Here is a 576,716-nt window from a genome sequence, read left to right on the forward strand (position 1 = left end):
AAACCCATATTACATCCTTGAAGTTCAGTGGTTCCATGGACTATTGGGTGGCCCCATAGCCATCTGTCCTTCCTTTAGGTTCCTCTATGAGGGGTGGGACTTGAGAGAGCAAAGCCACATGGACCTGACAATAGCCTAAGTATTAGCAGGTTGAACTGGCCTAGGTATGGGAAATAGAACTCTGTTGATCTCCCTTATCTAAACTTGTATTGGAATGGTTTTTCCACTAAACTGTGTTCCACAATATAAACTTGAACATAAGAAAAGAAAATTAGAATTTAGAGATTGAGGGGCCTGCAAAGTCTCTGAATTCTAAGGCTCACCCAGTTGCACCCAAGCCCATGAACCCAAGTTTCCCCAAGAGGAAACCCCAGCCCTCATAGTTCCCTACACATAGGGACCTCTGGGTATAAGGCATCCAAATTGGCCAAAACAATAAAAATAATATGACTCCCCTCAGGTGTAATTCAAAATAAAAATAGTACTAAAATTAAGGGTAAGAAATTTCAACCGAGTTCAAATTTTTTTCCCATGTTAACTACTTCATACTAGCCAAAAAGTAAATCTTTTGTAGGAATTTCTGTGAATGAGTGTATGTGTGTGTATATATCTACGTGTGCAAGCACCTGCTACACAGCGCTGATGGCTGTTCTCCCAATGGGCAAGGCAGAGTTGTGCTCTCTATTCCCAGAGCTCCCAGAGGCACCAAGTTTTCATGGCAGATTGCTATGCTAGGACTCTTTGGGGAATAGTCCACTTAGTCAAGAGAGAAAAACTCCCTGTATGCAGCTGTTCCCACAGACTAATGTCAGAGAAATCCTTTATTAATAACCTCAGCTAGGATCCAAAGAGATAAGTGAATATGCAGACAAAGCATTCTTCAGGGACTAGACAGTCAAAGCTGATCCAGCCTTGGTGTCCCATCCACAACTCCACCACTCTATCACATTCCAACCTCTGTCAATGCACAGGACAATAACCCCACATATCCAACTTGACTCAAGGCCATTAACCACTAATAATTTGCCTTAGAAGATAGTTTGCCCATGATCTTTGGAACTATCTTAATTCTTGACTGAGGGAAATTATCCTCCAAGATTGCTATAAAGTATGACATGTAGCTTTCAGAGAGTCTGAGAACCCTGCACTAAGCCACTCTTCAACCCCTTTCTCCTGCCACAGAATACACCAGATATCTGAAATTCCACGTTATAGTTTCTCCCTCCCTCACCTCCTCCCTTAAGAAAGATAGACTAAGTCTGATAAGAGCCCTTTAGTCCCGCTCCTTAACACCTGGAGGACTTGGTCTACTATATCCTTTCCAAGCTTTTTCCCACCAGAATCTAATTTCAACTATGAAACTCTTGAGAGGGACAGGGAGAGCCACTTGATTTTGCATGCCAGTGCCGGAGCTCAGTAAACTAATATTAATGGAACTCTCCATCCTCCTCTATCAGAAATATTTTTATGCATCCACACACATACACACACACATTTCTAGCCTCCATTCCAAAGGGAACATTCATTTTCTCTATAATGTTCTCCCATCGTGAGTGGTGATGGGCAATAGAAATGATGTAATAATAATTTCATTGGATCAATATATCATTTAGAAAATAAAAGCTCTCCCCTCCATCGGGTGATGACCAAGAGGGGAAATGCTTGAGACTGATCAGTAATTTATGTCTGTCAAGCAGAATTGATGGTCTCTCAATGCATTGTCTTTGTTTTTTACTATATGCCCTATATTTTCAGCACTGCTCATAAAACATCCCTCTGAAGGGCTCTTCTTTGAGCCATAAGCAGCTCCCCTCCCCCAGGGACTTGCAGATCAGTCGAGAGGGGAGCCAAGCCCTACTTTGGCTTTTAGTTTCTTTGTGCAGTAGATGATATGGTCAATTTAGTTAGGCAAGTGTTTGTAGGGAACAGTTTTTTGCCTTCTTCGCAAGCCAATATTAGGAGCCCCATTTTACAGCTGGAGGAAGCAGAACACCAAAAGGGTAAATCTTTTTCTCTAGTACATAAGGGCAAAACAAAATGTCCTTAATTTCAACTGCTACCCAAACCCTGGCCCATGTCTCTCTCCAACTCTGTGGATGGAATCAGAGCAGGAGAAAGGAGACAGGCACTGTGTCATTCATGGCTGAGAGCTGCTCTGATCTCTCTTCTTCCAAAGCTCTTCCTGATTCCCAATTCTCTTGTCTCTTCCCGACCCATGGCCAGACCTCCTCTAACCTTCTCTTTGACAGCTCAGGGTCAGATCTCATCAATGGTAGACTCTTTGGAGCTGGCTGCAGGTTACCTTTAAACTTTTGTCCTCTATGCCTGAGTGCTGGATGAATGTGTCTCTTTGCTTTCGTTTAAATCGGTTGCCTAAACAATGAAATCAGAACACTGTGTAAGTGTGAGTGTGTGTACTCGGGGTTGGGGGGGGAGTGTGATATGGATTGAAACATCTGATCAGTCAGTGGCTTACTGAAAAAGAGAATGAAAAAAACAGAAACTATCATTTAATGTGTGATGGGCATTATATTAAATCACTAAAATACAGGAACAGAAATCCCAAGGGAATCATATTTGTTAAAGCGGCATCAACGATAAAATAGATGCTGTCTTTCTCTCATATATAAAGAATTGCTGGTCTTCCATTCACTGAATGTCCCTTTGAGTAGGTTTCCCCTCATTGGAATTTCAATTCTGGACGAGGGCATCCAGTCTTCTAGCCATCCATTCACTCAGCTTTTGGGGTTGGAGAGGGGATTGGCCATTTGTTTTGCGTGTTTGGGACCAAATCTTCTAACTGAAAGATCAATTTAATGAAGAATTATTTGTCAGCATGAGTGATTTTAATATGTGGGACAAATTGTTTTTCAATTCAACAATATTTTGAGCACTTGCTGTGTGCTAGGCGCTCTCCAAAGCACAAGGGGCTCAAGGTTAATTAGGTAAAGTCCTTGCCCTCCAGGGACAAGATTAATAGCCATGACACTGCACACAGGGATTGGATTCATCAGGTTGGCCATGTTGACCCCCACTGAGTCCACCATTCCAGAGTGAAAACTGTTGGTTTTCTTTTGAAAGAGGTGTTCACGTTTAGAAGGACAGAATGTCACTCAAAAAAGGGAAATCCTGATCCTTCCTTTATGTAAACTTGTATATTCTTCCTTCTAATTAATTCTAAATGCAGGGCTATATCATCAGCCTTAACCTCTGGCTACTGCAGATCTCTGGCAATTTTCAGGACTTTCTCAAGTCTGGTCAAAAGCATAAACAAATAGAAAGTTTGGTCACTTTAGATGCCCCTCATCCTGAGACTCATAGCAAAGAACTCTTTCTATAGGAAGGCACGGGCACTGGATGGGGAGACTGGGTAGATGTTGGGTTGAATTCACTGATTTCCTTTTGTTAGTCCTAAATTCTATGAATCACACATCCTAGACCCTCACTCATTCAAAAACATATTTTATTTCCTACTATTTGTTTAGCTTCGTAGTACTCAGTACAATGCCTGTCACATAGTAGAAACTCAATAGATTTTTACAGTTCTAACTCTTTCTCAAAATAATACATGTACACAGTGACAAATCAAATCTTACAGAAGTGTTCTTTTGTGCAAAGGGGTATGGGGGACATAAGGGGCTAGCGCCGGGTAGTGTAAATATAAAATAGAGATCACTGATGGAGTATATAAGTCAGAGATGTAACAAAGTACACATGGTCTCCTGGACTCTGACTACTTCCAAAGAGGTGGGCTTAGGTGCTTTGCTGGCAGAAATGTAAAATAGTGCAGCAACCATAGAAAATAGTTTGCAGTTCCTCAAAAAGTTAAACATAGAATTACCATATGACCCAGAAGTCCCATTTCTAAGTACGTACCCAAAAGATACTTATTGAGCAGATATTTGTACACCAATGTTTACAGAAGCTTTATTCAATAGTCCAAAGGTAGAAACAACCTATTGTTTGCCCATCAACAGGTTGACAGATGAATAGATAAAATGTGGCATATGCATACAATGGCATACTATTCAGCCATAAAAGGGATGAAATTCTGATACATGCTACAACATGGATGACCCTTGTCATCTTTGAAAACACATGCTAAGGGAAAAAAGCCACACACAAAAGGACAAATATTGTATGATTCCCCTTAAATAAAATGTCTAGAATGAGTAAATTTAAACAGACAGGAAGTAGATTAGTGCTTACCAGGGACTGGGGAGAAGAGGAATGGGGAGTTTTTGCTTAATGGGTAAAGAGTTTCCATTTAGGATGATGAAAAAACTTCAGTAATGGAAGGTCATAATGTAGCACAATACTGTAAAAGTAATCAGTGCCCCTGAATTATATGCTTAAAAATTGTTAAAATGCAAACATTGTTATATATACAATACCACAATAAAAGGAAAAGAGGTGGGCGTAGGCCAGCCCTCAGGCCCATCGTGTTCTACATGAATTTAGGGGACAGGGACAGGGACCCACATATCATGGGAGCTCCCTGGTGGAGGAGGAAGAGGAGCTTAGCGGGTAAATTGTGTGCATTTTATTCCTTTGCACTAACTCAGGACATCTGATCTCAGCTCTTCACTAAACTATGAACAGAGGAAGAAATAAGCCCCAGAGTCATTTGGACTTGTTACTCCTCTAGCTTACAAAGAATAGCAATAATCTTCCCCCTCCATCTTCCCCATCTCACTACTCAAAGGCAATTTTTAAAGCCAGCACATTTTTTTGCTCTTTTGGTGATTATCTTAATCTAAATAGTATTTATAACTCCACTGGTTTTATTGACTTTAATTAATACCCATTGTCTCCCTTAAGCTAAGATTTTTAAAAAATAGTTTATTCTAGAAACATATATGCAACCTAAATTTCCACATTTAAACACATTCAAATATGTAATTCAGTGCTTCTAATTACATACACATGTTGTACTACCACTACCAGCATCCATTAGCAAAAGTTGTCCATCACCCAAATAGAAACTCTACACAATTTAAGTATTATCTCCCCATTTTCTACCCCACGCCAGTTGCTGGTATGTTATGTTCTAGTTTCTGACTCTATGAATTTGCTTCTTCTAATTATTTCATATCAGTGAGATCATACATTTGTTCTTTCATGCCTGGCTTATTTCACTCCACATGCCTTCAGAATTCATGCATGTTTTTGCATGTATCAGAACTTCATTCCTTTTTATGGCTGAATAATATTCCATTGTAGGTATATACCACATTTTGTTTATCCATTCATTGGTTGATGGATACTTCAGTTGCTTCCATTTTTTGGCGATTGAAAATAATGCTGCTATGAATAGCAGTGTGAAAATATCTTTCAAATTCTTGCTTTTAATTCTTTTAGGTATATGATTGGAGGTAGATTGCTTGGTCATATGTTAATTCTATACATACCTTTCTGAGGAACCACAAAACTGTCTTCCACCATGGCTGTAGCCTTTTACATTCCTACCAACAATGAATGAATGTTCCAGTTTCTCCATATTCTCTCCATCACTTGTTATTTTTCATTTTTGTAAATAGTAGACATTCTAATGGGTATGATATTTCATTGTGGTTTTGATTTGCATTTCTCTATTGGCTGATGATGTTGAGCATCTTTTCATGTACTTCTTGGCCACTAGTATGTCTTCTTTGGAGAGATGTCTATTCAAATCTTTTGCCCATTTTTTTTTAATTGTTCATATTTTTGCTATTAAGTGATAGGATTTCTTTATATAGTCTGGATATTAAACACATATTGGCCATGTGGTTTCCAAATATTTTCTCCCATTGTGTTGATTATTTCTATTATTTTTATTATTTTATTTATTATATTTATTATTAATTTTAGTTTCATGATAAAGTGCTTTGATGCATGCAAGTTTTTAATTTTGATGAGGTCCAATTTTTTTTTCTGTTTATGGTCATGCTTTGGATGTAAAGTCAAGAAACCAGTGTTTAAAATAAGGTCCTGAAGATGCTTTCCTATATTTTGTTCTTGGAGTTTGATATTTCTGGCTCTTACATTTAGGTCTTTTAACCATTTTGAATTGATTTTTATGTTGTATAAGGTGTGAGGTAGGGATCTGCTTTCAATCTTTTGAGTATGGACTTCCAATTTTCCTAGCACCATTTGTTGAAGAGACCATTCTTTTCCTATTGAGTGGAGGTGGCACCGTTGTAAAAAATCAATTGGTCATAAATGTGAAGGTTTATCTCTGGACTCTCAATTCAGTTGCATTGGTCTATATGTCCTTGTGCCACTATCATTCTTTTTTTAATAACATCGCTTTGAAATAAGTTTCAAGACTGGGAAGTGTAAGTTCTCCAACTCCATTCTTCTTTTTAAAGATAGTGTTAGTCCTTTACCCTTCCAAATAAAATTGATTTTGGGATTTTCCATTTCTGCAAAGGGTACCGTTGGAATTTTGATTGGGACTGTGTTGAATCAGTAAATTGCTTTGGATAAATTAACAATATTTAGTCTACCAATCCACGAACATAGAATATCCTTCTATTTGTAGGTCTTCTTTGATTTCTTTAAGCAATATTTTATGGTTTTCTTCATATAAGGTCTCTACATCCTTGGTTAAATCTATTCCTAGATATTTGATTCTTTTAGTTGCTATCATAAATGGTATTATTTCTTGATTTACTCTTCAGATTGCTCATAATTAGTGTACAAAAACACTACTGATTTTTGCATATTAATCTTGTGCCCTGCCACTGTACTAAATTCATTTATTAGTTTTCATAGCTTTTTGTACAGTTTTCAGGCTTTTCGTATATAGGATCATGTCTTCTGCAAATTTGGAAAGTTTAACTTCTTTTCCATCTGGATACTTTTTATGTTTTCCTTGCCTAATTGCTCTGGCTAGAACTTCTAGTACAATGCTGAATAACAGGGGTGATGGGGTGATTCTTGTCCTGTTCCTGATCTTAGAGGGAAAGATTTCAGTAAAAGCTAAGGATTTAAACTCAAACTATCCTTCTTCAACACCTATCTCAATGTCTTTTGTTTCATATTGTATCATATCATATATATATATATATATGGTTACTTCCAAAATAGTAAATAGAGCTACATTTTATTGTCCCATCAACTTTAATCAGTATTTCAATTCTCCTTCATGTAAGAAGGGGATATGTACACCTCTTCTATCTTCAACTCACTCTTGCATTTAATTTTCAATAATAACAATTACATTCTGAACCACAACCTAGTCTTGTAAGCCATCCGCAGCTTTATTCTAAACTTTTAAAGTGTTTGCATTACTATCACTCGATACATATTGCTCACTGCCCAAACAAGTAGGACTACAGTATCACTTTCTTTTCTATAAATCTGATGTTATAACCCCTAAATTATTCAAAGAAGAATAGTACTAGCATAAATTTCAATGAGGTCCTTTTCATATATTCCAGTAACTGCTTAAAATCAGGACACATTTTCCTTGCTATGTGGATAATGACTTTGTGTATAGTTGCTTGTTTGTCCTGGAGTTTCCAAATATATGATTTTTTTTCCTTGAATAATGGGCATTTTCTATATCCTCAGGATTTTCCATCTGGTCGAGAGTATTACCTATCACATGGGGTTTCCTTTTTTCTAACTTTTCCTTAGAGAGTACTCTGTCCTTCTGCTCCAGTCTGGATTGGTTGTCCTAGTCTTGCTGCTTGGTTGTTGTTCTAGGAGTCCCCTTAACTGCTGTCCTGGGCTGCACTTACTTTCCTGACTTCTGAAACCTGCTTCTTCCTTTGTTTACTTCCCCACGCTGTTGGGATATAATTTTCAAATAAACTCCAAAGCAGGTTGTATGGATGCTAAATGTCCTTATTTTGCTCTGATATTTGATTTTGGACTGGGTAAAAAAAAGTCAGATATTTTTGTGTCAGAACTTTGTAGGCATTATTATATTGTCTTTAAAGCTTCAAGATAACAGATGAAAAGCTAAATTCTAGTTTGAGTTTAGTTCCTAAACTTTTGAACTAAATTTTAGGATCAATTTTTTTTTTATGCTCTACAATTTCACAGAAAAGTATCTAAGTGTTGGGTTGCATTTTTCCTACCCATTTACTGTGCTGGACCCTGTTAAGTCTTTCAGACTGAGGTCTTTGCTCAGCCCTGAGGAGTCAACTTCTTCTATTTCTTTACTAATTTCCATTTTCTCTTTCTGGAATTTTTTTGAACTTTATGTTTAACCTCATGGATGAGTTCTTATGTCTCTTATCTTTTCTCTAGTATTTTTATTTTCTTTACATTTCCATCCTACATTCTGAGATATTCCCTTGACTTTATATTTCAAAAATTTTAAGGATAATTTAAAATTTTATTTTTATAATGTTTTAAATTTTTTATTTTGGTAATCAACATTTTCTGATCTCTAAGAACTATCTCTTGTTCTCTTTCTGTTCCTTTTCATTGCCTCTTATTCTTGCTTTATGGATGTAGTATACTCTTGAATCTGAGTGTATAAGTCATAGTTTTTTTAAATTATATTAGTTTCCAGTGAGGTCAGTCTATTTGTATTGGTCTTTCTCTTTTGTGCCTCAGATTCTTCTCAAATTCTTGTCTTTGATTGTCTTTCCTTGGTTAAAATGGATGAGGCAGCTGATTTGGGTTTATTCTGCATTGTGTCTGAACCCAAGACATCCACTTTCTCACCAGTTCTGTCCCCTAGAACTCTGATTAGAAACTTCCTGTGGGTTGCTGTGTGCTGACTGGCAGGCTTCACCATTCTAGGGTGAATGAATAGGAAGATGACCATCAAACTAAGGGCTGCTCAAATGCAGTATGTGGGAAGCCCTATTCTGCAGTGCCCAAATTTGCACTGGATGCAGCAGCTTTCTTTTTAGAAACACATCCCTTACGTTTTGCCTTGCAGCAAACACTGGATTACATGTATCAAAGTATGGCAGATGAATCATAACGATTCTTAACCCATTCTTCTTCTTATAAGCCCCATTTCCAACTCTTACCTTCCATTGATCCTGCCAACTCTGAGCAAAGAATCCTTTTTGAGTTTCTAACAGGTATAGTGTTTCCCATGTTTATGTGGTTCCCTTATATTCCAGGTTATGGCTTTTCAGAATTTGCATGCATCAAAAATCCCATTCACTTCAACTTCCAGAAGTATGCTGAACTTTCTTGACTTGTTATAATCCTCCCTTTCAATGCTTCCATGATGGAATTTTGTTATCTTTATTTTAGTGAAATCTCAGACATGGTGAAGGTAAAAGCATGTGCTCAATCCACCATCTTCATACAGAAGTTTTCATTTAAAATGTGTTTAAATTCTACTAGGAATCCAAACATGAATTCTATGCTACTATTTGCCAACCATAGTGTTGACTTTAATAGGCTACCAATACAAGAAGTGTTAGACTAAAGATTAGATTTGAGTCTGTTCTTATTAAAAAGTTACAAAAATGACATTTAAAGGGGACTTAAGAGAAACATTTCAAAGAGTTCAAGGGCAGAAAGGCCAGGGCTGGCAGCTTCTGGCATTTCCCCTGACTGCAGCTGCTAGAGCACTCAAGGCCTGGAGGCCACTCCAGCTTTTACCAGGAAGACACAGTGGCTGTCAATCAAGAGCAAAAGACCTTGCATAGGGGTTCTGATCCTGGGCGTCTCACCCACACTTTCTCTGCATCAGCTCAGCTGCCAACTTTTATGCATACCTATTTTCCCTGGCAGGACCAGGAGAGACTCACAGCTCAGAAGAGGAAGAAGGGATGGCTGGGTCTCTGGAGTAGTCTTTGACGTGCTGGTCTATCAGATCTGCTGAGTAATGTGAGGCAAAAAGCTTCGACAGAGTTTTAACTGGGACATGAGTTGCCAATAATAGAAACCAATTTTTGCTGGCTCAAGCAAAAAAAAAAAAAGGTGATTTTAGCTTAAAGGCCTGGGAACAACTAATGAAACCTGATGGTCTTGGAAAGGGTATTGAACTGAGATCTTGGGAGCTATCAGGATGCACCGTCCATCTCTCATCCCTTCATCACTATTCCCCTCTGCTTCATGCTCTCTCTTTCTGCAGACTGGCTTTGACTTTTCCCTAGTTGATGAGGCAGAATGTGGCTACCCCCCCAGATTGTGGATTTGCATACATAGAGACTGGCTGACTTTCCCTTCAATAAAAGATTGGAAAAGTTTCTCTGTAAAGGGTCAGATAGAAAATCTTTTCAGTTTTGTGAGCCGTATAGTCTCTGCCAAAACATAATCAATTCTGTGGTTGTAGCTAGAAAGCAGCCGCTGCCTATCTGTAAATTAATGAGTATGACTGTGTTCCAATAAAACTTTACTTATATAATCAGGCAGGTGGTAGGCAGAATTTGGCTAGTTTGCTGACCCCTGCCTTAGACACCACCCCAAATTTTCAGAAGACCCTGATCATTCAGCATAGATCAACACTCGATCAGTGTTTTAATTTCCTGGGCTGCTCAAACAAAGACCAATGTAAACAATGGGAATTTATTTGCTAGTGGTTTTGAAGCTAAAAGAAAGTGCAAATCAAGGCATCATCAAGGCAATGCTTTCTCTCCAAAGACTGTGGCATTCTGGGACTGGCTTCTGGTGAACCTGGGGTCCTTAGCTTGTCATATGGCAAGGCATATGGTGGCATTTCCTGGTCTCTCCCTTCTCTTCTGGATTCAGTTTCTTGCCTCCTGTGACTTTCTCTCTGTCTGAATTTCAATCACTTTATAAAGGACCCCAGTAATAGGATTAATATATATGCTGATTGGGATGGACACACCTTAACTAAAGGAACCTCACCAAAAGTCCTACTTACAATGGGTTCACACCCATAAGAATGGATTAGTTTTAAGAACATGTTTTTCTGCGGTACATGCAGCTTCAAATCTCATAATCCCTTCACCAGTAGGCAGAAAGAAGATACATAATAGAAGCATATTTTTTGGAAGCCAATGCATAGGGGTGGGGCAAGCAGTTCTCAGAGATGAAAGTCCAGGAGAATATCCCAAAATAAGAGTCCCCTATATCAACAACTCACGATAACAGCCATAAATCAAGAATATTAATTCCTGCATCCCCTAACTCCAAGGTAATCTCATGGAACTGGTGGCAAAATCGCTGTATCATCTTGAGATCCTCAGAAATTAAGCCCTATTTAGAATGGGTGATTTTGAAATTTCCCTTAATAAAAGAGAAAGAATGTGAGGCAATCTGCACTATAAACAGCTTATAGCCCTCTAATGCAGAAAACTTATTCAAAATTTTTATTGTTTCTTAAGTAGAAATTTAGGGGAAATTTTTTTTCATTCAAACCCAAGGCTCTGAAATTGAGCAAAAGTAACTCTGAGCTCAGTCGGCTGAAAGATTCCTCCCCTTGCCTTCCCCAGGGCTCCCAGTTGTGCAGTGGAGTGGTGGAGGGTTGAATTATGTACCCAACATGACTATAACTCAGTCTGCACCCTCACCTCCCATAGTGGCCTTGCAGCTTACGAGCACATTATAAAATGTCTGTGGTGGGACATCCTTGGCCTCCAGGGGTACCACCAGGTAGCAGTGGTACACAGCTGTGGACTCCTGGGGACCAAAGCAATCCATGAAATCTCAAACCTGAGCCATGGCCCTCAAAGGCTTTCCTGGGATGCACTTCTTCGTTCTTATTCATTGCGACACCAAGGGTTATTTTTCTCTTTCTTTCCACAGAAACCAGACAGCTATGTTATTAGAAGCATCTGACTGCCTGCTAGTTTGTGAACCACTTAGGGGCTCCTGTCCTGAAAGGAACCTGGAAGTCTCTGCCATAGACTTTCCCAGAAGTCCCTGGGGCCCAGATACTTGGATTGACCATGGAGCCCAGAGATCACCAAAAGGGAAGATTTGGGCTTTTATTTGGTTGCTGCCATTTGGACAGCAGTTCAACTGTTGACCAGACCCCATGCAGTTCTGGGGTCTGCCAGGCGACCTTCCCACCATGACCCACACCCAGCACCTCCACTGAGATCAGGGTCGTGGAGGGAGACAAGTAGCCCATACAACCTCCAGAGCCTTTCTCTAGCCCCTCAAAAGAGCCTTGAGTTTTGTTTTTAGGTACAGGTAGACACTGTCCCAGCCTCCAGAGGCTCTCCTTGCCTCTAGTCTTGTCCCCATCCAAGCCTTCTTACACATAGCCTCCCACTGGCCTTCTGAACAAAGATCTAAGTAGGTCACTTATGTGCTTTGACCTTCATCAGCTCCTTACTGCCCAATCCCTGCCTATTTCTCCTACGACATTCCCATGGCTCTCTTTGTGCTCCCTATCCCTGTGCAATCGCTGTGTTCTCCTAAGCATATGCCTTTGAAGTCCCAATCAATAAGTCAAGTCCCTTTTCCATAGAATTCAGTCTATTGGTTTATTCTCAATCTGATATGGTGGCCCATCCCTTCCATGACCTGCCTGCTTTCAACTGGAGCCTTCAGATTGCCCATATCCTTCTTATAGCAGGACTTCCAGGACTGGCCATAAGTACCATTACCTTCCAGGGGTAATTCAAACAGCACAGAGAAGAATAGCTCACAGGCTCAGGGGATGACTTCATAGGTTTGACAGTTCATAACAGGACACCGAACAGCTTAAGACCATGCATCAAAAGGAGGGATTTTGGGAAACTGCCAAGCAGGGGCTTTGGGAAATACTATGATAAGCTCCTGAAGAAAGCTATCTCCTTTCCATCCCTGAAAATACTCATGAATAAGTTAGAAGCATACCTGGCAGGGATGGTGTGGCTACAGCCTGGAGGTACAAGGATGTGTGAGGTATCCTCTGTCCATTGGGTGCTTCTCTGACCCTTTAAGTCATATGGACCCTATCCCTGGGATCTCCCATCCTTCCTGTTTGTTCTAATGTTCTTTCTACTCCGACCAAATTTTTAATCTTCTAATGTACAAGGTTGACATCCAATGCCTACCCACCATACCACCACATTGCTAGCACCCACCAAGATGAGGTTAGAAATTACAGCAACAGAAGGGAAGGATGGCATTGCTAACCTTCCCCCTGAGCTTCCTTGGAATCTGGGGTAAGTGGAGTCCTTGCCTGAGGCCAGCTTATATGACCAAGATTTGGAAAACATAACATGACTACAATTCTACATTCTTATAGCTTTTCCTTCTGGCAACCTGGTCACAGCATTTAATGTCTCTGAATTTCAGGCTCCTCTATTGTTAAAGGGGATGATGCTACCAACCACGTACATGAAAAGGCTTTGCAAACTGCAAGGAATAGTATAAATATGCTATTTTTATTTGCTTCTCCTACAAATTAAGAAATTTGTAAAAGTAAATAAAGTCACTATAAAGTTAAGAACTTGACTTCAATGAAAGAAACAACCCAATGCAGAGAGTATAACTATTTAGGGAATGAATGAGAAGTAAGACACCCCAGGTGGGCAGCAGGCAGGAAGAATGAGGCTGGAGGGATAGAGGGGCAGCTATGTTGGAGGAAAAACACTGAAAAAAAACTGCTGGCCCTAGAGAAAAGTGAGCAAGTCATTGAGAACTCAACATTAACCTCTCACAGATCCCCCAGGCTGCTGGACTCTTTGTTTCCCTGAGCTGAGACCAACTCCTTTGTATAGTCACTTGCATAAAATCCAAAGCTGTCACACCCATGTCAGTGACCCTGTTACAACGGCCACCCCCAAAGGTCAAGCTCCTTCATGAGCTTCCACAGGAGAGAAGAGATGAAGAGGGCTGCAGCTTTCCTATCTAGCACTGGTGTGTGACTCAGGGCAGAAATTCTTTTCCATTTGCCTGCTTCAAGGAACACAGGGGCCCATGTTCATGAGGCATATAGGTTTCTAGTTCCTAGAGACTGAGCTTTCCCTCCCCAGGGCTTTGGGGAGGCAAGCAATCACCAAAGTCCATGGTCCCTACTTCCCCCTAAGTATGATAGATGGACTGAGTTTTCCTGGCGGTTTATACACTTTGCATTGATTTGTGTATTAGTTTGTATATTGTTTTGAGAGACCAATTTCAAGAGAAGCTTTGCCCATCGTCCATCAAAGCTTACTGGTACTTTATCTTCATTCTGAGTTGGCTGCTCATCAGATTCCAGACAGGCTGCTGCCGAAAGAGGGCCAAGCATCTCCATCCATCACTGCAAGGGGAACACACTGTCTCAGGTTTGTTAAAACCCAGGTAAAGATGCTCAGCAACTGGGGAGCAATGCTCCACACTCAGACAGTTTGCTCCTTGGAGAAGATCTAAGCACTTTTCTTTAGGACACTTTCACATTCTCCAGAGATGAGGTTCTAGGAATTCTTACAGCCATTTCACAGATGTGGAAACTGAGTCAAGTACCATGGAATAGAAACAGATGTACAATAGCATCTTAACAGTTTTGTGAAATAGACAATGTGCAAACAATCATCGGGAAAAGATCACTTTTCCTCTTATTTGACAAGCATTTATGTTTAAGGATGAAATTGGGTACAACCTTGATGGACTGATGCAGGGGTTAAGTGTGAGTCTCTCCCCAACCCCATTCCCTCCCACCCTTACCCAGTACTTCCCCAGTAAATCAGGAGAAGGTGATGCTACCACATGCAGAGACAAGATAGCATTGCAAAAGGCTCACAGGGGCTTCATTCTCAAGAAGCATCCCGTTAAAGAGTTAAACTTCCCCGGTCATAGCTTTATCCCTTCATCCCAGTCTGCACTGAAAACCATCCCCTCCAGGTCACCCAGTGTCTGTACCACTTGTGTTCATGATAAAGTGTTCCCACCTTCTTCTAAGAGGCATTTGGTGAAGGGGATGATGGAAGAAAGGCCAAGGTCACAGGTTACAGAGAGGCCACTGAGATGGTGGAGTCCATTGAGAGAAGAGAAACAGGAGGCCTTGTAAATGGAGGGACAGGAGAGATGAGGTCGTGGATGTATGGGGAGGAATGGAGATGATTTAAATTGTTTTCTCAGGATATAAAAAATTGTCACATTTCTGCCTCTATTTCCTTATAAGCAATACCACTCCCTGGACACCCTTTTCAGATACCTCAAATACCAACACTCCCCAGCATACCCCAAACATTTATACAGGACTTTAGGATTTACAAAGTATTTTCAGTAGATCATTTCATTATACTCTCACAAGAGGTATATTAGTTAGGGAAACACTAGCTACCTTAACAGAGAAATACTAAAATTTTGTCACTTAACAACAGATTGTATTTCTTACTCATGTAATAGTTCAGAGCAAGTATATTTAGATAATGGGTGGCCTTCATCCCAGGGACACAAGTGCCATACAAAGGAGCCCAGATATATACACCTCTGGCACCACATGCTGCAAGTATAAAGTAAGGTATCTTGGGAAAATTGTAGGTAAAACAGTCGGTGGCTCCCCTCCACATGGTGATTCAGGGACTCAGGGTCCTTCTGTCTTTTGTCTTTACCATCCATTCAGGCCATCTTATCCAATATGGTAGCCACTAGCCACAGGTGGCTATTTTAAATTTAAATGCAGATTAGTTCAAGTAGATAAAATTTAAAAGTCACATTTCAAGTGCTCAATGTGGCTCATGGCTACCATTTTGACAGCACATATATAGAATATTTCCATAACCACAGAAAGTACTATTGCACAGATTGTCCAAGGGCCTTCAACCAGCAAAAGGGAAAAGAGAGAGTGGCAAAAGGATCTACGCCTTGGGCTGGAAGGGGCACGATGGCTTCTGCTCACCTTCCATTGGCACACACTGTTCATAGGGTCCCCCAAGGATGCCAGAGGGTCTGTGGAAGGTAGTCCCTTGCCAGGCAGCTGCTTCCCAACAACTCTCTACCAGGAATAGGGGAGCATGAATTGTAATGATCAGTCAGCCTTCTCTGCTGCAAGTCTGTGTCCCCTCTACGCAGATGAGGGAACTGAAGATCAGAGGGGTACAGTGGCTTACCCAGAGCACAAGGGAAGTGGAGGAGCTGGGACTGGAATCCAGACCACTGATGGTCTTTCCAGGATACACTGCCTCCAGACAGTGGTCCAGCTTTGTGGAGTGACAGAGGTTCCTCAGCCACACCTCATGGACAAGTAATGGAGAAACAACGTGGGTGAAATGACCAAGTCATGCTACAGCCAAAATGGAGATTGTTTTAAAGAAATAATTTCTCTTTTTAAACAAAATTTAGTTTCATCCCCTGAACTTTTCCTGTCAATTCCTCCAGGGAGGGTATCAGCAACCAGAGCCTCAAACAAACAGACAAGCAAAAAAGACAGTGTTACACCCTGTATTCTGGAATCCTGAATTAACATGAAATAAGACCTGTTTTAAAAGCTTGATTTTCCTGACTAACCCTCTTTTTTAACATATATATATATATATATATCTCCCAATTTTCCCTCAGTGAGTCAGGCTTCTTCTGGAGAATCTGAAACTGACTGTGGAGGAAAAAGATGAGACAGAAAACCAGGAGGCCCTACCATGGTGGGAAGCAGGCACAAGATGGTGCAGCAAAGGGAGCCCCCTTTGTCTCTGTGGTGCTGATGCTGCCCAACTGGATGACAACCTGCCTTATGAACAGCCCCTGCTGTGCCAGGACAACCCAGAGTTTTGAGGAGACAGAGTTGGCTGGGAACAAAACTTGCTAGTTATTTCAGGTGAGGGGGTGGAAAGAACCCCAGTGTGAGCTCTAATCCCAACTCTGATGCTATCTTGGACTGACACTTCACCTTTCTGGGCCTTGGTTTTCTCTACTACACAGTGAATAAAGCCCTCGTAGCTCTTGGGCTGGAAGAGCTCACAGCTTTCACTTCCTTAAGAATAGGTTCTTCATCCCTGTTTCTTTTGTATTGACAACTCCCTGTCCCTCTGAACCCCAGGACAGAGGGCAAGTGGGCACTCTGTAAATGCTGGTGGCAGAGCACCAAGGTCTGCCTGTTCTTAACCATTAACATCTTGATGACAGCTCTCCTGGCAGCATCTTGTCCTTCCCCACAAGGGCCCCAACCCTTCATTCATGCCCCAATAGGGGTCCATTTCCAGCACCCCAGAACCAGAGGTATATCAACTCGGGTGGGTGAGTGGGGTTCCCTCCCAGAGACAGCTCAAAAAATCCACAGCTGTCAAGATTGCTTCCTACTCTCCGAAAGAAGGAGATGAAACCTCCAAGACCATTCCCCAACCTTCTTCTCCTGGCATCTAAGGCAGCCACGCATCTGGGGCTGGCTAAGGGACCCCTGTATATAAGTTAATCTATTCTGACTTGGGTTGACAGCAACTCTCACTCCTCAGGGAGGCATCATTACCTTCTTTCCCTCTCTCTCCTCTTCGCACTGTTTCAAGGAGAGGAGAGTCTTACTGATTCTTCTTTCTTGGGTAATACTAGGTCCTCTACACAAGGTGAAGAGTGGAGCTAGATGAGGCCCAGGGCACTCCTCCCCGTGGAATTTCAACTTTCTAAATGGTATCAGTGCTTGATCTATGAGCCAATTAGCCAGGCTTTCACAGCTGGCCCCTTGGCAGATGGCTTTCAGCTCATCCAGGAAACCTCTTCCTGGAGGATCTTCTGGGGAGCCTGACATACTCTAACAACTTGGATATGACCAAGTCATCCAGAGGAAGTCACTGTGGGGTGTGTAGAGAAAATAGCACTGACTCTGACAAAAATTTGTAAGAAAAAAAAATCAGTGACCTTCAATTCACGTTTGGTTCTTGCACATCCCCATTTACCAGACCCCATTGCCTTTCCTCTCATCTTTTCTAAGGCACACCAGGGTCTAGACCTTTCCATTCTCCTTCCCTCAAAACCTGCCTCCTCAAAATACAAATGGCTCTCCGATATATGAAAAGCCTTATTCAAAATAAGAGAAATACAGATATTGTAAATCTCCAGTTTTCACCATCAAATTAGAAATAAGGCAAAAATTTGAGAACATACTGAGTTGACAGTGCTGTGGAGAAACAGGCATTCTCATTCACGAATAGTGCAAGTGTAAATTGATATATTAGGATATTTTGCCCATACCTTGCAAAATTTCCAATGTGTGTATCTTTGACCCAGAATCTCCATTTTAGGAATTATCTTACTGATATATTCACTAGCATGTAAAATCATGCAAATAAAATCTTATACATTTCAGCATTGTTTGTAATAGAAAAGGATGGAAACCACCAAATTGTCATCTATTTGGAACTGTTAAACTATTGAACATGCATATAAAGGAATTCTATGTAGCTATGAAAAAGACTGAAGGAGCTCTTTATGTTTTGACTCAGAAAGATCAACAAGATACATTGTTAACTGAAAAAATCAAGATGCAGAACAGTGTGCATAACTTGTGTTACAGCGTATACGAGATAAACAATATAGATTTTCTTTGGGTTGTACAAACATTTTTAAAAATCTCTGCTTGAGGAGGAAGATGAGAACTGAGCAGATGAGACATAAAAACGGGAGGGACATTTTCTATTGTGGATGCTTGAACTGTGTGAATGTAATACCTATTCAAGAAAAATAAAAGCTTGTCTACAGAGAGCATGTCAGATTTGAAAGAAAATTTAGAGATTCTATCTCATCATCTCCCCCACTCGGAAGTTAAAAATGGGGAATTGTGGTCCAAAGAAACTCGTTGGCTCATCTTAGCTCTCAGGTCTGGTACAGGATCAGCACTAGAATGTGAGGCACTTGGCCCCTTTGCATGCTTTTCCAGAGGCACCCTGGACTAAGCATTCCTGTAGGTCAGAACGCAGCAAGGCATGATATCCTCGAATCACTGATCCTTAACACAGCACTTGGCACATGCACACTATTTGATAACAGTTTCCAGAATGAATGAATGCTGTTTTGCACTTCTTGTGAGCCTCAGATCTCTGGCTGAGCTTGTCATCTAATTAGTCATAGCCTGAGAGTGACCTGACAATTAGGGGCCCCCATACCCACTATGATAGAGACCCATTCACCATTAACGGTTGAATCGCAGGCATTTTGACAGAGGAAACATATTTAGTCGGCAGGGGCGAGGTGGGCTTTTGCATCCCTCAAATGAAATGCTATAAAATTCTATGGTACCTTCTTACAGAAACAGTCTTATATACAGAAAGATTCAGGAAAGGAAGGGAACAATTAGGTAAATATGGCAAATACTTACTATACCCAATATCGCACTATACCAGGGTTGGCTAGGAGTAACAACTCAGAACCCTCCAGAACATAACTATTCATCATCCATAATGTGTGACAAACTCAAGTTGCGTCTTAGCATGGTGGGAGAGTTAGGGCAAGCTAAGGTAAGTAAGCTGATAAACACCTTGGAAAAGCAATTGAGTAAGGCCATTTATGGCAGAATGTTTGGTAAATCTAAATAACTCAGGCTTATGAGGAGAGCTTTACTGATGAGCTTTTGGTCACAAATTAAAGGCATGTTTGGCCCCTTAGACACAGCTGGACTGTCTGTTGCAAGGGGAGTTAAGGCTCTCAAAGCCGCCAGAGGGAGAATGGGTAAGTGAGATGAATGGAGATCAAATCCCATTATAACCAATTCCATTACAAAGAAAATTTCACCTTAACAAAAATATATCCAAGCCCCAGGCACTGGCCCATAAAAGTCATATATTGTTCAAATAACCCAGTGCAAAGTATGCTGTTCTTCAGTCCCTCAAGATAATAGTCTCTACTTATAACACCAACACCCTAGGCATTACATTTACCAGATGATGGATTATTTTGGGTACATGACAAAACCTGCATCCCTTTCCAAACCTCCAACTGTGGGAGGTAACTTTTGAGATGTCCTTTTGGAGAATGACGTGTTGAGAGTTTTTCTAAGTTCTTGATCTTAATAAGAATCTTTTACCTCATCTCAATTTCCCATCAAACCAGCTGGCTAGCTGTAATATCATTAGCAAGATTGTTTAAAATGTTAGATGATCATCTCAAATATGCAAAACACAAATATGCATTTACGGTTTTAAAAAATCATGGCAAAATAAGACTAGTAATTTTCTTAATCTGATAAATAGCATCTGTCAAAAACCTATAGTAAACATCCTACTTAACACTGAAACAGTTGAATCATTCCTCTAAAAATCAAGAATCAGACTAAATGCACACCATTTCACAGATTGTCAAAAGCTAAAAGGTCTGGAAAAAACTGTGTGTTGGCAAGGATTTAGAATAATAGGAACTTTCCTACAGTTCTGGTAGGAGTATAAATATATATAACCCTTTTCAGAACACTTTGGTAATAACTAGTAAAGTTGAAGAATGTTCTGTCAAGAATCTTTGACAAAACAATTCCATGCACACATGGAGACATGCACAGGAACGTTGATCATGGCTTTGTTTTTAAGAGAAAGGATTGAAAACAACATAGATGTGCATCCGTAGAAGAATACATAAATAGTGATATATTTTTATAATGGAAAATTACCTAGCAGTTAAAATGAATGAACTAGACCTACAGGTATTAACATGGGGGAAGAAAATCAAATTTCAGAAAGATAGACATAGTATGTTACCTTTATAAAAAGTTTTAAAAGCATGGACTAAAAGGGACAAAAAAAGGGACAGACTGGAGGAAAAATGACTTCAAAGGCAGAACCATGGAAGCCAATGTCTAGACTCAAGAAACCTCAGACCAGGGAGTGGACCCACCCAGGCACGTGGAAAGGGTGAGTTTGCCCCAGAGTTAGCAGAAGGCGGGCCTTCTACCCTGTTGTTCAGAAAGAGGGCTGCCATCCCAGGCCTCAGAGAGGCTGAAGCACATTCCCCAGACACTGGAGTGAGCCTGGCCATCCCTTCACTGTTCTGAGGGGGCTAAGCCCATGCTCTGGAGATGTCAGAGAGTCCCTCTGCCCACTGATGCTTGAAGATGGTGGAACAGGGAACATGGCCATCTCTCCAATGCCTGGAGATGTTGGCACCCTCACCCAGTGCTTGGAGAGAACAGGGCTGCATTTCAGCAGCTTTAGCAAACCTTAATGGCATTTAATGAGGAAAGCTGAATATATTTTCATACTTCTTTGGCCATTATTATTTCTTTTTATGTCACTTATCCATGTATATTGATCAATTTTGTATCTTTCAGAAATGCTTTCTTTTCACCTCTTGGTGGCACCATTCAAGGCTTTTTTTTTTTTTTTTTTTTTTTTTTTTTTGCATGGATAGGCACCAGGAATAGAACCCAGGTCTCCGGCATGGCAGGTGAGAACTCTACCACTGAGCCACCATTGTCCACCCCCATTCAAGGCATTTTAACCCTTATAAATTTTTGCTTTATTTTTTTCACTTCTTTTTGTCATTTACTTGAATGGGGTGGGGGGAGGAAAGGAAAGATAAATCTGTATATCTAGTCTGTCATCAATTTCCACAGACTTCTGGAATTCATAGACCTATAAAACAAATAACTTGGGGTTACCAATTTCTTATTTTGCCAATTTAAGGCATTACGGGAGGCGGGGAGTATGCTAGTGTAGTTTAGTGGTTAGAATTCTCACCTGCCATGTGGGAGACCCAGCTTTGATCCCCGGCCCATGCACTTCCCAAAACAAGCAAATACAAACCAAAGAAGCAAACAAAAAAATTTCAGTAAATGGTGCTACAATAATGGGATACTCACATGGAAAAATAATGAAATGTAACCTCCGCCATACAGCATACAAAAAAAAAAAAAGACATTAGAGAGGACATTCCAACACATCTACAAGAAAAGTGTGGTAGTTAGATTCAGTTGTCAACTTGGCCAGGGGAAGGCACCTAGTTCTGTTGCTGTGGACATGAGCCAATGGTACATGAACCTCATCTGTTGCTCATTACATCTGCAGTCAGCTAGGAGGCGTGCCTGCTGCAGTCAATGATGTTTGATTTAATTGGCTGGTGCTTAAATGAGAGACTGCAATGTAGCACAGCCAAAGCAGCTCAGCATACCTCATCTCAGCACTCCCAGCTCAGCCTAGGCCTTAGGAGATACAGAAAGGAATCACCCGGGGAACCCAGAGGCCTGGAGAGAAGACCAACAGAGATCACCCTGAGCCTTCCCACTTAAGAAAGAGCCTCAGGTGAAAGCTGCCTTTCCTCTGAAGAACTAATGAAATAAATCCCCTTTTATTAAAAGCCAATCCGTCTTTGGGGTGTTGCATTCTGGCAGCTAGCGAACTAGAACAAAAAGTAAGAAGAAATAATTTTAGCATTAAAGATGGCCCTTCCAAAGAAAGGAGAGTTGTTAACCTTACATCAATGATTTTGCTGTGCCACACTTGGCACTTTCTGTGGAACTGGCATTTGGGAACCTCTGCCCCATGAACCACACAGTATATGTACATCTCTCTACCTAGAACTGTTCCTCTTCACCACCACCACCACACACCTTCTAAGAATCCTCATGCACCTACACTGCCAGGGATAATTTGAGGCTGGATGCAGAAATGAGACCAGACAGTTCTGAGGTTGTATATGAATGTTCATAGCAGCATTATTGACAATAGCCATTATTACCAATAGCCAAAACAACCTAGATGTCCATCAATGGAGGGATGGATAAACAAAGTGTGGTATATACATACGAAGGAATATCATGCAGCCAAGAAAGAAATGAAGTTCTGATGCGTGCTACAACACGGATGAACTTTGAAAAACATGATGCTAACTGAAAGAAACCAGTCACAAAGGGCCACATACAGTATGATTACTTTTATATGAAATTTCTAGAATAGAAAAATCCATAGAAGCAGAAAGCACATTGGTGGTTGTCAGGTAATGGGAGGAAGGAAGAATGAGGTGTTCTTCTGGAGGGATGGGAAAGTTTTGAAATTAGAGGGAGATGGTGGCTGCAGCGTTGTGAATGTACTAAATGCCATTGAATTGGACACTTCCAAATGGTTAACTGTATGTTAAATGAATTTGACCTCAATAAAAAAGAATACAGTCAAGCTACCAGGAAGTGGGAGAAAGGCTGTCTAGTGAAGGGATTCATATAGTACCACGTACTGAGTTAGAATAAGTGACTCTCCATGTCCACTCAAACCATCCTTATTGCCACCTATCATCTTACTATTGGCCCTTACCTCCCTGATGGCTGCAACAGTCTTGGACGGATCCCCACCATCAGTTCCTCTCAAGTGCTGCTTTGATCCTTATATCTGTTGCTTGAAGCCTTTATTGCCTTCCCCTTGCCCTCACATTTCTCTCCTCCAAGTGTGGCCCAATCTACTCTTCCAGACTGACCTTCCATAAGATCCTTTCTGGAGGAGCATTGCTTTTCCTGTCCAGCATGATTTATATACTTTATATTTTATTATTTGACACACATTTATATAGCACTTATTATGTGCCAGATATTGTTCTAAGCAGTCTTTAAATGTTAAGTCAGTTCATTTTCATTTAACCTATGAGATGGGTACTTTGATTATCACAGTCTCCTTCTTTTATGTAACAGACCCCAAGGGTGGAGCCATTACCCCAGCTCAGTGGATCTTACTCTCTCTCTACTAGGAATCTGAATTCTGTTCAGAGATAAATAGGCACAGAGGGGCCCATGGAGAGGTTTGAGAGAAGACGTTAATGAGTAGCTGCTGGGAGTCCCCAGCACTGCCCCTGTCCTGTCAAAGACCCTCTATCCTTCCAATAAATCCTCCTTCTGACTTAAATTACTCATCGCCTATTGTTAGTCACCCAAACCTTCAACTGATATGTGTACCCTTTTGGGAACCTGCCTACCTTTGCCTCCTTCCACCTTTAATGCCCTTCCCTGACCTCTTCTTTGATCTCTTAACTATCCCAAAGCACACTTCAGAGGCCGCACCCTCTTTGAAACTGCTCTAATGACTTCAGCAGAACTTGTTCTCGCCTTTTCTGATCTTCCGTAGTTCTTCCTCCACTCTGGCCATCGCCAGTCTTGCATTCATTTCTTTGTTTCATGAGAGCGGGAAACTCTTCTATATCTGTGATTGTTCCTTATTTGCTACTCACTGAAAATGCTCAATAAATATGAGTTGAGAACTGGATAAGAAAGGAGTCTCTCCTAAGGAAGCTAAATTCTTACTGAGGAGTCATCCATAGCAAGGCGCTCATTAAACAGCTGTACAAAAATATAATGGGCTAGAGGAAGCTCCCTGTTGCTAGAGGCATTTAGACCCAGGAGGGCCGGAGATGGCATGGAGATGACTGATATCTCAGATGGGGCCTGGAAAGGACAAGGCAGGGCGTTATATCAGAGAAAAGGGAATGAGGTGGCTTCTCACTCACATCACAGCTTGCTGGGGAAGGCCTCTGGGGTTTTGAAAGCTGTTTGCATGTGCAATCCCTAATGGAACCCCTAACCTTTGCCTAAGATGCTGTCCAATCTCTTTTCTTGGTTTTCAGATTTTAATTAAAGAGGAACAGTGCCAGAAATGGCACTGTCAGCCCTGATTTATTCATCCTCTCAACCTCAATCAAGACTGACCTCCCAAAGAGGTGAAGTTTGAGGTGAAATTTTCCAGAAAAAAATTAGTTTAGAGCAGTATTTCCCTAATGGCTATTTCCTAGAGGTTTATTAAAAGTCTTGTAAATGGATGGATGGATGAATGAACGAACACACAAATTAATAGAGGTGGAGAGGGTCTTCCTAGTCAAATAAGTTTGGGAAGTGTTGCATGCTACAATTCTCTTAGATGTCAGTAGTGCACATTTAATAACAAAAGGTTCTAACAACTCTTACGATAATAAATCTGTTTGGTCTTATTTAACCAAGCACATTTCCCAGGCTGATTTTCTTCCGGGAGTGTTACGCAGAACAAGAAACACAAAACACTGGTTAAAGAAACACAAACCTGGACAACTAATAACAAGAAAGTTACAACCCAGGACTAGCCCCAGCATCTGGGCATTCAAAGACAAGAGGTGCAGCCCCTCCAACCCGACAAGATCCCTGTAAACGTTTGCCCCTGAAAACTAAACATTTGGGTGAGCACTCCAGCGCCTTGCTGGAACTGAAGCAGGGTCACACCCTATGTGACTCTTGGGAATGACCTGAAATTAGACCAGCAAAATAACAGTATGGAGGGACATACAAAACATCTGCTTTTTCTACTTTTCTTTCCCCTTTCCCCACATCTACCTTCTGGTTTCTGATACCCTTTCACCACCTATTTCATATTTATCTGCTAGACATCAGTAAGTTACCTCAAAATACTCTGCCTCTCAGCATCACCTCTCTAGACAAACAGAAACACTAAGAGATCACGAATAAAACATAAAGTCCTTGTTGAACAAGTGAGCATTATTTCATAGCATTCTGTACAACCAGCTTTAAGGAAATTTTGAAATCATCCAGTTTAATCTGCCTCCTCTCTGAGGTCTAGATGAGTAACATGGCTTGCCCAAGTTTCCCCGACAGTTAGTAAAAGATCTAGACCCTCAGTTTACTTAACACCATAATTACATGGAATCTTGACTAGGGCATAAAATCTTGTTGGTTTGTACTGGTTAGTGTGATGCCCTGATATATCCCACAGTAATTTGGGCAAAGAGTAAAAAAATATTTGCAAAATCCCCTTGGGGGACTAGGGAGTAGAAAGGAGAAAATATCTGGGGAACTTCCAGATATTCTCACTAGCAGTGGGGACAATTAATTCAATAGGCTGAGCTCTCAATGGTGGGGCTGGCCCCTATGAAGCATATTCCTGCAGAGGAGAGGCTAAGCCTACTGACAATTATGTCTAAGAATTCCCCCCCCCCGCCCCCCCAGATCCTGTTTTGTTGCTCAGATGTGGCCTTTCCCTCTAAGCCAACTTGGCAGGTGAACTCACTGCCCTCTCCATTATGTGGGACATCACTTCTAGGAATATAATCTCCCTGACAACTTGGGACCAGACTCCCAGTAATGATCCAAGACCAGGCATTATGGGATGAGAAGGCCTTCTTGACCAAAAAGGGGAAGAGAGAAATGAGACAAAATAAAGTCTCAGTGGTTGAGAGATTTCAAACAGAGCGAGGAGGTTATCCTGGAGATTATTCTTATACATTATATAGATATCCCTTTTTAGTTTATGGTGTATTAGAGTAGCTAGAGGGAAGCACCTGAAACTGCTGAATTGTATCAGTAGCCTTGATTCTTGAAGAAGACTGTATAACAATACAGCTTTTACAATGTAACCGTGTGATTGTGAAAACTTTGTGTCTGATGCTCCCTTTATCCAGGGTATGGACAGATGAGTATAAATAAATAAATATTTAAATAATAGGGGGAGATAAAGGATAAAAATTGGGTAGATTGAAATACTGTGAGTCAATGAGAGGGAGGGGTGATGGGTATGGAATGTATGAGCTCTTTTTTTTTTTTTTCTTTTTCTGGAGTGATACAAACGTTTTAAAAAATGATCACAGTGAAGAACACACAACTATGTGATGATATTGTGTGCCACTGATTGTATAATATGGTGTGACTGTATATGTGTGGATATTTCTTAATAAAAATATTTTTTTAAAGAAGAGCAAGATCCTAACTCAGGTCTCCTCCTCCAAGAATGGGTTATTTCTACTGCACTTCAGAAGACTACAATGCACATTCATTATGTAAAATCTCCAAAGCATTAGCCCTTCTGGGGGCTCTAAAAATATCAGATCATAACATATTTTTCTTCAAGGCTCACAGAGAATCATTTTCAGGATCCCCCGAGATCACAGCCACGCGTAACATCATGGACTGGAATGATACCCACAGTTGTGCATGCAGAATGACAGCTCCACATTTAGGCAATGACTCATCCCTTCAAATGTCATTGGGCTTGGAAACAACTTGAGACAGAAGGAAGGATAGGGATGTAGAATTCTCAGTGAAGCGTGCTGATGGAAAAAGGTAGAAATGGATGTTTCTGTTCCCTCCCTCACTGACTGATATCAATGGGGGGGTGGGTGCGGTACATGGGCTGGGAAGCGAACCCAGGTCTCCAGCATGGCAGGTGAGCATTCTACCACTGAACCACCCATGCACCCTTGATACAATTTTTTAATAAGACTCTGAAGGACAGGAACTGTTTTAACAAGGGAGGGACAGAGCTGTAAATACAGGGAAATGACTGCAAACATCCCAAGCTTGATTGTTGTCTGGATAATGTTACTTTTGATGATCAATGAGATGCAAATCAAATGTATAAAAGCAGCGTTCTACATTGATGGATAGAACTTTCATGTTGATCAAAGTTGCAAAGCTGGAAAACAATCTCCAGTCCTTACCCTCCAAAAGCTTATAATCTAATGCAAATACAGTATGAACACTTGGGACATATTTAAGAGTTATGGAGAAACTGACAAGTAAATGGTATTTAAAGAGAACACTATATTCTTATGAAAGTGGAGAAAAACAAAAAGGATGATCTGAGTGAGATGGGCTTAATCAAGGAGGACTTCCTGAAGAATTTTGAGATGTTAGTCAGATTTGGAAGAAAGGAAATGTCTGATGGTGAGAAGGCAAAGAACAGATTTCCAAGGCAATTGAATGGCTTGCATATACATCCAGAAGAGGGGATAGTTCATGGCCACAAATCCAAACATCATCAATGAGATAAGGCTGTTTTCATTCACATATTTCCATATGCTCCTCAAATTAAATTATTGCATCCAAAGTTGACAACGGCCCCAGGAAGGAGGTCAGACAGGGATTGTCTCCATTTTACAGAGCAGGGAAATGGGCTCAGGAAGACTAAGTAGCTTGCCATAGGGCTCTTAGCCAATAAATGGTAGAGCTAAATCATGAACCCAGGTTTTTGAACTCCAACTGCAAGTTTTTTGAGCTCTTTTTGGGTTTCTTTAATGATTTTAAACGTCAGAAATAAAAACAAAGTCTTAGCTTGTAAAAGAATATGGTCAGGGCAGGTATAGGATAAGGAACTATGCTATTTACTTCCCAAAGACTTGATAGTTGTGAATTTGACCTATTTTGTTAGTCTGGAGTCATGAAGAATGGATTAATGGGATCAAGGTCACTAGTTTCATCATCTCAGAACGCTGGGTTGAGAACACAGCTGCAGGGCATTGACTGATCTCTTAGCTCATTCATACACAGGTTTGCAAAAATTTGGGTTGAGTGGGTAGCGAAAGGAGTTTTGATATCAGAGAATAGATCTTTCACTAAAAAAGTCCTCAAAGACAGAAAAACACCTCCAAACACCTACTTAATAATGGATTCTCCCAAGATGTTTTTGCATGCAGAGATCAGCCTGTTGTTATTGCTCATTTGAAGTTTGGTGTGGGCTGGAAACTTACTCTATTCCCTCTGCAGCCTGACTTCAGGAGCTTCCAGCTGGAACCCAGCCAATTTTCTGCACAGAATCAGCCACCCTTAAAGAGTGTCAGATTCAAATTTGCTTAACTTTCATCCCTAATTAGAAAGACCAGAGGAACACTTGGTATACTTTTGTTCTAATTAAGTCTGATTGCATTACCAAGTGGAATCAGTGTATTCAAATCTTTACATTTTGAAATTTCAAAGTAATCCTATGCCCTCCCATCAGCCACAGACAATTGGCCTTTGCATGCAGAATGCAAAAACTGTTCTTACCACTGGTCAACAGCTAAATTGCACACTGAGCACAAAATCGACCAATTCTCAGATACTGCAGGGGAAAAAAGCTACACTTTATGCCATAACTTTCTCTCTGGAATACCATGCTATCCTCTACCTTTACACATATGAAACAATCTCAGGCTCTCTTTTCTTCTCCATTAGCATTTTCTTCCTTGTCAACGGTTCTCAATCTCAACTGCACATTGGAATTACTGGGGAGCTCTAAAAATCCCAATGGCTTGGTGCCATCTCCAGAGATAATGATTTAATTGATTTGGAGAATGGCCTGGCTGTCAGAATTTTTTAAAGCTTTCCAGGTGATTCTAATGGGCAGCTGAGATTGAAAATGACTGTGACTAAGTGCTCTTATCCAGTCCCTAGGTTTTAAACACCATTCATAGTATATGATTCCCAAATTTAATGTCTTGTCCTGAGCTCTTCTTAGAGCTCCAGAATCATTTACTTAAACTACATATTTGACATATCCACTTGGCTATCTAAACGTCTTCCCCACTGTAACAAGTTGAAAATAGAACTCTTAACTCCTCTCCCTCCTCTAATGTGCTTCTATTCCTGTCATTTCCATTGGAGTAAGTGGCTCAAACCAAAAACCTAGAAGTCATCCTAGATTTGTCGCTTTTCCTCCTACATCTCAAATTCATCAGTTTTATTCATTCTACAACCAAAATAGATGTCATATCCTCATACCTATTATGGTAGATAGCCTCCAACTGGCCCCAGTGATGCCCTTCTCCTCATGTTCATACTCATGCGTAGAATCCTCCCATATTGTACCAGTGCTGATCTGTATGACTAGTAGCATGTGGCAGATTGATGGCATGTCACTTGAGAAATTAGGTTGTAAGAAGACTTCCATATAAGGTGCTCCCTTCCCCCCTCCTTTCCCTCCCTCCCAGAAATAAGCTGAAAGCTGCCATGTAGTGAATGGCCCACAGAGTGTTCCATGGGTTGGAGAACTGAAGCCCCTGGCCAATAGCCAGAAAGTAACTGGAGCCTGCCAGCAACCATACAAGTGCCTTGGAAGTAGATTCTCCAGCCCAGTTGAGCTTTGAGATGACTACTGCCCCAGCTAACAGATTCACTGCAACCTTGGGAGACCCTGAGCCAGAACTATCCAGTTAAGGTGCTCCTAGATTTCTGATCTTCAGAAACTGTTTCATAATAAGTGTTTACTGTTTTAAGCTGCTAAATTTGGGTATAATTTGTTATTAATCACACAGCAATAGACTACTAATACATCCATTCACATTTTTGCATCCCATCGCTACCAAGCCAATCTAAACTACCACCATTCCTTGCCTGGACTACTGCAGTGGCCTCCTAACAAACCTCCCTGCTTCTGTTCCTGCTCTGCCACAATCTGTCATACCTATTTATATATTTTAAATAAAATGACTCTCCTGTTTAATATCCTCCAATGGCTTCCCATCTGTCTTAAAATAAAACCCAATTCTCCACAATAGTCCTTCACAATCTGATTCCAATCTATAGCACCAACTTATTCTTATACCTCTCTTCCACTTTCTTATTGTGTCCCAGGCACAACGGTTCTTTCTTTTATACTAAGACCACTTTTATAGTTAGAGGAGCTTGGGAAAAGAGGAGCATTTATAATATTAAGGGAGCAGGATCCTGGTAACATTGACCAAAACATAAATGACTTTTTACTACATTTCTGACAAGTGTTAATCAATCTGTGAAGCAAACAGTGTAATGTGGGGAAGAAAAAGATAGGTGCTTTCACTCTGAAAATACGTTGGACTAGATGAAAAGAGAATACCCTTCTAGTAAAGAGCATCTGAAACTGCTGGATGAAACACAAAATGTTTTAAAACATGGCTGAGCCAGCAGGAGAGTAAAGAAAACAACCGGAAGAAAGAAAGATAATAGTGCAATTCCACTGGGATAAACAAGTTATAAAGACATTTTCCCTGAAAAAATCTGGATTTCTTGGTGGTCTTAAACCACACACATAAGAGACTGGAGAGAAATCCTGAAGCCTAAACAGAACAGGACTCATATTGGCTGCTATGCCAGTAGGGAGACACCTCACGGTCTCACAGAAGGAAATTTATCTGGCTTCCTGACCCTTAGAATGAAAAGGTGGTAGAGAGAAAGAAATCTTCCCTAATATTTCCCAAAACAAGCCAATATTTGTAAGGATTCACACTGAAAAGCATGCCACCTGTGGAGACAGAGTAGGAAAAAAAGGGAAAAACTCCAAACCTAGTTTAAAGTGGTCCCAGATTGATAGTCCCAAGCACCTGGCAGGAATAATACAAATTATCTCTGAAAGAAGGAATCCATAATTCAGAAGTCTTGTGATACTCATGGATGAAGAGTAAAATCACTGAACACATGTTATGTAGGTAGCGGAGAAGCTTAGTCTACCTATAGGTATTTCTAAGAGTTACTTCTGGAGGACCTCTTTTGTTGCTCAGACATGGCCTCACTCTCTCTATGCCCAAATTTGCAAGTGAAATCTTTGCCCTTCTCGCTATGTGAGACATGACATCTAGGGGCAAAAGTCTCCCTGATGGTGTGGGAGATGACTCCCAGGGATGAGTCTGGCCCTGGCAGCATGGGATCAACAATTCCATCCTGACCAAAAGAGGGAAAAAGGCTTAACTAATAAAATATCAGTGGCTGAGAGAGTTCAAATAGAGTAGAGAGGCTACTCTGGAGGTCACTCTCAATGCAAGCTTCAGTTAAACATTGCTACCTATAATAACTTGCCAAACCCCAACCAAAACCATTCCAGCCCATTCTAAAGAATACATAGGGCATTATATAAGATTCTACAAAGGTTCCATGCACTAGTATAACTTTCCAGAAACCTACAACCTCCAGATGGGTCCCTGGTCCAGATAAGTCCTGAAACCTAGCCTAGCTTCTCCAGATCATCAGATAATTCCATCTCCCTACACCATATTAGTGACAGACCCTTCCAATATCAAAAATTTAGAATGGCCATAGCCCAAACACCCCTAAAAGGAGGTATGGGAAGATCAAGGGGGATGGTGGAGTTATACAGAGAAGATAGGATTTTAAAAATGAATATGAATGCTGAATCATTAAATTGATATCTCTTTTGGTCTCCAGTATTTTAGAGCAGCTAGAAATAAAACCTAAAATTGTGAAATTATAACCCATGTTAAACTCTGAAATATGTTCTACAACTAATTGTGGCACTGTGCTTTGAAATTTTCAGCTTTTTTGTATATATGCTATTTTTTACCAACAAAAAATTCTAAAAGTCGATTGTGTTGATAAAAAACTATTTAATCCTTCTGGCCTCCTATATTCTGGAGCAGATAGAAGGAAAAATCTGAGATGAACTCTGGGATCTGTCCTGTAACTACTTGTTGAAGAGCACTTTGAAAACTATTGCTTTTTTCTTTCTTTGCTTTGTATATATGTTACATTTTACAATTAAAAGAAGTAAAAAAAAAAATGAAAGCAATGAGACAATGCTTAAAAAAAAGAAAAAGAAAAAAAGTTCATTAAGTACATGGGAATACAAGCCAGCATGACTAAAAGTTAACAGAAATAATAAATTGTCAAATCACACCTATAGAGTTTGCAGGTATTGAATTATCCAATATTGATTTTTAAAAAGTAGGTTTAAAAGGGAACTTACTGTATTAAAAAGTTGAACAAGGATATTTTAAGAACCAAATATAACTTTTTGAAATGCAATGCAAAGTCACAGGATAAGTTAAATAGAAAATTAAACACAGCTAAGGTATACCTAGCAAACTGGAGGATATAGCTGAAAAATTACCCAGAATGCACAGGGAGAGGAAAGGTAGAAAGAATAAATAAAAGGTTAAGAGAAGGGGTGCAAGGGTATTTCAGTGATAGAATTCTGGCCAGCCATACAGGAGACCCAGGTTTGATTCCCAGCCCATGCACTTCCCCCAAAACAAAACGAACAAGCAAAACAAACAAAACACAAACAAACAAAAATTCAACAAACGGTGCTGCAACAATGGGATACTCACATAGAAAAAGAATGAAATGTGACCCTGCCATACAGCATACAAAAAAAAAGTTAAGAGACATGAAGGATAGAATGAGAAGATACAACATAATCATAATTGGAGTTCCAGAACACCTTAATATACAGAAAGGGGAAGAAGAAAATAGTTGAAAAGATAATGGCTTGGAACTTTTCCAGAGTTGACACAAGTCCTCAGAGTCAGGGAATCCAACAAAATTCAAGCAAGACACAACATAATGAGCATATAGGAAACAAAAGGAAAAAAAATCTTAGAAGTAACCAAAGAATAATTTTTTTACAAATCACTATCCAAGAAACAATGATTAGACTGACAGCTGATCTCAACAACAACAATGAAAGCCAGAATGATATCTTCAGAATGCAGAGAGAAAATCACTTTCAACTCAGAGTTGTATTAAATATATACATTGAATCCATCTATCAAGAACAGGAGAAAATAAAATTATTTTCAGACATACAAAAACCAAGGAAAATCATAGCAGAAAAAAGGGTGCAATGCAAAAAAGGACTATTAAGAACAAAAATAGCAAATGTGCATAAATTAAAAAAAAGATGACTATATAAAGTATAGTATGATGTAAATATCTGGTTTGTAGGATTATAATAAAATCAAGCTGAGAGCTGGCAAGAGAATTAAAGAAAAAAAAGGTCTTGTACTCAAGAGTCAAAATATCTGAACTCAGAGCTCAGCTCTGTGATCAACTGATTCATCATTTACTGAGTGCTCACCATGAGTCTGGCATCTGTCAGGCAGAGGTATCATGGAGAACAAAACAGACAAGGTCCCTGCACTTATGTAGTTTACTTTTCAGTGTGTGAGGGGAGCGGGGGGTGGGGGGAATTGAAGATCAGTAAATAAGGAAACAGTGACAGTCAAGCTGAGAGCTGAATGTCATGAAGGAGCCAGCTTCGTAAAGTCAGGGGAAACAGCATTCCAGGCAGAGAGAAGCCCCAGACCTGTGTGACTCTGTGTCTCTAAGCCTTATTATAAAATGGGGACATTTTCTTCATATTTGTCGTATGGTTTGAACAAATTCTTGTATGTCAAGTACCTTAAAATCATTGATTTTTTTTTTATACAAATGGTGTTATTATGGAAGCAGCCAGGCTTCCTATGAAGAATTCAGATTTTGGACTAGCCATACCTAGATTAAAATTCTAGGTCCAGCAATCCCTGTGTGAACACTCAGAGATTTAGTGTCCTCATTTGTTAAATGGGAATGGTGCAATCTCCATAAAGCAACATGAGACAAGTAGAGGCTTGACAAGTCCTGGTGCCTTGGAGCTGACCCTTTTGTACCACTACCAATACCACATGAGGAACTCCGATCTCACTTCCCTAAGACCGAGAGATCCACATGGTCTGATGGACCCAGCTGAGCTAAGGGCCTTGCCAATCTATTATCTGAATGTGTCATATTGACCCAAGCAAAACCAGCCAAACCACCATCAACCCACATAATTGTGAGAAATAGTGAACCAGTGTTTCAAACCATTACATTTGGGGGTGGGTTTACATGTAAACACATAACTGAAACACTTCCCCTTTAATGCCCATTCGTTCTTGGTCCAAGTTCCGCCTTCAAGTCTCTAAAGGCAGTCCAATCCCTCTTCCACATAACAGTCCTTCAAATGTTTGAAGATAGAGCTTTCTCTCTCTCCTAGGTCTTGTCTTCTCCAGACTGAACATTTTCAGTTCATCAACGAGTTTCACTACTGTGAAAATTTCTCCAAATGCCCCCTGGTTTGGCACTCATTTACCAGACTGGGGTTTAGAAAAGAAACACTCAAACCATGTTCTGTCCCATGTACTTCTCAGGGGAGACCACAACCCATGGCCCTAGATGCTTTGTCCATGAGGCAGTTAATGTTAGTACTGCTTTTTTGGAAGTCCCATTACAAGACTCCTGTGGAACTCAGGGTCATAAATCCCAGGTCCTTCCTCATGAACTATGGTGAAAACTCATTTGAATTTAAGCATAGGTTCCTACAAAATCAATTACAGTAGTTTTGGCCTCTTGAGAACTTTCTAAGTCTAAGCTCTCTATATAGTAATGCATTCTCCTAATTTCCTTGCTTGTTTTTCTAGCAAAAGTTGTACATTCTGACTATTGCCACCTATTCTAGCTTGCTAGCTGCCGGAATGCAGTATACCAGAAACAGAATGGCTTTTAAAAGGGGGGATTTATTAAGTTGTAAGTCCACAGTTCTAAGGCTGTGAAAAGTCCCAACCAAAGCAAGGCTATAGAAATGTCCAATCTAAGGCATCCAAGGAAAGATACCTTGGTTCAAGAAGGTCGATGATGTTCAGAGTTTCTGTCTCAACTGGAAAGGTCCATGGTGAACATGGTGACATCTGTTAGCTTTCTTTCCAGGCTTCTTGTTTCATGAAGCTCCCTGTGGGGCATTCTCCAAAGGTCTCTGGCTGCTCAGACTCTGTAGCTCTTTCCATAATAGTTCCCTCTTAAAGGGTTCCAGTAAGCAACCCCACCTTGAATGGGTAGAGACACAACTCCATGGAAACCATCTAATTAAAAGTTACCACCCATAGTTGGGTGGGTCACATTTCCATGGGAACAATCAAGAAGTTCCCAGCCAGCAATACTGAATGGAGGATTAAAGGACGCAGCTTTTCTGGAGTCTACCACAGATTCAAACTGGCACACCATCTCTCCTCCTGTTTTCTCTTAACCCACTATCACCAGGCTTTAACTGCACCACTTAACTAAAGCTGCTTTTATCAATGTCACCTATAGTCTCTGTACTAGCAAATTCAATGATTAACTCTTAGTCATCTTATCATTATCCTTTCCAGCTTTGAACCATCTGCAAATTTGATGTGCACATTGATTATATATTTGTCCAAGAAATTGATTTTTAAAAATATGGTCAATAAGATACAACCACGAGGGCGGGCAATGGTGGTGCAGTGGCAGAGTTGTCGCCTGCCCCGCCAGAGACCCAGGTTTGATTCCTGGTGCCTGCCCATGCAAAAAAATTAAAAAAAAGATACAACCAAGTATAAGTTCTGTGACATAAGCAAGGGAAGATACCATCTTAAAGATGAGTAATGCTAGGTCCAGACTGTGGATGGTCTTGAATGACAAGCCAAAGAGTCTGGATTTTTACTGCAGGCAATGGGATGCCATCGAAGATTTATGCCTACAAATATAAAATGATAGAAACTATCTCATAAATAACTTTAAATGAGTCCATTTTTTTAATAGTACTTAAATCAATTTGGGAAAAACTCAACATTTTCTTTTTTATTAACTCATTTTTAGAACATGTTGACAAGTACAGTTCATTTTTGAATGGTCTAAGTAATTTTCTACTCTGGGGCAGAGACTCCTGGGTCATTTGCAAACAGACACAGGTGGCTGTGAATAAATAGATGTATGCATCTGGGTGTTACAATCGATCACATTTTACACTCATAATACATGTACATCTTATATACCACCTGGGTACAACTATATATAGAGTACACAGAATCTTGTTTCCATACCATACATATAGGTTCTTGCCAGAGCTTTCATCCAAGCCAAAGAGTCTGAGAAAAAAGCTGAGGGAACGAGATGGAAGAGGATGAAGCTCAGTCTGGCAGCAGCCCTGCCACGCAAACCAAGCTCCAATTAACTCATGTGTACAAATACCTAGTCCCGACAGCTGCTTGCTTTGACAGTTCAGTGGAAGAGGAGGGACCAAGAGAATAAAAGTCTTTTCAGCATGAACAGGCTTGTTGTTGAGAAGTAAGAGGGCAGTTGAGGCCATTCCAAGGATTTGCTCATTAACTCTTTGAAAGTCAAGGAGAAAACAGCCATGGCTGGAGCAGAGGCCCCAAACTCCACCATCAGTTTGTCCAGCCATCAGGAGCAGTGCCCAACAAGGCTGGGGGGCTGCTCAATGGCTTGGAAGAGGCCTCAGAAGGGGATAAGAACTAACTCAGCTCCTGGGTTGCTGCACTTGCACATATCAGGTCCCCTGCAGCCTCCCACCCCAGATGCCTTGGTGCTGGGAAGTAAAACTGAAGTCATTTCCTTTCCGGTAACTAGGCAATATTATTTACACTCACTTTTTCTCTACCGGAATTGTACCTGTTTTTTGCCTCTAATTTTCTTACCTCCCTCCCACAACAGCAGCTAATCCCCCATGTCTGAATCACTCACATACACACAGTTTCCGTCTCTCCTCCTCCTCTTCTCTTTCTCTCCTTCTCTCTCTCTCTTCTGGCCTCTCTGACTGATTCCTTCATTGACCTCCTCTTCCCTCCTTGCATATCCAAAGCTTAAACCTGAATGCAGATCTCTCCCCACACCAGCAGTTTCTTCCTATGTTACCAGTGCACAGTTACACACGTGATTTATCATTCAAGTGATTTATAATAAGGCTATGTTATTGATGTGCGTGCATTAACATCTGAGAAACCTTAACAATACTTAAGCATAGACGACACACTTCAGTACCAATATACATGCTCAGGGAATTCAGAGAAAGGGCCGGAGCAGTGAGGGGTTCATGGCCAAGAGTCCGCGCAGAGCAGGTGGGATTTGAATTGGGTCTTGAAGACAGACTCGGGTATAACAAAGCTGTTCCTTGAATCTAGCGTGTGTAGACGTGCTGTACAGTGTCTGGGGCCCACAGTGAGTGGGTCTTCCTCTGCGAACCATGGACAGGCTACAGGCCACAGTATGATTTGTGGGGACCTACTCAGCTCCCAATATCTGTTCCCCCTCCCATTGGAAAAGACTTCTGCAAGCAAGACCAGGCCAGGGAGGGGCCGGCAACAGGTCTGCCCACCTTGGAGTTCACGGGTTGCCATGGCAACCTCCTCTCGACACAGCCCCCTACCCCCACACCAAATGCTTGTCTTCAAGACACTTCGGAGCAATGAATGTATTCCCTTAGACCTCACCCACCCCGAGAATACAGCCTTCCTTTCCTTTTCAGACGTGTCCAAGCACAAATCCTAGGCTCACAGCAAAGCTGGAGTTGATCTTTCAACTTCTGATTTCCCCAGTTTCTCTTGCCTGAACAGTCTAAGTGCTATTGGAGACGGTTCACTGTGTGAGTGATGTGTAATTTGGGGAAGTTAAAAGGAACAGGAACCAATAAAATCTAAACATTTAAAACCCATACAATTTAGAGAGAAGAAAACTGTCTCTCCATGGCTCAGAGAAAGGAGGAAGGTAAATAGGAACTAAAACCTGGTTATCCATAGATCACTTTGGTTTTTAACTATTAAGTTTTTTTTTAAAGCTCAGTTTAAAATGTGCTTTAACTGAATGACAGCAGACTTAGCTAGCTTTTGGGATGGGATGAGAGGTGTAAACCCTAAAATAGCTCCTGAAAAAGAAAAACACAAAACAAAACACCTCAGCAGAGATTGCCCTTACTCCGGATACAACAAAACTTGGATTGATGGGGACATTTAGTTTTTATTCTATTCCAGGTCGCTTTTATTTCAGAGCCTGCATGGCTTTATAAAACTATGTGATTATTCTCTTAAACATGATGCCTTTAAAATCAGTGGTCAAGGAAAAGTGCTACTTTACTTTGGTAAAATATATATTTTATTTATTCATACATTTCAAGGTAAAATGTTCATTCTCCTAGTTGAACCCTTGAGTTCAAAGGCAGCTCTCCTGAGAATAATGAGGAGTACATGATATTATAGATGATTGAAAGACAAAAGAGGAAAGTTTGCTGCCCTGTGCCTCTCTGATGGTAGGACAACTTAACCCGTGAGACCACTTGGAAATAAGCATTTTCCCAAACATAATGCAAGTCATGCAGTCATAAGAACAGTCTTTACATTCACTGAAGTAGCATTTCCTGTGTGTGTTCCTCCCCACTAGCAAAACTTTGATTATCAGCATAGAACTTAAAAAATCAGTCCTACAATAATGATATAGCTTTTGCAATGTGACTGTGTGATTGTGAAAACCTTGTGTCTGATGCTCCTTTTATCCACCTTGTCAACGGACGCGTAGATAAAAATACAACGGAATAAAAATAAATAATAGGGGGAACAAATGCTAAAATAAATTTAGTTTGAAATGCTAGTGATCAATGAAAGCGAGGGGTAAGGGATATGGTATGTATAATCTTAATTTTTTCTGTTTTTGTTTTATTTCTTTTTCTGTTGTCTTTATATTTCTTTTTTCTGAATTGATGCACATGTTCTAAGAAATGATGAATATGCAACTAAGTGATGATATTGTGAATTATTGATTATATATGTTAATGTTTTAGTTCATTTGTTAAATTTTTTTTTAATAAATAAATTTTTTCTTTTTAAATCTCAAAAAGAAATCAGTCCTACAAAATGACACTCCTTACTTCTAATCATTCTTTCCTTTCTTTGGCAAAGTTCACTACTGAGTCTCAGTTCAGATCTTTCACCAGCATTTTCCTCTGGGGTTCCTTAAGTTTTACAGGTAATTAAGCAATTTATATACTTCTTAAACCTTTAAGTAAATAAATGCTTAGAACACGTGAAATGCTTAATCACTACCACACTGACAGATCAACTATACCATTTTCATGGGATCATGGAAAGGTTGTACATTCATTGACTGCACTGAGCATGTAAAAACTTAGAACTAGCATTTTGCAATATAAAAAGTGCTTTCCAAGCATTTGCTCATTTTAGCGTAATCTTCTCAAGATCTGTTAGACAGAGCAACCCAAACAGGTCTGTATTAGCCATATTACATCCTTAGTTCTTATCATACTGCCTAGTAGAGCATAAATATTTGATAGACCATATTAAGTGAATGGATGCTATTCAGAGGAGATTCAAACTTAGAGGTTAAGTAGTGGCTGCTAAGTGTCAGGGTCAAGACTCAAGGTCAAGGCTTTGGCTACTAATAATCTTTACTGGCCTCTTGTAGATCAGTAGATAATTATCTTGTTTTTTTAAAAAAGTATATATAAAATACCAGGAACTTTTTTGGAGTGAGGACTACAGAGAAAGTAGAGTCTGTGGTTGTTTCATTCATGAAGATTTTAAACGTCCAAGTTGGGAGATCTTAGGGATCATCTATGAGCTACAGCTAGGATTCATGAGATGATGGTACCAGAAGCACCCTGGACCCTGCCTGGACACTGTCCTCTACTGTTGCTGCCTGCTGCATATAGTGACTGTGGGCCTTAAATGAGAAAGTGAGTGTAGCCCCCAGCACAGCCTCTGATAGAGCAATTTCCCGAACGTTCATTCTCTTCCTTCATCCGCCCTGCATCCAGCTCCATCACCCTATCTCACAAATGCCTGCTACAAGGCACCAAATGGGGAGAAGACCTGGAAACATCAAGTAACCTGCACAAAGATCCAAATTATTAGGCTCCAAATCCCATTCCTCTGACTCGTCATCTGTCTCCTCCTCTCCATCCTGTTACCAGTCCACCTTTCCATCCCTAATCCACCCAGGCACAATGCCTATTTTAATGTTAGAAGTCAGAGTCCCCTGTGGGCAACATATTAACAGTCCTTTGGGCCATAATTAAACCATAAACATGCACATCTCACTTGGGATCTCTCCCTAGCCTGGCAACAGAAAGTGTTTCAGTGGGAGCCTAGCCTGCTTTGGGTGTCTACACCCAAAGCTTGCATGTTCCATGATGCAGTAAACTGCTATGATGTCTGCCTCTAAAAGCCTGCATCCCTAGTATGTTTTTTTCATGTTCAATCTAGTTTGTCTGTCTGTGGTCACATAAGCTTAGTCACATAAGCCAGCATTGAAATAACATTCAGATGGTAAAGGATCCTTACCTCTAAGATAGAGAAGGAAGGGCAATCCACCTCTGCAGTACTCTACAGCCACTTGCCACATCCCTAAACTCTGACTAGTCTGTTGGAAACCGAAAGTTTCTTGTCCCAGAGGGGACCAGGAGAGAGTCAAAGGGATGACTGCATAACAGGCTATCCCCACAGCTGACATGCAATGAGACTGCAGATCAGCATGAGCTCCACCAGGGGGTGCTGCAATTTATCCCTTTGCCTTATTTGCTGGTGCTCTCAGGCAGGATTTGGGGTGGGCCCTTCCTGCCCCAGTGCTCAAGTCAACTCATTCCTTCCTGCCTATCTCAATCTCAGCTTAACAGGCAGTGGTGACCTCACTTATTTTTAAACAGCTCTTCTTCCTACTGCCTAGCTGACTACATTTATTATGTCTGAAGAGGTAATAACCAAATTTGCAAAACCCACTGATTACAGACATTAAAATTCCTCTTTGGCCCACATGTTACACCAAGACCCAAGGACACACCATTGGGGAAAAATCCTGTGGTGGTCAGGGGTGCCAGTCCCAAAGGTAGCCAGCTCGTCTGCCCTCTATGGGATGTCATACGGTGTGAAGGAAATTAGTCCAACCCTCAAATCTGTTTAGGGGAGAAGTGGATAGGAATCTGCAAACCTTTGCAATCACCGTCCCAAAGTAAGGATGAAACATGAAACAGCCTAATGTTGACGAATGAAGACTGTCAAGTCTTAGGAGCTCCAGTCATATGGCCCCTTTCCCACGTGGTGAGGTGGAGAATCCAGAGTGAGAAGAACACCCAAACAGAAACATACTTCAGTCAGGGGAGAAAAGCCAGAACTGATAAGCGAGGCAGATGCTGCAAGGAGGGAAGTGAGGGAGGGAGGCAGGCAGGTGACAAGTGTGTGGGGGTCAGGCCAGCAGGCCACGGGTACAGGGGTGGATAGCAACTGGCCCACCAAGAGGGCAGATGCTGGGCACTGCTGACAAGGTGGTGGACATCTGGGATCTTCATCCAGCCCCAGTGAAGCATCTGCCCAGTACCATTGAGCACATTTCCTTTCTACCTTAGGAGGAGGGCATTTAGGTCAGGTCACCGTCCTGACCCCCATCTCTCTGTCTCACACCTAATTAAAAAAATCAAAAGGACCTGACCCAAGTCCCATCCTCTCAGGGCCCTTGGAGGAAAGTAGCTAATCTGCTTTTCTAAATGGAGCTTAGGTGTCACAATGATTACCATCACCACAGAACATGTTCGTTTCAGCAAGGGCTGTGATGACCTAATTCAAAAGAAGTATCTAGTGACAGAAGACTTATGTTCTCTTTCAGCCCTAATCACAGAAGCAGAGGCTAAAAGAAATTGACAAGATCAGTATATTTATCCCATCTAATGACCTTCCGATATACAGATTTAAGATAAGTTAAAAAGATTCCATAAAAACTGCTGACTTTGGACATTACCCATGATGTCCGATGAATGGAGGTGGCTAACACACGGACTGAGAAGTAGAATAGCAAACTGTGGTGTCTGCATGGGATCGAATATTGTGCTGCTGCAGAAAGGAACAAAGTCATGAGGCATGCGACATTGTGAATGAACCTGTGGGGCTTTATGGGTTACAAAATAACCCAGAAACAAAAGAACAAATATTGTATATGGTCTTATCTAGAAAATACTTTTAAGAAAATTGGGGCCTAGATTGTAAGCTCTTATAGCAGTCGCATTTAGTCAGAAGCTATAATTGTTATTTCTAGATTTTGAGAGGCTATGCAATATATGTATAACCTGGTATTTCCCTGGAACTTTGGGTAAGCTTGTGACACCTAAGACTTAGAGCAGGAGTTCTATAGCTCTTGAAGATCAGCATTGTCACATGCAACAACTGTTTAAGAAATTGAAAAAAAGAACAGGCTACAATTAGATATAAGAACAAAGCCGGTCGGGTCAGGACTAAAGTAAATCAGAATAAGGAAGTAAGGAAGACATTGCCTGTATTTTAGAACTTCACCTCCTCTTTGAGATCAAAGGAAGAAAGGCTCATTTTGTCCAGAACCTAAATTTTCTGTAGCATGCAATCTAACTCAACCTATCTGAATAGCTCATTTAAACAATCCAAATACAGGGAGCCCAGAATGGAAATAAGGGCTTGAAATTCTGTACAGATCAATGTAATGCCCAGATACATACCAGAGTATATTGAACAGATAATTTAAAAGTATTGGCTAAAAAAAAAATAAAAAAAAAAAGCTTTGGGAAAGTCCCATGATGAATGAGAGAAAAAATATGAAACTATTAAACTTTACCACCAGGGAACCCCTGATACTGTCTCAAACTTTAGGGATTCCCAAGTCAGTGGGTCAAGCCCTTAATCTTGAGACTTGCTCTTTGTGAAGTTTATGTATGTGTGGAGAAGCTTAGGCTACCAGTAGTTATGCCTAAGAGTTACCTCCAGAGGACCTCTTTTGTGGCTCAGGTGTGGCCTCTCTCTCCCTCTCTCTCTAAGCCCAACTCTGCAAGTGAAATCATTACCCTCCCAGCTACATGAGACATGACATTCAGGAGTGAAAATCTTCCTGGTGGTATGGGAGATGACTCCCAGGTATGAGCCTGGCCCTAGCACTGTGGGATCAACAATGCCTTCTTGACCCCAAGTGGGGAAAGAACTATAAGAAATAACTATCAGTGGCTGAGAAAGTTCAAATAGAATCAAGAAGCTACTTTGGAGGCTACTCTTATGCAAGCTTCAGCTAGATATCACTCTTTATCATGGTTTGCCAAACCCCAGCCAAAACCATTCCTGCAAGCCTAAAGAATAAAGAGCACCTAGGACTTTATCTGAGATTCTACAAAGGTTGTGTGCACAATGATTACTTTCCAGAAGTCTACCACTTCCAGATGGTTCCTAGGGCAGATAAGTCTTGAAACTCAGAGGGGCCAGCCTCTCCAGAACATCAGCTAGTTCCATCCCCCTATCCCATATTATCGTCAGCCCTTTCCCACATGGGAAAGTTGGAATGGGCATAGCCAAAATATCCCTAAAATCTGGGAGAAAGATCAAACGAGAAGGAGGAGTTATAACAGAGAAGATAGAAGATAGGATTTAACTAATGAGTGTGACTGCTGAATCATTATACTGATATTTCTTTTAGTCTCCAGAGTCTTGGAGCAGATAGAAGGAAAAACTTAAAATTGTGAAACTGTAACCCACATAAAACTCAGAAAACTGTTCTACAACTAATTGTGGTGAGCTTTGAAATTTGTTGTCTTGTATATATGTTATTTTTCACAATAAAAGGAAAAGATTCAATAACCACTTAGGATTCGACCTATTTCAGGTATTCAGACATAGCAGAGTTTGATTCTAGCAGCTGGGAGAAGGACTCACCCAAGCTGTGTCCCTCTATGGCAAATCATATTTCCTCCCCCGCATTCCCGTGGACATCCTTTGAGCAGGCTCCAGCCCCATGTCACTTGCCTGGCACTATCCTTGTGCAGTTTAGGGGGCTGGGGAGGTGCAGCCCTCATGTTTTCATCTCCAAGTCCCACACTGCTTAGTAGGTTAAAAAAAATTACTGGCATTCCTCTATATCAGTACTGGCTCTGATTTCTGACCGGAGGAACAAGGAGCCATGCAGTCTTGCTCTCATCCATTTCTTGGGTAGTTTAGGTCCACTCTGCACACTTCCAGTGTGGGGAGAGCATGTAGATGACCTAGGAAAATGCCAGAGGCAGAAACCCTGACCGTCTGCAAAGACCAGAGTTTCAGGATTGAAATCACATCTTCCCTAATGCTGACAGGGTCCAGCTGATTGGGGGCACCTGTTCCCCAGGCTCAGCTCAGTGTCTCCCACCTGCTGGTCACAAAGACAGAGCCACCTACTAGCAGGGGACCAGGAGGACATAGCAGAGAATTGGAATGCACTTCACGCCAACAATGACCTTTCAAACGCACCTTATTAATCATCATAATAAAGACATGCCCAGTTGCCTGGAGTTCCATTCCTGGTTCCTTAATTCTGGAACCATCTACTCAGTCCTCATCAGCACAGCTTCCAGCAGCCAGGAACAAGCCTAGATCTGGTTGTGGCTAAGACACACCATCCGGATTTCCATCTCAACACCATCACCACTATTTTGTGACCTTGAGTAAGCTGTCTAACCTCTTCACCTCCACTTATTCCTTTCTAAAAGGGAAGTGAACTAACTTCGCAAGGGTGTGCCATGGAGGAGTGAGGAGATACATGCAAAGAAGAGCCAGGAACACCTGGAGACGCAGCAAGTACTATTTTTATTTCATACCTGAAAGCAACAGTCTCTGCCGCTTCTGCCGAGTTGGCTTTTCCGCCCATAATGTTTGTGGTAGGATCATGTCTGTATTTAAACCAAACACAATATTTAAGCCACCAGACTCAGAAAACAAAGAGGAGAAAAATCCATCACATACCTTCATACCTTTTAAAAGTTCTTCGTGCAGATGGCGATAATTAGTGGGATCGCCTGTCTGCACCTGTTATTGTTTATGCACATGTTCCACCTATAGCAATGTGTTGGGAACTTTCTGGATGCATCTAACAAGTGATGCTAGAAGGGGGATCAGATCCAACCTATAGCTCTAGGAACCAGCCTTTGGTTTCTGGGGGGGACCAAGGCTAATGCTCTTGGTACCAGAGGAACATGCAAAGCCAGGGGAAACTTGAATTGAGGTCATCAGGGACTCACATCCTTACTTTTTATGGTTTTGCACCCAATAAAGCAGCTGCACATCCTGAACATAAATGCTTGGGTATAGCAAAAGCTGACACATCAGGTCATTTGGTGTTTGTGAAAAATACCCATACAAGGGTCCCACTCTATACCTCCTGAGTTGAATCTTTTGGGATAGTACCTGAAAAAAACAAATCTATTTTGCACACCCAAGTGATTCGGATGCTCATCTGAGTTGGAGCTCACCTGCACTGAAAAGAACTCAAGGCTTGGAGTTGACACCTTGGTTCTGGTCCAGGCTTTGTCAATAGCTTCCTCTGCCTCCTCTGTGACTTTGGGCAATTCGATTTCCTCTGGCCCTGTGTGTCTCTCAAATCAGGATGTTGGACTAGAATAACTGAATTCCACTTATGTTCCAGGAGCCCCAGGGTTTCCTTGAAGGCGCTGGAAGCTTCTAAGGGGAGAGCTAGTAGTCTGAAGAGAGCAGGTTGGGCTCAGAGTTCCCTGCCTCAAGAGTTAATCACAGGGGCTGCTTAAAATCTATTTACGGCTCCCTCACATGAAGCCAGATCAATTGGGAACATCTGTCTAGGATGCGGAAATAGCTTCCAAAGCTAGTTGAAGGTAGTTTAAATGGGTATGATTATTCTAGAAGTGACATTTTAAAAAATGTTACTCCCCAAGGGAGCCAAAGATTTGGACTTGAGACTTGTGTGCATCACTGCATCTCACTGAACCATGATTTTCTCATTTTTAAATGTAAGGGGAAGACTAAACTCTGTTTAGGGGTCTAGCATTTTGCCATTCTAGGGGTTTGGATGGTCTGCATCAAAACCACATCTCCCTACCCTGTGAGCAGACCTTGGTAAGGGACGTTGTATGTGTCTGGAACCAATGTGAGATGGACCCTGGGAACGGGTGCCCAGGCCTGGCCCAGTTAACACTTCTCCGTGACCAGCTCGGGTCACAGCCACGGTCAGGGGGAATGCCACTTTCTGCCTCATGGTAGCTATATCAGCATATGAAAGGCATCTGCTCTTGTTTAGAGAGTCTTCCAAACAAAAATCCAAGTTCCTTGAGGGTCAGGAGTTTGGCATCCATTTCCTGTCTCATCTAAAACTGTCATGAGGTCAACATTGTGAGCCCTTTTATCAGAAGAAATGGAGACTTGGAATTTGGCGGTGTGTGCCACGTCCCAACTCCCGGAGAGGAGGCTCCTTCGCGGGAAGCAGCACCTCTCATTTTTTAGCTCTGGGCATTTGCCACCGTGCTGTTTTCCTTCGGGGCTGGCTTCTGTCAGCACTCAGTGAAGACCTACCTGCCCTTGGGGATGGGGGAAGATGGAGCCCCCAGTGGTGCCCCTGGCTGCTTTTTACTTTCCAGGACCAGTGGGGGTGGAGTGGCTGTCATGATCTGCAGGACTTTATGCAGAAGGGTTTCCAACATGAACAGGACGGGGTCCCCACTTGGGATGGGGAGGGGCTGTGCGCAGGAGAACAGGTGCTTCTTTTTCTCTCCAGGAGGCACTATGGAGTGACAGCCTTGTCTGCCAGCTTTGAGAGCTGTATGGAGTCCGGAGCACCGGGCCTGAGCCGGTTGATAAAACACAATATTAACAAGGTTACAATTTTTGGGTTTGTTCCTATTCCAATAAACACCTTAAAATTACTTGTCTAGAGTGTTTATACTTAACTAAGTGCTTTCATATTCGATGTCATTTATTCTTTACAACAACCCTGGGAGGGAGGGTTTGTAGGCAAGGAAACAGCCTTAGCTGTGATTTTCCAAATTCACATAGTTTCAAATCGCACTGCCAAGACATGAAGCCCCGTGCTCTAATCCACACCCAGTCCTGTTTCATCCTAGGTTTCTTCACACACCGCTCACTGATAGCCACAAGCTGCACTCCTCAACTCAGCCCCATGTCTCATAGTCCTGTGCCATGAGCATGAGGTAAGCCAGGCGAAAATATGGATGGCTCAATGTAAAGCAGTGTTTCCCACCCTAGGTTCCAGGGAACCCTATCTCAAAGCAAGATGTTTAAAGGTGTGAAAGAAAGAAGGAAAGAAGAAAGAGAAGTATGGGGTTCTTCTGTAGTCATGTTTGGGTAATGCTACATACTGTCTCCCCTTTTAAGAGAATTATGTTAGCAATTAAAGGTTCTGATAAGTCCTGCAATAAAGAAGCTAATGTAAATTTGTTTAATTTAGCATTTGGCAAAAAAAAAAAAAAAAAAAAACTATCCTTCCAAGCAACATCTTGGTCGAGAGAAAAAGTGAAGCCAGATGTAGAAATGTCAGTCTAAGAGGACAGTGGACACTTGTTGACTATGCCAGAAATAAAGGATTACTAAATTAAAGTGAAATCACTGCCAAATCATCATGTTTAGCTTTCCCCTTAAAACCTATCACTAGGGCCACGGTGGCTCAGCAGGTAAGAATGCTTGCCAGCCATGCCAGAGGACCCAGGTTCGATTCCCAGTGCCTGCCCATGTTAAAAAAAAAAAAGTCACTAAAAAGACTCTATTACCTAAGTGTCTTTGAAAGTATTAAATCACATTATTGTTTATGTGTAAGTGTATTTTAACTTGTAGGATTGGTAAATGAACAAAATATTCATTGCTTTTATTTTTATCTCACATATTCTATATTTTCCAAATTTACCAATAGGTATCACTTATAAACTGTACAAACTAAATAAAACCAGTCATTTAAAGGAATCTACCATCTAACAGATAATGATGTTTTTAAAAAAGTAGACAGCAGGAATTGAGAGAACAGATGGGGCAAGATGGGCTGGGAGGAAGTCGCAATGTGTGGTCTATCATGTATAGATATAATGCATAATACAAGATCTTGTTTTGTTTTTTTTTAAACTATGAACTAAAGAGTGATTTTATGGGTGTGTGGTTGCTGGTTTCAGATATACTGATTTCTAGACCAGAAAAGCATGGAGGCAGAAGAGCCAGTCCTGATCTCTACATGTCCCCAGGTGGACCAGAGATCTGGGGAAGGGGGAAAGAGACCAGGGAACTCTGAGGGGAGACTCAATGAAGAGCAGGACAAGGCCTGAGGAAGTGGGGCTCAGAAAGTGGGGACTGGGAAGCAGGAGAGCAGTGGCATTTGACAGTATCTGCAATGCTTCCAGAGTAGACAGGCAGAGGGTATGCACATAAGCAGTTAGAAACACACAGAAATGATAGTGACATGGACGGGAGCTCGCCTTTACACCCTTACCTTGTGTCTGGGACTGTTCTTCCACCGTTGTCTCTGCAGCATCCCGACCAGCCTCTACAGTGCTCCAAGATCTTCATTCTTCTAGACCAAGTGCCGTCTCCATCTCAGCAAAGAGCTTTGGCTCCTGGCCATGGGTGCAGCTCCCCTTAGAGTTCATGGCAGCTCCAGCTCTGTCTCCCTCCTGCCATCATGGAGAGCGTCTTACGCTTTCATCTTGGTTAATGAGCTGAGAGAAGTTGTGATGAAACTCACAGATGATACTAATTTGGAAGGTGCTGGAAACACCAGCTTGAAGAAAGAAAGCAAACAATCTGTGGGGGGAGAGGTTAGAAACCAAGGCCAGTGATGGCCCAGTGTGACTTGTTGGGAAACAGCCTGTTAATGAACACCGCTGGCAGAGGGGAGCAGAAACCAGTTCCCAGAGGCCTAGGAGGCAAAAGGGTTGACTTCGACTCAGGATGATAATCGACAGCAAATGAGAAAGGAAGGTGCCAGTGGAAAAGGCTGAGCAATCTGGAGCCCATAGCTCAACCAGCCATGGCGGAGCACACCACTTGTTCTAGCAGAGATCCTGATCCTACCATGACGGGAGCAAAACCCTTTATTTTGAAGATACTTGTGTGTCTACCAGTGTTCTCCTGGGTGGCATTTATGGGATGTTTTGAGAACATAAAGGAGCACTGGGATCCACACAAGGCTCTACAAACGTTGTCTTCTGCAGGTCCACATATAGCGATCCTGGGTCAGCTGAGCAGAGCCGAGCACAGATGAGGACCGTTCAGCAGGTCCCGTGGTATAAAGAGATGCTGGCAAGAGGGTGGGTGGGTGTGGCATCAAGAATGCTGGCCAGGAGGGGAAGGATGATTTCTGGCAGGTGCAGCTGGGGAGTGGGGAGCAGCACAGATACTTGCTGGTAAGCCGGAGCTGGAGGAGGAATGCCAGGTGTCCACCATCAGCAACAGATGGAGTCACTGTACTACGGCGAGGGGCTTGGGGAGCTTTAACTCACAACAATCGCTGAGAAGCCCTGTTTCCCTCATGCACTCAACAAATAGTTAAGCTTCTACCCTCCAGACACCCAAAGCACAGCATGGAGCTGGAAAACAGAGCTCATCTCTCATGGTGCTTGTATTCTATTGATTTTACCATTTGGCTGGTCTTTCAATAAAGGCATTTCTGTGTGCTTTTGATCTAATGGTCTTCAAATACAGTATTTTACTAAGACCTAAGTTGATAAAAGGATAGACTTTAGAATATATTGACTACTTTTGTGCCACTCAAATGCTTTCTATGTTTCAGACACTGTACTAAGCATTTAATGTTTTTAACCCTTGTAGTTACATCAGTCTCATGAGATGATATTCTCATCCTCATTTTACAGATTATGAAACAGATTTGAAGAGGGTTAGGAAACTTTCCAGAGATCATAAAGCTTCCTGGTTGACTCAGAACTCAAAGTAAGATCTGACTCCAAAATAAGTTCTTTCCATATCCCATGTATTCATGACAGAGTATCGTGTTATGATTATGTACATAACATGTGGCATCCTTGCTGCAAATAAATGCCTACCACTGCTTGGAAGTCATGATACTGAAAGCAAAACATTTCCTTTGTTCTCTTGGTTGACAAATTTTAGTTTGAAGATCATCTCTGGGGAGCTGCACATTCCCTGACCTAATTTCCAGAGATTCCGATTTAGTAGGTTTCAGGTAATGCCAGGGAATCTGTAATTTAAACTCCCCAGGTGTTTCTGGGGGTTTTCTTTTAGATGTTCAAAAGTCACATTTACTATTACTCTATATGTAATTGCTTTTGTCTATACTGTTACCTTTTTAAAAAAGAATGGTAGCGATTCCAGTTCTTGCGAATTGAGAAAGTAAAAATGATTTAATTGTGTCTCTTCTTAAAACATCTTTATTGAGATATAATTCACACACCATAAAATCCACCCATTTAAAGTGTATAATTCAATGGTTTTTAGTATATTCGGTGTTGTGCAACCATCACCACAAATTATTTTGGAACATTTTCATCACACTAAAAAGAAATCCCCTATCCATTAATAGTCACTCCCCATGTCTTCCTAACCTTAGACAACCACTAATCTGTTTTCTGTGTGTATGGGTTTGCCTGTTCTGGACATTTCATATATATGGAACAAATCATACCGTTCATGCTCTTTTTGTGATGGGCTTTTTACTTAGCATGTTTTCATGAGTCATCTATATTGTAGCATGTATCAGTATTTCATCTATATTGTAGCATGTATCAGTATTTCACTCCTTTTTATTACAAAATAATATTCCACTGTATGGATATACAAGATTCTGTTTATTCATCAGTTGATGGACACTTGGGGTGTTTTCACTTAGGAACATTTTGAATAATGCTGCTATGAACATCTGTGTAAGAGTTTTTGTGTGGACATGCTTTCATTTCTCTTGGGTGTAGTCCTAGAGATTACAGCATTGCCGGGCTATATGGGAACTCTAACATTTGTGGGAATTGTTTTTCTAAGTGGCTGCACCATTTTTTAAACTTTTATTTTTTTAAAAAATGTTTTTATTGAGAAATATCCACACACATACAGTCCAAACATATTATACCATCAGTGGCTCACAGTATCATCACATAGTTGTGTATTCTTCACTAAGATCAATTTTAGAATATTTGCATCACTTCAGAAAAAGATCTTATCCCATACCCCTTACCCTCCCTCTTACTGACCCACAGTATTTCAATGTACCCAATTTTAACCCTTTAAATCCCCCTATATTTATTTTTTATCCTTTTTTCTAAAGTCATCTATCCATATACTGGATAAAAGGAGCATCAGGCACAAAGATTTCATAATCATACAGTCATAGTCTAAAAGCTATATAGCTATATGGTCTTCTTCAAGAATCAAGGCTACTGGAACACAGTTCAGAAGTTTCAGTTACTTCCCTCCTCCAGTCACTCCAATGAACCATAAACTAAAAAGAGATATTTATATAATTCATGAAAATAATCTCCAGGATAATCTCTTAACTCTGTTTGAAGTCTCACAACCACTGAGATCTCATTTTGTCTCATTTCTATCTTTCCCTTTTTGTTCCCGTGATGCCAAGTCCCAGCTCATCCCTGGGAGTCAAGTCCCATGTTGGCAGGGAGATTTACACCCCCGGGAGTCATGTCCCATGTAGGTGGGGAGGGCACGGAGTCCACCTGTCAGGTTGGCTTAGAGAAAGAGGCCACATCTGAGCAACAAAAGAGGTTCTCTGGGGATGACTCTTAGGCATAATGATCAGTAGGCTTAGCTTCTCTTTTTGGCTGTACCATTTTATATTACCACCAGCAGTGTATGAGTTTCTAATTCCTCCATATTTCTACACAACACTTGCTATTGTCTGCCTTTTTGATCATAGCCCTCCTTCTGGGTGTGAAATGATATCTCATCATGGTTTTGATTTCCATTTCTCTAATCACTAATGATGTCGAACAACTTTTTATGTGCTTACTGGTCATTTGTATATCTTCTTTGGAGAACCGTCTATTCAGATTCTTTCTCCATTTTCCCTGTTATTCTGATGTACCTACTTGGAGAACTTCATTTCGCATTCTTCTATTCCATTTAGGCAAGAGATTATAAGCCTAAACTTGAGTAAGCTTTTGCTGAGAAAGAAACTCAGGTAACAGGTTATGAAGATTTCAAAACACACCAGTGTTGCCTGAATAAAACCCCAAAACCCTGGTGAGAAAAAAGCTAACCTGAAAAACATGTTCTATTGACAGAAGAAGAATGAAGAGTGGAGAGGAAGAGACCAAGTCTCTGTTGGGATGTATCAGTTAGGAGATGCTCAGCTTTAAGTACAGCAACCCCAATTCATTCATACAAGTAAGGGAAATGGTAAGAAGCCCTGAAGTAGAACAACTTTAATTTAGTCACCAGCTCAACAGTGTTATAAAATACACAGGACCTTCCCATCTTTACCTGCTATCACCCATGTCTTGGTTTTTATCTTCAGACCTGTCACTTCATGATGACAAAATGACCACAAAAGCGTCAACTCTTATACAAAGCAACATTAAAGGACATTGGGGAAACAGGACATAGCCTTGCTAGTGTCCCTTTTTAACTTTCCCAGAGGTACCCGGCAGACCTACCTCACACCTCATTGGCCAGAATTGTATCACCTGTCCATTCCTAAGCCATTCACTGGCAAGGGAAATAGAATTTCTACTATCGACTTCGATTATTCAAGATTCATCCCTGGGGCTGGGGAGGGGCATTACTTTCAATCTTCCAGGCAGAAAGACTTGTCCACCTGATACTTAAACAAAATTAAAGTTCTGTCAGTAAGAAAGGGTATGAACTCTTGGGTAGGACAAATTGAACATTACTTAACACACTGAGATGAGAGATATGGAAAATGAACTGAGAGAGACCTTGACCATTTTACACCAGCCTCTAAAGATTTTAAAGTATTTTCCTGAAAGAGATTCTAGCCCACCTGCATTTTTTAGTGTCTCATAATCCTTTCTCTAAGGAAATTATTTATGGAGTGTCAGCATCTTTGCCTATCAAACAAAAGATGGACCCTTTGTTCTTTATGGCTGTAAAAGACTTGCAAGTCCGAATGGATGGTTCTGGAAGTTTGGCAGGACTAAGGGGGTAAAAAAAAGTTTGGTAGGATAAGGAGTCATGGCTTCTAGACTTCTGGCCCAGGAGACAGGAATGAGGAAGGGTGGAGGATGGTAGGTCATTACAGAATTAAAGAGTCAGGAGAGTCAGTCTGGGAGAGTTGAGGGGTAGATGGAGGAATTGTAAATAATTAGCTCTGTTTTGGAGAAGTTCTGATTGTGATTCAAAATGACCCAGGAAGGAATGTGTAAAGTCCTCATATTTTGAGTTACTCTATTTTGTTGTTGTTGTTTATTTTTAATCTTCCAGCCCAGTGAAGGCAGGTGGCAAAGGCTGAGCTGGTGATATTTCAAGGAGCCCCACTCAGCCGCTTCATACCTGCAATATTGCCACCTGCAGCTTCCAAACCAATACATCAGGAACAAATTGCTACCAAATGAGGCCTGAAAGTTCCAGACCAACAGTTATTTTCCTTCTGAAGTCATCTTGCCTCAGAAGACCTTGGGAACCCAGGGGCAGAGAGGAAACAGGAGTTTTATAGAGAAGGGCTGAGCTCGGTGCCCAGCACCCTCACAGCCCACCTGGGGTGTGCTGAGTGATTGCACCCGGACATCCTCGGGAGGCAGACGCAGTGGGCTGCGCACACAGCCTGCCTGAGCCACCCCCTCCACTGCTTCCTGGGGTGACAGCCTGAGGGAGCGAGCAAGATATGGTTAGGCAGATGTCTTGGAGCTCAGAGAAAGTAAAATAGGAAGTGAGGAATTTGTCTGACAGACCCCAGTGAGCAAAATTAGCATCAGCCACATGCAGGAAGGATTTCTATTTTTCCTCTGCTTGAAACCTCAGTATCTTTGCACGGGCAAGAAATCTTGTGCTTCTGCACCCAGTAAATGAAAGCAAAAGGCTTTTATTTGTCGTTTCTTCAACCCAACGCTTATGGAAGGCTTTGACTGTAAAAATGCATCATGCTAGCTATCATGGGATAGGGGACTTCACAGTAAACTGGGGTTAAGAGCAGCTAAGAGCCAGACTTCAGGGGAAGACAGAAGTAGGTTACTATGTACTAGCCGTGCAACCATTGGCGCGTTACTTAACTGCTCTCAGCCTCAGTTTAACTGTAAAATAGAGATAATAAAGGCACGTAATTTATAGGATTATTGTGATGAGATAATGCATGTAAAATGCTCAGTTACTAGTAGGAATTATCAAGGGGTTGGAAATGATTTTGTCAGAGGGATTACCTTAACCTGTTCATATTGATATTATTTTTAAGCATTTTTATCAAGCTATAAGACGCAAAGTGCACACAACATAAATGTACAGCTCAATGAATGATCATACATTAAATACACCCATTACAGGCATTTGATTGTGCTTCGCTTCACTGCACTTTTTTACAAATTGTAGGTTTGTGGCAACCCTGCATCGAGCAAGCCTATCAGCACCATCTTTTCAATAGCACGTGCTCACTTTGTTTCTGTGTCACATTTTAATTGAAATACACATTTCAGACCAACTGCTATGGCACGCTTAAAGACAATAGTATGATGATAAATTTTATATGTACTGGAAAAAAAATTCATGTTTCACTTTATCGCGATATTTGCTTTATTGTGGTGGTCTGGAATCGAACTCAGAATACTTCCGAGGTATGCCTGTAACCACATCTCAGGCTGAGCAACATAAAGTGGCAGGTCCCTGAAAAGATCCATCTGGGTCCATTCCCCATCAGTTCTCCCTCCCATCCCCAGAAAGGTAGCTACTGTCCATTCATAATTACACTCCCTTGCTTTTCTTTATAATTTCACCACATAAGCCTGTATCTCTAAATGCTATAATTTATTTTCCCTTAAACATTCATATGGATGAAATTACACAATATGTGTTCTTCAGTATTTGGCTTCTTTTGCTCAAGATTATGTTTGTGGGATTCATCCATGTTGATGTGTGTAGGGATAATATGTTTATTTTTATCATTGTAGAATATTTCAATGGATGATCATATCTCAATTTATTTAGCTTTTTACTATGATGGACATTTGGGTTGTTAGAATGTTGTGGCTGTTAAGAATAATACTCAATATTGAATATTTAATAACATTGACCATTCTCTAGGTACATGCCTAGGAATTGCATGATTGGTCACACGTATATATTTAGCTTTAATAGATAATACCCAATCATTTCCAAATTGGTTATCCTAATTTATACTCCAACCAGAAATGTATGAAAGTCTACTGCTCTACATCCTTGTCAACATTCAGTATTTTCCATCCTTTTAATGATATATGCTGGCATTGAGTTGCTTTGCATTTCCCTAATCAGAATGCTGATGAGTACTATTTCATATGCTTATGGGCGATTTGTATATTTATTTCCAAGAAGTGCGTATTTAGCTCTCTTGTCCAATTTTCTGTTGGGTCATCTTTATCTAGCTGACTTATAGTTCTTTACAAATTCTGGATATGAGCCCTTTGTTGGTTATGTTTAACAAGTATCTTTTGCTCTTAAGTATGGCCTTTTCACTCTCTTCATGGTATCTCAGGGAACAGAAATTCTTACTTTAAAGTAGCTCAATTTATCAACTTTTATTCTTGCTGGTTATAGTGTTTTTGTATTCTGTTTAATAAATATTTCCTTATGCTGTGGTCATGAGAATATTCCCCTACACTATATTCTAGAAGATTTACAGTTTTACCTTCTTATTTAAATCACAACCCCTTTAGATTTGATTTTTGAGTGTGGAGTGATGTAGGGTACATTTTCCTTTATATCCATGTGGATATTCAACTGACCCAACATTATTTTATTTTTAAGGAACACCCTTTCCCCTGTGCAGTGTCACCTCAGTCATAAATCAACCATGGATGGTTCTGTTTCCGACTCTCCATTCTGTTCCACTGTCCCATACTGTATCATGCTCTTTTTATTATTGTAACCTTATAATGAGTCTTGTAGTGCAAATCCTCTCATCTAGTTCTTTGAGAGTGTCTTAGCTATACCTTAATTTATTTTTAAAGTAAATTTCTTTTACATGCAGCTCTTTTTCTTTCTCTATTAAACATAACAACATACAAACACCAACATTCTTACCATATGATCATTCCATTTTTGATATATAATCAATAACACAATATCATCATATAGTTGTACATTCATCATCACGATCATTTCTTAGAGCATTTGCATCAATTCAGAAAAAGAAATAAAAAGACAACAGGAAAGAGTTCATACATACCATACCCCTAGCCCCTCCCTTTCATTGATCACTAGCATTTCAATTTACTAAATTGAAATGAATAAAAATATTCATTTCAAAAATATTCAATTCACACACACAAAAATATTTATTTTTAATACATATGTTTTACTCAATGTCGATAAGGTAGATAAAAGGAGCATCAGATACAAGGTTTTCACAATCACACAGTCACATTGTGTATAATGAAAGCTATATCATTATACAATCATATTCAAGAAACACGGTTACTAGAACACAGCTCTACATTTTCAGGCAGTTCCCTCCAGCCTCTCCATTACACCTTAACTAAAAAGGTGATATCTATTTAATGTGTAAGAATAACCTCCAGGATAAACTCTCGACTCTGTTTGGAATCTCTCAACCATTGACACTTTATTTTGTCTAATTTTGCTCTTCCCCCTTTTGGTCGAGAAGATTTTCTCAATCCCTTGATGCTGAGTCCCAGCTCATTCTAGGATTTCTGTCCCACGTCTCCAGGAAGGTTCACACCCCTGGGAGTTATGTCCCACGTAGAGAGGGGGAGGGCAGGGAGTTTGCCTGCTGTGTTGGCTGAGAGAGAGAGGCCACATCTGAGCAACAAAAGAGGTTCTCTTAGGGGTGACACTTGGGCCTAATTTTAAGTAGGCTTAGCCTATCCTTTGCAGGGTTAAGTTTCATATGCACAAACCCCAAGATTGGGGGCTCAGCCTATTGCTTTGGTTGTCCCCACTGCTTGTGAGAATATGAAGAATTCTCCACTTGGGGAAGTTGAATTTTTCCCCATTCTCACCATTCCCTCAAAGGGACTTTGCAAACACTTTTTTATTCACTGTTCAAATCACTCTGGGATTTATCAGGGCATCACTCTGGCCAAACCTACAAAATCTCATGCTCTACTCAAGGTTCCATGTACTATGGTGTTCAGTTAAGCTGTCCACATAAGTTATATTAGGAAATGTACTAGTCAAAATATAAATTTTGCACCAAATATACATTTTTGCTTTAGTCTCACATGTAAGTTAAAGTTTTTAAAATATGAATTGCCGTCTATTTTTAAGACTTTACAGTATTGGCATTCCTTTGTTCTTCCTCATACATGCAGTGCCTTTTTAAAAACATAAGTTGTTGTTATGATGACGATTATCCCAAATACTTAAGTATGTCCTCCAAAGAAGAAATCTCCTACATGGCTATAACATAGCCATTAAAATAAAAACAGTAACATTTATATGTTACTATTATCTAATCCACAACCCCTGTGCAAGTTCTGCCAATAGTCCCAATGAGATATTTATAGCAAAAGGCCCCAGCTCAGGATTTAGTTATATCACACAATGATGTGTTACAAGTAAATTGTAGTAATCCATATAATGGAATATTATGCACTGATAAAAAGAAATGAGTTATCAAGTTACAAAGATAATGGAGGAAACTTAAATGCATACTGTTTAATAAAAGAAGCTAGTTTGAAAAGGCTACACATGGTATGATTCAACTATATGACATTCTGGAAAGGTGAAACTATAGAGAGTAAAAAGATTAGGGGTTTGGGAGGAGTGTGGGGGATGAATAGGTGGAGCACAGCGGATTATTAGGGCAGTGAAACTATTCTGTATGGTACACTGCAAAGAAGGATGTATGACATGCGTTTGTCAAAACCCATAATACTGTAAACAGAGTGAAGTCCAATGTAAACTATGGATTTGAGTTAGTAATAATTCATTAATTATAACAAATGTATCCTACTAATGCAAAAATGTTAATAATAGGGGAAAATATGAGCCCAAATGAGAGAAGGAATATAACTGTTCTTTCAGTTTGGAACAATTCCCCAGTTATTTCTTGACTTTCATGACTGACACTTGGAAGACTACAGGCCAGATATTTTATAAAATGTCCCTCATTTTGGGTTTGTGTGATGCTTCCGCATGATTAGATTGAGGTTATATATATATATATTTGGCAGGAATATCACAGAAGTGATGTTGTATTCTCACTGTATTCTATCAGATTTTGATTTGGCCCTATTACTGGTCATTACTGGTCATTTTAATGTTGATTATTTGATCAACTCCTTTTACATTTGTAATGCTTAGATAGGGAAGCAATTTGAAACTATGTAAACATCCAGTTCTCAAAAAACACTCACCATCCCCAATCCATTGCTGTTTCTTGACTGAATCAATTACTACCATAGTTGCCAAATAATGATTTTATAATTCTATGATTCACTTTACATTGACTAATTTGCAATGTACCCTAGGGAAAAGCTTTCTCTTTTCTTTCTGTATCTGTTGATTTACTTATTTATATCATTATAAACCCATGGGTTCCCTACATTAATTTTGTGGATCATAAGATATCACAATCATTGTTTATTTATTTATTTATTTATTTATTTATTTTACATGGGCAGGCACCGGGAATCGAACCCGGGTCCTTGGGCATGGCAGGCAAGCAGTCTTACCTGCTGAGCCACCGTGGCCCGCCCTCATTGTTTATTTTTATGCTTCTATTGTCTCGGTTTTGCTAGTAACAGCCCCTTTAAGTTGGCTCTTTTCTTGTGGTGTTTGCAAATTGCATTCTCCCTTGCCCAGCCCTAGGAATCAGCCATTTCTCCAAAGAGTCATGGGGGTATTTAGAAACCAAGATCTGGGCCCCTGAAGTGCTAATTGCTATTAGAATGTTGATGCTCCCAGGTCCTCTCCATGATAGTGCTAAGGAATATAAGTATGAATATATATATATATGTCCACACATAAATACATATGCACATGATATATATATGGGTTTGTGTATGTGGTATATAATTTATATAATTTCTTTTTATAATTTCAATATCATTTTGATTTTTAATCATTTGCCACTATTACATAAAGAGCCCAACACAAGAAATTCATTTTCATATACAATGATACTGTGTAACATGACTGACAACTGGAAGCTTATACTGTATATTAGTAAAAAAGATGTGAGAAAACTTAGTGAAAAAGCTGTGGGTAATCAAGGCGGAATGGTACTGGCAAAAGCTTAGGCATCAAGATTGATGGTACTGAACTGATGTCCAGAATAAATATTCAAATTTATAGTCAACTGATTTTTAAAAAAATTTTAAAATATTTTTATTGAAAAATATCCACATATGTACAGTCCAACCATACTAAACAATCAATGGATCACAATATCATCACATACTTCTGCATTCATCACCATGATCATTTTTAGAACATTTGCATCTCTCCAAAAAAGAAATGAAAAGAAGAAAAAAAGAACTCATACATCCCATACCCCTTATCCCTCCCTCTCATTAACCCATGGTATTTCAATTTACCCAATTTTTATCCTTTATCTCCCCCTAATATTTATTTATTTATTTATTTATTTTTTACTCATCTGTCCTTATCCTGGATAAAGGGAGCATCAGACACAAGGTTTTCATAATCACACAGTCACATTGTAAATGCTATATTGTTATACAGTCTTGTTCAACAATCAATTGTGCTTTGGGAACACTGCCATCATAAACACCAGTGTGGAGATGTCCATTTGTTTTCCCACATTCAGTTCCTCTAGGCATATACTAAGCAGCAGGGTTTGAGGATCACATGGCAACCCCACCCCTAGCCTCCTATGGAACCACCACACTGCCCTCCAAGGGGCTGCACCTCTCAATTTCCCTACCAACAGTGAATAAGTACATCTTTTTCTCCTTATTTTCACTAGCACTTGTTTCTTTCTGTTCATTTTTAACAGTTTTATTCACATATCATACAATCCAACCTAAGTGTATAGACATGCCTTCACCACCATAATCTATATGAAGACATTTCCTTTTCTTCCACAAAGGAATCCATACTCCTCCCTCATGCCCCTGCCTGCTGGCATTTAGTTTAGGCATAATGCCTTTGCTACATTCAGAGAAAGCATAGTACAATGTTACTATTGAACTATTGCCCTTAGCTTGCATTGATTGTATTTTTCCTGTATACCATCCATTTTCAATACATTGCGATGTTGACATTCATTTGCTCTCCCTCATGCAAAAACGTTTTTATATTTGTACATTTAATCACAATCATTGTCCACTCTAGGCATTCCTAAATTATACCATCTCAGTCTTTATCTTCTATCCTTCCCCTGGCTTCATATGTGCCCCCAGCCCTTCTCCCTCAACTATACTCACATTCAGCTTCATTACATTATTGTGCTACTATTAGGTAGTACTGTGCTATACATTTCTGATTTTTACAATCAGTCCTGTTGCACAATATGTATTCCTTCAGCACCAAATGCCTAATCTTGACCCTCTTTCTAACTCCTGAGAGCCTGTGTTCTTAACTACGACTCTCAAAATTCACTTATTAGCAATAGTTTATATTAGTGAGACCACAGAGTATTTGTCCTTTTCTTTCTGGCTAATTTCACTCAGCATAATGCCTCAAGGTTCATCCACATTGTTACATGTTTCATGATTTCCTACCATCTTACAGCTGCATAGTATTTCATTGTATGTATATATCACAGCTTGTTTAGCCACTCCTTTGTTAATGGACATGTGGGCTGTTTCCATCTTTTCACAGTGGTAAATAATGCTGCTATAAACATTGGTGTGCAAACGTCCTTTTGTGTATTCACCTTCACTTTCTCTGAATGTATACTTAGTAATGTGATTGCTGTATCATATGGCAATTCTATACTTAGCTTCCTGAGGAACCATCAACTCCCTTCCAGAGTGTTTGTACCATTTTACATTCTTACCAACAGGGGTTAAGTGTGTATCTTTCTCCACCTCCTCTCCAGCACTTGTTGTTTTCTGTTTTATTGATAATGGCCATTCTGGTGGGTGTGAGATGTATCTCATGGTTTTGAATTGCATTTCCTTAATGGCCAGTGAGGTTGAGCATCTTTTCATGTACCTTTTAGCCATTTGTATTTCGTCTTCTGAAAAGTGTTTGTTTATGTCTTTTGCCCACTTTCTAATTGGGTTGTTTGTCTTTTTGTTGTTGAGTTGAGAATCTCTTTATATATTCTGAATACTAAACCCTAATCTGATTTGTGGTTTCCAACTATTACCTCCCATTGCATAGGCTACCTTTTTACTTTCCTGAAAAGTCCTTTGATGAACAAGTCTTTAATTTTGAGTAGTTCCTATTTATCTATTTCTTTTTTCAATGCTCGTGCTCTGGGTGTATGGTCTAGGAAACAATCTCTTATTACAAGATTTATAAGATATTTCCCTACATTTTCTTCCAATAGTTTATGGTCTTAGCTCAAATGTTTAGGTTTTTGATCCACTTTGAGTTAATTTTTGAATAGGGTGTGAGATATGGATCCTTTTTCATTCTTTTGCTTATGGATAGCTTGTTCTCCAAACACCATTTATTGAAGAGGTTTCTCTGTCACAGGTGAGTTAGCTTGATTGCCTTATCAAAGATCAATTGTCTATAGATGAGACCAGTTTAATTCCATTGGTCAGTATATCTATCTTCATGCCAGTACCAGGCTGTTTTGACACTGTAGCTTCAAAATAAGCTTTAAAGTCAGGTAGCATGAGACCTCCCACTATAAATTTGGTTATTGGTTTTTCTATTTCTGCAAAGTAAGTTATTAGGATTTTAATAGATATTGCATTGAATCCATAAATCAATTTGGGTAGAATTGACATCTTAACTATATTAGTCTTCCAATCCATGAACATGGTATGCTCTTCCATTTATTTAGGTCTTCTATGATTTCTTTTAGAAATTTCTCATAGTTTTCTATGTATAGGTCTTCTGTATCCTTAGTTAAACTTATTCCTAAATATCTCGGATTCTTTAGGTTGTTATTGTGAATGGAATTTTTTGTTCTTGATTGCCTCCTCAGATTGCTCATCATTAGTGTATAGAACACTAATTATTTGGGGTGTTGATATTGTACCCTGCCACTTTGCTGTACTCAATTATTAGCTCTAGTAGCTTTGCTGTAGATTTTTTTGGATTTTCGACATCTAATATCATGTCATCTGCAAACAGATTTTACTTCATCCTTCAATTTGGAAACCTTTTATTTCTTTTTCTTGTCTAATTTCTCTGGCTAGAGCTTCCAGTATAATGTTGAAGAATAGTGACAGTGGGAATCCTCATCTCATTCCTGATCATAGAAGGAAAGCTTTCAGTCTCCCCATTGAGGAAGATGTTAACTATAGATTTTTCATAAAATCTTTTTATCATATGGGGAAGTTCCCTTCTATTCCTACCCTTTGAAGTGTTTTTATCAAGAAAGGATATTGAATTTCATCAAATGCCTTTTCTGCATCAATTGAGATGATCTTGTTGTTTTTCCACTTTGACTTATTGTTATGATATATTGCATTAATTGATTTTCTTCTGCTGAACCAGCCTTGCATACCTGGAATAAATCCCACTTGGTCATGGTATATAATTCTTTTAATGTGCTGTTGGGTTCAATTTGAAAGTATTTTGTTGATTTTTGCGTCTATATTCATTAAAGAGATTTACCTGTAATTTTTTTTTTCTTGTAGTATCTTTTTCTGGCTTTGGTATGAGGGTGATGTTGGCTTCATAGAATGAGTTAGGTAACTTTTCCTCCTGTTCGATTTTTTTGAAGCATTCAAGAAGGATTGGTACTAATTCCAGATAGAATTTACCTGTGATGCTATCTGGTCCTGGACTTTTCTTTTTGGGGAGCTTCTTGATGACTGATTCAATCTCTGCTTGTGATTGTTTTCTTGAGGTCATCTTTTTCTTCTAGAGTCAATGTTGGTTGTTCATGTCTTTTGAAGAAGTTGTTCATTGCATCTACATTGTCTAATTTACAACCTCATTTATTTCTGCAGGGTCAATGGTTATGCCCCCTCTTCCACTTCTGATTTTATTAGCATCCTCTCTCTCTTTTTGTCAGCCTAGCTAAAGGTCCACTGATTTCATGGATTTTTCTCGATAGTTTTCATATTCTCAATTTCATTTATTTCTGCTCTGATCTTTGTAATTTCTTTCCTTTTGCTTGTTTTGGGGTTAGTTTGCTGTTCTTTCTCTGGTTCTTCCAAATGAACAATCATTTCCTTGGTTTTTCCTTTCTTCTTCTTCTTCTTCTTCTTTTTTTTTTTTTTTTTTGCATGGGCAGGCACTTGGAATTGAAACCGGGTCTCTGACATGGCAGGTGAGAACTCTGCCATGGCGCCACCATTGCCCACCCTCTTCTTTTTTTAATATAGGCATTTAAGGAAACAAATTTCCCTCTCAGCACTGCCTTTGTTGCACCCCATCAATTTTTATATGCTGTGCTTCTATTTTCATTTCCCCCAAGATACTTATTGATTTCTCTTGTAATTTCTTCCTTGACCCACTGGTTGTTAAGAGTGTGTTGTTTAGCCTGCATATATTTGCAAATTTTCTGGTCCTCTGATTGTTATTGATTCCAACTTCATTCCATTATGGTGTGAGAAAATGTTTTGTATAATTTCAATCTTTCAAAATCTATTGAGACTTGCTTTGTGACACAGCTTATGGCCTATCTTTGAGAACGATCCATAAGCACTTGAGAAAAATGTGTATCCTGCTGTTGTGGAATGTAACTATCTATAAATGTCTTTTAAGTCTAGTTCATTAATCATATTATTCAAAATCTTTGTTTCTTTATTGATGCTCTTGTCTAGATGTTCTATCCATTGATGAGAGTGGGGAATTGAAGTATCCAACTATTATGGTAGAGGTGTCTACTTCTGCCTTCAGTGTTGTCAGGATTTGCCTCATGTATTTTTGGAGCACTCTGGCTTGGTGCATAAATATCTATGATTATTGTCTTTTTATTGAATTGTACCTTTATTAATAGTGTCCTTCTTTGTCTCTTTTAATTGTTTTACATCCAAAGTCTAATTTGTTGGATATTAGTATAGCTACCACTGCTCTCTTCTGGTTGTTGTTTGAATGAACTATCTTTTCCCAACCTTTCACTTTCAATCTGTTTTTGTCCTTGGGTCTAAAGTGAGTCTCTTGTAGACAGCATATAGATGGATCCTTTTTTTAAAATCCATTCTGCCAGTCTATGTCTTTTGACTGGGGCGTTTAATGCATTAACATTTAATGTAAAGGCAGTAGTTTTCTTCTACTATTTTGCTTTTTGGATTTCACATGTCATATCTATTTTTTTTTCTCTTTTTACTTTTACGGATAGTCTTCATATCTACACCTTTCTTTGACCTCCCTCTTCTTTATTTTCCTATCTGCCTGTAGTTTTCTCTTTAGTATTTCTTCTAGAGCTGGTCTCTTGTCATAAATTCTCTCAGTGATTGTTTGTCTGAAAATATTTTAATATCTCCCTCATTTTTGGAGGACAGTTTTGCTGGGTATAGAATTCTTGGTTGGCAATTTTCTCTTTCAGAATCTTAAATATATCATGTCACTGCCTTCTCACCTCCATGGCTTCTGCTGAGAAAACCACACATTGTCTTATTGAGCTTCCCTTGTAAGTGATGGATTGCTTTTCTCTTCCTGCTTTCACGATTCTCTCTGTCTTTGATGTCTGACAATCTGATTAGTGTCTTGGAGTATATTTATTTGGATCTATTCTGTCTGGGGTATGCTGCACTTCTTGGATCTGTAATTCTATGTCTTTCATAAGAGATGGGAAATTTTCAGTGACTATTTCCTCCATTGGTCTTTCTCTTTCTTTTCTGTTATTTTTTCCTTCTGGGACACCCACAACACATATATACATGTGCTTCATGTTGTCATTCAGTTCTCTGAAACCTGGCTCATATTTTTCCATTCTTTTCCCTATATATTCTTCTGTGTGTCAGATTTCAGACATCCAGTCCTCTAGTTTAATAATCCTTTCCTCTGCCTCTTCAAATTTATTGTTGTAGGTTTCCATTGTTTTTTTCATCTCTTCAGCTGTGCCTCTCATTCCCATAAATTTTGTGATTTGTTTTTTCAAACTTTCGAGTTCTTCCTTGTGTTCACTCAATGTTTTCTTTATATCCTCCCTCACCTTGTTGATTTGATTTTTGATGAGAGTTTGCATGTTTGTCTGAACATCCTGAATTAGTTGCTTCAATTCCTGCATCTCACTTGAAGTGTTGGTTTGATCCTTTGATTGGGCCATACTTTTTATTTTCCTAGTATGACTTGTTACTGTTTGCTGGCATCTAGGTATTTGATTTCCTTAATTAGTTCATTCTGGAGTTTTGGTTTTTTTTTTTCTTTCATTTTTTTACATGGGTTTTCTTGGTGGATGGCTTTGTTCTCTATCTGTTCTTTGACATTCATGTCAATATATTCTGGACCTCTAGCATAGGCTTTGTTTAACTGATCAGAATTTTTCAGTTCCTGTTTTTTTGTTTCTTGCCCTGCCTATATGGAGTCTTTTTTTTTTTTTTTTTGAAGAGGGCCTCTTCAGATATTATAGACCCCAGTCAGATTTTCCCACAACAGGCAGGCCCACATCTCAGGAGGAGAGAGTAGCCAGCATAAGTTTTCCCCTAAAGGTGAAACCCAGCAGGTTGTCAGACTTTCCTATGAAGCCTCTAGACTCTGTGCTTTTCCTATCCTGCTCAACTTGTGGTGCTAGTCTGCCCATGGATTCCTATCAGCTTAAAGTGATGTAGTACCTTTAATTTCAGCCAACCTTCCCTGCCTGGGGGTGGTTGAGACAGAGGCAAGTGGGTAAAGGGACCTTGATTGTTTCTGTTTTCTAGCCCCTGGAAGCTGAATTCCTTGAAGGAAGGATTCCACCTGAGCTAGGCCCCACCCTCCTTTGCTTGGGGAAGATAGGCCCTTTAGGGAATTAACCCCTTTCACCTGACTAGATACTTTGTCTCTCAGACATGTCTTAGTTCCAGCCTTGCCTGGGGCAGTGCTGGAGCCTGAGAGTGCTTGCAATTCTATTTAATGAGCTGTTTAAGAAGTAAAAAAGAGTAAAAAAGCCTTTTCAGAGCCACATCCAAGCTCCTCAAGTTTGTAAATCAAGAGCTTGAGTTGGTAAGTAGCTCTATGTATTTCAAGGCTCTATGTGCCCCATTTTCTTGGGTCCAGCCCTTTTCCAGTATTTTGTGCTGTCCAACTCAAAAAACTTCTGTCCCCCTCCCCCCCATCAGCTCCACTCCCTCTCTGTTAGAGCAAAACCCCTAGTTCCTTTAGTACTTATTCCAGGTTTATCTGTGCTGAGGTCCTGTTTGCAGTAATTGAAATTTGTTAATTAATTTTACCATTGGAGCTTGGTTGGGCTAAGCTCTTGCTACAAGTAAAGTCTGTTTTTTTCCCCCTGGGGAACTAGCCTCTGAAACCTGGGGGACTTACAGTTCTGTGTGGGATCTCAGCCATTCCATCTGGTCCAGACTGGTGTATACTTTGTGTCTGTTCATTCATGTTCCCCCAGCAGATGTTCTGAAACATTCCTGGCTATTTATCTGCTGCTCTGGAGGATGTACTAAATTCCTCACGTCACTATGCTGCCATCTTGCCCTGCCTCTCCTCAGTCAACTGATTTTCTAGAAGGGTGCCAAGATAATTCAATGGGGTAAAAGAATAATTTTTTCAACAGATGATGCTGGGACAATTGGATAGCCACATGCACAAGGATGAAGTTGGACTCCTACCTTACACCATATACAAAAATGATATGATATAACTGTATAGCATATATATGTGCATATATGTGAGTACATATGCAATATGCATATACATTTACATCTTTATTTTTGCATCTATCTCTATATTTAAAACCATGGTTTCACATCAATGTTTCCAATTCCCAACCAACACCACTGAGTTCATTTTAATTTCCTTCCTTTTCATATTTGTAACTCCTTTATCTGATGGTAAGAAACCTGACTCTCATTATCCTCAATATATTTATATTTACAATATAGTGATACATTATTGGATCAGAGCCCTGTATATGTAACTCCTTTTCCATTGCTGCTGCCACTGTTCTTCCACTCATCACTCAGGCTCTAACACCACACTTTGGGGTACCCCAACCATGAACACATGCCTTCTCACCCTGTTCAGGCTCAGGCAACACAGTCTGAGGTGCCATCACCCTCACCTCTACCTGGGATACCTACATTGCTTGGCCCCACCTAATGAATTTTAGACTGAATTATTCATTTAGGAAGAAAGAGAAAGGAAAGCACTTATCTTCTTTTAGGTATTACTAGTGAACATTTACATAGCTGCTTAGAAAAAAAAAGCTGTAAGAAGAGACTGACCTCATCCTCTCAGGATAAAATCCACTAGCCTACCTGCATCAACACTCATAAACTCTACATTTCCTCCTATTAAAATGGATGAGTTGTCTGTGGTTTATCTAAGGCTGGAGCTCAGCCTCTTGGACTGCACAAGCATTTACCACTGAAATTATCCTCTTTCTGGTTATTTCCATTGGCATACAAAATGGGCTATATATCCAAGTCTTAAAACAAAACAGAATCTCTTCTTCCCACTTCCCTCTCTGCATCCTTGTGCTGTTTAGAACTATCATGTACCCAGGAAAGACATGATTTAATCCTGACCCAATCTTGTGGGGGCAGCTGTTTCTTTTAATCCTGATTCAATATTGTAGGGTGGAAATCTTGATTAAATTATCTCCAAGGTGTTGTGGCATGCCCAATTATGGGTGTGACCTTTTGATTAGGAGGATGTGTGACTCCACCCATTCAAGGTGGGTCTCAATTAGTCAACTGGAGTCCTTTAAAAGTGGAAATATTTTGAAGAAACCTCAGATGCAGAGGCTTGGAGAAAAGTTGCTTCAGAGCTGATAGAGACTCAGATGTTTGGAGATGCTTGGAGTGCTGATAGAGTAGATGCATAGACATGGGCAGAGTCCAGCAGAAGTCACCATGTGCCTTCCCACAAGATGCTCAGCAAGCCAGAACCCAGAGTTGCGCCCTGGAGGAGCTAAATGAAAGCCCACAGATGCAGAGAGGAAACCACTGGCATCAGAAGCTAGAAGCAATGGAACTGGGAACAAAAACCAGCAGATGCCAGCCATACACCTTCCCAGCTCACAGAGATGTTCTGGATGGCATCAGCCTTTCTTGAGTGAAGGTAACCTCTTGTTGGTGCTTTAATTTGGACATTTTCACAGCCTTAGAATCCTAAACTTGTAATAAATTCCCTTTATAAATCATTCCATTTCTGGTATAGTGTATTCCAAAACATGAGCAAACTAATACAACCCCCTTTTAAGCAACACTTTCAAAAGTGTTGTCTATGCAGTTTCCACTTTGCAAATTTATTTTCCTCAGCCCATTTTGATATGTCTTTCATCCTGACCATGCATCAGACCTGCTCTTGTCAAATAGCCTTCATGTTGGCAAATTCATTGGCTAACTTGACATTCATTTTATCTATTTAACATAGCTGGTAGTTCCCCCTTTCTTGAAACATTTTCTTCCACTTGTCCCCAAGTCTCCTTTGTTTTGTCTCCTACCTCAGTGGCCATTCCCTCTTATTTCTCTTTTCTAGCTTCTCACCATCTACCCCAGCCTCTTAATGTTGGAGAGCTGTAGGGCTAAGCTCTCAACCCTCTTCACTCCCCACATTCACTAGCTTGGTGACTGTGTCCAGTGCCATGGCTCTATAACATTTTGACAGTGAAGGCTCAAAATCTTATCTCCAGCCCCACTACTTGAAATTGTAATTTACATAGCAAACTTATCATTACCCAAACTGAATCCCTGATTCCTGCCCATATCAATCCCCAATCTCGCTAGTTTAAGTGCCCCATCACAGTAAATGGTGCCATTCAGCTAGCTGCTCAGAAAAATCTTGAGGTTCTTACACTTACTTGATTCCTCTCTTTCCCTCACATCCCATATCTAATGCAGATTTAGGTGTCCTAAATCTGATGACTTCTCACCTTCACTTCCTCTATTGCTGTCACCCTAGTCCGGGTCACTACCTTTTGTTTATATCATTAATGCAATAGCCTATTAATTCTCTCCCTGCTTTCATTTTACCTGTTCTCCACAGCAGGTGGAGTGACCATTCAAAAGTGTAAATCAGATCAGATGATTCCCCTGCCAAAACCCTCCCATGTTTTTTTTTTTTTTTTGCAGATTTTACTGAGATATATTCACTTAACATATATTCCATCCAAAGTATACAAATCGTTATATCACAATGTCATCACTTAGTTGTACAATCATCACTCAATTGCTCTAAAATGAAAATTATCAGACACACAAAAAAGAAAACCCCAACACCGCTTATCCCTTATCTTCCCGTATTACTGACTCCTAGTATTGGTGTGGTACACCAGTTACTGTTGATGAAATAATTTTAAGGTACTACTGTTAACTATAGTCCATAGCTTGCAGTAGGTATTTTCCCTTACATACTACTCCATTATTAACTCTTTGTACCATTGTTGTACATTTGTACTAAGTCATGCAAGAACTTATTTTAAATTTGAAGTGTTAATCGGTGACATACATGACTCTAAACTACCCCTTTCAATCAAATTCACCTACAATACAGCACTATTCCTTATATTCCCAATGAGTTCCTCTCACACATCTATTTTAAAGCATTTTAAGTTCAACTTCATTATACATTGTGAACATAGATTACCACACCCCGTTTCTAGCTTCAGTCTATTTCTAGTTATCCTATATTCTACATCTTAAGAATCTGAGTTTACATATTCCAATTAGCTCATATGAAATCATACCATATATGTCCTTTTGCGTCTGACTTACTTCACTAAGCATTGTGCTCTCAAGATTCACCCATGTTGTTGTATGCTTCAGAACCTCATTTTTTTCTTACTGCTGCATAACATTCTCATCATATGAATACACCACATTTTGTTTATCCATCTGCTGATGGGCATTTGGATTGTTTTCATCTTCTGGCAATTGTGAACAATGCTGCTGCTATCAACATTGGTGTGCAGATGTCTGTTTCTGTCCCTGCTTTCAGCTCTTCTGGGTATATACTGAATAGTGGTATTGCTGGGTCATAGGGTGGTTCTAATATTTGGTTTTCAGAGGAACCACCAAACTGTCTCCCATCATGGCTGTACCAATTTACATTCCCACCAGCAATAAATAAGTGTTTCTATTTCTCCACATCCTCTCCAATACTTGATGATTCCTGTTCATTTAATAGTGGTCATCTTATAGGTGTGAGATATTTCTTTGTGGTTTTGATTTGCATTTCCCCTCATAGCCAATGAAGAAACATCTTTTCATGTGCTTTTTAACCATCTGTATTTCCTCTTTGGAGAAATGTCTATTCATATCTTTTACACATTTTATAATAGGGTTTTTTTTTTTTTATTGTTGAGTTGTAGGAGTTCATTATATATACTGGATGTTCTAGTTTGCTAGCTGCTGGAATGCAATATACCAGAAATGGAATGGCTTTTAAAAAGGGGAATTTAATAAGTTGCTAAGTTTACAGTTCTAAGGCTGAGATAATGTCCCAATTTTAAAAAGTCTATAGAAATGTCCAGTCAAAGGCAAAGGCATCCAGGGAAAGATACCTTGGTTCAAGAAGGCCGGTGAAGTTCAGGGTTTCTCTCTCAAGTGAGAAGGCACGTGGTGAACACAGTCAGGGCTTCTCTCTCAGCTGGAAGGGCACATGGCGAACACGGCATCATCTGCTAGCTTTCTCTCCTGGCTTCCGGTTTCACGAAGCTCCCCGGGAGGCGTTTTCTTTCTTCATCTCCAAAGGTCGCTGGCTGGTGGACTCTGGTTCTCATGGCTATGTCATTCTGCTTTGCTCTCTCTGAATCTCCTTCATTCTCCAAAATATTTCCTCTTTTATAGGACTCCAGAAACTTATCAAGACCTACCCAAATGGGTGGAGACACGTCATCACCTAATCCAGCTTAACAACCACTCTTGATTAAATCACATCTCCAGGGAGATGATATGATTAGTTTCAAAAATACAGTATTGAGTAGCGATTATTCTGCCTTTACAAATGACCATCTTGCTATTCCCCTAATAAACCAAGCTTATTCATGCCTCAGGACCTTTGCACTTACTGTTCCCTCAACTAGGCACTTCCCCCAGATATTTATATGGATGGTTGTCACAACAGTCAAAGATCTGCTCAAATGTTACCTCCTTATAGCTTTCTTCACTACCCATCTAAAATAGCACACACATTCTGGAACTCCTGTTCTCTCTCCCTAAACACTCTATTTCTTTGCCCTGCTTCAGTATTTTCCATAGGACTTGTCACTGCCTGACAGTGTATGTTTATTGTTCACTCCTCCTTCCCCCAGAATTTAAATTTCATGGGGTCAGGAGCTTCTTCATCAGTATATCCCTAATGTGTGGAATGGGACAGTGCCTGGTGCACAGAGGCATATTTTGCTGATTTGGTGAACTAATGTATGAATGTATCAGGCAATGCCTGTGTGACATGGTACTGTGGATGAAAGCCACTTCTCCCAGGAACAAGAGAATGCAGGCTAAGTTTAACAAGCTGATCCATAAAGTGATGAGCAGGCCACTCCCACGCTGAGGAGGAAGTTGAAAGTGGTTATAAAAATCAGGACAATAACTTCTGATGTTCCTGAAACATCATCACCTTAATGGTGATTCATAACCTCTCTTCTGTTTCTATACAATAAGATCCAACTTCTCTGATAAGTGCAGTTCCAGTAAAAGAAAAACACCTGCTACAGTCAATGATACTGCCAACTTATGTGTTAAGCATCTGAAGGCCAACAGAAGAGTAGGCTCTTTTATTTTGGGTTCACATTTAATATGTGGCTGCTGCAAAGGGATTTTATGAACACTAAGGTAACTCAAAATACTGACAGCAGGTTAGCCGACATCCTATTCACTCTCTGCTGAAGTGGAGTTCCCAGTGCTTGCTGTGCAGTCCACCTTCAATGCTTGAAATAAAATGACCATGGCACTTCAACTCTACGTTGAATACTATTTTCAATGACTTTATGAGGTCGTTCCTCTAAGATTGGAGTGCATTTTAGGAAGATGCAAACAGAGCTAAAATCTGCAGACTGGCATCACTTTTCTGGTCTGGGGAATGGGGCTTGGGGCAATGAAACAAACAAAATGTTTTTACCTTATCTTTTGGACTGTAAAGACTGAGTCCACGGGAGAAAGCAGTAGTAGCTAGGGCAGAGTGGTACCCTGCAACTTTGCCACTGACCTCTGGCTTCCACACCTGCATTTTAAAGCCACCATAGAAATGTAATTTATATGGAAGGGTGGGTTAAATTCAAAGCATGCCACCCTCTCAGCAAAATGACAGTGACCACAGCCCAATAAGGATCCTGCAAAGACAGCCAGACAGGAGACTATCTTGGTAGGGCCAGAGAGGTGACAGAAATTAAGCTTTCCTGCATGGGAAAATTTTTGAAGTATATACAGACCTCACCTAATCAAACTTACTTCGAGAGCTCTGAAACCCTTCATTAAATTGAGGCATAGCAGTTTTTCATTTAGAGTTGACTTGCTTTGAGGGAGTTTCAGGGACTGAATTGTTTCAACCTTCAGTTTCCAATATCCTAATTTAAAGGCATAAATATGGTGACCATATTTTCTGAATCCAAATTAGATTTAATACTGAACTCTTCTCTAAAGCACAAAGAATACTATCACAGTCTAGAGTTTGAGGATGGGCCTTTGGAACGTTCAAGACAACTGATAGAAAAGTGGAAGGAAGATGTCTTTGATTTGGATGCCAACTTTTGCCTTCTCTCCTAAACTAAAGCAATTCAATTCTTCTTTAACGGCTACGCCAACAATACTGAGCTCAGCTGGAGGCATCAGGGGAGAGAGAGCACAATGTAAAATATAAAATTTCACCTTTATTCAAACATCAGCCTGGAGGCAAGATAATAAATTAGGTTGTTGGTCATTTTTCCCCCCAAACCTAGAATCCAATGACTCTGGGCTTTGGAAGGTAAAGGAATTGGAAGTTTCTGAAGCTGTCTGGGTGCTTTAGTCAAAATGCTTAGGATAAGAGACCTTGTCAGATGAGTGAGATGACTCTCATTCCAGATTATCGGAGAACACAATCCTTCTTGTCTTCAGTGCTTATCAAATTCAATCACCATCATAAAGTGGTGCTAGGGAGCATTATGAGCTGGGTCTCCAAAGTGGGTCTGAGCAGGAATCAATCTCCTCAGCTTACAAGGGTCCTGGAATTTTCCCATTTCATTGAACCTGACCTATAATCACTGTCTACTCTCATCTCCTTAGATCATGAGCAGACTGGGAATGATTTGAAAATGATGTAGCTCTGGCTCATCTAAATTGGAATAATTAAAAATGACTTCTCTTTATATTTATTATAGTGTTTTCAGAATAATGGGCTAGAGATTGAAAAGGAGTTTACTGGAATAACAGCCAATCCTTCTCTCCAATAGCCTTGATCTCCAAGGGCCAGTTGTTTCATTTTACTGATAGTGTGTCTGTATCCTCCTTCTTTTACTTCTCTTTTCACTGTTTAGTCATCGTTGGCACTCAAAACAAATAGGTCAAGGGAAGGAGAGGAGTAAAAGCTGAAACTTGCCAAGTTTTGTATTCTTTAAAAACGTGGAGAGAGAAAATACAAAAAGAGATGTACAATAAAGTCTTAAAATCACGCAAGGACTTGAGCAAAGCAGGATGTATACTACTCACTGACTGAGCAGTGATTGCATCAGAGCTATAATCTCCAATGCTGCACTGCCCTGGATTGTTGGTCTCAGGGCTACATTTTTGACTGGATACAGCCTGCCATCCCTGAGACCAGTGATGGGACACTTTCTTTGTTCCTAACAGGGACCATAAACTGCAAGAAAAAATGCAAGCAAAGATCACAGAAAACTGAGAACAATTTGGATTTTCTTTTAAAAAGTTTTACTGACTTGGTATATAAATTAAGAACTGAAAACCTAAGAATTTATGAAATAGGAAGTAGTAAATATATGACCAGGTAAAGATTCAGGAGACTGGAGAAGAAAAGGAGAGAAGCATAAAAAATACTTGCTATAATGGAAAGGAGACAGAGCTGTCCACTCCACGGTGAGAAACCTGAGATGACTTGTCCTAAGCAACAGCAGTAGCTCTGTGCCCAGAGCCTTGCCCTTTGCACTCCTGTGTTCTCTTAGAAAGAACACTTGATAGGCTACAAAGTGTTGCAAAAGTTTAAACAGAGGAGGATGCAGGAGAAGAAGTTGAGACAGAGGAAAGGAGAGAAAGAGAAGAAAACTTGGTGAAGTGGGAGTACCCCGAGAGAAAGTAGAATACGTTTCAAGAATATTAAATCAAAATAAACTTTTTGTTCCACTCCATTTGGTCTGAATCACAATAAATTACCATGGCCCTTTCAATTGTTCTTCAACTGCTCTAATTCTTAAATCTTAAAGATTTAAGCTCCTCTGGCTCACAGAAGTGGGGGAAAGAGACCTATTCCGTGGGTTTCTGGAAAAAGCAGATATACCCGTGGGCTGAATGATATTCTACTGCTTAGAATGGGGTAGAGAGGAGTCTTGTTGGTTGACCAGCAGGCCACAGTGTCTGGTTTTTAGTAGTTCAGGTTTTCTATAAATAATGTCAATAATTTTTTAAAGACACTGTCATATACTGCCAAGTTTTCTTTGCTTTTCAAAGAGAAGACTTCGTGCTGGTTTAACCTAGTCTGTAGCTTCCATAAGTTGATCAGACATTTTGTTTACTGTGAGCACATCTGGCCACTTATTAAGATATTTTTTCCTTCTTGGCTTCATGAGCTAAATTATTATGGTTCAAGGTTTGTGGTACTCAATGGAAAAACTGGGTAACATATGTCATTCTCATAAGTCTCATATAAATCACACTATTTCTTCCAAGCAGTTATCCTGAGAGTCAGTGGTGACCTGGACAGATTAAGCTGCAATGGACAGGGAAGTTTCAAAGCCATAGAAAAAAGGCATCATTTCATTCTTTTGTTTCCCCTGAAGTGTTGTTTTTTCTCTTGCACCCACCATGTTTATCAGAATCATATATTAATAACCAGGTGCTGGTAGACAGATGTCCCTGACAAATCACTCTCCCATTCTTATGGCTTTAATCAGCTTTAAATGCCTAATTCTTCAGGGCTGCCAGCAACAAGACTGGCAGTCGGGGATGTGCCAAGTTCTTGGCTCTAAATTGCAAAACAAAACAGTATAGGAGGGAATTTGTGATTTAGCTGATTTGCAAACACTATAGCATGTCACTCAGTAAACATTTGTTTTGCATCCCTATTATTTCTTCTAGGCAGTTTCCTGAATACCATCCTCACAATGCCAAAATGTGCTGCTCCAAGTTACAAATGCTTCCTTCACTCAAACTTGGCTCGTTTTGTACCATTTAAAAACAACAACAACAATAAAAAACCTTCCATTAATCATTGAAGGTAGTAACATTAGTTCTTCATGATAACCAAGGCCAGTTTATTCCCTCATCCTATCCCACATGCCAATACTACTTAGTCTACTGGGTCACTTGCAAGAGGAGTGCCAGAAGACCAGGCAGCAGTAGTATCTATAAGTTCAATCAAACCCATACTGTGTCTTCTGGTGGCAGTGCTCTCCTTCTCCATGAGAACAGTCACCAGTAACCCAGCAGAGGACAGAAAGCACAAATTCCCCAAAAAGATCAATCACAGTAGTGATTGATCAACAAACAAAAAAACCTCCCTTAAGCAGTAATCAGAAGAGATCTTAATAACTATGGTAGGAGACTCACCAATGTCACTCAGATTAAAAGGCAGTTGTACAGATGTGTTCGCAAGTATACTGGAAGATGTCATTCAAATGGAACCAAGTGGGAATTTAAATAAAGAAGCCACACATTCTGTTTATGTGGGTCGTCTGAAATATTTACATCACAAGCTAAGTTCACCTCTACTTTCTCTAAATAAAAGGTATTTAGACATGTGAATATTTTTTCATAACCCTCCTCCCAACTCCAAATACTAGTTTATTGAATAATCATACAAAACACTAACATTTACTGGGCATTTTACTAGGCCTGGCTGAATGCATGTTCTAAGCATGTTGACTCTTCATAATGAGCTCCAGAAGTAGGTTCTTTCATTCCCACTCTTTTTACAGTTTAAGAAATGAAAGCTTAGTATGGTTAGGAGACTTATCCACAGCCAGGAAGCAATAGATTCTGTCTCTGAACACAGATTCACCTTATTACAGGGCCTGTATCTGTAATAATTTTGCTAAATTACCTCTCTCACTTGCAAAAATAAAAATGGAATAAAACTCTACATGATCAAAGATATTTAGACAACATGAATGAGCAATGGCATCATCTCCATCTATTTCCTTTAGGCCTTTCCATTTAGCTACAGTGTGAAGACTTGCTCTCAACTTACCCAAATCCAGATATGGAAGCATCAATCCTCTGGTAGAAAAGTGCGAGTTATAATCAGGAAGTTTTAATGAAATTAGAAAGGGGAAAAACTCTAAGAGACTTTTTAAAAAACATCTTTACACCATTGAGAAGTTCCTAACCAAGGTTATCTAATCTACTCCTCGCCCCTGGCAGGATTACTTAAATCATCAGAAAGACAGGAAGGTTCATGCAATTTGTCAAGATCATTCTGAATTCTACTTACCTGAGGCAAAATTTAAGTATCACTTGTCTGTACGAGGTTCTGTAAAGTGCTTTAGAGTCTTTTTAGAGGAAAGGAAAGGCACAAATGCAAATTAATAACAATATAAATAAATTCCCATAAACACAGCCCATCTAACCCAGAGAAATGAATACACGAGGCCTCAGGCTGTAATGCCAGTCTTCGTCAGAAAATATATTTATTATTGATATTGAGTGAAGTGTAGATGTCAATATACACAACAGAGAAGAGGTTGTATAAGCCAAGGTTGCCTTTATGTTGATTTAAAAAAAAAGCCTTATTTTACTTGCAATTATAAACATTATTCTAGTAAAAGAGGTACATTTTCTCTCCTTTTTGTCTTCTTGCATGATCACCATAAGTTAAAACAAAGCAACTCTACTATTTATATAATCAAAGGAGAACAGAGAGAAAACCTACATGCCACAGCCCACATGATTCCATCCAGCATGGGTGACCAAGATCAACATTTCATGTGCTCTCCTCTCTAACTTAGGCCTCTCCCATCTTTGTTAGAGTGGAGGTTCAATAGAAGATGGAGCTTGGTTATGGGGAAACATTTATGGTCGGCAGAAGTTGAATGGAAAGTACAAAAAGGTGGAGAGGTCTGAGCTTTTCTTTTCATTATCATAAATGGTTTTTACTAATACTGAAGAGAATTATTTGATGATCCCTGCTCTAGGCCTTGGCTTTTCATTGTTGCTAATCAAACTGTGATATCCTTCTGTTGAAAACTGTTCTTTGGTGCTTCTCTTGAATGTTCTTCTCTTTAAATTTGTTATTTTTTTACTAGGGAAAAAGAAAAAAAAGGTCCACCTCTGGAATTAATGTTGATGAGAGTTTTGCTTGCTTTAAAAGCTGATTTTATCCTCCCTTCTCAAGCATGCTCTGTAAGAGAAATAGAAAGCATTAAGTTTTACCATCAAAAGAAGGGGGGCCAAAAAAAATGATTTAGCGTGACTAGTATTACTTTTCAAAAACCCATTTCAAAAACACATAAAGTATGGCATGTACTTCCTTCAAAATGCTACTACCTTTAACGAATACTGTTGTTTTATCATGAAGAGTTCCCAGACAACATCTCACCACCACCACGCGTAAGTGAGGATGAGCATGGCTTTGACCATGGGGTAGGGGTGGGACTGTGTGGGTCATCTCACTACCAGTAGCATTTGGAAAGGTGTGGGAACACTGGTGGTGGCCGCACTGACTGTGGGAAAGCTACTGCCAATGGTGGAAGGGTCCTGTGGGCAGGGGAGGAAAAGTTAAACTCCAAAAGCTCTGAGAGGGAACTTCTCAGTTAAAGAACACAACATTTTCTTCCCAGAAACCTCTGCTACACTTTAGGAGGAATGCAGATGTTCTTCTGCTCATAATGATGGGTAAGCTATACAGATCAGTACCTAATTCCAAACTGCAGAAACGACCCCGACATTCTGTTTATTTTTGTGAGCAGAGGTGGATAGGAAAAATTCTTAACTATCAAAACTCAGTAAGAGCTGGGGCAGGAGGATGGTGTGTCTATTCTTAAGTAAAAATAATACTTTCTGTTCAGTTCTGAAATTACTCAGTCCCAAGGTCACCTCTAGTTCATCTATTCATTCCTCCTTCCTATTGCTTACCCACTCAACTATCCTTCCAGCTCATTAATGAGCTCCTTCTAGGTAATTGCTATGCTGAATTAGGTGCTATGGGGAAGCTCATACATACACTCATGAAAAATTAAGGAATAACTTTAGGGTAAGGCAATGTTAAATATTTATTTTTTCAAATAAGTAACATATATACACAGTATAAAAAATTTTAAAAAGAATCCAAAATTTTGAAAGGGCTGTACAGGAAAGAGTAAATTTTTTTTTTTCCTTTCTCCATTTTCCAGTTTCTTGTGTACCCCTTCTAGAAAAGGTAATAATTCAAAAGAGGAGGGGTTCCACCTAGGCTCTGAAGAGGACAACTCTGTAGCTGGAGTGAACAGGAAAGGCCTCTCAGGGGTTCTATGGCTATAGATGGAAAACAGAGTGAAGGAGTGGGGGTGAGCGGGTGATGATGGAAAGTAGGCATAGGTTGAGTGGCTGCAACAAGCCCACTGCATATGGGGGACAGAGAAGAGAGAAGGCCTAGATAGAAGAATGGGTGAACACTCAAGATTTACCAAGAAAAAGAGTGTAAAAAGAGCCCAGAATGAATGCCAGGCAGAGAGACACTTTCTGTTGGCCACTGAAAACCCAAGGACTCCAGGAATGATGTTAACCAGGCAGCCTCTGCATAATGGATCCTGCAGAGGAGAGAGTGGATGTCGGAAGACCAGGTAAGATATAGACTAGAGATCAAGGAAGAGAGCACAGCTGGGCTTAGCTAATTCATGTCTGACTCCTTGAAGACACAAGGCTAGAGAAAGCTCCAGGTGGTCTATAAACATGCTGTTAGATTGCACTCATTGCCACCAAAGGATAGCAGAGGTGGTACAAAACTGCCCTGCTTCTGTCAGAGACATTAACAGATACACAATGTAAAGCTGAATTTTTTAAAAAAGAGGAATTAATTGGTAAAATAGTAATACAGTGTTATTACTGTATCACAACCATGCAATAAAACCTGCTGAAACCCAGACCCAGGAGCATGGGTAGGGTCTGTGTTATTTAGTGCCTATCTTATAGGTTTTCCTACAGTCTCAGTATTGGTTCTGTAAGTAGCTGCTGTTGGGCTGAATTTCAACACTGCATAAATTTAACACTGCATAAATTAACATAGGAAATTCCCTGAAGAATGAGGGAGAAGCTTTGCAAGTTATATAAAAATTGCTTCCTTCATTTAGGGAACTGCTAACACTTAATCTTAATGTGGAAAAAGAAATTCCTTGCATTTGCCATCATTCACATATTTGGGCCTGCTGAAACTCCTTTTATAAACAGCTGGGTAAATTACCAAACGAGAGAAAGGTTTAGGAATTAGCACCGTGCTTTTCCTTTTCCCAAGTATTTTTCTGATTTCAGCCACTGAAAAATAACTGGCAGCTCATACTGTGAAATAAGAACAGTGCCCCTGGAGAACAGAGACTGTGTGTCATTTTCATTTATTCAAACGATCTTAACCATTTTTTCTCAAATATTTTTGTTACACAGTAATCTTATCAACTGATTTTCGAATTATAGTTTTTTTGGAAGGGCTGAGAGTGTGTCGGCTACCAGCTGTCTGTCTGAATATATTTAAAAGACATTAAGGCAACCCTGGATTGCTAAAAATCATGGTGGAGAATAAAAAATTTAGTTTTGTTTTTTAAGATAACACTCAGCATGCTTTTCTCTGGATAAACCTACCCTGTACCTCACCCCACATTTCAAAAGCTCTCATAAAGTTAGGCAGAGAAGCAGGAAGACAGACTTGTGTAGGAAACTAAAAAGGGGTGAGGGAGCTGGAGGGAGCCAGCCACAGCACAGCTTCAGTACCCAATTACAAAAGAGGGACAGAAAAAGAGATGGGTAGAAAAGAAGGCAGATGTGATGAGGAATGGGGCGTGTTAAAGACAGAATGAGAAGATTGTAAGTGAGAGAGGAAGGAAAAATAATCAATATATTCAATTTATGAGAAGCACAAAGCGAGCTTTGCCTCTGCACCAAGGATTGCTGCTCACTGCCTGAAAATCTGATTAGCTAACTTATTTTGTTTTCAATATCTGTCTCTTCCCCCCAGCAAGTGTTGTTCTTTGTTCTTCTTGCTTTGGAGGAAACATGAGTTAACTTTTTTATGCCTAAATCTTGTTTTATATCTTCTATGATAAATGTTCTGTGTAATATTCAAATTAAGTTACAAGTAATTAACTGTTTATACAACTCGCTGTAATAACAGACAAAACACTAACATATTGCAATTCTAACTCATGAAGAATGAGCACTGGAAAAGAAATACCTATTAAGAAAAATGAAAATCTATCACCATGGTAATATTTCTTCTATTAAACCCAGATTTAAAAAAAAGAAAATGTCATAAAGCCACTATTACTCTCAGAAAGTGGTTTAGAAAAGGATTCCTATGATGGAAGAGGCTGGAGTAATAAATTTAAAGTTTGGAATCTGGTTTGCTTTGATGTAATTCTAAATTTGAAGGGCTGCCCCACCAAAGGATGTGAAATCTATTATGAAACACCCGTGTGTCATCCTGAGTATGAGCAGCCCTGCTGGGTGATTAATAAATGTCATTAGGTGATGATGATAAAGAAGCCTTCAAACACAATAAAACATGCTCCAGGGGTCTTCCCAGAAAGTGAACCTTCTTGCTTTATCTCTGTGCTTTCTGAAGGTGGGCACCCATGTACAAGAGAGGCAACTATGGAAGCAGAGGGAATCCTGGTGTGGGGCAGGGGGCAGGCAGAGTGACTGGTCTAGACACAACTGTGAGCTAGCCAGGGTACTGCCTTGGCTCAGTCTCTTTCCTCCCTCCTAGTGCTTCTCCTTCCTACCCCCAGAACTAAGTGTAGTGTCTCACCCAGGAGCCCACAGTTCCAAAGGGAGCATGAGGGGAGAAGAACATTTTCCCCAGGGGCTTTGCCCTCTTTCCATGCTATTTTCCTATTTGTTCTTGAGGCTGATGACAGCTCCTTGGCAGGACCTCTGAAAGGTTGAAGATCTTTAGGGCAGTTTAAGCAATGGGCTCCAGAGCTATGGTTCTCAAACTCTTGTGTGCCGAGTCACTTGGGGAATTTATTACAAGTTCAGATGCCCAGGTGTGACTCAGACCTTCAAAACCAGCATCTCCAGGTGTACATTTTAAACAAACTCCCCAGGTGATTTTGATGTTCAGCTAGGTTTAACATCCGATTTTACTGGGAAATGTACACTGGGTTTGGAATCAGAAGCAGCCTCTTCTGGCCTGGTCTCTCTCCCATCTAAAGATCAATTAAACTCTCTGGGTGCTAATTTTTCCAAGGGAAAAGATGGGTTTAGCTTACATGATCTCTAAGGTTCTAGCTTCAACAGCCTATGAGTCTATTAAACCTGAAAACAATGATAAAATACAGCTTGCTCTTGCATATGTTTTTCTTCTGAGAAACCTGATTTAAATCCATAGCTACTTCTGTGTTTTCAGAACATGTTCACGCTTAAAGTAAGAGGAAAGTATTCAAGTCCTGCTCTGCCACAAATCAAAATTACAAGAGAGATAGAATACACAGTCCTTAAAAAGCTGACAAGAATTGTTCCATCTGCAGTGATCCTGAGGTCTATTATTTAAGAGACTAAACATATACAGTGGAGGTGCCACATATAATTAGGTGCATTAGACATGATGGAGTGACTTCACATTTTGGGGGACTTGACTCCACACTTCTCATTATAGACAGGTTACTTTGATCTCGCCAAAGAGATCAGCAGGAAGCACATAGGGTCTAATGCAAGGCTGCATCTTTTACAAGGTTTCCTTATCTTGGTCCTTCCTTCAGCTGAGCTGACTGCTTGCTTGGCTACTGGTCCACTTGTATTTACTGTTTTAAACCTCTACTACTGACTCCTGATGACACTCATCATTTCTGACTTCAGGGTTCTTGCTGGTCTCTGTCCATTAGGCATTTCCCAGGTCTGACCCTTGCTTTTGGTCCTAGCCTTTCCTGGGCTCTTTAGCTAACTGCTCCATTTCCACAATCCCTCATCACCTATGGCCCAAACCTCACAGGATAAAAGCCATGGAGGCATAGGAGGGGTCTAAAGCTGGCTAAAGGAAACATTTCTACTCTGCATTTTCTAGCAGGGTTTATTAGCTAACAGGTAACATTCTGCCAGACAGCACTGACAGAGTTTTCACTTCACAGAGTTTGGAGAAGCTGTGAAACTGTTTCTCCTCCTTCCAGTTCATTTTGCTGCCCTGGCTTCCTCAAGGCTATCAGGAAGGTGAGAGGGCAAGGGCAGGATACATTGCTATGGGAGGCCAGGCAGCAGGAAGGCCAATGAGAAGTGGAGTTGTTCTTCCTGAATAAAAGATTAAAGGGGACAGCAAAATCTAAAAAACAGAGGTCCAAATGCTACAAGTCCCAAAAGAATGGTGCTTCTTGACCCAATTAATTCATGTCTCTTCATTTGAGGGTACCCGGTGAATGTGTACCTGTGCTTATTCACACTGCTTCCTACTCTTCTACACAGAAGCAGAATCAGTATTAGACTAACAGAACTGGATGACCTTTGTGGATCATCTTGTTCAACCCTCAATTTAACAGAGAGGAAACCCAAACCCAAGTCACCATAACTACAGATTAGAGTATCAGCTGTGGCATTCCCATAAATCCTACCTTCCAGTGGACACAGAATATTCCTGTTCCATATGAGTCCAGGAAAAGAGCTGGAATCTTAAGATCTTATCCCAAAGCAGCCCAATTCTGCAAGTAAATCGCAGGACAGTGGGGTGTCTCAGAGACATCTAATTTTTTTTCAAAATAGAATTTGGGCAGATTTTGGTCCACTGGGCAAATACTATTAGCTTCAAGTCATTTTCCCACCCTTTCATGGTCCTATGAGGTAGAAGTGACAAGGCTGAATGGGAACAAAGTTTTAATGGCAAGGTAATCCAATCTTGGAGAGCCTAGAATAAGCCATGGGGCTAGGTAGAAATGAGAAACAAGACACAGAAGTCTGAACCAATCAGTACTCTCCTACATATTAAAATGCTGAATCTTACATATCTAGCTGGTAGCTTTTAAGTCCTACAAATAATAACTATTGCATTTTAATATCTCTTTACCCTTATGAAAAATATGCAACTTAATATCCTAAAACTAACAGTCTAAATGTCCCATGTCAACCATGGGGAATTGTTTAGGAACTACTGAAGAAAGACTGATGTGAATAAGTAGATGAACAAGAAGAAAGGAATAGGCTAAGGAATATCCGGAAATTTTCCTATCAGTAAAACCTATTAGACTACAGAACAATGCCTCAAGGGAACCAGTGAAAGCCCAATCTTATGAGTCATTTACAAGTGGAGTGGATTTGGCTATTGGAATTATTCCACGGGGAAACTCTTGCAGCATATAGGAAACGGGCAATACAAACTAATGGATTGTTATGTTCAGCATTTTACATGTTTAGCATGTCCTTCTTGTTCTTTACATTTAACTAGAAACCTAAGAGGAAAAGTTGGCCCATCAGTTGTCCCACAACGGAAAGGTAAATCTGATATCCTCTTCTAATGACATGATCACAGTTGGGTCATGAGGTTAGAACTTAACTTCACAAGAAGCAAAAGGAAAATCTGGTATTATAAGAAAAGGAGCTACTCATGCAGTACTAATATAAGCCCCACCTAGCCATTTTATTTGATCTTAAAATGGGCCGTGCAGAGCTGCATCTTTGTTGCCTTTAGCATCCCGTTTCCATTCAGACTCTTTCTATACTACTTAACTCCATTTTCAGTTTTCCTTTTCCCAAGCTTTATGACTTTCTCATTTTCCCTCACTGCCTTATTTCTGAAGCAATGACGGATGTCCCTTCACACACTTAAACACTCATAAACCAAATGCTATTTTTAAATTTGTTGTTTTTATGCCAAGGTATAACTTTGTCTAGTTGTTAAATTTACCATCATGAATTCCCTGGGTTTCAGTTCTCTCAATTGTAAAATGGTAAAAATAAAACCATCTTTATTTACATCTCAAGCTGGCCTAAAAAGTATGAAAATGGATGTGAAATCACCTTGAAAATATCAAGGATCATAGAAATACAAGTTATTGTTGCTTCTTGACCATTTCAATATTGTTCATCTTAGGATATAAAGGTTTTGTGGACATGTATCTTTTTATTAATATACATCCCCTATTAACTGAATACAAGAGCCAAAGAAACAGTAGGTACCCTAAGCACACGAGCTGAACATAATATTAGATTATATTGCGATGAGGAGGAGGGAGAGGAGTCTCTTTTGGTATCACTAGTAATCTATAATGCTTTAAGCTGAGGCAACACAAAATAATATGTCTAAGGAAAGGGGAAGAAAAAAATAAGATTTATTGAATATTTTATATAACAACCCTGGAGGTACCATGACCCTAATTTATGGATGAGGAAAATCAAGGCCCAAGGTCACATAGTAAAAGACAGGGCTTGGATACCAACATCTGTCCGGTTCTAACTCTCTATTATACTACATGACATATTTGAGTTTGTCACAAATTAATTTCGTTTTATCCCACAAATGCATGCCATTGTATTTTTATTGATTTTATTGATAGTCTTAAGGGGCTGTATGTAGATAATCCAATATAACCAAAATGGGCAGGATGGAGTCAATACTCCAAATGTCCTTGCAGTTGCCACTTCAGTGATGATACAAAACATACTGTGCAAATAGGCATGTGGGTTAGACAGCAGCATTGAAACATATACTGTATCACCATAACTCTTTTCACTGAATTTACCACCCCCCTCCCAATATGGCACTGATATTAAGTTAGAAAAATCCATGACCTAACCTACAGATCCCAAATGCATCACTTAGTTTTAATATTGAAGGCTAGTGCTTAATAAGAGCTTATCAACAAATAAAATGTACCAACTTAACATACCAGCATTTACGCCAATCAGAGCCCTTTAAGGAAAGCCATACTACTAAGAGTTATGCAAGTGCCACTATAAGCAAGAAAGAGAAAAAAAACCTTTAAGCTACTAACCTTTGAAAGACAACAACACCAGCTTTTAGTAAATTTTGATTACATTTTTTCCACTAGTATTGCTGTTAATTTCTAGCTATCTGGACAATACCAACCCTTCTATGAGATACTTATAGAGAATTAGAAATTTACATTAAGTGGTATTATTATAATTATAGTAAATGAGACTGCAGAAAGATATGCTGTGTGACTCAAACACTAGATTTAGTTGGGGTTAGAAGGTCAACTCTAGGGAGTTTGTCAGCAGAACCAATCAAGGTTTCCAACAAATGTCTGACTCTCAGAACAACCTGCATCCAACCGTGAAATCAGTTAAATAACAGGCAATTATATGACTTGCCAGAATTGATAATTTTCTTCAGGGTTTATCATTAGCTTTTCTAAAGTACACAAATTAGAGAAAATAAACATCTCCTATGAATATGTTATTATTGTGATATTAAGGGTCAACAGAAGAATATGGTTATTGTGTATAAAAGCTATGGAAACTCTTCAAATCCCATCTCTGGTCCCCTACCCCCACCCAATTGAGTAGAGTCTATCAACTGGTGGAAGGAACAAACAGTGTGTTTTTCACTAGGCTCTCTGACTACCTACTACTTTTAGACCCTATGCTGTTAGCCCCTTAATTTTTACTTTTCCTCCTTGTTGTCCAGAAGTAAGGGACACAATTACAGAATAATTCAACAGTGGAGGACAACAGTTCAGGGCAACTGGAAAAAGTGTGATTTTGGTAAGAATTATTTCTTACTAAACTGAATTGAATACAGGGAGAATAATGGCTCTTCCAACAACTACCTGGATATAATCTGATTGTGATCTAACCAACTTTTCAGTAATTCCTGATGATGGTGACTACAATTAGTTTATACAGCTTTTTCACACATTAACCAATTTGATTCTCACCACTGCCCCATGAATAATGCTTTAAATTCTTCTGGTGACCCCACTGGCTTGGTTCACAGGCTCACCTGTTTAGCATGATTGACACAGTGCATGTACTGGCTGGCCAGAGCAGAGCAGCAGAGGGTCTGGTTGGTGTTCTGGCGGTAACACTGGAGGATTTTGGCCTGCAGATCAGCACAGACTGGATGAACCTCATACCGCCTAAAAACAAAAACAGAGACCACTAAAATAAATGGCCTTCAGCTAGGATAAAGATCAAAGTTTCTGAATATACAAAACATTAAATAAGATAAAAATACTGCAAAAATGTAGGAAAAAAGCATAAGAAATAATTTTCTGCAACCTTTAAAGAAAGCTGGATATCTAAATTGTTTCCACGATAAGAATATACACAAGGCAAATGATTTCTATAAAACTAGTTCCATTAATTGACACCACTGTGAGGTTCTTTGGATGCTCCCAAATACAATCCTAAACCATATGAATGATGCCCCCCGCTTCAGTCGGGCTGGCCAAACCTGGGAGGCTTAACTTTTCATTGGTCACACACAAAAAGTCTGCTATCCCTGCAGTCTTGTCTTCTTTTTCCACACTCACCGACAGGACATTAAATCCTAATCATTTATATCCTTGATTCCAGTAATGGCCTCCAAACTGGTCTCTGTCTCTCAGCAGACAACCTTTAATCCTGCTTCCACATATCTTCTGGAAGGTTCTCCGTTATACATAAATCCAATGACAGTATCTCTCCCTACTGCTGACTAAATTAAATACAAGGTCAATATGTAAAGTCATTCTTGAACTGGTTCCTATCTAGTCTTTAGCCTTAATTTTTCACCCTGCACGCTGCTGCAGCCTGGCCAAATTATTTTCAGGGCTTGGTTCTTGCATTCCCCTTCATGTCTTAGCTCATACGCTCTTTTTTTTTTTTTTTCTTTGTGCACGGGCAGGCACCAGGAATTGAACCCAGGTCTCCCGCATGGCAGATGAGAATTCTGCCATTGAGCCCACCATTGCACCACCCAGCTCATGCACTCTTGATTTTGGAAATGCCAAAATCCCTCTCACTCCTATGTACCTGGAAAATACCTATTCATCTTTTAAATAAAGTGTAACCTTCTCTATACAGTTTTCACTAACTCTCTACCTTCCCTGCCATATCTATGAATCGGTATTTTGGTGACCTGATTTTGTATTAACGTCTCTGATCATGAATATAACAATGACTACACTATATACTCTAGTGCAATTTACTAGCCTACACTGACTAGAATGAAAATTCAAAGCAGTAAGGAGCATGTCGTATTTTTGTGTGAACTCAGCTATTACAAACAGATAACTCTTCTACAAGGCCACTTAATAAATTTCTGTTGAATGAATATAAAAAGAAATAAAAAAAATTTAGAACTCCCCTGTGCTAAAACTTAAATTTGATACTTATATAAACTCCAGATTTTAGTTAGACTACTCTGAGTGGATATGCTGTACCAAACATAAATGTTTTTGAAATACTTTATATTTTACACTTGAAAGATAAAGTAACAAAATAAATCAAACAAATGACTTTATACACATATTTTGTGAAGCTGGCAGGGAACTTGGATTATAAGGACTAAGCACACACACAGTAAATGTGTCATATTTCCACTTTTAATCTAAGACTTCATTATTTCAAATTAGTTTTGTTTAATATAAAAAGCTTCCAGCCTTTGTATCAAATTTTTGTTAAATTTCAATTTGTTATTTCCATAGGAATCTTGAAATAGCATTATTTTAAATTTAACGGTTTCTTAAAAAACAAAACAAAAAAACCCTAGTGAATATGCTGGTTGTGTGGGGGTGGGGATAGTTTTCACCAGTAAGGAAATCCCTGGGTGATGATCTGTCTCATTACTTTTATACAACACATAAAGCTAATATATATTTTGCTAGAATAGAAAACTGAAATGCAAACCATGTTACTGGTTCCTGAGAGAATTTACTTCCTACTACTCTCTAAAGAGATTAGAAACAGAGGGGAAAAAAAACTCCACAAATTTTATACAGCATTGCTTTAACTTTTTCATTTGTTACCTTCTGCTTTGTCAATTACCCAAGAAGAGAATTTAAATCCAGTTCCAGTCATTTCAATTCTTTTTAAAATTTCAAAGTCCTGATGGCTTGTGAATTTTTTGGACACAGATTTCCCTAATTTCCTACCATGACCATCAACACTTAAAAGTATTCAGCTGTGTTTCACAGAGACTAAGAACAGACACCACTAACTGCCTGATAACTGTAAGATCCACATCTGGCTAAATAATGAATAAAATATGACTAAGCATCAGGTCAACTGAGTTTTGCAAATATGTGACTAATTAACAGTTTTCTAGGAAAGGAGGGTTACATCCTATCCTGGTGTTGATCACCATCCTGATATATATTTAGATTTAAGAGTAGGGGGAGGAAAGATGGAAAGGGAAGCCTAGTTCGAGAACTCTGAACAAATATGTTGCCCTTCCACATTTATGTACAGAAAAGGACTGCAAAAAATGAATGTCCACACACTAGATATCATAAAGAAGATGGCAATTTTTTTTCTCTTAAAAAAGTATATTCACAACAGGATAATTTGTCTAATACTATGAACTCCTCAGAAAGAGGTAATTTAAGTTGTAGAAGTGTTTACCTGAGTTATTAGTCATGCAAAGTGAAGTCCATGAGTTATTTATGATTTGAAATGTGTCAAAATACACTTTTATCACCACAAATCAATATTACTCACTTCCAGGGCCCTTGATTTCCTGTCTGTTGGTCTGTTCTCTCTCTCTCTCTGTGTGTGTGTGTGTGTGTGTGTGTGTGTGTGCGTGTGTGTGTGTGTGTGAAATCATCTTCTGAAATTCTTTTTGCACGCACTTCAACCTGAATTGATGATTAGATGTTAGAAATGGGGAAAGAAATATAATTGTCTCCCAGTTCCTGGAGTAGACTCCACTCCATTTTCTTGGATTAATCTATAAGAATAAAGCTCTGTCTTTATATTGATCTGCAGTGCTGGTTATGCTGCCCTAATGCACTGTTTTCACTTTGGGAAAATGCTAAATGAGATTACATTCTAACCTTAGAAGGCCATAAAACACAAACCATGGCACCTTCCATTCAGGAAAACAGTTTCAAAGACATTTCCAATATGCATTATGGTAAACTCTCCATATAGTCATAGAGTCAGCAATTGATTTTTATTAACTGATTTCATTCCTGCTGATGGAAAAAGTCACTGTTAGGCAAAAATAACAAAAGGCAGAATTTCAAGATACCCAAGAAGGAAAATTAAATCTTAGCAGCCAAGAACATTTAAATAATTTAATTTCTTAGTATGTAAGGGAGATTGAACAAAGATTAAGAAATGGCAAAAAGAAATGTTAAGAGAAACAGAAATATAAATTTGGAGATCTCAGAATAATAATAAATAAGAAGATATAAAATTAGGTATCCAAAAACATGTTCCACTAAAAGGAATTGGTAGTATACAGATGACATTTGAAAAAATATATTTTCTATACATTTTGAACCAATTTATTAAGGGAAAACATTAGGTTAGTGGTCACTTGAAATTACTGGTGACTTTTAATGGATCCCAGAATTTGCGCATACCTCACTTCATTTTCCTTTTCCTACCTTCCCTCATTTCCACAAATACTAGCAGCCTGTCCCTCTCCCCTCATGGCACCCCACGGTACTTTAGCCTAAGAAGGTTGGTGACAACATCCAGAGGCTGACCAGGAGTCCCAAAGACTTGACTGAAGGGTAAAATCAAAAAAAGCATTCTGGTGAATATTCTGTAGCCAGTAAAATTATTTTTACTAATGTTTAATGCTAATATTCACTTCAAAGACATCTAAAGATGAACATATATCCAAATATTTTTCTCACTACACTGACAGGTCCATTGTAGAACCAGAAAAGAATAAAAATATACATTGACATTGATTCTGATTTTTCACTGCTTTAAAAAACACAGCAATGAACATACACTTTAGTACCATCTATGGTACCATACAGGATAGCTTCCTATCAGTTGAATAAACTGGTCACAGAGAAATGGAAATATTTTTGGCACAAAATACAGATAAGCAGTATCTGAATTCTCATAACACTATAATATATTTATACACAGTTATCTGTTTTAGAGCTACCTGTTGGTTTCCTTGCTGCCTCTCCTACTTTCATGTCTTAGGAACTTCTTTGATGAACTTCTTTGAGCTTTGTATTTCTAGGAAATGACTTAACCATTATTTTAGTTCTACTAATATAAATGGCAAGTATAATAAGGTAACCTCAGAGAAGGAAAAAATATGGAAATAGCTCTCTCCCGACCACACTCCACTCAGAGAGCTCTAGCCCCATAATGACAATCAGTTAGCAGCCTCAATTCCCACAATTTCTGAAAACATGTAAGTCATCCATTATAAGCACAGCTGCACAAAGAAAGGCTCCTTTCCCTATTTCTGGACCATTAGGTACTCTGAGAGAGTTCTGCAGATACTGTGATGAAACACCCATCTCTCCCCACTCACCCCCCAACCAAAAAGTCCTGGTGGGAGGGGGCAAAGAAGGGGGAATGGCTGGCACTAAAAGGAGAATCCTAATACTTGAACAGATTTTGATAATACATAATGTTAAATGGGGTCAGATGGTCTCATAAAACCATATCCAATGTGTTCAAGGCAAGCATGCAACACGGCCATGGAATCAATCTTAATAAGTTAATACCTATGGCACATTACTAAAGCTCTACTTTTATTTTTGTACTAAAACTTCTCATTAGATGTTAAGCTCAATGAGGAGGATTTCTTTGAAACATGAAATGAAAAGCTACTAAACACACTGCCAGTATTTGAAAATATGTAATAATTCACTCTTGTTCCTTATTATTTATAATAAAGCTATCATAAAATGCAATATGAAGGAAGTATCTAAAATGTGTTCATCCTCTACCAAAAACATTTTGTTTTAGTATTACCTGAAAATATAATATCCTAATATTGGCTTTTAGAATCGAATATAAACAGCATCTAACAATGTAAGATCTGAAAAACAACTCAATTCCAAGCTTTGCTGACATTCTTAATAGCTGCTAACCATCTTTATTAATGATGTTTCCTTTTGAGCTGTAATTCTATTTCCACAACTACACTTTAGAGGCCAAACATCTCCAAAAGGGAGATAAGGTTGCTGCCTGCTTTATTTGTTTCAATTTGTTTTCACATATACTTTGCTACATAATTTCTTTAACAGTCATAGAAGAAGATATCTCCTATTTCATAATTTCTTTAAAATGAAATAAAAACCTAAGACATTTTTTCCAAGTCATCTATTACTAAAATGATGAAGTTAACTATAATGTAGTCTATCATCACGATAAAAAAAAAATCATCACTGTTCTCAGAGGTGGGAACATGGCTTTGATTCCACCTCATTCAGCACCAAATCTGACACCAAGCAAGCAGACAGCAGACTGTTACCCATAGTGACTGCTATACCATGCAAACAACAGATATCAACTTGGATGTTATAAAAGAAAAACTCAGCTTTGGCTAGATATGCAACAGAGTATATGGCATTTTATCCTACAAACCCAAGACTTAAAAGAACAGTATCTATCTGAAATATTTTAATCTAATGTTAACTTTGGAAAAGATGTCACCCAGCAAGATGTGAATCCAGAGGAGGAGGGAGATGTGCAAGGAACCACAAGAAAGTACTGTCTTCCCCAAGATTTCAGGATCTTGAGTACTAATCCAAAGACCAGGAAAATCCCATAAAGATAGGACCTCCGGTTACCTAATCCAGATAAAATGAAAATATAGTGCTCTACACACAGGTATACTGTTCCTATACCAGGAGGCCTCTTCCCCCAAATATATTAGTATGAACACACCAAAATGTAAGGTGGATAAAAAATTTATCCAATTTTTCAATATATTTTTCTTCCTTATTTAATAACAATGGGTACTGAGATGATGGGGGCGACTGGGAAAACCTAAGAGAGTGGAAATTTAACAACTTTTGACCATTTACAAGCTGGTAGGGGTTGGTAGCCTCTGCCTTGTTCTTACTCTATGAGACTCCTTTGATACCTTATTGGTTTCTTTTGCTAAGAAGAGAACTATTTTAGGCTTCACAGAGAACCCTCTTGACATCTTGCCAACCAACAAAACAACTGAAGGTTTGGACTTGGAAAAATGGATCTATCTTTTGCTGTATCTCCAAAGGACCCCAACTTTTTTTGTTTTGTAAATAAGCTCTTAAAAACTGGTGACCTAGAGAAGTAAAAGGCAATTTAATGTTAGCAAAAAAAATTTTTTTCCCTAGGAAACTGCTCCAAGTAAGAATTCCTTTGACAAGAAATAGTTATTTACTCAGTTGAAAAGATTTGTGAAGACAGGCATCTTGCATAAAGCAGGAAAAAAAAAAACGGTTAATTTTCATTTTCTATGACATCATGGTTTCCTTGACTTATATTTGATCTGCATACTTTCAGTTTTTTTATCTCGAAAGAGAGAGAGAAAATAATATTTATATAAAAGATACCCAGAATAAGAGGCAATAAATACGGAGTTTAGGGGCACAGAGCATATAAACAATGTCAACATTGTTATCTCAACCTGGAAGGATCCCAAGTCAACTTCCAGCTCACACTTAACTCTAGAATACGATGTTATTTTCTCAAGCTCACTGTGTTTGTTTGAAACTGTTGTGTAGCCCAGAAAAGTCATGCTCTTTTAATCCAATCTTGTGGGTGCCAACTTATTATTGGTGGGATTTTTTGATTAGGTTGTTTCCATGGAGATATGCTCCTGCCCATTCAAGGTGTGTCATTATCTGCTTACTGGTGTCCTTTAAGAGAAACTAAGAAAGGACCTACAGATGCTTAGAGAGAGAGGGTCACTGAAATCAGAACTTGGAAGCAATGAACTGGGAGCAAAGAATCTTTTTTTTTTCACTAGCAGATGCCAGCCATGTGTCTTCCCAGCTAACAGCGATGTTCCAGATGCCTGCTGCCTTTCCTCCAAGAAGGTATCCTCTGACTGGTGCCTTAATTTGGACATTTTCACAGCCTTAGAATGGCAATTTTCTCTACTTTCCTGGGGAGAAAAGTTTATGCTTGTGTTTCAGGCATGTGTTAGCACAAGCTAGGTTTGAAGAGGAGAGAAGAATTGTGTTGTGGTAAGAGCTTATAATTCTCTGAGTCAACTGGAGAATCTACAAGGAAAACACTCAGAGGCCAGAAGAAAAGTAGCAGACCTTCCAGCAGTGAACAAATGTTGAGGGAAGTTCCCAGGTACCAAGTGTTGGTAGTAAACTTCTGGTAGCAACTTTCAACTGGTGCCAAAATGACTCTTCGCATTTAATTGTTTTCCCTACTAGAAGAACCTTCTGTACTACCCTATTGTTTTATGACTTGATATGGCCAAGAAGTTCTCATGAGAACAGGATCACCTGGCCCTGGATCAACGCTGAGATTTGGGGGCAGAAGGCAGACAGGATGAAGTGGAACAAGGTAGAGAAAGTAGAAAGACATTGGGAAGCAGAAGAATCTACCAGAATTAGAAGGAAATCCTGAAAGGAAAGAGAAAGCATCATGGGTAGTTTAGTTCAGATAGAGAGACATGCTGAGAACCCCAACCTACCCATTGGGATGTGAAAGGTAAAGAGGAGCCTGCAAGCTGTCGGCTGGGGAGCTAAAGCAAACTGTGGCATTTATTCTTCAATGACAACTTTAATTTCAAGTTTTTCAGGAGTGTTTCCTTCCTCACCCTCTTTTTTGTAGAAAGTCCTCAAGTTTAGAAGAGACACAGCTAGATATAGCCAAGTCAGGTGTCCCTAGTACAGTCAAGGATCAGGGCACCATTCCTGGTAATGTAGCAGGTTTTTCTGTATGAAGACACTTGGCAGCAAACCCACGACCTTTTGGACAAATTCGGAAGAACACACAACCTCCCAGATAGAATTCTTCCACATTGGAGAAATACTTATTTTGTAGGCCTGATTATATCATCTTCATCAATGAGGCACAGAGAGATCTAACTATTGTAACAGGACAGAATCACATAATCTTCTAGTTGAGTGGTGGTATAGTACCAGTGGCCTGTGCTGAAATACGGTTAAGTATACACATTCATGTTAAGCTCCTATTTTTAGGTATCTATAATTTTTCAAAAATAATTACCCTTTGGGATGAATTTTTTTAGGTTGCTTCTCAGCTGACGGTTGATGGGGGGGCAGCAGTGAGAAGTTTGGTGAAATTCCATTTGAGTCACCCAAGCATAAAAATACATTCTAGTACCCCTACTTCTTGGCTGTAATCAAATTTAAGAGAGTGCTTTTAGTACTAACATAAGTCAAGAACAGCTTAATTTGAGACATTTCAAAACTGTCACATACTTCAATGAGGACTGTGACACATTCTAAAAAACTAGGTTAGGATCAAATTTTAAGTCTGTGGTGTGAGAATGTGTTACGTTACTTTATATGATACTCTTTTTCCCACTACATTTTAAAAGATCCAAATACCAGATACACACAGGAAGGAATGTTTCTGGCTCTCTTAACTGAAAGAATTACAAATGTATTTATTTCAGTGACAAGTGAAGCAAAAATTATTCATACTGATTTGCCCTTTAAGTGTCAGGATGCTAAAAATGAGGTGGGGGGCAGCAGTTGGAATGAGGCAGAGTTACGCCTTTTGTCTATTTCTCAACCCTTTTGATGACTGACAAGGGAGAATGCTTAGGTGCTGCTTCTGGAAGGGGGTGTTCCAAAATGGGGACAATTACAGCTATGCCAGCAAACTTCCATGACTGCAGGGCTGCTAGGCAGAAAGAAGGCCACATGGACATCATAGTTATGGTCTCTGTGCTTAGACCGTGAATGTGACAGTAAAGGGTGTATAGAAACAAAAGTAGGGAGAACATTAAATTCACCCCCCTTGAGAAGCTTAGTATTCTGTGACTATGGGAGAAAAACACTCATAAAGGTCACAGGAAATACAAGACAATATAAGAGTCAATGAAAAGGAGGCCCTGGAAAGCAGGAATGTCAGGATATGGTGACTGATAGGACATGGAGACTGAGGAATAGGAAGGACTGAGGGAATATATACAACGGTTTAGCCGTTGGGGATTTAAATAATGAAAGTGTTCAAGTAACGTTAGGAACTCCACATGGAGAGGCAGTAAGTACTACAACTGTTCTGAGGAAGGAATGGTCACTTCTTGTTGGAGGATAGTTTGGGGAGTTCCATGGAGGACAGGAGACAGGATTTAAAAAGACCCTTGAATGAATGGTATGATTGTAAGAGGTAGAGGGAATGGAAAGCATGGACATTTGAGAGGGTCTCTGTGGGCAAAGGGCCAGCCTCAGTTAAGTCTGGCATGTCCAGGGGACTCAGGCTGTAGCAGAGAAGCAGCACTAAAAAGGGCTGGGCCGGGCTATAAAGAGTCTTTCAATAAGAGCATGCTTCCATTGTGATGGCAAGCCATAGCTTTCTGAATGAAAGAGTGAAATTATAAATGGGTTGTCTTAGAAAGATTGGTCTGATGGATAAAAGTGGGAAGTGTCTAGGCTGGGAGTCCAGTGGAGCAGTACTCAAACTCAGCTATAATGATAACATAGGCTGATGAAAGGAATGATCAGGCAAGAATGGAGGCCCTGTAAAGCAAGAATGATAGGATGTATTGACTGATAGGACATGGAGACTGAAGAACAGGAAGGACTGAGAAAATATAAATGCTGGGGATTTAAAAAATGAGTGTCTAACCAATGTCAGGACCCCCAAGTGGAAATGACCCACCACAATCTAAAATATGTAGGTGGGACTCGGAACTGAGGGTAGGACTTCAATCATCGTTTGTGAATCCCCTGTAAGACATGGAAGGACATGAAGAGAGAGAAGGCAGGAAGGACAGCTGAGCCTTGGGGAATAGCTACATGAAGGGGAGGAAGATGGAGCAGTTAGGGACTGAGAGTAGAGAGAAGAACCTTGTTCAAGTGTTAATGCAGCATCCTAATGCTGGGGAAACAAGTTTCATTAATGTCAAAAAAGAATAAAGACTGAAAAAAGGCCATGGAATTTGGTCCCTAGCAAGTCTGAGAAACAATTTCCATACAATGAACAGGGCAGAAGTGAGATGGCAAGAAATTAGTAAATGAAAAAATCAGCAGTAAGGAAATGGAAGCAGTGGGATTATGTCAGTTCAATATCCTTTACCAAGTGTCTATTGCATATCAGATATTGTGGGAGATAAAAGTAGACAGGGAGAGAAGGCTGGGGTGTGGGAAGACAGACAGACTGACTCAGCCACCCTTAAGAGCTGCTTTAATGGGATACATCTGGCAATAGGTAAAGAAGGAATTAATTTTGGCTGGGGAATATCTGCAAAGGTCTTAGATGAGAGAAAATGAATTTCAGTAGGGTCTTAAGGGATGGGAAGGGCTTAGGCTGTCAGAGATGGGGTGGAAAGGTATTCCAGAGAAACGAAAGAAATAAAGGCAGTGAAATAAGACAGAAGAAAAGGCTGGTACTAGAAGAAGTAAAATCACTAATGGACTTTTGTTCAAAGTACTAAAAAAATTTACATACAGATCAGAAATCCAAAAACACTTTCAGCAAGGAAATGTTCGCACGCAGACAAAGGTGTCACCATACAGTATTGAGTAAAGATGTGCTCAGACCTCAGATGAACAGTCAGGGAATGTTATCTGAAAAAAGGTGAGCTTTCAAAAGTCCCTTAAAGAAAGAAAAGGACATGAAGAGCAGAAAGGTGTGCATATTGTATGCAGACAAGGTATGATTAAGATGTAACATGCAACATATCTCAAGGTGGAAGCCCATGATGAAACAATATAAGAAATCAGGAAAGTGAGAAGGAGGAGTGGTGGAAGGAAATGTTTGGTAAGAAACCTCAAAGACTAGATGAGCCATCTGACAGCATTAGGGATTCTTGTGAGTAGATCCCTTTATAAGAAAAGGAAGAGCACTTGAAAAGGGATTCTCCTAAAGGTAACCACATATGCTGTCCAACAGCAGCAAAGATGAGATAGCAAATCTGCAGCCAGGCTGGGCTGCCAGGCACTGTAGTGCTAGCTTAATTGGCTTAGGGATTCCAACATAGATGTTCAAAATTGGCAAGGGATGTGCCAGAGACGCTCCTAAACTCCCTAAGTTGAATAGTCCATTATAGCACACAGTTTTTATATAAAAGTTAATATATCTAAAGCTGGGATATAATTATGTCGCAGGTCCTATCCTTGTCTTTGCACTAAGTATCCAGTATTTTAAGTTGAGTCCCTTTCTTCTTGCTCTCTAAAATAGATGTGCCTTAAAATTAATGGTTGATTAATTGCTAGAGGAAAACAGAGAAAGGCTGGTATTAAGCATATGTGAAAAATAGGAGTTTATGGATATACACTAGTTCAATTTAAAATTATATAACACACCTTTGCTTATATATAAAAAAATCTATCCTAAAAGACACACAAACAACTAGAAATGACAGTTGCTTCAAGGAAAGAGGGAGAAATGGTTTGGTGGGCAAAGGACTAAAAGGTAGAATTCAACTGTATATCATGTTTAAATTTTCTATTATATGCATATATTATTTATTTGATAAATAGCTTATTCAAAAAATGGAAATGGCATATTATTTAAATATATTTTGTTTCCCCTAAGAAATTGCTATAAGAAGCAGTTCATGTCCCCCCCACCTCAGCTGCCTAGACATAAAAATTTCTAATGTTAATGCCATTTCTAAGGATTCTGTGGTTCCAAAAGACAACAGTGATGTACCTATCACATATGAAATACAAACTCTACACAAAGACAAACATGCATATTGAGGCATAATTCAAAATGCCTTCATACATGTCAGTCTTCAGCACAAGTTCAGTGCAAGTCCTTTTGATTTAATATTGCAGCAATCTTGTGAGAAAAAAGACACAAAAACCATCATAATCATTTAAGTCACAAAACAAGCCACCAGTAGTAAAGCATAACATGAGTACTGAAAAGACTGGAAGTTTTATCCTTGAAATTCCTCTAAGTTGGTTCCTTCTCTGTCTTCTTAACTGTTCACTCCTTTCCTCTCCACTCTCTTAATTGTGAGCAATTCCCAAAACTAAGATCCTAGCCCTTGCTGTTTCTTCTACAGTTCCTGGTGAAGTTATTCTTCCTTCTTTGGGGGTTTTCTAGTCACGCTCCATTGGTCAGTAGCTGTATGATCTTAGGTTTCAGTTCTTTCTATAAAATATACAGGGAAGGAGGTGCCAGGGTAGTTCAGTGGTAGAATTCTCACCTGCCACGTGGGAGACCAGGGTTCGATACCAGTCCATGCACTTCCTCCCCCAAAAAACAAACAAGCAAAACAATCAAAACTAAACAAAAAAAAATCAACAAATCGTGCTGCAATAACCATAACTCACATGGAAAAATAATGAAATGTGACCCACCATACAGCATATACACACACACACAAGGAAGTAATCTTACCCATTTTTAGCAGGGACTAGATCAGATGATCGTCTTAGGATTCCTAAGACCCTTAACTCTAAGCATCAACTAGATATTTTCAATTTATTTGCTTTCTCTTTTCCTGCCCAAGTCAAGACTTTTCTCCCACTTTTCACCAACAGCAATATCAACTTATCATCTTGCACTAAATTGAGGCTCTCGGCTCTTATTTAATACTTCACAGTAAACAATTCATTGAGACTGTTGGTTCTTCCATTGAAATGTCTGTCAGCTTCAACCTTTCCTTAGTTTCTCCTATCACCACTCGAAGATATCACTTTATGCATTGACTATCATCATAGCCTCCAACCGGTGTCTCTAACCTCAGCTGTTTCCTTTTCAAGCTTATTGATGTGATTCTACTAATTACCTGCACAATGCCAACCTTTCCCAGGAGTTAATTAAGAGCCTCCCTTTTCCCTCTCCACCTCCCATAGCCAATTTTACTTCCAAAATATTTCTCAGATCCCTTTCTTCTTACAAGCAACTATCTGGGTGTTGGGAGAAAAAGTACACACAAACTTCTACTAAACCATTATATACCTATTCTGGCCTCAAACTGAAGGACTGATGATGACATTTGCAAAGATGTTTTCAAACACAATCTAATATGAACCAGTAAAACATCCACAGAGTATAACTATACATAGTCCTAATGTACATTTCCTAGCCATGTTATAAAATTATAAAATCATTCTCTGAATTGATTTTATTTTTCACTTGTGGATAAGGGCACTGTCTACAGCAGTGATAAGTTCCCATAGGAACTAAATTCATTTCAAAAGATTTTTTAGACTAAAAAAGAAACCATAATTTTGTACATAGTGCCTTATATCCCTGAAACTCAGAAAGCATCATAAATATTAACGTTTTATTTCCCTGAAAGTACCTGGAAGTGAGAAGACAGTCTCTCTGCATTTAGTAAATGGATGTGTTTTAGGTAACTCAAAGGGAAAAGGAGAATTTAGATGATATATCATCATGTTTCATCTCTAGCATTTAGCATAATTGCACATGTTAACACTATTTACTAATTTGGGGAGGACAAGTACACTATGCATTTACCCTGTAAATTAAATGTGAGAATCTAGAAGAAGATAAATCTTTAAAGCATTTTATAGCTAACATAAGTGAAAAGTTTATATGGGATGTATAAGCACACTGAACCACATATGCATCTATAAGACATCTACACAATTACTCTGGAATTAAAATTTTTTAGCACGTTTCTTGTTTTGTTCCGATTATCCTGTTGTGATGCCCTTATAAGGCATTATATTACAACACATAATCTCATCCTCTTGGTTAAAGAAATTGGATATAAGCATTTTTCAGAGGACAGGCAAGATTTAGCAAATTGGTTTAACATTCTAGGCTGCTGCAGAGACTAAAATGAATAAGAACCATGAAGTATACAAAACAACCTACTACACAAATTCTCCAGATGATTATGATGAGCTCACGCATGAGTATTTCAGAGGCAGAATCTCAATGATTCCTATATAAAGGGATAATGATGTATTACTACAGGTCCAAACAATGTATTTCTCAGTTCATGTCCTAGATTGGATTCACCATGCTCAGCTCAACTAGTTTTACATCTTCCTAAGGGTTCTAACTCCATGATATTGAATCTAAGCCATTACACACATCCTAATTTACGAATATCTGCCTTATGAATGTCCTCCTCATGAACGCCCGTTAATAGTGCTCTCCAAATTGTCTGTTTTGGGAGGAAAATCACCTAACTAGGGAAACTGGACTCACTATAAATTCATAAGTAGACATTAAATCCTGCCCAAATTTTATTACATTTTTATGTTAAGCTCACTTTTGTTCCTCTTTACAAGGACTATTCATCCCACCTCCAACATCCTTAAAAATCTTACCCCTTTACCTCCCCTTTCATTCTTGGCTAATGACCTGGCTTCTCACTTCATGGAGAAAATAGAAACCATTAGATAATTCCTTTGTTTTCCCATCATAAAAGGTGGGTCTGCATCCAACTTCTCCTTTTCTATTGTGCTTTGGAAGATAAGTACCTCTGTTATAAAAAGAAGGCAATCCCTACACGTTTCCAATTTTACCTTTTCCTCACTCTGCTTCCCATCTTGCTTCTCTAAAGGGATTTTCTCTCCTTTTTCTTCTTCAACCCCTCTCTCAACCAGATCATTTTCATCAGCATTCCAACCTTCCCTAGAACAGCATTGTCCAACATATCTTCTCCAACAACGGAAATGTTCTCTATCTGTGCTGTTCAATGCAGTGGCCATAGCCACATGTGGCTACTGAGCACCTAAAATATGACTAGGGTGGCTAAAGAAATGCATTTTAAATTTTAATTAATTTTAATAAATTTAAACAGTCTCTGTGGCCAGTGACATATTAGTGAAAGCACAGCTCTAGCATCTACCATCCTTACAACAGCACATCCACATCCTTATCTTCCATCCATTCTCTTCTATCCATATTAAAATGGCTTCCACTCAACTATTCCATGAAATTGCTCTTGCTAAAGACAGACACCTCCAGCTGCCGAATCCAATGACTTTTAATAGACATTTATGGAACCAACCATCACACTGCGATTTTTTTCTCCTACCTCTCTGGCTCCTCATTTCCCAACTGATCTCTACATGTTGAAGCTTCTCAAGGACACTGTCATGGGGGTCTATTTGCTCTTTTATGTATATTCTCTCTGCAGGTCATCTATATCATTCTCATGGCCTTAAATTCCATCTGTGTGCTGATTAGCTACCCTATTCATATCTCTAGTGCAGCCTTCTTATAGGCAACACCTGCTGTTATTTATACTGACGGTCTTACAGGGTGCCTCATATTCAAAACTGAACTCTTAACTTCCTTCTCCACCCCCAGTTCGTTCTTTCTTCCCCATATCAATAAATGGACCCTTATCCATCTGAACATTCAAGCCAAATATGAGGGAGCAAGCTTTAATACCTCCCTCTCTCGCTCATTTCCAATATCCGATCTGTGACCAAGTGTGGTAATTACATGGCTAAAATCCCTCTTTGAATCCACCCATTCTCTCCATTTTCATGGCAAACACCTTAACTCTAAATCATCTATTCTTAATATACAACCCTCATATCCACATCAATTAATGATCAACACAACAAAGTGCCACTTCTAAACTGCAAATCTAATCTTATAACTTCCAAGTTATTCCTTTGAAAACTTTCCACCACTCTTGAGATAAAATTCAAAATACTAATTATGGGCTTCTAGGTTCTACAATATGTAGTCCCTGCCACCCTCTCCAGCCACATCTCTTTCTCCACTATGCTTTCCTGTCCCAGGCTTTCTTTCAGAGCCACAAAGAAGCTAAGCTCTTTCTTCAGGGTCATAACACATCCTCAACCCCCTTCTTTAATTCTTCCCTTAACACCCACTGTTTTAGTCTTCAGCGTTCAGTCTGGAAAGAGACTGTCACTGTCAATTTCAACATTAACATGCTCTTATAGTGCTTGATGGCACTTTTCACAACTATAACGTCAAGCTGTTTGGATGGTTAGTCATTTCTCCCACTAAAATATAAGCTCCACGAGGGGAGGGGTCATGTGTTAGTTTACCACAGATTCCCAGTGTCTGGCAAAATATCTGTCAAAAAATGCAGACTGTTCAGACTTCTCCTCCTTTGGAAACCTTGGGGCACCTCTCTGCTCCCCACCGACAGCATGTATGTATGGGGATAAGGTGGGCAGTGAGGAAGGGTGGCAAGCTATGCTGGGGAGACAAATATTCCTAACATACAAACTGGAAGTAAAACTGAGTTTCCCAATAAAACAGGATGACTAGGGTTAGTAAGGTTCTACAGTACAGTCAGTACTATACTGTAGCAGTGTGGTGTAATGGTTAAAACCACAGTTTTGGCTTCTAAACTATGCATGTCTGAACCCTGGCTGCACTACTTTCTTACTACATAAACTTGGGCAAGTTGCCTAGCTGGCTAAAGTGCAACTTCTTCACCAACTCCCACTTTAAGAATGTTGCAAAGATTAGTGAGATAATTTTTAAGCTTTTAACAATGTCCACTACATAAGTTTGTAATAAATAATAGGTTCTACTAATTTTTTTTACATTTATTATTATGTCAACTAATAAACTTCTATAGGTCATTCTGGGAACCTAACTATAGTTATCACTTTGTTTCCAAAGGAAAATATGGTCCACTTTTGAACAGCCTACTTATACACCAAGTTTGAGAATATAATCCGTCTGAGTATTGGCACCTGTTCACGTAATTAAACGAGCTCACAAAGTATTCAGGTGGTGACAAAAGATTGCTACATGTGTTTTTGATAAAGGGATTAAAAAAACTGTACTCATGTTAAAAATCAAACCTCTAGCATGAAGTATATAATTAATATAAACTTATATAACTTTTCTTTCCTCAACTATGTTCTCATGGGGAGCAAGTCTTCCCTCTGAATAAATGGAATTGCATTGAAAGTAATTACACTTGGCACAGATTTACCCACTGCTGGAGGCACGGCTCCTACCTGTGACTAGGACATTAAGGGGGAACTCAACAGAATTGATGGCAAACTGCTTTAATTTACTTTAATAATAGCAAAATCATGTTTAATACAAGTTGGGCATTTTAAGAATAATAAACACTTCACAGTTAAAATTCTATTACCATTAAATGAGCATTCAAACAGGTAAGAAACTGGTTTTCAGCCTCTTTCAGGAAATTTCAATATCCTTAGTGTCATAAATGTCATTTTGTAAAGTCAAGCTAAGCTAGCTATCCCCAGCAGGAGGTCTGGAAGTGTCAATGCTAAAGATGTCAGATAACATTTCAATTTATTAAAGCTGTGAGATCTGTTCCCTACCTTACTCCACCCTCAAAAGCTTTAAATGACATTCAGGAGTAGCAGGGAGGAATATAAGAGTACTGGCTATTTCATTTTTAAATGGCAACACTGATGAATGACCCAGTAGCCCAGACCACAAGAAGGGCAACAATACGGAACAGAAAGATTTTCTTCTCTATAAAACATGCACCATGATGGATACAAAAATTTCAGATATGAAATTAAAGCTTTCCTAACATGCTCAATGTAAACTCTTAAACTGGCTGATTATGGCCCGCAACTCCAGTATGAGATTAGACTGAAGAGCCTTGAAAGAGGGAGCTCTAAGTACTGCTCAAGATATTAACTTCAGTTTAAAGGTCTGAATGACTTATTTTGTTATCTAAATCAGATAAATTAATGGGTATTTTGTAATATCACCACCACACATAATGAAATCAAGAAATGAGGGCTTTTATTAAAACTTTTCAACATGATGGTAAATCAATTATAATATTAATTTTCTAGGTACCATCAAATTCTACCAATTTCAGATTTCCAATATTAGTTATGAACATCAATATTTAGACTGAAGGAAGGGTATTTAGTAGATGGAGCTTTCCAACGTCCAGTATTTAGGAGAGAGGTCATGCAACTAGAGTCTTATCTGCCTACCTAAGAAGACTAAGGCTTTTGCCCATGAGCCTCTGTTCTAGTTTGCTAGCTGCCGGAATGCAACATACCAGAGATGGACTGGCTTTCAATAAAAGGGGATTTATTTAGTTGTTGTATAATTCTTCAGAGGAAAGGCAGCTAACTTTCAACTGAGGTTCATTCTTACGTGGGAAGGCCAAGGCAATCTTTGCTGGTCTTCTCTCCAGAACTCTGGGTTCCAACAACTTTACCTGGGGTGATTCCTTTCTGCATCTCCAAAGGCCTGGGCCGAATTGCAAGTGTCGAGATAAGGTATGCTGAGCTGCCTGGGCTGTGCTATGTTGAGCTCTGTCATTTAAGCACCAGCCAATTAAATAAAACATCATTCATTACAGCAGACATGCCTCCTAGCCAACTGCAGATGTAATGAGCAACAGATGAGGTTCATATGCCATTGGCTCATGTCCACAGCAATAGAACTAGGCACCTTCACCTAGCCAAGCTGACACCTGAATCTAACTACCACAGCCTCTATTTCAGAAATGCACTAGAGGTTAAATCTTTGCATGTACTATACATGCTAAGCAAAGTGGACCGCCAATATATTCTCCTATCCACTAAAGAGAAAATGACAATTATGACCACATTAAGAATGCTTTACCAACTGTTGTTTATATTCTGATTATTCTGAAGGTCTCTGAAAATGTCAAGTCACAGTCTCACTGGTGTTCAGGTGACCTGAAGTGAAGGAGAAATAATGGCCTTTCTTACCAGGATCCATAGCAGAACAAGAGGTAACAAAATCAGAATAGGCCCTTTTTGTGATATTTCCTGCCCTTAAAGCCTCTGTTAGGAGAAAAGGCAAATAGAGAATGGAAAGAAAAGATATTAAAATTGTACTATATGGCTATAGAGTCGAGAGGTCATTCTGGAGGTTACTCTTATGCAAGCTTCAACCAGATATTACAAATTGTCACGGTATGTCAAGCCCCAACCAACAGTATTTCTGAAAGCCCTAATAAAACTTAGGGCTTTTAATAAATTATTAGGTTCATTTTTCAGAAACTGAAACACTCCACATAGTTCCTATACCAGATAAGCCCTGAAACTTAAGAGGTTCCAGTCTCCTCCAGAATATCAACCAGTTGTATTCCCCTACCCCAGAATGTCGAGACCCCTTTTTGCAATGTGGAGAAGTTAGAATGGTCATTGCCCAAATATCCCTGAAGAGACAGAATGATCAAATGATAAGAGGAATTGTAACAGAGAAGTCAGGATTTAACAAAAGATAATGACTGCTGAATCACATAGATTTTTTTAGTTCCTAGTGTATTAGAATAGCCAGAAGGAAATACCTTAAATTGTGGTAATGTAACCCATACTATACTTTGAAATTTGCTCTATAACCACTTGTTAAACTGTACTTTGAATATCACTTTTCTGTATACCTGTTATATTTAACAATAAAAAATGTTAAAAACAATTGTACTATACAGCCCTTTCTTCCTTCCCTCTTTTCCTCCTTATCTCTCTCCTCTTCCTCCCCCTGCTACATCTGTCTTATTTGGGGCATCTTTAAGGGATAAAGAACATTTATATATGCTTCTAAAGCAGGGGTAGCAAAAATACTGGAAATATGCCAGCTCTCTCAATCCTACACTGACGGCAGACATCATCAATCAATCATGGCACCCCTTCAGGCTGAGCTTGTCACAGCTTCAGAATCCTTCTTAACAAAATGCTGCTGGAAGTCACCACAATAAATTGCAGTTGTGCCTGAAACAAAATGCCCCTTGCACTAAACTTTCCCCTAGCGTTCTTGGTTTTGTACTTTCCTATACTCCTGCAGTTTAGGCTGAGTATTTTGTGTTGTTGCAATTCACAAGAGGCTGGCTCTCTTCCAGCAAGCACTATGCTGTACCAAATCTAACTTTTCTGAAAGTTAAGAAAGACACCAGATAATGTTCCCTTTTAGACTAAATTTGCATCCCTCAAAAAGCCGGGAAAAATTCATAGAGAAAAAGAGTGGGCTCCTATCAATGTTTAAACTTTGATATTAGCTATGCCTTCAAAGCTGATATGAGGTTCAGATTCAGTATTTATTCTTTTTTAAAAGTATAAGTTTAAAATAAAGTTTCATGACAGTCACTAGATTGCCTTCATAAGCATTTTAAGAGAATCTTTCCCATATATACACTCATTCATTTGGCTTCAAATTTAATTACACTTTTTCTCTAAAAAGCCTCATAATGACAATATCTTACATCGAAGCTTCATAATTTGGCTTCCTCACCTCAGAGAGCTGGACTTCCTGGGCACTATCTTCCTGCTGTCTAGGCCAAATGTGATTTTCCCCAGCTGCTGCTTGCACTTCCTGCTTTATAGAAGGGGCTGGTCTGATTGCTCTGAACCATTCCAGGAACAGAAATATTCTGGGCAACAAAAAGCTATTAGGTGCAACCTGCTTGGGCTAGGGCCACATTTTGTTCCCAATCGTAATTCATATATACTTCCATCTGTATTATTTCATTTAACTGCTAAAGGGAAGACTGTCTCCCACACTTGCAGAAAGGTTCTCCCAGATAAAGAAGTTAACAGAGGAACAGAAAACAACAAACCTTGTCAGAACTTGTTTAGTTAAAAGGCACATAAAAGCCGCAAAAATAATTTAGAACCTCAAAATGGAGATAGATTGAAATATGACTAGAAATGCGGCTGCCTGAAAAGCAGACACAAGCCAGAAGAGATACAAATGGTGTCTCTGTCTACACCTGGAACTGAAAGAAAGGTGGCTATTTCTCCTGTGCATGTGCTGTTCCCTAACCATCACAGCTGCTAGCTCTAAAGAAAATGTTGGTTGAAGGAGGCACCCTTATAAAGGGCAACAATCATCTTTTTTATAGAGAGTTGAAAAGATTTGTGTAATTTTCCTGGGGTCTCAAGTTTCCCTCCCCCCTCCTTTTTTTGCCATTACCCATAATGTATTTGTCCATGGGATAAACAGAGACGCTCTCCTCCATAATTACATTTGCTTAAAGGAAAACACAGCTGCCTTTCTTGCATATTAAGACACAACTGGAACTAGTGAGACAAAACAGAAAGATTTCAAAAGGAAGGAAAGTTTTTACAGCATAAAAGACACTCTGCCACACCAAAGTGCATTAAAACCAAAAAATGTGAGGCAAAGTGATGACTATTCTCCTTGGGGATAAAAGTTCTATTGAGTAGGAAGCTATAGGTACCCTTTTCAAGAAGGGACACCTGCTACTACTTGGAGCTACTGCAGATATTCAGAAGCCAAAATTTTAGACTCTTTCCACCTCTGGGGTTTGTGTGGGAAAGTGTGCACACACATATGCCCTGAGGCAAAACTGATAAATATGTAATTACTAGATGCTGCCAATGCAGGATAAATGACCCATCTAGTTGACTACTTAATGATTCCCTCTTAGATGACCAGCAACACACTGCTAGCTATTGTTAATAAGGAACTTTTGGAAAAACATGGTATTCCAAGCCAAAGTGAGCCATCCAATTTCTTTGAGAAGATACCGTATTACTACTAAGAGGGCCCACCAAAAGTACAGAAGGCAGCCAGAGAGGATAATGAACCTAATTAGAATTAGTTGTTATTTGCTATACTTAAAGTTCCATCTAATAACAGTGCTACCCAGCAATGCTGTTTTATGTGATATCTTCTTCACGTGACAAGCTTTCTGTAAATCAAAGCAAAAGCCAATACCAGATACCTTTTTGTGCAGACTGCTTGAAAATAAAAGTTAACACTGAACCTTAGCTGTTATCGATCTTCATAAATGTGTCCATGATGTGGCAAGACTTCTCTACCTTATAATGGGGCTGCCACTAATGAATGCAAAGTGTGACCCACTGGGTTAATGGGATGCGACAATCAGTACAGTTTTAATTGAGCCACAAAGAGGAATGACTCTGTCATCTTTTTCTTAAACCAGGATAGGAATTCTCGCCTCTATGCCTTGGCTCCATCAGTGACTTGCTCAGAAGATGTCTATAATCAGACAATAGAGACCTTAAGGAGCAAGCAGGTAAGTAGGCTTTCATAAGAAGATAACTTATCAAGTATTTAATTGGCTTTCTTGGTAGAGGGGTACCTGACTCGAAGATGTCATGTTTCCAGGTCAAACTAGCAAATGTTACTCAAACATACTTTGTGAAGGATAAAGTAGAAAAGATGGAAAAAACAATGGATACCTACAATGATAGATTTAAAGAGACAGAAGAAAGAGTTAGTGATTTGGAGGATGGAACATCCAAATTCCAAAAACAAACAGAAACTATCCGGAAAAGAATGGAAAAATTCGAACACGGTATCAGGGAACTCAATGACAATATGAACCGCACAAATATACGTGTTGTGGGTGTCCCAGAAGGAGAAGAGAAGGGAAAAGGAGGAGAAAAACTATTGGAAGAAATTATCACTGAAAATTTCCCAACTCTCATGAAAGAACTAAAATTACAGATCCAAGAAGTGCAGCACACCCCAAAGAGATTAGACCCAAATAGGCGTTCCCCAAGACACTTATTAGTTAGAATGTCAGAGGTCAAAGAGAAAGAGAGGATCTTGAAAGCAGCAAGAGAAAAACAATCCATCACATACAAGGGAAACCCAATTAGACTATGTGTAGATTTCTCAGCAGAAACTATGGAAGCTAGAGACAGTGGGATGATATATTTAAGTTACTAAAAGAGAAAAACTGCCAACCAAGACTCCTATATCCAGCAAAATTATCCTTCAAAAATGAGGGAGAAATTAAAACATTCTCAGACAAAAAGTCACTGAGAGAATTTGTGACCAAGAGACCAGCTCTGCAAGAAATACTAAAGGGAGCACTAGAGTCAGATACAAAAAGACAGAAGAGAGAGGCATGGAGAAGAGTGTAGAAAGAAGGAAAGTCAGATATGATATATATAATATAAAAGGCAAAATGGTAGAGGAAAATATTATCCAAACAGTAATAACTCTAAATGTTAATGGACTGAATTCCCCAATCAACAGACATAGACTGGCAGAATGGATTAAAAAACAGGATCCTTCTATATGCTGTCTACAGGAAACACATCTTAGACCCAAAGATAAACATAGGTTGAAAGTGAAAGGTTGGGAAAAGATATTTCATGCAAATAACAACCAGAAAAGAGCAGGAGTGGCTATACTAATATCCAACAAATTAGACTTCAAATGTAAAATAGTTAAAAGAGACAAAGAAGGACACTATATACTAATAAAAGGAACAATTAAACAAGAAGACATAACAATCATAAATATTTATGCACCGAACCAGAATGCCCCAAAATACGTGAGGAATACACTGCAAACACTGAAAAGGGAAATAGACACATATACCATAATAGTTGGAGACTTCAATTCACCACTCTCATCAATGGACAGAACATCTAGACAGAGGATCAATAAAGAAATAGAGAATCTGAATATTACTATAAATGAGCTAGACTTAACAGACATTTATAGAACATTACATCCCACAACAGCAGGATACACGTTTTTTTCAAGTGCTCATGGATCATTCTCGAAGATAGACCATATGCTGGGTCACAAAGCAAGTCTTAACAAATTTAAAAAGATTGAAATCATACACAACACTTTCTCAGATCATAAAGGAATGAAGTTGGAAATCAATAATAGGCGGAGTGCCAGAAAATTCACAAATTCATGGAGGATCAACAACACTCTCTTAAACAACAAGTGGGTCAAAGAAGAAATTGCAAGAGAAATTAGTAAATACCTAGAGGCGAATGAAAATGAAAACACAACATATCAAAACTTATGGGACGCAGCAAAGGCAGTGCTAAGAGGGAAATTTATTGCCCTAAATGCCTATATCAGAAAAGAAGAAAAGGCAAAAATGCACGAATTAACTGTCCACTTGGAAGAACTGGAGAAAGAACAGCAAACGAATCCCAAAGCAAGCAAAAGGAAAGAAATAACAAAGATTAGAGCAGAAATAAATGAAATTGAAAACATGAAAACAATAGAGAAAATCAATAAGACCAGAAGTTGGTTCTATGAGAAAATCAATAAGAATGATGGGCCCTTAGCAAGATTGACAAAAAGAAGAAGAGAGAGGATGCAAATAAATAAGATCAGAAATGGAAGAGGAAACATAACTACTGACCTCACAGAAATAAAGGAGGTAATAACAGGATACTATGAACAACTTTACGCTAATAAATACAACAATTTAGATGAAATGGACGGGTTCCTGGAAAGACATGAACAACCAGCTTTGACTCAAGAAGAAATAGATGACCTCAACAAACCAATCACAAGTAAAGAGATTGAATTAGTCATTCAAAAGCTCCCTAAAAAGAAAAGTCCAGGACCAGACGGCTTCACATGTGAATTCTATCAAACATTCCAGAAAGAATTAGTACCAACTCTCCTCAAACTCTTCAAAATAATCGAAGTGGAGGGAAAACTACCTAATTCATTCTATGAAGCCAACATCACCCTCATACCAAAACCAGGCAAAGATATTACAAAAAAAGAAAACTACAGACCAATCTCTCTAATGAATATAGATGCAAAAATCCTCAATAAAATTCTAGTAAATCATATCCAACAACACATTAAAAGAATTATACATCATGACCAAGTAGGATTCATCCCAGGTATGCAAGGATGGTTCAACATAAGAAAATCAATTAATGTAATACACCACATCAACAAATCAAAGCAGAAAAATCACATGATCATCTCAATTGATGCAGAGAAGGCATTTGACAAGATTCAACATCCTTTCCTGTTGAAAACACTTCAAAAGATAGGAATACAAGGGAACTTCCTTAAAATGATAGAGGGAATATATGAAAAACCCACAGCTAATATCATCCTGAATGGGGAAAAATTGAAAACTTTCCCCCTAAGAACAGGAACAAGACAAGGATGCCCACTATCACCACTATTATTCAACATTGTGTTGGAGGTTCTAGCCAGAGCAATTAGACAAGAAAAAGAAATACAAGGCATCAAAATTGGAAAGGAAGAAGTAAAACTATCACTGTTTGCAGACGATATGATACTATACGTCGAAAACCCGGAAAAATCCACAACAAAACTACTAGAGCTAATAAATGAGTACAGCAAACTAGCAGGCTACAAGATCAACATTCAAAAATATGTAGCTTTTCTATACACTAGTAATGAACAAGCTGAGGGGGAAATCAAGAAACGAATTCCATTTACAATCGCAACTAAAAGAATAAAATACCTAAAATAAATTTAACCAAAGAGACAAAAAACCTATATAAAGAAAACTACAAAAAACTGCTAAAAGAAATCACAGAAGACCTAAATAGATGGAAGGGCATACCATGTTCATGGATTGGAAGACTAAATACAATTAAGATGTCAATCCTACCTAAACTGATCTACAGATTCAATGCAATACCAATCAAAATCCCAACAACTTATTTTTCAGAATTAGAAAAACCAATAAGCAAATTTATCTGGAAGGGCAGGTTGCCCCGAATTGCTAAAAACATCTTGAGGAAAAAAAACGAAGCTGGAGGTCTCGCGATGCCGGACTTTAAGGCATATTATGAAGCCACAGTGGTCAAAACAGCATGGTATTGGCATAAAGATAGATATATCGACCAATGGAATCGAATAGAGTGTTCAGATATAGACCCTCTCATCTATGGACATTTGATCTTTGATAAGGCAGTCAAGCCAATTCACCTGGGACTGAACAGTCTCTTCAATAAATGGTGCCTAGAGAACTGGATATCCATATGTAAAAGAATGAAAGAAGACCCGCATCTCACACCTTATACAAAAGTTAACTCAAAATGGATCAAAGATCTAAACATTAGGTCTAAGACCATAAAACAGTTAGAGGAAAATGTAGGGAGATATCTTATGAAACTTACAACTGGAGGTGGTTTTATGGACCTTAAACCTAAAGCAAGAGCACTGAAGAAGGAAATAAATAAATGGGAACTCCTCAAAATTAAACGCTTTTGTGCATCAAAGAACTTCATCAAGAAAGTAGAAAGACAACCTACACAATGGGAGATAATATTTGGAAATGACATATCAGATAAAGGTCTAGTATCCAGAATATATAAAGAGATTGTTCAACTCAACAACATAAAGACAGCCAACCCAATTACAAAATGGGAAAAAGACTTGAACAGACACCTACCAGAAGAGGAAATACGGATGGCCAAGAGGCACATGAAGAGATGCTCAATGTCCCTGGCCATTAGAGAAATGCAAATCAAAACCACAATGAGATATCATCTCACACCCACCAGAATGGCCATTATCAACAAAACAGAAAATGACAAGTGCTGGAGAGGATGCGGAGAAAGAGGCACACTTATCCACTGTTGGTGGGAATGTCAAAGGGTGCAACCACTGTGGAAGGCATTTGGCGATTCCTCAAAAAGCTGAATATAGAATCCCATACGACCCAGCAATACCATTGCTAGGTATCTACTCAAAGGACTTAAGGGCAAAGACACAAACGGACATTTGCACACCAATGTTTATAGCAGCGTTATTTACAATTGCAAAGAGATGGAAACAGCAAAAATGTCCATCAACAGAAGAATGGCTAAACAAACTGTGGTATACACATACGATGGAATATTATGCAGCTTTAAGACAAGATAAACTTATGAAGCATGTAATAACATGGATGGACCTAGAGAATATTATGCTGAGTGAGTCCAGCCAAAAACTAAAGGACAAATACTGTATGGTCCCACTGATGTGAACGGACATTCGAGAATAAACTTGAAATATGTCATTGGTAACAGAGTCCAGCAGGAGTTAGAAACAGGGTAAGATAATAGATAATTGGAGCTGAAGGGATACAGACTGTGCAACAGGACTAGATACAAAAACTCAAAAATGGACAGCACAATAACACCTAATTGTAAAGTAATGATGTTAAAACACTGAATGAAGCTGCATCTGAGCTATAGGGTTTTTTTTTTTTACTATTATTACTACTTTTATTTCTTTTCTCTATATTAACATTTTATATCTTTTTCTGTTGTGTTGCTAGTTCCTCTAAACCGATGCAAATGTACTAAGAAATGATGATCATGCATCTATGTGATGATGTTAAGAATTACTGAGTGCATATGTAGAACGGTATGATTTCTAAATGTTGTGTTAATTTCTTTCTTCTTTTTTTCTTTCTTTCCGTTAATAAAAAAATAAAAATAAAAAAATAAAAAAACAAACAAACATACTTTGTGCTTTTGGCAGATAAAGAAATCTGTCTATATTATCAGAAGTGGAAAATGGTACTCAAAAAGAGTGGCAGGTCAAGAAATTTTCAAGTATCAACAATCCTTCCTTAACAAAAACTCACACCATTCAGAAGTCTGAACTGAAGGAATTCCTTCTTAATGACAAAGCTTAATCTAAAAAAGCAATACTCGATCACATTTTTAATTTTGCTGTAGTCTTAAATACCCTATTAATACTATCAGGAGGAAATCTTAGCTTCTATCTGGCATGTATTACAGATGAACTATGGCAATTAGCTAATGTCCAACAAAAATTGGCCCTGTGTTAACAACCTGTAAAGAAGACTATCAACATCTAGATAAATCAAACCATAGGCTATACCAGAGATGTCAGTATAGCCATGGTCCCCTAATCTGCTGAATGAATTTATTTCAGCATGTATTTACTAAGCACAATATATATGCTAGGTACTGAGGGAAATGTATCAACAGAATAAAATAATTCCTGCCCTCAAGAAGACTCAATTCAACTGGAAATGAGATTCACACACTATAATTTGACATATTCCCTTAGAGCCCTTCAAACTCCTAGGAGTCTACAATTCTTATTTGCTATTTTACACGAAAGTTTCTTCTACTGTAAATTCAGAGCTATTTTAGATTCCTTCCAAAGTGAAAATTTTGACAGTTGAGAAGCATGGAAAAGTTTTAGAACAATCAATTAAATTCAGCAAATAGTAATACTGATTTCATTTGAGCAACTGATAAGAATACTGCAGCTACAAACATGGCTAAGATACAACCCATGCCTTAGAAGCGCAGACACCAGAAGAGAGCTATGAGGGCAATCATAAAAAAAGATGCAGTTGTAATAAGGGTTTGAGTTACAAGAACACAAAGGGAGCAATTAATAGTGACTTTTTTTTTTTTTTTGGTGGGAAGGGAAGTTCAGGGAAACAAGAGAAACAGATCTTGGTAGATGGATGAGTTTACTCGGAGTAAAATGGGGAAGGTGTGCCATGCCATAGACGCAGCATAAGCAAAGCTGCAGAAGTATGAAAGTGCAAGACATGTTCTCTCTTTAAGGAGTGGCCTACTATAGATGAATTCCAAGATGTATGAAAGAATATGGCATAAGATGACACTGGGGAGGTTTCAAAGGTCATTTCCATACTGTGGTTTAATATTATTAAGTTTTGAGCATTTGTCTAACTTCTGTATTATGATTTATTAGATACTGTCAATTATTCAGCTTTAAAGCAGAAACTTATTTTGCTTTTAATCATATGGATCAGATTGATGGATGAGTATCCTGTGATTGCCAGCCAAGTTGTTAAAAAACAGAAAAAAAACTATTATTGCCACTAATCACACTACAAATCAGGATTATCATGCCACAATTCAACAAGCAAATAAATCTGAGTGCTGAGACTGATATAAAATTGTAGCCATTGCCTTTCGTCCCTAATTTTTAAATGGAATATCTGGAAAATAAGCAACATTGTTCCTATTGCTTCACATTATAATAAACAAAAGTTATAAATTAATTTATAAGCTATAGTTAGATTAATAGTATATTATCAATTGGAGTTATTAGGACTCCATGTGAGATTTCACCTAAAAAGAGTATTCTACTGCTTAAAAATGAAAGTTATTGGGTGGGGAGAGGGTTGTTCTTTTCAAGCCTTCTGTATTACCTTTTCATTCTCTACAGGGATCTTTTTTTTTTTTTCATAGAAACAAAGTTATACTTGTGGTTAGTAAACAAAACTCTTTTAACCCAGAATGTAACACACACATGCATATGTGAGCAAATGCACTTTTTTTTTCTTTTTGTTTCTTTAGCCCCTCCAGTCTTTTATTCTTAATTGAAAGTGTACAGAATAGGTTAAATAGGCCATTTCACAAGCGTCATTTTTATTTCTGGGAAAAATTATCTTCCAAATGCCAAGCAACTGACTTCAGAACAGATTTTAGAAAGATATCTTGCTTGTTCAGTATAGATTACCAACCTACTCTTGCCTACAGTCTCAATATAACTATATAAAGAAATGAGTTATTAGATAAGAACTATAGCATGAACTAATAGCTGTATTTATCTGACCATAGCCTTCCATGTGCATTTCCAACTAAATTATGTATTTCTCATTTAGCATGTTAAAATAGAATCATTATTTTGAATAGTATTGCTATTTTTGGTCAATGATTTGACAGAAACAATTTTCTTTACACACATGTTTTTAGAGGCACGGTATATTCTCAATTTGCAATTTGATTATGTTCAGAGATTTTCCCCCAGGGGAACATATAACAGGCATCAATTGAAAAAAAACACACAATTCACTCAACAGAAACTTAAACTATTGATGACTATGATAATTAACTAAGTATCGACTGCCTAGGATGTGCCAAGAACATAAAGGCATCTCATTTAATTTCTATATCTCATTGCCATCATCTCAAAACTTTACAGACACAGAAAACTAAGATTTAGGGGATTAAGTAACTTGCTAGCACAACTCAATTCCATTATATGAAGGATATCTATAAACACTGTATCCAACAGATACTTTGCTCACATGGATATTTACTGTTTCGTTATAGACATATTGTTATTATGGAATGGAAAAATTGAGAAGCCCTAATAAATTAAGAAACAAACAAACAAAAAAAACAGGAAAAGAACCATGATAAAGTGACCATATTTTTTAGTAGACGCTATGGCAAAATCTATAGCATAATAAATCTCTCCCTTTTCTTAAATCTACTTCCTAGATACTGTATCATACCAAAAGGGAAGTTTATGGCATGAAGTACAAATAGATGTATCATTAATAAGCATGGATCAGCCTTTCTGAAGAATGTAGCCAAAAGCTTAGCATTCAGAAATCTTTTAAACATCCCAGCCTTAATGTACTCTCTGGAACAACAACCCTGTTTTCTTTGCATCATCAAGTTCTGAGAGTATATTTTTTATTTGTCTTGTCATCAGTCAGAAAAGGTGAAAACATGCATATATTTTTGGTTTTCAATTCTTCTATTAAATCAGCTTCCTGGTGCTTCAGTTTCTAAATGCTCCAAAGAGGTATGGATTGACATTTCTGCCAAAGGACAATTTTTTGCTCTGCAGTTTTTCCCAGAGTTAATGGAAAAAGTTCTAACACTAATCTTTTCAATTCACCTCTAGGGAATTACAAACTAGCAGCAATAACTGCAGAGGGTTGTGCCAAAATACAATATTTTAAAATTACACAGGAAAAAAAAAAGGTGAAAAATTTCACAAAACGGGTTTTAAGAAAGAAAAGGCTTAGAAGGCCAGATTTGGATTCATAATGTAATAATATCTCTATGGTTAGTAACCTGGACCCTCCCTACTCTAACCCTACTAGATCCCTGCAGAAATTGACCCTATATGGAGTTGTGTGCCTACTATATGCCTCAAATTTTACCTACATTATTTCATTAACACTATAATAACGCTATGAGGTCCAATGCCACACAGGATGGGTCAAAATTTAAATTCCATTCATTTTCTGGAAATAAAAGTACCAGTTCCTAATTATGCATAAAGTTGTTTCTCTGTAGCTGCTCCATGTACTGACAAAAAAAAAAACCAAAACAAAAAACATTTGTGACAACCTGGAGTGCCTGTCAATAGGTAAGAACTCAATAAATCACGGTAGGTCAATGCCACGAATATACATAGCTATTTAAAAGAATGAGTTGGATTTATATGTGCTGACCAGGAGGGCTATCCATAATAAATATAACTTTGAAAATGTATGATGTAATCTCACTTTTTTTTGCAAAAATAAAACAAACCTTATATGATTATTAATATGCCTATGGAGAAAGAAATGTGGGAGGATCAACATCAAACTACAACTTCACAGGTTTTACTTTCAAGGAGTGGACTTGGAAGAAAAGAGGGGAAGAAAATTCTACTTGCCTGCGTACAAAATATAGTACTATACTTTGATAATTAAAAATATATATACACTTGTATACTTTGAGAGAATATGTCTAGAAAGAAACAATGATGAATTCAAAAGGCATACTTCTAAAGGTGAGAATTATGAGTACCAGGGTGAGTGATAGAATAAGTAGGAACTCTGGTTGATTCCTCACACACCGCCTTTAAAAACATATCTAATGTCTCCCCAAATATAATCCCAATCATCCTTTTTGGCCTCATACTCCATGAAACCTGTCTTCACCAGACATTGATTCCAACCAGTCCCAGCATTCCATTCCCTTCTCATGGAAAACCATTCTCCATCTTCTTACCAAAAGAAAACTTCAAGATTAGAAGACCCAAATTTCAAGATCCAGTCTACACAGTCACCTTTTCATGCAATCCATATGCCCCTGGGATTTCCCCTCCTTATTCCTACAGCACTTTGTCTGTACATCTGTATTACAATTTATCACATTTTAGTCACTTACACTAACATGTCTCCACAAATATACTGAGTATTTTGAGAGCAGGGAGCATGTCTTCTTCACCTCTGTTTTCTCAATTCATAAAAATTACCTGGAATGCTTGAGATACGCAACAATTTTTCTTGAACAAATGTTAAAGTTACAATTCCTGAATCAAGTTTTGACACTGCTTCTGTAGAGCTAATGATTTCAGAGGGTTAAGAACTCTGAGTACAAGGATTTGAACTTACATTTCTGTATTTCCCAGTGCCCACACCGACGGAAGCATCAAGAAGATCCTCGATGAATGGCTGTGTTAACACTGATGATGATTATGTTCTCAAAAGCAAAGTTGTCACGTTAATACCTTTTCAAAATATATATGTATTATGGAGCTCTTCATTGGGGAAGGAAACCAAACAAATGTAGACAGGGTGTCAGAATTCACTGATTCAAAAGGGAGAGGCCAGGTGATGGGAATCAATGAAATGGGTCTGCTTGCAAAATCTATTACCTCACATTCAAAGACATCAACAAATACCCCCAAACCGAAACCACACTAACCAAACCAAACCTACAAATGATCTAAGAAGTGACAAAGTATTTGGTTTCTGCTTCTTGCACCTAACCAGGATGTCTGAAAAATGTATTCTACATTCAGTAATGTTATTTTCTTTTTTACATTAGCTTTCTTTTGTATTGGAGAAACACTATCATGAAAAGAAAAGAACTGGTTAACTATGAGTACTATCAAATGAGCTATAATGGAGGTGTTACGAATGTAAATCATTGAAGCCTGATGCAGAAAACAGCAGCATCTGGGCGTGCAGCTTGCAGAGTGATGAGACTGTAATGATGCACTGGCACCCAGCTTTGATCACTTCATCTTACTCAAAAGCTCTGCTAGGGAAACACAGGTGAGAGGCACTGGCCTCCTTCCCACAGCATGCACAAGTACAAAAAATAGTAATGGATCAAGGATTCATCCCCTTCTCTCTTCTCCCTCTTGCCAAGACACCCCTTTTCCAGAACTGATGGTTTCATAGTTGGGGGCCCAGTGTAAAGCAGGTTGAGTAAGCTTCTACCATATGAAGTGTCATGTTAGAACAGGTCTTCAATAACTGGCAATTCATTTTTCATCCTGAAAGCAGAAACAGGTGCATGCTACCTTCAAAATCCCAATCATAAACCACTCTGAATGCATCCCCCACACAGGCAGCTTTGTCAAGATCTATGCTACTGTCAGGCTGGTGGACTTCAGAGTCTCCCTTGATGGATCTGTCTCACAAATAGGCATCTGTGTAACCTCAGACGTGTAAGAGAACAAGATGAAGTACAATGGCAGTTTATTTAAAAAAAAAAAAGAAAATCATAGTCTTTCTTATGGTAATTGGCAAATAGCTGACTTCTTTGTGCTTGTAAGATCCCTAAAATGCATGTTTAACAAACCAAAAAGGAAGGATTTGGTCCTTGAAAAGGAGTATAAAGCCAGATATAACATTGCACAGTATTCCTGGCCAGCTCCATCCAGAAACAGTAGTTGAGGTGATGGTGAAACTGAGCCAAGAGCAAGAACTGCTCTTAATGAACGTGCGTCTACCAATTTTCAAGGGACCCAGCTAATTATCAGCAGTTAGAAGTACACACTCACAAAAGGGGCACAGCAATTTAACTACTGGCCATTGAACAAGAAAGCATATAAAATAACTTAAGGCAGCCATGTGAGCAAGATGAGGATGCTTGGCGACACTTTAACATGTGAGCATGTGTGCTTTCATTTCAACATGTAGGAAAGGGCCAAGATGCAAGCTTTTACAAGTTTTCAAGTATTCTGCCAGGACTCAATACTATGATGCCTAAGATTGTTATATTAAAACGTATGAGTGTTGATGTATAAGTGGTTCATTTACAAATTCTGCCTTCAAAATCCTTTTACCAAAAATAACTTTTGAAAGTTAATCAGGCCTACAAAAATCTAAGCTAACAAGGAAGAGGGTATAATAGGCAAATGCAATTTTAAAAAGAGAAAAAGACAATTTTAAATAAAATACAAGCAAGATTTACTCCTCTCTACTTCTGTAATAATGAAACATACTGAACAAACAGCTTGACTTTGAGATAAGTAGTTCACATTCTAGCGAAAAAATATGATTGTGGATAAGATCAGAAATGGTAAATTTCTTAAAACTGAATAAAGTGAAGAAATTTATATTACAGTTAATAAGTGGGAATTCCCAGTATTGTGGAGGATTAATGATGCTCTAATTAATGATGGTTTGCTTTTCTGGTTATCACATGATCCAAAAGATCAAGTGATAATTTTCTAATTAAAATTAATTAACAATGAATTTAGTTTTTTTCTTAATTGAGATATAATTAACATATAATAAAATGCACTGATGTTAATTTTGTTTGCATTGCATTAAAATTATATATGCCCGTGTAACTTTCACTTAGAATAAAAAGGAATATTTTAATGAATCAGAAGTTTCACTTGCGCCCCTCCCAATCAAGTCTCTCTTAATCCCTACCGATCACTTTCTGATTTCTATCAGTACAGATTAATTGTACCTGTTCTTGAACTTCATATAAATGGAATCTCACAGTAGGTACTAGGTTTGTGCCTGTCACTTTTTGTTTAACAATGTTTCTGAGATTCAGTGATACTATTGATACAGCTATGGATACATAATAACGTCTCATAGTTTGTTTTTACTACTGAATAGTTTGTTCACTATATGAGTACATCACAAGTTATTTGTTTTCCTAATGATGACCATACCCACTTGTGTTGTTTCCATTTTTTGGCTACTATGAATAAAAATGCTATGAATATAGCATACAAGTCTTTTGTAGATGTATGCTTTCATTCCTCTTGGGTAAATAAATACTTAGGAGAGCAAATATATGATTATATTTATAAGAGACTGTCACCTGTTTCCAAAGTGATTTTGCCATTTTATACTTCCACCAGCAAAATATAAGAGTTGTGGTTCCTCGGAACACTTGCCAACGATTAGTACTGCCAATCTCTTTGATTTTTACCACTCCAATGGTTTTAATTTACATTTCTCTGGTAACAAAGGATGGAAAGCCCCTTTTCACGTGCTAATTGGTCATTCTTATATCTTTTTTTGAAGAGTTCAAGCCTTTTGCTCATTTAAAAAAAAATGTTAATGATGCCTTAAAAAGAACAGAACTTTTCAAATTCTGGGAAGGCCTCATTTTTCAATTTTTGTATTTTGTTTGCTCACTTCTTAAGAAAAACCAGAAGATCAGTAATAGAAAACTTGATAGACAAACTATGAAGGATGATTTGATAACTATATATTCAAATGAGCAATGAGGATATATTTTTTAAGTACAACTATCCTGAAAGTTCTGGTTTCAATTTTAGACCATGGTTTTATCCCAGGCATAGATAGTGAATGGGCAATTACATACATCCATATGTTAACTCTCTGATGAAAGCACAGAAGGATGGATAGCATTGTGATGGGCTGACCAAACCATGGAGTGATAAAACACACAATATTGTCACAATATTGTTGACCTTATGCAACTATTCAGAGTCTATCTTGACTCGGAGAGCAATACCATTTTTATGTGCAGATAACTTCTTTGATGCCATTTTTTAAATTCAAGACTTTAAAATGGTTAAGACAAACATAGAATTAAAACTCTACATCTTAGTAGTCCTCCTGGACATTTCAAAACAGTGTAGCTCCGTCAGATGATAATTAACCCTAATTGGCCCTCCTACGAGCTTCACTGCTTTCTACCTGTAGCAGAGTAGCACTCAAAGAGCAAAAATAATTTTTTTCTTATCTTTGAAAACATCAAAGTAAAATCAAAGAAATTATTTCCAACTGGATCCTTTAAAAAGTAAATGAACTCCAGTCAGAATTAGCAGGAGGAGAAGCAGTAGTTCTGGTTACAGATATCTTTTGGGAACTAGGGGCTGCATAACTGGTTAATTACTCAAAGTATCAATAAACAAATTCCAAAATACCATGCACTCTAGAACTCAAAATGTCCTCATTTAAAATATTGCAATACAAGGAAAGAAACAAGCTATCATTTTGGCAGAATCTTCATTTATCTAACTAATGGTATGCAATTAATATTTTATATAAGCATGGAGGGTATACTAGATTCTTAATGGATCTTATTGATTAAGGAAGAAAATTCAATGCTAATGTTCCTGTAGGGGAAAACAGAATGATTTATTCCACACAGAACAAATCATGAATTCATGAGCGTATGGCCACAAACCTAACAGCTGCAACAAGACTGGTTTTGATCATTTACATCTAACCTATAAAAAGGCTTTTATGAAAGGGAAAGAAATGCTTAGAGCAACCCAGTAAGCAAGCCTTAGCTGTCACAGCTGGGACAGAGAAGAAAAGTGCGTCATGGATCTGGTCTGGCCGTAACTTCAGTGGCTTGCTTCACAATCTGATATTTCTTTTTATACTAGGTTGAAGTAATGAGAAAATATCCACAATGAAACTCTTGGTCTTGTGACCAGAGGATCAAGAAATGGGCTATAATTTGTTCTTTTTTAAATGAAATAAATAAAACTGTCTATGCTTTTAACCAAACCCTCTCCTTTTCTGCCCTATAGTCCAATCAACATTGCCATGCTTCCCAGAACCTCTCTGTAAAGGAATCACTGTGTTGAGGGTAATACTGTGGGAGAACAGTTAGGAAGTAGAGAAAATAATGTACATGGAAACCTAACTCCCAACTATTGTTAATGTTTCTTGGCATTTTCCACTACTGCCTCAGAAAATAGTAGTACGTAGACTAAGTATGGCGCTGTAACCCAAGGAATAAAATAAATGGAATAGCTAGCTCAGTAGAGCTGATTAGAGGAGCTCTAATCTCAAATTAGATTGGGGGGGGGGAATCACTAGCTATCTAAAGTTCCTTTTCAAACCTAACCAATTCTAAGTGTACAAAATAGGAAATACTGTCAAATATTAGTATGCTCCAAAGCAGGTCTCACTTTTCTTTGACCTAATTCTTTTGCTCAAAAAAAAAAAAACAAAACAAAAAACCACATTTGTAGTTTGAGAATTAAAGCTACTCTACACATTCTGTGATTACAGAAGAGACTACAACACCATCTATCATACAGCTAGAATGAAAGCCAGTATCCTAGAGCTGAGTAAGACAATTTAAGGCCATTTTTTTAGATGAGGATTAATGAAAACTCCAAAAAACACTTTCTTTAAAACACAAAGGCACACAACTTTCAAACCTCCCAGCTTGAACACCTTAAAGAGGGGTAGTTACATTTACATTATATAGATGGAACAAACAAGCCAAAGATATAACAAATAACCTGCCTAAGGAATTGTGTGTTCTAAATAACTAAATGTGTTTTTGCCATCAGCTTCATATACAAAGTATATTCTTAAGCACATAAACAGCTTTCTTCAATTTCATATTGAAAACTTCCTACAGCAACACAAACTCTAGAGGATACATGAAATAGTCTAAGGTAAGATGATGTTTAAACAACAAAAGCTAACAAGTAAACTTACTTCTAAAAATGCAATTGTAACCAAGAAACTTATGCACAAAGAGTACAGGTATATTTACTTTATCTAAATTTTGCCTCTTCAATTACCACATCTCTTCTCTTACTAAACTATCAAGATGTTGCTTTGGCTTCAAGGACTGTCAGGAATAAAATGTCACCACTGCAGCTGCTATATTTCCTGCTCACAGCCCTTCAAATTAAAAAAGGGAGAAGAAAGGCCCAATACAAATGCAGAATTTAATTAGGTTAGTAAAAGCCCAAATCCTCGCCTGAAACCCTGTTCTTCCTCTAATATCACATACTTTTCTTCTTGTGTAAACTTTTTATTATGAAGGAGACATCTTTATAATACAATAATTCTAGTTATAATGTAACTGCTAGTAACATAACTCCTGCATTAGAAAAGGCAGCATGTTCAAGTAATGTTGTTTTAATACAATTTGTGTTCAGCAGAAACCAAGTCAACTTGGTCATTTAGAATTTGATCAATGTGAATTAGTGTCTTACTGAGATAAACCATTTGATCATTCAGAAATTGATCAATGAGAAACAGAGATAAAACATTTATCATGTACATTTGGCATATCAGATCCATTCACGCAGCACTAAAGTGGATTTTAAGTAGACGCCAATAAGCATTAGAAATGATGTGCAGGGTTCCTCCAGGCTGCAGATACCAATACATGCACAACAGTATATAATTTTAATTCTTTGGATAAGGCAAATTATTCAATAAGGCAGCTGGAATCAATGAAAAACTGTAAAAGCTCACCTTCAGAGAGACATTGGAAAGAGAAGCGTAGAAAAACTGAATAGCTTAAACTTTTTAAATGCGTTCTAATTAAAAGATTAAACAGAAAGGTATGTAACATGAATGAATTTACCTGACTAAACTCCTAGAAGAGTGCTGAGATCACAGCAACTTTATACCTGCAGTACAATTTGTTCTATTAATCTAATATAGCCAAACTAAAGTCACATTGACATTCAGGCACACCAGTGGCTGCATCTAAAGAATTATAAATTTACCAGTCAAAATCTTATTTAATCATTTTATAGCCAATTAAGTAGGATATTTAAACACTGTTGCTTAAAACGGTCCATGATCCATATGTATAATTAAACAGAACATGAGAAAACACTAATTCATACATAGCACTACAGCCATTAAAACACACATACCAAAAAGAGAAACTAAATAATATTGCAAGTCAAACTGAAACCCTAAAAGAACAAGATCATTTAAAGTGTTTCATACTGAAGAAAACCTTCCAATAATATAGTAATACTTTCAAAAATCCACTTTATCTGTACAAGTTTTGCACAGCATTCCTCAGACATTCTAAAATCACCTCAACAACTACTACAGGGTAACAAATCTTATAATACTTTATAGGATAACCCAGGCTTCCTCCAGGAGCCTAAATTTATAAATCAGGTTTCAACCACTTCATTCAAGGATAAAAGTTAAAGCTCCTTCTAAAATCTGGCACATAAAGGAGGATTACCATTATTCATTTAAGATTTCATAGAATCATAATCATTTACAAGTGTTTCATGTTTCAAAGAAACTGAAGCTAAGTTGAAAAGTTGTATCTCTAATGAAACCATTCCCAAAAAATCCCAATCGATCTGCCATTTTCAATATGTGTTTCTTCTTCTTTTTTCTTAACAGAGGGCAGAAATTGTGCCCTTAAGGACAGCATGTGAATCACGTATCAACTGCTTGATAGTACAGTGTCTTTACATTATATTTACATTGCTTTTACATTTTTTATTTTATTATTTTAAAGGTAATCCATGTGTGTATAAATGCTTTGGTAACCTTTTCTTTCTATAGGTGCAGTATACAGCTCCAATCTACCCAAAGAGGAATTGCTTTGATGCTGTTCAAGAAATAGGGTTCTGCATTATAAAGAGACCATCTGGGGAAGATGGGTGCAGCAGGAAAATACAGGACACCACTCCTAAAAAATCAGTGGACAGACAGAAACTGTTTGAAACAATGGTTCTGGGAGTCTGGAGACCAGAGGAGCAATGTACAAGATCTAGGGAAGAGCAGGATAGGGAGTCTGAGAAGCTACAGGATAAACTGTGAACAGATGGCATTAGGGGCAGGAGCCGATGCCCATTCATGACCTTCGGGGCTTGCTTCAGATACAGCCTGTAGCTGGTTGCCACAGATAGAGAAGAGTGTGAGGTCTTCCTACTTAGGAACAGAGGAGAGACACAGCCAAGTACTGAGCATGGCTTCTGATTGATGAGTTTGGTCTACAGGGCTCCAGCTTTGAATTGTGGCTCTAGCCTGCCTGGAACAGGGAGCCCCACAGCCATTATTTTTCAATAACACCTGGTAGAGGTTAAAAAATATATACCCCCTGTTTAGGAATGCGAGAAAAGGTTTGCCCAAAGTGTGCCATCTGCTGGGAAGAACAGAGAAGTGCCGAAAAGAAAAACAGGGTTTTTGGTGTCTATCCAGACCCTCTCCTTTGAAACTATCCTGTGCTGCCTTCATGGGTCCCTAGTCCTGTTTTGTTTAGTAAAACACAGACAGTTATACAAATCTAGAATAAGTTGAACCAAGTATCAAACAAAAGCCTTAACACAAAGTCAATGAACAATAAAACCTTAGACAAGAGAGAGAAACAGACCATCAAAGTAAACGCATCAAGATAATCAGCTGCCTAGACATAAGCAAAAAATTACAAGCCATACCCAGAAAAAGGAAGATACAGCCCAAACAAAGGGACAAATTAAAATGTCAGAGTAGGCACAGTTTTGGAACTGATCCAAGATGTTCAAACAAATCTCCTCAATCAACTCAAGGAGATGAAAGAAATATGGCTTAAGGGAAAAAGGATATTAAAAAGAAACAGTGTGAGCACAAAGCAGAAACTGAAAGCATGAAAAGAAAAACCAACAGAACTTATGGGAAAGAAAAGCACAAAAGATGAAATATAAAATATACTAGAGGCATACAACAGTAGTTTTGAACAAGCAGTAAAAAGGATCAGCAAACTAGAAGATAGGACATCTGAGACCTTACAGACTGAAGAACAGATAGAGAAAAAGGAAAAAACTAGGAACTTAAATGACAGCAAGAAGCGCACAATCATAGGAGTTATGTATGTTCAAGAAGGAGAAGAGAAGGGAAAAGGGCCAGAAAAATTATATAAAGAAACAATGGCCAAAATTTTCCAACTCTTATGAAAATCTTGAATATATATATCCAAGAAGTACAACATACTCCAAAAAGAAAAAAAATCCTAATAGACCAACTACAAGACACATACTAAGGAGAATGTTAAATGCCAAAAATAAAGAGAAGATTCTGAAGCAGCAAGAGAAAATCAATCCATCACACATAAGGAATGCTGAATAAGAAGTGCTGATTTCTCATTAGAAACCATGCAGGCGATGGCAGTGGTATAATATACATAAGATACTGAAATAAAAAAAAACTGGTGGCCAAGAATTCTTTATATGGCAAAACTGCTTGAAAAAAAAGGAGGGAGAGTTTAAAATATTCTCCAATAAACAGAAACTGAGGAAGTTCCCTGAAAAGAGACCTGCCCTACAAGTAATACTGAAGGGAGTTCTGAAGGTCAAAAGGAAATAATAAGAGAGAGAGGCTTGGAGGAGAGTATAGAAATAAAGATTATAAGTAAGGGTAACTAAAAGGGTAAAAAGAGACAAAAATAAGATATGTCATGGAAAAACTAAAGGATAAAATGGTTGAGGTAAGTACTATCTTTACAGTAATAACATTAAATGCAAACGATTAAACCTCTAAATCAAGAGACACAGGTAGAATAGATTAAAAAAAAAAAAGATCCATCTGTATGCTGTCCACAAAATACTCACCCTAGTCCCAAGGACACAAATAGCTTGAAAGTGAAAGGCTGAAAAAAGACATTCTACACAAACAGTAACCAAAAAAAGGGCTGGGGTAGTTATACTAATATCAGACAAAACAGACTTTAAATGAAAAATTGTTATAAGAGATAAAGAAGGATATTATATATTGATAAAAGGGCAATACATCAAGAAGAAAAAACAATCATAAATATTTAAGCACCTAGCCATGGTCCCCAAAACACATGATATAAACATTGGCAAAACTGAAGGGAGAAATAGACATCTCTACAATAATAGTTGGAGAGTTCAACATATCACTGTTCTAGTTTGCTAACTGCTGGAATGCAATATACCAGAAACAGAATGGCTTTTAAAAAGGGAAATTTAGTAAGTTGCTAGTTTACAGTTCTAGGGCTGAGAAAATATCCCAATTAAAACAAGTCTATAGAAATGTCCAATCAAAGGCATCCATCCCGGGAAAGATATCTCGTTTCAAGAAGGCTGATGAAGTTCAGGGTTTCTCTCTCAAGTGAGAAGGGACATGGTGAACACAGTCAGGGCTTCTCTCTCAGCTGGAAGGGCACATGGTGAACATAGCATCATCTGCTAGCTTTCTCTCCTGGCTTCTGGTTTCATGAAGCTCCCTGGGAAGCGTTTTCCTTCATCTCCAAAGGTCTCTGGGCTAGTAGACTCTCTGCTTTGTGGTACTTCAGCATTCTCTGCTCTCTGTGAATCTCCTTCATTCTCCATAATGTTTCCTCTTTTATAGGACTCCAGAAATCAAGACCCACTCAAATGGGTGGAGACATGTTGTCATCTAATCCAGCTCAACAACCACTCTTCATTAAATCACATCTCTAGGGAGATGATCTGATTACAGTTTCAAACATACAGTATTGAATAGGGATTATTCTGCCTTTATGAAATGGAATTTAGATTAAAACATGGCTTTTCTAGGGGATATACATCTTTCAAACCAGCACAATAACTCTCATCCATAGATAGAAAATCTAGAAATAGGATCAATTAGAAAAGGAGAACTTGAATAATATGATAAATGAACTACAGCTAACAGACATATACAGAATGCCACATCCCCAAACAGCAGGATATACATTCTTCTCAAGTGCTCACCGATTATTCTCAAGCATGGACCGAATGCTGGGTCAAAAAACAGGTTTCAATACACTTAAATAGACTGAAATTATATAAAACTTTTTTTTTTTAACATAGGCAGGCACTGGGAATCAAACCTGGGTCCTCTGGTATGGCAGGCAAGCATTCTTGCCTGCTGAGCCATCGTGGCCCACCCTAAAACATTTTTTATCATAATAAAATGCAGCTGGAAATGAGTAACGAACCGAAAATGGAAAAATTCACAAATAAATGGAGTTAAAGAACATGCTCTTAAGCAATCAGTGGGTCAAAGAAGCAACTGCAAAATAAATCAGTATATATCTTGAGACAAAAGAAAACAAGGATACAAACTATCAAAATTTATAGAATGCAGCAGGGGCACTGCTGAGGAGGAAATTTATAGCCTGAAATGTAAAATTAAAAAAGAAAGAATACTAGGAGAGGAACTCCTGGGTCAAACGATGACTCTATGTTTAACTTTTTGAGGAGTTGCCAAACTTTTCCAAACTTATTCATTTTATTTAAATGTTTCTATTTTGAAATATTTCAGATATAAAAAAAGGTATAAAGAATAACAAACACATACTATCCTACAACCTATCTTAAGAAATAAAATACTACAGATATAGTTTAGTAGCCCTGTGTGCCCTTTTCTGGTCACCTCTGCCTCTCTTTCCTATAAGTAATTCATGTGAACTTTGTGATATCATTTCCATATATTTATATCATCACATGTGTATGTATCTTCAATCAAGCTGTCCATTTTTGAGTTTTTGTATCTAGTCCTGTTGCACAGTCTGTATCCCTTCAGCTTCAATTACCATTGTCTTACCCTGTTTCTAACTCCTGCTGAACTCTGTTACCAATGACATATTTCAAGTTTATTCTCGAATGTCCGTTCACATCAGTGGGACCATACAGTATTTGTCCTTTAGTTTTTGGCTGGATTCACTCAGCATAATATTCTCTAGGTCCATCCATGTTATTACATGGTTCATAAGTTTATCTTGTCTTAAAGCTGCATAATATTCCATCGTATGTATATACCACAGTTTGTTTAGCCACTCTTCTGTTGATGGAGATTTTGGCGGTTTCCATCTCTTTGCAATTGTAAATAACGCTGCTATAAACATTGGTGTGCAAATGTTCGTTTGTGTCTTGCCCTTAAGTCCTTTGAGTAGATACCTAGCAATGGTATTGCTGGGTCGTATGGCAATTTTATTCAGCTTTTTGAGGAACCGCCAAACTGCCTCCCACAGTGGTTGCATCCTTTGACATTCCCACCAACAGTGGATAAGTGTGCCTCTTTCTCCGCATCCTCTCCAGCACTTGTCATTTTCTGTTTTGTTGATAATGGCCATTCTGGTGGGTGTGAGATGATATCTCATTGTGGTTTTGATTTGCATTTCTCTAATGGCCAGGGACATTGAGCATCTCTTCATGTGCCTCTTGGCCATCCGTATTTCTTCTTCTGGTAGGTGTCTGTTTAAGTCTTTTTCCATTTTGTAATTGGGTTGGCTGTCTTTTTGTTGTTGAGTTGAATAATCTTTATAAATTCTGGATACTAGACCTTTATCTGATATGTCGTTTCCAAATATTGTCTCCCATTGTGTAGGCTGTCTTTCTACTTTCTGATGAAGTTCTCTGATGCACAAAAGTGTTTAATTTTGAGGAGCTCCCATTTATTTATTTCCTTCTTCAGTGTTCTTGCTTTAGGTTTAAGGTCCATAAACCACCTCCAGTTGTAAGATCCATAAGATATCTCCCAACATTTTCCTCTATCTGTTTTATGGTCTTAGACCTAATGTTTAGATCTTTGATCCATTTTGAGTTAACTTTTGTAGGGTGTGAGAGATGGGTCTTTTTTCATTCTTTTGATATGGATATCAGTTTTTCTAGGCACCATTTATTGAAGAGACTGCTCTGTCCCAGGTGAGTTGGCTTGACTGCCTTATCAAAGATCAATGTCCATAGATGAGAGGGTCTATATCTGAGCACTCTATTCAATTCCATTGGTCGATATATCTATCTTTATGCCAATACCATGCTGTTTTGACCACTGTGGCTTCATAATATGCCTTAAAGTCAGGCAGCGCGAGACCTCCAGCTTCGTTTTTTTTCCTCAAGATGTTTTTAGCAATTCGGGGCACCCTGCCCTTCCAGATAAATTTGCTTATTGGTTTTTCTATTTCTGAAAAATAGTTGTTGGGATTTTGATTGGTATTGCATTGAATCTGTAAATCAATTTAGGTAGGATTGACATCTTAACTATATTTAGTCTTCCAATCCATGAACACGGTATGCCCTTCCATCTATTTAGGTCTTCTGTGATTTCTTTTAACAGTTTTTTGTAGTTTTCTTTATATAGGTTTTTTGTCTCTTTGGTTAAATTTATTCCTAGGTATTTTATTCTTTTAGTTGCGATTGTAAATGGGATTCGTTTCTTGATTTCCGCCTCAGCTTGTTCATTACTAGTGTATAGAAAAGCTACAGATTTTTGAATGTTGATCTTGTAGCCTGCTACTTTGCTGTACTCATTTATTAGCTCTAGTAATTTTGTTGTGGATTTTTCTGGGTTTTCTACATATAGTATCATATCGTCTGCAAACAGTGATAGTTTTACTTCTTCCTTTCCAATTTTGATGCCTTGTATTTCTTTTTCTTGCCTAATTGCTCTGGCTAGAACTTCCAACACAATGTTGAATAATAGTGGTGATAGTGGACATCCTTGTCTTGTTCCTGATCTTAGGGGGAAAGTTTTCAATTTTTCCCCATTGAGGATGATATTAGCTGTGGGTTTTTCATATATTCCCTCTATCATTTTAAGGAAGTTCCCTTGTATTCCTATCTTTTGAAGTGTTTTCAGCAGGAAAGGATGTTGAATCTTGTCAAATGCCTTCTCTGCATCAATTGAGATGATCATGTGATTTTTCTGCTTTGATTTGTTGATATGGTGTATTACATTAATTGATTTTCTTATGTTGAACCATCCTTGCATACCTGGGATGAATCCTACTTGGTCATGATGTATAATTCTTTTAATGTGTTGTTGGATACGATTTGCTAGAATTTTATTGAGGATTTTTGCATCTGTATTCATTAGAGAGATTGGTCTGTAGTTTTCTTTTTTTGTAATATCTTTGCCTGGTTTTGGTATGAGGGTGATGTTGGCTTCATAGAATGAATTAGGTAGTTTTCCCTCCACTTCGATTATGTTGAAGAGTTTGAGGAGAGTAGGTACTAATTCTTTCTGGAATGTTTGATAGAATTCACATGTGAAGCCGTCTGGTCCTGGACTTTTCTTTTTAGGGAGCTTTTGAATAACTAATTCAATCTCTTTACTTGTGATTGGTTTGTTGAGGTCGTCTATTTCTTCTTGAGTCAAAGTTGGTTGTTCATGTCTTTCCAGGAACCTGTCCATTTCTTCTAAATTGTTGTATTTATTAGCGTAAAGTTGTTCATAGTATCCTGTTATTACCTCCTTTATTTCTGTGAGGTCAGTAGTTATGTCTCCTCTTTCATTTCTAATCTTATTTATTTGCATCCTCTCTCTTCTTCTTTTTGTCAATCTTGCTAAGGGCCCATCAATCTTGTTGATTTTCTCATAGAACCAACTTCTGGTCTTATTGATTTTCTCTATTGTTTTCATGTTTTCAATTTCATTTATTTCTGCTCTAATCTTTGTTATTTCTTTCCTTTTGCTTGCTTTGGGATTAGTTTGCTGTTCTTTCTCCAGTTCTTCCAAGTGGACAGTTAATTCCTGCATTTTTGCCTTTTCTTCTTTTCTGATAAAGGCATTTAGGGCAATAAATTTCCCTCTTAGCACTGCCTTTGCTGCGTCCCATAAGTTTTGATATGTTGTATCTTCATTTTCATTTGCCTCTAGGTATTTACTAATTTCTCTTGCAATTTCTTCTTTGACCCACTTGTTGTTTAAGAGTGTGTTGTTGAGCCTCCATGTATTTATGAATTTTCTGGCCTCCGCCTATTATTGATTTCCAACTTCATTCCTTTATGATCCGAGAAAGTGTTGTGTATGATTTCAAAATTTTTAAATTTGTTAAGACTTGCTTTGTGACCCAGCATATGGTCTATCTTTGAGAATGATCCATGAGCACTTGAAAAAAAGGTGTATCCTGCTGTTGTGGGATGTAATGTCCTATAAATGTCTGTTAAGTCAAGTTCATTTATAGTAATATTCAGGTTCTCTATTTCTTTATTGATCCTCTGTGTAGATGTTCTGTCCATTGATGAGAGTGGTGAATTGAAGTCTCCAACTATTATGGTATATGTGTCTATTTCCCTCTTCAGTGTTTGCAGTGTATTCCTCACGTATTTTGGGGCATTCTGGTTCGGTGCGTAAATATTTATGATTGTTATGTCTTCTTGCTTAATTGTTCCTTTTAATAGTATATAGTGTCCTTCTTTGTCTCTTTTAACTGTTTTACATTTGAAGTCTAATTTGTTGGATATTAGTATAGCCACTCCTGCTCTTTTCTGGTTGTTGTTTGCATGAAATATCTTTTCCCAACCTTTCACTTTCAACCTATATTTATCTTTGGGTCTAAGATGTGTTTCCTGTAGACAGCATATAGAAGGATCCTGTTTTTTAATCCATTCTGCCAGTCTATGTCTTTTAATTGGGGAATTCAGTCCATTGACATTTAGAGTTATTACTGTTTGGATAATATTTTCCCTACCATTTTGCCTTTTGTATTATATATATCATATCTGACTTTCCTTCTTTCTACACTTTTCTCCATGTCTCTTCTTCTGTCTTTTTGTATCTGACTCTAGTGCTTCCTTTAGTATTTCTTGCAGAGCTGGTCTCTTGGTCACAAATTCTCTTAGTGACTTTTTGTCTGAGAATGTTTTAATTTCTCCCTCATTTTTGAAGGACAATTTTGCTGGATATAGGAGTCTTGGCTGGCAGTTTTTCTCTTTTAGTAACTTAAATATATCATCCCACTGTCTTCTAGCTTCCATGGTTTCTGCTGAGAAATCTACACATAGTCTTATTGGGTTTCCCTTGTATGTGACGGATTGTTTTTCTCTCGCTGCCTTCAAGATCCTCTCTTTCTCTTTGACCTCTGACATTCTAACTAGTAAGTGTCTTGGGGAACGCCTATTTGTGTCTAATCTCTTTGGGGTGCGCTGCACTTCTTGGATCTGTAATTTTAGGTCTTTCATAAGAGTTGGGAAATTTTCAGTGATAATTTCTTCCATTAGTTTTTCTCCTCCTTTTCCCTTCTCTTCTCCTTCTGGGATACCCACTACACGTATATTTGTACGGTTCACATTGTCCTTGAGTTCCCTGATACCTTGTTCAAATTTTTCCATTCTTTCCGGATAGTTTCTGTTTCTTTTTGGAATTCAGATGTTTCATCCTCCAAATCACTAATTCTATCTTCTGTTTCTTTAAATCTGTCATTGTAGGTATCCATTGTTTTTTCCATCTTTTCTACTTTATCTTTCACTTCCATAAGTTCTGTGATTTGTTTTTTCAGTTTTCTATTTCTTCTTTATGTTCAGCCCATGTCTTCTTCATGTCCTCCCTCAATTTATCGATTTCGTTTTTGAAGAGGTTTTCCATTTCTGTTCGTATATTCAGCATTAGGTTGTGTATCTGTTTTTTGTTTTTTTGTTTCAGCTCCTGTATCTCATTTGAACTATTGGTTTCTTCGTTTGACTGGGCCATATGTTCAATTTTCTGAGCATGATCCGTTATCTTCTGCTGGCGTCTGGGCATTTAGTCAGATTTCCCTGGGTGTTCGACCCCACAGCTTGAAAGATGTTTCTGCGCAATCTCTGGGTTCTGTTCTTCCTATCCTGCCCAGTAGGTGGCGCTCGTGGCACACGCCTGTCTGTGGGTTCCACCAGCGAAAGTTGCTGTGGGTCCCTCAACTCTGGAAAACTCTCGCCGTAGGGGAGGTTCGGCAACCGAAGCGTCTTGGAAGAATGCCAGCCGGCCCGGGGTTCCAAACGCGGGGAGGGTCGCCGGCCGTCGCAGCACAGGAGAGCGTCCGGCAAATTAGCCAGTCGGCCCGGGGCACCAAGTGTGGCGGGAGGGCGCCAGCTGTCGCAGCCCGGGAGAGTATACTGTTCCCAGCCGACAGGGAATCACGTGTTTGGAAGGGATCCCCCGGTCACTGTTCTCCGCAGTCTGGGGATTTCCGACCCAACTATCTCAGTTATTCCGGGGGGCCTCGTGTGGTGGGGGCACCAGCCGCCGCGGCCTAAGGGGACCGCCTGTCCAATTCTACCAGCTGGCCCAGGAAGGTGGAAGGGAGGGACTCCGGTCGCTTGCCGTCCCACCCAGGAAAGCACGTGCCCCTTGGTGATCTCACCGGAGCTGGTTCTCCCAGATAGTCAGCCGTTCCAGGATGGGGTACGCTGTCCCTTTGATCTCCCTCTTGGTTCCGGGAGCTGCTCTGTATTATCTCCACTCCCCCAGTAGCTGTTCTGGAGGAGGAAAGGTGAGGGCGGCAAGGCTGTCGAGGCTGGTGGCGGAGGAGCACGGTGAAGGGGGGGAAGAGGGCACCGTGGTGGTTGGAGAGCAGCCGGAGCAGGAGGGGGAAGAGAGGGGAGAAGGAGGGGGCGGCTCGGCTGCTGCGGGGCTTGGGCGCCACGCGGCGGGCCGGCGGAGAAAGAGGGGGAGAAGGAGGGCGGACGGCTCGGCTGCTGCGGGGCTTGGGCGCCGCGCGGCGGGCCGGCGGAGAAAGAGAGGGGAGAAGGAGGGCGGGCGGCTCGGCTGCTAATGCTATTTTTTAAAGTATCTTGTAAACCTTTTAAAATAAATGGCTCAGTGTAACAACAACAACAAAAAGACCAAAAATTAAAGACCTAGAGGAACTAGAAAAACAGCAAACTAATCTCAACAAAGATTAAGGCAGAAATAAATGAAAGTGAGGGGGAAAAAAAGAGAGAAAATCAACAAAACCAAAAGTTGTTTCAGTTCAATAAAACCAACAAACCCTTAGCTAGACTGACAGAGGAAAAAAGAGAGTGTAAATAAATAAAATCACAAATGAGAGGGGGGACATTATTAGTGACCCAAAAGAAATTAAAAATGTCATAACAGGATTTTATGAACAACTGCATGCCAACAAACTAGACGACTTAGGTGAACCAGGCAATTTTCTAGAAACAAACATTCTTTCTAAAAGAAATCAAAGATCTCAACAAACCAATCACAAGTTAAAAGACAGAAACAATCTTCAAAAATCTCCCAAAAAGGGTGGACAACGGCGGCCCAGTAGCAGAGTTTTCACCTGCCCTGCCAGACCCGGGTTGATTCCCGGTGCCTGTCCATGTTAAAAAAAAAAAAAAAAAAAAAAAAAACTTCCCAAAAAAGAAATGCCAGGACCAAATGGCATTAGAGGTGAATTCTCTCCAATCATTCCAAGAAGAATTAATACTAATCCAGCTCAAATTCTTCCAAAACATTGAAGAGGAGGGAACAATACCTAACTCATTGTATAAAGCCAGTATCTCCCTAATACAAAAGCCAGATAGATACTACAAGAAAAGAAAATTATATACCAATTTAATGCATATAAATGCAAAAATCCTCAACAAACCACCTGCAGATTGAATCTAATTGTACATGAAAAGAATCACACACCACAATCAAGTCAGTTTTATCCCAGGTATGCAATAAAATCAATTCATGTAATAAACCACTTTAACAAATCAAAGAAGAACCATGTGATATCTTGATAGACAAAGAAAATGTATTTAACAAAATCTAGCATCCTTTCTTGATAAAAACACTTAGAAAGCAATAGACGGGAACTTCCTCAACAAGCTAAAGGGAATATATGAAAAACCCACAACTAACATCACAGTCTATGGTGAAAGTCTTCCCCCTCCGAGACTGGGAACAAAACAAGATGCCAACTGTCACCACTGTTATTCAACAATGTGCTAGATGTTCTTTCTAGCTAGAGCAACGAGGCAAGAAAAAGAAATAAAAGGCATCCAAATTGGAAAGGAAGAAGTAAAACTTTCACTGAAAAAGCTACATAAAACCTATTAGAATTTATAAATAAGTGCAGCAAAGTGGCAAGATACAAGATTAAATAAGATTTTTAAGATTTTTAAGATTTATAAAAATCAGCAGTAGGGCAGGCGATGGTGGTGCAGTGGCAGAGTTCTCACCTGCCATTCCATGCTGGAGACACAGGTTTAATTCCTGGTGCCTGCCCATGCAAAAAACAAAACAAAACAAACAAACAAACAAATCAGTAGTGTTTCTACATACTAGTAAAAAGCAATGTGAGGAGGAAATCAAGAAAAAATTCCATTTACAATAGCAACTAAAAACCAAATACCTAGGAATAAGCTTAAAAATTAACATAAAGGACAGATACATAGAAAACTACAAACAATACTAAAATAAATCAAAGAGGGCCAAAATAAATGGAAGGACGTTCTGTGTTCACGGATTTGAAGACAAAATATAGTTAAGACACCAAATCTATCAACATTGGTTTACAGATTCAATACCAATCAAAACTCCAACAGCTTACTTTACAGAAATAGAAAAGCTAGTCATCAAATTTATTTGGAAGGGTAACGGGTCCCAAACAGCCAGAAACATCTTGAGAAAGAAGAATGAAGTTCCTGACATTAAAGTACACTATAATGCTACAGTGGTCAAAACAACATGACATGGCATAAAGATAAGATATACTGATTAATGGAACTGAATTGAGAGCTCAGAAATAGATCCACACATTTAAAGTCAATTAATTTTTGACAGGGTCACCAAGTCAACTCAACTGGGAAAGGACAGTATATTCAACAAATGGTGGTGGGAGAACTGGATATCGATATCCATATCCAAATGAATTAAAGAGGAATGCTATCTCACATCTTGTACAAAAAATTGATTCAAAATGGATTAGGGCGGTGCGAAGGTGGCTCAGCAGGTAGAATTCTCGCCTGCCATGCTGGAGACCCAGGTTCAATTCCCAGTGCCTGCCCATACCAAAAAAAAAAAAAAAAGATAAAAGGCCTAAATATAAGAGCTGTTACCATAAAACTTCTAGAAGAAAATACAGGAAAATATCTTCTAGATCTAGTAACAGATTCTTAAACTTAACATCTAAAGCACAAGCAGTGAAAGAAAAAATAAATAGATGGGAACACCTTAAAATCAAAAGCTTCTGTGCCTCAAAGGTTTTTGTCAAAAAGATAACAAGGCAGCCAACTCCATGATAGAAAATATTTGAAAAGCACATATCAGATAAAGGCTTGGTATCTTGTATACATAAAGAAATTATACAGCTCAACAACCAAAGAACAAACAATCCAATTATAAATTAGGCAAAGCACAGGAATAGACATTTTTCCCAAAGAGCAAATATAGATGGCTAAAAAGTACATGAAGAGATGCTCATTTTTATTAACTATAAGGGGAATGCATATTAAGACGACAATGAACTATCACCTCATACCTATAAGAATGGCTGCTATTAAACAGATGACTACAAATGATGGAGAGGATGTGGAGTAATTGGAATACTTATTCATTGTTGGTGGGAATGTATAATGGTGCAGCTGCTGTGAAAGTTTTGTGATTCCTCAGAAAACTAAATACTGAGTTGCCCTCTGACCTGGCAATACCAATACTGAGTATATTCCAAGAAGAGCTAAAAGCAGTGACACGAACAGACATCTGCACATTGATGTTCATAACGGCACTATTCACAATTGCCAAAAGATGGAAACAATCCAAGTGCCCATCAACAAGTGGATAAACAAAATTCCATACATATGATGGAACATTATGCAGCAGGATGATGAAACGAGATCCCAAAGCTGAGTGAAGTAAGTCAAACACAAATGGACAGATACTGTATGATTTTGCCATTATGACTCTAGTAAAGGTAATCTCAGAAGTTACACTGTAGAATATAACAGACCTAGAAGTACACAGAAGCTAGAGATGAGGGAAAGGCTAACCAATAATGTTGAACTTAAATACAAAGGGATATACAGAAGTTCATGGTAACTAATTAATAGGGTTATAAGGAACATTGCCATATTGAAGATGAATATGATTGAAAGAGGATGCATAATGCCATGTATCCAATTGATTAAATCTACAATTATAAATAAGTATGCACATGAATTATGTCAAAGGTTTGATATTGGAAAAAGAGTCAATAATAGAGGGATATAAGGGGAAATTAGAATTGTATGCTATGGCCAGTAGTTAACAGAAAGACATTAACAGTACCACAACATTACCAGGGGTAATTACCAGGAAAACTACCAGGTGTGGGGGGGTGGGGAGGATGGACAAGTGATAAGGGGTAGTTTTGACTTGCTATGTGGCGATGCTGTGTTTGTTGGTTCTTTGTCTCTATGCACCAACAGAAATTATTTAAAATTGAGAGTGTGGCTGATTGTACAACCAAGTGAGGATACCAAGTAAGGCATGGTTTGTTTACTTTGGACATTATCCATGATGCCCAACAGATGAGGGAGACGAAGGGTACAATGACTGAGAAGTACAGTGGCAAACTATGATAAATTTATATGATGGAATATGGTACAGCTACAAAAAAGGAAGGACATTGAGAGGCAAACAATGAACTGAATAATCTTACAATGTGTTGTGCAAAATAAGCCAGAAACAAAAGAACAAATAGACTAAGGTCTCTTTCAGAAAAAACTTATAAGAAAATTAGAGCCTAGATTACAAACCATTATGGCAGCCGATTTAGTCTGAAGTTGTACATGTATTTCTAGATTCTGAGACACTGAGCTTTCTGCATATCAGCTGGTATTTCCCTGGAACTCTGAGTAACTCTGTGACAGCTAGTACCCAGAAATGGAGTGCTGCAGCCCCCAAAGTTAGCATAGCTACATGAAGTAACAGTTAAAGTAACCGAAAAAGAGATCAGGCCTGAATTAGAGACAAAAACAAAGCCAATCTGGCTGGGACAAAGTAAATCAGAATACAGGGTAGAAGAACATGGTGTATACACTCTAGAGCCTCACCTACTGTATGAGACCAAAGGCAGAGAAGTTGTCTAGAACTGAAATTTTCTGTAACACATAATAATCAATCTATCTAGATAGCTCATTTAAACAACCCAGACTCCTGGATCCAAAACAGGAATGAGGCCTTGTAATTCTGTATGGCTTAATGTAATACCCAGATACATCTCAGACTATGGTGGGCCGATAATTAAAAAGTACTGGTAGAGGGTGGGCTAAGGTGGTTCAGCAGGCAGAGTTCTCGCCTGCCATGCTGGGGACCCAGGTTTGATTCCCAGTGCCTGCCTATGCAAAAAAAAATAAAAGGTATTGGTAAAGTCCCATGAGGGTCCAAAGGAAAACAAAACAAAAACAAAAAGAACTATTAAACTTTCCCATCTGGGAAACCCCAGGTACCCTCTAAACCATTGGAGACTCCCAAGTAAACAGGCCAAGACCTAGATTTTGAGGCTCACCTGTATGAAACTTATTTCTGTAATGGAGAAGCTAAGACTACCTATAATAAGGTCTAAGTGTTACTGCTAGAAAACCTCTTTTGTTGCTCAGATGGGGCCTCTCTCTCTCTCTCTTAAGTCCAAATCTGCAAGGAAAATCATTAACCACCCCATTATGTGGGATATGACATTCAGGGGTGAAAGTCTCCCTGACAACACGGGGCATGACTCCCAGGGATGATTCTAGCACTATGGGATTGATAAAGCATTCCTGACCAAAATGGGGATAAGAAGTGTGATAAAATAAGGCATCCATGGCTGGGAGAGATCAAATGAGTCAAAAGGCTATTTTGGAAGCTACTCTTATGTAACTTTCAGTAAGATAGTGCTAAATGCCATGGTTTGCTAAAACCCAACCAACATCACTCCTATTAAGTCTTAAGAACACCTAGGACTAAAACTGAGACTATAAAATTTCATGCACTAAGTTTGAAATCCTGAAAACCAGAGGGACCAGTCTCTCCAAGATTATCAACTAAATACATCCCCCTATCCTTTATTGTCAACACCCCTTTTCAACATGAAAAAACCAGAACAGGCATTGGCTAAAAAAACCTATAGATTGGGAGAAGGATCAGTGGAGAAGGAGGAGTTGTAACAGAGAAAATAGAATTTAACAAAGGAGTATAACTGCTAAATCACTATATTGATATTCTTTTACACTCTAGGGTTTTGGAATAGCTAGAAGGAAAAATCTGACACAGTGAAACAGTAACACATAAACTTGTAAATCTGTTCTGTAACTACTTGTTGAAGTATACTTTGAAAAGTATTATCTTTTTTTCTTTTCTTTATATATATGTTATATTTCACACACACACAAAAACATTTAAAAAATTAATTCAATATGGATCAAAGACCTAAACCTAAAAGCCAGGACCATAAAACACCCAGAAGAAAACATAGAGAAGTATCTTCAAGATCTTCTGGTAAAGGAGGCAAGAGCCCCTCCCCAACTGGCATGGCAGGTTGTTTTTGACTTACTTCACCATGGGAAAAAGAAGTAGTCTCTACTAGGACCAAGGGAAGGTAGCTCAACCAAGCTCCAATTGTGGAATTAATTAACAGATCTGGACTGCTAACTATAAGCTCCAAGCACAGATAAATCTGGAGCAAACAGGAAAGATACCGGGAGGCTTCAGCCCAGCAGAAAGGAGGAAGAGCTGATGAGGAAAAAAAAATGGAGGCTTTTGGAGTTGGCCAAGCTCAGAATACTGGAAAGGGTTGTGTCTCAAATAAAGGTGCACAGAGAACTAGGTACCAACTCCAGCTCTTGACTGCCCATTAAATAAAGGTGCATGAAGGCATTCTCAGGCTTCAGTACTGCCCCAGGCAAGGGCACAGTTAAAGTATGTCTGAGAGACAAGACAACAAATCAGGTAAAGAAGATAATTCCTTAAAAGGTGTATCTTTCCCAAGAAAACAGAGTGGGTGGAGGGGGCAGGACTCAGTATAAGTGGTGGCTCTGATTCAGATGATTCAGAGCCCAGCAGCTGGAAAACAGAAAATCATTTAGAATCACCTTCTGCATCAGCCTGTTTCAACCATGTCCCTAGCATGGGCACTGTCTGCTGAGAATTAAAGGCACCACACTACTTTATACAGGTAGGAAGCTAAAGACTGACACCGTAGCTAGGCAGGGAAGGAAAAACACAGATTCAAGTGGTCTTATAAGAAAGACTGGCAGCCTACTGGGTTTCATCCTCAGAGAAACTTGATACTGATAACAGCGTCATCCTGAGGCCTGGGTTTTTCTAGTCTGGGAAAATCTGATTGGAGTCAATCCTATCTAGCAGGGCAAGAACCAGAAAAAGAAGAACTGAAAAATTCTGTTCAGTTAAACACAAGTTATACTAGAGGTCTAGAATAAGTTCAACTGAATGCCAAAGAACAGACAGAGAATGCCAACCAACAGGAAAACCCTAGGTTAAAAGAGCAAAAATGACCTCCAGAATAAACTATCAAGGAAATCAGATGCCTAAGGCAGCACAAAAAAATCACGAGTCATCCTAGGAAGAATGAAGATATGGCCCAGTCAAAGGAACAAGCTAACACATCAAATGTTTCATAGAGGATATGAAACAACTAATTAAAGATGTTCAAAAAATGTTCTAAATCTAATAAAAAAAATCAAATTGAGTTGAAGGAAGATATGGCAAAAGATATGAAGGATATAAAGAAGACACTGGGCAGTCACAAAGAACTCATAAGCTTGAAAAAACAAATGGCAGAACTTATGAGAATGAAAGGCACAATAAAAGAGATGAAAAACACAATGGAGACATACAACAACAGATCTGAAGAGGCTCAACTTAGCAAAACTAAGAATGGACAATGATAGTGATAAATGTACTAATATAAGAAGGTTTTACATGAGGGAGAAGAAATGAATGTCTACTCTATGAGAAATACTAAAAGGAACACTACAGGGCAGACAGGAAAGACAGGGGAGAGAGGATAGTAGAAGAGTAAAGAAATGCAGACTATCAATAAGGGTAAAAAGAGAGCATAATATTTTAAGCAGAATGAACAAAGCTGAGTGTGAATATGGTTGAAAGAGGAAGGCTAGGAGCATGTATGACACCAGATGATAAAAACTGGGACTGTATAACTTAGCAAAACCTAGAATAAACAATGATAGTGATAAATGTACTAATATAAGGAAGTTTTACATGAGGGAGAAGATATGAATGTCAACATTGCAAGGTGTTGAAAATGGGATGGTATATGGGAAAAATAAAATCAATGTAAACTAGTTAACAGTAATATCGTACTACATTTCCATTAATTGTAACAAAGGCAATATACAAAAGCTAAACGTCAATAGAAGGGGGATATAAAAGGGGTGTGTGGGATTCTTGGTATTGTTGTTGTACCTCCTTTTTATTTTTTTATGCTTCATTTTTTCCCCTTTTTCTTTCTTTGCAGAAGAAATGGAAATGTCCTCAGATTATGGTGGTGAATGCATACTATCTGATTATACAAGGAACCATTTATTATTTATTTAGCATGGATTGCATAGTATATGAATAAAATTGTTTAAAAAATAAACGGAAAGATACAAATGATGGAGAAAATCAGGAGAGAGAGAGACATATATATTCACGGTTGGTAGGGAAGTAGAATGGTGCAGCCTCTCTGAAGGATAGTGTGGTAGTTTCCTACATAGAAGGTTAAGTACAGAGTTGCCGTATAACCCTGCAAACCCATTTTTAAGTACGTACTTGGAGGAACTGAAAGCAGGGACATAAATGGACATTTGCACACTGATATTTATGGTGACATTATTCATGACTTGCAGTGGATGGAGGTGATCTAAGGGTATACTGACTGATGAATGGAAGGGCTAACTGTGGAATATACATACAACGGAATATTGAGCAGCTGCAAGAATAAATGAAGTTATGAGGCATGCAACTAGGTGAATGAACCTTGAGGACATGATGTTGAGAGAAATAAGCCCTAAATGAAAAGACATATATTATAAGGCCTCACTAATATGAACTAACTATAATGTGCAAACTCTGAGAACTGAATTCAAGAGCACAGGTTATCTGGTGATAGAATGTATGCAGAGATTGGGCAATCAATGATTAACAAATACAGAATGTCCAATAAGGCTTATAGTAAAGGTTCCTAGATGGTAAGCTCTTCCATGGGAATTTTGGCATCTGTGTGACACCTGAGACCCAGAGTTAGCATTCTGCAGCTCTGAACATAAACAAATGTTCTAAAATTGATTGTGGTAATGAATGCACAACTTTCTGATGATACTAGGAGCCACTGATTGTATACTTTGGATGATTACATGGTATGTGAATGTATCTCGATAAAATGGCATTAAAAAAAAAATCTCATGGTAGGATTAGATTTTATACCCAATGTATGAGCAATGAAAGAAAAATAGATAAATGGGACCTGCCCAAGTTAAAAGATTTTGTGCTTTGAAGGACTTTATCAAGGAAGTGAAAAGGTAACCTACTCAATGGAAGAGACTACTTGGAAATCACGAATACAATAAGGCTTTAATATCCAGAATATATAAAGAAATCCTTCAACGTAACCATAAAATAACAGATACCTCCATTAAAAAATGGGAATCAAACTTGAACACATATTTTTCCAAAGAGGAAATACAAATGGCTAAAAAGTACATGAAAAAATGCTGATCATCACTAGCTATTAGGGAAATGCAAATCAAAACCACCAGAGATATCATTTGACACCTACTATAAGTGTCGAAGAAGATGTGGAGAAAAAGGAACACTTATTCACTGCTGATGGGAATATAGAATGGTATAGCTATTGTGGAAGACTGTGTTTGGCAGTTCCCTAGGAAGCTTAGAACTGCCAGATGATCTGGCAATCCCATTTGGCATTTACTTAGAAGAACTGAAAAGAGAGATAAAAACAGAGATTTGCACACTGATAGTGACATTATTCACAACTGTTAAAAGATGGAAGCATCAACTGATGAATGGATAAACAAAATGTGGAATATATATATGATGAAATTTTATTCAGCTGTAAGAAGGAATGAAATCCTGAAGCATGCAACAGCAACAACATGGATGAATCTTAAGGATATTATGTTTAGTGAAATAAGCTAGACACAAAAGGACAAATACTGTATGATCTCACTAATATGAACTAATTATAATAAGCAAACTCATGGAGTTAGTATCTAGAATATAGGTTACCAGGAGATAGAATGAGGTAGAGAATGGTGAGCTGATGCTTAATTTGTGCAGAATTTTTTAATATGGTTGATTCTAAGTGTTTGGAAAAGGATAAATGTGATGGTAGCACTAATTATTTTGAGTGTAAGTAGCAGTATTGAATTATGGGTGTTACTGTGGTTGAAAGGGGAAGTTTATAGTCATGCATGTCACTAGAACAAAAGCTAGAGGATGAATCATGGGGGTTGTATGATATAGTGAACCCTGATGAGGATGATGAATGTGGCTATTAATAAAAATACAAGAACGCTCTTCCAGGAACTAACAAATGCATGTCACTATTACAAGGTGTTAATAATAGGGTGGAACATGGGAAAAAATACACCAAATGCAAACTATGGACTATAGCTAACAATAAAATTTTAATATTCTTTCATCAACTATTAAAGAAGGTACCACACCAATACTAAGTGTCAATGATAGGAGGTTATAAAGGGTATGGGTTTTTCTTTTTGGAGCAGTGAAAGTGTTCTAAAATTGACTGTGGTGATGAAAACACAGCTCTGTGATTATACTGACAGCCAGTGATTGTACACTTTAGATGAATGTATGGTGTATGCATAAAACTTCTTAAAAAAAAAAAAAAAGGAAGAAATAGGGCTCCCACCACATTTTTTCCACATTACTCTGATGCACCCCTACTGTTTTAGACTATACTGGGTGCTTTATATGTCTATCTTACCTAGAGTGTGGGCTCTCTAAGGGTAAGAAGAACTCTTTCTAATGTTTTTTATCTTGAAGTTTAACACCATCTAGACCTTGTTTGGAAAGAAATAAATTTTTCTTATGGCACATATTTTCATAACTTGAATTAGACACAATAAAATCTAATTATTTATTGACAATTTCACTCTGTGCGGTGCACTATATAAGTAACACTTAATATAATATTGTTTCAGTTTGTCAATGATGCTGAAATGCAATATACCAGAAATGGAATGGCTTTTTAAATTTATTTTTATTTTTTATTTGTTTTTATTTGTACATGGGCAGGCACCGGGAATCGAACCTGGGTCCTCTGGCATGGCAGGCAAGCATGCTTGCCTGCTGAGCCACCGTGGCTCGCCCTGGAATGGCTTTTAAAAAGGGTATTTATTAAGCTGCAAGTTTACAGTTCTAAGGCTATAAAAATGCCCAAACTAAGGTATGCAGGGAAAGATACCTTGACTCAAGAACGGCTGATGGGTCCAGAACACCTTTTTCACAGAGAAGGCACATGGTGATACCTGCTGGCTTTCTCTCCTGGCTTCTCATTCCAAAAGACTTCCCTGGGGATGTTTTCCTTCTACATCTCAAAAAGTCATTGCCTGTGTCAGCTCTGAAGCTTCTCTTAAAGGACTCCAGTAAAGAGAACCCACCTTGAATGGGTGGAGGCACATCTCCATGGAAACAACTTAATATAAAAAATCCCACCCAACAATATTGAATCAAGATTAAAGAACATGGATTTTCTGGACTATACAATAGTTTCAAACTGGTACAAATATCTTGTTTAATTTATTACCTATAAGGAAGAATAAAAGGGATTGATTAATTAGGAACATGGATTTGATTAGGCTGAGTTAAGACATATAATGAGTTAAGATATACAAAGCTTGGTTAAGATATATAATGAGGAATTAGCAACAAGACTGCTGTATACCTAACAGATAACAACAATGGGTGATAAAGATACTATGAAGTGCTCATGATAATGACTGTTTTAGTTGGATTGGGAAAACAGATTTCTCTTGAATAAAAGCTAAATGGGGGGAAAACTGCTGGATTTACCCAGTGATTTAGGTTTTAAAGCTAAAATTTTATAGCTATTGCAGGAAAAAAGATCTTGCAGAAAAATAAACACGATTGCAAATTCTTTATCTCCAAATCCTTTAATTCCCACTGAAATAAAGGTATATAATATCATTTTTATAACATTTTTATTAAGGATGCAACTGCCTCATTTAAAAACTGGATTTAAAAATTGCTCATTTTACAATTCTCTCTTCTTACTGCTTTTTGCTAGACTCTAATTTCCATTCTAGTAAGACCCTGCCTGTTTTCTTCAGAGTTCTATATTCAGAACTTAACAATGTATGTCACATAGGAACTCTATGAATGAATTAAATGAATGAAAATGGAGGGGGAACTGTATCTCTTTAATTGTAAAGTATTTTAATAGTTTCTGTCAAAACTATACACTGAGGAATTGAAGTATGAGTTAATATTTAAGCATTCCTAAAATAGTTCCATCAGCTATCCTGATAGGATACATCAATGTGACTGGTGTTGATCATGTATAGCCTTATACGCTCTCAACTTTTTTTCTATTTACAGTGATTTTGTGTGACACCCCCTGTGCCAGTGTGAGACTGTTATGTACTCCAGAAAAGCCATGTTTTAATCCTGATCCAATCTTGTGGGGCCAAATCTATTGTTTAGGGTGGGAAAGTCTGGATTGTTTCCACAGAGATGTGACACACCCAGCTGTGGGTGTGACCTTTTGGTTAGATTACTTCCATGGAGATGTGGCAAGCCCAACTGTGGGTGTGACCTTTTGATTAGATGTAGATGTGACCCTATCCAATTAAGGTGGGTCTTGATCAGTTTCTTCTTTTTTTTCTTTCTTTTTTTACATGGGCAGGCACAAGGAATCAAACCCAGGTCCTCTGGCATGGCAGGCGAGCATTCTTGCCTGCTGAGCCACCACGGCCTGCCCATGATTAGTTTTTTCTTGATTAGTTTATTAGAGTCCTTTAAAAGGGGAAACATTTTGGAGAAACCTTAGATGCAGATGCCTGTAGAACAGTTGTTTCAGAGCTGATAGAGACACGGATGTTTGGAGATACTTAGAGTACCAATAGAGCAGATGCCTAGACAAGGGCAGAGTCCAGCAGACGTTGCCATGTCCTTCCCATGAGATGCTAAGGAAGTCAGAATCCAGAGTTTTGGCCCAGAGGAGATAAGTAAAGGAACACAGATGCTTAGAGAATATCACTGGCATCAGAAGCTGGAAGCAATGGAACCAGGAACAAGGACCAGCAGATGCCAGTCATGTGTCTTCCCATGTGACAGATATCAGCCTTTCTTGAGTCAAGGTATCTTTTACTGGATGCCTCAGTTTGGACATTTTTCTGACCTTAGAACTATAAACTTATAATAAATTCCTTTTATGAAAACTATTTCATTTCTGGTATATTGTATTCCGGCAGCTTTAGCAAACCAAAATACCCCCCTTTGAGGTGTAATATTGCCCTAGAATTGCAATTTTAAAAGTTTCCATCACGTAACCCAGATGTAACAAAATGGTGTATTTATTCCATCAAATAAAATTAACTAAATATTCTTTGAAGTACTTCAGAGCTTGTTGTCGAAGAGAGATTTCTGAATTCAGGTTCAAGCTGGTCAGAGATCTTCAAGGTAAAGCTTTCAGATGCTAAGCTGGTCATTCAGACAGAAGCTAGTGAAAAGAATTTGGCTAGGCAAGAAAGTTCTGTTGGGCAATCGAAGGAATTTAGTATATTGCTTTGTAAAAGGCTGAAGATCTGAGATGGCCAAATGTCCACGGAGAAACAGGGTTATCACTAAATAATCTCTATACCTTCAAAGGTGGCAGGCATTTCTTATAGCCAATGCACTATCACTTCTAATAAACTAATCATAAGCTAATGAACTAATCACAAATCAAAATATAACACTGTAGGAAGGTTCAGTATTTCAGGTAGTAGTTAGAAAAAAAACAATGTAATGAAATCCACTCTCAAAAACTAGCTCTTGAAAATCTTTCACCGTGAGTAAAGCTTGGATTTTTACCTGTCCAGGTGAGTTGGAATTATAAAGTACTATCTTAAGTATAGGCTAGACCTGACTGACATGGCATCTGGGCAGGGCTTAAGAGAGTAGTTCTTCCCACCTAAAACCAGACTTACCCCTCTCTATGAAATCCAGAGTCCTCCAATTTTCCAATCTGCTAAACTTGTATTTCTGCTTCTTCCTTGCCACTTCTTACCAAGCAATCACTAATTTAAGTCAAATCTTCCTTCAATGCCATTTTTTCATCCATTTCTTTCTTTTCTCTTTCACTTTCTTTTTCTCTTTTACTTTCTCCCATCTAGTACATCTGGTTCTTTTGTTGTTCATACATTCAACCAAACTTCACACTCACTGTCCAATTTTCACTGTTATAGGAACATGGAAATCAGGACACACACCTGGTCAAACACCTTCCAATGAATTCTTGTGAAATAAAGACCAAACTTCTTAGCCCAGTAGCTAAGGGTAACTTCTGTTTTATCTTACGATTCTGAGTCAAACCATTGGTCTTATTAAACTTGCCCCTCACCAACTATATAGCAAAATTTCCTTCTGTATAGCTATTTCTTCCACCTACTGAATACTCTTCTCTTCAAGCCTCAACTAAAACATCATCTTCTTTATGAAGACTTCATTGATCAGTTCTATACAGAATTATTATTATAGTCAGAATGATTATTTCCCTTAAATATTCATTATCTGTATAGCTACCTTATAATGAATCAATGCTCAGGGTGCCAAGACATAAATTCTCATAGTACAAAGAAAAAACTCAAAAAATGTTGCTTTCAAGTAGGGGGAAATATAAGTACATAAATTAAAAATGCATATAATGTAGAGTACTTTTTAAAATGAAAACTACATCCACCACTGTATTTAAATTCTTAAAAATCTCACATTTACTTTTTTTTTTTTTTGCATGGGCAGGCACCAGGAATCGAACCCAGGTTTCCAGTACAGCAGGCAAAAACTCTACCTTCTGAGCCACTGTGGTCTGCCCTCACATCTACTTTTAAGAGTGAGCTGTGTGGCCCATTTTTATTAGATCTCTCTTCCAGGTCCCTCAAGAGATAATTCATTTACCAAGACTGGAGATTTGGTTTGTTTGTTTACTTGTTTAAATATACCTCAAACTCTCTTTACAAAAAGAGTTTTTTAATCTCAGATCCATTTCCATACAAACTGCACTACAGCAGAAAATAATGACTACGCTTTAGGGATTAATCATTTTATGAAATGCTTATAAACATGAACAAAGAAGGGGGTCAGAACCCAATGGAATCTTTCATCTAAACCTGTCACAACAGCTTTTTGTGCTTCTGTAATCTGCATGTGTGCTACTACATAATAGAACTATTTATAAACTAAGGAAACTTCTGCATGATGTCCTCTTACCTAATGGGACAACTAGAAGTAAAGGGAAAGTAAAGGACTATTTGTTGCAGATACTTTGATTCGTCAATTACAGAACATTCATTTAAACATTCCAAAGATTTATAAAGGTAGCAATTTATTATGACTTTCATAATCAAGGGCAAGGTAAACTCTGTGATTTAAATGCTTTCAAGATACACATTAAGAAATAAAAACCGCTTAATCATGAGAAAGGTGGATACCCAAATTTGGACAGGTCTATCATTTCATTATGTAAAAGTGAATGGTTTCTAGGTTTCATGAATAGAGGTAGCAATTTAACACCACCATCACAATCAAGGGCATCCTACCTTATATAATATTCCAAATGAAAATTCTATTACTACTGCCTTCAATTTCACCTTACTTCATAAAAAAGAACAACTTAAAACAAGTTTTCATCAAATGCCCCTTCCTTACATTTGAATTCCAGCATAGCAGTTAACATGGCTTCATTTCAACCACCCAAACACACTTCCAACTACTCCAGAGTGCTATCTAACAAGTTAACTTCTCTTTAAAAATCAAGAAAATTGTATTTTCAGCTCATCAAAAGTAGTAAGTAATTATAATACTATTAAAAACTTACTTGAACTTTGCTTCTACTTCTTCAGCAGCTTTCTGATATTGCTCAGTGGTGACTTTGTAGAATTCTGAGCTCTGTGGACAAAGTTTGATAGGAGAGGTTTACTATCCAAGAGGATTAAATTGTGTGCAAAACATAAAATGTCAAAAAACACACAAAATCTTCTTTCAGCCACTCAAGCAGTGGGAGGAAAATTTCTTGTTTAAGTGTCAATGGGATACTTATAAAAATACATGTAAAAGTACTAATTTAATAACAGTACAGTTGCTGTCAAACAAATTACAATTACAAAATAAACTTTCATGTTATAATTCATCATTATTTGATTCTTCTTAGAAAATTCCTTGTCTATGTATTTGAAAAATTTTTTAGATCTTCCTTATTTGGAATCTACCACTGAAAAATCAATGGATGCTTGAGATAGAATAATGAAATTCACCCACAGTCACATTTCCTTCTATATACAACGTTCTCAAGATGGATTCCTTATGGAGTAGAATTTGTTCTATCACCTTCACATGATCATAAAACAACAATATTTATAATAAATTAATCAGTAATAATAAGGGACCAGATTTGGGTGATTTTTATACAAAGAATATTTCCACTATCATGTGAAGAAAAACTAGCAACACAAACCAAGTTGCGATATTAAGGTTATACATTTCCTGGGGCAACAAAATAAAAAATTACTCATTCTTGCTGGCTACTTTGAAACCTGTCTTTTACTGCAGGGGGGTGGCCTAAATGATCCCATGAGCCCTCACACTCTAATGAAACATCCTACAACTACAGTACACTACAAAAGGAACACACGAACATATCACACAATGCACTGGTCTATCATACACCCTTGTCCCCTAATCACTCAGGTTTCATACATGTGGCTTGGGGTAGTTTATTTTTTAATAAATCACTGTTGGTTGGTAAGAAAATGAAAATGAAATCCTCTTCACACCAGTGACCCCTTTGCACTTAACAATCTGGGTTGCCCAATGACAGTCACATCCAGGTTTCTTGGATGTAGATAAAATCAATAGGTATGTGATTAGACAGCACACTCAGGGTGGCTGGAGCCACGGACAGGTCACCATTTGAGATGATGAATGGCTCTCTATCAACCTACAGTCCCCTATGATGCTAACACTTACTATAATCTTATTTGGGCTGCGATTTATCTTTCTTGCACCTGATCAATAAAGATGAACAGAACAGTTGTAAGGATCGATGTAATTTTTTATCATTTTCAAGGATGAGCTGCATTTCTGACATGAAGACAATATTCTAAGTGTACTGCTTCTACCTCTTTTAAAATTGCAATTTGAGCAATCAACTGTACACGTCTATATGCTGAGAGGTTTTAAGTAATCTGTAGGGCTCCAAACTATCAAAATACCATTTGTCTTCTCAGATATTTTAAACTTAAGGCTGCTACATCCTCCTATCAGTTTCACATATGTGATTTTCTTTAAAAAACATAGAAGTAATACCATGTGGGTTTTTTTGTTGTTGTTTTCTTGCATGGGCAGGAACCAGGAATCGAACCCAGGTCCCTGGCATGGCAGGTGAAAATTCTGCCACTGAGCCACTGTCACACTGCCCACACCATGTGTTTTTGCAATGTTTGGTTTAAGGGTTTCTTAGAACTCTTCTGAGAGCAGCAAAAAGGCAGTTACCAATTTATCATGAACATTGATAAGAAACTCTCCAAACTACTGTGATGAACTGTCAAGTGGGCAATACGGTACTGAATTATCTATTAACATGCTCAGCAAAGCAACACATTCTTGATTAGTACTTTTACTTATTTTTAGTATTGGAATTGTAATATCTGGATAGGACAGGACTAGGCTGAAACATCTGGTTTCTGGTTCTCCTCTGTGACACTGAACAAGTCTTCCAACTGCCCCCCAGCTATTTTTTTACAAAGTTCCAACTTTTAAAATATGGATGATAATATAAATCCTACTTCTCTTTGACAAATCTGTTGTAGAAATAAAATTATATATGTGAGAAAACTGTAAAACCTGTTAAATCATTTTGTAGAATAAGACGAACTAAATGAGAAAACTAACTTGGGTAATTCCACTCTGGGTATAAGCCACAGATGACCAACAGTAAATATTAAGGGCAGTGCAATGGTGGCTCAGTGGCAGAATTCTCTTCTGCCATGCCAGAAACCCAGGTTCGATTCCTGGACCCTGCTCATGCCAAATAATAATAATAATAATAATAATAATAAAAGTAAATATTAAGCTTTCTAATAAGAATTATGCACAAAAGCAAGATTTCTGTCAGTAAGTTAGGGAGCTCCCCTATGCTTGTAATGCCAAACACGGGCAAAATTATTACTGATATTATCAAACTTCCCCCTAGGATATTAAACACAGAAGAACCTATATATGAGTTGCCTGTAAACTTAACACATTAATTTCTCAAAATGAAGCTTTAGGCTTTATTTATATTCCATTCTTTCATCTTGATGACCAGATTCCCACAATACATAAACCTTTCTAACAAAGCTGATGGCAACAGGACATAATAACTAAGGAAATACATACAAATACGACCAAAATCTCTATGTAAACAGTGTTTGAGTCTCATAAGTATTTATGTATTCATTCAAAAAGATTAATATTATCTTAATAAACATTCACCTTGGGGAATTAGACCCTATGCTGGTTTGAAAGGATTTATGTACCCTAGGAAAGCCACGGCTTAATCCTAATCCAATCTTGTAGAGGCAGCCATTTCTTTTAATCCCCATTCAGTAGTGTGGGTTGGAAACTTGATTAGGTTATCGCCACAGAGATGTGGCTCGCTCAATTGTGGGTGCTAATTTTGGATTAGAGGGAGATGTGACTCCACCCAGGTGGGTCTTGATTAGTTTACTGAAATCCTTTAAAAGAGGAAGCATTTTGGAGAGAGAGGGAACAGCATAGACTGGAGAACTGTAGAACCCATGTAGTCAGAGATCTTTTGAAAATGTCCCTGGGAAAGCTTCATGAAAAAAAAGCCTGGATAGAAAGCTAGCAGACTTCACCACGTTCGCCATGTGCCTTTCTAGTTGAGAGAGAAATCCTGAATTTCATTGGCCTTTCTTGAGTGAAGGTAACACTTGTTGGTGCCTTAACTTGGACATTATTATAGACTTGCTTTAACTGGGAGATTTTCATAGCCTTAGAACTGTAAACTGGCAACTTATTAAATTCCCCTTTTTAAAAGCTGTTCTGTTTCTGGTATATTGCATTTCTGGCAGCTAGCAAACTAGAATAGACCCTCAAGAAGCCTTTCATGTAATATGAGCAATAAGAAAAATAATTATGATAGGTCAGAAATGCTAAGTTAAAAATTATACAGTGTTACTGGAGTTCCAAGAGAGTAGAGATCTCTTTCGACTGCAGAAAATATTTTTTTAAATGAATAATCACTACTCAAAGAAATCTCAACATGCTTGCCAGTGGGAGAATGGATAAATATTATCCATACAATGGAAGTCCATACAGCACAGACAAGGAATGAATTAGACATACATGTGGAATAAACAAAAGCAAGTGATATATAAGATAGGGTAGAACGTAATTTATATCAAATTTGGAAAAGGGCAAAATAATGCACAGGAAGAATAAATACAAAATTCCAACACTAGTTATCTCTAAGTGGCAGCAATGTTGTGGGGGCAGTGGAAGGGGATGAAAGGGACAGGATGCCATAAAGAAAGGGCACACAGGTGGTTAGTGATGATTTATTTATTAAAACGAGATGTGGTTACACAAGTAGTTTTTATATGAATTTTAAATATTTTGTAATACATATAACTATCTCCCCACTCCAAAGGTGGCTGCTTAAGAACAACACATAATTTAGTTTGGCTAGAACATGAAAGTACCTTTGGGATGGCGGGGTGGGAGGAGGCACATTGCTGAAAACATTACCTTGAATGCTAGACTACTGTGGCATTTCCACACATTACTAAATAAAAAGTATTCTTTTAACTTTTAATTTTGAAATAACTTTATACTTACAGAAAAAGGGCAAAAAATTCCAAAGACACTTCACCCAGCTGCCCCTCCTGTTAACATGTAGATAATCACAGTACAATTTATTGAAATTATGAAATGGGTAATGTTACAATACTATTAACTAACGACACCAAATTGATTGTTTTCTTTAATGTCTGTTTATACAATACTTACATAATGACACTAGATTTACTGTTCCCGTAGCATATTTTCTCAAATTTCCAATAGCTCGAAGTATGTCTCAGATGAGTTTCTAAAAAAACCACGTTTTTCTTTTTAAATCCACCAAATATTTTTATTGAGAAATGGCCACAGACATACAGTCCAATCATATTATACAATCAATGGCTCACAATGTCATCACATAGTTGTGTATTCTTCACCATGATCATTTTTAGAACATTTGCATCACTCCAGAAAAAGAAATAAAAAGAAAAAAAATAGAACTCATAATCCCATATCCCTTACCCCTCCCTCTCATTGACTCACAGTATTTTAGTCTACCCAATTTTTACCCTTTCTCTCTTCCAATTATTTATTTATTTTTTCTATTTATTTTTTTTGTACTCATTTGTCCATACCCTGGACAAAAGGAGCATCAGACACAAGGTTTTCACAATCACAAGTCACACTGTAAAAGCTATATCATTATACAGTTTTATTGAACAATCAAGGCTATGGGACACAGTTCAACATTTCAGATACTTCCCTCTAGCCACTCTAATACACCGCAAATTAAAAAAGGATATTCATATAATGCATAAGAATAGCCTTTGGATAACCTCTTGTCTGTTTGAAATCTCATAGACACTGAAAGTTTATTTTGTCTCATTTCTCTACCCTTTTGGTCAAGAAGGCTTTCTCACTCCCATGATGTGGTGTCCTGGCTCATCCATGGGAGTCAGGTCCCATGTTACCAGGGAGATTTACACCTGGAAATCATGTCTCACATAGTGGGGAGGGCAGTGAGTTCACCTGCCAAGTTGGCTTAGAGGAGAAGCCACACCTGAGCAACAAAAGAGGTTCTCTGGGGGTGACTCTTAGGCATAATTATTAGTAGGCTTAGCTTCTCCTTTGCAAGAATAAACTTCATAGGTGTGAACCCCAAGATTGCGTGTTCAGCCTACTGATCTCGTTGTCCCCACTGCTTGTGAGAATATCAGGAACTCCCTAGATGAAGAATTTGAAAGATTCCTCCTTTCTCCCTAGTCCCCCAAAGGGACTTTGCAAATACTTTTCTATTCTCTACCCAGATTACTCTGGGATATATCAGGGCACCACACTTACCTGCACAATTAACAAGACCTCACATCCTATTCTTTGATTTTTATTTCACCAGTTTTCCCACTAATGTTCTATTTCTGTTCCAGTATCCAATCCTGGATCCCATGCTGCATTTAGTTGTCCTGTCTCTAATTTGTGACAGCATCTCAGACTTGTCTCGTGTGACCTTGATACTTTAAGAGTACTGGTCAGATATTTTGCAGAATGACTCTCTCAGTGTGGCTTTGGCTACAATTTTCTCATGATTAGATAGAGGTTATGCATTACTGGGAACAATATCACAAAGGTGATGTGCCCTTCTCAGTGTATTCTATCAGGGAATAAAGGGTTGAGTCAGACTGGCTATTCCAAGTACTGAAAAAAAGGGCAAGGGGGTGAATTGTTTAAGATGTCCTCTCACAGGTTGCCTGAGCTATAGATTCAGGCTTTTAGAAAGGAACCCAACTTTTGCCCTACTGTTTCATGAGCCCTGGGATAAAGATCTGTGGATCACATGCTGCAGAGTCAATCGTGTAACTTGTTAAACTTCAGATCCCTGGGCTATACCCTGGATCTCTGAGGGTATTTTTAACAAGCATTTCAGCTGATTCTGCATATACATTAAGTTTGGAAACCACTGGATATCTAGAATAATAAAATAAATATAATAATCTACCTAACTTGCCATTCAGAGTGAATAATAATCAGTATTTTTGAAGAATGATGGCAAATACTACTTTCCATAATTAATTAGGGCTATAATTTAAAAAAAGAGAACCAAAAACAGCAAGTGGTAAGGGTGGTCTTACAAGCTGGTCTTTCAATGAATGATCATTGCTTCATGAACATGTTACTTCTAAGCAATGCTCCTACTCCAAATGGGTAACTCATATTCGTAGGAGTTATAATTTTTACCCATGTTATCTTGAGATGTAAATAGTTTTTACATGGTGTTATTCTTGTTATTAATTATAAATTACTGCTAGTTTAGTGTCATCATTATAACCACGTTTATGTTATTTGGTTAACCCCACAGTTTGTAGTAATGCAAATTGTATGTGTCTGCTCGTTTTCTAATAGATAAATTTTAAGATCGCTGTGATTCAAACAAGTACATCCACATTCCTATTTCCAAAGTAGGTGCACATATTCCTTCCAAACTTTAGTGATACACTAAATCCTCATACTGTCGAGGATGGTGGAGAAACTGAGTACGGTGACTTTATAAAGAGAAGCACAAAGAGCCAGTGATAAAGGTGCCATGATCTTACAAGCTGGTCTTTCAATGAATGATCACTGCTTTGTGAAGAAGGGGCATACTACTACTATGTCTGTAACGTCCTTTCCTAGCTAAAAAACAACTCCATTCATGTTCAGTCTGCACATAGTCTCCTGCAGAAAAGTTACTTGACATGATTTGTTCAGTGGTGGTAGATTTGTGGCAGGTAAATGTGATTTAAATAAAATCTTATAGGTCTGATTTTTTAATTTCCTCCTTAAAAACACGAATATTTATTGTTTTAAATAAATATAAAACATGTTTTTCACCAAGAGTTTCTTCAAGAAGGTAGATCTCATTCATTTTAAGTAAATGGTGGTATCTTTTAGATGTTTTGGCTCTATCAAAAATCTGATAAAGGCTTTTCTGTCTCTGTCAAAGATAAGGGACTCCATAAGAGGTGAGCTATCTCCAAAGTAAGAATACAACTTTCTGCAAAAGAAATGGGTTTAAAAAGCTAAAATATATTGGGTAGATGGAAATACGAGCAGCCAATGAGAGGGAGGGGTAAGGGGCATAGTATGTATGAGTTTTTTTCTTTTTATTTCTTTTTCTGAATTGATGCAAATGTTCTAAAAAATAATCATGGTGATGAATATACAACTATGTGATGCTATTGTGAGTTACTGATTATATACCAAGAAACGGAATGATCATGTAGTAAGAATGTTCGTGTTTGTTTGTTGTTATGTTTTTAAAAATTAAAAAAAAAATGGGTTTAGCTTAAGATTATATTCAACTGCAACAAAAGTACAGCAACAGTTTAGGTTACAAATACTGTAGAAGCCTAAATCAGTAGGGGGTTATTTTTCTCACGTAACAAGAAGTCGGATGCCAGAAACTCAGGGCTGATTTAGCTACTCAAGGATACCATCAAATAACTAGTTCCTTTCTATATTCCTTTTCAATTCTCAGCCTTCATCCTCATGGCCACAGGAGAGCTGCTGCATCTCCAATTATTATGTCCATGTTCTAGGAAGGAAGTAGTCAAAAAAAAAAGAGGGGAAGAAAAGCCCTCTCCACCTAACATTTCTTTGGTTGGAATTATATATCACGCACAAACCTGGCTGTAAAAGAGGCTAGGAAATTGAGTGTTATTTTTTCTGGCTTCTAGAGTAAAGGAAGACAAAGATGGAGGAGTTTGGTATGCGTGTTTATAGAACCAATTTTTCATACCTGCCACAGATGAGGTGACAGCACAAGATAATGCACATAACAGCGTGGTTGATTTTAAATACAAGTATTCCATATTTTCCTCCATTCTCGCTTCAACTTCTAATTTGAGGTGTGGGAGATTTATCCATCTGGCATTCTTATTCCCAAGAACAAGTTTTTAGATAGTATAGGCAAGAAATGCGAATCAACAAGAGAGAGCCTCATCCCAAATGCTGGCTATGGCCTAAGGGTTTGAATGTGTGATGCACTGTCATTTTCACTTTCAGAAAGTCTCCCTTTAAAAATCTATATTAGGTATAACTAATATGATCATACCTGTAGCATATAAAAAAGAACAAAGCAAAAAAAGTTGTATGAAAAATTTGTTAACTAGCTCTTATCAATTCTTTTACAAAAGGCTTCACATGGAAATTTGAGCATGATTATGTAACACATAAAAACTTATTTAATGTTCTGAAAGCCCGAAACTTTATTTTGCAGAGGAGAATAAATAACACTCCTCTTCACTGTCCGTTCAAGGCTTGTGGTAACTCAGCTGATGTAAAGAACAGAACTAAGGGTGGAAAGATTTGAATATCAGATAAGGTAGCAGGCTGCCTGAAGGGTGGCTCTCCTCTTTTTAAGCTCATCTATTATTTCCACTAACGATTGTTGGTCTCTCTACCTTCTGCAACCCACCCAAACCTAAGTCACTCTATCTGGCTACCAGATAGGTCCAGAGTATATGAACACCAGGAAAAACCTTCCTACTGATGAAGCCAATTCCTATTGTTAAGGGGATAGGTATAAAATGGTTTTATTTAGAATTTTGTTATAACACTCACCCAGGAACTGTTATAATATGTAATCGGCTGGATGCAGGTAACAACGTTTCTCCCAAGATAAGAGCTTGGTTAACTGCAGCATGAATGCAGTTACTGAATGACATCAGGTGGCCAAAAAAAGTTCATGCCTCTTCAACCATTATGTCTCTTTAACGAATAACAAGAAACCAAGGAATAGGGTTTACAAGGTAACTAATTTTTTGATCACAATAATTTTAAGAACTATACAATTAAAAAAATTACTTATGATCCAAACTTGGTTTATCCAGTTGTTCCAGTATTTTTCCAGAGAACCTTTCTATTAGGAAAGCCCAATGGATGATATGCATTTTACCTTCCCTGTCATTCATTCCTATAAGCTCTAAAGTCTGTTATGGGTGGGTAGAAGATCAGCAGACGTAATCTGATAATTCTTAGTGAGAAAAGTGGCCTTTCACTAAACAAGAGTAGTTGGCATCTTAAAGAACCTTTCATTATTGGAGTTTTTTAGACCCATGGCCTTGATTCCGTCTTGCCTTTTATTCCCTTCCCCATGCCTCCAGCTCCTGCCCCCTTATTCAGGAAAACGCTATCCATAAGACAGGGAAATCAAAGGTAATATTTAAATAAGTTTGCAAATTGCGAGGACTGGTACAGATCCATGGTATATCAGATCCAGTATTCGACTTCTAAAAGGTGTACCAAGAAATGGTTTGGGTTATTCAAACTGAGTCTTGCTTTTTGACATATAAAAGAGGACCTTATCTTCCAGAGTGATCATGAGTAGCAAAGGCTAGGCATTTATCCCAAGTATTCCCTCAATTTCTACTAATAACCATTTGTATAAACCCACACGTTATCTTACTTTTTTCCTCAGTCCTGTTTTTTCCAAATCTAATGATCAATAACTGATTTAGCAGTTTCTTAATAATGAATTACTAATTTAGAGTTTCCAACAAATCAAAACCCCTGATTATTTAGAAGTTCTGTAGTAAAGACAACGAAGATTCCCTGTGGAAAAGACTACCAATAGCTTATCCCAATACCCATTCTCTCCTTCCTCCTTAGATGGATATATTGTATCCATCCAGTTTTAAGACGGATATATTGTCAACCAAAATAAAAGATGATGTCACCAGTTTGCTCCCAGCTAGGCTGAGATGAAAGCAGAATTGTTGTTTGGAACTTCAACGTAGCCTGCTTAAAGGAGCTGACCTATATACTAGCATGGAATAGTTTCAGTCCTTTTGCCTATTATTCTAGTCTGCACCATAGGTGTAATGGCCAGAATTCCAGCAGCCATATGGAACATGAGCTGACCTCAGAAGGGGAAGTCCTGTGCTAGGATGACAGAGTGGAACAATAGATGCCTGGGTCCCTGATGACACTAAAGCCACCAGAACAGCCCTGGCTTGCCCATGTCCAGATTTCTAGTAATTGAGAAAAACAAACAAAATATCTTTTTTATAATTTCAACCTTCATATAAATGTTTATGATATACATACAAACTAATCAGAATAGACCTTCTCTAAGCCGTGATATGTTTACTTTTGCTATACCTATTAAATAGTACCAATAAAGTGAAATTCAATGTCACACTAGGGGTACTTTCTCCTTTGCAGTCATGTTTTGTTCTATTTTTCAAAATTATTTTCTTCTAACCGCCCTTCTTTTCCAACAAGGAGCAGGAAGCATTAATAATTTTAAAGCCATATCTAACTTTACCATCAGTTTTCACCATCTCCAAGAAGCCACATTTCATGAAAATCCCATTATCTCCTAGATATATTTGTAAAATTGATAAACTACTTTGGTAATTACCTTTTCATTCTGTATTTTCCATCATATAAAGAATTAGAGCTATTCAGAGCTTCTGGTATTTCTAGAAACTGCACTAATTACAGTGAAGTGCTTTCGTTTTCTAATAGGAATAGGAATCCTAGGTTCACTGATAGCCTTGCCATTACCCAGAGATAACCTTAGTTATATTATCTCATGCCTCAGTTTCTTCATGTGGGGATTTAAGTAAACCGCAGCAAATGAGCATTGGGTATTTTAAGTTTCGCTTTATTTGTTCATTTCTTTCTTCTAGAAATACTGAAGGTTTTGTCAGACACTGGCTAGGACAGGAAAAACAATGGCAAACAAATAGATGCATGGTCCTGCTTTTATGGAGTTTATGGCTTAGTAGGTGAGAAACATAAATTTAAAAATCACATAAATAAATGCCTGATTAGTAAGGAATTGCAGTGCTATAAGATCACTTTGTGGAATTTTTTGATTTCTAAGAAATGGTTTTTCTGAATCTCTAAGGCCCCACACTTCACACTTCTCTGAAGTTCCTAACTACCATTTCTATTTAGTTCTTAAACTTGGGTTTTCTTTTTTAATTTCCTTCTAATTTTTCTAGGTATTCCCATCAAATAATTTAAGCTTCGTATCAGAGTTTTTCCACTTGTAAAACTTTATTCTGTCCCCTTTAAGAATAAGGGAGAACTTCCGGAGAAGCTGGTGGCTTCGTAAGACGTGCGGATCTTAGTTCCTCCTCCAGAACAGCTACTGGGGGAGTGGAAATGATACAGAACAGCTCCCGGAGCCACAACAGAGATCAAAAAGACAGCGTACCCCATCCTGGAACGGCTGACTGGCTGAGAGAACCCACTCCGGTGAGATCGCCGAGGGGCGCGAGCTTTCCCGGGCGGGGCGGCAAGCGGCTGGAGTCCCTCTCTTCCTCCTTCCCGGGCCAGCTGGGACAATTGGGCAGGCGGTCCCCTCAAGCCACGGCAGCTGGCGCCCCCACCACGCGCGGCCCCCCGGATCAACTGAGAGAATTGGATCAGAAATCCCCAGGCCGCGGAGAATGGTGACTGGGGGGGTCCTTTCCAAACACGTGACTCCCCGGTCCAGCTGGGAATGGTGCACTCTCCCGGGCTGCGGCGGCTGGCGCCCTCCCGCCATGCTTGGCGCTGCGGGCCGACTAGGAAATTCGGACGGGCGCTCTCACGGGATGCGGCAGCCAGCAACCCTCCCTGCGTTCGGACCCCCGGGCCGGCTGGCACTATTCCAAGCCGCTTCGGCTGGCGAATCTCCCCCACGGCAAGAGTTTTCCAAAGTTAAAGGACCCACAGCACCTTTTACTGGTGGGACCCGCAGACAAACGTGTGCCACGAGTGCCACCTACTGGGCAGGATAAGAAAAACAGAACCCAGAGATTTCACAGAAAAATCTTTCAACCTATTGGGTCCAACACCCAGGGAAATCTGACTAAATGCCCAGACGCCAGCAGAAGATAACTGTCCACGCTCAAAAGATTGAGAATATGGCTCAGTCAAAGGAACAAACCAATAGCTCAAATGAGACACAAGAGCTGAGACAACTAATGCTGAATATACGAACAGAAATGGAAAACCTCTTCAAAAACGAATCGATAAATTGAGGGAGGACATGAAGAAGACATGGGCTGAACAAAAAGAAGAAAGAGAAAAACTGAAAAAACAAATCACAGAACTTATGGGAGTGAAGGATAAAGTAGAAAAGATGGAAAAAACAATGGATACCTACAATGATAGATTTAAAGAGACAGAAGATAGAATTAGTGATTTGGAGGATGGAACATCCGAATTCCAAAAAGAAACAGAAACTATCAGGAAAAGAATGGAAAAATTTGAACAGGGTATCAGGGAACTCAAGGACAATATGAACCGCACAAATATACGTGTTGTGGGTGTCCCAGAAGGAGAAGAGAAGGGAAAAGGAGGAGAAAAACTAATGGAAGAAATTATCACTGAAAATTTCCCAACTCTTATGAAAGACCTAAAATTACAGATCCAAGAAGTGCAGCGCACCCCAAAGAGATTAGACCCAAATAGGCGTTCTCCAAGACACTTACTAGTTAGAATGTCAAAGAGAAAGAGAGGATCTCAAAAGCAGCAAGAGAAAAACAATCTATCACATACAAGGGAAACCCAATAAGACTATGTGTAGATTTCTCAGCAGAAACCATGGAAGCTAGAAGACAGTGGGATGATATATTTAAATTACTAAAAGAGAAAAACTGCCAACCAAGACTCCTATATTCAGCAAAATTGTCCTTCAAAAATGAGGGAGAAATTAAAACATTTTCAGACAAAAAGTCACTGAGAGAATTTGTGACCAAGAGACCAGCTCTGCAAGAAATACTAAAGGGAGCACTAGAGTCAGATATGAAAAGACAGAAGAGAGAGGTATGGAGAAGAGCGTAGAAAGAAGGAAAGTCAGATATGATATATATAATACAAAAGGCAAAATGGTAGAGGAAAATATTATCCAAACAGTAATAACTCTAAATGTTAATGGACTGAATTCCCCAATCAAAAACATAGACGGGCAGAATGGATTAAAACACAGGATCCTTCCATATGCTGTCTACAGGAAACACATCTTAGACCCAAAGATAAACATAGGTTGAAAGTGAAAGGTTGGGAAAAGATATTTCATGCAAATAACAACCAGAAAAGAGCAGGAGTGGCTATACTAATATCCAACAAATTAGACTTCAAATGTAAAACAGTTAAAAGAGACAAAGAAGGACACTATATACTAATAAAAGGAACAATTAAACAAGAAGACATAACAATCATAAATATTTATGAACCGAACCAGAATGCCCCAAAATATGTGGGGAATATACTGCAAACACTGAAAAGGGAAATAGACACATATACCATAAAAGTTGGAGACTTCAATTCACCACTCTCATCAATGGACAGAACATCTAGACAGAGGATCAATAAAGAAATAGAGAATCTGAATATTACTATAAATGAGCTAGACTTAACAGACATTTATAGGACATTACATCCCACAACAGCAGGATACAACTTTTTCTCAAGTGCTCATGGATCATTCTCAAAGATAAACCATATGCTGGGTCACAAAGCAAGTCTTAACAAATTTAAAAAGATTGAAATCATACACAACACTTTCTCGGATCATAAAGGAATGAAGTTGGAAATCAATAATAGGCGGAGTGCCAGAAAATTCACAAATACACGGAGGCTCAACAACACTCTCTTAAACAACAAGTGGGTCAAAGAAGAAATTGCAAGAGAAATTAGTAAATACCTAGAGGTGAATGAAAATGAAAACACAACATATCAAAACTTATGGGACGCAGCAAAGGCAGTGCTAAGAGGGAAATTTATTGCCCTAAATGCCTATATCAGAAAAGAAGAAAAGGCAAAAATACAGGAATTAACTGTCCACTTGGAAGAACTGGAGAAAGAACAGCAAACTAATCCCAAAGCAAGCAAAAGGAAAGAAATAACAAAGATTAGAGCAGAAATATGAAATTGAAAACATGAAAACAATAGAGAAAATCAATAAGACCAGAAGTTGGTTCTATGAGAAAATCAAAAAGATTGATGGGTCCTTAGCAAGACTGACAAAAAGAAGAAGAGAAAGGATGCAAATACATAAGATCAGAAGTGGAAGAGGAGACATAACCACTGACCTCACAGAAATAAAGGAGGTAATAACAGGATACTATGAACAACTTTACGCCAATAAATACAACAATTTAGATGAAATGGACGGGTTCCTGGAAAGACATGAACAACCAACTTTGACTCAAGAAGAAATAGATGACCTCAACAAACCAATCACAAGTAAAGAAATTGAATCAGTCATTCAAAAGCTTTCTAAAAAGAAAAGTCCAGGACCAGACGGCTTCACATCTGAATTCTATCAAACATTCCAGAAAGAATTAGTACCAACTCTCCTCAAACTCTTCAAAAAAACTGAAGTGGAGGGAAAGCTACCTAATTCATTCTATGAAGCCAACATCACCCTCATACCAAAACCAGGCAAAGATATTACAAAAAAAGAAAACTACAGACCAATCTCTCTAATTAACATAGATGCAAAAATCCTCAATAAAATTCTAGCAAATCGTATCCAACAACACATTAAAAGAATTATACATCATGACCAAGTAGGATTCATCCCAGGTATGCAAGGATGGTTCAACATAAGAAAATCAATTAATGTAATACACCATATCAACAAATCAAAGCAGAAAAATCACATGATCATCTCAATTGATGCAGAGAAGGCATTTGACAAGATTCAACCTCCTTTCCTGCTGAAAACACTTCAAAAGATAGGAATACAAGGGAACTTCCTTAAAATGATAGAGGGAATATATGAAAAACCCACAGCTAATATCATCCTCAATGGGGAAAAATTGAAAACTTTCCCCCTAAGATCAGGAACAGGACAAGGATGTCCACTATCACCACTATTATTCAACATTGTGTTGGAGGTTCTAGCCAGAGCAATTAGACAAGAAAAAGAAATACAAGACATCAAAATTGGAAAGGAAGAAGTAAAACAATCACTGTTTGCAGACGATATGATACTATACGTCGAAAACCCAGAAAAATCCACAGCAAAACTACTAGAGCTAATAAATGAGTACAGCAAAGTAGCAGGTTACAAGATCAACATTCAAAAATCTGTAGCATTTCTATACACTAGTAATGAACAAGCTGAGGGGGAAATCAAGAAACGAATCCCATTTACAATTGCAACTAAAAGAATAAAATACCTAGGAATAAATTTAACTAAAGAGACAAAAAAACCTATATAAAGAAAACTACAAAAAACTGTTAAAATAAATCACAGAAGACCTAAATAGATGGAAGGGCATATCGTGTTCATGGATTGGAAGACTAAATATAGTTAAGATGTCAATCCTACCTAAATTGATTTACAGATTCAACGCAATACCAATCAAAATCCCAACAACTTATTTTTCAGAAACAGAAAAACCAATAAGCAAATTTATCTGGAAGGGCAGGGTGCCCCGAATTGCTAAAAACATGTTGACGAAAAAAAAACGAAGCTGGAGGTCTCGCGATGCCGTACTTTAAGGCATATTATGAAGCCACAGTGGTCAAAACAGCATGGTATTGGCATAAAGACAGATATATCGACCAATAGAATCGAATAGAGTGCTCAGATATAGACCCTCTCATCTATGGACATTTGATCTTTGATAAGGCAGTCAAGCCAACTCACCTGGGACAGAACAGTCTCTTCAATAAATGGTGCCTAGAGAACTGGATATCCATATGCAAAAGAATGAAAGAAGACCCATCTCTCACACCCTATACAAAAGTTAACTCAAAATGGATCAAAGATCTAAACATTAGGTCTAAGACCATAAAACAGTTAGAGGAAAATGTTGGGAGATATCTTATGAATCTTACAATTGGAGGCGGTTTTATGGACCTTAAACCTAAAGCAAGAGCACTGAAGAAGGAAATAAATAAATGGGAGCTCCTCAAAATTAAACACTTTTGTGCATCAAAGAACTTCATCAAGAAAGTAGAAAGACAGCCTACACAATGAGAGACAATATTTGGAAATGACATATCAGATAAAGGTCTAGTATCCAGAATATATAAAGAGATTGTTCAACTCAACAACAACAAAAAGACAGCCAACCCAATTACAAAATGGGAAAAAGACTTGAAGAGACACCTATCAGAAGAGGAAATACAAATGGCCAAAAGGCACATGAAGAGATGCTCAATGTCCCTGGCCATTAGAGAAATGCAAATCAAAACCACAATGAGATAGCATCTCACACCCACCAGAATGGCCATTATCAACAAAACAGAAAATGACAAGTGCTGGAGAGGATGCGGAGAAAGAGGCACACTTACCCACTGTTGGTGGGAATGTCAAATGGTGCAACCACTGTGGAAGGCAGTTTGGCGGTTCCTCAAAAAGCTGAATATAGAATTGCCATACGACCCAGCAATACCATTGCTGGGTCTCTACTCAAAGGACTTAAGGGCAAAGACACAAACGGACATTGCCACACCAATGTTTATAGAAGCGTTATTTACAATTGCAAAGAGATGAAAACAGCCAAAATGTCCATCCACAGACGAGTGGCTAAACAAACTGTGGTATATACATACGATGGAATATTATGCAGCTTAAGACAGGATAAACTTATGAAGCATGTAATAACATGGATGGACCTAGAGAACATTATGCTGAGTGAGTCTAGCCAAAAACTAAAAGACAAATACTGTATGGTCCCACTGATGTGAACCGACATTCGAGAATAAACTTGGAATATGTCATTGGTAACAGAGTCCAGCAGGAGTTAGAAACAGGGTAAGATAATGGGTAATTGGAGCTGAAGGGATACTGACTGTGCAATAGGACTAGATACATAAACTCAAAAATGGACAGCACAATAATGCCTAATTGTAAAGTAATCATGTTAAAACACTGAATGAAGCTGCATCTGAGCTATAGGTTTTTTTTTTTACTATTATTATTACTTTTATTTTTTTTCTGTATATTAACATTCTATATCTTTAATAAAAAAAAAAAAGAATAAGGGATATTTACTTGCATTGAGGTGAAAGATGCCCAAGATGTATGAAAGAGAAAGTTGTAAAATAATTTGAAGAGCATATATTTATAAATTAATAAACATACATGCACTCACACATTCACCCAGAAATATTCTGCAAGAGACAGATGTTATTCCTGGAGAAGGGAAATCAGGAGGATCTATTTTTCCCTTTTATTTAATAGCCTTCACGAACTGTTATTTCATGGGCTTGAATAATTTTTTATAAGAAAACTGATAATGACTAAATGTCCAATAGGCATTACACCAAAATCCTTATCATGCAATAAATGTAGCATCTAAATAATAGCAGGAAGGTGACTCTGTGACCCTTTCCTGTTCCACAGGTTCCATTTATCGTGCTTATATTGAGACTTCCCATTTACCTAAATATATTAAGTTTTCTCACTATTATTCTTGTCCAAAATACCAATGAAAAGTCTCAATCTTTCCATTGTTTGTAGCTCTTGCACCTATGATAAAACAGTATCACCCATTCTATATTCACCTGTCTTGTATATTACACACCTGAGACCTTTCTGCTCTTGACATGGCTGTGTCTCTTACTGTTTCTTCTACAATGGTAAGACAAAGCAATTTCACAGTTATCAGAAGGGTTATCAGGAGAATTTACCGTGTTGTCTTACAAGGCCCATATGGAAACCCTTAAATTATGGTACGTTACCAGTGCATGAACCTCTCATTTTCTCGAGGGCTATGTAAATGTGGCACAGTCACTCTCAAGATTGTAAGTCTTACTCATGAAGTGCTCAATGAAGTGATGCTACATGCACATTTAACAGCACACCCAGTGTATGACTCTATACAGAAAGTGTCACATTTGTATTGCCAACATATCTCAGGCTTGCATTCCATTTTACCCTAGGTTGTCTCATATCTCCCGTGGAAAGGAACTCCATAAATCTAATGAATAAACTCTTTCGCATCTATTCAGCACATACACAAAGAATCTTCTTGAAAACTGGGCTAAGAAGTAAGCCATACACAATGATCCTTACTGTAGAGGAAGCAGATAGACATTAGCTTCTTTATCAACAACTCTGTTTAGTTTTTCAGTCATTCACAATTACATGCTAATAATCGGAAGGATTTACAACAGATGCTCACTTTGGTGTAACTGGCTTACTCATTTGACCATTTTCATTTCTCTGATGGGCCAACCTAAAGTTCATCCATTCAAAAAGCATTTATTGTTGAAGAGTTAGTATGGCTGGTCAGGCCCAATGTTAGACTCTGGAGACAAGGTTGAAAATATCTTTTAAGGCCAGTGGGGATAGAGATGGAAACTAAACAATTATAAAACACAAATATAATTGTCTTTGGTCCCACAGTCCTTTTAGTCTTCAAAAGCCCCATACTACAGTGCAAATATCATGGGAGGCAATAAGCTTTGCCATCCAACCTAGTGTTCTTCAAACTTGAAAGCTCCATTTAACTTATTTTTAGATTGTAATAGGAAAATAAATTTTAAAGATTTTCAGAGAGAATCAGAAGACCTCTAAGAATGTATCCTTGGAATCCATGTTATTACTCTTTAACTTATTCCCACTAACTCCCTAAACAAGTGGAAATAAGACTGAGGCTTCCCAGGGCAAAAGATACATGGCTGGAGGGGTGGTTCAAAAAGGCATCCCCTGAAAGGAAAGGGAAGTGATAGGGAAGAAAGGGAGGACGTAGAGGGGCCAAAGTTTGCCTTCCCATTTTTACCTAGAACCTGACTGTTAAAATAGGACTTCATCAAGTAACTACAAGACAAGATGAGATAGAGACAGTCTGATAGAAGCCAATACCAGTAATTCATTCTTGGCAAGAAAAACTACTTATGAAAAACTTTCCTGAAAACTGAGCAAACCTTTGAACTCTTTCACAGACGTGATATACTTAGTTGCTTTGCTCCTCACCACAAGCTGAGTAGTAACCCTAAACTGAATCAACTACTTGTTCAGCTAGTAGTACTTCTCCAAAATAAGCAGCTCATATAGAGGGCAAGTGCTACAGAGAATCTTGGAGTACCAGACAGTGCACATCTCTCTAAGGTATAAGGTAATGAAAACAACTCTGACTGACCTCAGCAGAGTTCTGAGCCTTAATGAGGTGAGCCCAGGTGATTTGGATGTGATAAACCATTCTTAAACTTCAAAAAGTAATTTCATAACTATGCTTAGAAAGTTCTCCTATCACCTTTTGAGATTTACTCATTAAAGCAATATGGTGCTCACAATTTGAATCCATACATTTAATACCTCCTTTTAATTCTCAGGATCTTGAGAAGTGTGTGTGAGTGGTGCAGGCAAGGCACACGAAATTATCATCCACCATAGCTTCTCATTTGTAGACCTGTTTTTGTCACTGGTATTGTGTACTATCTGAGATCTAAGTAGAAGAAAAACTATGTAAAACCCAACCAAATCCAAAATTAAAATTTTTTAAAATAATTTTCTCAGTAAGACTCTCATCTATCAGAAAACACCATTCTCTTGACTATCCTGATTGGAAAAAAAGTTCTGGAGTACAGGTAATGAGCCTATACATTTCCCTGAAAGTAACATTTGATAGGTTATGGAAAATTTGTGAGACTAAGATTGGTAATACGATTCCATTTGATCCCTATCAATTTGGCTGCTTTCTTTGATTTTTTTTCTCTTCTTGTAAATATTATTAAGGGTAAATGAGTTTATGAAAAAAAGGGCTCTCTCCTAATTTACTAGTGAGAACATAAACTGGTACAATTTATGGCAATATGTTTCAAATGCCTTTCAATGATGTATAATCTTTGACTCAATAGTTTCACTTTTAGGAATATCTGAAATAAATAATCATGGATATGTATAAAAATTGAGCTGAAAAATTATTCACCACAGAGTTTAATACCGAAAAATGAAAACTACTTAAATATTCAACCACAGAGGAATCCTAAAACAGATAATGTATCACCTATACAATGGAGCAATATGCCGATATTTTAAATAATTCAGATAAAACATTCCAAATTCTCATAAATTCCTGTTAGGGTAAAAAAAAATCAAAATTAGAAAACTCTACCTATAGTATGATTTTATTGTTTTTATATGTAAATATAGCTATACAAAGAAATATGTAAAACTCACACATATATTTTAAAACATAGAAGGACTTCAACCAAATGCACCAAAATGTTATTACCGGTTATCTCTGGATAAAGTCTGTAAAATGAGGATCAATTACCTTGCCTGACTAGAATGAGTAAAAGCACATGACCCATGAAAGATGTCCAAGAAATGTTATCTCTTATCTTCTCTAATTTAAAAACAAAACAAAACTGTAGTCATGTGGAAAATTGTGCTCCCTCCTTTCACTTATTAAAGTGTAATTTGGGAAATTCTAGGTACTCAAAAAACCACAACCAGGCATCCTCTTGCTGAAACTTTATTCTAAATGCCAGGCTAAAAACTAGGAAAAGTAAACAGATATAAAACAAACAACTTTATAAACCAAACATACAAACTGACAGAGGTCAAATTAAAAAAAAGAAGATGTATTGCTTAAATTTATTCAAGTTCTATTCCACTGTTTTACTTTTAAGGCAGTTCTGATACTCTATTTACATTAAATTTATTAAATGTATAATAGCATTTCCTTTTAATTTAAGAAATATGTATACTCTGCTTCCTACCTCATGCCAAGCCTCTCTTACTACTCTATAAGCACATTGTACAGTTTCCTTTGGTAGGACTTTACTACATTTACAATTAATTTTGATACTTTATAGTTGTCTTCTCTTCTAAGCTGTACATTGTATGATAGAACTCTATCTGCCTTATTCAGTAAATACCCACAGGGCCCAGCTCAGTATTTGGCATGCTCAATAACTATTTGTGGAGTGAATGCAGGATCACTAAGTGAACATGTTTCATATGGCCTTCTGATTTATTTGTCCCATGAAGAGGGAAAGAAGAACTGCATAAATTCCTTTTTGAAAACCTTAGTGAATAGCTTTGAGGACAAGGACAGTTACACAGTAATTTCTTAATGATGTTCCAAACTGTACCAGTAATCCTCCAAAATAACAGTTAAAACCTGGCATTTCTACATGTTATACATGTATCCATCCACAAGATCTATAAAGATGAAAGTATATGGATTAATTAAAAAAAGAAAAAAGAAAAACCTAGAGTATAAGTATGAATGATAAAATCCTCTTATTTCTAATGAATAAAGATAGGGGCCTCTGAAATGATTCTGCCATTTGTTAAGTGGGTAACCTGCTCATTATTCATTACTCAAATATTTACTGATGTTCAACTCCAACTTTACAGGGTAAAGTACTATTAATTGAGGGGGATTTTTATAAAGTAGTTATACAATTTTAGTGCTTATAATCTACTGGGATTTGATAGTCATAAGAAAAAATCCCTGGAAAGAAGAGAGACTCAGGAAGTTACTCCTTTGTAAATGAATACCATTCTACAGGAAGGAGAGTTGAAATTATCGGGAAGTTGGTGGGATTAAGACCAGTAACCAAAGCGCAAACATAGTTAGGAAACAATAGGTTCCTATTTTTATCTCATTAGGGGCTACTGTCTTCATTTTACTTACCAGGAATGGTATGCTAAGGTTACACATCTGCCAGGTATCCCATTAAGTACTAAGTGCTAGAACCAAATTGGCCCAGGCCTTATGCTGTAAGTCCAGGGCTATCAGGCTTAAGGTCTTGAGAATTAAAAATACTGTGGTTCCTCAATCAAAGCAATAGAATAGTAACTTATAAAGTACTTGACAAATTCATGCATTTGTTTGACCATGGAGGCCTTATATTTATTCCTTAATAGCCACATAACAAATGAACTGCAATATTCAAACAAAATAAGATCCAGTGCAGCAGATGAAACATCCATTTCAAGTTTTAATTTCCTTCCATCAATTTGAGTCCCAACTTAGATGTTAATAACTGTGACATGGGTTTCTCTTGTGCTGGCAATATGTGCAATGCTACTCATGTGAATAGAAAAGTTAGTCTTAATTTAAGGGTTAAAAATCTCAGATATGAAATGGAGAAGATTTCAAAAGTGGCAAGGGGATCAACTATCCATTTCAAAGCCATGTTTACCTTTTTGTATTTCAAAGGAAAGGCCTTTGAAAGACTTGGCATAGAAATATGCATGTGAATAAATAACTGAAAAGTCTTACCTTTCAGGTATAAATGGCTCTCGCTCAGAAAGCACTGTGCAGGATTCCTGAATCTCTAAGGCACATTTTGTATGATGCCAAGTACAGAAGGGCTCTGCAGCATCACTTCAGTCCAGTTTCTATCTGATGGCTCACTAGCATTTTCCTGCTTTATGGTCCTAAACCCTACTATGACTAAAGAGTTTCACTACTCAACTGCAGAAATGCATTCATTTGTACAGTATTAAAACATGCCAGAATTTGAATTATTTGAAAAAAAAGTGGGAGGGGGAGGAGGAAAAGATAATTATAGAAGACACAGTAAGCAAGTTCAGTAGTCTTCTAGAAATATTCATGAAAATCTGTCCCTGAAGATTGCTGATATTTGGTAGCCAATCTTTTTTCCATGTGACTTTTCTGAAGATGTTCTTAGAAAAATTCCACAAAGGGGTGAGAATAAAACGCATCTCATTTAAATGATTGTTCAATCTGGTATGGTCTCTTTCATTTCTTCAATATGGACTGCAACTCTCTCTTCCAAGACCTGTTTCATTTATTCCAACTAATTCAATTACACGGTGCAATCCTATCTAGTACAAGTCTTCCAAACAAGACTCATAAACAAGAACGTATCCAACCATGAGGGACAAAGCACATCATTACAGTCTCCACAAAGGCAGACACTGGGGATTTAGGGAGTTGAGTCTACAAAAGTGCTTTAAATACTATATTCATCCCACAGGAAAGAGGTTCTGTGATCTAAATACATTCTCAAGGGAAAGAGATTGGATCTTTACTTTTGATAAAGGTCTTTATTAAAAAAGACAAACGTGAAATAAAATGCAATCTGGGTAAGTAATATGAATTAGGCTCTGAAATGATTCCTTTTCTGAGCATGCATTCACAGAAATTATAGAGCAAAGAAAGTCTGCAATAACCAGGCTGTGTTTGAATCTTGGCTTATTGCTCAGAATGACCCAAATGTAACCAAACCAAATCCATCAGCAGCTAGATGTAGATGGCCTTGTGCTACACTTAGTTTCAACAGGCATTCTCTTTGCCTGGTGAAAGCCCTCTTTCCAACTGGAGGCCAAGTTATTAAGAAATTGTTTGTCATCTTAGATTGGATTGATCATTTGTTTCCTGGAATTCTCTTTCTCATCATTTACCCATTACACGCCTCCTCCTGATGGAAGTAGACATTTATTAGCTTCTGCATTTATTGCACTGGCAAACAGAAACATTCTGCTGCATTTCCTGGGGGTTCACTCATTTATCTACTGGATAAAAGAGTGAAGTTTTCTACAGGGCAGAAAAATTAAAATATCAGTCAGGTTGACAGCCAGGAAAATAAGGGTCTCTCAGCGACAAGAAGCTTGCTTGCGCTTTTAGTTTAGCAAGGAGCTGCAATGTCATTTCACCAAACTACCACTTCCTATATAACTACAATTACATGAACTAATACTCCAAATGAATGACACGTGGTATACTGCAAGGTATCTGAGATGAAAACCTAATAATTGTATGTTAAATAGGCAATATAATAAAATGCTTCCAAAGATCCGCTTCTCTATGGAGTTAGGGGGAGAACACTGTCTTAGTAAATCCATGAAACAGGAACTAGAATCATGGAATTTTAAGTTGGAAGGGATCTTAAAGGTCACTGGATCCTTTCACAAGAATTCTCTTTACAGCATCCCTTACAAGTGATCACTCTCATGGTGTCTCCAACACTTTGGGTGATGGGGAAGCTTGTATATCTCATAAGGTATGCTATTACTGAGCTTAAGACCTTTGATTGATAGGGAGTCACATCACAAAGGCAGGAAGGGAGGGTCATCGAGAGGCTCAACTACCTCACCCCAGCTAAAGAACTCTTTGGGCCAGCAGGTCATGGGATAACTCAGTTTCTGAGACAGTCTCTCCAGAAGCAGAGCCAGCATACTTCTTCATAACTCTCTATACTGAGACATATTATAATCAGGATATCTGAGCTCATTTAGAACAGAGAAGAACTTTCTTTAATTCTTTCCTCTTCTTTTCTCTTTGGTTTCGCTTCCCTTGAACCAATCTCTGTTACACACCTTTCATTCTTGACAAAAAGCAGAAGCAAAAATGGAATGGAGAATTCTGTTGAGGCTATCAGCCACTAACAGATCCCCTCAAGAAAATGGCCTGTCCCAGGCCTGCCATGATCTTTCTAATGTTCTCATATCAACTTTGTGGCTTTTAGCCCTCAGCTCAATAGAATATGAATAGTCAAGTACAGGCATTGGGTATAGACAGAAAAATAAAATTTTAGTCTTTTGTCCCAAGAGTTAGCACACTAGTACACTCGGAAAACTCCAGCCTTCTTGATAAATTACAAAATTGTTTTTAAATATTGCTTTCATCCTATTGAATCATTTTGGGGATAAGAAAGAGTATAAATGCTATTAAGAATACTTTGTTTAAGAGTTAGTAATATCTTTTAGCTAAGTTTTCATATATACAGTTTTTTCTAAACAGTTCTTAAATCATATCTGCAAAAGAATCCTGGGTAGCCAAACTGCTCTGTGCACTGAATGCAGACTGCAACACTGATCAATTCAATTGATAACTCTGGAACCTCGGTTTACTACCTGTAAGAGATCCTCATAGTCAGTAAACCTGATTAATGGGAGTGGTATATTAATATATGGGATATTTTCATTAAAAACCCCAAATGCTCAACAATAGCTGAAAAGGCTGTGAAACATAGCAATATAACTTTTCAAAGACTAATTCATGTCTCCCCACCAATGTATATAACGTCAACATAAAATTAGAGGATACATAATTTAAAAAATCAAACTTGAGCAATAATTATAGAGTTTCACTTATTTAGGTTACCTTTTGTAACCTAAAAAGCTTGGAAAAAAAGCAATATACATTCCTTAGGAGTGGTTCACAGGTTAACAACTCCTACAGATTCCATTACATGGTACAGTCTGATACATAAGATTTTTAAATTTAGTTTCATCACTTACTTCACTCAGTAAAGTCTTTTTGAAATGCAAGCAGAACTCTTTCAAATGCTTCCATATGTGCAAGGTACTTATAGGAGAGGGACACAAAGATCTATAAAATACAACCTCTCTCCTCGACTAGTACAGATGCTAAGGGTCTGTGATGCCTTTGTGGATCTCCAGACACCTGCATTTAAACTGTAGCCAAAAAATGAGAAGAATAAATCGTAAAGGGAAAGCTGGTTAACAAGACAATGAACATGGGAGTTTTTAGGCACGGGAATTATAATGGTTAAGTTATTTTCACCTTTTACAAATCAGCCAAAGACTTTGCTTGTGGCAAGTTCTCTTAATAATCTTTTGCTTTTTTCTAATCCAAATTCCCATTTCGTCCATGATGACCGGTTCCCTATATAAATTAGCACAGGTCCTGTATTATTTACCCTCCAATCCCTGTGGAAGATTCCCTCCACCTGGTTTTTGTTCTCCCCAAAGAAGTAACCAGCAGGGCTTGGATCAAGGTCTTCCTTTCTTCTGGACTTATATCAGTCTCTAACGGAGTTTGTACCTATAGTCACATGGCTTTAAATGCCCCCCTCCCCCAACCAGGCTGACAACTCTCAAATTTATATATCTGACCTAGAGCTTACCTCCAATGCCACTCTCACCGGCTCAAATATTTTTCTGGTATCACCACTTTGCCATCACTAGAGATACCTCAAATTTAAATGGACAAAAACAAAAGTTGTGATTTGTGGCCCCCTTGCCATTTTCTTGCTTTTAATGAGCAAGCTTATTCTTTGATTTTTCTAGCTTCACTAAATGATTCTTTCTACCTTTCACCCAGATGCTAAGGCCAGAAACTAGAGGAATGATCACACTTTCTTCCTTTACTCTTTTTGAATCTTATATCCAAGCCCATCACATCAAATGTTCCTCACTCCCTACTCTCAGGCCATATTTATTCCCTTTCTTCTTCCTTAATAGGCAGGTAAGGAGTCTGGATTTTATTTTAAAGGCAGTGAAAAGCCAGTAAAAATTTTAAAGCAAAGAAACTACACAATCTGACTCAAGTTCTTAAGAGGTTCTAGTTCTTGGTTGGAGAACAGATAGTGGTGGGAAGAGACAATGGAGTAGGAGGTTCATGAAGGAAGTGATTACAAAAGTTTAAATAAGAGATGGTGACTTGGTCTGTGTTGTAAAGTAGATAACCATGTGCTATGTTTTGGAAGGAAAGTCAACAGGACTCCGATGAATTGGAAGGAAAAGGGAGGAAACACAAGGGCAAGTGATAAAAATACACCATAGATTTTTAGCTTGAGCCAGGAAGTATATAATGCTAGAACATCCTGAGTAGCAAGAAATTGAAGGAAGACTAGACTTCCTCAGGACCTCCACATCTTAGAGAGAGAGAGACAGACAGACAGACAGAGAGACAGAAAGAGAGTGAGAAAATGACAAACAGACAGATTGATTCTATCTGCCTGGCTCTAGCCTCCACACTCATACATTTGCATAGACCATTCCTGTCCTTCTGAAGTGTTTCATCTTTAGACTTCTCCCATTCTACTTACTCTCATAGTATTCGTGTTTCATTGACAGCACTTCTTCATAATCTAATTATTTTGCCTTATTTTATTTTGTTTTCCTTATTGTCTCCCACTCACTAGACTCCATGAGGACAACTCTTGTTTCTTGTATGCCTAGCACAGATCCTGATGGAAAGTTGGAATGCAATAAACATTTCTTAATCAGCTGACCTCAGCAATATCTGAAAATGATGCCTAGGCAGGGCTTGGCAACTTTTTCCATTTAGGCCCAGAGAGTAAAGATTTTAAGTTCTAAAGGATATATGGTCTCTGTTCAAACTACTCAATATCTGCCATAGGTAATATGCAAATGAAGGAGCCTGGCTGTGTTCCAATAAAAACTATTTATGGACACCGAAATGTGAATTTCACATAATTCTCAAGTGTCACAAAAATATTCTCCTTTTTCCCCAACATTTAAATATGTAAAATACATTCTTAGAGCTTAGGCCATAGTTTGCTGATCCCCTAGTCTTTTGGAAATTTAAGAAATCAGGTGGCAAGGAATGGGAAAGTGAAGAAATGCCAGATTAGATGACTGGTATACCTTTTATTTTTAAATTTCTCATTCTGTAAAATAATCCACATATTTCCATATTACCCTTCCACTAGCCTGTTGACTCAAGAAAAATGAACCATGTCCATAAATCTTGGCATTTAATATTTAATATGGGTTTGCTGAGTAAATGAAAGAAAGAGAAAAATAAGAGGAGGGAAGGAAGGGAGTGACAGAAAGAGAAATAAGAAAGAAGGAAGGAAGGAAATCTTGACGTCTCCTAAAATGCTCTGATTTTATGGCCACCATGCTACTAGAATATGCCTTGTAGATCGACTAACAAGAATAGAAAACTGAATTCTGTGATTTGCCCATCTGGCACCTCTTGGGCAAATAGCAGAAAGGTATCTCAAGTCTGAAATGACAACAAAAGTCTATTTTCTCTTGATTCTGGTACCATCTGGTCAAATTGAGAAAAACACTAATTTCAAAAAATGAGCAGTAAAGTGACAAACCTAAATTCAAGCTACAATGATTCAACAAATTGCAAAGAACTAAAAGAAAATGTAAAAGTTCTGAAAACTCTTTTTTATAATCTTATATATCAGAATTTTTAGAATAAACACTATTTTCAAATACATCAATACCACCTCTATTAATTACAGGATGTATTCCAATCATATACTTCTTTCATTAAAGCTTCATTTTATATAGTTCAAAACAGTAAGAACAGCCATTAGAATGAATTTTAATTTATCAAATAAAGAGGGTATGGTACAAAGATGTCTCTAAATACCTACCAAAATTAAGCCAAATGCAATGGAGAGCAGTATCACGCAACTGGGTCTCTTAATTTGAGAAAAAATTATAGAGAGGAGAGGAGAGTGGTGGCGTGTGCAAAAATAGGATAAGGACTGAAAATAGGCCCCAAAGCTTCATATCTGTCACTTTAACATATACTGTGGACCTCACTGCCACAGCCTCAACTAACTGTCCACAATAGAGAAATCTTTGGGGAGTTCAATTTTTTCCTGTTTTAATAATAGGAAGTTTAGAGGACAAAGGAGACATAAAGAACTGACCACTGGAGGAGAGAAAAACAAAACTGGACACTAGGCACAAAGAAAACAAGTAAAAACAATAGTTACTAAGCCTTTTCTGATTTAATAGTGGAACAGACTATCAATGGTAGCAGGAAAGGGAACATGGAGGAGGTAAAAACAGATCTGCCAACCTCACAACATTGTGTGGATGGGCTCACAATTTACAATCTACTGGCATTGTTAGGGGCAGAATTTTTGTTCAAGTAACATTAAAGTGCATATGTGCAATAATCCATATATTGTGAAGCTTTGGTAGGGACACTATGAGTCAGAGAGGCCTACTTACCTCCTTTGTGTCTAATTCAATCCCATCTCAACTCTAACCTCCCACTGGGGCTGTGTCAGGTAGAGGTTGAGAATATGGGCTTAGACTGCCAGGGTTTGACCTGGCTCTACCCAGTTTCCATTTCTGTGATCTTGTATAAAACATGCTCCCTTTGTGTGCCTTGCTTTCCTCATCAGTAAAATGTCCAGAGTCCTGCACATCTGGAAAGGTTAAATGAAATAACACCCAAGTACTTCGCACAGTGCTGGCAAATGGTAAATACACATCTTATTATTCTTTGTTTTTGTGAAATAGGCTTACTAATATTAACTTGGATTTGGGGCTAGCTTGAGGATAGGAATGCAATGTCAGAGGGAGACCCACGGATGCATTCTCTCTTTATAAAGAACTAAAAGAAAAAAATACTTCAATATGCCCTTACCAGATCCATAGTGCCTATTTACTACTGCTCTAGGAGAAGCAGCATTAGAATCACTCTTGAAATCAGAGTGCCATTTGAACTCAACATAGAACTGATCTGCTAACAAAGTACAGAACAAAATAAGCACTGTCTGCCAGGCTCGGCAAGATAGATATTGTACTTCAAAAGCAAACATGACACTCTGAAAAGATAGTGAAGAATACACTAGCGTGATAAATGGCACGGAGTCAAGGAAACAGATTTGGGCAACTAGTGTTACACAGGACTTGCTGGGAGGCTCTTCCCCCAGGTGTATGCATGCCTCACTCCTATCTTCAGGTCCCTGCTCAAGTGGCACCTAATCAGAGGCCTCCTTATATAAAACACCACCTCTCACCTTCCCCACTTGGCACACACCATCATTTTCTCTCCCTTTATAGTGAGTTATTTTTCTTCATAGAATTCATCATCACATGACATAAAGTACATTTGTTATTGACTATCTTGTATTAACAGATCAGTAGCACTCTGAAAATTGGAATTTTGTCTGTTTTGTTGTCTGCTATATCCCCAAAACTTAACATGGAACCTATCACATAGTAGGGACTAAATAAATAAGTAATAAAAGAATGAATGAGCCTGGTGAACAGCAAATGGTGACAAATAAAGCAAGGAAAATTAAAAGACACAGTAAAACTTCCAAATTTTTAGTAATAAGGCTATGAAATTATAAAAATGTTAACAAAAATACTGCTGGTGAGACTAATAATTTCTTTTAAAAATTTTACAAATATCCAAGAAAATTAATTAAAAGTATTGTAAATCACAGATGAGACCAAAAAATTGGAGAACAGTTCTTGAAATCAACAAAATTAACTAAGGAACATACAAGGGTGGCTTAGGAAATTATATAAATAGAATTTGTATTTCATTAACTGAACTCAGCCAATCCTGCTTTCCTTCTTAAAATGTCCACAAGTGAGTAAAATTATGGCTGGAAATATGATGAAAACAGTCAATATTTCAGATTTCAGATCGTAAAATACCATGAACATATAGTATTTTACTATTGCCATTACATTAATTTAGGATAAATGAATGATGAGAACTATGATGAAAAAGAATATCTAACAGTACTCTGTTTTGCTATGTGGATAAACTTTAAGAGCAGTAATTTTCTCAAAAGAAAAATGATTTTCTTTGGATAATGGGAGTATTTGGAAAGTGCATTATATACAATAGGCTATGGGAAATTTTTTAAACTGCAGTGTAGGTGTTCAAAGGTGGTGAGTTGGCAGGTATTTTACTGCATTTTATACCACAGAGAAAGCGAGAAAGAAAAACAATTTAAAACAGTCATTTATGCCTTTATCTTTAAACTGTAGCATATTCAAATGAAAAGGACATTTACCTACAATTGACAAACTGGGTTTAATCCTTACAATGCCTATAATTTATACTGTAACAGCTGCATATTTTAGTCATTAAAAGAACACTTTAATTCAAGGGATTAAAAATACAAGACCTGCCTATATAAAAGATATTTAAGGGGCCTAGAAAGATTAGTTTGGGGTTGTTTGTTTGTTTTTGCTTTTATTCAGATAGAAGCAGTAAAGACAACAGGAAATTGTGGAAAAGATATAAAAATGAATTCAAATTGCACAAGAAAGATATTAGAAATACATACAGAAAGACGTTATCTTTTTGAAAGGCTACTTTGGTGACATTTTTAGACTAAACTATCTAGTCATTTAATTTTAATGGAAATTCTCTAATCTCAGAATGCCTTTTGAGGAATCTACTTTTAAAAAGTACATACTTAGGAAAGGTAACATAACTTACCATGATTTTTTTTCTGAGCTGCCCAGTAATATCCTGAGATCCTTAGATTTATAATTAAAAGGACTGTAGTGATTTTGCTCTTTGGTGAGTACAGAATTAAGTCTGACCTAGGACCCTTTTCTGTAGACATGAAATTTACAATATTGATACCAACATCCCACTGTTACTTCCCTGAAGTTAGGACCCCATCTGCCTGGGGTTTTCTGCCTCTCAGGAATATACTCAAAATAAAGGCTTCAATTTTTCAAGAAAAGACTCTTCCACCAGTAATATTCTTAACCATAACAACATTATTAGAAGAGCAATGTCTATCAAAGAATACAACCTTCTGCAATTTTTTAGTGCACGACCCCTCGCCCTCACCCCCAGTACAGCCCTGGTGGGTTCTCCTCACCAAGCCTTCATACTTTCTCCTCCTTTTCTTCCATTCCATTTTACTGGATAATTACTAAGTCTAAACTTCTTACATGATGTTAAATCACATACTCTGCAGGACTGATTCAAAAATCGAAATGAAAAAGTGAATCCTCTTTCTCCATTGATACCCTAAATTAGTGTCTTCCAATAAAAGACAAAACAAAACAGACACAAAAGACAGCATGTCTACTGTTATAACAACATGCTATAAGCGGCATCTGGACAGCATTTCCTACAGTTTCTAAGGTCTACTCTTCCTTACGCTCCCCATACCACAGCAATTTTTCTGAAGACTAGTAACCCCAAACTTTACAACCACAAACTCTACAGCCTTCTTCCTGGAAATGGACTCCAATAATATAATATACCAGGGTTTCTTAAACCATTTTTAACTTAGAAAAGTAAAAAGCTTAAGCAGTACTGCTGTTTTTTTTTTTTTTTTTTATTTCCTACTCATAAGCTGGGACTATGTTCATTCAACCAAATGAACAATGATTCTAACCAGCAAAGAAAGAGGATGATAGAAATATTACCTAGCTTAACTTCACCAAATTGTCCAGGTTACCACCTCTGATATACATAGCCCTCCAAATCCGAAGAGAAATATATAAAAGAAAAATTTCGTTTCATCAAATAAAATGATTTATATTAAAGAACTCTGAAAGAATATGTACATTCCTAAGAATGTACCTTTTTAACTGGATTCCTCAGTTTTCTACATTATAAAATAGTTCTAACAAGCCAACGATTCTATTCCTTCTGGCAAAATTCAACATTTCAACATAACAAAGTAACTGGGATAAATATTTTAAATAAAATTCATATATGTCTTTACTTTCTCCTCTCCCCCATTCTCCCAGGGCGATTTTCTCTAAGTTACCTCAAACAGCTTTATAATTATCAAACCCCTAGATGCTGGAGGCTGATGATGATAATAGCTAATGTTTATCCTAATTTATTATACACGTATTTTCACATGTATTATTTTATCTCAACACCCCCAAGGAAATATGTTATGAATACCACTTCACAGATGAGAAATCTGAGTGTCAAACAAGTTATGTGACCTTTACAAGGACACAGCTAATAAGTAGGAGGTTTAATATCTGAATCCATATTCATTTGTCTTTGATGCCATTATTTTGTATTTATCTTGAGAGCCTTTGTGGGAGGGGCTCCAATATATTTTTGGTGTACTCCAGAATCATCTAAACCTTATTCTCCCTAAGATTCGGGGGTTATTGTTAATAAGCATGCAATTATGAAATGACCAAGAGACAAACATTTGGGAATTACTGATTTACAGTACTGTGGGAGTCTGAAAACTAGCAACTATAATAAATAAGCAAGGTAGCTCTTCTTTCCTCTGATGGAACAAATCACGTGAGTGACAAGAAAATCTCATTACTTGTTTATAATAATTAATTGAAAAACGTATCTGTTTTTCAGATACGTTTGTATCTGAACATAGTCTGTTTTATCCCATGACATCAACAAAGCAGGTATAATTTAATTCCTTGCTTGCTTGATTTTCATAAAACTTAAGGAATGGTATCCAAAATATTAATTTTACTTAGTTACCCTCTGCAATATTTGGGAGCGCCATCCTAACACAAATCAATGCTAGGAACCTAAAAAGACAAATACTCATAGACTTGCTTAGAATTTATCTGATGAGACAATAATGACTAATAAATAAAGCCCTTCCACAACAAGTTAACTTGTTCGGATTAACTCAGGGTCAATCCCATTCTCAAACTACTACGTTTCAGTTCTGTTGAAAAATTATAGTTCTGTACGAGATAAATGTTAAAGCTCCAAGTGGCAATAACATCTGTGTATAAAATATTGCATTCTATTAATGTATTATATGGTTGTTTTATAAATGTTTGATTTTAATAGTCAGTTGGCATAGGCTGAAAACATCAGCAATCTTGTTTTGTTGTATGGTAAACCTTGAAAAACAGAATTTCAGCAAAATCACTGTTTCCATTTGGCTACTTCTAAAGTAATATTCTTTCAAAACCTATCTTTTTACATGCTTACTCTTCATATAGCTAGAGTATAACTGATATTTCTCCAAATTCAGTTCGTATAACTTGCATCCCTATTTAGACTAGAATACCTACTTTTTGTCTTTCTGGCATTATTACTTTGGGAAATGAGTTCAGGGTCAAATCCAAATGATAAATAATCTTTTAACACACCCAACAGAGAAATGGTTGTCTGACTTTAATTACATGCTATTGAATTTTAACAAATAGTCCTAGTATGACTGCCAAATTTCTACAATTTAGAGCAACTATACCATGAGAGAACAGACAGTTCACAATTATGATGCCATATTTTCCTTGAACTACAGAAATACTCATTGTAGTTTTCGTTACATTTTAATTTTAATGATAGTTAAGTACGCAGACAGACTTATCTTATCAACACATGGATTGCCTACTGTGATAGCCTGACTTATGTACCCCAACATGTTCTTACTCTTAATTCAAGTCCCTGTAAGTGTACACCCATTTTAAACAGAACCTTGTGAAGATGTTATTTTTAGTTAAAGTGTTGTCAACTAAACCAGCTGAGTCCTAATGTGGATTACTGGAGGCCTTAAAAAGAAAAGCCAGATGGACATTATACATGATGCCCAACGAAGGGAGTGGACTGAAGGGTGCCCTGACTGAGAAGAAGACTGGTGAACAATGGTATATACATGATTGAATATTGTGCTGCTAGAAAAGGAACAACGTCATGAGGCACGCAACATTGTGAATGAAACTGTAGGACATTTGGTGAGGAAAAATAAGCCAGAAACACAGGAACAAATATTGTATGTTCTCATTTAGAAAGCACTTGTAAGAAAACTGGGGCCTAGATTGTAAGCTCTTATAGCAGTCACATTTAGTCCAGAGTGGTAATTGTTATTTCTGGATTTTGAGGGGTTGTTTTATATGTGTAGCCTGGTATTTAGAGATAAGAACGAAGCCGACCAGGTCAGGATTAAGGTAATCTAGAATACAGGGGTAAAGAAGATATTGTCTGTATTTTAGAACTTCTCACCGACTCTTTGCGACCAAAGGAAGAAAGGTTTATTTTGTCCAGAACCCGAATTTTCTGTAGTACATAATCTAACTCAACCTGTCTGGACAGATCATTTAAACAATACAAAGGGAGCACAGAATCAGAATGAGGGCTTTAATCCTGTATAGCTTAATGTAATGCCTGGATATATCCGAGAGTTTATTAAACAAATAATCAAAAAGTATTGCCCAAGTCCCTTGAGGATGGGAGAAAAAATACGGAACTATTGAACTTTACCATGGAGGAAACCCTGGATACTGTGTCAAACATTAGGGATCCCCAAATTAACAGGCCAAGTCCTTGATCTTGAGGCTTGCTCTTTGAAGTTTATGTATGTAACAGAGACGTTTAGCCTACCTACACATATGCCTAAAAGACACCTCTAGAGGACCTCGTTTGTTGCTCTGATGTGGCCTCTCTATCTCTAAGCAAACCCTGTGAGTCAAATCATTGCTCTCCCCCTTACATGGGACATGACATACAGGGATGAAAGTCTCCCAGGTGGCTTGGGAAATGACTCCCAGGGATGAGCTCAGCCCTGGCACCATGGGATCTACAATGCCATCCTGATGAAAAGGGGGAAAATAAGTATAACTAATGAGGTATCAGTGGCTGAGAGAGTTCAAATAGAGTCAAGAGGCTACTCTGGAGGTCACTCTTACTCAAGCTTCAGTTAGACATCGTTACCTATCATAGCTTGCCAAACCCCAACTAAAACCATTCCTGCCAATTCTAAAGAACAGCTACAGATTTATATATGATTCTACAAAGGTTCCATGCATTAGGGTAACTTTCCAGAAACCTATAAACTCTAGATGGGGCCCTTAACCAGATAAGTCCTGAACTGCAGAGGGGCCAGTCTTTCCAGAACATCAATTAGTTTCATCTCCCTATGCCATATTATAGATAGCCCCTTCCAACATGAAAAAGTTAGAATGGGCATAGCCCAAATACCCTTTAAGACTGGGAGAAAGGTCAAAGGTGATGGTGGAGTTATATAGAAAAGGTAGGGTTTAACAAATGAGTAAGATTGCTGATTTATTATACTGATATTTCTTTTAGTCTCCAATATCTTAGAGCAGCTAGAAGTAGAAACTTAAAATGGTGGAACTGTAACCCACACCAAACTCTGAAATCTGTTCTACAACTAATTGTTGCAATGACATTAGAAACCACTGAGTGTACATTTTAGATGATTACACGTAATGTAAATAGGTAATATATATCAATAAAAAAAAAGAGAGATACCAGAAGGCAGCAGAAACCACAAAAGCAGGTAGAAAGGAGAGGATATCATCATGTGAAGTAGGGTGGAGATGCAATCAAGGAAAGCCACAGATTATAGTAAACCAGCAACATAATACTACCGATGCCAGAAAGAAGCAAACCTTCTAGTTTTCAAAAGCATGAGACAGAAAATTCCCATTGTTTAAACCAAAACTAGTACGTGGTATTTCTGATAGTGGCTCGGCAAACCAAGACACCTAGTCAAGGAGATAATTTAAGGATATTTTCTCTCAGCCATGACCTACTCTTCCCACATTTCTGTTTTCACTCTCTACCCCAAATCATGAAAGTCCATCTAGGCAAGGGAGAAACTGAGTTCTGACTGTGTTCTAGAAATACTAATTTTAACAGGAGGTAATAGACCCCTTCATTAAGGAGTGATAAGATATCGGAGGTAAACTATGTCTGATTTAGTAGTTTCCTGTGTCACAGGCACCATGCATGGTGCCTGCACATATAGGTATTCAACATTCTCTACCATGGGGATGTCCATCAGAGAGAGAGAAATGGGCAAAGAGGAAGAAAGTATAGGCTTTCCTAGTGAGGAACTCTGAAGCAGTAGAGAGAAAAGAGCACGGCCATAATGAAAGTTAAAAAGCAGAAGTGGCTTAAGGATGGTCAAATGAGTGCTTCATTGACTAAGTCTTTTTAACTACTCCGATTAATTATGGGACAGACCCTAGCGAAGCTACTGAGTTTAAGTTAAATAGTTCTAGGATATAAGAAATATCTTTGGCCTTAAACTAGAGAGTTGATATAATGTATGCATAAGTTAGGTCTTACAACAGAAAGTGACAGTAAACTCATGTTTGTGTGACTATAACTAATCTAAATTAGGCCTCATGGGAGTTTAACAGTCTATCATGGGTCACACAAGAGAAGGTGTTACTGAGGAGAAAGGGGCAAATCTGGCTGCACCACCTGGGAAACCAGGACAAGTTACTGAATATCTATGAAACTCAACAACAAAAACAATGATGTTGGATAGGGAAGAGAAGAAATATCTCTTCTTTTGTTCTGGGAATAAAATACAATATTGTGTTAATTCATTTAATGCAGTATCCGATTTATAATAATACCTCAATAAATTATAGCTATCTTGAAGAAGATGCTGTTGATACATTTTTCAGTCAACAGCCTTGGAACAGCAAGGATGTCCACAGTGCACAGTGACTAAGAGTATTTCCACCCAAAGACAGGTTTTGGGATGACAAATGAAGTTGGGAATTCTATTTAGGACTGGAATTATGAATAAAATTGGTAACCCTCCAGAAAAAAAAAAAAGCCATGTAAAAGTAATAGATAAGAATATCACTTATGCTATGATTAAATTCACATCAAGCATTTTCTTAAGTATTTTCTTCTCTGATGTTTATTTAATTTGGTATAAATAAGGTACACAATTGCATTGGTGTGCAATGGCATGACTGGAGCAGAAGGACTTACCTGACTCTCTGGGAAAACCTGCATGTTGAGTTACCAAAGGTAAGGTGCACATGAAATGACCTAGAAAGAACCATTTTTTAAGATAAAGCCTTTAACTTGCTGAAAATGCTTTCATTCACTTATTCAACAAATATTTATCAAGTATCTATTATGAAGCTACAGGCACTGTTGTATTCTGGAAATACTGCAGCAAACATACACAGTTCCTGTTCTCAGAGAACTTTCATGAAAACAGTGTCACGAAGCGACAGTGCTGTGACCATGCTATTCTCTCTAGCTCTTAACTCTCTCTGAAGATGAATTAAATTACAGAGCATGTGGTTACTGTCTTCTGTCCAACTTGAAGACGACACATTCTAACTTAAGCTAGCAAACCTGACTATATCCTTGTAAAATAATAAACTCTTTCTGAAGGGTCACAAAAAAATTGAGGCTTGGAAGGAATGGAAGATGGTGATACATCTTTTTCTTGTTCCCTCAGTCCCAGATCTATTCTTAAAGATCTACAATGGTAATTAAATATTTCTCTAATTTGATCATGCTTTTACTGTATTTCATGAATGAGAAGAAAATTCCTATTCAGATCCTAGATCTTTATTGTGGCATTCTGCTGAGATCCTGTGCTGGTTTGAAAGGAAGTATGCCCCCTAAGAAAAGCCATGTTTTAATATAAATCCCTTTTCATAAAGGTAGAATAATCTCTATTCAATACTGTATGTTTGAAACTGTAATGAGAATTTCCCTGGATGGATGCTTTTGACTGGATTAGGGGATGACATGTCTCCACCCATTTGGGTGGGTCTTGATTGGTTTATTGGAGTCCTATAAAAGAGGAAATATTTTGGAGAATGAGAAATTCAGAGAGAGCAACACTACGAAGCAGAGAATCCACCAGCCAGCAACCTTTGGAGATGAAGAAAGAAAATGCCTCCCGGGGAGCTTCATGAAACCAGAAGCCAGGAGAAGAAGCTAGCAGATGATACCTTGCTTGCCATGTGCCCTTCCAGCTGAGAGAGAAACTGTGACTATGTTTGCCATGTGCCCTTCCAGCTGAGAGAGAAACGTTGAACGTCGTCGGCCTTCTTGCACCAAGGTATCTTTCCCTAGATGCCTTTGATTGGACATTTCTATAGACCTGTTTTAATTGGGATATTTTCTCAGCCTTAGAACTGTAAACTGGTACTGATTAAATTCCCCTTTTAAAAAGCCATTCTGATTTTGGTATATTGCATTCTGGCAGTTAGCAAACTAGAACAGATCCCATGCCTAATTCTTCAGCTAGGATATATAACTCTTGAGCTAATGGGAATGATTCTGAGAATTGAGGTGGGAGGTCTCCAGTAAAATTCTACCACCCATCACTCCTAATTCTGGGGAGATTGGTATGATGCAGATTTGAATCAGGAATGTGTAAGTTAATACAAAAATGTAATACCCATTATGGGCTATAGTTTTCTCAAAAATGTTTAGAGAGACTAAGGATTATGAAGAAAATTAGGGATAAAAATCACAACCCATTCCAGAGGAACTTTAGAATCATTAGATAGGCCCCTTTCTCATCTTCCTTTTCTTTTGAAATAAAAAGTACAAAAGAAGAGAATTCTAGGACTGCTGCAGGTCCTCAGAAATCCTCAAATTAGGAACTACCAATGAGATTCTCTGGTTTCCCAAACTCTACATCCTAGGATGCAAATCAGGAAGGACTCAAAAAATGTAGGACTGGCACTATATGGGGCACTGCATTTCTCAGAGAGTTTCTCTTCAGGAACGAGTTACTGAATGTTTCTTGAAAGAGATATGATGGTATAAGTATAATGCCGAAATATGGCCAGCAGTAGCCTTTTCTTGGAAGCTCTAAGTAAGTAAGTTCTAAGAAGGACTGAAGTAAAGAACTCTGTTCAACTTAGTTAAGTCGAACATTATTTGGCTATGGAACCCACCCCACTCCCTGATAAACATGTTAATTTAAAATATTTATCCAGTGCCTATCATATGCGAGGCAGTATCCTAGATAATGGAAATAAAGTGATGACCAAAGAGGAAACAGTTCTGGTCTTCGTGGAACTTGGATATTTAATTATTTTATTTTCAGAAAGAGCTGCTTGAGACAATCAAAAATTCTCTTTATCTGAGAATTTAACCTGACAGATCTCTCCAACCCACTAAATGCCCCTCCAAATGCCATGATCTTTAGACTTTTAAAGGGAAATAGGTAATAGCTGCTCCTAACAAAACACATCTGCTTTGAAATAGTTGGGCATGACCTCTATGGCTCTACCAGGACAAATGAAAACCTCTGTATTAGATGCTAGTGGGTATCTGAGCTGTTTATATTTGTCACTATATCTACATAAAGTGCCCGGCTCACCATAAGAGTTTATGATATGTGGTTTTGAATGAATGGTGAGTGCCAAGGACTCTCTCTAACCCCCAGAAATTCTGATTAAAAACAACCAAGGTTAAACATCCTTTCTTAGTCTCAATGGCCAAATTGGATTTGAGTTCCCTTCATTAAAGGATGATCTCACTGTGCAAAACTGCTTTAGATAGATGCAAAGTTCACGATAGGCACTTATTTGATGATGCTGTGGCCTCTTACTTTGCAAATGTTTTAATGACCAAATATTTCTAACTGAAGCTAATATGTTAAAACATAATCTCTTATAGAGGCATAGTTGTCTTATGGTCAGAATATAAAACTGGGATTGAAGAGCATTTTCAAACCCAGCCCTGAAAATTCCTCTAAAAAATTTCAATATTCATGTAGTTTAGTTTTTCAGGCAGTAAAATAGGGAAATAAGCATTGCCTGATCTGCCTCAATGGAATACATTAAGAATTTATAAACAAGATATCAAGGAGCAAAACAATCACTAATTTCAAAAATTCAAGAGTTTCAGCCTGTTTTCAATCACAAGCACAGGAAACAGAATAACTTCCTAGCTGCAATACTCTATTCAACAATAAGAAAAGATCTCAAAGAAAGGAAAAGGGGTAATAATTGTTTTCCACAAAAGCCTGCTGAGCATCATCAGTTAAAATATACAGAAATCTCTAAAAGTAGAATAAATTTTCCCTGGATTTCATAATGCTTTATTTTGTACCTTGTCTTTGCATATTCAAGTGGCATGCAGTTTTTAAAAGCTGTCATGGTAAACAGAATCTATTTTATTGTTAAGTCTTACAAAAGATAAAGGAAATGCGAAGAGTTGAAAAAGTATGCACCCATACTGGCGGCATCTGAGCACTTACAATCATTACAAGTACTCACAAAAAGGTAATACTGGGCTTTAGTGCTGAACTGTATATTATCTCTTTCTCAGAGCCCTGGGGCTATCACTGCAAAGCACAGTGGTCCATTCTAAGCTCTGAATAGAGAAAAGGAAGAGATCATTAAATTATAATTTCCATGCACAATTGGTACAAGCATTTCCTACCAACAGGATTAATATAAAAGCAAGATTCCAGAATAAAGCTGCTCATCAGAGAGGATGGCAGTTTAGTGTCTTGTAAATTTGATTTCACTGAAAGCCCTGACACATCATAATGGTGAAATCCTATTTACTGCAGCAAGCAGGATGGATAATGCTATTTAATACCTGATGTCAGCTTTGTATTCCAAGTTCTCATCTTACCTTAAGGTTAATACTTTCTGACAGTCTACATGGTAAATAGAGCCCCAAATTAAGTGCTGATCCCATGATTTGCAAATCTTTCTTCCAGAGTTACACAGAATAACTGGCTTTAGTTAACAGGATCATTTTAACAGGAAGCTCTTTTAACAGCTACCCCAGAAAAAATAAGCCTCATATTCTTAAAGCCAGATTTAAAAAGCATTTCAAGGTGTCTAAACCACATCTCCCATTAGAAAATTCAGAGAGGTTAACTGGAAAGTCAATGCATTTAGAAGACTTGTTGAATAATGAATTACGGATAAGACCCATAACCACTACACTGTGTTGATTTTTTTTCTCCAAAGAATGAAATAGGGGTGGGATTTAGGGAGAGCTCATCTTGCTTGCTACTTCTGGAATATCTACAAAAAGAAACTTCTTTTAGGAACACAGGTAAAAATGAAAAATGTGTCAATTATATTAACAAAAGATATGGTGGTACTGGGCCTTTGTAATTTTTCTACCTAACAATTAACATGTAACCTCAATTGTTTCCACTACCATGATTTGACGATGATAAAAACTGCAAGCAACTCAACGTACAAGCTCCAAGTTGCTTTACTGAAACCTCTGTCATTTGTAATGACATTAGAATTAAAAAGTGACATTAGCTTCTAATGCCTTTAACATCTAAGTTTGCTGACCAGAGAACCTCGTCTGTTTCTACAACTCTTGGTAACTGCAGAAATGACAGGTAATCTGCCCTAATTTCAACATGAACGAGAAAACCAATACAAAAATTCCAAGTATCAAAAGAACAATATATCTTTCTAGGTGGACAAGTGCAAACTAGCATAACCGACCCAAGCATATCCACGAGAAGGTTATGCTTTTATCTACTGTGTTAAATCTGCTATAGCACATAGCATTAACAAAGCTAATGCAGTATACTGAGCTATCCAGATGACCTAAAATCATTGATAACAGTTTAGAAAGCACTTGGGGTGGGGGTAGGCAGAGAATATGAAAGGGATTTTTAATCCCATAAGCAAGTTATCTTCCCTCCACCCAAACTGTTTATGTTTAGTATCTCAGATGTCAGTGCTCTGTGATTCTTCCCTGAATTAATCCCCTGAAAAGGCTTGACACAGCTTCACTCACTGAAATATTTTTACAATGACAGATTTCATCTGGTAGTAGAAATGCATAATAATTTCTTCCCATAAGTAGCACACTGGACTGACAATAATCTGTTCTGTTGCCATTTCTCTTTATTATCAAAATTGGCACTACTTTTTCCCCAAGCTTTGCACAGGAGAACACAGAAACAAAGTTACTAATTGACAAAGAAGGAATCAAGAAATCAAAAGGCCAATTAATCAATCACACAGATGAGCCTAATATGCTTTAAGATGCAACAGAAAAATATGCCATCAACTATTAGTGAGAGGCTTTTAAAATCTGCTCAGTTGATGTAAGCATGACCTTAGAATTTAAGGTCCATGAAGCGACAAATTAGAAATAGGATTTTTTTAAATGACAATTTATTTTTCACCATTCTTTTTGCACTGCTCTCTTTGGCTAACTTGTACAATTCCCTTACCCTCTTAATTTTATGGTATTTACTTAGTATGAATGCTAATATCCAATGAAATCAAGAGGAGACTGAAAACTGAAAGCAATCCATCTCACATTACCCTGTTGATCTGAACACTACAACTGTACCTAACTAAGCTCTTGATCTCCCTCAGCTCCTCAAGCCACCAGGGCTTTCATAAACTCTCTTCATGCTGTGCCAAATCCCACCATTCTTAGGAAAGTCAAGAGCAAAATGGATTCAGTAAAGCAAATCAATTCAAGTTCATAACTGAGAAGTTATATATGCAACAAAACACACTCATCATCAAAGACCTCAAGTCCTCAAGATGTCCTGGGAAGTGAGGAGGGGGGTTCTTTATCCTGGAAGATCACTGGGATAACATGGATTCTGCCCTCTAAGATCATAGCTGTGGTCCCGTCTCTCACTTACCTCCCATGATGGTAACAGAAAACGGGGAAACAGACATTTCCGCGAAGACCAAACAAGAGAATATGGAAGCTAAATGAAAGATTGATTCAAACAGTCTATCAAAAGTAATAGAAAGCTTGCTTTCCTTCTAGAAAATGGAATGAAATAACTATTCTTTAACAATACTATGAGCATGTGAGGGCATAAATGAGCACCCCCCAAAAATCTGAGAACTGCCTAAGTGCCTATAAATTTCTTACTTCAAGAGGAAAGAAACACAACTAGATATTAAATTAACCCTTGGGGTATCATGCTGCAGTTGCTAGATAATAAGACCTTGTTTATTTCCTTTTGGTTCCATTTTCCCAGGAAGTGCCAAATCCTGGGGAGGAAATTATGAATTTTGAATACGTAACATTTTTAGGTTATGAGGTAGCATTAATCAAATTATAAGATCAGTACCTAAAAGGCTGTATTATAAGCCAGAGAGAACTAACAAAGCAATGAACCGGATTTAAATTAAGTATAGAACTGACAAATAACAAGATAGCATTGGATAGTAGTTAACAGCTCACGTTATAAACTTTGCTCAAATCCAAATGCATCACTTTTTCGCTGTATATTCTTGGGCAAGTTACTTTAAGTCTTTGATCTTCCTCTAAACAATGGGTGGTTATAGCCTCATAGAGTTGTTTGTGGGGATAAAATGAGATAATCCATGCAAAATGCCTAGCACCACATTAAGGGTCCAATAAATATTACTAACAACTATAATGCTGTTGATGCTATAAACAGTACCAAATATTCTAAATTAAACTTGACTTTCTCAAAGAATAAATTTAAATTTATTAATTAAATTTATTAAATTTAAGAACTATACACTAATTGCCTAGACATAACTTTAATGGTATAACCTTAGTAAACCTAAGATTCATTCAGTTTACAACTACTGTGTTTGTGTCACAGAGATGCAGGAATAAGAGAAATATCTCCTGCCTGTCCTTAAGGAGTTTATAAGATATATGCAAATAATACATTATAATTATATTTAAAAAAATGTGGCATCATAAAGAGAGGTAAAAAGGATTGTAGAAACAGGAAGAACCAAAGAATTAAAATGCAAACTATGTAAAATCCCAAATAAACCCAAAAGTGTCTAAAGTATTCATTAGACACTTCATTAGCTATCTAAAGCTCAAGAAAGACAAGACACCCAATAAAATACTTCAAAACAATTGGTGATTTTCAGTTTATAAAAAGTGTTGATTTTGCATTTAACCCATAGTATTATTTTAATAAATGTTATAATACCAACCTACTAACTCTGGACTATGTTTATTAATCTTTTCATGTTTAATTTAAATAAATAAAGACAAAAGGGCAGGGAGAGGATGGAACGACTGTTAAGAATTCCTTGACGGGTGTGGGGAAGGTACCTTAAAAACACTTGAGGAACCCTTAGAAACTCTGGGCTTCCTCTAATCACGACAACAATCAGGAATTAGTACTTTCCAGGTCTCTTTTTAATTAGACCACACACCTAACTGTGACACTTGTAATGTTCTTAAAAGATAAACGTATACTCTACATCTATGTCAGTGGTATTTGATAAGCTGGCAAGATCTGACTGACTCGGAAACAAGAACTTGAGAAACTTTTCAAATGGTTTTGACCTTTCTTGGTAATTTCTGTTTTGTGAATACTGGTTCTAAAAGGTGAGATCAGTCCAGTTAACTTATTATTCTTTACGCTGATTAGTCCCCACCAGTTTGTGTAAAAGAAAAAATTTTCTCAGAGTCCTAGTGAACTAGCCTATATAAATACCTGGGAGGAAAAACGCTTGAATTATAAGTAATACTTATCTAATTGATGGACTTTATTGAATTGGAGCCAAAATGCAAATCAAGCTGTATCCTAGAACTAAAAATGCTTCACATGTTTCGTGGACTTTGGTTCATGTTCTCAAAAGAAACTTAGATTGAGCCAATGAAAATGAGAAATTAAAGTAATAACATTATGAGTCATCAAAAAGTGATAATATATACAATTATTGTATTTGATAATTTGGTTGATGGACAGATGGTAATATTATCTCACAGATCATCTTTGGAATGATTCTCTGAAAGTCTCATTGATGCCCCTTCTTCATTAATGATATATCACCTGGTATGTAGTTTACAGGTTCATCATTTCATTTGGTTAAAATAGAAAATGTGTGTTTCCATCTACTTTAAAACCACAGACAACCTGATTTCATAGCAACCTGATTCTGCAAGTTATCACAATATTATCTTATAATCGTTATTTTTCCACACATTACGCACTACTGAATTCAGCACTTTTGTATCCTCTAACACACAGCATGTGTAGAATTCCTAATAGAAATTAGTAGACATTGTACTTTTCACTGTCATCACAATACAAAAGAAAACTGTTTCACAATCTTTTACATTAAGCCTAGAAATTGCTTCATCATTAGACATCTGAATATCTCTTAAATATTAGTCCCTGGATAAAATCCAATTGTACAAAATTCAATTTAGTTACTTGAGGAATGGCAGTAAACAGGAATCTATAGAATCGGTAGAAGACACCAGGAAGTTGACTAATACTAAAGTCATTTTATAATTATTAGCATCTTACACACAATGGAAGATATGTAAACATTCTTTAATGGCAACAGCTTGTATTGGTTGAGCTCTTTCCAGTTTTCAATTGGCTTTTACATCCTCCAGCCTATCTGTTCCCCATCCCGCCCCCAACAATCTAGGACAGTGAGCACAGAACATAGTATTATCCCCATTTTACAGATGAAGAACTAGTGACCCCAAGAGATTAGATGGATTGCTAAATCACTTGACGGCAAAGCTAAGTCTCCCAACTCTCAGATCAGATCATCATTCTTTCTACGACATGTTATAAATCTGGAGTTAAGTATTAACTAATAATAGTGTAACTCTCCCAACTTGATGATACTTCTGAGTTCACTGATACTACTCATTTTTCAGTTAAAATTCCTAAGTAACTACTTTCCAGCCTAATCTTCAAAAAGAAAGAAATTATATATCACTGATATAAGACATTAATCACCATGAGATCTGCAACATAGCTTATTTGATCTTCTACCTCATGTTCTACCTGAGGTCATAACACCGTTTACTTGCTGAGTAGATTAGCTTTCTCACCAAAGAACAAAACATCTCCAATCCCTGAATTGTCTCAACCAATTCAGTTAGGTCTATGAGACATAGCGATCAAAGGCAGACTCAAAAGGTACCTAACACAGTACTACCTAAAGTGATGGCAAAGAAAACTATCAATGAGTGGGGAAAAGGCAGATGCGAGTAAATCACTCAAAGAAGTTCACTCTCATTCATGTATTCAACTAATGCTTACTAACTCTATGCAAGGGATGCTGCTCTGGAGGAAGAGAAATAAAATAATAACTATCATTGATTGAGTAGTTACTCTGTGCTAGACACTATTTGGGTGTTTTGTGGAGACTAACTCATTTAACAAATAAATGAGATAAATACTATCGTAGTCTCATTTTATAGCTGAGGAATTCAAAAGTTAAATAAGATTCTCCAAGATGGCTCATGGCAAGTGGGTGGCAGTGTAGGGCTTTGAATCCAAGCAGTCTGATGTCAGAGCCTGTGTTCTACAGACATCTGTAGGCTACAGCCCACTGGCCAAATCCTATTTTTGGCCAGACTCTGATCTAATTCCACAGATACATTAGTGAAGAAAAATTCTACTCTCCAAGAGTTCAAAATTTTCTGTGGCAGGTCATGATAATTTGCTGAACAATAAAAGCAAGAGTAAGGGAGTCCCAGAGTCCCAGAGCTTGCAACCTGCAAGCTAAGAATGCATTTCACATTTTTAAATGGTTGAAAAAAAAAATCAAAAGAACATTTCAGGACTCACCAAATATGAAATTCAAATTTCAGTGACCATAAACTGGAACACAGCCATACTTGGTCATTTACACATTGTCTATGCCTTCTTTCACATTACAATAGTAGAGCTGAACAGTTGCAATAGAGACCATATATGGCCTGCAAGGCCTAAAATATTTATTCTCTGGTACTTTATAGAAAAAGTTTTGCTGACTTCTGCTCTAAACTATTACACCATATGCTTATTTAATATCTCTATTTGGGTGTCTTGAGAGGCATTCCAAATTTAGCATATCCAACATCAAACTCCTGATTTCCTCTAACACCCATATGGCTAGTCTGCCCTTAAACAGTCTTATCTTCCCATTAAGAATCTTCCCTTATGGAAAATCCATCATCTGGTCCTAAAAGCAAAGACCTAGAGTATTTTTGCATTCTTTCCTTCTTTCACTCCTCATTTTCAAAACCATCGGCAAATCCTATCAACGCCACCTTTGAAATATCCAACTACAGTTTATTACTTCCACTGCTACCAGCCTAGTCCAAGTCAGCATACTGCCTCTCTTCTGCATTACTGCCATCACCTCTTTTTAGTTCATTTCTCTTGCTCTTGTCCAAAACCGCAGCTAGAATGTTCTTCTGTTCATGATCTCTCTGATCATCCCAACATGCCTCAAGGCTCAGGCACTGGCTTATTTCCTCAGTACTACAGAGGCCTCCTCTCATCATCGTATTAGACAGGGCCTTTCCTTTTCCACCCAACACCACACCAGCTCTGGGACTCCCTTACTCTTGCTTTTATTGTTCAACAAATTATCATGACCTGTCACAGAAAATTTTGAACTCTTGGAGAGTGGAATTTTTCTTCACTAATATATCTATGGGATTAGATCGGGGTCTGGCCTATATTAGGTGCTCAAGTAAGTTATCTGTTAAATGAATGAAAAAATAGTCCCTACATTCAAGAAGTACTCAGTCTAGTGAGACACAGACATAGGTAAAGTTATGTTTAACATTACAAATAATTGTGCTAAGTGATTTAATAGGCTATTTCATAGCTTTTCCTACATTCTTATCAAATATTCCACTCCAGACAAATCAATTTTGGGGGGGTCTCAATCAAAAGAGAATGCTGGCTTTGTAACTTATGCATAAAATTATTCTAGACAACCAATCTACTTTACTGAATAGGGACATTGAGTAGATATTCAATTTCTCATTCTTAAATTCAGTTTCTTTTTGTTTCAATCTTTTTTTTTTCCATTTTTTTTTAAACATAACATACAAACACAAACATTCTTACCATATGAACATTCCATTCTTGGTATATAATCAATAACTCACAATATCATCACACAGTTGTATATCATCACCATGATCATTTCTTAGAACATTTGCATCAATTCAGAAAAAGAAAACAGAAAAACATTCATACATACTATACCCATACCCCTCCCTCTCACTGACTACTAGTATTTCCATCTACCCAATATATTTTACTTTTGCTTCTACCTTAATTCCCCCCTTCACATTTCTATCAAATTCTAGGACATGTGGTTAACTCAACTAGAGGTACCACCTGTACTGGCTTCCATTCCTTTATTATATACTTTTTTTCTTAAGTCCTGCTCTTCAGCTCCTGTCTACCACTCTTGAAATAGTCATTTCTTAGCTACAAATGCACTAAAACTGAGTTTCCACCAAAACAACATATCCTTTGAAACACTACTATTTCTAAGAACACACTCAAGTTTACTCAACGCCTATGGGATAAAGAATAACTCTCTACTATTTAACAGAGAGGCAATGTAGTTTATAAACACAGACAAATATTTCAGAGCATTGTCAAGTGGTAAAATGCATCTATAAGCCAAGTAACACAACCAAACCAAACACTACCAAAGCAGAAATGGCATTCTCTGAGACAATCACTTACCTGCTTAGTTTCTTCACTTCCCGTACACTTTTTAATTAAGAAAAGCAGTGAAAGTTCTAATTTATTGAATTTTAAATGAATACATGGGTAAGTTGCAGATGTGGTAACAGAATCAATGACAAGAAATAGTCATACCCTTTCCTCCAGTCTAGCCAGCTGCTCTTTGTAGAATGCATCCTGCTTCTTTATTACTCGGTCTTTCTCTTCCAGCTGCTTAGCCTAAAAAAAGAAATGAGGAATATACTATATCAAGAAAAAGCAGCAACAGCAAAGTAAAAGTCAAAATATAAATTGCATTAGAAATAAATATCCTAAGCGCAAGATTTTTGCAATCTATTCGGTCTCTGCTGCAGAAGAGCATTAATAGGATGATGATTACTGTATTTAAACATAAAGAATGAGTCTGCATTGTACTTTTTTTTTTTTTACTGTTAACAGCTGTGTCCCACTTTGTCCAAATATATTTGGAAATGTCAGAATATAGCACATGACAGACTGTTTTACTCAACTACTCTTTCGAAGAGTAATTTCAAGGATTAAAATTTTGTACCATAAAACTCTGATCTTAATCCTGGCATAAGACACGCGGTTATTAGCCTTCTTTCCTGAATAAGAAATGACTATATAACATTTTACACATAAACCTAAGTTTGTGAACCTTTAAATTACCCACTGAAACCAGAATACAAACACATGTATTATTCCATTTCCTCTTTTAAAAAAATAAGTAGTTTTCTTAGGGGGTGGGGAGACTAACTACTATAATTTTTTATGAATAATTTATCTCACTTCTAATAAGAATTTTCTACATTAAAAAACAATAACAAAATAACGATTTCTGAAAAAATAAAAGGGATGACAATTACTTTTTCAAGATAAGTAAAAATTCATTTCTCAAACCACTGTCTGTCTCTCGAATGCTGTGTGAAAGTGACCCTTATTTCTGAGGACAGGGATCTTATATCATTCCAAGTTACCAACATGTGTAACATTAAATTTGGTTCAGTGAATGCTGAATACATGCCTGACTAGGAATTTTAAGAAACGAAACAATTATTTTTGCATTTCCATTTTTGTGCCATATACCATATCCTCTGCAACATGATCAAGTGTTGCCTGGCTGAGGCCATGCCAGGGTGTCTGTCTGCTCGATTATCTGCTAAGCTTAGGTGAACCCACTTGAACATCTGTAAATCACTGTTTTGCTACTTACTTTGGCTTCAATGTCCTGCAGCATGTTGAAAACAAACAATTATTAAACTGTTCAAGAAATGTTTTCCCTAATGTCACAGAGAAATTTCATGAATAGCTACCTAAAACACAAAGAAGGAAATAGGGAAAAAGTGAGAGGATTTGCTTGGGACACACTTAAATGTCACTGTGCTGTTATCATTTGAAAAAACTATCAAAAAGTTCATACTGTTTGAAATCATATAAACATGGAAAAATTAATTTTAAGGTTAGATAAAAATATATTCTTATTCAAGTACATAATCTGTGGTTCCCTGGTACAACACTGTAAAAACCTTATCATTCCACAGGGAATAAAAAAGTAAAAGTAAATGGAACAATAATTTTTAACAGACAAAACTAAGTGTGAAGGAAATATGTATGACTGTTTATACGACCTAAAGAAAAAAGGACCTTTCTAAATTCAACAGACATAAAAAAACTTTAAAGGGAAATATGGAAAAGAATGGACTTATGAGAACTTCCATAAGACAGAAAAAAAAAAAAAAGAAAAACCAAACAAATGACATTAGAAGAAGAAATTCTAATGCATAACTATGAGAATTAATGTTATCAACAAATAGAGCATTTAAAAAAGAAGCCTCCCAAAGTCCCAAAGAAAAACACACAATCAATAAACAGATGGAAAAAATTCAACCTCATAAGAAATCAAGGAATACAAATTAATGAGATCCCATTATTCACCTATCAAAGTAACAAAAATATAAAATAACTCTGTATAAACAATTGCTTATAAATTTTAAAAAGTGAATACAAAGTAAACATATTAAAATTTATAAAAATAATTGCATACAAATATTTAATTGTATATGTGAATATATACTTATTATTGCATTCATACCATGGCTAATTTACTTAGGCATTTAATCCTAGGAATTATTAAGAAGGATACACAAGGATTTCCAGCTTAGGAAATGCAGTCAGCATTATTTAAAGGAACAAAAAGAACTGGGAAAAATAGATGATTGGATAAATAAGAGATAGCCCTACAATACGAAACTGATTATCAAGATTTGGGTGCAGCCATAAATTCAAATATTAAGCATCTGTTAAAAATGGTTTAATAGAACATTTAAATATTTTTAAAACCCAAAATATTAAATGGAGGAAAAACAGGTCATAAAATAGCATGCACAATAAGTTTCTAATTTTGTTTCAGAAATTTGGGGTGCATGTGTGTGGAATTTGGGGTACAAGTGTGTGGTTGAGTGCCTGATTGTGCAGGCATGGAAAACAGAATAACATATGCTGGGATGTTAACAATGGTTATAATATTGCACAATAGGATGTTTTTCTTATTTGAAATGTTCTCTGTTTTCCAAATTTTCTATAATGGAATAGTTATCACTGTTGTGATTATATTTTTACAACTCTAATATCAAATGTTTATCCTTGACTATGAGATGTACAAGTAACAGGGTACTCTAATAGTGGACAATTAAGTAACTATATTAACAACCCCCCAAAATTTGTTTTAGCAACTTGAACAGTTATTTGTGGCATTGAAATTATCTTACCTACCAAACCCTAATTTATTGTTACCTATTTCCCTTTGCCAATCAATATTTATGACATTATTTACCATATCCTTGAAAACACTTATACTCAATAGTATTTTTATTCCATACAGTTTTATAGTGAAATGAAAAAAAAAATGCAAACGCAAAATATAATGGATATTCCGTCATGACTATTTAGAAAACACTAGGTGATAGAATTCAATACTGCAAATATATTGCTTGGGCCTACTGAGGACACTACCCCAGTCAATAAATTGAATTCTGAATAGCTTATTACAGCCTAACTAATTTACAGAAATATCCTCAGTCATTTTCCTAAGATATAATTTGAAAAATTTTAAAGCAGCATACCAAAAGGTCAGATACGCATACTAAAGATCAAAGAGGGAGTTACCTTCAAAAACCTGAAAACATCATACTGTAGGCTAACATCACGAATCTTTTCCTAGGTAGCAACCAGAATCAATAGTTTGAGAACTACTAGGGAGAATAACAAAGCAAGAAACATGGCTGCAATACTTTAATGGCACATTGCTTTGAAACAGTTAATGTGCTGCTGGGAGAGAAAGTCACATAATATAAATCCTTAAACTTAAATAAGCCTAGCATACATTGACTAAGCTAATAGCTGCGGAGGATGGAGAGTCACACACGACTTAAAAAGCAGTAAAAAAAACTGCAAGGAAATAAAACTTCTCCGTATAAAACTCCCTAACAGGCACAGAATGAACAAATAAATGAACAAATAAAAACAAAGATTACACATAGGAAAGGCATATATATACTCAAATAAGTAGCAAACACACTATTTACTGTGATAGAATAATTTCTCAGAAAAAAAAATTAATGTAAAAGTTTCTTCCCATCTCCTGTTTGCTATTTCTACTACTAGGAGAAATGTGCACTAATTGGTTTTCAGAATCTCTTAGATTTGGGATTGCATGACTGGGCTTGAAAACATGGCAGACTGTGCTTAACTGTATCATTTATGGAAAACTAAAGAGTCTCACAAGCAAGAGAAAAAAGGAGAATAAAAGAATCAAGTTTTTGTTAAATATTTTGATGTGTTAACTTAACTCAATATTGGTAGCTAAATTTAAAATAAAGTATACATGCATTTACTTCCTTAGTGCCTTACCTTTGTTCAGAAAGGACTTGAAGGTGCTTACAGCAAAGGATTTAATAAGGTCAACAAAAGAGATAACTGTGATTATGGATATGAGATATTATGCCAGTAGGTATTTACCTTTACATGTATACTCCTAGGTAAGTTTTCATAGAGCAAACTCATCGGCATCATAGCTTAGGCTTCTTAGCTTATTTAGCCCTGGTTGCTCCTGGGACTGAGGTATGGTACAGGGTATGTGGCATTGGAACACAGTGACACCACAATCACTTAGCTCACAAGCAGCACTCTTACATCATACGTCAAATACAAGGTGTGTTAAGGAAAGATTCTGGGCTATAAGAAAGCTTGTACTATTTAAAATGACAAAGTGCCTTGAAATGTCCGTGTTCAATTTTAAGTAGTTCAAGGTAGAAAACAAGTACGTACCTGGCTCAGTTTTCCATGGGGTGATACTCTGAAGCCAGAGATTACTAGCACTGAGAAAAAGCAACAACTCTAAATTAATCTAAAGGGCAAATCTCTTTAGCTACATTTCCTTTTATTCTAAATATTTTAACCAATCTGAAATGTACATATCAAGAAATGGGGCAGATTTGATCTTTCACACTGATACGGATAATCTCTATTTATATTACAAATATCTCTATTTATATTACAGCTCACATAGGCAGATCAGGTAGATGAGACCAGAGCAAAGACCTTGCTTTATTCCTTTTCAGAACAACATATGAGGCACAGTATATAGGAACCACCTAATAAAATTATATGCTGACATAAAGCAAAGAGAAAGAACTGAAATATTAAAGGGGGCTGAATCATAAACTTAGAAGATGTTAATATATTTAGAAGCTAAAGAACATGATCACTGTGAATATCAATTAGCTGTAACAAAATAATTAAAGTAGCCATGTATTCAATTAGCTGAATACTAGACTTTAGTTACAAATGAGAAATTACATAGGGTTCATTGAGCCTTTACCAAGCGGCATGACTAAACAAAGAATTATACTTGAAGCATTTGTTTTACAAACCATACCAGAAGGTGACCTTCTAAAGGTGACTCACCTAGGTGAATTTAAATCATGTCCAATCTATTATCAAATTTATCATACTTTACAATGGTCAGAGCCATAAGCATGAGCCATTAGCAGATCCCATCTTGAAATGTTAAACTAAACTATACTTATGTCCACTAACACAGTAAAGACCAGACTTAGGCTGAATACAGATCAGAGAGATGAAGAACAAAGATAAGACTTAATCAAAAGTTTGGAAATCAAACCCAAGTCCCAGTATTTGAACAAGTCAGTTTGTTTTTATTTTTTGCTTCTTCCTCAGAGGGATTTCAAGAACCCTGATCTACATTTCAACTTTTTCACAGGAATAACATACTGGATACATTCTGAATATGTCCTCTGCCACTTCTGGCATATCTGCCTATTCTCTTGAAATAAGAAAGCATGGGCAAAGATGAATGGTTTTTGAAATTAAAAAGTAAGGCCAACAATAAATGAAGAGAGGAGGTCATCAGGCCACATAAATTTAGAACAGAAAGCAATCTAGTGGTGCTTTGCTTTAAAACTTTTCCAGAAGTTGTCTCATAACATTTGCGCAGATTAAGGTACTCAATAAAAGAAGTAAAATTAAGTGCCAGATGAAATCAGAAACAATTTTATGAGCTTTCTTCCATAGTTTTAGAGAGGAAAAAATAATTTTAAAACCATACATTTATTTCTCTTATATTCTGGTCTAATTTTGTGATTCACAACTTATTAGCACTATGCCCTACTAGGAAATCCACCTGATGATGAGATGGGGGGGAGATGGGAGGGAGATGGGAGACCTGGATTCCCATCCAAGCTTTGCTAAATCATCCTATTATATGCACTGCTCCACCCCAGCACCTTACCCATGTTCCAAAACCCTTCTTGATTGTTACTTCTTACATTTAGTTGTTGCCAAATAACCCTTCTACCTCTCATTTTTGTACCCTAACATAACCTTCAACATATTTCGTAGGGCACCTGCATTTTACTTTGCTTGTATTTGGCATGTTTATTTATCCATTATTCCTCTTTTCCTCAACTGTAAATCTGTGAAGACAGGCAGAGTTTCAATCATCTTTGTGTGTGTGTGTATGTGTGTGTATTACAAAGTATAATTTTGGCTCTGCCTATGTCTGTATCTTCCACAGAGGAGATACTGGTACATGATAGCTGAACTAAAATGAACAGCACACAAGGGAAGCATCTTTAAATCTACAAGAAGTAAGTAGAAACAGTTTGGGGGAAGCAAATCTGTCCTAATGATTATAATTTAGTTTAAAATATGATGGCATATACAGTGTGACAGAAACTGTATGTGTTTCTTAGATTAAGCTCTGAACTAGGTGCTGCCAACATTTTATCCAAGAACAAAAAGTCCAGCAAGTAATCTTTCCAGAAGCATAAAATCCAGCGATGGCTTCCACAAGAGTACACTCATTCACGTCTTGATCAACAATGATACTCTGCCAATTAGTACAATGATTGCTGGAAATGGGATTTTATTATTGAAAATGGTCTGTAACGGGCACGATAAATGTTAGCTATGAGTCCTTATTAGTAAAATCAAAGCTATCAAAAAGATATAAGGGCTCACTAAGATAGACGTATTCCTAAATGTTGCATGAATCAGTTACTGAGAAGACAGTGAGGCCCGAAGTTTTAACTTTAGGGATGGTTCCTGAGGTGTGAGCTCTAAACAGTCCTGAATACAGTCACTGACTTAAGACAGGGTTTCTCATCCTTCGCACAACTGATATTTTGGGTCAGATCATTCTTCATAGCAGGAACTGCCTTTGCATTGTAGAGTGTTTATCAGCATCCCTGGCCTCTATCCATCAAAGGCCAGTAGCATCCCCTACTCCAACACTCCAGACATTATCAAATGCTTCTTGGGAGGAAAAATCATCCCTGGCTGAGGACGACTTGGTTTAAGAGGTTACTGGTAGTCTTAGCCAACTATAAACCGTCCCATTTCCTCAAATGAATCTTCATACAAAGAAGCAATTAAACTAAGAAAGCACAGGGAATTAGCTAATTTTTAAAGAGTAGGATGTATGAACCATTTTGTACCTGTTTGCCAATAAATTTTTGCACTGCAGAACTGGGCCTGAGACTCGCTCGCATTATAACATGGTAGTAGGGTTAGGTTGTCAAAGAATAAAGTACAAAAGCAACAAGAGTGGCTTAGTACAATTATAAAAACGTGCTTTCAGGGGGAAAATTCAACTTCCCCAAGTGGAGAATTCTTGATACTCTCACAAGCAGTGGGGACAATCAAAGTAATAGGCTGAGTCCCCAATCTTGGGGTTTGTTCATATGAAACTTAACCCCACAAAGGATAGATCAAGCCTACTTAAAATTAGGCCTAAGCGTCACCCCCAAGAGAACCCCTTTTGTTGTTCAGATATGGACTCTCTCTCCAGCCAACGCAACAAGCAAACTCACCACCCTCCTCCCATGCCTACGAGGGACATGACTCCCAGGGGTGTTGACTTTCCTGGCAACGTGGGTCAGAAATCCTAGAATGAGCTGGGATTGAGCATCAAGGGATTAAGAAAACCTTCTCGGCCAAAAGGGGGAACACTGAAATGTGACAAAATAAAGTTTCAATGGTTGAGAGATTCCAAACAGAGTCAAGAGGTTATCCTCCAGGTAATTCTTACGCATTAAACAAATATCACTTTGTTAGTCAAGATGTAATGGAGAGGCTAGAGGGAACTACCTGAAAATGTAGAGCTGTGTTTCAGTAGCCATGTTTCTTGAAGATGATTGTATAATGATATAGCTTTCACAATGTGACTGTGTGATTGTGAAAACCTTGTGCCTGATGTTCCTTTTATCTACCTTATCAACAGATGAGTAAAATATACGGCATAAAAATAAATAATAGGGGGAACAAATGTTAAAATAAATTTAGCAGAGAGAAATGCTAGTGATCAATGAGAGAGAGGGGTAAGGGATATGGTATGTATGACGTTTTTCTTGTTGTCTTTTTCTGAATTGATTCAAATGTTCTACAAAATGATCATGATGATGAATATGCAACTATGTGATGATAGTGTGAATTACTGATTATATATGTAGAATGGAATGATCATATGCTAAGAATGTCTGTCTGATGTTATATATTTTTTTAATTTAAAAATTAATAAAAGAATGTACTTTCATCAATTGTAGTGTAACAAATTAACATAAGGTGTTACTAATATGGTGGTATAGGGGAATCCTGTATTTACTGCCTGATTATTCTGTAAATCTACAACTTCTCTAAATAAAAAACAGTAGCTCACATATTCATAAAATAATGAATCATTTACCAGTGTGAGAGAAAACTGGAAATTTTAACTCATTACTTTTTTTTTATTATTAATAAAAAAAAATAAACTAACACAACATTTAGAAATCATTCCATTCTACATATATAATCAGTAATTCTTAATATCACATAGATATATGATCATCATTTCTTACTACATTTGCATCGATTTAGAAAAAGAAATAGCAAGACAACAGAAAAAGAAATAAAATGATAATAGAGAAAAAATAAAAATAAAAAAAATATATATATATATAAAAAAACAAAAAAAAAAACTATAGCACAGATGCAGCTTCATTCAGTGTTTTAACATAATTACATTATAATTAGATAGTATTGTGCTGTCCATTTTTGAGTTTTTGTATCCAGTCCTGTTGCACAGTCTGTATCCCTTCAGCTCCAATTACCCATTATCTTACCCTACTTCTAACTACTGATGGTCTTCGTTACCAATGACATATTCCAAGTTTATTCTCTAGTGTCGGTTCACATCACTGGGACCATACAGTATTTGTCCTTTACTTTTTGGCTAGTCTCAGTCAGCATAATGTTCTCTAGGTCCATCCATGCTATTACATGCTTCATAAATTTATTCTGTCTTAAAGCTGCATAATATTCCATCGTATGTACATACCGCAGTTTGTTTAGCCACTCGTCTATTGATGGACATTTTGGCTGTTTCCATCTCTTTGCAATTGTAAATAACGCTGCTATAAACACTGGTGTGCAAATGTCCGTTTCTGTCTTTGCCCTTAAGTCCTTTGAGTAGATACCTAGCAATAGTATTGCTGGGTCGTATACCAATTCTATATTCAGCTTTTTGAGGAACCGCCAAACTGCCTTCCACAGTGGTTGCACCCTTTGACATTCCCACCAACAGTGGATAAGTGTGCCTCTTTCTCCGCATCCTCTCCAGCACTTGTCATTTTTTGTTTTGTTGATAATGGCCATTCTGGTGGGTGTGAGATGATATCTCATTGTGGTTTTGATTTGCATTTCTCTAATGGCCAGGGACATTGAGCATCTCTTCATGTGCCTTTTGGCCATTTGTATTTCCTCTTCTGATAGGTGTCTGTTCAAGTCTTTTTCCCATTTTGTAATTGGGTTGGCTGTCTTTTTGCTGTTGAGTTGAACAATCTCTTCATAAATTCTGGATACTAGACCTTTATCTGATATGTCATTTCCAAATATTGTCGCCCATTGTGTAGGCTGTCTTTCTACTTTCTTGATGAAGTTCTTCAATGCACAAAAGTATTTAATTTTGAGGAAATCCCATTTATTTCTTTCTTTCTTCAGTGCTCTTGCTTTAGGTTTAAGGTCCATAAAACCGCCTCCAATTGTAAGATTAATAAGATATCTCCCTACATTTTCCTCTAACTGTTTCATGGTCTTAGACGTAATGTTTAGATCTTTGATCCATTTTGAGTTAACTTTTGTATAGGGTGTGAGATACGGGTCCTCTTTCATTCTTTTGCATATGGATATCCAGTTCTCTAGGCACCATTTATTGAAGAGACTGTTCTGTCCCAGGTGAGTTGGCTTGACTGCCTTATCAAAGATCAAATGTCCACAGATGAGAGGGTCTATATCTGAGCACTCTATTCGATTCCATTGGTCGATATATCTACCTTTATGCCAGTACCATGCTGTTTTGACCACTGTGGCTTCATAATATGCCTTAAAGTCAGGCAGCATGAGACCTCCAACTTCGTTTTTTTTCCTCAAGATACTTTTAGCAATTCGGGGCACCCTGCCCTTCCAGATAAATTTGCTTATTGGTTTTTTGATTTCTGAAAAATAAGTTGTTGGGATTTTGATTGGTATTGCATTGAATCTGTAAATCAATTTAGGTAGGACTGACATCTTAACTATATTTAGTCTTTCAATCCATGAACACGGTATGCCCTTCCATCTATTTAGGTCTTCTGTGATTTCTTTTAATAGTTTTTTGTAGTTTTCTTCGTATAGGTCTTTTGTCTCTTTAGTTAAATTTATTCCTAAGTATTTTATTCTTTTAGTTGCAATTGTAAATGGAATTCGTTTCTTGATTTCCCCCTCAGTTTGTTCATTGCTAGTGTATAGAAACACTACAGATTTTTGAATGTTGATCTTGTAACCTGCTACTTTGCTGTACTCATTTATTAGCTCTAGTAGTTTTACTGTGGATTTTTCTGGGTTTTTGACGTATAGTAGCATATCATCTGCAAACAGTGATAGTTTTACATCTTGCTTTCCACTTTTGATGCCCTGTATTTCTTTTTCTTGTCTAATTGCTCTGGCTAGAACCTCCAACATGATGTTGAATAACAGTGGTGATAATGGACATCCTTGTCTTGTTCCTGATCTTAGGGGGAAAGTTTTCAATTTTTTCCCCATTGAGGATGATATTAGCTGTGGGTTTTTCATATATTCCCTCTATCATTTTAAGGAAGTTCCCTTGTATTCCTATCTTTTGAAGTGTTTTCAACAGGAAAGGATGTTGAATCTTGTAAAATGCCTTCTCTGCATCATTTAATATGATCATGTGATTTTTCTGCTTTGATTTGTTGATATGGTGTATTACATTAATTGATTTTCTTATATTGAACCATCCTTGCATACCTGGGATGAATCCTACTTGGTCATGATGTACAATTCTTTTAATGTGTTGCTGGATTTGATTTGCTAGAATTTTGTTGAGGATTTTTGCATCTATATTCATTAGAGAGATTGGTCTGTAGTTTTCTTTTTTTGTATCTTTGCCTTGTTTTGGTATGAGGGTGATGTTGGCTTCATAGAATGAATTAGATAGCGTTCCCTCCACTTCAATTTTTTTGAAGAGTTTGAGCAGCGTTGGTACTAATTCTTTCTGGAATGTTTGGTAGAATTTACTTGTGAAGCCGTCTGGTCCTGGACTTTTCTTTTTGGGAAGCTTTTGAATGACTGATTCAATTTCTTTACTTGTGATTGGTTTGTTGAGGTCATCTATTTCTTCTTGAGTCAAAGTTGGTTGTTCATGTCTTTCCAGGAACCCGTTCATTTCATCTAAATTGTTGTATTTATTAGTGTAAAGTTGTTCATAGTATCCTCTTATTACCTCCTTTATTTCTGTGAGGTCAGTGGTTATGTCTCCTCTTCCATTTCTGATTTTATTTATTTGCGTCCTCTCTCTTCTTCTTTTGTCAGTCTTGCTAAGGGCCCATCAATCTTGTTGATTTTCTCATAGAACCAACTTCTGGTCTTATTGATTTTCTCTATTGTTTTCATGTTCTCAGTTTCATTTATTTCTGCTCTAATCTTTGTTATTTCTTTCCTTTTGCTTGCTTTGGGGTTAATTTGCTGTTCTTTCTCCAGTTCTTCCAAGTGGACAGTTAATTTCCGAATTTCTGCCCTTTCTTCTTTTCTGATATAGGCATTTAGGGCAGTAAATGTCCCTCTTAGCACTGCCTTTGCTGCATCCCATAAGTTTTGATATGTTGTGTTTTCATTTTCATTCGCCTCGAGATATTTACTAATTTCTCTTGTAATTTCTTCCTTGACCCACTGGTTGTTTAAGAGTGTGTTGTTGAGCCTCCACGTATTTGTGAATTTTCTCGCACTCTGCCTATTATTGATTTCCAACTTCATTCCTTTATGATCCGAGGAAGTGTTGTGTATGATTTCAATCTTTTTAAATTTGTTGAGACTTGCTTTGTGACCCAGCATATGGTCTATCTTTGAGAATGATCCATGAGCACTTGAGAAAAAGGTGTATCCTGCTGTTGTGGGGTGTAATGTCCTATAAATGTCTGTTAAGTCTAGCTCATTTATTGTAATATTCAAATTCTCTGTTTCTTTATTGATCCTCTGTCTACATGTTCTGTCCATTGATGAGAGTGGGGAATTGAAGTCTCCAACTATTATGGTAGATGTGTCTATTTCCCTTTACAGTAACTGCAGTGCATTCCTCACGTATTTTGGGGCATTCCGATTCGGTGCGTAAATATTTATGATTGTTATGTCTTCTTGTTTAATTGTTCCTTTTATTAGTATATAGTGTCCTTCTTTGTCTCTTTTAACTGTTTTACATTTGAAGGCTAATTTGTTGGATATTAGTATAGCCACTCTTGCTCTTTTCTGGTTGTTACTTGCATGAAATGTCTTTTCCCAACCTTTCACTTTCAACCTATGTTTATCTTTGGGTTAAGATGTGTTTCCTGTAGACAGCGTATAGAAGGATCCTGTTTTTTAATCCATTCTTCCAGTCTATGTCTTTTGATTGGGGAATTCAGTCCATTAACATGTAGTGTTATTACTGTTTGGGTAATACTTTCCTCTACCATTTTGCCTTTTGTATTATATATATCATATCTGATTTTCCTTCTTTCTACACTCTTCTCCATACCTCTCTCTTCTGTCTTTTCATATCTGACTCTAGTGTTCCCTTTAGTATTTCTTGCAGAGCTGGTCTCTTGGTCACAAATTCTCTCAGTGACTTTTTGTCTGAAAATGCTTTGATTTCTCCCTCATTTTTGAAGGACAATTTTGCTGGATATAGGAGTCTTGGTTGGCAGTTTTTCTCTTTTAGTAATTTAAATATATCATCCCACTGTCTTCTAGCTTCCATGGTTTCTGCTGAGAAATCTACACATAGTCTTATTGGGTTTCCCTTGTATGTGATGGATTGTTTTTCTCTTGCTGCTTTTGAGATCCTCTCTTTCTCTTTGACATTCTAACTAGTAAGTGTCTTGGAGAATGCCTATTTGGATCTATTCTCTTTGGGGTGCGCTGCACTTCTTGGATCTGTAATTTTAAGTCTTTCATAAGAGTTGGGAAATTTTCAGTGATAATTTCTTCCATTAGTTTTTCTCCTCCTTTTCCCTTCTCTTCTCCTTCTGGGACACCCACAACACATATATTTGTGCGCTTCATATTATCATTCAATTCCCTGAGCCCCTGCTCAAATTTTTCCATTCTTTTCCCTATAGTTTCTGTTTCTTTTGGGATTTCAGATGTTCCGTCCTCCAGTTTAATAATTCTAAACTCTGTCTCTTGAAATCTACCATTGTAGGTTTCCATTGTTTTTTTCATCTCTTCTACTGTATCTTTCATTCCCATAAGTTCTGTGATTTGTTTTTTCAGACTTTCCATTCCTTCTTTTTGTTCATCCCTTGCCTTCTTCATGTCCTCCCTCAATTTATTGATTTGGTTTTTGAAGAGGTTTTCCAATTCTGCTCGTATATTCAGAATTAGTTGTCTCAGCTCCTGTATCTCATTTGAGCTATTGGTTTGTTCCTTTGACTGGGCCATATCTTCAATTTTCCTGGTGTGATTTGTTATTTTTTGCTGGCCTCTGGGCATTTAATCAGATTTCCCTGAGTGTGGGATCCAGCAGGTTGAAAGACTTTCCTGTGAAGTCTCTGGGCTCTGTTTTTCTTATCCTGCCTAGTATGTGGTGCTTGTCTGACTGCGGGTCCCACCAGCAAAAGATGTTGTGGCTCCTTTAACTCTGGAAGACTCTCGCTGCTGGGTGTGTGGTGGAGACAGAGTAAAGGTTGTAGGCTGGTTTTAATGGCTTCAAATTGTGAAGTCTTGGGATCTGAATTCCTTGAGAGAGGGATTCCACCTGAGTTGCATTTCACCTGTCCCGCGGGAAGGTTCAGGTGGTAGAGAGCCCTGAAAGCAGCCTGTTTCTGCGTTCGGATCAGTTGCAACCTGTGTAATCCCAGTGCTGAGCCCAGCCCAACCAAGCCTTCATAGAAACAGCCACAGAAGGCTCTGTTTCGCCCCCTTTTCTCTTTTTCAGTTAGCCCAATAGACGACTTCCGCCTTGATCAGTTTCGCCTGAGCTGAGGGCCTATTTTTAGTAGTCAGAAGTTGTTCATTAATGCCACTATTGGTGTTAGGTTGGATCCAGTCTCTACTACTGTTGGAGACTCTTTCCTTTCCCTTCGGGAAGTCGCCTGTGGGGGAGGGGCACCGGCTGCCGCGGCTTGGGGAACTGCTGATCCGAGGCTCCTAGCGGGCCCGGGAAGCTGCGTGTGGGGGAGGGGCACCGGCCGCCGGCCACCACGGCTTGGGAAACCGCTGATCCGAAGCTCCCAGTCGGCCCAGGAAGCCACCCGTGAGGGAGGGGTGCCGGCCGCTAGCCGCCACGGCTTGGGGAACTCGCCTCTCCGAGTCTCTCAGACAGACCGGGAAGGGGGGGAGTGCCGGCCGCCAGCCGCCGTGGCCAGGGGAAGTGCGTGCCGCTCGGGGACCTCACTGCAGCGGAGTCTCGCAGCCGGTCCAGCCGGTCCAGACTGGGGTACACTGTGTGTTCGGTCTCTGTCGTGGCTCCAGGAGCTGTTCTGTACTGTTTCTAATTATTTAGTAGTTGTTCTGGAGGAGGAACTAAGACGTGCGCACCTTACTAAGCCGCCATCTTCTCCGGAAGTCTTAACTCATTACTTTTATAACTAAGTAGGAAAAGTATAAAACAGATTTATTCTGTTTTATATTCAATATAAAAACAGAATAAATCTATTCTTCTTTTAGGGCTCCCTCTAAAAACAGACTGGATCTCATATAACATAAAACTGCTATTCAGTTGGGCTAGAATGATATTCAGTTGACGTGAACTGGTATACTCATATTGTTTAACATTTGTTCTGCTTTGCCAGTGACTATCCCATCCATACCTGTAGTTAAATATTTTATTTATCATTCCTGGGAACAAAACAGTTGTGATGCCACTATAGCTTACAAGTTTCATGTTACAAAGTAACATGATTATTTCAACATGATTTTTCCGTGCCAACAGTGCTGAAACATATAACTTCATCATTTGTGTCATATATTGTTTTCTTCTCCCAATATACATTCTTTAAAAGGAACACCCATCACAATACCCAGCACATAAGAAATACTAAATAAATGTTCTCAAAACAGTAGCTTAATTTTCTATGATGACAGTAGCTTTAGCTGCTACAATTTACGCAAAAAATGAGTGAATATAAACATGGGTCACATCTAAAAGAAAAGACCATGTTGAACCAAATTCAGCAATTTAATATAAAACAAATGCTAGAAGACTCAGTTGCATGTAATAAATAAAGGCTCTATGTCAGAATTATTAATTAACTGAGAAATGCTAAAGATTTAGAATTGAAAGAGGGAAAAGTAGGAAAAAATAAAAGAGGGGGCCAAATTCAATAAACCTGCTGTGTGATTATATGGGCTTAAAGCAGAAGGCTCTTTATGATTAAATTCAGCTGCAGAATAGCATGGTGTTACGAAGCGTTGAGTGCTACCATTACATGTAAAGCAGGATGGTATCAACTTCAAACCTCAGTTGTTGTGGTACAGAGTATGAAGGAGCACTAAGCATTCTGAGTTATATAACTTAAGGTACAATTATACTAAATTGTCTCTAGCTTCTTATACCATATTGTAAGAAATAAAACTTCCATTTCCAAGCACTTATATATAATCTTGTTTTACCATGGAGATTAAAAATCTTAGAAGCACCCCCACTTAGAAATGCTAGTTAAACTGCACTATCTGTATTTGGTGTCACTGATGTGACAAATAAAGTGGACAACATGGAGGAAATTGCTGAACAACTTCTAAATTCCTTTCTCTGTGTTACCTTCTATTTGTTCAATTTAAATTCAGATTTAATGTTCATAATATTGGGACCAATTGGCCGGAGCCTATCTCTTTTGTTGCAATCTGTTTCACATTGAGAGCTGGAAAAAACATCCAAAGATCATCCAGTTCATTTTACAGGAGTAAGTAAGGCTCCTAGTTCCATGTTGGCTAAAGGAATTCCTTAAAGGTCAGGGAGAGTGTTTTGTCCATCCTTCCCTGACTTTTTTTTCATGCTGATTTGATTTTAAAGGAAAGAAAAATGTAAAAATGATTCAATAAACATAAAGAGATTTTTACTCAAAACTACTATATACACTGTCATTTTGGGTCTGCTGGGATGCAGTCACCAAAAAAGAATGAGAAATGCAAGAGATTTACCAGGAGAACTGTTAGGGAAGGATAAAAGAGAGAAGGAGCAGAAAAGGGCAGGGAGAGCTTCCGAGTATATGCAGGCTGACATCTGTGATGGGAATGAGGGAAGGAAGGAGACTATAGTTTAACCCTGAGAACTTAACCAGGACAATGGGGTGCCTCACAGGAAAGACAGTCCATTAGAGCAGACCTGTGTCAGGCATGCAGAATGGCCCAATTCTAGTACCCCCATCATGCACAGTCAGCCTGGGGAAGGCATGGCCTGGGAATGAACACATTGCAGTGGATTCCAAAGGTGCTACAGCTTCAGGCTGTCAGCTAACTGCACCCCTCCTAGCAGACTTTCTCTTGAAGAGAGATCTGAAGGGTGCACTCCCACGGCTGCCATATAATCTGATTTGCTAATTAACACAAACCAAACAAACAATGACAGAAACAAACTTTGAGCACGGCTTCAACTTCAACTTCAACTTCCAGTTCAAGCAGAAAGCAAATCAGTAAATGAGATTACATCTGTTTGCATACATCAATTTCCTTTAGAATTGCTTCACTTATTTAAGCCAGATGGAGTAAATCCAGTTAGATCTATGAATTGCAATCTGATTCAGAAGCTCTGTAGTAGAAAAAGCAACAAAACAGGAATCAAACAACTAAAGCTTTAATTTCAGTTTTGCTATTACCTTATGGTCTTAGGCAAGTCATTCAATCTTTTTGGGTCCATTTTCTTATTTGTAAATGTAAGAGGATGGGTTAAATAATATCTAAAATCCTCTAACATCCACATTGTGTGTATTACATTTCTTCTATTATTCATTTTGAATCTGCTAAATAGCTAGGCCAGAGGAAATTTTAAAAATGAGCATGTTCTGCTGCCAAATTGCTAGGATGCTACAAGCACACATTAAACAACATTTAGAAATAACCATGTGTATGTGACACCTGGTTGCCAGGGGCACATGCTGCATGGCAGCAGCGATGCTCCCTCTCTGCCTAACTTGGCACTTGTGGTGGGTTTGCAACTTTACTAGAGAAACGACTGGGCCTCAGCTCATTTCTCTGTCACTTAGCAATACTTACTGGGCTGCTTCCTGAATCTAACACCATCTGGCAAATTCCAATACGTAAGATCAGGGCTGGAAGGGGGCACTTTTCTAAAAGAAGTTCACATCACTGTTACTAACCAAATCACACTAGTTCTCATTTTCTACATAAAAATTAAGGTGAGAAGATAATCAACTCATTTATGAGAAGAATTTTCAACTCATTTATGTTCTTTACAGAGGCTGGTACAGTGGAATTGTATCATATGCACATTTAACTTATGCAAATTCAGAAGGAGAAAGAATAATAAACTTTAAGTAATGCTCAGGATTCTACTTACTTGGCCAGGAAGCCTGGGACAGGAGACACAAATCAGCTATACTCTCCGACTGTCTCATTTCCTGCATGCCTCATAAAGTGAACATCTCTTCCCAGCAAATAGAAATCTACTGGTTAAAGATATATAGGCTTTCATTCACAAGACCTTTAAATGAAAGCCAACATTTTATCTACTGCTTAACTAATGAAACTTAATGACACAATAATGGAAGAGAAACTATCAATGTTGGACTTTCAAGAATAAGTTTGAACACAAAAATGTCTTCCCTAAATCCTTACGTAAGATACAACTTCATTGTATTACAATAAAAACTGATTTTGGAAATGTCTTTGAAGGATATATATATTTTTTTTACTCCTCAACAGTGGCTACTAGTAATGAAAGAATGAAGGAGTCCCCAGCCTTTTAAGGTATCCCATTTCCCCCCAAATCCTACAGTGAGGGGATTCTTGAAAATCTATAGCCTCTTTAAAAAGCCTCCAGCTTACCTGACAAAGGAAAAAAGGTAAGCGATGAGTTCATGGGAATAATAACCAGCGACAACCTCAGTCATGAACAAAGCAAGAACAGAGAAAGTCTTTGAAAGGAGGGATGGAAAGAAGAGAATGCACCCAAAACATGAATCATAGTAAGAAAAGCAACAGCGTGCACAAGATAGGATGTAAACAACTAGATCAAGTTGATTGAAGAGGAAGGAGAAGACAGCTTCATCTGCCTATCAGAGGTGGAGATCATGGGAGAGGAGCAATTAGACTTCTTGTCTGATTCATTCCTTGGGCTGGCTAGCTTAGACTTAGCTTTGTTCTAATCCATATGTGTACACTGGTGGGGAGGACTATAATGAATCAGAGAACTCCAGAATCCAAAACTTTAGAATGCCTTGGCACACAGGGGGTAACTTTAACTGGACGTTTGTAGCCAAGAAACTCAGGAATGGGTACAACAAAAATGTCAATTTTTAACATCCTTTTTTGTCTTTAAAGACATAAAGCCACATGATCATGTTAGAAATCCTCACTATAGCAATATGAAGTAGTACGATTTTTACACCTTTTTAAATGTTTATTTTTTTATACTCAGGAAACAGCTGCAGACCAGTGAAGAGACGTGCCTGAAATCCACAGCTGGAAGAACTGTCAGGTGAGGCAGAACCTTGGACTTCTCTCACTAGAGCGCACCAAACAGACAACTTCCCTGGGTTTGGCCCAATAATAAAAAGCAAATTCAAGATTTTGATTTCACTTAGCTTGTTGGGAAGTCAGATAATTATTAACTATCTAACATGAGCATCCTTGTCTGCTTTATGATTACAGCAACCATTTTAATAATAAATTTTCATTTTGGATTAAAAATCAGTCTCCTATGAATACGCTTTTCATTAATCCATCATTTGACCAGATGTTAGAAAACTACTAAGAACTTTCAAGATAAGGAGCTATGTCAACAGATCCCGGGCCAAAGGAAAGTAACTCCCACCTTCCAGCCTCTTAAAACAAGTGCAAGTATATTGCATGGAAGATGATGATGTTAATGACAAACTGTGAATGACATTTAACGCTATTAAAAATACTCAGACGAAAGAAAAAAATTTTTAAGCAGGAATATATCTTATAAACTAATGGCTTTAGATGTTAAAGGATCCATTTAAGATCATAAACCCAGTTAGTTATGAGTTAAGAATAGAAAACAGGCTCTCTTGACTCATATTTTAAAGCATGAGTTCTAAACAATATTTCAGCAATTCTTAAAAACCTGATGTCAATAAGAAAAAGAATCCAAAAATAGAAATTCTGAATACATTATTCAAAATATGAAATCATTGCCACCCTCCCATTAAAAAGCATGTATTAATCACTTATTTAATAAATACACACACACACACACACTCAATGCATAACCAGCCAGATTTGTAACTCAACTAGTTTGTAGTAAGAGAAATATTTTGCTGAAAACTCTGGGTTGGTCCTTTAAAAATTTTTCCGTATTAGCCAGCTATTCTATTATTATTTTTTTAATGTTGACTGTTTTCTGATCCTCATCATTTGTCACCTGGCACAGAATATTCCAGTCCACAGCAAAGAATTAGGGCCTTTTCTAACTAAACTAAAAAGATACGCTGTTCGCTTTGAAAACTGGCTACCACCTGCTATTAATCTGAAACTGAAAACAAGCTTGTGTAACGACATTTAACAAATTAACACCCCCTCCACCATTTTCCTGAAAGAAGAGCATAAGTGATGTTTCATAATCTTCACAAAAGTTCTAAGAAATAGGTTTATATTTTTCTAATAGTAAATTGCAAATGACATAAGAGATTATTAAAACCAGACACTATGCCCCTACAGTGTGACAAGCCTGGTTTACGCACTGAAGGAATTCTTTCCTAAGCCCCACTATCTTTTCCCTTTATTCTTTTTGTCTGGTGTCAGAAGAATACAGCAGTAATGATGACATGATCAAGGAAGAGCTGACTACTGGCTTGAATATTTGTAAAAAGGCTACCTAGCTGGTCTTCACAATAATCCATCTTTTGTCCTACTGGAGTGTTCTGTCACTTGAGGCAGTCTGTATCCTCAGGAGATGAAATGCAACATAAAACTATTAATTATTATATTCTCCAAATAGTTCTTGAAGCATTTTACTTTCCCGTTTTGGTTGAGAGTGACCTGAATAGCAACTTACTCGGCAAACAGTCACAATCTAACCAGACTACACAATTCATTATGGTCCATCAGCAATTTGGGGGCAATTTAAATGTGTCTTTTCCTGCACCAAAGAAAGAAGCCAAACTGTAAACACACATGAAATTAAACGCTAAAATAATATACACATATGAAGAATAAATGAAATTAAATATCTATTCATTTATTCAATAAGCACTTAATGAGTACCTAGTTTGTGCAAATCCCTCAGACCCCACACTAAGCACTATAGACTACAATAAATAACTAGCCTACTGCATCTCAGTCAATGACCATAAACTACAACCCTAAAGCTCACATCTACACAGAGAACTATAAATAAACTACTGAGAATCCGTTCTTGTCTATAAATGCTGTTTTTCAGCAACTTACAAATTGGAGTGGAGGTCAGTGCACAGGTTGTACACATAAGCAACCATAATAAAAGATAATATGATAAGAACAGAGAATGTTGCAGGGAAAAAGGGATTTGACCAGCTGGACTGGAACTTGAAAGATGGATGAGAGGGATTTAGATGGGCAGAGAAAGAACTAAAGGATATTGCAAGCAAGAGGACAATAAACAGAGGTACTGTGGAGGAAAGACACAAGGTCAGGGGGAGAGCATCAGCTGAAGAGAGAATTACAGTAAGAGGGTCAGAAAGTAAGAGGGAACTAGGCTATAGGCAGACTTAACTGTCTGGCTAAGAGGTCTGGACTTTATCCTTTAGGCCATAGGGGGGCCTCTAAAGGTTTTGAGCATGATGAAAACAGTATTTCAGGAAGATTAATCTTAGTGTATAGGACGGATTAGAAAGAGGAGAGAATGCCAGTAGGGAAAGCATTAAAGAGGAAAGCATGAAAGGATCCAGGTGTGAGATAATAGGGGCCTACAAGTGCTGAATGCCAGTTATGTTTCCACCAGCACTTTCCAAATATCGCAAATGTATACCTTCTAGTGAGGCGTTAGTGAACAGCAAAACTAAAAAAACAAACTGTGCTCCGGAACACAGGGGAAATGTACTAGAACGACAATAATGCATATCATGCCATTGGTATGCCATGGAATATCACTAAATAGAGTAAAACACTGAAACAATGGGTTACCAATATATTAAGGTATCAAACACTATATTCAAAATTAAAATTAATAAAACAGGAAGACAATTAATGAAAAAAGGAGGAAAATTAGGTTATATCATCATGAGGTATAAGGAATTATTTTCTTTAACCACCATCTCTGTATATGTACGGAAATCTGGTGCCTTAAAGAGAATTATGCTGCTCTCAGGTGGGAAAACATAATGGGAGTTTTCCCACATTTAAGCTCAAAACAGGTATCAGTGTCCTTTCAACAAAAACTTCAAGTTTGCTACAGTCTAACAAAAAATTTTAAGTGTTTATTCTAAACAAAAGATTATTATATAAAATCCCCAACCTTAGAAAAATCATGGAGGTTTTATGTAAAAACTGTCTTAATTTTAGTATTTGTTCAGATAGGTGGTTTAATTTGTCAAGTTTAAAATATGAGCAAAGGTAACTTGGATCTATTCTCCCCTTGGGACAAATTCGTTTCATGTTCTTAAAAGCATCCTTTAACCTCTAAGGACCCTGGTTTCTGATGTATGGTCTAAAACTTAAAATTTTAGGCATTCTTCCAAGGAAGAGATTAACCTTTTTCAATAAATGCCTAAGATGACCCAAGAAATCGGTCAGAAACATATGCCCTTGCCCTGAATACTAAGTTCCAGTCCAGCCAGGCTCCTTCAGGCTTCTGAGCGCACTTCAACAAAATGGATGACAGGCTAATAAGACAGATCCCTGAACTCAGGAGTCTGGGGAAACCTGCTTCTAGTAACAAATATCAATGACACAACTCACAATTATATAGCACTTTACAGTTGATACTATTCTTTCATATTCATTATATCATTTAACTTCATTCTTTACCCTAAGATTTAAATTCTCAAACCTATGCCTAACATAGTTCATGGCACAGAGAAGGCTCATAATAGGAACAGTAAAATAAATAAACATTGCCTAAATTATATTCCCAATTTTACAGTGAAGCATACTGCAGGTTACAGAAGTTAAGAAAACCCGCCAAATCACAGTCAATAAAAGTGTGTTTATCAAATCCCTTCATCATGACACAGCTACCTCTATCACATTCTCTACAAAGCTATGCCTGGCTCTACTGACCTTTTTATAAAGCCCTATGGCACTTGCAACCTACAGAACACAACTCACTTAGCAATAATTACAGGGAAACTCCTATCTATAAAGGCATTGCACAAAGTCCTGTTGTTTAGGGGTGGGAGGGCGAATGAGAAAATCAGATATAGGTTTTCCTATGAAAAACTTACATTAACAAATAACTATAAAAATAAAAGTAGAACTAGTAGACTGTGAACTCCTTTAAGGCAGGCAGGATGTCTTTTTATTGCTATATGACAGAGCCTAGCACAGTGCATGGTAAGTGCATAATAGATGTTCCCTATATGCTTGACAGGGGCTGAATGAGTGGTAAGATTCCCTCCGGTTCCTCCACTTGTCCACAGTGCTCAAGTTTCTGACAGACACAGGCAGGTTTAACTAAATGCACTCTTTATTTCTCAGTTTTCTTATAGTTATAAACTATTGAGATTTGAAGGATTAGATTTCTGACAGAGAAGGTGAGTAAAGAACGCAGATTTTTGAAGTTCCCTTTTGTATACCTCTCTCAATTTAATATGTACATTTCTATGTATCATTTATCCACCTCTTTTTAGCACCAAGAGATAGCTCAGAGCAGGCAGCTTACTAGTTCTATTTCTCTTGATCCAAACTGTTCATTGCAATGCATTATAGATCAACAGTGGACTAGCAATTAGATGCTTCCAAAATCCTTCCAGAGGAGGGCAGATGGAGGTGTGTCACCATTTCCTAATCCCATGCTCATGGTAGACACTGCTCAGCTATCACCATCCTTTACTCACTGAATCTGAATGGGGCTTCAATCCTTACCAACACTGTGTTCTAGGTAAGCTTCATGGCAATTTGTCAGACATGCTATGTGTGAAAGAAGATTGACTCAAGGAGAAGGAAAAATTAACAAAACTAAGAGGAGTAAATGAGAAAAATTAAGAGGCACTTGATGTAATTGAAGATTAGTCCTAAAAAAGTAGCACAGAATATTTAGACTGTTCTCAATCATAAAGAATCAAGAGTTAACAGGGTATTGAGAAAACAATTTTTCTGGAGAAGAAAGTTCCACAAACACAGAGCAGCAATCAGAAGACTTAGCAAGCATGCGTGGTATCTAAATTAAAACATCAAAGTTATAGAAAGGAAGTAGCCCAAACTGGGTGAATCAGGGACTGACAGGGACCAATGGGAAGCAGTTCCAGCCCAGAAAGTGGATAACAGATGACTTGCATACCTCTGTCCAAACAAAGCTATAGGTTGGATGGGTTCTGACACCCCAGGGCATCATCTCAAAACCTGTCAATATCACCTTCAAACACAGAGCAGAAGAAACTACTTTGAGATCACAACTGTAGTAGGGGAAGGACTAGTTTTTTGGAGTCCGACTGTGCCTAGCAACCGTAAGAATGCCATTGGGCCAAGGCAGAACCTGACACTGGACCCAAATAAACGGCCTAAAGTATCCAAAGGCATGGGTGGCTCAAATTCTTTTCATTTTCCTTCTTCCTACAAAAGTCCTGTGAGAAACCATAATTTTGTTGTGGAAGTACATAAAAAATGGTTTTTGGAAAATAGGTGTGTATTACTTCATACAAAACTTAATCTTGGGTCACCCCAACTTTAGCCTAAGCTATTTTCACCCTCCAATTTTTCCCACCTGCCTTATATTTTACTTCTATACCGTTCTTATTGGTCAACTTGATTCACATATTTTCTACCTTTCAGACAAATGATTTGCCCTCCTCCCACTGATTTAGTGTCATTTGGACTGACTTCTTAGAAACTGACTTTTGGTTCTGCATAACCCTTCCCTTCTGAACTGACTCCACCTCTATTACCCCAAACAGGTGAAATGATTAAAATTTTAAACTATCCAGCAAAATTTTTTTGGCACCAGTGAGTTTACCAAATGTAAACTCAATCTGACCTAAATAATTACATTACAACGTGAGTAAAATACTAACTGAACATTAATATATGTCCTCCCATGTCTTTTTTATTTCCTCTTGTCCCCTCAATTGCTACTTTTTCATGGTTAGGTTCTCTTATGCTTGTTAATAGAAACAGCATCAATTCCATCAGGCAAACTAGAAGCCTGTCCTACCCATAACTCTTCTTCATCCTCCATATGCAACTCATTTACAATATCCTATCAGTATTTCATGTACCACCTTTGCACTTTTTGCTGTATTCGTTTTCCACTATTTAAGACCTATCGCTATTTATTTGTTCTTTTTCTTTAAATTCACTCACTTTTAGAACTTGAATAATTATAAAAGAAAACTACCATAATCACTAACAACCATAATCGGAAAACCAGAATCATGTCATAAATAGGAGATAATGGAAAAATACAACAAAAACAATTTCAGTTTGAAATTGCTTCCTGGTCCAAGGTTCTGCGCCTGTGTGAGACGCCCCATTATTCTCTTTGTTGAAAAGATAGAAATAAACAACCTCTAGAGCTCAAAAAAATATATCACCAAAGACGTAGGCAGTAAAGTATAGGGGTTAACTACATGCAATCAATAGCCAGACCTCCTGGGTTGGAATTCTGTATCATTCACCTACTAGTTATTGATGTTGGGCAAAGTACTTTAACTTCTCTGTGCCTTTGTTTCCTTACCTATAAAATGGGAGTGGTAACACAGCAGTGCCCTGGTAAGATTTTTATAAGGATAAAATACGTTAATATTTGCAAAACACTTAAAATTTTATTACGTTTGCTAAATAAGAAGCATAACAATCACTACCACTAGCACGGCACTAGGTTCTGTTTAAGAACACACATATACTGTAACAACTAGAGCATCCTAACAAATCAAACTGTCTTTTGTGTGATGAAAATTCAAGAACACCTGATAGATCAAGACCCCAGGCATATCAAGGACACATGCCAAGGAACTGGACAAACTAAGAGCCCAGAGAATGCAAATGTTGAGATTCCAATTGAAGTGAAGGAAATGTACCTTGTGTTTGTTTCCTCTGCTTCGATTAGGCAAGAGATGTCACCACCCTATCCCCACCCCCACTCCAAAAACCTTTGGTATCTGTATTAAGTATGTCAGTGATGAATAAAACCCTGCTTCAAGGATCTAATGGGGAGACAGGAAATTTTTAAAAATCAGAATACAATCAGATGATAAAAGTAGCATGAAATTTCAGAAAAGGGGAGATTAAGAGCTAGGGAATCAGGCTTCACCAAGGGATCTATTTTGAGATAAGTCCTGGAGGCTGACTAGCTATTCATCCACCAAACAATGGAAAAGGCACTGGGGCTCAGACAATGAAATGCACAAAGTCTTAAAGGTGGAAGAGTAGGTGGCAATCAGGACTGGCAACATATGTGAACATCTGAGTTTCAGTTACACTGTCTATGCAAAAAAAAAAAAAAAAAAATCATCAAATACACAAGTCCTTGAATAGAGAGGCCTGCTGATACTGAAGCAATGCTTCCTTGCCACATCATGCCCAGGCTGAACGGGTATGAAGAATAAGCGAGACAGCAGAATCTGCTCAGAGGGGCACCCTAGTGGGCTAAGGCCAAGTGGCCAGAAGCAGAGGGACAGGAAGACGATTTAAAGATAGCCTGAAAGATAACAGAGAACAATGGGACATCGCTATGACCTGCTGAGACTCAAGTACAAGAACAAGATCACAACTGGCCTGCAGCAATGCAAGTCAAATGGGTGTTTCTCAATAAATGTATTTCAAGGATATCTGGATGAAAATCAGGAATCCTAATTTCTGTTTAATTTAGAATATAGCATACAACCAAAGAAAGGGATTATACATGTTAGTTTTCTTGAACAGTGATTTTTGTTAACATCTCAAATATCCAAAAATGATATTACAACCTTAATCACCTAGGCCTGGATATCTAATCACGTTGATCCAAAGTGTTCCTAAAATCAGTATGTTGTAATCATTAGAAAAGATATTTTCCTACAAAAAGGGGGCTAACACTGAGAACAGAAAGATAAGTTCAACAAAACGACCCTCTAAATTCCTACACTTCAATAAGTTTCTGAGGGCACCCCCTGGAAGGTGGCAACACGGACCCAAAATGGACGTTAAGGAAGAATGGACTTCAGATGAGACAAAGGTAGGATGACCAAGCTTCTTGGAAACATGCGGTCAGTAAAAGGACAGTTCTGACAAAACTTTAAACAGATATGAGCCAAGTTAGAGGGCAGAAACGTGGGCCAGGAGACATAAGAAAATACCAGAACTAGAATAATGAGGGCACACATGATCAGTTTTTATTGTTCCCTCTTTTCTTTGGCTCTGGTATTGCCTTTTGGACTATTTACCAGATTGTTTCCCTTCCATTTATCAGGAATATCTTTGTCTTTCTCTTTGCTCATTTCTTCTCCCTCAAATCAATTCCTCCCTCTTTGTACCTTTCCATTAAGGGCTAAAATGTATTTGATGCTGTCTTAGTTTGCTGGGACTACTATAACAAATACCACAGACTGGTTACCTTAAATGAGAGGAATTTATTGCCTCACAGTTTGGGAGGCTAGCAAATCAAGGCATAGGGAGGATCATACTTTCTCCGAAGTCACTAGCATTCTGGAAGTGGCTTGCTAGTAATCCCTAACTCAATCTCTGCCTCTTCACAGATCTCCAGGTCGCTCTTCCATCTGTCTCCTACTACTGTGTCCAAATTTCCTCCACTAATAAAGACCCCAGTTATCCTGGATTAGGGCCCACCTGATCTGATTCAGTTTGGATTTATCTAACAGGTAGATCTTCAAAGACCCTATTTACAAATGAATTTATTCGCAGGATCTGAGTTCAGAACTCTAAAATGTCTTTTATTGGGGGGGGGGGGGAGGACATGATTCAATTCTTAACAGATGCATTAACATTTTCTTTTTTATTTTTTAGTTTTGTTTTGAAGTTCAAAAGACAACAAGTTGAGTGTGTTATATTTTTGACAATAAAAAACCCTAAGCATTAGTTCTGTTCCCACTACCTTCTTTGTGGTCTGGTTTCTTTTTTTCCCCCCAGGTAATCAGTAGTACTTTAGAGAAAAGATTCCCTACCCACAATTTAGCAAGGCATTCATAGTTCTTTTAATCTTTGTTCATACTGCTGCCTTGTCATCTCTTAATTACTTCTCTAATTTTTAATTTTGAGAGTAAGAGGAACAATGAATAAGGACATGATATACTTCGTGTACATAAAATGGTGGTGCTTCATGGTGAGATATAAATAAACCATTTTTTCCCAGAAAGAAAAAGTTTTTCTCTGAAAGGTCAAAATTAGCATTAAGCTTCTGATATCTCACATTATAAAGTTAACACATAACACACTCCTTCTGAAGGTAGGCTTCTAAGTGTCTTTTGCTACTGATCTTTTTTTTTTTCTAATTATATGCCAATGATCTTATTAAGCAATACTTATTATCCCTAAATTTCACTTTGATTTTTAAAATCCACACTCCTAACTTTTAAATCCATTATCTATTCTACCCTTCAGCCTGACCATTTTATTGCTGTCTGGCTCTACCATTAAAGGGCTCCTTCAGAAAATAGGAAGTAACAACTAAATTACTCCACAGAAAAGAAGATAAACTAATATATGTGAAACTTCACTGAGAAACTCCTATCTACCTAAATACAATGTTTCATACCACCACACTTCATTTTCCCTAAAATGAAAAGAATATGGTAGGAAATTACTTATAATAAAGTCCAAGAATATAACTTATTTTGAATGCATTCAAATGTTACAAGCTGCATCTGAGTTTACGATTCCACTGTTGTTATATATATATTTTACTGGAAAACTCTGCACTTGGTCAGCAAGTTTATTTTGAATCTAAACAGACTCTAAAACTGTTCTATACAATCACACAGAGAAGACTGACCAATAGACTCTCCTTCTACCAAAACTAGTTTCTGTCTTTAAAATAAATCCCTCCTGCTGAAATTGAGTCCTAAAATAATAATAATAATAATAATAATAATAATCTCATACTTAGATGTTGCTAGAAAAGAGCCACTCATAATCCTCCATATCACTTTTCTACACAAACCAGGAGGCGGTGATCCCTTCAACTTTTTCTTCTTTTACTTAAATATTTGTATTATAGAGCAAAATATTTCTTTATTCAACTTTTCAACTGTAAAGTGGATCTTCTCTATTTGCTACTCAAATCTATATTCCTCTTGGGTCATTTAAATTCTATGAACCTTAGCTTCTTCATCTAAAAATTTGAGCTCATAATTCCTGCCCTATTACACTTCTTCTGAGAATCAAATTAAGTCATATACCTGAAAGCATTTTTTTGGAAGTAAAACAATATACACGATTTTAGAATATACAAACAATCATTTAATAGTGACTCGAGCAGTTATGTGGACAAACAGAAGAGAAAAGAGAACCAGGATGTAGAAAAGACATAAAGACAACACAGTTAAGATTTACGCCAAACTTGGTCCAAGATCCCTACACTAAGAAAAAATAATTCACTTGGTGACAATCTCCAGTTTTTTATTCTAATAGGCTGGTTTAGCAATTCATGATGCATTAAGAACTCACCTAGTAGTGTATTAACAAAAAAAATCCATTACATTAAAAAATCATGAATTGGAAGAGGAATGATATAGTTAGGGAGGCAAGGACTCTGAAGCTCAGATCTAACTTTTTTTTTTTATTCAAATAAGTTTTTAAAGACAACACAAATTGAACAAAGATTATATCACTGACATTTTAGACATAATCAATTACTAAGAACGAAAATGGGAAAATTAATTTTACTTTATCATTCCATTGTTACCAGAAAAATTTATAAACCCTTCCCCCACAATGTCCATAACATGTTTTGTAAATTTATTGCATTTCTGTAATAAATGATACCATGACTAAGAGGCAATTTTCCTATCTCTGGTCCCCCATCCAAATACCTAATGCATAACTCATACTATGTCATGAACTTGCTCTTTACTATTCCCTTAATATTTTCTTCTCATAATAATCACCTACAGAAGTAGATTATTATTCAAAGACAACAGAAGTGAAATTTTCAAGGCTGCTAAGAAGATGTCATAGAAGCAATAGACTGGAAGATAAGCCAGGAAGGCCCCTTAGGAAAGGACTGCTGCTGTACTTATGGGCCTAGTGTTAGTCCTTTATCAAAGGTGATCAACCAATAAAAATGGTGACACTTAACAACTGAACTAAACACTTCTGGAGAACTATGGATATATTCATGGGTCCAATCTCAATTCCTATTTCAAATTTACATCAATAGAAATGGCTCAACTTTGAGTTCATCAGATCTAGTATTTTCTAGCTTTTGGGTCATGGGAAAATGACCTAGGCTATTTAAGCTTTAGATTCCCCATCTCTAAAATGGGGACAATAATCAGACACTCCTCAATGGGCTGTTGTGAGGATTACACAGGACAATTTACACAAGGCTCTGGCATAGTATATAACACATTTGGAAAGCACTGATATGCAATCATGGCCACAAAGTGATACATTTAAAACACAAAGTGGAAAACTACTAAAAACAAAAGATATATATGTACTTTATACATTAAGTTGCAGTAAAATATCTAAAAATATTCTTTGCTAATTGTCTGATAAAAGAATGAGCATTTTTCTTTGAATATGGCTCTGGTGAGTTTCCTATAAACTTTCATAATTATTTACAATCTCAACGACTTTCTTCAAAGGTGAGTGAGAACTAAAAGATTCACAGGGAGCAACATGAGTTCAGAATCCTTCTAGACATTTCCCCAAAATCTTTCACAGTTCTCTCACCCATGCCTAATTCAATAGCAAGTTTTTTAGTTAATCACCGTTACTGAGTCTCCCAAAGTAATTCACCTAATTTTCCAAAGAAGTATCAAGAGCTGACATCATACTTAATTAAATTATGTATTAACAATAACACCACACATAAAAAAAGTTTGCAAATACAACAGACTGTTGGTGGGTATGACTTAACTAATCAGTAAGAAGTGCTCAGGAGTGTTAGAAAGTGTAGTAGCAATGAGCATCTATGCCACAGACATCACATAGCAAGTTTTAGGAGGGAATGAAGTTGTTTAATAAGTGAATTCTGTGGAGGCCAGATAATTGTTTATACTTGTGCTGGTTTGAAGATATTATGTACCCCAGAAAAGCCATGTTATAATCTTGATCCAATCTTGTGGGGGCAGTGGTTTCTTTTAATCCTGATTCAATACTGTAAGGTGAAAACTTCGATTAGATTACTTCCATAGAGATGTGGCATGCCCAATTGTGGGTGTGACCTTTTGATTAGAAGAGACGTGATTCTGCCCATTCAAGGTAGGTCTTGATTAGTTTAGTGGATTCCTTTAAAAACAGAAACATTTTGAAGAAACCTCAGAGCAGATGGAGACACCTGGAGAACAGTTGCTGCAGAGCTGACAGAGCCAACACGAGACCCAGATGTTTGGAGATGCAGGGCCCAGCAGACACCCCCATGTCCCTTCCCATGAGATGCTAAGCAATTCAAAACCCACAGTTGTGTTCTGGAGATGCCAAGTGAAGGCCCACAGACCTTCACAGGAAACACAGGCTGAAAACAATGAAACCCAGCAAATGCCAGCAAAGTGCCTTTCCAGCTGACAGAGGTATTTCAGCATCAGCCTTTCTTGAGTGAAGATAAACTCTTGTTGGTGCCTCAGTTTGGATATTTTCTAGGCACTAGAACTGTAAACTTGTAACTTACTAAGTGCCCTTTTTAAAAGCCATTCCATTTCTGGTATACTGCTTTCTGGCAATATTAACAAACTGATATAGTATTGTATCTAAATCATCACCAACATCTTTAGTTTCACACTAGTCCTATACAGTTGATCTATTCTTAGAGGATTCCTAATAAATTGTTTACTCTTCCTTGGCCAAATGATACCCAAGACAAGTTGATCCCTCAAAGAAAGTTATACAATAAATTTTCAGTTAGCCAAATACAGTCAAATTGTCTTCTTAGTCTTAATTTCTAATTATAGCTTTCAAAAGGCAGAGAAAGGGAAAGATCTAAGAATTATTAACACAAAGTATATTACCTGCTTGGCTCACCTTATCCATGTCATCTCCAAGAAGAACAAATGAAAGCATTTTGCACACACATGAGCAGACCACATGCATACTACTGGATGAACAAAGATCCATCTGCTTCAACTCTGACTATGTTCTATGCAACCCAAACTGTCATCTTAACTCCAAAGAATAAGTCCTCAAAAACCAGCAGTTTCTCAAAGACAGTATAGCTACAATCTGGCAATCTGGTGTATGTCAAACAGTTGTGAGGAATAAAACAGATAATATGATAGTGCCAACAAAGTACTGAATATTTTGGCTTACTTACATGATACAAAAAGCAGAGAAGAATTCAAAGTCATCCCTGATAGGTGCTCTCACTCCTTAGATTTTTGGAACTTTAAGTGAGAAATAAAGGGATAGCGATACCATTAGACGCTGGAAATGCACATAATCATCATGCTTTATCTATTCGTCTATCCATAATATGGGTAGTCCATAACATGATGTTGTATATACGAATAAATAGAAAGCATGAACTGGCTCTAAAGGATTGGCAAACTAAGGACCCAAGGGCCAAATCTTGCCCACAACAGAGTTTTATAAATAAAGTTTTATTGAAACATGTTATATCCATTTATTTCTGTACCGTCTATTTGCTTTTATACTACAACAGAGTTAAGCAGTTGCAAGAAAAACAGTATAGCCCTCAAAGCTTAAAATATTTACTCACTGTTGACCACTGCTGTAACAGAACATTGGTACCTTAATTAAAAGAACTAGAAAATGTCGCACTCCCAACACTTTAGGGAAGAAAATGAATAGCTATACAGAGATGCTTATCTGATAAGTAAATCTTCTCTAAAGGGAGAGAAATAGATGTTTTAAACATAGTACCAATTTTATGAGTAAACAAATACACAATAAAAAAAATCAACAAATTCTCTCAACTTATTATTCTTATTAAATACAAGAAAGATGAGTCACAAGTAGAGAGGATATTATTAATTGGCCTGTGTTTTATTTTGTTTGTTGGCTTGTTTGTTTATTGTCCTGAAAAAAAATCAACAACAGATATGGAGTCCTAGGATACTGACAGAATGCTTGTGTGTGTTTTACAGGCAAGTTGCTTTTGTGTTCAATATGACTACCCAACAAATGGCACAACACAAGCCCAGGTGGTTGGTATTTCACTTAGAATCACAGGCTTCCTATGCACAAAAATAAGAACGTAATCATTGTTCACTTAATTATTGTATTTTTAGTATGCATTCGTATTTTAAAACTGTTCCCAGTTTAAGAGGAGGAGAAAAAGCTTTTCAAAGATTACTTTTTAAGAACAAGAAAAGGATGCCCACTGTCACCACTGTTATTCAACATTGTGCTGGAATTTCTAGCCAGAGTAATTAGAATAAAGAAAGAAATAAAAGACATCCAAATTGGAAAGGAAGAATTAAAACTCTCATTGTGTGCAGATGACATGATATTATATATTGAAAATCCTGAAAAATATACAGCAAAGCTACTAGAGTTAATATATAAGTGTAACAAAGTAGCAGGTATAAGAGCAACACTCAAAAATCAGTAGTATTTGTATACACTACTGATGAGCAATCTGATGAAAAAATTAAGACAAATATTCCATTTACAATAGCAACCAAAAGAATCAAATATTTAGGTATAAATTTAACTAAGGATACAGAAAAATATAAGAGTTTGCTAAAAGAAATCACGGAAGAACTAAATAAATAAAAGGGCATACCATGTTCATCAATTGGAAAACTAAATACAGTTAAGATGTCAATTCTACCCAAATTGATTTATAAATTCAAATGTAATACCAATTAATATCCCAATGACCAATTTCACAGAAATAGAAAAAACAATAACCGAATTTATTTAGAAGGACAAGATGCTCTAAATAGCTAAAATTATCTTGAGAAAGAAAAATGAAGTGGGAGGTCTGACACTACCTGACTTTAAAGCTTATTACAAAGCTACAGTGGTCAAAACAACATGGTAGTGGCAAAAAGATAGATAAACTGAATAATGGAATCAAATTGAGTGTTCAAAAATAGACCCTCTCATCTATGGACAACTGATCTTTGATAAGGCAGTCAAGGCAATCCACCCAGGACAGAGCAGCCTCTTCAATAAATGGTATTTGGAGAACTGGGTATCCATATGCAGAAAAATGACAAAGGATCCATATCTCACACCATATATAAAAATTACCTCAAAATGGATCAAAGACCTAAACATTAGAACTAAGACCATAAAACTGTTAGAAGAAAATATAGGGAAATATCTTATAAATCTTGTAATAAAAGGTTGTTTCCTAGACCTTAAACTCAAAGCACAAACATTGAAAAAAGAAACAGATAAATGGCATCTCTTCAAAATTAAACACTTTCGTCCATCAAAGAACTTTGACAGGAAAGTAAAAAGGCAACCTATGCAATGGGAGGCAGTATTTGGAAACCACATATCAGATAAGGGTTTAGTATCCAGAATACATAAAAAGATTCTTCCACTAAACAATAAAAAAACAAACACCTCAATTTAAAAATGGGCAAAAGACATAAATTGGCACTTTCCAGAGGAAGAAATACAAATGTCTAAAAGGCACATGAAAAGATGCTAACTTCATTGGCTATTAGGGAAATGCAAATCAAAACCACAAGGAGATACCACCTCACACCCACTAGAATGGGCATTATCAAAAAAACAAAATGAAAAGTGCTGGAGAGGATGTAGTTTCTAAGGGCACATTTATCCACTGTTGGTGAGAATGCAAAATGCTACAACCTCTCTGGAAGGCATTTTGGTGGTTCCTCAGGAAGCTAAGTACAGAATTGTCATATGATTCAGTAATCCCATTACTAGGTATATATTCAGAGGAACTGAGGGCAAGGACGCAAACAGACATTTGCACACTGATGTTCATTGCAGCATTATTTACGATTGCCAAGAGATGGAAACAGCCCAAATGTCCATCAACGGACGAGTGGCTAAACAAGCTGTAGTATATAGATACAATGGAATATTACACAACTGTAAGACAGAAGAAAGTCATCAAGTATGTAACAACATTGATGAACCTTGAGGATATTATGCTGAGTAAAATTGGGCAGAAACAAAAAATACAAATACTGTATGGTCTCACTAGTGTGAACAAATATTAATGAGTGAACGTTGAGGGTTGAAGTTAAGAACTCAGATTATAAGGAGATAGAAAGAGGATAGAGATTGGGCATTCTGTGCTGAAGGAATACAGATTATGCAACAGGACTGATTGTAAAAATTCAGAAATACATAGCACAATACTACCTGATGGTAGCACAATAATCTAAGTACACTGAATGAAGCTGAATATGAGTATGTTTGAAAGAGAAGGGTTGGGGGCACATACGAAGCCAGAACGAAAAATAGAGGATAAAGACTAGGATGGTATAACTAGGAATGCCTAGAGTGGACAACGATGGTGATTAAATGTACAAATATAGAAACATTTTTGCATGAGGGAGAACAAATGAATGTCACCATTGCAAAGTACTGAAAATGGATGGAACAGAAGAAAAAATACAATCAACGCAAGCCAGGGTCTACAGTTAACAGTAACATTGTAATATGCTTCCACTGAATGTAACAAAGTATTATGTCAAAACTAAATGTCAACAAATGGGGCATATGGGGGGAGGGGTATGGATTCTTTGTGGAAGAAAACAAATGTCTTCATATAGATCATAATGGCAAAGGCATTCTATTTACTTAAGTTGGCTTGTATGATGTGCAAATAAAATTGCTTTAAAAAGATTACCTTTTTAAAAATCTGGTCCTTGTAGTTCATAAAGAAAACAGCATTTCAAACCATGTACCTTAAGATCGCTCAGCTTCTTTGATGGGTGCTTGTAAGACAGACAATTCTAAATACTATTTCTTATCTGCCTACTTACCCACATTTAACAGCTGGGGAAGTACAATAATAGGTGTTGCTTTGGATAAAATGACAATTGCATGCCATAACCTCCTCTGGGTTCCCTGTGATAGAAGTTGTTTCCCAACTACCACTCCAATATTTCTTGGTAATAAATCACCACCTCAGACAGGCAAAGTCCATGAAATAACATTAAATATAGAACAAGAGGAGGAAGAGAGTCATATGTATAAACTGAACAATATTGGCTTCAGCATCACTATATTTCAGTAAATAATGACTTCAACTTTAAAAAGCTTTGCAAGTCTACATATACACAAGCAAAAATACTAAGCTAAATTCATAATGATACTCTAATTTATAAAATTCTTCTCTACCAAAGAATTCAAACCAATTATATATTCCTGAAACATACTTACATTACTACTTTCCTCCAGGCTCTGAAATTTCATTTAGGAAATGTAATAAAAGCAAGTAAATCCCAAGTACTAGGACAAGTTTCAGCATTCACTCTTAAACAGTTCTTTTTCAAAGAACTAAGATTAATAAACTATGAGTCTGTTCATTTAAGGCTCACCCTAAAAGTAAATAACAAATAAACCCAATATTTCTTTAAGGAACATATCAAAAATCTCAATTTACAGATAAACAAATAAAGAAGAGATTGAGACCTTAACTAAACACAAAACAGAAACATATTACACAAACACACACAAACAAAAGTATAAATAAAGGCTTGTTTAAGTCATCATCTGAAGAGTAAATTCTAAAGCAATTGTTTGGGATTGGTCTATGGTGCTCCTGCCTCACTTCTCCATCTTTTCCTTGATGTGGATGTATAACCAGGATAGATCTGACCAGCTTTTTGAGCTCATGAATAGAATGTAGAAAGTGAAAGAAAAGTCGTTCTCAACCTGATAGGCAAGACTTAGAAGAGTGTAAAAAGGAGGAAAAGGTTTAAGTTGAGTATGAGTGTGCATAGGAAGTTGCCTGAGTTGGTAAAGAACTGACCTGTGCACAGACACATAGACAAAGTGTGGATACAGCACGGGCACTACACCACTAAGACATAAGAAAGGCACTGGCCAAATATCTCTAACTCAAAAGTCTATTTGTAGGCATTACATGCAACCTCTTCCAAGCAAAATTACTAATATCACCACTAAGCACCTCTGCTCATTAATCATCAGCACTCAGTTCACTACCTCCAAATCCCAAACACCCAAGAGAATGCCAGAGTTGAATGCCAAGCCAATTTCCCATATTTTTCTTTTACATTAAAGGAGGTCTCAATACTGAGGAACTGCGTCTCTTTTTCTCAACATTAGAAAGAAAACATGCAGCAAACTTAAAAGTTGGTATTACTGAAATATTTTAACTTTGATAAAAAATCTGGTATAGTTTAAAAGATACAAGCCATATTTTCCACTTGGGCAAGAAATTATTTCTGATTATTCTGGATTCACATTCTAAGTGACTCAACCCACTTTTAGGAAGTGTATTCACATTCAGGGTTTCAGCCACAGTTGGGATTACCAGCTTTATCTTAGGTCTGCTTATAAATGATACCCTGTATTTTAATTATGGGGCCACTTGCCAGTATAAGCAAATACTTCTTACTTTTCTAAATCCTATTCCTTGACCAATAATGAGGAAAAGTCATTCCAAATATTCATGCTCCATTAAATTCACCCCCATCCATGCCTGTGCTGAGTGTTACTAGGTAAATACACTAAGGTATATCTTAAACGGAATTTACATACACAACCTTCAGGTGAATGCTAAACATTCCCACACAAGCAGAATCTGAAAATAGTAAAGAAGAAAAATTAAAATGAAAAAGTCATTTAGAATATGAACTCAAGATAATCATAATAATTTCTTGCCTAAATGGGAATAAAATGCATACCTTTCACATGCATAACTGACATTTGATCAAAGATCAAATCTATCTATAGAACCTTCTAAGTTTTTTGTTTTATTTAGCTACACAAATAAGAAACAATATTTATATTAATAGTATTTTTTCAAAAGTTGGATTGATACTTCAGTTGGTTATAAATGTCTATGTATTTTATCATAACTGGACAAAGTATGACCATGTATTTATACATAGATACATTTATATGTCAGTGCACACTTCCCTCCCATTCTTCCTTATGCATAGGACATATAGATTAAATTAGACACAGAAATAAATACATGAAATATTCAGAGAGAAAAAACTAGGAAATTATTCCATTTAGACAATGGCCAGGTTTCTGGCAAGTATAATCAGCCGGAATATAGTAGTGGCTTTAGTTTTTGTTTTTGTTTTTTTCAGCAAAAGAGATGTCAGAGTCTGAACCCAATTCCACATGAGGGTTTTAGTGCACCTTCAGATCCTCATCTAGAAAATTACATATAAATAAGCCAAAAAAAGAAAAAAGAAAAAAAAAGTTCTACACCCAAATAAATATACTTGTCCAAGTATGCCCTGTCAATGGATGATAAACCATAAGATAGAATCCACTCAGCAATCAGAAACACCTTTGCCATTAGTCCCTCGAAAAACATATTTAAATGCTTTTGGCACCTAAAGATAAAAAAGAAACAGATACAAGGAAAATTCAATTTGACTGGAAAGGAGCAGGAAAGATTAAGCATAAAAATTAAGACAGGGATGAACTATTTAAATATTTATTAGTTCTAAAAAATAAATTACTGCAATAAATGAATGGGGCATTAGATTTCTGAAGAATATTGCAATCCTTTGTAGACAACACTGATAAACTATGCAATTGATCAGAACTGTAAGAATTATATTTGGCTTATAAATCTTGGAGTAGACAGTCCACGCCACTGGAAGCAGAATGCGACTATGACTATGAATGGAGAAATAAGGGATGGGAGCAAAAGAAACAAGTATTTAGGTGAGAGTAAAATCTGTGATAAGGGTGAGATTAGGTAACAATGACAGGGGAAAAGAGGCCCTGTTTAAGTGAATACGGAATACAAGACAGAAATTTTGAAGACTAGGAACAGTCAAGTGGTAAGCCTATTGAATGTAAGGCTTTGATCTAACATTATCCAACAATGGTCTCATGGCAATATTATGACAAAAATACATGAATTATGGAATTAAGGACAAAGCACAGTGTCAAAAATAGCCCAATATTTTAAAAAATTTTATAAATCTGTCAACTACCCAGAGTTATTTAAATTCTGATTTAAAATATAGGGAATGACTGATAACTCCTCACAATACCTTAATACTTCAAATTCAGAATGTGAATAACCTGGTCATAAAGGAAACTGAAAAACACACATACACACATACACATACACAGAGAAGTATATATATTTTAAGCTCTTAAAAAACCAAAAAACAAGCAAGTATGGAATATTCAGTAAAAATTTTTATGACATCAGAGTTCAAACTACAGAGTGGGAATTTTTAAATGGGCATCTTTATAGGATTTACAACTTGGTTTCACTAGAAGCTAATAATATTTCAACCCAAATGCACTTCTTTGAGATGTGTATCTGTGAAATCTGTGCCACAAAGCCTAAGAAATATCAAATTTTCAGCTCTCCCGTTTTCTTAAATATACACACACACACTCATACACATATACACATACACAAAGCACTCAGCATGCATAACACCCAACCATCTGAGTGTCACATGCCTTGAGTGAGATCTAAAGCAGTAACAAATTAAACTAGATCCTATTTCTTTTAAGGTCCAGAACTGAAAAGAACTGTTGAAGGCTGGTGGTGAACCTGCATCCCTTTGATCTCCAAAGTAACAAAAAAACAAGATGACATGTTCAAATGAAAAATGATTTATAATGGATGAAAGAAGGGCTATTCTTCTTTTGAATTTTAGCTCGTCAGGAGGGAGAGGGGTGGTGAGTTTGAGGAGAAATATAAGTGCTCAAAGCAAAAAACAATGCTTATAAGATAATAATACCAGAAATGGAGGGGGGCAGGAGGTTGCAAAGAGTAGAAGAAAAGAATGTGGGTAACATTGCTTCAGTGCCTATGAGAAAAGAAAAAAGAAGAGATTATTTTTTCAGAAATGGGAAGGAGACTATTTCTCATTAAAGTAAAACTAATTTTAAAAGAACCTAATGATACTGCAAAGTTGCAAACACAAACCACTGATATATCATGGATTAACTCTGCACTCTGTGACTCTGGATTTCATTTCAAAACAACTGAATTTCATGATTGCTTTCCAACCACAATTTACTACTCTATAAGATATAAATACTAGGAGTAATAAATATGTCTAGTTACGGCCTTAAACCATTAAAATTCAACTTAATTAAATGTATTATTCACAGGGAACATGGTTCTCTTAGTTACACCTTTGGGACAGTAATATGAACTTTTTATTTAGTTTGTGCTATTAATAGAAGTCTTTTTTTTTTTTTTTAAGATCTGTGGTTGATATTTTTCCCCTATGACATAACCTACCAGCACCTGGCTATACTACAGAGCTGTTTTAACATCAAAACTCTTATTTTTTCCCCATTTTTTTCTTTTTTTAACCAAGGAGGATACTCAACCAAAATCAAAGGTTTGGTAAGTTGAACTTTGATTTCCTTTTTTTTGAAATAATGAGTGTATACAAAAACAGACTTGAAGTTCTACAATAAAAGAACTTTGGATCTGGAATAAGTTGAAGCTGACTTTAGCCCTGTAACTCTGGGAAGGTCATTTAGATATTTAATATTTGTACAGACTCAGACCTACATAGCAGTGAGCAGACATCTTCTGCACACCCACTGGGTCCCAGATATGCACAGATGCTGGAGAAACAGATGAACAACAACTGGGCTTGTCTTCTAAGAATTCACAGTCCTTTAGAGAAGCGGAGAGAGAGCAGAGAGGAACAAAACAAACTTAATATTGGATAAAGAATGTTAAACATGTTTTCCAAAAGAGGGCTCAATAAAGAGGTGGAAAAGATACAGAGGGATGTTTGCAGGAAAAGGCATTAAAGGAAGGATGGATGGAAGAATGAAACAGGATGACAGCTTTACAGACCTTCCAGTGGTACAGGGCAGAAGTCTAAGCTGCCCTTAGAAATATGGCCAGAGATGAGGCAACAAAAACAAGAACAGAGAAACTATGAAGATAGGTCTTCTGTGCCATGCTGAAACTCCAGCTTTGCTTAGCAAGACCACGGCAAGCCACTGCAGGATTTCTCATATGGAAGAGACACATCAGAGTTTCATTTGAGAGAAACTATTCCTGAGGCAAGGAGGCTAGTTAGGATATACTTGAGGTAGTACAGGCTAAAACGAGCAAGGCCACAACAATGTCCACGGCAACAGGTTTGGATTCCAAAGAAACAAAGGTATTGGAATAGCCGGGTTTGGAAAGAGGGAGAAAGGTAACAAGGAGGACAGCTGGATTTCTGATGTTGGATGGTGAAATCATTCACTAAGGAAGAGAATACAAGTTCTAGATGAAGTTGGTAGGTGGGGAAGAGAAGACTGATAAAGCATTACATGTTAAAAAATATGGACTAAAAATATATTCTGGAGTTGGTTTATAGCTGGTGGCTGAAGTCATGTGTGTGGATGGGAGAGTACAGAGACCGTATAAAAGAGTATGCCTATTTCAGATTGTTTTGTGAAAAATAAATGAGATAAGGTGTATGAATGCATTCTGTAAACTATATCTATGATATGTAAATATTTTAATTTTCATAGCTTATCAGTGTGCAATCTGTTCATTAAGGATCTCCAATTTGTCTTTTTATATATTAACAGCTCTATTTATTATGGACTATGGATTTAATGTATAGAATCCAGTTTATTAAACATATCTTTTTATAAATTATATATAAGCCCATTCTCCTCTATGAGAACCATATTCAGAAGGGCCCACTATAACCAAGTCTATAAAACGGAAGTTAGTCCATTCCCCAAAATAAAGTATAAAAAGTATGCCACTTGGGTGGCTCAGTGGTAGAATGCTCACCTTTCATGTGGTTCGATTCCTGAACCATTCACCAAAAATTTTTTTTAAAAAGTATGCCACTGAAAATCATAAAATTTCTTCAAGATACCAATGCCTCAAGTCCCTTCCTCAGCTGCTTTTATTCATCACATTGAAAGGAAATGGAAGAGCTCCATTTATTTGCATCTCTGAAACTTCTGTATTCATTTCCATCTGTTCTCAACAACAATAAACCGGGTCTCCTCCTCATTCAGATAGGTAAATATAAAACAATCTACACATATCTATAAGTGCAAGAAGAGCAGGTAATTTGATAAACTATGTAACAAATCTCAGACCTTCCAAGTTGACAAAATTGTACCTTGGTCATGCCATTTATAAAGTGTCTAGCAGCTGTGGCTAAGCTGAAAGGAAGCAATTGGTCACAAATAGCTTGAATTTCTAGAGCAAGTGTTATTTTTCAAAAAAAAAAAAGGCACTGTTAAAATAACTCTGTCGTATATCTATTAAACTGTTTTAAATTGACAATCTTTAATTTAAGGCTATTTTTGGAATAGATGTCCAAATTCTACTGTCAGAAACTCAGAACAGATTTCAGAACCACTGGGGGAACTCAACTTTAAGACTCACAAATATGCTTCAGCAAGAAAAAATGTGACAGAAAACAAATCTGCCAGACATTTTGAAGATTTCATTCTATTTTTTTTAAGGCCTCCTCATTCCTAAGTATACTAATTCCCTTAAAGTCAAGTATATCCATATCTTAAAGATCTCTAATATATTAATTTATTCATGTACAAATATACTGATTTTCACAGTTGGGAAAGGGTCCCTATGGCAACCCTAGCCTCATAGGTAGTGTGCAGTTTGAAAGAGTTTATGTACCCTAAAACAGACATGTTTTAATCCTAATCAATCTTGTGAGAGCAATAGTTTCTTCTAATCCCTATTCAATATTATTGGCTGGAAAATTGATTAGGTTATCACCACAGAGGGAGGGCTCAATTAGTTGTGGGTATTAAACTTGATTAGATGGAGACATGTCTCCACCCATTCTACATAGGTCTTGATTAGTTTACTGTAATCCTATAAAAGAGGAGACACTTCCGAGAGAACCCCTTTTGAGAACGAGGAGAGAGCCACAGAACCACAACAGAAGGACAAGAGAAGTATAGAGTCCACCAGACAATGACCTTTGGAACTAAAGAAGGAAAACGCCTCTTGGGGAGCTTCATGAAGCAAGAGGCCTAGAGATGAGCCTAGCACTTGCTGCCATGTTCGCCATGTACCTTTCCAACTGAGAGAGAAATGCTGAACCAAGGTATCTTTCCTGGAATGTCTTAGAGTGGACATTTCTATAGACTTGTTTTAATTTGGACAATTTCACAGCCTTAGAACTGTATACTAGCAACATTAAATTACCCATTTTAAAAGCATTCCAGGGAGGGCCAGGGTGGCTCAGCAGGTAGTGTTCTCACCTGCCATGCCAGAGACCCGGATTCGATTCTCAGTGCCTGCTTATGCAAAAAAAAAAAAAAAAAAAAAAAAAAAAACCATTCCATTTCTGATATACTGCATTCCAGCAACTAGCAAACTAGAACACGGAGTATAAAATTCAGTCGGTTTCCAGAACAGAACCTACCAAGACCCAGCTAAAGACTAGCTGAGTTTTTTAGCTGGAGGACAGGGTCCAGACCTGACTAGGGAGAAATCCTGCTAAGGGAGAAGGACAGGCTCAATCAAGAAGACATCAAGAGCTAGATATAAGGGAACAACTAGGGTGAAAAAACAAAGACGTTCAATAGACCTGGGTGAAAACTGAAGTTTGGACAGATGTGACAAGGGGTCAATTAAGCCACATAAGAGGTAGCAATATCTGATTAGCAAAGAAGAAGCAGTTGCTTCTTCTTTGATGGTATTTCATCACAGTTGTCTTATCTGAACTTGTTTATCTTGGGCTGCAAAGTAAACTACTCTACTCAAGAGATAAACTGACTTGGCCCCAGCACAAATATAAATTCTCAAGTAAGTGCTGTAGCTGGGAAAATAGAAGCCATTAGGATATAAATTTCCCTCCCTTCCACTTAAAACTTCCTCTCATCATCACCCATCCTTTTCTATCCTTACCCAAAAGACCTCCTTCTCTTTTCAAAGACTCATTTCTATGCTTGAATTTGTTCCCTTCCAAATTACTCTTAGCTTTTGCTTCATCAACTTATTACCCCCACTTTCCTGCAGTTTCAATCATTCTCTTGGCCATTGGCTTCTTTTCCTCAACTCTCAATGTAATCTCTTTAAAGAATACTTCCCGCATGACTGCTACTTCTTTATCACCTTTCTTTCAAAGTTTAAAGTCACTAGAAGGTACTAACGCAGCTTTTCCTTCTTCATTCGTCTTCAACCACCTGAAATCTGGATTCTGATTCCAATGCTCTATTTATATACATTATGTAAGGATACTTCTGATCAATAATTGCCTAATTCAATGGCCTTTCATGACTCTTTATCCTACCAGCCTTCTGAAACCTCTACCTGTGACAGAAGACTCCACTTCTTGAAAACTCTCTGATTGCCCTAATATTCCTCCTCCTCTCTCTGCCTTACTGATGGCTCCTCTTCCTGTATCTACCCCTAGAAGTGGGTATTTTCCAAGATTCTGCCTTTGCCATTCTTTTTCTCCCCTCCAATATGACCTGATGAACATCATTACCACCACGTGGCTAAGTTATGACCTGAACCAGCAGTTATGACTCCAAGTCTAGTGTTTTCCCACAATACTATCTTATAGAGATCTCACCCTTTCCAAGATCTTCAGGTCTTTAAGGATTCCCAGAACACTGCATTCTTGGCCTCTCTCTCGAGTTGCAGACCCATGTTTCCAATTTATTCAATGGTTATGTTCATATGGATCTCTTTGGGGTACTTCAAACAGAGCAATCTGAAATATCACTTTTCATTAACCAAATCTAAAGCTGCCATAATCTTGCCAATCACTGAGCTTCACAGTGCAGTAAACTTTTACTCCCTGGCGTTAGCTGTGGCCAGGTCTATGGCATATCCAACAAAACATCAAGAAATGGAACTCAGAAATAGGCAAAGAAAGGCATTCCACTTATGGTGGTAGAGAAGATATTGAGGGCTGAAAGGGCCCCTTCTTCAACTTAATATACGAAAGTTAGAGACCTGTAAGGTTATGGCAGGTTTTTCCTACAGGAGGGCTATAAAGACCACAGACCTTGAAGTTTGCTCTATGAGAAACTAGGAGAGCAGGAGGAAACCTCATTCACTTACTTGTGTCCTTAGCAACTCATATACCCTTTGAATTGTGTCTCCTGGCTCAGTAATAAACCAAAGTGACAGGACGTTAAATTGAAATATGATTCTTGCAAGTCTTCAAAGCTAGAGCAACCTTTCTGGTATGGCCTAAGTCACTCATTTGTGACCTTCCATTTCTGATCTTATGCTAACCTCAGCAAGGTCTATCAGATATTATCACCCCCTTTGGATTCTGCTTGTTTGGATAGCTGCACTACATTCCTAACAGATTTCTTCCCCCTCACACCCCATACTCTTTAATCTATTTTCAACATTGCTACCAGAGTGGCAGTTCAGCTGCTCTCTGTCTTCTAAGCCTAACAACCATTATTAGTTCTCCCTCACCCCTAACACCCTAAGCCCTAACTACATAATTTGATCAACATCCTGAAACAGAACCTACATAGTCCCACCTCTATACCTTTTTGTTACAACTATTCTCTCAGTCTAGATGCCAAACACCTTACAAATCTCTATACCAACCCCCCCCAAACACTTTCCTTTTTAAAGTCCCAGTTCAGATAATCACTATTCTAAGAAATTTTGCCAAGTTCTCTCCTCCTTCATACATACAGCACAACCCTATTTCCAGAGCATGAATTAGCAGGTCAGTCGTTAACACTTTGTGTTTCTATCTGCGAATGTATCCATCTCCCAAAATAGAATTTAAAATTCAAGAGTATGAGTCATCTTTGTAACCCCAAAGCACTAATACAGGTCTCTGCACAGAGTACAGGATAGTATTATAGGAAAACACTTGACGTGTAGTCATAACCTCTGCTCTGGTTCAAGTCATAACTCAACCACGTAGTGGTAATGATATCCATCAAGTTATGTAACTTTTTGATTCTCAGTTCCCTCATCAATAATATGGAAATGGTAATTCTTAATCTTGAGTTATTAAGAGCTCCAAGTGAGATTTTATATATATATATATATATATATATATATATATGGAAAACCAGTACAGTACAAATGTAGGATAGTATTATTATTAGAAATATTTTACACAGTATTTGTTGATAAAGATTAAACCAAGATGATCTTTCTACAAAAGAAACACTGCTATAAATGGGTCATTGTATTGATTTATAATACTGGAATGCAATATCCTAACCAAAGTATTAAAACTAGATTTTAAAATGCAGCATTTTGAGGCCTTCTGTAACTTCATTCATTAATTTGGGTAAACCAGTCATTATATTACATTCATATGCCTAAATGTAGAGCTATAACATCAACATAAATGTCAATTACATGGAATAGCTTTTGAAAAAAACTTGTATCTTTTTTTCTTATGCATTTTATGATTCGCTGCTAACACTACAATCTACATTCTCACTGCCCACTGTAAATGAGCTTGTAAAATTCAAGTTCTGTGAGAAGAATATCTGTAATGCCAACCACCATTCACACACACATTTAATACCATGTCTGCATTACGTCTCAAAAGAAGAAACCCACTGTGCAGCAGGCAGTGTGAAATATAAAGGAGCTTTACACTGCATTATGAGATCAAGAAAAGAACCAGCTGTGAGTTAGAAATAGAACAAAATTTTGAGTTGCAAACCCAAGGGACCTTCAAGTAACACTGAAAGTGTTCCTTAATGATGGGCAGCTGATTTTATTTCAGACATACTATGTACACTATAGGACATATTTAGCATTCTAATTTTTTAATTTCAAAGCAATAAACCTGTTGGTCAGATGGAAGCGTGCGGTCACAGCAGCTTATCTATCAATCAATCCAACATGGCCGGGCTTCACTGGCAGCCCCTGACACCAATTAGGAAACTGAAATAGCAAACTGCTGCTCCCAGTTACATTTTGCCAATTAGACCACAACCTGGGTGAGAGCTACCAATGAATACTAGAAGTCAGGGTCAAAATAGAGAGGAGAAAATCACCTCATGTAATGTGACATAAAAAAGAAAGACTGCAGGAGGGACACAGAAAAAAAGCAAGACAGTCTGGTATCAAACAGCACATTTTATTGTTCGCTTGTCAAAGACACACAGACATTGAGAAAAAGCAAGGTGCTACCCTTGGTGTCTACCCTGGAAGGAACTGCTTATTGGCCAACACAAGTCAGGAGTCAATCGCCATCATACATGAGATCTAAACCTGTCATCTCCAACTGTTCCCTTTTAGTTAGGGTTCACAAGGTAAGGTGGCTCATACAGGGCTTTAATGGGCATATGTCAAAGAGATGGAAGGATATATTTCAAATCAAACTCATTATTAATACACAAACCTTTTCTGCTAAAATTTCTCTTTTTTACATCCTACAAAATTTTAGGGACCTCCTTTCAATTTTTACACCCAAGTTTCTCTTCCAGACTATGGCCCAGAGTGCTAGCTCATCTAACTTCATAAAATCTAAGGACCCCCACATCTTTTCCCTTGAATCCTTTCATCTAAGCATTGTTTCCCGCTGAAAATATCTTAACTCCATTTAGATTTTATGGTTATGAAGGATTTCCAGCTGACCCTTTCTGCTTTGTGTCACCTGAAAGAGCTAAAGGCAAAAGCCAGGCTGACACAAAACCTTCCAGAGTACACAAGTTTGGGACTACAGGTGTCACTTTCAGAATCAAATATAAAACCTAGATCTTGATCAGTTTTATAAATCTGTTAAGTAGATTCTGGTCTAAGTTAGCTGACAATGACAAGCAAAAATGGTCTAAGCTTTAAAAGGAGCTGTTATTTTTTCAAATGCCATTATCTTTCAAGTGAGTCATTCATTTTCTACAGAATATGTCAGTCTCTCTGTGGTGGTTCAAAGACAATTCTAGTAAACTCCATTCCAGAATTTTATAAGAAAACGGCCAAACAATTTTAATGGTGTACATACATAACACATCTTCATAAGATGGGTGTCTTTCAATAAATGATATGTAAAACATCATATTTTATCATAAGTAGCTTCTAAAATGTTCTAGGACCCTGAAAACACAAAGGATATTTTCACTCTAGAGCAGGAATTATCAATTTTATCTGATCTTTAGAATCACCTGGGGAGCTTTGAAAAATACAGTGGCCTAGGTCCCACCCTTCCAGAGATTAGTTTTACTGGTTTGGAGTGAGGACTGATAATCAAGATTTCTTCTTTAAAAGATTTTTAACTGATGCTATTGTGCATCTGTTACAGTCTGGCTCAAATCACTCCTGAGTCTACCAATCCCTTCCATTAGAGGTACTAAATAGCAAAACACACCACACCCAAGCCAACGAATGTTAAGTAATTCAAAGGTTTATTATTTACTCAGGCATTGGCAAAGTGAGGGAAGTCCCTGTGTAAGGGGGCCCATGTTCTGGTGGAAGAAGAGAGAGAGTGAACCTGATCCTGGGGACACATATACAGTACTGGAATGTGCCAGCAGAATTTCTGAAAATGCTGGGGGAGGACCAATATGGGGTTGTCCATCTCAGGTGGAGGGGGGAGTCAAAGAGGCAGGACAGGTTGCCTTGTGTGGACTTACTGGACATTCCATAAGGGAGTAAAGCTGGGACATCTAATAGTTTCCACTCTGGCAGGTGTTTAAACATTTGATCAAATGTCATTTTGCCGGCGGTGACTCACTGTGCCCAACTCTGTTTCTCTAGAGCAACCAAGGTTGAGAACCACTACTCCAGAGTAGTACCTCTCAAACTTCAATGTGCTTAAGGATTAAAGTAGGAACTTGTTAAAGTTTAGATTCTTCTTCAGTAGAGACAACATAGACCAGACATTGTGTTCTTTTACGAAGTTTTCATGTGATGCCATCACTGCTAGGCTACAAACCACATTTGGTCCTAATTTTCAAAATAACCTCCCCTTGAGTTACTGACCCTTCACAAATGAAAATTCTATCGTGCTCACAGGCTTATACATTCACTTCATGGAGGAAGTGTAAGTCCTGCAGAAATGAACAGCCCAGGGGTAAGGCACAGACAAAGAGGAAAAATGCCATAGTCCAGACCTCTCTATCACCTTATCGTACATTATTGTTCTTTGATAGCTATCACTATCAAAAATTAAATTACAGGGCGGGCCGCGGTGGCTCAGCGGGCAAGGTGCTTGCCTGCTATGCCGGAGGACCTCGGTTCGATTCCCGGCCCCAGCCCATGTAACAAAAAGCGGAGAAACAAAGTACAATAAAACAAGAAAATGTTTGGAAATGTTTCCCTTTCTTCCTTCCTTCCTTCCTTCTATCCTTCCTTCCTTCTCTCTGTCAAAAAAAAAAAAAAAAAAAAAAAAAAAAAAAAAATTAAATTACACATTTATACATCTACTTGCTAACTTCTTTACTGCCAGTCTTCTCCCTAGAACATACACTCAAAGAGAGGTAGAGAACTGTGGGTCATGTTGACAACTGGGAGCCCTGGAGCCTGAAATATAGCCTGGCACAGGGTAGACACTCATCAAATGTTTGCTGACTCAAGGGGGTGACTGGATGAACAAGAGCCTTCTCATGTCAAGATGGTGCGAGATAACCCCAGTTCTGAGCCATTGTTTTGTTTTAGGCAAAGACAAGTGGGCAATAACCTTGGTCTTGCCTTCTGGTCAATACTTAGGCATGACTGCCTGGCAAAAGGTATAAGATAACAAAGACAAGAGAATACTCTGACTCTTTTCAATTTCTATTTAAAACACATTTGGTAGAAGTCCAACACAAGTAGAAAAGATATTACTGGAAAAGGAACTTTTTTTTTTAACTTCAATTTCCTTCAAGTGCTGTAATGAACCTACCTAGTTCAGAAGCACTTAAGAGAGAAAAGGAGTTATCCTCTGGAAAGCCAAGTTCTAAGCCTAACCATGAAATCTAAACTTCATCAGATGCCCAAAGGACCATGATGAAATAGCAAAGGAGAAAATCTCAGAGCCTCAGGAAAGGTATTAATCTATCCTCAGAATTCAATCATGTACAAATGCCTACTGGCAAAACTACTTAAGATCCCACAAAATTAGAAAACTAACACAATTAGCACTCCAAGTACCTGAGGCAGCATATGAGCAACAGCAAAAGCAGTGGAACACAGACTTCACTGACCAGTACAAACTGCATGGACCAGCACTGATTTCTAATCATTTTCAAACTACAGGTCACCACCTATTAATGCACTGTGAAATCATTTTTGTGAATCACAAACAGCATTTTTTAAACAAAGCATTTTGAAATAGAGTAAAATAAAATAGAAAATGAGTGCAGAAAATAGTAGAATAAATTTCAAGTAGTATTTTTTAACTTTTTATTTTGAAATATTCTCAAACTCACAAGGCAGTTACAAAAATATTAAAAACCCCATAGAGAATTCCAACATCCCCATATCTCCCAAGATACCAAGATCCACTAATTTTAACAGTATGCTACATTTTCCATATCATTCTATCCAACTATCTATCTACTTATCAATTCTTTTCTCTATCTCACTCTCTGTGTAGCCATCTTCTGAGCACTGCAGTGTAGGCTGTATACATCATGCCCCTTGAACACTTACTACTACCATGTACATTTCCTAAGAACAAGGATATTCACTTATACAACACATTGTAAGTGCTATTGTCAGGTTCAAGAAATTTAATACTCATATAAAGCATACAGGTCTATGATCCTTTTTTTTCATATAACTCTTTACAATAATGTCCTTTTGAGTGTTTTCTCTTCTTTTGTTTGATATCCCATCCAGGATCATATATTGAATTTAATTGCCATTTTCTCTTTAGTTCCCCACTCTTTGGTTGTTGCTGTTGTTTTACATTGTGGGAACAAATATACAACATAAAGTTTCCTATTTCAGCCACTCCCAAGCACACCACCTAATGTTACTAAAGCTTTCCTTCTCCAAAAAACAGATTCCAATTATTCATAACTCCTTATTTCTCCTGCCCCTCTGGCAACTCTAATTGTTGTCTCTATGAGCTTGCATTTTCTCCAACATTTTTTTTGGAGGTACTATGGGACTAAAATTTAATATCTTAAATCTATAATCGTATCATTTGTTGTGACACCAACTTAACTTCAATAGTATACACAAACTATGTTCCTCTAAAACTCCATCCCCACTTTTAAGTAGTGTCAACAAATTACATGATTATACGTTGAGCTCAAAACCACTGCTTTCTCATTACATTTTATGCATTTGCCTTTTAGATTCTGTCGGAAATTTAAAAATGGTGCTACAAAGCAAAAATACTATACTATCGGCATTCATATTCACCCATGTCACATTACCTTTACCAAAAATCTTAACTTGTTCATACAGCTTCGATCTACTCTCTATTGCCCTTTCTTTTCAACCTGCACAAATAAATCTTTTTAGGATCTTGTGTAGGGACAGTCTAGTGGTGATAAACACCTTCAAGCTTTTTGTGTGTGTGTCCTATTTTTCTCTTGTCCTATTTATAAATACACATTTAAGGACTGCTTATTGAATCCATTATAAATGAAAAAGACCATCTATAACAAGCATGGGCAAATTTGCAATAATAATGAAATAAACATTTTTCTTCTCCCTATCCCATGTGAGAAGGGAGAAAGAAACATCACCACAGCCTTCATCGCTCCTAACATGCTTTGCTTGAATACAATCTCCCTTCACTAACAAAGAATAAACATTCCACTGAATTATACCATGTTCACTTTGCTTTTCTTCATAGTTGTAACAGAGCTATGTATCCCAAATAATATGTTGGCTAATGTTGCATGAATTTATATTCTATATAAATGGAAAACTAACATATGTAATCTTTTCTGACTTGACTTTTTTATTTAATATTGTTTTCATTGTGGTAGAAGTAATTGTTGTCCATTTTTATTCATATACATCATTCAATTGGGTTATGATGCTGTAATATTTTTACCTAGTTTCCTGCTAATGACCAATTGGATAGCTTTCAACTTTTTGCGTCACAAATAAAATTATTCTAGCAACATTTTTATACATATTTCTGGGTGCATATAAACTAGTTCCCTCTTGTATTACTGGTACTGGGATACAAATCACAATAAATTGCTGTCTTTTTAGGGTTTGCTAATTTCCAACTTCACAAGTAATGTCAACCGTTTTCTGAAATAACTGAACTACACACTTAATCTCTCCCTCATTTTTGAAAGACAGTATTGCCAGACATTAGATCCTGATTAACAAATTTTTTCTTTTAGAACTTTAAATATGCCTTCGTGCCTCCATGATTTCCTATGAAAAATCAGCACTTAATTTTACTGAGGCTCCCTGGTACATGACACATTGCTTCTGTCCTGAGCTTTCAAAATTCCGTCTTTAACTTTGGTATTTAACAGTTTGATTATAACATGACACAGTAGGAGCCTAAATGGGGATACCCTGTTTGGTGTTCATTAAGTATATTGGATGTGAACTTCCAAAATTTAGCAGAAGACATGAATGTGTTCAGCCATTATTTCTTTGAATATACTCTCTGCCCATTTCTTTCTTATCCTTCTGGGATTCCTACAATGCATACTGGCATGCCCAATGGTGTCCCCCAAGTTCCTCAGGCTCTATTCACTCCCTTTCATTATTTCTTTCTTCTGCTCCTCAGATTTCAAGAGTCTTACCTTCAAGTTTTTAGATTCTTTCTTCTGCTAGCTCCAGTTTGCTGTTGAACCCATCAAGGGGGATTTTTTTATTTTCTTACTGTGGTCTTAACCTCTGTTTGATTCCTGTTCATAATTTCCGTCTCTCTACTGCTATTGTTTTCATCTATCATTTTCCTGCCTTCCTTTAGCTCTTTGTTCATGCTCTCCTTTAGCTCTTTGAGTATATTTAGGACATTTATAAAGTCTTTGTCTGGAATGCCCCAGGTCTTACCTTCCTCACTGATGTTTTCCAGTGCTTTAATTATCTCCTTTTGCTGGGCTTCCTGTTTATTTCTATGTTTCGTGATGTTTTGTTGAAACATGGTCATTTTGATATTTTAATGTGCTATCTGGAATTTAGAGTCTGAGGCTTCTTTAAGCTTCCTTCCTTCAGACTCTGAGGCTTCCTTAAGCTGTTAGTGTTATGACAGGACTATATCTGAATGTGAGGAAACAGGAGGAGGGGAAAGGGAGAGGAGAGGAGGGGAAGGAGAGAGGGAGAGGAAGGAAGGGAAAAAAAGACAGAGGAGGGAGAGAGGGAGTCTGGGATGGAAGAAGGAAGGAAGAGAGAGAGAGAGAGAGAGAACAAAAGAATGAAAGAAAAAGAAAGAGAGAAACAAGAAAACACCTTCCCCAGTTTTTCATACTATCCAGAGCAAGTGCTCAAATGCTCTTCTTCAGAGCACCAATGAGTTTAGAGAATAGCTCTAGTTAAAAGCATAAGGGCCTCCCTGATTTCTATGCCTGTGTCCCATCTTGAGCACGTGCATGAGATCCTAGGAATTTATATGGATACGATGCCTCCAACTTCCCTATGAAATAGCTTCCTTCTGTTTCCAGGCATGGCACTATATGTCCTATAGCCATATACAGTACTATATGCCCTTACCCCAGGCAGCTAATGACTTGAGTGTTCTCCAATAGTGTTCTTCAGGTGAGCTTTATGAGTTGCCATCCACAGCAGGGCAACTTCTGAGATGGTGAGCCAGCAGTGAGTGTCCTAGTTCAATTATCCACCACAAGAGAGACTGGGCCAGCTATACATGCTCCCAGTATGTGCACAAGGGTTTATTGTGATCCCTCCAGAATCAGGACCAAGGACCCACAATTAGAGCACAGGCTCTGTGCCAAGCTGGTAAGGGGATGACAGAAGGGCAAGCCAGGGAGTATGAGATCCTATCGTTTTTAAGTAGTCTTTTTTTCTTTCTTCAGTGCTCACTCTGTTACTTCAATCCTTTAACTTTTCTCTGGAGCTTTGAGAAAGGTGTTTCTGCCAGTTTTTGCTAGATGTTCCAGGCATTAGTAACCTTTTTATTTGTAATTCACAAGAAATATTATTTCTTGTTTCAGCTAATATGTGTGCGTACACTGGGTCATAATGTAAAATGTACGTGTCTTATTGTAGGTCATAACTTTAAAATGTTTTAATATCTATTCATTCCAATAAAGAGCATATTTCAGTGTTTTTACCTGAATAGACAATGCTCCCATTTATACTTAAGAAATGGCATGGTATAGCACTCAAAGCATGGCTCTGGGTTATAGGCAGTGTGACTCTGGATAAATTATTTAATTTCTCTAAGCCTCAGTTATTTGCATCACAGGGATAATGTTATTACCATCTGATATTGTAATGATTTAATGAAATGTTGTTGGCATGGTGCCCGGCATGAAGTAAGCACTCAGTAAATACTAGGCATCACTAGCATCTCTTAAATTCAAGTTAGACATGCTTATTTTCTATTATTCAGTGGAACAACACCAAGGAATAGAAGATCATATAAGTCTCGTGTGAGTAAAAGATACTGGCTGCTACACAAGTGAAAACTGAGGAACTCCTCTAATTCTGGAAGAATCCATTTGAAATAAACAGCTTGCAGTTGCAATAGGACAAGATGGAAGAGCAGTATGCTCAGAGAAATGCCACAAAGCTAAGGCAGAGAAGAAAGAGAGCACAGATCAATAATGGCACAAATTACATTTCCACACCAGCACACCTCTACCCCATTCAAACCATCGCCACTAGTTTTTACTCTGGCCCACAGAAGTATGTAAGACTTAACCTTGCCTTGTTTCCCAATCTTATTCAAACTGTGAGGAACCGCATGCTGTGTTCTTAGAACCAATTAATAATTAGAAGCCCTGGAAAGCTGGACAGTGCTCATTATTATTAAATCCAATATCAAAAAAGGATGTGGATAATTACTATATTTGCTTCTCCAACTGGTCTTGATGAAACATGCTAAAGTTATTCTTGACACAAGTGTCACCACCGGTGCAGTGCTCAATTTCCTGGTATCTCATCAATGGAACGCTTGAAGCTCCTACTGCTTGCTGTTAAACTAACAGTTTATATTAGGCTAACCACAGTTTGGTAATCATTGTCAAGAAAATTGGAGTTGCTCAGGCATGGCAGCAGTAACTGATGTTATTTGTTTGGAAGCCTTGTGATTTAGTGAATCACTAGCAATTGTTAGGCAACTAATTAAACTATAAAGCCAAGACCTGTGATTTTCAGTCTTTTCAAAGCAATAATCATCAAAATTCCAAGTACCATTTAACTGATTCCCTACTAAACATGCTGGCAACATTTATATTGTTATCATTCATCCAGTTGCGCAGTTTATAAAAACTAGATTATGGCCTTCATAGAAATTATATGCTGCTCACTACTTTGCTAAACATGAGAAGTTTAAAGGCAAAACTCACAAAAAGTATTCAATGGCAACTGGACATACAAAGATTTGGACTGGTTCATTTATATGGCTACCTTAGGTTTAATAACAATTCCAAAAGTCCTATTTTAAGGACTGCAATGCTAAAATAACTGGATTATTGTTCTTACAATCTTTTCCAAACATAAGAACGCATTATATAAATTTCACAATTCCCCTAAATGTCTTTAAAATTACCAGCAATTTAGTGTATGATTCATGTACCATACTGACTGCATGTAATTTTTTTTCACCTTGTATCTCAATTATATCTTAATAGTATGGGGGCTGAAATGCATTAAATTAATCATATTTCACAGACTCCTGGTAAAGTAATAATACTTACATGCATTTTAGAAGAAATTGGCCTACATTATAAATGTATTCTTAATGTCATTTACCTTCCCTTCCATGCTGACTGAAATATTAGAGAGCACTCCCTTCTTCAAGCTACCGATGGAAGCTTTAAACAAACCTTATGTTTATTCTGCGGATGGCAATTAGCTGTGGTAGTTAATATAATCTAACATTTACAAACAATAATTTACTCAATATATAAACCAGCTCTTGTAATTACTGAAACATTGTTACTGATTAAGATTTAATATGGTGGCTGATATTTCTGCACCATGCTACATAAAAGACAGATCTTTCATTTGTCAAAGGACATTGCCTACCAAATCACCTTAATTACTGTAAGGTGTTTTACTTAAACAAACGTACTACCATTTCATTGATGGAAATACTAACGTTCTTGAAAGTTAAATGACTAATTCAAGGAAATAAAGCTAATAAGAACAAGGATTCACACCCGAGTTTCTTTACTCCAAGATCAATATTTCTTCTCTGTGCTACACTGCAGACTGAATAGTCCTATTTCCAAAGTCTGAGTAAACAATTTGAGTAACTCATCAAGAAGAGTTAGAAACATAAGCAGTACACAGCTTGGAAATAGGCTGCTTTCCAAAAGGTCATTTGTAATTTGGTTTTTGGAAATCAGTGTATTTTCTCACAGAAAGAATGGTTAAGATTCAAGCCAGTCTACATAAGTTCTGATTTAACCATATTACAGTTGAACTATATTATCATACAACCATAGTAGTCCTATATAAACTAACCATTATCTGTAACATTGCTTCTAAGGAAAAATGCATGCCAAATGGAAATAGGAACGCAAAAAAGATATTTCTCAGGCCACAGTCTAGAATGACAGGGCTCATCCAGTATCTTCTCATACATGTACCAGCAACGTGCACCTGGCCTGGCAGCAAGAGGATTGGGGTTGGGGGGGGGGGGGGGTGTGGTTTGAGTGCAGCAGGCTTGGAACCAGCAGTCGCCCCAGTCCTCTGAAATTATCCTTCTGGATCTTTCACACAGGGCAGTGAAGAGAATAAAATAACCAAACACACTGACCCTTAATGAGATGAATATTCACAAAAAGAAGATGGATTTACTCCGTTTTAAATGTTACGAAATGTTCACTGACCAAATACTAAAGTGTCCTTTGAACAAATAGGACGATCTGGAGAGAAAGAATGAAGAGGGTGCATTCAGACACTAAAGTCAAGAACCTGGGTTGGGAACTTTAATATCTCATAATAAATTGGGAAAAAAACTGCAGAAAGGAACAAATGAACATGTAGGAAAAGCATTCATTTCAGTTCCCATCACAATTTCTACTATGGTAGAAATTGATTAATCCAAATTTCTTTCCTCCAGAGCCAACAACTAATAGTCCTATGGATATATTTTCTTTTGAGAACACACAGCTCTATAAATGTATCGCATGGAAAATTACCTCCTCTAGGAGCTAGCTATCTAAAAGGTGAAGTTAGAAACATGATACACTTGTCACTCCCATTAGCAATATTAGTGTTAATGAGAAAGTACATGAACAAGAACATACACCTCTTAATTTAAATGTGTTACAAATAAAGACTAGATTAGTCACAGCTACTTAGATTAAATTTTTAGCACCTAACACTGAAATACTTCATGAGGCAATGCTTATAGTGGTTTTGCAGTACAACTTCCACTATTTAATTACTGCTTTCAAACCATTTAACACCTCTCAGCACATAGAAGCTAGATGTATATGTATGTGTGTTAGTCAGACTATTGAAGATTTTAGGTGCAACTCAATGATCTGCCTTCCCCACGAAATAAAGCGCCTCCTGAAAGTGCATTTTCTATATAACTGAAGCTTATCCCTTTCATGCATGCTATATCACAGATTAAATTTGCAGCCATCTGTAAGGGAAATTTTCTTCAATGTATTTCACTCCCATGTGTTGTTACAGACAGTAAAAAGTGGGGAAGTGTTTCAGGGTTTTCTGTTTTGTTTTATGGAAGAATCAAGGCATCACTGGGGATATTCATTACTGAAGTACTTTAATACCGTACCCACTTTTCACATTTTTGTCTCTTCTTTCAATGTTAGGCTTTTTCCAATCATTTCTCCCATGACTACTGTGACAATTTCTGACTGTCAGACTCCATTATTCAGTCCATTTTAAGAGTTTGTCTTGTATAGGTTGGGGGTAAAAATAACCAAGGTTGTTAAGAAATGCATGTTTAATACATGTTAATAGGCTAGGATTTGGAGCATAAGGTGAAAGGCATATGGATTTATTGAACAGATTTATTATGCAGAAATAGATGAGTATGGTATTGTCAGTTTCCATTTTTTTTAGTAGAAGAAAGCAGGAAAATCTTAGACCCCTGACTCTGTATCCAAGTTCCAGCATAAACAAAATAGTCACTTTCTCAATGGCACGTGTCTCTCAAAATACTTTAAAGGTGATGCTTCTTATTCTCACATGGCCCTTAATCAAAGCAAAACCTCTTTTTATCCATTTGTACACATGATTCCATCTAGTAATGTATGACAAAACCAGCAGTCCTTTGAATTCTGTCCTGAAATTAGCGATTACATGCAACATAAGAAGTAGCTAAAGTCACTATTTATGACAACCATTCTAAGATTCATATTGAAGACTCTACTTAAAACAAGGCTCTTGATTTCTTACAGCTTCATGCAAGGTTAGTTTCCTGGATGCAGTTACTGCCTAGGCCTCCACACTCAGCTATGCTCCACTGACACTTCCCCTGCTCAGCATGAACCCACTCATGCTCACAAGGATGGCTTTTAGGAACCTATTCAAAACCTACCAACTAAGACCATCAGCCAGTCACTACAATAGCCACTCCTAGACTGTAGGGCTGTAAGGTTCTGTGCCACTACATCGCTCTGTAACTTGGGATTCTCTCTCTTCTACCACAGCTTCTTTATTTACTATCTTTCTATTCTCCTTAATAGCCTATAATTCTCAAACCCCTCAACTTCACCAGCTACCCACTGTGTGGTGATAATATGTTCCCTACATTGCTGGAGACACAAAAATTAGAAACACAATACCATTCCCTTTGATACGATCATCTCACTGCTTCTCTACCCACTCCTCTGCCAAACCCCTGGAATAGGTGGCTGGTATGGCAGAATAGGAACCTAGTCAGGGAGGCATGGGACTCTTTACAGAAAGAAGAGGGTTAAGAACCACTGTTGGCTTCTCATGTCAAACTGTGGAATTGGTATGTAGACTTGCCAATCCTTGTGAACACTGTCAATAATAAGAATTAAATATTAGAACAAGAATCTCAATTCGCAAGGTACTTTCACACATCTTATCTCTGTGAATTCTCAAAACAAACCTCCAAATTGCCTGTCCTCATCAGAAAGACGAGGACAGTGAAATACAGAGAGACTAGACTGTGCCCAAAGTAATATATTTAGTAGGCAGCAAGCTAGAGAGAAAATCATATAACTTCCTGAAGTTCCCGCTCTGGATTACTGCAACAACTTTAGGCTGAAATTCACTGACTGAAAATACTTGAGATACTTCTCTCTAATGGGGAAGAGAGGGCAAGAGAAGAAGGCACAAACTAACAAAGAAAGGAGAAAAGGGGAATACTATTGTAGTCATTAAAACACTCTTTAAAATGACTAGTTTATCATCCATGATATAGACAAGAACAAGGGTTGGTATAAATTATTTATGATGTGTAATAGTTTAATGGGGTATAAAATAGATTTCTTTTTTTACATTTAGTAAAAGTGTGGAGTTCTTTATATTGTCATATCCAGACTGAGCATGTAGCCTATCCATCCAGACTTTTGACAGAAGCATTAATTTTCTAAATTGTTCTCTAACAACTACAAGTTAAGAAAGAAAATTAGTCACAGTGTTAGTAATTACAATTCTCTGAAGATACAAAGAATCCACTATAACTTCACGTCACTGAATCCTATGGCCCTACACATCAGAAGAATTTTCAGATGATTTCTGCCATGTATTTTTATAGTTCAATAAGATATTCATATGAAGACTCTAAAATGGAGCTAAAAGTGACATGGTGGGATCTAGACTGGTATTACAGACATAAAAATACTGCATAACATACATAAAACAGGGAGAGAAAACTGTGACACCAATAGTTTCCTGAAAAAGCATACAAGTAATTCTCTTTGTACTTAATGAAAATAGGATGAATTAACTAAATAAAGTTTCCAGGTAAACAAACCAATGTTATTTATGAGTAGCAAAATCTACTTCACATGTACTATCTAACATTAGGCTCTGTGGGGCCATCACTGGTTACAAACATCCAGTCATGCATGACTAATAAAATAGTTTGATAGCCAAGAGAGAGAAAGAGACTCTGGTAAACAATGAAAAAAGAAAAGAGTAAGGCTAAGAAATAAGCTTAAATGGATCCTTTTAATAAATTATTGAACTTCTTCAACTAGATATGTGTAAACTCTGGTTTATATCCAAGTAAGTACTAAGGGAAGAAATTACATCCTCCCTCATTTCATTCTCTTACATCTAGCTTCAAATTATACTCTCTTACCTGAATTTTCTTATCTTTTCTTAACTCTGGGTCCATTTTCTTTCAATGCCTCCCATTCTAGGCAGCTCTATTTTTGTAGAGCCATGGCAGGGCGTTTTTTAATTCTAGTGGAAAACACAAGAAAATCTACAGAATCACTACTGACTAAAATTGCTGGGAATCTGTTTTCTCAATCTTCTTCCATGTTGCATTCTTTGTATTTTCAAGATGATAATATATTGTGTATCTGAATTGCTGAAAAATTGAAAATTAAGTTTAAGATGTATTATATATGAAGTGTATGCTATATTGGTAAAATAATGGTGACTAAAATATGGAAAAAGGAAAAAAAATAAATAAATTATCAAGTAATACTAGAAGCACAATACTTTGATTTATACATACTTAGCTAAATTCCAAATGCCACATAAAGTCATCTCAGTTCACAAGAATAACCATGGGATCTGGGTATTAAAATGTTTAATGAAAAGAGACTAATATTCATTTTGGGGAACCAATATATCATACTAGCAAAGAAATTTTGAAAAATAATGGTCATGACTGGGGAATTGTCTTGACAAATATCTTTTTAAGTGTAAATTAATAATAATTAAAATAGTCTGGTACCAGCTCAAGAATTGGTAACTATATCAATCAAAAAGAATTCAAAGACCAAAAATAGCCTTAATTCTACATGAGAATTTGGCATAAATAACCAACATACCTCTAAGTCATTAAAAAATAACTGGTATTGGCAAAATTGCCCAGAAAAGCCTAGTGAGATACCATATGCCAAAATAAACACAAGTTGAATAAAACATTTGTTAAAGAATTGAAAACATAGAAATGAAAATAAAGCTATGTAAATTTTATGGGGGTAACAAACTTTTCTAAGTATATACTTACTACAAAAGGAAAAGGTGGATAGATTGTTTTGACTATCTAAAAATTCAAACTTATGAATACAAAACAACAGGGGGATTCATAAAAAATATTTTAAGAACAATACTGGAAAACAAAAAAAGGTTATTTTATGAACAGGTAATTCAAATTAGCAGGATACTATGTGTCTCTCTCTGTCTCTCCATCTAAGATACCAAATAAAAATGAGATCCTCTCTTTTATTTTCAAATTGCTAAATAAAAAAAAGAAATTATATCCCAGAGGCAGCCCATGCCAGAAAAAAAAAGAGAGAGAAATTATAATACTCAATGCTGGTAAGTGGGCAAGGAACTACAGAGTATAAAATTTCATATATATACATGTGTGCATGCATGTATGTTTGCTTTGTTATTTTTTTAAAGTATGGAACGCTTCACAAATTTGTGTCATCCTTGTGCAGGGGCCATACTAATCTTCTCTGTATTGTTCCAATTTTAGTATATGTGCTGCCAAAACAAGCACTGCATGTATGTTTTAATGAAAAAAAAAACTGCATTAAAACATGCATACTCTTTCACCCAACAAATCGGCTCCTAGAAACTTATCTATAAACAGAAAATAAGTTGTTTAATAATAAGAAAATAATACTGAAATATGGGAAACAGCATAAATCTTCAAACAATAGTGATATAGTCAAATATCCAAACAATGCACCCATAAAAATAATATTAATAATATGGAAAAAATTCACAATATACTGTTACACTAAAGATTTAAAAAACAATAGTATAATGTGAGCCCAAATTTGTACCCTACACTCACATACACACAAGTGTATGTGTATACTCACACACACACACACACACACACACACACACATGCATGGTAAAGCAGTAGTCATCATGAGTGGTAGGATGACGGATGTTTCTGTTTTTCAAATGAACAGTTACAAATTTTTCTGCAATAGACATTTGCTTTTGATGTCTTCTACTATAATTATCTTTCTTATTTGCTTTCATTTACTCTCAGTAAAGAGCTTCTTCATTGATTTTATAACCAACAACCTTAACTGAAATTCTTAGTTTTAAATAGTTTGCCAGTTGATTTTTTTGGCTTTTTAGAAAATCCAAGGTTTTCTATAATACGAAAATAATGGAAATTTTGCTTCTTCCTTTCCATGTTTTCCCTTTTATTTTTTCTCTTACCTAATGACATTGACAAGTACCTCCAATACAACATAAATAATAGACAACCTTGTCTTGTTCCTGCCTTTAACGGGAGTGCTTTTTTAAAATCACCATTAAGCATCATAATGGCTTCTGAAGTTTTTTTTTAATTAACATTTAAAAGGCTTATCTTAAGACAGAACTACTTGAAATTAAAAGAATTAATTAAATACAGAAATGTAAAAATGTTCTAAAATAATACTTTCAAATAAATCATGGTATACCATGTAGTAAATGAATATAATGTGACAAATTAAATTTCTTTAATAATATGTACATATTTATGCAGACATATACACACAAAAGCACTCACAAATATACATACATACCCATGTATTAATGGGGTTGCCAGGCACTGAAATGAATTACCACTTTCTAACAGAAGTTAAAATAATTTACATGAAATTTCATGACTCCAGACTTTACTTTAAAAGGGATACACAAAAAGCAAAAAAAAAAAGGGAGAAAGATCAAAAGAGGGGTTAAAAGAAAAGTATATGAGAGCAAACTAGAAAGACGACATTAATATGAAGAGTAAGCAATCATTTCTAGAATGCTCTTTGAAGAACCCTCAACACTCATTATCAAAAATTTGTTTTAAAATAATTTTTTAAAATAAATACTAAGTCACTTAGCTACAAATTGAAGTCCAACTACAATGATAGTCATTGCAGCCAGGCACAGAAAAAGTGCTCACAAAGATTTTCTGAATTAAAATTGGAAAAATATATAATGTAATATGTTTTTTATTCCCATGAGATTGCACAACACAACCTACATAAAGAAACACCAGTTAGCAAATATACTCATAAAATACTAGAGATTTGTGAAGCATAACCTTGAGAAGGTAGATTTACAAAGGTCACAGAAACATTTTTACTGAAAATGATAGACATAACCATCTGTATGTGCATAGTATCCAAATGTTCATTTAATAATCATAAACTGCATAAAGACCAAACACATTATTATTACACTCAACATAAATAGTATGCTGATTATCATATTTGTCTTGATAACCATTCAGTATTTGGTCAATATTATCTTCTCCTTTTGAAGAGAACAAGAAGAAATTCAAGAATAACTCAATACCTTTAGAACGAATACCTGATTTGGTGGCTGGCACAGATAAACATTCAGTAAATATTTGAAAAAAATCAGTTTTAGACTACAAGTGGTAGAAGAACATTTAGAACTTTTCTTGTGACCTTGCTTATAGTTTGGGTGGGAGGCTGAGTTGAAATTGGACTGGTCATTTGGGACTTCACCCAACTGATAATGGCAAATACTAAATATTTTACTGCTACAGGCCATTAAAAGTTGGCTCCAGGAATATCTATCCAAAAATGACTATTTTCATATTCTATTTTATAAGCATACAGGCACAGTAAAAATTGCTGTGTATCAGACTAAGTTCCAAAGAAACAAGATTCTATTTTTATATGAACTTGCATCTCTATTCTAGAGCTCACAACCTGGAGTGGGGGTAGGGTCAGGGTGGGGAGGGGGTAAATGGATGAACGAATAAGTTCAAAATTAACAGTATATCATTACATAATGTTTTCATAGGAAATATCAACATTTTATATTTTTATTTTATTCTTTCTTTTTTAACATTCAAATCCACAATAACTTTATTGCCTTCCTGAAATGTCTGCCAAGCCACTGGGTTTTACCAGTTGTCTGTTCTACCAGAAAATGCACCCATACAAAAAGGAATGAATCAGCATTCTTTTTTGCTAAACAAGCATAAATCTTTACTCATTCTCAAGACATGAACAAATGAGTATTTATTTATAAGAAAAAACCACTCCATTAAAATACCAGGAAATCTAATGAAGACTGGTGCTTTTGATGTGAAATAAAAATAATTTTTAAAAGCAAGTAAGCAAGAAAATCCTAAATTAAGAACCTTTTTATATGTCTAGCTAATGTTTACAATTTATGTTTTAAAATTTCTTAGCTTACTGTTATAACTGATGGTGTAATTTTTGTTATCAAAATTGAATAAAGAACTTCCGGGAAGATGGCTGAATAAAGTAGCTTGAGATTAGCCTTGCTCTATGGAAAAGTGACAGAAGGGATAGGACAGTGACTAAGGCGGTGATTCGGGAGTGCGGCTGACCCAGAAGAGCCTTCTGCACCACATGCAGCAGCCCTGGTTGCAGAGCTGAGTTGCTGAGAGGCCGCTGGAGCCAGGCACAGAGGCGTGGAGCCCACAGGAGTGCACAGACGGGAGCTGGGGACTAGGAAGTAAGCCAACCTGCATTCCTTGGGCACGCTACCCTCACCAGGGCAGGCCCATGACCAGCAACTCACTCCACACCCAGCACACCCAAACCCCAACACCTGCTCCCATTCCCCAAGCTACAGGTGCTCCCACCCCACCAGTCCCCAGTGCACGTACTTGCCCCCCACTCCCACCCCAAGTGCAGCCCAACCCACCTCTCCTGCGCCCTCCCAAGCACTACCTCCCCCTCCCTGCTCCCTGCAGGCTGTTGCCAGCACGTCTAACTTTCATACCTAGGCTACCCCTGCCTCCCTGCCCAAAGTATTGCACAGCCTCATCCCCTCCACCCCCCGAGCTCTGTCCATCAGTTTGCCGCACTCCTAGGCTCACGTATTAGCACAGGTCCCCAGTCACGTCATTCAGCTCTGGGAACTGCACTTTACAGCAGTCTTAGAACCACACATGCACACGGCCCTCAGTCACACTTCCCAGCTCTGAGAAAGTGCTGACCTACACAGCTGGATCACATCTGCCCCCAATCCATAAAGGCATCTGCTGCCACAGCTCTATATATGCCCACAAAGGGCCCCGTGCCTTAGACCAGCTCACAAGAGAGTTACATCCCCCAGACCAGTGCACCCACACAGCCACATCCTCCCTGGCTGCTGGGTGCCCACATTCACAAGGATCAGTGTAACATCCCCAACCTGCACCTATACCTGCCCTGAAACAAATACTGAATATTCCACCCATGCCCTGCTCCCTGCTGTACAACCATCTCGCAAACAAAAGGCCTTAAGACTACTGAAAGAAATCAATTCCCAAAATAAATCAATCAAGATATCTACATGCCACAAAGACAGCAGATCACTAAGCTTATCACAATGCAGACAGATACAGCCCTGCATAATGACCAAATTAAAACACCTGAGGAGACACAGACGTTGGAACAACTAATCAACGATGTTACACAACTCGACTTAATAAAATAAATGGAATAGCAAATAACATAAAGGAGATCAAGAAGACAGTAAGAAGAGCATCAAGAGGAATTTCAAAGAATAAATAGAAATACAGCGGATATCACAGAGATTAAAGAATCTGTTGACCAAATAAAAAACATACTAGAGGCACACACCAGATCTGAAGAGACAGACAAAAGAATAAGTGATATAGTGGACAGGATAACTGACTTGAAAGATGCTAAAAAGCAAATGGCAAAAAAGATGGAAAAAATTGAATTGGATCTCACGGAAATGAGAGACAAAACAAAATGTGCAAAACTAAGAATCACTGGTGTCCCAGAAGGAAGATAGAGGAGTAAAGGGCCAGGAAGAGTAGTTCAGGATATAACGAGGGAAAAGTTCCCAACCCTCATAAAGGACATAAATATACAAGTCAAAGAAGTCCAACGAACTCCAAACAGAAAAAAAATCCAAATAGACCTTCCCCAAGGTATATACTAATCAGTGTTGTCAAATGTCAACGAGAAGCAGAAAATCCTAAAAGTGGCCAGAGAAAAACAATCTACTACATACAAGGAAGCCAAATAAGACTGAGTTCAGACTACTCAACTATCACCCTGGGGAATTCTTGACTGGAATTCCTTCTCTTTCAGGATTTTGAATATATCATACCACTATCGTCTAGTCCCCAGGGTGATAGTTGAGCAGTCTGAACTCAGTCTTATTTGGTTTCCTTATATGTAGTAGATTGTTTTTCTCTGGCCACTTTTAGGATTTTCTGCTTCTCGTTGACATTTGACAACACTGATTAGTATATACCTTGGGGAAGGTCTATTAGGATTTTTTTTCTGTTTGGAGTTCATTGGGCTTCTTTGTCTTGTATATAGAAGGCAGTGGTATGATATATTCAAAATCCTGAAAGAGAAGGAATTCCAGTCAAGAATTCTGTACCCAGCCAAACTGTCTTTCAAAACTGAGGGAGAGATTAAAGTTTTCACAGACAAAGAAGACCTGAAAGATTTTGTCGACAAGAGATGGGCCCTACAAGAAATATTAAAAGGAGTTTAGCCGGCTGAACAAAAAAAGGCAGGAGAGGGAGGTCTGGAAGAGGGCATAGAATTGAAGAGTATCACTAAGGGTAATTCTAAAACTACAAAGGGAAAGAAGGAAAAGAATGTATAGATCTGGGCAGGCCACAATGGCTCAGCAGGCAGAGTTCTTGCCTGCCATGCTGGAGACCCGGGTTCGATTCCCAGTGCCTGACCATGCCCCCCAAAATATATATATACATATAGATCGACAAATTTAAAAAAAAAAAGATGGTGGGAATCTAGAAATCCCTTTTCAGTAATAACTCAATGTTAATGGAAGAAATTTACCATTTAAAAGATACAGGTTGGCAGAATGGATTAATAAACACAATCCAGCTACATGCTGCTAACAAGAGACTCATCTTAGACACAAGGATACAAATAGATTGAAAGTGAAAGCATAGAGAAAGATTTTTCATGCAAGGTGTAGCAAAAAGAAAGCAGGAGTAGCTTTAAAATCAGACAAAATAGACTTTAAATGTAAAAACAGCTATAAGAGACAAAGAAGGATATACTAATTAAAGGGTCAATTCAACAAGAAGATAAGAGTCATAAATGTTTATGCTCCCAATCAAGCAGCTCCAAACTGCGTGAGACAGACACTGGCAAAACTGAAGGGAGCGGTAGAAGTTTCGACGATAATAGTAGGAAATTGGAATACACCACTCTTCTCCATAGACAGAACCAGAGAGAGGATCAACAAGGAAATAGAGAAGTTAAATAACTTGATAAATGAATCAGACCTAACAGACATATATAGGTCACTGCACCCCAAAGCACAAATTACACATTCTTCTCTAGTGCTCATGGAACATTCTCCAGCATAAATCATATGCTGAGTCACAAAACAGGTGTTTATAAATTTAAAAATATTGAAATTATTCAAAGCACTTTCTCTGATCACAATGGGATAAAGCTAGATCTCAATAACTACCAAAGAATGAGAACATTCACAAATATATGGAGATTAAATAACACACTCTTTAAACAACCAGTGGGTCAAAGAAGAAATTCCTAGAGAAATCAGTAGCTATCTGGAGATGAATGAAAATGAGAATACAACTTACCAGAACTTATGGGATGTGGCAAAGCCCGTGTTGAGAGGGAAATTTATTGCCCTAAATGCCTATATTAAAAAACAAGAAAGAGCAAAAATCAAGGACTTAATAGCACACCTGGAGGAACTTGAGAAAGAACAGTAAACTAACCCCAAACCAAACAGAAGAAGAGAAATAACAAAGATTAAAGCAAAGATAAATGAACGGGAGAACAAAAGAACAACAGAAAGAATCAATAAAACCAAAAGTTCGTTCTTTGAGAAAATCAATAAAATTGATGAGCCACTAGCAAGACTGACAAAGAAAAAAGAGGGAGGATGCAATAAAATCAGAAATGAGAAGAAGTGCATTACCACAGACACTGAAGAAATAAAAGAGAATACTATGAAGAACTATATGCCAACAAACAAGACAACTTAGATAAAATGAACAAATTCCTGGAGACATGCAAACAAGCTGCACTGATTCAGGAAGAAATAGAAGATCTCAACAAACCAATCAAAAGTAAAGAGATTCAACAGTCATCAAAATTCTTCCTACAAAGAAAAGCCCAGGGCCAGATGACATCACAGGGAAATTTTATCAAACATTCCAAAAAGAACTAACACCAATCCTGCTCAAAATTTTCCAAAAAATTGATGAAAAAGGAACTCTACCTAACTCATTTTATGAAACTAATATCATTTTCATACCAAAACTGGGTAAAGAGACTATAAGAAAGGAAATCTAGAGGCCAATATCTATAGTGAGCACAGATGCAAAAATTCTCAATAAAATATTAGCAAATTGAATTCAGCAATACATTAAAAGAATTATATGCCATTGACCAAGTGGGATTTATACCAGGAATGCAAGGATGGTTCAACAACAAGAAAATCAATTAATGTAATACAGTACATTAACAAATTGAAAGGGAAAAATCACATGATCATCTTGATTGATGCTGAAAAAGGATTCGACAGAATTCAACATCCTTTTCTGATAAAAACAATACAAAAGATAGGGATCAAAGGTAACTACCTCAATATGATAAAGGGAATATATGAAAAACCGATGACCAGCATCATACTCAATGGAGGGAGATGGAAAGTTTTCTCCCTAAGATCAGGAACAAGACAAGGATGCCCACTATCACTGCTATTATGCAACATTGTGCTAGAAGTTCTAGCTAGAGCAATCAGGCAGGAAAAGAAATAAAAGGCATCCAAATTGGAAAGGAAGAAATAAAACTCTCATTATTTGCAGATGATAGGATACTATACTTGGAAGATCCTGGGGAATCTACAGCTAAGTTACTGGAGCTAATGAACAAATTCAGCAAGGTGGTGGGATACAAAATTAATGTGCAAAAATCATTAACGTTTCTATACACAAGCAATGATCTAATTGAGAAGTCAGTTAAGGAAAAAATTCCATTCAAAATAGCAACTAAAAGAATCAAGTACTTAGAAATGGCCTTAACTAGGGACATAAAGGACTTATACACAGAAAACTACATAACATTGCTAAAAGAAATCAAAGGAGTTCTAAATAGGTGGAAAGACATTTCTGGTTCATGGATGGGAAGGCTAAATATAGTAAGATGTCAATTCTCCCCAAACTGATCTATAGATTCAAGACAGTACCAGTCAAAATTCCAACAACCTACTTTGAAGATTTGGAAGAGCTAATTACCAAATTTATCTGGAAGGGAAAGAGACCGTGAATAGCTAAAAGCATCCTAAAATAAAAGAACGAAGTGGGAGGATTAATACTCTGACTTTAAAACCTTTTATAAAGACACAATGGTAAAAACAGCATGGTACTGACACAAAGACAGAAGCACTGACCAATGGAATCAAACTGAGAGTGCAGAAATAGACCACCAAATCTACAGTCAACTGATTTTTGACAAGGCCCCTAAATCCTCTGAACTGGGACAAATTAGTCTTTTCAATAATTGGGCATGGAAGAACTGAATATCAATAGTCAAAAGAAGGAAAGAGGACCCCATCTTACACCCCACACAAAAAATATCTCAAAGTAGATCAAACACCTAAATATATGAATTAGAACCATAAAGCTTCTAGAAAAAAATGTAGGGAAACATCTTCAAGACCTAGCAATAGCAGGCAGCTTCCTAAAGTTTACACACAAAGCACAAGCCATAAAAGGAAAAACAGATAAATGGGACCTCCTCAAAATTAAATGCTTCCACACTTTGAAAGATTTTGTCAAAAAGGTGAAGAGGCAGCCAACTCAATGAGAGTAAGTATTTGGAAATCACATATTGGACAAAGGTTTTGATTTTCTATATATACAAAAATGATACAGCTCAACAACAACAGAACAAACAATCCAATTATATATGGGCTTAAGATATGAATAGGTATGTTTCTGAAGAGCAAATACAGATAGCTCAAAAGCAATGAAGAGATGTTCATTTTCACTGGCTATAAGGAAAGGCTGATCAAGATACCAACTCACACCTATAAGAATGGCTGCTACTACACAAATAGGAAACTATAAATATTGGAGAGGATGTGGAGCAACTGGGACACTTATACACTGCTCGTGGGAACGTATAATAGTGCAACCATTATGGAAGACTGGTGGTTCCTTAAGAAACTCAATATCGATTTATCCAGCAATACACTACTTAGTACATATCCAGAAGAGGTAAAAGCAACAACACAGACATTTTCACACAGATATTCATGGCAGCATTATTCACAATCACCAAAAGATGGAAACAAGCCAAATGTCCATCAACAGACAAGTAGATCAACAAAATGTGGTATATACATATGATGGAATATTATGCACAAGCAAGACAAAATGACGTCTTGAAACACATGACAAGATGGAAGAGCCTTGAGGATATAATGCTGAGTGAAGTTAGTTAGACACAAAAGGATAGACACTAACGATTCCACTTTTATGACCAGCATAAAGGTATAATCAGAGACTTATAATACAGAATATGGGGGACTTAGAGATACATAGATGCTAGAGATGGGTGAACCGTTAGCTAATGAGGTTGAACTCCAATGTAAGGGATAGATAGGAGTGAAGGTGGTTCTCTAGTGGGTCTATAAGTAACATTACCATATCGAAGATGAGCAAGATTGGAAGGGGTTGTATAGACTTATGTGTCCCACTGATTAACAACAGAAATATGAAATAGCTCTCACAAGAATTAATTCAAAGATGTGATCCTTGTACAAAGAATGTTTAAGTCCAGGGTACAGGGGGAAAACTGCCATTGCATGCTATGAGCTATGTTCAAAAGGAAACCATCAGCACTACCACAGCAACAGCAGAGGTAAATAATGGGGGGAGGGACAAGAGTTAAGAAGAGGTTTAGATTTCCTATTCGGTGAGGGTGTGTTCATAGGTTTGCTTTCTCTTGGGAACAATGAAATTATCTAAAATTGAGAATGTTGATGGACTGTGGACTTCGGGCCCTATACATGATGCCCGATGAATGCATGTGGCTGAAGGATGCACTGGTGGAGAAGTAGATTGGCAATTGATGGTGTGTACTTATGAACGAGAGTTGTGCTACTACAAAAAGGAACAAAGTCATGAGGCATGCAACAACGTGAATGAACATGTGGGATATTTGGTGACACAAAATAAGCCAGAAACAAAAGAACAAGAATAGTATGGTCACCTTTGGAAAATGTTTATAAGAAAACAGGGGCCTAGACTGTAAGCTCTCACAGCAATCACATCAAGTCTGGAGTAGTGGTTATTATATCTGGATTCTGAGAGGCTGTTTTATACACATAACCTGGTATTCAGAGATAAGAACAAAGCCAAACAGGTTGGGGTTAAAGTAATTCAGAACATAGGGATAAAGACAAAAATGTCTATATTTTAGAACCACACATACTCTTTGTGATCAATGGAAGAAAGGTTTATCTGGTCTGGAATTAAATTTTCTATAGCATATAATCTCATTTAACCTATTGTATAGCTCATTTGAACAACAACTGAAACACAGGGAGCACAGAATAAGAAAGAGGTCCTTTAATCCTGTATAGATTTTTGTAATGCCTCAATACATCCTAGAGTATATTAAACAGATAATAAAAAAGTATTGGCAAAGTCCCCTGAGGGATGGGAGAAAGAATACGGAACTATTAAACCTCACCATCAGGGAATTCCCTGATACTGTGTCAAACTTTAGTGACACCCAAATCAATAGGCTGTGCCCTCAATCATGAGGCTTACTCTTGTGAAGCTTATGCAGGTAGTGGTGAAGCTTAGACTACCTATAGACATGGTTAAGTGTTACTTCTGGAGGCCCTCTTTGTAGCTCAGATATGGCCTCAGTCTCTTTAAGCCCAACTCTGCAAGTGAAATCATTGCCCTCCCCACTATGTGGGACATGACTGACATCCAGGGGTGAAAGTATCCCTGGTAACATGGGAGATGACTCCCAGGGATGAATACAGACCTGGCACCATGGGATCAACAATTGTATCCTAACCAAAAGGAGGAAAAGAGGTGTAACTAATAAAGTATCAGTGGCTGAGAGAGTTCAAATAGAGTCAAGAGGCTACACTGGAGGTTGCTCTTATGTAAGCCTCAGTTAGACCTTGCTACCTGCCAACCTCCAACCAGGACCATCCCAGCCAATCCTAAAGAACACCTAAGGCATATAAGATTCCACAAGGTTCCGTACACTAGCGTAACTTTTCAGAAATCTACAACCTCTAGATGGGTCCCTGGCCCAGATAAGTCCTGAAACCTAGCCCAGCCTCTCCAGAACATCAGATAGTTCCATTTCCCTAGGCCATATTAGTGACAAACCCATCCAATATGAAAAATTTAGAATGGCCATACCCAAATACCCCTAAAGAGTGTAATGGAAAGATCAAAGTTGATGGTGGAGTTATACAAAGAAGAGAGGATTCAAGAAATGAAATTAATATAGAATCATTAAATTGATATCTCTTTTAGTCTCCAGTATTTTAGAGCAGCTAGAAGTAAAAACCTAAAATTGTGAAACTGTTAACCCATGTCAAACTCTGAAATATGTTCTACCACTAATTGGGGTGCTGTGCTTTGAAATTTATAGCTTTTTTGTGTATATGTTATTTTTCACAAAAAAAGAAGGGAAAAAAGTCGATTGTGATGATAAAAAAATATTTAAGCCGTCTATCTTCCTATATTCTGAAACAACTAGAAAAAAAACATGAGAGGATCATATGGTAGCCCATGACAAACTCTGGATCTGTCCTGTTACTATTTGTTGAAGAGTGCCTTGAAAACTATTGCTTTTTTATTTCTTAGCTTTGTATATAAGTTATACTATACAATTAAAAAACTTTAAAATAAAAGAAAATTTTAAATAAAATAAACCATGTTACCACAAATAATTAGAAGCAAAAGGTACATTATATCAGTAACTAACACGTCTATTTGTCTTTTGTACTCCTTCCCTTCCTCCCTCCCAAGAAAAATTAAGTAGCATCTTCCCTTTCTTTTACAACTTTACCCAAGAAGTGGTTACTGTGGGGAGGGGGGTGTGTGTGCAAATACTCTGATGACTAATAAGTGGGTAAAATAAAAAGTTTCTAGGTTACATCCTTAAACAAAATGAACTACTATACAAGTTCAAAACAAATACAGAAGTGAGAGCCATAGATTTTTTTAATTTAATATTATTTTTAAATATATATCATGAAGTTTTATATTCAACAGATACAGAAACAATCAAATTTTAGTCTAACTACTAAACATACTCAATTTGTTTTTGAAAGGTATACCTTTTGAAGCAATATAAGCTGATGGTGGTACTAAATATAGCATTTATTTGATGATGTTATCATAACAATCACACTTGGTAATATAGATTTCCATGATGATTATATTTAAAATAAGCATTAAAACCTTGCTGTCAATTTTCAAATGCTAAGTTCCCAAAGACAAAACTATGTTAGCCAATTTATATAATTAAACATTGATTGAGGTTTAATTTCTCCCTGAATTGTGTCACTGTATTTCAAATATCATATTCAGGTATTGATAAAACTCCAAAAGGACTATCATTACAAAATGAAATTATGAAATTGATCCCAAAGACAGTTGGAAGACATCACAATTGAGAAAAAAGAAGGCACAAATACAAAAATAAATGAATAAATAAATTCACAATCTGATCATTTGTCATTATCAAATAATAAGATTAGCTTTTGAAACAAAGATGCACGTCAAACTGACAATTTCCTGTTACGGACCGTCCTTCTGAGTCAGCCTCCCAAAAATTCAAGAAAAGTGGTCTCATTACTTTACGGTCACTGCTCATATCTAACAGAAAAAGTTATAATCTCATCACCCACCAGTCTTCAATCCAAATGACTTATGACTACTCCTAAAAATCAAATCTTTCCTCAGCTGATGAAAATTTATCATATGAGTATATTCAAAAGAATGTGCTTTTAAGGCATTCTTAAAGAGAGAAATAGAGAGAGGAAAACAGAGGGAGGGAGGGAAGAAAAGCAGGAGGGAGGCCAACAAAAATTGAGAAACTACAGCTCTAGAGGAATAAATATAGCAGCTAACAGCTACCCAAGGAGATGCATTTGGAAGGAAGAACACATAAGCATTATGTTGGTTTATTTTCAAACCATTCTTGTTAAATTATAGTGATAATTCTATGGGCATGATTGTTTGACAGTAGAATCTCTCTGTGTTTGTATGAACAACAATGATATTCAAATTCTAGGGGGAAAATTTTCTATGGAAAATCAGCAATTAATGTTCAAATAACACATTGTGTCTACTTAACATAATATATAAACGGGTTTTGAGCTGACGATTTTTCCTCCGTAACAAAACTGACAATTGACTTTCTCACAGCCAAAACTTTAAAATGGCAAACAGATTTTGAAGACATTTTCTGTAATTAAAAACGGCTGCTTAGATGCTAAGAGAGAATTTCTCAAAACCAATGTTGCTTTTCATTTTTCTCCTCAAAGATTCAAATTAAAGAAAAATGTATTGAAATCACGTAATTAGAATTCCATTTGGTCTGACACCCCTTTTCAAAATTTATTTAAAGATTTTAGATTTTACTGACAACGTTTTAGCACTATAATATCCATGAAAAGAATAGTATTTAGTGTTTTCAAATGAATATATATAATCAAAGAGTCAATATGATTTATAATCACAAAGGAGTTGTCAAAAAATGTTAAATACCTAAATACTTTTTAAAATTAGCTTTGCATCAAAAAGCTCAAATACCAGCTTTTGATATTTATAACTATGGCAGATTGCTAGCTCCTCGTAATACCCACCCAGCTGTAATCCGTAATAAGGCCTCTGACTTTCAGCAGAGCTCATGGCCATCCTACACATAAAAATAGACATTTCCTAGCTTCCTTTCCTACTGGGTGTGGACAGGTAATTGAGTTCAGACCCATTGTGAGGGGAAATGATACATGCACTTTCTAAGACATGTTCCCCAAGAACAGGATGTACCCCTCTCTTTCCTCTTCATTTCTGGAATAAGGAGAAGCCTATTTGGACCCTGTGGACCCCATGCATGAACACTGAACACATATTAATATAAAGTCTAAAATCTAGAGTTAATATTCTAACAAATATACAATTCTTTGCCTAAGTAATATAAAAGCAATTGTTTCAGAATGTAAAAGCGTATGAGATGTCCTCTAGAAATGGGAAATACTTTTCTCCAACTCAGAGAACTCATTCCAAACTTTAAATGGTCCAATTAAAAGAAACTTATAGAGCGATGAATAAATGACCTTGTACAGTGTCCACATATCAAAGAATAAGAATAACCTATCAAATTATTTGCATCTTTAGCACCAGGAAAAGGTAATCAAAAAAACTCTCTTCAAAAACTACTATGAGTGTTGTGCAGAAATTTTAATATTGGTGATGTTGCAAAAATCATTACAGAGGAGCAGAGAATAGCAAAACCAACATTAGACAGAAGGGGTTAAAAAAAAACACAAATCAGAAGACATGGCTCTGCCAATAAAGTTGTATATACTTGCTTTTCTCTCGGAAGATCTCAATTTTGTTTTGAAAAATGCAGTAATATGTGCTTTGCCTACTTCAGTCCTGTTGTAAACATTGAATAAGGTGTATATATATATATATATATATATATATATATATATATATATATATATAAAGAGATCTCAAAAAAAGAGAGCCTCCTTTACAAATATAAGTTACTACATTCAAATAGCTATGTGTTGTGCTAAATCACACTGGCCTTCATTTTTAAAAAGTAAAAAAAGTCATATTCTTTTTTAAAACATGTCACTGTAAATGCATTCATCTTCAAAAATCTAATGAGCACCTTCTCTCACCTGCCCTTGACATTTCAGGAAAAAGATGGTTTAATTTGATCCTTTAAAATTCCCCCCTCATAATTAAATAACTAAGACGACTAATGTTTACCTGTATTACCTGAAAACGGCAGACAGCCTACAAAACATTTTTCATCTTATGAGAATCCCATTAATTCCATGATTGATCAGAAAACAGAGTGTGAAAGGCAGCCAATGGACAGCCCAAACAGAGGCAAGGAAGAAGGCCTATAGTATGGTTAAGGACATGGAGAAATCCTATATCTTTTTAATTAATTTTTTTATCTTAAAAAAGTTAGTTTTAAGTAATTATTTTAGAATGACTGAAAAAATAATTGCCCAGATAATACATTAAATGTGTCACTCATGCTATACTCCATAATACACAGCTATGTGGTTTCGCAACTTTATCAAAATTACATCTGGGGGAATGAAAAGCATTTGTCTACATTTAAAATTCCTCATCTCCACCACTCAATATTTTTCCTTGATGCATTCTAAATGCCCCAGTAGAAATTATTTTGAAAAGAAACCATTAAAGGTATGCTAATGACTCTGAATTGTGACAGATGCTGGGGAAACAAGCCTGTTGGCTGAAGCACAGCACCATTAACTATCTATCATAATGTACTCTGGACTTGCTCATTTATTACTGCTGTGTTGCTCAAGGGGGTAGAAAAACAGCAAGAGTTTTTCCTTCTGAGGCAAAAATCATAAGCCACTCACTTGTTCTAATGTCATGATCCCCACTGTTTATCTGCATGATAATTAGGAAAATCAGAAGCAGTGAAACACTGTTTAAACAATGCAACTGAAATTAAACTATCGAAAAAACCAAGACCGGAGCTCAAAATGCATACTGACCTGTGGATCTCTAGCACCAGAAACTAACTAGAAGCAAAAAAATAAAAAATCATGTTTCCTAGGAATGAATTAAGAAATGGAATTCCTAGCCTCACAGGGGACTGCAGAGGGAAGAAGGGAAGAATTCAGAAGGAAGGAATGGAAACACAGCATCATTACTCTGAGAATCTTCATTCTGTAACCTGTTAAGAATTTTGGTTGATCATCCATGTTGATGAGGAATCAAGGCACTGTGGGGAATCAAGAAACAGAATTCTTTACATTTGCATCTTTATGAAGTACATACACACACACACACATATATACACAGGCTCATTTGATTCTACTAAGAAAGCTGTAAGGAAAATATTACCTTGATTTTACAAAAGAGAAAACTGAAGCTCAGATAAGTGAGGTAACTGACTGAATATCACTATTAATTAGTAGAAGAGCCCAGAAGTCAGGCTTTCTCTCTCTAGGGCCCAAACATTTCTTCTAAGACCAAGTAAGAATAAAGCAGCATTAGGGGAGAAGGGACAGAAAGAAAGAAAGGTGGGGGTAATTTCTTTAAATCCTAACAAAAACGAAAATGAAGAATATGACAGCTACATAACATGTTGAAGACAAATTTTATAATATATAACATGGGGAAGACTTGAATGCATGCTGGGAATGCCAAGGCCTTGGCACATCAGTAAATGGCCTTGCTGCGCTAACACCAAAATTGTGCAGGTCCCTGAGCTACAAAGCAACAGTAAGAGGGGGGTGATTTCTTGACTCTCTTGATCATTTGTTTTCTAAGTATGACCATTAGAATGGTATATTTAGAAATATAAATGCCCAGGTCCCACCCTCTGAGTCTGCTGGTCCCTTGTTTTTTAAGAAGCTTGCCAGGGGACTGTGATGGCCAGTCAGACTTAGGAACCTCCATTCTAGAATCACAGCTCTTCTTTTTATGCTGCATTCACAGTTGATAAGAGAAAATTAGGTTGGTGAAAAGCTCACAGCTTTAAAAGTCACTACAGATTTTACAAAAGGAAGTGAAGGACAAGAAGTATAGCAAAGGATTAAACAAACAACAATCCTGCCAGGAAGGTAATATCAAGCCTGAGGGAGGGACTTTTAGCTACAAAAAGGAAAGTACTCAAGACTGTCCTGAATGAATACATAGAAAGAAGTTCACTTTCATAGCAAACACAGTAAACATGTGCCATATGGAGTTTGCTGAGCATAAGTATCTGACAAAAAGTGTTATAATACCCTAGGTTCAAAAGTTTGTACTAACAATTTGCCACTGGAGTTCAAATTATAGACAGAAATAAAACCAAACGCTCATTACCCACAAGAAGATTTTTAAATGCCCATCTTTTCCATGGTATTTGTCCCCTAGGCACGGAAGAATAATGTAACAGGGGAGGTGGCAGTAAAATATTGCACCTTTAGAAAGACCTTCGAAACAGTTTACAGAGGTCTGTTATAACCACCCATAAAGTTGAAGTTGATGTATCCATTATTTACTTATTTTAGAACCATGTGGTAATAAACTCAGAATGATATTCAATACCTCATTTAATTATACCAATAGCTGACTAAGCTGGCCAGTGAAAAGAGCTGTTTAAATGGCAAGAACTTCATTTATATATAAACACCCAATGAACTAATGTCATCTAAAGGCTTCATCAAGGAAACTCTTCAGTGGCACCTAGCCTATAAAAAGTAGTCTCTCCTCTATGACTTTTGGCCTTACTAAGTGATTATAACCTTGTCAAATGCTCGGAGTTTAATATATTGCTAGGAGGTGTTCAGTTTCACGAAGATTGTGAAAATGCCAACCACAGCCTGTAGGAGCAGGGCCCCAAGTCATCTGCCTATCTCCTGCCTGCCTCCAAGGAGCCTGCACCCCTAGTCACTGGCTAGACTCTTGTGTCTGCATGGATGAACTGCCCAGGAACCACAACTTTACTGACGCCTCCTGAGGGATTTTCTGCCTTCAACTAACAGAGTAGATCTGACATCTGATATTTCCACAGGTAAGTCTCCTTGGCCCCAGCTCTACCCTTTCAGATTTATTTTCTTCTCTCTGTCACCTATCCCTTAGGTTCTAATAGGCCTGCTCAACTTATGATACCTATTGTGGAAAGCATGAATTCACTCACTAAGCATTACTGAGCCCCTAACTGTGTGTAAAGCTCTCTGAAGAAATGCGAATATAACATGGTTATTTTCTGCTTCTCCCCTCCCCACAATGGAATTCACATTCTAAAATGGGAGATGAAAACATACCTGACCAGATATCAGAAAGGGTATAAAGGTCATAACTAGGTTGGCCATATATCCTAGTTTGCCTGAAACATCGAGGTTTATGTGTGTTGTCACAATGTAATTAATTAATAGTGCCTCCTTTCATTTTCCTACTTTGGATGATAAATTATAAGGTCACTCTAGTCATAAAAGAGTTGTGAACAAAAGGTTCTGAAAATGTGGAGAAGATTGCCATTATTTCTGAATTACTGAAATAGGAAGGCTTTACCAAGGACCTATTTATGCTGGGCTTTTTACATGACAGGAAAAATTTAAATGAGGGAACTGAGGGGTTGGGGAGGAAGAGCAGAAGATGACATTCCAGGCAGAGGAACCTGCATCAGGAAGGTTAAAGAAATAGGACATCTCTGCTGTCTGTCCCTGAAGTATTTATCAGTCTGTCTTGTCTTATAAATGGTAGTATACATTAACTGCTCTAAGCTTCTTGAAAACAGGAGCCATCCTCTATCTTTCATTATCTAGCTCCTAAAATAGTACCTGGCAGGGCTCAGAAGCCCTGGGTTAATGACTACATGTTGCTATTCAACTGCATGAATTGGGATATGGCAGCATATGTCACCTGTCATACTACACAGCTTTGCTGTTTCCAAAAGAAGAATATGGCCATGATATTTGCACATTCTGTGGCCTTGCAGTTTAGGATAACCAGAAAGAGCCCACCAAAGCTGGCAGAAACCATGTTTCAGAGGTCATCCTGGAACAATCCAGAGAAAAACTGAGGAGTGGTTGAGCAATGACAGCAAGAGACAATGCCAGAATGAGACCACGTTAACCTCCCTTGTGCTGTCTTCAGCCTTTCAACAAAAAAGGGACTCTATGTTGTACAGAGACAAGAGGAATCCACAGAGGAGAGCTCCTAACAATCATAAAGTCCTGCCAGAAAAGACACTAGGGCAGTAGCAGGCCCACTGAGAGGCAGAGTAAAACAAATCTCCATTCTATATGAACTAGATTCCCTTCTCCACCGGCCTTTATGAGCAAACTCCAGGTTCCTCTGGACTTTCATAAAGCCTGCCCAGACTGAAGTCGAGGTTGATCTTATTCAGATATATCACTATTTCAACCACAGATGGCATTCAATGTCAACACTCAGTTCCATGCCCTTTGTTCTCCACCCAATTCCCCAGGAATGGAGCCTGACAAGAAAGCACAGAGATCATTTTCCCCTCGGTGGTAAACAGATCAAGGGAGTGATATTTCTCGTCAACAATGATAACTGCAACTTGTAGAAGAGTCAGCAAAGGCCCTCCTCCAAATGGTCTCTGGGTCTCAGAGCCAAGCCAATTAAATTAGAAGATGCTAAACTGCCAAACTCTTTGGCTAGGCACACACCAACAACTTCAAGCTAGGAAGGAGACTCTTCCCATAGGTGTGGGAGAGGGAATGGCATTCTCAATCACTGCTCTTCTCCCCAACCTTGGCAAAAAAAGACATGGCTATGGGATAAAGCAAACCCCTCCACAATCTGCACCATAAGTGTTTATATTACCAATGTAATTTCTTAGCTTTCTTCAGAACCATTCAAAATGTAGGGTCAAAGTACCTCTTAGTTTTGTCATCTATAATGAGTGGAGACAATCGCTGTCTACTAAATCCAAATATATTTATGTAATGTGTTGCAGTTTTAAAGCATGTTTTCAAAAACATTATCATCTGGCCCAACTATCTAAATTATTCAAAATCAAATTAAAAAGTGCTCTGAACAACTGTAAGGCATTCTATAGGTAAAGAGCACAGATGCAAAAAATAAAATTATCAAAAAACTGAATTAGGGAATTGAACACTGGATTAGCTGTTTTTATTCCTTCAAGTTTAAGCCCCCCTTTCTCCCAAATCCTAACTATTTTAGGTATCAGAATTAAACATGATATATACCAATTCTTTCTACTAAAATGTAAGCTCCCTTAGGGCAGGAACTTTGTTGTATGTTTTGATAAATCCTCCACACACAGACCAGCATACCTGGCAGTTAGTAGACTCAAAAAAAATAATTCTTAAATGACTGGAAATGCAAATGAAATATAAACACATACATATAGACATACAATTATGAACAGAAGGTAAGAAGAAAAAGTCAAAACTTGCTAAATTAATGAAGGCAGTGGTTATGAGAGGCTACCTATGTTTTATATTGTAAGAGCTTCATTATAATTCCACCTAAGTACAATATATTGTCATTAAAACCATACAATTGAGGTCCATCAATAATCATCTTTCTCTAAATTTGGTAACCATATTTCTGCCATTTTATTTCAAGGTAAGGACAGAGAAAGACTGGGGACATTTATTCTACCTCACTAATCATAAAAGTGACCTTGAAGATAACTGATTGATAGCACAGGTCTTTTTCCCATTATTTAAGCGAGATCATGGCATAAGGCACCAGTTTCACTGCCTAGGAAGGCATAGCATTAATCTTTGCCAAGTCACTCACAGCTTTTAGGTAAAGAGGTAAGCAAATGGTGAAAAGAATAACTGAGAAAATTATAACATATAAAGGAAAGACATATAAAGAGAGCAGGAGGAGGTACATCACACAAAAACAGACATACATCCCAAAAGCTCTACTGAAGAACTATGTATTCCAAAGACTCTTTGTGTATCCAGCTGACCAGAGCAGGGGTGCTGGCCCACCTTCAGTGGGGCTTCAGTCCTAGGACAGACCAAATGTATAGAAAGATCCCTGGTTTTCTTGTACTCTGGCCAATATTACTTGAGCCTACTGGAAACCACCATTAAGAAGACCGAAAAACACCTCAGAGAGGGAATCTAGATATTTTTACACTGGTCCTAGCCCTGTCATTTATCCCTAAAGCCCTGGACCTATTTCTTCACAAATAAAATGAAAGACTTAGATAGGGTGATTTCTAACGTCTCCTCAAGTTCTAAAAAGAAGTATAGTGATTATGCTAGATGATTTTTCCTCCATCTACTCCAAGGATAACTGATCACCAAGAAAAGGAAAAGTAAGGAGTCCTGTGGTAGACTGAATCCTGTACCCCAATAAAAGACATGTTCCTAATCTTAATCCACACTCCTGTGGGTGTGAACCCATTTGTAAATAAGACCTTTGAAGACGTTTGATTAGTTAAGGTGTGTGCTCATTTGTGACAAGGAGCTTCGAAGATCCTGTTTAGATTTCAGAGCAAACTGAGACAGGATGGGCCTTAATTCACAAGACCATAAGACTGATGGCCTGATAAAAAAAAAAAAAGGAAAGTCAGATGCAGTTAAGAGAAAGCCACAAGAAGAGACCAGAAGTCAGCAGAAACTGAAGTAAAAGCTAGAAAAGAGAGAGACAGAGAGAGAGATCAGCACAGATCCAGAGAAGACCACCACAAGAATGTTATCAAATTCGAGACAAGGCATGGTCTTCCCAAGCATCTTGATTTTGCACTTTGAGCCTTCAAAACTATAAAACAAGAAACTGTTGTTGCTTAAGTCAAATCATTGTATGGTATTTGTCATAGCAGCTCTCTCAGACCGAGATAAGACCTAAAATAGCAGGTCCTAGGCAAAACTGTGACACAAACCACCTCACATCATTGGGCAGCCCTGCACATGGCCTCTAGAGCATGCCTTTGTAAATTTCCTTTCTTTATGAAGCTTTGAAGAAGGAAGGTTCACTTGGCACATGTTACAAGAAGATGTTACTGGGAATAGCTTCAGGCCACCTATCTAAAAGACCCAGGTGAAAAATTAATTATTTGGGCAAACTTAGTTTGATCAAGAGCATCAGAAGTTCATAAAGACTTTTAGGTCAATTAAAAGGTCAAATTATCACTATAAAATAAGACCAACATCTGCCAAGAAAAACAAGTATATTGGATCTCCAGACCAAAACAAGCTCTTTCTACAGGTAAATTCAAATCATAACTGAAGGGATATTTGATAAACTTTATGATCAGAATGCTTGATAGCCATGAGGCTAAGACAGCTTGCTATAACCATCTTCACAAGAGGAAGGCACCACCACGGTCAGAGAGTTGTTAAACCCAGGGCCAGTGTGGGAAGGACACAATCATCACTTATCTTTTTGAATCCCTTATTTCCCTCTATATAGTAAATGTTCTTCAAAATAATAACTAATGCCTGAGACATATTTTTTACTATATATACGTACATAAATTAATACATATTCATTTCAGAGACTCAGGCAAACAGAAAAGTATGAGAAAAATATTTAAAAGGAAAAAAACATACTCTTACCACCAATCTTTCTATCTGTACAGATATAGACGCCAAAAATTTTATTCTATGAAACATCATATTGTGAACTTTCCCCATGCGTGACAGGACTCCAACAAACACATATTCTTAATCTTAACCCCCATCTCTGTGTGTGTGAACTCATGTAAACTGGACCTTTTGAAGATACTAGTTTTAGTTAAAGGTGTGGCCAACTGATTCAGGGTAGGTCTTTATCCATTATTACCGAAGATCTCCTAAAGAGTACTCAGAAGTAACAGAAAGAAGACATTATCATATGGCAGGAGACAGAGATACAAGCCAAGTAACTGCAAGAAATGCCAGCAGCCAGCACCAGTGCTATAGACCCTTGGAGAAAGCAATCCTTGCTGTTATCTTGATCTTGGACTTCTAGCCTCAAAACTATAACAATAAATTCCTGTTATTAAATCAAAACTAGTTCATGGTATTTATGAAAACAAATCTAAAGTACCACAGTATCATATAATCTTTTAAAAGCTTTATTTTAGTGACTGAATAATAAAGATTGATACATTCTTTCTTCAGATGTGTTAATATATTCCATCAGTGACAGTTGTCCTGCTCTAGGAGCCACTGAGGGTAAGTTTTAAACTTTATCATAAGACAACTACTTATTTCTCCCTTATTTCCAAGTTATTGGATGGCTTACTGCAGTCCACAAGCAAAGATAAGATGTCCCAAAATGAAATTTCCCTGTCCAGGTAGACCCTTTAGGCCTTATAAAATCTGAATAGTGACTAGGTGCCAATCTGAAAAACTCGTATCTCAGCATGATAACTGAGAGTGGAAGAGAACGTACGCACTTCCTCCCCAAATATCAACTAGCATTTTCTTTTCCCAGGCAACATATGTGTATATCAATGGTGGTCTTGCCAAACTAAATACCCAAACATTCCCCCTCCCCAATTCTATCTTGAGAGAGATGGAAATAACAAGAATTTCAGGCCAAACAGCAAAGAGAGTGAGACCATGCCAAATCAGTGAAAAGTGTATTTGGGGGAGGCATAACCTGGCAGTAGCATTAAATCACATCATTACTCCACCTACACTTAGAATAAACTCTCTGTCCCAAATTTGATTATGTTCCCATGCCAGAAATTTTATCAAACTCCTGCAAAGTAGGTACTACAAATCTAGAGTAACAGCACCAAAGCCTCTTACCAAATTCTGAGCATTGTAAGAATTTCCTTAATACATAGTTGCCTGTTACTTGCTTCTGTCCTGTCTTCAGTGATATTGGGGATGGAAATGTCTTCTACGCAGCGTTTCTCAAGGATGACAGACATTAATAGAAATGCATGGATGGATTTACAGCTGGCATGAATCAATTTCTAGTTATTTTACAATTATTGATCAAGGAACACAGACAGGTTTTGATACCTGCCTGACAAAAAGCTAAATCCCTTCTTCATAAATCCTGAGAAAAAGCCAAAGAAACATGAAAACTGATGTATTCTGGAAAAAGAGCATGCCAAGACAAGATTATAGCCGCCTCAAAACTGAGAATCAAGTAACAAATGTAGCTTCAGCATAAAAGCTTGAGAAACTTGCAGTCTTGGCAAGTCACTCTCACTCGCAGTAGCAACCTTTGTTGCAATCGGAATTGACAGGCTTTTTTTTTTTTTTACTTCAAGTAAAAGATTTCTGTCAGGGTGAACATATTTTAATCCACATATACATTTGTACCATGTCATTTACAAAGACAAAACCTGAGTACTTCAAGAGTCAGCTTTTGTTGTGTCACTCTCCAGACACAGTATACATGTGCCCATGGCTCACAGAAAATATTCAGAGGAGAAAGGAGAAAGGGAAACGGGGGAGGGGGAGGAGCAAGATTATAATACACACGCAGAGAGCATATGTATAGCTACAGATATATCTTGGAAATGGTGATCTACAAGATGGAGATATATAGCTAAAATATGCTGTATTCTAAAGGAGGATGTTATTTAGAACTTGTTCTTTTGAATGCCTTCAGGGCTGGAACTAAGCCAGTTTCTTTATAATATATTGAGTTCCACATGGAGGTAAAAATAAAATAAAATAAGTTTGAAGCCCCAATATATTCTCCTGTCACCCATGCATGATGGGGAATGATGGCAGAGGCTCTAAAACGCTAACGTCCCCATGTATAAATTTAATACAGGGGTGGGGAGACAGGAAGAAAAACCATGTCACAAATGGGAAAGGCAGAAGATCCAATGGTCAATATTTAAAATTAACACGTGATTTTTATTTAGCTGAAGAAACAAACAGGAAATAAAGTACGCATTTGAAAAGATGAATCTTCATTTGAACATAAGAGGTAGCAAAAGGTTTCAATTCACTACAATATAGAAAATTTGAGCAATTAATTTAATAGCCATTTTCTAAAGATATGAAGTAGACATCATTTTTCAAATTTGATTATATGTATTTTTAAATGATGTAAATTTAAGTTTACTTTGCTAACAAAGGTCTACATTTTATTCTCAGCAGCAAACAGATATAAGCGGAAAGATCTTACCCTCTTACTTTCCAAGAAATAGATCCCTCTTATTTTGATTCTTTCAATACAGTGATTGCCTAAGAGCATTTATACCTGTGCCTGTGACTAAACCACTTCTACTAATCAGAATAAGTTTTCAATTACAAAATCCAATTTAAGCAAGAAAATAGAGGTTTTCAAATTCATTTTTCTTTTTTAAAAACAGACTTTTACAATAACTAAAGAAAATTAAAATAGATGTGACTCTTGGAATTGGTAACCTATTCATAAAACAAAATTACTTTATGAAAAGACAGTTTATAAGTATATAGAACTTTGCATTCTCTAAGAAATCCCATATTTATATATTTATTCAGCAAGGAAACAGACTTGAAAGAGAAGTACATTAATGACCTTGTCCTCATTTTAAACAGATGGAAACAAAGGGCATAAAGAAAAGGAAGCAATTTGCCTAAAATTACATGGAGCCAGTTCCTGGGGGTGGGGGAAAAGGGACAAAGAGACAGCTATTTCAGATGAAATTATTGTTCAAAAAACTCTTCAGAAAAATAGAAAAGTTCACTCCCTAAAATTTTTTAGTGATTCAACTTGGATATCTGCTGCAACTGAAAGACATGGGATCCATACAGATGCTGGTGGAAGGATTTAAGTTCTGTAAGTTTCAGCTCACGAAAAGAAAATTTCCAAAGCAATCATTTCTCCTCAACTCACCCATATACACCATTAATCTATATGTTTAAATGAAATTCTTCACAACTCGCTATTCTTGCCCATTCCACTTTCTTTCCAAAAATGTAGCAATGACAGCAGAAACTCATAAACTGAAGTTAACACAGTATTTCATCTTTTTTTTGTATGTTGCATGGCAGAGGTCACATTTCATTCTTTTTCCATATCAGTAAACCATTGTTATAGCACCATTTGTTGGATTTTTGGTTAGGTGGCTTTTTGTTTGTTTGTTTCTTTGCTTGTTTGCTTTGGGACTTGTATGGGCCGGGAATCAAACCCAGGTCTCCCGCTTGGCAGGTGAGAATTCTACCACTGAACTACCTTGTGCACCTTCCACAGTATTCCTCTTGATCCTACTGTTTGCACATCATGTTTAAAATCAAATTTTAATACAATAACTGACTGCAAAATATGATCCTACAATACATCCAATACGAGGAGGAAAAACGGCTATGAAGGGCATTACTGGGGCAACTGACAAAATTGGATCTGGATTAATGGTTAAAATCGTGCATCAGGGCGGGCCGCGGTGGCTCAGCGGGCAAGAGTGCTTGCCTGCCGTGCCGGAGGACCCCGGTTCGATTCCCGGCCCCAGCCCATGTAAAAAACAAACAAACAAACAAAATACAATAAAACAAGAAAATGTTTAAAAAATGTTTCCCTTTCTTCCTCCCTTCCTTCCTTCTCTGTCTTTCCTTCCTTTAAAAAAAAAAAAAAAAAAAAAAAAAAATCGTGCATCAATGTTAAGTTTCTTGATTTTGACACTGTAATGTATGTCACACAATAGAAATATTAAGAGGGAAACAGGCTTGATATTTGCAACGTATATTCAAATGATTCAGAAAATAATAAGCATACATGAACAACAAATATAAATACATACTTAAGTAGAATGAGAAAGAATGATAAAGTGTGATAAATGTTTAAGGATAGATGAATTGAGCTAAATTCTTTGTATAATGTAATTTTTTGATAAACTGGAAATTATTTCAAAATAAAAACTTTAAGAAATTAATTTTAAAATTTCAATTTCTTACACTGCTAAAAGAAAAAACGTCTCTTGTCTCTACCACATGGAAACAAATCAACTATTCACAAACTAAAAACATATGTACTCGACCTTTAATTTTTGAAATAGTCTTACAGTAAGTTTATCAGCTTTTTCCTACCATTCTACTAAACTATGTGAAAAAAAGCTTCTTTTCTGGAAATAAATGAATTTTTCTAATACATTAACTATACCGCTTTTAATAAGAATTTCGCTTGGGATTAGAAAGCCTGAGAAGAAAATACAGTAGCAAATATATAACTGAATTCTAACATTTTTGTTTCACTTTTTGTCAACTTCATAAATATTCAAAATGGTCAATATCACGGTTTTTGAAACTCAACCCAGGCCTTAACTTTACAAAACAAATCTGTGGAATATCTTCACTTTAAATCTCTCATAAAATTCAATGCAATTACAAAACAAAATTCTTTGAATCCACTGTATGACTTAAGTGGACAATACTAACATAAATTAAATTTACTCTTAAATAAAATCTATTGTATGATATGATACTCTACTTGGACGATCCTGAGAAATCTACAGAAAGTTACTGGAGCTAATGAACAAATACAGCAAGGTGGTGGGATATAAAATTAATGTGCAAAAATCAGCAACATTTCTATACACAAGCAATGAGCTAGCTGAGGAGTCAGTTAAGGAAAAAAGTCTATTCAAAACAGCAACTAAAAGAATCAAATAAAGAACTCGGGACGTAAAGGACTTGACACAGAAAACTACATAACATTGCTAAAAGAAATTAAATGAGATCTAAATAGGTGGAAAGACATTCCCTATTGATGGATAGGAAAGCTAAATATAGTTAAGATGTCAGTTCTTCCCAAATTGATCTACATTCAATGCAGTACCAATCAAAATTTCAACAACCTATTTGAAGATCTGGAAAAGCTAATTACCAAATTCAACTGGAAGGGAAAGAAACCTCGAATAGCTATACGCATCCTAAAAAAGAAAAACAAAGTGGGAAGATTAACAATCCTGACATAAAAACCCATTATAAAACCACAGTGGTCAAAATAGCACAGTATTGGCACAAAGACAGAGGCACTGACCAATGGAATCGAACAAGAGTGCAGAAATAGACCACCAAATCTACGGTCAACTGATTTTTGACAAGGCCCCTAAAACCTCCGAACTGCGACAAAATAGTCTTTTCAATAATTGGGCATGGAAGAACTGAATATCAATAGTCAAAAGAAGGAAAGAGGACCCCTATCTTACACCCTACACAAAAATTAACCCAAAGTGCATCAAACACCTAAATACATGAACTAGTACCATAAAGCTTCTAGAAGAAAATGTAGGGAAACATCTTCAAGACCTAGTAATAGGAAGTTGCTTCCTAAACTTTACGCCCAAAGCACAAGCCACAAAAGAAAAAATAGATAAATGGGACCTCCTCAAAATCAAATGATTCTGCACTTCAAAAGACTGTAAAAAGATGAAGATGTAGCCAACTCAATGGGAAAAAATACTTGGAAATCACATATCGGACAAAGGCTTGATTTCCTGTATATACAGAAATCATACAGCTCAACAACAAAAGAACAAACAACCGCATTTAAAATGAGATAAAGATATGAATAGGCATTTTTCTGAAGAGCAAATACAAATGGCTCAAAAGCAATGAAGAGATGCTCATTTTCACTGGTTATAAGGGAAATGCAGATCAAGACTACAATGAGATACCACCTTACACCTATAAGAATGGCTGCTATTAAACAAATAGGAAACTGTAAATGCTGGAGAGGATGTGGAGCAACTGGTACACTTATGAACTGCTCGTGGGAACGTATAATGGTATAGCCACTATGGAAGACTGCTTGGTGGCTCCTTAGGGAAGAAAATATTGAGTTATCCAGCAATACACTACTTGGTACATAATCAGAAGAGGTGAAAGCAACAACACAGACATTTTCACACAGATATTCATGGCAGCATTATTCACAATCACCAAAAGATGGAAACAAGCCAAATGCCCATCAACAGACAAGCAGATCAACAAAATGTGGTATATACATATGATGGAATATTATGCACAAGCAAGACAAAATGACGTCTTGAAACACATGACAAGATGGAAGAGCCTTGAGGATATAATGCTGAGTGAAGTTAGTTAGACACAAAAGGATAGATACTATACGATTCCACTTTTATGACCAGCATAAAGGTATAATCAGAGACTTATAATACAGAATATGGGGGACTTAGAGATACATAGATGCTAGAGATGGGTGAACCATTAGCTAATGAGGTTGAACTCCAATGTAAGGGATAGATAGGAGTGAAGGTGGTTCTCTAGTGGGTCTATAAGTAACATTACCATATCGAAGATGAGCAAGATTGGAAGGGGTTGTATAGACTTATGTGTCCCACTGATTAACAACAGAAATATGAAATAGCTCTCACAAGAATTAATTCAAAGATGTGATCCTTGTACAAAGAATGTTTAAGTCCAGGGTACAGGGGGAAAACTGCCATTGCATGCTATGAGCTATGTTCAAAAGGAAACCATCAGCACTACCACAGCAACAGCAGAGGTAAATAATGGGGGGAGGGACAAGAGTTAAGAAGAGGTTTAGATTTCCTATTCGGTGAGGGTGTGTTCATAGGTTTGCTTTCTCTTGGGAACAATGAAATTATCTAAAATTGAGAATGTTGATGGACTGTGGACTTCGGGCCCTATACATGATGCCCGATGAATGCATGTGGCTGAAGGATGCACTGGTGGAGAAGTAGATTGGCAATTGATGGTGTGTACTTATGAACGAGAGTTGTGCTACTACAAAAAGGAACAAAGTCATGAGGCATGCAACAACGTGAATGAACATGTGGGATATTTGGTGACACAAAATAAGCCAGAAACAAAAGAACAAGAATGGTATGGTCACCTTTGGAAAATGTTTATAAGAAAACAGGGGCCTAGACTGTAAGCTGTCACAGCAATCACATCAAGTCTGGAGTGGTGGTTATTATATCTGGATTCTGAGAGGCTGTTTTATACACATAACCTGGTATTCAGAGATAAGAACAAAGCCAAACAGGTTGGGGTTAAAGTAATTCAGAACATAGTGATAAAGAAAAAAATGTCTATATTTTAGAACCACACATACTCTTTGAGATCAATGGAAGAAAGGTTTATCTGGTCTGGAACTTAAATTTTCTGTAGTGCATAATCTTATTCAACCTAGCTCATTTGAACAACTGAAACACAGGGAGCACAGAATAAGAAAGAGGTCCTTTAATCCTGTATAGATTTTTGTAATGCCTCAATACATCCTAGAGTATATTAAACAGATAATAAAAAAGTATTGGCAAAGTCCCCTGAGGGATGGGAGAAAGAATACGGAACTATTAAACCTCACCATCAGGGAATTCCCTGATACTGTGTCAAACTTTAGTGACACCCAAATCAATAGGCTGTGCCCTCAATCATGAGGCTTACTCTTGTGAAGTTTATGCAGGTAGTGGAGAAGCTTAGACTACCTATAGACATGGTTAAGCGTTACTTCTGGAGGCCCTCTTTGTTGCTCAGATGTGGCCTCAGTCTCTTTAAGCCCAACTCTGCAAGTGAAATCATTGCCCTCCCCCTATGTGGGACATGACATCCAAGGGTGAAAGTATCCCTGGTAACATGGGCGATGACTCCCAGGGATGAATACAGACCTGGCACCATGGGATCAACAATTGCATCGTGACCAAAAGGGGGAAAAGAAGTGTAACTAACAAAGTATCAGTGGCAGAGAGAGTTCAAACAGAGTTGAAAGGCTACTCTAGTGATTGCTCTTATGTAAGCTTCAGTTAAACCTTGCTACCTTATCATAACCTGCCAACCAGGACCATCCCAGTCAATCCTAAAGAACACCTAGGGTATTTTATAAGATTTCACAAGGGTTCCATACACTAGAGTAACTTTCCAGAAACCTACAACCTCTAGATGGGTCCCTGCTCCAGATAAGTCCTGAAATCTAGCCCATCTTCTCTGAAACATTAAATAGTTCCATCTCCCTACCCCATATTAGTGACAGACCCTTCCAATATGAAAAGTTTAGAATCTCCATAGCCCAAACACCCCTGAAGAGAGGAATGAAACGATCAAAGATGATGGTGGAGTTACACAGAGAAGAAAGGATTTAACAAATTGAATATGAATGCAGAATCATTAAATTGATATCTTTTAGTCACCAGTATTTTAGAGCACCTAGAAGTAGAACCTAAAATTGTAAAATTGCAACCCATGTCAGACTCTGAAATATGGGCTACCACTAATTGTGGTGCTGTGTTTTGAAATTTATAGTTTTTTTGTGTATATGTTATTTTTCACAAAAAAAGAAGGAAAAAAAGTCAATCGTGATGATTAAAAAATATTTAAGCCCTCTAGTCTCTTATATTCTGGAACAGCTAGAAGGAAAAATATGAGAGGATTGTATGGTAGCCCATGACAAACTCTGGGATCTGTCCTGTAACTACTTGTTGAAGAGTGCTTTGAAAACTACAGCTTTTTTATTTCTTTGTTTTGTATATATGTTATACTATACAATAATAAAAGTTAAAAAAAAATCTGTTGCAGCAAGTATTTCTCTATTCTTCTCAAAAGTATCCTAAAGGATTAATGCATACAATCCAAATTAGAAAAGAGATTGACTCATCTCTCACCTCTTCTGAAAACAGAGTTTACATTACACATAAAACATAATTGGTTTCTGCATTTATTAGTACTCTGTCGTTGAAAGGATGGATAATTGTTTTATAAACCAGTTCATTTTGTATCTATACTAACCACTTCTCCCAAAGTTTGACAGACCACAGCGAACTTTTTTTTTTAAATAGGAACATTCTACAATGACTTCATACAAGTACACAATAAAACACTTACTTTAACCAGGATCCCTTTCAATGTAGAGTCTCAAAAATGACTTTTTTAGTTATTCTGAAATTTACAATTTGAAGTACCAAAACTTTAAATTTCAAAATGGCTTACAGATGGAAACTCTAGTTCTAAAGTATATTACTTAATTACTTGCTCTTAAACCAAATACTCTTAATCCCTGATGGTGTTAGGATTATGAATAGATTATCTCACTCTGCAGTAATCCACAAAGTCTACTAGACTGATAATGCTGCCTGTCTCTATGCTGAATATGCCCATAATGCTCTGTTTTCTACCTCATGGGCCTTCTGGTCATATGCCTTTCTCTATGACTTAATTAATTTCTTCTTGGTCCATGTGCCTTAACCTAACAGTCCCCTCATCCTTTCCTCATAGAATGGGGATCCAATCCACATTTTTGTTAAACCTGTGGAGCAGGTTTAACAAAAATAACTAACTTGTGTTAAAAATAAAATTAGCTGGGCATTAGAGATCAAAGTTGGCTCTATGTCTGTGCAACCTTTAGGTGCACAGTCTCTCTGAACATCTGTTTCATTCTGTCTTATAGGAACAACAGATGTCCTACCCACATCAAGCATTTATTAACACCAAATGAGATACTGAGTTTAAAAACTCGTGATTAAATTAAAATATTAAAAACAAATATAAATTTTTTATTATTAATAAAGCCCATGAGCTTTATGCCACTACCTAGCAACTCTCTGATTCCTTACAGGTTCGGAACTCTGTTCTAGGAGGTCAGCCAGCTGTGTTCTTGAGAATCAGATATATGACCTCTAGATAAATAAAATACGATTTTAAATAGATGCATACATTGAGCTAAGGAAACTGTGAAAGGATTAATGTTTCATTTCTAAGCAGGAAAATGTACATAAGTAGGTTTTATGCTCACCAATAAAACTAGCTCCATGACAATGATTGGTGCACTTTCTTATCAAGAGAATATTAAACACAAAACTGGAATTAAATTTATAGTCCATGTTTGGAACAGGCAGAGGATATTTAGACACACAACTAAATACAGACTTTTATACACCATTTATCATTAAAGATGGAAGAATGGGGAAAAGCTAACCTAGAAAACTCCTCCAAACTTTTAATCTAATCAACAAAGTTCTATGGCAATGAAGCCATCTGAAAAGTGTACCATAAGTAATCATAAATTATTGATGCTAATCATTCTATTATATATTCTTTTGAGACTAGCTTGGTAGTATCTGAGTAAATCACATTCTGCCTGGGGCTATGTAGCTTACCTCGAATTATTTCAGAATCATATAAAATGACTCATTTTTCTATTAAAATGATGAATGGACTAAATGAGGTATGTAATAAATACTGCAGGTTTGTAAACAGATTCCTTTTCTCTAGAGAATGGAGGTCTTACTTCTTTTCATAATTCTGCCTCTCAGTATTTTCAGGAGAAGTCATCCTTAAAATACAGTTAGCAGAGAAAAGAAGCGAAAGTCACACTGAAACAAAATTGTGAAGGACTTTATGGTTATGAAATAACCACAGGGTACATGAAAACAACCCCTATGCAGGGCACAGCTCAGAACATCAAAAAACATGGAAACAGAGTAACTCAGTCCATTTAGGAATCACGTCTGAACCATAAGTGCAGGGATATATAAAAGAAATGAGTTGTTTAAAAATGTTCAACATTGTGGAGAATTTAATGTTCAATGAACAAAAATGAAGCAGATCTCACTACACATAATACATCACAATGTAAACATTACTCCTATTCAATTACTGAATGCGCTAAACCACAGGTCTACACGCAATAAGTTGAAAGTGATCCTCCAAGGCTACATCAAACTGACAGTAGTAAGATCTGCCATGATGATTAACTACAAAGATTGCTGCTGAACAAAAAGGAGCTCATCTGCCTTACAGTTGCATTCAAAAAATAATGTGCAATACAAATTTGGGATGTGTGTGAACTGAAACTTGGATTATGCTAAACTGTTAATTTTTCAGGTTAGCACAAACACCAAGGGCCATATTTCTTAAGCTTCCTCTTAGTAGGAAATGAGATTATGATATCAGTTTAATAAATTCCAAGGTCTTAATAACAGTTCATTTTAGTCCAGGAAGTGAAGCAAATATGTTAACAATAAATGCCACATCATTATAATGAGATGGAATTATAACCAGTCCTTTGTATCTTAGCTATTTATGGATTTTTACTGGGTGCTCTTCATACCTCATCTTGACTCCCATAATGACCCAACTGATAGAATGTCAATAGCTATTTATGGCAGGGCTACAGCACAGGACAACATTCAGTGACAGTTGCCCTAAGCCAACTGGTTTTGCAAGCAGCTGGAATTTTTTCAAGTATGAGACCACATTCTACGCAGAACTGTCCTAGTTGTCTCAAAAACCACTTATTGTTCATAAGAACATCAACAGCAATATATTCAACTGTGCTGTTTTCTTCTCTAATCACTTTGTCAACAAGGTTACACAGTTAGAGACAGCTCCTTAGAGAAAGGCAAAACAAATGAATCACAGTCACCTTTACAGTGTGTTCACTGGGACCCCCCCAATCTTGACACTGTGATATAATCTGCAGTATCAGAAAAATACTCAGCCCCTCTCCCCTCCAGGTCCCTCAATATCTGGTCAGTGTGATACCAAGCTTCTTTAAGACTATTTGGTAATGTTAAAGCCTTAGCGTTTCTGGAAAAGAAGGGGTTTAACAATGTACATTTGAGAATTATATTTATTTGGGTAAGTTCCCAGTATACAGGCAATGTTCAGTCTGTAACAAATAGTAGTCATTCATTTCTTTGGGCTTTTAAAAGTTGAGGCTGGCAAACTGAGACAAAACACGTTTCTTCTTTTCCACTGCAGTAGCAAACAAACATACCTGAAGCTATCCTATCATTCCATGGTATATTTGATTAACAATCTCTTTATAGGGCTATGTGCATTACAACTGACAGCAATAATGTGTTATAACACACAGGAAGCAGGGACCACACATGATAACAGAGAAAATAGGAACTGAATGCTTTCTCCTATAATGGCCTGCTGAATCCAAATGCTCAGGAGGAAAAATGATGCACAGCACTCTGCTCTCACCTGTCTTGAGGGATAATGCCCTCTGAATTTCCTGGAGCACTATTAACTAAGCACAAGTTGAAAAAAAATGGAACTTGCAGATGGATCCCAGATCCAACTCTCAGCAATAACATGGAGGAAAATATCTTGCACCTAAGTAGCTCAAATCCTTCCAACATAAAGCAGAAATTCTATAGTTAAAAAATCATTAACTTCAAAGCAAACTGATTGGCTTTGATTCCATGCAGATACAAAAAAAAAAATTGGGGTGGTTAGTGTCTATGGCAAGAAAACCATATGTGTGTATGTGCATATAAGCAGAAGGAGGGTTTTAATAGTGGTTATAATTAAAGTATTGAATTGTATACATGCGCATGCAAAAAAAAGCAACAATTTTTAAAAATTATTTTTAAGTGCCCAATAAAGGAATCCTAGATAACAGTTGTTACACTATAACTGCATTCACCTGGCTAATTCTAATGATGTTATAATCCCAAGTAATTACTCTTACTGCTCTTTTACACAGAACTTCTGCACCATGTTGAGCATTTCAAAATTACAACTGCAAATGAATCCTTTGCCTAGGAACAGAACCTTACTTATTTTGGGCAGCAGTGGTATTCTTATCTATCTTCTTTAATTTAATCATTTTCCCCTATATGACAAATTTAAAACCTTTTTCCCTTTTACCATGAAATTTTAACTGTCACAGTTTGAAGCACAAACAAAACACAGAACTGAAGAGCACACAGCACAAAATTAATCAATTCTTCTTGATTGCTTCACTGGTGCTTTTCAGAAAAAAAGGAAACGGAATGAAAAGTAACATTTTTGGAGGAACAGTCACTTAATTTTGCAAAAACTAAATTTATACACTCACCCAATTTTTTTTAGTGCTATTTTATTCTAAACAGTATGAAGTTTTACAAATTCAAAAATTATAATATAAGCAGCACAAAAAAAATTACTCAAGGTAGGAATGACCTTCCTCATAAATCTAACCACTGATTGTGAACTTTGGTGAAAAGCAACCAGATCTAATTTATCCTTGCATCACGAGCAACTAGCAGCACCTAGTACATAGTAGCTGCTTAATAAATTTGCAATGGAAGGGAATGAGGAAAGGGGCCAAAACACCTAATGATCCAATGATTTGGTCAAGAGTTGACTAAAACAACTAGTGCAGTATCTGAGGTCAGAACCTTCACCAATTCTACAAGGAAAAAGTCAACCCTTTTTTTTTTTTAATTTTTTTTTTAAACATAACATACAAACACAAACTATCTTACCATACAATCATTCCTTTCTTAGCAAATAATCAATAACTCACAATATCATCACATAGTTGTATATTGCTTTACAACCACCTCTCAGAACATTTGCATCAATCCAGAAAAAGAAATAAAAAGAACAAAGAAAAAAAATGCATACATACCATACCCCCTATCCCTACCCCTCACCAATCACCAGCATTTCAATCTACTAAATTTAACATTTGTTCCCATTATTTATTTATTTTTAATCCATGTTTTACTCATCTGTCGATAAGGTAGATAAAAGGAGCATCAGACACAACATTTTCACAATCACACAGTCACACTGCAAAAGCTTTATCATTACACAATCATTTTCAAGAAACACGGCTACTGGAACACAGTTCTACATTTTCAGGCAGTTATACCTTAACTCTTATACCTCTCCTTTATACCTCTCCATTATACCTTAACTAAAAAAGGTGATATCTATATAATGCATAAGAATAACCTCCAGGAAAACCTCCTGACTCTGGAATCTCTCAGCCATTAAAACTTTATTTTCTTATTTCACTTTTCCCCCTTTTGATTGAGAATGTTTTCTAATCCCTTGATGCTGAGTCCCAGGTCATTCTAGGATTTCTGTCCCACGTAGCCAGGAAGTTCCACAGCCCTGGGAGTCATGTCCCACACAGAGAGGGGGAGGGCAGTGAGTTTGCTTGTCGTGTTAGCTGAGAGAGAAAGGCCACATCTGAGCAACATAAGACGTTCTCTGGGGGTGACTCTTAGGCCTAATTGTAAGTAGGTTTAGCCTATCCTTTGCGGTCAACCCACTTTTTTTAATTGATTGATGTCTTCTCTATTTAAAATGATATAAAGTTGCTGATATTAGAAATCTTGGATTATCATTGACTCTTCTCTCAACTCCTCAAACCTAAAATCCTAACAACACTATATTCTAAATATTTCTTACATCTCATCTTTCTCTCCATCACTGCTACCATTGATCTAATTCAGATACCACCTGTTTTCACTTGGATTTCAACAAAACTTTTTAACTGGTCTCTCTGCTTCTAGTCATTTCCTCCACAACTCTATTCTTCACACTTCAGTGGTGTAAGCTATCAAAATGGTCATCCAAGCATTTCATTCCCTTCTTTAAAACCCTTCTATGTATAAAAATAAGAAAAGAAAAAGAAAACCCTTCTATGTATATAGTCCATTGTTCTTTATACAGCATACGTGGTCCTCCATCAAAGCCTGCCAACTTCTTCAGCCTCATCTGTCCTCCTTGCCTTGTACTTCCCAACTCCTTGTAGTTTCCCACCATCTCCATGCCTCCATGTCTTTGTCTACAACATCCTACCTTATACCATCCCTACTCCTCAACCTTGTTGGCTAAATCCTACTCACACTTAAAGATTCCCCCCATTTCTAGGGCTTGAATAGATTCAAGTATACTTATTCAACCCCTAAGTATTTATTGAATGCATACTATCTACTAGACACAGGCATTTAGTAGGCACTCAAATGTGTGTGGAAAAAATGAATGCAGATAAAGTAGTCAATTAACAAGAAAGACTAAATCCCTACTTTCACAAGTGAGAAGTCCCATACAAATTAAGTGTCAAGGCTCTATAAGTGACTTAGTACTTTTAAAAATTATATGTCTGGGGCGGGCCGCGGTGGCTCAGCGGGCAAAGTGCTTGCCTGCTATGCCGGAGGACCTCGGTTCGATTCCCGGCCCCAGCCCATGTAACAAAAACGGAGAAACAGAATACAATAAAACAAGAAAATGTTTAAAAATGTTTCCCTTTCTTCCTTCCTTCCTTCCTTCTATCCTTCCTTCCTTCTCTCTGTCTTTCCTTAAAAAAAAAAAAAAAAAAAAAAAAATTATATGTCTAATGTACCTGTCTCCCACATTACACTGTGAATTCCTTAAGGAGGAGTTTTGTCTTTTCCATTTATATATCCTTAGTACCTAGCACAGTGTCTTTCATACTGTAAGCACTCAATAAAACAACTGTCCAATGAGTGAAGGAAACTCATATTTAGATTCTGAAGCTCCAGAATGTTTATGCAAATAGTTCCAAACTGAAACTTCTTTTAAAGTTAAAGTAAAAAGAGAAAAGACTAGGTAGTACTGTAGTGATAATGAAAAATGATTAATGTTATATTAAGTATAATTTAAGTTTTTTTAAAAAGTGTTTTAAAAAGAGTAAATATAAATTATGAAGTCAAGAAGCTCACTACTCTTAGTGCAGCAGTGGCTCAATGGCAGAATTCTCTTCTGCCATGCTGAAGATCTGGGTTCAATTCCCAGAGTCTGCCCATGCCAAAAAAAAAAAGCTCACTATACTTTCATTTTAAAAACATCTAATGACACAGCAAATATTAGATTTATATGGACAAAATCTTAATAATACAGAAATTGTCAGTCTACAGGTTAGAACATTTTGCAGGTTTCCTGATGCTGTTCCTTTTAATTAGTCTTTATTCTTTACAGGAGTACCGATTCCTAGGGCACATACTCATTAAGGTGAAAATTATTTAGCATTTTCATGCAGTTATCAGTGAACACCCTCTCTTCAAAACTTCTGTTTAAAATCAACTTATTAAAGTAACCAGCACTAGTTAGTAAAAGGTAGAGGGAAGGCTGTTATGGTCTTCTAGAATCCTGAGCAGGATTGACAGCTTCTTCAGCTAAAGCAACTCTTCCAAAAGGAAAATTGTGATCTGATCCTATTTTAAAACTTCAACAACAGGCCACCGTGATTTTGCCCTTCAAAGAGCTTTGACAAAGCTAGCCACTACAACCGTAGAAGTAAAGCCTGGACTTACATCTAAACAGAAAGCAATCTAAATGTCATCTATTAGTGGGTGTAGGAAGTGGGTGGTTATTTCCCAGTACCAACATCACATCAGCTTTTTCTCCCCAGTTTTCCTGAAAGACAACTTTCCAATTACTTCAAATGTGTGAAACCCAACTTTTCCTTTGTTGCCAGCTGTAACATTCAGGTTCTACATAAAGAAGAACAAACCGATGTTTGGCCATCACTCAGAGGCCCACATTTTAGGGTTAAGAAGAGCAGCAACAGGCACCCAGTGCTCACAGCAGAAAACTGCTAGTATTCTTGGGGTTTCTCTCACTTGAATCAGGGGCTCTGAAGACGCCTACCTCCCCAGCTGGAGGTATTAAAGTACAATAGTAGGCTCACAGTCACTTTCCACACTGCACAATTCTGTTTTTGGAGAGAGGTGGATGCTGAATCTGGAAACCTAAAACTGTGCATGGAACATACACATAGGGAAAAAAATGAGGAAAATGTATATTCCCCTTAAAAATTAATTAACAGGTGACAGAAATATGAAGGTTATTATAAGAGTTATACAAGAGTATATATACTATTATCTATGTTTGGGGAGATACATTCACATACATAATACAAATATTTTATACAGACTCAGTGGAACATGAAAAGAGATACAAAAACAATAAACCAGAACATTAACAATAATTATCTCTATACTCTGAGTGCTTTAAATATTTCTTGCATTTATTTTCTGATCTTTATCCAATGAATGCATATGTCTTCTAAATATCAACAATAATGGGGGAAATCTGGTAAATAAGCTGGGAGTCATCAGGTACTAAGCTGCCATAGGCAGCCATGTTGCTGTGGCGATGACATCACCATCTAAATGTCTGAGCATACTTAAGCCAGAAAGAGATCCTCTGCCCCAGCAATAATCCTACTACAGAAATTCTACTCTTATCCCCTAAATGCTTTGAAGGCTCTATTTTGGCCAGTTTTATGAAAGATGCTGAAATTCAGGAGTTTTGAGTACTTATAATTTGCCATCTACCACACAATTCCAGAATAAATAAAGAAGAAATCTACAAAATGGAATATATAATGCCAGTTTCTTATGCTTAACCTACTAAACCAAAAATATAGGCAGGTAACAGATAAGACTTATTATGCACAAAGTAAAAATGGGCTAAATATGCCTTCCAATCAAACCACAATACATAGTATTTAAGTTATTACTGGATAAAAAAAATCTGCTTATACTTGCACATTTTTCTAAACTAAACTCTTATTTTTTAATGCCTTATCATGCATGCTGTATGTTTAGTTTTTCTGGTTTTTGCTTTGTTTTGTTTTATTTATTTTGCTTGTCTTCATGAACTAAGAAGTCAAGATAATATATTCAAATTAAGGCAAATATAGGTAGAATGGAGTGCCTACCATCTTTGCCTTAAGGATAAGAGGCAATATGGGGCACTAAGGAAAAGGCCAGCCAAAAATTCTTCTGCCCTCTGGAAACTGAGAATCTTGCTCCCTGCCCTTCCTCAAACACAAACACTGTTAATCCTCTCTACTCCATTCCCAGCCTTCAAGGTCAGATACAGTAGCAGTATCCAAGGAAATGACTCTTTAACCCACTGGCCTGACATTTTTTTCCAATGTCCTCAAAAATATTCTTCATCTTAGAAGCACAGCAGATGTAACCATCAATTGAAATGACTTAATGTTTAATTTCTTTAATTCTGAAATCATTCCCCTCTCACAATAACTAACTTTCTTTATACCTTCTTATTCCCTCAGTGCCACTCAATGTGTTGTCTGTGACATTTCTTACTTGGTCATCTTGTTCTAGGTTCACTACCTATTCAGCCTGGACCCCAGATTAGTCACTGAATAAACAGATCCATTACACATTGGCTTTCTGTTATTTTCTTCTCTTTGCATCTGGTCATAGGTTGGTCTCTCAAGAAAATAACCAAGATAAAGAGTGGGAGAGCACAAAAACTGACACTGTTCTTATAAACTGTTAAAGAATGCCAATTGTCTGCTGAACTAGGACATACACTTCACTCTTGCATTCAAAGCCCTCCACTATATGGCTCCTTTTTTATCTCTCTAGTGAGTACCCAACTATGCTCCAATGAACAATTGTCTGAGACATTATATGTGAGTTTCTCGGAAGACTGAAATGGGGGCAGAACAGAGAGGACCTCAGGCGTCAATCAAAACAGTTTCACATTTATCTAGCAATGGTAAGTCATTTCAAAAAGCTACGTTAGATACAGAAGAGAGAATGTTATTCAGTAATTGATAACCGTGTTTCAGAAGAATATTCAGTAATCTAGGAAAATATTCATGACTCTAAACACTATATACAGTATTATCCAAATTCTTAAATATGTCACAGTCCTAAAAAAACACAGAGGGAAACATCCCAGTATAAACCATGATTACAGAGTAACAGAATGATGGGAGCCATTATAATTTTTTCTATTAATAATCATTTTCTCAAATAGAAATATCTTCATGTAATCACTTCTTTAAAAATATCTTTAGATATTTTATTTTCAAAAAATTCTTCCTCTTCATAAAAAAAAAAAAAAAAAAGAGTGTTCCCCAAGGCCACCATGCCATCGTTTTCCCTTTCTGAAGCCTAGAAAATGACTGATTTAACCTTATTCACCTTTGTTGGAATCCTCCCAGACTAAATCTGATAGGTGCCAATAACAGGAGAAACAAGAATAGGCTGTGAGCCCCAGAGGTTACAAATAGAATGAAACCAAAAAGCAAATAACAACGTCTCTTCTGGCAAGATGCAGGTGAGTCTTCAACACTTCTGAAGTTACTCTGCCTTCAAGTCTTAGTGGTTAATCTTAACAAACTTTTCAGGTACTTATAAAAAGCAAAGTCAAGGAGCAAAGGGAATGGACCTTACACCTAAAGCAAGAGCACTGAAGAAAGAAAGAAATAAATGGGAGCTCCTCAAAATTAAACACTTTTGTTCATCAAAGAACTTCATCAAGAAAGTAAAAAGACAGCCCACACAATGGGAGACAATATTTGGAAACGACATATCAGATAAAGGTCTAGTATCCAGAATATATAAAGAGATTGTTCAACTCAACAACAAAAAGGCAGCCAATCCAATTACAAAATGGGAAAAAGACTTGAACAGACACTTCTCTGAAGAGGAAATACAAATGGCCAAAAGGCACATGAAGAGATGCTCAATGTCCCTGGCCATTAGAGAAATGCAAATCAAAACCACAATGAGATAGCATCTCACACCCACCAGAATGGCCATTATCAACAAAACAGAAAATGACAAGTGCTGGAGAGGATGTGGAGAAAGAGACACACTTATTCACTGTTGGTGGGAATGTCAAATGGTGCAACCACTGTGGAAGGCAGTTTGGCGGTTCCTCAAAAAGCTGAATATAGAATTGCCATATGACCCAGCAATACCATTGCTAGGTATCTACTCAGAGGACTTAAGGGCAAAGACACAAACGGACATTTGCACACCAATGCTTATAGCAGCATTATTTACAATTGCAAGGAGAGGGAAACAGCCAAAATGTCCACCAACAGAAGAGTGGCTAAACAAACTGTGGCATATACATACGATAGAATATTATGCAGCTCTAAGACAGAATGAACTTATGAAGTATGTAACAACATGGATGGACCTAGAGAACATTATGCTGAGTGAGACTAGCCAAAAACTAAAGGACAAATACTGTATGGTCTCCCTGATATGAACCGACATTAGTGAATAAACTTGGAATATGTCGTTGGTAACAGAGATAATCAGGAGATAGAAATAGGGTAAGATAGTGGGTAATTGGAGCTGAAGGGATACAGAACTGTGCAACAGGACTGGATACAAAAACTCAGAAATGGACAGCACACTACCTAACTGTAATGTAATTATGTTAAAACACTGAATGAAGCTGCATGTGAGAATGATAGAGGGAGGAGGGCTGGGGACATAAATGAAATCAGAAAGAAAGATAGACGTTAAAGATGGAGATGGCATAATCTAGGAATGCCTAGAGTGTACAATAATAGTGAAATGTACAATGTACAAATTTTTAAAAATTTTGGTATGAGGAAGAACAAAGGAATGTCATTACTGCAGGGTGCTGAAAATAGATGATAATTAATACTTTAAAATGTCACCTTACGTGTGAGACTAAAGCAAAAAATGTTTGTTACAAAATTTAGATTTTGACTAGAGCATTTCCTAATATAACTCATGTAGATAGTTTGATTGAACGTCATAAGTACTTGGAATCTCAGGTAGCACATGAGATTTTGTTGGTTTGTCCAGAGTGATCCCCCGATGAATCCCAGAATGATTTGATCAGTGACTGGAAAAGTATTTGCAAGCCCCCTTTGGGGAATGGTGAGAGTGGGGAGAAATTCAACTTCCCCAAGTTGAATTCTTGATATTCTCACAAGCAGTGTGGACAACCAAAGCTATAGGCTGAGCCCCCAGTCTTGGGGTTTGTTCACATGAAACTTAACCCCACAAAAGATAGGTCAAGTCCACTTAAAATTTAGGCCTAAGAGTCACCCCCAAGAAAGCCTCTTTTGTTGCTCAGATGTGGCCTCTCTCTCCAGCCAATATGATGAGCAGTCTCACCACCCTCCCCCTCTCTGCGTGGGACATGACTCCCAGGGCTGTGGGGACCTTCCTGGCAATGTGGGACAAAGATCGTGGAATGAGCTGAGACTCAGCATCAAAGGACTGAGAAAAACCTTAGAATGAGCTGAGAATTAACATCAAGGGATTGAGAGAACCTTCTCGACCAAAAGGGGGAAGAGTAAAATGAGACAAAGTGTCAATGGCTGAGAGATTCCAAACAGAATCGAGAGGTTATCCTGGAGGTTATTCTTACGCATTAAGTAGATATCACCTTGTTGTTCAAGATGTAGTGGAGAGGCTGGAGGGAATTGCCTGAAAATGTAGTGCTGTGTTCCAGTAGCCATGTTTCTTGATGATGATTGAACAATGATATAGCTTTCACAATGAGACTCTGTGAATGTGAAAACCTTATGTCTGATGCTCCTTTTAGCTACTATATCAACAGAAGAGTAGAACACATGGAATAAAAATAAATAATAGGGGGAACAAATGTTAAAATAAATTCAGTTTGAAATAGTGGTAAATGAAAGCGAGGGGTAAGGGGTATGATACGTATAGTTTTTTTTCTCTATTTTCATTTTATTTCTTTTTCTGTTGTCTTTTTACTTCTTTTTCTAAATCGATGCAAATGTACTAAGAAATGATGAATATGCAACTATGTGATGATAGTAAGAATTACTGATTGTATATGTAGAATGGAATGATATTTAAATGTTTTGTTTGTTAATTTTTTTAATTAATAAAAAAAGTTAAAAAAAAAAAAAGAAGCAAAGAGAACATGAATATTATCAACACTAAAAGTTGGCAAGGAGTACTAAGCTTTTCACAAACATAAAGGATTTCCTTGCTGGTAAAATATTTCTACTAAGTCTTTAATACTCACCAGGTGCTTTGCCTTAGAGCGTTCCTCCTCACTTGATATTCTCTCTCGAAGAATGGCTCTGGTTAACTGCTCATTGGCAGTAGCCCTCTCTCGGTCCAGTCTGAAAAGACAAGCAAAGTTTAACTCAGAAGAAGACTTTTTATTAGGTGACCCTGTTTAAAGAAGGGGGAAAAAAATCACTTAAACAAGAATATAGAAACATATAGCCATTAGCATTAATAGTCAAAATCATTTGCGCCCCTAATTCACCATAAACAGGTATATGTGCACTGACCATTTAAAATAACAAATTCAAACAAACCAAGAAGCTTATCAATTTCACTGTTAAACATATCTGAAGTTCTTCCCATGTTCAACTGAAATCACCCACCTAAACACTCCATCTGGTGCCACCATCCCTGGATATATAAATAGTAAATCTAATTAACACACCATCTATTTGAAGATAACCATTATCTTTTCCTTTCAAAATAGATTAAACTCAAATTTTTAGAAAGCACATACAGGCACTGTGCTAGGCACTGAGGACAGTGATGAGCAAGACAGGCCTGGCCCGTCCTCGTGAAGCTTACATTACAGAAAGGAAGTCAGATGCTAGAAGCTAACAGAGCTAATGAAATAATAAGTTTGTCTTTGCTCCCAGTGAATCACCCCCATTTCTCAACAATCCTCTTATGGGAGAATGACCAGACCTTTCAACAACATGGCTCCTCACTTCTGGAACAGCTCCAATTTGTTCCTTAACTCCAAATTAAACATTACACTCCAGATATCGTCTAACAAAAGACGGCAAGAACTCCCTGGATGTACACACAATACTAATTCTATTAATGAACATACGATTGCTTTAGCCTCATCATACAATTAGATCACATTAATTACAATACACTAAAACCCTTCATTGTTGAATGATAAAGATAAATTACTTTTGGCACCAATTTTCACCTTAGTGCCTGGCACATAATGGGCATTCAGAAATTACCGAATGAGAGTGCATTTCAGTCTACCTTTCTGATTGCCTTTTCTTAAGAGAATGACCACTCTATACCATCATATCCCCAAAGGTATTAAACGCTTTAAAAAGAAAAGGTAAAACTGATATGTTGGCATGAATTAAATCTACTTTATATGTAAACAATAAGCACCAAATTCAATTCCGTACCAAGCTATCAAATTTTAGTTTTAAAAGATCTTTGAAAAGAAAAAACTTATTATTACTATTTTTAAATTGTTACATCTTCCTGATACTCTAAATTTCTCAGAAATCAAGAGCAATATGCAAAACCATCTTGTAAAATATATTCCAAAATTACGTTTTTCCCCTACAGAAAAATATTAGAAAAATTAAAACCTGCACTTTTAAATTCTCTAATGTAAAAGTAAGCTACATATTTCTTTAAGCAATAACTGCAACTACATTTACATAAGCCAAATTTCTCTATTTCACAAGGACTGTACAATAAATTTAGCAGTAGCAATGATATCAATGCACCAACTTCACCGGACATGTGTAATTATAAAATAACAGCAATAATGAGAAGTCATGTAATATCTCATGATCAGTAGTTCTAAAAGTATGATTCACAAGCAGCAGCATCAATGACACCTAGGAACTTGTTAGAAATGCAGATTCTTGGTAGAAATGCAAAGTCTTGGACACCTCTCTATATGTTCTGAACCAGAAACTTGCAATGGGCTCAGCAAACTGTCTTAATAACTGGGGTAATTCTAATACATGCTAAAGTTTGAGAGCCACTGCAGTCGATTACCAAAATAAATTTTTACCCACGCAAATATACAAAGGGAAGATAACATCAAAAGTTAAATGATATTAGGAAATTTTGCTAAATGACGAGGTCAAATTACAGAACTGTGCATTTAAACCATTTTTATAAGTAAAACTATTACCTATATTAAAAGGAAGTAAGAACTAAAATTAAAAACTAAAAATTACTAACATTGATTTTGGATTTCCAAAGACTTAAGAATCATCTCAAAACAAAACTAAACATACCAAGTATCTTGGAGAATGCATTCTCTTTTATTTATTGGCTTTCCCATTTATTATTTCAGATCTCCTGGTCTAATATTATCCTACATTAAGCCCCTGATTAAGGTTTCATTTAAATTTCCTCCTTTTAAATACATATCTCTCCTCATTTAAATTCTCTAGAGTTTTAACCAGGGAAGTAGGAGTTTAGTGTAAACTTTTCTTATTTGCATTAAGTAATTGGATCGCTTGCCTAAGCTTAATGAAACAAATACCAGTCAGCTCTGCCCTTATAAATCAAGCCCTAGCAACTTAGCTCTCTTTCCTCAGCATATTCTCAATCAGGTGAGAGACTCAGGATAGTTGAGCTAAATGAATTTCTAAAAAACCAGTCAAATCTCCTATAATGAATACTATTACCACTGTCCTTTCAAACGGAAAAAAATAATAAAATAAACTACTCTTATATATTCAGCTCTCATAGGCTTCTATTACATAAAATCTAGTTCTATGTATTTTAGTCCCTCTGTACAAACCAACCAATGTTATGTGATTCCAAAAGAACCTAAAGGTTTTAAGAAAGTGGGAAGGGCATTTTAAAGATAACCGTAACTAAGCAATTTTATGTATAAAGCTTTATTATTCTTCACGAGGGACCATTTTATGGTTGAGAAAAACTGAGATGTGGAGAAGCATACCTGAGACATAAATCACCCTGATCTGATTTCCAAAGCCACACTCTTAAACCTCATGAAGAGTAAACCCTCCTACGGGACTTTGCTTCCATCACATTAATCAACTTTATGGTCATACAAGGAGAGTTTTTAAATCCTATATTATACTTATTTTAAAATAAGCTCATTTTAATTTGCTCTCACCATCTCAAGTCAGAGTTTGCTGGAGTCTAAATTATTACCAGTCCTTTTCCAAAGTGGTTAGTTTTCATTGGCCCGAAATGTTTCTCTGAACTCAGGGGATGCTCATTGGGCCATTCACAAATACTCAGGTTTATCTTCATAAAAGTTGACATATAAGTAATTCTATACAATTCTAGCTTAGAAAATCACTTTATAATTTAATATATAAGGCCATCAGACCATTGAAGGGAAAGTTGATAAGAACCTCAGATAATGAGTGAAAATAAATGGGAAGCTAAGATCATCACAGATAAAGTGATTTATCTAAAATTAAACTACAAATATTATACACAGACAATATCTGAAAAGTAATGTGATGTGCTTGACTCAGAAAGGCTGTTTCAAACACTGGAAGAGAAAAATAAGCTACTACAACCTCAAAGGTCATTCTGAATGCTAATGATGAATTTTATTTTAATGTATCAAACTTCGTCAGAACATGCTGATCTAGCATTCAAAATACTGTTTACTATTCATTTTTAAACAGAAAAGCTGAGCTGGGTAATTCAACAAACTAATTATTAGACTATTAAAAAGAATGACAGAACAAGTGAACAGCTTTCTATTAAGAAGATTTTTATGAAAGTACATAGCATGCTTAACACTTCTCAGTTCAATTTATTTCAAATCCTGGAAGGAACTGCACATGGATTGAGACTCCAAAATAAATACATGAAAATGAATTTATAGTAATTTATCCATGTTATATTTATAGATACTATCTGCATGTGTAAGAGATAGCTAACATTTATTAATGCTTCCTTTGTCCCAGACACATTTCTAAGCACTTGACAGGTATTAATTCATTCATTAATTCATTTAATCTTCATAATAACCTTACTGAATGGGTTATTATTTTAGATAAGAAAGCTGAGGCACAGCAAAGTTATACAAAATTGAGGCTTAGAGAAATGAGAAGTAATTTGCCTGAGGTCAAAGCTAGTAAGAGAGATAGCCAAGACTGAAATCTAAGCATTCTTATATAAACTTTTTGCCTGCATTCTTATATAATATCCATGTGCACGCAGGCACACACACAATCACCCATTAGATATACCCTTAGGAAGTAAGCTCCATGGCAGTAAGAAGTTTGCCTTATGCACCATTGTATTTCAACTCCTAAACTGTGTATCTCTTGACAGGCTTTCAAAAAATTGTTTTTGAAAGAATGAACACAGGGCATGAGCATATTTTAATAAATATTATGGAACATAGGTACACTTTATATAATGGTAATTCAACAATAAACCATACCATCTTAGAAAGTTGAATGATCTGCAATTTAGCTTCCCGTCACAGCATTAGTATTTATCCAGCATTACAACCCGGTTCAGAATATAATCAAGAGGACATTTACTCTGGTCATTCCTATTTAAAGGTAAATATCATTTAAAATGGCACTCAGAATTTAACAAATGAGAAAATTTTTTTTAAAGTTCTATTTTAATCGACACTAACATCCAGTCATAATCTAAACATTTTCCTGAGTAGCTTCAAAATGATGTAGGTGGAAAAAAAAGAAAATCAAAACACCTCAGCCTATAACTAGAAATCTACAACTATAATTGGGGATTATCCACAGCCCTAATAGGATATTAGCATACTAGTCGTTCCCATGTGTCCCTTCTAGATGGTCGTCTCTCATTTACACTTTATATATTATTTTGTACTGACAGTCCCTATTTCAGTTCTCATTTGGGAGCAGGTATCCCATCCTGGATTTTCTGAGACTGTCTTCACATCAAGTGTTTTCTCCTACTGTGCTAAAAAATACATTTATACTTGAAAAATATTCTGTTTTTAGTTCACGAGTTAATGTCACTATATCCACAGCCCAGGCACCCACTCTCCCTCAGGATTTCACAATAAACTCCCTGGGAGAAAGCTACACAACACCCCAAAGTAACCTTGTCTTCCCTCTACTAGAATACAGCATGGCCTTGTCTGGCTGGAACTAATCATTTAGAGACACCCTCAAACAAAATAATAAACTCTCCATCTTAAAGTATACAGCAATTGTCATATAATATTCAAAATACAACTGAATAATGGTGGGGACAGGGAGGTAGAGAAACACACTGTTAAACTGGGCCACTGCAGCTGCACTTAAAAACTGACTGTAATATAAGTTGTAGAAGGGAATGCCCATGCTTGACTTATGTCATTACTAAGTTGATAAGCCTTGGGAAACCTTTGACGAAGAGAACACATATTGCTATAACCATTCAAAGATGTGTACAGGAAAATGATTAATACTTCTTTTTCTGTTTCAGAGAAAGATCTTGAGTCTTAAGCCAAACTGTTACCTGTCACCCTTCAAACTGTTTAGCCTCTCAGATGTGGGGTTGACCGAGATGGGTAATCTACTGCCCACAGAGACATAAACATAAAATACATACCACCTAACTCACTTCGTCTCTTTTGATGGTACATGCCTACACGTTAAAGCTTAGCATATTCTTCCTTCTTCCATCAAGCACAGAGTAACATTTTTGATAAAGTCCTTTATTTCTTTAAAAAAAAAAGCTCTTTGAATTTCTAATCATTTTCAATTCATATACTAAACTGCTAATCTATTAATGCTAATTTACTGATGATTTATTTTATCTTTACAAACTGTGTTTTGATCATTACATAATTGTGCTTCTTCATTGTTTAGTTCCTATCATCTTATCTTGTACCTTTTCTGATATTATTTTGTTTAGTACAGTCTTCCCTGACCATTAACTTTAACCTTTAACAAAGATTAAAAAATTATTTATTTTTAAGTCTATATCACACAAATAATATATAGCTCTTGTATTTTTAAACATAATCTGATAGCCTTGATCTTTAATGGATAATTCTGCCTAATCACAATTACTAACAGTATAACAACTAGTACACTTTTAATGCTCCCATTGTACATTATGTTTGCTATTAATTTTACTTTATTGCTTTTTCCCTTTCTTTGTCTCCCTGGTTCATCAAGTTACTATACATGCTCCTCCCACTCTCTTTTAAATTTTTACAGGATCTACAGTATTTTTCCATTTCACTAGTGGTCATTCCCTTTCTGAACACTCACAAACACTTTTTTCTCTACCATTGTTTAAGAATACAATTCCTACTATTTTCTCGCAAACCAAGTAAGATGAAACCACTTGAATACTTTGACTCTCCCAGCAACGCAACTCCAGGTTTTGCCAAGACTTTAGTACAATTCTGAGGTTTTTTTTATATTTTCTCTTAGGTTTCTTAGAGTCATAGATTTTCTCTTCAAGGATGTCTCTCCAATTTCAAGAATCATTTAGCACTTATATTAGACACTCCCAGTCTATCATTCATGTGCATAATGCACAGATTGATCCTCAGTGGTACTTCCCTTCTTTTTCATCTTCCCCTGTATTTTGATCTCTAGTCAAATGAATTTGTTATTTGGTTAGAATTCTTTGAAGTATTTTACTAAGATGGAATACTGTGCCAAATATTTAGTTATAACTCTCAGCTTCACATCTTTTCTATTCTCTGCTTTGTGATGTTGGCTGAGGCTAGGACACCTCAAACCACATTTCTGCCCAGTAGCTGGGTCCCTGTCAAGTTCTGCCAATAGAGGGTGCCAGAGGGAGACCACAAACATCACTCTGGCCTTAGGGCTTCATACCAGCAACACTTTGCATCTGTAGCAGAGTTGAATTCAGTTTGCAGTTTGTCCAAACTTGTAAAATCAGCCTCATAGGACCCCACTTGGGAAACATCAGCCCTACCTGCTGGTACCGCCTCAAAAATCTAAGTGCCAGACTTATAGGCCTCTTTTCCTAGCTCAGGAAGCACAACCTCATCAAAGGTCTAAGTTGCATTTCCACAGAGCTCCTCCTCCAAGCTTCCTATTATTTCCCCAGCCAAGAGTAGGGAACTGCTTCCTGCCATTTCTTCCTCTGAGATATGTTAAAACTAGTCCATATGCGGTCGCCACATTTGCTTACTGAGGACCCAAAACGTAACTACTCCAAACCAAGAGGTACTGTAAGTATAAAATACATACCAGATTTTGAAGTACAAATTCATATGAAAATAAGAATTGAATATGTTTAATTAATAAACTGTATATTGATTACATGTTAAGATCATATTTTGTATATAACAAGTATAAGAAGTATATTAGGATTATTTTCACCTATTTCGTTTTATTGTTTTTGATACAGCATCTGGAAAATTTTTTAATTACATAGTTGAGAGCTCACCTTATATTTCCATTGAACAGCACTGCGTTAGAGAGTTCTTTCATGGTTTTTTCCTCTCTCTTTTTTTGGACTTTGAGCTCTTTGATACATAACAATTCTTATATTAAATTCTCTCTGTAAAAACAACTGGTATGGAAATTTACACTATCTAATTTAATCTGTCTAGCCAGTTAAACAGCCTAATTCCACTTTATTTGATATAGAACCTGGAACAAGGAACAAAAATCTTAATGCTCTGTACAAGTTAATGTACATTGATGCATTTCAGAGTATTGGGGCAGAAAATGAAAAAGTGTTTGCACAGACCCTTGAGGGACTGGGGAAAACAGAACTATTAAGCTTCCCCACCTGGGGAATTCATGACATTTTTCTTAAGCAAGAGGGGCTCCCAATTTAATAAGCCAAGGCCTCAATTTTGAGGCTTGCCCCTTTGAAACTTATTTCTGTAATAGTAAACTGAACCTACTAGCGCCTAAGAGTCATCTCTAGAAAATCTCTGCTATTGCTCAAATGTGGTCTCTCTCCAAGCCAAACTGAGCTTTACCCCAACATGGGACATAATTTTGAGGGGTTTAGGCCTGGTCCTGGCATCGCAGGACATAAATGGCCCTGGCATGGCAGGACACATAACTGGCCCTGACATCATGAGACATTAAGTTCCAAGGATGAGCCTGGCCCTGGCATCATGGGTTAGTTGACCAAAAGGGGGTAAAGAAATAGAGTTCAATGGCTAAGAGATTTCAAATGGAGGTAGAAGTCATTCCAGAGGTTACTCTTATGCAAGTTCAGCCAGATATTATAAACTGCTACAATATCGCAAACTTCAACCAACAGTTTTCCTGGAAACCCTCAAAGATATCCTGGGCTTTATAAAATTTTACTAATTAAGTTTGTTTTTCAGAAACTTAAAATCTCCAGAATGCTTCAATGCCAGAGAAGTTCTGAAACCCAGAAATACTGGACTCTCCAAGAAAAACTGGTTTCTTTGTTTCATTCCCATGCCCCTTAACGATAACACCCTTTTTCAGCTTTGAAGCAGTCACAGAGTCATTGCCCAGATATCCCTCAAGATTGAGAGATAATTATCATATGGGAGGGAGGAACTGTAACCAAGAAATTAGGATTTAAGGGATGATTTTGATTACTGAATTATTATATTCCTTTTTGCTTTCTGGGATACTGGAGTAGAGAAAGTACCACTGAGATATTCCAACAGTTCTTGCTAAAAGCCATCTTTTCTGAGTGTTCTTCTCGTTTGCCTCTTTCACTCTGGCTTCTGTGTCCCATAGGTGCCTTCTTATTTTAGTTTGCCTACTCACTAGGACTCAAGCCCAGCTTCTGGGCAACCTTAAGTGAGGGTTGAAGTAGTCTCTGTTCCCATGATCCAGTGGTATATCACCAGTGACAAGCTTCCAGTCGCCTGTCAAAGGAACCATCTCCCTACTTCCCAAGTCAGCCAAACCAGCTGACAAGGACATGGAAACCAGAAGGTTCTGTAAGGAACATTCAGACAGACTGGGGCAAGGATGAATGTTTATCCTTGTACTATGGCAAGGATGGCATGCCAAAACTAACTCAGTGGCTTTTATCTATCCGCAGGATGCTCTTTTAAGAATTAACTGGTAATTACACTGAAATTGAAAGGAAAGGACAGTGAAGATGTTTTCAAGTCTCCAACTCCCCATAATCCTCTCCACTTTTAAAATTCCTGTTATAGCTTTATTTTTTTAATATTGAAGAGTAAAAGAATTTCAGGGTATTAGAGTTAATGAGCAAAAAGTTCTGGGTGGGGCAATCTAGAACACTGTACATTAATTCTTACAGAAATAATTGTTTTGTGGAAGTATATCACTCCCTTCAATATGTGCTACATTTCCTAAAAAGAAACGGAGATGTAACACAGTCCTCTGTACTACAAATACTATTAAGTCTTTCTATATGGTGAAAAACATTAGAATCAAAGCACAATTAAATGAGAGCAATTTTATATCAGAACAAACCACATGGTCCAGGTCTTAGAGAATCAAGGTATTGAGAGACTATCTTGCAGAACACCACTGTCTAAACATTGCACAGTCGTAAGCTCAAGATTAAAATCTATGGCGAGGGGCAGGCCACGGTGGTTCAGCAGGTAAGAATGCTCGCCTGCCATGCCAGAGGACTCGATTCCCGGTGCCTGCCCATGTAAAAAAAAAAATCTATGGCAAGCATCTATTCTATAAGGCTGATGAAGTATACAGTCAACTGCATAAAAGTTCGTACATCTGAGGGAAGAGTGACATCTTCTTTGAAAGCTGAAGAGGTTAACGCAGATGTGTAAGAAAAGAGGAGAGTAACCCCCTCCAAATAGGAGTATGTACTGCAACCCAACTTTATTCTCGAAATCAATTTGCTGCTGTCATGGTCAGGTTCATGTGTCAACTTGGCCAAGTGGTGGTATCAGTTTGTCTGGTTGGGCAAGTGTTGGCCTGTCTGTTGTGATGAGGACATTTCACAGAATTAAATCATGATCACGTCAGCTGCATCCACAGTTGATTTCATTTGTAATCAGCCAAGGGGAGTGTCTTCTGCAATGAGTGATGCTCAGTCTAATCACTGGAAGCCTTTAAAGGAGGATTCAGAAGAGAAAGGCTCTCTTCCTGCTTTGACCGGCAAGCCTCTCCTATGGAATTTGTACAGACCCTCCATGGGAATCGTCGGCTTCACAGCCTGCCCTATGAACTATGGATTCTGCGTTTCCATGGTTACATGAGACACTTTTATAAATTTATATCTGCAAGTGTTTCCTGTTGATTCTGTTTCTCTAGAGAACCCTAACTAATACAGCTGCCTACCCCAACAAAAGGATGGCAGCCTCTCAAGAATCCAAAATTTTGTCATTAAGGGAACAACCACAATTTGTTTTATTAACTAGTTAAAAAACACAGGCCTTCAAACAGAATCCCCATCATTCACATTTCTGAATAAAAATGACTTTGTATTTTTTATCTCAACTTCTCTGTAACCTCAAAACAAATATTCAGAGTTGCAAGGGACTTATCCCTTAGACCAAGATCATTTTTCTAATTTGGTATGCAAGTGAACTACAAAAGACAACAACATCAGCACCAACTATGCTTGCTCCACAATGCGTTTTTTTAGATAACAGCAATCAATTTTCATGCCTCTCTGATACTATTTATCCGTTAAAAACTCATTCCTTGGCAGATCTTTTATTTCCAATATTTCCTATAAATTATGCTGAAGAAAAACAAATTCTAACAGGAATGCATTGATTTGAAAACCACCATACTAGAAAATTTCATTTTATTTTAATTTGTATTTTAAACATAAAATGAGATGGCAAAAACAATATATAGAAGATCAAATATTTGATATTGTCTATCTCTGAATCACAAGTTAAATCAGATACTTATTTCAAGAAATAAGAACTATGCATTCACAATTCACATCAAAGACAAAAAATAAAGCAAACAAATGAAGTCACAGCAAATCAAAATGCATTATAAAATACTTCTTGCAAATCTAACATGTGGACTATAATGTGAGGAGGACACAGAGTCAGCTCACAAGAGACAGCGCGCAAGATCTAAGCCTTACTCGTCAATAATCTACCTTAGACACAATTTAAGTTCATTCCAACAAAAGGCATTCAGGCCCATGTGAGCCTTCACTTTCTATTTCATTTACTTCGTTATTTTAGCATAGAAGATTTTAACATATACGAGCCACACAGTCTTTAGGCAGAGTCGTGGTGGACATACCAAGTGTAGTAGACCCACAGCCTGTGAGCCCTGTATCTTCTTCTGTGGAAGCCCAAGACCACTGCTGATCTTTCTCCCTTTGTTTCACAATCATGTCAACCAATGAGAATGCTAATTCACCAGCTGCCCACCTTAACAGATTAAAGAACAAGGGGAAAGACACACAAAAAATGAGGCAACAGCATACAGAAGTGAATGTGGAGTTGAGGAAAGCTAAGGTTGACTGGATGCTGAAAAGGAGAAACGTCAACTCTTTTCCTGATGATGCTACTTCTCTACTGCAGGAAAACAATAATAACCAGGGCACTGTAACTTGGTCTGTTGATGACATTGTCAAAAAGGCATAAATAGCAACAATTTGGAAAGCCAGCTCCAAGCCACTCAATCTGCTAGGAAGCTGCTTTCTAGGGAAAAACAGACCCTGATAGATAACACAATCTAGGCTGGTTTGATTCCAAAATTTGTGTCCTTCTTGGGCAGAATTGATTGTACTCCCATTCAATTTGAATCCGCTTGGGTGCTCACTAGCATTGCTTCTGGGACATCAGAACAGACCAAGGCTGTGGTAGATGGAGGTGCTATACCAGCATTCATTTCTCTATTGGCATGTCCCCACACTCACATCAGTGAACAAGCTGTATGGGCTCTAGGAAACACTGCAGGTGATGGCTCATCTTTTCGAGACTTGGTTATCAAATATGGTGCAGCTGATCCTCTGTTGGTTCTACTTGCAATTCCTAACATGTCATCTTTAGCATGTAGTTACTTACGTAATCTTACCTGAACACTTTCCAACCTTTGTCAAAACAAGAATCCTGTACCCACATTAGATGCTGTTGAGCAAATTCTTCCTACTTTAGTGCATCTCCTGCATCATGATGATCCAGAAGTACTGGCAGATACCTGCTGGGCCAATTCCTATCTTACTGGTGGTCCAAATGAATGGATTGAAATGGTTGTGAAAATTGGAGTTGTGCCTCAGCTTGTAAAGCTTCTAGAGGCTACTGGATTGCCAACTATGACTCCTACACTAAGAGCCAAAGGAAATATTGTCACTGGGACAAACAGATTCAGGTTGTAATAGATACAGGAGCACTTGTCATCTTTCCCAACCTAATCCCAAAACTAATACTCAGAAGGAAGCTACATGGACAATGTCAAACATCACAGCTGGCCGTCAGGACTAGACATAGCAAACAGTCAATCATGGATTAGTCCCGTTCCTCGTTAGCATTCTTTCTAAGGCAGACTTTAAAACACAAAAGGAAGCTATATAGCTGTGACCAACTATACAAGTGGTGGAACAGTTGAACAGATTGTATACCATGTCCACTGTGGCATAATAGAACCATTGATGAACTTTTTAACTATAAAAGATACAAAATTATTCTAGTTATTCTGGAAGTCATTCAAATATCTTTCAGGCTTCTGAGAAAGTAGGTGAAACTGAGAAACTTAGTATAATGATTGAAGAATGTGGAGGCTTGGACAAAATCGAAGCTCTACAAAACCATGAAAATGGGTCCATGTACAAGGTTTCATTAAGCTTGATTGAGATGTATTTCTTTGGAAAGGAAGAAGATCAGAATGTTGTGCCAGAAACTACCTCTGAAGGCTATACCTTCCAAGTTCAGGATGGTACTATGGGACTTTTAACTTTTAAATTGTACAGCTGAGGTTTAAAGTTGTTCGTGTACTATGTTTGGTATAAATCTGTCTTGTTTCTCTATTAAGAACTCTTATTAAATGTGATTGTTATGAAGCACTTTTTTACAACAAAACTATACTTGAACAGTTTCAAATTGTACATACTGTATGAAGCCTCTCCTCTCAATGCGTTTCTTATTTCTATGTGGAATTTCTTATCTTGTAGTGTCCGGTAAATAAAGATTAAATTCCACCCTTTACTTATAAAATAAAAAGATTTTTAACATATAACCTTATTTTATTTAAATGAAATATATATTTATATACATGTAATTTTTCTACTACTATTAGTTATACTAATCATCTATTTATGGAGTAGCTCCTACACCCAGCATTTTAACAAATATTTTACATGTTAGTTCATTTAATCCACACAAAAAAGTCCTATGGAGTAGTTGTTATTCATCTTACAGAGCTAAAGTAACCAAAGATGAGAAAGATTAATTTATCAAAATCACTTAGGAAAATATGAGGTGAAACTCATATTCTGGACTTATGACTTCAAAAACCATCACAATTGTGTGAACCAAAATGCTTAGCTTAACACCTCAAGTAAAATGTTCACTGCTCTGACTCAGATATTAATATTCATCTCTTGTCCTTCCCCTAACAAAGCCCTCTGTCTTTTGTCCATTTATGTAGGGCAACTGTTATGTGGTCTGACATTCATTTGGTGCTAACACAACTGCAAAAGCAAACATAGGTACTGATACTCATAGCAACAAAAAGCTAAAGAATGATCCAGAATCACTTTCAACCTTTTGTTTTTTTCACTCAGAGCCCTGGGGTTGAGAAATACTCTAAGAAATATACTAAAGACACAAATCTGCATATAACATTGCATTAAGTGAAGAAGCATAAAACAAATAAACATTATAGTAACACTGATCATACTACAAAATACTATGTATAACATTATAAAAAAATTAAAAGAAGTTTGTGTCAGGTCTTTTTCCCTTCAGGGTCACTAAGGCTGATAATGTAATACATTAATATTTAAATTGCTTTTTAAAGTAAATGCCTTATGCAGTCCCTCAAATATAGTGCTTACAAAAGTAAAAGAACTTCCACATGACAAGGATAAGGTGCGTGAAGTGCTGGGGGGAGGAGAAAATGCTAACCATGCTTTTGGAATGGACCATTCACCACAGAGCAGCCTTTTAAGGAGGAGGAACTGGAAGATTAACTACAGTCAAATATATCTTGGGCATACTGCCTACATGTTACACAAATACGCAATAAAGTAAAAACTTCAAAATGACTAGGTAGGCAGCATCTATTTAAACAAATAAAACTTTATTCCCAAGATGTTAACAATCCTTTCTAAATTTCAACTATATTATTGGTCTGAGGAACAGAAGCTTTTTAATTATGCAGTATTATCAGTGACATAGTGCTCAAATCCCACACAGCATGAAACCATGCTAGCTAAACTAACAAAATGAGTGCTCTTACTCTCTGTTAGCAGGAGTTCACTATACCACCTTTGTTATTTATTTCACAACATAACTATCATTTCTGAAATAATAGCTGTGGGTATCCAAGATGAACCCACTGGCTACCTATATAGTTTCTGATCCACATATTGTAGGACAGTTAAACTAAATTCCATTCAGAAAAAATATTTAGATAATCAAGGATAGATTAAATTAACCTACACTCTTTATTCACTTCCCATATTAAATCATTAATCATTAATACCCACTATAATCAATATAACTTTCAGTTTGCTAACGCTGCTGAAATACAATATATCAGAAATAGACTGGCTTTTACAAAGGGGATTTATTAGGTTACAAATTTATAGTTTTAAGGCCATGAAATTGCCCAAATTAAGGCATCAACAAGAAGGTAACTTCATTCAAGAAAGGCTAATCATGTCTGGGGTTTCTATCACATGGGAAGCACATGGTGACATCTGCTGCCCTTCCCTCCTGGCTTCTGTTTCTCACCTCCTGTTTCCAGTGGCTTTCACTCTAAGCATCTATAGTTCCTCACTTAGCTTTTCCAGGACAGACTCTGGGATTCATCTCTTGGGTTATCATCTCCAAACATCCGTCACTTAGTTTCATCCCCCCACTCTCTGTGTCAGCCCTGAGCACTCTCTATGCTTTCTGCTTTTTATTCTCTTTCTACAGGGCTCTAGTAAAAGGATCATGACCCACCTTGAATGGATGGAGTCACATCTCCATTTAATAAAAAAGGTCCCACCCACAACTAGGTGACAACTCCACAGAAACAACCTAATCAAAAGGTCCCACCCAAAACTTGGTGGGTCACATCTCCATGGAAACAACCTAATCAGAATGTCCCAACCCACAAGAGGTGTGTCCCCACAAGATTAGATTAGAAGAAGATGGCTTTCTGGGGTACATAACAGTTTCAAACCAGCACAATAGCCATACAACAGATAAAGCTCATCATAAGCTATATCATTGCCAATGCATTAGAAAAAAAAAAAAAGCTTCTTACGCATGTCTTCATAAATTTTGAATTTTCATACTCATTGCTACTTGAATTTTCCTTATTGCACCAGGATAAAGGATTTCTCTTTTTTTAAAAGGAAAAAAGCTTTAAACACAAAATACTTCTATCATTTTCTTTCATAGAAAGAATTTTATGGCTTCTCACTATAACTAACAGGGTTGTGAACAGCAGCAAGGAACCAGATGCGTTCACAGCAGTCCAGAACAAATTTTGTCATAAAGACCAAGGCTTGAACTCGATCACTCTCTTACTCTGTCGAATATCAAAAGTTTCCCAGTTACTCCACAGTTCACAGGAGGCCTATCTAGCCTCGATTTTGCAGAGATGACAGCCAGTCATAGAGAACTGAAAAATGGTACCGGAATCAAATACTGCAGTTTTATAAGTGGCTAGACTTACACTAACTCATATTCAACTCTCAGTTAAAATAACTTCAAAAATAAATAAATACTGTCAAGAAAGAAACATTTCAGGGATAACTATAAATTTCATTAAGCAGAAGTTATATGGAAGATGAATATTCATTTCATCTGGCTTCCACTGCAATCCATTTCATCTTTACAGTGATTTACAAATACCCCAACTCAAAATGCTTACATTGTACAAAATTTCAACCTCCACACATGTGTGGTGCAAACAGTTTGTCATTTTTTGCTTAGTTCAACATGACTAAGTTTGTTATTTTGACAGACCTGCATAACATCCTAAAATGTTTTTAACAATGCAGTTTAGGCTGCAATGCAATATTAATGAGTGAATAATGTTCTTGAATATTGGGTTTAATATTTAATGATTCAGAGTACTGCCTGGATTTGATGCTGAAGAAAAATGTGGTTTGAAATCACTGCACTTATCAGGGGACCTGAGAAAAAGACCATGGGCTCCAAGTAAACCTTTAACCTAAACTCTGAGCTGGGGCTTCAGGTGTGAAATTGATGCTTTGCCAACTAAATATCTAGTGCTTATCAATATTCACAGAACTACACCATTTATCAAGGGTCATTCATCAGAATTTTTAAATTACTGGGAGCTCACATGTCTGTGCCAAGAGGTGAAAAAAAGGAGGGTAAGTACAAAAATAACACTGGGTAGTCTACAGTCAAATATTTTAGGAACTAATCTACCAGTGGCATCAACACGTTAATTTGATTATTCCTCTTTTTAAAAATATGTGAAATTGTGTTAAAGTAGCAAGTTCAGATCAAATTACTTGTTTCCACATCTACTATAAAGGAAAAGTTTTTAATTTGAAGGATCACAGAGCAGTTAGTTCATATGTGTGAATCCAATGAATGGGTGGTAATCGGCACACATTACTGGATTTGCCTCATTTATAAACAGTACTATTTCTTAAAAATAAATAGAAGAACAACAAGAGTAGAACTCATGAAATCAGTTAAAAAATATCCAAAGTCACAGAGCTGTGAAGGACTGTAAAGTACTCCTAACTAGAATGTTAATATTACTGTGATTTTAAAATCTAAACACTAGTCAAAGGATAAAAGTATGGCTCAATTTCCAATATTTATCTGTATTTATAGTTCACAATAGCCATGTCAATACTCACTAAAATAGAACTGAGAATTAAAATACCTGGGTTTAAGACTCTATTCTGTCACATATTTGATCTATCAACCATAGCCTCTACAAGCCTCTGGTTTTTCACATATGAACATAGGGATTATAACACCTTACCCCAAAGGTTATGTTGTAGAATAAATTTAAATATACTATTAAAGACTGGGTCAAACAAAAAAGCAATATACCAATGTGAATAAACAAAGACCAATCTATTTAACGTTTATCAAACACTTACAATGATCCAAGAAGGCCATACCTCATTTACATTATCACGGTGACTGTAATAATAAAAAGATCAGGGAATTGCAATTTCTATATTGACTTATTTTGTTTTGATAATAGAGGAAGGAAATGAGCACTAAAGCAATAGGAGAATAAACAAAAAATACTAATGAATTATTTTCTCTCTAATATCTAAATTTCTAATGTCATATTTTGATAGTTCACAAAGTATGTTTTTAACTTAGGGGAAAAAAGAGAAATTGTCAGCTATATCGACGCGCTATTATTCAATTTGCTATAATATGTTTTAATCATTAAGTATTTACTGAACATACATTATGTGTATTTTTATTTACATTTATTGTGAGTATTTATATAGAAAATCCTATGTTAAAAAAATCAGACTGATCTTACCATCAACCACAGTATCATCCCTTCCTTTATATCATGGCATTTACATAATGCTATTAAGTTCGTTCTACTCCATTTTTACCACATCAGAAATAACTTTAACAATTATTTCAAAAAGAGTCAAAAACAAACTTTTTTTCCTCAAAATTTTATACCATAGAAAACTTGGCAAATTTGCCAGTGATAAGTTAAAGTCTTCATTCAATATGAGATCTCAATTACCATTACAGTCAGTAAGAGTCAATTTTTCTGTTAAAGCATTTCTTAAATTGATGCTACAAATTCAACAAAAATTAATTAATTGCTCCTAACACCAATCCTGATGTTCCTTCAAGGTGGTGGTGGATATTTAATGGCATACCAAATCAATAACTAAACTTTTCTCAGGTGTGAATAACTGAAACAAAAATAGGCATATAACTACACATTTGGTACATTTCTTACCCAGCTCAAATCCAAAAATCTATACTAAATTATAGTACATTTTTTGGTTATTCTTTAATTTATAATATACTTTAAAGTAGTACAGTATGCTTAGAAAAATGCCTGGAAAAAATACAAGAGAAAATTATTAGCAGTTGTTACTACTAGAGAGAATGAAACAGGTGGGTATACTTTAACTTATTTCTCTTCTGTAATGATTCCATTTTATGAGATTATTTTATTTTGAAATAAAACAAAACGTTAGAGCATCACTGACCAATGGAAATATAATGCAAACTACATATGTAATTTAAAAGTAAAAAATATCAGGTCAAATTAATTTTAAGTATTTTATTTAGCCTAATGCATGTGAAATATCACTTCAACATGTGAACACTACAGAAAATTACTGATGAGATATTTTACATTCCTTTTTTCATATTGAGACTGAAATCTGTGTGTATTTTAAACTTCCAGCACATCTCAACTCAGACCAATCACACTTCAAGTGAGTGGTTTACATGTGGCGATAGGACTGCACAGGGCTAGAGTAGACTAAAGTCTTATTTAGGCACAAGTTAGGTATTTTTCTTTCTAAATTTTCAAGCAATAAAGAGGTGCTCAATAAAACCTCTCTCTCATCAGTTCTCAGCACCTGGGCCTACTACTTTTTCACTGTTCATTTATAAAATCTATTTCAAGGTCTAGCTTTGATGGCATGTTTCTCACTGAAAACCGATATAATTTCTTTCTGCGAGGCCTATATATTTGGCCTGCTATTCGATGCCCTCAATATTTACATGTTATTTTAATACTCATCTCAATGCAACACTTTAATAGTCTGGCAGCAGAGACCCTTAGACTGTTTCCAAGGGTCTCCCAACCCTTGAGATCAGTTTTCTGAATAAGCAAAAATTTTTTAAAAATTGAAGTCACCAATACACATGAATCAACCACATAGCATCAGTATCAGTTTTAAGACTTAAATTAACTAAAAAAAATCTTTTCAAACTAAAAACAAGTTGAAATTCAAAAAAAAAATCACTTGTTTTTCTGATGAGAGAAAAATAAGTCATAGCTCATCTCCCAATTAGTGCTTTTGGAAACAAAAATGACCACATCCTTGCTTCAGGCAAAAGAGAAAAAAATTCATCCACTTTAGTTGGTTCTGCCTGCCTGGAATGGTGTTTCTATATCTTCCTGCATTTTCATCAACCAAAGTGCATTTTTACCAACCAAAGAGTTCTTCTATACTCCTTAGAAATGAAAAAGGTAAGAGGAAATGAAAAAGGGCACACAGAGAAGAGAAGAAAGCAAGGAGAGGATTTTCACTCTATACAAATAGTTAATTCCCTAAAATGAATGGATGAATGCACGGATGAGGTAGATAATCATGTTTATGGACCACACTTACATGTAGTCACTGTACTGTGCTAAGAACTTTACATGGAATGTCCCATTTAATCTTTAAAACAGCCTAAAGATAAATCTGAGGTAAGTGTTAATATTGTTCTTACAGATGAAGATACTGAACCCCGAAGAAGTTAAGTAAGTTTACTATGTGGTCTCAGGACTAGAAGCCCCTGAAGTTGGAATTCAAACTCAAATAGTCTGACTCTTTAAACCATACTCTTCCCCATCATATTCTACTGCCTCTTCTGTTCACAGACATAAAAGAGCTCTAAGAGTAAGCATTTTGTTTAATATTTGCTGTACACTTTACATATTGTTATTTTATTTAATCTTCATTTTAAAAACAAGCTTATCAGGGAGGTATTATTAACCTGAAATTGAGGCTTAAAAGATTACGTCACTAACTCAAGATCAACAATTACTAAGAGGCAAAGCTGGTATTCAAATGAGATTTGTCTAACACTAAAAGACATCACTTTTGCCCCTGGTTTTGCTTTTTTCTCCAAATGTAGGTGCATTTGATATTATTATAAGGGGTAGAAATCTATGATAATTAGGTGACACTACTACTAAAATAATCTTAATTGTGGTACTAAACAGTTCACAAAGAGCATTCCTTATATAGATAAAACCTGGATGAAGGCAAACACTACAGAAAAGAGAGAATTAGAGGCAATTGCCTCAATTTCTGATTTTTAGCTTGCCTTAAAAGAATTAACTCAGAATGGGAGTAATACTTAAATACAGATATATTTACAAATTCCCTCCTTTCAAAATCTAAAGAGCCCTTACTAAAATTGCTCTATCATTTAATGGTACATAATAAGGACTGCCTTCTGAAACCTTCATATACAATACACTCAATCCAGCAGGAAATGCTGCAATATTAATTTGCCATTCACCTAAATAAGCAATTGAGCAAGAATAAAAATAAAAATGAGTGACATTGTTACTACACTCTCACTATCATTTCCAGGATGAAATGAAATGCCCAGGTAATTGAAAAATAAAGCACGTACTTGAATTTCTAGGAATTGCAGTATGTGCATACAACTGTGATCATGGAAAGGGGGTAGAAAACAATACAAGCAGCCAATGAGATTGATTCCTAGAGCTTATGAAAAAATAAATCTTAAAAGTATTAGGATCTATTTGTTTATTAAAATTAACCATGGTAAACCTCAGAAGGCAGTTTTTCAGGTAAGATAAATGTTTCAAAGACCATGGGCAACACGATTTGCAGAACACTCAGCAGAACTTGAAAATCTCAATATTCCCAATTCTTAAAAATTCCCTTGAGATAGCTATACAAGCTAAAAGACCACAGAGTTGGTAGACATGCTCTTACAATAGCAGGATACCTGTTTGCTTTACAAATGGGCTTCAAATGGTAAATTAACCTCTCTGGGTTTAGGTCAATCTCATGGAAAGACAAGATACACCTTTCTTTAAAAAAAAAAAAAAAAAAAAGCAAAGTTAAACAAGAGTCACAATGGAGCTTTAATATTTATCCATATGAGACATAACACCAGCTAAAGATCTCACATGACTCAGAAATGTGAAAACTGAAGAAATAATACCTTTGTTACCACTCTTCATATATGACAGTGAAACGGTCCCACACGGCTAGAATGAACAATTTAACTTCTTTCCTTACTGTAACAAAGTATAGCAATTTACAGTTGTCATATCCAAATTTACAGTCTTCTATTTTATGCTAGCAAAGGCTCAATGCTTTAGCTCAAACTCTTACTCATAAAGATCTGCCATCTTTGACTGGCTACTCCCTAGCCCATCTGTTTTACTATTACAAATTGCCTACTTAGATAAAAATACATTGAATGGAGATATGTGGCATCATCTTTTCAAATCAATTTAACAGTAATCCTAACCTTTGTAAAATTTCAAGCATATCAGAGAGTCTTGATGAAAATAACTTCCATTAGAAAGTCAACACTTAGAATTTTAGACCTGAAAGAAATCTTAAAGATTAAAAGAAATCAGATTCTATTTGCTGCTCTATAGTTTTGAAGAATTATCAAACAAAACCAAATTCATCGATTTTTACATCTATATATTGAGTTATCCATCTCCTGAGAGAAAATATTAGAGTAATTAACAGAATTCATGAAAGGTGGGCCATGAAAGCAAAAGTCAGGTTTCAGAAAAACTAGCTTATAAGTAAAGATAAAACTCAAAATAGAACAAAGAGGGCAGTGCAACGGTGACTCAGTGGCAGAAATCTCCCCTACCATGCCGGAGATTCGGGTTCAGTTACCGGGGCCTGCCATGCCAAAAAAAAAAAAACAGAACCAAGATTTAAAATTATGCCCAGCCTAAGGATAAGGTTATTATGATATATGTCCAAAAGGAAAGGGAAAACAAAAAGAGAATAAATAACTACAGATACTGGAACATTTTAAGTGAGGATGAAAGCTAATATGACTAAAAAGGCACTGTGAAGGAGGAACAATTTCTAAACCTGGGATAGGGAAGTGGAGGGGGCAAAAGAAACTTTTAAAAATAGCACAGTACTTTGCAAGAAGAAAATCTTCAAATACAGGTACTTTTTTTTGTACGCTGTATGGCGGGATCTCATTTCATTATTTTTCCATGTGGGCATCCTGTTATTGCGGTACCAGCTGCTGAATTTTGTTTGTTTTGGGGGAAGCGCATGGACCAGAAATCCAATCCAGGTCTCCTGCATGGCAAGCGAGAATTCTACCACTGAACTATCCTTGCACCCCCAAATGTAGGTACTCTAAATTTTTATTCAATAGTCTATGGAGCCTGAAGTATCAAATTAAAAGAAAAAAGTCTATGTGGGGTATTGTACATTTAATATTTACATCAATCTCTGCTTTCACTTTTGTAATGAGGGAATTTATTTGAGGGATTAACAGTTATAGCAGAAATAGTTGCAGAAATAATAGTCATTGTTTTTATTATTAAAAAGAGCATCATTATAAAAGTATATGGTTCAATACAATTGCAATGTGTTATTTGATCTTCACAACACTAGGAGTAAAGCAGGATTTATTACTTTTGTAATTGTTTTCATTTCTAAAGAGAGAACACTGAGTTTGAGGAAACTATGTGAGCTACCCATGGTCAAACAGTTAATAAAAGGAGAGAACAGGGCTAGAACTCTGATCTTCTGATTCCCAATTCTGAACTAATTTTAGTTTAAAACAAGACAACTAACTACTAAAATACCCTCCATCTCTAAATTGCTATGGTTGTGCTCATTATATTAATCAGCATTATGTGGTTTAAGAGTTAAGTGCATGGGGTGGGCCATGGTGGCTCAGCAGGCAGAGTTCTCACCTGCCAGGCTGGAGACCCAGGTTTGATTCCCGATGCCTGCCTGTGTGAAAAAATAGAGTTAACTGCATGTATCTCTCCAAGCTCTCTCACTCAAGAGTGATCCTGGACAATGAAATGGAGTTGTGCTACTACTACAATTTTTCACAAAGGGCAGATTCCTATCAATTTGGAATTAGGGAAACTTTCAGCAAAGTATCTACTTATATTTCCAGAATAATCAGAATATATTTATACTTCTAACATAAAAATAAGAAAAGGAAATTTTAAATTACAGACAATCAAGAAACAAAGCACAGGCAAAAGTATAAGCCTTTAATTTTTTTTTAGAGTTCATTCACCCATTTCACTTGTCATAGATTTTTCAACGACTTTAAAATTTGATTCCCTGCTTTCTTTGTATCAAGAAGAAAGCCAATGCCATGTTATTCTTCAAAAGACAAATTCAATATTTGATAAATATTTATTTAGTAGATACAAAGTGCAGAGCATTGTTTACTTAAAAATCTAGAAATATCTCAAACCTGGTTTATTTCTTCTGCTGACATACTTGATTTTATGACACAATCATACACTCATAGAAATGGCATGGTATTGATTGATTAACTAAATCACATTTAGGAAAGATCTCTTAGGGCAATTTTAGAAACATTACTGGGCCTACTCCAGGGCAATTATTGCTCCCACTAGCTGTCTAGAGAGGCCCTAGTGGTGGTTTTTATGCCTATAGTAGGCTAGCAAGAAAGCATTAAGCATGACTATTGCTTTTTTTCTTTTTTTTTTTTTTCCTATATGGTCCTAACAATAACCCAAAATGATATAGCAAGTTTTTACTAAGTGCCTAAATCCTCCAGGTGTTCTTGAGTAAAAACAAGAACTAAGAGACTATTCCACCCCACTATGAACTATCCACCTAAAATTAATGAAAATACTAAACAAATAAGCAGATATAGCAAGGCATATGGGCATAACACAACATAACACAACACTGAATGTACTACTATGTTCCCAAAATATGCAACAATGAGAAAAAATAAGGGACTCACTGGTAGTGAGTTAACTAGCACTACTGCCTGAGGATAATCTGGCAGTAATATTTTGTATACCATTTGACCTAGTAATTCCACTTCTATGAATTTACCCTAAGAAAATAATCCAAGATATGTATAAATTTAACAAAAAGGATATTCAATGCAGCATGTTCATTTTGAACCATTTATTAGGAAGCCTAAATGTCTAATAGTGAACTACCATGGAGATACATAATGATGAAATATATTCATGATATCTTAGGTTTTTTAAAAACAAAGTAGTTCATAAAAGCAATAGGACAATATGATGCTATTTCTGTTACCCACTCCCCACCCCTGCCATATATATGCCCGTGTGCCAAAATAATTCTTATCTTGCATGAATAGCTGGATTGTAGGTAATTTTCATCTTGGTTAGTTTCATTTCTTCAACTTTCTAAACAGTGTGCATTATTTTTGAAATAGGAAATAGCAGTTCTTATACTATCATGTGCTTTGTAATTTTTGCTTTTATCTATAGATATTCTTAAGTATTAGGAAGATATTGTGGGTCAGGAGATGATAGGATACAGAAAAGCTGGCCAGGCAACAACAATACAACTACAAGACAAGGTACAAGAAGCAAGCAGAGGCAGACCAGAGAGGAAGAGCTCAAGACAGCATTGCTGCTCAGGAACCCCTTCTCCTCACTGAATGCCTGACTGGTCACCAGAAGTGGGCAGAGAAGAAAGCAGCATCGACGCTGCTGCTGACTCCACGCCCCTCCAGTATACAAAGAGCCAAGGGAATGGACCTCCTTAAGGACCCCATGCTCCAGCTCTGATGAGGTACCCCCTCTCTAATGCTACAATACATATCTCCTGATCTTATGATTCTCTTAGCTTCTTGATCGATTTACTTGCCCTTTCAAAATGTCCTGTAATTCATTACAGCCTTCCTGGAATTGCCGTCTGGCTTCTCAACATGTGATATCAGATGTCCCATAAACAATAGGACTATTACATTAAAACTGTGAATTAGATCCAAGCATCCTATTTCTTCCCAAGCCCATTAACTTGATGTTCTATAGGTGAAATCTCATTTAATTTGCCATTTACAGAATAACCTTTCCAGGTGTATCTCTCAAGCCCTTCCTGCTGTTCTGGATACCTCTTAATATCTGTATGTTAGGAAAATCACCTGAATGAGGTAATAAAATTAATCTGTTTGTTCCTAATGGAAAAACTGGTGGAGATGAGCCCACAGTGCAACAAGATCATGACTGAACAGTACTCTTAAAATGACTGTCTTCCTAAGAGAAGCCCAAATGGCCCTGCACAGTGAAAAGCAATGAATATTTCTGAGTCTGAAACAACAAGATTGAGTGATCAAAGGGGTCAGGTAAGGAGAGTTCCTATTCTTCCACATTTTGCCACAGTAAAAAGACAGCTTATCTTTATGCACAGAAATAGCATCAAATGTTTCGAGACTCAGCAGATTAGACTATACTAGTAGTTTCAGGATTGAAAAAAAAATCAGTCAAAATCAGACTGTTCTGTCTTATATACATATGCAGAAAAACAAGAAATTCTAATTTGGGGGTGGGAGGGTGGTTACTGATATGTCACAGAGAAGCCAAGTATATTTTCAACAAAAGTAAAAAAATAATAATAATCACTTCACCACCTCCATAGCATCTATCTTATACTCAGGAAGAATGATGTGTGTTAAATACATAAAGATAGCCCTAGCAAGCCATAAAAAAACACCTGAGACAAATTTAAATGACCACCATAATGAAGAATTTGATCTTTTCTTTTTGTATTCTCCCAAGGCTTATGTCAGTAAACTAGAATAAACATGTTATTAAAAGAGAATCAATAGAAGGCTTTAAAATATACAGTACCACAAAAGGTCAAGGCCTGGTATCGATTTTAATATGACATTTTTTTGTGTGGCTTCCCAAAGGGTTCTTTTCTAATATTGTTCTTCATTTTTCTTTCACTTTGTTTCCTGACTGGTGAATTTGTTGTTCTTTCTACAAAAAGCTATCTAAAGCTGAGTTTGCTGAGTGTGTGTCATTTCTATGATAAGCAGCTGGGTAACGAAAAAAACAAACAAAAAATCAACAACAAAACACGTTTAAAGGTAGCAGGAGAATAGACATAAGAGGACATGAAGCACAAGACAATGTTGATCTCGCAACAGGAACACATTGAAATACCGAACAATTTGCCATCATGCCCCACATGGGGTGTCTGCTTGCCAGGGTACCCTGAGCGGATATTGATTCCTACGAGCAGGAAGGCAGAAGAAAGCAGAATAAGGGAAAAGATGATCTCCCCAATTTCAACAAAAAACCCTCACCAAACCAAGTAAAGGATACACATGGTTCAGATATCATAAATCCACGTTTCTCTGGGCTCCTCTTGTAGCACCAAATCTTCAGAGGCAAACTGGAATTCCTTTGACTAGACTGTTGTTGACCCATCAGAGCATATGTACCCAGAGACACACAGACTTCCTGACTTCAGTAACCACAGTCAAGGCTCAAAGACTTACATAAAACATGTTCTGGTTCAATCTCATATAAAATATGAATGCATTATATAGTATATACTCTATATACACTCACAAATTTTTAGTGTTTTTAGACATCATTAAAAGTAATTCAAAGCCCAGAAGATATTTTCATGTGCCAGTTTGTCACATTTAGACAATGCTCACTAAAAATTGAAGCAAACTAAGCAACTATCTAAGGACATGGTGGAAAAGTAGGTCATTTTGTTCTAAGCCACCTAAAGCCAAAGAAACTGGCTGAGGCTGGAGTTTACCCGATATCAAAATATGAAAGTTTGAATTAAGTCTACTAGAAGGAAAGACATAAATCACAGCTGTTCCCTAAAAAGTATTGGGAAAGAAACTTGGAGTAAAAGAAAACTGGATTTGAATCCTGATGCTGCCTTTAGTCAAAATATAGCCTTGGGCAAGGTACTTAACCTCTCTGAGTACCTTTCTGATTGTAATATTAACCCATTAGCTCCCCAATTTGATGGGGGGAACTGAGGGCCTTGGGCCCTGGGGGTAGTGTCACCTATTAACACACAATCTAAAGCAGGCCACAGCAGAGGGCTCTTGGGAATTTTAGGGGTAACATACACAAATGTGCCAGCACAGTGCCTGGCACAGGGAAGGTAATCATTAAATGGTAATTTAATGGTCATATGATGATTTTCATGCCTCTTTCTCCTTTTGAATAAATTCTATTCCATTTTAATCTATTTAGCTACAACAGGAAAATATTATGGTAACGTGGTTAATTCATTCTTTTTTGGTACCTACTATAAGCCAGAGAGTGCATTTTACTCTCATAGAGCTTTATGTTTAGTAGAGGAAACAATAAATAAATAGCTACAAAGAAACATAAAATAGGGAAAGAAGAGCTATAATGAAAGAAGGGAGGAAGAATATTTATTTTAGATAAAGTGAACAGGGAAAGCCTCTCTCTGAGGTTATTTGAGAACTATGGATGTTAAGAGGGGGCCAGAAGTATTCTAGGCAAAGCGCTGTTTGCACAAACAAGTTTGGCAGTCGGTGTAGCTGAAGTGGTCAGTGAGAGGGTGGGTGATGAAGTATGAGTATACTGGTAAGCAGAGGCCTTCTAGGTCAAAGTAAGGGCTTGGACTTTATGCTAAATGTACTGAAAAGTCATTAGAGGGTTTTCAGCAAAGAAACTGACATGATTTTAAATACATTTTTAAAAGCACACTAAAACTTCAATTAAGGTATAGCCCAAAGATATCAGGTTGACTGGAGTGCTTTATAAGCAGAGTGAAAGTCAGCGAGAGAAAGCCATAGGAAGTAAGAAGCTGAAGGCCAACCTGTGAAAGAAGGGAGAGGCCACCTGTGCATTGCCATGTGAAAGAAGAGTCCAGGACCGAGGATCACTGGCCACCAGCTCCATAATGCCAGTCTTTGGGAAGAAAACATCACCTGGATGACACCTTGATCTTGGACTTCCCTTGGCCTCAAAACCAAGAGGCAATAAATTCCCATTGTTGAAGCAAACCCATGGAATGATATTTGCTTAAACAACCAGATGACTATAATAGCTCCCATCCAAGAAAGATGCCTTCCTCCTTAAACTGCGGGATGTGTGCGCACTTGTGTGCGTATTAATGACTCAAGGACAATTAGTCCTCCGTTATACAATATTAATATCTTGGATTTATAAGATTTATAAGTCTGAAAAAGTGAACCTACCAATGTTGCTCTTATTGTTAGAGATTCTATTTAGTATTTCTATGTCCTTCGCATTTCTATTTAGATTTTAAAATCAGCTTGTCAATGTCTACCAAAAAATAAATAAACAAACAGATTCTGATTGTGATTGCACTGAATCTACAGATAAATTTGGGGAGAACTGACAACATTACTGTATCTTCTGATGCACGGACATAATTTATCTCTCCATTTATTTTTGGTCATCTTTACTTCTCTCAGTACAGTCTGGTTGATTGCAGTGTAAAGACCTATTACATTTTTTGTTAAATTTATTTCTCGGTATTTGAAGTTATGTGATACTCTTATGAATGGCATTTATTTTTATTTTTATTTTTCAATTGTTGCTGGTGCATGGAAATGCAACAAATTAAAAAAACAATTTTTATTGGGAGTTGGGGGGTAGGAAGCACACTAAAGCTACTTTGGACAAAAGTTGTCCCCTGCAGGGGATTTTGTCATGGTGCAAGTAAGAAATGCTAATAATGGCTTAAACCACATTCTGTCAAAAAACCCTTAGCACTATTGATATTTTAGAGCAGATAATTCTTTGTTGTGGAGGGCTGTCCTATGCCTTCTATGATGTCTAGCAGTATCCCTTCCTTAATCCACTAGATGCCAGTAGGACATCCCAAGTTGTATGTAACACCCAAAAATGTTTCCAGACATGGCCAAGTGTCACAGAGCAGGCAAAAATTGCCCCAGGTTAAGAACCACTGATTGAGACTAAGGTAGAGACAAAGACAATGAGTGGTTTGGAATTTGTAATATATTTTAGAAGCAGAGATACCAAGAGATGGTCAAATGAAAATGGAAGATGGTTAAATGAAAGAGGGAGAGGAAGTACATAAAGGCAGGAAAAATAATCAGTAATAAGATTCTGATGCTACCCTCAACTTTTCTTAGACAATATTACCCACATTTTCACTATCTAGTTTGAAGAGAGAATTTTCTAAGTTAAATTTACCAAGGGCTCTACAAATAGCAAAAGTTACAGAAACTCAATTGGATGGTTTGGGCTACTTTTCTTTAATTCTATAAAAACTGAATTGTAGAGTTGACATATAGTCATAAAGAAATATACAATTTCCAACAGATTACAGCAAAATCTACAGAAATATTAATTATTAATTAATATTAAATGAATAGTATTAATTAATATTAAATGTTAGTATTTGACAGTATTTTAACAATTTTACTTCAAAATAGTCATATGAATTAAAAAAACACACAGTCTTTTCATTTGCAAATTCCTTTTAAAACTAAATTCCTTGTTTTATGAGTTTTATAATCAAGGCAAAGTTAACTTTGCTGAAGCCCCCAAAAAAATAAATCTTCAGTGAACCTCATCAAGAGATTCAAATAGAACATAGATAATATCACTGCTGGACCAAAAAATAATGTCTCTGAGATACAGCTGAGAAGAGTGATTACAAGTGTAGCTTTAGATGCCGGACTGCAAGCACCTGGTTCAAATCCCAACTCCTCTATCTTCAGGCTATGTGACTGTAAGTGAATCTCTCTCATGTTTCAGTCACCTCATCTATAAAATGAGGATACCAAAGAGAAGGATCTACCTCATAAAGTTGTTAGGGGGATTAAGCAACCAATATGTGTAAAGTGCCTGGACCAGTGCTTAGTGCAAAGTAAGTGCCCAAAAACTGTGAGCTATTATTATTAATATTACTAATATTACTCTTTTTGGGAGGAGGACCACAACATATGACTGACTGAAAAAACAAAGCAAATTGTAGAACATGATTAATTCAATCTCAGTTTAAATTTTTTAAAAAACTATGCCATTGTTAACAATATATTTCCTTTTAGGGCATGATTATGTGAGTGATTTTATGTGAGGAAGGCCAGAGTAGGGAGGGCAGTAGAAAAAGGAGTAACACTTTTTTGCTTCTGTATTATCTGAATTTCTTCAATAGGTGTTCATTTCTTCTGTAAATTTTTTTATACACCAGCATTATACATGTTTTCAGTAGTTTGAGGAATGACCTTTCTAAGTCAAACCTAGTTGATACTATAGAAATAATAAGAGTTGAAGAAAGTCTATGGGTTAATGGTTTTTAAATAAACAGACATTTCCCTCATTAAATCAGTTGTTTTTTTTTTTTTTTGCAGGGGGGGAGGTTTGGCTTGGGTTTAATCCAGCAACCCCACTGGAAAAGCAAAATGCCATTGTGATTTATTAATTCTAAGAGATTTTTGCTTTATTCTGATTAGCACTACTAAAATGGCACTGGGGAATAAGGAGTTAAGAAGATCCATTCTGAGAAGGTATGAAGGAACTCTAACTTCACAAATTATTTAAAACATTTACAGTTTGCCACTATTTTTAGACTTCATACTCGACACCGAAAACACACTAAAATCATTTTAATGGAATAACTTGAAAAAATTTTCCAAGTGAAATGGTTTCAGCCCAGAAGGGCTAGCAGTTTACATATAAGGAAACAACTGTAAATAGTGTAGGACTAATAAATTGCCCCTGTGCTTGTTACACATATTTCAATGGAAGAATTTAATATTCCACTTTCAAAAACAAAATGTCCCGACAGTAAATTTTTTTAACTTATTTTAAAGCATGTAAGTTTGTAGACTGTGATGACAGAAAAATATTTTAACTATCATACAAAAAGGCATACTAAATGGTAATGAATATTTCAAACCAAAATCCAACACATCACACAACATAAGCAATATATAAGAATTTAGAAAAAGTCCAAGTCTTCTATTAAAAAAATTCTCCAGATAAATACAGATGGAGAAATGCACAATAATTTCTGGAGTCAGACAGTAAATTAAGTCCTGCACCTCTTTTTATGACCCCTTGAGCAAAGCTGATGGCATATATTTCCCCCACCGTGGAAGATGCCTAAGTTGCTGTACCGAACTTAGCAGACCACGAGTAAGCACTGGATGCCTCCCTAACAGAAGTAGATACTCACCTCTAAAATCAGGAGGCACGGGACCATCTGCTTCCAAATATCCCTGCTGTGCTATTAAGAAAAATGCAGGGCGGGCCGCGGTGGCTCAGCGGGCAAAGTGCTTGCCTGCCATGCCGGAGGACCTCGGTTCGATTCCCGGCCCCAGCCCATGTAAAAAACAAACAAACAAACAAAATACAATAAAACAAGAAAATGTTTAAAGATGTTTCCTTTCTTTCCTTCTATCCTTCCTTCCTTCTCTCTGTCTTTCCTTCCCTTCCTCCCTCTCTCTTTAAAAAAAAAAAAAAAAAAAAAAAAGAAAAATGCAGCAATCCTAAACTCAAAAATGCTTTACTGACATACTAACAAGAAATTCAAATTGCCACTATCACGGACAACATGCATACAAAGAATCTATTTTACTATTTCTTCCAATAGTAAGTTAAAGCCTAAGTAAAAAGAGACTATTAACTCTAAACAAATTCTCAAAAGATCTTAGCCCTAAATGCAAGGAAATTTTTAAATTATACATAATAGCGGGCTAGGTCTAATTACACAACTGAAGTCATTTTCAAGAGACCATTTATTTACTAATGGTTTAAAGGAGAAAATCTAAGTAAATACTTGTTATTCCCTCCCATTACTGTAAATGAAAAATCTAAAGAAAATGCTCCCTGTATACATGGAAAGAAAGTAGTATGGGGTTAAGTGTAAGAAGTCTGCAAAGATCTGGGTTCAAATACCAGTACCTAAGTCACAACCTGTCAGTTTTCTCATTTATAAAGCAGGGATGATAGTAATCCCTACCTAATTGAGGACAATATGAGTTAAAATATATAAGGTGCTTAGAGCAGTACTGAGTACACACTAAGCATAAGATAATACCTGCTTCTGAAAAGTTTTTTTGTCATTTAAAATGTTGAGCATATGGGTCCTGTACTCTGAAATGATTTTTCTAACAGAGAACATGCAACCTCAGTGTGCATATTCTATGTGTATGTCATCCATTAACTGTGAGGAAAGTTTTCATCAAAAACAAGTAATATCTGCTTTTGGAAAAGGAACAGGATACAAATATACATTTGACAGAGATTTCAGAGGAACTACTCTCTTTTTAACTGTTTTCTCCAACAGAAAAAGGAAAGGAAGAGGATTATTACTCAAAAATAAAAATATGCCGATGTTTGGGATGCCGATGTTTGGGAATATTATAATCCTGAGATAAATTTATATTTGTTTTAGAACTTGTCAGGTCAAGGTTCTATTAGCAAAACTATTAAGGTCAAGAGAGGAAAGGGAGAAACCCTCTCTGTAGATTCCTCCAGTGTTTCCAGAGTGAACTGCCTACATAAGAAAGGTCTTGCATTTTTCTACACTCTTTCTAAGCAGCATGACCATCAGAATCAGCAGATGAAGTCCAGACGGTCAAGGACTGAAGACTCTGCCACACCGAGTCCCAGCCTACGCAGACCACAGTCCTTACATATGAATTTTAGAATCAATGAAGTGAATGAACTTGAGGTCACTGCCCACCCACAGTCTAAAACAGAAACGAAACTGAGGCTATCCAACAAATGCTATTTGGTCTAGAAAAGTACACATCAAATACATCAAGAGCCGGAATTTGAGAGAAAATGATCTGATCTAAAGCTTTCTGCATTAGAGCCTGTAAAGGATGTTTTCCAGTCCTCTAGGAGGGAGAAAGGGGGAAAAAGGGTCATAGAGCTCTAGGTTCCTATTCCTCTCATGGCATTCAGTCAGCTTTAGGTCAGGGCTCCAGGTTGGAGTTCCTTTGAATAACTGTTCACTAGGTGATGACAGACAATGTGATCCCATCATCTGAGCAATAGACTGGGTAGAGTTATGTAGCAATCCAATTCAAATCCTGGTTCTGCTGCTGATGGAAAAACTTTAAGTGTATCTATCTCAGTCATCTGTTTTTATAAAGCAGTGATAACAGTGACAATTAACATTAATCGTTCAAGTACTAATCAGTGACTCATTGAGCACCTTACAACCCCCAACCCTCCAGACCCCAACAAAAAATAAAATAAAAACTAGAAGGTAATCGAGAAACAGCACAGGACTGCTAACAACTAACTATAGAGTACTGCAACCAATTCCTAGAAACTTACAAATGCAGAAACCAACTCTGGCACAAATTACATCAAACACTATGCTTCATGAGAGGGAACACTGTGATTACTGTCAAAAGAAACATTTGAACAAGAAATGCAGTTGAACATCACAGCTCCTATTACAACCAATAGAAAAGTTTACAGATTTCTATGGCATGCTTGACTGATTCTGATTTTCTGGGTTTGATATTCTTATCATGTAAAAATAGCTTCTCAAACAGAATGCAGGTTAGGATTCTATAACAGCATAGTATCAATAGGACGGAAAATTGGATTTGGAAAAAAGAAGTAAAAAGATGCAAATAAAACAAACTGGATAATCCAACCTTCTATATTTGTTGGTTATAAGAAGCAGTTGCCTCTATTCAAAATAGAAAAGTGTCATTCAAACAAAAAAGATGAAAGTGGCAGATGGGACCATATCCCCTGCCTAGTGCATACAGCAGTTCCAATGATCTTCCAATGAAAAGTATGGAATGGCTCTGATGTGATCTTCCCATTACATTCAGAACTGCTTACATATTTATCTACTTTTAAAGTTAAGTAAATAGAAAAGAATGGGTATAAAGCAAGAGCAAAGCAGTGAGCATGAAAAAAAAAGAAGTAAAATAAATCTGATATATTGAGTTTTTACACTACAGAAGAATCTCTAGAATGTTTAAGCATATAAAGAAATATTTTGCAGATAATATCAACAAACTGTGAAACCAGACTGGGAAGTACGCTCACATCATAGCAGGGTGCTGCAGGTTACATCTGGACATAAGGTGGGGGGCACTAAAAAGAGCTACAACTCAAACTTCTGTAATTACTTTCCCTGCAAGAATTTATAAATTTAGAAGTGAAATTCATTTACCTAAAACAGCTGTGATTGCCATGACAGAAAACTAACTGCAAACTGATCTCCTAAGATCACTTCTAAAACTATATTTTTATGATAAGGGTTTCATATATATATTATTAACAGTTCTCATCCCCTGAAAGTTTGTTTTTTTGTTTTCTTTTTCCATTTTCTGTATTCCTAGAGATTACATGTAGGTTAAATTTATGTAATTTCATAAATTCTTTGCAATCTGTGTCTATGACTAGAAAGCAGAGCTTAACACCACACTAAGTTAAAATAAAAAAGATTTATAGAGCAAGTGTCTATAGTCTCTTCTAGCTCATGTCTGATTTTAATGGCATATTTTAATTTTTGTTTTTATTTTTAATATAATGTAGAACTGGTCTTCCTAGAAAAGAAGGCTACTGTCAAGATTTTTCAATCCTAGTGAGTCATTCAATTCAACAAATATTTGTGAGAGTTTACTATGTGGAAAGCCACCATGCTCAATATATGATTTCTTACATTATGTAATATAAATGTGAAGCTATGCCATATAACCTTGTTCATCCCCCGTAGGTAAAGTTTTCCTCCTTCCCTTTCCAGCTTTTTCCTCCAAAGGCAGAAAATATCTAATAATAAAATCAAAATGAATTACCACATGTAATGAATTTAAGCAGTAGGTACCATCCATAGGAATTTCACTTTTACTATAAGGAATTTAAAAATAGAAATAAATTTGGTTTAAACCCTTATTTGATGGCATCAGTAAAATGCTATAAATGGAAAAATAACGTGTTATAGACTAACATCTGATAAAATTTAAGACTAGCTTATCACAACATTTATAATACCAAATTAAGTATTTAAAAAGTGAAAAAATTTCTACTCTGGTCCCTTCAAAAAGAGCAAATTATCTTAATTGATATACAGCTAGTTAAAACATCAAGCATCTATTCTCTCTCTTCTTGGCTCTTGAAGAAAGGTTATTAAAACCGAAACACTTTCACTTGCCTTTATAGGTAAAGAGGTGAAATTCAAATGCGCAAGGCCAGAGGTCAGAAGTAGTCACATTTTTCTTGCTGTCAGAGACTGACTTTTGGAGGTAGGGTGCAGGTGAGAAGTAAATCACATTTTAAAAGTCTATTCTCAAACTGCAGCATATTATGTTCTTGCTATATTGGTTTTCTATAGTTACAACACAATCTGGTCAGCTATAATCCAAAACACACAATAGAACATCACAGCAAATTCAGGCTGCTGACATAGACATTACTCAAGAACTCCCAGTACTTCAAACAGCTATTCTATCCATTAGATGTTCTGATAAGCAAAACTATGATTCCAAAATTAGGCCCAACAATTTTAATGCATATACTGAGATTCTGAATATTAATATACCAATGATTTCTTGGCATGAATTTGTTAACAAAGCAAACCACTCAAGATTCCCATAAAACAGAATACACTGATCAGATGAACTGGAGAGTACACACACAAATGTTTTCTAAAAATGAGAATAGTCATAATGCTTACAAATAGCTACATCATCTCTACGGCCCTAGTAAAAAAAATTTCTTCTCCAAAGCCAACTTTTAATTATGCCATGTCTGCATAGTTAGATTTAAGAGAGTAGAGATTTAAAAGATCTAAGTAATGAAGTATCTTTCAGTTTAAATGATACCTGAATGCAACCTAGATGTAGGCAGCACTACAGAGATGCTGTAAAAGGGTTTCTGCATTAGATAAGAGGTGAGACAAGACTCTCAAGAAGTTATTTCCAATAAAATATTCCACAGTATATATAGACTGTATTGCATCAGTTCTAAGACACATATTTTTATATTTTCACATGCCCAAAATCTTACAACTGCCGTCTGCCAGGCAGCAGTCCTGCCACAATTCCTATAGCATACGTGTAAACATCAAAATTTGAAGAACTGATGTCAGCAGCTTGGAAAATTCCCGGAAATAAAAAGAAAACAATCTTTTAAGGAACGCTATATTGCTAAGCTTTTGATGGCACTAGATGATACTGCCTGGGACAACAAAGATCTCAGAACCCTGAGTCAAAAACGAATTCAGAAGACTTTTAGACCCAATGTGAAGAGGTTTTAAGAATATCTTAAACCCAGGGTTTCTTATCATTGTCCCTATTCTGAGCCAAATAATTATTTTTTTTGTGGGGGATCATCCTGTGCATTATAGAGTATTTAACATCATCTACTGCCTTACTCACTAGATGCTAGCAACACCTGCCAAGTTGTAACAACTTAAAATGATTTCAAACTTGTCAAACATACCCTCAAGAGGAAATTCCCAGTTGGGTACCAACACCTTAACCTATTTATTTTGCTTATATATATATAAATGACATGGTTTCCAAAATTTAAAATAAGCTTAATGAATTCCTTCAGTAAGAAAATTTAAAGTGATAAGAAAGAGTATGTCACAGTTTATGTGTAAAAATGTATGCTTAGTAGTACATCAAATATAGTGCCCCAGAAAATCGATGGTATATGCAAGTCAATGAAATTAAGACACCCGTCACCTATTCCCCTTTGTTATGGAACTATCATCCTGATTTCCTTTTGGAAGATTGCTTAACTCTTTCCTGCAGTTCACAGTTTTAGTGGCATCCAGTTCTTCCTTAGTCAACAGTTTTCTGGCCTTCCTTTTGATTCTTTTGTTGTACCCAACAGCTTCTAAAAATGTTCTTGCTTTCTAAGCTAACCAACATAAATTTAGTCTTTCTACCAAAGAAGCCTCAGTAAAATAGGTACTTATTTAAAGCTAGCCTGGCAGAGGACATTTCAGAATATTTCCATGCCACAAAGCTTCCCAGCCAGTTAAAAATTTTACTGCCTCTCCTTCACACTCATCATGCTATCATGTCAACTTCTTAAGTAAAAAAAAAAAAAAATTGAGATGAAATGACATGATGGGAGGGGAAAGGAGGAATGAGTGGAGAGGCTAGGGTTACAGATGAAACAACTGCTGAAACCGTGTAATGGGCCATGGGGATTTGCTGGACTCTTCTCTATTTTGAATGTGCTTAAAATTTACCACAATAAAAAGTTAAACAAGGGGTGCACAAGTGGTTCAATGGCAGAATGCTCGCCTTCCATGCAGGAGACCCAGATTCTATTCCTGGACCATGCATGCTAAAAAAGAAGTTAAATGATAATATTTCATAAAGAAAAAAAATTCCAATTAAAATCACTCACCAAATCCTGTTGAACAAGTTTGATTCCTAACATGTATGAGTGCCTAGTTTAGATCATAAATACTTGAGAAGTGGCCTAAAGTTCTGTGTACATTTGGGGTAAGAACAGAAGACTTGGCAAGTAGGACATACACAAGTGACATGTACATGCATATATGCATACATGTACAAGTATAACGGCAGGAGAAACTATTTCCTCAAACTGCTTATAAGGCTTTACTCAATGCTCTGACTCCAAAAACCACTTTTAAAGTACTGCACAGAAAACTTTAATACTTTTTCTTAAGTTTTTTCTCTGATAGAAAAAAACACAGCTATTGATTATTCTAAGAACCATCATACACATTATCCACACACAGTTTCTGCCAAGATTTGACAGCTGGAAGTTTTCATGAAGAAGGCTTCAAACAAAACATTTTTTAAAAGGAAAAATAATAAAAAGATTGTACCGCCCTCTATTCTCCTTAAAGGTGACAGAAAATAAATTCTTTATCAATAGTCATTTGCCCAGGTTACAGCTAGGCTGCCAATCCCAGTCCACATGAGACATGAAATTGGCTTTCACTGGCACTTTTATTCATCTACTCTGCCCTTTACCTTTCATAGATCAAGGCAGAGCAGATGGGAAAATGGGAGTTGAATGATGAGAAAAAAAGAAGAACCATACTGAGAGTTATTTTAACAAAAAGCTTGTACCATATGAGGAGAAAGACAAAAAAAGTCCTTTGTGAAATAGAGTAAACAAAGTAAACATGAGAGCCTAACTGTAAAATTCTGATAAAATTTAAATAATTCAATTAAAAGTAATAAGCTTTCACATACAAGAAGTTCTGCCATAGCATACTGATTTACTTTGCTTCTTAATCAAAGTGGTCTGAAATGTTTGAATATTTAAACTTCCCTATCTAATTATACATTCCATCAACCCAATCCAATAAAAAATTATATAGTGCTGTGCAGGAAACAGTGGAATCTATGCAGACACTTTTAGCAGTACTAATTACCTCCTGATTTTAAAAACCTTAGGCCATAAGACTTTTCTATACCTGAGAAAACAGTGGTCCTAATCTAAAACTCATATTCTGTTCAATACATCTTGAGCAAACTAGAGTTAGCTTAGCATTTTGTCAAAAGAGAAGAAATATTAAAGAATATCTTACAAACCTCGTTTTAGAGATGAAACAAATTTAATGCCTAAAAAGGTTAAATCACATTATTGAAGGTCCTACAGCCACTGACAACTGGAAGCCAAATTCAAAGGTTCCTTACACTAAGCTCCTGAGCAAAATAGGCAGTGCAGAACAAAAACCACCACAAAGTAAGCATCTATGCAGCGTAGGCGTATGTTTGATGCTCGCAGCAGAAAGACATTCACACACTCATATAATTATAGTACTCTTAGGTATATGTAAATTTCAGAAATAGCACAGATGGGAAGCACTTAAGTTTATCTTGGGTTAAAATGTATTCACATATTTTTATGAATAAGTATATACTTTAAGTCTTTAAAAAGTAGTACTTTTTAAAATATCTATATATAAACTATATACATTTTCTGTATGTGTACAGAAAAAATTCTAGAGGAATAAAACTCTGGTAAAGAGTATTTGTCGCCAGAGGATGATGTTACATAGATACTCTGATTTTCAACCTTTTTGTAATACCTAATTTTTTAAATGAGGGCATCTTACTAATTAGAGCTACTGTTAATCCAGGCACTGGATATTCACCATTAACTATTACATTATTTACCTCTATGCTCATAACAGACAATATAACTTTCATTCATAAACACATTTGTTGAAAGCAACTAGCATGAAAACCTGGCAAATCCTCAAAAACTATGTCGCATTTTTAAAAAATAGGGCTTAGTATTTATGCAACTGAGAACTATACAAGAGCCATAACAGTAACTTACATTCAAGTTTATGAAGTGGGTAACATGATACAATCCATACTTAAATTGGCCAAGTTCATATTTTCAGCACATTCAAATTCAGCAAAAATAAGTAGCCAATTCTCTAAACATATGTTATAAATATGACAATTCCATGAAATCTTTCCAATACCACAAAACTCACCGTTTTTTATTTTCAGATTCTTTCTTAGCTTGTTCCAATGCCAGCTCCTCAGCTACTCTTCTTTTCAGTTCTTCTTCAGAAACTAGAATCCATAAAGGGGGAGGGGGGATTGAAATAAGTAATTTCTTTAAAAACACAATAATAATCAGGAAAACAAAACCGAGACTAGACCTTAATGGACAAAGTTCTGCCAGGTGGTCAGTGTCTCCTTGGAACTACCCAAGCACTATGGAAAAGACCACTTAGTACACTTCAGGAGTAATTTAATCAAGAGTTCCCCAGTGATCTAGAAATTTCTACACTTGCCAAAATTTATAATAAGCTCAAGGAGCTGCTTATTCCCTAGTGGGGATTGAACCATTAAGTATAATTTCTTTAAAATGATGATCTATCATTAAAGTCTGAAAATCACATATAAGGGGAGGAGACTCTATAAAAATGAAATTGACAACAAAATCTTATCATTTTGATGATAAAACATTTAACAAAATCATTTACTATAGAGAGAAAATCATCTATATTTACATTGATTTTTCCATGATTTATGAAAAAAGGCAATAATTCTGAAATCATATTTTGGAAACATGTGATTCAAATTCAAATGCCAACAATTGGAGAGAGACACAGAATGGTGCTGAGAACACATTGGAACTTTCTAAATACGTGGTGATTTGATTTGAAACATCTGGTGCTTGCAATTAAAAGATTTTGTAAGATGTTTTGTAAAGATTCATAGAGCCATAATGACAAATAAAATGTACAAATTTTATATACTTCCCTAAGAACCTTCCATGAGAAATATGCAGATTATTTCCTCTTCAAAAGAAACCCACTACCCAAAATTATGAAAGCAAGCACCAAAACATTGGGAGAATGCAGAAATACACACAGGATACCTAGCTATTATTTCAAATTTGAGACTATTAGATGGAAAACTAGATAGCACTGTCTCTTCTTTACAAGGACACATTTGATGACCCTGACATTATAAGCATCTTGTCTGAGGGTATGTGCAAAGAATGAATTTCAACAGGATATGCAAAAGCTGTCTAACATATTTAACTGACAGTGGACAATAACAAACATAGATGATACATGAAAGGTCAAGATGTTTTCTTTCAGTTCTGGCCTATCAGAAGGCAATTATAGCATCAAAAGACACCATGAAGGAAAATGAAAAGAAAACACACAGACTGGGGAAGAAAAAAATGGTATATCATCTAGTTCAAAAGGGACTTGTACCCAGAATATATAAAACTATTACAACTCAACAATGAAAGAGACAAATAGCCCAATTCTTAAAATGGACAAAGAATATGAATAGGCATTTCTCCCAAGATATACAAATGATCAATAAGCACATGAAAAGTTGATCAACATTATGAGTCATTAGGGAAATGCAGATCAAAACACTAGGAAATACTACTTCTTATCCACTATCATCAAAAAGACAAACAAGAATAGACAAGGAAGTGGAGAAATTAGATCCCTCATAATATTGCTGATAGGTATGTAAAATGACACTGCCACTTTGGAAAACAGCTTGGTAGTTCCTCAAAATGCTAAATAAAGTGTTACAATATGACCTGGCAATTAACTACCAGATGTATACTCAAGAAAATTGAAGAGAGTTAGTTACTCAAAAATATGCACAAAAATGTTTATATAGCAGCATTATTTACAATACCTTAAAAGTATAAACAACCTAAATGCCCAACAACTCATGAATGGATGGATAATCAAAATGTGGTATACTGATACAATGTACCAGTCTATGAAATAAAAAAGAATGAATTCTCGCCTGCCATGCCCGGGACCCAGGTTTGATTCCTAGAGGCTGCCCATACCAAAAAAAAGAAAAAAAAAGAATGAAGTACCAATACATGCTACAACATGATTGAAGCATGAAAACATAATAAGAAAAAAGGCAGTCACAAAGACTGCATATTGCACGATTCCATTTATATGAAATGTCCAGAGTAGGCAAATCCTTAGAGAAAAAAAAAGAAGGTTAGTGGTTGAGGTAAGAGGGAGAAGGAAATGGGTAGTGATGGCTAATGGGATTTCTTTGGGAGGTACTGAAAATGTTCTAAAATTAGACTGTGGTGATGGTTGCACAACTCTATGAATGTACTAAAAACAATGGAACTATACACCTTAAATGATCAAGGCTGTTCAAAGAAAAAAACAGCAATAACAGCAAATGTTGATACATATAATAAAAAGAATACTTAATAGTAAATCAGGGAAATAGAGGAAACACTAATTGAGTTTTAATCCCAGTACGAGCACTAACAATCTGGGATATCGTGGAAAAGTTTCTAACCTCTCTGCGCAGCTATATTCTCAAAAGGTTGAAACGGATGTTCTCTAAGGTCCCTTCTAGCTATCGGCTCTGCCTCTGTTTTAACTTCTCACCTACTTCATTTTCCATAACATGAAAAAGATAAAAGCCTCTGCTTTGAAAAGGTCACACAAAATCAAGAAAAAAAAAACAGGACAAAGAATTGTTTGTATTAAGGCCAAACCTTAAATTTTTCAACATTCAACATAAAGGTTTTAAAACAATACATATAAAAGTAGAGAAACTGCAAACAGTAACAGCTCAGCAAAGAGGCTAAATAGTCACTGTTTCTCTAGTAGCTAGATGTTAAATAAAACAGTTAACATAGCTGAGCTTTGATTTTCTCAAGCAAAAACAGAACTGCCTGGGCTGCATGGGTGCCTGCCAGTAATAAAACTCTGGGCTATGTACCTCTCAAGGTGATAATTTTCACATTCTCATCTACTTCTCATAAACAAGCAAAACAATATGACACTGAAGTTTTTTCGTATTGTAGACAGCCAGTAGCCCCATTAGTAGCAAAAATTTAAAGATTCAACCCGGCTACCTCATCAAACAATACTCTAAAGCTTAAAATACCAGTTTAGAAAACATGATCAAGCTGTACATATAAAACCATGCTGCTTCCCCTAGATTGTTTCAAAATACCACAGCAAAATTTTTCTCAGGCAAAATTCAATTCCTATTTGTAATTATACTTAAATATCTGCAAAACCTCAGTATATCAAGTATTAAGTATGAAGCAATGAGACAAGTTTTCTGAGTGAGCTGATGAAACAATCTCATCTTTTCACAGGGCATTTTCTGCCTCTTATTAGGCGTTTCCCCCCAAAGAAAAACCAAGATCAGCAGAGAGCTTTTATTATGATGGAGATCGACCTGGGGCAGAACGCTAAAAACGCCATTACCAAATGATGATCAGCTGGGCTATGGGAATGCAGCCATGAAGGAAAGGACCCAGAAGGGCTGTAGTGTGGAGAGAAGGAAACATAGTGCAGAGGCTTGTCTTCTTTTTCTTTATGCCCTACTGCCTACTTGTAACCAAGAAATCAGGATTTAAGGGATGATTTTGATTACTGAATTGTTACATTAATAATCCTTTTTGCCTTCTGGCATATCAGAGTAGACAGGGAAATACCTGAAATCTCTAAACTGCAATCCAGCTGCCTTCATCTCTGATAATGGTTGTAGAGCCCTTATCATCTGCGCCTATGATTGTAAAAACCTTGTGACTAATCTTCATCTGTACCTAGTTATCCAGTTTTTCAACTTTAGAGTCTTGTATTCAAGAAAGTTAGCCCCTAATGTTTGCTAATGAAGGGTCTTAAATCCACCAGGAACTAACCCACCCTAAGTCCCACATTATCTTGATGACCATGACCAGATTTAACCTAAGAGGGTCCACCTGACATGCACAGTAGCTTAGACTTTCACCTACATGTCACCTAGACCTCATTCCGCCATTTTCTTTCATACGTTCTAAGCATGTAATTAATCTGCACATGCTCAATAATCAGAACGCCTCTAACTACATCATCTGGGGCCACAGTGCTCATTATACTAAACCCTGCCCACCTCTTCTCTAATAAAACTACCTGAATTACTGCAGTTCCGGGAAAGAGAATTTGAGCCATAGGCCATCTGCTCTCCCATTACTCTCCTACTACATGCCTAGTAATAAATGCTTTCTCTCTGAAACCCCAGTGTCTCAGGAACTGGTTATTGAGGGCATCGGGCAGCAGAATCCATGGCCTTTGCTCAGTAACATACTCTAGTCAGTCCTGGCACCTGCCATGGGGTGAGATGAAGCAGATGCAGATAGGTACCATCTAGACAGGCCATGAGGAGAGGGGGAGCGATGGGAAGAAGGAAGTGCCAGGAATGACAAGGACAGGAAAACTCTCACAGCCACTGACAAAGACAAGCCCTAGGGCCCAACTAGTTGATGTGGCATTACTTTTGGTCAGTAAAGGGACCAAAAGCCGACTTTCTAATACCCTAGCTACTCTCAGAAAAGAAAAATAATATTCCAACTTTGGGGACTAAAGTCCGAGATCACAGCTGCAAAAGTAATTACCTTTTAGCTACAACTGGAAATTTAAAATGACAAAAGACAAAACATGACCTAGCATGAAGAGTTTAAAATCTAAAATAGCAAATCAAAGCATAGGCAGAAAAATAAACCAGTGTGGTAATGGGTTTTGAGCAAATCTAAGCCTCATGTTATTCATTTTTAAATCAATAGAATACAGAAAGCAACAATATATTTCTTCTGATAGGTCTGATCCAAAGTGCATAAAGGAAAAAGATATACCATTTGGAGATCATTATTTAAAATGGCCTTTCTGAAAACACTCTTTTCAGCTCTCAGGATTTGAACATTTTCTCAAATAAAACTGTTATTAAACCAAAAGGTCAGTGTTTCACGATGGGCTACTCTACAAGAAGCATAGGAAAGGCCAATTTTGACTATTAGCACAGTGAGTTTCCAAGCAGATCTTCAGGGACTGGCAAAGTTTGTGAAATGAGAAAAAGAATAAAAATGAGAATGTTTAAGCCATACAAACCAGATTTGCCATGGAAATTTGCAAAATGATTTCAACCTCAATAAGTATGGTTCCATGGCTTTTATATACATACACAACTTTTCTTTTAAAATGTTTTCAGACAAATGGATGTTTTCTTCACATACTTCTACTTGGCACTTGAAAAAAATCTTCTCAGAAATCATTTTAATTTCCTTGATAATGGTAAATATATTCTAATGAACACAAAAATTGGCATTTTGTCAAGTGACCAGAAAACGTGAAAAAGTCAAGCATTACAATTGCTTGGTTAGAGCAAGCATAGGCCCAAATCCTTTATTTGAAACTATGATTGAAAGTAAAAAAAACTTCTACTGTTAGAAGCAGCTCATGATTCTTAAAAAAATGTTTTTTGTTTGTTTTGACCACAAAACATTCTGAACAAGTGTTTTACAAGTTCAAAAAGTATACTTTACTCATTGTCTAGGAATCTTCTAAATGTTCAAGCTATAAGTATGGTAGGTGATGAGACAGGAACTTTTTAGTTGATTCTGAGTATTCTTCAGCACTCCGAATACCACAGTCTTAATTCTCAGAGAAATTACAGCATAAATTCATTTCAACTCTCTTGTCTTCCATGTTATATGACTTATACCCAAATTTCTCTGATTTCAGAAACTAATTAACTAGGGGTAGAAAGGGAAAAGTGGGGGGGCCTCTGTAAAATACTTAAGATAGGTCCTTGAATGGTGAAGATAAAGGACCCCAAAAATATGGAATGATTTTATGTACTCATCATCTATAAGAAAAGAAAAGACTGAGACACACATTCCTTGGCCCTCAGGGGACACACCAATTTCCTTTGTAACTTTTCCCACTATGACTTTCCCTTTCCTTCATTTCCCTTGTGCAATCCTTACACTATAATTTATTCCCCAATTACAGTATTTCTGAAACAATCTCTGTAAGTTACTTGAAAAAAATTATGGTTTTTCCCTCTGAGAAAAAAGTCAGTACCTTCAGGATTTTTCCTTTTCTCCATTTCTCTTTCTGATTTTACCATTTGCTGATACATGTCATGTCCAACTGTACAAGGTCTATTATTTTCATATGCCAATTTAAAAACACTGAAAAAAAATGAAGATCTACTCTATGAAGAAAATAAATGTATGTAACTGCATAATACAAGCAGAAGAGTTCAGATAATGATGCTTACTCTCCAAGGACTGAGATAGTTAAGCTAAAACTTAGAAGATACAACCAAATTAAATTTTCAGCTCAATAGAAACATCCATTCACCTTATCATTTCAATAAATTCATTAATACAAAAGAGCATTCATTGTTTGAAAAATAATCATGGAAGCATTCATGCAGTCAATAAAATACAGAACACACTATATTACAACTAAATAACTCCCAGCATGGGTTGCAAGATAAATCTTGTCCTGCTCTTTATCTTCTGAAAGGTAGAGGGTTTGACTGGGAGGAGTTGAAAGATAATAGGATAAATCTCAGGGGTTAGAAAGAAGCATGTAACAGTTTGCCATTACCCATTTGCGGCACCATCTACTTGGCAGACAAACCTGATTTAAACACACACATACCCAGAACATAAGTATGTTCAGTTGACAGTTACATTCACTATCTCCTAGGGATAATGTATCTTCAGACCACCTTCTAAAAATGCCATCTGTCTAGATACCTGGCAGGGTAACTGTGGCTACTTGCACATTAAAGTTAATGAGGATGTTAGAGTGAAAATTCTTAACCGCACATACATACTCATAAATATTATATCAGAAGACACACTGTTACAAAGATTTTGGCAACCTAGACATTAACAGCGAGTTAATGGTTTGTTTTGTAGTATTACTGCTCCATCAGGATTTATATACCTTCATAAACTTCTAATTTGAATGGCATAATATGCAAAATAATGTCCATTTTATTGTTTGCTTCACAATAAGCACCCACAGGAACCAGCAACATGTTCCATTCTATGTGAAAACAAACATCAATTCTGGGCAGCAGAAGCTGCATAGCAATAGACAAGCTCACAATTTATATTCTACAATTTCCACATATTTAAGTAGACAATCTGTAAAACCAGGATTGAGAATCAGATACATCTAGTATCTCATGTCTTAATATCCTGAGTAACACTTGTAAGACCTCAAAAAACCTCAAGGAAAGTGAGACCCATAATTTCAATTAAAAAATAATAATTACCTCTGGATATTTATTGCTTTTTGATGCATAGCTTAATTTTTTGTTTGTTTCAAAAATGGATATATTTTTGTTCATTGGGGATAAAAATACAAATTAAACAGCATTAAATCTCTAACTCAGAATGAACAAAAACCTCCCAAACCTGGTTTTATTTAGTTCATGCAGTCCTAGGCGTATGGTCTTATTCAAAAGTGTCTTCATAAGGGGTCATGAAATTTAGAGGACCAAGCTAGAAAACAAGGGGATTCAGGTCTAGTCTTGCCTTTGCCACAATTACATTTTATGATTTTGCTCAAATTACTCTATCGTTTCTTTAGGCCATCGCTATCTCTTCCGTAAAATGAGAGGCCCAACAAAATCTCTAATATCCTTTCCCCTTATATAACTGAGTGAAATGAGTAGCTTAATGGATTGAATTTATCCTTGTGCTCCATTCTCTCTAGAAACCCAACTAAAATGACAGTAAAGGAGTAAAACTGTTTATCACTGGCAAAATTTAAGTCAGTTATTTTCCTTAGAAATGACACTTTGTTCATCTGGAGAAACTGGCCACCAGACACCTACCTAGCAAACTACCATAAAAGCCTCTGGGTTTTAAAGAAAAAGCAAAGAGTGGAAGTGGAATTGGGAAGGCCAACATTAAGCATACTTTGCTATATCTTGGGACATAGCAGATGTTCAAAAAAAACATGAACTTTTTATTAATGGAATCAAGTATCAATCATTAAGTTAAATAAGTCATCAATTTTGGGGGTAGCTTGAAGATTTAGAAGACACACAGTAAAACCATATTCAATCTACAGTATGAAATCTACCACCAAAAGGAACATCGAGACAAGTCCCCTACCCCTCAACTTCGAACACTAATACCACCACCACTAGGTTTCTGCTGCTAGACCCTCCTTTATGGAAAATCTGGAGCCATCATGACCAATAGTATGTTGTTTTCAAAGGAAAGAAGAATAGGTATTCACTATATACTTTCTGTACTGACTAGAGTTCTAGTTTCAGTGTTTTAAGTTCTTAAATAGTTTTGTATCCTCTGAACAATCATATGGAGTTATTTTTATTTGTTTTAAGTATTTTTTCCTAAATCAATGAACTCTAAGACTTATCCAACCTAGGAAAATCAATCAATTCACTAGGTATTGAACCCACATTGACTCAAAATCTTGTGCTAGGTCTTATGAGAGATGAAGACTCATAAAATGGTCACTTTCATTAAAGTGATTACAGCCTGAGTAGATAAAATTGAGTTACTGGGCTCAGTATTTAGAAATTTACCAAGGTCAAGCAGTAGTCAAGATGTACTTCATGAAGGAAGTGGGACTTAGGCAAGAGCCTAAATGATATAGTGATAAATCTAATTTGACTGAAGCTTCTTTGTAAGAAGTGAAAATAGAAGGGCAAATTATGCTCAATTGTGGGGAGACCTGAAAATAAGCAGGTGTCTAGGTAAGAAATGTTAAGAAACAGGGCATCATGAACAGCTGGAAAAAAAAAAAAATGAAATACAGTACTATAAAATGTTTTCTTTTTTTGTGGCATAGATTCCATTTTTTTATTTATTAATTTAAAAAAATTAACAAACAAACAAAAATATTAACCTATCATTCCATTCTACATATATAACCATCAATTCTTAATATCATCACATAGTTGCATATTCATCATTTCTTAGAACATTTGCATCGATTTAGAAAAAGAAATAAAAAGACAACAGAAAAAGAAATAAAACGATAACTAGAAAAAAAAAGATTATACATACTATACCCCTTACCCCTCTGCTATAAGAAATTTAATCTAACAAAGGTGTGCACATAAACCGGACAGGCAAAGCATAAGGTAAATGAGTGTTTCTCAAGAAAGTGTGGTCCTTGGACCAGAAGCATCAACATCACCTGGGAATTTATTAGAAATGCAAATTCTTCAGCCTCACCCCAGAACTACTGAACAAAAAACCTTGGGGATCAAGCCCAGCAATCTGTGTGTTAACCAGCCCTCCAGTGATCCTGATGCATGCTGAAGCTTGACTGCCACAGGCATAAGATGATGAAGACCTGAACTAGAAACTATGGAGTCTAGGAAACAAGACCTTTCATGGGAAAACCTTATGATCTGTGACTGCCTGAGAGATTTATAGGGAAAGAATATGTCTGAAACTGAACCTATTTTCTTTCTTTCCCAATTAGCCTCTCCTCTTTTACTTACCTGACTATCATGGATATTATTATTCTGGGAAAGAAAGATGATGACTTTGGTTTTAGACCTGTTCAACTGAAAGTAATGGTAGAACAACCACACGGAATTGCAGACAATTAGAAATTTGATCATGAAACTCATTTCAGACTTAGCTGGAAATGCTGATTTGGGAAGGACTATTCAATAACTGAATTGGGTGAATTCTCCTGGAAAGAATGTGTAAAGAAAAAAAAAGTATCAGGCAAAGTAATAGGCCTCAAAATCTCATCAATGGAGGAAGGGAGTGAAAGGGGAAATATCATTAGGGACAAAGAAGAAATGGAATGGAAGGGAAGAAATTAGCAAAATAACACATACAGAAATGACAGATTTCATCTCATGTGCCAATTCTGATCAACTGGCAGTAGCTGCCTAAGGTACTATGAGTGGAAAGAGTCTGAGGTCAAGTCCAGTTCAGTGAATTAATGTCTACAGTGGGCACAGGAGGAAGATCTGGCAGCATGGCTTACAAGTGTCTATCATCCCATGGAATGCATGGAATCAGATTGTGTGAGCACAGGAAATCAGTGGGAAGAGAACAATGGCAGGCAGCAACTAAAGGACACTTTTCAAGTTTAGAAATCAAACAAAAAGGTAAAAAAAAAGTCAAAAAATTATGAATAAAAAATTATTTCCTCAAATAGTGTACACCTGTGCATGTTTGAAAGGCAGCCATAATCAATAATCTATAACTAAATAATAAGGTACTAAAGAATGCTTGTTATTTCTCAAAAGTAATTTAGAGGGCAGGCCATGGTGGCTCAGTGGCAGAGTTCTAGCCCATGCAAAAAAAAAAAAAAAGTAATTTAGAGACGTTAATATAATGGGTACATTACTCATAAAAATCTGGTCATTTAATGTTCAATAATATAGACCAATTAACATTTATATATTATACTCTAGTCAATTTTCTTAATTACTACCCTGACATAGAGTTTTCAAAAGTGTATTTCAAAGCAGTGAAGCGGAGTGGACAAGCCCACTGTCCTGCGCTAAAAAGCTTAAATAAGACTATTGTCCTTACCTAAAGAATCTGATTTGATAAACAGGAAGTCAAATATTATGTGAATTCATAAATCAAGCTTCCTTCTTCCTGTTGTTATGAAATTGTGATATAAATTGTATTTTATCTGAAATCAATTAATCACTAATAAAACTCCTGAATCAAGGATATTAAGTTCTTTAAACGCTGACCAACCTTATTTTCTAAAGGAGACTTTAAATTTATCTTTGCTCATAATCAAGCACAAGGAAAGCACTTTCTATGGCCCAGGGTAAGTCAACTTAACCCCAATCTCAGGACTTTTCTTCTTTTGAATAAAAATAAAATTTGTGACCCTTTTAGGGCTTTTCTTAACAGAAACAAAACTAGAGCCCTACTTGTAGTCACTGACCCACAACTTGACAGTAGAAATAGCAGGAGGTTCGCTATATTCAGACCTCTGGGCTTCAGTGACTTCATTTATAGACCTTGAGGGGTGAGATGCCAGAAAGGGCCTATTTAACACACAAGCTAACCACTGCAGAACAATGGCCTCTCCTGAGAAGTCTAAAATAAAGCAGTTCAGATTTTATACTGATGCTTAACTCATATTTTATTTATGGTAGTTCAAATATATTAAAACTGTGAGACAGCACAGTACATACTGATATATTTTTCATTAAGCTCCAGTGCAATACCCTGAACGTTTTTTATTTAATTCATATTGTGATAATTATATCAACCTCTTTTTGAAGTCAGTTATAAAACCTATATAGCTCTGGTCTTTTTTCCTTCATCTGAAGTAAAGAATTTCCACTTACTGTTCAGAAAATAACATTTCAGTGTATTCATAAGTAGTCATAACCTCTAATAAAAATAATTCTCTGTGAAGCATTACAGAAGTTCTGTGACTTAGGTGATCTCAAGTGAATTTATATCTTTAAGACAAAAAGATGTTTGTGCACAATGATTTTCAGACCAAAGGCATTATTCGGACTTTAATTTAAATGCAAGAATGTACTTAACCTTTTTGATAAAAGTAAAATGAATTATCCACAGTAAAATTAGACTGACCAGAAGATAATAATAAAACCATTTATTACAATTATGTTTGTAACAGTTCACAAATCGCCTTAATCTAGTGTTATACAGAGAATGGTGGTACAACATTTTCTGGTCTTTAAGGAGCATTTCATTTTTGTAACTAATACCATGTGCTATGTAAGGTTTCAGAATGTAAATCCTTTACAATACCTGGCACTATATAAGTTAGCAATGAAAAAGGCTGCCTTCTTTTAGACTCCTTATAAAACCCAATGCTGAAAAAAAAAAAAGCAGATAAACAAATGCTGCCTTTTTATAGCAAATATATTGCAAAACTCTCTTTACTATTTTGAAATAAAACTGATAATAATGTTTGTGCACAGAGGTTTTAAATTAACATAATATTCTTAGTGTAATATTAAAAAGGAAATAAAAGAAAACTAATTTATAATAAAATAATGGCATTTTAATATGTAAATCTTCAATTACACTCAAAGATATACTGAACCTTGAGCTCTTATGTTCAATCACCATGAACGCAACCGCTATAGCTACTACTACAGAGTAGTCACATTCCTGGAAAATTTAATTTATCTTCAAACCACGCAAAAAATACTTTCTGTTTATATATATATATATAAAAAGTTCTGGTAAACAGATTTTTCAACCACAGAATTTTCTGACAGGACATTCAGAAGTTGAGCAAAGTAGAGAAGTGGAGCTGTCCCCGGCACTACAAGATGTGTAGAGCTCTGCTCTCACCACTAGCCATCTTAGTTCCCCCATAAATTTCTAAAATGCTTCCTTCAAAGCACTACTGCCCCACCATTGAAAACTACTGTTTACACTGATCTATAATATTCACCCTGATAAAAAATATATATATATGGGAAACCTAGCTATTTTAAGAGTTGCATAACCATTGATAGCACTAAACCACTAATATTAATATGGATTTTTCAAGCACAGATAAAAATTTGGAGATGACAGTAAAATGTCCTCCCTCAATCTGATCTCTGCTTTAAGGTGCCCAAGTGTTACTAGCTTCCTCCACCTTTATACACACAAAAATACTCATAATAATACTGCCTAGTCCCACTCACACACACCAACTTGATTCTCCTCAGAATATCCAAAACTACTTTCTACCAGTCATCAAGTGTTCTATTTTTTTCTCTCCTGGTGCCTCAGAATACTTCCTAGAAGAATGAGGTCTTCATTATTAATCCAGTGAAAATGAAAATGGAAACTGTAGGTACAAATTGCAGCTGAAAGACTCTAGCTCACTGTGATGATATTGCCAGGGACATATGGATTAAAACCCATCTACTAACAAACTAAACAAATCTTTCATTACTAAGCATTCACAGAAACTTTCAGGTTAATGATTTGAAGAGAAAAATTTCCCAAACACAGACTTATAACCTGGCACATTTCTTATCAAAACTATCTGCATGGTATAGCTCTTGGCCAATTAAAACTATATGTTGCATAGGTGACAATATCAGAATTAACACCAAACAAACACTTGTAAGAGGCTATATAATTTTTATATTCAAAGAAAATAAGAAAAGGATTTAAAGTTACTCAATTTACATATATTCCTAAATTAACTTAACTTACAATCCATAGAAACTCCCTTTTGAAATTAAGGAAGTAAAGAGTTTAGTAAGGAATCATTTCACTACAAACACCTGAAATGAATTAGCTTTCACTTCTGCATATAATATTAAACTATCTAGAATCAATGGTAGGAAGGCAGTAAAAGATGAGTAAAATACAAATGCATATGATAAATTAAAAGAAATGCATTTATTTTCAAGTGCCTTTAGCAAGCAGATTCAGTCTAACAAAGTGGTGTCAAGTAGAGATCCTTAGAGGAACTGCTTTAATGACATAATTAAATGCCAACTACTGTCTGTAAATAGTAACTTCTAACATGAATGATTAATTCATAAAATAACTTGTTACGTAATTTGTGACACCCTCTCATGGAATTTTCTTAACAAATCCTCCCCTATTTCATCCTATATCCCACCCTATTAGTGTATGTATTAGATAGGGTTCTCCAGAGAAACAGAATCAACAGGAAATATTCGTAAATATAAAATTTATAAAAGTGTTTCATGTAACCATGGGAACATAGAGTCCAAAATCTGTAGGGCAGGTTGTGAAGCTGACGATTCCAATGGAGGGTCTGGATAAACTTCACAGGAGAGTCTCGCCAGTTGAAGCAGGAAGAGAGTCTGTCTCTTCTGAATCCTCCTTAAAAGGCTTCCAGTGATTAGATTAAGCATAATTCATTAAAGAAGACACTACCCTTGCCTGATTAGAAATGGAATCAGCTATGGATGTAGCCAACATGATCATGTTTAAATTCTACAAAATGTCCTCACAGCAACAGACAGGCCAGTATTTACCAAACCAGACAAACAAGTACCACCACGTGGCCAAGATGACACAGGAACCTGACCATGACAGTTCACCCCTTGTCAACTTGGCAACTAAACTCATCACCTTAAATCATACCTAATTTCCAAATAGAAAACAATAAAAGACACATTTTTTTCTCTCACCTAACAATACTCAACTGTCCTGCATATAACCGGAAACACATTAAATCTCTCCAGAATAGGGTACAAGTCCTTGGGTAATATTCATTCTTAAACTCGGTATCTTACAACTTGAACAGTATAACAGGAACAAAACAGCACTACCATCCTTGTTTCTGTAACTGCTCACATGGTCGTAGTTCATATTTATCACTACCTTCTTCCACTATCCATTCCACGGTCCCTTTACCCTCAGCAAGCACTACATTGGCCGTGGTTCTTTGCCTGGTGGGGTGACCCAAACCTTCATTCCTGAAGTTTCAGAGCCATTGGTAGTCCTCCCTGGATTGGGCTGTCGCAGCTTTCCATTGCTTTTAATCACAGAGGCATGGCAGTAGTAAAAAACGCCCTAGGGGATCCCCTATATTCCAGGAAATCTCTTCTTTACTTCCACTGTGTAAGTTGCAGTCCTATTTCCCCCTGATAGTCAGGGTCCATCACCCCAGCCAATAATGTAATCCGCTTCTTGGCTTGTTGATCCAAGGGCATGAGTAGCCCAAAGTGACCAGTTGACAGTCTTAAGATTCCAGTTCAATGGAATCATTGTTGTTTCTCCTGGTGGAAGCACCCCCCTTTTGGAACTAAAGCCTGTAGACGAGCAGAGCTCAGGGTTACAGTGACAGGAAGCAAAAATTTTCCTACTGGATCACTAGGGCAAATAGTGAGTGGTGCCACTCCCATTTCCACCCCTTGGTCCCTGGACCCATGGATCCCAGCTATGGGAGAAACAGAACCACACAGCAAACACTGATTCAGAGCATACACAGCTTCCTGGAGAACATTACCCCAACCCCTCAAAGTATTACCACCTAGTTAGCACCGTAATTGAGTTTCCAAAAGGCCATTCCACCGTTCTATCAACGCAGCTGCTTCTGGATGATGGGGTACATGGCAAGACCAGAGAATTCCATGAGCAAGTGCCCATTCCCACACTTCATTTGCTGTGAAGTGTGTTCCCTGATCAGAAGCAATGCTGTGTGGAATACCGTAATGATGGATAAGATATTCTGTAAGCTTTAGTAGTTTTGGCAGTTTTGGCAGAAGCATTGAGTGCAGGGAAAGCAAACCCATATCCAGAGGATGTATCTATTCCAGTTAGAACAAATCGCTGACACTTCCATGAAGGGAGTGGTCCAATGTAATCAATTTGCCACCATGTAGCTGGCTGGTCACCTCGGGGAATGGTGCCATATCGGGGCTGAGTGTGGGTCTTTGCTGCTGGCAGATTGGGCACTTAGCAGTGGCTGTAGCCATGTTAGCCTTGGTGAGTGGAAGTCCATGTTGCTGAGCCCATGCATAACCTCCCTCCCTACCACCATGACCACTTTGTTCATGAGCCCATTGGGCAATGACAGGAGTTGCTAGGGAAAGAAGCTGCCTGGTATCCAGAGAACAGATCATCTTATCCACTTGATGATTAAAACCTTCCTCTGCTGAAGTCACCCTCTGGTGCACATCGACATGGGACACAAATATCTTCATGTTTTTAACCCATTCAGAAAGGTCTATCCACATACCTCTTCCCCAGACCTCTGTCACCAATTTTCCAATTATGGTCTTTCCAAGTCCCTGACCATCCAGCCAAACCATTAGCAACAACCCATGAGTCACTATACAAACGCACCTTTGGCCAGTTCTCCTTCCAAGCAAAATGAACAACCAGGTACACTGATCGAAGTTCTGCCCACTGGGAGGATTTACCCTCACCACTGTCCTTCAAAGACACCCCAGAAAGGGGCTGTAGTGTGCAGCTGTCCACTTTCAGGTGGTACCTGCATATCATGCTGAACCATCTGTAAACCAGGCCCGAATTTTCTCTTCCTGTTGACTGAGGAACTCCCTAAGAGGCCATAGCTCTGGTCTGGGAAAGAGAAAGAAATGTGGCAGGAGTGGAGACTATGGGCATTTGAGCCACTTCCTCATGTAACTTACTTGTGCCTTCAGGACCTGTTCTGGCCCTATCTCGTATATACCATTTCCATTTTATGATGGAGTGCTGCTGTACATGCCCAACTTTATGGCTTGGTGGGTCAGACAACTCCCAACTCATGATAGGTAACGCAGGTCTCATGGTAACTTGGTGGCCCAAGGTTAAGCACTTGGTCTCTACTAAGGCCTGGTAACAGGCCAAAAGCTATTTCTCAAAAGGAGAGTAGTTATCTACAGCAGATGGTAAGGCTTTGCTCCAAAATCCTAAGGGTATGTATTGTGATTCTCCTATAGGGGACTGCCAAAGGCTCCAAACAGCATCTCTATTTGCCACTGACACTTCCAGCACTATTGGATCTGCTGGGTCATATGGTCCAAGTGGCAGAGCAGCTTGTACAGCAGCCTGGACCTGTCGTAGAGCCTCCTCTTGTTTAGGTTCCCACTCAAAATTAGCAGGTTTTCTGGTCACTCGATAAATGGGCCATTGTAGTACACCCAAATGAGGAATATGTCATCGCCAAAATCCAAAGAGACCAACTAGGCGTTGTGCCTCTTTTTTGGGTGCAGGAGGGACCAGACACAGCAACTCATCCTTCACCTTTGAAGGGATATCACAACGTGCCCCACACCACTGGACACCTAGAAATTTCACTGAGGTGGAAGGCCCCTGTATTTTTGTTGGATTTATCTCCCATCCTCTGACATGCAAATGCCTTACCAGTAAGTTTAGAGTAGTTGCTACTTCTTGCTCACTAGGTCAAATCAACATGATATCATCAATATAATGGACCAGTGTGTTGTCTTGGGGGAGGGAGAAACGATCAAGGTCCCTGCGGACAAGATTATGACAAAGGGTTGGAGAGCTGATATATATCCCTGAGGTGGGACAGTGAAAGTATATTGCTGACCTTGCCAGCTGAAAGCAAACTGTTTCTGGTGGTTCTTACTAACAGCTATTGAAAAAAAAGCATTTGCCAGATCAATAGCTGCATACCACGTACCAGGGGACATAATGATTTGTTCAAGCAATGACACCACATCTGGAACAGCAGCTGCAATTGGAGTCACCACCTGGTTGAGCTTACAATAATCCACTGTCATCCTTCAAATACCATCTGTTTTCTGCATAGGCCAAACAGGAGAGTTGAATGGGGATGTGGTGGGAATCACCACCTCTGCATCCTTCAAGTTCTTAAGAGTGGCAGTAATCTCTGCAATCCCTCCAGGAATCCAGTATTACTTCTGATTTACTATTTTGCTAGGTAAGGGCAGTTTAGTGGCTTCCACTTGGCTTTTCCCACCATAATAGCCCTCACTGCACAAGTTAGAGAGCCCATGTGGGGATTCTGCCAGTTGCTCAGTATGTCTATTCCAGTTATTCATTCTGGAACTGGGGAAATAACTACAGAATAGGTCCGGGGCCCCACTGGACCCACTGCGAGACGGACCTGAACTAAAACTCCATCGATCACCTGACCTCCGTAAGTCCCCACTCTGACTTATGGACCAGAGTGATGTTTTGGGTCTCCTGGAATTAATGTCACTTCTGAATCAGTGTCTAATAATTCCCGAAATATCTGATCATTTTCTTTCCCCCAATGCACAGTTATGCTGGTAAAATGCCATGGGTCTCCTTGGGGAACACTTGGAGGAAGATTAACAGTATAGATCTGTGGCAGTGTAACAGGGTTCTCCCACAAAGGGGCCTCCCCTTCATTCAAGGGGCTCTGGGTCTGTAAACTGTCTCAAGTCTGAAAATTGATTAAGGGGCCATGACTCTGTTTTTGTAATTCAAGTTAGACTTCTGTTCACTTGACCTAGAACTCCTTTGTTTATACAGCCCAAACAAGAATTTAGTGGAATGCCCTTCTATTGTATTTCTAGGTACCCCATGATTTACTAGCCAATGCCACAAATCTCAGTGAGTTAGATTATTTTAGCTCCTGTTTTGAGTTTGCTGTCTATTATAATAGACACGTCCACCCTGTCTTTGGCGATTAAGTGCTGCAACCTGGCTTCTGCCAACTCAGGATCTGGTCACCTCCATTGTGTTTAAGGATTTCAGCTCATTGATAGCAGTTCCTACAGTAATATCTGACCTACAGAGAAGTGCAATTACAGAGCTCTTCCGGCTGTCTGAAGATGATGGCACTAGTCTCCCAAATTTATTTCTCACTGTTCTGGCAAAAGGTACATCCTCCAGACATTCCTGGGGTGTAAGAGCATGATAAATTCACTCTAACATTTCAATCTGTCTAAGTCTTTGGATCTCCTCATCTACATTATAACAGGGCAGTTCTGGCATTTCAAACTCAATGTCAGCCACCTTTTGATCCATGTTTCAACCAACTGTTGAACTGTTAATGACTTTTCTAACCCCTTGAGCTATAACATTGAATGCAAAATCTCTGCTTAGTGGACCCATTTAAATAAATTCAGCCTGATCCAGCCTTATATTCCTCCCACCATTATCCCGCACCCTTAAAATCCATTGCCACACATATTCCCCTGATTTCTGTCTATATGAATTAGAAAACTCACACAGTTCTTTTGCAGTATAGCATACCTCCTCACATGTGTGATACTTTGTTCCTCACCTTTAGGGGCCTGTTGGGACTTTAGTCTAGTTATAGGTCTGGAAGACAAGAGGAGCGGTGGGGGTGGATCATGAAAAGAATTAAAAGTCTCTTCCAAGCCATCTGCTTCAGGGCATTCCTATGCAGTTTCATCTGGTGAAACAGGATTGATCACTCTAGGGCCTATTATAATAGGTCGATTCCCGGTGCCTGCCCATGCCAAAAAAAAAATTCCTATTATAATGGGAGATGGGTGGGAGCGGCTGTGCAGAAAAGGAAAAACGTCTAAACTGGTACGGGATATATAACATGCAAAACAAAATGAGATCAAACAGTTTAGTACCTTGTCCTTTTTATTTAACTGTGAGATCTTATCATAGGATCAATATTCTTTTAAAACATACTTCTTAATGTTAATATAGTATTTCATTATATGGCTATACTATTGGATCATTTCTGTTTTTGGATATTTGGTTGCTTCTAGTTTTTCACTGTTATATATATATATATATATATATCACCCTACTTCATTGTCTAAATCTTTCTCTTTGCCACTATTTGATCCTCATTTTGTTTTGCATGTTATATATACCGTACCGATGAAAGTATAAATCACAAATAAATACGTGCACATACGGCATGGAACAAGAGATAACAAAATGATAATACTGATTACTTTTTAATTTAGGGGAAATGAATCATTTTTCTTTCTCTTTTTATTCTTAACTTATTTATAACCAAAAACACATTTTTACTTTCATAATCATTAAGAAAGTTATTTGTCAAATAATGCATGAATCGGTAATACATTCCAGTTTTTAAAAACCACCTTTGCTGATTCAACCATGACCATTAAATGTACAAAGTATATCAGTTTAACTAGCAGGACTTCATATTACACTTATACCAAAAGAGAGTTGGTTGGAATTAAAGAGCTAAATTAGGTAAGAACCACAGGATTCAAGAAAGCAAAACTGGCTTAGACTTTTTTCCTTTCCTGCACAGCCCCTCCCACTGATATCCCATTATAATAGAAACATTTTTTTTTTTTGCATGGGCAGACACCGGGAATCGACCTATTATAATAGAGTGCTTACTCTTCAAAGGTAAGTTATTCAAAGAAAGTACAATCACACACCTTAGTTATTATAATGTTAGGGTTACAAAATTTGTAGCATGCATTTGCAGCTTCATATGCATACTAGAAAATAAATATTATTTGTTGGAAGAGTACTACTGTCCTGAAACTGATGAGATTCAGTGTCTCAAAAAAGGCTATTTAATGAGCATATTAAATACAGGTAGAAAACAGAGGGGACCAAAGTATTCGAGTTTCATTTCAGTTTTTCAAGGCACATTTAATTTTTTGTCTTCCATTTAGATTTTTCATTCGATAACACCAGTGGTCCTAGGATGATAAATGATATGTGTTACTAAGGACAGCTGATGAAAAATTCTTAGTCACTGACTTAAGCGATCAGCTGAGGTTAAGCTAAGTCAGATAAAAGGAATGAAAGATAACCACTGATATCATTTTCTACATCGTATAACAAATATCCCCCAGCATAATGATAGTAGGACTCTATGGAGATATACTTCCTGCATGAAGCAATCCCTGCTACAAAGAGTCACCACATTTGGGGGTGTTCTAGAAAATCACACTCTATAAATTATCCATTTTGGTTGTGAAATAGAGACATTTTTTATTCCACATAGACATAGGTTAAAAAAATATATAACTTCACCTGTAAACTTCATGATATATCCATCATTATATTCTTTGCTGCCACTAGCAAAATAAAACATGTAATGTTCTTTGCTTGCTGATTAGATTTATACTTGGTAGGAAATACCTATCAAAATATCAAAGTTAGCTTTGCTTCCTTAAAATGGAACCTGACAATTCTCACTGAGGTTTCATGGTCTGAAGTGTCTTTAGCGAAAGCTATTATTCAACATACCAAACTTTCATTTTTCTAAGTTGCTTCGCACATACACACATGCATACACTGGCTAAGATGAAAAGGTTTTAAATACCTATTTGTGGGAATTGAATCTTGATGACAAACATACAAACCATCACTTTTCACAAAGCTTTTAAGACAGGGGAGCAATGACAAGTGACAGAACACTATAACAGATTCTATAGCTTTATCGCAAATGCAATCTTCATTTTATTTATTTGGATTTAAAGAAAAACCAAACTAAATTATTCATTTCTTACAGTAGCAGAGGACTCCTCAAGTACTGTTTCTGCAGCCTAGATATAAATTGAAAATACCAAGTCTTTTTCCATTTTTCATCCATGCTGATAAATCAAGAGTAACTAAAATCCAAACAGGAATTCAAACATGTGAGCCAGTAAAGTCTTTGTAGCCAAAATACCCCAAGATAACTCAGTTCTGTTTTGAGAAGCACTTGTATCTCAAGGTTACCAACATTTTCAGCACTTTAAGAGTCTTGGCAATACCCTTCTCCACTGTCATCTAGGAATTCAAAGCAAATTACAAAGGTTCAATAACATAGTACAATCTGCCCTATGTGGCGGTCTACTAGTGGTCTCTGTATCCATTCTCTTCTTCCCTCTCATAATAACAGAAACCCAATTTTTGATTGGGCAGGTAACTAGTCAGAATAGGGATGACATTTTCCAGCTTCTCTTGCAGTGAGGTATATATATAGCCTTGTAACTAAATTCCATCTAATAAGATATGAGTGGACATGGCAGTGTGTGTCACTTACAAGTCATTGCTCGTGTGTCAGGCTACAGTATAGCTGTGAGCCATTTTGGACCACATGGATAAGGGAAACAGCTGTGGGATGCAGAGCAATAAGACAGAAGAAGCCTGGGACCCAACTCTAAGGAATCATCATAACAACCCAACATGGTATATGAGAGAAAAATAAAACTCCAACATTTTAAGCCACTGTTACTTAGGGTCGCCATTAAAAGAGCAGCACCTGTATTCCATCCAATAAATCCTGATAAAACATAGCCAAAACTATCCTTTCTCACAGAGCCAGAAGAATCAAAGACAGCCTCAATAACACACAGACTTAAGAAGAGAAGGAGCGAAAAAATCAGTTATGCTGACTATGTTTGAAAGAGCTAGAAGAGACTTGAGGACAGAAGCCTATAGTTGCACCAGTAACGTCTCTTTTTTTATTAGCCCTCTCCAGAGATGCTTAACAAGAGAAAACAGGAAAATCAATGAGGCACTTTGTTCCATCCCAGGGCAAGTAAATTATTTAAACAAGTATTCAACCTATTTAGAAGAGCCTGAGTTACACTACTTTTAAAATGAGAGACACAAATTACATTACCTCAGAGCCCCCTTTCTGTTTATATAATCCTAAAACCATGATTCTCTACATACGACATCACAGTGAAGCAGTTAAGAATGACCGCTCTAAAAGCAGATCGCCTAGGTCTAAAAAACCTGCCCTGCCGTTTGCTATATGTGTATCTTTGTCAATTTCATTAGCTTCCCTGTAACGCAGTTTTTTTCACAGGTTAAAATGGATTTAATAAAAGAAACCACATAATAGAACAGATGTGAGAATTATGTCACCTTCTGACATATACCAGTACTTCAGCAGGTCACATTTTATCTACCATAAACCCACTTTACCCAAAACCCTATACAGGTACTCCTCAAATTTCAAATAACCAGTAACTTGTACATTACATTTCAATATGACTAAGTTACCTTTTCTACTCTGGCCATTCTTCAAAGCTCTGGCCTGTCATCTACTTTCTTTTTAATAGTAGTCTAACTACTACTATTACTAGCTTTCGTATTATTATAGACTATTAGTCTATAGTGCTATGTAAAGACTAATAATTCACTAACACTCCATACCTTTCTGGCCATCTACATAAACCTTTATAAGAAAATGTTTCAGTTATCCCAAAGTCTGTTGAGAACCTAACTAGCTTAGGTAATGCTTTAAAATGGTTTTCTGCTTTCTTCTCATGCAGCATTCTACATTAACAACAGCAGGGATCCAACACAAATTCTCCTTTTTCAAGGATCCTAAATCCTCCTTTTTAAAGGTCTTCTTTGACTGCAAACTCATGAAACAGAATTTGAGATAAAAGAATTGATTAAATCACAAGGTCATTCCTCCTTTTCTCCATCCCCTCCAATCACACAAAACTGGAATGTGATTTGGGATCACACTGTCCATCTAAGATCTCCACTTCTAGCAATTTATGTTCTGTTGCTAACCTCTGGGAATCCTTAAGGCCCAAAACCAACAAACTGTACTAATTCAATACTCTTTTTATATGCTAACAGTCCCTACGAAAACTTCAACTATCGGCTAAAAAGTGAACATCAGTCTAGGTCTTACACAGTCTGCTTGGGCATAAGTTGGGTAAAATGCATTTTAATGTTTTAAGCATTAGTGTTAACATTCTGAAAGAAAATACTTGTTTTAAGCATGTAGTGACAGATCTGCTGCATTCTTAGGAAGTGCAAATTAGATCCATGGGCCTTTTTTCCCAATATAGCATGCCCAATTTTATAAAGATGTAAATGGAGAACTACAACCCACTTAAACATATTCACTTAACAGCAAACTTGGTTGAAACACATCTATTTAATAAGCAATATTTGGACTTTTTTATTTTAAAAATGCTTCTCTTCACCATACTACAGTAAAATTTCTGCATTTCCATATTAGGATTCCCTTTGAGTACCCACAACCACCATTGCTTTAAACCTCCTCTGCCTCACAGAATGGACCTTCAAAGGCTTAACACAAAAAGAGTACCTTGAGGGGCAGGCCACTGTGGGGTGGCTCGGCAGGTAGAGTTCTAGCCTGCCGTGCTGTGCTGGAGACCCAGGTTTGATTCCTGGTGCCTGCCCAAGTAAAAAAAAAAAAAGAGTACCTTGAGGGCAGGCCACAGTGTTAGCAGGCAGAGTTCCTGCCTGCCATGCTGAAGACCCGGGTTCGATTCCCGTTGCCTGCCCATGTTCAAAAAAAAAGAGTACCTTAGAGGGAGTTTTATTATTCATGCTGCCTCCAGACAACCATGGCCAATCAGTAACTTCTTTTAATTAAATCATCCTTACCCCAAAAGAAGCAGGAATCTTTGCTTCTCTGAGAGGTGATATCCATCATTACAATCAACTGTGCAATAATACAGGGAACCAAGCAGGACCAATATACTGGTGAAATCATTCAAAGCTGGCTCTGGTCTGTGTAATCAATGTGTACACATTTCCCTACAGTGATTCACCTGATGTAAAAACTTGGATAATGTTTCATTTCCCAACCCAAAGTTCTTCTCCTTCCTTACTACACATTCCAACAGACAACTGCATTTCTCAACCCTTTCAGAATTACAGGGCCCCTCACAATAATAAAATCTCAAGAAACTTTTCAGTAATTTTTAAAGCATTCAGTAATTTGGATGTCAGTTGATAAAGTCATTTTAAGTTTGAAACATTTTATTCTAAATTAGTAATATTATTAAGATCATGACAAATGTTATCGTAATCACTTTTTGCTAACATTTATTTACAATATCATTAAGATAAAATTCAACTTATTCCAGTCTGAAATTATGCAAAAAAAAATTTTTAATGATATTTGTCTGATCTGGGTCTACATTTTAAAATGTAGATTAAGATTTACTTACCTGATATGTATCAAAAATAGATGAACAATGCTTTCAAAATCTAATGTTCAGAATTCTTACATTTTTAAAGTAAATTAACTGGTGTATTTTTAGAACTTTTATATGTTATTTCTAAACAAGATGAGAGAAGAATTGAGGGTGCTATTTTCAAGGATAAATAAAGGATAACCTTTATTTACTAATAAATAACAAGCAAAACTGAATATAGTAGTCAAAACAATATATTTTTCCTTTTTTAACATTAAGTGTTTAAATATTAGACACATCTCAATAAGTTATATGAGAATTTTTATGAAATGAATACATCTTACTGATACAGTGAAAAGCATTCTGAAGGTAATTTTCAGAACTATCATCATTTTTATGGTGCTCATTAACCTGTTTTTCATCATCAGTGTCCCATATGTTTCTAGACTTTAACCAATCATCTATTATGGGCACAAATTAAACACTACATGACTATGAATAAAATTTCTAACTACAAATGTCAGTTACTATGGCAGATTGCAGCACTGAACTGTGTGATAAACCATAAAGAACTGAAGCCCATTTGCCAGATCACACTAACAATCACAAAACCCTTTAAACACTCAAAGGAAATATTTAAATAATCGTAGCACTGCTTGATTTGTTCATAGAAATTAAAAGTCCACCGCTGGGAAATGTTCTTAAGAGTAGGACAAAATACAGACATGCATTTCTTCAAGCATTACCTATAGTTGTTTTTAGGTTTTAGACATTTTGAAATGGGATGGAGCAAAATAAAAACTAATGGGGAGATGTGGAGGCAAAGTTATCAAAACACATCATTATAAAAGAAGTACTTATAAGTCAAATTTTTAAAAATTTGTTCTCTAGCCCTCTTGTAAGCAAAAATTTGTTATAAATGTTCAGGCCAAAACTTTTACAAGCTTACTTCCACAAAATACAAAAAGTTAATGTTGAAAATAATAAGAAAATAACAAATGGGAAGTTGGAAAGAACAGACAGAGAGTTTCTACATGGCAGAAAAAAAGTCCAGCAAATGTAATTGCAGGGCAGACATGGGAGAAAGAATCAAGAAAGCTGAACAGAAGCCATCCCACTCTCCCTGGGTACAGAGAAGTGGCCAAAGGAGCATGGAGGGACACGACAGAGTGGCTCCTCAATCTGTGCACTGTGACCCACGGCAAGGTACACACTTCTGGTACACTTGGAAAAGGAGGGACATAGTGGGGAGGGGGATCAAGCATGTTGAGCAGTAATGTTATAAGTGGCTTTTTTCCTCCTCTACCTAAAGCTTTTCCTGTCAGAACCATCCAAGTTACTTAATGTCTCTGGAGCCACAACTGAGTTAATACAGAGGGGACTTAACAGTTTAGAAGAAAACAGCTTACCTATTCTCCATCTGAAGAAGGAAATAAAATGCTTTTAAGTGGTTATGTCTTATTTAACTAACAAAAGAACTAGTAGAATTAGGTTTTAGGCAAGGACAGTAGTAACTACAAAATACTTAAGCTGTCAGGTCTGACAAATGATGAAAAGGTTCAGGCTCACCAGGTAAAAAGCAATGAAACAAATCTTTGCAGGCTGATAAGATGTGCAGGAAAGCCCTGCCATTTCAATGCTCCTGAACATCACATTTCAGGTTTTGTCTTTGTCCTACCTCTAGGACAGCCACCCTCATTAAAACAAAGTGCCCAAAAGGAGCTGAAATACAAAATGCTATGTCTTTTTAGTGAAGAAAATACCAAACCCCAATATAATCTTTTTACTTTCAGGGAAGAGAGAGGCAGAATTGACTTGACTCCTAAGAAATACAAATTAATTTAAAATCATAGATTCTAACCATTTTTAACTAAATAGAACTTATACTTTAACCCTCAAAATCTCAAGACATATGTATGGCTTAATTATTCTTTTTTTTTTTTAAGGAGCCCTTACGCTGTTAGCATATATTTCTGATTTTGCAATTTGTTTATTCAACCTTTACTAAGTACCTAATATGTGCAAAGACCAGCTGGTGGTATAAATATATATTGGCAGGAGAGACAGCATGCTCTAAAGCAGGAGTTAATCTGGAAATTCAAGGGATCCATAAACTAGGATAGGGGTTAAATTTATCTTCATTTTCACTAACTTGTAAATGAAGGTAAGCATTTCCTTCAATAATGAATGATGGCCTAAAACCTTGTAGTGTTAGGCATAATGCCTGTGATTTTGTCACTAACAAGTCAAATATTTTCATAACACATTACATTAGTTGCAGACCTATCAAAATGTCATCTGTGCTCACCACTACTTTGAAATAGGAGTAGTTATTACACCCAACACCAGATCTTGCTATTTAACATGCCAATAAGTAAGCTTATTACTCTATTACAAATGTATTTAATATTTTGAAAATGCTAGTATAATTGGTTTTCTTTGTAATGCTACATAGTTTGTCTATTTAAAAACATTATTTTGGGATTAGGGAGTTAAGGCATAATGGTTATAGAGTTTCTGTTTGGGTGATAGAAAAGTCCTGGTAATGGAAGGTGATAAGGGTAGTACAGCATCGCTAATGTGATTAATCCCACTGAATTATATGATTGGGAATGGTTGAGATGGGAAAGTTTATGTTATATATATGTTTTCACAATTAAAAAAAGAGAGAGTGCAACTGAAGAGACAATGACAATTAAATGTAATAAATGATCCTGGACTGGATCTAAAAGTGGCAGAGAAAAGGCCCAAAAGGATGTTATTGGGACATATGAAAAAACTGGAATATAGACTGAAAGCTTTATATCAATGTTAAAGTTTTTGAATTTGATAAATCTATTTACGGTGGTTAAATAAGTAAATATCTTTGTTCTTAGAAACGTACTTGGCAGAATTAAATGTTCAAGAAGCCTGATGTACACAGTCTACTGTCAAATATTTAGAAAACTGAAAGAAAAACATATAGATAAATAGAATGATACAGCAAAGGTGGCAAAATGTTAAAACTGGTGGACTTGGTATTGGGGAAGGGTGTTTGCTGACGTTCTCTACAGGGCTTTTATATTATTTTTACGATTATCATGTAAGTTTCTGATTATTATAAAATAAAAAGTTTAAGAAAAAAATAACTACCATTATTCTAAGACAGGATCCATAGTCTTGACCAACATACCAAAGAGGTCCATGTCATGAAAAACGTTAAGATTCTGTGATCCAGTAGAACAGGTTTGGAGTACAGACCCAAACTAAAATCCAGACACTTAACCCCTCAGAGCCTCAGTCTCCTCATTTGCAAATTATTTTGAGTGTTGGTAGAGTATGACCTTTTATGAAGGAGCATGAATTAAATGTTAGATGGTGCCAGACTATGGTAAAGATGCATGTATCTCTTAAAGACGTCTTTAAAAGAGTTCACGAAGAAATGTTCCAGAGACAAAAATTAGGCAAAAGAGAACATTTTATAGTTTATAATCATAATCCTGTAAAATATCTTGCTCTCAGGTAATTTTTTAAAAATCATTCAGAAGATTAAAATGGTAGTTAAGACATAAACCAAACACAAAGAGCCACAGTTCATTACTTCACATAATAATCTAGATTTGTGTCATTCAAAAGTTGCTCTACCTGATTTGAATCCACAAGAGAAATATGAAGTAGCATTTAAGATGCAAATGGGATGTATCCTCAAGCAAAAAATCAGTCTCATTACTTTATCTTTACCAGAGAGTACAATGTATTTTTAAGTTAGAATGGAAGGCTTTTTGGTTTAAATATGTGTTACACATTTCAACAATCATAGGTCTAACTACAGATGGGGAAAAAAATTCCAGTTTATTCAGGATGCCTGAATTAAAAATTATAAACAAATAAGCTAAATTATGAATATACTATTTCAACTAATGCCAGCAAAAATAAGTCTAATCCTCAGCAACTGGAAGCTTAAAGGGAGGATATAGATAATTCAAAAAGTCAAACATAGTTAGCTTTAGTTTGAGATTCACTAAAAGATATGCAATTGCATCACTTGTGCAATCACCTTGTGAAAATAGCAACCATAAGCTGAGAGAAAGATTCAGGGGAAATAAAACATACCTACCAGTATTCTGACACTGGGCTGGGAAATAGTACATACCCACAATTTTAAATGACTACCAAGGAACAATAATTTTAATCCATCACTGAGAATAATATAAAACAATAAATTAGCAGTATTCAAAACTGAATGTGGTACGTGTCAAATAGAGTTCCAAAGGGATGATGAGGAAGATTGGTGGAAGAGAGAGGAGGGGTGACAAGTAAGGGAGAGGTGATGAGTAAAGGAGGGTGACACAGCTTCTAAAGAAGCAGAAGGTAAACAGGAAAGCAAAAGGTTAAGAAAGTAAAAAAGGAACTCTCCATTCTAATTTAAATCATGAGAAAGCTACTCAAAAATAAGAACTCACTATCAAAGGGGAAATGGGAAACTGTAACAAAAATAATGGAGTACTTGGAGAGCACCAATAAAACAGAAACAAAGGTGCAAAATCTCCCCAAAGTGTCTGAAAGCAAGGAATTAAACTGAGGACGTTTTACAAGCTTTTCCCAAGAGACTGGAATTTTAATACAATATGCATATAGGCGGAGTGAAAGAGACTTCTGGAAAGATGGCAGAATAGGGACTTGGGAGGCTCACTCTTTTCCCAAAAAACAGTTATTGGACAAGCAAAAATTGTCCAAAACAACTGTTCTGAGGCTAGAGGGCAGGGTAGTACTGAATAGTACCCAGGAAAGAGCAGCGCAAAGATCCCGAAAAACCGCAGTGAAAATCTGTGAGCAACTCCCCCAGCCATGGCTCCTGGTACCTATCCCCCACCCTCAAGGCAAGTACAGACCAATCCCTACCTGGCAGGGGGGCCACAGAAGCCCTCTCCACCCAAGAACAGAAGAGGACATGGCCAGTACTGATCCAGCTATTAGCCAGTGAATTAAGACTCCAGGGTCCTGCTGCATTAGCCTATCACAGATCACCATGCCACTGTTTCCACCCCTGTAAGAGGCAGAGCTGCAAAAGAGTAAAAATACCCTGCCTTCTTAGAGCTACAGCAAATAGGCTGGCGAAGTATGCCATCTGCTGACAGGTCAGGAAAGTACAGTTTCTTTGGGGCATCTTTCCTGACCCTTTCCCCAAGGCCTTTTGGAACTGGTCTCCGCCCCCAGAGTAGACCTTAGGCCCTATTTTGGTGGAAAGTATTGATGAACAAAGGTTCATAGAAGGGCATTACCACAAACCCAACCAATAACAGTATCCTAGACAAGAAAGAGAAAACAACCTTCAGAATAATCTCATCAAGACAATCGGATGTCCAGATATCAGCAAAAACTTAAAAGGCATACTAAGAGCAAGATATGGCCCAGTTAAAGGAACAAATTAAAAAGTCAGAGGAGATACAGAATTTGGAACAACTAATCAAGGATGTTCAAACAAATCTCCTGAATCAATTAAAGGAGATAAGGAAATTATGACTAAAGAGATAAAGCATATTAAAAAGATACTAGATGAACATAAGGAAGAATTTGAAAGTATGCAAAGAAAAATAACAGGACTTATGAGGATGAAAGCCACAGCAGATGAGACTAAAAATATGCTAGAGACATACAAGAGCAAATTTGAACAGGCAGAAGAAAGGATCAGTGACCTAGAAGACAGAACATCCAAAATCAAACAGACAAGAACCGACAGACAAAAGGATAGAAAAATGTGAGCCGGAACACATGGAACTGAATGACGACATGAAGCACACAAACATATACATAACTTGTGTCCCAGGAGAAGAAGAGAAGGGAAAACGGGCACAAAGAATATATGAGAAAATAATGACCAAAAGCTTCACAACACTTATGAAAGTCATAAATATACATATCCAAGAGAGGCAACGTACTCCAAACAGAATAAATCCAAATAGAGCTACTCTGAGACATATACTAATCAGACTAGCGATTGTCAAAAATAAAGAGAGAATTCTGAAAGCGGCAAGAGAAAAGTAATTCATCACATACAAGGGATACTCAATAAGACCAAGTGTTGATTTCTGATCAGAAACCATGGAGGCAAGAAGGCAGTGCAATGATTTATTTAAGATGCAAGGGGAAAATCTGTCAGCCAAAAGTTCTTTACCTGGAAAAATTATTATTCAAAAATGAGTGGGAGAATTTAAAATATTTACATATAAACAGAAGCTGAGAGAGTTTAACAAGACACATGACCTACAATAAATACTAAAGGGAGTTCTACGGGCTGAAAAGAAAAGGCAAGAGAGGCTTAGAAGAGTGTGGAAATGAAGATTATCAGTAAGAGTACTAGAAGGGTAAAAAAAGAATCAAAAATAAGATATGACATACAAAAACAGTTGTAAAGGATAAAACAGTTGAAAAAAGTACTGCCTTCACAATAATAATGTTAAAAGTCAATTGTTTAAACTCTCCAATCAAAAAACACAGTTAGGCAGACTGGATAAAAAATATATGATCTATCCATATGGTATCTACCAGAGACTCACCTTAGAATCAAGGATGCAAGTAGACTGAAAGTGAAAGGATGGAAAATGATATTCCAAACAAACAGTAATCAAAAAAGGGCTGGGATAGCTCTTTTTTGAAGACTGGACAAAACAGACCTCAAATATTAAATTGTTAAGAGACAAAGAAAGATATTATATGTTAATAAAAAGGGAAATTTGAAGAAGAAATAACAATAATAAATACTTATGCTCCTAGCCAGGTGACCCAAAATATGTGAGGCAAAATACTGGCAAAATTGAACAGAGTAAGAGATGTCTCTGCAAAAATAGTTGGAGACTTCAATACACAACTCTTATTAACAGATAGAACATCTAGACACAGGATCAATAATGAAAGAGAGAACGTGAATAATACAAATGAATTAGATGTAACAGACATATGCAGAACATTGCACCAAAAACAGTAGGATATAAATTTTTCTCAAGTGCTCACAGATCATTCTCCAGGATACATCACATGTTGGGTCACACAAACAAGTCTCAATAAATTTTAAAAACATTGAAATTTAACAAAACATATTCTCTAATCATAATGGAATGAAGATGGAAATCAGTAGCAGGTAGAGAACTGGAAAATTCACAAATATCTGGAGGTTAAACAACAGACTCTTGAACAATCAGTGGGTCAGAGAAGAACTTGCAAGAGAAATCAGTAAACATCTCAAGGCAAATAAAAATAAGAACACAACATGTCAAACCATATGGGATGCAACAAGAGCAGTGCTGAGAGGGAAATTTATAGCCTTGAATGCCTATATTAGAAGAAGGAAAGACCTAATATCAAAGACCGAAGTGCTCACTCAGAAGAACTAAAAAAAAGAAGAGCAAACTAACCCCAAAGCTAACAGAAGGAAAGAAATAACAAAGATTAGAGCTGAAATTGAGAATAAAAAAAACAACAGACTCGGCAGACAGAGTTCTCGCCTGCCATGCTGGAGACCCAGGTTCAGTTCCCAATGCATGCCCATGTAGAAAACAAAGAAAGAAAGAATAGAATCAACAAAACCAAAAATTAGTTCTTTGAGAAGATTAATAAAATTGACAAACCCTTAAACTAACAAAGAAAAGAGAGAAGATGAAAATAAAGTTAGAAATGAGAGGAGGGACATTACGGCTGACCCCACAGAAATAAAACAGGTCATGAAAGGATAATATGAACAACTGTAAGCCAACAAATTAGACAACATTGATGAAATGGACAATTTTAGAAACACATGGAAGAACCCACATTGATTCTAGAAGAAATATAATACCTTGACAAACCAATTCCAAGTAAAGAGACTGAATCAGTTATCAAAAACCTCCCAAAAAAGAAAAGCCCAGGACCAGATGGCTTCACTAGTGAACTCTATCAATCATTCCAAGAAGAATTAACACCAGTCCTGCTCCAACTATTCCAAAAAAACTGAAAAGGAGGGAACACTACCTCATTCATTCTATGAAGCCAACATCATCCTAATACCAAAGCCAGATAAAGATACAAGAAAAGAAAATTAGAAATCAATGTCCCTAATGAATATAGATGGAAAAATCCTTAACATAATACTTGCAAATAGGACCCATTAGCACATTAAAAGGATTATATACCATAATCAAGTAGATTTTATCCCAGTTATGCAAGTAATAATCAATTAATATAATAGAACACATTAATAAATCAACAGTGAACACATGATCATGCGATTGATACAGAAAAGACAAACTCCACCTGTTTTCTTGATAAAAACACACCAAAAGATCAGAATAGAAGGGAACTTCCTCAACATGATGAAGGGCATATATGAAAAACCCACAGCTAACAGCGTACTCAAGGGGGAAAGACTGAAAGCTTCCCCACTAAGATCAGGAATAAGACATGGATGCCCACTGTCATCACTGTTACTCAACATTATGCTAGAAGTTCTAACAAGAGCAGTTAGGCAAGAAAAAGAAATTAAAAAAGGCATCCAAATTGTAAAGAAGTAAAACTTTCAGTCTTTGAAGATAACACAATCCTATATTTAGAAACTCTCAAAAAGTCTACAACAAAGCTACTAGAGCTAATAAACAAGTTCAACAAAGTGGTTGGATACAAGAACATGCAAAAATCTGTAGCATTTCTAGACACAACTGAGCAATCTGAGAAAGAAATCAAGAAAAAAAATACTATTTAAAATAGCACTCAACATCATTCCTGTTAACTATAAACAACACCCAGGAGCCTCCAGAGTTCTCTGGGGCCAGCAGCCACCCAACCAGGGGCCCACGGCCACAGGCTCAGGCTCCAACTATGGGTTCTGTGTCCAACCAGCAGTTTGCAGGTGGCTGTGCCAAGGAGGAGGAGGGACCAGAGAACGCAGCCTAGGTGACAGAGAGCTGCAGCTGCTGCACAGTACCAACATCTATTAGTGGTTCAAGAGGTGCATGTGGTTCAGTTTCCTGTCCATGAATGCCCCCACCGGGTCAAGCTCAACCCCCCAGTGGATGTCTCTGTGCATCAGAGTAAACTGCACTTGGAGGGCTTCTGGAGCCTGAAGGAGGGTGAGATAGTGGAGTTCACCTTTAAGAAGTCTGCTAAGGGCCTGGAATCTATTTGAGGAACACACACGGAACCTGTGGTGTGCTCTGTATTTGGAGTGAGAGGCAGTCAAAGGGGAAGAACATGCAGAAGCACAGATCAAAAGGAGACTGGTGCTACAACTGTGGAGGTCTAGACCATCATGCCAAGGAATGCAAGTTGCCTCCCCAGCCAAAGAAGTGTCACTTTTGCCAGAGCATCAGCCATATGGTAGCCTCATGTCCACTGAAAGCTCAGCAGGCTTCCAGCTCACAGGGAAGCCCTCCTACTTACGGGAGGAAGAAGAGATCCACAGCCCTGCCCTGCTCCCAGAGGCCCAGAATTGAGCTACAGTGCATGGGGGCAATCCTCTTGTGATCAGGAAATTCCAAGGACCAGGTATCAATCTGCAGAGTGGAGAAAGTTGGATTGGCTGGGTAGGAGGCAGGTGGCAGTGTCATGTTTCTCAGGCTGGGATCCATAGCCTTACCGCCTCTTACATCTTGGTGGGGGGAAGGGGTGAGGCAAAGGAACTCTAGTCATGCTCTATCCAAGTACAAGGGAGGGCTTTCAGGAGAACTACCACTCAAGCCTGCATGAAATACCCCTGGAATCTCCAGTTTTTTGACAGTGGCGTGGACAGGGAAGTTGTTTTCCTTTGAAAGAGGACCTATTAAAAATTTCTCATGCCAGACTGAAAAGATTAAATGTGAGTGCAAATTGATAGACCCAATCTGTGAGCTGCGACATTCTCTGGGAGGGAATCTTTCAGGGAAAAGGCCTTGTCTCCTCATAATCCACTCTTGGACAGGGTACTGGCGACTGTCCCACGCAGTGGGTTGTGATGATAGACAAAAGGGATTGGTGGTACAGATGCAGACCTACTCCTCCTAAGTTCACTCCTACCCCATTCTAAGCCAATCTGATTTTCTTTATTTGCTCCTTTGGATAACTGTACCTTGGGTCCCACTTTCTCCATGATGCCAACTACACTAGCTGTGTGCAAATGACACATCTCGTGCATTTTAACTTTCTCTTAATATAAATATTCTGGTTTTGTATTTTTGTACATTTTAAACTAAGCCCTCATTCCTGCATTGTATTCTCAGATATATCTCAGGGATATGTCCGGCAGCAGCTCCAGGTCTGCACAGCAGATATATTTTTTTATTGTTGTTGCTTCATCATCACAAAGAACTATTTGAACTACCTCATTTTTGCCAATTAGAACTGGCTTTTCTGCCAGTGTCCTCTTGAAGTCCCTCCCTTTCATGGGAGACTAGGTTTTAATTGGATTGCCCCATGACTTGCTCTCCTACAGGAAGACTAGATATTAGTTTATATGGGAAGATGGTGCAGAGAGGTAAGAAGAACTGGACCAGCTTAAAGGTTAAGAGAAGAAGCCAAGGTTAGGTGAGAGTTATCTATCTATGTAATAAAGGATTCTGTTCCCAGCCTCTTCATCCTAGGCACAGGACTTGTTTGGTGCATTAGATCCATCCTTCACTGAATTAGACAGGGACCGCCACAGAAAACTGTGTATGTGTGTGTGTGTGTTCATGTGCAGGGATGGATGTATGAAGCAAAGACTAAAATCTTTAACCTTTCAAAATTCAGGACTTTCCCTGCTTGGCTTCCAGAGGACCCTAAGTGAAGGCTTCTTTGTAGCACCAGAAGCCAATGTCCTACACTGCTGCAGTAGTGATTATAGTGTCATAGCAGCTAACAGAGAAAGGAGGGTTTGTTTACATGGGATCACTGCAAACCTACCTCACTGTGTTGAAATGGGGCAAACATAATAGAACACATTGGGTGATGTTTCTGATCCTGGGTTCTTGTCTCCCCTCAATACTGTCCCCCTCTAGTTACTGTATTTGTCAGGCTTTGTAGAAAAACTTCACGGTTGAATTGGTGATTGCTAGGTGACTTAGTTTGTGTAGGTATAATGTATTGGTCTTTCTCTAAGTTCTTTTGGGGTTTTTACTGTTTACAAACTTCTTTTTGAATGTTGGAAGGAAAATAGCCAAAGCATCTTCGACAGAAGATTAGCATCAGGCAAAAGGATCTGAAACTTGCTTGGGGGCCCCTCTTTGAAGTGAGGATCTTGACCCATCCTCTTTTGTCACCCACCCACCCACATATTTCCTAGTTTGGACTAGATCTTCTGTTCTAAAAACTCACCCCATCACCCCTCTCCAGATCCCCCTTCCAAAATATCCATACATATTTTATTTGGAGGGTATCTCCACAACTCTTCAATGACTTTTGCAAACCTGAAGAATCTAAGAACACACCATCCCTCATTCCCAGCCTTTCAAATTAAGACCAGAGTGATGCACTGATGAATCCCAGAGTGATGTGATCAGTGAGCAGAAAAGTATTTGCAAAGTCCCCTTTGGAATGGTAAGAACGGGGGAAAATTCAACCTCCCCAAGTTGAATTCTTGATATTCTCACAAGCAGTGTGGACAACCAAAGCTACAGGCTGAGCCCCCAGTCTTGGGGTTTGTTCATATGAAACTTAATCCCACAAAGGATAGGTCAAGCCTACTTAAAATTAGGCCTAAGAGTCACCCCCAAGAGAACCTCTTTTGTTGCTCAGATGTGGCCTCTCTCTCCAGTCAACACAACAGGCAGGCTCACCGCCCTCCCCCTGTCTATGTGGGGCATGACCCCCAGGGGTGTGGACCTTCCTGGCAATGTGTGGGACAGAATTCCTAGAAGGAGTTGAGACTCAGCATCGAGGGTTTGAGAAAAACCCTAGAATGAGCTGAGACCCCGCATTGAGAGATTGAGAGAACCCTCTCGACTGGGGGGGGGGGGCTTGAAATGAGACAAAGTGTCAATGGCTGAGAGATTCCAGGCAGAGTCAAGGGGTTATCCTGGAGGTTATTCTTGCACACTGACTGGATATCACCTTAGTATCCGGGAGGAAGTGGAGACGCTGGAGGGAACTGCCTGAAGGTGTGGAGCTGTGTTCCAGTGGCCATGCTTCTTGATGATGATTGTATGGCGATGTAGCTTTCACGGTGTGACTGTGTGATTGTGAGAACCTTGAGTCTGATGCTCCTTTTATCTACCTTGTTGACAGATGAGTAGAGCATGTGGAGTGAGGATAAATAATAGGGGGACTTCCTGGAAGATGGCGGCTTAGTAAGACGCGCGGATCTTAGTTTCTTCTCCAGGACACCTACTAGGGGAGTAGAAACGATACAGAAAGCGCCCAAAGCCACAACAGAGATAAAAAAAAGACAGCGTACGCCATCCTGGAACGGCTGGCTGGCTGAGAGAAGCAGCTCAGGTGAGATCGCCGAGGCGCGCGGGCCTTACCGGGCGGGGTGGCAAGCGGCCGGAGTTACACCCTTCCCCCTTCCCGGGCCGGCTGGGAGAATTGGAGAGGTGGTCCCCTGAAACAAAGGCGGCTGGCGCCCACACCACGCGCAGCCCCCGGACCAACTGAGAGAATTGGATCGGAAACCCCCAGGCCGCAGAGAACGGTGACCCCGTGGCTCCCGGGGAACGTGCACTCTCTCGGGCGGGCCGCTGCCGCTGGCGCCCTCCCGCCACGCTTGTTGCCCAGGGCCGACTAGGAAATTCGGACGGGCTCTTTCCCTGGCTGCAGCGACCAGCAACCCTCCCTGCGTTCGGACACCCTCCCTGCGTTCGGACCCCAGGCCGGCTCAAGCCGCTTCGGCTAGCGAACCCCCAGGACGGCGAGAGTTTTCCAAAGTTTAAGGTCCCACAGCACCTTTTACTGGTAGGACCCGCAGACAAACGTGTGCCACGAGCGCCACCTACTGGGCAGGATAAGAAAAACAGAACCCAGAGATTTCACAGAAAAATATTACAACCTTGCTGGGTCCAACACCAAGAGAAATCTGAATAAATGCCCAGACGCCAGCAGCAGAAGATAACTGTCCACGCTCAAAAGATTGAGAATATGGCTCAGTCAAAGGAACAAACCAATAGCTCAAATGAGACACAAGAGCTGAGACAACTAATGCTGAATATACGAACAGAAATGGAAAACCTCTTCAAAAATGAAATTGATAAATTGAGGGAGGACATGAAGAGGACATGGGCTGAACATAAAGAAGAAACAGAAAAACTGAAAAAACAAATTGCAGAACTTATGGAAGTGAAGGATAAAGTAGCAAACATAGAAAAAATAATGGATAGCTACAATGATAGATTTAAAGAGACAGAAGATAGAATTAGTGATTTGGAGGATGGAACATCTGAATTCCAAAAAGAAACAGAAACTATAGGGAAAAGAATGGAAAAAATTGAACAGGGTATCAGGGAACTCAAGGACAATATGAACCGCACAAATATACGTGTTGTGGGTGTCCCAGAAGGAGAAGAGAAGGGAAAAGGAGGAGAAAAACTAATGGAAGAAATTATCACTGAAAATTTCCCAACTCTTATGAAAGACCTAAAATTACAGATCCAAGAAGTGCAGCGCACCCCAAAGAGATTAGACCCAAATAGGCGTTCTCCAAGACACTTACTAGTTAGAATGTCAGAGGTCAAAGAGAAAGAGAAGATCTTGAAAGCAGCAAGAGAAAAACAATCCATTACATACAAGGGAAACCCAATAAGACTTTGTGTAGATTTCTCAGCAGAAACCATGGAAGCTAGAAGACAGTGGGATGATATATTTAAAATACTAAAAGAGAAAAACTGCCAACCAAGACTCCTATATCCAGCAAAATTATCCTTCAAAAATGAGGGAGAAATTAAAACATTCTCAGACAAAAAGTCACTGAAAGAATTTGTGACCAAGAGACCAGCTCTGCAAGAAATACTAAAGGGAGCACTAGAGTCAGATACAAAAAGACAGAAGAGAGAGATATGGAAAAGAGTGTAGAAAGAAGGAAAGTCAGATATGATATATATAATACAAAAGGCAAAATGTTAGAGGAAGATATTATCCAAACAGTAATAACACTAAATGTCAATGGACTGAATTCCCCAATCAAAAGGCATAGATTGGCAGAATGGATTAAAAAACAGGATCCTTCTATATGCTGTCTACAGGAAACACATCTTAGACCCAAAGATAAACATAGGTTGAAAGTGAAAGGTTGGGAAAAGATATTTCATGCAAATAACAACCAGAAAAGAGCAGGAGTGGCTATACTAATATCCAACAAATTAGACTTCAAATGTAAAACAGTTAAAAGAGACAAAGAAGGACACTATATACTAATAAAAGGAACAATTAAACAAGAAGACATAACAATCATAAATATTTACGCACCGAATCAGAATGCCCCAAAATACGTGAGGAATATACTGCAAACACTGAAAAGGGAAATAGACTCATATACCATAATAGTTGGAGACTTCAACTCACCACTCTCATCAAGGGACAGAACATCTAGACAGAGGATCAACAAAGACATAGATAATCTGAATATTACTATAAATGAACTAGACTTAATAGACATTTATAGGACATTACATCCCACAACAGCAGGATACACCTTTTTCTCAAGTGCTCATGGATCATTCTCAAAGATAGACCATATGCTGGGTCACAAAGCAAATTTCAACAAATTTAAAAAGATTGAAATCTTACACAACACTTTCTCGGACCATAAAGGAATGATGTTGGAAATCAATAATAGGCGGAATGCCAGAAAATTCACAAATACGTGGAGGCTCAACAACACACTCCTAAACAACGACTGGGTCAAAGAAGAAATTGCAAGAGAAATTAGCAAATACCTCGAGGCGAATGAAAATGAAAACACAACATATCAAAACTTATGGGACGCAGCAAAGGCAGTGCTAAGAGGGAAATTTATTGCTCTAAATGCCTATATCAGAAAAGAAGAAAAGGCAAAAATTCAGGAATTAACTATCCATTTGGAAGAACTGGAGAAAGAACAGCAAGCTAACCCCAAAGCAAGCAAAAGGAAAGAAATAACAAAGATTAGAGCACAAATAAATGAAATTGAAAACATGAAAACAATAGAGAAAATCAATAAGGCCAGAAGTTGGTTCTATGAGAAAATCAATAAGATTGATGGGCCCTTAGCAAGATTGACAAAAAGAAGAAGAGAGAGGATGCAAATAAATAAGATCAGAAATGGAAGAGGAGACATAACTACTGACCTCACAGAAATAAAGGAGGTAATAACAGGATACTATGAACAACTTTACGCTAATAAATACAACAATTTAGAGGAAATGGACGGGTTCCTGGAAAGACATGAACAACCAACTTTGACTCAAGAAGACATAGATGACCTCAACAAACCAATCACAAGTAAAGAAATTGAATTAGTCATTCAAAAGCTTCCTAAAAAGAAAAGTCCAGGACCAGATGGCTTCACATGTGAATTCTACCAAACGTTCCAGAAAGAATTAGTACCAATTCTCTTCAAACTCTTCAAAAAAATCGAAGTGGAGGGAAAACTACCTAATTCATTCTATGAAGCCAACATCGCCCTCATACCAAAACCAGGCAAAGATATTACAAAAAAGAAAACTACAGACCAATCTCTCTAATGAATACAGATGCAAAAATCCTCAATAAAATTCTAGCAAATCGTATCCAACAACACATTAAAAGAATTATACATCATGACCAAGTAGGATTCATCCCAGGTATGCAAGGATGGTTCAACATAAGAAAATCAATTAATGTAATACACCATATCAACAAATCAAAGCAGAAAAATCACATGATCATCTCAATTGATGCAGAGAAGGCATTCGACAAGATTCAACATCCTTTCCTGTTGAAAACACTTCAAAAGATAGGAATACAAGGGAACTTCCTTAAAATGATAGAGGGAATATATGAAAAACCCACAGCTAATATCATCCTCAATGGGGAAAAATTGAAAACTTTCCCCCTAAGATCAGGAACAAGACAAGGATGTCCACTATCACCACTATTATTCAACATTGTGTTGGAGGTTCTAGCCAGAGCAATTAGACAAGAAAAAGAAATACAAGGCATCAAAATTGGAAAGGAAGAAGTAAAACTATCACTGTTTGCAGACGATATGATACTCTACGTCGAAAACCCGGAAAAATCCACAACAAAACTACTAGAGCTAATAAATGAGTACAGCAAAGTAGCAGGTTACAAGATCAACATTCAAAAATCTGTAGCATTTCTATACACTAGTAATGAACAAGCTGAGGGGGAAATCAAGAAACGAATCCCATTTACAATTGCAACTAAAAGAATAAAATACCTAGGAATAAATTTAACTAAAGAGACAAAAAACCTATATAAAGAAAACTACAAAAAACTGCTAAAAGAAATCACAGAAGACCTAAATAGATGGAAGGGCATACCGAGTTCATGGATTGGAAGACTAAATATAGTTAAGATGTCAATCCTACCTAAATTGATTTACAGATTCAATGCAATACCAATCAAAATCCCAACAACTTATTTTTCAGAAATAGAAAAACCAATAAGCAAATTTATCTGGAAGGGCAGGGTGCCCCGAATTGCTAAAAACATCTTGAGGAAAAAAAACGAAGCTGGAGGTCTCGCACTGCCTGACTTTAAGGCATATTATGAAGCCACAGTGGTCAAAACAGCATGGTATTGGCATAAAGATAGATATATCGACCAATGGAATCGAATAGAGTGCTCAGATATAGACCCTCTCATCTATGGACATTTGATCTTTGATAAGGCAGTCAAGCCAACTCACCTGGGACAGAGCAGTCTCTTCAATAAATGGTGCCTAGAGAACTGGATATCCATATGCAAAAGAATGAAAGAAGACCCATCTCTCACACCCTATACAAAAGTTAACTCAAAATGGATCAAAGATCTAAACATTAGGTCTAAGACCATAAAACAGTTAGAGGAAAATGTTGGGAGATATCTTATGGATCTTACAACTGGAGGCGGTTTTATGGACCTTAAACCTAAAGCAAGAGCACTGAAGAAGGAAATAAATAAATGGGAACTCCTCAAAATTAAACACTTTTGTGCATCAAAGAACTTCATCAAGAAAGTAGAAAGACAGCCTTCACAATGGGAGACAATATTTGGAAATGATATATCAGATAAAGGTCTAGTATCCAGAATTTATAAAGAGATTGTTCATCTCAACAACAAAAAGACAGCCAACCCAATTACAAAATGGGAAAAAGACTTGAACAGACACCTCTCAGAAGAGGAAATACGGATGGCCAAGAGGCACATGAAGAGATGCTCAATGTCCCTGGCCATTAGAGAAATGCAAATCAAAACCACAATGAGATATCATCTCACACCCACCAGAATGGCCATTATCAACAAAACAGAAAATGACAAGTGCTGGAGAGGATGCGGAGAAAGAGGCACACTTATCCACTGTTGGTGGGAATGTCAAAGGGTGCAACCACTGTGGAAGGCAGTTTGGCGGTTCCTCAAAAAGCTGAATATAGAACTGCCATACGACCCAGCAATACCATTGCTAGGTATCTACTCAAAGGACTTAAGGGCAAAGACACAAACGGACATTTGCACACCAATGTTTATAGCAGCATTATTTACAATTGCAAAGAGATGGAAACAGCCAAAATCTCCATCAACAGAAGAGTGGCTAAACAAACTGTGGTATATACATACGATGGAATATTATGCAGCTTTAAGACAAGATAAACTTATGAACCATGTAATAACATGGATGGACCTAGAGAATATTATGCTGAGTGAATCCAGCCAAAAACTAAAGGACAAATACTGTATGGTCCCACTGATGTGAACGGACATTCGAGAATAAACTTGAAATATGTCATTGGTAACAGAGTTCAGCAGGAGTTAGAAACAGGGTAAGACAATGGGTAATTGAAGCTGAAGGGATACAGACTGTGCAACAGGACTAGATACAAAAACTCAAAAATGGACAGCACAATAATACCTAATTGTAAAGTAATCATGTTAAAACACTGAATGAAGCTGCATCTGAGCTATAGGTTTTTGTTTTGTTTTGTGTTGTTTTGTTTTGATTTTACTATTATTACTTTTATTTTTTTCTCTATATTAACATTCTATATCTTTTTCGGTTATGTTGCTAGTTCTTCTAAACCAATGCAAATGTACTAAGAAATGATGATCATGCATCTATGTGATGATGTTAAGAATTAATGATTGCATGTGTAGAATGGTATGATCTCTAAATGTTGGGTTAATTTCTTTTTTTCCGTTAATTAAAAAAAAAAAAAAAAAAGAGAAGGGATAATTGGAGATGAAGGGATACAGACTGTACAACGGGACTGGATATAAAAACTCAGAAATGGACAGCACAATACTACCCAATTGTAATGCAATTATGTTAAAACACTGAATGAAGCTGCATGTGAGGTATAGGTTTTTTGTTTTTGTTTTTTTTGTTTTTTTTTCTTTCTATTATTGTTTTAATTCTTATTCTGTTGTCTTTTTATTTCTTTTTCTAAATCGATGCAAATGTACTAAGAAATGATGAATATGCAACTATGTGATGTTATTAAGAATTACTGATTGTACATGTAGATTGAAATGATTTCTAATTGTTTTGTTAATTCTTTTTTTAATTAATAAAAAAAAAAAAAAATAATAGGGGGAACAAATGTTAAAATAAATTTAGTTTGAAATGCTAGTGATCGGTGAGGGGGAGGAGTAGGGGGTATGGTATGTATAATTTTTTTTCTGTTTTTGTTTTATTTTTCTGTTGTCTTTTTGTTTCTTTTTCTGAATTGATGCAAATGTTCTAAGAGGTGATCATGATGATGAAAATGCAACTATGTGATGATGTTGTGAATTACTGATTGTATATGTAGAATGGAATGATCACATATTAAGAATGTTTGTGTTTCTTTCCTGTAATTATTTTAATAAAAAAAATTTTTTTAAAAATTAAGAGCATTCCTCAATGTGATTCATGCCAAAAGATTAACACTGCTATACTCGGACTAACCAAACCTACTCAATCATCAATCTTAGGACAGAGAGAAACAACAGGGTGGGGTGTTTCCATGTAGACAGTGGAGGTGAGAGATCAAGAAAGGGAAGATGAAAGTATACCCAAGTCACTCAGGAACTTTTATGCAAGTGTAAGAAACTTATGTCAAAATGGCCACAAAATTATTTAATAGGAAATGGAAGAATAGAACTCCATGTTTCCTGCTAGAAACCAAAGCTTTGTGGGCAATCTTGAATTTATGGGGAGGAAGGGAGGGTAGGAAAGCATGTACCTGTCTGTTCTTTCCCTAATGCCTTCCCCTCATTCCTGAACTGGAGACTATGCCTCTTGGACTTTGGTGACCCTATCATTGGGGTATATTTATTTGATGGTTGATTGCACATTGGGTATGTATCCCTTCTGTATGGAAGCATATGCTAACACTTTCCCCTTTCCTTTCTCCGGGAGGATTCAGTGAAAAAAATAAATACTTCTCCAAAGAAGAAATACAAAGAGCTAAATGACACAGGAAAAGATGTTCAACATCACTAGCTATAAAAAGAAATGCAAATCAAAACCACAATGAGTTCTTCCTGGAAGATGGCGGCTTAGTAAGACGCGCGGATCTTAGTTTCTTCTCCAGGACACCTACTAGGGGAGTAGAAACGATACAGAAAGTGCCCAAAGCCACAACAGAGATAAAAAAGACAGCGTACCCCATCCTGGCACGGCTGGCTGGCTGAGAGAAGCAGCTCGGGTGAGATCGCCGAGGCGCGCGGGCCTTACCGGGCGGGGTGGCAAGCGGCCGGAGTTACTCCCTTCCCCCTTCCCGGGCCGGCTGGGAGAATTGGAGAGGCGGTCCCCTGAAACAAAGACGGCTGGCGCCCACACCAAGCGCAGCCCCCGGACCAACTGAGAGAATTGGATCGGAAACCCCCAGGCCGCGGAGAACGGTGACGGGTGGGGGAGGCCCCTTCCAAACCCGTGACTCCCGGGGAACGTGCACTCTCTCGGGCGGGCCGCTGCCGCTGGCGCCCTCCCGCCACGCTTGTTGCCCAGGGCCGACTAGGAAATTCGGACGGGCTCTTTCCCTGGCTGCGGCGACCAGCAACCCTACCTGCGTTCGGACCCCGGGCCGGCTCAAGCCGTTTCGGCTAGCGAACCCCCAGGACGGCGAGAGTTTTCCAAAGTTTAAGGTCCCACAGCACCTTTTACTGGTAGGACCCGCAGACAAACGGGTGCCACGAGCGCCACCTACTGGGCAGGATAAGAAAAACAGAACCCAGAGATTTCACAGAAAAATATTACAACCTTGCTGGGTCCAACACCAAGAGAAATCTGAATAAATGCCCAGACGCCAGCAGCAGAAGATAACTGTCCACGCTCAAAAGATTGAGAATATGGCTCAGTCAAAGGAACAAACCAATAGCTCAAATGAGACACAAGAGCTGAGACAACTAATGCTGAATATACGAACAGAAATGGAAAACCTCTTCAAAAATGAAATCGATAAATTGAGGGAGGACATGAAGAGGACATGGGCTGAACATAAAGAAGAAATAGAAAAACTGAAAAAACAAATCGCAGAACTTATGGAAGTGAAGGATAAAGTAGCAAACATAGAAAAAATAATGGATAGCTACAATGATAGATTTAAAGAGACAGAAGATAGAATTAGTGATTTGGAGGATGGAACATCTGAATTCCAAAAAGAAACAGAAACTATAGGGAAAAGAATGGAAAAATTTGAACAGGGTATCAGGGAACTCAAGGACAATATGAACCGCACAAATATACGTGTTGTGGGTGTCCCAGAAGGAGAAGAGAAGGGAAAAGGAGGAGAAAAACTAATGGAAGAAATTATCACTGAAAATTTCCCAACTCTTATGAAAGACCTAAAATTACAGATCCAAGAAGTGCAGCGCACCCCAAAGAGATTAGACCCAAATAGGCGTTCTCCAAGACACTTACTAGTTAGAATGTCAGAGGTCAAAGAGAAAGAGAAGATCTTGAAAGCAGCAAGAGAAAAACAATCCATTACATACAAGGGAAACCCAATAAGACTTTGTGTAGATTTCTCAGCAGAAACCATGGAAGCTAGAAGACAGTGGGATGATATATTTAAAATACTAAAAGAGAAAAACTGCCAACCAAGACTCCTATATCCAGCAAAATTATCCTTCAAAAATGAGGGAGAAATTAAAACATTCTCAGACAAAAAGTCACTGAAAGAATTTGTGACCAAGAGACCAGCTCTGCAAGAAATACTAAAGGGAGCACTAGAGTCAGATACAAAAAGACAGAAGAGAGAGATATGGAAAAGAGTGTAGAAAGAAGGAAAGTCAGATATGATATATATAATACAAAAGGCAAAATGTTAGAGGAAGATATTATCCAAACAGTAATAACACTAAATGTCAATGGACTGAATTCCCCAATCAAAAGGCATAGATTGGCAGAATGGATTAAAAAACAGGATCCTTCTATATGCTGTCTACAGGAAACACATCTTAGACCCAAAGATAAACATAGGTTGAAAGTGAAAGGTTGGGAAAAGATATTTCATGCAAATAACAACCAGAAAAGAGCAGGAGTGGCTATACTAATATCCAACAAATTAGACTTCAAATGTAAAACAGTTAAAAGAGACAAAGAAGGACACTATATACTAATAAAAGGAACAATTAAACAAGAAGACATAACAATCATAAATATTTACGCACCGAATCAGAATGCCCCAAAATACGTGAGGAATATACTGCAAACACTGAAAAGGGAAATAGACTCATATACCATAATAGTTGGAGACTTCAACTCACCACTCTCATCAAGGGACAGAACATCTAGACAGAGGATCAACAAAGACATAGATAATCTGAATATTACTATAAATGAACTAGACTTAATAGACATTTATAGGACATTACATCCCACAACAGCAGGATACACCTTTTTCTCAAGTGCTCATGGATCATTCTCAAAGATAGACCATATGCTGGGTCACAAAGCAAATTTCAACAAATTTAAAAAGATTGAAATCTTACACAACACTTTCTCGGACCATAAAGGAATGATGTTGGAAATCAATAATAGGCGGAATGCCAGAAAATTCACAAATACGTGGAGGCTCAACAACACACTCCTAAACAACGACTGGGTCAAAGAAGAAATTGCAAGAGAAATTAGCAAATACCTCGAGGCGAATGAAAATGAAAACACAACATATCAAAACTTATGGGACGCAGCAAAGGCAGTGCTAAGAGGGAAATTTATTGCTCTAAATGCCTATATCAGAAAAGAAGAAAAGGCAAAAATTCAGGAATTAACTATCCATTTGGAAGAACTGGAGAAAGAACAGCAAGCTAACCCCAAAGCAAGCAAAAGGAAAGAAATAACAAAGATTAGAGCACAAATAAATGAAATTGAAAACATGAAAACAATAGAGAAAATCAATAAGGCCAGAAGTTGGTTCTATGAGAAAATCAATAAGAATTGATGGGCCCTTAGCAAGATTGACAAAAAGAAGAAGAGAGAGGATGCAAATAAATAAGATCAGAAATGGAAGAGGAGACATAACTACTGACCTCACAGAAATAAAGGAGGTAATAACAGGATACTATGAACAACTTTACGCTAATAAATACAACAATTTAGAGGAAATGGACGGGTTCCTGGAAAGACATGAACAACCAACTTTGACTCAAGAAGACATAGATGACCTCAACAAACCAATCACAAGTAAAGAAATTGAATTAGTCATTCAAAAGCTTCCTAAAAAGAAAAGTCCAGGACCAGATGGCTTCACATGTGAATTCTACCAAACGTTCCAGAAAGAATTAGTACCAATTCTCTTCAAACTCTTCAAAAAATCGAAGTGGAGGGAAAACTACCTAATTCATTCTATGAAGCCAACATCGCCCTCATACCAAAACCAGGCAAAGATATTACAAAAAAAGAAAACTACAGACCAATCTCTCTAATGAATACAGATGCAAAAATCCTCAATAAAATTCTAGCAAATCGTATCCAACAACACATTAAAAGAATTATACATCATGACCAAGTAGGATTCATCCCAGGTATGCAAGGATGGTTCAACATAAGAAAATCAATTAATGTAATACACCATATCAACAAATCAAAGCAGAAAAATCACATGATCATCTCAATTGATGCAGAGAAGGCATTCGACAAGATTCAACATCCTTTCCTGTTGAAAACACTTCAAAAGATAGGAATACAAGGGAACTTCCTTAAAATGATAGAGGGAATATATGAAAAACCCACAGCTAATATCATCCTCAATGGGGAAAAATTGAAAACTTTCCCCCTAAGATCAGGAACAAGACAAGGATGTCCACTATCACCACTATTATTCAACATTGTGTTGGAGGTTCTAGCCAGAGCAATTAGACAAGAAAAAGAAATACAAGGCATCAAAATTGGAAAGGAAGAAGTAAAACTATCACTGTTTGCAGACGATATGATACTCTACGTCGAAAACCCGGAAAAATCCACAACAAAACTACTAGAGCTAATAAATGAGTACAGCAAAGTAGCAGGTTACAAGATCAACATTCAAAAATCTGTAGCATTTCTATACACTAGTAATGAACAAGCTGAGGGGGAAATCAAGAAACGAATCCCATTTACAATTGCAACTAAAAGAATAAAATACCTAGGAATAAATTTAACTAAAGAGACAAAAAACCTATATAAAGAAAACTACAAAAAACTGCTAAAGAAATCACAGAAGACCTAAATAGATGGAAGGGCATACCGAGTTCATGGATTGGAAGACTAAATATAGTTAAGATGTCAATCCTACCTAAATTGATTTACAGATTCAATGCAATACCAATCAAAATCCCAACAACTTATTTTTCAGAAATAGAAAAACCAATAAGCAAATTTATCTGGAAGGGCAGGGTGCCCCGAATTGCTAAAAACATCTTGAGGAAAAAAAACGAAGCTGGAGGTCTCGCACTGCCTGACTTTAAGGCATATTATGAAGCCACAGTGGTCAAAACAGCATGGTATTGGCATAAAGATAGATATATCGACCAATGGAATCGAATAGAGTGCTCAGATATAGACCCTCTCATCTATGGACATTTGATCTTTGATAAGGCAGTCAAGCCAACTCACCTGGGACAGAGCAGTCTCTTCAATAAATGGTGCCTAGAGAACTGGATATCCATATGCAAAAGAATGAAAGAAGACCCATCTCTCACACCCTATACAAAAGTTAACTCAAAATGGATCAAAGATCTAAACATTAGGTCTAAGACCATAAAACAGTTAGAGGAAAATGTTGGGAGATATCTTATGGATCTTACAACTGGAGGCGGTTTTATGGACCTTAAACCTAAAGCAAGAGCACTGAAGAAGGAAATAAATAAATGGGAACTCCTCAAAATTAAACACTTTTGCGCATCAAAGAACTTCATCAAGAAAGTAGAAAGACAGCCTTCACAATGGGAGACAATATTTGGAAATGATATATCAGATAAAGGTCTAGTATCCAGAATTTATAAAGAGATTGTTCATCTCAACAACAAAAAGACAGCCAACCCAATTACAAAATGGGAAAAAGACTTGAACAGACACCTCTCAGAAGAGGAAATACGGATGGCCAAGAGGCACATGAAGAGATGCTCAATGTCCCTGGCCATTAGAGAAATGCAAATCAAAACCACAATGAGATATCATCTCACACCCACCAGAATGGCCATTATCAACAAAACAGAAAATGACAAGTGCTGGAGAGGATGCGGAGAAAGAGGCACACTTATCCACTGTTGGTGGGAATGTCAAAGGGTGCAACCACTGTGGAAGGCAGTTTGGCGGTTCCTCAAAAAGCTGAATATAGAACTGCCATACGACCCAGCAATACCATTGCTAGGTATCTACTCAGAGGACTGAAGGGCAAAGACACAAACGGACATTTGCACACCAATGTTTATAGCAGCATTATTTACAATTGCAAAGAGATGGAAACAGCCAAAATCTCCATCAACAGAAGAGTGGCTAAACAAACTGTGGTATATACATACGATGGAATATTATGCAGCTTTAAGACAAGATAAACTTATGAACCATGTAATAACATGGATGGACCTAGAGAATATTATGCTGAGTGAATCCAGCCAAAAACTAAAGGACAAATACTGTATGGTCCCACTGATGTGAACGGACATTCGAGAATAAACTTGAAATATGTCATTGGTAACAGAGTTCAGCAGGAGTTAGAAACAGGGTAAGACAATGGGTAATTGAAGCTGAAGGGATACAGACTGTGCAACAGGACTAGATACAAAAACTCAAAAATGGACAGCACAATAATACCTAATTGTAAAGTAATCATGTTAAAACACTGAATGAAGCTGCATCTGAGCTATAGGTTTTTGTTTTGTTTTGTGTTGTTTTGTTTTGATTTTACTATTATTACTTTTATTTTTTTCTCTATATTAACATTCTATATCTTTTTCGGTTATGTTGCTAGTTCTTCTAAACCAATGCAAATGTACTAAGAAATGATGATCATGCATCTATGTGATGATGTTAAGAATTAATGATTGCATGTGTAGAATGGTATGATCTCTAAATGTTGGGTTAATTTCTTTTTTTCCGTTAATTAAAAAAAAAAAAAAAAAGAGAAGGGATAATTGGAGATGAAGGGATACAGACTGTACAACGGGACTGGATATAAAAACTCAGAAATGGACAGCACAATACTACCCAATTGTAATGCAATTATGTTAAAACACTGAATGAAGCTGCATGTGAGGTATAGGTTTTTTGTTTTTGTTTTTTTTGTTTTTTTTTCTTTCTATTATTGTTTTAATTCTTATTCTGTTGTCTTTTATTTCTTTTTCTAAATCGATGCAAATGTACTAAGAAATGATGAATATGCAACTATGTGATGTTATTAAGAATTACTGATTGTACATGTAGATTGAAATGATTTCTAATTGTTTTGTTAATTCTTTTTTTAATTAATAAAAAAAAAAAAAAATAATAGGGGGAACAAATGTTAAAATAAATTTAGTTTGAAATGCTAGTGATCGGTGAGGGGGAGGAGTAGGGGGTATGGTATGTATAATTTTTTTTCTGTTTTTGTTTTATTTTTCTGTTGTCTTTTTGTTTCTTTTTCTGAATTGATGCAAATGTTCTAAGAGGTGATCATGATGATGAAAATGCAACTATGTGATGATGTTGTGAATTACTGATTGTATATGTAGAATGGAATGATCACATATTAAGAATGTTTGTGTTTCTTTCCTGTAATTATTTTAATAAAAAAAATTTTTTTAAAAATTAAGAGCATTCCTCAATGTGATTCATGCCAAAAGATTAACACTGCTATACTCGGACTAACCAAACCTACTCAATCATCAATCTTAGGACAGAGAGAAACAACAGGGTGGGGTGTTTCCATGTAGACAGTGGAGGTGAGAGATCAAGAAAGGGAAGATGAAAGTATACCCAAGTCACTCAGGAACTTTTATGCAAGTGTAAGAAACTTATGTCAAAATGGCCACAAAATTATTTAATAGGAAATGGAAGAATAGAACTCCATGTTTCCTGCTAGAAACCAAAGCTTTGTGGGCAATCTTGAATTTATGGGGAGGAAGGGAGGGTAGGAAAGCATGTACCTGTCTGTTCTTTCCCTAATGCCTTCCCCTCATTCCTGAACTGGAGACTATGCCTCTTGGACTTTGGTGACCCTATCATTGGGGTATATTTATTTGATGGTTGATTGCACATTGGGTATGTATCCCTTCTGTATGGAAGCATATGCTAACACTTTCCCCTTTCCTTTCTCCGGGAGGATTCAGTGAAAAAAATAAATACTTCTCCAAAGAAGAAATACAAAGAGCTAAATGACACAGGAAAAGATGTTCAACATCACTAGCTATAAAAAGAAATGCAAATCAAAACCACAATGAGTTCTTCCTGGAAGATGGCGGCTTAGTAAGACGCGCGGATCTTAGTTTCTTCTCCAGGACACCTACTAGGGGAGTAGAAACGATACAGAAAGTGCCCAAAGCCACAACAGAGATAAAAAAGACAGCGTACCCCATCCTGGCACGGCTGGCTGGCTGAGAGAAGCAGCTCGGGTGAGATCGCCGAGGCGCGCGGGCCTTACCGGGCGGGGTGGCAAGCGGCCGGAGTTACTCCCTTCCCCCTTCCCGGGCCGGCTGGGAGAATTGGAGAGGCGGTCCCCTGAAACAAAGACGGCTGGCGCCCACACCAAGCGCAGCCCCCGGACCAACTGAGAGAATTGGATCGGAAACCCCCAGGCCGCGGAGAACGGTGACGGGTGGGGGAGGCCCCTTCCAAACCCGTGACTCCCGGGGAACGTGCACTCTCTCGGGCGGGCCGCTGCCGCTGGCGCCCTCCCGCCACGCTTGTTGCCCAGGGCCGACTAGGAAATTCGGACGGGCTCTTTCCCTGGCTGCGGCGACCAGCAACCCTACCTGCGTTCGGACCCCGGGCCGGCTCAAGCCGTTTCGGCTAGCGAACCCCCAGGACGGCGAGAGTTTTCCAAAGTTTAAGGTCCCACAGCACCTTTTACTGGTAGGACCCGCAGACAAACGGGTGCCACGAGCGCCACCTACTGGGCAGGATAAGAAAAACAGAACCCAGAGATTTCACAGAAAAATATTACAACCTTGCTGGGTCCAACACCAAGAGAAATCTGAATAAATGCCCAGACGCCAGCAGCAGAAGATAACTGTCCACGCTCAAAAGATTGAGAATATGGCTCAGTCAAAGGAACAAACCAATAGCTCAAATGAGACACAAGAGCTGAGACAACTAATGCTGAATATATGAACAGAAATGGAAAACCTCTTCAAAAATGAAATCGATAAATTGAGGGAGGACATGAAGAGGACATGGGCTGAACATAAAGAAGAAATAGAAAAACTGAAAAAACAAATCGCAGAACTTATGGAAGTGAAGGATAAAGTAGCAAACATAGAAAAAATAATGGATAGCTACAATGATAGATTTAAAGAGACAGAAGATAGAATTAGTGATTTGGAGGATGGAACATCTGAATTCCAAAAAGAAACAGAAACCATAGGGAAAAGAATGGAAAAATTTGAACAGGGTATCAGGGAACTCAAGGACAATATGAACCGCACAAATATACGTGTTGTGGGTGTCCCAGAAGGAGAAGAGAAGGGAAAAGGAGGAGAAAAACTAATGGAAGAAATTATCACTGAAAATTTCCCAACTCTTATGAAAGACCTAAAATTACAGATCCAAGAAGTGCAGCGCACCCCAAAGAGATTAGACCCAAATAGGCGTTCTCCAAGACACTTACTAGTTAGAATGTCAGAGGTCAAAGAGAAAGAGAAGATCTTGAAAGCAGCAAGAGAAAAACAATCCATTACATACAAGGGAAACCCAATAAGACTTTGTGTAGATTTCTCAGCAGAAACCATGGAAGCTAGAAGACAGTGGGATGATATATTTAAAATACTAAAAGAGAAAAACTGCCAACCAAGACTCCTATATCCAGCAAAATTATCCTTCAAAAATGAGGGAGAAATTAAAACATTCTCAGACAAAAAGTCACTGAAAGAATTTGTGACCAAGAGACCAGCTCTGCAAGAAATACTAAAGGGAGCACTAGAGTCAGATACAAAAAGACAGAAGAGAGAGATATGGAAAAGAGTGTAGAAAGAAGGAAAGTCAGATATGATATATATAATACAAAAGGCAAAATGTTAGAGGAAGATATTATCCAAACAGTAATAACACTAAATGTCAATGGACTGAATTCCCCAATCAAAAGGCATAGATTGGCAGAATGGATTAAAAAACAGGATCCTTCTATATGCTGTCTACAGGAAACACATCTTAGACCCAAAGATAAACATAGGTTGAAAGTGGAAGGTTGGGAAAAGATATTTCATGCAAATAACAACCAGAAAAGAGCAGGAGTGGCTATACTAATATCCAACAAATTAGACTTCAAATGTAAAACAGTTAAAAGAGACAAAGAAGGACACTATATACTAATAAAAGGAACAATTAAACAAGAAGACATAACAATCATAAATATTTACGCACCGAATCAGAATGCCCCAAAATACGTGAGGAATATACTGCAAACATTGAAAAGGGAAATAGACTCATATACCATAATAATTGGAGACTTCAATTCACCACTCTCATCAAGGGACAGAACATCTAGACAGAGGATCAACAAAGAAATAGAGAATCTGAATATTACTATAAATGAACTAGACTTAATAGACATTTATAGGACATTACATCCCACAACAGCAGGATACACCTTTTTCTCAAGTGCTCATGGATCATTCTCAAAGATAGACCATATGCTGGGTCACAAAGCAACTCTTAACAAATTTAAAAAGATTGAAATCTTACACAACACTTTCTCGGACCATAAAGGAATGATGTTGGAAATCAATAATAGGCAGAGTGCCAGAAAATTCACAAATACGTGGAGGCTCAACAACACACTCCTAAACAACGACTGGGTCAAAGAAGAAATTGCAAGGGAAATTAGCAAATACCTCGAGGCGAATGAAAATGAAAACACAACATATCAAAACTTATGGGACGCAGCAAAGGCAGTGCTAAGAGGGAAATTTATTGCTCTAAATGCCTATATCAGAAAAGAAGAAAAGGCAAAAATTCAGGAATTAACTATCCATTTGGAAGAACTGGAGAAAGAACAGCAAGCTAACCCCAAAGCAAGCAAAAGGAAAGAAATAACAAAGATTAGAGCACAAATAAATGAAATTGAAAACATGAAAACAATAGAGAATATCAATAAGGCCAGAAGTTGGTTCTATGAGAAAATCAATAAGATTGATGGGCCCTTAGCAAGATTGACAAAAAGAAGAAGAGAGAGGATGCAAATAAATAAGATCAGAAATGGAAGAGGAGACATAACTACTGACCTCACAGAAATAAAGGAGGTAATAACAGGATACTATGAAAAACTTTACGCTAATAAATACAACAATTTAGAGGAAATGGACGGGTTCCTGGAAAGACATGAACAACCAACTTTGACTCAAGAAGACATAGATGACCTCAACAAACCAATCACAAGTAAAGAAATTGAATTAGTCATTCAAAAGCTTCCTAAAAAGAAAAGTCCAGGACCAGATGGCTTCACATGTGAATTCTACCAAACGTTCCAGAAAGAATTAGTACCAATTCTCTTCAAACTCTTCAAAAAAATCGAAGTGGAGGGAAAACTACCTAATTCATTCTATGAAGCCAACATCGCCCTCATACCAAAACCAGGCAAAGATATTACAAAAAAAGAAAACTACAGACCAATCTCTCTAATGAATACAGATGCAAAAATCCTCAATAAAATTCTAGCAAATCGTATCCAACAGCACATTAAAAGAATTATACATCATGACCAAGTAGGATTCATCCCAGGTATGCAAGGATGGTTCAACATAAGAAAATCAATTAATGTAATACACCATATCAACAAATCAAAGCAGAAAAATCACATGATCATCTCAATTGATGCAGAGAAGGCATTCGACAAGATTCAACATCCTTTCCTGTTGAAAACACTTCAAAAGATAGGAATACAAGGGAACTTCCTTAAAATGATAGAGGGAATATATGAAAAACCCACAGCTAATATCATCCTCAATGGGGGAAAATTGAAAACTTTCCCCCTAAGATCAGGAACAAGACAAGGATGTCCACTATCACCACTATTATTCAACATTGTGTTGGAGGTTCTAGCCAGAGCAATTAGACAAGAAAAAGAAATACAAGGCATCAAAATTGGAAAGGAAGAAGTAAAACTATCACTGTTTGCAGACGATATGATACTATACGTCGAAAACCCGGAAAAAATCCACAACAAAACTACTAGAGCTAATAAATGAGTACAGCAAAGTAGCAGGTTACAAGATCAACATTCAAAAATCTGTAGCATTTCTATACACTAGTAATGAACAAGCTGAGGGGGGAATCAAGAAACGAATCCCATTTACAATTGCAACTAAAAGAATAAAATACCTAGGAATAAATTTAACTAAAGAGACAAAAAACCTATATAAAGAAAACTACAAAAAACTGCTAAAAGAAATCACAGAAGACCTAAATAGATGGAAGGGCATACCGTGTTCATGGATTGGAAGACTAAATATAGTTAAGATGTCAATCCTACCTAAATTGATTTACAGATTCAATGCAATACCAATCAAAATCCCAACAACTTATTTTTCAGAAATAGAAAAACCAATAAGCAAATTTATCTGGAAGGGCAGGGTGCCCCGAATTGCTAAAAACATCTTGAGGAAAAAAAACGAAGCTGGAGGTCTCGCGCTGCCTGACTTTAAGGCATATTATGAAGCCACAGTGGTCAAAACAGCATGGTATTGGCATAAAGATAGATATATCGACCAATGGAATCGAATAGAGTGCTCAGATATAGACCCTCTCATCTATGGACATTTGATCTTTGATAAGGCAGTCAAGCCAACTCACCTGGGACAGAGCAGTCTCTTCAATAAATGGTGCCTAGAGAACTGGATATCCATATGCAAAAGAATGAAAGAAGACCCATCTCTCACACCCTATACAAAAGTTAACTCAAAATGGATCAAAGATCTAAACATTAGGTCTAAGACCATAAAACAGTTAGAGGAAAATGTTGGGAGATATCTTATGGATCTTACAACTGGAGGCGGTTTTATGGACCTTAAACCTAAAGCAAGAGCACTGAAGAAGGAAATAAATAAATGGGAACTCCTCAAAATTAAACACTTTTGCGCATCAAAGAACTTCATCAAGAAAGTAGAAAGACAGCCTTCACAATGGGAGACAATATTTGGAAATGATATATCAGATAAAGGTCTAGTATCCAGAATTTATAAAGAGATTGTTCATCTCAACAACAAAAAGACAGCCAACCCAATTACAAAATGGGAAAAAGACTTGAACAGACACCTCTCAGAAGAGGAAATACGGATGGCCAAGAGGCACATGAAGAGATGCTCAATGTCCCTGGCCATTAGAGAAATGCAAATCAAAACCACAATGAGATATCATCTCACACCCACCAGAATGGCCATTATCAACAAAACAGAAAATGACAAGTGCTGGAGAGGATGCGGAGAAAGAGGCACACTTATCCACTGTTGGTGGGAATGTCAAAGGGTGCAACCACTGTGGAAGGCAGTTTGGCGGTTCCTCAAAAAGCTGAATATAGAACTGCCATACGACCCAGCAATACCATTGCTAGGTATCTACTCAGAGGACTGAAGGGCAAAGACACAAACGGACATTTGCACACCAATGCTTATAGCAGCATTATTTACAATTGCAAAGAGATGGAAACAGCCAAAATCTCCATCAACAGAAGAGTGGCTAAACAAACTGTGGTATATACATATGATGGAATATTATGCAGCTTTAAGACAAGATAAACTTATGAACCATGTAATAACATGGATGGACCTAGAGAATATTATGCTGAGTGAATCCAGCCAAAAACTAAAGGACAAATACTGTATGGTCCCACTGATGTGAACGGACATTCGAGAATAAACTTGAAATATGTCATTGGTAACAGAGTTCAGCAGGAGTTAGAAACAGGGTAAGACAATGGGTAATTGAAGCTGAAGGGATACAGACTGTGCAACAGGACTAGATACAAAAACTCAAAAATGGACAGCACAATAATACCTAATTGTAAAGTAATCATGTTAAAACACTGAATGAAGCTGCATCTGAGCTATAGGTTTTTGTTTTGTTTTGTGTTGTTTTGTTTTGATTTTACTATTATTACTTTTATTTTTTTCTCTATATTAACATTCTATATCTTTTTCGGTTATGTTGCTAGTTCTTCTAACCAATGCAAATGTACTAAGAAATGATGATCATGCAGCTATGTGATGATGTTAAGAATTAATGATTGCATGTGTAGAATGGTATGATCTCTAAATATTGGGTTAATTTCTTTTTTTCCGTTAATTAAAAAAAAAAAAAAGAGAGAAGGGATAATTGGAGATGAAGGGATACAGACTGTACAACGGGACTGGATATAAAAACTCAGAAATGGACAGCACAATACTACCCAATTGTAATGCAATTATGTTAAAACACTGAATGAAGCTGCATGTGAGGTATAGGTTTTTTGTTTTTGTTTTTTTTGTTTTTTTTTTCTTTCTATTATTGTTTTAATTCTTATTCTGTTGTCTTTTTATTTCTTTTTCTAAATCGATGCAAATGTACTAAGAAATGATGAATATGCAACTATGTGATGTTATTAAGAATTACTGATTGTACATGTAGATTGAAATGATTTCTAATTGTTTTGTTAATTCTTTTTTTAATTAATAAAAAAAAAAAGAAGGCAAAAAAAAAAAAAAAAAAAAAAAAAACCACAATGAGATACCATTTCACACCCGCTAGAATGGCTACTATTAAGAAAACAGAAAATTAGCAGTGTTGGATAGGATATGGAGAAACAGGAACACTCATTCATTGCATGCAGGAATATAAGAGGTAGAGTCATGTAGAAGACAGTTTGGTAGTTTCAGAGAGCAAAGTATAGAACTGCTATATAATCCAGCAACCCCACTATTAGGTATATACTTAGAAGTGAAAGCAGGAATGCCAGCAGACATTTGCATATCGATACTCATCACAGCATGATTCACAACTGTCAAAAGATGAAAACAACCCAAATATCCATCAGATGATGAATGGCTTTTAAAAAATGGGGTATATACACACGATGGCATATTATTCAGCTGTAAAAAGAAATGAAGTCCTGGTGCATGTGACAATGTGGATGAACCCTGAGGACATTATGTTGAATGAAATAAGCCAGAAACAAAAGGACAAATACCATATAATCTCACTAATATGAACTAAGTATAATGAGCAAACTATTCTGTTAATATCTAGAATATAGGTTACCAGAAGTTAGAACAAGGGTAGAGAATGCGGAGCTGATACTTAATTTGTGCAGAATTCTTAACAAGGTTGACCTGTAAATGTTCGGAAATGCATAGATGTGATGGTAACACATTATTTTGAGCACATGCAACAGCACTGAATTGTGCTGTGACTGTGATTGAAAGGGGAAGTTTACAGTCATGTATGTCACTAGAAGGAAAGAAAGAGGTTGAAAAATGGGACTATATAACACAACAAACCCTGTTATGGACGATGAAGGTGCTTAGTAGTACAAATATAAGAACATCCTTCCATGAACTAGAACAAATGTATGTCACTTTTACAAGGTGTTGATAATAAGAGTGGTATATGGGAAAAAATATACCTAATACAAACTATGGACTATAGTTAACAGCAATATAATATTCTTCTATCAATTGTAACAAAGATATACCAATGTTAAGTGTCAATAAGAAGGGGGTAAAAAAGGTTTTTCTTTTTGGAGCAAAGAAAACAATTGTGGTAATGAAAGTACAACTCTATTATACTGAGAGCCATTGATTGTACACACTGGATGGATTGCACACATATAGTGTGTGAATAAAACTGTTTTAATTTTTAAAACGCATATATCTACACTAAAACCAGGTAAAATAAATGAGTTGACCTAAATATTGAACTCTTGATATTGTAGCAGTATTTTTTCAATTTGTATAACTTTTTATTTTGAAATCATTTCAAACTTACAGAAAAGTTGCAAGAATAGTACAAAATATCCAAATGTACTTTTACCCAGATTTCCCAATTAACGTTTTACCAGATATATTACCACTCTTTCTACACACATACATACACTTTCGCACATGTATTATTTTCTTCTAAAACATTTGATAGTACATTGCAGACAAGATGCTTTTATCTCTAAATACTTCAGCATGCATTTCCAAAACACAAGGACAATCTGTTATACAATGAACAAAATTACAAAATTAGCAGTCATAAAATACAATCTACAGACTCCTTCAAATTTCACCAATTGTTCATTCATGTTTCTTAAAGGAAAAATACTCTCATCCAGATCTATGCACATTTAGTTATATTTCTTTAGACACATGATTTTTTCATTTATTAAAAGCAAACATAATTAAACTTGAAAATCTAACAGAAATAGTGCCCAATAATCTTACCCTTAGTTTTTCAGTTCTATTTTCATGCTCTATTACGGTGGTCTTCCAGCTTAAAAAATAAACAACAACAAAATCATAGGACAAGCCTTACATATACTTATTTAGGCATATAAATGCACAGCAAATGTTTTCTCACCCTTGGTAAGATCCAGAGACAACACTGCAGTATTTTTAGTTGCATTTATTCCCATTTCTCCTCTAGATCATCAACACCTTAAGGTAACAAGCATCTTTCATCTTTGTATCAGTTGTAATTTAGACATAACTATACATTTTGAAGGACAAAGTATGTTTGGTGCTTAAAAGATGTTTCAACAGGACAGGCAGAGGACAGGGCTATCCAGGTTAGACTCTCCATTAAGACTCACAATGAAAGAGAAAATGGACTGTACATTAAAACAATTAGGGAACAATAGTGTCTGAATAAAAAAAGAAAAATATTCCATATTCCAGACCCCCACTATTAACCTGTGAACCGTGACTCCCTGATCAAAGTCCCTTTTACAGCTAGTACAATGCCACCATATTCCATTGATTTTAAGACACGTATTTATTCACATTTTAACATCTCTGAAATCGATGGCATCTTACTGTCTCTGCGGACCAGCTAGCAATCATAATATAGTTCACCACACTGTCGATTTAAGGTCAAGAAAGCAAGAGCATAAAAACATGGAGAATGAGTGTCAAAAGACTGGGAGAAAAACCCAGAGATGACAATGGAATGCTCTACATGATGTAGAAATGCAAAATGCTACATCACTCGAACTCTTAATGGTATACAGGGTGACAGTATGGAAAAGCACTGACATGGACAGCTCAGAGTTGGAAAGCAATTCTGAATACTTGGCTTGTGAATATGAAAAAGTTTAAGGATATCTTAGCCAATTCATTTCACTTAAATTTTTCTTTGTATCTATGTTCCTTCAATAAATATAATATGAAAATTCCAAAGAATAAGCATTTTATCCTAGCTTAATTGTCAAAGTTATTTCTTAATGGAATATAAAATAATGGCATATCCTGTAACGATGGCATCTTAGATTTACTAAAACACAGTGTCTGAAGAACAGAGGAGAAAGCTGTGCAATGTTCTTGAAGATTTCCTTCAGAAAGAGACCCTAGCCAAGCTAAAATCCTAACAACATTACACCTGCCAGCTTCAGATACTTACACTCTTGTAAGCCAGCAAGGTGCTGCAACACTGAAGCATCTACCTCTTGAGGTTTCCTTTCACAGAGCAGTATGTCTGTCTACAGTATAATATGTTCCTGGCTCATAACAGGACAGGCAAACAGGATGAGGAAACAGCATGACATACCCCCACAAACCAAAACACAGCTGGTATGTTAAATTTAGACCTACCAACCTTGAGGGTACCCTTTTAATTACCAGTTTTTCCTTAATTCTCTGTAATGATTTTTTTAAAACCTTAAGCTGCTAAGAGCAGTTTTCTGTTAGTCAAATTATTCTATGCATCATATACAAATAATGAAATAAAAATAAATTGTTTTAAAGCAACAAATCTTTAAAAATGCACATTCTTGGGCAGTGTGACAGTGGCTCAGTGGCAGAATTCTCACCTGCCATGCCACAGACCCAGGTTCGATTTTCGGTACCCGCCCATGCAAAAATAAAATAATAAAAAAATGTATTCTTGTACTCTGATTATGTTTAAGTGGTTTTTACCTATTTTTCAATGTTACACATTATATCTAGGCATACACACATGTATACATATGTATATATATGAATGAACAGAGATAAAAGGCAATGTCAGACTACTTAGAGAAAAACATCAAAAAAAGATAAAGTTATCATTTATAATCATTCACAGACTTTTATAAACAAGGTCATAACTATAATATAACTGTATTTAATTGTGTAACTATGTCTCATGTGGTAAAAATACATTATTGCAAGCTCAATCATTCTTCAAATAATGTTTTGCCCAGGTTGTAGTGCTGGAATACAAAGATGAATGAAAATGGTTCCTATCTAGAAAGCTCAAACTCCACAAAACCATACAATTTTAGAATTCGAAGGAAACTGAGAGATGAGTCCATTCCATCATTTGACATAAGAACACTAAGGCTGAGAGAAATAAAAAAAAAAAATCTCATCTAAGGTAAAATGGCTACATGGCTTGAGATAGAAGTCAGATCTTTTAATTTGTAATCTGCAATACAACAGTACAATAATTTAAATAGCCTCTATTGATTAAACAATATTCTAGACATATTTCAATCCATCTAACTGTCTAAATATGTATTTATCAATTTATCTATTTTCTATAGAAATATACAGGTTTGCCCTTCCTTCTTCCCTTTCATCTACGTATTAGAGAAGTTGTAGGTTTACAGAAAAATTATGCAGAAAAAGGATACTTTGTTTTTAAAGTCTATTTTATACCAAAGCATTTATAAACCATACATATTAATAAAACATGTGCCCTTAGATAAACTGTTTAATGCGATTTTCTCTTTTTCCCCACATTGTAGGAACTAGCAGTTTCTGTGTTGATAAAACAGCAGTATGCACCTATTCTGGGGTGCTCATTCATGCAAAACGTAGCTCCCTTGAAAAATGAACAAAGATTATAGCCAAAAGGTACTCACCCTGCAATTTATCCACAAGAAATCTTGAATGAAAGCTTCCTCAAATCATTTAAATAAAACCATTATTTCCTGATACTCTATCACCAAATGTATTCCTTTAGTATATTTGCTATCATTATGTGTGCATATTTCTTTTTCATATGATTGCCAATTATCTTTAAAAAATGGAGTGTTTTAGATTAATGTTTTGGGGAGGCTGTTGTGATCCACTTGACCCTGATTTAACATGACAGCGGAATAGAGGCAGTGGGTGCTTTACCACAGATCTGATTTCTCTTATTATGGTTTCTTCACAGCTTCTGTAATAGCAAAAGCATTACATCTGATTTCTCTTCACTTGGCCTGCAAATGACAGTGCTGAAAAATTATATGGGAAGTACAGCATCCTCCATTCCCCCCCAACCTGTGGATGATGTTTTACATCAGTGTGGTACATTTGTCACAAATGACGAATCAATATTGATATATTTTAATAACCAAAGTCTATGGTTTACATATCCTTCTGAAGCAAATCCACGGTCCTCAGTTTTATTTCATCTGTGTCTGTCCCTTTTAACTTCATCTCCCACCCAATACCTGAATTCCAAATAAATATGACTATGTATAATTCCCCAAAACCACTAAGCTCTTTACTATTCTAGTCCTGCACCCACAATTCTTTGTCCCCAAAAATGCCCTTTCATCAGCCACCACGAGTACATTATGTCTAATTGGTAAACTCCTGTTCATCCTTGAGATTCAACTCAAACATCACCACTTCTTTCATGAAATCTATCCTGCCACCCAGGTAAAGTTAGGTACTTAATACTCTATGTGTCTCCACTACATTCCCACACATTGCTCTGCTCTGCTTCATCTCTGAAACCCCAATACTTAGTATGGTGTCTAACATATAGCCTCTACCAATATGTAAATGTTTGTTGGAACAAGAGCACAGAAAACCAAGTAAAGAGCCAAGTGGGCAGACGGAAAGTGGTTCACTTTGGCAGTAGTCACCCCAGAGTTTGTGATGAGTGGCAGTGAAGTAATTTTAAAAAAGAAAAAAAACGACCATTTATTGACTATCTGCTATACTTCGGCACCTGTACATGCCTTATCTCATTTAGCCTCCATCACAATATGTGAAATTGGCATTAGTCTCCTTATTTTATTCTGGAAGAAACAGAGAAAATTTGAACAAGATGACACAACCAATTGAATGGCAAAGATACTCTGACAGTAAGCATACACACATGCATGTGCGCACACATACACATGCACAAACTTCTATGCAGTGATAACTCAATGACAATCCATTTCAGCCTTGCAATCCCATTTGAAGAAACTGGGGTTCATTTCCTCTGTGACCTTGTTTCTGAAAGCACACAATCACATTACTTCACTAACAGCAAAGCAGAAATGATGTCAGTCTGCCTATGCTCCTACCATCCTGGGTACACTTAGCCTGCGTCAAATCATGCCTATGTAGGTACATCAGAAACAAGCCTGACTGAGTGCTAGGGCAGGCTCTGTGACAGTTCAACTAAAAGAAATTTTACTCAGATGGGGGAGAAGAAAACAAATATAGCATGCCACTTAAAAAGTTTCAGTTCAAAGTCCAACAAGGAAAAATTAGCAATAAAAGGAATGTCACTTTTTTTTAAATTTTACTTTGTCATATTTGCAAAGCTTCACAAGAAGCTTTGCATAGGTTATGAAACAATGGCTAAATTGTTAGCGATATAATATCTAACAGGAAAGGAAAATAAGAACTAGAGAAAGTAAAAAAAAATTAAAAAATAAACTAGAGAAAGTAATTTATCATTTACATGTTTATCAGTCTTTTTATTATTTAATTATATAGCCTATTTTTTTATTAAAGGTTTTTTATTTTAAAAACTAATAAAATATGTTAAGGGTCAGATAAAACTCATGAAGAGGATTATAGTGTCCTATAATCTTTTACATCACTCTAAAAAGTTTTGAGATCGGATATTATAGCAACCTTTTAAGAAAAAATTTATAAAGATGTCGCAAAAGCAGTTTATGGCTCATTCTCATGGGATTCAGAGACGTCAACATGTTATTTAGAAAAATTAAAGAAAAACATTGTGCCCAACAACTATCTGTACACACAATTCTGGCACACTAAATTAGACAAAAGCTGCTTAGCCAGTCTCATTTTTCCTACAAGAGTTGATCAGCTTTATCATCACTGCAAGTATGCATGTACAGAATGACATCCTGCTAAAAGCACAAACTTTAAGAAGGAAAATAAATTGAGGGTTGTTGGAGTTTTTGGTTAAAAGAATTATGTTTTGTTTAAATAATTAAAAGGGTGATATCCAGAATCTATAACCTAGCTGATTGTGTACAATAAAACACCAACAATGTGTGAGAGTTGCTGATCTTAAATACTGGTTTACTATTCTTGATTTAAATCAAATCTATCCTGATTATAATAATCAATTTTCAAAACATTCCTCAGGTCCACCCCAAAAACTGACAAACAGCAATCAATACTTTTGATTATTTTTTAAACCCAGAAGATAACCATTACGCCAGCTGCAAACTACTAACACTAATTAGAAATGAAGAAGTTAGTGCTACTGCCAAATAAAACATAAAAAAACCAATCTAACAGAGTTATATATATATATATGTATCATAGTTATTGTAGCACATAGCAATGAGGTGAAAATGGGAAGCAATGGGAAAATGCCCACATGAGCTAAACCAAATTCTCAGAAGTCCTTCTTTGACCTTTGGTAGTAAATACTGATATTTGATATTCATGTGTGTGTGAACACATAGGACAGTCAGCTCCCTGGTCTCCCAGTCCTTCCCACACAGGGGCTTTAAGCAGTGGGTCTTCCTTCTAGAAACCCCTACCAAGAAGCCAAACCAAACCTCAATGTTCCTAAAGTTCCAGACTCCAGAACCCCAAGGCTTCAAACAGCAGGTCCCAGGGGCTGGAGGAAGGCACAGACACTACCACCCTTTCAGCAAGTTATGATATTTGAGCCCAAAGTTGAAATCCAGCACGAGAAGAGCAGCACAGAAGACCAGGTGAAGAGAAGTCCTACTCTCAGCATCCCAGAGGCTTTACAACAGGAAGAGAGAAGGGACAGAGGAGGCATCCTGGGTGCCGTCTGGGGAGATGTTTTCCCAACTCCAAAGGCCTAGGCCCAGACACCCCCAGCACTATTCCTCTAACTTAAAACTCCAGGGAAGAGGGACTAATGTTAAATTAACTCTGACCTAATGAAGAAGGAAAGTGAAAAGGATATCAGGACACCAGAGGGAAAAAGTCCCAATGTGCTTCAGTCTTCCCCATATCTTGGTAAGTCTACACAGATTATTTTCCAAACTAAACTAATAACTAGGAATGGGAGAAGAATCTCTACATCACATTTCCAAATCAGGGCCATACTCCCTGGCCACTGCCCCTGCCAACCTGTACCTTTCACAAAACAATGGTCAAAAAAGTGCCTCTTACAGCCCAGGCCTCATTGGTCCTGCCAGTTTTGTGAAGCTGGCAAACATTGATGGACACCATCCTGAGCCTCATACCTATGCCTAATGAGACAAATCTAAATAAAGAGAAAGACTCTTTTTATTCCTTGTCTTTAACTGTCATAGGTACGGACACATATCAGACTCCATTACCTGACTGGCTTTAGCTCACTCATTACACGAACAGTTACTGAGCACACTATATAGACGCTGTGCTTGAGAGTACAAAAGATGAATAACTAACATTCCCTGGCCTCAAAGGCTCATAAACTAACAGGAAAGACAGACAAGTAACGGTATAATTACAATACATTGAAGTATACGCTGTAACAAGGATCAGTCCTAAAGAGACTTAGTAACACAAGAAAAGGAAAATTCTTCAAAAGGCATCAATTTGGGAAAGCTTCACTGAGAAGATGGTGAAATGGCTCTTAAGGAAGAGAAGCCTCCTTAAGCATCTGAAATTTCCATCTGTCTATCCCACTTTGCCTAATCATCTGTTCATCTACAGCAAACACAGATGTATGAACTGCTTTTCAGTTCTGCAAAGAGAGGTCACCACCAAGGCAAGGGAAAGTGCAGAAAAGGAAAATAGCATGGATGGAGGCTCTGGGAGGACAAAGCAGTCGATCAAAATGGCAGTCTCTGAGGGAGAGGAGTCAGTTGGTCAGCAAGTACAGAATTATGGCATAAGTGCTGAAGTAGGAAAAGAACACACAGGGTGTTGTGGGCCACACAGGAGGGGCATAGAACCCAGACTTGGAGTCAAGTAAAGCTTTTTAGGGTAAGTGACTTCTAGGCAGGGATCTGGGCAAGGTGCAGGAGTCAGCAAGAGAACAGACAGGAAGACAGGGAAGTACAGATGGGCTGAGGTAGACAGTCAGACGAACAGTGTTCAGACAGAAGGAAAAAACATAATCAAAGACCCCAAAGGAACAGTGCAAGGATGCTCAAGAACTTTACTATGACTAGATAAGAAATGAGAGGTGAGGTAATGACAAGTGGTTGGACACAAAAGCAGGAGACAGGACACAAGTCTTTGTTGACTATGGAAAAGAAATTTGGATTTCACCCAAAAGGAATGGGAGCCACATGTTTTAAATAAAGGAATGGCATACTGGTCTTGTACTTTAGAAAGATTACTAGGGCTGTGGTGAAAATGGACTGGGGAATAATGCAAGACTAGAGGAAGGGAACCCAAGAAAGAGAATGTTAGTGCAGGACAGGAGAGAATGATGGTGACCAGAACTAGGGCAATGGCACATGGGATGGGAGAAATTGTAAAACTTTAAATCATAAAAAGGAAAATACAGAGCAAGGATCTGCTGTTACTCACCGAGGCCTGTGGGTGTCTTAGCAAAGATGGGAGTGGGCTGGCAAAAGAAACAGAAAGAGCAAGGGTGCACAGGGTGAGGAGCAGAGCAGCAGCGTTCAATGAGAAGAGCACCCTAAAACTGACAAAGCTATAAATTCTGCAAGTAAAAGCAGTACACAGCCACCCTCTTCCTCCCACAATACAATCTGTGGGATGTCTAAGCATCTTACATCTTCAGAGTAAAGAGATAGTTATTACTACTCTGTAACTTAAAAGTAATTTCAAGCTCCAACCATTTGATGCTATATAATTAAAACTTATATTTCAATTAACCACTCATTCAAGGGAACCAGGGTTTGCAGAACCAGAGCACTATCACAGCAACTCAAAGATGCTTACTAAAAAAGCCTGCAACCATGATTAGATGGATTCTGAAGGCTTTTCACTGAACACTGAGAGCCTGGACAGCTGTGAACAAAGTGTCAAGTGGCCCTGGGGCATAACAAGTTGGAAAAGGGGGACTTGAAAGCACTTATTTTTCCAGGGTAGCACTGATTTTCCTAAAACAGAGTGCTATGCTTGTATCTCTGAATAAACCAGGGAGACAGGAAAGGGTAAAAGGAAGCAATGAAATGCTGGGTCAGACCATACTTTTTAAAATGTTTGTTACAAGGGAAAACATCATCATCAACAATAACATACTATTTGGTTGACAGCTGTAAAGTCAAAGTATTAATTTTGAATACCTCTGCATGTAGAAGGAAAAGGTACATTTGAAACTCCCTTGGGTAATTTATTTTAAGAGATCTAGGCCATCCAGTGACACCTTCAAACTCTATCAAATTCCAAGAAAGGCAAAAATATTGTTAATTAAGTTTATTTTAAAACTGGCATATTAAATTTAGATTAAAAGTAATACTTTTTTATACTTATAGCCTATATTTTATAACCTGTAAGAGCTGCTTATATAAACAATGGGTCATTTTATTTTATCAATCTTGAAGGCATGATTATAAAGTTGATAACTGTTAAATCTTTTTTGATATATTGTTGGTGGTGTCTGTAATTATTTGATAGTGGAAAATACAATCCACTTTCCCATAATTTACCTTAAAGTTGCCCTCTAAATTCTATCACAGTAAAAAAATGGAGAGTTTCTTTAATATCGCATTTCTCTTTTTTGCCCCTAGTCACAGAAGTTGCTTCCCTTCAGGTCCTGAGTATTCTGGCTCTACGGCGGTACCTAGTTTCTAATTTACATCATGCAATGCACATTACAAAATAGCTGTTCCTTTCTAGCAACTTATGAGCAAGTAGGGAATTTCTGGCCCATTTGATTTCAAACCTCCAGGAAGTAGTAACGCAAAGTAAATTATGCTATAGTCATCACAGGGGCAGGAACTGTGAAGATTTAATAAAAAGCAGCTGAAGCCAATGGTTAATCAATTAACTAGGCAATCAAAGGGCAGAAGTTCCTAATCACAATAAACAACTAGAAGGTGTGGCCCACTAACATTTCAGAACATACTAAGCTTCTCAGTAATTCCCTTCCTCTACACCACTGTAGTGTTGAATGAACACTGCCTTCAACACCCCAAAATATAATGTAATATAAATTATATCATCAATGATTTGCTGCTACATACAAAAAAATTCCTGCACTACATTCCTAATTTCAAAGGACAGTACATTCAAATTTTTGCTGGTTTCTCAAGGTAAATACAACACAAGGAGTGACCCGGGAGATAGTACCTACACTAGGCTGAGAGGACTGAAGAGCTGGTCAAAGAACACCCCTCACCACCCAAGAAGCCTTAGGCACCAGGTCTACCCAAGTCCTTCTCTGCCTTTGTTACTTCAATTTAGACCATGTAGCAGCTCCTTGTATCTAGCTCCAGTTTGTAACTCATCCTTTACATTCTCCTTCCAAAACTAACTGACTTTCACTGATTCACCCTCCCTGCTCAGAAATTTATCTTATCCTACACTGACTCCAACAGCTGAGAGCAACATTTTTTTTTTTTTTTTGGACCACAGGGCCAATTAAGGACAAATAACTGTGTTTATAACGCTGCATACTTTTTCATTGAACATGAAAATGGCTTTATTTAGTACTATGGTAGAAAACACATGTTCTTACAATTTAGATTTCTCTTTTGAATGTATCAATGAGAAAATCAGCACTGCTTTTTTAGCCATAAAAATTTTATGAATATCTGGGTATATTTTTTAAAGTAGCAACTAATGCAACTTTCTAACCTTGTATCCTAAAATTAAATGGAGCTGTTCAGCAACCACCTAGGCCCTATAGGATAAAACAAAACTTCTTAACTTGCTCCCAACCTTGCCATCCATTAGAGCCATCCATTAGAACCATCCATAAGCCCTGGTCTGTCTACCAATTCTACTATGAATAGCTTCAGCATTAAAACCCCTCACACCTCTTATTCTCTAAGGTTTGGCTCAAGCCCACTTCCCCTAATACTCAGGAGCTTGCACTCCTGACTGTCTTTCTAAGAATTCCTAAAGTACTTTCTATACCACATAAATATTCTATACCAATTACATATTCATTCACTTACTCAAAAATAATAATTGAACAGGTGAAGGGCACTATATGAGTACAGTAGTTACTCAATAAACTATGTTAAAAACATTTGTGTCTGTACATTCTGATAAAACTATTAATTCCTTAACATCAAAGATGGCTGCCACGCTAAGACTTGCTGGCTAATGGAACTAACAATGAGTTACTCAACCATACATTAGCTGCAGATTGTGCATGGGCTTTTTTAAAGAACAGAATATATGACTAGAGAAATTAACACTTTTAATTCAAAAGTATATACATTTCTTGTTTTTAGAAATTGATAGGCAAAGTATTACAGCACAGAAAAAAGTACATATTTGAAGCACTGGTATCAACAAAGTTTCATATATTAAAAAGTTGAAAACCTAGACATTGCAATTCCCTTCAGTTCTTTTTAATACAAATCAAAGCCTCTATACTTTGAACTCACCCTACAGTGCTATGTCTAAATGAGACTTAAAAGAGTTGTTTAAAAATAACTAAGAGGACCAGATTCCGGGAGAAAAATACATAAAACACATAGATGAATCTGTTTCCCTAAATTGGCTGTTTTGAGTTTGGGCTGGGATATTTTCTGCTCAAATTGGTTTCCTGCAATTTGTTAAGGCTGCCAAATACTTAGTGATCTCAGTGATAAACTTAACACAACCAGCAAATCTTTCTTATTTTTCACTAGGACAAGAAATTTAAAGAGAAGCTTATACAGTGGGGATAATAATAAAAGCAAGTTCATTTGTCTTTTTTTCCAGATTCATCATTTTCATCTGGTTGTTATTGACTTAAGATACCAACAAATAGCCTCCTATTATCATTTCCTTGCTGGTTTCAACATAGTGATTTGGGGACAGAGTTTACTCGGCATTAGAGTCAAATATGAGAGGTCTGACCCCATCTTAAGCCAGAAAAACTAAAAGATCAGGGTGGAATGGAAAAAAATCAATTACCAGCATGGATTTTTAAAATCAAAAGACAGAAGACGTCAATCAAAACATAAGCTTTTTTTGTTTTTATGTTCTGTATGGCAGGGGTCACATATTCTTTTTCACGTATCCCGTTAACTGCAATACCATTTGTTGAATTTTTGTTTGTTTGTTTTTTCTTTCTTTGTTTGCTTGTGTGTTTGTTTTGAGAAGTGCATGGACTGGGGAAAAAAAGGTAAGTTTTTAACTATGTGTAATAGTATTGCTTTATATCAGCTGAAAAATAAACTCTCTGGTGCACAAGCAAACCAATATAGTTGAGATAATGCAGAAAAGAATTTGAGGCAGCAAAGACATAGTTAAGTTCTTTAGAGCACATTCATTTGTTAAAGTGGCATTACAATCTGCTGTCTGTCACACAGTATATTATTTTGCCTGAACAGCTTTATATGCAAATACTTATCGCAACGAGTCATTGATCTGGTTCAAGTTTTAGCAAAAAAAAACTTTCAGTAAAGTATTCAGAAGAATTCACTTCCCTACAGAATAAATTATATCCTCAAAACTAAATATATGACAAAATTTAGTTCCTATACATAGAAATCCTAGGGCTCTCAGTCTATCAACTATACCTCCTTATATCCACACATATAAATAGCCTAGGGCTAGTGAATAAAGACTTCTTTGAGGAAGAAAGCATTCTAATATTAAATATTCAACTCACATTTAATATAAAATTTACTTGACACTGAAAAATGTAGAAAAGTCTGACGGCATTTTTATCAATACATTTCTGTAGACTTGAAAAATTATTTCATAACACATTTAAATTAGAAATAAAAAACTTACTAAAAACCCCCTACTGAGACAAACACAAACAAGAAGGTAAACTTTGAGGTCTTCTACTTTTATATAAATTTTTTAATTCTAGAAAGAATAAACCATCAAGTCTCACAATCACAGTCTAACTACATTCTTAATCCAAAGGGAGATCATTTCAAAAATAGAACGTCAAATCTTAGTTCTTTTCTCGGGTTGGGGTAGAACGGGTAGTGGAAATCATACACTGAAAGAGCCTACTCAATTAGCTTTGTTGAGTTTTTTCATATCATAGTTACTAAAACCAAATATTTTGTACGGTACATGGGGGTACATACATGATCCTCTACCACCCTGAACCTAAGGGATTGAAATCTCCAACACACCCCTAACATACAAGTGGGGCAGTTTTACTGGAGAGTGAGGTGAAGATAGTATACCTCTGGGGAATGCTCCCTAAACTTTCTAGTTACCAAAAATCCTAGGGGAGTTAGAAAGTGAAAAGGGCAAGAAACAAGATTCATAAACACACAAACATACAGAGATATCTAAATCCACAACCTCAGCCACCATACCATTAAAATTATATGCTCAAGCTCACAATGCAAGTATTGTTCTCTACTAGATGAGAGCCTAGAGAGAACTTGCTGCAATAATGGAAATGTTTCCTATCTGTGTCGTCCAATATGATAGCCACCAGCCACATGTGGCTATTGAGCACTGAAATGTGGCTAGTGCAACTCAGGAGTTAGATTTTAAATTTTATTTCAACTTAATTAATTTTCATTTATATTTAAATAGCCACATGTGGATTACAGCTACCATTTTAAGGAGTGTAATTCTAGCCTAACCACTACAATACAAAGTGATATTCTAAGAACTTTCAGTGCCCAGGAAAGCAATGGCTAGGTATGGACCTCAATTCATCAGACATGTCAAATCTGGAATTGGGAAGAGATGGATTCAACACAGCCAGAGTTTATGACAGTATCAGTATCATGCTCTGTAGGCTGTATCATGAACTTTGCATAGAAAGCCTTACCACCAACCACCCACTCCTCAACACCATCAGTTTAAGAAGACAACTCAGGTAGGTAAACAGTTTCTCTACTGAATGACAGCCAGTACGGGAAAAAGCCTAGACGAACCAACAGTCACTGAAAGACAGAAGGATCTTTCCTAAGATGAAGCAGGACATCACTAAAGGCAGTTCTTTTCCTCCAACTAGTTTGTCACATTCTTTCGACAACTGAAGAAAAGTGCCACTTCAAGTTTCTTTCCATGTAAATTCATAGGGTTTTAAGGATTAAATGAGATAAGACATATATAGGATTAAGAAGAGTGCCTAGCACATAATAAACATTATGTAAGTGTTATCATTATTTATTTTTTATTATAATCATCCTATCTCCTTAACACAACAGTAGAAAAGAAACCCTTAGAACAAATATTTAGAACAGTCTAATTTTGAAAAATCCATATCAAGTTATATTTAAGCCATATTACCTGATATACTTAATTTTAATCTGAGTTTTTTTCATTCTGTTTGTACCTTTCTTATAGTCTTGTTATATGTTTGTCTCTACCCCAAAATTCTAAACTTTTTGAGAGATCATTTTTTGTTTTCTGTTTTGTATCCCCCTCGCAATTACTTGCACATAGTAGACATTCAATAAATGTTACCTGAATTAAACTGATAGAATTATATTCCAGAATGATTAGAAGTAGCTATTTTTTAAATGGGTAATGGGAATTGACCTTAATTAACTCATCAAACACTTAACAGGCACTCACCAAGAACCAGGCACTATCCTAGGAGTTGGGAATTCAGCTGTAAACAAACAGACAAGGGACAAGGTCCCTGGAGCTTATCTTCTGGTACAGATTTTCAAGGAGTTACCTTTTAGTGGAGATAACATTCAGAGTAGGGTAAGTGAGAAGGAGGAGTGGTAAGAGATATGGAGAAAACATTGGATAGGTAGAGTGATGTTGTGACTCAGAGTCCAAGGAAAACAGTTCAGATTATATTCTGTGTACAAAAACTAGGATAGGACATGAATTGAGTTACCTTTTTTAAAAGATTGCCGAGGCATCTGTTGCAGAGGACAGCAAAGGGGGGGAAAGAATGGAAGTAGGGCATCAGTTAAGAAGCTTCTGAAGAAAGCAAGGTAAGAGACGATGTTGACCTGGATTGCAGCTGTGGCAATGAAGATAGAGCCAAAAGGAAAAAATTCAGATATTTTTAAAGATAGAGTTGAGAAGACTAGCTGAAGGCCTGAAATAAGGAATAAGGGAAAGATGAAACAAGGTTGAATGCCAGTTTTGCTTAACTACTTGTACCATTTACTGGAAAAAGTGGAGAGGAAGAAGCAGGTTGGGGTAAAAATAAAACGTTTTGTTTGGGATATGTTAACTTAGATATCTCTTAGTGGAGCTTTCAAACAGGTAATTTATCTATTAGAAACTGGAGTTTCAGGTAGAGGTCATGGCTGGAGATATAATTTTGGGAGTCAGAGGCATCTAGATACTGTTTAAAAGCCATGCAATTGAGTGAGAAAACTTAGTGAGAGTAAGCAAAGGAGAGAGATGTGTAAGTAAGTTTGGAAGAAAGCTAAGAATAAGGTGCTGAAACTAAAAAAAAAAAAAAGAAAAAAAAAGCATTTCCAAGAAAAGGGGAGTGGTCACTTTCTATCTAAACAGTAATTAACTGTGAACCTTTCTTAACTATCCTACCAAACAAGAAGTTTCAAAAGCGCAAAAACTATTTCTTACTCATCATCTTTTCCTTCTTGCTTTGAACAAATCAATTCATGTTTACTGACTTAGTGATTAGTAAGGGGATCACATTGCCCCAAGTAAATCAATGGCATTTGGGCAGCAACTTGTCTTTCTCAGTGAATTTTACAGGGTATAGCCAAATTTATCTTACAATACCCCTCTCCAATAAATACAGAAAAATCTTAGTCCAAGAAATTATCATTCCAATTATTTTCTCATTGGCATTTCAACAAATAGCATGTCCATCCATCAAATTGGGCAGCATCAAGACCAGTGCCGTGCACACAACAGGTACTCAATAAATACTTATTAAATGAATAGATGGGTGGGATAGAAAGAAGAGAAGGAAAGTAGTATTAATTCTCTTATCTCTTATCCAGAAGGATCTACAGAAAAAATGAGGCTTGGAAATTCTGTATGGATTTCATTTAATACCGTATTTTCATCAATAATTTAGACTATGGAGGAAATAAACCTTGTATAAACTTAGAAATTTATTAGAAAATAAAATCATTTGAGGTACTTCACAATTTGAAATGGTAAATCCATATTTCCTAAGTTCAGTGTTTTTTATAAATATTTACTCCTAAATCTCTAATATCCATATAGGCAATCCATTTAAGTAAAAAAAAAAAAAAAAAAAAGGTCTAATCTTCTAAAACCTGATGGAGGGTTTATGAGCTAGATGAGAAAACAAAATTCCCAGACTGTTTTAAAGTAAATTCATTCTACTTTTAATGAAAAGCATTTTAAAAGAAGTTGTAGTTCTGATTTCAATCATTTCTTACAAAAAGCCCAACATCTAAATAACAAAAGGCAGAAATGCAGGGGAACATGATTATACAGTGAACTCTGCTATTTATAATTTTTCCATTAAAAATCCTAAAATTAAAATTCTGAAATACCTGAGGCACCATAACCACTAGAATACCGCTGAGACTTCAAACCAGATGGAGAGGACTCCTTCATTCGATCAATCACATTTTCTGAAAGCTGAAAAAGCAACATCAAAATAAAATCAATTATAATAAGAACAAGAAAGAAAACCTGTACAGTAATATCCAAGTAATGTAATCATCCATAGCAATATGTGTAATGAATGGCCTAAAGAAATGAAGCTAAACCTAACAGCTAAAAAAGTGAAGTTTTAAGATTTCAGGATGTACCCCACAGCACTACTCCTTTATTTCTCCTAATCACTGCTAATTGTTCATTATAAATAACTCTTTTCATTTTACACTGTGCACCAAATTCAGTCCCTGAGAAAATTTAAGCTACCACCACTCCTCCAACTTTCTAAACAGATGCTACAAACTTAAACATTATCACAGGCCTTAGCAACTTCCCTCTAGTCCCAAAGAAAACTGTTCCTCCTTTCCTCCTATTAAAAGCTAAATGGATACCATTACTCTTTCAAGAGATATTTATTATGCATCAACTATTTGCCGGGGCACAACAGTTTCAAGTTGCTTAAAGTGGAGTGAAAGAAACAAACATGTTTAAATAGAACGCAAACAGTGCTATCTAAGGTGAGTCAGTTCTTAATGAAGTACAAAAAGCATAAAAGAAAAGACATAATCAGGCTTTGGAGTGAGGCAAGCAGAGGTAGTACTAGAGCTGGAATACTTATAAGGCAAGGCAGAATAGGCCTTAGAAAGAGGAGTAGGATAAAATTGCTCCAGAAGAGGAAACCACATTAAAGCATAGATGAGATACATGGCATGCCACTGTTAGACTTCCAAGTGGGTACATGAAGTAGGTAGCTGGCAATAAGGTGGAGGCTCTGGGGAACACTCAGGGCTGGAGATTTGGGAGTCATGAGTCCCTCAATTATAACATGTCATCCTGGTTTTTTTATTTCATAGCACTTACCATCTGATCTTTCCTTGTTTACTGTATGTCTTTTATGTCTTTTATGCTAGCAGGTAAGCTTCATGAAAGCAAGGATATTGCTCTCCTGTTACTCAATAAATCTTGTTGAATGAATGAATAAATGAATAAAAGAATGGCTGAAGCACAAAGCTGAGGAGAGAACAAAGAATTGGAGAGGGAAACATGGTTTCAGATTTTAAAAATTCTAAGTAAACCCTTCAAGTTAGAGAGTTTGAGTAAGTGGATACTACTGAAGGATTTTAAGCAGTCATGATATGATGAGATTTGTATTTTAGAAAGATCACTCTAGCTTCAGTGTAGAAAACAGACTGGAGGGTCAAGAACAAAAGCAGAAGGAAAGATGGAGGCTAAAGGACCAGCTAAGAAGCTACTAAACACATGTCCACACAACACTTGCACAGGAAATGTTCACAGCAGCATTATTTATAACTGCCAAAAATTGGAAACAGATGTTTATCAACCAAAAAACAAAAGTTGTATATCCATACACTGGACAATTCAGCAATAAAAAAGAATGAAATTCTGACACATGCTAGAACATGGATAGAACTAAAAATCATTAGGCTAAATGAAAGAAACCAGAACCAAAAGGCCACTAATAGTGAGTACATCTTTACCACATGCTCAGAGAAAGGCAACTCGATAGAGAAAGCAAGTAGATAAGTGTTGCCTGGGCCTGAGGTGGGAATGGGATTAATTTAAATGGCCATAAGGGATGTTACTGGGATGAGAGAAATGTTCTACAACTGGAGAATGATGATGGTTGCACAGCATGGTAAATTTATTAAAAAGCATTGAATGGTACATTTAAAATGAGTGAATTTTTGGACTATAAATTATACCTCAATAAAGTTGTCTTTTAAAAAGTCTTTATGGTAAATTAGGGGAGAACACATTCAAAATACATTTCAGATTTGAAACAGCTATCATACATTGAGTGCTTACTGTGTGCCAGGCACCACACTACAGTAAACACTTTACTCATTCAACTCTTAAAAACCCTGTGACATAGGTATTTATTATCTCCATTTTATAGGTGAGCAAACTGAAACAGTTGACTTAAATAACTTGCCCTGGATCACAGCTAACCAGTAGGAAGCCAGGATTAAACAAAGGCAGTTTGAGCTCAAGGTCATGCTCATCACCATCCCCTACACGCCAAACTCATTGTCTGACCAGACGTGAGAGTACAGCATTTGTCTTCATGGACTGGGACTCTGGCCATTTCTTACTCCTTTTGCAGGATTCCCAGCCTCAGTCAACCATTAAATGCTAGAGGGCACCATATTCTATTCTCTTCTCAGTCTTTGTGCTCTTGTTGATACTTTCATCCACTCCCTTGATTTTTAACTGCTGTTGATAAATTAATAAATCCTAAATCTATTATCTCCAGCCCCAGACCAGTCTCCTGAGATTATAATCTATACACTGAATCACCTAATGGACACCTCCCCCTTGGACAAACCACAAGCACCTCAAACCGAAAGAGTCTAAAACTGAACTCACGTTTTCCAAAAATTTCTCTTACTTTCTTTACCTCATTAATGGCACTACTTCTACCCAGCATCCTAAACTGGAATGTATGACTTGTCCTCAAGTTTTCTCCTCCTCATTTTCTTAGCCTTGACTTTCTCAACCCCTAACTATTTAATGAATTCCTCATCTCTTCTGCCATCCCATTTTCCCTGACCTGATTGACAGCACCATAATTAATCCTCCTAAATTGCAAATCTGATTATGGTAATTCCCTGCTTCAAATCCTTCAACAGTTACTTTGATAAACATGAAAAGGCCAAACTCTTTTGCATGCCATTCAAGACTTCCCCTACATTTATTTGGTCATGGCCTAATTCCCCAATCTCAATTTCCATAGCTTTCCCCTTAATATTTCATACTCTATTCTCCACCCACACCTGGCTTCTTATTTGTTGCAATCTCTTTGACTTTACACATGTTCACCTTGCCTTCTCCCCTGGCCCCTTTGAAGGGAGTCTCTTTTAAGATCCAGTTCAAACATCATGAAGACTTCTCTGACCAAACCAGGTCCCTATTCCATTCCAACCCTGCCTACCCAAAGATACCTTTCATTGTGCCCCACTGTACCTTGCAAAAACCTCTAACACAGCATTCCAGTTATAAAACAAATATTTGTTTTCATGCCTGCCCTTCTACAGTGTGAGCTCCTATACCATGTGATTTATTCATGCAACATTTACTAAACCAACCACAAATCTAGGTCTTTAGGATACATCAGTAAACAATATAATTTGTACCTGAACAGTTACTTACACTCCAAGGACAAAACCAGAATAGAGATTAGATGGCAAAAGGAAAGACTACAGTTCAAAAGCAGTGGCCTTTGTAGGTAAAAACTATGCCTTCTTTCTTAGAAGAGAAGCGGAAATAAGAAAGAGTACCAAGAGTCTTTCTATGTGATGATGCCAGGACCAGCTGCATCTTTTTGAACAACTAACAGCCACTAAGAATATCAGTGAGCCTCGTTTGCAAAGCTGAGATAAATCTTGAGAAAAACCTTTTAAGACTCACACCAATCCCTCCCCTCAATTTACAGGTGAGAAAAAATGAGGCCCTCATTAACATCCAGTTACTTGTAGCATCAGGACTAGAAACTGTGACTCCCAATCTCTAATCCAACTGCTCTCTCTACTACTCAACAATGCATTCCTTCAATGCCGTGCAATAAAATAAAAAATGTGATATATTTTTATTTTCCTCTTAAGGTGATAAAATGTATTATTAATTTTTAGAATATTAAGTCATTTTAATTGATATTTTAATGTTTAGTCATTTTAATTAATAATTTTTAATGCTTACTTAATTTCTATATAATCTAATATACATTATATATTTCATATACTATAAATGTTATATGAAACATATAACATATGTTATATGTTAGTCATATTCTACATATATTATACTATATATAGTAATAGTAATATGTATATATACTATATATAGCAGTGTATATCACTATAATGTAACATAGTATATATTTACTGTATATACTATACTATATACTATTATATGCTATTTATATAGTTTTATATAATGTAGTATGTACATAATTTACATGCATAGTTAATATAATCTGGTTTATATATAATATATAATTTTATATTTTAATAAATATCCCTGTATTTCAGACTAAATTTAAAGAACTACAACTACACTAAAAATATATTCTAATCAGAAAGCGACTGTGTTTGCTAACAATCAGTCTTAGCTATGAACGACCTACACTGAAGGCAGGTCATCACTTCATCTGCTTCCCATCAGAATTCATATCTTGCCATCATTTGTTGCTTTCAAAATGACTACTATACAAAGTCCTTCTGGCCTTAAAGCCACGTTTAAAAAAAAAAAGTCAACTTTACTCTTATTCTTTGAAAGAGTAAAAAACCTGGCCCAGAACAGAGGAAAATGAATGGGCCCTCTAATAGCTACTAACCACCCTACCTCAATGGATTGCACTTTTCTCACCTAAAAATGAAATTAATGCCTACCCTCTCATCCCACCCCATCCACCCCCATGGTTATGGGCAAGATTAATAGTGCATTATGAATGACAATGTGCTATACAAATACTTGGTAAAGTTATCCATACAGCTGCAGTCATGGGGACTTCAACTGATTTTTATTTCACCATGCTTCACTCTCATCAATTCAATCTGAGTTTGCACTGAGCTCCTTCTCTACACAATTCATGAGGATTACAGAGAAAGCTGCTGCCAATGTCTGCAGCTGAGCCCTGGAACATGTGCTCATTCATCACTCTCTCTAAAACCTCAGGATACTAAAAGTAGACTATTTTTCAACCTAATTACCAATTATCTTTATTATTTTTATTATTTTATATTTCATTACATTTATCTTTATAGCTTCTCTGATGCCTCGAAAATTAGCTACTTAATGTTAATTTCTAACATCAAAACATTTCCCAATGTGGTCTTTGATTAAATTTCAGTAAATTTATAAGCATGGTATCTAAAAAGAGTACATATTCATTTTTTTAGTTAAAACGCATTCTAAGATTGCAGCATTGAGAGTCAACCTTCTTCTTTTGTTCTTAACAATCATTCGGCATATATAGCCTCCTACTGGGGCATCCAGGTAGAATTCAGTTGATTCTGCTTATTCCACACCCTTTCTCTCCTACCCCCAAGTCCAATCACAGCTATGACAATACAAGGTAATAGCTGTGTTATCCTTTGTCTATGAAGTCAATACCCTGTGAGCTGAGCTTCCAGTTGCAGTAATAAGTTCAGACCTGCACACTCACCCATCTCCTGTGTAAACTGGGGTTCTCACTTGTGAAGCAGTTGACAAGATTTAGAGATGCTAGCCAGGAGACACCCGATCTGCAGCTGTAGAACTGTTCTTTGTGATGCAAACTAACCCATGAAAGGATTAAGCCTATAACATAAGCTTCTGCAAGAGCTGGATAAGCAGCCCTCATAAGAAGCAACTTCTCCAAGGACATATTTCTCTTTAAATAGAGTATTTCTTTTAGAAAAAAGCTTTTTCCTAGTTGGTGATCTATACCTACTACACCTATTTCCAGCCATCTTTGGAATCTCCAAGTTCAATTTATAGAAGCTACCTGGAATAAAGACCAGTGAAATGACTTCCCTTAACCCTCAGTCAATTAATGCTTGGTATCATACTCTGAGGTCTGTGGAGTCAAGTGTCAGTGCACACTTCCTCAAAAGTATGCAAAAGTGTCTGTTTATGTGCATTTTTCTGGACAGAGTCCATAGCTGGTGGTATATGAACTAAAAGAACTTAAAGTTGACTGCTCCAATATGAGAGGGAATCAAGTAAAGCAGTCCTGTCTACTGAGCAGTATCCAGTTCACTGACCTTGATTTTCTACCTGTTCTCTACTGCTCCTAAAGACAAATTTAAATAACTGGGCTTGACAAGCTTAGGGTTACACTACCCACCATACAAACAACACCTCCAGAAGAGGAAAGAATGTATGTCAACTGAATTCTTTCCCACTCAACTCTTTCAACACACTTTGGTTGGTTTTACCTGAAATTTAACACAAATATACCACCCACCAATCCAGAACCCAGTATTTCTCAAACTGAAGACTGGGCAAGAGGGACAAAAGATTAAAGTATTTCTGCTTACAAGGAACAGAGTAAAAGACAAGAGCGCCTTTTAAGATACTGTTCTAGTTTGCTAGCTGCCGGAATGCAATACACCAGAAACGGAATGGATTTTAAAATGGGGAATTTAATAGGTTGCTAGTTTACAGTTCTAAGCCTGAGAAAATGTTCCATTTCAAACAAGTCTATAGAAATGTCCAATCTAAGGCATCCAGGGAGAGATACCTTGATTCAAGAAGGCCAGTGAAGTTCAGGGTTTCTCTCTCAAGTGGAGGGGCACATGGCAAATACAGTCAGAGTTTCTCTCTCATCTTGAAAGGCACACGGTGAACACAGTCAGGGTTCCTCTCTCATCTGGAAGGACACATGGCGAACACAGAATCATCTGCTAGCTTCTTCTCCTGGCTTCCTGTTTCACGAAGCTCCCCAAGAGACATTTTCCTTCTTCATCTCCAAAGACTGCTGGCTGGTGAACTCTGCTTCTTGTGGTTATGTCGTTCTGCTCTGCTCTCTCTGAATCTTTCATTCTCCAAAATGTTCCCTCTTTTACAGGACTCCAGAAAATAATCAATACCCACCCAAATGGGTGGAGACACATTTCCCCCAATCCGGCTTAACAACCACTCTTGAGTGGGTTACATCTCCAGGGAGATGATCTAATTACAGATTCAAACATACAGTATTAAATAGGGATTATTCTGTCTTTACGAAACGGGATTTAGATTAAAACATGGCTTTTCTAGGGGACATACATCCTTTCAAACCAGCACAGATACCCTTCTCTAAGAAGTAAAGTTAGGAACCACATCAGGCAGAAATAAACCAGAACCCCCTACTCCCCACCATAGAGTCTCATCTTCTTCCAGATGTGTCTTATCAAATTAATTAAAGGACTGTAGACTTACTTTTCTCCCTTGGTCTTTCTTCCATGTAGCATAGGTCATTTTCTGAGAGTACTGATTTGCTTTTCAACTACCACTGGGGATGAGGGGATGGGGGGTAGAAATGTCCTATATACATAAAATGTAATTCTTGGCTCATGTTTATAGCTTACCATGTGTGCTTCTTTTCATTCGTCATCAGTGGAGATCATGAACTTCTACTGTCATTTCATAATTCTAGGAAGCTTAGAATCATACTCTGCCCAAGAGAATCATGAAATCTCAAGTTGAAAGGGATCTACCAATTAACTGAATTAACTATACAACATTCCTCACTCCCTACAACCAACCAGATTAATAGTTTCTGCTAAGGTACTCTCCTCCAGAATCCTCAACAACAGCCCACATTAAGTTAATTTCTTCATTTAGGGGATTTTAACTGCCAATATTTCTCAAAGTATTTATTGTGCTCCATATATGTACACATACTATCATAAATGGCTTCTAGGAATTTCAGCTTGCAGCTTCAAGGCCAGATGCAGAGATCTGTTAATTCTTGGAAAGCATGACAAATACAGCTTTGAAAATGATATTCAGTAAAGTTGACATTTGCTCCTGAAGAGAACTCACACAGCTCTGATGTTTCTGATAAATTTATGAATGATTCAATCATAAGCATACATTCCAAGCAGGCACAGTAGGTGCTCACAAAATCCTATTAAGCACATGTAACAGGGAGTTTTGAAAATGATAGGTAATTCTAATACTAGAAATTTATTTTAAACAGGGAGGGGAAGGGAAGGCAAGAGGGTGGCCTTGCACCCAATCTATACAAATTGCTCCAGATTCTAAGTTTGAATAAAGTTATTTTACTAAAAAGGGGAAGGAAAGCCACCAACTGATAAGAATAAGGGGGAAGAAACAAGGCCCTGTAGATTCCATGAAAATAACACCTGGAAGATGAGAAGAAAGTTTAATTTAAATTCATAAATAGTTCATTTAATTGTTAGCTATTGAGGACTCCAACAAGAAAAATCTGGGAACATGATCCATTAAGAAACTCAGCCTACTTACTGAAAGAAAGCCTTCTACTGCTCACTAAATTGATCCCTCATATACGAAAATAAATGAAGATGAAATTACTATCCTTATCAGTAGGACAGAATACGAAATTCACATTTCAGCAGTGATTGAGTATGTTGCATCTTTGGTACTCCCTCATTTCTTATAACCAATAACATAAACATTAAAATAATTGGGCCAGTTGGAACATTTTCCTCAGCCACAATGAACTAACCCATCTGCAGTTCAAAACTGAAGGTTGGGCCTCCTTGGCACCATGTTTTAAAGCAACTAAGCTAAATAATACTGAGAGTGTCATTTCTTATGCATTCTCATGCCTCAGAAGATCACTTAAAAAAAAAAATACCTGGTTCAAGCCAAGAAAACTATAAAGATCAGCTAAAAAAAAAAAAAAAAAAAAAACAGTTTAAAAAGACCTAGCTAAAAATCACAAAGGCCCTCAGTGGCAGACCCCAGGCCTCCCATTTCCCAGTTTATCTCCACCCACTTTATGTTCATGAATGAGCAACCTTTTTGGGGGCAAAACATACTCTTTCTTTTATTCAATTATTTTAAGTTCATGTAGATTTATGTATTCATTGCCCTGAACAGCTCTAATAACAGCTACTACTCATGAACACTGTCAAAGTACTAGATACTGTGCTGTTTGCATACATGGGTATGCAGAATTCTACATAATCCTCACCCATAAACTGCACTACACAGATTTACTGGATAAGGAAACACAATTAAAAGTGACTTGTCCAGAGCCACACAGCTAAAGAGCTAGGATCCAAACCTAAGTCTGCCTGGTTCCAAAGCACATACTGTTTCTACTTTCAAAGAATCTTAGAACTTCAGATGTGGAAGGACCCCTATTATATCTCTTTATTGAAAAATCTAAAATGTACCACATGCTTTACAGACCTTACCTCACCTTCTAACCATTACCAATCAAGTTAAGTAATGGTATTCCCCTTTACGGAGAAGGAAATAAGATCAGAGAAGTGACTTGGTCAAGGCTACAAGACTAGCTAATGCCTAATCTGAGATTTAAACTGAGGTCTGTCTAAGTTCACATTCTTTTTACCAGGACTTCCAGGAAACTGGAATGACCCCTAAGTACTCAATAATTCAACAGCGTGCCATTTGGGGGACAGAAGAGTGGGCAGAGTATGACTACAAAAAACTTACAGTACAACTAGACTCATAGAATTTCAGAAGTGGAAAAGATCAGAGCTCTTAGAGATGCAGTCAAGGCCCATCATTTTGCAGATGAGAAAACTGAGGATCATAAAGACTGCAATTTTCCTTGAAAAGGGATTTAAACAATGCAAGGGCATTTTAAATGAAGGTGTACTCTGAATGAAAACAGAGGTCAAAATAAGCAGGGCCTGTTCTCAAATTGTAACAATACACATAAAATGTACTATATGAGAAAGAAAAAATGACAATGTTTCTGTCAATTTAGGCGGACGCAACTTCTTTAAAAAATCAAAAAGTAAAAAAAAGGGGGTTTCAGCCAATCTTTACATTTTAATCTAGGACATATCCCAATTGACATACTTATTCTATTTCACCTCACTAATATTTGATATGAAAGTCTGCGCTGCAGCCAAATTCCCTCTCAATTTTGTTTGTGGTGATCACAGAGTTTGTACCAGAGTGTGAGAACATGGATTTATAGATTTTTCTAAGCATCTTCTCAAGCAAAACTCATTTTGCCTTTCCTTACATTTATTTTCACCCTCTGATGTGGAACTTACCCAAGGCCTAAAGTTAAGATTAAATATAAATAAACCTCTGCATAAAGTAAGGGTTTACAGTAATTTTTTATTTTACCCCAAGGAATATCAACTAAACCACAATAATGCAAAGAATGCAGCCTCAGACAATTTCTTACAAAATGTGGTACTACCGTTAATGTAATATAAAGGAATGCTGGCCACAGACCAAAAATTGAGTTCAACAGCTGATTTCTATAAACAAAACTTTAATACATACTTTTCAAGGTAACAGTTTCAGAGCAAAAAAGTTTTTCAACACTTTAAATATTCAAGAGGTTTTATTTCCTAGTAACAAGTAGTAAAAATAATTTACACATTTAATCATACTGGCTATGCATAACAGAGGGAGAAGAATAGAAAATATTATTAAACTTTCTAAAGTCAAAATTGCTTTATTTACTAGGTTCAGGCATCACACTTCCAAAAATGTTAGGCTCCAAATTCAGGTGCAGCAGATAATGCGCTAAAGAAGTTAGTGCTGGTATACTGACAACCCAGAGAAAAATCAAGTTTTCAGTGTATATATCAAGCACATGCAGAGGGCATAAAAATTCTTCACAATGTCTAAAAGTCACTGGATAACTTCAAGAGGGCTGAAAATTTGCAAATCGATCTCCGCTCCTATGCAACCAAGGAGGTTGGAAGACGCTAGTCTTGAAGAACTGGGCCTACTTCCAATCCCAGGCACACCAGACCACAGAGAAGGTAAGCCATCAAGTGAAAGTGCAGGAGTGAGAAGCCAGAACACTGGACGCAGGCCCAAAAAGTGTGTAGCGTGTATCCGTGTCTGTGTTGAAGGGGAGGGGGCAGGATCAGAGAGAGAGCACTAAATAATAAAGCTCAGATAAAGGACTCCTTAAAATGAGGATTCACCCGAGAAAGGTGATGGGGTTAATGGAAAGGCAGGGGCTTGGGTCCTGAGCCCAAGAGTAGTAAAATATGCTCCATTTCACAGATGGGTGAAAGGAGGAAAGGGCTGCAACTAAGTTCCACAACTAGTTGAGTAGTACGATCAAGAGAAGAGAATCTAATTGAACCCTGGAGAGTCTAACTGAACATGGCATTCCCCCCACCCCCGCCCTCGCCCGCCTCCAGCACGGTGCCTAGCACTTAGTACACAATCAGGAACTATTCTATGAATGGATGTCTCAAGTCTTGAAATTCCGAGCTTCTTCCCGGAGACCTCGACTTCTGGCTGGGCAACACGGGGGGCCGGACATGGAAACAAAGCTGAGCAGGAGCAGGAAAGGTCGGGGGAGTTTGAGTCTGAGTCCGAATGCTGGCCCTCCCCCTCCCACTCTCACTCACCCGGATGCCCTTCACCACCGTGATGTTCTCATTCTCATCCGCCTCGAAGGTGACCCGGCGGGTGCTGCCCGTCCCGCCCATGGCTCCCGCAGCGATCTAAAACGGACCCACGAGCACTTCACGCCCCACGCACACACTCGAGCATGAAGGGGCCCGACGCCTTCACTTGCACGGCGGGAGCAAGGCCACGACCCCAAAATGCAAGGAGAAGGCGCCGGTCCTGAGCTCCCGCCCCCTCCGGTCACGCTCCAAAACAAAAATGCCTCCGGTTGGTCGGAATTACTAACAGCCTGTTGCGGGCGCCTGGGTTGGTTGGCCCGGACCCGGATACTATGACAACAAGTAGGTTTGACAAGTTTCCGGAGCCCCTGAGTGTAGTGGGAATTGTAGTCTCTATGTGCCGCGATGGCTTCTGGGACGTCCTCGCCTTAGTCCAGAGAGCTCAAAGGGAGCATGGCATCCTGGGACATGTAGTCTTCACAGATGGGGAGGTGTCCAACGGGGCAACTTAAAGTTTCACTGCAAGCAGGTTTTGTGAGCCTATTGTATATCTGGCAACTTAGGCTAGTGAGTTAAAAGATACAATCTGTGTCATAAAGGAAATGACAGTTTAATGAAGGGGATGCACTCTTATATGGAGCCATTCATAGATTCCTATAAACAAATCCCTGAAACAAAACTTAGCATTTCTTTATTTTAGTCCTAGCTATTAAAAAAAAAGAAAAACCTTATATTTGTCGTATGGTATTATCTTATCAACTATGTATTTTTGTTTACTTCTTTTTGTGAAATAAAATGTCAAGTACTATGGTTTACATATCTACATCTAAGAATACAAAGGAAATAAACTGTTTCACCAAACATACGGAGCCTCTTATCTGTGTTTTATTCTCTCATAAAGGATTCCAGTAAAACGGTCAAGACCCACCTTGAATGGGGTGGGTGACATCTCATTTGAAATAGCCCAACCAAAAGGTTCCACCTACAGCAGGTCTGCACCCTCAGGAATAGATTAAAAGAACATGGCCTTTTCCTGGGTACATAACAGTTCCAAACCAACACATAAGTACATGTGTCCAAGAACCTAGAAAAGTGGAACAGTAAGACTTCAGGAACACCAGGAACCTTGAGAAAGCCAAACCTTATAGAGACAGCAGTAGGAAAGACTTTCTGAATCTTGGGTAACTCTAGAATCTTCTGGAGTCAAGGGTCTTCATTCTAGTGCTCTGTTATTTGTGTGATTAAGCTAATTCCTGAGGGCCTGCTTTATTCTGGTCTCTCTTTTGGCTTATTTTTCACTACCTTAAAGCTTCTCATGCTTTCTTTTATCTTCTTCTTTTTTCTTCCATTTCCTTTATAAGAAATGCTATTTTAGACTATTGAATGATAAATATATTTCTATGTTGTTTGGATATTATATTCTTTAACAGCCTTTTAAAATATATAATTTACAGAACATAATGTTCACCCATTTAAATTGTAAAATTCAATGAGTTTTAAGTATATTTAAAGAGTTATGCAACCATCTAAACATCATCTAAAATTTTAGTACATTTTCATCACCCCAAAAAAAGGCTTATGTCTATGAGCAGTCACAGTCCATCCCACACCTCCCAAGCCTTGGCAACCTTAATCTATTTTATTTACTATAGATTTGCCTATTCTAAACCTTTCATGTAATTGGAATCATACAATACACATTCTTTTACAGCTGGGTTCTTTCATAACATCATAATCCTTTTGAGATTCACGATATCGTAGAATATGTCACTACTTTATTCTTTTGTATTGCTGATAATATTCCATTGTACGGATATACCAGATTTTGTTTACCCGTTCATTTGTTGATATTTGGGTTGTTGTTTTTTTTTTTTTTTGATGCTATTATAAGCAGGATTGTTTTCTTAATTTCATTTTCGGCTCATTAATTACTAGTGTGCAGAAATATAATTAATTTTTGTGTATTGATCTTTTTTCCTGCAACTTTGTGAACTTTTTTATTACTACTAATTCTCATAATTTTTTAGTGGATTTCTTGGCATTTTCTATATACAAGTTCATATTATTTATGAATAGAGATAGTTGGATGCCTTTTATTCTTCCCACAATTTCTTCTTTCACCTATTAGTACACCATGATGCCTCATTGTTCTAACTCAAATCCATAGCTTCTCTTATTGCTACCTTTTTGTATGCTCTGAATTTTCAACTTTAAATTTGAGAAAGTGATTCAGAGAGGGAGAAAAGAGAGAAAGAGAAGAAATCTCTGGCACATACTCGGATAATAGGTGAGGATGTGTTTGTGAAGTTGGAAGCCCCAAAGAAATGAAACACATAATTACTACAATTTTAGTTCCCTGCAAAAGAAAAGTTTAAACATATACAATTAAGAACAAGTTCAAAGTACAAGTAGTCTCAAAATTGCAAAGTAACAGTATAATTGGGTTATATATATTTTGAGAAGAACAAAGTGATGAGAGGTAATCAGTTCAATTAGGCACTAACTGGGGGTTCAGAGATACAAAGACAGTCTCTGCTCTAAAGATTCCTATAGGAATAGATCAGCACATGATTGAAGCTCAAAAATGTTACAACATGGTTGCTTTTAGTGTTGGAAGGGACTACATGAAGATAGTACCACAATTTACCTAATGTCTAAAGACAATGCATGGGAGACAATGCATCTTAAGACTAAGATTATATGCCTCAATGGGAGGAGACATATCTCCATGGAAACCATCTAATCAAAAATTACCACCCACAATTGGGTGGGAAACATCGCCATGGAAACAATAAAAAAGAGCCCATCCAAGAGCGTTAAAAAACATGACTTTTCTGGGGTGCATGACAGTTTCAAACCCACACCCCCCCCCCCAAAAAAAATCGATCTATAGTTCCAAATCACTAAAGCAAAATTCCAGAAGTCTTAATGTGGTAGAGGGTTTGCACCATATCCTCTAATTTTTCAGTCCCAACTTTTTAAAATAAAATGCTGCAAAAGGAAAATTTCAGGTTACGAACCCCTCCTCTGACATTATCCTTCACACAAGGATGAGGCTATTGGAAGACATAGATGAGAGAGAGGGGTAAAAACAGAAAGAATATGGCATAGGATGATGAGGTGTCAGGAGGAAAGAGACTCATTCCTGGTCTGCAGCTAGAAAAACTAATCATAGTTCTCCCTCTAGCCCTCCTGAAAGTTGAAATATAAAATAGAAATAATGTTCACATTTTTTGAACTAAAAATGGGGGCACATGCTTTGACTATTATTTGTGTACTTAAAAGACAAATTGATCCTCGAAATTGGGATAATCTTAGAAAATCTAGGACATACAATTGCCATACTTATCGCAAACCAATTAAAATAACTGAAAAGTATTTCATGTGTCCTACTGGCAATCAATACAAAGACACTCTGAAAATATAGTCTAAGACTTATTCCACAAACCATAGCAGAACATCAGTCTTAAAACTTTTTATACCCATTATTGTACCTAGGATCACATAAAAACAATGCATCCCTGAAGCAGTGGTTCTCAATTTGCAGATTTGTGCATGTGTGTTTGTGTGTACATGAGTGCTGATGTGACATATTATGGAAGCAAGCATTTGGGGAAGCACAACTGAAGAGGTGAAAAAAATGCAAAATAATATGAAACAACAGAGAAATATTTATAAAGCACACACAAGTAAAATTTATCAATGTCTCTGTGTCTTTGAAAGCACTGATGGCACAAATCACATGGTCCCCCATCAGCACCCATCACTGTTGCAGAAAAAAGTGATTACTGCCCTGCCCATTTGTGCTGGTTTGAAAGGATGTATGTACCCTAGAAAGGTCATGTTTTAATCTTAATCCCATTTTGTAAAGGCAGCATTTCTTCTAATCCCTATTCAGTACTGTATGTTTGGAGATGTGACTCAATTACTGTGGGAATTAAACTTGATAGGTAGAGATGTGTCTCCACCCATTCTAGGCGGGGTCTTGATTACTTTACTGGAATCCTATAAAAGGGAGATTTGGAGAGAGCAGAGAAGAATGACAGGACACCAGAAAGCAACAACAAAGAATGCCACAGAACTACAAAGCAGAGTGTCCACCAGCCAGTGACTTTTGGCGATGAAGAAGGAAAACACCTCCCAGGGAGCTGGAGAGGAAGCTAGCAGATGATGCCATGTTCACCATGTGCCCTTCCAACCAAGAGAGAAACCCTGACCGTGTTCACCATGTACCTTTCCACTTGAGAGAGAAACCCTGAATTTCATCGGCCTTCTTGAATCAGGGTATTTTTCCCTGGATGCCTTAAATTGGACATTTCTATCGACTTGCTTTAATTGGGACATTTCCAAGACCTAAAAACTGTTAACCTGCAACTTATTAAATTCCCTTTATAAAAAAGCCATTCCATTACTGGCATATTGCATTCTGGCAGCTAGCAAACTAGAACACTATGTATCTCGTAAAACCATGAGACAAAGTTCTCTCCCACTTCAGAAACCTCTCCATCTATCTGTGTCTTCTGCTTAGTGGTCTTCTTTGCCATGAATCTCTTGCTTATGGTAAATTATATATCCTATGCCACACCATGTCATAGGATGGGCTTTGGTGACCATTCTTCTTGACAGACATCACTCAACACTATATAGCTAAAGTAAATTTTATACATTGATCATAACTTGGAAAATGCATCAAGAAAATTTCCTGGTACCTTAGGCATAATGATTATTCTAGAGTAAAAGCCCACCAAATTTATAGCAAGTTTGCAAAAAGGCCACTCTCTGCCATTTCAAAGACATTCTTATTTGGGGTTTTTTTCATTTTTATGTACTTCCACTGACACCTCTTTTTTTTTTTCACTTCAGCCCACATTCATCAAAATATAGTGGTGAGGGTGGAAAGATGGCAGCATAGGGAGGTGTGGAATTTAGTTTGTCCTCTAGTGAAGCTAATAAATATCCAGGAACTGTCTGTAACAACTATTTGAGGGACTTCCATGAGCAGATGCTCCTCATACACCAGGCTGAAACTAGTGGAAGGGCTGAGATCACAGCACAGAACTGTAAGTAAATTATCCCACAATGTGGAGGCTGGTGCCTCACCCCACTGGCACTGCAGGCTGACTTGGAGTCTCTCCCTGGTGGGAAACTTCTCTACTAGGAGCAAGGGAAGGAGAGCTCAACTAAGCTCCAAATGATCATTTGATTAACAAATTTGGACTGCTGAATAGCAGCTCCAAGCACAGATACACCTACAATGCAAACAAGAAATAAAAATCCTATCAGCCCTATTCCCAGCAGAGAGAAGGCAGAGCTAAGGAAAAGAAAATTTAATCAGAGGCTACTGCAGTTGGTTGAACTCAGAATATTGGAAAAAGGCTGAGCCCAACATAGGGGCATATAAAGCTGGGTATCAGCTCTGGATCTTGATAGATAAACCCAGAGGTGGGGGACTAGATCTGAGTAGATTTTTTTTTCTTTTGTGTTTTAGCAGACCTTTAAAGAAAGTAGCAGGCATTCTAGTTTTCAAGCCTGCCCTAGGGAAGAATGGAATTAGGAAATGTCTGAGAGACAAAGCAATGAATCAGGTGGAAGAAATAATTGCTTAAAAAGCATATCTTCTGCAAGAAAAGGGGGAGCAGGACCCAATACAAGAGGCAAATCTCATTCAGAGAATTTAGATACCAGGGTCTGGGATGTCAGCAGCAGTTTCAACCTACAAAAAAGCTGAGCCCAGCCTATTGCAACCATACTCCCTGAAGGGGGATGGAGGGGATATGTGGCTGCTTGAGAGACATGTAATGTTTCCAGCCTGAAGAGAACAGGGGGCTAAAGAGTGACCCGCCTACCAAAGAAAGAGAGGGGAACAAGGTACAACACAGGCGGTGACTGTTATTTACAGAATTCAGGCCCCAGGAACTGGAAAACAGAAACAGCTTAATCCCGCATTCAGCCTCACTCTCTGTCTCAACCATGCCCTTGGCAGGGACAGGATCTGCTAAGAATTAAAGGCCCAGTACCACTTTAGGCCTGTCGGCTGACAAGCACCATATGCTGAGAGGACAGAAAAAGTACAAAATTAAAAGCTTCACAGGAAAGACTGGAACCCTGCTGGGTATCATCCCCAGGGAACATTGATAGTGATTATACCCTCTTTGTGAGCCGTGACCTTTCTAGTCTAGGAAAATATGACTGGAATTTACCTTATCTGGGGAGACCCTCCTCCCAGAGACAGATCTTCAGGTAAAAGTTGCTAGAGGTAAGGAAAGGAGGGTTTAAAACATACAGAGAAATAGAAAATAGGAGAAACAAAACATATAGAGGCAAAAAGCAAAACAGAACAAATAGCAGGTCAACATTCCCTGACAGAGAGAAAGAGAAGAGAGCTTTCTCCTGGGGTGAAACAACTGCACACACCAAAAAGGAAAGCATCAAAAAAATTCCATACAGGGAGGGCAAGATCTAGAAAAACAAATGCAGAACAATTTTGATCAAATATACAGAAGCTGTGCTAAAGGTCTAGAATAAATTGAGCTGAATGTCAAAGAACAGTTAAAGAGCAAGGCCAACCCACAAGAAAACCCAAGGCAAAAGAGAGAAAACCACTTCCAGAATAAACCAAGAAAACCAGATGTCTAGACACCAGTAAAAAAAATCATGAGTCATACTTGGAAGCGCGAAGGTATGGCCCAGTCAAAGGAACAAACTAACATTTCAAATGAGATACAGGAGTTGAAACAACTATTAAAGAAGTTCAAACAAATTGTCTGAATCAATTCAATGAGTTGAAGGAAAAAGAGATGAAAGACATAATGAAGACACCGGGTGACCATGCAGAAATCTCAAAAGCTTGCAAAAACAAATGGCAGAATTTGGGGAATGAAAGGCACAATCGAAGAGTTGGAGACTTACAACAGCAGCTTGGAAGGATTAGTGAACTAGAAGACAGAACATCTGAAATCCTACACACAAAATAATGGATAGGGAAAAGAATGGAAAAATATGAGCAGGATCTCAGGGAATTGAATGGCAACATGAAGCACATGAAGATGTGTGTCATAGATGTCTCAGAAGAAAAAGAGAAGGGAAAAGGGGTAGACAGAATAAATGAGGAATAATCACTGAAAATTTCCCAACTCTTATGAAAGACATAAAATTACATGTCCAAGAAGTATAGCATACCCGAAACAGAATAGATCTGAATAGACCGTCCCCAAGAAATTTACTAACCAGACTGTCAGATATCAAAGAGAGAATTTTGAAAGATGCAAGAGAAAAGTGGTCCATCATATACAAAGGAAACCCAATAAAACTAAGTGCAGATTTCTCAGCAGAAAACATGGAGATGAGAAGAATCTGATATATTTAAGATACTGAAAGAGGGAAACTGCCAATCAAAAATTCAATATCCAGAAAAACAGTCCTACAAAAATGAAAGGGAGTTTAAAATATTTTCAGACAAACAGACATGGATAGCTTTTATGAGCAAGAGACCTGTTCTACAAGAAAAAATAAAGGGAGCACTACAAGTGGATAGGAAAAGACAGGAGCAAGTGCTTTGCAGAAGAGTATAGAAATGAAGAGTATCAGAAAGAGTAACTAAAAGAGTAAAAGAGAAAAAAAAAGATATGTCATATAAAATCCAAAAGACAAAGTGGTTGAAGAAAGTACTGCCTTTACAGTAACAACATTAAATGTTAATGAATTAAACTCCCCAATCAAATGATATAGGCTGGCAGAATGGATTTTTAAAAATACCCATCTATATGCTATCTACAAAAGATTCATTTTAAACCCAGGGACAAAAATAGGTTGAAAGTGAAGGGTTGGCATAAGATATTTCATGCAAACAACAACCAGGAAAGAGCAGGAGTAGCTATGCTAATATCAGACAAATAAGACTTCAAATGTAAAGCAATTAAAAGAGACATAGAGGGACACTATATATTAATAAAAGGGACAATTCATCAAGAAGAAATAACAGTCATAAATATTTATGCACCTAACCAGAGTGACCCAAAATACATGAGACAATCACTGACTACACTGAAGGATGTTGTAGACACCTCTACAATAATAGTTTGAGACTTCAATACACCACTTTCATCAATGGATAGAACATCTAGATAGAGGATCAATATGGAAACAGAGATCTTGTATAATATGGTAAAGGAGATAGACTTAACAGGTATTTATAGAGCATTGTACCCCAAAACAGCCAGATATATATTTTTCTCAAGTGCTCATGGATCATTCTCCAGTGTAGACCACATGTTGGGTCACAAAACAGGTCTCAACAAATTTAAAAAGAACAAAATCATATAAAACAAATTTTCAGATCATAAAAGTATGAAGTTTGAAATTACAGACAGAAGGCGGGAAAACTAACAAAGTATATGGAGACTAAATAACACACTCTAAACAATCAGTTTGTCATGGAAGAAATTATAAGATAAATTAGTAAATATCTTGAAACAAATGAAAATGAGAACACAACATATCAAAACTTATGGAATGCAGTGAAGGCACTGCTGAGAGGGAAATTTATTGCCCTAAATGCCTATATTAAAAAAGAAGAAAGTGCAAAAATCAAGGAAATAACAGCTCATATAAGAACTGCAGAAAGTAGCAAACTAACCTAAAATCAAACAGAGGGAAAGAAATAGCAGAGGTAAATGAAATTGAGAACTTAAAAACAAGAGACAATTTTAAAAATCAGAAGTTGGTTCTTTGAGAAAATCAACAAAATCAGTGGACACTTAGCAAGGCTGATGAGGAAAAAAAAGAAAAAGGTTGCAAATAAATAATATCAGAAATGGGAGGAGGCATAATAACTGACCCTGCAGAAATAAAGGACATAATGAGAGGATACTATGATCAACTACAAGCTAACAAACTAGACAACTTAGAAGAAGTGGACAACTTCCTAGAAAATCATGAACAATCAACATTGGCTTAAGAAGAAACAGAAGACTTCAACAAACCAATCACAAGTAAAGAGATTGAATCAGTCATCAAAAAACTTGCAAAAATAAAAAAGTCCCAGACTAGGTGGCCACACATGTGAATTCTACCAAGCATTCAAGAAAGAATAGTACTGATTATGCTCAAACTTTTCAAAAAATTAGAAGAGATGAGAAAGCTACGTAACCCATTCTATGAAGCCAACATCACCCTAATACCAAAGACAGGCAAAGACACTACAAGAAAGAAAAATCACAGACCAATATCCTTAATGAATATAGATGCAGAAATCCTCAACAAAATATTCACAAATTGAATCCAGCAGCACACTGAAAGAATTACACACCAAGACCAAATCAGTTTAATTCCAGGCATGCAAGAGTGGCTCAACACAAGAAAATCAATTAATGTAATACACCACATCAATACACCAAAAGGGAAAAAAACACATGATAATCTCAATTGATGCAGAAAAGGCATTTGGCAAAATTCAGCATCCTTTCTTGATGAAAACACTTCAAAGGATAGGAATAGAAGGAAATTTCCTCAACGTGATAAAGGGCATATATGAAAAACCCACAGCTAGATGCATACTTAGCAGGGAAAGACTGAATCTTTCCCTCTAAGATCAGGAACAAGACAAGGCTGCCCACTGTCACCATTGTTATTCAACATTGTGCTGGAAGTTTCAGCAAGAGCAATTAGGCAAGAAAAAGAAATAAATGGCATCCAAATTGGAAAGAAAGAAGTAAAACTATGATTCTATATGTAGAAAAAATCCTGAAAGATCTACAGCAAAGCTGCTAAAGTTAATAAATAAGTACAGCAAAGTGGCAGGACACAAGATCAACACTCAAAAATCAGAAGTGCTTCTATACACTAGTAATGAACAATCTGAGGAAGAAATGAAGGAAAAAAATCCATTTACAATAGCAACCAAAAGAATCAAATATTTAGGAATAAATTCAAACAAGAACATAAAATACCTATGCATAGAAAACTACAGTGTACTGGTAAAAGAAATCAAGGAAGACCTAAAGAAATGGAAGGACATACTGTGTTCATGGATTGTAAGACTAAATACAGTTAAGATGTCAGTTCTGCCTAAATTGATTTATAGATTCAATGCAATACCAATTAATACCCAACAATTTACCTTATAGAAATAGAAAAAACAATAGTCAAATTTTTTTGGAGAGGCAGGGTTCCCGAAATAGCTAAAAATACATTGAGAAAGAAAAGTGAAGTGATGGGTCTCACATGTTCTGACTTTAAAGTTACAGTTGTCAAAACAGCATGGTCCTGGCATAAAGATAGATACACTGACTAAGGGAATCAAATTGTGTATTCAGAAATAGACCCTCTCATATACAGACATTTGATTTTCAATAAGGCAGCCAAGACCACTCAACTGGAACAAAAGAAAGGATAGAAGAAATAGATAAATGGGATCTATTTCTAAGACAAGGCTGCCCACTGTCACCATTGTTATTCAACATTGTGCTGGAAGTTTCAGCACAATTTTCAGCACTCAAAATTGAATACTTTTGCACATCAAAGGACTTTATCAAGAAAGTAAAAAAGGCAGCCTACTCAATGGGAGACAATACTTAGAAATTATGTATCAGATAAGGGTATGATATCCAGAATATACAAAAGATCCTACAATTCAACAACAAAAAGACAAACAGTCCAATTTAAAAATGGGCAAAAGACATGCATAGACACTCATGCCAGTTTGAATCTGTTTTGTACTCCAAAAAAGCCACATTCTTTCATCCTCATTCAATATTGCCAGATGGGAGCTTTGTGATTGTTTCCATGGAGATGCAACCCACCCAATTGTGGTTGGTAACTTTTGATTGGATGGTTTCCATGGAGATGTGTCTACACCCATTCAAGGTGGGGTTGCTTACTGGAGCCCTTTAAGAGGGAACCATTTTGGAAAAAGCTTCAGAGCCACAAGAGTCCATGCAGTCAGATATCTTTGGAAATGAAGTAAAATGCCCTGGGAGAAGCTTCATGAAATAAGAAGCCAGGAGAGAAAGCTAGCAGATGTCATCATCATGTGCCTTTCCAGCTAAGAGAGAGACCTCAAACTTCCTTGGCCTTTCTTGAGTGAAGGTAACCCCTTGTTGGCACCTTAATTTAGACATTTTCATAGCCTTGCCTTAATTTGGACATTTTCACAGCCTTAGAACTGTAAACTTGCAACTTAATAAATTCCTCTTTTTAAAAGCTTTTCTGTTTCTTGTATATCACATTCCAGCAGCCTATAAGCTAGAACAACACTCTTCAAAAGAGGAAATACAAATGGCTCAAAAGCATATGAAAAGATGCTGAACTTCACTAGCTATTAGGAAAATGCAAATCCAAACCACAATGAGATATCATCATCTCACACCTACCAGAATGGCCGTTATAAAAAAAGAACAGAAAACTACAAATGTTGGAGCGTATCTGGAGAAATAGTTACACTTATTCAATACTAATGGAAATGTAGAATGGTACAGCCACTTTGAAAGGCAGTTTTGCAGTTTCTCAGTAAGCTAAATATAGAATTGCCATATGACCCAGCAATCCTATTACTAGATTTATACTCAGAGGAACTGAAGAGGCATGCACATTCATTTGCACACCAATGTTTATACTGGCATTATTCACCTTTGCCAATGGATAGAAACAGCCCAAACATTAAACATCAATGGACAAGTGGATAAACCATCTGTGGTATACACATACTATGAAATATTACATAGCCATAAGATGGAAAAAGTCATGACACATGCAACAATGTGGATAAATATTGAGGACACTGTTGAATGAAATAAGCCAGAAACAAATGGACAAATACTGTATGGTCTCACTAATATAATGCAAAACTCAAAGAGTTAAAGTTGAGAACACAGGTTATCAGGAAATAGAAAGAGGACAGAGATTAGGCATTTGATGCTGAAGGAGCACAGAATGTTTAACAAGTTTGTGAAGATTCAGAAATGCATGACACAATACCATGTCATGGTAGCACAATATTGTAAGTATAATGAACAAAGCTGGGTGTGAATATAGTTGAGAGAAGCAGGCTAGGGTTATGGAGGGCACCAGAAGGAAAGATAGAGGATAAAAACTGGGGGCTGTATAACTTAGTGAAACCTAGAGTAGACAATGATGGTGATTAAATGTAAAAATATAAAATATTTTACATGAGCAAGAACACATATATTGCAGTGTGCTAAAAATACAACTAATGGAAAAAATACAATTAATGAAAACTAGGGTCTATAGGTTAACAGTAACACTGTAATATTCTTTCATTAATTGTAACAAAGGCAACATAACAAAACTAAATGTCAATAAGAAAAGAATACAAGGGACAGGCTTGGAACTTTCTTCTCTTTTATTTTCCTTTTTTTTTTTCTTTGCAGAAGAAATGGAAATATTAACATATAGATTGTGGGGGTGAATAGATAACTAGATAATATAACTATACAACCATCTGATATCCTGATTATATCAGCAGCCATTGATTGTACACTTAGGATGTGTTGTATGATGTATGAATAAAACTTTTAAAAATAAACAAAAAGATACAAGTGCTGGAGAAGATGAAGAGATAAAGAGATACATAATCACTGCTGGTAGGATAGTAGAATAATACAGCCCCTCTGAGGGCTCTTTGCTCATTTTCACAGGAGTCTAAGTATAGTGTTACCACATGATCCTGCAACCCTGAAAGAATCACATGAATAGATATATTCCCACTAGTGTTTATGGCAGCATTATTCATGATTGCCAATGGATGGAGGAAGCCAAAGGGTACATTGACTGATGAATGGAAGGGTGAACTGTGGTATACACAAATGATGGAATATTGAGCAGCTGCAGAAAGGAAGAAGTCATGAGACATGCAACTAGGGGAATAAAATTTGAGGATATTATATTGAGTGAAATAATCCAGAAATAAAAGAACAAATATTGTATGGTCTTAACATAGAAACTAACTATAATGAGTGTGGTAGTTAGATTCAGTTGTCAACTTGGCCAGGTGAAGGCACCTAGTTCTGTTGCTGCGGACATGAGCCAAGTGAACCTCATCTGTTGCTGATTACATCTGCAGTCAGCTACGAGGGGTGCCTGCTGCAATGAATGATGTTTGACTTAATTGGCTGTTGCTTAAATGAGAGCGCTCAATGTAGTACAGCCCAGGCAGCTCAGCATACCTCATCTCAGCACTTGCAACTCAGCCCAGGCCCTTGGAGATGAAGAAAGAAATCACCCCGGGGAAAGCTGTTGGAACCCAGAGGCCTGGAGAGAAGGCCAACAGAGACCATCCTGTGCCTTCCCACGTAAGAAAGAACCTCAGTTGAAAGCTGCCTTTCCTCTTTCCTCTGAAGAACTAACGAATAAATCCCCTTTTAGTAAAAGCCAATCAGTCTCTGGTGTGTTGCATTCTGGCAGCTAGCAAGCTAGACCAATGAGCAAACTTGGAGAATTGAATTCAAGAGCATAGGTTTTCAGATGATAGAAAGTATGTAGAGATTGGGTAGTTGATGATCAAGGAGTACAGAATGTTCAATAGGGCTCATTGGAAAGATTCCTAGATTGTAAACTCTTACAGCAGTCATGCTTTTTTCCTGAGTTTTAACTGTTATTTCTAAATTCTGAGACGTTGTACAATTTTATGGGGTATCTGTGTGGCACCTGAGACTCAGATTTCTGCGGCTCTGAAAGTCAACGTTACTCCACATGCAACTGTTAAAGAAGCTGAAAAAGAGATCAGACTTCAAATAGAGATGTGAATGAAGCTGATCTGGTTAGAATTAAGGTAAATATGAATACAGTGTAAGGGATGATATTGTCTGTATTTTAAAACTTCAACTTTGGTATGAGGCCAAAGGAAGAGAAATTTATTTTGTCCAAAATTTAAATTTTCTAGCACACTATCTCATTTAGCCTGTCTGGTCAGTGTATTTAAACAACCTAACTAAATGGAACCAAAACTAGGGAATGAGATCGTGTTATCCTATACAAATTAATGTAATATCCTGATATTTTCTAGACTATTTGGGGCAGAAAATAGAAAAGTATTTTCAAAGTTCCTTTGAGGGGGTTGGGGAAAAACATGGAACTATTAAACTTCCCCATCTGGGGATTTCCTGCTATTCTCTCAAACATTAGGGACACCCAATTTAATAAGTCAAGCCCTCAATCTTGAGGTTTATCCTTATAAAACTTTGCAATAGTGAAGCTAAGCTTACCTAGAATTGTACCTAAGAGTCACCCCCGAGAACCTCTTCGGTTGCTCAGAAGTGGCTTCTCTCTCTAAGCCAACTTTGTAAATAAACTCACTACCCTCCCTCCCCTATATGGGACATGACTCCCAGGAATGAGCCTGGCCCTGGCATCATAAGATTAGCAATGCCTTCTTAACCAAAAGGGGGAAATGAAACAAAAAGTTTTGGTAGCTAAGAGATTTCAAATAGCATTTAGAGGTCATTCTAAAGCTTACTCTTATGTAAGCTTCAGCTGTATATTGCAAATTGTCACAGTGTGCCAAGCCCCAACCTACAGTATTCCTGAAAACCCTAAAAAATACCCTGGGCTCTATCTAAAACTCTATAAAAGATTTTTTGTGTATTTTTAAAAAAATATTTTTATCGAGGTCTCTTGACACAAATACAGTTCATCCATAGTATACAATCAATGGCTCACAATATGATCACATTGTTGTATATTCATCTCCATGATCATTTTTTCCACAATCAGTTTTAGAACATTTGCATCACTCCAGAAAAAGAAAGAAAAAAGAAAAACTCATACATCTCATAACCCTTACCACTTCTTCTCATTGACCACTAGTATTTCAATCTACCCAATTTATTTTTATCCCTTGCCCACCCCATTATTTTTTTTACTCATCTGTCCATACCCTGGATAAAAGGAGCATCAGACACAAGGTTTTCCCAATCACACGGTCCCATTGTAAAGCTATATTTATACAATCATCCTAATCAAGGCTACTGGAATACAGTTCAATAATTTCAAGTACTTCTCTCTAGCCACTCCAATATATCATAAACTATATAAACATAAGAGCAACCTCCAAGATAACCTCTTGACTCTGTTTGAAATCTCAGCCACTGAGACTTTATGTTGTCTCATTTCTCTTTGCCCCCTTTTGGTCAAGAAGGCTTTCTCTATTCCTTGATACTGGGTCCCCACTCATCCCAGGAGTCCTACCCGATGTTGTCAGGGAGATTTATACCCCTTGGAGTCATGTCCCATGTACGGGGGAGGACAGTGAGTTCACCTGCCAAGTTAGCTGAGATAGAGAGGCCACATCTGACAACAGAAGAGGTTCTCTGTGGGCGACTTTTAGGCATAATTATAACTAGCTCCTCCTTTACAGTAATGTTTCATAGGATGAATCCCAAGATCCAGGGATCAACATATTGAATTGGTTGTTCCACTGCCTGCAAGCATAGCAGGAATTCCCCAAATGGGGAAGTTTCATCCTTTCTCTCCAGTCCCTCAGAGGAATTTTGCAAATACTTTCTTATTCTCTGCTCAAATTATTTTGGGATGTGTCAGGACAACACACTAACCAGTACAAACCAACACGATCTCACTCCCTATTCAAGATTCCATGTAATTATGGTGTTTTAATAAACTGACCATACAAATTAAATCAGATAATGCACCACCCCAAATATAAATTTTGCACCAAATAAACATCTCTCCCATTGGTCTAACACAGAAGTTGAAGTTTTAAAATATGGATCATATCATCTTTTGCCCTGTATTCTGATTTGCATTAGTCCTATCCAGATCAGTTTCATTCATATCTCTAGTCAAAGACTGATCACTTTTTGAATTTTTTAAACAGTTGCTGTATAGGGTAATACTGACTTTAATGGCTTCCAGAACTCTAACGCTGAGTCTCAGGTGTCACATAAATAGCAGAAATTTTAGGGAACAATCAGTTTATGCACAAATAGCTCGGTATCTCAGAATTTAGAAATAACAGTTACAACTCTTGAATATACGTGACTGCTGTAAGAGCTTTCACAAGTATCTGAAAAGAGCCTAGATTTCAAAAATCTGGAACTCTTTACAATAGGCCCCAACATGATAATACATGCTCTCAACTTCAATTCTCCACATTTGTATTTTATAGTTAGTCCATATGAATGAGGCATGATAATATTTATCTTTTTGTTTCTGACATTTCATTCAGCATACTGTCCTCAAGGTTCACTCACCTAGTTGTATGCCTCACAACTTCATTCCTTCTTGCAGCTGCTCAGTAGTCCATATTGCATATATACCATAATTCTCCCTTCCATTCCTCAGTTGTTGTACCCTTAGGCCACCTCCACCCATTATGAATCAAGAACACTGCCACCGTAGACACTAGTGTGTAAATTTCCATCCGTGTCCCCACCGTCAGTCCTCCAGGTATATACCTAGCAATCTATAAAAGTTTTACTTCATAAGTTTATTTTTTTCAGATACTTGAAGCCTCAGATTGTTCGTATGCCAGATAAGCCCTGAAACCCAGAGGTAACAGTCTCTCCAAGAATATTAACCAGTTTCATTCCTCTACCCCATTTCTAGCACAAAGAAATTAAAATGGTCATTGCACAGATATCTCTGAAGATAGAGAGAATAATCAAATAAGAGGGAGGAGGTGTAACTGAGAAATTAGGATTTAACAAATGATTATGATTACTGACTCATTATGTAGATAGTCCCTTTTAGTTTTTAGTATATTAGAATAGCCAGAAGAAAATACCTGAAATTGTTGAAGTGTAATCAGTAGTCTTGATCCTTGATTATTATTGTATAATTATATAGCTTTTATCATCTGTCTGTGTACACCAGTTTGAATCTGTTTTGTACCCCGGAAAACCCATGTCCTTTAATTCTCATTCAGCATTGTTGGGTAGGATCTTTTTTTTTCACATGGGCAGGCACCAGTAATTGAACCCAGGTCTCTGGCACAGCAGATGAGAACTCTGCCTCTGTGCTGCCATTGCCCATCCTGGGTGGGATCTTTTTTATTGTTTTCTTTTCATGGAGATATGACCCACCCAATCATGGGTGGTACCTTTTGATATATGGTATGATGGTCAAGTTCATGTGTCAACTTGGCCAGGTGGTGGTGCCTGGTTGACTGGTCAGGCAAGCACTGGCCTGTCTGTTGCTGTGAGGACACGTGATGGACTTAAATCATGACCACATTGGCTGTATCCACAGCTGATTGCATTTGCCATCAGTTAAGGGGAGTGTCTTCTGCAATGAGTGAAGACTGTTGCAGGATCTATGTAAACAGAACCATTGCCAGTCTAGACTAAGAGGGACAGAAAAGGGACACATTGGAGGAGAAATAACTTTGGAGGCAGAACTATGGAAGCAAAGGTTTCTAAAGTCAAGAAACCTTGGGCCAGGAGAATGGACCCACCCAAATATTTGGAGAGGGTGAGTTTGCTCCAAAGGCAGGCAGAGGATGGGCCTTCCACCTCAATGCAGTGAAAGAGTTGGCCCACCTCAGGCCTTGAAGAGGGTGGAGCACATTCCCTGTGTGCTGAGCAGAGTCTGGCTGCCTCTACATGGAGGGGTTGAGCATGTGCCCCAGAGATGGCAGAAAGCCCAGGGGCGGCCACAATGTTTGGAGAGGGTGGAGTTAAGAAAAAGGCAGTCTCCCCAATGTCCCACAAGGTTGCATTCAGAGAGAGGCAGGCCACTGTGTAGGCTGGAAAGGGTGGTACTTCTGCTTTCTAAAGCCCTGAAGATAAATGACTCTCAGACTTTGAAATCTAATGGAGTTTGCCATGCAGGTTTTTGAAACTGTTTGGGTCCAGTGACCTGAGTTCTTTCCAATTTCTCCCTATGGAAATGGGGTTATTTATTCTATGGCTGTCCCTTCTTTCTATGTTGGCAGCAAATAACTTGTTTTGACTTTTACAGGTCCAGAGCCAGTGGACAATTTTGCCTTAGGACTGACTCTCCATGCCTGTAGTTGACTTTGATAAGAGTTGTACAGGTTTTACCCTTATATTTGCATTGTTACTGAGATAGTTTAAGGATTTCTAATACTGTGATGGAATGAATGTATTTTGTATATGAGAAAAACATGTCTTTTTAGGGTCTAGAGGGTGGAATATGCTGGTGTGGAAGAATTTATGCACCCTAGAAAAGCCATTTATTAATTCTAATTCAGTCTTGTGGAGGCAGACATTTCTTTTAAACCCTATTCATTACTGTGTGTCAGAAACTTAATTAGATTATCTCCACAGAGATGTGACTTGCACAATTGTGGGTATTAACTTTTGAATAGAGGGAGATGTGACTCCACCCATTCCAGGTGGGTCTTGATTAGTTTGCTGGAATCCTTTAAAAGAAGCAAGCACTTTTGAAAGAGCCACGGAGCAGAGAGCTCACATCGCCAGAGACCTTAGAAGATGAAGAAGGAATCCATCCCCAGGGACACTTCATGAAACAAGAAGCCTGGAGAGAAAGCTAGCAGACTGCATTATGTTTGCCATATGCCTTTCCAATTGAAAGAGAAACCCTGAACTTCATTGACCTTTCTTGAGTGAAGGTAACCTCTTATTGGTGCCTTAATTTGGACTTTTTTATAGACTTGCTTTAACTGGGACATTTTCAGGCTTAGAACTGGAAACTCAGAACTTAATAAATTTCCCCTGTTCTAGTTTGCTAGCTGCTGGAATGCAACACAACAGAGACGGATTGGCTTTTAATAAAAGGGGATTTATTTTGTTGGTTCTTCAGAGGAAAGGCAGCTTACTTTCCACTGAGGTTCTTTCTTACGTGGAACGCACAAGATGGTCTCTGCTGGTCTTCTCTCCAGGCCCTTGGGTTCCAACAACTTTCCCCGGGGTGACTTCTTTCTGCATCTCCAAAGGCCTGGGCCGAGCTGCTTAGGCTGTGCTACATTGTGGTCTCTCATTTAAGCACCAGCCAATTAAGTCAAACGTCACTCATTGCAGCAGACACGCCTCCTAGCGGACTGCAGATGTAATTAGCAACAAATGAGGTTCACGTACCATTGGCTTATGTCCGCAGCAACAAGACTAGGTATGCTCACCTGGCCAAGTTGACAACTGAATCTAACTAACACACCCCCTTTTAAAAGCTGTTCCATTTCTGGTATATTGCATTCTGGCAGCTAGCAAACTAGAACAGATGGTTTCCAAAGAGATGTGTTTCCACCCATTCAAGGTAGGGGTGCTTACTGGATGTCTTTAAGAGGGAATCATTTTGGAAAAAGCTTTAAGGCCAAAAGTGAAGATGCAGAAGAAAAACACAGAAGGAATCCTTATGAAATGAGAAGCCAGGAAAGGAAGCTAGCAGATATCTCCATGTGACTTTCCAGCTGAGAGAGAAACCCCAAACATCATTGGCCTTCTTAAGCCAAGGTATCTTTCCCTGGATAACTTAGTTTGAACATTTTTATAGCCTTGCCTTAGTTCAGACATTTTCATGGCCTTAGAACTGTAAACTTACAACTTAATAAATTCCCCTTTTTAAGAGCTGTTCCAGTTGTGGTATATCACGTTCCAGCAGCTGACGAACTAACACCATGTGATTGTAGAAACCTTATGACTGACACTCCCTTTATCCCTTGTATGGAAAGATGATTAATAAAACAAAACATGCATAAAAAATAGATCAGGAATATTGGGGAAAAATACCCCTATGTAAACTATGGATAATAGTTATAGTACTTCTTGAATAGTCTTTCATCAATTATAGCAAACGCAACTACTGTTACAAAATAGTAGAATTACAAAAGAATATTATCATAAATTGTGGCAAATTTTCACACCAAACCAGGTGTTGGTTGTGGGGTGGGGTACAGGAATCCTGTATTTTATGCATTATTATTCTGTAAACCCACAACTTCTCTAATGAAAAAATGTTTTTAATTAAAAAAAAAAATATATATATATATATATAGTGGCAGAGACACTGTTAGATACAAGACCCTGGGAGGAGGGATGGCATTGAGAAGGGAAAGCCTTAACCAGAGAGTAAAAACAAACCTAATCTAGCTCCTTTCTTTTCCAAACTCAACCCTTGGAAGAGTCCCAAGGCACTGTGGTTTCCTTTGTGTTGGATTTGGAGTGATCATCTCAGTCAAACAGAGACCAAGTCAGAAGAGGATTATTTGTCATCCCCACTCCTTAAACAGGCACAGACATTCCATCTGTCATCTCTCTTGAATGGCTCCTCTGGCCTTGATGAATTTTCAAGCTATTTTTATTTGAGAGCACAGGGACATTCTCCTAACCCTTTAACAATATCTACCTGTCATGGGAGCTTGAGAGATTTCTGAAATGCAGGCTGTTAGCCTCTTTGTTCAAAATAACAAGTGCTTGAAATGCATCAAGGTTATATGAGCACTTCTGCTGAGATGTTGGACAGGCAGAGAAATGCCTGCTTATTGATGCTAATAGTGTACAAATGTCCATAAATACACATTCCACACAACTGGCCCATGCCTGACCATGCTGCCCTGTTAGTTTCCACTTTTGCCCCAGCTCAGAAAGAAACACAAGGTATGCACTTCGTGAGTGTCTCAACTCCAGTGAGATTCTGTTTTACTCATATGTTTGGAAGCATAATGTATTCCAACAATTGGCCTGGAAAAAAGAGTCTAGACAATGCGATGATTTTATTAAGAAGTACAGTACTTTCAAGGAGAAGCAGCTTATCAACAGGCTAATCTTTATTTCACAGGTACAAGAGCTGAGATCTAAAGAGATTGAGTGATTTACCAAGGCCACACAGCCTGGTTGCAGCAGGTCTGGCAGGAACCCACATCTCATACCATTTAGTCCAGTACTTTTGCCCACCACCTTATGCACCTTTCTCATGGAAAACTGTCCTCGTAGGGCCCACTGTAAGTCACATGTGCCAGGGATCAGATGCTGGTTGCAAGACACTGCAGTAGCAGCTTATACAATAGCAAGCATGGTGATGGCACAGAGATCAGAAAGAACAATGTACTGAGATGGTGATGTGTGCCTCAGGAACAGAGCTGGCTCAGGTCAGGGATGAATCTATAATTTTCCCATGGGAATAGTGGCGGTTTCATTCAATATATTAGCTAGTCATGCTTAACTATTAGCAACTGCACTCCTGGGAATGTATCCAACAGAAATGAATGCTTATATCAGCCAAAAGCCACGTACAAGAATGTTCCCTGAAGCTTTATTTACAAGAGCTCAAAACAGGAAATAATCCAAATGTTCATCAACTTTAGAATGATAAATAAATGTTGGTATATTTACATAATGGAATTCTATACTATGCTGTTTTGAAACTGTTGTGCACCCGAGAAAAGCCTTGTTCTTTAATCCTAATCAATATTGCTGGGTGGAATTTTTTTTATTGTTTCTAAGGAGATGTGATCCACCCAATTGTGGGTGATAACTATTGATTAGATGGTTTCCATGGAGATGTGTCTCCACCCATTCAAAGTGGAGTTGCTTACTGGGGTCCTTTCAGAGGGAACCATTTTGGAAAAAGCTGGAGACCTTTGGAGATGCAGAAGGAAAACACCCCTTTGGAATCCTTATGAAATGGGAAGCCCAGAGAGAAAACTAGCAGACATTGTCATGTATCTTCCTAGCTGACAGAGGTGTCCAGAACACAAAGACTCCAGTAGACGCCAGTCATGTGTCTTCCCAGCTGACAGAGGTGTTCCTGAAGGCATCAGACTTTCTTGGATGAAGTTAACTTCTTGTTGGTGCCATAATTTGGACATTTTCATGACCTTAGAGCTGTAAACTTGCAATTTAAAAAATTCCCTTTTTAAAAGCTGTTCCATTTCTGGCATATTGCATTCTGGCAGCTTTAACAAACTAAAATGTATGCTATGATGAAAAAGAATAAATATTGCTACACTCAAGTACATTGCTGACCTTCTTTAATGGGCATAATGGTAAGCAAAAGAAGCCAGACACAAAAGAATACTATTCATGAGTCCATTTACATGATACTTAGGAACAAGCAAAACTAACCTATGGTGATAGATACCTGAATTGCTACCTTTGTAATTGGGGTTGGCTGGGAGGGAGCACAGGGGAGTCTCTGGTATGCTGGTATGAACTGAATGGCTATTACATGGGTACATATATTTGTAAAACTTCCCTAAGTTGTATGCTGAAGAATTGTGCACTTGACTCTATGTAAAGTATAACTAATACCTCAAAATAAAAAAAAATTAAGTAGAGAAAAAGAAAAAGAGAGAAAGAGAGATCCATATGCTTGATAGAATAAGTCTAAGGAGACAAGTGAATATTCTACCAGAAAGCTGAGAATCCAGAATACTTCATAATTAACAAGAATATTCTGAATTTATCATAATCATTCATCTGTGAAGCTAAGGAAATCAAAAGATGGAACAAGGAGGAAAGAGTGGAAAATATATGTCCAAGGCAGTACCAAATTGTAGACAATGTCACAGTGGAATTTAAGCAGTGGTGTACCGGAGCTAGCTCCCACACACTCATTAAGAACAATCTCATTTTAAGTGATATCACATTGGTGGCTTGAAACTGATCACAGTGGGGATTGTTACTCCACAATGAAAGGCAAACACTAAGATTCGGGGATCTTTTATTTTTAATGCAAACTGGTTGTGAAACAGCATATTGTTAAGCTGGACTGAAGGGCAAACCACATGGGTTGGGGTACTACTGTGGCCAGATATCCAAGCCTAAGTGCATTTAAATGAAATATATCTATATGCCATCCCTTGGCTGTTAACCAGAGACAGAAACAATATAGGGATGAGCTAAAGCCTAAGGATCCATCCAATGTATTGCCTCTTGATGCCAGGAGAATGGCATTTACCCCATTACTTGGCTTTGGGGAAGGGTTCCTCAAAGAGGAATGAAGTGCCCAATCTAGAGTTTACAATAAAGATCAAAACTTGCCCTTCTCAGATGTTCCTACCTTTTCCCCCCTTTCATCCACTAATTCATCTAAACAAAGGAATACCTATTACACTGATTTTACTTAATGGATTTAAAGCAACTAGCATAGCATCAAGCCTTCACTAGGTGCTCAATAAATGGTATTTATGTGTCATTCTGGTGGTATCCATTTTATTTTGCTTGATTTAAAATGTCATCTTAATTATATTTCCAATCTCTTCATGTTGTGTTTTTTTGGTATATCTTTAAATATTTAAATTACTTTAAATTGATTCTATTTTTAAATTCTTAATTTAGAATTCTTATTTTTAAACATTATCTGATTTTCCTTAATATTTCTTGAATAAACATTTGCTTATTAAAAATAATTTGTGTTTATTGAAGAAAAATGTGAAAAAAGGTTAAAAATTAAAATTACCCATAATATCACACCACCCACACATAACTATTGCTAATATTTTAGGAATATACACTCACATATACCTTTTCTCCAAAATAAATGGGATGATATCACATATGCTATTTTTTAATCTGCTTTTTTAGGCTTGATTGATACATTGTGAATCTCTTTTCCATGCTATTAAATATTATTTTACAGTAGTACTTTTAATGATTGCATAGTAGTCCTCATGTAATAATCTTTGTTGGTTTATCAAATACCTTACTACTGGGCATTGCTGTAGTTTCCTTGGCTGCTCAAGCAAATACCATGAAGTGGGTTAGGTTAAACAATGAGAATTTATTAGCTGATGGTTTTGAGGCTAAAAGAAAGTCTAAATCAATTCACCATTAAGCCGATGCTTTTTTCCCAAAGACTGGTGTTCTGGCACTGACTGCTGTGATCCTTGGTCCTTCCCTCTCTGTCATGTGGTAATGCATATGGCGGCCTCTCCAGGCCTCTTTATTCTCTTCCAGTTTCTCTTGAATTTCATCTTCTCACTGCTCCTTGTGGCTTTCTCTCTCCCTGTGTGTGTCTAAATTTCATTCTGCTTATAAAGGACTCCAGTAATAGGATTAAGACCCATCCTAATTGAGGTGGGACACACCCTAACTGAAATAACCTCATCAAAACATTCTACTTACATACCGACAGGAATGGATTAAGTTTAAGAACATGGCTTTTTTCTGGGATATATAGAGCTATCATGGACATTCGAGATTTTTTTCCTTTTAAATTATTATTAGCAATGCTTTGATGAAAAATTTTGTAGGTAGCTCATTGTGCATATTTGTGATTATCTCCTTAAGATAAAGGCCTAGCAGTGAAATTTGCTGGGCAATGCAGTATATATCTTGAGTGTCTTGCCAACCTCTGTATGCTGAAATAATTTATGATTCCACCTATGGGACATGAGGTGCTTATTCCCTGTGTCCTTGACTACACTGAATATCATCATCTTCATTCCATTGCCAACTTGATAGATAAATAGCTTTAATTTTAATTTGCATTTTTCATTACTGCTGAAGTTGAACATTTTTACCATATACATAGTATTACTTGGATGTCTTCATATATGAATTTGTGGTTCTTTGTCCATTTTCTTATTGCTGTATCCATCATTTCTTTCTTTAAAAAATATTATTCTAATTATATATTTTTTACTTTATGCTTTATACTTTGTCTCTACTTTTCTCAATCTTTAAAAATTATAATTAATTATAATTTACTTTAAATATTAATTGTAAATTTGTTTTACATTATTAATTATAATTATTTTTACTTTATGCCACATGTATCTATCATTAATTGTTCATCTTTCAAATTTGTTCTCAATTTTTTATAATTGGTGTTATCTAATTTGAGTTTTTCTAAATACTTGTTACAACAATTTCATCACCTTATATAATCCTTCTTTTTGTTCCCTCCTTATTTCTCTTGAAAATAATTTTCTCTGCTTTTAATGATCTTTTTAATGATTTTAAAACTAAGAGGAGGAAAAGTGAGAATAGCAATAGTAAAGGGTGGGGGAAGCCACCATGATGTTCAAGGGAGTCTGGAAGCCTTCTTTCCCCAGCCGCCCCTGAGGTTATTCTTCTAGTAGACTTTTTTCTTTCCAAGGCTGGGCACCCCCACTCTGAGGAGCCTCAAAAGCAGTCCTTTTCCTAGTCACAGTGTCTGCCTCTGTATGCATATGTAGGAGAGGCATTACTTTTGAACACTGCATCTAGATCTTTCATGAAGAGCTAGGAGTTAATATATGGGTTCCCTGACATGGAGAGACACTGGATTTTGGACAAGATGTGCCAACAATGTTCCACAAGGAAGAAGGGGGAAGAACAGCAAGAGGAAATGCCCAGGGAAGAGCCCTCCACGATTTCTTTTTCCTGATTATGGTGAGAAGCCAAGGACTATTGTACCTCTATAATAGCCTAATTCTCCTTCCCTGTACCATACAATCCTTGAAGGCAAAATCTTTTCTTATTCAACTTTATCTTCAGCTCACATAGAAACCCTAGTCTTTGATATACGTTTAATAAATTGATTAATGAAAACCAAGTATATTCTTTTAAAAATAAGAACCAACATGCTAAAGAGGAGTCAGAGAATAGCTTGTAGTTTCAACTTTGTTTTTAATAGGGTAGGACATAAAATGGAACTTTGTTTTGTACTTTTTCTAATTCTTGGGTTTTCTTATTTATGGAAAGGGATAATATCTACCTTATCTCCCTTAAAAGGTTAGTATAAGTTAACTTCGTATGTTTTATGAAGATTTCAGAAACAATTATTTATTATGCTGGTTTCAAAATATTATGTACCCCAGAAAAGCCATGTTTTAATCCTGATACAATCTTGTGGGAACAGCTGTTTCTTTTAATCCTGATTCAATATTGTAGGTTGGAATTTTTTATTAGATTATCTCCATGTAGATGTGACATGCCCAATTGTAGGTGTGACCTTTTGATTAGATGGAGATGTGACTCCACCCATTCCAAGTGGGTCTTGATTAGTTTACTGAAATCCTTTAAAAAAGGAAACATTTTGGAGAGAGAGAAAAATGACAGAAGCCTCAGAGCAGACAGAGAGCAGATGTAGATGCTTGGAGAACAGTTGCTTCAGAGAACAAAGACACAGATGTTTGGAGATGCTTGGAGCCCAGCAGACATCATCATGAGATGCTAAGCAAGCCAGAAACTAAAGAGAGCCAAGGGAGGCCAAAAGACAAAAGTCAGTCCTGGAGAGGCAAAGTGAGGAAACCCCACAGGAACAGAAGCTGAACGCAACAGAGCCCAGGAGTGAGGGACCAGCAGATACCAGCCATATGACTACCCAGCCAACAGAGGTGTTCATGACCCATTGGCCTTTCTTGAGTGAAGGCAACCTCTTGTTGGTATCTTAATTTGGATGCTTACGCTTCCTTAGAACTGTTAACTTGTAACTTTTAAAAAGCCATTCCAATACTGGCAATATTGCATTCAGGCAGCTTAAAAACTAGAACATTTATATTTAAAAATAGTTTGGAAAAATGTAATAGAATAACAATTGCTAAGATATGGGTATACAGGTCCTCTTTCCTTACCCTTGCCCAATAAGATGCAGTGTGACTTCTCAGCTCTGCTGTCTCCCTTTCCTTTTTCTCCACCCCACACTTGGGCAGATAGGGCTATTCTATGGAGGCAACAGAGGCACAAGAATGTGTGTATCTCTGTGGAAATGGCCTGGGTTGATTCAAGAGAGACCAGCAGATAAAGGAGAAGGAAAGAGAGAAGGAGAGGAGGAGAGTCCTCATGGGCAATGGGAGTGAAGTGTATTATAGAGGAAAACTGAAGACTGTGAAGAGATCAGTGCACACATAGACTGTGGAGAGTGTGTCGGGGGTTAGCTGAAGATTGTGAGCAATTTAGAGTCTGGACAATGGAATGACGAGGGAGATGGGGAAATTCAACAAATTGTCCAGGGATTATAAATTGGCTCCAGTTTATTGTCTTTCAGGAAATACCAGGATAGATGGAACTGCTTTACATTTTAATTGCTGGCCTATATTTCTTTGAGTAAGACCCTCACCTAAGACTGAACTACACAGTGTAACGGAACTTATTCCTGTCACTGAGTATAAAGCCTCACACACATGGATTAAGGAAGTGCAGCACAAAGCATTTCTTGGTGATTAAAGTGAGGTGAGAGGAGGATGAGAAAGCAATTGGGCAGGTGGGCACTCTGGGTCTCTTCTTCAAAGATTCTAGGAGAAAGACACTTCTCTCTATGGGTGGGCAAACTGAATGTGTATATCCCAAAATGAAAAGCTGTTCCAAAGAGAGGGATGGTATCTTGAGAGTGAGAGAAACTTGATGCTTGGCATGTGTATTAGTTAGGGTTCTCTAGAGAAACAGAATCAACAGGAAATATTCATAAATATAAAATTTATAAAAGTGTTTCACATAACCATGGGAATGTAGAGTCCAAAATCTGTAGGGTAGGCTGTGAATCTGATGATTCCCATGGAGGGTCTGGATGAACTCCACAAGAGAGGCTCACCAGCCGAAGCAGAAAGAGAGCATGTCTCTTCTGAATCCTCCTTAAAAGGCTCCCAGTGATTACATTAAGCATTATTCATTAAAGAAAATACTCCCCTTGGCTGATTACAAATGGAATCAGCCGTGGATGCAGCCAATGTGATCATGATTTAATTCTATGAAAGTCCTCATTGCAACAGACAGGCCAGCACTTGCCAGACCAGACAAAAAGGTGCCATCGCTTGGCCAAGTTCACACATGAACCTGACCATGACAGCATGGGTATTTTTATACATAGTAATTGGTCCATGAATCTGCAAAGTCCAAATGTGCTCTTCATTTGCAGATAGAAACACCTCTTAAGAGGAAGCAGTCAGAAAAGACAAGAAGAAGCAAGCTCATTTGAGCAATGGGAAAAAAGAAAATGTGCTAAAGTCTTCTTGTGCAGCCCTGGTCATCTGTGCAGAACTTTCCTAGATGCAGCATTTGTCCCAATCTCTAGGGCCCAGCATGTAGGCTGCTCAAAGCCCATGGACCCAGAGGCCATCTTCACAGGGGTTGGGGGGGTGAGGGTCAGCTTGGCAGGACCAAAGAGAGGTAGCAACCTCCTGTGCCCTCTCCCTTTATCCCACCCCCACCCAGATTCCAAGGAAACCATTTCCTTTCACTCAGGTCTCATATCATCAATCAACCAATGAACTGTTGAAACCCTCTTTTGACTTCCCAAAGTAGAAGATTTCCTGGCTAGGGAAGCAGTCCTGCAGAAACCCCTTCCCAAGTTGCATGTTATAAACTGAATCCTGAGCATAGAAAATGTAAGCCTTGCCAGCCAACAAATCACTTTTAATGATCCCTGAAAGAAACCATCAGTAAACCTCATGCAGCGATCTGGAAGTCTGAAGGTATAGCTACAAAAACACAAGGTGAAGAAGGTGACATTCAAAGGCTCATTTCACTTGGGCAGAAACTTCTGTTTCTTTCTTTCATGGATCATTGTGTGTATGAGCTTTTTTGCCTGCTATGAGGCAGAGATGTATCTTACCTGAACTCATTAGCAATTTATATTAAGTCCAGTTGTGAAGAAACTTATCAATCAATTGGTACCGTCTTCATGAGTGTGCTTCCTATGTGTTCAGAGAGAGGGATTCAATTATGATCAAAATTCCAACAACAAATGCCAGTCTTCTCATATCAGGATGTTAAATGCTTAACTTGGCTGTGAACAGCAGGGGGATAATTCTTGTCAACTTCCCTTCTCTTCCTTCCCTTCATTTCTTCCCCTGCCTTTCAGAGCTACGGTAGGAAAATGATACCAACACTCATGCTAACCCGTGTCACCCTCTCCTCAGAGGCTCAAGTGATCTCTAGTACTGGAGCCCAGCTGAATGAGAGAGGAAGTATATCAATTGTCATAGCCCTAATTCTATATTCTGACTATGGCAGACTATATTTTCCAAATATGCCCACAGCAATATTTCCAACATTTCTAGTGCCACATGCTTTTCCAGAACTTTGTCATTCCCCTGTTAAGAGTTGGAGTCTATTTCTCCTCCCCTTGAATTTTGTTGGGACTTTGTGGCAGCTGAATGGACAGAATGCTGCAGAAGAGATGCTGTATGATTTCTGAGGCTAGATCATTAAAAACAATACTACTTCTGCCTGGTTCTCTTTTTCTTGGGATGCCAACCCTTGTAACCCTGGGACCATATTGTGAGGAAGTCCATATCACATGAAGAGGCCATGTGCTAGGAACTGGTCTTCCCTCCTTTATTTTGACACATCACTGCTGTGGGATATAGCCTTGCCTCTATTCAGTCCAGCCCCTGATATCCCAACATATCCATTCCAGCAGATTGTATGTCATGGTGGCCCTGCTATCTGTCAGCCCTATCTTTCCATGGCCTCCTTTAATTTATGTTTGCATGTGTGAGATCCTGGAAAGCCTGCCCTGGTGACAAGTGGTGGCTTAGTTTGGACTGGACATGTTAAACCCAAGAATATTTCTTGCCAGGTGGCAACATTTCAGGAGTGCAGATGGGCCAGTTTTCATGGTCATAGGGACATTCTCCTGCCAGGTCCTCAGGAGACAACCCCAGATTGTCTCAAGTAGATCACCCTTGAATAACCATAAGTGTATTACTAGAGGATGACTCAGAGGCAGAGATGGGCAAACAACTTGTAGTTATACTAGGAGCTCTGATCAAAAACAAATGAAAATTCTTGGAGGATCAGTTTGAAATTATTATCTAAGCTTTCAATTCTAAAGTAGGATTTGGGGGATTACCTGTATTTAACAAAATGAATGCAAATATATTTCTTAGCTGCCAGTAGCGAACTTCTTCCCAGGGAAAGAACCTCTTTGCTGGGAAAATTCCATTACTTGATATAGATAAGTTCCCACAGGCATTGAGATTGGCTGACGTGAAAGCTTCAGAGAAGGCTGAAAATATACTTTGTATAAGACAAAGATGTAAAATTGTTTTGCTATTATGTGAGGAGGGGAGAAAAAAGTGAAAGAGCAGAAAAATGGAATGAGGATGAGGTAGCGAAAAACTAGAATCAGAGACATGGAAGAAGCCAAATGTCCTGTGTGTGACCCTGACCCATGAAGTTTCAGAAAAGTTCACCAGAGCTTCCTACGAGCCTGTTGTAAGCAAAGGTGTGAATGGGAAGTCTCAAGGAAGCTAGGGCTTATGTCAGGGTTGATGAGAGACAAATAAAGCCAGCATTGTGAGAACCAAAGCTGATGCAGAGGTCAGTGTAGACCTTTGTAAATAGGGCATTTAGATAAGGTTACTTCAGTTAAGGCGTGGTCCACCTCTATCAGGATGGTCTTAATCCTAGTACTGGAGGTCTTATAGAAAGGCCACAGAGAAGCCATAAAGAACAGCCAGTAGCTGGGAGTCAGCAGAACCTGGAAGAGAAAGAGAAGATGCCACCATGAGTGTTGCCATGTGATGGAAAAGCCAAGGACCAAGGATCACCTGCATCCAGCCCCAGAAGGCCACAGTCTTTGGGGAGGAAACATCACCTTGCTAATGCCTCAATTTGGACTTCTCCTAGCCTCAAAAGTCAAAAAGTTCCTGTTGGTTGAGCTAAACCATTATATTATATTTGTTAGCATACAGGAAAAAAAACACTCTTTATCTTAAAGAGTTAGCCTAAAAAATATTTTTCTACAAAAATAGGATCAACATAAACATGATCTCTTGTCACTTCTTTTTCCAATTAATAATTAATATAACATTAATCATAATATATCTTTCCATGCATTTGTTCCTTTTACCGAGAACAATTAGAAACCACTTATGGTTTATCAAGAATCCCAAAAGGATTACTTTGGGCTAATGATGCAATAAGCATTTGGCACAGGCAAATCACCACTCTCTCTAAAAGTTCAAATTTAATAACTAATTTAATATTGGTAGACTTGTACTGAAAGTTGTTGGTTTTTGTAAATAACTGTTAGTATACTTGCCCACCTTGGTCATCAGAGTGATAAAAATAATTAGAATTAGAAAACAAAACTGCTTTACTCATATCAACAAACTTTTTAAAAATCACTGATACAAATAAAAATCTTGAGATTTTATGTGTGTGTATATTAACTGTATAGAAAAGCAGAACTACAGTCTAGGAAAAAAACATTAAGTTAGTTATTTTTGAGGAATGTGAACTGGTAAATTGAAGATTTTTTTTTTTTGCTCCATATACTTTCATGTTATTTGAAAACAATATGAACATGTATTACTTCATAATTTCCAAAAATCTAAAACACACAAATCAATAAATAAGTAAAAGACTTGCTCTTATAGGCTTCAAAGTGAAAAGAGAAAAATGACGTGCCGAGCTCCCAGGTGGAGGCTGGTAGCCATCCCACTAGCCTGTTTCTGTGGTCCTTGGCCTCTAAAGGAGAGTAATAGTGATGTGGAAGTTCCTCTCAGCCTTCCTCCCCTTACTCATATAGGGGCAGGTCTAGTGGCAAGTACCAGGACGCTTATGGCCCATAAAGTCCTAAGGTTATAACAAATTTAAGCAGCAGCAGGTAGCCTCCTGAGATTTCTAAGACAATATGCCACCCAAATGATATTTCTTTCACTTGAATATGAGGATGAAGTGTTTAAGCCACCCTTAGTAGGTATGTACCCTTAGTTGTTTATGAAAAAATGGAGATTATTTCAGTAGAATTGCTGACGAGTTGGGATGGTTAGGTTCATGTGTCAACTTGGCCAAGTGATGGAGCCCAGTTGTCTGGTCAAGAAGTACTGGCCTATCTGTTGCTATGAGGACATTTTGTAGACTTAAATCATCAGCATGTTGATTGCATCTATGGCTGATTATATCTGCAGTTGACTAAGGGGAGTGCCTTTTGGAATGAGAGATATTTAATCAGTTGAAGGTTTTAAAGGAGAAGAGAGAATATCTCTCTCCACTTCAGCCAGCCAGCCTCTCCTGGGAAATTCATCAAAGACTTCATTGGAGTTGCAGGTCATGGCCTGCCATATGGAATTTGGACACAGTTGTGTGAGACACTTTTATAAAATCTCATATTAACAGATATTTCCTCTTGGTTTTGTTTCCCTAGAGAACCCTGACTACTACACAAGTACTCACTAGATTTCCTTCATATCCATGGGCTTGGTTTGGGGAGAGAGATGGGTAGACTTATGGCAAGCAGGTGACCTTGGAAGAGAATGGAATTGAACTTGTGGTCCAGACTCAGTCACAGGAGAAGTTCATCATATTCAAGTGGGTACTACTAACCTTACAGACAGAACATAAGACCAGAATCTAATGCATCCTAATCATAAACATAATTTACTAATAAAGGCAAGCTGCTTCATTTCTCATGTATTCATTCCTTTAACACTCCTCTTATGCCAGAATATTTTCTCCTTAGTAAAACGAATTGAGGACAGTGTGTATAAGAGAGGCTTGTAAATAGAAAAGTGTTGTCTTTTACCTTGAAATGTGCCTTGCTTAGTTCATATGTAACTCAAGTCCTTATTACTGAGAGTACCTTGTGCCTCGTGCAGAATCCAAGTTCCCAGGCTGGGGCAGAAGCGGCAGAATCAGAAGTGAAAAATCAACTCAGAGCTGGAATTTATGCAAAGAGTGTTTAGACTGCAAAAGAATATTGAGGCTGAATTAGAAATTATAAGCCTCCATGAACTGCAACAAAATGCAGTTCCCTGTAGATCACACAGTAGCTCCTGTTGGAGGTAATGGAGGGAACTGCTCATTCATGTTTCCTCCTTCTGGCGCTGTCCTCTAGCCTCTGCAGGAATTCAGGGAGGTAACACTGGTGAACAGCTAACATTCTGATTGTGAACATTTCTTTGATTTGGCACTGTTCTGAAACACAGCCATTCAGTAAGAGCTTTAACATGGTTTATACAAAATAACATGATGCTGGCTAGCAGAAAATTTGAATACTCAAGTGATATTATAAATATTGTTTTCAAAGAAATACATGTTTTAGTCCCCCCAGTCCTTTCATTTCTTTTATCCTTTGAAATTCAAGGTAGGTGTTTCCCAAGCAAATAGCACTTTCTCTTTAAAAACACCTATCTCACACTATGCATCGCTTGCCCGCTTTCTATGAAGTAATCAGATTATGAAGAAAGACATTGTAATTGCATTACTGATTTCCTTATCTGTCCTTACAAAGGTTTCCAAAACAGCCTGAAAATATAAGTGCCAGGTCTGTTAAGCCTCAGAGAGACAGTTCTGCCTCTAGCAGCTTTCCGTTTGGGGTGGCAGGTCTAAGCATTCATCTGCACCAGAATCGCCTGTGACACTTCTTAAATGTGTGAAATATCCAGTCCCATTCCCAGAGATTGTGCTTCATTAGGTCTGGGGTGTGGCCTCAGGCATCTGCCTTTTAATAAGCATTCCAGATGATTCTCACATAGGTGGTCTGCAGGCCCCATGGCTGCCCTTGCAGTAAAATCCTCCTCCCTTGGCTTCCTGCCCTCTTGTACTGGAAACATTTATCTCATAGCATTTGACATTTCTATGTCATTTTGCTTTCTGGAATTGACTATTTTCCCCAGTGTACATCAAGACTTTATTAAGACTCAATTTTTACTCTTTCTATATGTCCCACAAGATCCAGGCTTGAGATAGAGATTTGTTTGAAGGAGCGAGATTTTAGACCAGTGATGTTTAAATCTAAATCAGAATCTAATTTGGATGCAAGGTATAGTGTTCATTTGCTAAAAGCAGCTCGGGGATTCTGAGCTAAGACATATTTATCTGAATGGGAAAAAAATAAAATCCATTGTAGAAGCAGTGAATTATGTGTTCTTTTCTGAAATGCCATCCTCCATTTCCTTAAGGTATGGTTTAATGCTGATGAGAAAAAAAAGGCACGAGGCCTGTTTAGCCAAACTGATTGCCGGAAGCATCTTGATAGGACTTCCCATCCCTTCGCCCCCAGGCTCCATCAGTGCATGTGAAGAGCCATGTTGATGGACCGTTCAGCTTTAGTGCTGAAAAGGTCACAGCACCCTGATTCAAGACCTCACAGCAAAGGATTTATGGTCTTACCAAAGGGTCAAAAAAATTTTACTTCTATTTTGACCTTCCCACAAGCCCTCTTCTCTCCCTAGACTTCCTCATCATAAAACAGAGTTGAGATAAATTAAGCAGAATCACAAATATTACTTCACATCAATTCCCTTGGCTTAAGATGGCAGCCAAGGTTAGGAAACTGTATAGTACTCCTGAACTGGAAAGACTAAAGAATAAAGATGTGAAATCTTCACCCCTCTGATAATTAAAAGTCTAGCCACAAAGAATACGGTTTAGGAAAATGGTGGTGGTGAATAGCTGTTGGATTTTGTTCTTGTGTTGGCCATCCAACAATCCTTTCTCCCTCAGATAACTGAATCCTTCTTTTCTATTGGAAACACTTTAGATGTGGTGCGAATAGAGTTGACCTTGCCCATCCTGACAATTGGATTATTCTACTCCACTCCAGCTCTAACCCCCACTCTTCTACTCTCTCCAATCCCCAACAAACACCCTCAAACCTGGTCTGGGGTGGATGGTTCAGGGATAGGTATATGACCCAAGTAAATCACAATCAATAGCTTTCTGCAAGAATTCTGAGAAGTTCTCTCTCCACTGGGATTGCTCAACTTGCAGAATGGGAATCTTGGAAGGAGATTCTGTCTGTGAGAAGGAGAGATGGATCCCTGGAGACATTATTTGAACCCTCGATACAGACAAGTCTAGTTTTTAGTTATGTGAATCAATAACCCCCTCCTCTTGTGTTATAATTTTTCCTAAGGTGGCTTTCTGTCACTTGCAACCAAAATTACCCTGACTAATATAGATTGTGCATTTGTCCTTGAGATGTGTTGCATGGTGTTGGGTAGGAAGTGCTGTTGATGTCTCACCCATATGCCCTTTCCAGCTGTTCCATACATTTGCCCCCCAGATGTTCACAAAGAATTGCCCTTGGTTGGCAGAGCCCCCTCACCTGAGATGCCTGGGAAGCTGCAGTCCACCCAGAGATCATCTGCTGATTAACTGATGTAGTGTACAGAAGACTGCCTCACAGTGAAATAACTGCCCAGAAATGTATGAATCAGCTCCCCCCATGCATCAGCCAAGGCTAGACTTTACTGGAGGCCACATCCTTGCTGGGATCCTCCTTCTTTCTGATTCTGCTTCCCTTCTACCCTTACGTTTTCCTGAGGAGCCTCCTTCAATAATCCCATCACCTGAATCCCTGTCTTAGGGTTTGCTGCTAGGGAGTACTATCTAAGACACATGGCCTTTTCCTTTTAATTTAGTTTTTGTTTTTATCAAATAACTATGTTACATGGTTAAAATATAGTGTTCTAGTGTGCTAGCTGCCAGAATGCAACACACCAGAGACGGATTGGCTTTTAATAAAAGGGGATTTATTTTGTTAGTTCTTCAGAGGAAAGGCAGCTAACTTTCCACTGAGGTTCTTTCTTACGTGGGAAGGCACAAGATGGTCTCTGCTGGTCTTCTCTCCAGGCCCCTGGGTTCCGACAACTTTCCCCGGGGTGACTTCTTTCTGCATCTCCAAAGGCCTGGGCTGAGCTACCAGTGCTGAGATGAGGTATGCTGAGCTGCTTAGGTTGTGCTACGTTGTGGTCTCTCATTTAAGCACCAGCCAATTAAGTCAAACATCCTTCATTGCAGCAGGCACGCCTCCTAGCCGACTGAAGATGTAAATCAGCAACAGATGAGGTTCACGTACCATTGGCTCATGTCCGCAGCAACAAAACTAGGTATGCTCAACTGGCCAAGTTGACAACTGAATCTAAATACCACATATAGAAAAGTCCTAAAGGGCTTTTAATGATACAGCTATCCCCTGCCCAACCTTTCCTCATCCCCAGTTGGGGAGGCAACCACTGTCAATCCTTATAATTCTCTTATAATCTGCATATACTGTTATTTCTTGAGTTATTCATTTTAAACACTACTTCCCATCATCCTAGAGGAGAATTTAAGCTTGCTTACATCACGCTCGCTCTCCTTATTTCCACGCCCCTCACATCATAGTATGATGGTTTTGATGGAAACTTTTAGTTAAATTAATAGTCATGTTTTATATTATTGTGACTATTATTTCGTCAAATTTAAGATGCCACTGACTGTAAGACATAGTATTATTTTATATGTTAAGAAAGAAAAATGTTGCCAATTAAACACAGCATACCATCAATTATATGGTGCAACCAATTTTAGAAACAATAAAATATGAAAGGACAATAGGCCTCTGTCAATCTCTTCCCATCTCCTCACACCCACTAGAATATCAACACCATAAAAGCAAGGACTTGTTCTGTTTTATTCACCACTGCAGCCACAGTCGCTGGCAATAATAGGTACTCAATGAAGAATTGTTGAATAAATAGAATTGCTTATTATTGAGCTAAGCAGTTTGCTATGACACCGTTTGAATCTTGTATAATCCATTTGTCTAGTTTTCTACTAATCTCTCATTAGTATTTTCCAAATGTTCCAACATCACTGTCATATATCTATCCATCACATTCTCATATATGCAAATATATCAGTTCTATTTTACCCCTAGAGATTAACTCCTAAAGCCCTCTGTCTTTCTGCTCCATCTCTACCTCTCCCACCTGGGAATTCCCTTTACTGCGCCTTGTATTAGTCTTCTCTTTATTTTGATTCATATGTCACCGTTTTTGGTTCACTCTTTAGTTTTGGTGGAGCAATATCCTCCATTACCTTCTTGAGAAAAATAATTTGTTGTTTGCATGTCTACAAACATCTTTATCATAATAACTGAATTGATTTTTTTGGTAAAGAGTTCTAGCATGAATATCATTTTTCTCTCAGAGTTTTGAAGCCTTTTCTCCATTGACTTCTATCTTTCAGTGTTGCTGTTGAAAAGATCTGTGTCATTCTGATACACAGTCTTTCGTGAGTTTGATCTTGCTGGAAGCTTTCAACATCTGTTTATCATTGTGATTCTGAAATTTCAAGATGATGTATCTTGGTATGTCTTTTGTCATTAACTGTGAATTATGTTTATGATATTTCTATGATAAATTTCTCCTCATTACTTTCTCTATCTTCCTTCTGGAACAATTATTATTTATCTGCTAGACCTTCTGGACTGATTCCCTGATTTTCTTAATTTTACATCTAGATTTCCTGGAATTTATCTTCTAATCCTTCTTCAGAAATTTTATTTTGGCTGTCAATTTTTATTTCATTTTAATAACTCTTTCTTGTTCTAACTTTTTTTTAATCCAATCTTGATTAGTTTTCATGGATGCAATATATCCCAGCTCTATGAAGAATTGATAATGATTTTTGAGAGTTTTTCTGTTCCTTTTACTGTCTAAATAACACTGTTTCCTACAGTTTCCTTTTTTCAGCTTGAGTTTTTTTCTTTCTTCCAAGAGTTTCCCCAAGTCAGTGGAGATTCTTGTCTGATATTTACAAATTAGGCACTAACAAGTTGAATGGAAAGTTTGTGTGAGTGAGTGGAGCTCGTGTACCCGTAGAGTAACTCCTGAGTGATTAAATAGTAACTCCCTTTGGGAGAGTGAGGAGAGGGAGGGGGACAATGTCAGCATTTGGAGAAATTTTCTCTGAAGTGGTTCAGCTTCTTTCCAGAAGAATCCTCCAGCTTCCTGCCTGGGAAGTCTAAACTGGTACAGTTGATTTGGAGTTAGGGTGCTAAGAAGCTGGGGCTCTCAATGTTGGGACTACAACAACGGGTTGTAGTCTGCAACTCATTCCCATTATTATCAGCAGTGAACTTCATTTCCCTCCCTTTTAAATTATCCAGATAATAAATTTCTGTCCTGGATGCAAAATATGGGGAGGACACGTTGGGGCTCTACTGTCTGCATTCAAGAGGTTTTAAACAATTTCTTTGGTTCAACTCCACATCTCAAACCTCCCCACTTCCTATTTTCCTCAGAATCTGATACCTCCACCCCCTGAGCCTTCCCAGAGTTCCATGGAGTAAACCAGCTCTCTTTCCATAAGCCTTTCTAGCCTTTTCCACTGTGCAAATCAGCTGCTACGCCTCCCCAACTTCCTTCCACTTTACAAAAAAACTGGGTTGAAATCTTCTGTTCACTCCTGCTTCATCTCCTATTCTTTTGGTATTTATGAGTTCATACCTTTTTTATTCATTCACTATTTATTATTTTAGTAGGGTGTTGAGAAAGAGGAGAAAGAGATTTTTTCCTGTTCATCACCATGGCGATGAACTTTTAAGCGACTTTTCTTTATTTCATAATCAATATATGTTTATGAAGAAAACACAAGTAAGTGAACATAGTAAAAGTAAAATCACTTGTAATCCCACTAATTAGAGAAAATGACTATCAATATATATTATATCATTTCCACCATTTTTTACTATCAGTAAATAAAAAGTCTTCATTGCTATTGTTATCCATACCACCATGATTTCTTAAGGGGTAGAGGTTGGGTTGCTGGTGGCAGTAGATTCCTTTGTTTGACACTATAATAGGAGGCATCATGAAAGGTCAGAGATAGAAGCTGAACCTGAGCCAAACTGGTCTGCATAATTAAATGGCTGACAAATGTGTTTGGGAAAGCCAGGTGGAAGTACACGGGGGGCAAGGACATTGGGTGAGAAGTACAGAGGACTCTCCATTAGCATCATGATAGAAGAAAATGAGCTTTCAACATTAGACCAGACTGATAGATCAATGTTTCCTTGGGGAGGGGAAGTGAGATGCAAACTCCTTCTCAGTATTGTTCATTAGAGCTTAAATTAGTGGGTTCTTTCTGGGAAAATTCAACAACTATTCTGTTATCTGTCAAGTTTATCATGAGAACGGTTGATAGCAGCTGAAAATATTTTAAAGTACCCCTTGTCTTCCAGCTATGCTGTAAATTCTGTGAGCCAGGTGCAAGGTACTAAGCTACCTTGAAGCTGCAGTAGTGCCTAGGACAGTGTTAGGTGTACATCATACGTGTTCAATAAATATTTGTGATTTTAGTGCTCAATAAAAATATTATTATCATCAGTATTGTTTCTACATTTAACAGTATAAATGATAATAACCTCCCAGCAGTCTGCTTTAAATAGGTACAAGACACTGAAATACAATTTTAACAGTGTCTTCCATCAGCTTGCTCCCCGGAGAGATGAAATGAGTTCATAATGAGATTCCTGCAATGAGTCAAGAAGCACAGGGAATGAATACAGGGTTTTGCTGCAGTCTGCACAGATGTTTCACCGGCATTTAGGAATCCAATTTTTCTCTGATACTCAGAGTTAGCACCAGGCCAGGGAGAAGGGCAAGTACTACGAAGTCTCACCCCAGTGCTGAGCACACAATTCTTTTTTCTGGGCATTGTCCCTTCAGATCTACTTTAGCTATGGTAGAAAATTGGTAGAGACCTGATTAACTATTCATAAATACAGTATGCTACCAGCCTATGGAAAACATAAGACTCTCTGAAACCCACGGAAAATAACAAATTGATTAATTGCCAGTAACTACAACAGGTTATTTTCTCAGTAAGAAATTGGTGCAAAGACTCTAATTTCAAGTTCCGTTGCTAATATGTTTTTCTTGCTTGGTTTAAAACTACAGGTTAATATACTATCTGGTGTTTAAAGCTTTGGTGATCGTAGCAGCTGGTTAAACAGAATCTGGGTCAGAGGTGACCAAACAAAGAATTGAGTGGGTAGAAGTAGGATGGCATCATTTCCTTTATGCAACTACCATATCATTAGGAAAAACTAAAAAATAAATAGAAAAAATTAGCCAAGATGCCATCTAACTTCTCATTAGGGTCACTTATGCTGCCACTCTGAGTTGAATTAGGTCTTGACACACTGTTTTGCTGTGCTCTGTCCGAAGTCAATCAAGGTAAAGACTTCTCAATGACAAGCATTCAAAATGCAGTCCTATTTATTTCCACTCTGGAGGAAGAATAGCCCAAAGCCTTCTCAACCTTAAAGGACTTTTTGAAAGAAATGAATCCCTTTAATTCTTGAACACATCTGCAACTCTGTGGCATCATTTCTGCTGTGTCTAAAGTCCCAGCCCGCAAAGCCTCTTTGGGTTCTTGCCCATGTGGAGGAGGTTGACTTCCTCTTGGTGGGGAGCCTCTGCTCTCACTCTCAGTGCAGCCCCCTGAGGTCACTTCAGCATTTTACTGCATCCTCCCCACCCCCCAAAATAATAAACCTATCTAAAATAATCAAATTCCAAAAGCACTGGCGAGTTACAGATGATTCGACAGTTTTATGATGAGACACTTCAGTCAGTAAAATTTTACACAGATCCCCTGTAATTTCCTCAGATTCCCTCTTGGGACACAGTGGCCTGCCCTCCCCTCTGAGCATATCTCCAGCCATTTGGAGTCTAGCATCACCTCCCCATCTCCCTTTATTCTGTGGAACAAGTTAGAGCTTCACTCAACATCTTCCATTTGCATCCTCACAAAGAATTGCCTTGGCGTCTATCTTCCTCAAAAGAGAAGGGGATTGAAACTGATAAATATTTTTTTCCTTAGTCATACTAAGTAAGGGGGGTTGTTTAATGGGTGTTGAATGCTAAGACATAGGATACTTAAGCATTGAATGATCCGAGGTTCAACTCTGGTTAAGGCAATGAGCTGGTGAGGGCTAAGACTCTGGCCAGGGAGTTCAGAGGTACAGAAAGTCTCTTCACCTTTTCATCTTCTCATAGACAGAGTGAGGTTGGTAATACCTTCCCCACTCACTCTTCAAGGGGGGATTACAAATGAGAAAGTATCGGAGAGAATCATTAAAAGACCCAATGAAATTGCATCACCCTGGCCAAAGACTTAGTGATTCCCCTCCCAGTGTTATAACTTCTAATCATTTCTATCTGTAATCATTCTTTCTGTCTCCTTCCCCCAAAGTGCCTAAGGAAAGCTAGATATAACTTCCAGACTACCGAGCCTCTGGCACTATTAGCACATCCATGTCAGTTTGTGTACTTCTTGCCTTACTAGCCCTTTCCCCAAGTAGTTCTTATTTCTAAGAATCACATTGAATCTAAAAATCACCCCTTCTCTATGCCTGGTGTAATTTCTCTTCACTGAGAGTGCATTTTTCAGAGTTTTTAAGGAAAAGCCAGGAAATGAAAGCCGCAGTGGTAAACTGAATTATATTCTAGAGGGATGAGGATGACTTTCATGTAAAAAAATAATGAAAATGTATGAGATAATCTTTATTATTTTTAGCAAAAGGTTTCTTATAGCAGAATTCACTGAAGGATTCTTTTTAATTTATTAACTTGACACCTGATTTAGTCAGACATACATATACAAAAGCAAAAGGGAGGGAGAATTGAAAGCCAGATTAGATTTAGAGGTTCTTGTTTCTCACCCTCTCGTTCTCAGTTTTGCTGTGCCTCATTGTGGCAATGGTAGGAAGGAGATGATATTTTGTCTGGACGTTTGTTGCCATTAAGAGGAAAAAACAAGCAAGCAAACAAAACATCAAGGAGGATTGGAACTTTCCTTCAATGCCAAGTTCTTTTGCAAAGTATTTCAAAAGAATGTTGATCGACTGCGTTCTGTTTTCGGAAAACTCATTTCAAAGAATTTATAAGTTCTTAGCACATTCCTAAGTAGCTGAGGACTTGGGTATTAATTCTGACTTTCTGAAATCCCTTTATGGCCTTTCACTTTTATCCATGATGGACCTGTTGATTCCACAACATGCCAGTAGATGACTCCATCTGGCATGATGGCATGATGCCCTTTCTGCAGGACAATATGCCAACATCCACCAGCCCCCGTGCCAGCCAAAGCAGCATTAGCAACAATGCCCTGCATGACACAATAAATTGTATACCAATTCAGCAAGAAGGTCTTCCCAGGGAAGACATGAGCTGCCAAATTACAAACATGTTGCTCATTATAGCATGTCACGGATGGCCCATTTCAGTAGAGACCTTGTCCCATGGGCAATATTAGTTTTGTCTGTGTAGAGCTACTGAGAAAGAGGCAACTCCTCCTCCAGAGAGAGCCCCACCATACTGACAGAGAACAGGCTAGAAGGAGGACCTTTCATCTTCAGAATACCCATAAGGTGACAAGCCATTCCACTGTGCCCAGGGAAGGGGTTTCCTGGGATGCATGCCTTTCGGTGCTAAAAACAGGAAAGTCTCAGACAAACTGGGATGCAATGGTCACCCTATATGTGTGACAGCATTACCAGGCAAATTCCACTTTGTTCTCCATAGCTACCCAATCGTGCTTCCATTTCCTCATCTATGGAGGCACCCTCTAGGATAGCTCCCAATGATTTCCTCTCCTGGTATCCATGCCCTTGAGTAATCCCCTCCCCTTGAGAGTGGGCTGGACTTACTGAGTCATTTCTAATAAGAATAGAGCAGATTTGTAGGGCTATCACCTCTAAGATATTTTTTTAAAGACTGTGTCTTACATCTTGAGTGTTCTCCTCTTCCTTCTCTTTCTCTTCCTCCTTCTTTTCTCTCTCTCTCCCTCTCTCCTTTCCTGCCTCACCCCCTCCCTTCCTCATCCCTCACTCTGAGAGTATACAGCTGCCACGTTGTGAGCAGCCCTGTGGAAAAACCCCAGGCGATAAGGAACTGATGTCTCCAGCCAACAACTAGCAAGAAAGTGAGGTGTGCCAATGACCACGTAAGTGAGCTTGGAAGCAGATCCTCCCTCTGTCCAGCATAGAGGTGACTGCAGTCCCTGCCCACACTTTGATTGCAGTTTCCTGAGAGACCCTGAACCAGGCCGCCCAGCTAAGCACTGCCCAGATGCCTGCCCCCAATGAAACTGTCAATAAATATTTTAAGCTACTAAGTTTCAGGGTGATTTATTTCATGGGAATAGATAACCAACACAACCTTAAACTATGAAGGAACCAGACTCAATTCAGAAACAGAGCAGACTTAGAATAAGAGAATATTGACAGTTTACAGGGATCAGAGAGATCATCTGTTCCATTCCATTTATTGGACAGGTGAGGAGTCTGAGCCCAAAGAAGGCCAAACGATGTTTTCGATAGCTAGTAGGCAACAGGGTAGGCTTAGCCCCGGATGGACAGACTCCGGCTTTGGTGCTCGTTCTGTTTTCCAGTGCAGCCGTGCAAGCTGGCAACCCCAGTGCCCAGAATTTTTGGCTGTGCCTTTGCATTGGGATCCTGCTGCCTCTGGTCTGTTTCACACATGCAGAAATTGCCTTGAACAGACCAGCATCTTTTTAATCATCTCTTCCCTGCTGGAAGCCTTTTTACTCCTATTAGCTGGCTTGATGCTGCTTTCCAAGGCTTTCTAGATGAGTGGGGGGTGAATCCCATCCCCCTCTTTTGGTTCCTTTTAAAATTGTATTGTTTCTCAAGTTCTTCCAGGCAAAGAATTTATCTTCAGCTTTGTCAAAGGGTTGATAAATCTAATGAAATCTTTTATACGTGATCTAGAAATATTGCATATTTTCCCTGGCTCTGGCAAACAAGTAGCCTCTTATCCTCTTTAAATCAGATTTCTACAGTGTGAATAAACTATCATTTCAATTTAATTCAACAAGTATTCCAAGTGCACCTATGCCATCCTTTGTTCTCAAAGGGCAGGAATGGAAAAAGACAGGAATGGAGAAAGTATATGACATGATTATTACCCTTAAGGAGCATTTCTAGGTGGAAACAGTAAACATAATCATAATAACATTTAGCAAAAGGGACTTTTCTATGTTTATCTATAATGTTTCATTTTTTATGTAAAGTATCTAAAAAACGATGAAATGCTAACAGTTGTTAATTCTGGATGGTGGGCACACAGTTGTTTGCTATATTATTTTCTTTTTAGAAATATATACATTATATTTTTTATGTAACTTTTTTAAAATTAAAAGTATCTGACATTTAATGAGTATCCACTAAGTCCAAGGCACTCGAACAAGTACTTTACAGTAATATCTCATTGACTCCTCACATGGATTCTATAAGGAAAGTACTGTTTTCCCTTGTTCCTCTGCAGTTCAGAAAGGTTAACTAAGTTAGTCAAAGTCACCCAGCTAAGTGGAATTAAATTCTTACCAGCAAGAAGTATATCTAAATGGGGAAATAAAAGCTATGTGTATAAAATAAGACAAGACAAATAACTTCTCAAAACTGCTTCACTAGAGATAACCAAGGGTCAAATTTATAGTACTGAGTTAATGCTCTTAACAGTCAGGAAGGTTAGAAATCATCCTAAATGACCTAATAAGAGAAGACTTCATTTATTCATTCAACTACCATTTCCTGAGTACTTGCTATGTGCCAAGTACAGTTCTTGGCACTTGGGGATAAAGTGGTGAACAAGATAGAGCACTGTTGCAAAACAGTGCTCACATACTAGTGAGGAGGGGTAGGGAATCAATAAGTACGTGAAGAAGTTTAATTTCAAATTATCATCAATGCTATGAAAAAGAATTTAAAAGGAATATGATACAGAGTGACGGGATGGGGGCTTTTAGATTGATTGGTTAGGAAGACAACACTGCTTTAAAGTGTGAAGTCAGTTTCCCTTTTTACCTCTGAGGTAGAAGGCTTATCATGACTTGTGGACCCAAATTATAATCCATGAGGTTTGGGGGATGGGATTAATATGTGAGGATTGGCTATGTCAGGCAGGGGCCTAGAGTTTCGTGCACATGTAATCTCATTTAGAAATATGTGGATATGTGAGTAATGGAATGGGAAGGAAACAGAACATGTGCAATGTGAGAAGAAAAAGCATTGCAAGTATGGGCAACAGTGAGAAAGCAAACCAGATAAGGAAGAGCACATTACACACACTGGGAAACAGGCACAGAGAATTTCAGGCAGACAGGAAATGGCCCGACTGTTGAAGGCTTTGAAAACCAGGATGGGGCCTTGGATAAAAAAAATTAGAGCCAGAATAGGTTTTGAGTAAGAAAATGAAATAATGAAAGTGATATTTTTAGTGGCTTACTCTGACTATGGAGTACAGGGTAGATAGTGGTGGAGAAATTCAGGAGGCAAAAAACCTCTCAGAAGGTTTTTTCATATTTATAGTTCAGATAAATCATATGGAACACTTATCTAAGAAACCATATCTAAATAGGCAGGACTTGGAAGTGGAGAGATGCATCTGACAGACGTTGCAAAGAAAGAATCAACTCCCCAACCTCAAGAGCTAGGAACGGAGGCCTTTGGATATAAATTGGGTGAGATCTCAGCTGGAGGTAGCAGCATTGTTTTTGCCCAACATTTCTGGAGGATTGAGTTGTTCTGGTCTGTGGATGTTTGAACAGATTGTGAAAATGATCTCTCCAGCTTTTGGTTTTGGACTTGAGATGGAAAGTTTTTCTCAACTACTTACTTGGGGAAGTGGGAGGTCTGTGCGTAGGACTTCAGCTTCCGGGGGGCAAGAGAGCTGCTGCCCAGATGGATGTATTACCGGGAATACTAATCAACTTCAGCATTTAGAAGATTTCCTTTCTCACTAAAATTTGTTCTACCCTTTGAAAAATAACAAAAGAACTTGTGCCATATGCCTCAAATATCACTGATGCTCTAGCACTTTTTCCAAAGATATTTAAACTACTATTGCCTCTCAGTTCTATAATTAAGTAACGTGTATATATATAATTAAAACATATATATGTTTTAATTGGATTCTGGGCTTCAAAGTATAGAGATTTGCCCAAGTTCTCTCAAGTGGAAACAGAAAAAGATGAAGAATTAGAAGGATTTTTAATAGGATGTTTAAGTGGGGCTATTCCTGTCACACAGTTTCAGCTCAGGTTCCCCAAGAGAGGATAGATGTGACATGCTCTTACATTCTAAGGTGCAGAGCCAGCCATCAGTGTAGGACATGCAAAGGGGATGGCAAAAACAAGTTCGACTAGCATTGGCCCATTGCCCACCTCTAGGCAATGTAAGCGAAGGCTAATTTATAAGGAGGAATAGAGGCCAAGTTCTTGGGAAAGGACTATCAGTGTGTGGTTCAGCAGCAAGTTTCCCAACCCACTCCTCTTCCATGGAGTGGCATAGTGGGTGGTGCTCTGCCAGGGCCCCCTGGCTCTTACCACTTCAGTGCACACTTCCCCTACCCCTGAATGCCAGCCCCACATTTCTTGGCTCATGGGCTTTCTCTGGCTCTGGGAGCCACACTGTGTGGCAGGCAGGAAGTGCTGGAAATTAATGCCACTCCTTCAATCTAGGGAGCAGTTGTCAACCTGTGATTGATAGGAACTGGTATATAAATACACCAGCTCACTCACCCTGTGGCTGGATAAAACTGAAGCAAATGGTTTATACTAGCTCCTATAGTTCCACGGCTAGATTGAGATCCAGTATCTTTACAGTTACTTCCTTGATAACAGCTCATTATAGGCTTCCACCCCTTTTCCAACTCATTCTCCTTCTTCCCTACCAGTGTACCTGAGAGTCCAAATCAACAACTTATTTTCACTGAAGTCCTTGTCTAAGGTCTGCTTTCAGGAGAACCCAAACTGAAACATGGGGAAAGACTTCTAGGCATCTCCTGGGATTTAAGGGGATGCAGGGCCTGCTACCCGACAAAACTATCCGATTGGTGAAACTGGCTAGAGACACTTGCATGGCGGCAAAGCAAAAATACAAGGTAGTATTGGGAATGACCAGTACTTCCTGGAATAACCCCAATCTATTTATGTAGTAATGTCCTTTACATGTATTTTCCAGGTTGAATTGATCAATGGCTTTGTTAAAATTTTTGTATCAGTGTAATGAGCGAAATTGGCCTATCAGTTTTCCTTTCTTCTAGTATTCTTTTTAAGGTTGGTATCAATATTATACAAGCTTTACTAATTGAGGGATAAGCATTCACTCTTTTTCTGTTCTCTGAAAGTCTATGATAGACATTTCTTACACCTGGAATGTTTGGTAAAAACTTGCTGGAGGAGCCACCTGGGCCTGGAATTTTCTATCAGGGAAAATTTTTTATCACTGGCTCAATTTCTTTAATGGTTCTGAACTATTCTGGTTTTCTAGCTCTTTTTCAGTTAGCTCTTTAAAAACACTGTCTTAGCCATTATCCTTTGTCACTGCTGTCCTTTCTTTCTGTTTTTTTATTGGGTATAATTTACGTAGCACAAATTCACCCTTTTAAAATGTACAGTTTAGCAGTTTCTAGTTTAGTCAAGGTTGTTCAACCATCACCACTGTCCAATTTTAGAACATAGTAATACAAATACCAAAAACTCTCCTTCTAAACTCACAAAGAAATACAATAATATCTAACTTAGCACTAATCTTTTTGTTTATTTGTTTCTTTGGATTTGCCCATTACGGACATTTTATACAAATGTAATCATACAACATGTGCAATGCTGAGGATATCAAGCCCAGCCATGTCAGCTAGATGGGTAATAGAGCTGAGCTCCCTGCCAAGGCTTTGATGCGCCTGCTTCCTACAAAATCCTGCTTCCTATCCCTTCCTTTCACAAGTGTTGGTTCCTAATATCTTGCCCGTAAATTCTATCTCTGGTACTTCTGGAGAACCCAACCTAAACACTGTTCTATAAAACTCCAATACTTGTAAATGTGTAGGGCTTTCTTTTGAGGTCTAGCATAGGGTCAGTTTTTGTAAATTTTCTATGGGTTCATGAAGAGCATCATCATGCTAAAGATACTGCGTGCTGTGCTGTTAGGTGCCATTAAGCAAAGTTTGTTCATTGCTCCAGTCTTCTGTATCCTTACTGATTTTTGTCTGCCTTTTCTATTAATTAATTAATTAATTAATTTATTTATTTATTTTTGAATGGGCAGGCACCGGAAATTGAACCCAGGTTTCCGGTATGGCAGGTGAGAACTCTGTCTGCTGAGCCACCGTAGCCCGCCCATTTCTATCAATTTTTGAGAGAGAGTTTAAAATTGTCGATTTGTTTCTCCTTTTAGTTTTATTTCTGCTTTATTGATTTTGAGATGGTGTTATTAGGTATATATTAATTTAAATTTGCCATGTCTTTTTGGTCATTGAAACTTTTATCATTAAGAAGGGATCATCTTTTCTGCTGGTAATATATTTTTTTTTATTAAAACTCTATTTCATCTGATATTAGTATAGCCCAAACAGTTTTCTTTTGGTTGGTCTTTGCCTGCTATTACTTTTTACATTCCTTTACTTTTTAAAGTCAATTTTACTTAGTATAACTAACATATAATAAACTATATATACTGAAAGTCATATGCTTTCATTGACTTTTGATATATTATTGACATATTAATGCACCCGTGAAATTACCACCACAGTCAAGATATAATGAATGTGTCCATAACCCCCCAAAGTTTCCTAATTCCCCTTTCCCTCTCCTTCTGACCCTTCATAAACAATCTTCTGTAGGTTCCCAGACAACCACTGATCTTTTTTTTTGTCACTATAGATTAGATTCCTTTTTTCTAGAATTGTATATAAATTGCATCATACATATGCACTCTATTTTTTTTCCTGGCTTCTTTCAGTCAGCTAAATTATTTAAAAATGTATCAGGGGCATGAGGGTAGTTCAGTGGTAGAATTCTCGCTTACCATGTGGAAGACCTGGGTTCGATTCCTGGCCCATGCACTTCCCAAACAAGCAAACAAACAAGCAGAAACAGACGAAAAACCAAACCAAAAAAGAAAAATTCAACAAATGGGGCTGTAATAAAGGGATACTCCTATGGAAAAAGAATGAAATGTGACCCTTGCCTTACAACACAAAAGAAATAAAAGTATCAATGTTGTGTGTATCAATAGATATTCCCTTTTATTTCTTCAAATAATTTTTATCTGCCCCTTCCTTTGGGGACACAATTTACCTATACTTGTTGAAGTTGTCTCACAACTCACTGTTTTCATTTTTTAAAAATTCTTTTCTATCTGTGTTTCATTTTGATTAATTTCTATTGCAATTAGTCTTTAAGTTCACTAATTATTTCTTCTGCTATATCTAATTTTTTCTTAACCACCCAGTGTGTTTTTCCATCTCACACATTGTAGTTTACATACCTAGAGGTTCAATTGTTCTGTTAAATATCTTCCCTACCTTTACTTAACATATTTAACATATTGAGCATGGTTATAATAGCTGTCATAATGTCCTCATCTGCTTATTCTAGTATCTCTGTCTGCTCTTGGTCAGTTTCAATTTATAGATTTTTGTCCTTTTTCTGAATCATCTGTTCCTGCTTCTTTTCATCCTTCATAACTTTTAATTGGAAACTATTCTTGCATTCCTATGAATATTTTGAGCTTTGTTCTGGGATGTAATTAAGTTACTTAGAAACCATTTGGTCCTTTCTGGTCTTTAAGTTTTGCTAAGTAGGACCAGAGTAGCATTTAGTCCAGGGCTAATTTTTACGCACTATTGAGACTCTTTGCAGTACTCTATCCAATTACCCATGAATTAGGTTTGCAGCTGACGGATGGGAGCAGGTACTGTTCCCAGCACTGTGTGAGAGCCAGGTACTGTTCTGGATGGTTCTTTCCCCAGTCTTAGTTTCGTTACATGATCAGTATTCTGCTGAATAGTCTAAGAGGATCCTATGCAGATCTCCAGAGCTCTCTGTTTCTTCAGCTCTTTCCTTTCTACTACTCTCTCCTGCAAACTCTGGTCATCTTTTCTCTCTGGAATCTTAGCTCTGTCTCCTCAACTCAGGGAGTCTGAGAACCTCTGCATTGGTTCTCCTTCCCTGCTCAGCAACCTGAACGCTCTCAAAACACTCAGCTGGGGAATGGTGGGATTTACATCACCTGTTTCCTATCTTTCAGGGATCACCATTCTTCATTGCCTAATCTCCAATGTTTTAAAAACCATTGTTCCAAATACTGTCTGTTTCTTTTTGTTTGTTTATTTCAGATTAGAGGGTAAATCTGACCCCTCTTATTCCACCTTGACTGGATGCAGAAGTTCCATCTTTTTATTTTTAGCCTTTATATAGTCTCATGTTTTAAAAGTATCTTTTGTAAATAGTGTATATTTGGTTTTTAAAAATCTTGTCCAAAAATCTCTGTGCTTTAGCTGAAGCATTAGTCCATTTTTTTATTAAGCAATTACTGATACATTTAGATTTATATCTACCAACTCATCTTTATATTGGTCTTCTCTGGCATGTTTGTCTTTTTTTTTCTTATTTCCCTTTTTGTCTTCCTTTTTATTATTCCTTTTTATCTTTTTCAATTTTGTTATTCCTTTTATTTTTTTCAATTTTTTTCTCTTATGGACTAGTTTGGAAGTTGCTGGGATATTATACTTCCAGAAAGCAAGCTTTGTGAACCTGAAAATAAAGTCAGCAAAATTCAAAATTAGTACTAGCTCAGAATCCATGTGCCAAAATGAAATAACAGCAGGTTTCTGAAAGGAGAATTATGGAATAAGAAATGCCTAGCAAGGCTACTGAGTAAGAAATTAATTACTAATGGGAGGGAAGACAGCTGAAAAAGAACAACTTGCAATTATCAGTCAATATTCTAGTAGAAGAGGTAAAAAGACAATTGTTGCTATGATTTTAAATATTCTTGCTTGACATAAGCAAGCTGATGAATTCCTAAAGAAGATCCCAGGGATGACGGCAGGTGGAAGAATAACCTAAGCTTTCTGCACCTTGCTTTTTCCCTAAATGAAAAGTCTGAGAAATAATAACAACGACAATAGTAATGACAGCAGTAACACTAATGAAAGTAGCTAGCACTTTTTAAATATTTAAGTATGCCATGTGCAATGCACTTGTACGTCATTACCTCGTGTAATCCTCCCAAACAATCCTTTGTCAGGGGTACAGTATAGCACACCTCTTGTACCCCACTTCAATTCCTCTCAACCTCACCTGTTAATCTAGCCAGTGCTGCAGTGACCAGACCTACACGGACTCCAGCTAGCTTCATGCAGATGCAAGCTGGTGATTCCTGGCTTCAGTCCCATGCCACGTGCTTCTCATTTCTTGCCCTGCAGCTTCTCTGATGCTGCGGCTGCAGCACGAGATGCTGTGAGAAAGCCCCTGAGTATGTAGCAGGGATAGATATACTAAGACGTCGGAAGACTCCTCCCGTTAGCTCTCTGACCTATAGAATAGGAGCCACAATGTTAGAAAGGACTGTGTGGAAGCTCTTGTCACTTTCCTCTCCCAACTTCCACCCCCTCTGGACAAGATTAGCAAAGCAGTCACGCATCCCACAAGAGGCTGTAGAGATTGGCTCTACTGTCGATGGCTTAAACGATGTCAGAGTATTTGGTCCCATACTATTTCTATTCAATTAACATATCTGGATGCTACAAAAACAACGAGAAGATAAATCATGGTGGATGACAACCATAAACTCAATCAGGCAAGCCCCAGTAGCAGCTGCCATGCCAGGTGTAGTATCTTTACTAAAGCAGGCCCACACAGCCTCTAGCTCTTGGTACGTAGCTATTGATCTGGCAAACGCCTTCTTCCCCTTCCAGATCTGTACAGGGATGATCAGAATCAATTTGATTTTACACGAGAGAGACAAAAGTACATTTACTGTCTTGCCCTAGGCTGTGTTAACTTTCCAGTTCTCTGCTCCCATAGTCTGGACTTGACTGACTTGACATTTCACCAGAACTTTAATGATATCACACTGATGGGATCTGGTGAGAATGGGGTGGCAAGTATCCAAGATGTCCCTGTAAGTGTGCCAGTGTATGGAGAGTAACTTACAAAGACTCAAATGGCAAGCACGTTAGTAAATTTTCAAATTTTTAAGTTAAAAATTATTTGACTTTTGTTATAGAATATTTCAAATATACGCAAAATGAGGCAAATGATATAATAAGTCCCCCTGTACCCCACACCTGCCTTCAGCAGTTATCAACTCATGGTCAAGTTTGTTTCATCTATCATTTCACTTCTCATATGATTATTATTTTAAAATATTTTTATTGAGAAATCTCCACACACATACAGTCCAACCATATTGTACAATCAATGGCTCACAATAGCATCACATAGTTGTGTAGTCTTCACAATGGAACACTTGCATCACTCCAGAAAATGAAAAAAAAGAACTCATACATCCCATGCCCCTTACCCCTCCCTTTCGTTGGCCCACAGTATTTTAATCTATCCAATTTTTACTCATTCTCTCTCCCTGTTATTTATTTATTTTTTATCCCCCTTTTTATTTCCTCATCTGTCCTTACCCTGGAAAAAAGGAGCATCAGACACAGGGTTTTCATAATCAGACAGTCACACTGTAAGAGCTATATAGTTATACAGCCTTCTTCAAGAGTCAAGGCTAATGGAGCATAGTTAAACAGTTCAGACTTCCTTCTAGCCGCTTCAATACACCACAAACTAAAAAGGGATATCTATACAATGCATAAGGATGACCTTTCTACTCTGTTTGGAATCTCTCAGCTACTGAAACTTTATTTTGTCTCATTTCTTTCTTCACCCTATTGATCAAGAAGGCTTTCTCAATCCCGTGAAGCCGGGTCCCAGCTCATCCCTGGGAGATTTACACCCCTGGGAGTCACGTCTCATGTAGGGGCAGGGCAGTGAGTTCACCTGCCAAGTTGGCTTAGAGAGAAAGGCCACATATGAGCAACAAAAGAGGTTCTCTGGGAGTGACTCTTAGGCATAATTATCAGTAGGCTTATTTGCAAGAATAAACTTCATCTGGGTAAGCCCAAGACTGAGGGCTCAGCCTACTGAATTGGTTGTCCCCACTGCTTGTGAGAATTTCAGGAATTCCCAAGATGGGGAACATATATATTTCCTTCTTTCTCCCCAGTCCCCCAAGGGGATTTTACAAATATTTTTTTATTCTCTACCCAAATTACTCTGGGATATATCAGAGCATCACACTAACCTGGACAAATCAACAAGATCTCATGCCCTATTCAAGATTCCATGTTCAAGTAAACTAACCATACTAGTTAAATTAGATAATGTGCTACAGAAATGATAAATTTTGCACCAAACAAACATCTCTCCCTTTAGTCTTGCACAGAGGTTGAAGTTTGAAAATATGGGCCATATCATCCTTTACCCTGTATTCTGATTTACCTTAGTCCTATCCAGATCAGCTTCATTCATATCTCTAGGCGTAGTCTGATCGCTTTTTTAGCCTTTTTTTTTTTTTTTTTTAACAATTGCTGAATGAGATAATGCTGACTTTCATAGCTTCAGTGCTCTAACTCTGAGTCTCAGGTATCACATAAATACCCGCAGTTTCAGGGAACAACTAGGTTATATACAGATGGCTCAGTATATCAGAGTTTAGAAATATCAGTTGCAATTCCTAAATATATATGACTGCTGTAAGAGCTTACAATCTTTACAATAGGTCCCAACCTGAGAACCCAGCTCTTGACCTCAATTCTCTGAGTTTGTGTATTATGGTTAACCCATATGGGTGAGACATGATAATATTTGCCTGTTTGTTTCTAACATTATAGTCAACAAACTATCCTAAAGCTTCATTTACCTAGTTGTATGCCTTACAACTTCATTCCTTCTTGCAGCCCCTCGGTAGTCCAAAATATGTACTTTTCATATTATTTTGAAACAAATCCCAGACATCGTATCCTTCATTCTTAAGTATCCTATATATACCACTAAAAATGAGACTTCTTATTAACATAATTATATCATTACATATCAAAACTGATTAACAATAACTCTTTAATATCATCAAATATTCAGTCATTGCAATTTCCAACCATTTCATAATTGTCATACATTTTTTGTTTGCTGTTTGAATAAAGACATAAATAAAACCTACACATTGGAATTGGTTGTTATGTTTTAAAAAATCTCTTTTAATTTATAAGTTCCCTTCCATCGCTCTGTTTTTTATCCTGCGATTTATTTGTTAAAGAAACTGGGTCATTTTTCCTGCTGGTTAGATTTTGCTAATTGCATCCCTGTGGTGTCTTTTGACATGTTCCTCTATGTTTCCTATAATTAGGCAGTTGGTGATGAAATTTTTAGTGTTCCATAGACACTGGAATGGCCTGGGATATCTGTTCTAAGGTAATGGACAAGCTTTTGCACATTCTACGTCCTATCATTAAAAAGGAGACAATGTGGTGGATATAATTAACAATATTATCAAACAGAATTATATATTTGAATGTGGTTAAAAGGGGAAATTTTGGCTTGTATATGTTACTAGAATAAAAGTTTTAAAAATAACAACATAGGACTGTAAATGCTAAGGTAAACTATGGACTATAGTTAATGGTGCAATTATAATAATACACTTTCATCAATTGTATCCCACATACCACACTAATTCAAAGTGTTAATAATAAGCATATTTTCTGCTTGATTTTTACTTAAAACAACAACTTTTTTTTTTAAAGGAGAAAATGTTTGAAGAGTCCTTTTGGATTTTGGAAGAAGCTTACACTGAACTTGAAAATGCTGTTCTGACCAGCCTATCAGGTGCCAGAAAGGCTTCCATTTTCAAACACAGTCCAGAACAGAAAAGAATTCAGCAGCAGATCCAGGCTGTGGGGCAAACTGCCCTGTCACTTGGCCCACATGACCCAGCAGATCCAATTGTGCTAGGGAGATGTCTGGAGGATAAGAACGTGTGTGAGATTTCTGGCAAACCCAGCAGGAGGATTATTGCAAATTCCTAGAACAAGTGTATACCTTCTGAGGCAGAGAATGAATCTCCTTTCGGGCAATAGTTCCTGATGGGCTCCTGGGTCCTACTAGAGATCTAAGATCTGGGATCCTAAGTGTTACAGATTGAATCCTCTCCCGCAAAGATATATTCAAGTCCTAACCCTGGTCCTGTGGATGCGAACCCATTTGTAAAAAGGATCTTCAAAGATGTTATCAGTCAAGGTGAGGCCAGTCTGAGTCAGGGTGGGTCTTAATCCAATAGGACTGGGATCCTTATAAACAGGGGAAATTTGGACCAAGTAGGAGACAGGTGGCCATGGGATGGAGGCAGAGATTGAGTTATGGATTGCTAGCAAGCCAACCCCAGAATGCTACAGACTTCAGAGTATAGTCCTGCCAACACCTTTATTTTGTCCTTTTAGCCTCTACTTTGTGAGACAATAAATTACTGACGTTTAAGCCAACCAGTCTGTGGTACTTTGTTATAGCAGCCCTGGAAAACTGAGAGATCAAGTGAATAGGAGACTTAAACTGACAATGAACCAGCAAATCATAGAATCAGTTGGGCACAGCAGTAATCCACTATACCTTGTAAAATATGTATTTGTGATCATGTCAGAGAAGGTCCAGAATGCACAAGAATATGATCAGTTGACTCAGACCCCAAGTCACCTACCTCTTTTGCCCTATCTCTCCCTTAGTTCACACCAATGGCTTTATGGGGGATAGGGGTTGTGGCGCCTCTACACCCAACTAATAGAGAAAGAAAGAATTTGCAGCTGGGTTATATAGATGGGTGGGCACGATATATTGTTGCTTGCCAAAAATGGATTTTATAAAGGACAGTAGTAAAAGGAAATTTCGCTAGTAGACAGATAGTGAACAGCAGTATACCACATTGTTGCATTTTCTATCAAAGGAAAAGTGAACTGAGGTATGGATGAACTTGGATGGCTGGACAGTGGTGAAAGCCTTGACTGATTGGTCAGGGACTTGAAAGTAAGAGGACTGTAAGGTACAGAACCAGGAAGTCTAGGGAAAGGGATTGGGAATGGATCCATGGGAATGGATAGAAAGCATGCAGATTTTTGTGTCTCACAGTGTTGCCCAACAGAGAACATCCCTCGCAAGGAGACTCTCAACAAACAGATGGATGGACAAGATGACTCATCCTATGGATGTCAGCCAGCCTTTCTCCTAAACTGTCCATCCCAGTGGTGGCACAAAAAGTCCTTAAATGGATCAGCCATGAGCTGCATCACTGAACCCCCATCCCAATTCCATTGGGCCACAACTTAACTAAAATAATATCTTCAAAGGGTTCTGTTCATAATGGGTTCAAACCCACAGGAATATGGGTTAAGAATATGTCCTTTGTTAGGGTACATAACTCAGTCTAGCACAGTGTGCCGAGGACCTAATCATTTAACCTGAAGCTGCCACTACCACAAGGTCATTTTGGAATCTTCATCCCAAAGGACGAGGAGGCTAATATCCTGAAGGACAAGGAGGTAATAACTCCTTATTACCACGAGGAATTACTGTCACACAAAGTAAAGAGGAGTATGTCTGGAACTCATAGGATTCAATGGGCTATCTCTTGGTGAATGGTGAGTGGAAAATTACAGTGATCACTGCCTGACAAGGGCACAGCAACCAAAGCTTAGACTGCTCACAATCACCCCACACCAGACAAGCAATGGGGGCAGAAATAAACAGATAAATGCTTCTCTCCCTGCTCCACTCTCCAGATGACTGGTTCTGAAATGGATTTCATACAATTTTTCAGATAACTTTGTTATCTGAATCAAGAATTAAGCAGCCAATTGCCTATAGCTGAGGCTAGTTCAAACATGCATTCATATGTGGGCTCTCCCTCTTTCCCTGCTTCACTTGCCCCAACCATTTGTTCTATTCCCTGGTATGACATTCCACAATAAAGTACGTACACATAAGCTTTTATCTCATACTCTTCTTTCTGGGGAACCTAGGCTAACAGAATTACTATTGTTATTTCTATCTTACAGATGGGCCTAGAGAAACTAATTATTTGTCCATAGTTACACAACTACTTTTAAGTGGTAAAACTAGGATTTAGCCCCAGTCTGTCTGACACCAAAGTGCATGCCTAAATCAGTGCTATCCATTTGAACATTCTGTGACAATGAAATATTCTATATATCTGCTTTATCCAGTGTGGTAGCCACTAGTACATGTGACTATTGAGTACATGAAATGTGTCTAGTGTAAGGGAGGCATTGAAGTTTTAATTTTATTTAATTAAAATTTAAATAGCCACCCGTGGCTAGTGGCTAGCATGCTGGATGGAACTGCCTTACTTTGCTCAATTGCCTTGTAGGGAAGATTTAAGGTCAAGTATAATGCTCTACTGATTACATGTTCATAAAATAATTTGCAAACATGGTAGCTAAAATTGAGAAAATGTTTATTTGATCATTCTTACTGAGATCTAATTGTATAAAATGAATTTATTTGACAAAGTAAGCACAAATTATGAGCCAGGCATGTGCTAAGCACTGGGGAGAAAATAGTAAATGGGAAAGATATGATCTTGCTCTTGGATAAAATCAAGTCCAGATATTACAGGAATATTATCCTCCTTTTTCTTCCTTCATCACCAAACAATTCATCTGTGTAAGATATTCTTCTCACTTTCTTCCTTGACACTCAGTATTCTCATTATTGATTTATCTTACTGACCTAACTTCTTCAGAGGTACATGTAGTGAAAGAACCACAGATCTTGGAGTCATATGTACCAGAATTTTTAAAGACTTGTTCTTCCTTATGTAGGTACTTGCCTTAGTTTTCTCATCTGGAAAGCAGGGTTGTGAGAATTGAATTGGGTTATATATGACCTAGCATAAAGGAGCCCCACAAAACATGTTATTTCTCTTTTCCTTATTAGAACTTAAAAAATAAGAACTTTCCACAAAATTGTCAAGTGCATGGCAGGAGAACCCAATTTTAGGAGGCTTTGGGCAGTGACAGTTTAGCCACAAGATAATATTTAGAAATAATTTGCAAAGGAAAATAATCACATAGCTTTTTCAAAGGAAAGAGAAAGTTACAGACCTATAATCACATACTCCTGCCACATTCACCATGGAAACAGGTTTGGGTTACTAACCAGAGACATGCACATATAAGGTAATAACAAATAGATGATTCTAGAGCTATGCTCCTTTTATTACTTCAGAAAATTTTAAATTGTTCACTTTACATGCACAGCTCTATTAACATGCTTTTTATTATTTTTTTGGCTTGTCTTTTTTTTTAATTGTGAAAACATATATACAATAAAGCAATAAATTTCAAAACATACCACAACAATTAGTTATAGAACAGATTTCAGAGTTTGGTATAAGTTCCACAATTTTAGGTGTTTCCTTCTAGATGCTCCAAGACACTGGAGACAAAAATAAATATCAATATAATGATTCAGCAGTCATACTCATTTGTTAAATCCTATCTTCTCTGTATAACTCCACCCTCTCCTTTGATCTTTCTCCCAAACCTTAGGGGTATTTGGGCTATGTCTATTCCAACATTTTCATCTCGGAAAGGGCTGTTGATAATATGGGATGGGGGATGGAACTGGTTGATGTCATGAAGAGGCTGGGCCTTCTAGGTTTTAGAACTTATCTGGCCTATGAACCCATCTGCAGGTTGTAGGTTTCTGAAAGGTAATCATAGCAACAACTGCTTTTTAAATAGCTATTGTATGCTCATTGCTGTTCTGAAGTTCGTGGGATAAAAAGAACAGTGCAACCTGGCACATGTCCTCCAGACCAAGGTGGTACAATACTATATACAGCACATACCACAGGTAGCATATATGATAAGCGTTAAGCTATTAATGTAGCTGCTTTACCCTGGGCTCCTGAATTGGTCTGAACAGCGGTCCAGAAGCAGTAATGGGGAGGTATACCAGCAAGGCTTAGAGGACATGGCCGAGTAGGCAGGTCATGGTCTATAGTAGAACTTGTTGGGGGCCTGGATGATGCTAATGGAAACATTCCAATCTCTTGTTTGAAGCATGGTGAGATTTAATTACAGCTTAATGAAACCCAGGTGTTGATGGCTCCCAAGAATGCCCAAGGCTGAAACAAATGGATATGGCTTCATTGGCCCCAGCTTCTAGGTAGGGAAATCCTGCAGCTGTATCCTGAGTTTCAGGCCGAACCATCATCTGATCTGAAAGTGAACCCATGCCTCCTATTTCCTACATGAAAGGGCTGGCTGCACCTGAACACCCATTTTAGTTTCCTTTAGTGCTGGCTGAGTCCTCCTTGGCCCAGAGCCCTCACTGTGATTTTCTATGGATAGCTCAACATCATGGAGGGGACTGGGTTTTTGCTTATGTAGTTAAAACCCTCTTCTTGGGTCACCTCTTGGTAGTCCCTCCAGGGTCTTCAAGGATCTTTAATAAGACTACTTCTCCTTAGGGGGGGCTTGCTCCTCTTTTGAGATTAGGATCAGAGGCACCTGCCTGAGGCATCAGTGGCAGCATCAATTAGTGTTCACTGAAGGAATAAAGCTCTGCAGACTCAGTGAGCATCAGGAAGGGCTCCCTAGAGTTGGAGTGTGAAGGTCTAAATAGCCAATCACATTGTGATCTGTCTGAATGGAGCACCTGGAGCTGGGCAGCACACCACCTAATGGCCGGAAGGGGCACCCTGTACATAGGCAAAAGAGAGAGGAGATTAAGTATCCTAGGAAGTGAAGATGCTTTTGCAAAGACCCAGAAGCTCTTATGTGAGCCACATCAATTTATTGCAACTTTAATTTAAGGAATGTCCTATGACTCACAGGCATTTGACCTCATTGTTACTTCATTAACTCCCCCATGTCTCTGGGGAATCAGTTTGTGGCAAGTATTATTACACTTACAGCAACCTCAATAGAATACATTAACAGCAACCTGGATTCTCAGAGGGAGTTCTTGACAGAGGTGGGAAGTGAGCACTTCCCAGGCCTGGGCTCTAACTCCTACCCAGTCCTGTCTTGGATGCCATTATCCAAGTTTTTAAAAATCAACCTGATTTTTCAAGGGTGATGGAAGAAAAGTAAGCAGACCATGTGTGCAGCCCACTAAAAAAGGGCTAACACTGAAAGGAAAAATTTGAAAATCACTTATCCTTGTGCAGTGACAAACTGAAGTTGCTATAAATGTCAAGCGCAAACAACACAGAGAAAACGGATGCGGCTACAGGAACATGGTCATAAATTTATGCAGTAAATGTGCTATGTGTTCTCCAATCAGCAAGTGCTTGATATAAGACAATATTAAGGTCCTACAAAATCTCAGTTAATATAACATTTTCCCGTTATATTATTTAGATTTATTGCCCGAATTTTTATGGGTTTTGAATGGCTTTTTTTACATGAAATATTTAGCATTTTACAGTTAATTTGTCACTTTAATCTTGAATTGTTCCATAATGCACAATATGACAGGAGTTGTGGGAAAAAAAAAGAAGTATGACAAGACTATGTCTTGGATTTGTGGACAAGTTTAGGGATGGGATGCCAGAATGGAAAACTTCAACACTTTCAGAAATCACTTGTACTTGAACCAATGCGTTTCAAGGTTTTCAGGAGAGGTATTTTGGTGGGCGGAGGGAACTGCAAGACCCTCACTGTCATCATTGTCCATTCCTGCTAAAGAGGAGGAGACTGTACGCTGACAATTTCCTTCCACGTATGGGAGAAACTAAGGCACCGAGTGCGTGTATTACATGGCTGGCAAAATATTGATAATCATTGAAGCTGTGTAATGAGTACAGGGGAGGTTGATTAGAGTATCTCTCTGTTTTTGTGTATGTTCAAAAATACAGGCATACATCAGAGATATCTGTGGGGTTTGGTTCCAGACCACCATAATAAAGTGAATATTGCAGTAAAGCAAGTCACATGAATTTTTTTTGTTTCCCAGTGCATAGGAAACTTATGCTTGTGCTATACTATAGTCTATTACTTGTGCAGTCATTTTATAACTTAAAAACTGTGCATAACTGAATTCAAATATGACACAGAGACATGAAGTGAGCAGACACTATTGGGAAAATGGTGCCGATAGACTCGCTCCACTCAGTGGCCACACAGTTTCAGTTTGAAAAAAGCACTGTATCTGTGAAGCACAATAAAAGTGAAGCACAAAGCAAGGTGTTCCTATAACCATAATAAAATGGGAATGAGAGAGCCTTGGAATACAATATCTAAAAAAAGAAAAAGCAGGTGGGGGAGCATATTTTGCTCCAATGAGAGATATGACTCTGAACATCTTTCTCAGGGTGGTCTTATGTTTCATCTGCACTATTTCCTATGCTCTTCTTCCAGATCTTTCTGAGTCATATTTCAGCACCTTCATTGCAAATCTAGAATTGGATCTCTTTTAAGATTTCAATTAGGGAGAAGGCATAGAAATAATAACTATCACAAAGAAAAAGTAATAGTTGTCTTGTTTCAAGCACATAGCACCAAGTCTATGCTTCAATAAACCATTTCCTTTAAATATTCTGACAATCTTCTGAGGGAAGGTATTATGACTATTTTAGATACAAAGAAACTTGAGGCTTAGAGGATATAAATAACATGTCCAGAGTTACCAAACCAAGAAGGCAGAGTTGGCATTAGGACCCAGGACTGTTGCCCTCCAAAGCCTTTGCTTAACTCTTGTATTAAAGTTGATCTCACCTGTAATCTGGAGGAGGGAATCAAAGGTTGATCATCAGGGTTCAACTCTATTTCACACTTTGGTTTGAAATCATCATCTGATCCAATGTCCAAGAGAAGCAGCATAATTTTGGCTGCCATCCTCCTCAAAATAAACACATGGGAATCTGGGAGAAATGTGGTAACAGGGATGGAAGCCTGGGGTTTATACCTGGTTCAGATGACATCAGGGTTGAGGTCTTTCTTGGTAAAGGTTTAATCCGGAGAGGGTCATAACACCTGAGGCTCTTCCTGAAGGCGTGTGGGTTCTCAGCAGCAGAGCAAGATGAAAGAGAAGTCACAAATAGGTAAAGCTGAGACTGAGGTATTAATTTGGCTGTTGGGATGGTCCTCAAGGGAGGGAGCCAGTGATCTAAGTCTCAGTAAGGAAAGAAGGAAGGAAAAAGGGAGGGAGGAAAGAAGGGCAGGAGGACAGGCAATCACTAAGTCCCAAAGGCTATAGCAAATTCAGGCTTAGTCTGGGATAACATAAGTATGTGGGGATCCAGCACACTAGGTGACACATGTCAGCAGAAGTTCCTATGATGCTGAGATGCTTTAAGTGGACAGATGGCAATATCAAGGTTCAAGAAATCCATCCTTGTAAGAACCCAACACCAGGTAGGAGAATTTTCACAAGTGCCGGATAGGATAGATATCAAGGTCCCAGTCAAAAAGTCTGAGATTTAGGGCAGGGCTCTTGCCTCAAAAGAAACCCTAGAGTTCACATCAAATAATCAAGATTATTTGGGCTTGAATGTGGCAATTATCCTTTAATTATCCTGATTATCCTTTCTACTCTACACTAGCCCTGCCCTACTCAATACTGTGATTGATACAAGATTCTAGAAGATACCAATATAAAGCCCATTTTGATTTCCTCAAGTGAAAGTCCCATATATTAGCCTACTTGTATCTGTAGTTTCTAATGCAATGCCTAGTCGAGAGTGAGCCACAAAAATATTTGTTGAAAGAATGAATGGGGAAGTTCCATATGGGGATATGAAGTCAAGATCATCCAAACAAATCAGGCCTGTTACTATGCTCGGTTCCAACAATGCATCTGACTCTCTAGTTGTTCATGATTTACAAGGTCATCACTGAAAAGAATAGATCAACCTTCCACATTTGATTTAATTTGGACTTTCTGCAACCATGACCATCCTCCCTGAAGCTTTATGAGGCAGGAGCAGCATTTGAGACGCTGGGTCTCCTCATTCAGACCAAGCTTCAGATGCTGGAGTGAAGATTTGGGAAAGAATGTCCATAAACTTGGAGTGGGCAGGTATTCTTCCTGTGCATCTGATTCTCATTTCTAGGTGCAGCCCCATTTCATGAGCATCTATGTCATTGCTATTGGGAATACAAGAAGAGCAGCTAGCACAAAATCTTTGAGTTGTCCTTGATAGAGCCACTAGGGAAGCAAAGCCCCACCCTGGCTCAGCTCTCATTGGAATCTTGGTGAATTTGCCCTTTGGCTTTACATACTCCTGGAGTAGCTTTGAGTTAAACCTATATGAACTCTGCAAGCATAATTCTCTAAGACAGTAATGAGACTTTAGTGACAACATCTATTCTGAATCAGGTTCTTCTCTTATAGAATCAATAGAGATATATTTGGACTTCTTTCTAATGGACATCTCTTCGTATCAGAGTCAGGGGTTGTGCAGCCACCAGCAGCAAGAAGATTTTCCATCTTTTCTTCTTATCTTGCATCTTCCAGAGCCTGCTGGATGAACGTAATATGCTTTCTGCCAAAGAAAAGCATATTATGGAGGAGCTGGGAGAACTAGGGGTTCTGGGGCAGTTGGGTCTTCTTTAGCTGATTTTAATTTTTGTTGAAATTATCAGTGCCTGTCTTAAGATGCTTATGATGGGTGCTGTGATGATCCCCACTAGGAATGAAGAAAATGTTGCCCCCCACCCCCACCCCAGCTGCCGAGAGCTGCAGGCGGCTATCATAAGCCTTTGGAGATTGCTGAGGATGGCCAACTATTCACAGTCACACTCCCTTGTCCTGCATCCAAAGATAGATCAACTTGGAGCTCATAAACCAGACCCTCTTTCTCCAACTGGGACAGCTCAGAAGGTCATCCCATATTCACAGCTCCTAACAGGGTTGGCCAAAACTGTTGTTGGGACTTCATCACAGTTCAATTTCTCCCTTTGCCCAATCCTTTCTTCCCTTCTCTTTTATAGGTTTCAATCCCCAGAGTATTCCCTAATTAACTTCCTGCTTCCTGAAGAACCCAACTGCTGTCTGGTGAGTCCAACCTGTGAAAAGGTATTAGAATTTCAGGGTGTGAGGTTGGGAGTCATGACCAATTCATCTGGCCCAGATGGCCTGGTTGTTGTGGGATCACGATTAGGGCATTGTCCAAAGAGTCCAGGAGTGGTGCAAGAGTTTGCTGCACATACTTCAGACCTCAGAGCTTTTCCAGTCCAACTATGTTATTCTCTGCTCTCTGTGCATTGGGTAAATTGGTACATACTTCAATTCTGGAGTCATCGGAGAGTTATCTTCAGGAGGCCAGAAAATCTCTGAGCTGAGATAACTGAGGCAATGCTTTTCTCGAGTATCAGTTAAAGGTTTCCTTTTTTTGTTTCCTTAATCTTCTAAATTGTTTGCATTTAGTACGGCTTCGGTTGTAATCAGAAAAATAAGTGTTATTTTCTTGTTTGCTTCTAAGTAGAGGAAAATCAGTTTGGCTTCTAGCACTCAAACTGAAGCAGAGGTAGCAAAAGATATACCCTCAAGGAGATAGTGAAGACAGCAGCTTTGTGTATGGTTATGGCCATTTTAAAAGCTTCTCTACCTTTCAGTTTCCTCATACGGTTGAAAATCTCAACCAGGCTGGGGCTTAGCTATACTCTGTGTTCTATATCCTGAAAAAAAAAAATTAGTGCAAGTTAAAGAGAAGGAAAATAAAATCCTCTCTAGAGAGTGGAATTGAAAGGGTTTAAAATATTTTTATATTTATGTTTATGTGTGAATGTACATGTGTATTTGTGAAATATATATGTACAATGAATGTGTTTTCCTAATTTACTATTCCTTTTTGCATTTTTATACCCAAGTCCAGGAATGGACAGTGTATTTTTTTTTTTTTTTTTTTTTTTTTTATGGGCAGGCTCTGGGAATCAAGCCTGGGTCTCTGTTACAGCAGGCAAGAATTCTGCCACTGAGCCACCAGTGCACTGCCCAGCAGGTTACTTTTTTTTTTTTTTTTAATTTTATTTATTAAACATACCAACGTACAAACACAAACATTCTTACCATATGATCAACCATTCTACATATATGACCAGTAACTCACAATATCAACACATAGTTGTATATTCATTATCATCATTTCTTAGAATATTTGCATCAATTCAGAAAAAGAAATAAAGAGAAAACAGAAAAAAATTTATACATACCATACCCCTTTCCCCTCCCTTTCATTGATCACTAGCATTTCAATCTACTAATTTTATTTTAACATCAGTTCCCCTATTATTTACTTATTTTTTTTATTAATTAACGGAAAAAAAGAAATTAACCCAACATTTAGAAATCATAACATTCTACATATGCAATCAGTAATTCTTAACATCATCACATAGATGCATGATCATCATTTCTTAGTATATTTGCGTCGGTTTAGAAGAACTAGCAACACAATAGAAAAAGATATAGAATGTTAATATAGAGAAAAAAATAAAAGTAATAATAATAGGAAAAAAAAAAAACCTATAGCTCAGATGCAGCTTCATTCAGTGTTTTAACATGATTACTTCATAATTAGGTATTATTGTGCTGTCCATTTTTGAGTTTTTGTATCTAGTCCTGTTGCACAGTCTGTATCCCTTCAGCTCCAATTAACCATTATCTTACCCTGTTTCTACCTCCTGCTGGACTCTGTTACCAATGACATATTCCAAGTTTATTCTCTAATGTCACTTCACATCAGTGGGACCATACAGTATTTGTCTTTTAGTTTTTGGCTAGACTCACTCAGCATAATGTTCTCTAGGTCCATCCATGTTATTACATGCTTCATAAGTTTATCCTGTCTTAAAGCTGCATAATATTCCATCGTATGTATATACCACAGTTTGTTTAGCCACTCGTCTGTGGATGGACATTTTGGCTGTTTCCATCTCTTTGCAATTGTAAATAACGCTGCTATAAATATTGGTGTGCAAATGTCCGTTTGTGTCTTTGCCCTTAAGTCCTTTGAGTAGATTCCCAGCAATGGTATTGCTGGGTTGTATGGCAATTCTATATTCAGCTTTTTGAGGAACCGGCAAACTGCCTTCCACAGTGGTTGCACCCTTTGACATTCCCACCAACAGTGGATAAGTGTGCCTCTTTCTCCGCATCCTCTCCAGCACTTGTCATTTTCTGTTTTGTTGATAATGGCCATTCTGGTGGGTGTGAGATGATATCTCATTGTGGTTTTGATTTGCATTTCTCTAATGGCCAGGGACATTGAGCATCTCTTCATGTGCCTTTTGGCCATTTGTATTTCCATTTCTGGGAGGTGTCTGTTCAAGTCTTTTCCCCATTTTGTAATTGGGTTGGCTGTCTTTTTGTTGTTGAGTTGGACAATCTCTTCATAAATTCTGGATACTAGACCTTTATCTAATATGTCATTGCCAAATATTATCTCCCATTGTGTAGGCTGTCTCTCTACTTTCTTCATGAAGTTCTTTGATGCACAAAAGTGTTTAATTTTGAGGAGCTCCCATTTATTTATTTCCTTCTTCAGTGCTCTTGCTTTAGGTTTAAGGTCCATAAAACCGCCTCCAATTGTAAAGTTTCATAAGATATCTCCCTACATTTTCCTCTAACTGTCTTATGGTCTTAGACCTAATGTTTAGATCTTTGATCCATTTTGAGTTAACTTTTGTATAGGGTGTGAGATATGGGTCCTCTTTCATTCTTTTGCATATGGATATCCAATTCTCTAGGCACCATTTATTGAAGAGACTGTTCTGTCCCAGGTGAGTTGGCTTGACTGCCTTATCAAAGATCAAATGTCCATAGATGAGAGGGTCTATATCTGAGCACTCTATTCGATTCCATTGGTCGATATATCTATCTTTATGCCAATACCATGCTGTTTTGACCACTGTGGCTTCATAATATGCCTTAAAGTCAGGCAGCGCGAGACCTCCAGCTTTGTTTTTTCCCCTCAAGATGTTTTTAGCAATTCGGGGCACCTTGCCCTTCCAGATAAATTTGCTTATTGGTTTTTCTATTTCTGAAAAATAAGTTGTTGGGATTTTGATTGGTATTGCATTGAATCTGTAGATCAATTTAGGTAGGATTGACATCTTAACTATATTTAGTCTTCCAATCCATGAACACGGTATGCCCTTCCATCTATTTAGGTCTTCTGTGATTTCTTTTAGCAGTTTTTTATAGTTTTCTTTATATAGGTTTTTTGTCTCTTTAGTTAAATTTATTCCTAGGTATTTTATTCTTTTAGTTGCAATTGTAAATGGGATTCATTTCTTGATTTCCCCCTCAGCTTGTTCATTACTAGTGTATAGAAATGCTACAGATTTTTGAATGTTGATCTTGTAACCTGCTACTTTGCTGTACTCATTTATTAGCTCTAGTAGTTTTGTTGTGGATTTTTCCGGGTTTTCGACGTATAGCATCATATCATCTGCAAACAGAGATAGTTTTACTTCTTCCTTTCCAATTTTGATGCCTTGTATTTCTTTTTTTTGTCTAATTGCTCTGGCTAGAACCTCCAACACAATGTTGAATAATAGTGGTGATAGTGGACATCCTTGTCTTGTTCCTGATCTTAGGGGGAACGTTTTCAATTTTTCCCCATTGAGGATGATATTAGCTGTGGGTTTTTCATATATTCCCTCTATCATTTTAAGGAAGTTCCCTTGTATTCCTATCTTTTGAAGTGTTTTCAACAGGAAAGGATGTTGAATCTTGTCAAATGCCTTCTCTGCATCAATTGAGATGATCATGTGATTTTTCTGCTTTGATTTGTTGATATGGTGTATTACATTAATTGATTTTCTTATGTTGAACCATCCTTGCATACCTGGGATGAATCCTACTTGGTCATGATGTATAATTCTTTTAATGTGTTGTTGGATACGATTTGCTAGAATTTTATTGAGGATTTTTGCATCTATATTCATTAGAAAGATTGGTCTGTAGTTTTCTTTTTTTGTAATATCTTTGTCTGGTTTTGGTATGAGGGTGATGTTGGCTTCATAGAATGAATTAGGTAGTTTTCCCTCCACTTCGATTTTTTTGAAGAGTTTGAGGAGAGTTGGTACTAATTCTTGCTGGAATGTTTGATAGAATTCACATGTGAAGCCATCTGGTCCTGGACTTTTCTTTTTAGGGAGCTTTTGAATGACTAATTCAATTTCTTTACTTGTGATTGGTTTGTTGAGGTCATCTATTTCTTCTTGAGTCAAAGTTGGTTGTTCATGTCTTTCCAGGAACCCATCCATTTCATCTAAATTGTTGTATTTATTAGCGTAAAGTTGTTCATAGTATCCTGTTATTACCTCCTTTATTTCTGTGAGGTCAGTAGTTATGTCTCCTCTTCCATTTCTGATCTTATTTATTTGCATCCTCTCTCTTCTTCTTTTTGTCAATCTTGCTAAGGGCCCATCAATCTTATTGATTTTCTCATAGAACCAACTTCTGGTCTTATTGATTTTCTCTATTGTTTTCATGTTTTCAATTTCATTTATTTCTGCTCTAATCTTTTATTTCTTTCCTTTTGCTTGCTTTGGGGTCAGTTTGCTGTTCTTTCTCCAGTTCTTCCAAGTGGACAGTTAATTCCTGCATTTTTGCCTTTTCTTCTTTTCTGATATAGGCATTTAGGGCAATAAATTTCCCTATTAGCACTGCCTTTGCTGCATCCCATAGGTTTTGATATGTTGTGTTTTCATTTTCATTCACCTCGAGGTATTTACTAATTTTTCTTGCCATTTCTTCTTTGATCCACTAGTTGTTTAAGAGTGTGTTGTTGAGCCTCCATGTATTTGTGAATTTTCTGCCACTCCGCCTATTATTGATTTCCAACTTCATTCCTTTATGATCTGAGAAAGTGTTGTGTATAATTTCAATCTTTTTAAATTTGTTAAGACTTGCTTTGTGACCCAGCACATGGTCTATCTTTGAGAATGATCCATGAGCCCTTGAGAAAAAGGTGTATCCTGCTGTTGTGGGATGTAATGTCCTATAAATATCTGTTAAGTCTAGCTCATTTATAGTAATATTCAGATTCTCTATTTCTTTATTGATCCTCTGTCTAGATGTTCTGTCCATTGATGAGAGTGGTGAATTGAAGTCTCCAACTATTATGGTATATGAGTCTATTTCCCTTTTCAGTGTTTGCAGTGTATTCCTCACATATTTTGGGGCATTCTGGTTCAGTGCGTAAATATTTATGATTGTTATGTCTTCTTGTTTAATTGTTCCTTTTATTAGTAGATAGTATCCTTCTTTGTCTCTTTTAACTGTTTTACATTTGAAGTCTAATTTGTTGGATATTAGTATAGCCACTCCTGCTCTTTTCTGGTTGTTATTTGCATGAAATATCTTTTCCCAACCTTTCACTTTCAACCTATGTTTATCTTTGGGTCTAAGATGTGTTTCCTGTAGACAGCATATAGAAGGATCCTGTTTTTTAATCCATTCTACCAGTCTATGTCTTTTGATTAGGGAATTCAGTCCATTAATATTTAGTGTTATTACTGTTTGGATAATATTTTCCTCTACCATTTTGCCTTTTGTATTATATATATCATATCTGACTTTCCTTCTTTCTACACTCTTCTCCATACCTCTCTCTTCTGTCTTTTCGTATCTGACTCTAGTGCTCCCTTTAGTATTTCTTGCAGAGCTGGTCTCTTGGTCACAAATTCTCTCAGTGACTTTTTGTCTGAGAATGTTTTAATTTCTCCCTCATTTTTGAAGGACAATTTTGCTGGATATAGGAGTCTTGGTTGGCAGTTTTTCTCTTTTAGTAATTTAAATATATCATCCCACTGTCTTCTAGCTTCCATGGTTTCTGCTGAGAAATCTACACATAGTCTTATTGGGTTTCCCTTGTATGTGATGGATTGTTTTTCTCTTGCTGCTTTCAAGATCCTCTCTTTCTCTTTGACCTCTGACATTCTAACTAGTAGGTGTCTTGGAGAACGCCTATTTGGGTCTAATCTCTTTGGGGTGCGCTGCACTTCTTGGATCTGTAATTTTAGGTCTTTCATAAGAGTTGGGAAATTTTCAGTGATAATTTCTTCCATTAGTTTTTCTCCTCCTTTTCCCTTCTCTTCTTCTTCTGGGACACCCACAACACGTATATTTGTGTGGTTCATATTGTCCTTGAGTTCCGTGATACCCTGTTCAAATTTTTCCATTCTTTTCCCAATAGTTTCTGTTTCTTTTTGGAATTCAGATGTTCCATCCTCCAGTTCACTAATTCTATCTTCTGTCTCTTTAAATCTACCATTGTAGGTTTCCATTGTTTTTTCCATCTTTTCTACTTTATCCTTCACTTCCATAAGTTCTGTGATTTGTTTTTTCAGTTTTTCTATTTCTTCTTTTTGTTCAGCCCATGTCTTCTTCATGTCCTCCCTCAATTTGTCGATTTCGTTTTTGAAGAGGTTTTCCATTTCTGTTCGTATATTCAGCATTAGTTGTTTCAGCTCCTGTATCTCATTTGAACTATTGGTTTGTTCCTTTGACTGGGCCATATTTTCAATCTTCTGAGTGTGATCCGTTACCTTCTGCTGGCGTCTGGGCATTTAGTCAGATTTCCCTGGGTGTTGGACCCAACAGGTTGGAAGATTTTTCTGTGAAATCTCTGGGTTCTGTTTTTCTTATCCTGCCCAGTAGGTGGCGCTCGTGGCACACGTTTGTCTGCGGGTCCCACCAGTAAAAGGTGCTGTGGGTCTTTAACTTTGGAAAACTCTCGCCATGGGGGAGGCATGCCAGCCGAAGCGGCTTGGAAGAGTGCCAGCCGGCCCGGGGGTCCGAACGCGGGGAGGGTCGCCGGCCGCCGCAGCCTGGGAGAGCGCCCAACCGAATTTCGTAGTCGGCCCAGGGCACCAAGCGTGGCAGGAGGGTGCCAGCCGCCACGGCCCGGGCAATAGTGTATATTTTTCATAAGCTTAAATAGAAGGGGGAAACCCGCAAATGCTGACTCTTCTATTGACTGCAAGAAAAGCCATTTCTCTTAAGGCTTTTCTCTCTTACGGGGAAATAAGAATGTTAAGCTGATTTTTGTGATTGTGGGGAACGTATCTGTTGTATGTCAAATTCTCAGGAATATGGAGTTTGAAAGAAATGCAAAGTAATTGATCTGAGACATGTTGCTTACCGCAAATTCCAAATACCACAGTGGTGGGAGAACATTTTAAATGATTAATCATTAACTGTGGAGTTCGCTCTCGCCTTTGATATGTACTTCTCTTTAAGAATAGTGAGTGTTTCTGCTCTATGGTGTTCAAAACATTTAAAGGTTTGATGCCAGAGTTTGAAGCTTTCAATTTTTAAATATGTGTTCTTTCTCCTAATGGCAAAACCTCAGCACTATGACCCATAATTAACCTGAAGAGGGAAATGTCACTGGAGGTGGAGGAATGAACTGGCAAAGAAGGGGAACACAGGGACACTGTGTCAATTGATTGTTTCAATCCCAAGCTGGCCCAGGGGCAGATTTCCAGCTCTACTGTCATCCGAAAACAGATGAGCATGGCTATGTGAGAATAAAACTTCATTTATGAACACAAATTTGGATTTCATATAATTTTCATATCATGAAATAGTCTTTTTTTTTCAAACATTAAAAAACGTGAAAACAATTTTTAGCTGTCAGGCTATACAGGTGGAGGGTGGAGGGGTGGGGGCAGATTTGGCCAACCCTGCTTTAGACCTAACTACTAGAGGGAGGCAGTGCCTAGTTCAGGTAACCTCTCCTTTGTGTGCAGAACAGTACCTGGCACGTGAAATGTGCTCAGTGCTTATTGATTGGCTGAATAAATAAGGCTAATGCCAGTCCTAGACAGCTGCCTTAAAAACATCCACTTGGTTGAGCCGGTGTCTCACTTGCCCAAAAAATCTCCCAAAAGATAGATGCTGCCACTACTTAATGCTCTCTCAGCACCAAAGGCTCTCTGAGAGAGAGTGTGCAATATTCACTAGTAGCATAAAATCTGCCTTTCCAGCCTTCCTTCCAAAATTTCCAGGAGACCCTTTCACATGGTAAGCTTCTGAATTCGGGTCTTGAAAGCAGGGATATAGGTAACTGGTATTTCTGCCCCTCTCACCAAGAGGAGAGGAAGATTCCAACTATGTCGAAGCTTTTGTTACTGAAATGACACACACATCAGGGGAAAAATAATGATTACAATCTGATCAAGCCATATTACAGCCTGTTATTACATAAGGCCTGAGTACATTCCTTAGTTGACTTCCTCATTGATTTCCTCCACACTGTTAGATAACCATCTGTGAACTCAGCCTGAAGGATTTATCACCTCATGGTTCTGCTGCTAAAAACAAGTGACCACTGCAGATAAGATCAGGAAGCTGATTTAACAAATTGAACTTTAATATGATTTTCCTAAGAAAATTTATCATCCCCAGTCCCCCTCTGGCTTGTTGAAACAGTCCCCACAGGAGATAAAGAGATAAGGAAGTTCTGAAGCAGCACGGACTTTGGGCTCAGCGATACCCTAAGCCTTGGATCAAGCTTTACAATTGTGTGGGCACACACCATATCTCAGAGCTCCGGGAGAAATGGGCTGCAGTTGGGAAGAGACTGTTTACCCAGTGACCTCAAACCTCCTGCAGGTTTCAGACAGGGGGATTGTGCTGATCTGGAGCTGATATGTGCTCCAGAAAAGCCATGTTTTTTAAATGCAATCTCGTGGGGGCAGAAATTGTTGGCTGCAACCTCTTGATTGGGTTGTTTCCAAGGAGATATGATCTCCCAATTATGGGACCTTTTTTTTTTAATGTAAGTTTATTGAGTGATATTCACATACCATATAATCACCCAAAGTATACAATCAGTGGTTCACAGTGTCATCATACAGTCGTGAATTCATCATCACAATTAACTTTTGAACATTTTCATTATTCAAAAAACAATAAGAATAAAAATAAAAGTAAAAAAAAAAAAAAACCACTCCAAACTCCTCATACCCCATCCTCTCTATTTTTTATCAGTTTTTATTTTCTTACTCACTTGTCCATACACTGGATAAAGGGAGAGTAAGGCAAAAGGTTTTCACAATCACATGGTCACACCGTAAAAGCGCTAGAGATGTTCAGTCATCTTCAAGAATCAAGGCGACTGGATTACAGTTCAATGGTTTCAGGCATTTCCCTCTAGCTACTCCTATACACCAAAAACTGAAAAGGGAAATCTATGTTATCCTTAAGAATAGCCTCCAGAATGACCTCTTGACTCTATCTGAAATCTCTCAACCACTGAAATTTTATTTTGTTTCCTTTCTTTTCTGCCTTTTGGTCAACTCAATCCCATGATGCCAGGCCCAGGCTCATCCCCAGGATTCGGGTCCTCCGTTGCCAAGGAGATTTACACTCCTGGGAGTCATGTCCCACATAGAGGGGAGGGCAGTGAGTTTACCTGCTGAGTTGGCTTAGAGAGAGAGGCCCACATCTGAGCATCAAAAGAGGTTCATTGGGTGGGTAACTCTTAAGCATCATTATATGTAAACTTAGCTTCTCCTTTGCAGGAATAAGTTTCATAAAGACAAGCCCCAAGATCAAAGGCTGGGCCTATTAAATTGGTAGTCTCTGATGCTTTCAAGAATATCAAGTCTTTCCCAGGTTGGGAAGTTTAATATTTCCACACTTCTTCCAGTACCTCAAGAGGAATTTGTAAATACCTTTTTATCTTCTGGCTAGATTACTCTGGGATGTATTAGGGCATCACACTAACCTGTACAAACTAACAAGATCTCACTCTCTATCCAAGGTTCCATGTAATCATGGTGTTTGAATAAAATGACCATACAAGTTAAATTACATAGTGTGCTATAGAAAAATAAAGTTTGCACCAAATAAATATCTCTTCCTTTGGTCTCACATAGAAGTTGAAGTTTTAAAATATTGTCTATATCATCCTTTTCCCTTTAGTCTGATTTACCCTAATCCTAACCAAATCAGCTTCATCTGTATCTCTAACTGAAGTCTGATCTCTTTTTCAGCTTTTTAAACAGTTGCTGTGTGGGATAATGCTGACTTTCACAGCTGCAGAACATTAGCTCTGAGTCTCAGGTGTCACATAGATACCCAAAGTTCCAGGGAATGGCCAGGTTGTATACAAAGAGCTCAGCATCTTAGAGTTTAGAAATAACCGTTACAACTCAGGAATAGATGTGGCTGCTGTAAGAGCTTACAATCTAGGAGGCTTTACAATAAACCTTCCCCTGATAACCATGTAAGTGAGGCATTATATCTGTCTTTTCATTTCCGGCTTATTTCATTCAACATACAGTTCTCAAGTTTCATTCACCTAGTTGCATGCCTCACAACTTACTTCATTCTTGCAGTTGTTCAGTATTCCATAATATGTATACACCACCGTTCACCCCTCCATTCATCAGTCAATGTATCCGTAGGCCACCTCCATCTATTGCAAATCAGGAATACTGCTACCACCCACACCAGTGTGCAGATGTCCATTTGTGTCCCTGGTTTCAGTTCTTCCACATATATACCTAACAACAGGTTGCAGGATCATCTGACAACCCTATACTTAGCCGACCTGGGTGGAACCTCCACACTGCCCTCCAGGGGGCTGCACCATTCTACTTCCCTACCAACAGTGAACAGGTCCATCACTATCACCACATTTTCTCCAAATAAAAAACTTTTATCTTTCTGTTTATTTTTAAACAGTTTTATTTATACATCATACAATCCATCCTAAGTAAGCAATCAATGATTCTTGATATAATCACATTGTTATACATTCACCATCACAATCTATATGAAGACATTTCTATTTCTTTCATTTAAAAAGGAGAGGAAGAAATGAATAAAAAATAAAAAGAAATAAAATAAAAAGGAGAAACAACAACAACAAGAATCCAATACCTGTCTCTTACATCCCCCTGTTATTGACATTTAACTTTTGTATATTTGCCTTTGTTACATTTAAGCATATTACAATGTTTCCATTATCTATAGAACCTAGTCGGTATTGATTGTGGTTTTTTCCACATACCATCTCATTTTCAACGCCTTGCACTGTTGACATTCATTTGTTCTCACTTGTGAAAAACATTCTTGAATTTGTACATTTAATCACCATCATTGCCCACTTTAGATTTCACTAAGTTATGCAGTTCCAGGCTTTATCTTCTGTCTTTCCTTCTGGTCTCATACATGCTCCTATCCCTCCTCCTTTAACCATACTCATATTCAGTGTTGTTCAGTTTACTTACAATATTGTGTGACCATCAAAGAGTATTGTGCTATCCATTTCTGGATCTCTACAATTCATCCTGTTGAACGTTCTGTACTCGCTTGGCATCCAATGCCCAATCTCTGCCCTCTTTCGATCTCCTGATAACCTGTGTCCTCAACTTTAACTCTTCAAGTTCACTCATTAATGTTAGTTCATATTAGTGCGACCATATAGAATTTGTCCTTTTGTTTCTGGCTAATTTCACTCAATATAATGCGCTTGAGGTTTATCCACACTGTTACATGCATCATCACTTTATTCTGATATATCATATCTTATTTATTCTCTTTTTACCCTTACTGAGAGTCTTCATTTCTACACACTTCTCCAGACCTCTCTAGCCTGTCTTTTCCTATCTGCCTGTAGCCCTCCCTTTAGTATTTCTTGTAGAGCACGTCTCCTATTCACAAACTCTCTCAGTCTTTGTTTGTCTGAAAATATTTTAAACTCTCCCTCGTTTTTGAAGAACAGTTTTGCTAAATATAGAATTCTTCTTTGGCAGTTTTTCTCTTTCAGTATCTTAAATGCACCATGCTTCTGCCTTCTTGCCTCCATGATTACTGCTGAGAAACCTGTTATGTAGTCTCATCTAGCTTCCCTTGTATGTGATCAGTCACCTTTCTCTTGCTGCTTTCAGAATTCTCTTTGTCTTTGGCATCTGACAATTTGATTATTAAGTGTCTTGGAGTAGGTCTAAACAGATCTATCCTATTTGGGGTACACTGCACTTCTTGAATCTGTAATTTTAAGTCTTTCATAAGACTTGGGAAATACTCAGAGTTAATTTCCTCCATTATTCTTTCTGCCTCTTTTCCCTTCTCCTTTCCTTCTGGGACACCCATAACATGTATATTCCCATGCTTCATATTGTCATTCAATTCCCTGAGACTGTGCTAATATTTTTTCTATTCTTTTCCCTATCTATTCTTTTGTATGTAGGATTTCACATGTCCTGTCCTCTAATCCTTTCTTCATCTGCTGTTGTAGGTCTCCATTCTGTTTTTCATCCCTTCTGTTGTCCTTTCATTCCAATCATTTCTGCCACTTGTTTTTTCAAGCTTTCAAGTTCTTCTTTTTGTCTGCCCAATATCTTCTTTATATAAATCTTTTGTATCTTTGTCATATCTTCCCTTAACTTGTGGATTTGATTTTTGAATTGATTAAGCATGTTTGTTTGAGCATTAGTTCTTTCAACTCCTGTATCTCCTTTAAAGTGTTAATGTGTTCCTTTGGGCCATATCTTTGTTTTTCTAGTGTGACTCGTAATTTTTTGCTTGTGTCTAGGCATCTAGAAATCTAATCTGAGATTTCCTTGATTAGTTTACTCTGGAGGTCATTTTAACTCTTTTAGGGTTTTCTTGTTGGTTGACTTTGTTCTCTATCTGTTCTTTGACATTCAGTTCAACTTATTCTATTTATTTATTTATTTATTTATGTATTAATTAAAAAAAAGAAATTAACACAATATTTAGAAATCATTTCATTCTACATATGCAATCAGTAATTCTTAATATCATCACATAGATGTATGATCATCATTTCTTAATACATTTGCATCGATTTAGGAAAAGAACTAGCAAAACAACAGAAAAAGATATAGAATGTTAATATAGAGAAAAAAATAAAAATAATAATAATAATAAAAAATAAAATATATATATAAAAAAGGAAAAAGAAAAAAACAAAAGACACAAACAAACAAACAAAACTATAGCTCAGATGCAGCTTCATTCAGTGTTTTAACATGATTACTTTACAATTAGGTATTATTGTGCTGTCCATTTTTGAGTTTTTGTATCTAGTCCTGTTGCACAGTCTGTATCCCTTCAGCTCCAATTACCCATTATCTTACCTTGTTTCTAACTCCTGCTGTTCTCTGTTACCAATGACATATTCCAAGTTTATTCTCGAATGTCAGTTCACATCAGTGGAACCATACAGCATTTGTCCTTTAGTTTTTGGCTAGTCTCACTCAGCATAATGTTCTCAAGGTCCATCCATGTTGTTACATACTTCATAAGTTTATCTTGTCTTAAAGCTGCATAATATTCCATCGTATGTATATACCACAGTTTGTTTAGCCACTCGTCTGTTGATGGACATTTTGGCTGTTTCCATCTCTTTGCAATTGTAAATAATGCTGCTATAAACATTGCTGTGCAAATTATTTATTTTTATTTATTTAATTTTTTTTTAACATGAGCAGGCACCGGGAATCGAACCCAGGTCCTCGGGCTTGGCAGGCAAGCATTCTTACCTGCTGAGCCACCGTGGCCCGCCCTCAACTTATTCTAGACCTCTAACATAGCTTCTGCTTAATTGTTCAGAATTTTTCAGCTCTTGTTTTTTTCATTCTTGCTCTGCCTAAATGGGACATTTTTTTTGAGGAGGGTCTCCCCAGATACGATAGACCCCAATCGGGTTTTCCCAGATAAGGCAGGTCCAGGTCTCAGGAGGAGGGTGTAATCAGTATCAGATTTTCCTGAGGATGAAACCCAGCTGGTTGTCTGAATTTCCTGTGGAGCCTCTAGACTCTGTGCTTTTCCTATCTTGCCTGGCAGGTGGCACTTGTCAGCTCACAGTTCCCCACCAGCATAAAGTGGTGTGGAGTCTTTAATTATTAGTCTGTCATGGGAGTGGCTTAGACAGAGGCTGAGCGAGGAGGCAAGCTCAGGTCTTAATTATCTGAAGGACGGCAGTCACTTGAGCTGCTTTTTCTTTCCCTCCCCCTTTTCTTGTGGAAAATAAACCTTTCGGGGAATTATTTGCTTCACTTGAGTTGTTATTTTGTCTCTCAGGCCTATCTTAACTCTGTCCTTTGCCTGAGTTAGCATTGACAATTGAAAATGCCTGAGGCATTCTCTAATGATAGACTTCTAAAATAAAGAAGAAAAAAATTAGAAACAAAACTAAAATAAAATCCCTTTTCCAGAGCCAGTCCCCAGCTCCCAAAGTTTGCCAGTCAAGAGCTGGAGTAAATATCCAGCTCTATGTTTTATCTTGGGGCACAGCTATTTTCCAGTATTCTTAGCTCACTCCCTCGGTTTTTTTTTGTTTTTTTTTTCCTTTTTCTTTGTCAGCCCTATTCCTCTCTCCTCTCTGCCAGGGTTACTTCTCTGCTTTCTCTGGGTTTATCTATGCTTGGAGCTTGTATTCAGCAGTCCAAATTTATTGAGCTTTGGGTGGGCCATGGTGGCTCAGCAGGCAGAGTTCTCGCCTGTCATGCCAGAGATGCGAGTTCAATTCCTGGTACCTGCCTATGCAAAAAAAGAAAAAAAAATATTGAGCTCTGTTGAGCTGCCTTCCCTTGCTCCCAGTAGAAAGGGCTTCTTTTTTTCCATGGGGGCATGTCTCAAAATAGAGCTTGTCATGCCAGTGGGGAAAGGGTTCTAGGCTCTCTAGACTGGGGGCTTTACTTACAGTTCTGTGCTATCATCTCAGCCCTTCCACCCATTCCAGACTGGTATACAATGTGGTCTGGTCACAGATGTTTCTTCAAACAGTTGTTGCAGACAGCTCCTGGCTATTTATTAGCTGCTCTAGAGGACTAACTAAATTCCACACCCCTACACTGCCATCCCACCCTCGAGGTGGGACCTTTTGATTAGGGTATTTCCATGGAGATGTGACACCACCCATTCAAGGTGGGTCTTAATCCCTTCCTGGAGCCCTTTAGGAGACAGAACTCAAAGCCATAACAGAGGGCAGAGAGATGAAACCAAGACACAGACATTTGGAAATTCAGAAGGAAATGCCTCAGGAGATGCCAGAAGCTAAGAGGGCTATTTGAAACCAGAAGCTGGGAGAGAAGGACAGTAAACATCACCATGTGCCCTCCCTTGTAACAGAGAAACCCTGGACATAATTGACTTTCTTGAATGAAGGTTTTATCTTGTTGATGCCTTAATTTGGACATTTTCATGACCTTAGCATTGTAACTTAATAAATCCCTTCTATAAAAGCCAATCCATTTCTGCTATATTGCATTCCGGCAGCTTTAGCAAACCAAAACAGTGTCCCAGGCAAATGTGTGAAGTGGAAAAAGTTGAGGCCCCTGACTGCCCCATCTGAATTTCCCTCTGATTGACAGTTTCCCCGTATAACTCTATTTCCCAAAACCAGGTCCTCAGACTTTTGCTACCCTCTCTTACTGAAACTGTTTTCAGAAATTTTGATAAGCCTATTAATACTGAAATTCTAGACTCCTTAGAATAGTTATGTATCATTAATTGTTCATTGTCTCTTTCTTTTGGAATTCAAGTTCCTTGACTTAACCGGGCTCAATAAATGTTTCTTGAAAGAATGAATGAGTGAGTGGTATACTGTTGAGTGAGCAAAGGCTATTTTACTGATTCCCAAGAAAGGGAAAGGGAAGTAGGAAGAACTTATACATCCACTATCTGTTTAAAAATGGCCTGAAACTCCTATGCCTACAAATAATCAAGGGATTATTGTATTGATTTGTTAAAGCTGCTAGAGCGCAATATACCAGAAATGGGTTGGCTTTTAAACAGAGAATTTGCACTACAAGTTAACTGTTTTAAGTCCATAAAAATGTCCAAACTAAGGCATGCAGAGTAAAATCCATGACCAAGAAAGGCTGATGGGTCCACAACACCTCTGTCAGTTGGGAAGACATGTGGCTGGTATTTGCTGGGGTCTTTGGCCTCTGGTTTCAAACAACTTCCATGGGAACATTTTCTTTCTGCACATCCAAAGATCTAGGTCTCCTGTTGGCTCTCTCTGTCCACTCTGTCTGCTCTATTGGCTCTGAGCTCTCTCCAAAATGTTTCCCTTTTTAAAGGACTCCAGTAAACTAATCAATACACCTTAAATGGGTGAGTCACAGCTCCATCTAATCAAAAGGTCACACCCACACTTGAGCGGATTGCATCTCCATGGGAACAATGTAATTGATGGTTCCCACCCTACAGTATTGAATAAGGATTAAAGGACTGGCTTTTCTGGGGTACACAGAACTTTCTAACCAGCACAATTATGTTTGTAAATTTGTATATTTGCATCAAATTTAGTATTTGCAAAGTGCTTAGAACAGTTCCTGGCTCGTAGGAAATGATGAATGAGTTTTTTAAGCAAGCAAGCAAACAAATATAAATGAAATAAATAAAATGCTGGTAAACCTTCACCCATTGCTGAGACAAATTAGAAAGAACAGCCTCTCCTAATGTTCCCCCTTTATCACCCTCTTTTGTATTTTCCTTCCCCATTTGCTTCTTCCCCTAAACCCCACCAAATTACATTTTGCTTTTTTTCCAACTTAAGGCTATTGCTGACATCTATCCCTACCAGGATTTATCAGTCTGGGAATATTAGGGTGTCATGGGCCTGGTCCCCATACCTTTAGGGGGAACTCCTTCTAAAAGCCGCATGATGAATGAGTTCCTGTTTTACCCTGTTGCATTTCAATAGTACTGAACACAAGAAACAAATTTCTTTTCTAAAAGCATAACTTTGGGGAGGGTAAATGAGTGGTGATTGGGGTGAACGGCTTAATTTGGCTCCCTCAGGTCTCATTGAATGTGTAAATACCCTATTTGTAAGAAAAGATTTGGTGTGTCATTTCAAATTTCTTACCTTCCTAAAATGATGATTGTTGTTGATGAAGATATGAAGATGATGATGATTCAGCAGCTGAAGTTATCAGCTACAATGCAATATGCTTCCTGTGTACTTTTCACTGTACTAAGCTTTTTTTTTTTCCCATAGATTACCTTGTTTAACCCTAGGAAGTAGTTATCATTCTTATCCCACTTCTACAAATTTAGAGAGGATCTAATTTCCCAAGTTCAAATCTGTAACTGGCAAAGCAGAGATTTGAACCCAGACTTTCCTTATTCCTGCATATTCTGTATGAGGCATTGTGCCAAAGGTCATGCCTATAGTATCTCTAATTTTTGCCACAACACTACCAGGGAGGTTTTCATATGCCTTCTTTTCTAGATGAGAAAAGTGAGGCTCAGAAGACCTAAGTGACTTGTGTAAGGTTACAGTAAGGTGAAAAGGCAGCCTACTCAATGGGAGAAAACATTTGAAAACCACATATCCAAAAATGCTTTAATATACAAAGTATATATATCAAAATCCTACAACTCAGCAGTAAAAAGACTATTAAAAAATGAGCAAAAGACTTGAATATATATTTTCCAAAGAGGAAATACAGGAGTTAAAAGGCACAGGGAAAAAAATGCTCAACATCACTAATTATTAAGGAAATGCAAATCAAAACCATAATGAGATAACATTTCACACCCACCAGAATGGTTACTATTAAGAAAACAGAAAACTGCGAGTGTTGGATAGGATGTGGAGATTACATGTGGGAATGTAAAATGGTATAGTCACTGCAGAAGACAGTTTGCTGCTTCCTCAGGAAGCTAAGTATAGAACTACTATATGATCCAGCAATACCGCCACTAGGTGCATACTCAGAATTGAAAGCAGGGACATGAACAGACACTTGCACACCAATGTCCATCGTGACATTATTCACAACTGCCAAAAGATGGAAACAACCCAAGTGTCCATCAAGGAATGAATGGATAAATAAAATGTGGTATATACATACAATGGAATTTCATTTAGCCATAAAAAGGAATGAAGTTCTGTATGCTACAACATGAATGAACCTCAAAGACATCTCACTGAATGAAAAAAGCCAGACACAAAAGGACAGATATTGTATGACATCACTGATATGAAATAACTACAATAAGCAAATTCATAGAATCTAGAATATAAGTTACCAAGGGGCAGGGTGGGGGTAGGGAATGAGGAGAGAATGCTTAAATTGTCCAGAGTTTCTACCATAAAGCTTTGGTAATGAATGGTGGTGATGGTAGCGCAATATTATGGACATAATTAACAACACTGAATTATATATGTAAATGTGGTTAAAAGGGGAAATTATGTGTATATATGTATATGTATATATGTTACTAGAATAAACATTTAAAAAACAACAATGTAGGACTGTACAACACAAACTGTGAATCCCATTGTAAATAATGGACTATACTCAATAGCACAATTATAAGAATGTTCTTTCATAAATTGGGATATACCACAGTAATGTAAGGTATTAATAATAGAGTAGTATTTGGGAATTCTGTATTTTATGTAAGATTTTTCTGTAAATCTACGACTTCTCTAATTAAAAAAAAAGAAAGAAGAGAGAAAAAGAAGTGATGAAGCCAGTATTTGAACTAAGAATTTTCACTTTCTTTCAACCATATCATGCTGCTGTTTTGTCCCAAGATTACAGGCCATTTTTAGTTTCTTCTTTTAATTTTTTCATGTTTTTCAAATATTCAATAAGTAGTATACATTATTTTTATTTTTTATAGTCTTCTAATTATAAAAGTAATATATGAATGCATGCTGATTATAAAAATTAAACACTGTAGAAGTTTTATTACTTTTATAATGAGAAGAGATCTTTAAAAATTATGTTATTGCAAAATAATGACTTAATTATTGTTATCAGTAAAATCTGTGACAGAGAGAAATGGGGTACATCTGTAGCAAGTCCCCCATTTTTCCAATGGAGACCCAATGCGTAGTGAGAGAGCTATTCACCATTAGTCTATGTTGAAAGATTAGGTAAATCTCTTATCCTTCTCCTTCTACTCAGTCTGAAGACCCTGGGGCAGTTAGGGGGAGCTCTAAGAGTGCAAGCAGGATCATGTTTCTTTTGTTTTTCCTGGAGAAGCGTTGTGGCTGGTGGAGGTGAGGCAGGTCAGAGGGAGGTCAAGCACATAAGGGAGCCGTTCACTGTGCTCAGGGCCCTGAATGGGTGATGGCAGGATACAGGAGGCCCATTAAATGGGGAGAATCAGAAGAATTTTAGGAAGTGGCTACTTACAAAGGAGTGGGCAGGGTTAAAAGAAACCAATAAGTTATGGTAAAATACCCAGGGTGGGAACCAGGATGTCCTTCAGTAGGTGAATGGGCGAACTGTTGTACATCTATACAGTGGAATATTACACAGTGATAAAAATAAATGAGCCACAAATAGACATGAAGAAACATTAAATGCATTTTGCTAAGTGAAAGAAGCCAGTCAGGAGAGGTAACATTTGGTATGATGCCGATTGTAGGATATTCTGAAACAGGCAAAATTAAACAGTCAGTAAAATGATCAGTTCCCAGTTAGACTGAAGGAGCAAGTGGTGGAATCGGTCAGGAAAACCTTGAGAAAGATGCAGAGACGGCCACCCCGACAGAGGACTGGCCTCAGTGCAGCCCTGTCTCTGGCAGCCTGCAGCCAGGCAGTGGGGGCAACAGGGGGCAGCTTCATACCACCACAGCTTCTTCTCCCCTATTCCTTTCAGTGGGGTTGTTCCATACATATTTGTAATACATTTAAATTCTCTGGTCAGAGTCTGCATTCTCTCCTGGGGCCCTTTGACCTCCTAAATGACTTTTTAAAAAATGTTGCAGGGTGGGTCACGGTGGCTCAGAAGGCAAGGATGCTTGCCTGCCATGCCAGAGGACCCGGCTTAGATTCCCGGTGCCTGCCCACGTGAAAAAAAAAACATGTTGCATCCATTAAGCTTCGATCTTTCTGCTATAAAGTTCTATGGGCTTTGATTATACTTGATGTAATATATCTGTTAATGGTATTATATGACATAATTTTACTTCCCTAAAAATCTCTTGTGCTGGAAAGATCAAAGGAGAAGGTGGAGTTATAACAGAGTAGATAGGATTTAACAAATAAGTATGACTGCTGAATCATTATATTGATAATTCTTTGTTTCCCATGTCCTGAAGGAGCCAGAAGGAAAAACCTAAAATTGTGGACCTGTAACCCAAGCCAAACTCTGAAATCTGTTCTGTAACTAATTGTTGCAGTGTGCTTTGAAATGTATTGCTTTTTTTGTATATATGTTATTTTTCACAATAATTTTTTTTTTAATCTCCTGTGTTTTGCCTTTTTATATCTCTATCCCTCCCCCTGGAGTCCTGGAAAACACTGATCATTTTACTGACTGTTTAATTTTGCCTGTTTCAGAATATCATACAATTGGCATTATACCAAATGTTGCCTCTCCTGACTGGCTTCTTTCACTTAGCAAAATGCATTTAATGTTTCTTCATGTCTATTTGTGGCTCATTTATTTTTATCACTGTGTAATATTCCACTGTATAGATGTACAACAGTTTGCCCATTCACCTATTGAAGGACAACCTGGTTCTTCTAGTGTGCGGCATATATGAATAAAACTAGTATATGCATTCATGGGCAGACTTTTACAAGCACATAAGCTTTCAAATCAATTGGGTGAATACCTATGAATGTGATAGCTGCATCATAAGCTTTGGAAGAACCAAAGTGACAGTACCACTTTGCATTCCTACAATGATGAACGAGGGTTCCTGTTACTTGACCCTTCCCTTTTCATTCAAATCATACACCTCACAACATAATGAAGACTCCTAGTCAACCTCCTCTGCTCAAGAAGGCAGAGTTTCTATAAGAAGCGGTGGTAACTGGGGCACACATCTTCAGGACCCAACATGCCCATGGCTTTAAGGGCCACCAGCTCCCAAAGTTCCCATGGAGTTGCAACCTTTTTGCAGTATGAGGGAAAACAATGATTCCCTGGATGAAATGAGGAAAGCACACATAGAGGTCACCCAGGATACTTGGAATTCTCATTACACAGTCAAGGTGTAGCTCTCTGATACCAAAAAAGGAGCTTCACTAACCAGACACTCAAGGTGTGCATGTGTTTTCTCGGTCCTAAGATTTCCTCATGTGCACTGGAGTCAGATGAAATTAAGCCAAGCAAGCCTTCAAAGTGTAAAGATGTAAGGTAGCAGAGAAATCGACAACTTGACAGCGTTTTCATTTGCCAGTATGCAACCACAACGATCCACGGAGACTATACTGTGTACTGGCACTGTGCCTGGTGCCAGTGTCCCAGAACTCACGATTCAATGGAAGAGACTTGCATGTCTGAATATCACCACCATACCATTCAATGCACACTATAACAAAGGGACACATATTGATTTTGGAGCTGGTGATACAAGTTCGGTTGGTGAAAAAGAATACATTAGATGGTGATTTCAACAGCCTCTGCATCCGAGGAACCAAGTCAATCACCTGAGGGGCCATAATTACTTTTTCAGCCTTTTGCCCAATTCCAGCAACTAGCTTTATGTAGATGGATCTGAAAGAGGGAATGAATTCTCTTGTGTTTTGGGGGGCTACTGTGGAAAAAATGATGGCAGGAAGTAAAGGAAGGAGACAGTGGTAGAGAAGCCCTGGGCAGGGAGAGGCAGAGATGTTTATTCCAGGAGCAGCTGCCACCCCCACTCACCAGTTTCCAGAGCTTTCCTGTCATTTGGAGGGAAGACAGTGCACATTTTAAGGACACAGTGGAATGCAAGCGATTGATGGGTCAGCACGGCTGGCTGGGCTGGTGACTTTGTAATTACGAAGCAGATTTTTTAGACAGAATGGTTACTCCAACTGTGTAATTAAGAGGATCGTTAAGGAATGTTGCTGGGCTGTGCATCACCCTGGGGCTAGTGCTACCACATGGTTACAATAGAAAAAATGCAGTCAGGCTTCATCATAGGAGCTTTGCTAATTAATTGAAACAAATATTTGCAATAGCAATTCCTATGCATGATGTATTTGCAACACTCGAATGTTAAGAGAATCTTAATAGAGGGGTCTGGTCAGAGTAAAAAATAATAGAAAAGCAGGTGTTAGGCCCCAGGTTAGGGAAAAAACAATAGGCCATTTGAAATTGGATGGCCTTGGTGCAATTTTGGTTGAATCCAACTCTTTATGCACTGGTTAGAACTTTATTTTGTTGAGCATATTTACCCTAGAATGATCATGGATAACTTGAAGAAGTTCCATAAGCAATCGATAGTGATTCCAGTTGGGAAATAGCACCTTTGGGAAAGGCAAGAGAAAAAGAGATGATTTAGCCTAGACTAAATATCTGCATAAAGACTTTCAAAGTTAAGAGAAGATAAAAATCAAATAAACCTCAACTGCAGATCGAGGAGTGTGAACTAAGTTCAATTTTGATGATCTAGATACTAAAACAGATACCTGATCTAGTTTCCTTGAAATCTTTAGACCAGCAGAGTGATCATAAGTCTCAACACAAGCCCCCTCCTTTCTCTGCACAAATTTTAATTTTTCTTCATATAACTCTAGACATCTACCTTGTTGGGACTCAGTAAGCAGCCTTTGATAGATGAAAGTATTGCCTTGAAAAAAAATATGACACATTATTAATAACAGACCCGATCCCAGACACTGAAACTGGGATATGTGAATCCACTTAAGGCTTGCTACACATTGCATGTCTTCTGTAGTTTGCTTCCAACCTTAGAATTCTAGAAACTAATGATTTTTTACCTCGTATCTTCAATGCTCCCAACTGGGTCCAACACAAAGTAGGTGCTCAGGAAGCGCAGTCATTAGGGGCCACATGTAATATTATATAATTATTCAATTTAATATCATGAAAATGCAGATTGAATCAGCATCTCAGGGAATTTCCATTTTTCATAACCTCTCCAGGTGATTTTGAGAAGCCCTGGCCTAGTAAGACAAACAAACCTCAGCACTGGATTTGAAGTCATCTCCTTGGGACTGGCATCCTAGGAGAGGAGGCGAAGAGCTCAGTGATACAGCAGGGATCTGTTATCTGGTTAACAAGTTCATCTTTATCTACACAGCCAGCTGACCTTGTCATAGAATAGTTAAAAAATGGGAAAGCCTTTCTGAAATGACCCTAAATGTTCCCTGTGCTTCAAAGCACCCGTGAAGTGCTTCACTGGATATGGGGAAGGTTTCTGTGAAGAGTTGGCACATATATCACCATGAGAACCTAATTATGAATCGTTTCATTCAAATAGCCCTCCCCACCTGCAGTGGTCTGGAAAGGCAGGAAGTCTCACCACTGACATGGACAGAGGACAGCAATACCCTCGATGCTGCAAGGGTCTTGTTTCTCTATCTGTGATGTGAAAAACCACTGCATAAACCTAACATCACTTTGGCTTGGCGATTTTATTCACCATGATTTTTTTAATTTTGTTTTTTTTCTTTTTAAAGTAAAACAAATTCATATATATTATATTATGGAGTGGAAAATTCACATGAATTTTTAAGAGAGAGCAAAGACTTCAAAGAAATTTCTCTCCTGATACAGTTTTGGCAGAAACCCCAGAATCCCAAAAGTATGCATTTACTCCCCACTATCTAGGAATGGTTTAGAGCGGCGCTGTTGGTAGAACTCGCTGGCATGATGAAAATGTTCTACATAAACATATGCGGCTACTGTAGCTCTTGAAATGAGGAATAGGACTTTAATTGTATTCCATTTTAATTAATTTAATAAATTTCAATAACCATACGTGCCTAATTGCTCCAGTATAGTGCACGTTTAAAGAAAAAGTTTAGGCTTTACTCCCAACTTCTCCTGAGAAAAGTCTTCAGTAATTAAGGAAGAACTTAGGAAATGGAGCAGAGCATGACGCTTCTGTAACATTTCCCCTCTGTCACTCACCCCCCACCTCTACTCCTGCCCCTTTAATCACCTGAGAACCCCTTTTCCAATCTGCAGAATGATTGAGCATATTAAAAGACCTGCTTCTATGATTATAATATATTGTTTCATGAATTGAAACAAAGGTACCACACTAATGCAAAATGTTAATAACAGGGAAATTTGTGTGTATGAGGGAAGGGGTATACAGAAACTCTGTGCTTTCTGCATGATGTTTCTGCAAACCTAAAACTGCTCTAATGAAATAAAGTAGGAAAAAAAAAAAAAAAAGACCTGCTTCTGTGGAAAGCCAAGAATGATGAAAGGTGAGTATGAAGAAGCCTGGGAACCCATCTTGGGTATCTTGTGAGATCTGAACAAGCTCTGAGGAATCTTCAAGGTAATCACTGTTAAAGTTCATTTTATAGAGGGGGCTCCTGAGACTCGGGGTTGGGGTAGAAACGTTCGTTGTCCCAGTGACTCAGAGAACGAAGCGAGAGGAGCATGCAGCCTCCAGCCACTGTGAGCTGGTTCCTGTAATAAATCCACGTCCTCTTCAGAGGAAGATGACGGATTGTTCTTCACTGCCCTGAGAGGTTGCTAAGATTTCAAATCAAGACAACATCCTTGTAATTTGACCATTCATGTCACACGATTTACACATGCTCCTCTGACCTAGTAATTCCTGTGCTAATAATTTAGCCAAAGCAAACCATGGGGGAATGTTAACAATGTTATATTAATATATTATATATAACATATTATGCCCTTCATATATACATAAAATATATATCATGATCTCAGGAGGTTTTTTGGCTTTTTCCCCCTCAGGAGGTTTTTAATACATATTTATTTATACCACAAATGGGAAGAAAACACCAAAACATTTATCTCTGAGTGGTAGGATTATGACTGATTAAAGATTTCTACTTTCTGTACTTTTCCACTTTTCTTTAATAAACACTATTTTTCTAATTGGAAAAGCAGAGTGTTTATAAATATCAACATCTTATTTATTAATGATGCCCAAGGGTCTACAACGTTCACTCTGCTGTCCTGAATGCCCTAACGTGTCCTGGGTGTGCTTTGCTACTGACCATACGGAGTGAATTTCTAGAGCAGCATGGAATTCTAAAATGCCCCTGCACTTCTGTGTAAGTTTTCTCTGAAGTGGGCCCTGGGATGGAGACAGACCTGCTCAAGACATGATGCCAAAGGACAAGGAACAAGAGATAGCCTGACCCAGCAAGGCTTCTGGAAAGAGACTTGTTTAAAGTGTCTCAAAAGTGACCAGGGACTAGTGATTGGTCTAAATTGCAAGTGGCTATTGTCAGACTGTACCATCTATGCTGTTGACTAGGGCACATTACCAAATGGCAACTTCTAGGCTAACAGTAAGTCTTGTGTAGGCTCTTTGGCATTTTTGACTTGATCATATGCAGAGTGAAATGCAAACCTGGCAAATATATGCAGGGACTATATGGAAGTTACCCTCACAAGAGCCTTAAGAAATCAGAGGCAAATGCCAAGATCACTAGCATGCCTAATTTCTTACCACAGACATGCAAATCCAGGCTCATCTTTTCCCTGAGGCACTTTAGGTTGTAGTTGATAGACTTAGCTTTTTGATAAAATTGGGTAAAATGCAACTTAGAACTGAGCAGTGGTTTCTAAGATGTTGAGAGCCCATTACCTAAACTAGACATCTCCCCCCAGACCACTAAGGACACCGGATTGGTAGACAACAGGCCTTTCTGTTGTGATATGTTGCTCCTACTGAGAACATACTGCTTTGCAGGCGGGACACGTAACGTAGCATTATACTCTCCCAGCTTGCCACATCCTGTTATGTTGCATCTTGTCAGCCTAAGCCATGATGGAGGCAAACACAACCTGTGGTGACATGTTGCACTTTGTAATGCATCACAGCGTTTAAATCTACATCAGCCGAGTTGCACACATTGGCTTGTACACTAGATGCTCGTTATTTAGAGAGTGTGATCTAAATGTGAAGGAACTGCTGGCTGAGGGTATAAATGCAGCTAGGAAAAGCATCTGTGTCACATTCCATATGAGAGCTGAAGTTCGTCCATAACCTTGAATCATTTCTTCTCTAGAAAACTCTGCAACTACTGGGCCTTTTTAAGAAGGCATGTACAAACAAAAATATTCTAAATTTTTGTTTAGAGGATGGTACTTCCAGTCCACAGTGGGATGACTCATGTCTTGTAAGGGGATTTTATTCAAGTATTCATGATGATGGATATCAAGAACAAGCAATTTAAGACCATATGACTAGATTAACAATTGTTGCCTCCAATCAAAATAATTCTACATTACTTACTTGGAGTTTAAACTTGTGATCATGTTATTACTACTCTTCTAATCAAAGGATTTATATACATGGCATTTTTTAGATGAGATATGATGATGAATGATGAGTGAATGATGAATGACCTGAGTCTCTAAAAGCCTACCCTTCCCTATAAATAAAGATCTGACACCAGAATTCTACAATCTCTTCCTCTGCTTACTGCCTAAAGCTCTGGGAACTGGTAGCCATGGAAACCTTAAGTTTTCAAATCCAACTCATGGAGCCGTATGTGTACTTGGGAACACAAAGCCCTCCAAGACTAAGGAGCACTGGGGCATGGCTGAAGCTTTCAGGCTCACAGTTGGTTGGAAATCCTCAAATATTCCTTTCAAAAAATGGGGATTCATTGTAATTTCAAGAGGATTTCAAGAGTTCATAAACTCTCTATAATATAAAAATTTGGAGAACTAAAGTCGAGAGCATGAGTTATCAGGTTGGGGCCTATTGAAAGGAGTCCTAGACTATAAACTCTTACAGCAGTCACATATATTCATAAGGTGTAACTGTTAATTCTAAATTCTGAGATAATGAGCTATTTGTATATAACATGGTCTCCCCCAGAAACTTTGCATACTTATGTGACACCTAAAACTCAAAGTTAGAGCTCTGAAGCTATGAAAGTGAAAAGTACCCCCTATAGGAGCTGTCTAAAATGTTGAAAAAAAGGATCAGACTTCAACTAAAGATATGAATGAAGCTGATATGGATAGGAATAAGGTATACCAGAAGACTGAGTATAGGATGCTATTGTCCATATTTTATTTTAAAACCTCAACTTCTGAGTGAGACTAAAAGCTGAGATGTTTATTTGGTGCAAAAGTTATATTTGGGGTTTAGTTGAATACCATAAATACATGAAATCTTGAATAGGGAGTGAGATTTTGTTGGTTTGCCCAGGTTAGTATGATGCCCTGATAAATACCAGAGCGATTTGGGCAGTGAATAAAATAAATATTTGCAAAGTCCCATTGGGGGAAGGGAGGGAAAGGGGGAAATATTCAACTTCTCATTTGGAGAATTTCTAATATTCTTGCAAGCAGTGAGAACAACCAAATCAATAGACTGAACCCTCGATCTTGGGGTTCTCCTCTATGAAACTTATTCCTGCAAAGGATAGGCTAAGCTTACTTAAAATTATGCCTAATAGTCACCCCCAGAGAACCTCTTTGATTTCTCAGATGTGGCCTCTCTCTCTAAACCAACTCAGCAGGTGAACTCACTGCCTTCCCTCCTACATGGCACATAACTCCCAGGGGTTAAATCTCCCAGGCAACACGGGACAGAGGGCCTGGGCTAAGCCAGGACCTGGCATCAAGAGATTGAGAGGGGACATCCAAATCAATAGGCCAAACCCTCAATCTTGGGGTTTGTTCATATGAAACACCCCTGCAAAGGATAGGCCTAGCCTACTTAAAATAAGGCCTAAGAGTTACCCCCAGAGAACCTCTTTTGTTGCTCAGATGTGGCCTCTCTCTCTCTCAGTCAACATGGCAAGCAAACTCACTGCTCTCCCTCTCTCTACATGGGACATGACTCCCAGGGGTATAAATCTCCCTGGCAAAGTGGGAAAGAAATCCTAGAATGAGCTGGGACTCAGCATCAAGGAATTGAGAAAACCTTCTCAATCAAAAGAGGGAAGAGGGAAATGAGGCAAAATAAAGTGTCAGTGGCTGAGAGATTTCAAATGGAGTTGAGAGGTTATCCTGGAGGTTATTCTTACACATTATATAGATATCCCCTTTTAGTTTATAGTATTAGAGTGACTAGAGGGAAGTACTTGAAACTGTAGAGCTGTGTTCCAGTAGCCTTGTTTCTTGAAGATGATTGTATAATGATAAAGCTTTTGCAATGTGACTGTGTCCTCTGTGAAAACCTTGTGTCTGATGATCCTTTTGTCTATGGTATAGACAGGTGAGTAAAAAATATGGATATAAATAAATAATAAGGGTGAAGAGAGTAAAATAAATTGGGTAGATTGAAACACTAGTGGTCAATGAAAGGGAGGAGTAAGAAGTATAGTATGTATGAGGTTTTTTTTTTTTTCTTTTTTTTCCTGGAGTGTTCTAAAAATGATCATGGTGATGAATACATAACTATGTGATAATAACATGAGCTATTGATTCGCTGTGTATATTGTACAGAAAGTATGCATGCTGGTTTGAAAGGATGTATGGACCCTAGAAAAGCCATGTTTTAATCAAAATCCCATTTCATAAAGGCAGAATAATCCCCATTCAACAATGTGTGTTTGAAACTGTAATCAGATCATCCCCCTGGAGATGTGATTTAATCAAGAGTGGTTGTTAAGCTGGATTAGGTGATGACATGTCTCCGCCCATTTGGGCAGATCTTGATAAATTTCTGGAGTCCTATAAATGAGGAAACATTTTGGAGAATGAAGGAGATTCGGAGAGAGCAGAGAATGCTGCAGCACCATGAAGCAGAGAGTCCATCAGCCAGCACTTTGGAGATGAAGAAGGAAAATGCCTCCTGGGGAGCTTCATGAAACAGGAAGCCAGGAGAGAAAAATAGCAGATGATGCTGTGCTCGCCATGAGCACTTCCAGCCAAGGGAGAAGCCATGACTGTGTTTACCATGTACCTTCTCGGATGAGAGAGAAACCCTGAACTTCATCGGCCTTTTGAGCCAAGGGATCTGTCCCTGGATGCCTTTGACTGGACATTTCTATAGACTCGTTTTAATTGGGACATTTTCTTGGCCTTAGAACTGTAAACTAGCAACTCATTAAATTCCTCTTTTTTAAAGCCGTTCCGTTTCTGGTATATTGCATTCTGGCAGCTAGCAAACTAGAACAGTATGTGTGTGAAGATTTTTCTAAATAAAAAAATTGAAAAAAGAGTTCATAAACTCCCCTTCAATAGCAGGTACTCTCTGTATCTTTTTTGTAATTTTATGCACTGCATATCTATGGATAAGAGTCAAGGAGTGAGAAAAACATCTGGAAAGAAGGGTCAGGGCATTATTTCTCAAGAAACTTTTTTGAAGGTAGAATTGAGGTCCATTAGTGGACAGGACTCCTATGCCATGGCTTGGTAATGAGTGGCAGAACTAGTGCCATGGTGATATCAGGCAATCCTTTAGCTTTCCTATCCCCATCGGTTTCACCTCATATGACTAAATTCTTAACTTCCTGCTTTAGTTGACTATTTGGATTAGCAGTAACAGAAACCCAGTCAAAGTAGCTCAACAAAAAAAGTTCAGGCCAGAACTGGAACACCAACTGAGTCAAGGCATCTCTGCTTCCCCTCTCCAGGTCTCCTTATCTCACTATGCGACCACTCTCTCTTTGTATCTCTGTCTCTTTTATTCTCTGTCTCTAAATCAGCTTGCTCTGCCTTTCCATGTGCATGTAGACATTATGGCTACTCCAATCCATTTTAATGCTCCTCAGTTCAAGAGACTGGCTGAAAAAAAGTACTAGTATGTTGTAACTCCAAAATAAATAACCAGAAGATTTTTGGCTTGGATTGGGTCTACTCCAGTCCAACCAGTATTATCCACTTATCATCCATCCCAGGCCAGCCAGTATGGCCTGCATGGCAGGGACATACAATAGATGCATAGCTGCCACTATCCATTTCTGTGACAATAGGAAGTTCTCAGAGAAGGGGACTGTGGGCTGAGCATGCACCTCAGAGAGCATCCTTATCATCCCTATTTTCTCTATACTCTAATCATATCCTCCATCTTCTCTTAAAAATTTCATGCAAACCGTAATGGAATGAGAGAAAATCAGCTTGAAACTCAGACAAATTTGGGTTCACATACTAGCTCAGTAACTACCAGCTGTAGGGCTGTGGTAAGGTGCATAAAACTCAATTTCTCCATAAGAATAGTAGAAATAGCATCTATCATAAGAGGGTTGTTTTTTATTTTATTTTTTTTAATGAATAATGACTCATTTTGGATAGTCACCTAAACTCAGAATCTCTGTGTCAATAATCTCCATTTATTCTACACACTTATTTCTGGCTTCTGCTTCCACTATTCCTTTGAAATTGTTTTCACTTAGGTTAACTATGACTTCCCTGTTACTGATCATTATCCTAATCCTAATCTTTCTTCTTTTTGGAGTTAGCACAGAGTGAATTAAAAAATATCAGAGCTTTTCACACTTTCATGCTGCTTCAGCATCACCGAGGTCCAGGTTGGTAGTAATATAAGGTGGTCTGCGTTGTCATAGTGCCTCAGTGCCTTAGACCATCAGATCCCTCAGCAAACACACCTGCCATCTGCTTACACAAGACAAACAACTTTTCCCTCTCTTCCAGGCTTCCTACATGGGTTCACACCCCTGCAAGATTCAAATACAAACTCCCAATCCCCACTCTTGTAACCAACAGCTACAGATCCACCCATACAATATTATATAGGGCACAGTCCTCTGGTCCACTATAACCTTTTGCTCCCCGCAAGCATCGTTGAGCCTACACTCCTGACATGTTTCCCCACCTGACCCTGTAAAGACTGCAGTCTTCTCTGTTCTAGTACCCATGAGTACTAATAAATTTTTCTTTCATACATTTCTGGTGTCACTCATCTTTGTCACACCCCTCTCTATATATACGTATTGGTTTGTCAAAGTTGCCAGAATGTAATATACCAGAAATGGAGCAGCTTTTAAAAAGGGAATTTATTAAGTTGCAAGTTAATAGTTCTAAGTCTCTGAAAATGTCCAAATTAAGGCACCAACAAGAGGTCACCTTCACTCAGGAAAGGTTAGTTGGTTTCGAACACTTCTGTCAGTTGGGGAGGCATGTGGCTGGTATCTGCTGGGGTCTTTGACTTCTTGTTGAAACAGCTTCCCTAGGGGTGTTTTCTTTCTTCATCTTCAAATGTCTGGGTTGGCTCCAATGTCTTGTTGGCTCTGAAGCTTTTTCCAAAATGGCTCCCTCTTAAAGGACTCCAGTAAGCAACCCTACCTTGAATGGGTGGAGACACATCTCCATGGAAACCACCTAATCAACAGGTCCCACCTATGATTGGGTGGGTGACATCTTCATGGAAACAACTTAATCAAAAGGATCCACTCAACAATATTGAATGAGGACTAAAGACCATGGCTTTTCTGGGCTACATAACAGTTTCAAACCAGTGTTATATATATATATACATATATATATATATATATATATATTCATGTATATGTTCTTGCATGGAAATACTCCTTCATATATTATAATACTTCCTACTTCATGATAGTGCTCTCTCTATGACTTCTAAGATGATATATTCATTGTTTTTCCAAATTTGTGTTGTTTTCTTTAAAATTGTTTTAATATGCAAAAACTGTCTTTTTCAAGATATATACACATTTTATTTTAAAAAGTTGACAGTTTTGAGCATATGCTACTATTAAGAGGTTATCATCAGAGGAGGCATTTGTCCTGTTGATGGATGTGCCCATAAGATCATCACAATATAAGGAAAAGGGTGGAAGAAAGGAGAAAAGGTTAAAAAAAAAAATAAACGGTCAATCATTTATATCATCCCCAAGAGCTTCCTACTGTTAAAATGTTTTCTTCCTTTTCCTTCTATTTTTTTCCCTCTATTTTTTTAATGAAACTCATGCTACCATTTGAAAAATTTTTACTTGTTCATGATTAAAATTCAGTTAAAATGGAAATATAAAAAAAATAAATTTTAAAAACAGTCCAAATCTTTCCATCCTAAAATTCCTTTCTTTATTTAGGATAATATAGTTTAAAAAAAATCCTTGTTATCCAAAACATCTTTTTATGCAAATAGAAAAATAGACAAATATTTTTGTAAAAATGAATTCATACTATAAATTCTATTATGAATTAAAAGTAGCGAACTTACATTTATTTTAATAGGCATGAAACAGAAGAAATCGTTGAACTTCAAATAAATACGTCTTCACTACAGCAGCAATAATTTTCTAAAAGACCCCTCTATGGCTAAAAAGACATTATGACAAATGTTGGGAGGCTACAGGCTTTGTGTTTCTATTTTAGACACTGAAACTCTCACAATTAGTCCCATTTTCCTCCCCCCACATCTGGATTTGTGTTAGTTTGTATTCTTGTTTTTATATTGTCCATATTTATAACTTTCACTATAATTTCTGTATCCATAATTCCCATAGTAGTTTGCAACTCGTTTTTGGTTCTACATTTGGCTCTATATTCAAATGAACGTCATGCTCACTACCAGTCCTTTTGTCATAGGATGTTCATTACAGCATTCTTTATTTTTATATATCTCAATGTGGAAATTTGTTATCTACAGACTTTTCAAAAATGCTTATGGGTTCATAATCCTTGAGTTTTTTTTCATGTGTAAGAGGGCCTGTCTGTTGCTTTTTTTTTTTGAAGGTTTTTTGTGTTCATGAATCACACTTTCTTTCCTGATGCCCTTCTCTTGCCTTCTCATAGCACTGAATGTGCAAAAGTCTGAGGCTTTTTTTTTCCATTTCATTGAAATATATTCATGCACCATATAAACCATGCAAAGTATACAATCAGTGGCTCACAATAACATCATATAATTCTGCAGATATTTCCCTGATCAATTTTAGAACATTTTCATTACTTCAGGAAAGAAGTAAGAATAAAAAATAAAACCCTAATCCTTCCATATGCCTTATCCCCCCAATTGACCCATGGTGTTGGTGTTGCACGTTTGTTACTGTTAATGAAAGAGCATTAAAATGTTACTGTTAACTGTAGCCCATAGTTTGCAATAGGTACATTTTCCCCATATACCTCTCTATTATTAATTCCTTGCAATAGTGTCATACATTTATTCTAGTTCATGGTATAGCTTTTTTTATATTTGTACATTTAATATATACTTTATCACAAGATTCATTGTGTCATACATCCCCATGTTTTAACCTCCACCTTTCCTTCTGATGACATACATGACTCTAAACTTCCCCTTTCTGCCACATTCACACACCATTCAGTACGCTAATTATTCTCATAATGACATGCTGCCATCACCTCTATCCATTTCCAAATGATTAATTCAATGTAGTTAAACATTCTGCACATATTATACCCCTTTCTTTGGTGAGGCTAGCTTTTTTCTTACTGTTCTTAACAGGATGCTTGGAAAAAAATCTTTGTGCTCATTATTGTTAACTAGCTATTATATAGTCTATATCTTAACTAGACTATATTTTGGTGGTTAGTTTTCTGAATAATTGAGATAATGTGTGTAACGTTCCCAGCAGAGAACCTATTACAAGGGTCAGCAAACTATGGCCTGTGCAAAATACCACAAGTCCAGCCTACAACCTGCTTTTTTATAAATATAAAAAAAACATATATATGTAAATATATATATTTATATTTTGTATATAAATTTTTATTGGAATACAGCAATGCCCATTCATTTATATACTGTCTGTAGCTGCTTTCATGCTACAATGGCAGAGCTGAGCATTTATGACAGAATACATTTGGCCCACAAAGCTTAAAATATTTACTACCTAGCCCTTTACAGAATGTGTTTACTGACCCCTGACCTGGACATAATCTATACCCCAGCATACATCCTCACTCTCTTCCAAAGAATCAGAAAGTGTGACCAACCAAAAAGGACTTTACATCTCACTTTCTAGTCTAACATCTTGTTTCTCGCAAGAGTAGTTAGTTTTCACAAAAATCTAGATATACCAGCCCTTCCTTAACAACATCTGTTTAGGTTTGCTAAGACTGTCAGAATGCAAAATATCACAAATGTGTTGGCTCTTTCAACGGGGATTTATTACTTACAAATTTACAGTTCTAAAGCCATTAAATGTCCAAATTAAGGCATCTAGAGAAAGAAACTTTGAAGAAAGGCCGATGGCATCTGCCCATCATTGTCACATGGGAAGGCATGTGGCTGGCATCTGCTGGTCCTTCACTCCTGTGTGTGATGCTTTCAGCTTCTGCCCCCAGTGGTTTTCCCTCTGAGCTCCTGTAGGTCCTTGCTTACTCCTCCGGGGACACCTCTCTGAGCAATCTGTGTCCTGAGGATCCACTCTTAGCATCTCCATGGCCTTTCTCTCTCTCTCTGTCTGGACTCTTTCCAAAATATCTCTGGGCATTTCTTTTCTCCCTCTAAACATCTCTGGGCTCGCTCACCTTTTACTGTATTTTCATCCTCTCACAAAGGACTCCAGTAAAGAGGATTAAGACCCACCTTGAATTGGGTGGTCACATCTCCATGGAAACAACCTAATCAAAAGGGTCTGTATCCACAAAATTGGATTAAAAGAATATGGCTTTTCTGGAGTACATAACAGTTTTAAACCAACAGAGCATCCAAATGTGAGTTTGCCTGCATCACATAATTCCATCCTACATGTTATTATCTTTCAAAAAGTAGCTCAGTTCTATGTCCAGAGACCCATATGTTTTAATTTAAAATTAGCTATATTCATAAACTAACCCTATTACCTTCACATGGCCAGATAGGCCAGGTCTAATTGCAAATAACCAATCAATATCAAGCACAGCATGACTGTGACACATCAAAAGTGGGATGATGGGGGAGAAAAGTGAAATTGCTTCCGACTTGAGCAGAGCCAAAAAATTAATGTCTATTAAGGGTAATTTTGAAATGATTCAGATTTTAAAAGTTTTGCCGTGATGACTTTGAAATGTACTTGAGAAGGAGCCCATCCGGTCCTTTCTCTTGGGGAAATGGGCAGCTTTCTGCATAAGGAATACCTGTAGACATCATTTCTGCCTCCGTGAACTGTCATCTCATCCACTATCTCTCATGTACTAATTTGTGGAGAGTGATGAGAGTGGCAAGATAGGGGAAAGGATTAATAGTCTGCTTTCCAGTGACTGGGACTGTTGAGAATAGATATTTAGCAGAAGGTGAGATAAGGAATCTCCATGCTTTATGTGTGCTGGAACATGGAGGATATTATCAATATATCAGCTTTTCAGATAGCCACTTGCCTTAAGGACAGTAGAAATTAGAGGCAAAAAATTTTATTTCACTCTGTGTTATCTATTCTTTGCAACTTGAAGTAGAGATAGGCTAGTTAATGCAAAAACTATCTTGGGGTGGGTATGTATTTGTCATTTATATAAAAAGCTGAAATAATGCACCTACCCCATTTCCTCCTCCATGGACAATAGAGTAAGCAGATATAAATGTTACAAGCAAAGGGTGCATGGTGGTTCAGTGGTTAGAATGCCCGCCTTTCATGAAGGAGACCTGGGTTTGATTCCCGGACCATGCACCACACACACAAAAAATATTACAAGCATGAACCTTAGAGTCAACAGACCTAGAATGTGTGGCCATAGGAAGTTTCTTAACCTGCTCTGCCTTAGTTTCCTGATCTGTAAAACGGGAAATTAATAATAAAAGCTAGCTTTCATTAAGTACTGACTATGTGCCAGGTTTGGTTCAAAATGCTTTCCGTGGAATATCTCATTCAGTCCTAACAACTGTTTAAGGTACAGACTATTATTGTCTAAGGAAGTTGAGGGAGAGGCTAAGTAACTTCCTCAAGATCAAGCTGATACTATGGTGAAGCTGGGATTTAAACCAGGACAAAGTGGCTCCAAAGACTGTTCTGCCTCCTATCAACATTAACGTTGCTAAAACTATAAAAGGAGAAAATTCAAGTAATTTTTTTTTTATCAGGGGGCCTTGCATATAGTAAGAATGCAACAAATCATAACAATATAACAAAGATCATGATTGTGTTGAAAACAACAATTGCAAAATAAAGTGATTTAGGAAAGGTGTGTTTACAACCCCTAAGGGGGCTGCTGGCCCCAAACAAACTACCCTCCGTCCAGGAGGGGGGGCTTTCTTTACTTGTGCTAGAACCTCACTTGAGATGAAAACTACCTCCTCCATCCACAGTGCTGGGGAAACTCAAAACTGCTGCCTGTTCAGGGCTTCATCACAGTTCTAGTTCTGGTCTTTGACTCCTGGGCTCACGCTCAGCTTTTGTCTTTTGCCAGAGGCTCAAGTCAGGATCGATTCTTATGCATTCAAGTGGGTGGCTGGGTAGAAATCAAAGATTGTTACATTTTGCTTTGGGGATGTTTAGGAATGGGACCCAGCTAGGACTATGGGCTTCAGTGAGAAATGATAGGAGTATTTTATGTTTATATTCAGTACTGGGTTGGGGGCAAGAGGAAACTGGCTAAACTTCCATTTCTGTCAACCTGAACCCATTGGCCAGAAATGGGGCCTGCACTTTATTCTAGGGTGCTGCACAAAAATCAAATAGTCCTGTCTTCCCTCCTAACACTCTCCAGAAAGCCCCCAAGAGAGGCCTGATGGTGGGTGTCGTCACCAGGATTCCTGATGACTGGAGCTGGCAAGATTAGATCAGCAGGAAAGTAGGTCAATGATGAAGCCATTTGCAGCCTTGCAGAAACATCTGTTGGGGCACAGGAGAGCAGGCTCTGCTGCCAGCCATGCATCAGGGTGCAACTACCTTCCTAGACACAGGGATAAATGTGGTTAGTATCGGGAGGTGGCACAGAGCCCTCTAGGAGTCAAACACCAAGACATTCAGTGACTGTGGCAGACTCCCCAAGGGTAGCAAATCCAGGGCATCATGGGATTCTAATCTCCCTGCAATTAAACAGATAATTAAGAATTAAGGACAAAATTTTCAAATATAAATTGATAGATGATGGTTGGTAACGTTGGCATCAGGAATAAATTGAGCAGTAATCTGAAAAGGAAGTTATTGCTATTATAAAAATAAAGGCTTGTCTCTGCAGGCAATCAATTCAGCAGATATATACCAATGATCAAATTATTTAAAAAATGACTTCTATAAATTACCCAATGTTCCATCTAATGGTGCCAGAAGAAGCCATGATAGAATTTAGGACTGATATAAGCATATATTGAAAGTGCTTTTTCATTCTTATGTTTTTCAATCCCTTCAAAACAGTTTAGTAGAACCCACAGCTTTGTTTAATGCACCCAAGTGAAAACAAAGTGTATTTTCACTCCATGTGTTAGGAAAGACATTTTGGCAGGTACACTCAGGAATGTACATTTAATATGGGAAGAATAATTCAAATTTCTTTCTATTATATCAACTATAAGGTTGCAATATCCTTAATTCTTCATTCAACCCTCAGGCTTTCAAGGAAGTTGCTGTTCTTTATGAGCTGCCATACCTCTTTAAAATGAACGTGGAAAAGACCCACAAAGGGATACTTATAAACATGTATTTTTCGGTCTTGTCTAACAGCTAGTTCAATGAAATCAGAACAATTTAGTACCTTTCCTTGATACCTGCAGCACTTGAACATTCAGTCTGTCCAAACTTTGATTGTCTATTAATGTCTAATCACTGAGCTGCAAAAGGATCCGTTGGTGGCCTTTTTCCCTTTGCATATTCATGTCAGCAGTTAAATGCTGGCTGAACTGAAAGTAATTTTCCCAGTTGGGAACCCTGGCACCACAGGAATCCATCTTTAATATAATAGATCCAAACTTAGTTCCTATATTGAGGTTTGTCAAATAAGCTTAGATGGTGCCCAAGCTGAGACCTAGTTTACTCCAGACACAATTAACAATTAGAGCAACAACATAAACAGTAGCCACTCAACTCCTACTGAGTGTTAAGTTCTTTCTTGGGAAAATGGGACACCAGGAGATTCGCCAAGACAAATAGGCAAGGTTCCTGCACTCCAATAACTTACAATATAGTGAGGAAATGGTTAAGATTTTAATAGTTTGGGAATAAATAAGGTGATACAAACTATAGTGATCCCCTTGGAACAGATCTGCTTTTGAAGAGGAAGTTCTTATTGTCCCCTGTTTTGGTTTGCTAAAACTGCCAGAACGCAATATACCAGGGGATTTTACAAAAGGGATTTATTAAGTTACAAGTTACAATCTTAAGGCCATGGACATGTCTAAATTAAGGCATCAACGAGAGGATACCTGCACTGAGCATTGTGTCCGGGTTCCTCTGTCCCATGGGAAGGCACGTGGTGAGGTCTGCTAACCTTTCTCTCCTGGTTGGTTTCAAAATGGCTCTCAGCCCCTGTAAGTCCTTCTGGCTTCTGCTGGAGCATTTACTTCCTTCAACCATCTGTGGTTCCTTTCTTAGCTTCTCAGGGCAAACTCTGGATTTCAACTCTGAGCTTAGCATCTCCCAGGGCATTTTGTTTTTGTTTTTGTTTTCTTCTCCAAGCATCTACTTTCTCCAAAACATCTCCCTCTTAAAGGACTCCAGCAAGTGGGTTAAGACCCTGAATGATCAGAGTCACATCTCCATGGAAACAATTTAATCAGAGGGCCCCACCCTACTTATAAGAAAGAAGAGGCCTAGATTGTAAACTTTTATAGCAGTCACATTTAGTCCAGAGTGGTAATTGTTATTTCTGGATATTGAGTAAACCTGGTATTTAGAGATACGAATGAAGCCGATCAGATCAGATTAAGGTAATTCAGAATATAGGGATAAGAAAGATATTGCCTATATTTTAGAACCTCATTTATCCTTTGCGACCAAAGGAAAAAAAGGTTTATTTTTTCCATAACCTAAACTTTCTATAGCACATAATCTATCTCAACTTTTCTGGATAGCTCGTTTAAACAATCAAAACACAGGGAGCCCAGATTAAGAATGAGGGCCTTTAATCCTGTATAACTTAATATAATGCCTGGATACATCCTAGAATATATTAAGCAGATAATAAAAAAATATTGGCTAAGTCCCTAGAAGGATGGGAGAAAAAATATGGAACTATTAAACTTTACTACCAGGGAAACCCCTGATACTGTGCCAAACATTAGGAACAAGGAAAGAGGCAGAACGGTGGCTTAGTGAGCTGTGGAATCTCATTTGTCCTCCAGAGCAGCTAATAAATAGCCAGGAACAGTACAGAACAACTGCTGGGGTCACATCAGTGACCAGACACACAGCGTACACCAGCTGAGACCCCCCAAGCATATGAAGGCCAGCGCCCTCTCCCCCAAGGGCAGCAGCTTAGTTCCCTGAGGGGAAAGGAAACAGACTTTACTAGCAGCAGGGGCTTACCTCAACCAAGCTCCAATTGTGGAATTAATTAAATTCTGACTACTGAAAATAGGCCCCCAGCTCAGATAAACCTGGAATAAGAGCTAAAGATACTAGGAGAGAGTATCCCTGGCAGAGAGGGGGCAGGACTAATGGGAAAAAGAAAAAACAGAGGCTTTTTTAGACCAAAAGCATCTGGATCCTAAAAACATGGGGTACATAGAGCCTGAAGATACACAGAGCAACATACCAACTTAAGCTCTCGATTAATAAACCCAAGGACTGGGGATCTTGTTCTGAAAAGGACTTTTTTTTTTGCTTTGTTTCTAGCACTTAACAGCTCATTAGATAGACCTGCAAGACACCCAGGCAAGGGCAGAGTTAAGCTTGTCTGAGAGGCACAGTGGCTGGTCAGGAGAAAGGAGTAAATTTCCCGGAGGCTGTGTCTTCCTCCAGAGAGTGGTGGGGCCCATCTCAGGAGAAATCCCTCTCTCAAGGAATTCAGGCCTCAAGGACTGGAAAACTGAAGCAATTATTGCCAACTTACAACCTCACCTCTGTGTCAATCATGCTCCCAGCAAGGAGAGGCTGCTGAAGTTAAAGGCACAGCATCACTTTATGCTGTGGGAAACTGAAGGCAGACAAGCACCACATACTGGGCAGGATAGGAAAAACACAGAGTTTTTCTAGAGGCTTCGTAGAAAAAAATCTGTCAGCCTACTGGATCTCATTCATCCAGAAAGAAAATCCTAGGTTTGAGAGTGAAAACAAGCTCCAGAATGAACTGATTAAAGAAACTAAATGCCTGGACACCAGCAAAAAATAACAAACCATACTAGCAAAATTGAAGATATGGCCCAGTCAAAGGAACAAACCACAATTCAAATGAGTTATAGGAATTGAAACAACTAATTCAGGATGTTCCAACAGACATGGGAAATCTCAACAAAAATCAAATTAATGAGTTAAGGAGAATATAAAGAAGGCAACGGGCAAACAAAAAGAAGAAATCAAAAGTTTGAAAAAACAAATCACAGAACTTAGGGGAATGAAAGTCACAGTAGAAGAAATGAAAAAATCAATGGAAACTACAATGTTATGTTTCAAGAGGCAGAAGAAATAATTCATGAACTGGAGGATTGAACATCTGAAATCGAACAAGCAAAAGAAAATATAGAATGGAAAAATATGAGCAGGGTTTCAGGGAATTGAATGACAACATGAAGCGCACAAATATACATGTTGCAGGTGTCCCAGCAGGAGAAAAGAAAGGAAAAGGAGAAAGACTGATGGACGATATTAGCACTAAAAATTTCCCATCTCTTTCAACTGAGGTTCTTTCTCACATGGAAAGGTACAGTGTGATCTCTGCTGGCTGGCCTCTGGGTTCCAAATTTCACCAGGGTGATTCCTTTCTGCATCTCAAAAGGCCTGGACTGAGCTGCAATACCAAGATGAGGTATGCTGAACTACTTGGGCTGTGCTACATTGAGCTCTCTCATTTACAGCCCCTTAAAGCAAACATTATTAATTGCAGCAGGCATGCCTCCTAGCCAACTGCAGATGTAATCAGCAACAAATGAGCTTCACATGCCATTGGCTCATGTCCACGACAACAAAACTAGGCACCTTCACCTGGCCAAGTTGACACCTGAACCTAACTACCACAAAGTTCGAAATCAATAACAGGGGAGGGCCAGAAAATTCACAAATATACAGAGGCTAAACAACACACTCTTTTTTTTCTTTTGTAATTAATTTTTATTTATTTGTTTATTAAATATAACAACATACAAATACCAACATTCTTACCATATGATCATTCCATTCTTGATATATAATCAATAACTCACAATATCATCACATAGTTGTATATTCATCATCATGATAATTTCTTAGAACATTTGCATCAATTCAGAAAAAGAAATAAAAATAAAACAGAAAAAAAATTATACACACCAAACCCCTTACCCTTCCCTTTCATTGATCATTAGCATTCAATCTACTAAATTTATTTTAACATTTGTCCTCCCTATCATTCATTTTTAATACATATGTTTTACTCATCTATTGATAAGTTAGACAAAAGGAGTATCACACACAAGGTTTTCACAGTCACACAGTCACATTATGAAAGCTATATCATTATACAATCATCTTCAAGAAACATGTCTACTGGAACACAGCTCTACATTTTCAGGCAGTTCCCTCCAGCCTCTTCATAACACCTTAACTAAACACCTTAACCTATACAATGCATAAGAATAACGTCCAGGATAACCTCTTAACTCTTTTTGGAATCTCTCAGCTATTGACACTTTATTTTGTCTCATTCCACTCTTCCCCCTTTTTGTTGAGAAGGTTTTCTTAATCCCTTGATTCTGAGTCCCAGCTCATTCTAGGATTTCTGTCCCTCATTGCCAGGAAGGTCCACACCCCTGGAAGTCATGTACCATGTAGAGAAGGGGAGAGCAGTGAGTTTGCTTGTCGTGTTGGCTGAGGGAGAGAGAGAGAGGCCACATCTGAGCAACAAAACAGGTTCTCTGGGGGTGACTCTTAGGCTTAATTTTAAGTAGGCTTAGCCTATCCTTTGCAGGGTTAAGTTTCATATGAACAAATCCCATGATTGGGGGCTCAGCATATTGCTTTGGTTTTCCCCACTAACTTGTGAGAATTCAAGAATTCTCCACTTGGGGAATTTTCCCCCTTTCTCACCATTTCCTCAAGGGGACTTCGCAAATACTTTTTAATTCACTGTTTAAATCACTCTGGGATTTACTGGGGCATCACTCTGGACAAACCTACAAAATCTCATGCCCTACTCAAGGTTCCAAGTACTATGGTGTTCAATTAAGCTGTCCACATAAGTTATATTAGGAAATGCACTAGTCAAAATATAAATTTTGTACCAAATAACCATTTTTTTGCTCTAGTCTCACATAAATTAAAGTTTTAAAATATTAATTACCATCTATTTTGAACACCTTGAAGTATTGACATTCCTCTGTTCTTCCTCATGCAAAAACATTTTTAAATTTGTACATCATTTTACCCTTTAGGCATTCCTAGATTATACCATCTCAGTCTTTATCATCTGTTCTAGTTTGCTAGCTGCCGGAATGCAAGATACCAGAAATGGAAGGACTTTTAAAAGGGAGAATTTAATAAGTTGCTAGTTTACAGTTCTAAGGCTGAGAAAACATCCCAATTAAAACAAGTCTATAGAAATGTCCAATTTAAGGCATCCAGAAAAGAAACCTTGGTTAAAGAAGGCCGATGATGTTCAACGTTTCTCTCTCAGTTAGACGGGCATGTGGCGAACATGGCAGTGTCTGCTGGCTTTCTCATGACTCTACCAAAAAGGGACTCCCTCCAAAATGTTTCCTCTTTTAAAGGATTCCAGTAAGCAACTCCACCTTCAGTAGGTGGAGACACACCCCCATGGGGATCATCTAATCAAAAGTTATCACCCACAATTGGATAAGTCACATCTTCATGGAAACAATCAAATGCTCCCACTCAGCAATAATGAATGAGGATTAAAGGGCATGGCTTTTCTGGAGTCCACCACAGATTCAAACTGGCACATTGTCTATCTTTCCTACTAATTTCATTTGTGCCTGCAGGCCTCCTCTCTCTATTATTCTCACATACAGCTTCATTCAGTGTTCTGACATTATTGTATTACAATTAGGTAGTATTGTGCTATACATTTCTGAATTTTTACAATCAGTCCTCTTACATAATCTGTATCTCATCAGCTCCAATTATCCAATATCTACCCTATTTCTATCTTCTGTTGGTCTCTGTCACCAACTGAAATTCTCCAAGTTCATTCACTAGTATCAGTTCATATCAGTGAGACTATACAGTATTTGTCCTTCTGTTTCTGGCTAATCTTACTCAGCAAAATGTCCTTAATGTCCATCCATGTTGTTACATACTTCATAACTTTATTTTGCTTACAGCTGCATAATATTCCATTGTATGCATATACTACAGCTTGTTTAGCCACTTGTCTGTTGATGGACATTTTGGTTGTTTCGATGTCTTCACAATCGCAAATAATGCTGCTATAAACATTGGTGGACAAATGTCCATTTGTGTTCTTGCCCTCATGCCCTCTGAGTAGATATCTAGCAATGGTATTGCCGGGTCATACGGTAATTCTGTACTTAGCTTTCTGAGGAACTGCCAAACTGCCTTCCACAGTGGTTGTTTGATTTGACATTCCCACCAACAGTGGATAAGTGTGCCTCTTTCTCCACATCCTCTCCAGCACTTGCCATTTTCTGTTTTATTGACAATGGCCATTCTAGTGGGTGTGAAATGATATCTCATTGTGGTTTTGATTTGCATTTCCCTAATAGCCAGGGAATTTTGGCCAGGAATAGCATCTTTTCATGTGCCTTTTAGCCATTTGTATTTCCTCTTCTGAAAAGTGTCTGTTCATGTCTTTTGCCCATTTTTTAATTGGGTTGTTTGCCTTTTTGTTGTTGAGTTGAGCAATCTCCTTATATATTCTGGATACTAGACCTTTCTCTGATACATCATTTCCAAACATTGTCTCCCATTTTGTAGGCTGTCTTTTTGCTTTCTTGATGAAGTTCTTTGATGGACAAAAGTGTTAAATTTTGGCGGGAGAAGATGGCGGCTTAGTAAGGTGTGCGGGTCTTAGTTCCTCCTCCAGAACAACTACTAAAGAACTAGAAACAGTACAGAACAGCTCCCGGAGCCACGACAGAGACCAGACACACAGCATACTCCATTCAGGAATGGCTGGACCGGCTAAGAGACTCCACTGCGGTGAGGTCCCCGAGAGGCGCGCGCTTCCCTGGGCCAAGGCGATTGGTGGCCGGAGCCCCTCCCTCTCTCCTCCCCAGGCCAGCAGGGAGCTTTGGATCAGGTTCCCCAAGCCATGGTGACCGGAGCCCCTTCCACACACACGGCTTCCTGGGCCGGCTGGGAACATTGGATCAACGGTTCCCCAAGCCACGGCGGCCCTCCCACACGTGGCTTCCCGGGCCAGCTGGTAGCCTCGGAACAACAGTCCCCCAAGCCGTGGTGGCCGGCGACCGCAGCCCATTCCACACACGCGGCTTCCCGGGCCGGCTGGTAGCCTCAGAACAGCGGTCCCCCAAGCCGCGGCGGCCAGCAACCCTCTCCGACACGCAGCTTCCCGGGCCGGCTGGTAGCCTCGGAACAGCAGTCCCCTAAGCCGCAGTGGCGGGCGACTGCAGCCCCTTCCACACACGCAGCTTCCAGGGCCAGCTGGGAGCATCGGAACAGCGGTTCCCCAAGCCGCAGCAGCTGGCGACCCTCCCCCACAGGCGACTTCCCGGAGGGAAAGGAAAGAGTCCCCAACAGTAGTAGAGACTGAGCCCAACCTAACACCAATAGTGGCATTAAGGAACAACTTCTGACTACTAAAAATAGGCCCTCAGCTCAGGCGAAACTGATCAAGGCGGAAGTCGCCGATTGGGCTAACTGAAAAAGAGGAAAGGGGGTGAAACAGAGCCTTCTATGGCTGTTTCTACAGAGGCTTCGTTGCCTCTGGGCTCAGCGCTGGGATTACATAGGTTGCAACTGCCCCGAACGCAGAAACAGGCTGCTTTCATGGCTCTCTACCACCTGAACCTTCCCCACAGGAGGTGTGAAATGCAACTCAGGTGGAATACCTCTCTCAAGGAATTCAGATCCAAGGACTTCACAATTTGAAGCCATTAAAACCAACCTACAACCTTTCCTCTGTCTCCCCCACACACCCAGCAGCGAGAGTCTTCCAAAGTTAAAGGAGCCACAACATCTTTTGCTGGTGGGACCCACAGACAGACAAGCACCACATACTGGGCAGGATAAGAAAAACAGAGCCCAGAGACTTCACAGGAAAGTCTTTCAACCTGCTGGGTCCCACACTCAGGGAAATCTGATTAAATGTCCAGACACCAGCAAAAAATAACAAATCACACCAGGAAAATTGAAGATATGGCCCAGTCAAAGGAACAAACCAATAGCTCAAATGAGGTACATGAACTGAGACAGCTAATTCTGAATATACGAACAGAAATGGAAAAACTCTTCAAAAACCAAATCGATAAATTGAGGGAGGACATGAAGAAGGCATGGGATCAACAAAAAGAAGAAATGGAAAGTCTGAAAAAACAAATCACAGAACTTATGGGATTGAAAAACACAGTAGAAGAGATGAAAAAAACAATGGAAACCTACAATGGTAGATTTAAAGAGACAGAGGATAGAATTAGTGAACTGGAAGCTGGAACATCTGAAATCCAAAAAGAAACAGAAACTATAGGAAAAAGAATGGAAAAATTTGAGCAGGGGCTCAGGGAATTGAATGATAATATGAAGCGCAAAAATATACGTGTTGTGGGTGTCCCAGAAGGAGAAGAGAAGGGAAAAGGAGGAGAAAAACTAATGGAAGAAATTATCACTGAAAATTTCCCAACTCTTATGAAAGAACTAAAATTACAGATCCAAGAAGTGCAGCGCACCCCAAAGAGATTAGACCCAAATAGGCATTCTCCAAGACACCTACTAGTTAGAATGTCAGAGGTCAAAGAGAAAGAGAGGATCTTGAAATCAGCAAGAGAAAAACAATCCATCACATACAAGGGAAACCCAATAAGACTATGTGTAGATTTCTCAGCAGAAACCATGGAAGCTAGAAGACAGTGGGATGATATATTTAAATTACTAAAAGAGAAAAACTGCCAACCAAGACTCCTATATCCAGCAAAATTGTTCTTCAAAAATGAGGGAGAAATTAAAACATTTTCAGACAAAAAGTCACTGAGAGAATTTGTGACCAAGAGACCAGCTCTGCAAGAAATACTAAAGGGAGCACTAGAGTCAGATACGAAAAGACAGAAGAGAGAGGTATGGAGAAGAGTGTAGAAAGAAGGAAAATCAGATATGATATATATAATACAAAAGGCAAAATGGTAGAGGAAAGTATTATCCAAACAGTAATAACACTAAATGTTAATGGACTGAATTCCCCAATCAAAAGACATAGACTGGCAGAATGGATTAAAAAACAGGATCCTTCTATATGCTGTCTGCAGGAAACACATCTTAGACCCAAAGATAAAAATAGGTTGAAAGTGAAAGGTTGGGAAAAGATATTTCATGCAAATAACAACCAGAAAAGAGCAGGAGTAGCTATACTAATATCCAACAAATTAGACTTCAAATGTAAAACATTTAAAAGAGACAAAGAAGGATACTATCTACCAAAAAAAGGAACAATTAAACAAGAAGACATAACAATCATAAATATTTATGCACCAAATCAAAATGCCCCAAAATACGTGAGAAATACACTGCAATCACTGAAAAGGGAAATAGGCACATCTACCATAATAGTTGGAGACTTCAATTCCCCACTGTCATCAATGGACAGAACATCTAGACACAGGATCAATAAAGAAACAGAGAACTTGAATATTACAATAAATGAGCTAGACTTAACAGACATTTATAGGACATTACATCCCACAACAGCAGGATACACCTTTTTCTCAAGTGCTCATGGATCATTCTTAAAGATAGATCATATGCTGGGTCACAAAGCAAGTATCAACAAATTTGAAAAGATTGAAATCATACACAACACTTTCTCAGATCATAAAGGAATGAAGTTGGAAATCAATAATAGGCAGAGTGCCAGAAAATCCACAAATACGTGGAGGCTCAACAACACACTCTTAAACAACGAGTGGGTCAAGGAAGCAATTGCAAGAGAAATTAGTAAATACCTCGAGGCAAAGGAAAATGAAAACACAACATATCAAAACCTATGGGACGCAGCAAAGGCAGTGCTAAGAGGGAAATTTATTGCCCTAAATGCCTATATCAGAAAAGAAGAAAAGGCAAAAATTCAGTAATTAACTGTCCACTTGGAAGAACTGGAGAAAGAACAGCAAACTGACCCCAAAGCAAGCAAAAGAAAAGAAATAACAAAGATTAGAGCAGAAATAAATGAAATGGAGAACATGAAAACAATAGAGAAAATCAATAAGACCAGAAGTTGGTTCTATGAGAAAATCAATAAGATTGATGGGCCCTTAGCAAGACTGACAAAAAGAAGAAGAGAGAGGACACAAATAAATAAGATCAGAAATGGAAGAGGAGACATAACCACGGACCTCACAGAAATAAAGGAGGTAATAACAGGATACTATGAACAACTTTACACTAATAAATACAACAATGTAGATGAAATGGACAAGTTCCTAGAAAGGCATGAACAACCAACTTTGACTCGAGAAGAAATAGATGACCTCTACAAACCAATCACAAGTAAAGAAATCGAACCAGTCATTCAAAAGCTTCCCAAAAAGAAAAGTCCAGGACCAGATGGCTTCACATGTGAATTCTACCAAACATTCCAGAAAGAATTAGTACCAACTCTGCTCAAACTCTTCAAAAAAATCGAAGTGGAGGGAAAGCTACCTAATTCATTCCATGAAGCCAACATCACCCTCATACCAAAACCAGGCAAAGATATTACAAAAAAAGAAAACTACAGACCAATCTTTCTAATGAATATAGATGCAAAAATCCTCAATAAAATTCTAGCAAATCGTATCCAACAACACATTAAAAGCATTATACATCATGACCAAGTAGGATTCATCCCAGGTATGCAAGGATGGTTCAACATAAGAAAATCAATTAATGTAATACACCATATCAACAAATCAAAGCAGAAAAATCACATGATCATCTCAATTGATGCAGAGAAGGCATTTGACAAGATTCAACATCCTTTCCTGTTGAAAACACTTCAAAAGATAGGAATACAAGGGAACTTCCTTAAAATGATAGAGGGAATATATGAAAAACCCACAGCTAATATCATCCTCAATGGGGAAAAATTGAAAACTTTCCCCCTAAGATCAGGAACAAGACAAGGATGTCCACTATCACCACTATTATTCAACATTGTGTTGGAGGTTCTAGCCAGAGCAATTAGACAAGAAAAAGAAATACAAGGCATCAAAATTGGAAAGGAAGAAGTAAAACTATCACTGTTTGCAGACGATATGATACTATACGTCGAAAACCCAGAAAAATCCACAATAAAACTACTAGAGCTAATAAATGAGTACAGCAAAGTAGCAGGTTACAAGATCAACATTCAAAAATCTGTAGTGTTTCTATACACTAGCAATGAACAAGCTGAGGGGAAATCAAGAAACGAATTCAATTTACAATTGCAACTAAAAGAATAAAGTACTTAGGAATAAATTTAACTAAAGAGACAAAAGACCTATACAAATAAAACTACAAAAAACTGTTAAAAGAAATCACAGAAGACCTAAATAGATGGAAGGGCATACCATGTTCATGGATTGGAAGACTAAATACAGTTAAGATGTCAATCCTACCTAAATTGATTTACAGATTCAATGCAATACCAATCAAAATCCCAACAACTTATTTTTCAGAAATAGAAAAGCCAATAAGCAAATTTATCTGGAAGGGCAGGGTGCCCCGAATTGCCAAAAGTATCTTGAGGAAAAAAAACGAAGCTGGAAGTCTCAAGCTGCCAGACTTTAAGGCATGTTATGAAGCCACAGTGGTCAAAACAGCATGGTATTAGCATAAAGATAGATATATCAACAAATGGAATCAAATAGAGTGCTCAGATATAGACTCTCTCATCTATGGACATTCGATCTTTGATAACGCAGTCAAGCCAACTCACCTGGGACAGAACAGTCTCTTCAATAAATGGTGCCTAGAGAATTGGATATCCATATGCAAAAGAATGAAAGAGGACCCATATCTCACACCCTATACAAAAGTTAACTCAAAATGGATCAAAGATCTAAACATTAGGTCTAAGACTATAAAGCAGTTAGAGGAAAACGTAGGGAGATATCTTATGAAACTTACAATTGGAGGTGGTTTTATGGACCTTAAACCTAAAGCAAGAGCACTGAAGAAAGAAAGAAATAAATGGAAACTCCTCAAAATTAAACACTTTTGTGCATCAAAGAACTTCATCAAGAAAGTAGAAAGACAGCCTACACAATGGGAGACAATATTTGGAAACGACATATCAGATAAAGTTCTAGTATCCAGAATTTACAAAGAGATTGTTCAACTCAACAACAAAAAGACACCCAACCCAATTACAAAATGGGAAAAAGACTTGAACAGACACCTATCAGAAGAGGAAATACAAATGGCCAAAAGGCACATGAAGAGATGCTCAATGTCCCTGCCCATTAGAGAAATGTAAATCAAAACCACAATGAGATATCATCTCACACCCACCAGAATGGTCATTATCAACAAAACAGAAAATGACAAGTGCTGGAGAGGATGCGGAGAAAGAGGCACACTTATCCACTGTTGGTGGGAAAGTCAAATGGTGCAACCACTGTGGAAGGCAGTTTGGCGGTTCCTCAAAAAACTGAATATAGAATTGCCATATGACCCAGCAATACCATTGCTAGGTATCTACTCAAAGAACTTAAGGGTAAAGACACAAACAGACATTTGCACACCAATGTTTATAGCAGCGTTATTTACAATTGCAAAGAGATGGAAACAGCCAAAATGTCCATCAACAGATGAGTGGCTAAACAAACTGTGGTATATACATACAATGGAATATTATGCAGCTTTAAGACAGAATAAACTTATGAAGCATGTAATAACATGGATGGACCTAGAGAACATTATGCTGAGTGAGACTAGCCAAAAACTAAAGGACAAATACTGTATGGTCCCACTGATGTGAACTGACATTTGAGAATAAACTTGGAATATGTCATTGGTAACAGAGACCATCAGGAGTTAGAAACAGGGTAAGATAATGGGTAATTGGAGTGGAAGGGATACAGACTGTGCAACAGGACTAGATACAAAAACTAAAAAATGGACAGCACAATACTACCTAATTGTAATGTAATTATGTTAAAACACTGAATGAAGCTGCATCTGAGCTATAGTTTTTTGTTTGTTTGTTTGTTTGTTTGTTGTTTATATATATTTTTGTGTTTTTTATTTTTATTTTTTTCTCTATATTATCATTTTATTTCTTTTTCTGTTGTCTTCATATTTCTTTTTCTAAATCGATGCAAATGTACTAAGAAATGATGATCATATATCTATGTGATGATATTAAGAATTACTGATTGTATATGTAGAATGGAATGATTTCTAAATGTTGTGTTAGTTAATTTTTTTTAATTAATAAAAAAATGTTTAAAAAAGCGTTTAATTTTGAGGAGTTCCCATTTATTTATTTATTTCTTCAATACTTATGCTTTGGGTGTAAGGTCTAGGAAATAGCCTCCTATTATAAGATATTTCCCTACATTTTCTTCTAACAGTTTTATGGTCTTAGACCTAACATTTAGGTCTTTGATCTTTTTTAGTTCATTTATGTATAGGGTGAAAGATATGGATCCTCTTTCATTCTTTTGCATGTGGATATCCAGTTTTCTAGGCATCATTTATTGAAGAGACTGTTCTATCCTAGGTGAACTGGCTTGACTGCCTTATCAAAGATCCATTGTCCATAGATGAGAGGGTCTATATCTGAACACTCTATTTAATTCCATTGGTCAGTATATCGATCTTTATGCTAGAACCATGCTATTTTGGCCACTGTATCTTTGTAATATGCCTTAAAGTCAGGTAGCATGAGACCTCAGACTTCATTTTTCTTTCTCAGGATATTTTTAGCTGATTGAGGTACTCTGCCCTTCCAGATAAATTTGTTTATTGGTTTTTCTATTCTGCAAAGTGATTTTGGGGGTTTTTTATTGGTATTGCCCTGAATTTGTGATCAATTTAGGTAGAATTGATATCTTAACTATATTTAGTCTTCCAATTCATGAATACAGAATGCCCTTCCATTTATTTAGGTCTTCTGTGATTTCTTTTAACAATTTCTTGTAGTTTTCTTTGTATGGGTCTTTTGTATCCTTAGATAAATGTATCCCTAAATATTTTATGCTTTTGGTTGCAATTGTAAATGGGATTTTTTTCTTGATTTCCCTCTCAGATTGTTCATTACTAGTGTATAGAAACACCTCAGATTTTTGAGTGTTGATCTTGTAACCTGACACTTTGCTGTACTCATTTATTAGCTGTAGTAGTTTTGCTATGGATTTTTTGGGGGTTTTTGACATATAGTATCATATCTTCTGCAAACAGTGAAAGTTTTACTTCTTCCTTTCCAATTTTGATGCCTTGTATTTCTTTTTTTTTTGTCTAATTGCTCTGGCTAGAACTTCCAACACAATGTTGAATAGCAATGGTGATAGTGGACATCCTTGTCTTGTTCCTGATCTTAGGGAGAAAGTTTTCAGTTTTTCCCCATTGAGGATAATGTTAGCTGTTGTTTTTTCATATATTCCCTTTATCATGTTGAGGAAGTTCCCTTCTATTCCTATACTTTGAAGGGTTTTCAACAAGAAAAGATGTTGAATTTTGTGAAATGCCTTTTCTGCATCAATTGAGATGATCATGTGTTTTTTCTGCTTTGATTTGTTGATATGGTGTATTACATTAATTGATTTTCTTATGTTGAACCATCCTTGCATACCTGGGATGACTCCTACTTGATCATGATGTATATTCTTTTAATGTGCTGCTGGATTTGATTTGCAAGAATTTTCTTGAGGATTTTTGCATCTATATTCATTAGAGAGATTGGTTTGTAGTTTTCTTTTTTTGTAATATCTTTGTCTGTCTTTGGTATGAGGGTGATGTTGCCTTCATAGAATAAGTTAGGTAGCTTTCCCTCCTCTTCAATTTTTTTTGAAGAGTTTGAGCAGGATTTGGTACTAATTCTTTCTTGAGGGCTTGGTAGAATTCACATACAAAGCCATCTAGTCCTGGACTTTTCTTTTTGGGGAGCTTCTTAATGAGTGATTCCATTTCTTTTCTTGTCATTGGTTTGTTGAGGTCATCTATTTCTTCTCGAGTCAATGTTGGTTGTTCATGCCTTTCTAGGAAGTTGTTCATTTCATCTATCTTGTCTAGTTTATTAGCATAAAGTTGTTCATAGTACCCTCTCATTTCCTCCTTTATATCTGTGAATTCAGTGGTTATGTCACCTCTTCTATTTCTGCTTTTGTTTATTTGCATCCTCTCTCTTCTTCTTTTTTGTCAACCTCACTAAGGGACAATCAATCTTATTGATTTTCTTATAGAAGTAACTTCTTGTTCTGTTGATTTTCTTGATTTTTTTCATTTATTTCTGCTCTAATCTTCATTATTTCTTTCCTTTTGCTTGTTTTGGTTTGCTGTTCTTTCTCTAGTTCTTCCAAGTGAATAGTTAACTCCTCAATTTTTGCTCTTTCTTCTTTTTTGATATAGGCATTTAGGGCAATAAATTTCCCTCTTAGCACTGCCTTTGATGCAGCCTGTAGATGTTGGATATGGTGTGTGTTCGTTTTCATTTGCCTTGAGATATTTACTGATTTCACTTATTTGCTGATTTTACGCAATTTCCTCTTTGACCCACTGATTGCTTAAGAGTGTGTTGTTGATCCTCACATATTTGTGAATTTTCTGGCACTCTGCCTATTATTGACTTCCAGCTTCATTCCTTTATGATCTGAGAAGGTGTTTTGTATGATTTTCAATCTTTTTAAATTTTTTGAGAGTTGCTTTGTGACCCAACGTATGGTCTATCCTTGAGAATGATCCATGAGCACTTGAGAAAAAGATGTGTTGTGGGGTTTAATGTTCTCTAAATGTCTGTTAAGTATAGCTCATTTATTGTGTTATTCAAATCTCTATTTCTTTATTGATCCTGTGTCTAGATGTTCTGTCCATTGATGAGAGTGTGGAATTGAAGTGTCCAGCTATTATGGTAGATGTGTCTATTTCTCTTTTCAGTGTTTTCAATGTTTGCCTCATGTATTTTGGAGCATTCTGGCTTGGTGCATAAATATTTATGATTTTTACGTCCTCTTGTTGAATTGTTCCTTTTATAGTACACAGTGTCCTTCTTTGTCTCTTTTAACTGTTTTACATTTGAAGTCTAATTTGTTGGATATTAGTATAGCTACTCCTGCTCTTTTCTGATTGTTATTTGAATGAAATATCTTTCCCTAACCTTTCACTTTCAATCTATGTTTATCCTTGGGGCTAAGATGCATTTCCTGTAGACAGCATATAGATGGGTATTATTTTTTAATCCATTCTTCCAGTCTATGTCTTTTGATTGAAGAGTTTAATCCATTAACATTTAGTGTTATTATCATGCAGGCAGTACTTTTTTCTACCATTTTGCTTTCTATATGCTCTTTTTACCCTTACTGATAGTCTTCATTTCTACACTCTTCTCCACACCCCTCTCTCCTGTCTTTTCCTATCTATCATTAGTGCTCCCTTTAGAATTTCTTGCAGACCCAGTTTCTTGGTCACAAGTTCTCTCAGTGATTTTTTGTCTGAAAATGTTTTAATTTCCCTCTCATTTTTGAAGAACAATTTTGCTGGATATAGAATTCTTGATTGGCAGTTTTTCTCTTTTAGTAACTTAAATATATCAACCCACTGTCTTCTCACCTCCATGGTTTCTGTTGACAAATCTATGCATAGTCTTATTGGGATTCCCTTCGATGTGATGGATTGCTTTTCTCTTGCTGCTTTCAAGATTCTATCTTTCTCTTCAACATCTGACATTCTGATTAGTAAGTGTCTTGGAGTATGTCCACTTGGATCTACTCTGTTTGGGGTATGCTGCACTGTTTGGAATTTTAAGTCTTTCATAAGAGTTGGGAAATTTTCAGTGATAATTTCCTCCACTAGTTTTTCTCCTCCTTTTCCCTCCTCTTCTCCTTTTGGGACACCCACAACATGCATATTCATGTGCTTCATGTTGTCATTCAGTTCCCTGAGTCCTTGCTCATATTTTTCCATTCTTTTCCCTATATTTTCTTTTGCTTGTTGGATTTCAGATGTCCCATCCTCCAGATCACTAATCATCTCTTCTGCCTCTTGAAACCTAACATTATAGGTTTCCATTCTTTTTTTTTTCATTTTTTCTACTGTGCCTTTCATTCTCATAAGTTCTGTGATTTGTTTTTTCAGACTTTCGATTTCTTCTTTTTGTTCATTCCTTGCCTTCTTTCTATCCCCCCTCAATTCATTGATTTGATTTTTGATGAGGTTTTCCATGTCTATTCGTACATCTGAATTAATTCTTTCAACTCCTGTCCTGTATCTCATTTGAATTGTTGGTTTGTTCCTTTGTCTGGACCATATCTTCAATTTTCCTAGTATGATTCATTATTTTTTGCTGGCTTCTAGGCACTTAATTACCTTAATTAGTTTATTCTGGAGATTGTTTTCACCTTTTTTTTAACCTAGGATTTTCTTGCTGGATGACTTTGTTGTCTATCTGTTCTTTGACATTCAGTTCAGCTTATTTTTGACCTCTAGCTTAGGTTTTGTTTAGTAGATCAGAATTTTTCAGTTCTTGTTTTCTTGTCTCTTGCTCTGCTTGTATGGTGCCTTCCCCACCCCTCATCCCTGCCCTTAGGAGAGCCTACTTAGGTATTATAGACCCCAGCCAGACTCCCCAGTTGGCCTCCTCTCAGGAGGAAAGAGTCACCTGCACCAGTTTTCCCCGAAGGTGAGACCCAGAAAATTGAAAGGCTTTCCTATGAAGCCTCTGAACTCTGCATTTTTTCCTATCCTGCCCAGTATGTGGTGCTTTTCTGCCTGCAGGGCCCATCAGTATAAGGTGCTGTGGTACCTTTAACTTCAGCAGACTCTCCCTGCTGGGGGCGTGGTTGAGATAGAGGAGAGGTTGTAGGTTGGCTTTAATCACTTCACTTTTCCAGACCCTGGGGTCTGGGTTCCTTGAGGGACAGAATCCACCTGAGCTGGGCCCCACCTCTCTCCCAGGGAAGGCACAGGCTCCAGACAAACACTCAAACAAGCTTAATTCTGCCTATGCTTAGGGCATTTGGAGCCTGAGAAGACTTGCAGCTGTATGTAAAGCATAGTCAAGCCATAGAAACACACAGCCACAACTAAAAAAAAGAAAAATCATTTTCAAAGCAGGACCCTCATTCCTCGGGTTTGCCTATCAAGAACTTAAGTTGGTATATTGCTTTGCATATCTTCAGATCCTATGTTCCCCCTCCTTTCCTTCAGGGCCCAGACCCTTTCAAATATTATATGCTATCTGATAAAAAAAAAAACTCTTTTTTACTTTTTTCTTTTCTGTCAGCCCTGCCCCCTCTGCACCAGGGCAAAAACTAGCAACCTCTGCTTTTGCTCAAGGTTCAGCTGAGCTGGGGGCCTATTTTTAATAGTCAGAATTTGTTAGTTAATTCCACAATTGGAGCTTGGTTGCACTCAGCCCCTGCTGCTGGTAAAGTCTCTTTCCTATCCTCTTTGGGAAGCAGCCTGTGGTGGAGGGGCACCAGCTGCCATGGCTTGGGGAGCTCACGGTTCTGGGTGGGCTTGCAGCCAGTCCATCTTGTTCAGACTGGGGTACACTGTGTGTCCAGTTACTGACATGGCCCTAGCAGTTGTTCTGTACTGTTCCTAGCTATTTCCTAGCTGCTCTGAAGGATGAACTAAATCCCACACCTCGCTAAGCAGCCATCTTGGCCCCCTAAACAACACACTCTTAAATAACCAGTGGGTCAAGGAAGAAATTGTAAGAGAAATCAGTAAATATCTCAAGGCAAATGAGAATGAAAAAATAACATATCAACATTTATGGGATGCAGCAAAGGGAATGCTAAAAGGGAAATTTATTGCCTTAAATGCCTGTATCAAAAAAGAAGAGAGAAAAAATCGAGGAATTAACTGTTCACTTGGAAGGACTAGAAAAAGACAGCAAGTTACCCCCAAAGCAAGCAAAAGAAAAGAAATAACAAAGATTAGAGGTGAAATAAATTAAACTGAGAACATGAAAACAATTGAGAAAATCAACAAAATCAGAAGTTGGTTCTTTGAGGCAGTCAGTAAAATTGATGGACCCTTAGGAAGGCAAATAAATAAAATCAGAAGTGGAAGAGTAGATATAACCACTGAATCCATGGAAATAAAGGAGTTAATGAAAGGATACTATGAGCAACTATATGCTAATAAACTAGACAATGTAGATGAAATGGACAACTTCCTAGAAAGGCATAAACAACTAACATTGATTCAAGAAGAAACAGACAACCTTAACAAACCAATCACAGTAAAGAGATTGAATTAGTCATCAATAAGCTCCCAAGAAAGAAAAGTCCAGGACCAGATGGCATTGTATGTGAATTCTTCCAAGCCCTCAAGAAAGAATTAGTACCAATCCTGCTCAAACTGTTCAAAAAATTGAAGAGGAGGGAAGGTTACTTAACTCATTCTATGAAGCCAACATCACCCTCATACCAAAGCCAGACAAAGATATTACAAAAAAAAAAATTACAGACCAATCTCCCCAATGAATATAGATGCAAAAATCCTCAACAAAATTCCTGCAAGTCAAATCCAGCAGCACATTAAAAGAGTTATACACCATGACCAAGTGGGATTTATTCTAGGTATGCAGGGATGGTTTGACATAAAGAAATCAATTAATGTAATACACCATATCAATAAGTCAAAGCAGAATACCCACATGATCATCTCCATTGATGCAGAAAAGGCATTGATAAAATTCAATATCCTTTCTTGATGAAAACACTTCAAAGGATAGGAATAGAAGGGAACTTCCTCAACATGATAAAGGGAATATATGAAAAACCCACAGCTAAAATCATCCTCAATGGGGGAAGACAGAAATCTTTCCCCCTAAGATAAAGAATAAGACAAGGATGTCCAATGTCACCATTATTATTCAACATTGTGCTGGAAGTTCTAGCCAGGGCAATTTGACAAGAACAACAAATAAAAGTTATCCCAATTGGATACGAAGAAGTAAAATTCTCACTGTTTCCTGATGATATGATATGTTGAAAGCCCCAAAAAACCCACATCAAAGTTACTGGAGTTAATAAATTAGTACAGAAAAGTGGCAGATTACAAGATCAACACTCAAAAATCAGTAGGGTTTCTATACACTAGTGTTCTAATTTGCTAGCTGCTGGAATGTAATATACCAGAAACAGAATGGCTTTTAAAAAGGGGAATTTAATAAGATGCTTGTTTACAATTGTAAGACATTTAATAATGTACCAATTAAAACAAGTCTATAGAAATGTTCAATGTAGGGCATCCAGAGAAAGATATTTTGGTTAAATAAGGCCAATGATGTTCAGGGTTTCTCTCTGAGATGGAAGGGCACATGGTGAAGTCTGCTAGCTTTCACTCCAGACTCCTTGTTTCAAGACGCTCCCTGGGAGGCTTTTCCTTCTTCATCTCCAAAAATCGCTTGCTGGTGAACTCTCTGCTTCATGGTTCTGCAGCATTCTCTGCTCTCAGAATCCTGTGGCTTCCTCCCTTGTTCTCTAACTTTTTCCAAAGTATTTCTTCTTTTAAAGGATTCCAATAAAACCAATCAAGACCCACCTGGAATGGGTGGAGACATGTCTCCACCTTATCAAATTTAATACCTGCACTTGATTGAGTCACATCTCCATGGAGATAAGTTAATTAAAATTTCCAACATACAGTAATGGGATTAGAAGAAACCGTTACTCCCACAAGGTTGATTAGGATTAAAACATGGCTTTCTAGGGTACATAAACCTTTTCAAACCTGCACAATCAGTAATGAGCAATCTGAGGAGGAAATCAAGAAAAAAATTTGATTTACAATTGCAACCAAAAGAATAAAATATTTAGGAATAAACTTAACTAAGGATACAACAGACCTATATACAGAAAACTAAAAGAAATTGCTAAAAGAATCACAGAAGACCTAAATAAATGGAAGGGCATACCATGTTCATGGATTGGAAGTCTAAATATAGTTGAGGTCAATTCTACCTAAATTGATATATAAAATCAATGCAATACCAATTAAAATCCCAAAAACTTACATTGTAGAAATAGAAAAACCAATAACCAAATTCATTTGGAAGGACAGCATGCCCTGAAGAGCTAAAAATATCTTGAGAAAGAAAAATGAAGTGGGAAATCTCATGCTACCTGACTTTAAGGCATATTACAAGGCTACATTTGTCAAAACCGCATGGTACTGGCATAAAGATAGATATACTGACCAATGGAATTTAATAGAGTGTTTGAATATAGACCCTCTCATCTATGGACAGTTGATCTTTGTTAAGGCAGTCAAGCCAACTCACTTGGAACAGAGCAGCCTCTTCAATAAATGGTGCTTGGAGAACTGGATATCCAAATGCAGAAGAATGAAAGAGGTTCCATATCTCACACCCTATAAAAAATTAATTCAAAATGGATCAAAGACCTAAATATTAGAGCTAAAACCATAAAACTTTTAGAAGAAAATTCAGGGAAATATCTTATAAAACTTGTAATAGGAGGTGGTTTCCTATATCTGACACCTAAAGCATGAACATAGAAGAAAGAAATAGATAAATGGGAGCGCCTCAAAATTAAACACTTTTGTGCATCAAAGAACTTTGTAAAGAAAGTAAAAAGACAGTCTACACAATGGGAAACAATATTTGGAAAAATATATACCAGATAAAGGTCTAGTATCCAGAATATATAAAGAGATTCTTCAACTCAAAAACAAAAAGACAAACAACCCAATTACAAAATGGGAAAAGACATGAGCAGACACTTTTCAGAAGAGGAAATACAAATGGCTAAAAGGCACATGAAAAGATGCTCAACTTCATTGGCTATTAGGGAAATGAAAACCACAATGTGATATCATCTCACACCCTAGAATGGCCATTATAAAAAAAAAAGAACCAGAAAACAATAAGTGATGGAGAGGATGTGGAGAAAGAGGCACATTTATTCACTGTTGGTAGGAATGTAAAATGGTATAACCACTGTGGAATGCAGTTTGATGGTTCCTCAGAAAGCTAAGTATAGAATTGCATATGATCCAGCAATACCATTGTTAGGCATCTATTCAGGGGACATAAGGGCAAGGACACAAATGGACATTTGTCCACCAATGTTTATAGCAGCATTATTTGCAATTGTGAAGAGATCGAAACAACCAAAATGTCCATCAACAGACAAGTGGCTAAACAAGCTGTGGTATATATATAGAATGGAATATTATGCAGCTGTAAGACAGAATAAAGCTATGAATTATGTAACAACATGGATGGATGTTAAGGACATTTTGCTGAGTAAGATTAGCCAGAAACAAAAGGAAAAATACTGTATGGTCTCACCAATATGAACTGATATTAGTGACTGAACTTGGAGAATTTCAGTTGGTAACAGAGACCATCAGGAGAAAGAAATAGGGTAGGTATTGGGTATTAGAGCTGATGAGATACAGATTGTGCAAGAAGACTGATTGTAAAAATTCAGAAATGGATAGCACAATACTACCTGATTGTAGCACAATAATGTAAGTACAATGAATGAAGTTGAATGTGAGAATGATAGAGGGAGAAGGGCTGGGGCCATGTATGAAACCAGAAACAAAGACAGATGATAAAGACTGAGATGGTGTATTTTAGGAATGCCTAGAGTGTACAAAGATGGTGCTTAAATGTACAAATTTAAAAATGTTTTTGCAGGAGGAAGAACAAAGGAATGTCAGTATTGCAGGTTATTGAAAATAGATGGTCATTGTTCTAGTTTGCTAGCTGCTGGAATGCAATATACCAGGAACGGAATGGCTTTTAAAAAGCGGAATTTAATAAGTTGCTAGTTTACAGTTCTGAGGCAGAGAAAATGTCCCAATTAAAACAAGTCTATAGAAATGTCCAATCAAAGGCATCCAGGGAAAGATACCTTGGTTCAAGAAGGCCAGTGAAGTTCAGGGTTTCTCTCTCAAGTGAGAAGGCACATGGTGAACACAGTCAGGGCTCTTCATTCATCTGGAAAGGTACAAGGTGAACACAGCGTCATCTGCTAGCTTTCTCTCCTGGCTTCTGGTTTCATGAAGCCCTCTGGGAAGTGTTTTCCTTCTTCATCTTCAAAGGTCACTGGCTGGTTCTCTCTGCTTCTCATATGTTGTTTTTCTCTGCTCTTTCTAAATCTCTTTCATTCTGCAAAATGTTTCATCTCTTAGAGGACTTCAGAAACTAATCAAAACCCACCCAAATGGGTGGAGACATGCCTCCAACTAATCCAGCTTAATGACCACTCTTGATTAAATCACATCTCCAGGGAGATGATATGATTACAGTTTCAAACATACAGTACTGAATAGAGATTAGAAGAAACAGCGTCTTTACAACATGGGATAAGGATTAAAACATGGCTTTTCTAGGGTACATACATCCTTTCAAACCAGCACAGTCATCCATATTTTAAAACTTCAACTTCTGTGTGAGACTACAGGGGGAAAGTTTATTTGGTGCAAAATTTATATTTTCACTAGTATCATTTCCTAATTTAACTTGTATGGTCAGTTTACTTGAACACCATAAGTACACGGGATCTTGTATAGGCCATGGGATTTTGTTGATTTGTCCAGGTTAGAGTGACGCCCCAATAAATCCCAGAGTGATTTGGACAGTGAATAAAGTAGAGTTTGCAAAGTCTCCTTAGGGGAAGGGGAGAAAGGGGGAAATATTCAACTTCCCCATTTGGAGAATTCATGATATTCTGGCAAGCCAATGGGGACAACCAAATCAATAGGTTTTTGAGCCCTCTATTTTGGGGTTTGCCCCTATGAATCTTAGCCCTGTAAAGGATAGGCTAAACCTACTTAAAATTGGGCCTAAGAGTCACCCCCCCATAGAACTTCTTTTGTTGCTCAGATGTGGCCTCTCTCACTCTAAGCTGGCAAGGCAAGCAAACTCACTGCCCTCCCCCTCTATGTGGGACATGACTCCCAGGGGTGTAAACCTCCCTGGTAATATGGGACAGAAATCCTGGGATGAGCTAAAACTTGGCATCAAGGGATTGAGAAAATCTTCTTGACCAAAAGGGGAAAGAGAGAAATGAGACAAAATAAAGTGTCAGTGGCTGAGAGATTTCAAACAGAGTGGAGAGTTTACCCTCGAGTTTATTCTTAATTATTATATAGATATCCCCTTTTTAGTTTATGGTGTATCAAAGTGGCTAGAGGGAAATACCTGAAACTGTAGAGCTGTGTTCTAGTAGTCATGTTTCTTGAAATGTTTGTATAATAATATAGTTTTTACAATATGACTGTGATTGTGAAAACCTTGTGTCTGATGCTTCTTTTATCTAGGGTATGGACAGTTGAGTAAAACACATGGATAAAAAAATAACAATAGGGGGAACAAATGTTAAAATAAGTTGAGCAGATTGAAATACTAGCAATCACTGAGAGGGAGGGTTTTCTGGTTTGCTAGCTGCCAGAATGCAATATACCGGAAACAGAGTAGCTTTTAAAAAGGGAAATTTAAAGAGTTGCTAGTTTACAGTTCTAAGGCCTAGAAAATGTTCCAATTAAAACAAGTCTATAGGAATGTCCAATCAAAGGCATCCAGGGAAAGATACCTTGGTTCAAGAAGGCCAGTGAAGTTCAGAGTTTCTCTCTCAAGTGAGAAGGCACATGGTGAACACAGTCAGGGCTTCTCTCACAGCTGGAAGGGCATGTGGTGAACACAGCATCATCTGCTAGCTTTCTCTCCTGGCTTTCGGTTTCATGAAGCTCCCTGGGAAGCATTTTCCTTCTTCATCTCCAAAGGTCACTGGCTGGTTCTCTCTGCTTCTCATGGCTATGTTGTTCTCTGCTCTCTCTGAATCTCCTGCTTTCTCCAAAATGTTTCCTCTTTTACAGGATTCCAGTAAACTAATTAAGACCCACCCAAATGGGTGGAGACACATATCCACCTAATCCAGTTTAACAACCACTGTTTATTGAGTCACATCTCCAGGGAGATGATCTAATTGCAGTTTCAAGCATATAATACTGAATAGGGATTAGAAGAAATGGCTGCCGTTACAAAATGGGATTAGGATTAAAACGTGGCTTTTCTAGGGTACATATATCCTTTCAAACCAGCACAGAGGGATAAGGGATATGGTATGTATGAACTTTTTCTTTTTTCTTTCTTTTGCTGAAGAGATGCAAATGTTCAAAAAAAATTATCATGGTGATGAATACACAACAATGTGATGATATTGTAAGCCGTTGATTGTACACCATGTATAGAACGTTTGTATGTTTGTTTGTTAAGGTTTGACAAAAAAAAATTTTTTTTAATTAAGGGCGCCCAAATCAATAACTCAAGCCCTTGATCTTGAGGCTTCCTTTTAGAAGCTTATGTATGTAGCTGAGAAACTTAGCCTATCTATAAGTATGCCTAATGTTACTTCTGGAGGACCTCCTTTGTTGCTCAGATGTGGCCTCATTCTCTAAGTCCAACTCTGCAAGTGAAATCATTGCCCTCCCCACTACGTGGGACATGACATCCGGGGGTGAAAGTCTCTCTGGCAGTGTGGGAGATGACTCCCAGGGATGAGTCCTGTCCTGGAACCACGGGATCAACAGTGCCATCCTGACCAAAAGGGAGAAAAGAAGTGTGACAAATAAGGTATCGGTGGCTGAGAAAACTTGGGTGGCATCAAGAGAATGCTCTGGAGGTCATTCTTGCACGAGCTTCAGTTAGACATTGCTACCTATCATAACTTGTCAAACCCCAGCCAATACTATTTCAGCCAATACTAAAGAACACCTAGGGCAATATATAAGATTTTACAAAGGTTCCATGTACTTGGTAACTTTCCAGAAAACTACAACCTCCAGATGGATCTCTGGACCAGACAAGTACTGAGACCCAGAGGGGCCAAACTCTCCAGAACATCAGCCAGTTCTATTTTCTTACCCCATATTAATGACAGCCCCTTCCAACATGCAGAAGTTACAGCGGACATAGCCTCAATACCCCTAAAGAGTGGGGAAAAGATCAAAGGTGATGGTGGAGTTATATAGAGAAGGTAGTGTTTAACAAATGAGTATGATTGCTGAATGGTTATATTGATATTTATTTTAGTCTCCAATATCTTAGAGCAGCTACAAATAAAAACCTCAAATTGTGGAATTGTAACCCATACCAAACTCTGAAATCTATTGCACAACTAATCATTGTGTTCTGCTTTGAAATTTATTGCTTTTATGTATATATGCTATTTTTCACAAAAAAGGAAAAAAAGTCAATAGTGATGATAAAAAAAAATATTTATTCCTTCTAGCCTCCAATGTTCTGAAGCAGCTAGAATGAAAAATCTGAGATGATGGTATTGTAGCCCGTGACATACTTGGATCTGTCTTGTAACTACTCGTTGATGACGGCTTTGAAAACCATTGCTTTTTTTCTTTCTTTGCTTTGTATCTATGTTATATTATGCAATAAAATAAAGTTTAAAAAAAACAAACATTAGGGACACCCAAAGCAATGGACCAAGCCCTTGTTCTTGAGGCTTGCTCTCGTGAAGCTTATGTATGTAGCAGAGAAGCTTAGACTCCCTATAGGTATGCCTCAGAGTTACTTCAGGAGGACCTCTTTTGTTGCTCAGATGTGGCCTCTCTCTCTCTAGGCCCAACTCTGCAAGTGAAATCATTGCTCTCCCCACTATGTGGGACATGACATCCAGGGGTAAAAGTCTCCCTGGCAGTGTACGAGATGACTCTCAGAGATGAACCTGGCCCTAGCACCATAGGATCAATAGTGCCATTCTGACAAAAAGGGGGAAAAGAAGGTATCAATGGCTGAGAGGGTTCAAATAGCATGGAGAGGCCACTTTAGAGATCACTCTTAACAAATCTTCAGTTAGACATTGCTACCTATCATCACTTGCCAACCCCCAACCAAAACCATTCTTGCCAATCCTAAAGAGCACCTTATATAAGATTTTACAAAGGTTTCATGTACTAGTACATTACCTCAAAAAGAAACCCTCTACTCTTTAGCTATCACTCTTCTATTCACACCATCCCTTCCTTCCCAGTTCAAGGCAACTGCTAATCTACTTTGTCTCTTTATATTTCCCTTTAATTTCAAATGAATGGAATCATATACTATGTAGTAATTTGTGACTATCTTCTTTCCCCAGGCATAAAGTTTTCAAGGTTCATCTATGATGAAAACATATATCAGTACTTTATTCCTTTTTATGGCTGAATAATATTCCATTATATAGATACACCCCCACTTTATTCATTCATCAGTTGATGGACATTTGGGTTGTTTCTACTTTTTACCTATTAGGAAAAATGCTGCTGTGAACATTTGTGTACAAGTTTTTGTTTGAACACCTGTTTTCAATTCATTGGGTATATACCTGGAAGTGGAATTGCTGAGTCATATGGTAACTCCACGTTTGGCATTTTGAGGAACTGTCAGGCTGTTTTCCAAAGCGGTTGCATTTTACATTCCCACCTCAGTATAATTTTTTAACATAAAATTTGACAACTTATAATTTGTTCTTGTATTAGAGGTTTTCTAAGTGTACCTCCAGATTCTCTCACATATTTCACCATCCTGATTTGTGCCCCAAGAGGCTGACTTCTGTGGACTGCATAGTAGTTTGGCCAATATAAGACCCAGGTAAGACATTAACAAATCAGGAGGAGAGTGAAGTCAAGGTGTTTATTGGTCATGGATCTTTCTTTGCCTGTCCTGGCCATTTGACTGCCTCTGGGTGTACAGCTACCTGCTTTAGGTTCCATACCCACTTCCTCTCCTTCCTGGTCTGGCCCAGAAGTGATGATACCTTTCTACTGTTGCTAACCCATAGGGTACTTCACCATCCCCTGTTGGTTTCTCTAAACCCTGCGATTCTTTTATAAATAGTGTCTTTATGGAAATCTTCTCAGTTACCTAGTTTGTGGATGTACTATCTTTTCTGAACATAGTCTTCAACCATTATTGATTAACTGATTGACTGATGGATTGATATTAGCTCTAATATATCTTCCTTTGAAAAATCCTACAACATAGTCATGGCTTTTTGACTGCTCTCTGTTCATGAAAGTAAGTCTTAAAATATTTTCCCCCAATCTAAATATCCATCAATTGGAAAATGGTTAAATAAATTATTGTCCACCTCTATATATGCTACAGAAATAAAAAAAAATAAGATATTCCTATAGGTTTAGACACAGAAATATCTCCAAGACATATTAAATGGAAAAAAAGTCAAGCTACAGAGAAATAGACTCAATATAACCCCGATTTAAAAAACCACATTAAACAGAATCAAACAATACATTTCATATGCATTCATATATGGCATCATCCTTCAAACTCTAGTCCCAAACTTTTTCTTTGCCTCATCTCCTACTCTATTCCTACCTCAATCTTACCCTTCAGTCACATTATGCAGCAGCTAATCCAAAGTAATCATTCAATATTTGTTGGATGCATGAATGAACTACCCACGATTTTCAAACATGTCCTGTACTTTCTTTTTTTTAATTTAATTTATTTTGTATTATCAAACCAAAACAACATACAAACATGAACATTCTTAGCAAACAAACATTCCGTGTTAGTAGTATATTCATCACCATGATCATTTCTTAGAACATTTGCACCACTCCAGAAAAAGAAATAAAAAGAAAAAACTCATACATTCCATACTCCTTACCCCTCCCTCTCATTGACTACTAGTATTTCCATCTACTCAATCGATTTTAAACTTTGTTCCCCCTATTTTTTTTCTATACCCCTTACCAGTCCTTTTCTTTGTTCACTGATGTTTCAATCTACTCAATTCGTTTTAACATTTGTTCCCCCTATTATTTATTTATTTATTATCCATATTTTTTACTCATCTGTCACTATTATAGATAAATGGAGCATCAGACACAAGGTTTTGAGAATCCCATAGTCACAATGCAAAAGCTATATCATTGTACATTCATCTTCAAGAAACATGGCTGCTGGAACAAGCTGTACAGTTTCAGGCACTTCCCTCTAGCCTCTCTAATACATCTTGAACTAAAAAGGGGATATCTATATAAACTCTTAACTCTGTTTGAAACCTCTCAGCCACTAACACTTTATTTTGTTTCATTTCTCTCTTCCTCCTTTCGATCGAGAAGGTTTTCTCAATCCCTTGATGCTGAGTCCCAGCTCATTCAAGGATTTCTGTCCCTTGTGTCCTGTACTTTCGAGACTCCATTTTAACTTTTGTTCATATTGTCCCATCAACCTGGAATGTCATTAATCCTTTCTATGCCTATTGAAATTCTTCCAGCATACGCTCCAACTGCCCCCTTCTCTACGAAGTCTTTCCAGACTCCTCAAGCTAGAATATTCTGCTCTTCCTCTGTCATTCTATAACAATTTGAAACTTATTCTGAGCATTTAGGTATCTAGTCTTACATTCAAATCCAGTTTCTTCACAAGATTCTGCGAAAGTGAAGGGACCTTTGGAAATTTTGTATTCCCTATGCCTAGAATAGTATCGCACACTTTGTAGACAATCCATAAATAATTGGTGTATTGCCTTGAATTAAATCTATTTGATTGTTAGGTTCTGGGGACCAGGTCTTGCTGCCTGTTGGTGACTGTTAATCGAATGTTTCCCAAGTAAACGAAATAGATTAATTTAATTATGAAATTGAGTGCCATCATATTTTAAATAATTTACTTTAAAACTTCAGATAATTTAAATCTAAGATGAAAAGCAGATGGAGAGTATAAAAGCCTAAGCAAGACAAATTTTTCTTAGTTGGATATCAGAGTCTACACAGAGAAAATAAGGGTCTGGGCAATATGGGAATGGGCAAAAGTGGAAAAAGTTGGCACATATTTAAGCACCCTTCTCTCCCTTCTTTCCAGAGGAAACAAGCATATTTTCTTGTCTGGTTTAGCAGCAGTTGTCCCCTGTGGATTTCCCAGTGAATCAGAAGCTGCCTCTGCACAGACCCATAATCCACAGCTTGTAAGTAATTCTCAAATCTAATTTATTAAAAACTCATTTGTTTTCAACAACACCAGATTTCTGATTAATTCCCAGCACTATGGGTTACTTAATGCAATGCGTTTCATTGTCATTTTTGATTTCCCAATGTGCTTGATTGATAGAGGCTCTTGTGGGTTTAGTCTGTCAGCACACTGTTCCCTCATCAAGTGACAACAAGAAAACCTTATTGATGAAATTGCTGGGTGTCTCTTAAATAAGGTAAAAATATGGTATGGCTTTAGAGCCCCACGGGTATTTAGTATTCATTAGAGAAACTAAAAATCATACTTAGAAACTTCACTGAAATGCAAGATAAATATACATCCCTATCTATGCTATCATCTAGAAGAGTTTGGCAGAGTATGTGGTTGTGTTTTCACATTTACTATCAAGGAGGAAAAAGATTTCTTTACATCCATTTTACTTTTTATGAGAGTGATGAAAAGAAGTAGATTCAGAACCATAAAACAGTTTTAAGTGAAATCAGCTTTTGGAATTTTTTTGTTTTTTAACTTATCAGAATCTCAAAAATCCATCAAATCTGTGGCCTCTTTCTCTCTCAGCCAGCATGACAAGTAAACTCACTGCCTTACCCCCTCCCTACGTGGGACCTACACCATGACTGCCAGGGGTGTAAATCCTCTCTGTCAACGTGGGACAGAGATCCTAGAATGAGCTGGGATTCAGCATCAAGGGAGTGAGAAAACTTTCTCTGCCGAAAAGGGAAAGAGAGAAATGAGACAAAATAAAGGTCAGTGGCTGAGAGATTTCAAATAGAGTTAAGAAGTTATCCTGGAGGTTATTCTTACACATTTTATAGATATCGCCTTTTTAGTTTAAGGTGCATTAGAGAAGCTAGAGGGAAGTGCCTGAAACTGTAGAGCTGTGTTCCAGTAGCCATGTTTCTTAAAGATGATTGTATAATGATATAACATTGCACAGTCTTGCAATGTTACTGTGTGATTGTGAAAACCTTGTGTCTAATTTCCTTTTATCTACGGTATGGACAGTTGAGTAAAAAATATGGATAAAAAATAAATAAATAATAGGGGGAACAAATGTTAAAATAAATTGAGTAGATTAAAATACTAGTGATCAATGAAAGGGAGCATTGAGGGGTATAGGAGAAAAAATAGGGGGAACAAAGGTTAAAATATGTTGGGTAGATGGAAATACTAGTGGTCAATGAGAGGGAGGGGTTAATAGTATGGTACATATGCATTTTTTCTTTTTCTGTTTATTTCTTTTTCTGGAGTGATGCAAATGTTCTAAGAAATGATCATGGTGATGAATATACAGGTGATGATATTGTGAGCCATTGACTGTACACCAAGTATGGAATGTCCATATGTTAAGAATGTTTGTGTTTGTATGTTGTTTTGTTTTGTCATTAAAAATATTTTTAAAAATCCATCAAAAACTGAAAAGGGTAACACTTAGAAAATGAGATATAGTTTTTAAACTCAAAAATATTTAAGAAGAAGAAAAATTAAAAAAAATATTTAAGAGACAGTGCATTGATTTTTGGGTAGCTATTCCAACATACGCTAATCAGGAACCCTTCTTTATCTAATCCCTTACCCTCTCTGCTGAGATGACCCCATGCTTGCTCACAGCTGTGAGCTAGGGATTGGGAATTAGGTACAAAATTTACAAAAATTGTCAGTAAAGGGGAGGGAAGTAGGTCTACCATATAGTACTTCCCTAGTTTGGTCTACTCCATTTTCTAACATGTGGTAAATCCTTTCCATGTATTCCATTAGTGCCTTTGTTACTTTATATTTCCAGATAGACAAGGATACTCAATGGAGGAGAACTGGTCATAAAATAGAAAACCCAATCCCCTCGCGTTTCCCAAACCCAAGGATAGATAACTTCCTAATCAAATCTTTCTCTTCTAAACAGCTCTTTCCATAGCCTTTTTTTTACTACAACTTAGAGATGTGGATAAGCTTCTGTACCAAACTTCTCCATTTAGTATGTTGCCTAACTGTTAATTGGGCTGTTATGATTTTTATGAAATGTTCAGTGTTAAAGAGATTATATAGAACCTGAACTGCTTAAAGGAAAAGAAGTATACAAGAGACCTGAATCTTCATCTAACATAATATAAAGTCAATAGAAAACATCAAAATGGACAAATAAAAAAAATCAGTATAAGCATATAATTTAGAAATATGGAGGTAAAAATTAGAAGGAACAAATCATAGGGTTAAAAATACTTGCCTTTGAATGTAATGATTTCTAAATGTTGTGTTAGTTAATTTTTTTTTAGTAAAGAAAAAAAATACTTGCCTTTGGAGGAGAGTTGGTATAAAGCATCAAGAAATGCTGGGACGGGGGACTGTGGTTTTGAGTTACAAGCCTTTTAGCACTGTTGATTTTTTTTTTTAAGTTTGTATGGTTGCTTTTTGTTTTTTAAATTTTGATTTAATTTTGTCCTACAATTATGTTAAATATTTACACGTCCAAAGTGAAATCTGCAAAACAAAGTGATTCAGAGAAGTCAAATCTCCCTTCCCATCCACTCCATCCTGCTCAGGTAAACCATTTTCTCTCATAACAACTTCAAAAAGCAGACCTGCCTTTTATGTGATAAAAGCCCAGAGAGGTCAAGCAACTTACCAAAAAAACAGAGTTTATAAGTGGCAGAGACTGAGATTCTAACGAAGGGCTCACTTGTGGCCAAAACCAATTATGCACACCACCAGGAGGGACTGAGACTGAGAAAAAGTAGCCAGTCAGCAGGCTAAAAATTCGGAGAGTAAGTGAAGGAAGTATTTCAAGAAGAAAGAAGTCATCACCCAGGCAGCACTACTGAATTTTTTTAAAATTATCTGCCTGTGATACAGTGATAAAAAATAAAAATTTATTTAAAAATAAAAAAGGAGTTATAGTGGGTTTAAAATTACTTTAGCTTTAAAACTACTCCTGATAAAAGGCACTTAATAAATACTCCAAAAAAAGAAACCACTGAAGGTGAAAAGTTTGAGACATGTCCTTTAGTTTGAGAAAAGTCCTTTAACATGTTAAAGGACTAAAGACTTTTTTTTTTTTTGGCATGGCTTCTTTTTTCAGCTCTTAAGCTAATTCCATAAGATTTGGACTAAAGAAGAAAATGTTTGTATAATGAGAACCTACCTCTATACTTGGCCTAAGTTGATTTCTGAAATATAATTTCAAAGAACAGGGATAGAAACCTCAGTATCCTTGTCTATCTGGAAATATAAAGTAACAAAGGCACTAATGGAATATATGGAAAGGATTTACCACATGTTAGAAAATGGAGTAGACCAAACTATGGAAGTACTGTATGGTAGACCTACTTCCTTCCCCTTTACTGACAATTTTTGGAAATTTTGTATGCACTTGTCAAAACTCACAGAACTGTGCACTAAAGAGGGTGAATTTTATTATCTGCAAATTATACTTCAGTTAAAAGAAGAGAGTGAGAGAGAAAGGATATGGACAATTGTTCCAAGATAGTTTTAGCTTCACAGACAGTCAAATGGCACAGAAAAATCCCATAATCCTTGAGCCTCTCCCGACTGCACCAAGTAGGTCAAGTAAAGGTCCCCTCAGACCTGAAGTTTAGCATAATTCTTTCCTAGATATACCAGCTGGGATAAAGAAACCCAAGGTGTCTATATTAACTCTAAGATCAAAGCAATTTTTCTTTGAACTTTCTAAAAGCCAAATCTTAAAAATTACAAATATCTCCATGGTAGATTGTTTGCAAAAATGGCTGCAATTATTTCTCTACTTGAATCCACATTGCTTTGTAATGTACCTTTGCAGCTCTTTCGCTCAAGAGGAAGCATTTAATCCTTCGCCCTTTGACTCTAGGCTGCCCTTGGGAATTGCATTAGCAGCAGAATATGGTGGAAGTGATTTTGTACCAGTTCTGAGTCTAAGCCTCAAGAGGCATTGTAGGCTTTCACTGATTCTTTTAGAGCCCTGCCCAGCTACTATGTGAATAAGCCCTGGCTTGTCCCTTTAAGAGAAGTGTGGCCCAGTCACCACCATCACCCCTGCAAATAGCCTACCAACCTCTAGACATGCTTATGCCATCCTAGACCAGCACGCCTCCAGCTGATCCACTGGCCGACCACAAATACGTGAGCAAACTATTTCATCAATGTTAACCTTTTATAAAATAAAGCTATTTTGTTATCATGTATTGTAGTTAGTAACTTACTGTATTGTTTTAACATTGCAATTATTGATAACCTCAGCAGCTCTAAGTGGATGCTGCTATGAGCAGAGAAAAAAAGACTATGCCCAGAGAAAATAAATAAAACATCAATAACATCTGATGCAAAGGAAGGCCTTTGGCCCATTAGGTAGGTTAAGACATTATTCTGCATTCAAAGGTGAATATTTGTTTTCATTCTTGGCAGATAATTTATAGGATAGATGAGTGGGATTGATAGGTCCAAGCTGTTAGGTCTGGAAGCTAAAAGCAAACACTTTCTCTATCTCTGCCCATGTTATCTCCTTGAGCAATGCCCACATTGAGTTCCATTCCTACCTGACTTCAGCCTTCAATATCAAGCCAGCCACCGAACACCCTTGAGTACTCCAGCGCCTTCTGCTGAATTGCTCCAGGAGCACCCAAGGCACTGAGAACACCTGCCCGGTCAGGAAACCTCAAGGAACAATTGCCAGTTGGCTCTAAACTACAAAAAACCATTAGCTGCCAGTGACCCTTGGCCATAGCCACCCAGCCAGATTGGAAGTCTATGTAGAGCGTGATGACCCAGCACAGCTCATTACTCATCCCTTCAGCTGTCCAGCTCCCCAGAGGCACCTGAGCTGATGTTTGCTGGCTGGCTGATCTTGTGAATGTCTTTTCTCTGACCTCACTGCTGTACTTCTTGGGGAGGTTAGCCAGAGGTAGAGGCCTGCCTATCTGCTTCATGTTTACTCTTTAGCTGTTATTTCACGGTCAACTTGATTCACTGGCAGCCGGGTCCCAGGTTACCCATCAGGTTGGCACATGTTGTCAGTGTCCTGATACAAGGCATGGTGCTTATGTGTGCTCGCTCTCTCTCCTCCCAAGGGATAGCTTCACTAAACCAGTGTTTGTGGCCTTCCAGAAAACTCCCAGTCCCAATTCACACAGAACACAGGTGAACCCCCTTGAGAGCTTGTGGCTGATGCTAAATCACTTAAATCCCAACAGCAGGTGGTGAGAAAGCTCAGGGCCCAACAGGGCCATTAGGCTGCCCTTGGGGAAACAGTTGTTTTCTGGCCCACCTAAAGGTAGAGCCTCCTGATAGAGCCTTGTTAGGAAGTTTTGTGCCTCCAGAAGTTAGAAGGCAGATGGCTTCACCCATTTGGAGACACTAACAGCATTGTTTATATGCTTAGGTGCTGGCACACCAATTGCCCTGACAAGGTTGGAATGACTCAGTCAGGTTCCTGATTAATAGTGTGTGTTTTTCCCGTTGGAATAAGGGAGTCAGAGGCCTGAGCCTTGTCCCAGTTATGCTATAAGTTTGCTCTGGGATCTCACATAAGACATAAACTTCCTGGGCCTTGGTTGCCTCCTCTGAAAAAAAAATTGATGGAGGAATTTGCATTATGATTTCTAAGGTGCCTTTAAGTGCCAGGGTTTTATGCTTTTCTTGAACTCCAGGGATGCTATTCTACCCCCCTCCCCCCACCCCCAAATACCGTCCACTCAGAATACAAACATTTTTTTAATATGAATCCAAGCAAAATGTAATAAAGAAGGTAAATTTGCTGCCCCAAATTTGCATAATGTATTCTCAAGCCAAGCAGAAATGGCATTTGGATTGTTTGCTGTTTTGAATTATCTGCACCATCGCACCTCTGCATTTGTGTAGATAATTGGGAGGTGACTGTATGTGGGGAAGATACATAGTTGTCACTTATGGATCACATCACAATAGGATTTCTCAGAGTTTGGGTTAATGTGATTAACTCAGTTGGTGGAGTCCAAAGAAGAGACTGAGACAGATCTCTGCAGATTTATAGGGAGAAAAATCTCTTTCAGGTGTCCCTAATTGCATACCTGATCATAAAAGTAATAAAGAGGGTAAAAAATGTGTGTTCCCTAAATTCTGAATGAGTAGATTCTTGCATGCATACATTTTGATTTGTGCTCAGAGTGACATCAAAGGCAGTAATGTATTCTGTCATTTTATTGAAGTGTGTTTGAATTGACTAACAAATGACAAGTAAGTGGGAAAGAGACTGAAGATGCTGAATGGCACCAAGCCAGTCACCAAGCAGCCACCCAGCAATGCAGCTGCATCCTTCTCATAGGCAGCAACATGCACACATTGCTTTAAAGACTCTTCAATAAAACACAAAAGGCTATAAACTTGTCTGTGAAGATATGTGAAGAAAATACATGATTTGGAAAGCAGCTCAGAAGAAAGCCCAAAGCTTGTACAAATATTCCCATTCACTCAAATCCAGAAATTTCAACAGGTCCTTATGGGAAAGGTCCCTGGGGCTACTGTGATAGAACCAAGAAGCTTTCTTAGGAGCTTGAAAGGGTTGGTTTTAGGACAAATACATCAAATTACTACTTGACAAAGCAGGTAGTAAAAAAATGAAACATGCTGCCCCGGAAGGCAATATAGACTGAAAATAGAAATAGGTTCAAAAACTGCTTTTGATAAATTCAAGACTTATAAATCCATAACAGATGTCTCCCTGTAACAGGAAAGCTAGGTATACTTGATGCTTGGCAGAGAATAGCTATACTTGCCCACCAAGCAGCCTTTTGCCACTCTTGGAAACGTTATTACCACTACAACATGACTATGACCATTATGCTTCATTTATTGAGTGCCAGGGCTTACCAAGGACTTTACGTACATTACCTTATTTCATCCCCATAGGTACAGTGTATTAGGTTTTATTATTCCCAGGAATGAAGAATCTGAGTAGTGTGCAAGCATCCTGGGCTGATTGCTCAGCTCATATAATTCCTTAGCCATGTGCCCACAGCTGTATAGTCTGATCCTGCCTCCCTCCCCATTGACTGTTAACTGATACAGGGGCAGACACCCTGACCCAGCCCAAGCAGGACCCATTATATTCTCTCTCCCCAAGACATGTGATGTGAGGTGAAGGCAGACGTGGAGCTGTGCCCATTGTTGGCAGAAATTCAGGAAAAGGGCACCTCTTTCTGCTATAGCACCTGGACTGCCATCCTGGGTTGTTCAACTGAAATGGCTCAGTATCATGGCAATGAATTTCCTTTTGAACTAGCCAGTTTAAATGGCTTCTGGCACTCATCAAACCTGAAATCACAAATCAAGATTTCAGGTTTTGATGTTAAATGACTTGCCTAAAGCTCCGCAGCTCCATGGTATCAGAGCTGGGATAGGTCATCAGAAAACAACTCTTGGGCTGTGTAGACTCTGCAAGGGTTCATTCATGCTAGACTCACCTCCCAGAACACAGACATTCCAACAGTGTGAAAGATGCGTTCATTTATTCATTCATCTATCCAGACAGTTGACCAATCAATCAATAACCAAGTATTTATGGAGCAATTGCTGGGTATATAATCCTGTACGGAACATTCAAAAAAGAAAGAAAAAAGACCCAACCTCCCCAAACTTGCAATTCTCCAGTTGGTGGACAAGTCCCATGTGGATATATATTTACACAACTAAACAGCTTAACTAAGCCTTGCAAATTAAAGCACCTGAGGGAAGGGAAATTGAATGAAAGATATATATATATATATTTATTTATTTGCTATGAATCGGTTTCAGCAATAAAGGAAATACTTCCTGGTGGACAGCTGGGGCCTGATGGAGAGGATTCTTTCCCGTTGGTTTTGCAGCCCAACAACTTCAATCACCATCTCCAAATCCACTACTCAGGTTTAATCCTTTGTGCTATTCCTAGAAAGCCACCGGACACCACTCTGCCACAATGTCTGCATTTTACTCCACATGTACCTGGCTCATTGGGTTTTATTGAGAAAGGTCTGACTCATTTAGGATTGGGGAGAGGGTGCAGGGAGGAGAGGTGCTCAGAAAGTGTTCATATCGAAAATAAACTTGCTTTTACTCATGCACAAAATTAGCCTCTGTAATCAGAAATCTGACTAGTGCACATATTTGTAGAAGAGCAAGCCTGCATTCTATTATTTATTTAATTAAAATAAAGTCTCAGAATTCATGATTTAAGGATCCCATCACTCTGAACCACCTTCATGCCCAATCCCTTCTCTGACTTACCACATTTGGTGAGCCTGATTTATCAGGTCAGAGAATTCAGCTATCAGCCATGCTAATCTCAAAAGCATCACGAATTTAATTTATATTCTACCCATGAATGCACAGAGGGAACCACCCTCATAAACAGATTCTGAGAGAATTAACGACCAATACACCTGACATGCATCTTCTTTAGCCTGTTTGGCAGACACCATTGATTGGCTATATAAAGGTCTTTCCAAAACGTCATCTTTCTTGGTGCCTCCTCCTTTGGGACTCTTTTGCAAGTAGATGTGGCCACATAACCCAGTTTTGGCCTATGGGATGTAAGCGAAAGACTGTTAGGCTAGGGTGGGGGTGGGTGCCCTGGAAATGAATTTGCTCTCCTGATAAAAGGGGATGTGCCAATTTAAGCTGTTATGTACCCCAGAAAAGCCATGTCCTTTTTCCAGATCCAATCTTTTAGGGGCAGCCATATTTATTTTAATCCTGATTCAATATCATGGGGTGGAAACTTTATTGGATTGTTTCCATGGAGATTGACCAACTCAATTTTGGGTGTGACCTTTTGATTAGATTACTTCCATAGGCACCCACTTGTGGGTGTGGACTTTTAATTAGATGGAGATGTGACTCCACCCATCCAAGGTGGGTCTTGTTTAGTTTATTAGACTTTTTAAAGGGGAAACATTTTGGAGAAACCTCAGAAGCTACAAAGCCAACAGAACCAACATGAGACCCAAACGTTTGGAGATGCAGAAAATAAATGCCCCCAGGGAAGCTGTTTGAAACCAGAAGCCAAAGACCCCAGCAGATACCAGCCATGTGCCTTCCCAGCTGACAGAAGTGTTCTGGACCCATAGGCTTTTCTTGAGTCAGGGTATCTTTCTCTGGATGCCTTAGTTTGGACATTTTTATGGCCTTAGAACTGTAAACTTGCAACTTAATAAATTCCCTTTTTAAAAGCTATTCTATTTTTGGCATGTTGTATTCTGGCAGCTTTAATAAACCAAAACAGGGAAGATAGAGCTCCCTTTTATACAGAGCCCCTTCCTCCTGGCATGCATATGGACAGGACACTGAGTGGCAACCATCACCCATGGTGACAGGCTTGAGGATGAAAGTCAACAAACTAAGGACATAGAGCCAAAATGTATAAAGAGCTGGGACCCTGAATCAAGGCTAGCAACTACTCACTTCGGTATTTCTTCCTCTTCTTTGTAAATATTTTTGTTGAAATATACTATCCATACAGAAAACACGTCGTAAATATATAGATCAAGAAAACCTCACAAACTGCAGGTATCTATGTGAGCAGAACCCAGTATTACCACCACAAGGATGTCCCCTTTCATGTTTCTAACACTATCAATTAGATTGGCCTGTTTGTGTGTTTTATATAAATGCAATTGTACCATCTGTGTTGTTTTGTATCTGGCTTCATTCACTTAATGCTATGTTTGTAAGATTTTTCCATATTGGTGAATGTAGTTGTGGTTCATTCATTTTCGTTATTGTGTGACTATACCATGATTTATTCATCCATTCTGTTGTTGATGAGCATTTGTGTGTTCTCCAGTTTGGGCTTATTTTCATATATATATATATATATATATATATTTTTTTTTTTTTTTTACATGGGCAGCCACCGGGAATTGAACTGGGTCCTCTGGCATGGCAGGCAAGCATTTTTGCCTGCTGAGCCACCGTGGCCCGGGGTTATTTTCAATGAACATTCTTAAACAGGCTGATGGTCTCATGATAAATGCATGTACACACACCTAAGAGTAGAATTGTTGGGTCGTAGGATATGTACGGCTAAGTAAGTCTCCACAGATTTGTTTTATAGGAAAAAATAAACTAGTATTTGTTGAAGCCACCATAAACTGACGTTTGGTAACTTGCAGCTGAATACATTCCTAACTAATACGGTCGTCATGGTGTTTTAAAATATTTTTTTCAATTAGTTCAAGCACATATAGTCAGAGAACTCAACAGAAAAAACCCTGAATTTCCTGCTTGAAATGTTAGGAGATCTCACAAGATATTAGACATTCCTGGATAGAAACAATCAGCTATATTTAAAACTAATAATTGCCAACATTTATATAGTGCACGTTCTGTACCAGAAACCACTTAACATATATTAACTCATTTAGTACTTACAACAATCCTACAAGACAGTTTCTAATGAAACTCCCATTTTACGTATTGGAAACTGAGGAACAGACTGGCACAGAGAAGTCAAATATCTAGACCAAGATCACACAGGTAAGAAATGGCAGAACGAGGGTTTGAATTTAGATAGTCTGTTTCCAGAATCTGTGCTTGCAACCACTACACCACCTTTAGAAGAGTCGTATGTGCTCCAGCTCATCACAGTCACCATCCTGATACCCAGTTTGGCTCATTTATGTCACCCACCAGGCTTCTGCAGACATTCGAATTTGCAACCTCAGCATACATATTTTGATAGGGGAAGAAAGCTCAGCCTACAAATTCAGGATTTTTGCCAATTCCTCACAGGATAATTTCCACATCACCAAACTGATAACTTCTGAAATTCAAAGTAAAATAGTCCCATGCATTTACCCATGTGCATTAATTTTCTAATCTTTACCATCCCTTAATATAGTAAATTTCCCACTCCATTCTGCCCCCCACTTTCTGTGGATGCTTTAAAGATCTATTTCTTTTTGGACAATAGTTTAACAAGTAATACATGTTTTCATATGTGGAGGTCAGCATTATTTGGCAGGTTAAAGGCCCCGTACATCTAGTAGCTCAAGAATGCTGGTAGAACGGGACAAAGGAAAGCATTAAGACACATGGGAGTATACTGGTACAGACTGGTGTGAAACAATTTGGAGGAAAGTGGAAGTAAACAGAAAAAAAGAAAGCTAACTGCGCCTTGAAAGCCGTGAGTAAATACTAAGGAGAATATTTTCAGTTAGGCCGAAAGCTCTGAGAGAAGAGAAAGGAGGTCAGGGAAAAAGGAGCACATCGCTCAAGTTGACACGTAACCCAACAGTTCATTCTCCAGTTGAAAACGGTGGTAGAAGTTGTTGCTGAAAACAAAGGAAGGGCCTTTGTAAGATCGTAGGGTTGTAGAGAAAGAGAAAAAGAGGAGCAATCATGTGCAGTGGATGCTGATTGCTATTGTTTACCCAGAGCTCACACCCCCTTCTGACCATATCACCACTTGCAGTCCAAGTGGTTCTGGTGGAAATGAGGGAAGCCCATAGATCCAGAAATTGGTATGTTGCCCAAGAACAACCACCCAGCATATTGCATGGTGCTGGCTACACTGATTGGTTCCATAATAGGTATGAGATCCAACTCAGGCAATGCAATTCAATCTTGTGAGTTTCACTGGAATTATTAGGAAAGATAAGTTCTTGTACATATTTCTAGTGATTAAAATAAGGATGATAAAAAAAATAAAGATGATAACTGAATCATTGTATGGACATTTCTTTTTGGTTTCTAGTCTGTGGAACTGCCAGAAGGAAATACCTGAAATTGTTTAACTGCAACCCAGTAGCTTTGATCCTTGATAATGAATGCATAACTATATACCTTTAAGAAAACACATTTAAAAAAATTTTTTTAATATTCTGTTCATATTAAACTGGTGACCAAAAGAAATATCAGTTTAATGACTCAGCATTCATACTCATTTCTTAAATCTTATCTTCTCTGTTATAACTCCTCTTTCTCCCTTGATCCTTCTCCCAAACTTTAGGGGTGCTTGGGCTATGCCCATTCTAATTTTTTCATGTTGGAAAAGGGTGTCGATAATATAGGATTGGGGATGGAACTGGTTGATGTTCTTGGAGAGGCTGAGGTTGTACAACTATATTTTTTTTATCTTGTGACTATATGATTGTAAAAATTTGTGACTAATATCCCCTTTATCCAGCCTATGGTTAGATGAGTAATGAAATAAAGACATGCATGGGGAAAAAATGTAGAATATAGGGTTACCTAGATAGAGGAACACTAGAAAAGGGGCAGTGGTTACCTAATATGTACAGAATTGTTAAAAAAGTTGAACTTGAATGTTTGGGAATGAATAGAGGTGATGGTAGCTTGTTATTGGGAAGAAATAGTAATGTATTGTAGATGAATTTGATTGAAAGTGGTTGTTTAAAGTCATGTTTGTAAATAAGTTCTTGCATAAATCACTGCAAATATAAAAAAAGAGAGGAATATATGGGAAAAAACATAGCTGTTGCAAACTATGTACTATGCTTAGCTGAGTAATATTTCAATATTCTCTCAGCAACAGTAACAAATGTACTACACCAATACTACGGGTCAACAATAGGGGGGGATAAGATTTTGGTTTTATTTTATTTTTATTCTTATTTCTGTTCTGGACTAAGGAAAATATTCTAAAATGAATCGTGGGGATATATACACAACTATGTGAGCCAATGAGTGTATATTTTGAATGGTTTGTGTGGTGTGTGACTATACCCCAATAAAATTAAAGAAAAAAAAGATGATAGATACTTGAACTTGTTGGGACCTTCCATTTGGAGAACATCTTTGTCTTTTTTTTTTCCTTCTTTTCTTTTTATTTTGCTTTATTTACAAATTATTTATTTACAATTTTATTGTGGTAACATGTATCGCACATAAAATTTCCCATTTCAACTACTTTCAAAATAAAATTCATTGAAATTAATTACATTCACATTGTCCTGCTACCATCACCACCATCTGTTACCAAAATTTTCCCATCAGCCCAAAAAGCAACTCTGTACCCACTAAGCATTAACTCCCCCATTCCCTACCCCCACCTCTCATAGCTTGCAACCTACTTTCTGTGTCCATGGTTTTGCATATTCTAGTTACTTCATATAAGGGAAAGCATACAATTTGTCCCTTTGGGTCTAGCTTACTTCACTCAACCTGATGTCTTCAAGGTTCCTCCATGTTGTATCATACATCAAAACGTCATTCCGTTTTATGGATGAAGAATATTCCATTGTATATGAATGACATTTTTAAAAATACATTCATCTATTAAGGGACACTTGGATTTCTTCAACCTTTGAGCCACTATGAATAATACCGCTGTAAAACTGATATAAAATATCTGTTTGAACTTCCGTTTGCAATTCTTTTGGGTATGCACCTAAAAGTAGATTTGCTGGATTATATGGTAATTCCCTACTTAACTTACTGAAGAACAAACAAATTATTTTCCATAGTGGCTGCACCATTTTATATTCTCAACAATGTATGAGGGTTCTTATTTGTCTGTATCCTCATCAGCACTTGTTACTTTCCGTCGTTGAAATAATAGTTATTCTAGTGTATATAAAGTAGTATCACATTGTGGTTTTGATTTGCATTTCCCTAAGGGCTAATGTTGTTGGGTATTTTTTTTCATGGGCTTTTGGTTATTTGCATATCTTCTTTGGAGAAATGACTATTCAAGATATTGCCCATTTTAAAATTGGATTCTTCTTTTATTGTTGAGTTGTAGGATTTCTTTATATATTCTGGATCTTAAACCCTTATTGGGTATATGGTTTCCAGATATTTTCTCCAATTTTGTAGGTTGTCTTTTCTCTTTCTGGTAATACCCTTTGATGCACGAAAGTTTCTCATTTTAATGAAGCCCAATTTATCTATATTTTCTTTTGTTCACGTTTTTGGTGTAAAGTCTAGAAATCCATTGTCTAATTCAAGGTCCTGAGGATATTCCCTTGTTTTCTTCTAAGAGTTCAATAGTTTTAGTTCTTATATTTACATTGTTGATTCATTTTGAGTTAATATTTTTTAATGTCTGATTTCATTTATTTGTGACTCTTAGAAAATCTTATTTTTGACTGGACTCAGAGGAAGAAGCTCTCAGAGAGGACAGCCTCCATCTCTTGGCAATCTGTTCCTGGCATTTTTCTTCAGCCTCCTAAACAAAACAAAAAAAGCAGAGTTAAAGCACAAATCCAAAAGCTGGGCCTGACCTTTTTTTGTTGTAGTTTTTTTTAATTGTCTGGAATTACCTTCATCCTCTTGGCCAAAAGTTTAGCATATTCTGCAGCCTCTTCCTTATTTTTCTTAGTACACTGTTTCTGCAGGGTAATATGCTGTTTATGGTGTCAGGCAGGGGGAAAACTTCTCAAAAATTATGCTAATACAGAAGTGAAAGGAGAAGAAAAATGAGTTCTAATGATCTGACATGCTTCAAGCCTACAGACCCAGTCATAACTGTAGCTCTGGATGTTTCCATCATGAGAACCAACAGGTACTGTTTTGTGCTAAATTCAATTTGATTTGGGATTCTGTCACTTGCAACAAAAAAGCCTTAATTTGTTAATTTATACTCAAATCATAATTCCCATCTAATAGGCTAAGGCATGATGGAATAAAACCTTTAAAAATGAAAAGAGAAAAACAGAGGAAGAGTAAAAGACACGACTAATACAGAATAAATGAAAGAGACTGTGTATGGTTATATATATCCTTGAACTTTTTTGCAAGAGAAAATAGAGATGGGAAAGAAAACTGAAACATCATGTTGATACTTTACCAGTGTGTTGAAGAAAATTGGCTAAATAAGCTCTAGTGTTTGGCTCAGCTCCTTATACTCTGGAGGATGGAGTCTGTATTGTGCGGAAGATATGGATGTGGGAGAGAAAGAATCCAGAGGTAGTAAATGCACGTGTCTGTGGGCATAAGACCTCATGCTTTAGATGCAAGAGCCCTGCCCCTGCGTCTCTGGTATGCGTAATATGATTACATAGATGATTCTAGCGGTGTCACGCCAAAAGTCTTTTGGCTTATTTGGTCAATGACTTTTCTTGGGATTTCTTTTTACTTTTGATTGCCTCCCAAGACCTTTCTCATTTTTTCCTTCTTCTTGCCTTTTCCTTTCATTGGTCTGATTTCTTTATATTCCATCTTTGCATTTTTTTCAATCTTCTCTCCGGTAAGTAAATTCAAAAGAGGAATTTCAGATTATCATCATTAATCATTTGGCATTTAATTAATTTTTTATAAATATCTATGGGTTAAGGTCACTTTCTTCACTTAGGATTTTTGACAGAATGATAAAGGTGTATATAATTCTAAACCTAAGCCCCAAACTAAAATACAATGGACTGGGACAAATCACCTGTCAACATTATGCTAATAACCAGCTCCCAAATTGTCAGGTTTTATTTAATCACCGGGTCAGGTCTTCAGTGAACACTGATTTCCACCACTGAATGTTTTAATTAAAAACTATACACTCATGTGTGAGTGTGTGTGTGCATTTTTAAGAGGTTGAGAATAAGGGGGGACTACAGAATCCCCCAATTGTTAGCTCTTCTACTACATAGTGTAACTATTGACATGTCAGAAGTGTTTAGAAGCAGGGGTGCAAGGGTAGTTCGGTGGTAGCATTCTCCTCTGCCATGTGGGAGACCTGGCTTCTATTCCTGGCCCATGAACGTCTCAAAAACAAACAAACAAAAATTCAACAAATGGTGCTGCAATAAAAGGATACTCACATGGAAAAAGAATGAAATGTCACCCCGCCATATAGCATACAAAAAAGAAAAGATGTTTAGAAACAAACACATTTTCCAACATACATATTTACGTAATTTTTAGTCCGCCTTTTCCTTGGCTTCCTCAAAAATCAGAGCTAAACTTGAGTTAGCCTTACTTTGCATGCCACTTTTCCTCCCTCCCTCTCCCCTCCTTTCCTTTTTTCTTTCAAAATTTACTGAAGGCCTATTGTGTGCCAGCATTGTCAATTCTGAAATGGCACCAAAGTAACCCTTACAGTTAAGTTACAGCAACTATTGTTCCCTATTATTTTAGTTAATACACTGGGGAATAGTCTTTTAATTTTATTGCTGGAAATTTCTTTAGCTTCTGATTTCCCCAGGGTATTCTGTTAAGCAAGAAAAAAAGATGTCTTTACCCCCCTCCATCTTAGTGAGTCTGAGAGCTGATATACATCATTGAAGTTTGCTATTAAGATTAAGTTAATTAATTATGGCAAGCACATAGTCGACATGCTGTGATGATGGAAGAGAAAAAGAATAGCCCATCAATCAGAGGAGCCTCTAAACGATTTTGCCATAATCTAGGGATATTGAAATTGATGGGTCTCACCCCATCAACCAACCAAATATAACATCTAGCTCTGGCTGAAGGCTGGGATCTAGTGTTTTAAGTAAGCTAAAACCCAAAGGCTCTGGGGTTGGTTGTTCCACGTCATACCCAAACAGTAATTATTTCCATGGTCCCCTCTATTTCTACCACAACTGTCACTGTCACCAGGACACCTCTGCTCGCATTCTCTATATGGTCTACTCTTGATGCTCTACGTCTATTCTGAGTGTTAATTGCTAGCAGACCCCTCTGACTTCATTCCTCAACCTTGTGCTCCGACTGCCTGAGCTGCAAGTGGCCCTCATTGACTGGGTGTGCTGTCATGTCCCGGCCCCTGCCTCCACCACCAGCCCACAGTATAAGCCCAGCCATTTCTCTGTCAATGTGGGGACCCCCAGAGGACTACAGGGTGCTGGGAAGCTGGCCCAAATCCTGGAGTCCTGCTGTCCCACAAGCCAAGTCACTGTCCTGTGGGTGGAAAGCACTCACCTACTAGGTAACCAGGACAGGGAACACAGCTTCAGCCCCATACCAGTTTGACTACGGAGATCTGAGTCTGCTTTGAGCTGATTACCCTAATTGTCAGCTAACAATCAGAAGGTATTTTGGAGGAAGTAGCTGAAGAACCCGCTCTGCTTAGGTTTTCTCTTTTATCAGTGACTCCTTTTTTCTTTCCTCTCTCTCTTTCTCCTGTTATTTTTATTTTTTATTTTTGTTTTTGCATTTTCAAGTGAGTGTATCCAGAGCTTCCTTAATTGCATTAGGTGTCCTGGAATGAAATCAGTGCTGCTAGGAAGAGAGCTTTAGAACCACCCCATGCCTGCAGGTCAGTACCATGAAAGCCCCAAAATGGTCATTTTCCAATCAGAAAGGAGTTTTAAGAGGCTCTTTACCGACCTGCTCTAAGCATTCCCCTCCATCTTGAAGTGTATCTTTGTCTTCATCTGCATACGTTTTGTCTCCTTAATGCAGCAGCCTTGGGCAATTAATTTTTTTAACCTGACCCCTTCCAGAGATAGCTCCCTTTTAAAA

At 37.6% G+C, this 576,716-nt stretch overlaps 1 protein-coding gene, 1 long non-coding RNA gene, 1 other non-coding gene and 2 pseudogenes across 3 annotated transcripts; 3 read left to right on the forward strand and 2 right to left on the reverse strand.

The window, feature by feature from the left end:
* Nucleotides 1–76,836: 76,836 nt before the first annotated feature.
* On the reverse strand, nucleotides 76,837–429,142 carry CHCHD3 (coiled-coil-helix-coiled-coil-helix domain containing 3). Its single transcript, XM_077136125.1, has 8 exons — nucleotides 428,758–429,142; nucleotides 417,595–417,682; nucleotides 342,934–343,015; nucleotides 303,977–304,076; nucleotides 199,180–199,263; nucleotides 150,533–150,603; nucleotides 86,302–86,437; nucleotides 76,837–77,571 (listed from the first exon to the last, which is right to left on the reverse strand). The coding sequence occupies exons 1-8, from the start codon at nucleotides 428,836–428,838 to the stop codon at nucleotides 77,548–77,550; spliced, it is 666 nt and encodes a 221-aa protein (XP_076992240.1). The 5' UTR covers nucleotides 428,839–429,142; the 3' UTR covers nucleotides 76,837–77,547.
* LOC143662620 (uncharacterized) lies at nucleotides 203,259–217,960 on the forward strand. The gene is made up of 3 exons (XR_013165522.1): nucleotides 203,259–203,362; nucleotides 205,139–205,211; nucleotides 217,730–217,960. It is a non-coding gene; the product is annotated as an uncharacterized LOC143662620 (long non-coding RNA).
* LOC143652678 (U6 spliceosomal RNA) lies at nucleotides 260,241–260,345 on the reverse strand. Its single transcript, XR_013160800.1, has one exon. It is a non-coding gene; the product is annotated as a U6 spliceosomal RNA (small nuclear RNA).
* Nucleotides 314,963–316,546, forward strand: LOC143679511 (importin subunit alpha-1 pseudogene; annotated as a pseudogene).
* On the forward strand, nucleotides 375,860–376,473 carry LOC143662398 (protein lin-28 homolog A pseudogene; annotated as a pseudogene).
* Nucleotides 429,143–576,716: the final 147,574 nt, after the last annotated feature.

Source organism: Tamandua tetradactyla, chromosome 1 (assembly GCF_023851605.1).
Source record: "Tamandua tetradactyla isolate mTamTet1 chromosome 1, mTamTet1.pri, whole genome shotgun sequence".
Lineage (NCBI taxonomy): Eukaryota > Metazoa > Chordata > Mammalia > Pilosa > Myrmecophagidae > Tamandua > Tamandua tetradactyla.

Coding starts and splice junctions, on each gene's coding strand:
- CHCHD3 (XM_077136125.1), bottom strand. CDS start 428,838: ATGGGCGGGACGGGCAGCACCCGCCGGGTCACCTTCGAGGCGGATGAG. Junction 417,683..428,757: donor CGGTGGTGAAGGGCATCCGG/GTGAGTGAGAGT, acceptor TTGCTTTTTCAG/CTTTCAGAAAATGTGATTGA. Junction 150,604..199,179: donor TGGCTAGACTGGAGGAAAGG/GTATGACTATTT, acceptor CTTTGTCCACAG/AGCTCAGAATTCTACAAAGT.